Source organism: Loxodonta africana, chromosome 8 (genome assembly GCF_030014295.1).
Source record: "Loxodonta africana isolate mLoxAfr1 chromosome 8, mLoxAfr1.hap2, whole genome shotgun sequence".
Classification (NCBI taxonomy): domain Eukaryota; kingdom Metazoa; phylum Chordata; class Mammalia; order Proboscidea; family Elephantidae; genus Loxodonta; species Loxodonta africana.
Genome location: NC_087349.1, coordinates 28,045,285 through 28,532,871, shown reverse-complemented (window position 1 = coordinate 28,532,871; position 487,587 = coordinate 28,045,285). Strand labels below are relative to the sequence as shown.

The following is a 487,587-nucleotide window of genomic DNA, read 5'->3' as shown; positions in this document are numbered from 1 at the left end:
AGGTGTCCCATTTATATTTTTAGGAGTGAATACTGAGGGCAGATTCCAGCAGAGTTTTGTTCTTCACGTTCCAAATTACCCGAACTTTACTGATTATTCCACCGTTAGAACCTTCGCGATTTGCCGGGCACTGAAATCCATGAGTCACAAACACCGGGTCATAAAATCATAGCAGTAAAGAACAGGTGAAAAGTTGTTCCTAGTTGTGTTGTGCAGGAGCATACAACTCCCGTCATTCCCTGTCAAAAATCAACAAATAAACAGAGGCACCGCATTTCGGATTCAGCGGCGCACTGTTCGCAATGGCGCCTAGTTTTTGTAGTTTCCACGTGGAGAGCTGCCCGCCCATCAAGGCTCGTTCCGGAGGGAGGAAGACTACACTTCCCACAAAGGCGCAAGAGCTGACACCGACCGGCTTACGTCATTGCCCCAGTCAGCCAATGGCAGCACCGGGCGGCAGTGAGGCGAGCGCCGTCAGGCGCCAAAGTGTTTCTTTTCTTTTTTTTTTTTTTTCCGGAGCCGAGCGGGTGCTGCTAGCGGAGGCGCCATATTGAAAGGGACAAAACTCCGGCGACAGCGAGTGACACAAATAAACCCCTGGACGCCCTCGTTACCCCAGTTCTAAGGGCCGCGATGTTGTACCTAGAAGACTATCTGGAGAGTGAGTGCGCGGCGCTGGCGTGGGCCGCCGGTGTGAGCCGCGGGCGGGCGAGAGTGCGAGTGGCCGGGCGGGCGGGATGGCGGGAGGGAGGGGGCGGCGGGGGATGTTTCTTTCTCACGGTAACTGGCAGGCTCGTTGTGGGCTGCCGGCTCCCTGGCCCCCCCGACGCACGCAGACGCGCAGTGACGTAGGCGCGTATTTTCGCCGTTGGCCCCGCCCCGCTGACGGACTCTCTCCTTGACAGTGATTGAGCAGCTTCCCATGGACTTGCGGGACCGCTTCACGGAGATGCGCGAGATGGACTTGCAGGTGCAGAGTAAGTCGCCCGGTTTGCTCTTGTTCGCTTTGCGCATCCAGCGCTAGACTTGCCGGCTCTTTGACTCTTCTGGCGCGCTCGCTAGTGCGTAAGGAGTTGTCAAAGAGAACGGGCATTGCCGAATCTTGTCTCTTCTCTCCCGCGCTGCTTTTCTCGTGGCGTTCACAAGAGGAGACATTGGGGCAAGTGTATTTTTTTCTCGAATTTGGGTCTGTGCAAAAAAAAAAAGTATCTATACATTTATTTATTTGGCATATAATGGAATTTACATCAGCATAAATGTTGAGAAGGTTTTGACTTGAGCTAATACGTTACCGAATTTAAATTTCAACACTTCTTTCAAAGCTCCTCTCCTTAAAATTTTCAAGAGCAGAAAACTTCTAGAAGCATGGCTTGTATGTAGGTTTTCAGAAACCCTGGTGAACTTGGAATACCACATTTTGGAAAGTTACACATTGTAGCGTACGTTCTCAGTTGTCAGCCACACAGTGTTTCCTCAATCAAAATGAGTGAGGGTAATTAGATTTTATTGTAAAGCTACCTGTTGCATGTAATAACATTTTTGTCAGCGAGCTTTTCTTCTTTTCGTGATAGCTTGGTTGTCGGGTGACTTTACCGAAATTACCTTGCCGTTTCAACTAGAGAGTTGGCAAATGGCCTTCAGGGTGTTCTGGAATACACTGGAATTATATCCTATATATATATATATATTTTTTTTTTCTTTTTTGATTTCTTTTTTTCTGGCAAGTTCTGAAAAGGGCCCATTATTCAGAGAATGCAAAGAATCACTGTCTTTGGAGATAAGAACGCAAATACTTAGGCAGAATTACATTAACTAAAAAAAATGTATATATACATTACAAAGTAAGAAAACAGTGCTGTATACCATATTTATGTCTACCATGCTGGGACAGAACCTGACAAACCTTCCCTATTTGTGAAATGAGTATGATGAGAGTTGTTTCAAGTGTCTTGTAGGGATACTTTGTTAAAAATTAAGAATGGGAAAAGAATAATATGATACATAATTAAAATGTATAATTGAAAGTCCCTTGTTGGATGTGTCACTCCCTTTGTTTGTAGGTACTCCTTAATTGTTTAATTAGCATTAATAGCTAGCCTTCATGGAGTATGGCCCCAGAAGATATGTGTTTTGATTCCATGCATCCCAGCTATGTGCGCGGTCTGTATATAAAATGTTTGTCATGCTGGCAGGTTTTCTTAGAAAAGTAGGCATGGAGGTTGATGTGGGTTTTGAATTCTGATGGAGAGGAAAGGAGTATTATGGAAAGAGATCAGCTCAACAAGCTTCCCAGACTGTGGAAGCCTTGGAGTAGCTAAGACCCTGTCCTTTTCATTTCCCCTTGCTTCTCTGCAACCCCCCCCCCCCCAGCCAATACATCTGTACCCATTGTTAATGAATGTACTTTCTCAACCTCTTACCAGTTTCATTAGGGGCATATTAGAAAGGTGGTATGGTATGGAAGCCGCCACATCCTTCTACTGGGTATACTGTATGATGGAAGTCTGAACTGTACATGGGGCTCTCTATCCAGCTCACAAAACCCAATTTAACTTTATTATAGTTGAAATGCTAAAGATTTTTTAAAGTATTGTTTTCTGCAGGATCAAGCACAGACTTTTATGTCAGGTAGGTCTGAGTTCATTTAGGGCTTTGCTACTGACTTACTGACTTTGATCACATTACCACTTCTGAGGAGTTTTCACCATCTTTAAAATGAGAATGATCTAAGGATTAAAATAATACAGATAAGTTACAAAGTATAGTACGTGGTGCAAAAAAAAGCAAAACCAAACCCATTGCCCTGGAGTCGATTTCGACTCATAGCAACCCTGTAGGACAGGGTAGAGCTGTGCCATAGAGTTTCCAAGGAGTACCTGGTGGATTTGAACTGCCAACCTTTTGGTTATCAGTTGTGGCACTTAACCACTATGCCACCAAGTTTTCCAAAAAAGAACATTTTATAAATTTTCATTATCATCACAAATTTAAAATTCTCTTATAATTTATACAAATTACAGGCTTTTTAACTTGTATTTTTTTTTTTTTTTTACAATGATTAGAGTTTTCTAACCTTAATAGATATTATGGGTTAAAAGAGGTCTCTGTGTTAAATAAGTTTATTTATTAAAAAAGGAAAATACTTTTTAAAAAATTACAGTAGGGACTCTCAGAATCTTTATGAAGCTGTTTTGTACTGCAAATTTCCAAAAGGAAGATAGAATAAAAAGGTTTTCCTCAGCTTACATGATGACAGAATCACATTTATTTGTCCTTTTGTAAAAAGGAGCCCTGGGGTGCAGTCCTTAAAGCACTCAGCTGCTAATTGAAGGGTCTGCAGTTTGAACCCGCCAGCCACTCCCCAGGAGAAAGATGTGGCAGTCTGCTTCAGTAAAGATTTACAGCCTCGGAAACCGTGTGGGGCAGTTCTGCTCTGTCCTTATAGGGTTGCTATGAGCTGGAATCTACTCAGTGGCGGTGGGTTTTGGTTAACAGACATCAAGTGAGATGATTATTCCTGGCACAGGCACACACTTTGAGGAAAACTTATCTAGAATAACTAACAGTCTGTTAAGTGAATAAATGATTGTACCTGTTACATTCACTTGTGATAAGAGATAGTGAGATACTTAAGGCCATATCACGAGATATTAAGATCTTTTTACCACCTTTTCTTATTAAAAGAGGTGTAAGGATTAAGTAGTGGTGCTTTCAATAAGTAATTGTGTTTTGAGACATTTAGCCTATTTAATTCTAATCACTTCTTTTTTTGGAGAAACAAAATTTTTCTGTGTGCTTTAAGTGAAAGTTCACAGCTCAAGTTAGCTTCTCATACAATAATTTATACACACATTGTTATGTGGCCCTAGTTGGCATCCCTGTAATACGTCATCATGCCTTTTTCTACCCTGAATTTCCTGTGTCCATTCAGCCAGCTCCTGTCCTTTCTGCCTTCTCATCTCACCTCCAGACAGGAGCTGCCTATGTAGTCTTACGTATCTACTTGAATTAAGAAGCACACTCTTCATGAGTATCATTTTATGTTTTATAATCCATTCTAATCTTTGTCTGAAGAGTTGTCTTCAGGAAAGGTTTTAGTTCTGGGTTAACAGAGAATCTGGGGGCCATGTCTTCTGAGGCTCCTCCAGTCTCAGTCAGACCATTAAGTCTGGCCTTTTTACTAGAATTTGAGTTCTGCACCCTACTTTTCTGCTGCTCTGTCAGGGACTTTCTGTAGTGTTTCCTGTCAGGGTGGTAATTGGTGGTGGCTGGGCACCATCTAGTTCTTCTGGTCTCAGGTTGATGGAGTCTCTGGTTTATGTGGCCCTTTTTATCTCTTAGGCTAATATTTTCCTTGTGTCTTTGGTGTTCTTCATTCTGCTTTGCTCCAGGTGGGTTGGGACCAATTGATGCTTCTCACATGGCTGCTCGCTAGCTGCATGCAGGCTTCCCACCTTGGGGCTTCCGTCCAGGGTGGCGGTGCTGGGCAGCACATCTGAGTTGATGTAGGTCAGCTAGGTGGACTTGGTGTCCTGGGTCCAACTCTCCTAGTAGCAGGGCCCAATGGCATCAGCCCGTCTCCTGCCACAGCCCATCCTCCTGCGCTATGGGTGTGCCCAGCAGCTACTTGGCTGGCTACTCCGAGCGGCTCAGCCCTGGCAGCACAGCTCAGGCCCATGGGGAGGCAGCGGCAGCATCATATCCTTGCGCCTACCTGCCTGCCCACACCACAGCTAGGAGCGGAGCTCTGGTGCTGGCTGCCCCCTCTGCTGCCTCCAATAACTTTTCACCTCAAGGCTCAACCATTGAAAAACAATCGGTGTCATTGACTCTACTTGATTATTAGAAAAGACTTTGAAATAACAATCACAGAAATAAACTGTCAGTTGGAAAAAATATAACTTCTTTTTTAGTAAGGTAATCAAGGAATTATATATTCACACAATTAAAGCATGACATACTTAAGTTACTGGCCAAGTGAAAGGAACATATGTTGTCGGGTATGCTTTTTTCCCCCAAAGTGTATATATATTTAGTGTATGAACCTGGCTGACTAAATGTAGAATGTTTTTATTATGTTTCAGATGCAATGGATCAGCTAGAACAAAGAGTCAGTGAATTCTTTATGAATGCGAAGAAAAATAAATCTGAATGGAGAGAAGAACAGATGACATCCATCAAAAAAGTACGTTCAATGTCCTGAATGAATTATCGATAAATATCAGGACCCTATTTCCTGAATATGGAAATAAGGAAAAGTTATTAGTGGCTCTTTAGAATTTAAACAACTTACTGTGTTTTAAAGCTCAAGATGTAGCAATTTTTAATCATTGAAGCATTTTGGTAATTAAATTGTTTCAGTAGTTAGTGATTTATTAAAAAGTTATCGAACCTTAAAAAATAAGTACATACTTTTTTCCTAATTTTTTTTTCCTTTTAAACGGTTTTATTCTAGCTATTGGTAATTAATCTTGCCTTGTCCTTAGAAATATAATACTGTCTGAGTTTTGGCCCCAAACTAGGGTGAAAAATCAGCAGAACTTGTAGTATATTTCCTGTGTTGCTTAGGTACCTAGGTACCTAAGACTTAAGGAAGGGCAGAATCTTTGAGTTGGAAGGTTCCTTAAAGGTCTTTTAGTTTAAAACTAAATTTGTACATGAATTGGGTCTGTAAATGTAGAATTGAGTGTTTATTAATTTTATAGAACTTATAGCTATCTTCCAGAGTGTAGTGAGCATCAGCTCTCAGCCCAAGGTTTGTGTTAAAGGTCTGATCTATCTAGTTTGTTCAGGAATGTATTGGAAAGAACAGCTTAAAAGACATGAGTTTTGTCATGAAAATGACTGGGCCATTTGACTGCGTGACTTTGGAAAAAGAACTTCCTTAGTTCACATAGCTTTAACTAGAAGGTAGGCTAGATTTGGAATGTGTTTATTTTTATTTATGTATTTTTTTCTAGAAATTCTGGACATCTTTCTTTGATTGTAGGCTGCTGTCCATAACTTATAATTTTCCTCCTATCCTTTCCCTGACCCTAACTGGGTTTTTATTGCTAATGTAGGGTGACTGGATATTGCTTTAGTGATAACAGAGTCTCACAGAATAATAATAAAAATGTAGTTATATGTCCTGCATACCCATGTTTAAAAATTATTAATTTATCCTTGAAATCAAAATGTTTTTATTCAGGATTACTATAAAGCTTTGGAAGATGCAGATGAAAAGGTACAATTGGCAAACCAGATATATGACTTGGTAAGTAACATTAAGGCACATACTACATCATAAGTATTTGAATTATGGATTATGTTTTACATTTTGCTGACTTAAATGCTATAGGAAGAATAAACCAAAACTGAAGTGTTTGCTCTTTGGATCCCTTTAATTTGAGTGTTTGCTTTCAGTTTTTTTGGTTTCTTTGTGGAAGAATCAGAGAGAGTCCACAGCATAAATTACTAGGTCGATAACCTTGTATTTTGGCAAAGTCTCCATTTCTGTTACAATTGTATCTGATATTGGACACTTTTTTTTTTAATAAGAATTGATGTTTAACCTTATTTTATAAATCCTTATGTTCTTCAGGTAATGTGTTTACTTGGCTGATAAATCATTTTGAGATTATTTCTGTTGTGTAATACATATAACAGTACTGTGTTAACAAGAATTCTTTTTTTTTTTTTTTTTTAAGTTTTTCCTCTTTATTTTGATGAGTAGGTTTGTTAACTTTCTTTGTGGTTACTTTGGAATTTCTCTTATCTTCCTAGGTTTGAACTAGTCTATTATTACTTGGTATCGCCTTGTCTTCCTTTTCATTAGAAAGTTCTATACCTATAATGCTTATTCCAGCTTGTATTGTTCTGACATTGTTGCCTCTCTGGTTCCCTGTTGTAATTCTTTTGGTTTTGTATAGTCCTTGAGAGTTAATTTCCTAGGTTGGTATCTGGCTGGTATGATCTCATGTCCTAGATTTAGGCTGTGGTCTGATTTTTTTTGTTCTCAAACCGAAGGACTCCCTTTAATAATTCTTGTAAGTTTGGTTTATTCTTTACATATTCCCTTAATTTCTGTTTATCTGGAAATTTCGCTATCATACTTGAATGAGAGTTTTGCAGAATGTATTATTGTTGGTTGGCAGTTTTTTTTTCTTTCAAGGTTTTATATACGTCATCCCATTGCCTTCTTCCCTACACAGCTTCTGCCGAATAAGCAGAGCTTAGTCTTATTGTTTCCCCTTTGTATGTGACTTTTTGTTTTTCCCGAGCCGCTGTCAGGATTGTTTCTTTGTCTTTGGATTTAGTGAGTGTGATAATCATATGCCTTGGTGATTTTCATTTGAGGCCTATCCTATATGGGTTTTGTTAAGCTTCATTTTTCATGATATTAGGGAAGTTTTCTGTGAGGAATTCTTCAGTGATCCTCTCTGTTTTCCATTTTTTCTCCCTGTTCTGGAACTCTGATCACTCACAGATTTTTGCTTTTGATTGTATCCCACATAATTCCCAGGGTTTCTTAATTTTTCTTCATTCTTTTTTCTGATTTTTCCTCGAAGTTGTATCCAAGTGTTTGTCTTCAGTTTTGCTGATCCTGTCTTCCATTGTTTCACACCTCCTCCTTAGCCCATTTATGATGCTGTCCATTTCTGAAATTGTGTTGTTTATCTTTAGATTTCTAATTGTTGCTTTTGTATGATTTCTAGTTGTGAATTTATTTTGGCATTTTGTTGCTGTATTATTTTCCTGAATGCTTCTATTTTTTTTTTCAGTATTTTCCATGAATTTGTCTATTTTTTACTCACTTTTGTCTCCTTTTTGCTTCAACTGTTGAATAGCACTGAATATGAGAGATTCGAATTCCCTATCAGGTAGTTCTAGTGACTTTTCTTCTACTGGAAAGTCATCTGGTGTTTTATTTTGGATGGCTGCTGGACCCATCCTGTCTTGTTTTTTTTTTAAATATGTTTTGATATTATCTGCTGTCTTCAGGACATTCAGTAGTTATTTTCTTCATTTATCGATTGTAGATTTCCTTATTTCATCCTGCTTTTTTGTTTTATTTGGTTATGTCTGAGCAGGCAGGCTGTGCGTTCTTTGTTGTTTACTCATCTGTGGACATGATGCTTTTTACCTCCTTGTCCAATGGGCAGGGCCAGTCGCTCAGCTATGGTGCAGCAGGGCAGGTCCAGCTGAAGGGAAAGGGCTGGGATGGATTGTCTGTGGCATGTACTAGGGCTGACAGGGCAGGCCAGGAGTGAGTGTAGGGCAGATTCTGGTAGGCCGTGCCTGTGCTGTTTGGGGGTGTGATGTTCAACACACGGTGCAGGTAGGCAGGAAGAGGTGCGGAGGTTTGATGTGTGGAGCTAAGATGGGTATGGGAAAGAAGATAGAGAGGAGAGAGAAACAGGAGCCAAAAAACAAACCAAAAAAAAAAAAAAAGCATGCTAAAGGAGCTTGCTGTTGGAGTGGAGAGATGAAAACCCAAGAAATGGAGTAAAACAAAAAGGGAAAAAGAAAAAAATAAATATAAATTAAAAGAAAAGAAAATCTCCCAGGGATCCCACTGGTGCGGCTGTGCAGATTGGGAAAATGGCTTCCTGGCTGCTCAGTACAGCCTGGCTAGAAGGGGCAGAGATGTGACACAGTGCCAGGTATTCAGATGACAGGAAAAGAAAGTAAGTAAAGAGAGACAAGAAGCTAAGAAATGAAGAAAAACAGGAAAAAAGAAAAGAAAAAGGAAGAAATGCTCCCAGGGTTCCACCGGCACGGCTATGCAGACCAGGGAAGCGGCTCCCAAGCCGTGTAGTACAGTCCGGCTAGAGGGGGCTCCCAAGCCACGAAAAGAAATAGAAAATAAACCAGAACAGAACAAAACAAAACAAATCAAAAACAAATGAAGAAAAGGCCCCAGGATCCCACCAGCATGGCGGCATGGACAGGGTAAGCAGTTCCCGAGCTGAGCAGTGCTTCACAGCCTTTCAAGAAGAAGCAGTGATGTCACACAGAGCCAGAGGTTCGAAAGAAAGGGAGGAGGTAAGAGGCAGGGAAGAAACCAAAAGAACCAGAGAAGAGTACCACCAGCAACAAAGAAATGGCACTGAGAGAGCCCACCCGTGTGGGCGGGGCGAATCCAAGCAGTACAGATCTGGAGCTGGTGCCTCCCAGCCAAGAGACTGCAGCTGATAGAAAGTGGCAGCCGAGCGCTGGGGTGGGAAAGCATATATCGCTGGTTACTGGGTGATCTATCTCCTGTTGGGAGCTCCGTGAAACTGCTTTCCCGTACTCCCTGTCTGCCAGTCTTCGATGTGGGTGGGGCAAATCTAAGCGGCAGCATGGAGCCTGCAGCTCTCGGCCAGCAGAGCAACTGCAGCCAGCTAGGAAGTGAGAGGGGCCGATCAGAGGGGAGAAGGATAGGTGGTGAGAAAGCATATATCACTGGTTACTGGGTGCTCTGTTTCCTGCTGGGAGCTCCGTGAAGCTGCATTCCCGTACTCTCTGTCCACTGGTCTCCAACAGGAGTCTGAGATGGCAAATCTGTGCTGCACTAGCTGAATAGAGGACCTCCGCTGGTATCTCTCCTCACTCTCTGTTCTCTCTCAGTTTCTTATTCCATTCAGTGCTTGGCTGAGTTCTTTGTCTCTTCGTTTGACACTTAGGGTTCCAGGATTGATGTTTGCCTCTGTTTTACTTAGTTTTTCAGGTCTTTGCTGTGGAGGCACGGCATGGTGCTTCTGTCTGTAGCACCATGTTGGCTGCTCCTATGTTATCTTAAATGTGCTGAAATTTTTAGTATTGCCTAATAGAGATCAAGTTTTATATGTTCCACAGCTATTTGAAGAAAAGATTGTCTTAGTCATTTAGTGCTGCTATAACAGAGATACCAAAAGTGGATGGCTTTAACAAACAGAAGTTTATTCTCTCACGGTCTAGTATGCTAGAAGTCCAAATTCAGGGCATCAGCTCCAGGGGAAGGTTTTCTCTCTCTGTCAGCTCTGAAGGAAGGTCCTTGTCATCAGTCTTACCCTGGACTGGGAGCTTCTCTGCACAGGAACCCTGGGCCGAAAGGACGTCTTCTGCTCCTGGTGCTTCTTTCTTGGTGGTATGAAATCCCCCAAGAATTCTTGATAATTTGATGGAAAAGAAGAGTAGAACCATTTGAATTAATGTTTACCTAAATGATTTAAAAAAAAAAAAAAAAAATTTTTTTTTTTTTTTTTTACTCAACAACTGGGTCAGGTGGCACATAGTTTGGGAAGTTTTTTTTTAAAAGGTAGTTTTTTTTCAGCAGTAGGACTCTAAGAGATTGAAATCACCAAGATTACAGATAAAATATGCAATATTTCTCAAGTTGATATAACTCTGATAGCCTTTTTTTTATGTGAAGCATCTTTTCCTAAAATATGTACTTTTGGAAATATTTCTTTTTGTTTTTGCCTGAAAATAAGTTAAAGCAGAAAACAAATGCTCATTTTTTGTTAACTTTGTTATAAAAGTTTTATATTTTATTTGTGCAGTCTCTTCTGGGTGTAATTTTATTACATGTACATAGAAATGTCATTGGTGAGCCAGATACAACATACAAGTACAATGTGGTCTACATTGTAAATGTTTATATTAAACTAGGAAAAATCTAAAGCCATAGAGAATGTTTAGTTTTATATAGTGAAAAGATTTTAATGGCTATAATAACGTAGACTCTTTCATTCATAGTTATTCTGAAAAAATTTTCAAAAAAGACACTGCCTAAGGAAAGATAGAATAGGCCATGATTTGACTTACTGTGGAATAAAAACAAAAAAATTTTTTTTCATTTTTCAGGCTTGAATTATGTCTGTAAACATAGTGAAAGACATTTCTGTTTGAATCCAAGACTGATTGTTTAAGTAACACTCTTCCCTAGATTTAATAGCTGTGTGTGTCAATCTTTATTTAGAGACTAATTATCTGTGTTTAAAATTATATAGTTCTTTGGTTTTCATCTCTTTTGTTTTAATTTTTTTTTTAACTTTTTACATCTTTATTAAAAATATCTCATGTATTTAGAAGAAAATACATCATGTATTTTTTTAACCACTCTGTTCATCTGCTATGTGCAGAGAATTTTATGTGGTGGAACGGAGGAATAAAAAGTAAATCAAAGAAATGATTCCTCTCCTGAAGGTGTCTAAATTAGTTTGGAAGACATGCCCACAAAGTAAAGTGAAGAACCCTCATAGAAACGTGAAACAGTAAAGATTAATGTTTGTCCCTCACCTTCCTTACCTTTAGCTAATCAGCATGGCTCATTCTTTTTATCTTCTAAATATCTCTGATTATCCCTTTCCATTTCTTCAGCCTCCCATAGTTCAAGTACTTTGAAACAAAACAAAAAATAACTAGAAGCAGTAAAATGTTCACAGCTTATGTGTATAGTTCACATTTTGACAAACATACGCACCCATGTAACCAACACTCCAGTCAAGATAGTGAGCATTGTCATTCACTCTAGAAAGTTCCCTCAGGTCATTTTCTAGTCTGTCTCCCCTCAGGTACTTTTTATCTCATCTGAACAGCTATGGAAGTCTTTCCAAATGCTGTTTTCTACCTCTGATGTATCAACTTTACTACTGAATTTCTAAAATACACATTTAAGCATGCTATCCCCTGTTTGAAATTCATTGTTCTGCTACTAATTTGTTTTATCATGTTATCATGGCATGACATGTCCTTTATGCTCTGGTTCCTGCCAGGTCTCTCACCACTTCTCTGCCTTGTCCTCCATCCCTTACTCCACCCACATGCTGTGTCCATAGTGAACACGCCCTGTGTGCATCACCCTCCTTGACTCAGTGCTTCCCTTTTCTTGCTTGTTTGGTAAACTTTTTTCCATCCTTCATAGTCCTACACATATTTTGCCTCTTTTTAAAAATAATCTTGATATTTGTGTCACTTGTATCTAGGAGAAGAGATTTGAGTGATTATAACAGAAAAGCCACATGAGTGTGGTTTAAACAGAAGATTTATTTTCCTCTCATGTAAAATAACTGCAGGAGGAGGGGTTTGTATAACAACCCAGCATTATCAGTGTCTCAGGCTGCTTCTAGCCTGTTCCTCCCTCCTTTCTGGGCAGGTGGAAGAAGAAGTGCAGTGGGGATTACTCAAAAGGGCACATTTTGCAATTCAGTCAAGTCCTTTATAAAGAGTCTTCCTAGAGGTCTCGCCTCATGACTTCTGCTTAACAAGATCTTAACAGGATCAAAAGATCTTGTTGGCCATGTCTAGCTATAGGGGAGGCTGAGAAATGTCACTTAACAGGGCCCATTGCCACCCCAAATATATTTAAGAAAGGAATGTTGGTAAGGAGGAAAGAGAGAAGGGGTATTATGTAGTTAGCAGTATATATGCCTTACCCTCACCTCTACAGAATCAGCCTCCTTATAACTCCTATTCACATGCTTTTATTGTTTGTATCACATTATATAGTAATTATTTACATTTTTGCTTCCATGTTTACTGCCTTACTAGAAAATGTCAAGAACTATGTGTATATATGTGTGTGTGTGTGTGTATACATATATATATAAATATATATATATATTTTTAATCCCCAGAGCTAGCATAGCTATCCCTCAATAAATGTTGAACTAAATCACCTAAACATGTTAGTGGGGAAGGAAAAGCACTGCCATGACTCCCAAGATATGAGTCTAGGGGATAGAGAGTTTAATGGTGTCAGCGTTGGTGTCAGGTACATTTTATATAGTTGGATGGCTATTTCTCAAAAAAGTGATAGAATCTCATTTTAGTAAGCTGCGATTTGATAGGTAAACAGAAGACTGCAGTGTAGATGGCCACTTCATTTCAAGGTATGACTTTAAACAAAGGAAAGTGAAAGTAGAAATAATATATAATTCCTAGTAAGATAATGGATTCAGGAGAGTTTCTTTTCCTGTATAATATCACTTTCAGAGACCAAACATTTAATCTTATGATCCTTGTGTTTGCCCATACTTTTTTTAAAAAAGTATCCCTCTTTTTAAATTGCTCTTATAGTTATTTTGGAAACCCTGGTGCCGTAGTGGTTAAGTGCTATGGCTGCTAACCAAAGGGTCAGCAGTTCGAATCCACCAGGCGCTCCTTGGAAACTCTATGGGGCAGTTCTACTCTGTCTTATAGGGTCGCTATAAGAGGGCACTGGGTTTTATAGTTATTTTAGTTTCTTCAGTTTGGCTAGATATCCTTCTCTGACACAGAAACTCGTTCTGAAAATTCTAAAGCAGGATTTGCAGATGTACCTTCAGCAAAAGTGGCATTTTTTTTTTTTTTAGATCAAAACTTACTATGATGTATATATTTTTGACATTTTAAGTAAAAATATCTTCCCCTTGATAATTGCACATTAGATTTTTTTGCTATTTTCAATCCCCTGCTTTAAAAGAGTTTCCTTTTTTAAAACACGACAAAATAGATTTATTAAATGCTAAAGCTGATATTGGAGCCCTGGTGATGCAGTGGTTAAGAGCTGTGGCAAACTGTGGCTGCTAATGAAAACGTCAGCAGCTTCAATCCACCAGGTGCTTCTTGAAAACCCTGTGAGGCAGCCCTGCTCCGTCCTGTAGGGTCGCTGTGAGTCAGAAGATTCAACGGGTTAAAGCTGCTGTTACTGTACAAAGTAATAATATTGGACATCTATTAACTCACTCTTTTTTTTTTTTTTTTTTTATTAACTCACTCTTAGTAAAGTCTTAATTTATTACCTTCATAGAATCAAATACTATTAAGTGTCCTAATCAGAGCCCCTGAGGGTATGTTAGATTCTTACTCATTTTGTACCCTCAGAGCCTGGCACAGTACATTAGTTGAATGGTGAACAGAAGGACAAAGAAGGTTTTTAAAATGATGTCATTTGTTATTTCTAACCTGTAGTTGTTTGCTTTCCACTTTTATGGTTTTTGTGGTAACAGTATACTACCTGTGTATAGATTTACTTAGTAAATTTTAAATGAAATGTGTTTAAGAGGAAAGCTTAATATTACAAATTTGATACTAATATAAATGAAAAGATAGTATCACTTATCGTGGTTAAATAATTATTAAATTGTTAACACTTTGCACTGCCTTTGGAGCTCTTGTGCACTGCACCGTATTGCCAGTGTCTCGTGGTATTTCAGCAGGTTGTGCTTGAGGGTAAGACGTTTCCTTTACCAGCCTTGCAAGTAATTATAGTTGAACATAAGGAAATTATTGACTTGTTCAGTAGAGAAGTCACAAAAAGACTTGTCAAATCAGTTATACTGTCTGAAATAGCAAGAGTAAACATCCAAGTGAAAGTCTTTATAAATATTAAACACAGAAATTAAATTCCTATAAAACTTAACATTTGAGAGCTTAGCCGACTTTAGAAGTGAGTGGGTGGAACATGATGTAAGTGTCAAACTATACTAATTTTTATTCACAGACCATTTACCCGATAAGCAATGGTACTTCCCTTTGTACAGTTTTATATGGGAGATATAACTTTCATTCATTGAGCACATGATAGAGCTCCAGCCTTGAGCAGTAGTGGTGCTGGGTGTGCAGTAATGACACACAGGCAGTGAACAGGCCAACTGTTAAGATCATTTCAGATAGTGATAAGTCCTGTGAAAGAAATAAGCATTGTGATGAGAGAGAATATGAAAAACTGGGGGAGGCTGTTGTCAAGAGTGCAGTCAGGATGAGTGTAGGCTGAGGAGGTGACATTAGAGGTGGCACCTGGAAAATGAGAAAGAGCCAACCACGTGAAGAGCGAAAGGACAAACATTTCAGGCAGACGGTGTACCAAGTGCAAAGTCTGAGGTGGGAAAAGGCTTGGCATCTCAGACCAGAAGGGAAGTCAGTGTGTGTGGTTCTTCTGTAGTTAGTAGAAGCAGATCAGGCAGGAGCCAAGGGGCCTTGATGGCCAATGGGAGGACTGTGACTTTTGTTCTAAAAGCAGCAGGAGGCCAGTGAAGGGTTTCAAACAAGGGAGTGAAATATACCCTCAGAGCAGATTGTGTGTATACCTGTATTATAATGGTAATTTTAAGTAAAGACATACATCTACAGATTTTAAAATTTAGCAAGTTAGTATATAATTGTGTTAGATGTCTTCCCACAGTGTTTTATATAGCATGGTGTTTCATTGTCTTATTTTTGATTGAAATATTTTATTTACTTTTAAAGTCAGCGGTAAACTTTTTATTCCTATGACCAGCACTGCATTGATTAGATTAACTCATTTATTAAGGAAAGAAACCAAACAGCATAATATCTGCAAATGAGGAAATTTTGTGCAATTAGGGATTTATTAGAGCAAATTGACAGTTTATTTCAATAGTTGTTTTAGTGGAATTTGACTAATAGGGGAAAAAAAAATCCATCCTATAAAAATGATTTCCTTTTAGAATCCTGACACTCATAAATAGTCATTAAACACTTAGTTGTGTTCCTCAGCCAGATGTCACCGCCATTAGGATGTATTAGATTGTTATATCTAATAAAGTTGATTTATGTATTTTCTGATAAAATTTGAGCTTTGAGTTAATGCTTGAATGATTTTAGCAGTCTCTTGTAGTACTCGGTACCCTTGAACTTGCCTTTTTTATATCCTGAGATGATTATATTTCAGGCCTACATTTTATGTATAACTTTGAGAGTACTTCACCTGATACTCTAATTAAGGAAATGTATTGTGTGCATTTGACCTTTTGATTTGTCCCTTATCCTTATTGTCTTTTAAAAAGATGATTAGATATAATTTGTCTGCTGAGGCCTCAAATATTTTTATCAGTCTAAAGCTGGATTAAATTTTCATCTAGTTTGAATATAATTTAGAGATCTAAAGTGTCATTTTCATGACCTTATCATCAGAAATAATTCGCCACCATAGTTCTTTTTTCTTCCCGAATTTATTCACTGTTACCAGGTCTTTTCACAGATGGAAATATGCTCTAATTGTCATAGATTTCAATGTAGAACCTAATAGATGGGCTGAGTGCTGATTCTGAAAGGGCAAGCTAGACGTCTAAATTTTAGAATTTGACAGTATTAGAAGTGGTAAAACATACAGAAACTTTTTTAAAAGCTCTATTTAGTTCAGTTTAGATCCATCACTGACACTTTAAAAATTTGGAAAACTGGAAGAGTCAAAATAGAAAGAACAAAAGATTACACTGCAAAAATGTTAAAGGACGGGGTTTTTTTTGTACAGAGGAGCCAGGTGCGACTTAAATATCTTTGTAGTCACGGACATGTTGACAAGTACTGTTGACAGTTTCCTTTGTCTTTAAAGAGATCAGAAAAAGGATAATAGATTTAAATATAAAGCAGTTATGATTTGGGGTTATGATTAGGAAACTTCTTTGGCTAGTGTTGATGGACATTACACAGGGAACAAATCAATAATTAGACTCTATGATCATAGGAACCTATGTCTAATGGGAAGTCTCTCTCCATTGGCCCAGTACCCTCTTCAGTACAATAAGTCATTCTTATGGGGCTAGGTCTGCATGTTGGTTAGGTTCTTGCTTTGCCTGGTAACTATAAGGCCATTATGATGATCAGCTAGAATAGGTGCTTTACCCACTAGAAATCATGTAGGTGGAGGGAAAGCACATTAAGGGTTCAGTCAAGTTCAGTTTAGCTGTTGATCACGGCTACTTCTTAAATACTGTTTAAGAATCCTGATTATAGCTTAAGTTAAATCTTGTGGTCAGCTTACTTTGTGACTTCTGAATTGATTTATATAGCAATGGTGAGTCTAAGAAAAATGATTCTCATTGGCTAATAATTGTTTATAATAATAATCAGATGATAGTATTTTTTACGTACCAATAGGTGGGACTGGTTGGAAACCATCTTAGAAAGTTGTCTGTCACAATGTGGTTAAGGCTGTTCTGTCATTGTTTGTTTTAATTATGAACTTGGTTTTTAAAGTAGTAATTCCTTGAATTCCATTGCCTTTTCTAAGCTATTTAGTATCAGAAATGCTGTCATTTTCTTCAGGAAACATTTCTTAAACTTATTTTATAGTTTCATGCTTTTCTGTGTAATAAATCGCATCAGTAGTGTTGTTAGCAAAATGAAGCATTTCTTAAATGCAGAGGTGGACTGAGTTGGGATGAGGTTGTGTATAAACAGTGTAGGGAAAAAAAAAAGTCTTCATCTCACACAAGCCCATCTTCCCAACCAAATTTCTAATTATCTCTCTGTATGCTATGCATATGGAAACACTGGTGGTGTAGTGGTTAAGTGGTACAGCTGCTAACCAAAAGGTTGGCAGTTCGAATCCACCAGGCACTCCTTGGAAACTCTATGGGGCAGTTCTACTCTGTCCTATGGGGCCACTATGAGTCGGAATCGACCCAAAGGCAATGGGTTTTTGGGTAGACTGTATATATAGTATATATCTCTTACAGGCCACAGTACTTTACTTTCTTTTCTTTGAGCATACTTTGTTTTTCTTTCTCTGTGCATTGTTTAATTATTGTACTGTCTTTCCATCTATTTGAATATAATCCATTGCCTTTGTTCTTCTGTCTGTATGGATTGTTTGATTATTCCACCTTCTTTCTATTTCAGTATACTCTGTTGTCCTGGTCATCTAGTGCTGCTATAACAGAAATACCACAAGTGGATTATTCTCTCACAGTCCATTAGGCTAGACGTCCAAATTCAGGGCACTGGCTCCAGGGGAAGGCTTTCTCTCTCTTTCAGCTCTAGAGGAAGGGCCATGTGGTGCATCGGTCTTCCCTTGGTCTGGGAGCATCTTACTGCAGGAACCTCAGGTCCAAAGGTCACACTCTGCTCCTGGCAGTGCTTTCTTGGTAGTATGAGGTCTTCATGTCTCTCTGCTTGCTTCTCTCTTTTATATCTCAAAAGAGATTGGCTTAAGACACTATCTAGGAGATCTCCATCAATATAACTGCCACTAATCCATCTCATTACATCATAACCCAGTAGTGAATAGGATTTACAACATGTAGGGAAATCACATCAGGTGACAAAATGGTAGACAATCCTGCAATACTGAGAATCATGACCTAGCCAAGTTGACATATTTTGGGGGGACACAATTCAGTCCATGACATCCATTGTGTTTGTTTTTCTGTCTCTATACGTTGATTATTCTACCTTCTTTCTATTTGACTATAATTCATTCTCTTTGTTTTTCTGTCTCCATACATTGTTTGATTATTCCCCCTTTCTTTCCATCTATTTTAATATAATGCTTTCTTCATTATCTATTTACTCATACCTCCTTAGCGTGTGCCACAGCCCAGTGTTACATTTTTTCTTTGTGTGCCACTTCTGACTCTTTGAACTTTTGTTTATTTGTTGTGTCTAGGGTCTGTGTTTTTAACTATTCTTGTGTGTAAATTTTGATTTGTCAGCTAAATCCTAATTCCTATGAAGGCAGAGATTTCGTTCTCATTTTTCAAGTATCATCCGTTTAACCCAGTGCCAAACACACAGTAGTAACTCAGTATTTAGTATTGGAATAATTGTAGTTAAGGATGGTGGTAAAGTGTTTCTATTGCATTAAATGGTCTTGGAACTTAGATATGAGTATTTTTTATTTCCCTTGAGATTAAATTTTGACAATGAAAGAGAAATCTGTGAATAACTGAGGTCTCTGTTCACACTTTACTGTTGGAAGGGAGGTTCCGCTAAAGGATGCTCTATTGCCTGCAGAATAGAAGCAAGTATCAATAATACATCATATTAAGTATTCTAATTCCCACTTCTGGCAAGACTCTGAAAAGTAACTGTGAAGATGGAGGGAACACTGGGCTTTAAATTATTGAGAAGTCACCAACCAATACCCCAATGGTTGTTGTTAATATAAAAAATACAGATAATAGGGCAGTACTCCTATTCTTTCAACTTGAATTATGTTATTCTGAGTTAAAAAAAAAAAAAAAAAAGGTTGATTCCCATGGAGAAGTTCAAAGGGCAATGCTAGGTATAAATGGCGAAGCACAGTTATTACAAGTAGGTCAGAGTTAAATGCATTATACGCTGTGACTTTGGGCATGTTAACGTCTCTGAGGCTTAGTTTCTTCATTTATAAAATGCATACAAAAATAACTTACCTCAAAAGATTAGAGCGAGGGCTAGAAAAGATAGGCCATCTACCTAAAGTACTAAGCACATTAACTGGTCTCTTCATAGGCATCTAACGCATGTAAGTTCTTTTGCTCCTTCTCTCTTCTTCTCCCTCCTGTTAGGTGCATATTATCTAATTAAAAGTCTGACTTAAAGTTTTGCCTTCATGCTGTAACATAGCACATTTTGATGTTTGTGAGGAAGTTACTCCTAACCATAACAGTGATCCAATGGGAAATTAAACTTTGGAAAAGGATGTTAATAACAGGAATATGTTTCAAAGAATTAGTGTTTTTTGTTTTACTTCGAAGTTATACATTTAAAAAAAATTAAAAATATATTTAATAGTTAAAAAATATATTAAGACATTGTTGGTAGTTGGAAGAGTAAAATAATTTTCTCATCAGTTAACAGATCTTGAGATGAATGACAAAATAAAATTTTGCCACCTCAACAAGAGGAATAGCATTACAATTTTATTTTAACCAGGTTCTCTGGGGACTGAAGTTTTCTGGCTAAAAACCCCTTTGGCTTTTACCTAAATAATTGCAAGTATAATGCTCTGCTTTCTTGCCTTAGATAAATGCTATGTATGAAATATATTTAGCCTCTTTGTAGACTGAAGATCTTTCGTTCATCGTTCTAAATGGCAGTATGGATGGCCTTATTAAGTAGGAGATTAGGCCAAAAATAAGCACAAAGCATACTGTGAGACGTTACCACCCTTCATGCTCTCCTTCCCACCCTCAAATTCATAACATCAGTTTGGCTTTAATTTTTATATTCCCACTTCTTCCAGAAATGGAATTGAGAACATACCTAACAAATTGATGATTCTGGTTTCTTAAAATTTTAAATTTATTAAAGGGACTTGAGAGATTATTTAGTCTAATACCCTCATTTTGTAGACTAAAAACCTGAGGCATAGGTTAATTGACTTGCCCAAGCAGCTTCACTAAAAGACAAAGATGTAGGTGCCCTCGTTAAGCTGACACTTTAACAGTGTCCCAAATTTTGGTGGTTATCTTTGATCTTCTTTGAAACAGGTAGATCGACACTTGAGAAAGCTGGATCAGGAACTGGCTAAGTTTAAAATGGAGCTGGAAGCTGATAATGCTGGAATTACAGAAATATTAGAGAGGCGTAAGTAAAATTTACAGTTCTCCATCAATATTGGACAGTACATGTGCAACATCAGATCGCTGAGAAGACGCGTGTCCTACAAAGGCTTACAGAGTCTGCCCTTTGGTGGATGGTGGCTTCCGGGGTGAATGGCGTGCACCCTTGCAGTAGGAACTGTTTGTGGCATGGATACTGAGAGAGAATATAGGATATCATCCTTGCACTCTTTATGAAAATAACAGTGCATCATTCCTTTTAAAAATACCTACATATTGCTAAGAAGATGAGTGGATGAGTGGGGAGAACAAAGATTTAAAAAATATAATCGTTTAGAATAAAAGTTAATCTGTCTGTCATTAAATGTTTTGACTTAGCCCTGCCTATTTATGTACTTAAACTCTGAGGAAGACCTTTTTTTTTTTTTTTTAATTAGAAGACCATTATTTTTTTCTTCTTAAGAACTGCCGCAGGGCCTTTCCTCAACTGACACACACACACAATGTCTTTGTCTCTTGTTTATATATATATACATAAATATTCATATATATATAGAGAGAGAGAGAGACTGTAGTTGATCCCATAACAGTTCCTCTTTTTCTTAAAGAAGTCTTCAACTTTCCCTTTTCAATAGGAAACCATTTTAATTTTTCTTTGCAAGGCTTGACTTATCTCCTGCTATAACTTAACTCTTACCGCTTCTTCGGTTTAACTTAAGACACTTCCCAAAAATGGAGGCATGAGCTCTGTTTCTTTAATTCAGCATCTGTTCCATCCTCAATATGATAATATACATAAAAGGGCGGAGTGGTGCTAGGCACAGAGTAGGTACTCACTAAATGTTAGCTGAAACAAATACTATAGCTAATTTCTGCTAGAATTTAATTAAAAGGATTCAAACATCTTTCTTGGAGCATTTCAACAGGAAGAACATGTACATGTTTCTCTACACATAGATGAAAGTTTCTTTTCAGTGTTAGGTTATGTACCTCCCTGTATGCTCACTAGATGTCAACCGGAGAAAAAACCAGACATGAATCCATCTCAGTATCCATAGTTGCATTTCTGTGTTCAAAAGTAGATCTGTCGCTTCAGATGATAATCCGTTTGTGGTACTTTTTTTTTTTCTGAGGGAACTCTATAACTGAGGATGATAAGTATTTTGAGACCAAATAAAATATTCTGTAGTTGTTTTATTTTTTTTTTGGAAATGCTGATGATCGCTGTGAATAACTGTAATCCCTGCCTATTCAGTACTGCAGGTAGGTTACTAAAGCATCCTCACCAAGGACGCAGACATACCAGACTAAATTGGATCAAGTTATAAAAGCTGTTTCACCCTGTTTTCTGCCATAATTTCATCTCAAGGGATCAAAAATAAACCCAGAAAATTTCTTTGAAATTATTTTGAAGCTTTGTGGTAGAGATTCTCTTGCTCACTTTTCGCAGGGAAAATCCCTAACTTCTTTTAGGAAGTTTTTACTATCATATATCATTTTAATGATTAAAGAATTTTCTTTCATCTAGTAATGTCCCCATTGCCTAGAATGTAGGATCTCCCATCAAAAGGCTTTCAACTCAGTAAATCTAGGTTGAGTTTTTCAGCTCTTGTAGCAGTGGGGTTGTAATGTCTATTCATCCATTTATGTGGTACACACTGTGGTGACTCACCTGATTAGACATCAGCATGCCTTGAGCCCTTTTGTACTTAAGGTGAATATTGGGAAACGGATCATTTATTGTTTAGAGAGAGGCCAGCTCAGGGTGAAATTGGCAGTGGTGACCCTATAACATGTCTGGCTAAGATGATGCCATGGGCACATACATCACAGTTGCCAGTGCTTTGCTGGGTAGTGTGGGAAGCCGTGCCTGTACTTGGTTGATGTGAAGTTCTGCAGTGACAGTTAATGGTGGTGTGTCTCTGTGCTTCTTTCTCTCTTTTTTAGGATCTTTGGAATTAGATACTCCTTCACAGCCAGTGAATAATCACCATGCTCATTCACATACTCCAGTGGAAAGTAAGTTTGGTTTAGTGCAGCTAAAATGTTAAATACAATCAGCATGTTAACTACAATCATGTTACATGTATATTCTCTTTCACTAGTTCTATACATTCTATTGCAAAATAAGTATCTTTTCTTTCCTTTTTTTGTGGGATGTATTTTTTCACTGCAGTTACTGACACTTGTCTTTTTCATGTGGGACATACATAATAGACTTGGGAACAGTGTTTTCCCTGGAACTCACAGAGGAAGAATGTATAGTGCTTCCTACCTGTGGTACCAGCATGCTAGACAATAAACTGTTGTGTGGTAGGCCCTTTGTCTTTTTCATCCTTGTGTCTCCAATGCTTAGCATACTGTTTGTTTGGCATACAATAAGGTCTCCAATGGTTAATGAGTTTAGTGGGTAAATGAATGGTTAGCCGGATAGATGGCTTGGGGGGGGGAGGATGTATCTTTTGACAAATCAATAGTTTAATAGAGGGGTTGATTAAAAACTATTCCGAATTCTAGGTAATGGTTTAAAAGCAAAATTTCCTTCAGGTTATTTGTGAAATCATGGTGCCTCATGGGTTATATTCAGTACTTTGCTTCTGAAGTATTTTAAATGTCTGAAAAATCGACCTTGAATAAATCATCTGCCAGATTTCTACTGTTTGACCCATCTTCTGAGAAAACATACTGTTCTGCGTTCCTTGAGGAACCCTGAGCATAGCGGTATGGGTTTATAACTCGATAGAGGTACTGTGCTTTGTCCATCATTCTCTGAAATTTAAAAACACATAAATTCTTTATTTATATTCAGAAAGGAAATATAATCCAACTTCTCACCATACAACAACAGATCACATCCCTGAAAAGAAGTTTAAATCTGAAGCTCTTCTGTCCACTCTTACATCAGATGCCTCTAAAGAAAACACACTTGGTAATTTTATTTTCCTGAATATAATTGTTTGCTTTTTTGTGTGTGTTTGAATAGGGGAGAATGAAGCAGTCAGGATTAATGAATCATTATAGTGTCTTTTTTGGTTAAAGTCTGTATGTGGAGAAAGAAGAAAAATGAAAAATTTGATAACATTCAGTCAACTCAACCTACAGTGACAAAATTTTTAGATTTAATTGTATCTGCTGGGAAATACTGTATTTTAAACTCACTAATATTCTCTCCAACCATTTTTATTTTTTCTTTACTTCTACATAGGATGTCGAAATAATAACTCCACGGCCTCTTCCAATAATGCCTACAATGTGAATTCCTCCCAGCCGCTGGCATCCTATAACATCGGCTCCTTATCTTCAGGAACCGGTGCTGGGGCAATTACCATGGCAGCAGCTCAAGCAGTTCAAGCCACTGCCCAGGTACAAAGGAAAAGGCTTGGAGACAGAATGGTACATTTTGTCTGAGTCATTGCCAAGTTCTAATAAAGACAAGTCGGTGTGAATGAATAGAGATTTCTTTCATTGTATAGTTTCCTTTTTCAAAATTATAGCCTTGTGATATCTGACAGTTTATTTAACAAAGTGAATATACAGGAAGTACCTGATTGATAATGAAAAGTAAAAAATAGATTGACACAATCTCACGCAGATCCCTTCCTGCAATAATTGCTCATTTTGCCCATGTTCTTGGCTGCAGTCCACAGCACATGCTAGGGTGAACAATACTTTGATCTCTTTACCAGTTCCAGGGCTTTCTCTTAGCCTCAGAACTTAGGTTGACTTGAGTTTGTTCACTTCTGTACTGTTTGTCTGTCTTCCAAATTAAGAAGTTACCCAACCCCTAATTACTTCATAACTGTATAAAAGTTGATTTTAAATCTTTATATAAAACAAATTACAGTGATGAACAATAATGTTTTAAACACAATAAATTGATACTGGATAGAACAAAATAATATTATGACTTGTAAGACTTGAAAAGAAAATAAGTATTTATGTATATTAATACTATCAATGAATGTCTATTTAAGATGAAAGAGGGACGAAGAACATCAAGTTTAAAAGCCAGTTACGAAGCGTTTAAGAATAATGACTTTCAGCTGGGAAAAGAATTTTCAATGCCCAGGGAAACAACAGGCTATTCACCATCTTCGGCACTCATGACCACGTTAACACAGAACGCCAGCTCCTCGGCAGCCGACTCGCGAAGTGGGAGAAAGAGCAAGTAAGTTTTACTGTTACGGTAGTCCTGTACCTTCACTAAGCGCTCAGTCTACTTAGCAGCTCAGCTGAACTCCCTTACTTTAAACAATGACAGGCTATAATGCATCAGGACAGGATGAATATTAATTTATACATTTATAATTGTATTTATAATTTAATGTTTGATATTAATTTATGCTGTTGATGTCATTCCCTTTTGTAACACTTATTTATGAGTTGCTCTGAGATAACTTCTTCTGGATGATAAGCAAATAAAACTGATACAATTTTTCAGAAATAACACCAAGTCTTCCAGCCAGCAGTCATCGTCCTCCTCCTCCTCCTCTTCGTTATCATCCTGTTCTTCATCATCCACCACAGTACAAGAAATCTCTCAGCAGACAACAGTAGTACCAGAATCTGATTCGAACAGTCAGGTCGATTGGACTTATGACCCAAATGAGCCGCGCTATTGCATTTGTAATCAGGTAAAAGTCTGGTATTGCTCTGTAGAAGCATAATCTGAATAAATTAGAAGAAAGAGAACTGTTTAAGCCCTGTTTTTACTCCATTTTAAAACATCTTAGCTTTTTGAATACATCTTTCTCCCCCTTATAAAAATGGTATGCTTGCTACAAGTACAGAGTATGAAGAAAAATGTAAATCCAACATCAGTCTTCAGATATAAGCTGTAATTAAACATTTTGATGTACCATTAATGCATGTGGCATACGTATGTACACAAATACACGAGTGTGCATATGTGAATTTGACAGAATCACAGTATATACTTTTTTGTGACCTTTTCTCACTAAATCATGTTTATTAAACATGGTTTTTCTTTAAAGTCTTCTTTTTTTCCTTTATAACTATCTATAGGTATACCCTAACTTCTTTATTATTAGTTATGTATAGTTATGTAACTTATTTGGCATCCCTGGTGGCATAGTGGTTAAGTGCCACAGTTGCTAACCGGAAGGTCGGCAGTTCAAATCCACCAGGTGCTCACTGGAAACTGTGGAGCAGTTCTGCTCTGTCCTGTAGGGTTGCTGTAGGTTGGAGTTGACTCGATGGCAGTGGGTTTGGTTTTGTGTAACTTATTTAACCAGTATGCAGCTATAGATTATTTTAGTGTTTTTAATTTTTTTGAAATTAAAAATAACATTATGATAAAAAAACATTTTAAAAATATAATCTATTTTACACATGTAATCTCCTAGGATAATCCTTTAGGATTAAAATCGTTACAGATATTTGCTACAGACTGCAAAAATGTATTCTAGAACTTTATTACCAAAAATTTATGAGCATGCCCATTTTGCTGAACTCTTAACACTGGATATTATTTGCTTAAAAACCATGCACCAATTTGATACTTTTGTATCACATGATTATTTTAATTTACATTAGTAGTAAGATTGGACCTTTTCTCAACATTTTTATTTTTTCTTTTATGTGTTGATACCTAATGATTTTTCTGTTGTCTTTGTCATACATATTATGAAGCACTTTGTTGGTTTAGGTTTTTTTTTTTAATTCTTTTATTCTAAAATTTCAAATTTTTATGGGTCTGACTATAATTTTTTTTTTTTTTAATGAAGTCTACCATGTCTTACATGCTTAGAAAGGCTTCCTCTCCTTTTTCTCTTCTTCCCTGCTAAATATGTCTTGCATATTCTTCTAGTTTTTGTATAGTATTATCTATTACCTGATATTCTTTAGTTTTTTCATATTTAAATCTTTAATTTATCTGTCATTTATTGTTTTCTATGGTGGGAGTTGCCAGTCTAATTTAAAAAAAAAAAATTACCAGTTTGCTATTGTTTTACTTTAACCTGGCAAATATTTTGTAGTATAAAAGATTAAGAAAAAATAGCCCATAAACATTCTGGTAATAAAAGTAGGTACCTTACAAAAGAAGAAACTCAGATTGGCGTCCGTAACACTAAAAAACTAGGTGGTGATGCCTACGTCTAGAGCGTGAGGGAAGAACCTGAGTACCTCCATAGCACCGATACTCAGAAAAGTTGTTGCTCCTGGGCACAGGACCACATAAGGGGTTCTCACTCGTGCATAGAATCAGAAAGCATGCCGCCTAGTTAACCCTGCCTGAAAAATTACAGTCTATTAAGAGGTTAGGATCCCTGGTGTTGCAGTGATTAAGAGCTTGGCTGCTAACCGAAAGGTCAGCAGTTCAAACCTACCAGTTGCTTCATAGGAGAAAGATGTAGCAATCTGCTTCCATAAGAAGTACAGCCTTGGAAACCGTATGGGGCAGTCCTACTCTGTCTTAGAGGGTCGCTGTGAGTCAGAATTGACAACAATGAGATCATTTTTTTGGTATTAAGAGCTTAAATGAATTCATGAATTGGGAAGTTGTGCTGTAAAGTACTAGTAGTGAACAATGGAAGAAAAATGAGAACGAATATATAGTAGATAATAAATTTAGAAGTTTCAGTGAATTGTACTATTTGCTGCAAAAATATAATTTAATGTAATTTAAGAAACTAAATCCTTAAATGAAAATAACCAAGAAAGAAGCTTAAAAGTTTAAAACAGCAACAAAACCCATCCACAAAGGTGGTTCCTATGTCCAAGTGGCTTATAAAAAAAAAAAGTGGCTTATACATGAAGTTATTTTAGACTTTCAAAGAACAGGTAATTTCTGTGTATCTCCCCTCCCCATCAGCCCCCTAAAAAATGTTTTAGAAAACTATATACCCTGATTCTCAGTGTAATTATATATTCAGTATAACCAAACTCATTGCTGTCAAGTTGATGCCAACGCATAGCGACCCTGTAGGATAGAGTAGAACTGCCCCTTAGGGTTTCAAGGCTGTAATCTTTACAGAAGCAGACTGCCATATCTTTCTATCTGTGGAACTCTGGTGGGCCTTATATTTACCTCTGTTTTCTGACAGTGTCATGAATACCCTTGAATATCCAGTTACTGTGGATTTAGATGCTTGTTATATTGTCACACTAAAAATACTTAATTTCCTTTTATTAGGTATCCTATGGTGAGATGGTGGGATGTGATAACCAAGATGTAAGTATTGAAAGTTTCCTATTCAAGATTGAAAAAAGTCACAGGTTGTTATTACTTGAATATTTTTCTTTTGTTCTGTGTCTCTTGGTCTAAGAAAACAGGTTTGTAGTTATGTTAATTAGGGATATGTTAATTTAGGGATATGTTATTGATAACCTTAAGTATTCAGTCAGGTTGTATTAATAGATGCTAGGCTGCTCCTCTCCAGAATTGGGCAGTGTCCCTTAATTTGTTTCCACGTGTCTATCAGTTTGTCATACTGTGGGGGCTTGCATGTTGCTGTGATGCTGAAAGCTATGCCACTGGTATTCAATTATCAGCAGGGTCACCCATGGCAGACAGGTTTCAGTTGAGCTTCCAGACTAAGACTAGGAAAAAGGACCTGAGACTATACTTCTGAAAAGAATTAACCAGCGAAAACCTTATGAATAGCAGCGGAACACTGTCTGATGTAGTGCTGGAAGATGAGCCCCCAGGTGGAAGGCACTCAAAAGATGACTGGGGAATAGCTGCCTCCTCAAAGCGGAGTCGACGTTAATAATGTGGATGGAGTCAAGCTTTTGGGACCTTCAATTGCTGATGTGGCACGACTCAAAATGAGAAGAAACAGCTGCAAACATCCATTAATAATCGGAATGTGGAATGTATGGAGTATGAATCTAGGAAAATTGGCAATTGTCAAAAATGAAATGGAATGCATAAACATTGCTGTGTTAGGCATTAGTGAGCTGAAATGGACTGGTATTGGCCATTTTGAATCAGACAGTCATATGGTCTGCTACGCCAGAATGACAACTTGAAGAGGAAAGGCATTGCATTCATCGTCAGGACATTTCAAGATCTATCCTGAAGTACGATGCTGTCAGTGATAGAATAATATCCATACGCCTAGAAGAAAGTCCTGTTAATATGACTGTTACTCAAATTTATGCACTAACCATAAGACCAGAGATGAAGAAATTGAAGATTTTTACTAGCTTCTGCAGTCTGAAATTGATTGAACATCCAGTCAGGATGCTTTGATAATTATTGGTGATTGGAATGCAGAAGTTGGAAACAAGAAGGATTGGTAGTTGGAAAATACTGTCTTGGTGATAGAAACGATGCCAGAGATTGCATGATGGAATTTTGCAAGACCAACAACTTCTTCATTGCATATACTTTTTTTCACCAACATAAAGGGCGACTGTACACATGGATGGAATACACAGGAATCAAATCGACTACATCTGTGGAAAGAGACAATGGAAAAGCTCAGCATCATCAGTAAGAACAAGGCCAGGGGCTTACTGTGGAACAGACCATCAATTGCTCATATTCAAGTTTAAGTTGAAACTCAAGAGATTTAGAACAAGTCCACGAGAGCCAAAGTATGACTTTGAGTATATCCCACTTCAAGAATAGATTTGACACGTTGAACACTAATGATAGAAGACCAGATGAGTTGTAGAATGACATCAAGGACTTCATACATGAAGAAAGCAAGAGGTCATTAAAAAGGCAGTAAAGAAAAAAACCAAAACGGATGTCAGAAGAGACTCTGAAACTTACTGTTGAACATTGAGCAGTTTAAGGAAAAGGAAGAAATGATGAAGTGAAGGAACTGAACAGAAGATTTCAAAGGGTGGCTCGAGAAGACAAAGCAAAGTTTTATAATGATGTGCAAAGAGCTGGAGATAATAAAGCAAAAGGGAAGAACATGCTCAGTGTTTCTCAAGCTGAAAGAACTGAAAAAAAACTTCAAGCCTCGAGTTGTAATAGTGAAGGATTCTATGTGGAAAATATTAAACAATGGAGGAATCATAAAAAGAAAATGGAAGGAATACACGGAGTCATTATACCAAAAATAACTGGTGGACATTCAACCGTTTCAAGAGGTAGCATATGATCAGGAACAGATGATACTGAAGGAAGAAGTCCAAGCTGCACTGAAGGCATGGGTGAAAAACAAGGCTTCAGGAATTGATTGAATATCAGTTGAGATCTTTCAACAAACGGATGCAACGCTGGAAGTGCTCACTCCTCTATGCCGAGAAATTTGGAACACAGCTGCCTGGCCAACCCCCTGGAAGAGATCCATATTTATGCCTATTCCCAAGAAAGGTGATCCAACCAAATGCGGAAATGATCAATATCATTAGTATCACACGCAATTAAAATTTTGCTGAAGATAATTCAGAAGTGGTGGCTGCAGTATATCAACAGGGAATTGCCAGAAATTCAGGCCGATTTCAGAAGAGGACATGGAACCAGGGCTGTTGTTGCTGATGTCAGATAGATTCTGGCTGAAAGCAGAGAATACCAGAAAGTTGTTTGCCCGGATTTTATTGACTGTGCAAAGGCATTCCACTATGTGCATCATAATAAATTATGTATAACATTGCAGAGAATGGGAATTCCAGAACACTTAATTGTGCTCATGAGGAACCTGTACATAGATCAAGAAGCAATTGTTCAGACAGAACAAGGAGATACTGCATGGTTTAAAGTCAGGAAAGGTGTGCATCAACGTTGTTTTCTTTCACCATACCTGTTCAGTCTGTATGCTGAGCAAAAAATTCAAGAAGCTGGAGTATATGAAGAAGTATGGGGCATCAGGATTGAAGGAAGACTCATTAAGAACCTGCATTACACAGATGACACAACCTTGCTTGCTGAAAGTGAAGAAGGCATGAAGTACTTACTGATGAAGATCAAAGACCGTAGCCTTCACTATGGATTATATCTCAACGTAAACAAAAATCCTCACAACTGGACTAAAGGCAACATCATGATAAATGGAGAAGAGATTGAAGTTGTCAAGGATTTCATTTTACTTGGATCCACAATCAACACCCATGGAAGCAGCAGTCAAGAAATCAAAAAATGCATTGCATTGGGCAAATCCGTTGCAAAAGACCTCTTTAAAGTGTTGAAAAGTAAAGATGTCAATTGAAGACTAAGGTGCGCCTGACCCAGGCCTTGGTGTTTTCACTTGTCTCATATGCATGTGAAAGCTGGAAGACCAAAGAAGAATTGACACATTTGACTTGTGGTGTTAGCGAAGAATGTTGAATATACCATGGACGGCCAAAAGGACAAACTAATCTGTCTTGGGAGAATTACAACCAGAATGCTCCTTAGAAGCAAGGATGGCGAGACTGTGTCTTACATACTTTGGACATGTTGTCAGGGAGGATCAGTCCCTGAGAAGAACATCATGCTTGGTAAAGTAGAGGGTCAGTGAAAGACCCTCAACAAGATGGATTGACACAGCGGCTGCAACAGTGGGCTCAAGCATAACAGTGATTGTGAGCAGGGCGCAGGACCAGGCACTGTTTCATTCTGTGGTACATAGGGTCATTATGAGTTGGAACTGACTTGACAGCACCTAAGAACAGCAACAACAACAATTTTATGGTTTTATGTGAAGGTTATATTCTCCAAGTGTTACGTTGTATGAAAATTAGAAATACTCTCTCCCTCTTTGCTAAAGAATATTGTGTTTACTAGAATATAGTTTGTTTACTACTCTGAAGATTTGGAATCTTAAAACAATAGTCTTCTAGGAAGCATGACGTTAAGGTGAAGGGTGGGGATGTCGCAGATCTAGTGTGAAAGTTTTTTCCTCCTATGAATGTAGTATTTCCTACTGTGGACTCTTGGATGCCAGTAATAAGAGCCATGTCTAATCATAAAGGAAACTTGAAAGAAGTCTTATTTCTTTTTTAGGAAGCTTATTTTGTTTAGAGTTTTTTTTTTTTTTTTTTATTAAATGCTGAGTATCTTTTTGTCCTGTAGTTTTAACTCCTTATTCTCCTACCACTCAGCCCCCTTTTAACTCCATTAAAAGTGAAGTCCTGAATTCTACAGAGGTAGTGATCAACAACATCAAAATGCTAACATTAAGACTGAAAGTTTTGATTTTGTCAAACAATCTGAAGATTGAGGAGGGTTGGCTTGTGTTAAAATTTGCATTTGCCCTGACCTGGAAGGGTATGAACATGTCCCCTTAGGTGCGGGAAAGACTCTCCTTCGCATCCCTAAAATCACTTGGGGCTGATCATGATATTGCAAAACAGCTCTTGCCCAGCCATTTCAAGAACACAACTGTGAACTGTCTTCCAGGGCATTTAGTGAAAATGAATGAAAGTTCTGCGAATACCAGTGTATGATTCCTTTCATTCCCAATTGTGCTCTTCTGAGCGAGCTTCTCTGTGGAAGTGTAGAGCTGCTCAGTGTGTTGCAGAGAAGACTTTTTCTCTGTGTCTCTAGGAATAGGTACACGAGAAGGGAAACCCAGGCATCCCTTTATATCTTTAATTACAACTAGCTTATTCCACTTGATGAGGGAGTGAATAAGGCTGAATATGAAATGAAATCTTTTTAAAATCCTTTTATCTTCTACCTAAGAGGCCCATCTCACTTCTTTTTGTCCTTGAAAGTTGGCATCAAATTACTCTTCAAGTTAATAAAAATTAATGACTTTCAATTCTTTATTTAGGATCATGGGAGTAGATTGTATAACCTCAGAGTTATCAAAGATACTTCATTTGTCTGTGCCTCCATTTCTTCACCTTTGAAGCTTAACAGGTGGACTAAGTGATCTCTTAAATAATCTCTTTGATCTAAAAATTCTGATACTAGGACTGTTTTGTTAAATTATCAGTCTACTGGGCATATTTTAATGTGTCATCTAATCTTTAGAGGTGCTAAAAACTTTTTTCACAATTTTGCTTTCTAGTGCCCCATAGAATGGTTCCATTATGGATGTGTTGGCTTAACGGAGGCACCAAAAGGAAAGTGGTACTGTCCACAGTGCACGGCTGCCATGAAGAGGAGGGGCAGCCGACATAAATAAGGGCGGCCATTCCACTCGAAGAAGGAAAAAGCTTCAGCTAGATATTTTATACAGGACTCAAGAAAAAGGAAAGAAAAAACAATGCATTTCCCAGCAACTGCTTAAAGGATTTCTATAGACAATCCTATAAGATCTTGAACTATAAATTTTATGGGTTGTATTTTAATAATGTAAGTAAATTATTTATGCACTCCTGGTGTGCTCTGAATATTATTCCAGTTAGCTTTGGATTATTTCAGTGGTCAACACATGCAGACATTTGTACTCCTCAACCATTTTCTCAAAGTAATGGGCATTCTATAATTTAGACTTCAAAGAATTCCAACGATGAAGATTTTAAGAAAAGTATTTTATATTCAACAGGTATATTCTGCTGCATGTACTGTACTCCAGAGCTGTTATGTAACACTGTACATAAATGGTTGGAAAACAAAAAAAAAGTCAGTGCTTCTTTCAAAAGACTTTAAGATAATGGTTTTTAAAACGTCTTTATAATAAGCTTTGTTTCTTTGTGAAACTGAATTCAGCAGGCTGAAGAAAATGGTCGTGTAATAGAAGTGGGCTGGCATCCTCTAGAGTACCTAGGTACATGAACAGAAACTCCTGTAGGTAAAGACTGACCTGTGCCATTATTCTTTATATGTTTCTGCATCCAAATAGAGTGCAGTTCATGGGGGGGGGGGGCTGAAGAGGGAGAAGGGTGTTAAAAAAAGGTGATACATTTTTATACCAAATGTGTTTATTTTTTTGTGCAAGTAATCCTTAAAATTGGAATTGTATTAGGTGTTAAAATAAAGTTTTTAAAAAATTACTTGTATTTATACTTTACACTTAATAATGAAAATTTCTTAATTCCAATTAACTTCCAAATATTCATAATCTAAAAAAGGAGAGAGACCTAGGAAACAGAATGCTGAGAAATTTGTAATTTCTTTAATAATAATGTTGGAAATTTGTGATGTGAAAATAAGGGAAAAACATTTTTAATGTAAATTTGAAATGCAAATGTATTTTTCTAGAACATCTCTCTGGTTTTTCCTTCAAAGTCCAAGGAACGTGAAAGAAGTCAAATTACAGTAGATAAAATGAAAATAATTGTAGATGTTTTGACTTAAGGCAGTGTGGCCAATTTAAGTTAAAAGCACCTGAATTGGAGCTTAAAATTCAGCTTTATTTTTGATTCTACCACAGGTTGGTATGAGAGTTCATACAAATTTTGAATCACTCTGAAACCTGATGCTATAGAGTTGATTCTGACTCAGTGACCCTATAGGACAGAGTAGAATGGCCCCATAGAGTTTTCCAGGGATCACCTGGTGGATTCGAACTGCCCACCTTTTGGTTAGCAGCTAAACTCTTAACCACTGCACCACTAGTTGAATCACTCTGAGCCATATTAAATCAGGCTGCAGGAGATCTATAAAGTACTTCTGAGGTTTTAATCTATAGGTGCTATTTAAATTATAAATTTTGCATAGTGGATGTTTTATTTAAGGTATAATATCGAGTTCTGGTTGGTAGAAAAGTCCTTAAAGCTGTTTAGATAATTTATTATATCATATTAAGTATTGAAACATACTAGGTCTATCAAGTTTATGCTTTAATTAAGACCAGATATGAGCCTCTTAGAACTTATTCAGAAAACAGTGTAAAAATCTATGCAATACTACCCACAAGGGTATGGATTAGATAGGGGATTTCCAAGGTCTCTTCCAGCTTCAAAATTCCATGATCCGGAGTTGCTGCAGTCTGATTTTATAAATATGTCAGACCGTAAAACTAAGTTAGGTTCACTCGTGGGTACTCGTGATACTCGATATTTTCACAGAGATTTTGTAAACGTTGAAGAAGTAATATATAATGTAGTATTCATTTAGCTCATTAGCATGTTGCTTGGAGATGCTGAATTGTATCATTGACATCCTCTAATGATGTATTACATCTTCACAAACCTATTTCATAGGAGCTAGTCAAAGGAAAAAGCCTTATATACAGTCTTATTGTAAGAGAAAGTTCCTTGTGTGAGTCAGGGACATCCTCATCTCAGCTGCTGCACCGCCCCTTTCAGTACGTGAATTCCACTTCTTAACAGATCACTCACACGTTGAGTATAAAGTGCGTATAAAGAAGTAAACCAAAATTTTGTGAGATTATTTAGTAATGTGGTGGGACCTGCTAATACCTGAGACATAGATGATGGGCCAAATATGGAACTACCTCATCCAAAAAAAAACAAAGATGTGGCCAACTAGTAATGTTCTTTGTGGCATATACACCAAGAGGTATAATGAGTATTTTGAGCATTATAAAATACACATTCAGAATCTTTTGTTGTACAAAACTCGTGTAACAATTGGTGGCACAAATAATTCAAATGTGGGTTCACAATTTATGTAGGTGGTGAAAATTGAGGCCTTAACTGCTGTGGAGTGTATATTAAAAATGTTCGTGGTAACACATTTAAAGCAATAAATGGCTTAAATAAATGCCTAAATGATGCCGAGTGTTTGATAAACATACAATCATTCTTTCCAAAGGCAGTTAATTATTTTGCTCTTTGAAAGCAAATTCCCGTACTGTGAATTTTTTAACTCCAGGTTTTCATCATGCCTGCTATCCTTAGACCTTAGAAATGGTCATGTGGATCTCATTAATTAATTAGTCTTAGAGAAGTAAATGCTTAAAAAATTTGGACTGTAAGGGGGTAAGAAAACCCTTTGAACGTGTAGATATTGTAATGTTTTCCCTCAACTTTCACAGTTTTCTTCTTAAAGAAACCTTTGAACAGATGTGTTAGAGAAAGAATACCTTCAAAAATATTTATTTTTATAATTTTACAAATGTTAAGGGCTTAGATGTTGAAAATGCACAGCAGAAGGTATGTATATGTGTGTGGGAGAGGTGAGGAGGACTGACGTTAAATAATTGATATATTACGGTAAATGCTATATAACATGATGTACAAAGCACTATGGGAACACTGGGAGTGGATTACTGTGACTAATAATCAACAAGACTTACATAGGTATCATTGGAACGGAGTCCTAAAGACAGATGAAATAGGGAAGGTTTTCAAAGCAGAAGCCATGTGCATTCTGGGAACTTAAAAGCAGGCCATACTGAGTGGAGAATGCGGTTGGTTCATGTAGTGTCTGTCAGGGAAAGAAGCTGGATACCCAGACAAGCATCTATTCATGAAGAGCATTTAACACTCTGCCATGGCATTGCTTATAGGAGTAGTAATATTGTTGGTTCAATATTATGTTACAGTTTAATGAAATAGCACTTATTAAGATTATAAAGTAGGGTCGACTTAAAATTAGTCGGTGACTTGGAAATTGCTTAACATTTTTTAAGGTGAATCTTTTCCTCCAATTTTTTCAACTAGATTTATGCTAGTCAAAATGTTTTAATTCCCTTATTCTGATTAGAAAATCTAAATTACTGAAACAGATTGTAATTTCTGACCTGTTGTTAGTTGCCGTCAACTTAGGATCTTAGTATTCATGACTTGATTCTGCTACGGAGAAATCTTTGCGACTCTTCAGGGCCTAGTTGAGAAGCAGTCACTTTCCTGAAGCTTCCCTTGTCATCTCCCAAAATGTGAACTCTATATTGGTTCTCTGTGGCATTTGGCTTCTGTCCCTCTCAGTTGTGGCTGGGATATGATACGTTTATGAAACCTCATTTCCTTTTCTTTCTAGACATGTAGTTAGATCTCACTCCTCAGCTCAGTTTCAGTTAGGGGAGTCCAAAATGTGGGCCAAGTGATGTATGCAATCTGAAGCTTGGCCCCTAAAAGACCTCCCACACAATCCTTTAAGCCCTCTCTCAGCCCTCCTGCACTGGTTGAATGTGGAAGATCCCAGTAAACCAAAACCAAACCCATTGCTGTCGAGTCAATTCCGACCCCAGGTGACCCTATAGCGGCCCAGGAAGGGGTATCCAAATGCACGTCATGCACAGCCACCACCTGTCAGTGGAGGCTTGCATGTTGCTATGATGTTGAACAGGTTTCAGCAGAGCTTCCAAACTAAGACTAGGAAGAAAGGGCTGGTGAGCTACTTGCAAAAACCAGCCAGTGAAAATCCTATGGATTACAAAAGTTTGATCCCCAGCTGATCATGGGGACTGGGCAGTGGGGTGACTGACTTGACGACAATAGCAAAAGGGTATGGAAAGTCACAAGCGGATGGACCATGGGTACCAAATGTCTGAGTGGAAAGTGACAAAAACACCAGAAAGTGATATGAGTGAGAAATCTTTATTGTATCAAGCCACTGATACAGGGTTGCTATGTGTCGGAATCGAATTGACGGCAGTGGGTTTGGTTTTGGGCTTTTTGGGTGTATTATCAAAACAATGAGATTTTGTTATAGTAGTTATTCTACCCTGACAAATATATCATCAAACTGTTATGTTTTAGTCATTTGTAGTATTTGTCATATTTCTTTTATTTGCCTGGGGTGATGTTATTGCATAGTAGAGATTCAAGATGTGATTCATGACTTGAAATGTCATCCTGTGTTCAGAACTTATGGGGAAAGTTCTAGAGTCAGCATTAGCTGAGAAGTGGTAGGAGTTGCAAAGAGGGCAGTCAAACTTTCAAAGGAAGGTGTTGAAAGGTGAGTGTCCAGGGGCTACTGTCAGCAAGGCAGCACCCCCAGGACTTAATTCATGGCACCGTCACTAGTAGCTGCAGCTGGATGTTACATCAGTGGTCAGGGGCTTTCTTGAAAGATAAAGGCTGTCTCCTGCAGGAAACCAAGACTGCCCAGAATCTGAAGACTTCCTCTTCTTCCAGGTTGCCACAGAAAGGAAATCCATGTCAAAATGTACTCCCAAAAGCACAACGTTTTGGAGCCTGAGGTGACCTTGGAGCTTATCTAGTGATGACTGAAGCCCCTATTTTACGAGAAAGCTGAGACTCAGAGAAGCAAATTATTTTCCAAGATTCCTGACCCAACACTGAAATTTTGTTACAGATCTCTTTATGTGATCCAACACTGGAATTTTATGTGATAAAACTCTTTATTCCTTTAGCTTACAAAATAAAATAAAAAAAAAACTTTTTCAAACAACAATTATTTGAATGCAGCCAGTCCCCCCACCCAATACCAAAAACCAAAATGAAAAATATGTGTGGTGGAAAAATATATTTTGTGTAGAAGAGGTTTAGGGGGAAGATTGTTCTACTGTTTCATCCAACCTTGAAATGATAGGATCCTGAAAGGCCTATCGATCTGTTGTCCCAGGTGAATGCTGCCTACATATAAGCTCTTGAGTACTGAAAATTCTTAGCAGAAGGGGTTGTTCATGAAACTGTATGCACAAAACTGTGCAGAGTGAACACTGTCAGAATCCACATGGTGGTAGTTCTACTGCGCATTTACCCTCCCATTCGTCTCCTGGAACCAGCTTAGTCTCTGTCTTTATTGTTGGCTGTTCTGGCTCCTTCAGACTAACCCATGCTTCTGCTTCTGCTTCCATTCAGATAGGTCCAACCTACCACTCAGGTATAAATACCTCTCGGGGATCATCTCCACCTAGTGCTCACTCCTATCTCACCCTTGCCCTTGGCATTCTCCCAAGCCAGCCTCTGCCACTTACTTTCCACCTCACAAAGTAAGGGGAAGAGAACTCATATTAAGTACTCATGCTTGTTTTTGGTGTTTTTGTGTTCCATGAGGCCTATTATTTGATGATTATTTGTTCACGTGTCTGATGACACACCAGACCTTCAGCTCAGTGAGAATTGAGCTCAACATTAGGATCCAAACCATCTAGGCATACCAACAGCACTTCGAAGGACGCGTTAGTATCCTCATTTCACAGAGGCAGCAGAGATGAGATTTAAAGAAATCACTTGTTCAAGAAGAGCGTTTAAGAGGCAGCACCATGATTCATACCCAGATTGGATTAATTCGAAAACAGATGTAGTCTATGGACCAACTTAGTCTATATAGTGATAATTCCTGTTAGGTCTTCTTTTCCGTGTCTTCTTCCCACTTCCTCACTCTAATTCTGCTCTCTCTCCTGCAGACATAACTTTTATCTGCTATCTTCTCCTACTTCTTGGGACTCAGTGGTTAAGAAGGGTAATGTGGATTCATCAACCCGCCAGCAACATTTCTGGAACACTACTTTTCCACCATCATACTTGTTCCTGTTATTTGAAGTCTAGTCATAGCATCTTCTTAAAATTATCAATGCTGTTGTTTTTCAATTCTCCCAGCCCAAAGGCAACTTGAGTTTAGGGTCTGATTTACTTTCTTTTGTACCCTGTGTGCAACAACTTAATCACGCATAAAACGATCCTTATATTCCTCAAACTCTGTTTTTTACAGGCTTCTTGACAATAGAACCTCAAGTCCTTTTATAAAGTGTTAAAATAGGTTTTTTTTTTTTTCTTCCTTTTCAAAGCAAGGAACTGTATAGATGCCCAAGTCTCTGGGTCTGTAATAGCTGGGCACCCCTAGGGGGCGCACCATCTCACGAAATACAAGTGACTGAGCAGCCGCTTAAGGGATGGGCTCATTCTAGGGGTATGGCCTCATGGAAGAAGTTCTTTCCCACAAGAATAAGTTTGGGTTAGAAACAGAAAACCTATTTAGTTTCATAGCCTTTCAAGAATGTCTGCTCTGAGCCTAAAACAGTTCACAAAGTAGGGGGTGGGAGAGGGAGCAACGTGCTCTATCTAGGCAGATTACCTTTCTCCGCATAGTTACTTGAGCTGACTCAGCAAAGTGGATGGAGCTGGCAGAAATTGCCCTACTAGGAGGATCCTTGCAGTGGACTGTATAGAATTAGATTGATTTGAATTCTGGACAAACCCTTTCAGCTGGGCAAAAATTACCCAAAACCTGCAACAATCAATTCATTTTAGAAGTGAAAAACTTGCTGTCAAGTCGATTTCTACTCACAGTGACCCTAGAGGAGTAGAACTGCCCCATAGGGTCTTCTAGGCTGTAATCTTTAGAGGAGTACATTGGCACATCTTTCTCCCACTGAGCCAGGGACGGATTACCCAATAGGCAAGGTAACCACTGTGCTTTCCTTGCTTACCAGATCGCTGGTAATGAACAATTTCACATTTTTCACCACATCAAAGATTCTGCTTCCAGGTATGGCTGGTGTCTGTGTCTCTCCCAACCCCACAGCACTTTCCTACAAAATCAAAGCCTCTTTTCAAATTTACAGTCCCTGACACGGGGACAGGGTTGGACGAACCAGTAAGCAAGGTAAGCACAGGCTTCCTTATGCTTACTTACTAATCTGTAGTGCAGTTTCACCTGTTTTTCCACCTTCTGTGTGTTTGAACCCCCAAAATTTGATTAGCATCTAAGTACTATGCCACTCCTTTTCAAGAGTAAAGTGTTACACAATTAGCCTTTGAAAAACCCAGTCATTAGTCCAGGAAAATAATAATATTTTTTCATATAATGCCTCTAAGCCTTAAAACAACCTTATGAAATCTATTTAGATGTTGTTGTTAGGGGCCGTCCTATCAATTCTGACTCATAATGACCCCATATAGGGAAACCCTGGAGGCATAGTGGTTAAGAGCTAAAATTTTTTTTTTTTTTTTTTTTTTTTTTATGGCTGCTAACCAAAAGGTTGACAGTTTGAAACCACTAGGAGCTCCTTGGAAACGCTATGGGGCAGTTCTACTCAGTCCTTTAGGGTCGCTATGTGACAACAATGGGTTTTGTGGGTTTTTTTTTTTTTTTTTAATCTTTCCAGGGTGCCCTCGTGGCACAGTGGTTAGGTTTGGCTGCTAACCAAAAGGTCAGCAGTTTGAATCCACCAGCCACTCCTTGGAAACCCTGTGGAGCAGTTCCACCCTGTCCTGTAGGGTCATAGTGCCAGGTCTTTCTCTAGAGAAGCCACTGGGTGGGCTGGAAGCACCCTTTGATTAACATCTGAGCACTTAACCATGTGCCACCAGGGCTCCTTATAATAATAATAGTAGCACAAGTAGCAATAATAATAATGATATGAATTCAGTCCTGAAGCAGAGAGACACTTCGAGTTCTTTATTCCATTGCTTACAAAAGGGTTTCATATTCTGAGGGCCACACAGTACTAGTGACCCTCTTATCCCCATAAGAGTAACCACAATTCCCTCGAGTAAAGAACTTCCCAATTCACTCTCGGAGTTGGGTTTCGTTTCACCCTCGACCTTTGTCATCCACTGACCAAGGGCTATTTGCTTTTCCAATGCTGTATTAGGAAAAAAAACGACTCAGAGAAATCTAACAGCAACCGTGTATTTAAAAGTCGGCAGCTCTGTGTGGGCAGCCACATTTCAGGGCAGACGGGACTGCTGGTTCCAACATGCTGAAGCCCAGCGTTCCTGACCCAAAGCTGCCTGCGGCTCCTGCTGCCCCCGAGGACCCAGGAGCCCCGGGCCTTAGCTCCGCCCCGCGGGCCGGCCTGGGCTTCTGCCGTGCCGAGAGGGGTCCCCCGCTCCCCTCGAGGCTCTGCGTGTCTGTGTGTGTGTGTGTGTGTGTCCGTGTATATGTGTGTGTGTGTGTGTGTGTGCGCGCGCGCGCGCGATGAATTGGACTCGTTTCCTTCCGATTGGTTTTGATCAGCAGTCCTTTAGGGAGGGGATGGTGGAAACTTTTTTCTGGCTAGAAGAATGAAAACTGAGTAAGTACATAAAACTTTGAACTTGAAACGGAAAGAAACAAATACAAGCAAAGTCCTAACAGTAACCATGCCCATTCAAACCGATGGTTCCTCACTGCCCCCACCCCCCTTTTATGTTAAAAGCCGTGAATGCTTACTGGAAAGCAGCAATTTAAAACCAAATGAAGGAAAGCAGTTAAAAACCCAAGGCTGGAAGCGGGACTGCTTTAAAAACCGGAGGAAAAAGGAGGGACTGCTGAGGCAACCTGGCCTGCCTCCAGGCACGCTGGGTTTTAACCTATTGCGTTCTTCAACGCGGTTTTCAGACTCCAGACTTACTTTCTTTGGTGTTGTTTTCTCTTTTCCTCTAAGGCTGAGGCGGCAAGTCGGACTCCTTCGCTGTGAGTTTTAGGTGTTGTGGAAATAAGGCATACCAGAAGCAACAGTTTGGCAGCCTGCTGTACACGCAGGTTTCAGTTGCAACTATTATTATTTTGATGTCTTTTTTTTTTTTTTTTTTTTATAGCTACCCAGGTCAGCCACTCTTCACTGTCATACATGGAAAAGTTCTTGATAACCACCTCAGACTTTTGGGATCTCTGATTCTTTGGCATGAATCTTCGTAAAGTTCTTCAGCGGGGATGGAGCAAAATTGATTTAAGTCGTGGAAGAAGAAGACAGACCCGGTATTTTTTATGCTGACAGAAAATAGCTGCTATGACTTTTCCCACAACGTGGACAGGGGCCAAGTGAAGCTGAACTGGTCATGGTCTGTCGCCTAGGGCTCCTTTGTCGTCGGCGATTTTGCCCCCGGCCCTTCTTGGTGGGCTTGGTGGTGGCGATCTGTCTGTTCTACCAGACCCTGACACTCAGAGGGACAAGGAAGCTCACAGCTGCTGTCACTGGGGCTGCCCCAAACACGTCCACTGAAACCCAGGCAAGCAGATGCCAGAAAGGATTCTCCCTGGACAAACAGTGCTTCCTTCTCTCTGGTAATGCGCAGGAAATCAGGAAGGTAAGAATCTCACAAGCTTCTCTGAGACAATTTCTGCCAAGACAGCAGTCGGCCTCTCTCTGTCCTTTCTGTAAAACTAAAATTAACCTCCATGAGCTCTGAAAGGGATCCAGGGTATAAACAGCCCAGAGAGTGAACTGATGACAGCGAAGCACATGTTATTTTAGCTTCTTGTATTTACTTCCAGAAAGTCCTGAGCATTATTTTCTCTCTTAGAATTTCACTTCATTTTAGCTGAATGATTTTGGAGGTGGTCAGAATGATGTGGATTCTTTCTAAAATATTAAGAACCTAAGAGAGTTGAAGATGTGCAGTTCAGGCACATCCCATCAAACACTGACAAAACTTAATAAACATCAAGCGTCTTCCTTCCTCAAAGCAGTCAGTATCAGCGCCCAGATTTTACTAGATTCAAAGATACACCAACATTCCATTTAATAATTGGTTAAGCTGATTTTTAGTTGGCGAACACATTTCTGAAGCATTATATTTATTTCTAAGCATTTAAAAGAATTATATAATAGGTTTCTTCAAAACAATTGACACTGCATTTTATTGTTGGTAGAATTAAAGAAATATAGATTATTCGACACTTACACTATATGGTTAACTTTACTAATCTCTCTTGTCAAGGGTTAAAAAAATTATATAGAATTTCTCTTTTAGTAAACCACTAAGTTCATGTCTGTCAGTGAAATAATAACCTTTAAAACAGTCCAGTTTAAAAGAAAAACAAAACAAAAAATCATGGTGGCAAAGCCACTGAATTCTATGCTACAGCAACTAATAGTAACCTAATTTAGGAATCTGTAAGGAGTATTTTACATCTACGGTTGGATTTGCTAAATCTGATGATACCGGTTATTGTTTGGAGCAAAATTTCCTTTTGAATACCACCACTACTGCTACCATTACTACTAACACGTCCATCACCATCTTGTTTTAAGTAGTTTTTAAAATTTAGTTCATTTCAGACTCATAACTCTATGGAAAGGGTAAAGTAGGTATTATTGTAACCATTTTATAGTAATCATCAGAAGACGTAACCGTAAGATGACTAAAAAGATGTTAAGACTGGTCACGTGGGTAGGTATTATGACATGGTTCATCCAAAACCCAAATCCAAATCCGTTGCTGTTGAGTCGATTCCAACTCATAGTGACCCTACAGGACAGAGTAGAACTGCCCCATAGGGTTTCCAAGACTGTAATACTTCATGGAAGCAGACTGCTACATCTTTCTCCCATGGAACAGCCAGTGGGCTCGAACTGCCAACCTTTTGGTTATCAGCCAAGCCCTTTAACCATTGTGCCACCAGGGCTCCTAATGATTCATCCAGGGGAATAGAAATCGAGCCCCCTGGTTTCTACCATTGGACTGTTGCTCTAAGTAGATTTAAATTCAAAATTCTAATAGTAGAATATTGAAACCACAGCTATAAGTACTTACGGAAATACAAAACAGTATTAGGTTAAAACAAAGAAAATTCACAAACTTCTAAGTGAGTGACTTTTTTATTATCACTAGAAACTGTTTTAGATGAAACTTCATCTGCAAGTGTGAGTCAATTATTGGGTGCTATAATTGTACTTTTTGTTAATTTATACTAACATTAACTTGTCTTTGCATTTTTCTCCTGTTTTTGGAACATATCAAGTTTATGATGGATATAAGTTGTGGCTGTTAAGGTCCCTCCTTATTTTCTTTTAATATTGTTAAATGTAATTCCTTTAAAAATAGCTGAGATGGCATTGTTTTTTAAATGCCTAATTTTTTTGCTAAGAAGTTTGGGCAAAAGGTTTTATTTATTAACTTACAGCCTTTCTTACTCCCCTACTTGACTTTACAAGACTGCTGCTTTGCTTATAATTTTAGGCATATGTTAACTGTTACTGTGTTAACTGTTATTGTAGGCTGTTACAGAAAATTCCATTTCAGCTTTGGCTCTCCTGCTACTTATAAACCATATGAAAGCTATTGGCTGCTTGTCTAAAACATTTGCTTTAGAATTTTCTCCGTGAAAAAAATGCCAAACACATGAGTTTTCCACCCAAACTGTTCAGTCTTCAATATTTTAACCATAAGCAAAGTTCTAAATTCACAAGGATAGTTCAGAAGCCCAGTGGATATGAAAACTGAATTTCCAAACATTTATCATGTACTTCCATCTTTTGCTTAACTTGTGCCAGCCTTTGGTTTAAAGCCAAATTTTATTTGAGATAGGAAGGAAGCTACAAAGAACTTAGTTAAAATCAGATATGAATTAATTCTCCTTATGTGTTCTCAAAAAAGAATCAAATAGTAATTCAGTTTTAAATGATTAAATATTCCTCCAGATAGCTAGCATGAAGAGAGAAATGTCTTTGGGATAAATATATAGCTCACTCTCAAAAATACCTACTTATAAAGTTCATAAAAATAAATAAATTAAAAATGAGAAGCTACATACATTTTTCTTCAAGATCTAGAGTATCACTTTTAGGCATTTAATAGATATAGAATGGTTTCTGTCTATAAATTTGGGTTTTGTTATTACTTTTATTGGAAAACCAAAATATTTGTGTTGCTAGGGCTTTGCTTTAGTTGAATCTACTCATTTTTGTCAAGTATGTTTTAAGTTTACTTAAAACAGCTGGTTTTGGCCTATAGTTCATGGACCTCAGAATGTATTCAGATATATAAAATGTATATGAAACCCAGATATTTTGTGCAAAATGCTATGTGTGTATGTATGTAAGTACGGTTTTCTGGGAAAAAAATCATGATTCCCTTCATATGCTCAGATCTAAAATTACACCGAGAACCGCTGAAAATGCTTAGAAACCAGCACATTTAAACTTTAAACTAATTGTGTTGTGTAAGTTATGTGTATGTTGGGTCCAGGATGTGTAAGTTGGATCTAGATTTAAAAATCTAAATAAGGAAAAAAAATCATAAAGATTCCAAATGAAGACATTAAAAAAAGGTGTTTCAGTGAGTGCCACGGTATCCACAGGGATACACATTCAGAAACCACTGTATACTCTCAGAGTATTTTCTGAATCATAGTTTTCATACATTGGTGAATAAACAATAAGTATCTTTCAGCCTTTTTTGTTGCCGTTGTTTCTAATCTAAGACCTTTTGTTCTTTATTAGCCTAGTAATGGCTTCTGTAGCAGCAAAGAGCTGAAGGTGGTGACTGCGCCCTTTGAACCTTTACAATTGGGATCTGGTTCAAGGTCTAAAACAGTTGTCTGTATAGATTGAGATCATGGTATAGTATATGCCAATTTTCCATAGTGAGGAAGTGCCCTCCCTCTCTCTGGTAAAATTTTCATTCTTCCATTCGAACTTTCCAAAGGGCTTTATTAAGCAGATGGACTTTTGTCATTTCTTCTGGGTTTTCTCCTGACATTGGTTGTTTAGATTTGGCAGATAATCTACCGTGTCTTAAAATTATTTCAGTTTAATATATAAACAGTTATGTTTTATTCGCTGAAGTAGGTCACTCAGTAGATGTATTTGTTTTCATGGAATCTAACACTTGAATATTTCATAATACAGGAAGCACATTAAATTATAAACAGGAACAATGGAAGAAAATTTCCTTAGTCTGTTCTCCTTTAATGAAAACTTTGCTATTTGGGGAGTAAATATATACTCACCACAGGCATATGTTTCTGATTATCTCCTGTTGATGCTCCATAATGAGAAGTACTATTTCTCTGACATTGCTTATCTTTTCTTTTTCTGCCTCTTGTTGACTCTCCCTTCAGTGACCGTTCTATGAGATCTCTACTTTCCCTAGAATCCACCCAAAGCCTAATGGGAAAAAGTGAATGTTTTCATTAAAACTTGGTGTTAATTTTATTTATGTTTCTAATAGTGAATAATATATTTAAGATTTGAAAAAAATTCTTAAAAGTTATCCCAGGTCTTTAGAAACAAAGACTTACATACTAAGACTTTAACGGTGGGTGCAACCCCAGGGATGAAAGAGTGAGGAATAAGAAGGAGGGAGCGCAAGTGGCTACATTATTGGGAGATATATCCAGAGAAAACCCCCAGTGCCGTCAAGTCGATTCCAACTCATAGTGACCCTATAGGACAGAGTAGAACTGCCCCATAGAATTTCCAAGGAGCGCCTGGCAGATTCGAACTGCCAACTCTTTGGTTAGCAGCACTTAACCACTACGCCACCAGGGTTTCCATATATCCGGAGGGGCTGTATGAGCTACTGCATCTGAAACAGACATTAGGAGAAAGGGACAGGAAAGACACGCACTTTATCCCCTGGTTTTCCCCTTCTGTCTTTCATTGGTTGGAATCTGTCCCACACTGCTTCTAGGCAGTGTTCCCTGGCTCCTTGGGGCAGCCTCCGCAGAAGCCAAGGCCTTGGTGGGTGCAGTCCTGACAGTGCACTGGTGAGTTGGCCTCTTCTTGTCCATCAGTATCATGCATGTTAGCTCCCAGGCCTGTGGTGGCACATGCGGTGAAAGCAGTGTTCATAGTTTTATAATCACAGCAATAGCTGTGTAACACCCACCAGGGAAGCAGGTAAAGCAAGTTTATCTGGTGTATGATATAGTGTTGTTGTTAGGTACCAGAGATTCGATTTCATCTCATAATGACCCTATATGACAGAGTAGAACTTCCCTACAGGGTTTTCTAGGCTGCAATCCTTATAGGAGCAGATCACCAGGTCTTTTTCCCATGGAGCCACTACGTAAGTTCGAACTGCCAACATTTTGGTTAGCAGCTGAGCGCTTAAACCACCATAAACATATAAATATGCTTTCATTCTTGGGAGATGGCCTCGCTTTTTTTAAATGAAAAGCTTGTAATTATTTCACAGACAGCCCGCCTCTCCAACTGGAAAAAAAATTCTTTTCATCTTGCCTTTTTTCCTCTTCATCCCTTTCATTTATTTATTTTTTCATTACTTTTCAAAATACTTATTTAGCAAATTATATGTGCCAGGCACTAGATACCAGAGATGCAGAAATAAAAGCCACCGTGAGATAGACCAGGAAATAAATGTAAGGCTAGAAAGTTGGTAGCTATAAGATAACTTTTTGAAAAGTGAGAAGGTTCTAGAGGTGGTAGATAAAGAAAAAGGTATTACAAGCAGAAAAATTCACATATGCAAAAAAGAAATAAAATAGTTCGCTACATTTGGAGAATTTGACGCATTTTTTTTTTCTATGATGTGTGCGTGGAGGGGGTGGGGAAGGGAGGGAGAGAAAGAGACAGAGACAGAGAGATGTCTGGAAGGCAAATAGATCTAGTGTGTTAAGGGGATCCGGAAGGCAAGTTGATGAAGTAGAAAGTTCAGCAGGATCCAGATGTTGGAAATGTGGGCAAGATGAAGAATCTGGATTCTGTCCTGAAGGCAACAGTGAACCCCTGAAGAATTTCAAGTAAAGAGTGGCATGAATAGACTTAATAGAGAACATTCCAGAATGTGCTGTGCAGAACAGACTAGAAAGGGCGGAAATGAAGGGAATGCCTCTTCTTCGTCAGTCTTACTTTCTTCAAGTGTTCTGGAGCACTCCTTTTATCTTTTTCTAGAACAGACTCCAGGGTTACCCTCTATAATATTGTCAATTTCAGACCTTTTCATTGGTACATCCTTTCTACTAGTAAACATGCTCAGAAGTTATAAAACAACAAGAAGCTTTCTGTGTACCTGGCAATAAACCACTTGCTGTTGAGTCGATTTGAAAGTAGATGGTCAGGTCTTTCTCCCCAGACACCTTAGGTGGACTTGAGCCTCCAACCTTTCTCTTAGCAGTTGAGTGTTTAACTCTGCCACCCAGGAACTATACACCTAAGGTTTTCCCTGTCTCTCCTTCCCTTTGAGAGGTTATAGCTGGTTCTCATCTCATGCACTCCCTGGCCTCTTTATCCTTTGTATTTGGTCTTCTCTACTGAAAATTCTCTTTTAGTGACCTCATGGTTACCAAGTCCAATAATCTGTTTTCAATCCACATCCTTCTTTTTTGAAGTACTTTACATTATTGGGCAACAACTCTTTCTTGAAACTCTCCTTTTGAATTCCATGACACAACAGGGTTATTCTCTGACCTCTCTTGAATAGCTCTTGGTCTCTTTTCAGGGTTCATTTCCCCTCTCTGGAGATGAAGTTAGACATTCCCAAGCTTAGCTCGTTGGACCTTTAAAAATCTAGTCTTATACTCTTCCGTGGTGATTGTATCAAATTTGCATATTGTTAATTTTCACCCTTGTACAGATAACCAGCAATTTATGTATTGCTAGCTTGGATCTTATTCCTGCATCCCCAGACCTTCATCCCCAACTCCCTGTTATCTGTTCTTGAGCAGCACCAAAAACTCGAATAATCTTCCCTCAGTATTTTCATGCCCCAAATCAGTAACTCCTCAGTCTCCTCATTTCCATGAATAGAATCCCCTCCCCCTACTGTACGAGCTACATGGGGTTATCACTGGTATGGCTTGTTCCTTCTCCACCCCTCATCCCTCACCAAATCTGTTTGGTCTGGCTCCTCACCAAATCCTCAGGCCTGCCACACGGCCAGCACCAAATTAGAAAGGCCACAACATTCTTGCCTTGTTCACAGACTTTGTTCTGAACATTTGTCTCAACTCAACTTGTAAGTTGCTTTCCAGTCTGTTCTCCATGTCCTTGACCCTGGCAAATACCTAGATTTCTTCTCCATGCTTTATATACTGCTTTTAGACGTGGTGTTCCTTTTCTAGCTCTAACTTCTGATTTCTGTCTGAGGATTTGATTCACATTTGGTCCTATATTATACTGAGTAATTTTAGTAAATATCACCTTACCAGTTGTCATCAAAGCCTTTATGGCTGGTGTAAAATGGGATTTTCCTTAGTATCCCAATGGAACCTAGACAATAGCTAATTAGATGTCAAAAGTCTTAGAGTCTACCTGTACTGTCTCAATGCTGTGTCCCCATTGTTAATAGTACTCCTCATAGACTACCATTTCAGTAGACCAAATAGTTATCCCTCCATCTGCCTCCACATTCTAAGCCATCTATGCACAACTCTCATAATATCTCTGCTCAAAAGTCTGCAGTGGTTTTAATGGGGAGCCTACTAAATGGAGTAAAAATCACCCTCTCCCCAGCATGTCTCAGCATACCTTTCTAGCCTGAAATCTCACTCTGCTTCTGTAGTAATCCACTACCCACCTCAAACATCAATACATTTTACCTCTGCCTGGCATCTCCTCACCTGCCCTGGTCAACACCTCTAGAAATCCACACAATCACTCAAAACATTCTGAAACCTCTGAAATTTCATCTCCTCCATCATGGTGGCCCTTAACTCCCTAACTCGATGTGTGCTTGAAAATCCCTAATGAATTCACTTTTCATTAAAATTATTATTATAGTTATTTAGAAATGAAGAAGCATCAGAATGGTAGAAGAGGAAACAAGTTAGAGATCATTAGGTTCAACATCTTTTTAAGTGAGAAAAATGAAGCTCACAGAAGGAAAGTGCCTCTCTCAAAGTGACACATCAAGTTGACAATGAGGCCATGATTGAACCCAGACCTGTGTTCTTTCTAACTAAATCAAAGGATCTTCACTCATTGGGAGGCGGAATAATTAACTACATGAGCTCTGGAGTCAAATGGCCACCACTTGTTCAATTTGCTACCTTTGACACATTTCTTGACCTCTCTAGGATATAGTTTCCTCTCCTGTAAAATGGGTGTATTACTACTGCCCTCACAAGGTTACCATGAGGCTTAAATGACATAAACCATGTAAAACACTTAAAGTGTCTGGCAGATTGAAAGTGCTCAACAAATATTAACTATCAAAATAATTTTTATCTGCTTGAAGACCTACTCGGTCTACGGTCCCTGTAAACCCTTACTTTGGTCCTTCCCAAGGTAGGTGAGTAACAGATAGTTGCATTGAACATACGTTCCTGGGTAGGGAATGTCTGAGATGAAAACCTTATTGAGTCCCTCTTACTATCATCCAGCCTCTAAGCTGTTGTCTTTTTACAGTAAAATGAATCTCTAGAATCAAGAGAAAACTTAAGGAGTCTAATATGTGACACAAAGTCAAGCCTGCTTATTGGTAGGCCAAGGCTCAGTTTTTAAGTCTGAGATGCTAGGATTTAGGGCATTTTTTGTATATTTTTTATACCTGAGGATGTGAAGAAGTGACTTGATTGGGGAATGGAGGAAAGAGATTGAGACTTTAATCCTGAAGAAATACATCTCCTGTTGTTTATTTTCTGTCTCCCTGGAGAACAAGGGCTTTATTTGATTTTTTTATCGCTACATCTCTAGTATCAAAGCTGCATCCGAAGAAACATTTGGAGCACTAAATAAATATCTAACTAGTGAATGAATAAATGGATGAGTAAATTTGAGGGTCACCGAAGGTCTACTCCAAGATACCAAAAAAAGAACCAAATCCACTTCTGTCGAATTGATTCTGACTCATAATGACTCTATAGGACAGAGAACTGCCTCACAGAGTTTCCAAGGAGCGCCTGGCAGATTTGAACTGCCGACCTCTTGGTTAGCGGCTGTAGTACTTAACCACTATGCCACCAGGGTTTCTAAGATAGGAGCCAGGAAATGAGAGGAACGCCTTCTGCCTCTTCTCTATGTCCTCTCTGTTGTCTCTACCCCTAATTTTCTCCACTCCTTCTCCTTCTTCCTATGCCACTGTCTCTAGAACTCCTCCCATTTCTTCAACCTGTGGCTAATTCTAATAATCCTATCATTCTGCTCCACTGACTTTACTTCATCATTTATCACTTTTGTCTCCTGTTATTTTTAGCCTCTTTTTCTCATTGGGATCCTTATCCTGTAAACATTCTTAAATGTTTATACCGCATTTGAAAAGGGAACATCCTTTTCCAATCAATATGCCTTTTTAGCTACTTCCCTTCTTTCTTGTTCACATCCTCAGATTCAATGTATTTCTTAATCTATTTCCATCTGGCTTCTATCCCACCACTCCACTGAAAGACCTCTTGAAAGATGGCTGTTAACCTCTAATTGCCAAACCAATGGATACTTTTCAGTTTTTATTTTACAAGATCTCTTGCAGCATTTGATATAGTTGATTATAGCCACCCTTTCAAACCTGTCTATACCCTTGGTTTCCATGACATCATTCCTTTCTGATTCTGTAACTACCTCCTGAAGATTCCTTCTCAATTTCTTTTCCTCTGCCTATCCCTATTTCCCTTCCAATTGTAACCTGTCTCTCTGGACTACTGTAACCATTTTTATAATTTTACATATCTCTACATTCTAATAACACCCAAGTCTGGTGACCTCAGCACAGACCACCCTTCATGACTCTCATTGCATATACAATGACTTTCCTCTGGGTCCTCTGGGTATTCCATGCACACCTTAAACTAAACATGGTAAAAACAAACAAACTCACCATTTATCCCATAAAACATTCTCATTCTTTTTTTGTTTCCAGTCTTAGTGACTTGAATCAGCTCTGTGAGCAGTATACCATGAAGGTTAAATGTATGGACTCTGGAGTCATCATGTCTGGGCTCAAATCTCAGCACTGTTTCTCTATAAGCTTTGAGACCTCGGGAAAGATAAACTTTTTCTGCTTCAGTTTTCTCAAAACTTATCTATACATTACCTTTGACTGCTTCTACTTATGTCGTCAAACCCAACTGATTGTTTTTCACGATATTTCTTGTGTCTAGTCCTTCCTTTCTGTGCCCACGGCAACTGATACCAGCTTGGATGAGAACCATATAATCTCTCATTTAGACTTGATAATTTCTGTGTTTATAGAGACTTTCCCCACCAATCCATCCACCACATTGTCTCTAAAAAAAATCCAGTGCCATCGAGTCTATTCCGACTCATTGTCTGTAGATTTATCTTTTAAAATGTAAATATGAACATGGTACTTCAAGTCTTAATACCCTTTAATCCTTCTTTTTACCTATAGACTAAACTGGGAACTTAATGATATATATATAGATAGATAGATAGATATAGTTTTTTTAATCTATTTTCTGCTCTCATCTTCTTCTACTGTGCCCCCAACTCTATCCTGTACCGAAATCGGTGCTTATATTGCCTTAACTCATCACACTATTTGATGCCTACATATCTGTGCACACACAGCCATCTTTGCCTACAATGCCCCCCAACCCTGTCTTCCTGGGTAACTCCTACAATTTCTACTTCTCCAAGTTCTAAGAGCCCTATAGAGGACTCCTCCCTACAACAATTAAATTAGTCATTCTCGGTTTTTCTTCATGCATTAGTCATGCTGCTATTGCTGCATGCTTCATACTGAAATTTATATGCCTGTGCATTTGTCTTCTCTAATAAATGGGTAGTTCTTTTAGGGCAGAGTCTGTTTTTCATTAGTGCATAGCACATTGCCCAGAATAAAGTAGGTGCTCAACGGATGTGAATGTCTTTGAAAGTCAATTTAGTAAACTGTGCTTATTTAAGTAATTCTCTGGGTTAAAATTGTTTTATTTCAGAGCAGATTGTTTAAAAGCTTTAAGGTTAGTAGAATCATAATCATACAACTTGGGACAGGGATGGATCTTAGGTGGCAACAGTATATCCTTGTAGCTATTTTTTTAATTTATTTCTTAGTGTGGAAGAGAAACAAGAACCAGCTTTTGCAGAAATGTTTTTCCCTTCTTCTTCATAAATTTTAAGCCCCTATGACTTTTAGGTACGAAATGATAAGTTCTTACAGTTTATAGCAGCTACGGATAGTGAAAAAATTATGGGATTTGAACCTACCTCTATTGCTTTTTTTTTTTAAAAAAAAACCTTTGAGACCACAGCAAGTTACTTAACCCTTTTGAGCTTCGGTTTCCTCATTTACAAAATGGAGATAACACTAGTATCTACTTCACAGGGTCCTGTGAAGACTAAATGCATTAGTTGATTAATGGAGTGTCATGAATTGAATTATGCTCCCGCCCAAATGTGTGTATCAGTTTGACTGGGCCCTGATTCCCAGTATTGTGTGGTAGTCCTCCATTTGTGATTTTAATTTTATGTTAAAGAGGATTAGGGTGAGATTGGAACACCCTTACTAAGGACACAACCCTGTTCCAATGTAAAGGGAGTTTCCCTGGGATGTGGCCAGCACCACCATTTATCTTATAAGAGATAAAAGGAAAGGGAAGCAAGCAGAGAGTTGGGGACCTCATACTGCCAAGAAAGCAGTGCTGGGAGCAGAGCAAGTCTTTTGGACCCAGGGTCCCTGAGTAGAGAATCTCCTAGTCTGGGGGAAGATTGATGAGAAGGCCGACAGAGAGAGAAAGCCTTCCTCCGGAGGTGATGCCCTGAATTTGGACTTTCAGCCTACTTTACTGTGAAGAAATAAATTTCTCTTTGTTAAAGCCATCCACTTGGGGTATTTCTGTTATAGCAGCACTAGATGAGTGAGACATAGAGCATAGTAACTAGCTCAGTAAAAAAAAAAAAGTTTGCTATTATGATTTTGTTACTCACCTATAGTCTTTATTTATAGCGGTATTAATAATGTTTTTTTTTTAATATAAGAACCAGTCCCTGAATTACTGCTAACTCATCACAAGCATATACATGAGAAATCTGGACAATGAATAAAGAAGACCGAAGAAGAATTGATGCCTTTGAATTGTGTGTTGGAGAAAAATATTGAATATACCATAGACTGCCAAAAGGATGAACAAATATGTCTTGGAAGAAGTACAACCAGAATGTTCCTCAGAAGCAAGGATGGTGAGACTATATCTCACATACTTTGGACATGTTATCAGGAGGATCAGTCCCTGGAGAGGGACATCATGCTTGGTAAAGTAGGGAGTCAGTGAAAAAGAGGTAGACCCTCAACAAAATGGGTTGACACAGCGGCTGCAACGATAGGCTTAAGCATAACAACAACTGTGAGGATGGTGCAGGACCCGGCAGTGTTTTGTTCTGTTGTACATAGGTTTGCTATGAGTCGGAACTGACTCAGCGGCACCTAACAACAACAACATCACAAGCAACCCTGAATTTTGTTGAATTCTGGTATTTTCACAGTGATAATTGGATGGAAAGGAGCCCTGGTGGTAGGATTGGTAAGTGCTCAGCTGTTAACCAAAAGGTTGGCAGTTCGAACCCAGCCAATGGCTCTGTGGGAGAAAGACTTGGTGATAATCTTCCATAAAGATTACAGCCAAGAGCACTCTATGGGGCAGTTCTACTTTGTCACTATGAGTTGGAATTGACTTGAGGGCACCCAACAACAACAATGGTAACAATTGAATGAGTGTACTAAGGGCCCGGCCCTTTGAAGGACTGAAAATGTTTCTCAGCTCTAGCCATGAAAAGGAACATGATTTCCCAGATCCTCTTTAGGGCCTAAGAGTTTGACTTATCCAAGTTCAGGGAGTGTCATTGTCCAAACACATCACAGGATCCTCTCCCATTAATGCCAGAACTAAAATGTAAATTCAGTCTAAGAAATTGCCAAAATGTAAGTGTCTGTGTGTGTATTGGGATACATCTGCTCCTCACTTATCTACTATCTCGTTGTCTAACATTTCGCATTTACGACAATAGTAAAAAATCTACTATCTGACTATTTTGCACATTAACAAAGTTTGTCTGGCAGTAACAAACACTGAGGTGTGAGGCCAGAGTAATGATGGCTGTGATGGTTAAGGTTATGTGTCAGCTTGGCTGGGTCATGATTCCCAGTGGTTTGGCAGTTATATATTGATGTAATTTGGAGGTTATATAATGATGGAGCCATCCTCCATTTTGTGATCCGATGTGGTCATCATCCATATTCACATAATGCTGATTTTTGCATAATATATATATTATGCACATATATATTATATATATATTATAAATTACAGCAAGTCCATGATAGCCAAAATATGACCTAGAGTATATCCCACCTGAATTTAGAGACCAGCTCAAGAATAGATTTGATGCGTTGAACTCTAATGACTGAAGACCAGACAAGTTCTGTAATGACATCAAGGCCATCATACGTGAAGAAAGCAAGAGGACATTAAAAAGACAGGAAAGAAAGAAAAGACCAAAATGAATGTCAGAAGAAACTCGGAAACTTGCTCTTGAACATAGAGTAGCTAAAATGAAAGAAAGAAATGATGAAGTAAAAGAGCTGAACAGAAGACTTCAAAGGGAGACTTGAGAAGACAAAGTATTATAGTGAAACGTGCAAAGACCTGGAGTTAGAATACCAAAAGGAAAGAATGCGCTCAGCATTTCTTAAGATGAAAGAACTGAAGCAAAAATTCAAGCTTCGAGTTACAATATTGAAGGATTCTAAGGCGAAAATATTAAACAATGCAGGGAGCATCAGAAGAAGTTGAAGGGAATACACAGAGTCACTGTACCAAAAAGAATTGGTTGATGTTCTGCCATTTCAGGAGGTAGCTTATGATGAAGAACTGATGGTACTGAAGGAAGAAGTCCAAACTGCACTGAAGGCATTGGGGAAAAACGATTGACGTAATACCAATTGAAATATTTCAACAAATAGATGCAGTGCTGGAGGTGTTCACTCATCTGTACCAAGAAATTTGGAAGACAGCTCCCTGGCCAATTGACTGAAAGAGATCATATTTGTGACCATTCCAAAGAAAGGTGATCCAACAGAATGCAGAAATTATCAAACAATATCATTAATATCACACACAAGTAAAATTTCGCTGAAGATCCTTCAAAAGTGGTTGCAGCAGTACTGTGACAGGGAACTGCCAGAAATTCAAGCTGGATTCAAAAGAGGATGTGGAACAAGGGTTATCATTGCTGATGTCTGATGAATCATGGCCGAAAGCAGAGAATACCAGAAGGATGCTTACCTGTATTTTATTGACTATGCAAAGGCTTTTGTCTGTGTGGATCATAACAAAAAATGTTGTGAAGAGTGGGAGTTCTAGAACACTTAATTGTGCTTTAGAGGAACCTGTACGTAGACCAACAGGCAGTTGTTCAAACAGAACAAGGAGATACTGTGTGGCTTAAAATCAGGAAAGGTATGTGTCAGGGCTGTATCCTTTCATCATACTATTCAATGTATATGCTTAGCAAATAATCCTAGAAGCTGGACTACATGAAGAAGAAGGAGGCATCAGAATTGGAGGAAAGCTCATTAACAGTCTACAATACGCAGATGACACAACCTTGTTTGCAGAAAGTGAAGAAAACTTGAAGCTCTTACTGATGAAGATCAACGACTATAGCCTTCATTATGGGTTATACCTCAACATAAAGAAAACAAAAACTCTCACAACTGGGGCAATAAGCAACATCATTATAAATGTAGAAAAGACTGAAGTCAAGGATTTCATTTTACTTGGATCCACAGTCAATGCCCACGGAAGCGCAGTCAAGAAATAAAGCGACATATTGTATTGGGCAAATCTACTGCAGAAGAACCTCTTTAAAGTGTTAAAAAGCAAAGATGCCACTTTGATGAGTAAGGTGCACCTGATCCAAGCCATGATATTTTCAATTGCTTCATATGGATGCAAAAGCTGGGCAATGAATAAGGAAGACTGAAGAAGAATTGATGCCTTTGAATTATGGTGTTGGTGAAGAATATTGAATATACCATGGACTGCCAGAAGAATGAACAAAAGTACAGCCAGAATGCTCCTGAGAAGCAAGGATGGCAAGAGTTCATCTCACATACTTCGGGCATGTTATCAGGAGGGAACAGTCACTGGAGAAGGACATCATACTTGGTAAAGTAGAGAGTCATCAAAAAAGAGGAAGGCCCTCAAAGAAATGGATTGACACAGTGGCTGCAATAATGGGCTCAAGCATAACAATGACTGTCAGGATGGCGCAGGACAGGGCAATGTTTCATTCTGTTGAACATAGAGTCCCTATTAGTTGGTATTGACTTGACAGCACCTAACAACAACAACTCATACTCAAAGGGAGGGGATTATACAGGTATGGACACTGGGGGCAGGAATCTTGGGGGCCGCCTTAGATTTCTGCCTACCACAGTTTTAATTTGACTTTAATCATTTATAGCCTACATTATGAAGAGTGCCGTAATTCCATGTGAACTTAGAGGAGGTAGAGTCTTAGTTGTTCATGGGATAAAAGCAACAAAGACATAAATAAATAATATATGAGGAAAATGCTAAGTAATCAGATGCTGTAGTTCCTAATATTGGCCTGAAATCACAGCACTGGGGACTCTACATTCATATTTCTCCTGAGGAGCTAAAAAGTGTTAATCATCAAAGTAGCAACATTTGCTTTCTCTTGAGCCATCACCATTACATCTTAGGCAGAGAAGGAAATTGATCAAAGGTAACACTTCATCATGTGGAACACAAACTTCAGTTTCTGGAAAGAAAATGACTAATGCTGTCATGAATTGAATTGTGTCCCCTCCAAGATACGTGTCAATTTTGCTAGGCCATGGTTCCCGGTCTTGTGTGGTTGTCCACCATTTTGTGATTTGATGTAATTTTCCTATATGTTGTAAATCCTAATCTCTGCCTGTGGTTGATGTGGCAAGATTAGGCTATGTTAAAGAGGATTAGGGTAGTATGCAACACCTTACTCAGGTCACATCCCTGTTGCAGTGTATAGGAAGTTTCCCTGAGGAGTGGCCTGAATCACCTTTTATCTTATAAGAGATAAAAGGAGAGAGAAGTGAGCAGAGAAAAGGGGATCTCATGCTACCAAGAAAGGACCACCAGGAGTAGAGTATGTCTTTTGGACCCAGGATCCCTGTGCTGAGAAGCTCCTAGACCCAGGGGAAGATAGATGACACCAACCTTCCCACAGAACCAACATCTTCTCTGGGAACTGGTACCCTGAATTCAGACTTCTAGCCTCCTAGACTGTGAGAGAATAAACTTCTGTTTGTTAAAGCCATCCACTTGTGGTATTTTTGTTATAGCATCACTAGATAACTAAGTCAAATGCTATGATTCCTAAACTGTGCTAAATCACAGTGGCACCATGGAAAATTCTAAATTTTCAAAGGAGACAGTAACATTTGTCACAGTCCTGCAAACTATATTGATTCAGTTATTTGGACCTAATTACTTACTAAACAAAATTGTTAAGTATTTATTTTGACCTAGGGCACTGGAAAAAAAAATTATTGGGATACTAAGGTTCTGAGAATGAGAAGGTTTGGAAATCTCTGAGCTTATGGACTAAAGACACTATTGAATTCTGAAAGTTAATGATATAGAATTGCTTGGCACCAGATTGTTGGCAGCTAAACCTCTCTGGAAGCCCAGGAAAAAGGCAAGGCCATCCCTTCAACCCTTGCCTTTTCAACATCCCCTGCCTTGCTGATGGGTTCCTTCCTAGCAATCCCTTTCCATCTGCCAGCCCATTGCTTTCCTTAGCAGTACTCATCAGGAATGCTTGTCCTCTGCTTTAGGGTTCTCTTTTTCACCATCCTCTGACCTTTCTTTCTACCAAGTCCATTTTTTAAAACAGACTGATTCTACTAAAAATTGAGCTTTTCCTTTCATGTGTTTGTATATTTTAACAAGATTTGAAGATATTGATTTTAAAACCTTGCTGATGGAATGTAAATATGTGTATAGAATCTATGTCTATGTACAAGAGGCTCCTGGTAGATGTTGTCAGCATACCAACAGGTACGTGATTTTCAGGGAATTAGCTGGGCCGCCTGATGAGTATTTAATGCCTGTAGATTTCTCTGAGATAGTTGATTAGAGCTAAGTTAAATTTTTATAATGAAATATGCAGATGGATGAAGAATTGCTCCTACTGAGAGAATTTTAAACAAATTCAAACCTGCTTAGGTTAGATAAATTTTAATGAGGTCTTGATGAAACTCTATTTAGGCAAGGTATGTTAAATTTCCTATGCATCGAGGAATTAATCAGCTTATAGGTGTCCTTCCATCTTGTATTTCAAGACAGTAGCAAGAGCTTCTGCTTCTTTTCCCCCTGTAAGCAATTCTGTTTCTTGTTCTAATGGAATTGGAAACTCATATAAGATAAACCCTCTGAAGCAGAAACCACTAGACACACTGACATTATTAAAAAAAAATTGCTTCCTGTTATTAAGTCTGAGTGTATGGCCTTCTGAGGTGAAAGGAATGTTTTGGTTTCATTTTCCCTTTAGCTTCCTTTGGATAATTTTTCTAGGAAGCCATTCTCACACAAAAGATGAGCTCATATTCTAAAACAGGATTTATGTTCTCTAATAGAAACTATGCCAAAGTTGGAAATTTGTAGTATTTTGTCAACTTTTATACTTTTTTGAGACTTGTTCAAAATATAAAACTAAGCATTTTGACTTGTCATGTATGGGGTTGTTGTTAGGTGCCGGTGAGTCAGTTCTGACTCATAGCGACCCTATGTACAACAGAATGAAACACTGCCTGGTCCTGTGCCATCCTCACAATTGTTGCTATGTTTGAGCCCATTGTTGGAGCCACTGGGTCAATCCATCTCGTCAAGGGTCTTCCTCTTTTTTTGCTGACCTTCTACCTTGCCAAACATGATGTCCTCCAGGGACTGGTCCCTCCTGATACCATGTCCAAAGTATGCGAGATGAAGTTCTGCTCTCCTCGTTTCCAAGGGGCACTCTGGCAGTATTTCTTCCAAGACAGACTTGTTCATTATTCTGGCAGTCCACAGTATAGTCAATATTCTTTGCCAACACCGTAATTCAAACACATCAATTCTTCTTCGGTCTACCTTATTCATTGTCCAGATTTTGCATGCATATGAGGCTATTGAAAATATCGTGGCTTGGGTCAGGCACACCTTAGTCTTCAGAGTGATATCTTTGCTTTTTAACATTTTAAAGAGGTCTTTTGCAGCATGGAAACCCTGGAGGTGTAGTGGTTAAGAGCTACAGCTGCTAACCAAAAGGTCAGCAGTTCGAATTTACCAGGCGCTCCTTGGAAACCCTATGGGGCAGTTCTACCCTGTCCTATAGGATTGCTATGAGTCGGAGTCGATTCAATGGCAGTGGGTTTTTTTGCAGCATATTTGCCCAGCAGAATGTCATTTGATTTCTTGACTGCTGCTTCCATGGGCATTGACTGTGGATCCAAGTAAAATGAAATCCTTGACAACCACCTTAATATTTTCTCCGTTTATTGTGATGTTACTTATTGGTCCAGTTGTGAGGTTAAAAAAGAAAAATAATGATAAAAGATGAATTGAGTCTTTCTTATATGTAGGACCTTAGCAAAAAAAATGTGTTCAACTCTCAATTTCATTCCAGGAACGTAGGGGTAGTTATGATCCAAAATAACAGATGAACCAAAACAATTATTAAGAAGGTCACATGGGTTTGGATGTGCAGAATTTGCCTGATTACATGTCAGAAATATAACTACCTTTAGTCTCTTTAATACTTAGCTGGGGGACTCTCAATAGAATCCCCCACCAATTGTCTTATAAACCGAAAAGCCAAACCTGTTGCTGTCGAGTTGATTCTGACTCATAGCAGCCCTAAAGGACAGAGTAGAACTGCCCTATAGGGTTTCCAAGGAGTGCCTGGTGGATTCGAACTGGTGACCTTTTGGTTAGCAGCTGTAGCTCTTAACCACTACACCGCCAGGGTTTCCAATTTGCTTACAGTGCAACCCAGTTAGAGCACTTTGGTAAGGATAAGGCTCTGCAATTCTGCGCATTACTGATAAGAATATACCCCGCTATCCCCAGTGCTATAGGTTAAATTGTATCGCCTCAAAATATGTGTTGGAATCCTAATCCCTATACCTGTGGTTATGAACCTGTTTGGAAATAGGCTTTTCTTTGTTATGTCAATTAGGTAATACCCAAGTGGGGTGAGTTCTAAATCTAATCACTTCTGAGTTTTAAAAAGAGCACGTTAGACACAGAGACACATACACCTGGGGGAAGGCAGATGTCATGTGAGAATCGCCAAGGACCCAAGGAACACCCAGGCTACCAGCAAGTAAGGAATCTACAAGGCTGAGACCCTGATTTGGACTTTTAGCCTCCAGAACTGTGAGAAAATAAATTTCTGTTCTTTAAATTTGACACTTGTGGCATTTCTGTTACAGCAGCACTAGGAAACTAAGATACCCAGTAAAGATTTTAATCCCCAATCTATTAGGTATATTACCTAAGAAGTCTAATTGAGCTTGAGTAGCATGTGGTATGTTGTGGGAAGAAGCCTTGGTGGTGCCATGGTTAAGCACTTGGCTGCTAACCGAAACGTCAGTGTTTCAAACCCACACAGCGGCTCCAAGGAGAAAAGACCTGGTGACCTGCTCCCGTAAAAATTACAGCCTAGGAAATCCTATAGAACACTTCTATGCTGTCAGATACAGTTGTCACCAGTTGAAATCAACTTGACGGCACACAACAACAACAGCAACAAGTGTTGTGGAATAATCATGGGCCTTTTGAGGTTAGGTTTAGTTCAAATTCCAGGTGCATCATTTACTAGCTATAGGACCATAGTCAAATTTTACCCAACATTTCTAATCCTCAGTCTCCGCATCTGTAACATGGAGCTAATTAAGCCCTACTTGTGAGGACCGAAAAAAATCATTTGTTGAAAAATGCTGAGCGTGGTACCTGACTAGTCTTTGTTCAATAAATGTTTGTGTCCTTCCTGCCACTAAGAAGCTGGGTCTAAGCCTTAACCATAAAAACAAGCACATGAAATGGGTCATATTGTGTTTGTTTCAAGAATGTACATACCGGACATGCTTTTGGTCCTCAGCCTATGTGCTTTCTGTGTTATATTTTGCCCGGGCAAACACTGAAGCCTGCTTCTCCTGTGCTAGCAGTTCTCAGTCACTTTTCCTCTGATACGATATAGATGCAGTCAAGGGCAAGCACCTTTCCCAGGCCTCCTGGGTTCTATGCACTGCTTTCTTTCCTCAAGAAAGTACACCCAGCTGCAAAAAGAGGGAATGCAGCCCATTGTGCCTGACTTAGAAAATGTCAATCATTGACAAATGTTAATACTTCAATTATTTTCCTAACCAATATAACACATCTCACAGCCGATCCAGGCATATTGAAGCTAGTACCTGCTGCCCTATGCATATTCTGACTATGCCAGGGAGAGGGATCTGGGATAAAGTGACTACTTTTAGATGGAAGCGTCAGGCCAGGGAAAGACAGCCCAGTTATAGTGATAATCTATAGGAAGAAAACAGAATTTTCTTAAACGATAATATTTCTTCAGGGTCCTGGTGTTTCTTGCTTGTTTTGACTTAGGAAATGGTGGGTGGTATTGGGGTGGGAGTGCAGATTTCTGGAAACCACCTGAGCAACTTGTTACATGTCCATGTATCTGAAGGAGACCCTGCTATGATGTCCTTACCCTCTCCCACTGAGAGAGAAAAAACACTGACCAGGACTCCCAGTTCCCACGCTCATGACTTGGGGGAGTGTGCACAAGTGATGTTTTTGTGTTTGAGTTTCCAGGTCTGTGGAGTCAGAATGGAAATGCCTGTCCCAAAGATGATATGAGGCCCAAATTAGACACTGTGGCTGAGAGTGCTTTGAAAAGCATTGAGATTATAAAAGTCAGGGCAGGGGACTAGGCATCATCACATCCCAAAGGATAGTGTCATGAACTCTTTCCGATTGCATATGGTGCCTCTTGAGGGAAAACAATGTATATGTGTATCATAAATATGATTACTGGAAGTACCTCTTTTTTCACTAAAAAATTAGAGTATAGTGTGCTATATAAATGCCAAGGTACACAGTTATATTTCAAAATGCCACCAAGAGTCCAAAATTGTGCTGTCACAATTGAGTTTCCTCTTGATGTTTTAGTGTTTCTTTAACAAGCAATAGGAAATATAATAGCATTCCAATCGCTTCAGCCCAAAGCCTAGTTCTTCCCTAGTGAAAAGTCTAGCATTAATTTAGCCAAAGTGCACAAATGCTTCAGGAAAAATGAAACAGGAAATTAAATTTTCTGTAGCAGTTCAAGAAGTACCTGACCTTAGCAAAGTATTAGCCAGAAAGTTGACTTTCATATTGAGCAGTAAACCTTCCCATCTGGACAACCCAGAGAAGAGAAAAAATTTTGAATGGATTTTCCCCCAGTCCCCTTTTCTTCTTTATCCTCAAGAACTACCATTTTGTCCCCCCTGAGTAAACAGTGAAAGCATTCATATAGCATCTGAAACTTTCTACCGCACGAGCCAAACCTACTTATCCGAGGACCTTAGTGCTACATAAGCTATTTTGAAAGCAGATAAATTTTGGAGCAGAATTCTTTTGCAGAGGGAAGAGTAGATGAGGGTAGAGAAAAAGGAGGTAAGCTTATTATTTTTCTTTTAAAGAAATAATATCTACTTTGAACAAACTAACAAAAAATACCAGGTCTGTTTTGAACAAACTTGTTTCCTGGAGAGCAGATAAACTGTGCTTATGGAAATATATTCTGCCTTAAATATAAACCTCAAGAAGCTAAAATTGTCTCCTGTTCTTAATATAAAATGACTTTTTTAAGAGGAAGCTCCTTTTTTTGTGTGTGTGATATAAATGGTAGGATGCTTCATCATCCAATGATGGGCACATGATCCTGTGTACAATTCCTAGCAAAATCCTAAACAAAGCAAGCAAGCATTGATAATAATGTAATTGCCCTCTGGGAAGTCTAGCATCAAAATAAAAGCTTCTAATAAATTACTGACAGTTGGGGCAGGGCAGAGATCAAGTTTACTATACAATGCTTGGCACATAACATGTTGAGTGAATGGATGAATGGGCTCTAGTATAAATTCATGCTGTGTGTCCAAAAAAGGGCTTGGTCAGCAGTTCTTGAATTCTTTTGTACTTTCCATTGGATTCTTGAACTCTGTTCTCCTCAACTTCCCCACCCAGGTCTTCCTTCATTTTAACATTTTCTGCTTTCCTGAGAAGACCAAAGCAATCTCTTGTGTTAGAAGAGACGATTTCTTAAGCCTGGCCTGTGAGACCTTCTGATCGACCAGTGAGTAAACCAGACCTCTAGGAAGAGGAACTCGCTTTTCCAGCCTGGCACAGAAGAAAGCCAATTGCTATTCAACAAAGCAATCCATCCCATAAAGGAAGGATTATAGAGTTTAGGGACTTGAAAATTTGATACCAGATAATGTCTTATTCTTAGCTGTAGGAATAGAGCTTCTATTATAGTATTATTAGATATTGTCGTTTTCTGCCAATTTTTGATTTTTGAATGCACGGATTCAGCCATTTAATACCTAACCTTTCTAGAATGAGTATGTAATTTGGGGAGCTCCAGATCTGATTTTGAAAGGATGTGTTGGTGTATTGTGTAGCATCTGGCCACGTGACTTGGTGGAGGCTTCCAGAAGGGCGGCATGGGAAGGAGCTCAATCAGACTGGGAAGAGTGTCACCGAGGTTAGTCCCCAAGGAGAGCCAACATTGTATATTATGTCCATTGAGCTGAAGGGAAAAAAGGAGGAGGCAGTGAGGAATGAAGAGCTTGACAGTGCTCAGAGTAAGCAAGAAAGCAGAATGAGTACCAAGGCATAAATATGTAGTTATAGAAACTTGGTCTACAGATTCTGTATAATGTAGGATTTTTTTTTTTTTTAACGGAGAATTTCCAGAGCAAGTGTGATGTCTGAACATTAAACACCTTTTCTCCATTCTCCTTAACAGTTTGGCCCTCACATGGGTAGGATGAGGTAAAGTTTGTCTGGGTTTGCCAGGTGTATACCTCTATCCTGTGTTCCTTCATTCAACCAAGAACTGGAGCTGACCTTTGCTGCACTGGAGCTGTAGGGTCACCGGCATGGACTATGTTGAATTTCTTCTGTCTTTCACCATCTGTGCAGTTCGTGGGGCCCTGGATTTCTAGGAAGGATCCACGTGAACTGATTATTACAAGGATGAGAGAAGGCAGTGGTGGTTCAGTGATAGAATTCTTACGTTCCATGCAGAAGAACCGTGTTCAAATCCTGGCCAATAAACTTCATGTGCAGCTACCACCCATCTGTCAGTAGAGGCATGTGTGGCTATGATGCTGAACAGAGTTTCAGTGGAGCTTCCAGACCAAGACAGACTAGGAATGAAGGCCAAGTGATCTACTTGAAAATCAGCTGATCATGGGGATGGTGCAGGACTGGGCAGAGTTTTGTTCCATTGTGCCTGGGGTTGCCATGAGTCAGTGGCCAACTCCAAGACAGCCAGAGACACTATTTCATGGGGATGGTGCAGGACTGGGCAGAGTTTTGTTCCATTGTGCCTGGGGTTGCCATGAGTCAGGGGCCAACTCCAAGACAGCCAGAGACACTATTTCATGGGATTGATAATCTTAGACACTTGAAATGGGCTTCCGAATTTTTCTTCCTCTCACATGGGGGTATGAATATCTTGACTGGATAGGTGGTAGATGGAGAATTTCTTAATTCCCAGCTCAGTGTCTGAGGTCAGCCTTTCCATCATATAGGTGTTTTATTGGCTGGACTCTCTGCCCAGAGGAGGACGTGTTTGCTCTGGTGTGTGATTCTAGGCTGGCCACCACAAGTTCTTTCATAATGGCTCATTGCAGACCACTGGGGTCTCTGCGTGTGTGTGCAGAGATGAAATGCAGAGAGGCCAGCGTGGGTAGGAGGAGAGTCGAGGTCATAAACTTGGTAGCATGAATGACCTTGAGCAGCAAGTTTGTAGTCAGGAGAGTCAAGAGAAGAAAACGAGGACTGGAAAGGGGAATGAAAGTGATGAGTTCAGGTATTTAATAGGTGAGTATTACGGTAGATCCTAAGCCTGGACAAGGGTGACTAATTCTCCAAGTATAAAAAACCCCATAAACTAAGAATATACTGTGAGAAAAGGCTTTTAATACCCGGATGTGTGCATTTATTTATAGAACATTATAACAAAGTATAAAAATTAAATTATGCTTAGTTGCACAATTAATCAATTGCCAAACTTTTGATCTGTTATTCTCATTATGTGCTGTTGAGTAAGTTGTGACTCATAATGACCCTACAGAACAGAGTGGAATTGCCCCATAGGGTTTCCAAGAAGCAGCTGGTGGATTCGAACTGCTGACCTTTTGGTTAGTAGCCCAGCTCTTAACCATTGTGCTACTAGGGCTTCAACTTTTGATCTAGCCTCCCACTTAAAGAAGTATGTTCACTGTGTATATGGAAGACATTTCTTTGGATCAATGACTTTGGCATCTTAATTTTTTCATGATGATGTATTTGCTCCTGTTTTGTTTTTTCCCATCAAAATTGAAAAGTAGGAATGATGATTTGTTAATTATTTTTAAATGGTTTAGTGTCCTTGATATATAAATATTTCCTGTTCCTATTCTACTTATAATTTAACAGAACCCCTATGGAGTCATATGATTAAAATTTAAAAGGTTTTTATTTAGAATATTTTTGTCAACCCCCCCCAAAAAAAAAACCCAACCCAATGCCGTCAAGTCGATTCCAACTCATAGCGACCCTATGGGACAGAGTAGAACTGCCCCATAGAGTTTCCAAGGGGCATCTGGTGGATTTGAACTGCCAACCTTTTGGTTAGCAGCCATAGCACTTAACCATTACGCCGCCAGGGTTTCCATTTTTGTCAACAGGATATTTTATCCAATAACTTCTTTAAGGGATATTTAATAACTCTACATTTGTGAGGGGTTACATATTTTCAAAGATCCCTAGGTGGCACGAATAGTGTGTGCTTGACTACTAACCTAAAGTTGGGCAGTTAGAACCCACCCAGTGGTGCCTGCAAAAGAAAAGCCTGGCAACCTGCTTCTGTAAAGAGTACATCAAAAAAAACCCTATGGAGCATTTCTGTTCTGTATCACATGGGGTCACCATGAGTAGGAATCGACTTGACAGCAATGGGTTTGACTTTGTATATTTTCAAAGTGCTTTGATCTACACTGTTTGTCTCCTTTGATGCTTGCAATAGCACAGAGAAGTCAGATGGCAGGCCTTGGTGTGCATCTGCAATTGAGAAAAGTGAAGCGCAGCGAGTGAAGCTTAAGGAGTGTCAGCTGATAATAAAGGGGGACAGGAAGAAGGGATTCAGAGGCCTTGGGGTATTGCTGGAAAAGCCTCACACTCAGATTCAGAGGCTCTGGCATCTATGAAAATGTCTGGTCGACTGTATGATGTTTAGGTATTGTTGTCGTTGTAATGACCCCAGTGCTCTTTCCTATTGCACTGCCTTTGCGTGGCCTTACTATTTTCAGACCGAATTGCTGAATTAACTCGTTGTTTTAGCATCAGGGGACAGAGTCTTGTTATTATTTTAACATTCGTCGACAGAACAAGGTCTCTCCTTGTCTTCTGCTTGTTATTTCATAATTGTCCAGTGTATATTTTCTTCATTTACGGATGTCCTTTAACTACCGCTGACACGGTAATAAGACTCAAAAGGCAAGAAGGAACTTGGAAGGGTCAGCAGGAGAGCATGGACACAAAAACCAGCAAGCAGGACTTGAAGGAAGACAGAAGAATATAAAACTCCTTCCTCCTGTGTTAAATTCTATGTCAAAGGCTGAAAAGAGAGGGCAAGGGAAAGGGAGAAGTAGAGAGAAAGAGGAAGGCAGACGGAATGGGAGGAGACAAAAGAGGGACACTGGGGGGTGGTTTTCATTTGCTCCAAAATAGAAAGTAAAATCATTTATGCCCAAAGAAAAAAACAGGCTAAATTCTCTCTTGTCTCCTTACTTCCAGTTCTATCTTATCCTTAAAGGTATCTTGAAGGAAGCTATCGTGACCAGCATCTCCCAGCTGTTTGTTTTTATAATCTCAGCTGGCTCTTCACTCTCTCTGTAAGGCCAGAGTAAATAGGAAAGTGATGGCCCACAGCTGTGTGTAGTGGCGCTGCCTCAAGGACGGGAGTCTTGAATTGGTTAGGGCAAAACCTCCAGAGGAGGCTGGGAGAAAAGCTTTATTTGACTTTAAAAACAGCTAGAAAAGGGAAAAAGAAAAGTTGAGGAGAACAGAGAAGGGAAATATTATAAGTTCTTCTGCATTGACTGAAACAGCAGCATTTCAGTGGGGGTAGAGATAGGCAGCCAGCAGCTACGTGAGACTTGGGAAGGCAAGAAGTCACAGCAGGACACTCTAGATAGGGACTAGAGGATGTCAGAAAAGAGCTGTTCTTGTGTTTTGGGTTTTGCTTTTAATTTCTTCCGGCCTCCGAGATGCATGTTATATGTGAGATTTAGCCTGGGGAAAGAGTGAGCTGCCTACACAGTGAAGCTGGACCCAGCATGACTGTGCATTCGCTGCAATTCAGAGCCCAGAAGCTGAACAAGATGCTTTTTTTCCCCTTGTTTTGCAACTTGCTCCCCTCTTTTCTCCTTCCTTTGGCTACACAAACTCTACATCCTACAGCCTTTTTAAAAATGCACAGAGTGCTTCCAAAGTTGTCCGTGAGGAGCATTGTCATTAAACACAGAGGTAGCCCAGGACTTCTCAGGGCTTACTTCACATTACATGCTTAATGTTTTATAGATGTGATGGGAAGTCTTTTCTGGTCAGCAAAAATCGTGACATATCCCTGAGGCATCAGTATTTTGCTTGTTTCTTGTGGACTCTGCAACTTGACTTTATTTATTATTCAATGTTCTACCTTGAGGTGGCCAGGTCTGGGCCGGTGCTGCAGTTCTCTTCCACTTTCCTCTTCTGTGCTTGCCTATCCTCTTCTAGGAGTCTCTGGGTGGGCAAAAAGTTAACTCTGGGCTGCTAACCAGAAGGTTGGTGGTTTGAGTCTACCCAGAGATACCTCAGAAGAAAGACCTGGCAATCTATTTCTGGAAAATGAGCCATTGAAAGCCCTGTGGAGCACAGTTCCACCCTGACACACATGGAGTTTACCTGATTTACCTGGCTTATCATAATTTATTATAACTACTTGATGTTTGCTTTCCTCAATGGGCTGTCGGCTCAGTGAGCACAGAGACTTTTCTGTTTTGTTCACCTCTCTATCCCTGGCTCTTCCATACTTGCAGTTTTGGCCTGTGGATGTTATAGAAGTACAGCGGAGCAAGGGGATTTAATATACTGGGTAGAGCATGGTTGAAGTCTTGAGGCATGGAATCTGAGCTCCAGAGAGAGAAAGGAGAGAAGAAGGAGGCAAGTAGAAAGTTGGGACTGGGCGGAAAGACTAGTGGTTGATGTATCGGGAACAAATGAGAAGAGTTGGAAAGATAGGAATGCAATCAGAGAATGGAATATCTCATTTTATTATTTCAGAGGCGGGACTGTTTTGGGGATCACAAAGTCTCCGGTGTGGCTACTAGAGTGACTGGTTGAGAGGAACTGGAGGAGAGAGTCATTGGACATGAAGAGGTCCTAGATATTATATGCCTTGAGATGCAGATGTTGAAGCTTCCACTGAGATTTTCTAGTGGAATTATTCATCTGATAAAACAAACAAAAAAAACAATCCCATTGCCACTGAGTCAATTCCGACTCAGAGCGACCCTATAAAACAGAGGTAGAACTGCCCCCTAAGGTTTCCAAGAAGTGCTGATGGATTCGAACTGCCGACCTTTTGGTTAGCAGCCGAGCCCTTAACCACTGCGCCACCAGGGCTACATTCACCTGATAGTGGATAAAATTACTCACTTGGTGGTGAATAAAGGGCTTGCGTATATAAATAATAGGCTTACACTTTGAATTCGTGCATTCATTCATTCCTTCTTATTTAGAGCCTGGCAGTAAGCTAGGCACTGGATATACAATAATAGCCAAAACAGGTGGGTCAAGGCCTCGTGGAACATGCAGATTATGGGAAAGGCAGACATTAAACAAATAATATGTAATTGTAAATTGGGAAGAGTGCTGTAACCTAGAAGTGTCAGAAGCCATCCAAATTCACGAGGAAGAGGGAGAAGCACCATCGGCACAAAACTGATTCCTCTGAAGTGGAGGTCAGGCATACCTCCACTCTCCAACTTTTTCAGCCTTTCTGTCACTAGCCACCCTCCCCACGGCACTCTCTATTTCTCTGCTGGGTTCAGTAATTAATTGCAATGGCCACACAGAACTACAGACCATGCTCATGATTATGTGGTTTATTAGGGAAGTAACAAGCTACAACTCAGGACGAGGATCAACTTGGAGGTAACAAGATACAACTCAGGAGACAGGACACAGTTTGTCAATCAGGCCACCTTCCAACCAAGAGAGCTTTTAATTTCTTCTTGGCTGTGCCTACAGACAGACCCCACACAGACCCCACTCTTGGGCTTACTGCCTCAAGGCCTCACTCTTGGCCATGCCCACTGCCGGCCTCACTGTTGGCTGTGCCTGATACTGGGCCTTGCTGTCCGCCTCTGACAAGCTTGGGCAAGTGTTACAGCTTTTTAACCCTGTCAGGAAGTACCCAGAGATATATGACTCTGTCAGCAAGCCTCCTGCCCAGAGGTGCTCAGCTCTCTTGCTCTGTGGGTCAGCAAGCCCATTGCTGCTGCCTTGCTCTGTGGGCCAGGAAGCACACCACAGCCATCTCACACCAGTCTCCTGGCTCCCTCTGTCTCAAGCCATCTCTAGTATTACAGCTGTGTCTCCTGGGTCTAGAAAGTTCTCGGCACAGGGATGCCGGGTCTAAAAGATGTGGTCTGCTCCAGGCTCTTCCTGATGGTAGTGAGGTCTCCCTCAAACTTTGTGGGATTGGCCCTTTTATAAGCCTACTCCACCCACCAAGACCACCGACCAATTCCCTCGGTAGGCCACAGTCACCTAACTTGCATAGTAACTGACCAATCCCCACAATGGTTTTATGCACTCTATTTGCATAGTAGACTAACCAATCCTTTGTAAGATTATGGCCAAGCAAACCATCTTGGCAGAACTGCAAACCCAGGGCCAGAAAGGCCATGTATAAAGAGAAACTCGTTACACTGCAAGTGTCAAAGGGAAAAACTACTACCAGTTACTGTGGGGTTGACTCTGACCCACAGTGACCCCATGTTGTCAGAGTAGATTTTTCTGATTTTTCAGAGGTAGATTGCCAGGACTTTCTCCCAAGGTGCCTTTGGGTAGACCCAAATCTCCACCCCTTCTGTTAGCAGTTGAGAGGGTAACTGCACCACCCCGGGACACTGGGAAAAATACTAGGAATCTAAATTAGATTGAGGGATAGATAACAGCCTTAAAAATGATGGGTTTTCGCAATGCCTGTTTTAGTGGGTACCATTTCTTCCAGGTTATGGTGGGGATACATTTTTGTATATTGTAACTTTTTACTTAGGTTTCTGTATTATTTGTTCAGAACCCACGGAGAGTCACAGATAAACTTCCCTATCATTGGATATTGAGAGTTGGGATGGCCTCAAGGCATATTTTGGGAATACAGTTGGAAGAGAGTCAGTAATATGGAGTAGTTCTGAGAAATACATGGGCATTCCACAATGGAATCCACCCTGGAGTGAGCTGTGAAACGTGGGTCCAACCAAACAGTTGTCATGGAGTCGATTCTGACTCATGGTGACCCCTATGTGTGTCAGAGTAGAAGTGTGCTTCATAAGGTTTTCAAGAGCTGTGATCTTTTCAGAAGTAGATCTTCAGGCCTTTCTTCAGAGGCAACTCTGGGTGGACTCGAACCTCCAAACTTTTGGTTAGTAGCCAAATGTATAACCGTTTGCACCCCCTCCCCGGGACCCTGAGATTCAGGCAGGGGTGCCCTGAGCTCCGTTTGGATAGGGAACATTCTTTGTAGGCTGTTTTGGACACTGAGGAAGCCTGAGGCCTCTAAACTGCCCTGCAATTATAGATAATTTCTAAGAAGAAAATATGTATGATATAGTCTAGAAAACCCCCTCCACTTTATTTCTTAAATCCTCTAAAATAGTATACATTTCACCAATGGGAAAAAAAAATCTATCTTATTCTTTCAGTGGAAAAATTAAAACATAATTCACTACGACAGACCCGGCAGTATTTCTAAAATGCCAAAAATCTGGAGCAGGGAGGTAATTTAACTTTTAGTTATATATGACATGCATCCCAGGCCGACTATATGATTTGTATTTCAGTATCAAAAGATATCATAAATATATGACTATGTTAATGAACCCAGAAAAAAAATCTTTCTGTCTTGTGGAAAAAACAAGTTTTATTTTTCATCCTTACTATATTTTAGAGAGCTGTATTTCTTGGGTTTTGGTGAATCTTGGCGAAGACTTTTTAGCAGTATAAAAGTATAAGTTACTGAGAAATATAGTCCTTTTACATATCTAGCTCTTTATTCAATTTTTTTTACTGTAAATTCATTATTTTGCTCAAATGTTTAACTCTATTTTTGTTATTCTTGCTTTTATCAAAATAAATTTCATAATTAATTCTATTGAAATAAATTTCATAATACAAACTCATCATTTTCTATTCCTAGTCTCCTAGAGTAGTATTTGTAACAAAGACGCTTTTACATATTGAAGAAAAAGACATTTGCATTCATTCATTCGAATAATATTTATTGTGTACCTGTTATGTACCAGGTACTGTTCTTAGGCTAGGGAGACAAAAGTGAGAAAAACAGACAAAAATATATTCTTTCACTTAGCTTATGTTCTGCTGTGGGAAACAGGCAATAAGCATAATAAATCATATTTGTACACTTAAAGGGAAGAATCCTATAAAGAAAAATATGTATCAGGGAATGGGGAGCATATAGTTTATTGCAAAAATGTTACTTTTTATGGTAATTGGAGGCCAGACTGTATTAATAGAGAAGCTTATAGAATTCCTAATATAAAAGTAGAGTTAAAACATAAAGTGATAATTATTATTCCGTTTTACTCACATATATTGTACATCATTTATTGTTGAGACTCAAGTGTTGTATTCTTTCTTGTGTAGGAACTCAACTCAATTCCCATTACAGTCTCACGAGTTAGGATTGACTGCTTCAACTATACATATGAGGAAACTCTGATGCAAGGAGATTAAATAACTGGGCACAGCAAGCAAGTGGCAGAGCCAGAATTCAAATCCAGATTCCTTGGCTCCCGGTCCTCCTTTCTTTTTACTCTGTATTGCTGCCTCTAACACTCCAAGTTCCTTATTACAACATTCTACCCTTTGCTTTATCTAACGGTGGTATAAAGATTTCAGAGTTTTCAGTCCTTCCAATAAAAATAATAAGTGTTCAGTTCTAAAACAATTTTTATGTAGGCTAGCAAGGTGATTTCTGAGGAAGTATCCTGCAGATCTTTCAAGAAGAAGGGAGAGAGGCAGGTGACCTGGGAGTTCAGAATATTAGCATTTAATAACGCTCTTTTTTTCCTAAATTTAGTCAACAGGGCTGCAAGTCTCAAAGTTATTTGTCCCAGTGGTAGCCAGGTTAAATTAATTTTTTAACTGAAGTTACATCTTCAAAATGGTAGGAGTAATCAGGAGCTCTTATTTCCAAAAACTCTGCTATTGGCATTTGATAACCCTGCATTTGCTAGTGTGGTTAACACAATTGTTCGCATAGTTTATATTTCACATACACAGTGTGTGCACCTGTTGTTAAACTGGCTAAAATGGTTCTGGCACTTTGGTATTGGGCCATTCTGCTGATACAGTGTGTTATAAATATTACAAGGACAAGAGCAGTTTGTATTACAGGATAATACAACATAATTTTCCTGACAAGCTCGTTTCCTATTTTTTCTCTGTAGTCTGAGATGTGAGTTAAAATTTCAGGCTGTGTTGTAAAGGTCATTGCAAAATATGACTGGTAATTACTTTATTTAGAACATGCTTTGTATAAGACACGCTGGTAGAAGTTTCATCCCTCTTGATTAAACTGATCCTGGTTGGGGAATGGGGTTGCCATGAGTCAGAATCAACTCAACGGCAGCAGTTTTGTTTTTGGGGGGTTTGGTTGGGGGAGAAGAGAGAGATGGTATCATTAAAAATAATAATTCCTTAAAGTTTTAAAATATACTCTCCTTCATGTGGCATCACCGCTATCTCAAGCCAGCTGTAATAGAGAAGAGCATCCTGTGATTACGAAAGAGAATAATGTGAGAAGGGATTTCTGGATACTGCGAAGTTTGCTTGAGTGACACTGATTTATCTGGAAGCACCTGTCTTCCCCTTTCACCTTCATGCCTGTTTGTTTACTTTGGCCTCCTGTGGGCTACTCAGTTCTTTCTAACCCCTGTGTCCAAAGGCGTAACCTGTAGTTAGTTTCAAATATACCTTCTTATAGGTTTATCATTACAAACAATTCTAACATTTGCTAAGGGGTCGTGTCCCAACTGGTAGTTAAATTCTTGTGTTCAAATAGTTTCACTATTAGTAAAATGCACCTAACAAGAAAAAATATCTAGTCAATCATGTTTTCTCATAGTATCATATGTAGAAGGTATGATTAGTACTTATTGACCTGGTTAGGCTCTGAAGACCAGGTCATCATGTGAAAATTGGCATTTTATGAAAATGAAGGAGGCCCACATCAGATCACAAAATGGAGAATGACTACATAGTTACATAACTGCCAAATCACATTATTACATAACTGCCAAACTGCTGAGAATCATGGCCCAGCCAACCTGACACACAACCTTAACCGTCACAGCTGGAGTTACTCTTGTTTTATACCTCAGCATTTGTAATTGCCAGACATTTGTCGTTAGTGTGCAAAATAGTCAGATAGTTGATTTTTTACTATTGTCATAAATGTGAAATGTCGGATAATGAGATAGTCGTTAAGTGAGGAGTAGGTGTATTTCTGTCCATTCTGTTCATTGCACATATATAAGCACCTATGTTAGCATGTGCCAGAAAGAGCCCAGACTCAGAAACAGTTTTCCTGAGTCATTGCTCTTTAAAATACACCATTATTTTAAAAAAAATTTTCAGACAGTAGTTCGCATGTACCAGGCGTGGTCCTTAGCACTTTACAAATATTAACTGTTACAGCACCCTTTGGAGGAAGGTATTATCCAAGGTCACACAAGTAGTGCTGATGGAGCCAGGGGATCCAACCCAGCAGTTGGGCTCCAGAGTTTGTGTCCTCAACAAACAATGCATTGATTTGTTTGTTAAGTACCAGATGGCAACAGTACGTATACAGTGAAAAGTAGAATAGTTCCTGCCTTCGAGGGGCTTGCAATCTAAATATGTTTTTTTTTTCTCTCCATGTGTATCTGCCAAAGATTTTGATAAAGCACTACTGAACCCCTTCATGTATTAGTATATACTATGCACTGTATACTGTGATTCACACAGGGTACAAAGACAATACAGGTGATCCCTGACTTATAGAACATACCTCTCTCTTTTTTTTTTTTTTTTGGTTTTCATTATTATTGCCTTTTATTATCAGTATCTTCAGAAATCCAATCTTTGAACATCTGCAAGTGAACATCTGAGCATGATAACATCAGCAAATTACACTTTGCAACATTATGTATAGTATTTATTATAATAATAAGATGTATAAAAAGACAGATGATCACAAGTATGGTTCATCGTAACTCGGATACATTGTAAGTCAGGGACTATCTGTGTAGGCCTTGAAGCTAAGGAACTCATAGGTGGGAGAGACACAATTTCTTTTCATAAGTGCTAGTGAAAGTATGTATTTTCATTAAAACTTTCCAAAAGAATAGTGTTTGAATATTGAAGGATAATTTGGAGTTTGATAGATGAACGAATGGAGAGAGGAAGGTTTGGTAGGCCAAAGCTACAGGAACAGGAAGGAGCAGAGTGGGGTCAGGAGTGGAAATTGTTGATAGTGTAAGGAGGAGAAAAAAAGTCTAAGTTTTTTTTTTTTTTTAGTTTTATTTTCGTCTTGCTCCTGATGGGGTGAGACCGGTGAAGTATCTTCGATGGCCACTCACAAGCTCTTAAGACCCCAGACGCTACTCTCCATGGTAGAATGTATTCTTTATAAACTGTGTTATGCCAGTTGAGCTAGATGTTCCCCAAGACCATGTCCCCAGAGCCCTCAGCCCGGTAATTCGGCACCTCAGGGAGCTTGAATGTGTCCATGGAGCCTCTGTGACCAAAAGGTCTAAGTTTTGAATGGCCTTGTTTTCCTTGATAAAGACATGGAATCGAGTCTACTGGCAATGAGAAACTGTGAAGAAATTAAAGTCGTGAAAAGACGTGGTACATATTGTATTTTAGATTCCTAACGTGAATAGTTTGATTTAGAGTTGCCAGTAAAAGAAATTTATATCCTCAGTTTTATCTCCTACCTCTTCCTCCTTATGGTTCTCCTCTACCTCCTTTGCTGCCTCCTCCTCTTCAGCTTCTCCCTCTTTTGCCCTAACCTCATCCAACCTCATTGCTCTTTCCAGTAATCAAAAATGTCTTCACTTTACCTGTGTTTAATCTCAAGTTTTCAGAAAAGCACCTAGTATCTGCCATTAAACCTTAAAATGAATTTAAGTTTCAGCAGTCTTTAGATTCAAATATGTTCCCAATATTTATGGAATTTCAAGAATCACTATGAGAGAGAGGTATATTTATTTGTGGGGAACAATAAATTATTGAGGAAATAACCTAACATTACTATACTTCAGTAACTCTCCTCTCCTCACACTTAAAGGCCATCCTGCCCCACTGGGTTGCATTCACATTTTGCTAAGTCATAGGTGAGAGAAGCAGGCATCCTTTCGTCCACCTCCAAAGAGCTGTGAGGTTGTTTCTCTGCCCTGCCCTTCCTGATTATGTCCTGTGGCATGACACTCGTTCTCCTTGAGTCTGTTTCCTCTACCTTGTTTATACCTGAAAGTGCTGTTAAAAGATAGTGCAGGTAGAAAGACTTCATAAAAGCGTAATTGAGATCTCAGAAACTGCTGTTAATTTATACTTTCAGCTGGAGGTGAGCTACTTTTATGCAGCAGCATTCCTCTAGGATCTCTCTATTTTAATGGCCAAAAAGTTTCATTTTTCTGTTATAAGTGAGAAAAAATTCAGTTCACCTCCAGTTCTCACATGCGGTTGTCTTGTTATTATTAGAGTCCCCTGGTGGCACAGTCTTTAAGAAATTGGCAGCTAACCCAAAGGTCAGCAGTTCAAATCCACCAGCTGGTTCTCAGAAACCCTATGGGGCAGTTCTACTCTGTCCTACAGGGTCGCTACGTGTCAGGATTGATTCGATGGCAACCGGTTTTAGTTTCTTGTCATCGGCGGCCCTTCAGAGAATCTGTCTTTCATTTCCAGAGAAAAATGTAAAGAATATCTTATGGAATGGTCTTTGATTTGCATTAATGATGTCCTTCCAGGGAAATTAACTACTTTTTCCTCTTGAACATTTATGCTTTCTTTCTTTTCTTAGATTGAAGAATCCATTGACACACACTTTGGCAGCCATGGCAGAAGGGCCATCCTCTACAGACCGCTTTCCTACAGCAAAACAGAGCTTACACTCCTCCAGCACATTCTCACTCAACATCGCTATACTGTTGCCATCGTTGAAGAAAGACTGGGTGCTGGCCTTGGGCTGGGGCTGCTAGAACAAGGTCAGAATAATAAATAATAACCAAGGTGCTTGATATATAATGTTAAACAATTTCCAGAATGTGCTACTGTCATCTTCTAAAGAAATTCACAAAAACAAATTTTTACCAATGATCACTTTCTTGCATCATAGAAAACTTAGCTTCTTTTCTCCTTCCCCTCGATTTTTTTTAGCTATATATCTTTATTCCGGAAATAATTTTGTTTATATTTTTTTGGAATTTTTGAGTTGTATAGCTCATGTTTAAATGCTACATAAAAATTGTTTATGTTTATGAGCCTGAATACATATTCTGCCCAGCACCAAACTGCTCCATATTTTAAGAAAATTGCCACTTCATCTGACTGCAAGTAGAATATACTGGAAATTGTTTCCAGAAGCCAGCTTAAATGTGATTCAGATTGGCTCTAAATGCGAAAGAGGCATGGATATTTATCATTGACTCCATTACTAGTCAAGTGCTTTTATTTCTATCATTTGAAGAGAAAAGTAAGAGACAAGTTTTTAAACAAGATACTTGAAAGGAAAGTTGAGGAGATCATGAGGGTCAAAAAGGACAGTAGCGATAACAGCTAACATTTTTTTGAGCAAAAAACCATGTGACAGATACCATACTATCCTTCGTATTCATGACCTCACTTAATCTGCACTGTAACCTCTTGATTGCCCTGGGATTACCTGTTGCCATAGAGTCAACCCTGAAGCATGGTGACCCCATGTGTGCAGAGTAAAGTTGTGCTCCACAGGGATTTCAGTGACTGATTTTTTCAGAAGTAGATCACCAGGCCATTCTTTCAAAAAAGGCGCCTCTGGGTAGACTTGAACCTGCAGCCAAATACTTACCGTATTTTTACGCAAATAACGTACTCCTTCTACATTTGTTTGCCGACCACTCCCTCCCCCTGCCAGGTATTTTTGTAAGTGCCACTAAAAAAAATTCAGCATAGCGGCACTTAGGAAAGTACCTTGCAGGGGGAGGGGGAGGGGGTGGTTGGCAAACAAATGTAGAAGGCACATGGTATTTGAGTAAAAGTAAGTGACTGTACCACCAGGGCTCCCAAAGTAATCTTCCTTCTTCTTATACAACTATGCAAGGACAAAAGAAGAGGGGAGATATGGTCTGTCTGTTTTATATATGGAGAAAATTGAAAATTGGAATTGACATTGAATTTCAGTAAAATTAGTACGCCCTCCCCTTACTCCGCCCCTTGGTGCTGCTACCTATTTTCTATGGGCTCAACATGGGTTCTGTGCATTTCAACTAAAATTCAATGCCAATTCCAATATTCTATTTTCTCCTTTGCAGGACAGACTATATCTCTTTTCTTCCTTGGTGTCCTCTCAGCAGTTTTATAAGAAAAATGAGGATTACTTTGCAACTTCCAGATATCAAGGAAGTGCAAAGACAGCCTGAAGGCAATAGAATCTGGCAACCAAGGATGCGGCTGGACCCAGTGTATGGGATAGCTACATGGTGTCACCAGAATTTGTCAATGTAAATGCTGAGTTGGCTCCTTTTTTCCACGTTACCACTGCTTTGAAAACATCCACTTCCTGAGTCTTTCTTAGCATTCTTTTACTCTGTATAATAAGATAGTATTCCTGGATATGCTTCAAGAACGGGTAGCAGTTTCACGAGTATGGAAAATTGATTTTTGGTTTTTCATTTGGTTTTATAGATTTCACTGTTAGAATAATGCACATCGAATACCTGATGTAAATAAGTTCTGTGGCTGTAATCTAACTTTTTCTTGATCATTTAACATATAGAATCTGTGTAAACAGAGCATGGGGGTGGAGTCTGACCTCCTCTAAAAAAAAAAAAAACTTTACAAGGGAGAGGGAAATCAAGACCAAGAGTCCAAAGCTAATTCCTATGAGGCAGAGTTCAGACATGCCTCCTCTCTCCGCCATCTTAACCAATTCTGACACCAACCCTCCCTCCTGTGGCACTCTCTACTTCTCTGCTGGGTTTGGTGATTCATTGCAATAGCCACACAGAACTCACAGACCATACTCATGATTATGGTGTTTATTAGGGAAGCGATAGGTTGCAATTCAGGCTCAGGAACACTCAGGATACAGTTCTTCCATCAGGACAGCCTCTTTTTGGCTGTGCCCACAGGCATACATCTCTCTGGCCCTTTAGCCTCTACCCTGCTCAGGCAGGTGTTACAAAGCTCTTTTAGCTCTGCCCATAATTGCCCAGAGGCACCCCAGTCCACCAGTAAGCCTCGCCCCAAATGCAGTCAGCTCTCTCCGTAGGCCAAAAAGCCCACTGCACTGTCTACTGCTGGTCTCTGTTGCTGCTGTTTCTCTGCCAGCACTTCTTACTGTCTTTAGTGTTATAGCACTCTCTCTCTCTCTGTCTCTCGGTCTTCTGTTTCCAGGAGCTTCTCAGCACAGGGATCCTGGGTCCAAAGGACATGCTCTGCTTTTGACTCCCCTTCCTTGATGATGGTGGGACTCCCACTTTTCCCCCTCTGAAATGGCTCGTTTCAAGCACAGCGGGATGGCAAAACTGACCAATCCCCCTGATGGGCCACAATTACCCTATTTGCATAGTCCTACCCAATCACTTGCGTGGGAGTTACAAGACCACAGTGAGAAAGGCCACACAAAAGCTATCCATCACACCAAGATCCATTTTGCTTTAGTTTCACATATTGACCTAATGGTTATTTTAGTACGGTAAAAAATTATTTTAGTATGGTATACATCAGTAAATAGTATGAAGTTGTATTGGCATATTTGAATTTAATCTCCCCAAGTTGAGTAGCTTGGAGGAAGTGAAAACAATTCAGAATGACCTGGAGACCCTACCCCACCTATCTTTCATTTTACCATTGGTTTCGCTGCTATTTGCTGAATTCGAATTTAAAAATATCACATTAAAAATACTATAAATACGCCCACAAATGTTAATAAGAACCCAGGTGTAGATTTGACACATTTATAAAATATTTTCTTGGACATAGGAAAATAAATCTAAAATGAATTTCCCCTATTTTGCCTGTCCATTCTATCTACTTTCCTCTTCTTTCTTGACGTGACCCCAGTCACTTCTGCTGACCTTCTCCTTTGCCATCATTTGAGGCACAGGCTGCCTCTTTCCAGCCTGGGACCATTTTTTTTTTTAACTTTTGAGGCCAGAAAAGGACCAAAAAATGAAAGGATTACAGGCCAGACAGGCAAAATTTCACAATTAAATATAATCTGTACTGGTAGGGTAATCTTGATATTATGATGTTTGCCTAACATAGTATTTTTTGAAACTGATTGTTTTCTCTCTTTTCATAAGATACAGCATTATAGAGAATACATGAAAGTAATGGGCTTTATATTTTATTTAGTTTTTCCACTACTTACTTAAACCAAAAAAAAAAAAAAAACCCATTGTCTTCAAGCTGATTCTGATTCATAGCAACCCCATAGGACAGAGTAGAACTGCCCCATAGGGTTTCCAAGGAGCAGCTGGTGGGTTCACACCACTGCCCTTTTGGTTAACAGCCAAGTTCTTAACCACTGTACCACCAGGGCTCCACTACTTAGTCAACATTTGTTGAAAGGAAAAGTACTCAGTCTTGGGTTCTTAATTAGAATACAGGCATTATGTGTTTTCCTGGCTAATTCCATTACAGTGACATGACAGATGGTTTCTACCAGGAAAGATTATGGGACTGTGGATATATGACCTTAAGCACATTAAGTTCTCTGGCCCCTAGTTCTCTGTTAAATAGCAGTAATACTAATTACTCCAGAGTAGTAAGTCATGAGGATCTAATTACTTTGTCCACCTCATCAAAGTTCTGGGAATAGACAGAGTAAAGCCTAGCCAATATTTTATCTCATTCAGGTAGTCTGGGAGCGGGCCAAGAATTATATATGATGATAGCAAACACAGGTAACTCTGCTGTGCAGCCCCAGTGTGGGAAGCACTGTCCTAAGGGGCAGCAATCGTTAGAATTAATTTCAGGAATAAAATAATGCAAAAGTTTACTTACTATTATGCCATTGTGCTACTTAAGATTTAACTGTATAAGTATTTACAGCAAGTATTTCATCTTTAAACTGATTTTGAGAACAGTAGGAGGACAATTTTACTTACAGATTTAGCTCTACAAAATTTTGCATAACATAAAACATATACTTTTATGGTCTTCCTAGTCCCTTGCTTTGGAAAAATATACTATATGCCTCTGTATTTGTATAGCATGTAATTCTCTAAAGGGAAAGGTAGAAGCACCATCCAGTTATTCTCTTTCCTATCATCTAGTACTGTTCAGTAAATCAGTGCTTTAGCACACAGAGTAGTATAGTGGCCTACAAGAGAGCAGATGTTTTCCAAAGGTTTTTAACCTACGTCCGTGGTGTAGTCCAGGTAGTATGAGGTCCAAGAGAATCTGACTCAGAGTAGATTTTTACCATTGGGTCAGAATTATTTATGTATACTCGAAGAATAGTGGGTGTTTAGCAATTTTCTGTCAACTTCTGAATACAAGTTGCACTTTCAAATTATGTGTATTGTAGTCTATGTAAAAAGCAAATGCCAACCTGCTATTAAAGCTACAGAGTTGAAGTCACTCTTGTGTTTTCCGATGCCTCTTGTTTTTATAACTTGGGGGTTTTACATTCACTGTTTTGAAGAAATACAAAAAGTGAAAGATCATATCGATTTTCTTGTCAAGGGTCAGCAAATTATGGCCCATGGGCCAAATCCGGCCACTGTCTCTTTTTATAAATATTTATTGGAACGCAGCCACACTCATTTCCTTCTGTACTGTCTATGGCTGATTTTATTACAATGCCAGAGTTGAGTATTTGCAACAGAAACCCTCTGGCCCTCAAAGCCTAAAATATCTCCTATTGGGTCTTTTATGAAAAATGTTTGCTGATCCTTGTATCTAGACTAATTCCATTTGACTTGACCCCATACTAAGCTGATTAAACTCTAGAACAGAAATAGTTTAGTTTTTGGACTTATACCAAACCTCATTATATGAATAATTTTTTATAGGGATCAGCACAAAGCTAGTTCCTATGAGGCAGAGATTAAAGATGTCCCAAATGTCCAGCTTTTCCAGGCTACTATACTGCTCCATCTCTCTGACATCAACTACTCCCTCTCCCCTCAGCTCTCTTCCTCCTGCCTTTGGGTTCCCTAATTCACTGCAACATCTCATAGAACTCATGAACCATGTAAAGGAAATGGCTCACGTGGCAGTGAATGCTGGCAAGTCCCAAATTCCTGGATCTCCCTGGCCCTCAGTCTCTGCCCAAAGGTACTCAGCTTTCTCACTGTGTGGACTGAGAAGCCCACTGTGCTGTCTCCTGCTGGTCTCTCCGGCCTTAGTGGTGGTGGGCTCTTCTCTTTCCCACCTCTGGGGTGGCTCATTTCAATCTCAGCAAGATGGCAAAACTGATCGGTCACCTTGGTGGGACACAATCACCCTATCCCACAGTCCCACCCAATCACCTAGGTAGGAGTTACAAGACCATGGTGAGAAAGGCCACATAAAAGCGATCCATCACACCACACTCATTCAAAAAATTTTGATGGTTTATGATAAAACACATAGTAATAAAATTATCCATGCCCATTGCTGTCGAGTCGATTCTGACTCACAGCGACCCTATAGGACAGTGTAGAACTACCCCATAGGGTTTCCAAGGCTATAATCTTTACGGGAGCAGGCTGCCACGTCTTTCTCCGGCAATAATAAAATTACTAACATGAAATATATAATTAGGGCTCAAACTGGTTATTCCTCTTAGCTACCATAATTTAGGCTCAATTTTGGCTCTGTGTTTCCAAATACCCAGAACAACAAGGGAAAGAATAAAAGTTTTACCCTCAGGAAGAAGGGAGCATGACAGTTTCTCTCCTCAACCTTCTACATGGCCTGATCAAACAGAGTATTAAGTCAGCCATGTTAAGTTACATAATGGGTCGAAGGCCCAAGCAACATTTGTATTGCAGATGAAGTGGCTCCCATACATTGGTTCATATAGCAACCTTCCAATAAGAGCCACGTGTGTAACATTACAGCATAATATATAGTGAAGGCATTTCTATGAAGGGCTAGAGTTAATACCGTGATAAATAGTTTTTCCTGGTATTTGTATTGATATGAAAATTCACATATTGTGTTCTGGAAAATGGTATTTTTAATAATGTTGCTTCACAGCCCCCTGCCTTCCCCAGTAAGCATACTTTAATTTATCCAAATGTATTCTTGGGAATCACTATTAAAAGATAGAGTTAATAGAGCAAGAGATACAGATCACTACTTAATGTTGTGGAAAATATATTAAAAAAGAAAAAAACTTTTTTCCTCGTGTTTATCATTTAATAAATTTCTGGCTTCCTCCATTTTTTATCAGCATTTACTTGCACTTTTTGAAACGTTCAACATATCTGTGTATGACTTGAAGTTCCATCTAATTCTGAAGCTTTGTTTATAGTAGCCACTTGCCAAAAGCTCTTTCTGAAGTGTATATAGAAAAATCTAGTGGGGGTCAGTCTTAACTTTTTAAGGGAAAATGTATTTCAGATTTTTCTTTAGCTTATTTATATTAAAAACCAAGCTATAAGGAAGTTGAGATTTAAATAATTCATAAGTATTAGGAGCATAATCACAATAATTGCTTCATTGGGGAAGTAGTAGGTTGTGGTAATTAAAAAGTATAAGCTTTGGAGTCAGATAGAAGCTAAGTTGGAGTCCCTAGTATTATCTTTTAATGGCTACATAACCTTAGACAAATTAACGAGCCTCTCAAAGCCCCAGTTTCCTCATCTGTGAATTGATTGTTTTGAGACTTTCCTGAGAATGGAACATAGTAAGCACTTCACAAATGAGAGATAATATTGCTACTTTTGTCAAGAACTAGTTATTGAAAGGAGATCCTGATGTTTCCTTTGTTGGGAGGTATATTTAAAATGGGTGCTAAATGAAATAGCTCTCTCAACTTATACATGTTCATTAAAAGGCGTAGACTGAAAACTCTACCAATATTCTGACACACATTCCCTTGGATCATTCCATTAGGAAAAAATGTCACGTGAAAAGAAAATCTGTAAGCTCCTTGGGGACAGGGACCATGTCTTTTCCACTCATCACTTAAAACCATGTGGTACACACAGTGGCCCATAGTAAATATTTATTGAATGCATGAATAAATGAAGGTGAAGTTGTACACCAATATTTGGGCCCTTTTTACATAGTGAAGTGCCTTAACTCGCATTACAACTTATTTCTAAACCTTCTATTTTTATATAACTTTTGAGGAACATTAATATTCTGTCGTTGTTGTTAGGTGCTGTCGAGTCGGTTTTGACTCATAGCGACCCTATGGAATATTCTACTCATGTTCAAATTTGCTCTTACACTCAAAATAATGCAATCATAAATACAGTAGTCTATAGGGCTGATGGAAACCCTGGAGGCGTAGCAGTTAAGTGCTACAGCTTCTAATCAAAAAGGTCAGCAGTTCAATCCACCAGGTGCTCCTTGGAAACTCTATGGGGCAGTTCTACTCTGTCCTATAGAATTCCTATGAGTCGGAATCAACTCTGATGGCAATGGGTTTATAGGGCTGATGCATCAATGATTCTCGACTGTGGGATTTTTAAGTGATTATTTCCATTCCGTAGAGTTTTTTTTCGCCTCTCACATTTTACCAATGTTACTCAGCCTGTTGGTTTTGGGGGAGGGTTGATGAGTTTAGTTCTAAACATATTCATTCATGGGTGTTGTGAGATTTTTGTATGGATGTATTTAGCGGGAATGAGACCAAGCAGAGAGCCAGGGCAAGAGATAGGAATTGGGGGATCATCTCTTAGAGGTGATAGATCACTGAAGGTTTAATATTCTATAACACATTGTGACACACTGTGTTCCTTAAAAATGGGCTCCATTAAAGGACATGTAAAAGTAAATATATAGCTTTGTCAGCTTGTAAACATAGAGAGCAACAAGGGGAAACAGTCAAAAATCCTATCATATGACTGCCCTGACAGGGAACACAACGAGAATCCCTGATGGAGCAGGAGTACAGTGGGATGCAGATCTCAAATTCTCATAAAAAGACCAGACTTAATGCTCTCACTGAGCCTAGAGGACCCCGGAGGTCATGGTCCCCGGACCCTTTGTTAGCCCAAGACTGGAACCATTCCCGAAACCAACTCTTCAGACAGGGGTGGGACTGGACTATAAGCGAGAAAATGATACTCTTGAGGAGTGAACTTCTTGGCTCAAGTAGACACATGAGACAGTATGGGAAGCTCCTGTCTGGAGGCAAGATGAGAAGGCAGAGGGGGGACAGGAGCAGATTGAATGGACATGGGGAATACAGGGTGGAGAGGAGGATTGTGCTGTCTCGTTAGGGGGAGAGCAGCTAGGAGTACATAGCACGGTGTGTATAAGTTTTTGTATGAGAGACTGACTTGATTTGTAAACTTTCACTTAAAGTGAATAAATAATAAAAAAAAATCCCATCAGATCATTTAGGTCTCTTTGAATCCTCTACATTATGTTCTTACACTGTTCTCCAGTTCTTTTCTTAGCATGATGTGAAACATTTGTTTTTATGGTCTTCCCAAGCTTTGCCTTGGAAAAACATATTTTATGACCCAGGATTTTTACAACATATGCTTGTCTAAAGAAAAAGATAGAGGTACCATCAAATTATTCTCTTTCATATCATGGAGCTAAAAAAAAAAAAAGCTACTATTTAATAAATCATGGTTTCACTTCAGAGAATGGGTTAGTGACCTAAAAGAGAATGAATGCTTTCCAAAAGGTTTTAACCTACTCCCAGGGCAGAGCCTAAGTAACATGTAGCTCAGAAGACTCTGACTCAGAGCATATTTTATCACTGGATTAGAATTATTTATGTGTACTTGAAGAGGAGCATATTTCTGCAGTTGCAGCAGAAACCTGAACTGCAGCAGGAACGAGGAAAAACATTGTTCTGATTGAAAAGAACATTTCTAGAGGCCCTGCAAGTCGTCGGACCAATATTTTGGCATTCCCACTGTTGAACGGGATTCTTGAACACCAGATTTATTTGTAGTAGCCCCAGAAGGCGTAAGCAAAAAACCAAACCCACTGCTGTCAGGTAGATTCCGACTCACAGCCACCCTACGGGACAGAGTAGAGCTGCTCCATAAAAGTTTTCAGGGCAGCAATCTTTGCAGAAACGGACTGCCACATCTTTCTCCCACAGAGCAGATCACCACCGACCTTTGGGTTAGCAGCCAAGCACTTAACACCAAGGCTTCTTCTAGAAGGCATTAACCACCAGGGCTGCTTCTAGATGGCATAACAAGGACCAATTTGGGGGCGAACATTTTATCAATCAAAGTTATCAGGCAAGGGATCCGCCACCACCACCAGTTCTGTTGAGTTGATTCTGATTCATGGTGAACCCAAGTGTCTGAGTAGATATGGGCCCCACAGGGTTTTCAATGACTGTGAACTTTTGGTAGCAGGTTGCCAAGCCTTTCTTCTGAGGCACCTCTGGGTGGATTCAATCCACCGACCTTTCGTTTAGTAGCCAAGCACTTAACTGTTTACACCACCCAGTGACTCCAGCAATGGAGCTCAAAACCCATTGCCGTCAAGTCGATTCTGACTCAGAGCAACCCTATAGGACAGAATAGAACTGCCCCATAGGGTTTCCAAGGAGTGGCTGGTGCATTCAAACTGCTGACCTTGCACTTAGCAGCCAAGCTCTTAAGCACTGCACCACCAGGGCTCCAGCAGGAACAGCCCATCTCAAAAAAGGAGAAAATTTGCTGGAGCAGAAGCAAATCAGACATGTTGCAGAGAGGGTTACTGCTTTACATACACAGGAGACAGTAAAATGACCACCAGGGTCTTTTTCAACTCTGCAGTTCTATGATGCTACATGACACTTGTACACACAGAATGAGAGAAAAGTAAGGAAAAAAAAAAAAAATTAACCCCTGTAATCCTAGAATTCCCTTTCTTTAGTCTTTGCTTTAGTCTGATGTCCTGTGGGTAGAAGAGAGAAGAATGAGGAACAAGGAAGGAGTAGAGGGGCGTTGGTCTGTACTGGGAAGGCACAGAGGCATATTCAGGGGCGATTCCGTTTCGTTGGTATTGCGTATTGATAGCAGATGTTTCTAGTGATAATTGAAAACTTAAGAGCCTAATGAACTTCTCTTCTCATTCCTTTCCCCCTCTAGCCCCATGCCAGAACCCTGCTGCTTTCCCGAGTTTAATATGCTACATGGCTATTTAGCAGGAAGACAGAAGAGTAAAGGTCACCTTTAAAAGGCACAGTGTGTGTTGCCTGTCGTGTTTCACCTCGAACACATCTGACATGCATTTTTTATTGTGCGAGTAACAGGCTTTGGGCAGTATCAGAAGTGCTTTTGTGCCTTTAGTTAATCAAACTGGAGGAAAAAAAGAGATATTGAGTCAAAGAAACTCATAAGACTGCAACATTCTGCTTTATTACATTATGACACACACAGTAATTGTGTGTTCAGGTTTATTGTTATTTTCTTCCTGCTTATAGAATTACCGATATATTTACGACCAAACAGAATTTGTTCTTTCATTGGCACGCTGGGGCTCAAGGCATGTTTATTTAACCTCGGCTCAGTTCAGTTGTTTATACTACCAGAACTTGAGTTCAATTTTCTTTAATTTTTGAAGAAACATTCTTATTTATAAAAGTTGAGCTTTGAGTGACCTCTCCATTCTGATGTTTCCTTTATCCTCCACTGTGCAGTGAGAACAAAAAGCCAGTGTCTCCTTTTTAATCCAAAGAACCTAAACTGCTTCCTTAAATGGGTTTGTTCTTAACAATTGAAAATGGCAACCAGATGTTTACCAAAATCCCTAGCGTTTCGCCTTCAAGCCTAGCTTCTCTCTAATTGTTTGGTCTTTCGTAGAAACCAGATTGGGTGTTTGGATTTTCCAAAGCTGGGACATGTTTAATATAACTTTGAAGATGCTTTCTTTGAACTGTTTAATTAAATGCACTTTCTGCTATCGTTATTTTTTTTAAAAGCAGCAGTGAAATTTTAATAGTGTATTTCGTTCTTTTCACATTCTTTTTTTAACTTTTGAAAATAATATTTTATTGTGTTTGAGGTGAAAGTTTACATTTAGCAGTTTCTACATAAATTATTCAGTGATATTGGCTATGCTTTTCACAATATGTCATCATTCTCATTCATTCTGTTCTGGTTGTACCATTTCCAGTACTCTAGTTTCCCTGTCTCCTTACCTTCTTGTCTTTGCTTTATAGTAATTTTTGACCATTTGGTCTCATAAGGTGACTTTAAAGGAGCTCGTTACTCATGGGTGATAGTCTTTATTTTATGAGCCAATTTGTTATTTTGGTTTAAGTTTTAAAGAGTATTTCAGGGCAATATTCTCAGAGAGTCCTCTAGTCTCAACCAGTCCACTAAGTCTGGACTTCTTAAGGGTTTGATTTCTGTTCACACTTTTCTCCCATTCTAACAGGATCCATTTACTGTGGCCCTGAGTCTTTTCAATTTTTTTTAGAATTGAAAAGACTGATTTTCTCTTTTGTTTTAGAACTTTGGGCATTTTTGTATGGTTTTGCCACAGACTAAACTTGGCTGTGAATGGCCGATTTAATTTGTAAAAACAAATAATATCCGTACTATATTTAGATTGAGGAAAGACTCCAGGAAAGAAAAATAAGCGGCTTCATTTGGGGCCGTTCAATTGACAGTACGTGGAGTAACTCAAAGAGAGCTCGGGAACTCCAGATACGGTGTGTTTACTATGTTAGTGCGTTATCAGATTTGGCTGCTTGAAATATTTTTAACATTTTCCTCAATTTGGTAGAATCAAACCGTATTTCCAAGACTGCCTCTTGGTTTTTGCACTGCTTTTCCTTTCCACTCTCAATTGCATAAATAATCTTGAAGCCTCCTGAATCGCTCCTTTTTTAGACTTGACTTTTCCCAAGTTAACTAATAATATTTCTCCCTGTGTATCCTCTGTGATATTCCATCTTTATCTCAGCTTAGTTGAAGTTGCTTCCTTCTAACAATGCCTCTTTGCTGATGTCCAAATGACAGTTTTGGAAACACAGATGTTGCTTTTTCCTTAGTAAGACCTCTTTAACTTCTGTAATCTGGCTTTTGTCCCCTTCTATCCTCCTAAAAATGTCCTCTCAAAATTTGCCCAGGACCTCTTCTCTGTTGCAAAACCTAGTCACTTTTCCTTAGTTCTCTAATTTCGTTGCTCTACCTAGCAGTGATTCCCAAACTAACTAGAGGAGGTGGTGAAATATATGAACCTAGTGGAACAAACACCTACATTGTGTAGCACTGAGTAGTTGATTTAAATCAGGGAGGGTCTGGAAGTGGCCTCTCTTCCTTAATACTGCCTTCTCCTGGTCCATCTACCTTTCTGATCTCTCTTTGTGTTCGTCCTCCAAATATGAGCATTCTCCAAAATTTTATCCAAAGTCATCTTTTTCTCCTATTGTGATACTCCGTCAAGAAATCCTGCTACTCTCCAGATTCAATAATCTGCTCCGGGGATATAACCCCTAAATAACGACTACTTCTAATCTGTCTTCACAGGCAGACTTTTGAGAGTCAGGCGTTTCCAGGCACCGGATGAATATTTTGATTTGTGTGTCCCACTGCTTCAACATGTATAAAATTGAACTGACGATCTACCACTCAAGAAATAGCTGTTGTTCTTGCCCGCCATGTTTTCTGTTATCAATACGACAGCTCCTCAGTCTCTCAGGCACTAAAGCTCATCTTTGGGGCCTCTCTCTTCTTCAACTGGCAACACATAGCGGTCATCAGGCCCTGTGAAATGTGTCTCTTCTCTGCATCGCACCACATCCCTTCAGTTGCTTTGACACTCTCTTGTACTGTCACGGCCACCAAGAGTTGCTGTTAAGTCTAGTCCAACGCACAATAGTTAGTACATAGTCCCTCAGCCACGGGTCGCTGCCTTCTACAATATATCTCTACATGTGGTAGCCAGTTTAATCTTCCACAAGCACAACTCTGCTCCTATCACTTCCGTGTAGGAATTCTTCAATGATTTCTCACTTTCTACTAAACAGTACACATTTTTCTTAGCCCAGAATTCAAATCTTCTGTGGCATGGCATCAGTCGCCTCTGTATCCCTGTCTCAGCATGTTTCTCAGGCCTGCCCACACTTCCTACTTACCCAGGGAATTTAAAATTAAAAGGCCAATACCCAGGCCCCACCCCAGGAAGTGAAATCAGAATTCTGGGGTAGGCAGACGGTGAGTGGGCATCCCTATTTTTAAAAAAGCGTCCAGGTGATATTGATATGTGGTCAGGGAGGAGAACTGCTGTGATGGGGCTACTCACCTTTGCCTGATTATGTTGCAAAGCTTGTCAACCTCATGTTGTTGAGGTTTTTTCTCAAAGAATCCCCTATTTTCCGTCACTTCTTAAGGCCCAAGTCAATATTATCACTTTACCCATAGCATACCCTCAAACTAGTAATGGTAAACAAGTTATCTGGAACCTCATCACTCATTGTTCATACATCTCTGGTGCCTGGAATATTCTTTCTGTTAATTAATTAATATTATTATTATTTTACAGGTTCCGCTCATCTTCCCTTCTATATTATAAACTTCTGTAAAGCAGGAAATGGTTTACATATTCACAGCCTACTCTGTCTAAAACAGAGCCTTGCATATGCATAGCAGGTGCATAATTAAATGAACAAAACAATTTAAAAAATAAACCTACAAATACACTAATTGTTGTTAGGCACCCTTGAGTCGGTTCCAACTCACAGGGACCCTATATACAACATAGCAAAATTATTGCCTGGTCCTGTGCCATCCTTACAATCTTTGTTATGCTTGAGTCCATTGTTGCAGCCACGGTGTCAATCCATCTCGCTGAGGGTCTTTCTCTTTTTTGATGACCCTCTACTTTACCAAGCATGATGTCCTTCTCCAGGGACTGATCCCTCCTGATAACATGTCCAAAGTATGTGAGAAGTAGTCTCACCATCCTTGCTTCTAATGAGCATTCTGGTTGTACTTCTTCCAAGACAGGTTTTTTCATTCTTCTGGTAGTCCATGGTATATTCAATATTCTTCACCAACAGCATAACTCAAAGGCGTCAATTCTTCAGTCTTCCTTATTTGTTGTCCAACTTTCACATGCATATGAGACGATTGAAAACACCATGGCTTGGGTCAGGAACATCTTAGTCTTCAAGGTGACATCTTTGCTTTTTAATACTTTAAAGAGGTTTTTTGACAGCTGAAACATTCCTTCAGCTATTCAAGCACGATTTGCTTCTTTGAAAGTTAAGAAAAATTTAACTTTTATGAATGAAATGTGTTCAGGCTCATGTATGAGCAAAAACAACTGAAAAGAGCAGGATAATTCACACACCCACTGCCCACAGCGAAGGTTCACTGTAAACTTGTTCCAGAGTAGGTCAAGCCAATAACATCTGTTTCCCAAAAAGATGAATTATACCAACAAGTTAATAATAACCTCTAGTTTTAGCTCTTTCTCTGAGGAAAAATGTGAAAGTCATATGTGAATCTCACCATATGTGCAACAAAATAGTCCATTTAGAGTAGGGAAACCTTGGAATGTAAAAAATCTTGTTATCATAGTGACCAAACAAGTGATGAAGGGGTATGGAGGGCAGGGGTGACTCTCAGGGTCCCTGCTTCTCAAAGGGCTAGGTTTATGTTTTGTAGTTATCAGAAAGTAAAGGGAATCGCTGAGTGTTTGCTTAAAGATCATAGTTTTGGCCAAGCTCAACCATGTTACCTACTCATTTGCTAGGGTTGTGATTCTTGAATTTCAGGATGCATTGGAATTTTCTGGAAGGCTTGTTAAATCACAGGTTGCTGGGCTCTACTCCCAGTATATCTGACTCAGTAGGGATGAGAAGAGATGTTAATAATTTGAAGTTCTAGTAAGTTTCCAGGTGATGCTAATATGCTGGTCCTGTGACCACGTGCTGAGATTTACTGCGCTAGATTTCTTATTAAGTGTTTTCAGAGTTTCTTCCCGAAGTGCAAAAAAGATCTACCTATTTGTCCTTGGAAACTCTATGGGGCAGTTCTACTCTGTCCTGTAGGGTTGCTATGAGTCAGAATCGACTCGACGGCACTGGGTTGGTTTTATTTGTTATTTAGGTAATTAAAAAATATATATGTACTGGCTAAACAACTCTCCATTTGCTTCACCACGCACCTGAATCAACCTTACACACTGGTGAGAAGCCCCTCTACTAAATTTGCGTAGATGCTAAACCCATTAATTATGAGTTGACTTGGAAAGCCTTGATATACATTAGCTTAATTCTTTAGAGTCAAGGCCAATGACTTCATTTGAAAATGATAGGAACATGCAGCTGAATTTAAACTGTCTTTGGACAGGTTGGACCTGCTTAAAGGTCGTGGATCCAGGCAAAAATATGGATGCATGATTTATCCTAGATATTATTTATAGACTTCCAAAGAGAAGTAAGATTGTACTGTGGAAGGGAAGAATCCTGGCCGTGGTTACTTTGTCCATGTGGAACCATGACTGTTGTTGTTAGGTGCTGTCTAGTCAGTTCCAACTCATAGTGACTCTGTGTACCAAAGAACAAAACACTGCCCTGTCCTTCACCGTGCTAACAACCATTGTTACACTTGAGCCCATTGCTGCAGCCACTGTGTCAATCCATCTCTTTGAGGGTCTTCCTCTTTTTCGCTGACCCTCTACTTTACCAAGCATGATGTCCTTCTCCAGGGACTGATCCCTCCTGACAACATGTCCAAAGTATGTAAGATGCAGTCTCGCCATCCTTGCTTCTGAGGAGCATTCTGGTTGTACTTCTTCCAAGACAGATTCGTTCATTCTTTTGGCAGTCCATGGTATATTCAATATTCTTTGCCAGCACCGTAATTCAAAGGCGTCAGTTCTTCCTCGGACTTTCTTATTCATTGTCCAGCTTTCACATGCATATGATGCGATTGAAAATACCATGGCTTGGGTCAGGTGCACCTTAGTCCTCAAGGTGACATCTTTGTTTTTCAACACTTCAAAGAGGTGTTTTGCAGCAGATTTACCCAATGCAATCTGTCTTTTGATTTCTTGACTGCTGCTTCCATGGGTGTTGATTGTGGATCCAAAAAAAAAAAAAAAGAAATCCTTGACAACTTCAATCTTTTGCTTGCTTATCATGATGTTGCTTATTGGTCCACTTGTGAAGATTTTTGTTTTCTTTATGTTGAGGTGTAGTCTATACTGAAGGCTATGGTCTTTGACCTTCATCAGTAAGTGCTTCAAGTCCTCTTCACTTTCAGGAAGCAAGGTTGTGTCATTTGTATAACACAGGTTGTTAATGAGTCTTCCTCCAATCCTGAAGCCCCATTTTTCTTAATATTACCCAGCTTCTCGGATTATTTCCTCAGCATAAAGATTGAATAGGCATGGTGAAAGGATACAACCATTTGGTTGGATCACCTTTCTTGGGAATAGGCATAAATATGGATCTCTTCCAGTCAGTTGGCTAGGTAGCTATCTTCCAAATTTTTTGGCATAGACAAGTGAGCACTTCTAGTGCTGCATCCATTTGTTGAAACACTTCACTTGATATTCCGTCAATTCCTGGAGCCTTGTTTTTCACCAATGCCTTCAGTGCAGCTTCAACTTCTTCCTTCAGTACCATCGGTCCCTGATCATATGCGACCTCTTAAAATGGTTGAACATCGACCAATTATTTTTGGTATAATGACTCTGTGTATTCCTTCCATTTTCTTTTGATGCTTCCTGTGTCATTTAATATTTTCTCCATAGTATCTGTCACTATTGCAGCTGGAGGCTTGAATTTTTTATTCAGTTCTTTCAGCTTGAGAAATGCCAAGCGTGTTCTTCACTTTTGGTTTTCTACCTCCAGCTCTTTGCACATGTCATTATAAAACTTTACTTTGTCTTCTCAAGCTGCCCTTTGAAATCTTCTGTTCAGTTCTTTTACTTCATCATTTCTTCCTTTTGCTTTAGCTGCTCCACATTCAAGGGCAAGTTTCAGAGTCTCTTCTGACATTCATCTTGGTCTTTTCTTTCTTTCCTGTATTTTTAGTGACCTCTTGCTTTCTTCATGTAGGACGTCCTTGATGTCTTTCCATGATTCATCTGCTCTTCGGTCATTAGTGTTCAACGTGTCAAATCTATTCTTGAGATGGTCTCTAAATTCAGGTGGTGTATACTCAGGGTCATGCTTTGGCTCTCGTGGACTTGTTCTAATTTTCTCAGTTTCAACTTGAATTTGCATATGGGCATTTGATGGTCTGTTCTGCAGTTAGCCCCTGGCCTTGTTCTGACTGATGATATTGAGCTTTTCTGTTGTCTCTTTCCACAGATATAGTCAATTTGATTCCTGTATATTCCATCTGGCGAGGTCCATGTGTATAGTCACTGTTTATGTTGGTGAAAAAAGGGTATTTGTAGTGAAGAATTCATTGGTCCTCGAAAATTCTGTCATGCTATTTCTGGCATCATTTCTATCACCAAGGCTATATTTTCCAACTACCGATCCTTCTTCTTTGTTTCCAACTTTCACATTCCAATCACCAGTAACTATCACTTCATTCTGATTACATGTTCTATCAATTTCAGACTGGAGAAGCCGGCAAAAATCTTTAATTTCTTCATGTTTGGCCTCAGTGGTTGGTGCATAAATTTGAATAATAGTCGTATTAACTGGCGTTCCTTGTAGGCGTATGGATATTATCCTATCACTGACAGCTTTGTACTTCAGAATGGATCTTGAAATGTTCTATTTGATGATGAATGCAACGCCATTCCTCTTCAAGTTGTCATTCCTGGCGTAGTAAACCATACGATTATCCAGCTCAAAATGGCTAATGCCAGTCCATTTCAGCTCACTAATGCTTAGGGTATCAATGTTCGTGTGTTCCATTTCATTTTTGATGATTTCCAATTTCCTAGATTGATATTTCGTACATTCCATGTTCCAATTATTAATGAATGTTTGCTGCTGTTTCTTCTCATTTTGAGTCCTTGCCACATCAGCAAATGAGGGTCCTGAAAATTTGACTCCATCCACGTGGTTAAGGTCAACTCCACTTTGAGAAGGCAGCTCCTCCCCTGTCATCTTTTGAGTGTCTTCCCACCTGGGGGGCTCATCTTCCAGCACTATATCAGACAATGTTTTGCTGCTATTCATAAGGTTTTCACTGCCTAATTCTTTTCAGAAATAGACTGCTGGGTCCTTCTTTCTAGTCTGTCTTAGTCTGGAAGCTCAGCTGAAACCTGTGCACCATGGGTGACCCTGCCAGTATCTGAATACTGGTGGCATAGCTTCTAGCATCGCAGCAACACACAAGCCCCCACAGTATGACAAACTGACAGACATGTGGGGTAACCATGACTAAGTTACTTAATTTTTTGTATTTCTTTAATTTTACATAAAACAAAGATTTTTGGGTTAGATGATCTTTGGGTTAGATGAATTTGAAAGCCTAGAAAAACTGTGATAAAGAAGAAGGAAGATTACCCATAAACCCACCAAAGATGACAGTTAAATTTGGACATATTACTTTATAAGTTTTTGTATATTTTATATGATTTCCTGACTTGGTTTTTAACTTACAATGGTGGCCCAGTTTGAATCCACCAGCAGCTCCTTGGAAACCCTATGGCGCAGTTCTGCTCTGTACTGTAGGGTCACTATGAAATGGAATTCACTTAACAGCAACAGGTTTATTATATCAGAAACACATGTCATAAAACTCTTTGTAAACATTACTTCAATGGTTAGGTAAAATTAGATTATGTGAATATACATGATTTTTTACCTAATTTAATTTACTTAATCTCTCCCACATCACTAGATATTTGTTTTTCAAATGTTCTGCTGTTGTATAATAACCTATGCATGCCTTTTTGGTATATAAATCTTTGTTCATATTTCTAATTATTTCAGTAGCACAGATTGCTAAAATTAAACTTACTGGGATGAAGAGTGAGAATTATGTTTAAAGCCCTTCATTCATGTTGTCAAAGTTCTTTCTGAAAAGGTTAAAGCATTTCTCATCAGCAATGCAAGAAATTTCCCATTTCACCAAGCCTCACCAATATCAACATGCTTTTATTTTAATAAGCGATGGTTGCTTCAATAATGAGAACTTTGCCTGTTGTTCTATTTAAGTATAGCATGAAAATCCAAATTCACAGTTGTAGTATAAAACAGAGTAATGGTTCTGCTGGAAAATTGACACTTGTCTTATGGTAGGAATGCTGGGTGTGCAAGAATGCCAGGCACATTCCACGGTAATCTGAAAGCTCATCCAGATAGCCGACGTATCAAAAATAATGAGTGTTTGAACTGCCGTTGGCTTGTTTGCTCAAGGATTCCTATTCATTACTTGTCCACCTTCAGAAGAAATAGTATGCTATTAAAGTTTATCAGCAAGACCTTATTTTGTGTGGTGCCTGAAATCTCTGTAACTGTACCCAGCATGACTATAGCATGATGAGACTGATTTTTGTTTCTTGTCTTATGGAAAGAAATCCTATTATCCTGTCACTGCATGTTTTTTAAGTCACTCTATGTTATGCCAGAGACATTTTGAATTTTAAAATGATCAAGGAGGTTCAGGTTAATATTTTATACATTTTCATTTCTAAGTAACATTTATTGGCACATACCATGCTCTGTGGAAAGATACATGGACTGCTTTTCTCAAAGAATGGTATTCTCTTAACTGAATGTACATTCTAACTGCATTTGTAGAAAGTAGGCTTCCTGCTTATAAAGATGCTACATGTTTATGGTAGAATAGTCAATCAAATATTGTCAAATACAAAGATGAAAGTGAAATTTGCCCCGAAATTCCACCACCCAGAGATAACACGGTTAACGATGTGCTTGTTCCTTCTAAGCAACAAACACACACACACACACACACACACACACACACGTTTGCATGCCTCCTGCCTCTTTACTCAGCAGTATGTGATAAAAACCTGGCCCTATCAACATAGTTTTAAATAATTTTAATGCTTTTTCATATCAGTAATTCTAAGCTAGCCTTTACTGAGTTTTAATGAGTTGCCAAGCACTGTGTAAGCACTTTACGTACATTAACACATTTAATTTACATAGCTAGTCCATAAAGTAGGTGTCTCTACTTACAGGTGAAGAACCGAGGCTTAGAGCCACATATCCAAAGCAGCGAATATCGTAAATGGTAGAGTTGAGGTTGACCTGAGCTTTTAACTAGGATACCAGACTAGTTCCCTGAAAATGTATGACAAATGCATGCTTTATTCTTTTTAACTTTTCATTGTATGAGTTACCATAATTTTTTAAACCAAGCCCTTTTTGATAGACATTTAGAATTTTTCCAACCTGTTGTTATAAAATAGAACTGTGCTACAAATATTTATATTACATTTTGAAGACTTAAATGATAATGGAGAATTATCGAGTCAATGGGTAAAAATATTAAAACTGTCTGTGGTCCTCCTGGTCAAATTACTCTCCAAAGAGATTGTTCCTGTTTTTACTCCCATCATGAGTGCTGGTTCCCTGAGTATTTTCGGTATTAGATGGTATCACATTTTTTTAATCTAATGAGGTTAAAAAGGACATGTCATTTTTATTTTGTTAAAGGGAAATTTTTACCTGTATATCAATTAAAATGTATTTTATTATGCTAAATTCTGTTTTTTAAACTTAATTTTTTTAATCATTTTTTAATACCAAAGATATGAAAAGCAAATCCAAATGGCAAAGCAAAGAAGATATTCAAAATAAGTTGTTGCTGTTGTTGTTAGGTGCTGTCGAGTTGGTTCCCACTCGTGGCAACCCTATGTACAACAGAACAAAGCACTGCCCAGTCCTGCTCCATCCTCACAATTGTTGTTGCCTAACAAAAAGTTAGGGTGATAAGATTTAAAGTATTGTGTTTCACTTTATAGTCACCGGACTGGCAAAACCCAAAATCAGTGCTATCAAAGGTGGGGATTCCAGGAAAGGGAGCTTTCATAAATAGTTGCTGGAAATGAGCAATATTATAGACTGCTTTGGAAAGCAGTCTGGAAAATCTATAAAATTTAAGAATACTTATAATTTTTAAGCCAGCATTCTTATTGTTAGGAATGAATTTGATAGAAGTAAAAGCATTGAAACATAATAAAACGTATCTATCTATATGTTAAAATTAATAAGGAGCCCTGGTGGCCCAGTGGTTAAGAACTTGGTTGCTAAACAAAAGGTCAGCAGTTCGAATCCACCAGCCACTCCTTGGAAACACTATGGGGCACTTCTACTCTGTCCTGTAGGGTCGCTTTGAGTCAGAATCGACTCAATGGCAACAGGCAAAATTAGTAATATCGTTAAAATAGAGAAAATGATTTTAAATAAGACAATCAAATAATGGGAATAAAAAGATTAATGTAGAAATTTGACTAGTAAATAGAGAAAAGAACAGCAAATTTTATCTGTTTTTATATACACACAAGTAACTATTCCACGCATCTCTGGAAAGGTAGAAAATGTTATGAGACTAGATGAAATTATGACTTTGTAGAATGTTGTTAAAATATGTGAGATAAAATATGCTTCTTAGACACATAGCAGCAATATACTTTAATAGTATGGTACACTTAATAGTACTTGGCATACTTTCATATTGGTCTAAATGTTCTTCATTTCATACATGACAGAATTATTAGCCTCAAGAGACACTTCTGATATACCCTTGATTTCTGGGACTGGGGCCAATTTAAGGAAAATTGTGAAGTGAATGAAACCTGTCTTAGGTGGTAGCACTGTTTACCCTTTGCTCAGACCCTTACTTATCCAGAGGATCCACATTAGCCCCCCAGGAACCTTGGCTTAACTGGCCAGGTTGCTTCAACCACTGGGGCTTGTTGCCACTCACTCATGGAGATGCCCCTTTCTCTAGCCTTTGTTTCAAAGATCAAGATGTAATCTAGTCTAGCCAATGTACTTGTAGTGCCAGTGAGAGAAAACTCCTGAACTTAGTTCTAGGTGATGAACATGCATTTTAACTGAGGCCTACTAGGTGGTGCAGTTGGCTAAGTGTTGGACTACTAACTAAAAGGGTGGTGATTTGAATTCACCCAGAGGTGCCTCAAAAGAAAGACTTAGTGATCTGCTTCTGAAAGGTCATAGCCTTGAATCCTTGAAATGGAGTGAAGTTTTACTCTGTAACATGGGGTCGCCATGAGTCAGAATCAACTGAAGGGCAACTGTTTTTTTGGTTTTACTACTGATGAACCCCTCTCTTTTCCTTTGATTGAAACCACCAGTGAGTGTCTTTTGGGTTAATGGGTCTTTTTCTTATGGTAAAAAGGCTTACTGAAGAAACATGGAGATAGAGGCAGAGTTGGAAGAGGTTGTTGTTGTTAGGTGCCATCCAGTCAGTTTCTACTCCTAGTGGCTCTGTGTACAACAGAACAGAACACTGCCTGGTCCTGTGCCATCCTCACAACTGTTATTTTGCTTAAGCCCATTGTTGCAGCCACTGTGTCAATCCATCTCACTGAGGGTCTTCCTGTTTTTTGCTGACCCTCTGCTTTACCAAGCATGACGTCCTTCTCCAGGGACTGATCCCTCCTGAAAACATGTCCAAAGTATGTGAGATGTAGTCTCGCCATCCTTGCTTCTAAGGAGCATTCTGGTTGTACTTGCTCCAAGACAGATTTGTTCATTCTTTTGGCAGTCCATGATATATTCAATATTCTTCTCCAGTACCACAACTCAAAGGCGTCATTTCTTTTTCCGTCTTCTTTATTCATTGTCTAGCTTTCACATACATAGGAGGTGATTGAAAATGCCATGGCTTGGGCAGGCACACCTTAGTTTTCAAGGTGACATCTTTGCTTTTTAACACTTTAAAAAGGTCTTTTGCAGCAGATTTGCACATGCAATGCGTCTTTTGATTTCTTGACTGCTGCTTCCATAGGTGTTGATTATGGATCCAAGTAAAATGAAATCCTTGACAACTTCAATCTTTTCTCCGTTTATCATGGCGTTGCTTATTTGTCCAGTTGTGAGGATTTTTATTTTCTTTATGTTGAGGTGTAATCCATACTGAAGGCTGTGGTCTTTGATTATATCCTGCATTTTCTAAATTATACTTACATTGCTCTATTTAGAAGCCTTATATAATAGGTTGGAAGATGCATAGAAGATGCCACATTTTGTTTCTTGAAAGTTTATCACTTAGATGTGAAGTTTATCTCCTTCTATCTACTTGCCTCCCACCTATCCATTAAACAAATGCTTATATAATGCTTATCAAAGTACCAGACACTGTACCAGCACTTTACAAATACCAGCTTATTTAATATTTGTATTATTCTGACTAAAAGTCTGAGTTCTATGCCTCACATCTGCTTTTTTGAAGGACTTTGAACTAGCTCATTAGATTTTCCTGGCTTGATTTAAAATGGGTGGTAATACTTGCCCCCCAAAATATCTCCTAGAAATATTATGATTGGGTTAAAGAAAATCTCCAGATTATTGAAAGAATTGCTTTATGAATAGGAAGTGTGTAACCCTAAAATACTTACGGTGTTAAGTAATAAGCCATTGAGAGACAGCTGATTTTTTTCCTCGTCTTAGTGAATTATATTTTGTCAAAACTTAATTCTTACCTGTGCTGAATTATTGTGGAATTAGTCTTAGAATAAATTTGAAACCAATGACTCTCTCCTTCCTTTCAGATTGCTCACAGTCCCCAGTGCATTATTACACAATGCTAAACCAGATGTGACTAGGTTTTAGTCATTGCATTTTAAAGATGTCACACAAAGTGACTTTTAATAATGCAGAAAGAAGGAATAATATTTGGTTAAATGAAGTGTCACAATGCTAATTATGCACTAAAACCTCCTTTGCTGTTCAGTGGCATTTGGTATAAGAAGTCTCTGTCAAAAAGCCATCTCAAGTACTGAAGTAACAAAAGGACCCAACTTAAAAGACCGACCTTGTAACAAGGATCATGAGGAGGACATTACAGCAAGGCATTAGGGTATTTTTTAATTGACTCTAAACACAAGCTTTATTCAACACATAGTTATTAAACAAGAGCTCTATGTAGGACACTATAATCAGTGTGGGAAGAGTGTTATAAAGGTGAGTGAGACCTTTCAAAGAGCCATCTGGTAGACAGGTACATCCTTGCTTCTAGAACTTATACCTGCACACAAATCACCTGGAGATCTTGTTATTGGAAACATTCTGATTTGGTAAGGTCTAAGGGCCTGAAATTTTACATGTCTACCAGTCCTTCGGAAACCCTGGTGTTGTAGTGGTTAAGTACTACAGCTGCTAACCAAGAGGTCGGCAGTTTGAATCCAACAGGTGCTCCTTGGAAACCCTATAGGGCAGTTCTACCCTGTCCTGTAGGGTCCTATGAGTCGGAATTGACTCAACAGCAGTGAGTTTTCTTTTGGTTTACCAGCCTTTCAGGTGATGACAAGGTTGCTGGTCCATGGATCATTTTTGAGTAACAAGGATGTGCATGTTTAACTGTAATGAGATATACTATAAGCAGCCTGAGGGGTAGAAATAATATGTTCTGGGATAATAGAGAAGGAAGTGGAGAACTCTGAATGCAGGGATCTGGGAAGCTGTCCCATTTCTCAAGCACATATTGGAGGAAAAGCATGCAACAGCATGAGCTGCCTGGCTAGGGCAACAAGGGGTCAGGTGGCTAGAGAGGAAAGAGTGTGTGTTTAAGTGTTGGAGCTGCTGTTGAGGGAACCAAAAACTAAAACCAGTTGCCATTGAGTCGATTCCAACTCATAGCGATCCTATAGGACAGAGTAGAGCTGCCTCATAGGATTTCCAATGAGCAGCTGGTGGTTTAGAACTGCTGACATTTTGGTTAGCAGCCAAGCTCTTAATCACTCCACCACTAGAGACTAGGTTGGGGTAGGTGTGAAGAGCCTTGGTTACTTTGCTAAGGAATTTGATCCGTGTTGTGCTACAGTGATATTGTTGCTGTTAGTTGCCTTCCAGTTGACACTGACTCATGGTGATCCCATGGACAACAGAAAGAAAACTTGCCTGATCTTGTTCCGTCTTCATGATCATTGTTATGCCTGAGACCATTGCTGTGGCCACTGTGAATTTTGAACGCCTTCCAACCTACGGAGCTCATCATCCAGCACTCTATCGGACAGTGTTCACTTGTCATACATAGGGTTTTCATTGGCTAATTTTCAGGAGTAGGTTGCCAGCTCTTTATTCTTAGTCCACCACCCATCTGTCAGTTTGTCACACTGAGCTGGCTTGCGTGTTGCTATAATGCTGGAAGCTATGCCACTGGTATTTCAAATAGCATCTGTGATGGTAAGATCTGTGTGTTAGGAAGACAACTCTGACTGTAGAGAGAAAGATGGATTAGGGAAAGATAAAAAAATGGAAGCAAGGAAACTAGTTAGGAGGTTTTTGTAGAGATAGTAAAATCTTAGATTTAGAAAATGAGATGGGATTTGGAAAGATTGGGAAATATTTAGGAAAATTTCATTTAGAATTGAAATCAGTGTGAGGAAAAAATAGTATAAACTGAAGATGACCTTATATCTTCTAGCTTGAGGAGAGTGGCTACACCATTGATGGTAGGAAAATGGGAGGAGGGGCAGATTTATGGCAGGAGATGATGGGTTTAGATTTGTACTCAATGAGTATGATCTTTTAGTAGGACATCTGTCCTAGGATCTAGCTGGAAATGCCTCTCAGAAACAAGAGAAAGATGAAGAAATGTACATTTGGGAATGAAAGGCAGAAAATCAATAGCTAAAGCAATGAATATGAACAAAATCACGAAAAAGAGTTGGATTTGGAAAAAAATAGTAACAGATGCAGAGAAATGACTGGAATTTGGGGGACTGCATGTGTTAAGGGGAGGGTCTCAAGCCCCCACTCAATCTATTTCTCAGTACTCTGAATTTTAAGTTGGATTTTTTTTTTAATTTTTATTTGTACAAGAATGCACTTTGCATAAAGAGCAATTATTTTTCCCTTTCTGTATTGTAGCACTGATAGGTTTCGTGATGCAGCATTCTTTTAGTATAAAGTACTTAGTGAGCTATGTTAGTAAAAATGTTAGTAGTATATGAGAATTTATGTCTAACTACAGCATTATAGGAGCGCTGGTGGCAAAGTGGTGTAGTGGTTAAGAGTTTGACTGCTAACCAAAATGTTAGCAGTTCAAATCCACCAGCCGCTCCTTGGAAACCCTATGGGGACAGTTCTACTCTGTCCTTATGGGGTCACTATGAGTCAGAAGTGACTCAATGGCTATGGGTTTTTTTTTTTTTTTTTTTTTTTTGCTTGGTCACGAAGTTGTTAAGAGCTCAGGCTGCAGACCAAAAGGCTGGAAGTTTGAATCCACCAGCCTATCTTTGGAAACCCTATGGGATAGTTCTGTCCTGTCCTATAGGGTAGCTATGAGTCAGATTCGACTCAATGGCAGACAACAACAAAAATAGCAATATAGTTTATCAAGCATAATCTTTTTTTTTTTTCTGGAGAATTTATTTTCAATAATAATAATAATAAAAGAATCCACACTTTATTCAGATTTCCCTTAACTTTTACCTAATGCCGCTTTTCTGTTCCAACATCCCATCCAAGATCCAAAAACCAAACCAAACCCACTACCGTCGAGTCGATTCCGACTCATAATGACCCTATCGCGACCAATCCAAGATACCACGCTATATTTAGTTGTTATGCCTCCTTAGGCTTTGCTCGGCTGTGACAGTTTCTCAAACTCCTTGTTTTGGATGACTTTGCGAATTTTGAGAAGTACTGGCCAGGTCTTTTATAGAATGTTCCCTCAGTTGCGATCTGTCAGTTGTTTTTCTCATCATTAGACTGAGATTATGGGTTTTGAGGAGGAAGACTACAGAGGCAAAGTGCCATTTCTCATTACATCAAGGGTACTGCTATCAATGTGGCTTTTCAAAGTTGATGTTGACCTTGATCACATGACTGAAGTGGTATTAGCCAAGCTTATCCACTGCGATGTTACTCTTTTATTCCCCCTTTCCATGCTGTATTCTTTGAAAGACAGTCACTATGTACAACTCCAGTTAAGGAGTGGAGAGTGATGTCTACCTCCTTTAGGGTGGACTAGCTACATAAATTTTTGGGGATACTTCTGCATGGGATATTTGTCTATTTTCCTCATTTATTTATTTATCTATTTATTTATATCAGTGTGGACTCATGGATATTTGTTTTATACTTTCAGTTGCAATCCAATAAAACTTTACTTATTTTATTGCTCAAAATTCTTCCAGCTTGGACCATTAGTTGCTCTTTCAGTTGGCTCCTGTGACTTTTTGACATACCCCAACATCGTTTTTGTTTGTCTTTGAGCACCTCTTTACCTTCTGGCGTTACAAGACGCTGCAGGCTCACCTTGTGTATTTCCTGTCACAGCCCGAGAACTAGCCATTTCTCCAAGGATACCTGGTTCCTTTTACTGGAGAGTGGTATTAGAAACCAATACTTGGGGACTAGGTGTATTCTGATTCCAAATGGCTGTGGAGTATTAATTTTCTTTTAAGGCCTTTTAAGTTGGTGAGAATTGCAGACATTTAGAAATTTGATAAAAATGCAGTGATGAGAGTTTTTCCCAGACATACAATTGTTTTGGAGCAGTGAATGTTTGAACACACATATACACACTCACAGTTATACTTCAAAAGAAGACTACAGAAATGACATGAAAACCTTAATGCCATCTAAAAAACCTATGGAAAGAACTTTAGCAAGCCTTTTAAAGCAAACATTTCCTAAGGAGCTTATTTTACAGTAATAAACTCATCTATTTCTCTTCACGCTCCTCTAAATGACAAATTTCTTTAGAGTAAGAATCTTTCATGTCGTAAACATTTAAGTGTAAACCTATGAGTACCCAAAAAAACCCCAGCGCCCTTGAGTTGACTCCGACTCATAGTGACCCTATAGGACATAGTAGAACTACCCCATAGAGTTTCCAAGGAGCCTGGCGGATTCGAACTGCTGACACTTTGGTTAGTAGCCGTAACACTTAACCACTACACCACCAGGGTTTCCACCTCTGAGTAGATTAAAGAAATTTTAGAAGCTCAAAACTCTTCACGGAAGCTGTCTCACTGATCTTCACAATATCTTGTGGGACAGAAAGAGTAAAAATTAGGGCAGGAAAGCTTGTTTCCTAGCTTGGGTTTAACACATCAAGACAGGGAATGGTTTAGAATTTCTCTGTGATGAAACACAAAATTTTCATCATCAGCTCTTAAAGGATATGGAGCCAGAGGCATAACAAGCAAAAAATGATCCGATTTATGGGCTGAAGAGCTTGATTTAATTGAATTTTGTGGCCTTGTTGTATATTTCATTGAGGATCTCAAGATTCTATATACATTATTTCTCTTAAATTGAATTCTGAAAATTACAACATTCAACTCAATAAACATTTACTAAGTTTCTACTGTAATCAGTGCTAGAAACAAAGAGGTGAGTACTTCTTATCTTTAAAGAGCAGCCATGAATAAAATCAATTATGGATGCTAGGTGAACGTTCTGAAGTGGCATCATGTTAGGAGTACGGAGTACAAAGTACAGAGTGGGGATTCATCGATGCAACCTGAGAGACTCAGTGAAGCATGTAGGTATTTGTGATGGCTGATTTATATCCAAACAAATTTTTTGCTGGAATCAAGCATTGTTGTTAGTTGCTGTGGCGTTGATTCTGACTCACGGCAACCCCCTGTGTGCACAGTAGAGCTGCTCCCATAGAGTTTTCAAGGCGGTGACCTTTTCAGAATCGAATTGCTAGGCCTGTCTTCTAAGGTGTCTCTGGGTGGGTTCAAACTACCAACCTTTCAGTTCCTAGCCAAGCAGTTAACCATTTGCAGCACTCCTGGACTCCCAGAATCAAGCATAGAACCTAATTTGTCATCAATCAATCAATACAATTAATAATGTGTTCATGAATATAACACCCTCTACTACTACTTAAAAAAAAAAAAAAAGTTTTTTTTGTACTAATCCTGGTGAAGAAGGGATGAAGAGAAAGTGAGACTTTGTTATTCAATAAGAATCTTATAATTTCATCATGAAGAGAAGGGTAATACTTATGAAACAGTGAACATAGGAAATGTATTCATATATTATTAAGGAATATTACATATTATTTAAAAAATTAAACCTCCTCAGTACTTCACCCTAAAATAAAACAAATTTTAGAAAATCACTCTAGTTGTATAGACTATTATAGTCTAATACTGCAAGTAAGTAATTGAGTCTTGGCTTTTGTAACTATGTATCCTGGAAGCTCTTGGTACAAGTTTATTTTCCCAGCCATACTTTCTGAAGCTGTTCTATTTTATTCTAATGTTTAAGTATTTGCAGAAAAGTTTCCAATAAGTAAAGCTTATGGAATCTGCTATTTGTTTTCATAATTTCTTTAGACCTCAATGGATGGTTAATTTTATTTTTCTTATGTTTGTGTCTCCTCCTTCATCCTTACTACCTAAGAACCAAAATATAGCTCTACATCCCTTTTGTAAATTAGTTTAATCTTTTTCTCACTATTCTGCCTTTTTTTTTTCTTTCATTTTTAGGGCATCATTTCAATATACTGACTTTTGATTAAGTTCAAATTTTTGGTCTGCTGTCACATTCAGTTATTTATTCATTTATGTATTTGACAAATACGTAGCGAATAATTCTAACACCCCAGCCACTGTTGGAGATACTTAGAATACAGCAATGAACAAAATAGACAAAGCCCCTGTCCATGTGGTACTCACATTCAAATGGGGAGAGACAGACAAACAAATAAACAAGACATTTGTAATATGGCTAATGATGGTAAATGCTGTGGAGAAAAATAAAGCAAGAATAGTTAATTTTCTTAGATTTTATGAAGTCTGTCAGAAATTTGATGTTATCATTCCTTGAGAATAAAAAACATTCATTGAACGATGCTATCTTAGAGTTCTCCGCTGTTCTCTGGATTAAATTCCTGATTCCGCAGGCCTTATCTATGAGGGAGGTCTTTTATGAGCCAGGAAATGATTGTTTGCTTTACATGGCAGCCTGCCTGTGAGAGTCTGGAAATATTCTAAAGCAGCCTCACTCCTTAGGGCAGATGGTTTGATTAAAAAAAAAAAAGCCAAAAAACAAAACCTTTCAAAATAGCTTTTAACACTGAGATGTTAGCTGGTTTCTGGGAACACTTAGACAAGGATAAAAACTACAATCAGTGCCATTTTATATCTGGATTAAAAAACCTGGCGCCTGACACCCCCTTCAGAAATCATCTATAGAGTCTCATCACTTCCAGAGCAAACACTATTGAGGCATAATAATGACTGATGCTGTATCAACAGTTTTACATCCTAGTTTATGGGAGAGGTCTGCAGTTTTTTTTTTTTTTTTTTTTTTTGAGATGGAAAATGGAACATCCACATTCTGTTTTGCCTAAAATGATGCTCTGTGACCTCTCTCTTTAAGACCTAGGCTGGCCCAGTTCAGGAACTAGCCTTGCTCTGGTATTTTCATAACAGGGAAATAAATAACTTTAGCCATGAAAAAATATAATACATTTTTAGGGATTTTTTTTTTTTCAAAGACAGATGCAGACCAGTTTAATATTTATAGTTCCTACGTACATGTACAATTGATTACTGGCTTCTTTTGCATGATAAAAATTTAACTTACTTCAGTTACCAGTGGAATTGGTAATAATGTATTGGGGCACTATTATGGAGTGAGGGACTAGGAATACCTGTGTTAGACCTGTAATAGTCATTCCTTTCTTCAAGGTTCCAAAGGGAAATAGATGTACAGAGAATAATTGAAAAAAGAATAAAGCTAATTAATTTCTCTCTGTATCTCAGTTTCTTCATTTGTAAAGTTTGTGTAATAATTGTGTTATGGATTAGTTTCCCCACAAAATATGTGTTGTTAATCCTAACCTCCCTGCCTGTGGTCATAACCCCATTTGGGAATAGGCTGTCTTTGCTATGTTAATGAAACAGGATTAGTATAGGGTGCGTCCTGAGTCAATCTCTTTTGAGACATAAAAGACATTAAACAAGCAAACTAGGAAACAGAGATGGGGGAATAGATGCCAAGCCAATGAAGATCACCCAGGAGCAGAAGTTCAAAGAGACAAAGACCTTCCCGAAGAGCCAACACAGAGAGAAAGCCTTCCCCTAGAGCCAACACCCTGAGTTCAGACTTCTACCCTCACGAAGTGTGAGAAAACAAATTTGTTAAAGCCACCCGTTTGTGGTACTTCTGTTATGGCAGCACTAGATAACTAAGATAAATTGTTTCTACCTTCCGTACCTCTGAAAAATAGAATAATCATATCCAATAGGATATTATATGGAATATATAAGTAAATAAAAATAGTTGGAACAGTGCCTGGCACATTGTAAGTGCTCAGGAACAATTAGCTATTAGCAATTGATAGTTGCCTTAGGCTGGATTCTCTAGAGAAACAAAACCAGTAAAATGTGTAAATATATATAGAGAGATTTGTATCAATGTCCCAAGTCCTTGGATCAGGATGGAGGCCTTTCCCAATTCACGAAGCTGCAGAAGCTGGTGAACTCAAGATGAGCAGGGCAGTGAGCAGGGCTCCTGCTCACAGGCTGTGACAGTCGAGGAATCCCCAAGGTCAGCAGGCAAGACCTGCAAGAGTTCTCCTGAGTCACGTAGCTGCAAGGACTGGTGAACCCAAGATACACAGGTTGGGGAGCAGGACTCTTGCTTGCAGGCTGTGAAGATCAACAAATCCCAAGATGGACAGGTAAGCTGCGAGCTCAAGTGCCAAGGACCAGAGGTCAGATGAGAGAGGCTGAATCTTTTTCTCTATACCTGGAAAACCTGAGAAGCTATCATCCTGATAGGCCAGGGTCTGCTTTGCTTGTTTTTCCCAAACGCGAATCTGACTTCTCAGCTCTCATCACTCTCATGGTCGCCTTCTAAGGGCGGAGGAACCACATCAAGAAAGACAGGCACCAAGAACAAATGTCTGCCCTAATGCCTAGCAACAGCCTGTTCTGGGCCATTCACAACTGTGGCTGCAGCTGCAACAAGCTTGGTTTGGGAAAGAGCCCAAAGAGAGTGAATGAGAAAGTGATGAGGCCAGGCTCAGGAAGGAGTGGGTCCTGGGCCATTTTAGCACTTAGCTGGAGAAACAAGACATATGAGAAAAAAGATGCCACAGGCCACTCTTGATTTCTCCAGGCCCCTGAGGGAAAGACTCTAAGAAGCCACACTTCAGTCCTTGTCAGCCTTTAACACAGTCCATAAAGTGTCTTTGAAGCTGACATTAACTCACTTAACCTTGGTGGAAGAACGTGACCAATTCTGGAGATCAGAGGCCATGTTCAGACATTCCTCTGTAACCAACTGACCAAATATCAATTTGTCTAAAGCCATCTCAGCAAAACCAATTCACCTAATGAACAAGTCTAATTCATTAAAAGCTAAAACATGGGTCATCAATTTGCTGAATGACCATTTGGAAAATGGACACGCCAGTATTTTACCCCAGGTCTAGTACTGTTTACTGCTACTAGAGGTGGAGCAGAGGCAGAGTTAGGGCCAGGCAGGGACTTTGGCAAACTGGAGAAGCTGTTCTTACCAGCCAGTTGCTGCCTTGTAGAAGATAATACTTAGTATTACTGGAGCTTCCAAGTTTTCAAGCAAAGACTGAAATCTGGATTTTGTGTGAATTATGCTGGTGTTTTAATTTTAGCAAATACCTAAAATGAAAAACAAAACAAATACTATGCAGGCCAAAGGCACCCCTTTGAGGGCTTGACTCTCCTTGTGGTCCTCGAGTTTGCAATCTCTGCTGTAGACCCTGGGCATTTGTCTACTAAATGTTCATGCTTTCATTTGCCTCTGAGTGACCCCAAAGCTCTACAATATATATAGTAATATACAGTAATTTGCTGAGATACAAATTTGTATCTGAAATGCTCCGGAGCTGATTTCTGAATGTGCTTTACTCAGCTAGTGAACAAGCTTTGCTCTTAGCTCAGTTTCTACATCTCATTGTGGCTGGCTGTTTTTTTTCCCATCCAAATTTAAATACAGGGTGCCTCTCCTGAAAAAAATAATGCCTTTTCTTTAAAAATGGCCATGGGGTGGGGGAGTTGACTTATAGGAGATAGAAATGAAGAAAAATGAAAAAGTTCGCTAAATATTTAACTAGGAAATAGAGATTTGGAAAATTGGGGTAGAATTCGGTGAGGATACAGTAAGAGTTTTAAGTAGAAATGGTCAGCATTTTTCAGAGCAGAGCAGCTCAAATTAGGAAAAGTGTATGAAGAGATCACTTAACGTTTTTGCGCTATAGAGTATTTTTTGTTTTTTTTAATACATGATTTATTGGAGAATTCTTTTTTATTTTATTTTATTGTGCTTTTTTTTTTTTTTTTAGATGAAGGTTTACAGAGCAGGTTAGTTTCTCATTAAAGAATTCACATATTGTTTTGCAACATTGGTTGCCAACCCCACAACATGTCAATATTCTCCCCTTCTCAACCTTGGGTTCCCCATTACCAGCTTTCCTGTCCCTTCCTTGCCTCTGGGGTGGTGTGCCCATTTAGTCTTGCTTGGTTTTGTGGGCCTGTCTAATCTTTGGCTGAAGGATGAACCTCAGGAGTGATTTCAATACTGAGTTAAAAGAGTATCTGGGGGCCATACTCTCAGGGTTTCTCCAGTCTCTGTCGGGCCAGTAAGTCTAGTCTTTTTTTGTGAGTTAGAATTTTGTTCTACATTTATCTACAGCTCTGCCTGGGACCTTTATAGAGTATTTTAAAAAATATTTTTGAAATATAATGAGAGCTAAATGTTATGAATGTCAGAAAAATATGTGATGCTTTATAGGTTGTCCTAGGTTTTTTTTTTTTTTTTAATGTATGAATCCTGAATCCTTCAAATAGATTGCTAAGGGCAGTAACGGCTCTCTCTCTACTTTTTTTTTTTTTTTTGCTATTCACTTTCATGTTTCTAGTACAACGTTCTGCACCTAGGAGGTTAATAAATTGAAAGCTTTGAATTATTTAAATGTGCCTTCCAGTTTTAAACATTTATGGCTTAAATATATATTTCCTTCTATCAACTCTAGAAATTGTGTGTACTTTGGGAAGGGAGGGGGGCATTCTTTAGACTTACAGGAATGAATATAAACACACTCTGTTTTTAAGACCTAACCAATACAGTCTGTGACTTTTTTTTTTTAAGTAATACTTTATAGAGTTTTTGGTGAAAGTTTACACAGCAAGTTAACCTCACATTTGACAGTTTCCACACAAACTGTCCAGTGACATTACATTTATCACAATGTGCCAGCATTCTCTTTGTGTCCTGTCTGTTCCCTTTCCAGGACTCTAGTTTCCCTGTCCCCTTATCTTCTCATTTTTGCTTTTGAGTAATTGTTGATCTTTTGGTCTCATACTGATGGTTTTTAAGTAGGGCACCCATTTAATAGGCAATAGCCTTTATTTTTTTTGTGCCACTCTGCTATTTCTCTAAAAGATGATCTCAAGGGACAGGCTCGGTTCTAGTTTTAAAGAATGTCTCAGGGTGATAGTCTCAGGGAGTGCTCTGTTCTCTATTGGTCCAGTTTGTCTGTTTTGTTTTTTTTTTTAATAAGAATTTGAGTTCTGCTCCATACTTTTCTCCCATTCTAATGGACCAACTAATGTGACCATGGTCCGAAAGAGTCCATGATTTGAAATCCCTCTGGTTGGCATATCCTTATCTTCTTAAAATATTTAGTTGGGAATCTTATGACAGGCTATTTCTTCTTGGGTTTTATTGTTTCCTGGGCTAAAAATGATATAGAATACAAAAAGTCTTTGTGTCTCCCCTTTGAATACAAATCAAAAAGTTTTGGTTGAAAACCCAAAGTGAACATTTAAAATAAAATATTCATTCTATAGTATTTGGATTTGGGTGTAGGAATCAGTTGGTAGCTTTCTTCAGAGTGAAGGTATGTGGAGAAGGGTAGGCCTTACCAAGCCTAAGGACCATCACATGGATGAGAGTTCTCCCACCCCCAACCACCTGCACCATGTCTCCTTGCACCTTTTAACCAATGTGCTATGTTCCCGATCTTGGGATACAACAAGCAGACAGAGATATTCTAGGGCAAGAGCCCAAATGTAAACTTGAGTATGATTGGACGCCTTTCCTTGGTGGAGAGGTTTCTCTTCCTGTAACAGGACAATTAAAAATGGAGGAATCAATAGCCTACATAGCATAGGGCTTAGCAACTTGGAAAGGCTCTAATTAGTGGGAAGTGAAATTTAATTCCTACTTATATCTCTCTTCCTTATTAATCACCTTTTTCCACACATAAAGCCTTTCTTTGAAAGCTTCGTGCTCCAAAAGTGCCAAAATTCTTCTGAAATTTTTTTAAAGAGATGAGATTTGCAGAAGTTGGTTATTTCCTAACTTTTGAGGAGCCACTATACTCAATGTCTTAGTTATCTAGTGCTGCTGTAACAGAAATACCACAAGCAGATGGCTTTAACAAAGAGAAATTTATTCTGTCACAGTCTAAACCCATAAAAAAAACCCATTGCCTTTGAGTCGATTCCGATTCATAGTGACCCTATAGGACAGAGAACTGCCCCATAGAGTTTCCAAGGAGTGCCTGGCAGATTTGAACTGCCCACCTTTAGGTTAGCAGCCTTAGCACTTAATCACTACGCCACCAGGACTTCCTTTCGCAGTCTAGTAGCTTACAAGTCCAAATTCAGGGTGTCAGCTCCAAGCGAGGCTTTCTGTCTTTGTTGGGTCTGGAGGAAGATCCTTGTTCTCAATGTTCCCCTGGTCGAGGAGGTTCTCAGGTGCAGGGACCCGGGGTCCAAAGGACACGCTCTGCTCCTGGTGCTACTTTCTTGGTGGTATGAGGTCCCCAACTCTCTGCTTGCTTCCCTTTCCTTTTATCTCCTGGGAGATGAAAGGTGGTACAGGCCACACCCTAGAGAAATTCCCTTTACCTTCGATCAGAGAGGTGACCTGAGTAAGGGTGGTGTTACAATCCCACTCTAATCCTCTGAGCATAAAATTACAACCGCAAAATGGAGAACAACCACACAATACTAGGAATTATGGCCTAACCAAGTTGATATACACGCATTTTTTGGGGGGCGTAGTTCAATCCATGACACCCAATACAGGCGATGACTGGTGATTCCAGGTATAAAGAGTTACTTGAAGAGACATTTAACTCAGGATTCATCAACAAAAGAGGCAAGGTATATTCGATTGTTTTTTCTTTTTTTTTCAAACACTGGACTTCCATCCAAAATAGGATAGCCTCTCAAAAAATAATACCAATTCTTTTATACATTTCCCAGTGGTTTTTTTTTTTTCCCTAGTTATTTTTGAGATACCTATTTCATGTTATTTCTGAGTAATATTAAAAATAAGAGGATATTTCTTGAGTTTTTTTCTCTGTGGGGCAGTGTATTTACCATGCTATCATGAGCTAGTTATTTGTTCACTCATTCATCCAAGAAATATTTTTAGCACCAATTATATGCAAGGCATGTGGATGGAAATGGATTTAAGTAGATCAAAGAGAATAAAGGACAAGAAGCCCAAATAATACACTTGAATATTAATTTTTAAATGATCAGGCATTGGGCAAGAATGTGCTCTTCTGAGATTATTTTGGCAAGTTACTGTGATTTATTGGCAAAGAGCTTTGTCGTTGGTGAACTAGCTCAAATATCATTTGTTTTGGTCCATGTTATACTCTGTATTTTGAACTCATCTCTGCTATCTATAACTAGATCATAAGGTCTTTTTAGACAGAACCTGTCTTTTTATTTTGATTTAATTTTCTACCTAGCACAACTTTTTCTTTGTAATAAATGTTATAAAAACATAAGTCATGTCTAGATTTATAAAAATTAGTGGCAATACCAAGCTCAGAACAAATATGCTGTTTTAACTTCTTATCATTACCTGATTACACAACTATCTCCTATCTTGAAAGATTTTATAACCTTCTTTTCTCTCAATTCTCAAATAAAAGACATAAATTTATAAAATTAGTGAATTTAAGCATTCAGATTTTAGTCTTTTAAAGAAATTCTTATGATATTTCTTCAGTTAATTGAATATTCTCTAGAATACAATACCAGGGATAAAAATGGTAGGCATGCTAAATTAGAAATGCTAAATTTTAGTTGCTTTGAAAGTTGATTTTTTCTTTTAAATATATTAATAATTACTGTTACCCATATGGTAGAATTTAAATAATTATATTGTTTAATCTGGGGATTAGATAATGGTTTTAAAGATCTGATAATAATTATTTGTTTTTCATACTCTTTTTGCTATTAGGTGATTTGGGTCCTTGGGATCTGCTCATTTGCCTGTCTTCCAGGAAGGCTGATGGAAAGCCCTGTATATCCAAGGAAGATGTGTGCCGGTTAGGTTTACATCAAAAGGTAAAAATTCTCTTTTAAAGAATCCAGACTTACTGGACTTATTTAGGCTGTAGGAGTCCCCAGGACTATTGCCCTGAGTTACTCTTCAAACCTTGAATGAATATTATCCCCTTAATTCAACTTTAAACTAAATAACAGCTTAGCTCAAAAAATAAAGATTATCACCCTTGAGTATTGCATTCTTTTTAAAAAATTATCTATATAAGACTAAATGGATAACAGCTATTTTAAAGCATAGGCGAGAAGTCAATGGGAGTGAAACAACTAGAACAGAAATAAGAATGTGAAGAGTGTAACAATGTTGATGATCATTATATCTAGAAATTGTTCAATGGGAGGGTGTTTTGCTTTGTATATTTTTGCCAAAAATAAAATATTAAAAAAAGATAAATGTTCACTCTCAAAATGTGCACAGATTTTGTCAGCCGTGTGGATATCAACACTGATATTTTCTAGTCTATAATGTAAAAAATAAAAAAGGTCTGAAAAATTTGGAACCAGTACATCTTTGTGGTAGGTTCCAATTTCCTATGGTTTATGCACTTTACAATGAAATGGTCACCAATTTTTTGTTTGTTTCTTTGATAGGCTCTCCTTCAACTTCTGCTGCTGATAATGTAATAGTTTTACCCAATAAGGACCCACAGAACATTATCTAGAAGTCCGTAGCCTATGGAGTGTTGCTTGCTCTGGCCACTTGCTCATCCAACCTAGGAGAGCCTTTATTTTCTAGGTCACTCTTTAGACTTTTTAAAACTTAAATTGGTATCCTAAATTACAATAAAACTTACATAATTTCTTTTCAGTTTTTAAAATAATGTTCAGCATTTACTACTATGTTGTGTGAAAATTTGTAAATGTGTTAGGAAAGGAATTTAAAAGATAACAAATTACCAAAAATTATCAAATGTTACAGTGTGCTAGGGACTGTGCGGGGTGATTTATACATGCTCTATTGTTGACACCTCTAACAAGTCTGGGAGAAAAGTGCCGAAACCAATAACTATTTTTCAGTCCCTGGCTGGCCCTGTAGTAGCCTGCTCTGATCACTTGCAATTGACAATCTTAATAATGCCTTCCTTCTTCTAATTCTCTGCTTCCTTGGCCTTTGGGCTGAGTATATTATTTTGGTTCTCCTTGTACATCTTGGTCCATTCCTTCTCTGTCTTCATCATAGCCACTTTCCTCCACCCATTCCTCAAACGCGTGTGTTCCTTAACACTACTCCCAGAGTTTCAACTGTCATTTGCAGTTCATGATTCCCAACTCTACATCTAAACTTCCGACTACTTTCTCAGGTTTCAGGTTTACATGTACAGCTGTTTGCTGAACATACCCACTTGGATGTCCCATTGACACCTCAATCTCAACATGTTTAAAGCCAACTCATTGTTTTCTCCAGTAAACTGACTTCTGGCCTTGCATTTAGAGCTTCTCTTCTGTTGGTCATATGTGTGTTCAAGCACCCTATTACCTCCTAGGATAGACATCTGAGCTTCACCTTTGAGCCCGTTCTCTTCCTTGTCATCTGCATTCTATCATTTCCCAATACTAAAGAAACTACCTCCTAAACATTTCTCAAATCTGTTACCTACTTAGCTACATTTATTCTGGTCGGTCAATATCTCTTACCTGGACTACTGCTTAATCCTCCTCACTGTTTTGTCTAAAGTTATCAGAGTGAAACATATAAAACGTTGAACTAACCATGTTACCCCTGTGCTTAAGGTCTTGAAAGGTTTCCCATCAACTATCTGATGAAACCTACAGTATTTGTTGTGTGCATTAGTCAGCATCCCAGCAGGAAACAAATGTCATACTCAAAATGATTTAACTGAAGAGAAACTAATGAAGTTTTCACAGGGTAAGAGAAATAAAAAAGAGTAGTGGGGCACCCAATAATCAGCAATATCATGAGATTTTTACCACCCTGCTCTGATGAAGGGTTGTAGAAGTGGTGTAACCAGAAGAAATAGTGTGAGCTAGAGCCAAGAAAGAAGGGTCACTGGAAATGAGCTACAAACTTAGGAGAATGTAGCCATTGCCAAATTATAACCCAGCAAAGAGGGAACCAGGAACATAAATACTCAACCTTTCTCCTACCCTCCAGTCTCTTGTCAAGGCCTCCTGGTGGTCAAAGCCAACTGATAGTCAAAGGCAAGAGAGCCCATGTGATGTCATCCATAGAAATTAAACTCCTGAGGTACGATGCAGACACACACAAAAGGTACAGTAGCCTTGAGGAAGGAGTATGTCTCACCTGTTTGAGGAAAACAAGGAGTCCCATATGACTGAAGTGAAGTAGTATAGTAGGTGGCGAGTGAAGGCAGAGAAGTACCAGGAGTAGAGGGCTCAGTGATGGAATTACATATAAGGACTCTGGCTTTCACTTTGGGATTATTGGAGGGCTTTGAGCAGAGGGGTGACGTGGTCCATTTGCATTTAACATGATTGCTGTGGCTACAGTGTTGAAAATTGGCTACTCGTTGACAAGGACAAAAACAGGGAGACTAGTTATTGTAATAACGTAGGCATGAGGTGAGACTGACTCGGACTAGTAGCAATGGAGATCGTGAGATGTGGTCAGAACCTGGGTGTATTTTGAAGGTAAAAATGCCAAATAAGAGCCAACATTTATATAACCTTACTGTGTGTCAGATGGAAACTCTGGTGGCATAGTGGTTAAGAGCTATGGCTGCCAACCAAAAAGACTGGCAGTTCAAATGCACCAGGCATTCCTTGGAAACTGTATGGGGCATTTCTACTCTGTCCTATAGGGTCGCTATGAGTAGGAATCAACTCAATGGCAAAGGGTTTTTTTTTTTTTTTTTTTTTTTAATGTGTCAGACACCATTCTAAGTGATTACTTATTTATTTATGTCCATTTTTTACAGATGAAGCAGGCCTAGTGGCACTGTGGTTAATTGTTCAGCTGCTAACTGAAAGACCAGCTGTTCAAACCTAACAGCTGCTCCTCGGGAGAAAGATGTGGCAGTCTGCTTCCGTAAAGATCACAGCTGTGGAATCTCTATGGGGCATTTCTCCTCTGCCCTACAGGGTTGCTATCAGTGGGAATCAACTTGACACCAATAGGTTTGATTGTTTGGTTTTACAGATGAGGAGACTGAAGCACAGGGAGGTTAAGAAACTTGCCTCAGGCTGCGCAGCTAATAAGAGAGGCAACTACATTCAAACTCAGGCAGTCTGTCTTCAAATCCTGTTTTCTTAACTCTTTCACTATAGAATCTTTTCTAAATAAATACTTAGCAGCTGCATTAACAGCCTACGCTAGTGAACGTTCTTAAAGAATAAATAAATTCTAAATGATACAAGTTAGACAACTGTCACTTTGGAGCTTGAACAATTTGAAGCTTTAAGAACCATGACTTATTTATGTAAGCATCAATATTCAAAACCGAATTTGCTTCAGATTTGGTGGGAATATTGTAGAATTATCTGTGACCTTTTAGAATGAGCAAAAAAAAAGGGCACCTGCTCAAATTAAGATTGCTGACCACATCAGGGCTTTGTAGTTTTATGCTTAATGAAACTGATCATAAGATGTTACAGAAAAGGAATGGCCAAGAGTCTTTCGAGTGAGGAGGCTGATGATGTGAGTTTATATATTGGTTCGTGTGATACTGAGAGTGAAGTGAGGTCCATTATTTGGGTGATGCTAGGTTTAGCAACTAGGGCTATATCTCCCCTCTAACAAGCAGGCTGTAGTGTTTCAAAAGCAGACGGATTCATTTCTAGCTCTAAATGTTTTGTAGGATTAGCAGTCCCTAAAACCAGGATTCTGTTTTTAGTACCTGGAGCACTGAAAACTACTGAAATGGCTCTTCTTGTAAAGCACACTGGGGCATTTTCAGGCAAATTTGAATGGAATCATAATCGTACCTGAGAGACATAGGCGGAGGGGAACAATTATTAATTTCTTTGATTAGCTGGTTCTCCTCTTTCCTTGTCATTAATTTTTTTCCTTGTGGATTATATTGAACAGTCTTGGGAGGAGGCCTGACTTTTTAAAGAGAAAAGGCATGAAATTCTTTAGATCCAGTGCGAAAAAAGAGCAGTCCACTAAGGTACAATATGGTGGGTGTATCACTTTTAATGATCGTTAAGTGTCCAAAAACCAAAACAAAACAAAACTTTCTTTACCCCCCCAGGTACTTTCTTATCCTCATAAATAGAACAAAATTGAAATGTCTACTCTCTTTAACAAGCTAATAGTTTTGCTGCAGTTTTAGTTTTTTTGATTTATGAACACTTCCTAAACATTTATAATTAATATTATACTAGAACCCTGGTAGAGCCCTGGTGGCACAGTGGTTTAAGAGCTTGGCTGCCAGCCAAAAGGTCAGCAGTTCGAATCCAACAGCCTATCCATGGAAACCCTATGGAGCAGTTCTACCCTGTCCCATAGGCTCGCTATGAGTCAGAATCAACTATATGGCAACGGGTGTAGTATGGAGCCCTGTGGGGCAGTGGTTAAGAGCTCAGGCTGCTAACGAAAGGTCAGCAGTTAAAATCTACCAGCCACTCCTTGGAAATCCTATGAGGAAATTCTACTCTGTCCTAAAGGGCGGCTCTGAGTCGGAATCGACTCCGCGGCAACAGGTTTGTTTTTCTTGGTTGCTGTATAGGATCACTATGAGCTGGAATCGACTCAATGACAATGGGTTTTTGGTTTTCTTATTAACAAAATATATCTCAAAATAGGATGATTTTTTACTTTTGCTTTTGTCAACATATAATAGAAACAATTTAGATGTAGGTTACCACAGATTAGGATTGTGGAAGGTGTATTAGGATTGAAATAGATTTTAAGTGTACATTTCCTTTCTCCAATTTGATGTTTTAGAAATATCCTAGGGTTTGAATGTCAAGACCATTTTATATATGCATTCTACTCTTGCCACATAGATGAAACTTTCTGTGTGAAGTTAAATATATATGTGTATATATATATATACACATACACATATATGTATACACAGTCAACCATTGTTATCTGTGGGGCATTAGTTCTAGGACTCCCACGGATATGAAGATCCATGGATGCTCAAGTCTCGTACATAAAATGGCATAGTATTTGTATAAAACCTATGCACGTTCTCCTGTATGCTTTAAAACATCTCTAGATTACTTATAATACTTAACACAATGTAAATACTATGTAAATAGTTGTTTAGGGAATAATGACAAGGAAAAAAAGCCTGTTTCCTTTTTTTTGAATATTTTTTGATCTACATTTGGTTAAATCTGCAGATGCAGAACCATCGGATATGGAGGGCTGATTGTATATGAGTATGTGCGTGTATATATATATATGCCGACTGTTGTCAAGTTGATTTCGACTCATAGTGACCCTATATATGTATATACATATGTATGTATACGTGTATATATATATGTGAATGTATATACATAAATCTATTTGATGGCAGTGGGTTTTATATATACATATGTGTGTGTATCTTTATATATCTACATATGTGTATGTGTATCTGTATTTAGATATATAAAGCTTTCAAATGGAACACAGGTGGTTGTTGTTCAAGTCAGTTTTGACTCATGGAGACCCCATAACCATATGTGCAAAGTAGAATTGCTCCACAGAGATTTCAAAGCTATGACCTTTTGGAAGCAGATGGTTAGGCCTGTCTTCTGAGGCTCCTCTGGGTGGGTTCAAATCACCAGCCTTTCAGCTAATAGTCAAGTTTGGTATGTATTAAAAATGACTATTGAATGACACAAGGTTGGTATGTATTCAAAATGACTATTGAAATGTTAAACTGCAGAAGCTTATCATATACAAGCCGGCTAATGGAAGTTACAACTCCCTTGGTGATATTCCGCTTGATAATGATACAAATCTTATATACTTTATGATGCACACAAAAATAAAAAACACTAGAATATAGAAAAGCATTATTTGGTTTAGCAGTTAAAAATTTACATGTGTATAAAAGGTTGATTTATCACAGATGTATAACCCATCATCCTGGAATGTTTTTACTTTTTTGTGCCAAGTTTCTTAGTTAACTGCTTAGTTTGGTGTTAAATTATGAAATGGAGTGGAGATGATATTTCTGGGGTCACATGTCTCCATGGTTATGTCATCTGTGGCTCTGTGAATTCCAAAGACATGCTTTGGAGGAAAGAGCCCAAAAGAGGTCATCGGGTGGAGGATGGGGGAAAAGGAAGGCAGAAGGGTGAGAGCAATTGCTTCCCTTGGCTTGGCTGACTTTTTGAACCAAATGTTTTGTTGGTCCTCAGTCAGTTAATCTTTCTGACCTAAGGCCTCACAGGAAAAGTCATCTATCTGAGAGGACACAGCAGTCTACCCTTCTGCCTGTAATTTGTACAGGCTGTACTCTGCCTTGACAGCTTCTGGCCTATTAGTTCAGTTATTGCTATCCTTTTTACTGGGACTGTTCTATTCCATTGGTTTTCTAGGATAGGACAGCATGACAAGGGCTGCTCTGAGCATCTGCAATGACAGCACATTTGTTCTGGGCCCTTTACAAAGTGGGAGAAGTACCTGCTTCAGTGCATAGTTGTTATGAATTGAATCATGCCCCACCAAAATATTGGGCATATGTTGTCTTTGCTATGTTAAGAGGCAGAATTAGTGTAGGCTGTGTCTCTTGAGTCAATCTCTTTTAAGATATAAAAGAGATTAAACAAGTGAGCAGAGCAGAGATGGCGGAATAGAGATGCCAAGCCACGTGAAGATCACTTAGGAGCAGAAACTCAGAAGAGACAAGGACCTTTCTTCAGAGCCGACAGAGAGAAAAAGCCTTCCCCTAGAGCTGGTACCCTGGATTTGGACTTCTAGCCTTCCAAACTGTGTGAAAATGAATTTCTGTTTGTTAAAGCCACCCACTTGTGGTATTTGTGTTATAGCAGCACTTGGTAACTAAGACAGAATTTGATACCAGAAGAGCAGGTTGCTGCTCTAACAAATACCTAAAATGTGGAAGTGGTTTTGGAATCAGGTAATAGGTAGAGGCTGGAAGAGTTTCAAGGTGCCTAATTAATAGTAAAGCCTAGATTGCCTTGAAGAGACTGTTGGTAGAATGACGGACATCAAAGGCAATTCTGGTGAGGGCTCAGGGGAAGTAAGGAGAGCTATAGAGAAAGTCTCTATTGTCTTAGAGAATACATATGGCACCAGCAAACAGAATGTTGTTCGATATGTGGACTTTAAATGTGCTTCTGGTGAGCCTTTAAAAGAAATTGATCAACATGTGATTGGACAATGGAGGAAGGGCAGTGTTTTTGTGCAGTGTCAAAGAACTTGTCTAAATTACATTCAAATGTTTGGTGGAAGGTAGAACTTGTAAGTGATGAACTTGGGTATTTAGCTGAGAAGATTTCTAAGCAAGATCTTAAAAGGGTCCTATGGTTTCTCCTTGCTGCTTATAGTAAAATGCAAGAGGAAAGAGACGTAAAGATTTGGAAAATTCTGTCGTACAAACTTTACAGATGTGTCCTAGAATTTTCACCAAGGATGTGGCTACACAGTCTTTTGTTAAACAGATTAAGCCTGTGACTGATGGCTCTAACCAACTACCACAGCAGAAAACCCATCAGTTTAGACTAAAGGGGACAGAGAAAGAACAAAAGGAAAGAAAGCTGTCTGCCTATTGGAATTCTATAGGCAGGAAACGGGGCAAAGGAGCTACATCTGTTGTCCTCCAAGAAAAGAAAAGAACCAACCCTGGAGAAGCTCAGAGATCAGCAGAACTGTTGGAAGGAGCACGGGAAGCAGGGTTGCATCAGTTTCAAAGGGTTGAGTCATGGCCTCCTAGGTTTAAACGATTCAGTTCTTCACCAACTCAGTTCAGAGTATGGAGCTGCCATTCACAAGTGCCAGGGGCATGGGCCTCTGCCCAAAGCTGAGGGGGCAAGGCTGCCCATGCCCAAGGGGCAGAAGAATGGAGCCTGCAGGGACTGAGGGAGGTGGGGTCTCCACTCAGATGGACTAGGAGAATGGGGCCACCCAAAGCCAAGGGAGAAGAGTTGCTGTCCTAATGGGCCTGGAAGGCAGAGCTGAAGCCCAGAGTTGAGGGGCCTCCTCCTTGAATCCATAGAGCACGGCCAACACCAGAATTTGGAGGGTGGGGCCATTGCCCAGTTGGTAGCACAGAACAGAGCATTATTTTCAAACCTTGAGAGCTAAAGTAATTTTTTCTACTGGGTTTTGGACTTGCTTGGTGCCTGTTATCCCTTTCCCCCCGCCCCCCAGTTTCTTTCGTTTGTAATGGAAATGTCTACCTTGTGCCTGTTCTACCATAGTACTTTGGAAGCAGATAACTTGTATTAGAAATCTAGACATTTCACATGGTCACAGATGAAGAAGAATTTTACTCCAGGATGGAATATGCCTAAAGTCTTATCTATATTTGATTTAGATGATTCAGAAGATGAGATTTTCAACTTGGAGTTGATTTAAGACTTTTGCAATGATGTGATGGGATGAATGTGTTTTGCATGTGTCAAGGACATGAATTTGGGGGATGCTAAAGGGTGTTACGGATTGAATTATGTCCCCTCAAAATATGTGTTATAATTTCTAACCTCTATGTTTTATTGACTATGCAATGTCATTTGACTGCATGGCTCATAACAAATTATGGGTAACATTGCAAAGAATAGGAATTTCTTAACACTTAGTTGTGCTCATGGGAAACCTGTACATAGGTCAAGAGGCAGTTTTTTTAACAGAACAAGGGGATACTACTTGGTTTAAAATCAGGAAAAGTATGTGTTAGGGTTGTATTCTTTCACCACACCTATTCAGTCTGTATGCTGAGCAAATAATACGAGAAGCTGGACTATATGAAGAAGAAGGGGGCATCAGGATTGGAGGAAGACTCATTAACAACCTTCATTTTGCAGATGACACAACCTTGCTTGCTGAAAGTGAAGAGGATTTGAAGCACTTACTGATAAAGATCAAAGACTACAGCCTTCAGTATGGATTACACCTTAGCATAAAGAAAACAAAAATCCTCACAACTGGACCAATAAGCAACATCATGATAAACGGAGAAAAGGTTGAAGTTGTCAAAGATTTAATTTTACTTGGATGCACAATCAATACCCATGGAAGTAGCAGTCAAGAAGTCAAAGATGCATTGCACTGAGCAAATCTGCTGCAAAAGAGCTCTTTAAAGTGTTAAAAAGCAAAGATGACACCTTGAAGACTAAAGTACACCTGACCCAAGCCATGATGTTTTCAGTCACCTCATATGCATGGTAAAGCTGAACAATGAATAAGGAAGACCGAAAAAGAATTGATACCTTTGGACTATGTTGTTGGTAAAGAATATTGAATATACCATGGACTGCCAAAAGAACGAACAAATCTGTTTTGAAAGAAGCACAACCAGAATGCTCCTTAGAAGCAAGGATGGCAAGACTATGTCTCACATACTTTGGACATTTTATCAGGAGGATCGGTCCCTGGAGAAGGACATCATGCTGGTAAAACATAGGGTCAACAAAAAGAGGAAGACCCTCAACCAGATGGACTGACACAGTGGCTGCAACAATGGGCTCAAACATAGCAGTGATTCTAAGGATGGCACAGGACTGGGCAATGTTTTGTTCTGTTGTACATATGGTTACCAGCTGGACAGCACCTAACAACAACAATAACAACAGGTAGAATTTAGTCCTCTCTCTTGAGTGCTTTTCTCCAGAGAAAGAATGATGATTAAAAAACAAAACAAAACAAAAAAACCAACAACCACAGGCCTGTGCTTATAATCTCATTTGGGTATGGGTTGTCTTTGCTGTTAATGCGACAGGATTAGTGTAGGGTGTGTTCTGAACCTATCTCTTTTGAGATATAAAAGAGATTAAACAACAAGCTAAGAAAGAGTGATGGGAAAAGAGATGCCAAGCCACATGAAGATTGCCAGTAAAACTGAGTGATCTTTGCCTTTTGTGGGGAAAGTTTCAGTTGTATTTCCTTTTGAAGCATTTTGCAATTAAGATAGTTACTCTTATGGGTTCTAGATACTTTTGCAGTGCTGTGTTCCTTTCCTGCAGCCCATCTCAGGAATTCTGCTTGGAAAACTTTAGGGTTTTATGAAAGCCCTTCCTGTTTTCTTACGTTTAGCCTCTGAACTTTCTCTCCTTTGAAACTGAGAAATGTAGATGTCCCTAAGGAACACTGGTGAAGCAATGGTTAAGCACTTAGCCGCTAATCAAAAGGCCTGTGGTTCAAACCCAGCAGCTGCTGCAAGGGATAAAAGACCGGCAATCTGCTCTTGTAGCGATTACAGCCTGGGAAACCCTATGGGCCAGTTCTACTCTATCCTATAGGGTCACTATGAGTTGGGATTGACGGTACCCAACAACAAGAACAAGATGTCCCTAAGGTCTAAGTATACTTATTTATAGCTTTTTCTCAATTCCCAGTGCAAAAGAATGTAAGAGACTTAAACTCTTGCATCTTTGTAGACTTTCCAAATGGAGTATTTAGAAATATTGCTAGTGCAGAGTCACAAGAATGGGTTCTTTGAACCTGGGCTTTATTCATACAGGACCTGGTCGAAGCTTAGCCCTGATGTAGCTTTTATTGGGAGAAAGAAAGTTGGCTGAATAAATGAGTTGGTTTAATGAAATTGTAAGGGTTAGAGAATATTTGATCCATGTATTGTTTTAAAGGACTTAAAATGAATAATTTTTTAAACTACAAATTATTATTGAATTGATAAAATCTTAAAGCTAAAGGAGACCTTAGAGAGAACAATGACTCTGAATGCTTTATTTTACAAAGGAGTAAAGTGAAGCAAAATGGTGTAGTCAAGGCTACGCTTCTGTTAAGTGCCAGAAGTGGGACCACAACCCATGGTTCTGGTTTCCTTCCTTCTCCCCACTTCAATTCAATTCTTCATCTTTAGTTATGACAGCAGGACACAGTGGAGAAGCTGCAATACTTTATGAGTTAAGAGTGAATTAATTTGAAGTAATCCATAATGTCTCTAAAGCTGATCTAATTTTCAAGCTAATTCACACTGACATCTTTCTGTTGTTTTTAACAATGCTTTACCATTTTTTTTTTACCATATTTGGTATCATTTCATCTATTCAGTTGATAATAACTAGTTAAGCAAAATAGACGTTTACAAGAAAAGGAATTAAGCTCTTTTGTATCCTTTCTCCTTTTTATAAGTTAAAAAATATATTACATTTTTTAATGATGTTTATAAATCTAAGAACAAAGTTTTTCTCAAATAAAATATTGCAGTAACTGGGTTTTATATTTGGAAGTAATTAATGCACTTTAGTATTAAGGGAAGAGTATATTTGAAATTTTGAGACAAGTTCAGCACTGAATTACCACTAAGTGTCTATCTGATAGCAAATGACCACGAGGGCCTTTGTGGCTTTGGAGTTGAGTTGAGTTAGAAGTATGTTTAGTGCTATTTCTTGTCAAAGCAAAATGTGCAACTATCAAGCTATTTTTTTTTTAATAAATTTGCAATAAAGACATAAATATTTCCTTTCTTTTCTAGAAAATATTATGGCTTTTAAATATCTCAAAGTTTTCAAACATGTACCCAAGTATTTTAAGAATGTATAAGGACAAGTTTTTATTTTATGTTATCAAATATAAGGACAAGTTTTCATTTTATGTTAACAAATAAACCACATTAGTATTTAGTAGAGAATGTTGACCTGCAGAGATTTGGAGGTAAGGTCTGGATGGTGTAGAAAATACTTCATATATATGTCCTTTGGGTTTTTTGCTTTTTCTTTGCTTCAGGGTTTATGTATGCATAACTCTCGAATCTTTTACATTCTTTTCAGGTAAACATATTACCAGAAATACAGCATCAGCTTTGCAGAAAGGAAGGATTATGCCAAATAATTAGAAGATTTCCAGGTAATCTTAGGTAGTCTCCTTTTGCATAAAAATGTGAGCTATATAGCCTCCCTCAGCAGACACTAAGTAGTGCAACTCCGATCAGCATGTTTAGCTCCTTTTCTAGAAATTCCACTATCACACATCTTCCACAGTTCAAGACATTTTGCTGATGAGATGACCTTGATGGTAACGATTACAAATGTATAACATTGATATTCTTTTAATTTGCCTTATATCTTGCAAGATAAGCATTCCTTTACCTTCTTTGGTTGTCTTTAAAATAATTGCTGCTTTTTAAAAAGAAGTGCTTATTATAGTACTTCTTGGTTATATAAAACTTGGGATTTTTAAATAAGTATTTCTTCTTGATTAAATTATTCTGACAAATGTGTTCTCCTTTGATGGAATGCCCTCAATTTGTCTGTGTGTTTTTAAGACACGATGCTAAATGAATAAATTCTGAATCTTGACTATATTACAGATTTGGGAGAAAAATGACCATGTTCCGTTTTCGTATAGATTCCCAGAGTGAAAAAAAAAAAAAATCAGAAGGTATATATAGAAGCCTTCATGGATGAAATAAGCCCTCACATGAAATTATAGCCTACTTTAAAAGCCATCAGTGAAAACGTTCCTCGAATTTCTTGCGTAAAATCCATTTAATATTTAATAGCCCCTACCTCTAGAAAGCGTTTTATTATGTAATTAAAATTTAGATCTGCATAACTTTAACTATTATTTTTTTAGTATATGTGTTCTATTGGAATCAAGGAAAATAATGATATATCTTAACCCACCAGCTTTTCCATGGGGTTTCTGCTTCCACGCCAAACATAAATCATTTCGGCGTGTCCATTATAGTGGCTAGAGTCTTCTACCATCATTTACCAGGAATTAAAGTAAAATAAAAATACATTGGCAGTTCGGTTTCTGATTTTAGATACTTATCTAAAACAAGCAATATCTATTTAAATTTGGTTCTGTAGTTATTATTTTATATAACAATGTAGCTGAATCCATAATCTTTCAGTGTTTTATTTATTTATTGCAACACTAGCTGGATTTTTTTAAATATGTATATATAGATCTGTAATGTTTTTGTGAGAAGCAATAAAATAATTGCTTTCATTGATACAACTTTTAATAAATAGCCAGAAATCATCTCGTTAAGACAATCTGAAAATTTTATTTATATTTTGGGCAGAGCCTACATATTTTAAAGTGTGTTTTTCTTTGTTGCTGTTTACATTTCAAAATGGTTGACTCAGAAACATAAAACTTCTGTAGCATCATAGTTAGCGGAATAGAATCCTAAGAGTAAAAACCTGTTTATAGTCAGAAATGGATTACCAATTTTAAAAATTTCCCTCAGAACTCTTCTACAAGTTTGTATTTTGATTCCAGAAAATTGAGTTTTTTTTTTTAATCTTCTTTCTCTTTAAACATTTTCTATTCTCAAGAACATCTGTAGGTTCCAGACATATATAGTCTTTTCCTTGTTCTCATGTCTTAATTTTCTATTTATCTCTCTAGACAAACAAGATAGTTTCACAGAATATACGGACTTTTTAATGGAATTATTTTCCTGTCATGCTATCTTTCTTTAGCTGAAGATAATTTTCTTGAATGTGTAGCCTTAAAGGAATCTCTCTACAGCATAATTTTCTGATTTAAGCTTTATAAACAATGGCCTTTGTTGTTGACCACTGTTATTAATATATGGTGTGTGGTATAAACTCAGTATTCGTAAGACTAAGAATGTTTTAATTGCTATGAATAATGAATATAGATTAGATAGCAACATGTCACTATCTACATAAATAATATTTTTAAGATGGTAAGATAATGAAATTACACATAATACGACCAAATCTAGCCAGTCTATTTAAAGCCAAAATGCCCTGTGCCGTTTTAAGCTGTGCTTCATTTGGAGATAGAAAGAAGTACAAATTCTGAATCCAGATATTTCAACTCTGCCACCTATTAGCTGTGTGACTCAGCTACAGGGAATTTATTTATTTTTTAATCCGTAAAGAGAAACTGGTTTTAAAAATATAGATTTTGTATCTGTATATATGCATGTGTATGTGTGTGTGCATTTAATTTGATTTGAAAAATAAAACATACTGTATATGTAGTGAATACTTAATTCTCAAAAAATGGTAATTGGATCATCCTAGATTTGAAAAATCAAGCAAGAGAGACAGGCCTCAAAATATTTAATATTTCCTCTCTTTTCATAACCAGTTATCACTAAGATTTTCTTTCCACCAAAAACTGTGAAAGATCTGAGACGTACCCAACTTCTAAACGTACAAGTCAGTCTGCCATAGTTTTTTTGGTTGCTGGCCAAAGACTTGAGCCTCCTGGGTCATAGACAATGACTTTATTACTCACAGCAACAGCAGCCCTGAGTATTGGCATTTGCACTGGTTTCCTGAGCCCCAGTTTCCACAGGAGATGAAAAGAGGGATAGGTGACACCTCCAGCCTCAGAGGTTTGTATTTCAAGAGAGGAGCCCTAAACTTTTGGAGCCTGAACCTTTTATAATGGGCAGTAAGCATGCTTGTCCCTTGTTCCAGAGACATTGTATATATATTTTTTGTTGTTGTGCTTTAGATGAAGGTTTACAAAGTAAATTAGTTTCTCATTAAACAATTAATACACATATTGGTTTGTGACATTAATTGCTAACCCCACAACATGTCAACACTCTCCAGTTCTCAACCTTGGATTCCCCGTTACCAGCTTTCCTGTCCCCTCTTGCCTTCTTGTCCTTGCCCGTGGGCTGGTGTGCCCATTTCGTCTCATCTTGTTTTATGGGCTTGTCTAATCTTTGATTGAAGCATGAACCTCAGGAGTGACTTCATTACTGAGTTAAAAAGGTGTCCAGGGACCATACTCTCAGAGTTTCTCCAGTCTCTGTCAGACCAGTAAGTCTGGACTTTTTTTGTGAGTTAGAATTGTGATCTATATTTTTCTCCAGCTCTGTCCAGGACCCTCTATTGTGATCTGTGTCAGAGCAGTCAGTGGTGGTAGCCAGGCACCATCTTGTTGTGCAGGACTCGGTCTGGTGAAGGCTGTGGTAATTGTGGTCCATTATTCCTTTGGACTAATTTTTCCCTTTCATCTTTGGTTTTCTTCATTCTCCCTTGCTCCAGATGGGGTGAGGCCAGTGGAGTATCTTAGATGGCTACTCATAAGCTTTTTTTTAAGACCCCATGTTCCAAGTAGGACGTGGAACATTTTCTTTATAAACTATGTTAAGCCAATTGAGCTAGATGTCCTCCAAGACCATGATCCCTAACCCTCAACCTAGTAATTTAGTCCCTCAGAGAGTCTGGATGTAGGGAGACATTATTACACTGGACAAAAAACAAATCTGCCCTTTGCTCCAGTGTAAATCATCTCTATCTTTCAAGGTTATTTGCTGTATAAATCCTCTGAAAAGATAGTTCAGAACAAAGGTAGACAGTGCATCTGTTGGCAAGTTGTGAAGACACGTGAGACTCATGGAAAAGTGTCTCCCAGCAGTTTCAGGGAAGAATACCTGACAAGTCCTACCTCTGAAGCAATGTGTGAACTTGAGCAAGACTTAAAACCCAACAGTGTTTTGTTTTTCTTATCTATAACAAGATGAGGTTTGGCAATAATCGATAATACTGAGATTTCATGATCCCACTGTTTTTCCCCATACAGACAAGTTATCCCAGGCTTTATCCTAAATAGTAGGTGCTTAAGATAAAGCAGTAGGTGGGGATAGGGATGCCACATTGGAAGTGATGAGTACACTAGTATATGTAGTTGGGACCCATGCAAATGAGGCAGGACAAACAGAGTTTTGACCAGATGCAGAGGAGCGATTGAAGGCAATATGTAAAGCTAATGCAGACTGTTCCATTCCTCAGCCAAACAGTGTGCACCTGACATTAGATTTGTGACTCATTTCGAAAGGCACAAATCCATGGAATTTTTACTGGCTAGGACAAAGATTTATTTTTATCTTGCCATTTAATGCTTTGCCTTTTGAAAAGAACAACCACAAAAAAGTATCAGAATTTTTAGTTCATCCAAACTTGTTGCTAATGTTTTTGTTTTTTGTTTGTATTAAGTTTTGTGTGTGTGTTTTATATAAAAATGAACATTTTATTTCCCATATTTGGAATACAAGTACAAAACAAAACATAACAGAACTATGTAACTTGGGTTGTGAGTTGTTATTTTTGTTCTTTTTCACGCAGCATCCTCATCCAAGAAGTCCTGGTTAGGAGTGTGCCAAATATGGGCTTATAACTCATTCTTTCTAGTAGTGCTATCTTAGCTCTGAACACTGGCTTTCATGTGAAGTTTGAAATATACCCAAAATCATACCCACAGATAGCATTTTGGACATTTTAGGAAATCTATATCATCATTTTTTTTGTAACTTGTGGGTATAGTAAGATAAAGGAAAACAACACATAAAACTTAATACCTTTTGGTTCTTTTTAAACAAGACAAGTTTTTTAAAAAATTGTAGATGATGTTTACTATCAAATATAAAATATTTTTTAAATAATATAATTAAAATTATGTGTAAATATTGACCAATAATAGAGTTATCTATCTCCCTCAGCACTAATGATTTTTTTTAACATTCCAGATTTAAACATCCTTGTTTATCACATGATACAGTGAAATATTGTCAGGGAATCAGATAGCTTAGCTCACATTTAAACAGGACTGCACTGAAATTGGCAATGCTTATAGGTATTTGATTATAGTTTTACTGATTTCATTTTTTTCCTCCCCTCTGTTATAACTTGGGGAATGTTCTCCTTCAAATAAGAGTGTGAGCAGTGGCAACATCCCCAGTTGGGGACTTAGTCTACTCTCTAGGAGGGAATCTTAGGCAAACTTTCAGAGAAGGCCAAAGTTTGCTTGCTCTCTGTGTTCTCGAATCTAGACATCCCCACTCTGCGTCTCCTTTGTGCTCCTTCATACTTCTAGACTTTCACCTCCTGTCCGACACATGGTTACATCCCTTATGCAAAACATTCTTTCCCCAAGTACAACTTTCATCTCTTTAGTATGACTAGCTTCTGCTAGGTGATAGCAGAAAGTAAGCTGATGGAACTAATTCATCCTAAATTATACTCTCATCGCAGTCATAAGCCTCTTAGAAGTATTTGCATTTTTATAAAAGAATCTTGTAAACTCAGTGAATTTCAAATTGGTAGAATTTCTGGAAGTGCATTCAAATTCTCACTCAGTACATTAGCAAGCCATCCACCCCCAAAGTTTACGGGATCCATCCATTTCTCTCCATCTCTACCACAACGAGCCTAGTCAAAGTCGCCATCTAATCATACTCCTCCCACTGAATCATACTTTATCCTGACTAGTGTCAAAAGGCCCTTTACTCCTCAGTTTCATATACTTAAAAAACAGAAACAAAAAACACTTGCCGTCTAGTCGATTCCAACTCAGGACAACCCCATGTGTCAGAATAAAACTGTGCTCCATAGGCTTTTCAGTGGCTGATTTTTCAGAAGTAGATCACCAGGGACCTCGGAGGAGACTTCAACCTCTAACCTTTCAGTTAACTTCTTGGGTGTGTTAAGCTTTTGCACCCCCCCAAGAACTCTCCTTTCATAAATAAAACAAGTTTATAGGCCTGTTCACAGTAGCCTGTCCAGGGATTGAAATTGTGTCGCCCAGGTAATCAGCCCTCTAAGATCAGGATTGACCAGGGATAGATTTTATCTAGAACAGGAGTCACACATCCAAATGCCTACAGGTACCTGGCACATGACATAAATTGATGAATGAGGCTGGCAAAAAGGGGTCGGGGTGGGGAAGGCTGTGGCTGCCTGAAGGTTGTATGCTGCACTTAAAAGGCATTCAGATTCAAAATTCATAACAAAAACCCTGTTCTGCTTTAATATGACACATTACAGGCCAAACATCCATGTTGATACTCTGATCTAGAGGGATGTGTGGCCATATCATCCAGGAAATCTTTCTTAGAAATGGCTTCTCTCAACTGAGCTTTTGGAGGATATTGAACAATGGTGAGTGGTAGGTTGTATTCTCCGACAGGTACTTGGTCTGCAGATGATCCATGTTGCCAGTTGTGCTGTGCCACCATATGCATTAACACACTAGGGAAGAAGTAAATAAAATTATCTGAGGTCACTGGGATTGCCAGATAGGGAAGTGGACAACACCATTATGGCTTTAGACCTCCAGGCACCATTTTAGAGCCCATGAAAAGGTCTAATACTGGGGACACACCACCCAAATGACCCTTTAAAAACACATTCTGGCAAGACTTGGGGGCTCTTTTACTCATGCTGGATCCTGCAACTGGCTTCTCTTCATCTGACCTTTGATTCTTGGAAGTTAAGCCAGCAGCTTACTTGCAGTCTTGCCTGCTGATCCTGGGATTCATCACTGCTCATAGCCTATGAGCAAGAGCCCTGCTCTCTGACCTGCTGATCTTGGGTTCGCCAGCCCCTGCAGCTATGTGAATCAGGAGAAGCTTCTATCTTGACCCACAAACTTGGGACATTCCAGTCTCTACAACTGCGAGAGCCATTTCCTTGATATGAATCTCTCTTTCTATAGTTTTGCTTCTCTAGAGAACCCAACCTAAGACACCTACCTTCTAAGCACTGTATTTTTCTATGTTTCTTCTCCTCAGCACATCTTTGCATTTCCCTAAGCCCTTGTTTTTTAAGCCCTTGGTAACTCTAGCTTCCATTTTCCTCACAAAATAAATCTTGCTTACACTTAAGGACAATGAAACCCGTTTTCTTCTACGACCTTAATCTCTGGAGTTGGGAAGGTTTGTCAGCATCTTGTAGCTATTCTGCCTTGCTATCATCTATCAACATCCTAATCATTTAACATATTTAATAAGAAAATTATTGCCTGATGACTTAGTTACTTAGCGCTGCCATAACAAAAATGCCACAAATGGGTGGCTTTAAAAAAGAGGAATTTATTGTCTCACAGTTTAGTAGGCTAATAGTCTGAATTCAGGGCGTTGGCAGGGCTACGCTCTGTCTGAGCTAGGAGAGGAGCATTCTTTGCCGCTTTCAGCTCTGGCAGTTCAGGTATTCCTTGATATTACTTGGCTTATAGAAGGCATCTTCTCCTGTGTATGTGTCTCTCCATGTCTATTTTCTCTTTTAATAAGACACCACTCAAAAGGGATTAGGTTCAGGACACACCCTACTCTGGTATGACCTCATTAACATAACAAAAGAAAATCTCTATTTTCAAACAGGGTCACCTTTCACAAGCACAGGGGTTAGGACTTTAACATATCTTTTGGGAGAACACAATCCAGTCCATAACACCTGGGATAATTTCATCCTCTCCACTTCATGTCTGCAATCATGCTTATCAGTTTTGAAGTCTACATAGATCTTTTCATGATCCTCACAGTTCTGTGATCTCATCAAATCCATGGCCCTCAATTCTCTTCAACTTCAGTTTCCTACTTCCAGAGCCATGCTTGACAACTTGTATCACCCAAAACTACTCCATTTCTGAAAGCGTATACTAACCACCACTTCATAATCACAGCCTTTCTGGCTTCTTCCGTCCCTCAATACCGCTGAGCTTGCAACCTCAAATGATGCCTTGGTAGTTTTTATTCTGCCACCTTCTCCACATCCATCAGTCACATCTGGTCACAAGATCTTTTCTACCAAGCCTAAACCACTTAGTCTGCCCCTTGAAATACTTCCTTACAAATAACTGCAGCATTTTTACTTTTTTCTACACCGATCCTACATCAATCACAGAAAAATCCTACAATCTAAGTTTTCTACTCCTACACAAGAAACACAAGAATATCACACAACCATGCTTTCTCTTCTTCGGATGTCTTCCTTACCTGCTAAAATGGGAAAAGAAAAAAAAAATCATATTACTTTTTTTGAAACACAAGAATATCACACAACCATGCTTTCTCTTCTTTGGATGTCTTCCTTACCTGCTAAAATGGGAAAAGAAAAAAAAAATCATATTACTTTTGCAGTTGTCAGCTCAACTACCACCATCATCGAGACAACTGGCTAATGGTCCTTTAAGCAGCCTTTCCCAATTTTCCTCTAAAATTCCTATGTAGACACATTATTTAAAAAGAAAAAAAAGATTTAAGAACTAGGCCTAGCACTCATAGAAGAATCTGGGAGGAATTTCCATTCATTCTGAGGCTGATGGGACTAAATTTTTACTAATGCTCTGTTCAATTCAGTATAGGCAGAAAAGGCCACCTCCTCCACTGTCGGGATGTATTTCAAAAGAAATGCCAGTGGAATGTGCTGATGGCTTAGATGTCGGTTGTAACAGAATGTTCCCCCAGAGTTTCAGCCAGCCATCAGTTGAGCTGGACAAGTTAGGAGATGGGAAATGGGGTGTTAACCTACCATTCAACCATAATTCTGAGAGAAGCCAAGTGGCAGGCCAAGGACATATTCCTTCCAAGTTGAGCATGCTGGTTTTAAAACAAAGAAAAATATAAACAAGAAAATAAGTTTCCCAAATTCACTGACCCAGAGATAATTACTGGGACCATTTCTGTGTGTTTATTTTATATGGAAAATCTGAACTATGTCTTCAGACATCAACTCAAGAGGTTCCTTCCAGGTGAAGTCTACCTGGTTTCCTGTGATATTTACCCTTTCTTTCCACTGTCCTCCAGTCATGCATTGTAAAATCTCTATTATAACAGTATCAGGAGTCCTGGTGGCACAAACAGTTAAGCGCTCAGCTCATTTGAACCCATCCAGCAGTTTCATGGGAGAAAGACCTGGCAATCTGCTCCTGTAAAGATTACAGCTTAGGAAACCCTATGGGGCAGTTCTGCTCTGTCACATGGGGCTGCTATGGGTTGGAATCACCTTGATGCACCCAACAACATAACAGTGTCACTTTGATTCTTAGTTTTATTTGTATGTACTTGTCCCTCCACTAGGATTCCCTGAAGGCAGGACCTTAGTTTTTTCACTTACTGATTTCAGTACACGGCCATAGTTCCTAATGAATAATAAACCAAAAACCTGTTGCCATTGAGTTGATTCTGACTCATAGCAACCCTATAGGACAGAGTAGAGCTACCCCATAGTTTCCAAGGAGTGCCTGGTGGATTTGAACTGCCAATCTTTTGGATATAAAATAGTCAACACTGATATTTTTGAATGAAAGAGTAGAGAAGATGCTAACGGAAGGGGTCAGAGTTGTGGAAGGAGATTCCTGCCGATCATCAGAGAGTCTTGGCAGTGGTTGGATTGATTTATTCATTTACTGATTAAGAGTTCAATACTGTGCTGGTGTTATGGGTCAGTGGGTGGGGACAGGAGAAGTGGGAAATACTGTTTCACTCCTCCAAAAAATAATTACCCATATTGAGTAATCATACATACAAATCTATGAAGGGGTACTGTTATTACATTACACAAAAGCAAAGCAGAAACATATTAATAAGTTACTTGATATCATGCCAACTTCTGGGAGTTACCATGACAGCTAAAAGACTGATCTCCTTATTGCTATCTAGAAGGATAGGTTTAATCCTTTTCTTACATTGTTGGTTGATCCTCATTTATGCAGGCTGGAGGTAAACATGTCATTATCTTAGGAAGGAGGATAGTATTCTTGTACCACTTCATTCAAAGTATTTGTTCAGCAATTCTTTAGGGTAGAAGCTAAGTGATGACCACCAGAAGGATGTAGTAGGAAGACAACGATGAGAGTTCTCTCTCTCTTTTTAAGGATCTTTCGCTACTCCCTACAGATTAGTTCTCTGGGAAGATTTCTTCATCTTAATGGTTCTGCATTCGGGGGATGGGGAGGAGGAAATAACTATAATACTTTCTGCTGACTGGTTGTGCTTTTCAACTCCTTTCGCCATAAAACCAAAAATCCAAACCCATTGCTGTCACACTGATTTAGACTCATACTGACCCTGTAGGAAGGACAGAGTAGAACTGCCCCATAGGGTTTCCGAGGAGTGGCTGGTGGATTTGAACTGCCAGCCTTTTGGCTGGAAGCCAAGCTTTTAACCACCGTGCCACCAGGGCTTCAATAGTTCCTGTGAAAGAAAGCAATGGTGTCTGAGGCCAAAAAACCTAAATCAGAAAGAGCAAGGTTCTAGATCACAATAGATGTTGAGGTGGATATTTTTATTAAGCTCTAAACTTAAAAAAAAAAAAAGAGAAAGAAAAGAATGCTCACTCGAAAGTTCTATATAACACAAGAAGACAGAATTGATTTGGCTGATAAAAGGGCAGGATACTCCCCTCTCCAGACTCTCCCTTTCTTCCTTCCTCTGATCCCCTCCCTTCCACACCTTCCTAACATCTCCCAGAACCCTAAGAAGCTCTGAGATTTCAGTCAGGGAATCATGACTCTAGGTAAGGAACTCCACAATCCAGAGTAAACAACAGTCAGTGGAATGGAAAATCCTTTCGTGATTCCCTCTGTTTATCAAGAGTGAAAGTTATCAGAAATGTTCTTTTCTTTCCTTCCTGTATCCTGTTAAGGTTTTTGGCAACATCCGGAAGGAAGTTAATGAGAACAGAAGTCAAATGACAAGTGATAAAACATGCATCTTCTTCACTCCTCTTATCTTTGCCATTTTGCATTAAAAAAGATTCTTTTTATTATGACTTTATTATACTAGTGGAAACCCTGGTGGTGTAGTGGTTAAGTGCTATGGCTGCTAACCAAAGGGTTGGCAGTTCGAATCCGCCAGGTGCTCCTTGGAAACTCTATGGAGCAGTTCTACTCTGTCCTATAGGGTCACTATGAGTCAGAATCAACTCAACTGCACTGGGTTTGGTATTATACTAGTAAGATGCATTCATTATAAATAGAGTAAAAACACAGGTAAGCAAAAAGAAAAAAATTAAGTTTATTGAAATTATATATCTGTCCACACCTTCCCAATTCATGTATAATTTTCAAATAGTACAGTACTTTGCAATTCAAGTGTAAAATAAATTATGGCATACTTATCAGTGGAAAACTAGGCAGACATTAAAAATTATATAGATCTATACTTACTGTCATATAAAATATTTATACCATATTGATGAGTTAAAAATTAAAGAAAGGTAAAGCTAATAATATGTATTTTATATGTATATATATACCCCTACCCATTGCTGTCAAGTTGATTCCGGCTCATAGCGACCCTATAGGACAAAGTAGAACTGCCCCATAGAGTTCCTAAGGAGCACCTGGTGGCATATATGTGTGTGTGCATGTACATATATATGTGTGGTGGCACAGTGGTTAAAGCACTAACCGAAAGTTCAGCAATTCTAACCCACCAGCCACTCCTTGGAAGAAAGACGTGTTAATCTGCTTCCATAAAGATTACAGCCTTGGAAACCCTATGGGGCAGTTCTACTCTGTCCTACAGGGTTGCTATGAGTCAGAATCGACTTGAAGGCAGTGAGTTTGATTTTATATCTGTATTATATATGGTATATTTTGTCATTTCTTTTGTTTTAATATGTATATTTACATATATACATGCATATATATTAATCCTTTTTCAAAAACTGTTGTGAATATATGCTTGTCTTTCATTATTTTTATGGTATTTCTAGACTCACATAAATTTAGTATTTGTATGTAACCAAATATGTCATTTTTTTAAATGGTTTTTACACCTTAACATCATGGCTTTGTAACATAACACGTCATATTGTCTGTTAATATTTCATGTAAATATTTCTAATTTCCATCTAGATTATAAATTCCCTGATGGCTAAATTCTTTCTCTGTTGAATATCTCTACCTCGAATGAAGTAAAGCCATAAGCCTAAGAGATGCATAAATGAGAACTCTTTCATTTGCAAGTACAAAAACCCAATTCAAACTACCACAAACAAAAATAAAGTGGTGGGGGGGGAGGACTCGCTGAGTCAGTTAACTAGTAAATCCAAGGTAGATCTGCCTTCAAGCTTGGCTGCCTCTGGGGATGAGGTCATTAGATCTCTTTTTCTCCCCACATTCCCTCTGCTCAGCTTCTTACGTTGGCTCATTCTTTCCTTCTGCAAACAGTTTTTCTCCACGTGACAGGGAGGATGGCTGCTAGCCACTCCCAGTTCAGAAACAAAGCCACTTCTCCTCAAACTCCAAATTGAGAGACCACAGAAATGGGCCTGGTCACCCCTGGTTAACACTAGACTAGGAGAATATCTCCTATGAGTGGTTGTGCTGGGGCTACCCCCATGGCCAGGGATGGTTGGGGGAGGCAGGGAACAGTGATTGACAGACCTACCTGTTCAACATGGAGAGGGGAAGACATATCCCCCAAAGAAGGAAGAGATATTGGATAGACAAAATCAACAGATGTCTACTATTATAGGTATTTGATTAATATTTATTGGTTGTTATAGTAAAATCCATGGAATTCTTTAGGCAGAACTAGCCCAAAAACTCATTTTAGAATAAGAGAATGTTTATCTTTCTTTTTCTTTGGTGTCAAGACCTCTCATACTCTCACTGGCTACCCAAGTCCCCTTCCTCTGGTCTATGTTTAGATTTTCATTTCTGTGTCATACCTGGTTCTTACTTTCTGTCTTAAACCCCAGCCTTCACATGCTCTCAGACCTTGCCTCAACCTTCCAGATAAATCTGATAAGTTAATTAATGATGCTAAACTTTCCTTCCCAAATGCATATTTTTTCACATTCTGCAAATACTTCAACTCAGATGAATAATTCTATTGGTAAGAACACCATCACAGACCAGGTAGAGCCTCATGGAAACTGTCGAATCATATAAACGCAGTGACCACCTCCCTAGCCTGACTTCAGAAAATTCACAGTTCTGTCGGTGAAGCGTCCATCTTTAAGTTAATCAGAACCAAAAATCCAATGGAGATTTTAGGAAAATGATGTCACCTGGCTTCATTTCTTTGAAAATGGCGGTGGGGGGGACTCTGTCTGCTGCTTCCTATAGCCTCCTAGCTGGAAACTACGTAATTCTTCCTTCCACTTGGCATTTCTTAAAAAATTAAAAAGCAAGCTTGTCAATGTGCCAGGGATATATACCGTGTGGTACTGCCTGCCTGGCAGCTGGTGAGACATGAGGGAAAGTAAATGGTGGTGGAAGCTCCGTGATTTGTGGATGAATGTCAGCCTTAGGAGAGGCGCTTTTTCTTCATGTCTCTGGGAGAAGCTCAACCAAGCTTACTGAGCCCCAAAATGCCTCTTGCTCTTGCGTTGCTCACTGCTTTATTCTTTGCACATTTGGCATCAAGCCAGCTTGAAAGGGCCAGCATTCCATCTTCCAGAAAATATCTGGCACCTCACAGACACCTCCGAAGTTGTGCAAAGACTGAATTGCTGAGGAAACTGAGGAATCACTCTGCTTTTTGGGTAGGAGAAGTTTAAAAGGCCCTGACGCTGAACTTGTTTGGTAAATCTTTATATTTCTACATTGTGACCTCTGTACTTCAAGATGTCGTGAAGGAATATTTATTTATTTCTCTTTGCAGAGTTTGTGTGAGTTCCTACCTTGTACCAAGCATTGTTAGTCACTAGGGGTTTAGGGGTAATGCTGCGTAACACACTTATAATTTGTATGATTCTAGGATGGTTAATTCTGATATTCGACAGACCATAAAAGAAGAGGGAGACAGTGATATTCACTTTTGTTGTCTAAATCTCTCTAGACCCCATAACCCATTGCCACCGAGTTGATTCCGACTCACAGCAACCCTATAGGACAAAGTAGAACCACCCCATACAGTTTCCAAGGAGCACCTGGTGGATTCGAACTGCTAACCTTTTGGTTAACAGCTGTAGCCCTTAACCACTATGCCACCAGGGTTTCCAAAATCTCCCTAGCAAGGCCCTATTTATTTATTTAGATGAAAGGTGCGTAGTGCCGTGTCTAAATAATGGCAACACAGTTAGTTAAGATGTGAAGAACTTCAAATAATGCAACCGATTTTTTTTTTTTGGTATTATGTAATAAAAACTCAGTAAACTGTATTTTAAGACTTTGATATCCTGTTCACCTAGCCTAAATATATTAACCCATAGTCTGTTCTTAACGATACGCAGACACATTCCATGATTCAGCAGATGTCCAATAAAAGAAACCATACTATATTTGTTTGCATTTTCCTCACCAAATGCATCACCCAAGTAGTGGTTGTGATATTGTCCCCACAGAACTCCTTCCTGAGACACTGGGTTTGCAACAGAAAAATTAGTAGTTAATCTGAAGGCTGGACAACATGTCTGAAAAGCATTGTTTGCTTGAAAATAGATGAAAAAGTTCTTAAAGCAGTGGTCAAAATTTTTTTTTGAAGCTACCAGGGTTTCCACCTTTTAAGGATTACAAGGGGAGGGTGAAGAAGGGTATGGAACAAAATCCGGTTCTCCAATTTAGCTAAGGAGCCCTGATGGCACAATGGTTAAGCACCCAACTGCTAACTGAAAGGTTGGTGGTTCGAACCCATCCAGGAGCTCTGTGAGAGAAAGACCTGGTGATCTGCTCCTGTAAAGATTACAACCTAGAAAACCCTATGGCGCAGTTCTACCCTGTCACTTGGTGTCACTATGAGTCAAAATGGACTCGACAGCACCTGACAACAACATGTTATACGGCACATTACGCATGGAAAGACGATGCTGGTTATGACTAATCCCTTGAACTTCTTCTCATTGTGACCATAATAACTAATACTTTGACTTCTTAGGACAATATATTTTAACAGGCATTTAGTCTATTCCAATCTGACACATCCTGTTGAAAAATGAGAGATGAGAGAGGCAGCAAGCTGTAAACAAAGTGAAATTTATTCATTTTCCTGAATAGAATCTAACAATCCTTCATTTGTAGTTGAGTTGTGATGAGAAAGGATACAGAGTCTTGGCAAAAGTATAATTAACTGAATAAATGGAGTAGCTTTGGAAGATGTTTTATTCTTTGATGATGGGCTGGGTGTGCTCTGTCTGGGAGGGAAGCATGGGCTCTATTATATAGTAAACCCCATTCAGACCCTGTGGTTCATTGCAGCAGTAACTTTTGAGGCTATTTAAACTTCTCTTAGCACCCCCTAATGGTTCAATATGGAACTTCCTCTTTTCTTCTGAGGCATTTTAATTAGTTATATCGTAGAATCAGAGCAGCTGCACAATCTCAGCTTGATAGTCATTTCACAAGAAAACGTACAGCATACCAAAGGGTCAACTTACCCCTAAAAGAACAAAAGCAGGTAATTCATCTGCATTCACTGAGAGAGCTGCTGTGTAGCCCATCTTGCCTCACCCATTTCTGAGAGGCTGTGAGAAAGGATTGACAAGAATTCTAACCTAGACGCAGTAAGTTACCGTGAAGGGAGAAGCAAGGAACCCTGCAGTACAGGGTTGAGGAGACCTGAATTCTAGTTGCAGCCCAGCTACTAACTATAGTTACATAACTCTGGGCAAAGTACTTGGTTCATTTGTGCCTCTTTGCTAGATTTGTGAAACGACAATGATTACAGTAACCGTTCCTTCCTCTTAGAGTTGTCATGAAAATGCTTTATTAAAGTATATATGTGTGTGTATTATAAATCTAAAAAAGTCATACGTAAGGCATTATTTCTATATTAGTCAGGGTATCCACAATTTTGCAGTGGAAATTCGAATGAGATTTTCAGTTTTTCACATCCACATAAAAATGTCAGAACAATATCTATCGTTCTTTTTAGAGGCATTCTGATACAGAAAGAAATAGGCAAGAAGGTACTGCTTAGAGTTAGCAGTTGAGTAAATACAGCCACTAGACAGAACTAGTACTACTTCTGATGTATTAGCTGTGATGTTGTTGTTGTTGTGTTGGTAGGCACTGTCAAGTCTATTCCGACTCCTAGCAACCTCATGTAACAGACTAAAACTGCCTCATAGGGTTTTCCAGGCTGTAATCTTTATGGAAGCAGATCTCCAGGTCTTTTTCCCACAGAGCTGCTGGGTGGGTTCGAACTGCCGACCTTTTGGTTGGCAGTCAAGTGCTTAACTATTGCAACACCGGGGCTGCTAGTTGTCATGGTGGTGTTGAGTTCCTACAGTATCACAACAGGGCTTAAAATGCTTCTCTTGAACTGAGTTTGGAAACAGGGCTGTATTTATCCTTCAAATAAACACTAGCTTTTGGTTTGTTTTGTAGATAACGATGGTGGGGGCTCATGACAGTGTCAGGGACACCACGGTCCTTGTGGTGCATGCTTCCGCTGCTGCTGAAACCTCTGGCCCATGTCCCATTGTACCAGTCACTGTCCTGCCCATGGGCTGGAAGCCACTTCGTGTTTTCTGAAGCTTGAATAAGTCAAAGCTAAATTGGGTTCTTCACTTCAGTAGGCAAAAATCCTTCTTCTTTAATTTAAAACTTGTTTTCTTATTGATTGCACATAATATCACACTCTTGTAGAAAATTTGAAAATTTTTTTTCTATAGAATTATTTTAGCTTCTGACATGCAACTGGGAGGGGAAAGAGGGTCTAAGGAATATAGGGGCAACATACTAAAACTAAAAGCTAAAAGCTGTCCTGCTCTTCCATGCTATCCCATTATCCTAGGCCCTCTCTTGCTATCCTGCCCCTTTTTCTTCAGGACAGATTCCAGATTCCACAGCTCCTCCAGTCCCCCCAAAAATATGTATATCAATTTGACTGGGCCATGATTTCCAGCATTGTGTCGTTGTCCTCCATTTTGCGACTATAATTTTATGTTAAAAGGATTAGGGTGGGATTGTAACACCACCCTTACCCAGATCATATCCCTGATCCAATGTAAAAGGAGTTTCCCTGGGGTGTGGCATGTACCACCTTTTATCTCTCAAGAGATAAAAAGGAAAGGGAAGCAAGCAAAGAGTTGAGGACCTCATACTACCAAGAAAGCAGCACCGAGAGCTGAGCAAGTCCTTTGGACCGGTGGTCCCTGGGCCGAGAAACTCCTCGGCCAGGGAAGATTGAATACAAGGACCTTCCTCTAGAGCCGACAAAGAGAGAAAGCCTTCCCTTGGAGCTGACACCCTGAATTTGGACTTGTAACCTACTAGGCTGTGAGAAAAGAAATTTCTCTTTGTTAAAGCGGTCCTCTTGTGGTATTTCTGTTATGGCAGCAGTAGATGACTAAGAAACCAGATAGCGTTCTTGTCATTTCTCATTGACCATAGATTTGAAAGATAGAAAAATTAGTTGTCTTTTCTTCCTTCCTTCTCTCCTCCCCTCTCCCTTTCTTATTTTTTGGGGTTGTGATGGTGGTGTTTAATACTGTTGAGTTCTAGCAATGTCACATTTGGACGTGAAATGTTTTTCTTGAACAGAGTTTGGAAACAGGACTGTATTTATCCTTCAAATACAAAGCCATAACTGTTTTTATCCTTGGTTCCAAATATTACAGAACCAAGAACGTTTACTTGGAATCTATATACAGAGTTCAGCAGAAGAGGAGAAAGACGGTGTGGTTAAGTAAACTGGCTATGCCTAATTTATCTGCAGCTCAGTGTTTTGTAATGCTTCTGCTTCTAGATTCATTCTCTCCGCCCCTTGTAGGTCAGTCAGCAGACAATTTTAGAACAGTTTGTATCACGTAAAGGACTGAACTTTAAACTATATTCATAGCAGGCTATAAAAAGCCAAGACACCACCCACAAAGTGACATTTAAAATTTTCCAGTTTCACAATTTATTGGTAAATCCACACATGTGTTGTACTGAGAGCAAAATGAACAGTGTGCCAGGTGTACTGAGTTGTCAGTTAAGAGAAATTTTACCTCTTGGATAGATTTTAATAGGGTATTTTCTGTTTATAAGTTAGTAAAACAGTATTTTAAGCTGCTTTTGGGTGGAAAACTCTTAATTATATTCACAATGGCTCACTGGGGGGCCCTGGTGGCCCAGTGGTTAGGCATTTGGCTGAAACCAAAAGGTTGGCAGTTTGAGTCCACCAGCTGCCGCTTGGGAACCCTAAGGGGCAGTTCTACTCTGTCCTGTAGGGTCGCTGTGAGTTGGAATCAACTTGACCACAACGCTTTTGGTTTTTGGTTTTATAGCTCACTGTGGGGGCATGGGGGAGGAGGCTTGGAGAAGAAAAACTGAAAAAAAAAAAGAAAATCTTAGAGTCTCATGTCAATTTTGAAAGTTTCTAGTCAGAAACATGTGCCCTAATCTCAACTCAAGGTCCTGGGCCTGATGGATGCTGTGAATTCTTAAGTGATTTGGTAAAGTAAAGCCAATATTGGAGGACCGAAGAAGATGTTGAGCATAGAGCAACATTCCCTGAGAAGTCAGCGCCGGCTGAAAGTGGGAGACGAGGTGAGAGTGTTGAAATGAAGTTCAGGCTGCAAACCGGAATTGCAAATCATTTGACAGATAATGGGCAGCCATGAGCTTCTGTCACTTTTCACTTTAGATCTATGAAATTAAATGAACACCCTTGAGTTTACTTTTCTCTTCATATATATTTTTTTCTTTAAATCTGATTTTGATCAACTACCGATAAGCACCCCCTCCCTGTCTTCCCAAACAGTGGAGGGCCCCAACAACCAAATCGATCAATGAGACTTGACTCCAGCCACAGAGGATGGACCCAGCCAAAAAATGGCCCCTTTGAAAGAAAGCTGAGCAATATATTGTGTTAAGCAAACGATTCAGAGCACCCCCCTCCAACAAAAACAGTAACAGAACTGACTCCAAAAGCCTTGAGGAATAGTTTAAATAATTTTGACATAGTTTTTTTTTTTGGGGGGGGGAGTTGGGGACAAAATGGCAGCAAAGAGAAAATTAGCTTTATGCCTTACTCGACACACAATATAATTTCTGCCAAATTCTGTTTTTTCAACCTTCTTCTCTAAGCTGCTGTTGATAGTTGCCCGCAAGTCAAGTCCAACTCCCTCTAACGTCCCAAAAAGCCTCCTACACAAGCTTTAATTTCATTGGCCTCCTTGTCCACTTACCACTTAGGTAGATAAATAAACTTAAAACCCAGTGAAACCCAGTGCCCTCGAGTCGATTCCGACTCATATTAGAATCCAAGCAACATAAAAAATAAGCATATATCCTCCCTTAGGGGAAGAAGGAGGGGAAAACCTGTACATCAATATTTTTCACTGGTATCCAATAATTTCCCCTTCGACTTAAGCTGGGTTGAATTATTTTCATACTTAAAGTCCCAGCTTTTTAAGGAATTCAGTTTCCATTGGCTGGGTCTACATGGCCAAAACAGTCAGAGAGTTTGAGTAGTTATATTATGACTTTGAGCCTCTGAGGGACGCCAGAGCTCACAGGATTTTTAAAAGAATGAATACCAGTTGCCATCGAGTTAATTCCGACTCTGGAGACCTCATGTGTGTCAGAGTAGAACCGTGCTCCATATGGCTTTCAGAGGCTGATTTTTTGGAAGTAGATGGCCAGACCTTTCTTTGGAGGTGCATCTGGGTACGCTTGAACTGCCAGCCTTTCAGTTAGCAGCAAAGGAAAGACTATCAAAAAACCAAACCCAGAGCTGTCGAGTCAATTCTGACTCATAGCGACCTAATTTATTGAAAATGACTGGGGACATTATTGGGTGCCCCAAATCATTTTCTCTAAGATATATAGTATATTTGGTAAGAAATAGCAAGATATAATTGACTTGTCCACCATCTGCCTATTTTAAGGCATCTTTTTAAATAGCAGGAAAAGGAGCCTTGGTGATGCAATGGGTAAGCACTTGGCTGCTAACAAAAAGGACAGTGGCTCGAATTCACCAGCCACTCTGTGGGAGAAAAACACTGGCAATCTGCTCCCATAAAGATTACCAAAACCAAACCCATTTGCTGTTGAGCTGATTCCAACTCATAGTGACTGTACAGGACAGAGGAGGGTTCCAAGCTGTAAATCTTTAGGGAAGCAGACTGTTGCATCTTTCTCCCACAGAGCAGCTGGTGGGTTCTAACCGCCGACCTTTCAGTTAGCAACCAGGCATTTAACCACTACATCACCAGGGCTCCTTCCATAAGATTACAGCCTAGGAAACCCTATGAAGCAGTTCTACTCTGTCCTATAGGGTTGCTATGAGTTGGAATTGTCTCGAAGGCACACGACAACAAAAATCGCAGTGTAGAACCAGAAGTTCTATTTACAAACGTGGTGTTTATTGAGACAATGTGCTGATATCAAAACCCTAAAGCCTAGGTAGTTGTCTTTGGGAGCTGTCACCAGGTCCTTCTCTCTCAGAGAAACTGGGTGGGTTCCAACTGCCAACCTTCCCAATAACAGCTGAATGCTGTCATTGTTGTGCCACCAAGGCTTCAAAACCAAAAAACAAACCCATTGCCATTGAATTGATTTTGACTCATAGAGTAAAACTGCTTTTGGCCTGTAGGGTTTCCAAGCCTACTAAATCTTTACAGAACCAGACTGCCACATCTTTCTTTCCCAGAGTGGCTGGTGGTTCGACCCATCAACCTTTCGGCTAGCAGCCGAGCACTTTAACCACTATGCCACGAGGGCTCCCTAGAGCCTAGGTTCAAAAAAAAAAAAAAAAAACCAAACCCTAGTGGCGTAGTGGTTAAGTGCTACGGCTGCTAACCAAAGGGTCGGAAGTTTGAATCCGCCAGGCGCTCCTTGGAAACTCTATGGGGCAGTTCTACTCTGTCCTATAGGGTCGCTATGAGTATGAGTAAGCCTAGGTTAAAAAAAAAAAGCCTAGGTTAGAGTATATTAAATGTCTAGAAAACACTTTCTATATATTTGCTGAAAGATTATTGGCAGTACAAAAGATGACAGATGTCTGAAGAAAAAAATGGAAAATATCTTTATAGAAATACTCATTTGAATTTAATGTCCTGGCCTAAATTCTACCTAGAGAAGAGACCTTTAGAGGTTAAAATCCAGAAAAGGATAGGAAAAACAAAAACAAACAAACCATAAAAACCAACAAAATCTCCAACATTTTAATCATCTGATTAACATCTTTAAAGACCAGCAATTAGCACTTCAGATATGAAAGGGAACCTCTCCACCTTCCCCCCGGCCCCCACTGACTTTAGCTCAATTAATTGGTTAGTTATTGAGTCATTTACAAGATATAAGATAGGCCAGATATACCTGACATTTAATGAGTGGCTTAACTAGCTAATTTTGAAAATTGAGACACCATTTCAGAAACACGTGTCTGCTTCTGACTCATGCTGTTTATGTTCCCATCTGATTTCGGGTGGACTCTTGTATTATAATGTCTCTCAGCCAAATCTGACTCCACAGACTCCAGTCATATCTCTGGTCAATGGGAAGGAAAAGAACCTGAGGACAAAATGGTTCAGGAGGAATATGTTTGCTCAGTCTCCTAATCCAAAATCTATTCTGACATATTTCCACGTTCTTGGCTTATTTCTGGTATTTGGATTTCCAGCCCTTATTAGATTTCATTTTTGGCAATTGGCTCTGTCTCCGTATGTTCTACATGCTTCTCTCACTCTGGGTGTCAGATATTATGAAAATTCTGATACTTTTAACATGTACTTGGTTCACATATAATACATTTCCTTGTAAATAATGTAGAAGTAGAGATGCAAATTGACAGTAATACTACTACATTTTATTATACCAAACATACAAGGTAAAAATTGCAGGTTGAGTTGGTCTGTGAAGTGACCATTGAAGGAGAAATATGCATGGCTAATGCATGGTTTCATTTAATTAGGGGCAATGACCCCCAGTGATTGTGTCTTACATTTAAATCGGGATTGACCTCAATATACATGAAAAGAATTTGGAATTACTGTTACAGAGTTCTAGTAAGCCATTAATTATTCTGATGTAAATGACATCAAGAATACTTTATGGTTTATTCCAGAAAATGTTCCTGAGAAAATGAGTTTAATATTAATAAAACGATAAACTAATTTTCTCAGTGGGTAGGTTTAGACAGCTACTCTACTATCATATTTGTTTCACTCTGTGTATTAATATTTGTTGGAGATTGTATTTCAAATTGTTATTAATGATGCTCATTAATTTATACCAAATTATTCATCTTTGGTCTTGCTGAAGGAGTCAAGCTTTTTTTTTTCTTTTCTCCTGGAAAATTCATGCAGAATAACATCAAAGGAAAATTAAGCTGCCATGAAGTAATAAAACAGTATATCATGCTGTTTGGTCACTGCAGTGAAATCATAGGGCAAGAAAATTGAAGTAGTAGTATAGACACAGCTTTTATTACCAAAGAAAATGAGCAGAATTCAAGGTTCTTATATTGTCATGGTCAAAACATAGAACAGTCCCTGGGGAAAATTGTTTTCAAAGACTTGTATGACTTTGACACTTCCACTGAAGAGAGCAGAAGGGAGAGCATTTGTGGCTTGCATTTACTGAGCACTCAATAAGCATTTGATTGATTGATTGGTTAGTTGGTTGAAATTGTATACAATGACTACCCCTTTAAATCACGTTGTTATGTCATTGATGTGGTCATTTTATGGGTCAAATTGTGTCTTCACTTATATCGTAACAAGTGCTGTGTCTCATTTCCCATAACATAAAGTGAAGGTTGTTCTTTTCCCCAAAAAAGGTACTATATTGAAGTTCTCTGCTACTTGCCTATGTGGTTTGATACACCCTGAAACTGTAACAACACGTGAAAGATATTCTGAAACAATAACGAGTAAACTGTTGATATCAAAACCACATAGGTAATAATAAAATAATGTCAGATACTAGTATAAGAACTATAGGTTGCCTGGAGCCCTGTTGGCACAGTGGTTTAGAGCTTGGCTGCTAACCAAAAGGTCAGCAGTTCGAATCCACCTACCTACTGCTCCATGGAAACCCTATGGAGCAGTTCTACTCTGTCCTACAGTGTTGCTGTGAGTCAGAATCAACTCAATGGCAACAAGTTTGGGTTTTTTTTTTTTTTTGGTTTTGGCTCAAGACTAGAATTATGTACTAATGATACTTTTATGTCTTTGGCATATCCATTCTTTTAAAGATACTCTTCGGCCAATTCCATTGCATAAAGTGAAAGTAAAAACTTAAGAAACTGGTGCATTTTGAGTAAATGGATCACCGAATTATATCATTTAAGCTCAAGCGTAGGTCTGAAATAGTCTGAGGAGTTATGTCTATGTATTATAAATCTGCTGACTAAGAAGTAGTTAGGTTTTAATTTGTGTTGGTTGTTTGCAAAGACATCGCTCCTTGGACAAGGTACAGAGGAACACTGACTTAAATATTGCAGTAGCTGAGTTAGTCTGAGGCATATTCCATCCACAGAAATCTAGCCTTAGTAGAGGATTCCTAGAAACAAACTGCATTACTGGGATATCATAATGATAAACTGAAGAAAGTCACCAAAGACAGCATGTGTGCCTTAACAGGCTGCTTTATGAGCAAAGATATTTTACTTTGGTTTACAATTTGTACTTATCATACTTCCTGTTTGCTCTTAAGAGACTAAAACCAAATACCAGATGTTTAAGAATCACATAAGCAGATTTAATAGATTACCCTTTATCTTATAGTGATTGATGGTGAAAACCCCTTGGTATTGAACATGTTTAAAAGGAATAACGTTTTAGCTACACTTTGAAGTTTCCAAAGTCAGAAACAGGCTTTCTGAATTACAAAAAAGGATTTTAACATTGTCTTGAGCTTTTAATATATGCTAAACACTGTTAAACACTGTACGAAGCACTTTCTTTTTTTTTTTATTTCCCTTCACCTAAAGTAGTTCTTATCTACTATTTAATTAGTGAAAACCCCTCTCCTACCCTCCCTGTCTCCCCCCTCTCATAACCACAAAAGAATATTTTCTTCTCAGTGCAAACTATTTCTCAAGTTCTTATAGTGGTCTTATACAACATTTGTCCTTTTGCAACTGACTAATTTCACTCAGCATAATACCTTCCAGGTTCCTCCATGTTATGAAATGTTTCACAGGTTCCTCACTGTTCTTTATCGATGCGTAGTATTCCATTGTGTGAATACACCATAATTTCTTTATCCATTCATCCGTTGATGGGCACCTTGGTTGCTTCCATGTTTTGGCTATTGTACAAAGCACTTTAAAGGCACTTTTGTATCTAATTCTGTCAGCATCCACGTGAAGTAGATTACATTATTATTATTGTTGCTGTTGTTGTTATTAACATCATGACCATTTCCCAGATAATGACACTGAACTTAGAGAAGTCAAGGAATTGACTATGATGACACCTACAGATAGGTATCTGTTAGTAGACAGGAAGTAGGGTTTTCAAAATAAATGTCATTTGTAATGTTATTTGTAAAATATGTGTGGAAAAATATTGGTTAGCAGCAATTTAAAACATGCTGGATAATTGAGAATAGTCGTCCTTCTTGGTTTCACCCATGCCTTCTCAGGCCCAAGTTCAGTCTGTTCGATAAAACAAATGACATCTTAGCCCCTAAATCCCTCCCATACAGACTGTCCCGGTAAGGGACAGCCGTCCACTTGATGTCTACTGGTGACCATCCCTTCCAAGGCTTCCTGTGCTCACCATGTGGGTTCACCGTGTGGGACTCTGCAGATATCAGGCTTCTTGGCCTTAGATAGGCCATCCTGTGGTCATGGATCTCTGCCCACTCATGGAGCTGCTTCAGTGCTGTGCTGCAGTGTCCTGATATGGACGTAGCATATCATGCCAATCTAACAGACATCACAGTGATGTGGAGAGAGAAAACTGAACCCTGCCCATGATACACTCATTTCCTAGTTGTGAATATCAAGTTTACACTGTACAACTCTAGTACAACTGCTCAGCCCTTGGGTGCTCGTTTCTTTCATCTCAGTGCCCTTTCTCTATGGCCTTTGCACAAGCTCTGATTATTTGGATAAAACAAATTCGAGCTCATGTGTAAGTATAGGTTTCTTGAGCTCCTGTACTAAGTGCCAAGGAGCCCTGGTGATGAAATGGTTATGCACTCAACTGCTAACCAAAAGACTGGCAGTTTGAACCCACACAGTGGATCTGTAGGAGAAAGCCCTGGTGATCTGTTTCTGTAAAGATTACAGCCTAGAAAACTCTACAGAGCAGTTCTACTCTGTCTCATGGGATCTCTATGAGTCGAAAATGACTTGTCACCCACCAATAACAACATACTAAGTGCCGACCTGTGCTTGGCACTAGGCATACAATAGAGGGAAAAACCCAAAGTCCCGCTCTAATAGCGTTAATAGTGCAGTAAACCAGGAATGCCATTTGAAGCACTTAACATAATCCCTCCCCTCTAACTGCCAACGAATGACCAGGCTTGAACTTGGTTCTACCTTGGGATAAATTTCCTCCCCATTGTGTTCGCTGCTCCAGAGGTGAGAGGGTGGTTGATTGTCCCCAAATAGCTGTTTAAGGGGTGGGAGCTTTGAAGCATGCCCGGCTACAGCCTTTCCCACCAGGCTTATTGGGCCTCACATAAAACAGCAATTGGTCAGCCTGTAGAACACTCGTATGTGCTAAAATAGACCTGAATTCTCAAAGAGCCTAAAGTTCAGCTCTGGTTCTTGGACACTTGTCACTTATCTTCTCTGTCAGGTGACACATTGTTGTTGTTAGTTGCCATTGAGTTGGCTTTGACTCATGACAACCTCACGTACAACAGAAAGAAGTCTTGCCCGGTCTCTGCCATCTTCACAATCAGTTGGCTCATTTTTCAGCACTGTATCGGACAGTGTTCCGTTGTGATCTATGGAGTTCTCATTGCCTGAATTATGGCCAGGCTTTTTTTTCTAGTCTATCTTAGTATGAAAGCTCCGCTGACAACTGTCAAAAATGGGTGACCCTGCTGGAAGTTGAAATACAGGTAGTCTCTGGCTTATTATGGGGTTCCGTTCTGACTACTCTGTCATAGTCAGTTCTGATGTAAGTCAAGTACCTCATTTTTAAAAAAATTATTCTTGCCCTTTGTTATCAGTATCTTTATAAATCTGGCAGTGTTTTGTACAGTAAGTCATAAAATTGAATGTCTGGGAGTGAACACTTGAGAATGATAACATCAGCAAAATTTGTGCTGCAACATATTACTAACCATAAGATGAACAAACAGAAAAAAATGCTGTCATAAGTGCAGCTCATCATAACTGGACTATGTCATAAGTCGGGGACTACCTATACCAGGGGCATAGCTTCTAGCATCACAGCAACACTCAAGGAAAAGCACATTTTAGGATATTTATTCTCTGACCCCTCCTTCACGGGCCCTGGCTTGGCAGTGGCTGTGGTGCGGTACCTGCAGCCATAACTTTTGGCTCTCCCACAGCCATGCCTTTTGCCTGGTTCTAGAAACTTCTTTCTCCCTTTCCTCCACTGGCTAGAGATGGTAAGAGCTTTCCATTTTTGTCAGCCCTGAGGAGCTTCACTATTCTTTGTTAGTTTTCCCTAACTCTACCCATGTCTTTGTTAATAGTCCCTTGATTAATAGCCTCTTTATTTACCCACTTTGACTCTGTGATATATTTTATGCCAGAGCCCAGACTGATAGAGCTATTATTCCCTGGCTGTGAATTCTGTTTGTGCATATATTAATTTATATTTGCTAAAAAAAAAAAAAAAAATTTTTTTTTATGCATGTAAGTTCTGTGGGTATAATTGCATAGCTTTTATAACTACAGGCTAAGAACTAAGGCTTATAAATGTCCTTAGGCAAGAAGAACAATTAACATATCTGTAAGTGGTACTTCTAATCTCACACTAATTGTTAATTATTAATTAAGACCTTTTCTCTTCCCTGGAAGTTTTAAAATAAGAAGATACAGCTTAAGTAAGAGGAAGTTCAGACAATATTCAAACATTTGTGAAATATAATTATACTTTTAATATTAATTTCTTATTACTTATTAGCTATGGGGCAAAACATTATATCAAATCCAATATAAATTTGGCAGTTAATCTTTACTAGTACAAGAGTTTTTCAATGCCTATTCTTTGCCTGTGATGTATGTAATTACAGGCCACAAAAAAGGGAGACAAATAACCAAATAAAATGCTATGAATACATTATACTACCAATTTTTTTTTTCTAATTGTAGGCCAGCCCAACTCTTGAAAATTAGCTCCTTGTAGGACACACATTTATTAAGCATTTGTTATTTGTCAGTATCATGCTAAGTGAAGTGAGACGTTCAGAAGATTCATGGAAAATTGTGTTCTGGATTCCAGAAGGCTCCTTGACAATGTCATAAGCCCATTAATCATTAGTTAACAAGAACCAAAATGAACACCAGGTCTCCCAGTTCTTGTTTAATCTCCATTTTCATTAAACTGCACCCTAGCCAGCAGATGCTCAGTAGCTAGCCAAACTGATATTAACAGGCACGAGAGAAGCAGTTTTGATACATTTTGCAATGAATTTGGCCAAACTAAGGGCATAGTCTTCCACAAGACTGCCTTCACTTTAGACACCAGCCACAAGGTCTGGGATTCCTGGGTATCTGCACTTCTGACCAGCTGGCTACAAATTCAGGGGTTCCTATGAGCACATTCATGTTAGAAAATTTGCTAGAACAATTCATTGAATTCAAGTAATGCTATACTTATGATTACAGTTTTATTATAAAAAAAGGATACAAATCAGAGCTAGCCAAAGAGAGGGATACATAGGGCAAGGTCTGGAATGGTTCCAAATGTGAAGCCTCTGCCATTCTCAGAGACACATTACCCTCTTGGTGTCAAATTATGACATTACTCAAATAGTATTGCCAACCACGGAAGCTCAGCTGAGGCTTTGATGTCTAGAGATGTTATTGCAGCTTGATCACATATTGCTGTCAGAGCTGACCTTTAGTCTCTAGCTCCTTCTGGAGATTGGCCCGATACTTTATCCTCTGATGCCTCTGGAAGTAAGAACTGATACGATATGGTCCAAAGTCCCCATCGTAAGTCACATTGTCAGACAGCCTAGTGGCCAAAGCCCTCAAGCAAACAAAGACATTCCTATAAGGCAGGGTATTCTAGGGGCTTAGAGATCACTTCCCAGTAGCCAAAGGTAAAGGCCAGACCTCACTTTGGATGTGGTTGATTTCTCTCTACACAAATACCCAACAAGTTGTCCATTTTTGTTCCAGGTGAGTGCTAAATTCACAGGCTTCAGGGCTCTTTAAAATAGGCTAAGAGTAGCCAGGAGCCCTGGTGGCGCAGTGGTTAAGAGCTACAGCTACTAACCAAAAGGTGAGCAGTTCAAATCCACCAGCCATTCCTTGGAAACCCTATGGGGGCAGTTCTACTCTGTCCTATAGGGTCACTATCAGTCACATTTGATGGCAATGGGTTAAGGGTAGCCAATACATAAAAATACAGCAGTATTCACCAAATCATCTTTCACGTTTGAATCTACTATCCATTCAGTCCTCGTATGGTGGGTAGGTAAGCCCTAAAGATGAATGTTAGGGTTCTCCATATTTCATTACTTTCTGAAAACCTTTAATAAATTGAAAAGCTATTTGGAAGACTATTTGTATCATAGAGCCTCATCTCCCAAATTTCTTCCAAAGACAGAAGCTTGTTTTGGCAGTGTTTGTAGGCTATTTCTAGGCTCTTTGACTAAGGGATGGTATGTTTTCAAAAAGTGAATTCACTGACCTATTGAGCAGAGCCCTTAACCGCTATGCCAAATAGAAAATCTAAGAAACATTGATTCCAGACAAACCTTTGACTCTGATAAATAATAACCTAAAGTACCTAAAGTTTCCATTATCTTTTAAGGCTCCACAAAATGCAGTTGCAGCTTCTTTTTTAGGTATTAACGGGGCTTATTTCCAATGTTTGGCTGTAATTAAACAGGAGGAGGGGAATTGTTTTAGGGAAATGGGAATGATTTTAGATGTCAGGGGATATCTAACTAAAGTAATACTTTTTAATAATCATTAAAAGTAACCTCAGAGCCTGGGATAACATAATTGGAAGTTTAGAATTTATTGATATATCCTTTAAAAATATAAAAAATTGCTTTAATCAATATTCAGTGTTCCATTGTTCAATCACAGTTATAGGGGCTAATGTAGGAATCTGTCAATAACTGTATTAGATTCCTTCAACTATATGTTACAGGCTAAACCAGGAAAAAGTAACATAAAATGTTTATTCTTTTAACATGTTTGCTAAGTACTTCCTTAAAGCTGTTGCAAAACTACCCTAGTGAAGCACTTAATATATGTCTAGCTTTTTCGGGAGTCATCTATGCTTGGCTTTAAACCAATGCTGTGGTTCCTGGCAGCAAGAAAAAAGGAAAATCAGTGTAAATTTTGCTCTCCATATTAAGCAAAAGAAAGCTGAAAATCAACTCTTCTAGAGAGAAAAAAAACTTTTTTTTCTGGTAATAAATTCTAAAAGATAAGTCTATTTAGTGAAATTTTAATTAAGAACACTTGTTTTCGTATTGGAAATTTAAAGGATCCTATAAAAAATTTCGGAAACCCTGGTGGCACAGTGGTTAAGAGCTATGGCTGCTAACCAAGAGGTCAGCAGTTTAAATCCTGCAGATGCTCCTTGGAAACTCTATGGGGCAGTTCTACTCTGTCTTATAGGGTCGCTATGAGTCGGAATCAACTCGACGGCAGTGGGTTTGGTTTTTTTTTGGAATAAAAATTTCAATTCTTTTTTTTTTTTTTTTAAGTTGTGATTCCCAGGGAATTAATCTAATGGCTCTTTATTTGTTGCCTCCAGAAACAAAGCAATTTGAATACTCCTTTTGTTACGATGCATTAGAACTTCATTAATGGGGAAGCCTTACAAATAGGTTATCATTTTTTGAGCCAGCTCACACTGTGCTAAATAATGAGATATGGGAATACACTGAACAGCATGACTTTTGCTGACTTTTACTTAAGAGTGTGAAGTGTTTTAAATTAGACTTTGTTAGTATTGATGAAATGTGCACAAGGGGGGAAAATAATTTAAAAGCCTTGTTCCATTTTGAGTGCCAAGTAAATTGTACAATTTAAAAATAAAGCACTGTGGCTTGGGAATAGGGAAACAACAGCTCTCATTTACTGTTGAAGAGGGTAGAAATCAATGCAACATTTTTGAATGGGAATTCAGTAATGCCTATCAAAATTTATAATGCATTTACCCAATGACTAGGTAATTACACATGCTGGTAAGAATCTGCATCAGATATACCTGTAAAAAGACACCAAAATAGATGTGTAAGTGTGTTCATTGCAGTGTTTTTGAAATAGCAAATGAAAAAAATTAGAAAAATCATTTAAATACACAGTAAAAAGGGACTGGTTAAATAAAATATATATTCATCTAATGGAAGGCCTTGATCAAAGATTCTATAGTAGAATCATGATCAAAGGGGGGAAATGCAGAACCAAATTTCAAATTCTCATGGAGTTTAGACTTATAAATATCCCCTGAAGTCTTCTTTAAACCAAACAATAGTTTAGCATACTTAGTAACGAATGTTTGCCTTGAGTGTTGGTATCTTTTAAAGAACTAGCTATATGGGATCAAATTGACAACGGCAACTCGAAAGGTTAGGTAGGAAGCTTAGAGGGCAGTGAGTTTATATTAATGCGATAGAAACAATTTGGAAAGAAGGGTGGGAATGGGTGCACATGGGAAAAATGTAATCAGTGTCACTGAATTGTATGTGGATAAATTGTTAAATTGGTGTATGTTCTGTTGTGTATATTTTCAATAACAGAATTAATTAATAATTAAAAAAGAAGTACGAGGTAACATTGTATATGCTGATATGAAAGACTCCACTATGATATCTCTTTTGAATAATTTTAAAAAAGCAATATCTACATATATAGCTTTATGTAAACTTATTGATATTTGTTCTTTTGCGGGGAGAGGTTTAAGATAAGAATGGATTGGAAGAAGCTTTTTCTTTTCATTTGGTAGCTTTCTGTATGATTTGATTTTTCTAACCATGTACTTGCAATGCTTTAATTTTTAAAAAAAAAAATCAATATGAGCATTCTGAAGCAACTCATTATTGTTCTTTTGTTTATACTTAAAAAGGACTAATAAATAATATTTGAAAAAACAATAAAATACTTTTTGAGGTTTCCAAGGACATGAAGCATGACCTTGGAAGAATTTCCGGTTTTCTAGGCAATATTCTCATCACAAACAGAAATCTGCTCCTGCAGCCACCAGAGCCCATCTCTCAGCCGTGGTGAGGGTAAACCAACTTGGTGCTAGATAGCTGGAGACATCATCTCTACTTCCACTTGGGCGTGAGAAAATTTGAAATCGGTTATTCCAATTGCTTTCTTAGTCTATGATAAGAGAACATACTACAAAACAAATCAAACTGGTTGCTGTTGAATCAATTCTGACTCGTGGCAACCCCATGTGTTGCAAAGTAGAACTGCGCTCCATAGGGTTTTTATAACTGCGACCTTTTGGAAGCAGACTGCCAGGCCTTTCTTCCAAGGTGCCTCTGGGTGGACTGGAACCTCCAGCCATCCAAGCTCATTAGCCACTTGTGCCACCCAGAGACTCCCTATAAAACAAAGCGCTTCTCTAAACGTACATTCACACTTACTGGATCCAACTCCGCTCCAGAATGGGGAGAAAAAGGGTTGTGTATTCCCGTGGACCCTGTTATTTAACACAACATACTCTATTTTGGAAGCAGTTCCTAAAGGGAACGACAGAATGACTCACTTCTGTTTTTTTTTTAATTCTTTTCAGAATTGCGGCTTCGAGTCAGTCCCTCTGTGTGCCTGAATCAGCGTACACAATTAAAACCTTCACGTCACCTTTTAAAAACAGGGAAGCCACATACGTGGAAACCATGGGATTGGAGACGTGAACAACTGTAAGCTAACCATTTTGAATTGTTATATCCAGCATGCATTTTAGGGAACAACTAACAAAAAAGAAAAGCACAGGACAGATTTAGGGAGTCTTACACATTTGAATTATTAGATTCTGTTTCATAAATTTTCAGCTATCCCCCTTAATAAAGAATGGCATCGCTGATTTTCTTCTAGACTAATTTGAACCTCTCCTTCCATAGAATAAACATGTGGGTAAATAGGACTCATCTTCAGTAAGTTACATTAATGGAAATTGAATTTAAAACCATGACAGTGTGAGACTATAAAATTTTAACTTCCATTTTATATTCAAATAACATTGCCTTAGTCTATAAGTATGGCTGAATGCTTTTTTTTTTTTTTTCCAGCTATTAAATTATTTTTTATAACTCTAGGCGTCTAAGAAAGCCAGTCATCTGCATGGTACCAAGTTATCCAAGTTACCTCCAGGGAGAGGATTTTAGATGATAGTTAAACTAAAGCAAAAAATGAAAAGATTTGAATTCTTTCATCCAAGACACAAAGGAGTTTGCCTCATCTCATTTTATAATTATTAAGTAGTATTTCAGCAGTTAGTAGTATTTATTGAAAAATCATATGTACCTTATGCTTATCCAGACTTCAAACATTGAAATAGCACAGTCTAAAAAAAAATTTTTTTTTTTATAGATGGAACTTAGATACTTAAAGTATGGAAACATGTTGCAGAAAAGCAAATTTCTTTAAAATTTTGGTGTCATATGTGTTGAGAGTATATTTGTCTCATCACAAAGTATTAAACTAGTGTTATTTTTCCTTTGTACACTGAAGTGTTTTCTTAATATTTCATCTCTTAAATTGACCTTCAGTTATTTGGGATGAGGGGTATTAAGTAGAATTAGACTACAGGTAGTCCCCAGTTTACGACAGGGTTCTGTTCCAATGACTTCGTTGTAAGTTAAGTTCTGACATAAATCAAATATGTCTTTTTTTTTTTTAGTTTTCATTATTATTGCCTTTTATCAGTATTTTTATAAATCTGATCTTTGGACATCTGCAAGTGAATATCTGAGAACCATAACATCAGCAAATTATGCCCTGTGACATTGTATATAGTACGTATTACTAACCACACACACACAAAAAAAAAAAAAAAACCCACAAGATGTACCAAAAGAAAAACAACAGACGGTCCTAAGTGCAGTTTGTCGTAATTCCAATACATCGTAAATTGGGTACTACAATGGGGAAAGTATGTTGGCATATTCTCGGTGACCTGTACACTTTTAAGAAACTTACCATTAAGAACTAGAGCAAATGTAGGCGAGCGCAAAAAGAGGAAAATTTCAGGTGCTATACTCCTCTTCAAACTACAATTTATATCCCTTTTGCTGTGACAGTACTGTAAATCTGGGATCATGAGTAGCATGGCTAATGGAAATTCCCCCAAATCTTTAACCACTTAAAGTTTAAGAATTATTTACCTATCAAAAACCGTTTGATTAAATCTGCCAGAGTGGAGAACTCTTAGCAAATTGACCCCTTCTGTCTGTACCACCGGTACGCCCCCTGGTGGTGATGGTAATAAGCAGTAAAATGGTTTGAGGAAACCCACACACTGAAGGCTGGGGGCCCAACAACGGATAGAATGGTTGTACAAAACTTTTAGGCAATTCGCAAACTACATGCTTTTGTTGTTAGTTGCTCCAACTCATGGCAACCGCAGGTGTGTCAGAGTAGAATTGTGCACCGTAGGGTTTTCAGGAATGACCTTTCAGAAGCAGATCGCCAGGCCTGTCTTCTGAGGCACCTCTAGGTGGGTTTGAACCACCAACCTTTCGGCTAGTAGTTGAGTGTTAACCATTTACACCATGGAGACTCCATACAAATTACATAACCAAAACCCACTGCCGTTGAGTGGATTCCAACTCATAGCGACCCTATAGGACAAATTACATACTCGAGCACAAATTATGGAGCCTTAACTGTATTGTTTTTTCCTTTTTAGAAACCAAACAACAGTCATTGCTCCACATGAAACCATCTTTAGAGCTGAAGATCTATCTGGGATTCTTAAGGTGTATGTGTTGGTGACATCCTTAACCCCTTTGCGTGCATTCATTCATTCAACTGGCACAGTTTGGAATCTACCAAAGAAAAAACGCTTGACTGTCAAGGTAAAAGCTCACTCAGAACTTTCTTTCACACAAGGTACACTGGAGATGTAAAGTGAGGTGGGCTGCCTTTCTCCGACCTTTATGATTATTAATTCCCATTGAACAAAGATTGCATCTTTTTATTGCTGCAAGCAGAGACTTTCCAGGTTCAAAAGTGAGCTGGAAACAGCTTAATTCACTAGGGATCACAAAGCCTTCCTCTTTTTTCTCAACTCATCATTTTAGTTCAATTCTCCGACCCATTACAGAGGTACTTCTCAGCGGTGCTCTGTTTTTCTTGATTTTCCGTTTATTCAAGGAAAATATAGTCAGTGCAACAAATGAAAATTTAATTTTGAACTTACGCCTTTTGATTCATCCTTGGGAAGCGTAATGCCTCTGTCACTGCACCAGTCAATATGGAATGTTTGCTGAGTGAAAAATAAAGCTATCAAGTGTGCCTGATAAAGTAAGCCACGACACAAAGCCTGATGAGAAAGTTGTCAAGGAACAGCTGATTAATACCACTGAAAAGCTGAGTGTTAAAAGGTAACTCGGCTTACCTCAGCTGAAAACAATGTCTAATGACGTGTTTGATAAACTTAAAGGAATATTTTATTTTTGAGAAACAATTTTTAGATTAGATAAAAGGCAAAGGGAATAATTTGAAAGGATACAGAGGGGCCTTTTAATTTCAAGGGATCAAATAGTGACTCAACTTGTTTTTTTTTCCCGCATTTATCATAGATAACCTACATTTTAAGTTCTAGAAAATCTTCCAGTGTGGGAAAATTAAAAATGGTTCATTTAAATATTATTAATTATAAAACAGATCAGCTTGATACGAGCTGTAAGGATTATAATGCCCAGTGATATAGAGTCAAACTAGAGTTCACCTTTGATCCAGTTTTTGTTTTTGTCTTTGTTCTCATGTATTGAACCAATTCTCCCAACACCGCTGTCTAAAAACTCTCCATCATTTCTCATGAATCTGATGTCACTTTATTGTATAATTTCCTGTGTATATAAATGGAACCGCCTCTGAGCTCTCTATTCTGTTCCAGTTGGCCCACTTGTTTTTACTATTGTGGCAGTGTAAGTATGTCTTAAAACCTGGCAGGAAAACTTCCCTCTCTCCACTTTTTCTTTTTAAGGTTTTTTTTTTTTTTTAATGTAGACATTTATTTCCGCATAAACATTTTGGAATTTCAAGTATATTTTTTATATCTAACTGGAACTTCAAAATGTATTTACATTGAATTCATATTTTGACATTTGAAGAATCGTATATTCTTAATATTTATTCAATATTTTTATCCTTTATTAGACTTTAATATTTTTTCTCCAGAGGTATTACATATTCTAAAGCTAATTTTTAGATATATTTGTTGATATTATAAAGTGTACTTTTTTAAATACATAGTTTAGTTGGTTTTTATTAAAATAGAGAAATAATATTTTTTAAAGTTGATCTTGTATTTGGTAAACTTGTTCCATAATTGGACTACTGATACTGTTGGTTTTTTTAAATATATGATCATTTCATCTGCAAATAAAGCCATATTTAATGTCTTTCCTTTTACTCCTTATCCATCTTTCTTTCTTATTCTTTTTCCTTATTAATGTTGGCCAGAACCTATGTAAACATTAGCAATGATAGTGAAGGTTCTTTAATTACTCATAATCTTAAAGGGAACACAACTCCAGTTTCTCCATTAAGTATAATGTTTGCAAAGGGGTAACACTGGCTTTGATGGTTAAGGTTATATGTCAACTTGGTAGGGTGTGATTCTCAGTGGTTTGGCAGTTATGTAATGATGTAAATTGGCAGTTATGTAAAGATGTAATTTGGCAGTTTTGTAATGATGTAATTTGGTGATTATGTAACAATGTAGTCATCCTCCATTTTCTGATCTGATGTGGTCATCCTCCATTTTCGCATAACACTGATTTCACATAACAACCTGATCTTTAGAACCTAACCATGTCCATAGTGAGGAGAGGCTGTATAAAAATTTAGATTCAAAGTTCTTTTCATCAGGACTCTAAAAATATGACTTCATCGTCTTCTTGTACCCTGTCTTGTTGAGAAATCTGCTGTCAATCTGATTCTTGTTGTTCTAGAAGTAATCTGTTCTTTCTTCCAGAAGGTATGGGTATTACCTTGTTTCTCCTATTTGACCCACTATGAGCCCAATAAGCTGATGTCTTTTGTCATTAATTCTGAGAAATTAGAATAATTCTTATTTATTGTTTTTTGTTTTTACTCCCTTTTCTGGTTGTCCAGATTTTGGCCCTTCCATTTCTGTCTTCCGTATTATTTAGTTTTTCTTCTACATGTTCTGTCTCTATCTGTTTTCTGAAGAGATTCTATTTTTTGAGGCAGTTCTATGATCTGATCTTCCAAATCCTTCAGACCTTCTTCAACTGTATCTTTCCTGTATTTTGTATTTCAGTTTTTTTTCATATTTAATACTTCATAAATTACATGGTGTTGTAACTTACAAATTTTTATTTGCACCCTTTGATTTTTTAGTATATTTCTTCTTTGATCTTTTTACTGATTTCTTATTCATATTTCATTTTGCTATAATCTTCCACTGTTTTCTTAAGTATATTTATCATGCTTATTTTGAATTCCTAGCTCATCAGTTTTATTAGCATGATATATATTGTTCAGATTTTTGCCTTTCTTTTGAGGTAGGCGTCCTCTTCACATGGATCCTATTTCAGCCTTTTAGCTTAAGTTGTCCCGAGTGTACCATTTATTCCAGCTGGTAGAATATTTGGAGGGAAACCTCCTTGCAAGTAAATTTGAAGAGAGGGGAGAGGATGAGCCCAGGACAGAGATCCAGGCACTAATAGAACCACTTTTGGCCCTTTCTCTTTGCTGCCCTGAAGCAGGTGACTCCCCTGCTCATGTCCCCACCCCACCCCCGAATTCTTAGGTTTCAAGAACCCTGGGAGAAAGCACATCCCTCTGTTGTGATCCATCAAGTCCACAGCTTGAGAGACTGGGGAGGAGGGTCAGAGTGAATGCCCGTGCAACTAGTAATCCTACACAACCCCCCATCAACTCCCCAGATGGAGAGGTCATTACAGTGAGGTCATTACCCCAAGAAGTTCAACAACCTGAATCCATGGCCCTGATTTCTATAGAAAAGGAGCAGACAGTGATTATCCTAAGGTAACACACAGGGACAGATGATCCAGTAACCACATCTGTGGTAAAACCCATGTGAAATTGTTCACTACTGGTTAGTAAGTAAGCACGAGTAAGACTGTGCTTACCTTGCTTATTGGGTCTTCCGTCCCTGTCAGGGATTATAAATTTGAAAAGCGGCTTTGATTCTGTAGGAAGGTGCTGTGGGGTTGGGAGAGCGACAGATGATAGCCGTACCTAGAAGGAGAATCTTTGATGTGGTGGAAAAAAAAAAAAAAAACGTAAAATTGTTCACTACAGATGATCTGGTAAGCAAAGTAAACACCGTGTTTACAGTGCCTGTTGCATAATCCACCCCTGTGTGATAAGTAGAAGGAAAACTCAAATACTTCCCTCCAGTCTGTCCTCACAAAGCAGCCTCCAGCAACCCTCTCCCCAACCTCCAATCATCCCTGTCCCTTGCTACCACTTGCCAGACCAGTTAACACAGCTTTCAGAGTCCTTTTCACGTAGGTTTTTATTGTTGTTTGTTCTTTTGTTATCAAATCCATGCCTTGATCTCACTTCACCCATGCTACTTCACTGTCTTGACAGGCTCCTAGGAATTCCGAGGAATGTTTTAGAGTATTTTTTCTCTTTTTTTAATTCAAGAACTGCCCCCTCCCCCACACCTCAGTAAAAATGAAACGCTTTGGGGGACCTTTTTTATACACTTCCGGAAGGTAATTCATGAGAAAAGAAAATTCTTTCTGATTTGGCCCTCATACTTTATACACTATTTTACTTCATATTCATATTTGTGTCATGTCTTCTGGAAAGATGCAAGCTGCAGTTGTAACACAGGAAAATGTGCAATTCTTGTCATTTCATCCTCTCTTTGGGATTTGTCCTTTCAAGATCTTGCCCGATTATTCTGGACAATACTGTTACCTGCTCTCATAGGGAGGTGGTACACCTCCCTGAGTTAACGTGCAAGAGAGCGATTATTCCTGTACGAGGTCAAAGGTATACTTGATGATACAGATAGATTTCAGAAAACAAGGGGATATTTATTTACCCTTCAACTGAAGTACTTTAGTTAGAACAAACAGGTTAGACTCATCTGCTAAGTCACATCACCATCTTCAAAATACTGCTGTCTTCCTGATATTTTTAGATGTGAAAAAGTACATCTCAATGCTAATGAGGAGGACAGGACCAAATTCTCAATGCTAATGTGGAGGACAGGACCAAAACTCACTTTAAAGACTAGACACGCTATCTCAGAGTTTCATTAAACACAGTTCTTAAATTCCACAGAACATAATTTGTGTGTCTGTGCGCGCATGTGTGTGCACTGAGTCCTGAATTCAGAGGCTAAATTACTTAGTTAAATCCCTAGTGATTTATGCACGGTGCAGTGAAGCAAGCCCACTAAACAGGTTATCAGTGGCCATTTATAGAACATTCTGGCAGCTAAAGGAGGTATGAAAGCAATAACAGATATAACTATGAGCTCATTTATTTCCAATTAAATCTGCTGCTGAGATACTTTATTTGCTAAAGCTTTGGAGGCAGTTGAAAAATACGAAGAAATGCAAATTTGAGAAATAATGGAAAACAGAAGCTTGGTAAACTAAATTTTTCTAAAACCTCCTTCTACAGAATGAAAATATTTTAAAACTTAAGTGTTAGATGTCTCCAAAGGATGTTTACATTTAATGAAGGGGGGCGGATGAAAAAAAGAAAATGAATTGCAAATCCAATATTTGCTTACCATATTCTTTGATTCTAAAACAATACCAATTTTGCTGCTGTTAAAGCAATATCATTTTCTTAGTAAGTATAATAAATACAATTTTAAACAACGTTTATTAAAAAATTTCTACCTCTAAAAACTCACAATTTAATTTTAATACACTCCAGTTAGACATAGCCCTGGTGGCACAGTGGTTAAGCACTTGGTTGCGAACTGAAAGGCCGGCAGTTTGAGCTCATCAGCCACTCCATGGGAGAAAGATGTAGCAATCTGTTTCCGTAAAGACTATAGAGCTGGAAACCCTATGGGGCAGTCCCTATGAGTCCAAATCAGCTGGACAGCAATGGGTTTGGGTGGTATACCTATGAATTCCAGAGCAGCCTCACCCACCACCATTCTAACTGTAACTCTCAGCTGGATAGGTCCATAGCTGTCTTCTACACAGGTCATACAGAAAAACTGCAAGAAAAGTCATAAATTTAAATTTTGTTCTTAGAGTTTTAAAAAAACCCATAAGTTATCCCTTTATCCTGTGTAAATCATAAAATAAGAAGTCATCCAAGAGAGAGGAAACTCTCCTATCTGTGACTTCTTTATGATGCCTGGAGATTCTTTATACCAGTGACCACAGCTGACTGCTTTGATGAAAATGTAGTGCTGGAGTGATTTGTGACTTCTGGCAGGAAAGCTTGTCAAAAAGCCTTATTTTTTTCCAGCCAAGACATAACCTAAACTTGTTCATTGCTAGATCAGCCACTCATATTTGAAGCTATTCAGTTTTTTTATTGATATTCAGTAATAAAAAGTTACATATAGATGTCCTTTACATGTAGTCAGCTCTCAATAAATGTCTCTTGGATGGAATTGAATCAAAGGCCATTTTAAAAATTCAACTTTGTGTATGAAGTGCCTCACTCTGTTTTATCTTTCACTGCTCCAAATCAGCCACTCTATTTTTTAATGATCTTTCAGTGGCTTTCCAGAAAATGCAACAGACAGAGGTCATAATCAGCATTTCTGGGCAAAGTCTTTGATAGAAAGTCAGGATCTGTGAGAACCCTCTCCAGTGGAAACCCAAGTTAAAGCGAGCTCCTGCCCACTCTGAGTCTTTCAATCACCAGCAATCCCCTAGCGCTGCAGTGGCCTTCAGGGGCCCGCTCCATCTCCAAGACCAAGTTCCCTTTCATGGATGCGACCAGCAAATGTGCGGAGAGGAGGGAGCAGGATGCACAAAGAGGAGAAGTGTTATTTACAAGGTCCCTTTGTAAAGGCCGCATATATCTTTTACTCAGTTTTGGGAACAGGGCATAGTTGCAGAGATGAAGTTAGCCTCATTTGTCATCAGTATTTACGCAGTGCCTTGGTTAATATCAAGGGAGATAGCTCCTATCTTCTCAGGGTAAAAATGAGTAATGTCTTTGGAAGTAGGTAGAAAGCAGCAGTATGGTTTTTCAACCTTAGTAAGAGTTCCTCTCCTGATCTTCATTTCACATCAAAAACTGCACGCTGCGGAACAGACCTTGGAAAAGATTTTTTCACTCAGCGTCTGGCCCTTTGGTAGGCCTGGGAGATTTATGTCAGCTATAGAAAGGATGTGAATAAAAGGCTGCTCCTCAGAGTTTGTAAAAAGAGTTGATGTATTACTTAACCTACTCTTGCTTGGATTAAACTGAGAAAATGCTCCATTTTAAAGTATGATTTTTATTTAAATAGAAATTGAAGATAACCAGCATACAATCAGGTATATAAACATGTGACTAAAGCTGACTTTCAATAAAAACTTAAATAATTATTGCCAAATAACTCTTTCCTAATCAACCCACTTTGGTGTTAAATGTTATTTCAAATAAACATTTGTTCCAGGAAAGACATGATTGTTTTGTAACTCTACATAATTCTAAAGACGTTTTATTATTTTGCATTGATACTGTTGATGGCAACTTTGTCTTTTTTTTTTAATTTCACTCATTCATTCATTTCACTCATTCATTCCCAACTGTGTTCCTTAAAAGATTTATCAGGTAATTTTGTACATTCATTAATGCTTAAGACTACACTCAGATTATTATCCTAAATGGGAAGTAAATTATTCATTGATCATCGTCATGCTTATTTCATCAAAAATAATAATTTAAACATGTGACTGTAAACTTCAGACCATGTGTCTGTATGTCCAGAGCCTCCCCAAGTGCCTGACACATGGAAAACACTTCAAAAAAAAAAAAAAAAAAAGTTTATCAAAGAATAATTATCTATCATCATGTTTATTAAATGTACTTTACTAATAGAAACTTGGAGCACTGGTGGCACAGGGGTTAAGCGCTCAGGCTGCTAACCAAAAGGTCAGCAGTTCAAATCCACCAACTGCTCCTTGGAAATCCTATGGGGCAGTTCTACTCAGTCCTATAGGGTTGCTGAGTCGCAATCGACTTGACCTCAACTGGTTTAATAGAAACTTACTTAAAACTGTCATTTTGGGAAAATATGACCTGAGAGTAGGTTCTGCAAGAAAAGATCAAGTATGATAAATTTACTTATACACTCTTTGTTAATTTAAACACATCTTTTCTGAACTTATAATGAACTGATAAATCTACACCAATAATATTACCTGAAATGTATGCTTTATTTATGGAATCCCAGTGTGAGGCAAATGGTTAACACTCTCCGCCAGCAAGTGAAAGGCTGGCGATTTGAGTTCACCCAGAGTCGCATTTAAAAAAAGTCCTGGCAATCTACTTCCAAAAAATCGGCCGTTGAAAACCCTTAGAGCATAGTTCTGCTCTGACGCACATGGGGTCACCATGAGTCGGTGTCAGCTCTACAGCAACTAGTTGGTTGACAGATTTATATATATGTATATATATATATATATATACAACTTGTAAAGTATATTATAGTGACAAGGTAAAAGTGAAATTTAATGAATTAATTGGCTAATTACTATTTCATTTGGAGCCCTGGTGGCAGAGTGTGTTCAAATTCACCAGTCACTCCTTGGAAACCCTGTGGGGCAGTTTTTCTCTGTCCTATAGGGTTGTTATGAGTCCGAATTGGCTCAACAGTAATAGGGTACGGGTATTTCCTTCAATACTAGAAAACAACAAATGGGTAAGTGTTTTTATATATGTAGAAAAATGGAGGTTAGCTAGTATTCTGGGATTTCAGTGTGAAATCAGGTGAGGTAAGTGAATTCCTTCAGGATGCTTGAAAGGTGGAAATGGAAATTCCTCATGGTATTTTGAATGTTCAACTCAAAACCAAACCCATTCCTGTCAAGCTGATTCTGATTCATAGCCACCCTATAAAAAAAAACAAACCCAGTGCCATCGAGTCGATTCCAACTCATAGCGACCCTGTAGGACAGAGTAGAACTGCCCCACAGAGTTTCCAAGGAGCGCCTGGGGGATTCAAACTGCCGACCCTTTGGTTAGCAGCTGTAGCACTTAACCACTACACCATCAGGGTTTCCTATAGGACAGAGTATATCTGCCCCGTGGGGTTTCCATGGCTGTAAATTTTTATGGAAGCAGACTGCCACATCTTTCTCCCATGGAATGGCTGATATGTTCAAACCACTGACCTTTCAGTTAGCAGCCAAGCACTTAACCACTGGACCACCAGGCCTTAGGATCTGTATTTCCTCATTCATTTTCTCCTCCCCCTCACTTACCTTGTTCAAGTCCTGCTTCTTCTGGAGCCATCTAGCAGATGTGTGTATAGGGATGAGGAAGGAAGGCACCCATTGAGGTCTTGAAAAGATCAAGTGTTGTTTCTCAAACTGAAGCCCAGAAGTCAACGGCCTATGGATTCATAGAAGCTCTTATAAATTAAACTGTACAGACTCTTCCTCTTTCTGCCTTGGCCCAGCAGAAGAGTACTGCTCTGATTTTCTTTTTTTTACAGACTTAATTGAGCACAGGTTTGTAAAAATAAACAAGTGTTTAAGAATGGACAAGAAGCATGAAAAAAGAGGATTAGTGTAAGCAATGTTCTAAGCACTGTAAGCATCTGAATGACACCATCTTAATTTTGGAGCCTCTTATTATTTCTTTAATAGATGATCTAGCTAAGCCAGAAAGATGTTCAAAGACAGAGCAGCTACAGTACCTTCCTTCACTAAAAAAAAAAAAAAAAAAAATTTTTGAGAGACGAATCCTTGGGTAAGACTTCTTGTAATCTGCCCCAATTTTTTCATTTCTGTTCAAGCAACTAAAGAGTTAATGAATTCAATTTTATAAATCTTGATCTCTGGACTTTGACAACAAGGTTCAAGTGAGCTTTCCATCATGGCAGCTTCCTGTGGTAATGTTAAATATCTTCTGAGGACAGAAAAATGCATTGCAAGAAAAATCAGATAAAGTCAGCACAGAATCAAGAGAACAAAACCCAAAAAGAATAATATACCCGCCTAAATACATATGAAATCCTTCAAGAAGATGTTATGTTTATTCTTGATTTAAAAAAGATACAAAACCAAAACCACCTTCAATGCCTGACATAGTGCCTAGTGCTTTGCAGACAGAGGGGAGAAAAATGATTTGAAATAGAAACTCAGCTCATCAAATTGTTGAAAAGAGTAATCAGTAATAAAAATAAGCCCTTTACAAAGTGTTGTGTGAAAGCAAAGGAATACCAGTGAAGACAATGGAAGTAAGTGTGTGTCTTCAAAATTTAATTACTTTAAAGCTTCAGTTTATTACACAACATAAACCTGGTGAGAAAAATAGGTGGTATTTACATTTTTTACTTTGGTTATAGAAACAAAATAATTTCCACCAGTACATTTTGAAGCCTTTTGCCATCAAGTTGATTCCAACTCATAGCGACCCTATAGGACAGAGTAGAACTGCCCCATAGAGTTTTCAAGGAGCAGCTGGTGGATTTGAACTGCTGACCTTTTGGTTAGCAGCCATAGCACTTAGCCACTACGCTTACATTTTGAAGCTTATTAGATGTTTGTCATTTCTAACATTTCTGTTAGCAATTTCCTTTATTCTTGATCTCAACAGCTGTGACAAATTCCAGGTATGAAATATCTCCAGGTGTGCCAGCTAGGTACAACTGATTTGTCTGCTAAAAGAAGACAGACTTTAGCTCCCTTCAGGACATCTGACTTAAATTTGTCTTATGTGATTTATGTATTGTAAGTTTAAAATGAAATACAGCATTTTTCTCCCCATATATTAGAATTCGGTTTCAAATTTGGAAGAAACCAGAATCTTTTTTCACTGAAGAAACGTAGTTATGAGATAAAGCAAAAAAATTACTATATTGTCCCCAAGTGGTCATTTTTAGGTATTGCACTTCTAGCCTGAGACCTACAACAGTGAAAGGAAAAAAGGTGAAAATGCTTAGATAGCAAAGCGTTGACCTTTCTCTTTCATTGAATTGTACATATTTACTTAAAAATGTAATGTAGCAATCCGTGCTTGTGGTAGAAAGGTTATATTGCTAAGAAGATATTTGAATGATGATAATTCCCCAGGGCCGTTTAATTGCCTAGGCTACACAATTATTTTGGACTGATTTCAGCATTTGTCGGTCATAGGATAATGTTTTTCCAATTACAGGATTTCTGTGATACATTGATCATTTTATTACCGTAATTTTAGCATTGAAATTTTAGAATCACTATCTAAGAATACATTTCTCTTATTCGTATATCTTTTTTGTGTACACTTTACAGTTGATTTCAGTTTGAGCCCCAAATCTTCCCTTAACCTAAGTTCCTTTGAATTATGTAAATGACCTAGCATTTTGGCATGGAACTGAAAATTTGCCCTTCATGTCTCTGCGTGCTGCCAAGCCAGGCCAAGATTGATTCTTTCCCTGAATTCTGCACACACACAGAGTGCTGTGTTCGATACCTACTGCAGTGTAAATTTGATACCTACTGCCTTTGTAAGTTATATCTCTACGGGGCATCTGCTGATCAGGCAGTCATTCTCTGACTTCCTCAGTGACGAATACTGAGATTCCCCATCCACCTCACTCAATCTTCTTTGTCTCCTAGAAACTTGTATCTCACCTCCACCCACAATCCTATGACCAAAACAAAACAAAAAAAAAAACCAAACCCAGTGCCATTGAGTCAATTCTGACTCATAGCGACCCTATAGGACAGAGTAGAACTACCCCATAGAGTTTCCAAGGAGTGCCTGGTGGATTCGAACTGCTGACCCTTTGGTTAGCAGCCATAGCACTTAACCACTACGCCACCAGGGTTTCCCAATCCTATGACACCAGTTGTTAAAAGCTCTATGAAGCAGATCTTAACAATTTGAAATGAGAGAGAAAACTCTTGATATCCCTGTGTTTATATGCACCCATAATCCAAGAAGCTGGACTGCGTGAAGAAGAATGCAACATCAGGGTTGGAGGAAGACTCCTTAAAAAACTGTGATATGCAGATGACACAAGCTTGCTTGCTGAAAATGAAGATGACTTGAAGCACTTACTGATGAAGATAAAAGACCAAAGTCTTTAGTATATGCAGCCTGTATATACAGTATGAATTACACCTGAACATATAGAATACAAAAGTCCTCACAACTGGACCACTAAACAACACCATGATAAATGGAGAAAAAAATCATAGTTGGCAAGGATTTCATTCTACTTGGATCAACAATCAACCTCAATGGAAGCAGCAGTCAGGATACCAAGTGACATATGACATTGGGCAAATCTGCTGAAAAAGGCCTATTCAAAGTTCTAAAAAGCAATAATGCTACTGATAACTAAGGTGCACTTGACCCAAGCCATGATCTTTTCAATCGCTTCATATGCATACAAAAGCTTGACAATGAAAAAAGAAAAGAGGAGAAAAATTGATGCATTTGAATTGTGTTGGCGAAGAATATTGAATATGCCATGGACTGCAAGAACAAAGAGATCAATCTTAGAAGAAATACAGCTGAAATGCTCCCTAGAAGTGAGGACGGTGAGACTTCATCTTGCATACTGTGGACACATCATCAGAAAACACCAACCACTGGAAAAAGACATCCTGTTTGGTAAAGTCTGACTCAGATCTGACTTGCCAGCAACTATCAACAACAACATATGCATTGTGTCTCTCCCTTTAAACCAGCTTTCCCATACCTGGTGTCCAGTCTTCCAGGAGCTGATAGTTCCAGGTACCACAACCTCCTCTACCTATTAAAAGAAAAAAGAAAACTACTCTAAACCGATGCTTTGGATTGTACTAATTCCAGATATATTTGAAAAGTGTGAGAATTTGTCCTATGTGCTTGATTAGCCATATCTACATGAAGAATTGTTAGAAAATATGGCCTTGGTAACAGAAACCATGCCTAATAACACAAGATAGAATTTTGCAAGACCAATGACCTATTCACTGGAAATACATTTTTTCAACAACATAAATGGCTACTATGCATATGGACCTTGCTGGATGGAATACCAAAAAACCAAAACCAAACCTAGTGCTGTCAAGTCAATTACCGACTCATAGCAACCCCATAGGATGGAGTAGAACTGCCCCCATAGAGTTTCCAAGGAGCGCCTGGTGGATTCAAACTGCCAACCTTTTGGTTAGCTGCTGTAGCTCTTAACCACTATGCCACCAGGGTTTCCAGATGGAATACACAGGAATCAAATTAGCTACATCTGTGGAAAGAAACGATGAAGAAACTCAATGTCATCCATCAGAACAAGGCCAGGAGCCAACTACAGAACACAACATCAATTGTCATATGTGAGTTCAAGTTAAAGCTGAAGAAAATTAAAACAAGTCCACGAGAGCCAAAGTACGGCTTTCAGTATATCCCACCTGAATTGAGAGACCATGTCAAGTTTGATGAATTGCACACTAATGACTGAAGACCAGATGAGTTGGGTAATGACATCAAGGATATCATACATGAAGAAAGCAAAAGGTCTTTTAAAAAGACAGGAAAGAAAGAAAAGCCAAAATGGATGTCAGAAGAGACTCTGAAACTTGTTCTTGAATGCTGGGTAGCTAAAGTGAATGGAAGAAACAATAATGTAAAATAGCTGAACAGGAGATTTCAAAGGGCAGCTCGAGAAGAGAAAGTGAAATATTATCATGAAATATGAAAAGACCTGGAGTTTGAAAACCAAAAGGGAAGAACATGCTTGGCATTTCTCAAGCTGAAAGAACTAAAGAAAAAAGTTAAGCCTTGAATTGCAGTATTGAAGGATTCTATGGGTAAAAAAAAAAAAATTTTTTTTTTACGGGCAAAAACTTGAATGATGCAGGAAGCATCAAAAAAAGATGGAAAAAATACAGAGTCACTGTACCAAAAAGAATTGGTTGATGTTCAATCATTTCAGGAGGTAGCGTATGAAAAGGAACTGATGGTACTGAAGGAAGAGGCCCAAGCTACACCGAAAGCATTGGCCAATAAAAAAAAGCTCGAGGAATTGACAGTATACCAATTGAGATGTTTCACCAAACAGATGCAACACTGAAAGCTCTCACTTGTCTTCCCCAAGAAATTTGGAACCAGCTACCTGGCCAACTGACTGAAAGAGATCCATATTTGTGCCCGTTCCAAAGAATGGGGATCCAACAGAATGCTGAAATTATCAAACAATATCATTAATATCAGACACAAGTAAAATTTTGATAATTCAAAAAAGATTGCAACAGTGCATCAACAGAGAACTGCCAGAAATTCAAGCCTGATTCAGAAGAGGATGCAGAACGAGGGATATCCTTGCTGATGTTGGATGTTTTATTGACTAAGCAAAGATATTTTGACTGTGTGGATCATAACAAATTATGGATAACATTTCAAAGAATTGGAAGAATGGGAAATCCAGAAAATTTAATTGTGTTCATTCGGAACCTGTACATAGATCAAGAGGCAGTGGTTTGAACAGAATACGGGGATACTGCATGGTATAAAATCAGAAAAGGCGTGCATCAGGGTTGTATTCTTTCACCATACTTATTCAGCCTGAGCAAATAATCTGAGAAGCTGGACTATATGAAGAAGATCGCACCATCGGGATTAGAGGAAGACTCATTAACGATCTGTAATATGCATATGACACAACCTTGCTTGCTGAAAGTGAAGAGTGCTTGAAGCACTTACTGATGAAGATCAAAGACCACAGCCTTCAGTACAGACTATACCTTAACATAAAACAAAATTCCTCACAACTGGACTGATAAGCAACATCATGATAAACAGAAAATATTGAGATTGTTAAGGATTTCATTTTACTTGGATCCACAATCAATGCTCATGGAAACAGTAGTCCAGAAATCAAGTGACGTGTTGCATTGGGCAAATCTGCTGCAAACGACCTCTTTAAGGTGTTAAAAGTCAAAGATGTCACTTTGAGGAGTAAGGTGGTCCTGACCCAAGCCATGGACAATGAATAAGGAAGATGTAAGAATTGATAGATTTGAATTACGGTGTTGGTGAAGAATATTGAATATGCTATAGCCTGCCAGAAGAATAAACAAATATGTCTTGGAAGAAGTACAGCCAGAATGCTCCTTAGAAAGGAGGATGATAAGACTTCATCTCACATACTTTGGACATGTTATCAGGAGGGATCTGTACCTGGAGAAGGACATCATGCTTGGTAAAATAGAGTGTTAGCAAAAAAGAAGACCCTCAACGAGATAGATTGACAGTGGCTGCAACAACGGGCTCAAACATAGCAAGGATTGTGAGGATGGCACAGAACTGAGCAGTGTTTCTTTCTGTTATACGTATAGTCACTATGAGTTGAAACCAACTAGACAGTACCTAACAACAACATGAAGAATAGGTATTCAAATCACAGAAAGTGAAATCATTACCCTAAACTCAGAAGTCACCAATGAAAAGCATTATACTAAGGGAATATATTTCATTTTCATGCTTTTATGGAATTACTGTTAAAGTGAAAATAAATGTGATTTAAAAATATGAATAGCATAATGACGCCATCCTTTCAGGCTGAGTAATAAATATCTGATTGCATCTTTACTCTAAAGGAGAGAGAAATAAATGACGAGTGCTGGACCTATAGTACTGGATCTATAGGCCAGGAAAGAAAAATCTCCAGGCCCTGACCTGTTGTAGGGGCCTGGGAATGCATGTGCAGTAGGAAAATCCTTGAACCAACTGTGTGACTTTAGGCAAGTCTCTTAACCTCTCTGAACCAGCTTTTATATCTGTAAAACAGGAATAATTTTCCTGTAGAAAAGTGAATTCTTTCAGTCCTTCTATAATTATTTACTTCTTGCTGTTGTTAGGTGCCATTGAGTTGGTTCTGATTCATAGTGACCCTATGTACCGCAGAACGAAACACTGACCGGTCCTGCGCCATGCTCACAAACTTTGTTATGCTTAAACCCATTGTTGTAGCCACTGTGTCAATCCATCTTGTTGAGGGTCTTCTGTTTTTCAAAGACCCTCTACTTTACCAAGCGTGATATCCTTCTCCAGGGACTGATCATTCCTGATAACATGTCCAAAGTGTGTGAGACATAGTCTCATCATCTTTGCTTCTAAGGCAAAGGAATATACATTACATTTATGATTTTAAAATTAAAATAAAGTGTTTAAGGATTGCATTCATCACCTTTGGATTTCTCATTTAAGAATCACTGCCAGTTTGGAGCACAAAAGATAAAAGGGTTTCTACTGTTTAGTATGCTGCCTTCTTCTGTAAATACTGGGGACTTTTGTCCTTTATGAGCAGGGGAATGACATGATTGGAGCTGTGCTTCATAAAGATGACACTGATAGTAATGGAAGAGAAAGTGGTTGGGATGGGGAAAGTTTGTAGTTAAACCACAATTAGAAGACATTAATTTGGGGTGTATACAAGGAGCCCCAGTGGTGCAATGATTAAGCCCTGGGTTGCTAACTGAATGGTTGGTGATCTAAACCCACCAACAGCTCCTTGGGAGAAAAGATTGGCGATCTGCTCCTGTAAAGATTACAGTGTAGGAAACCCTATGGGGCCATTCAACTCTGTCATATAGGGTCACAATGAGTTGGAATCAACTTGATGGCACATAACAACAATAGCGTCATATTTGACTAGAGCATTGAATCATGAACTTTTGAATTATGCATAATAATCAAATGGTCATTTAACAAGTCCTCTGGAAAAGAAGGAAACCCTGGTGACGTAGTGGTTAAGAGCTACGGCTGCTAACCAACAGGTCAGCAGTTCAAATCCACCAGGTGCTCCTTGGAAACCCCATGGGGCAGTTCTACTCTGTCCTATAGGGTCGCTATGAGTCGGAATTGACTTAATGGCAATGGGTTTTTTTGGTTATGGAAAAGAAGGAAACCCTGGTAGCATAGTGGTTAAGTGCTACGCCTGCTAACCAAGAGGTCGGCAGTTCAAATCCGCCAGGTGCTCCTGGGAAACTCTATGGTGCAGTTCTACTCTGTCCTATAGGGTTGCTATGAGTCAGAATCAACTCAACGGCAGTTGGGTTTTTTAAGTAAAAGAATGAATTTTGTTTGAACATTTAGAAGGGAGAGCTATAAGATAACTGATAAATGAGGGGTGTAAGAAAATAGCAGAGAGTTACAGCAGATATCCTATGGACTTATCAGACTTTAAAGCTACAGCCACTCATAAGTTAGGACAAATTGCTCTATCATTGTCTTTATTGTTCAACCAGAACCCATTATTTTTATAATGAATACATTTCCTTTTCTTTTGACCCTGAAACTTAATAAGGCCTAAAATAGATAAAAAGGAAAAAAAAATTTTTTTAAATAGATACCCTGTATAAAATATCCAGAATATAAATTGAAAATACTTTCCTTTTTTACTTTGTTGCTCATTTGAGAGTATTTATAGATAGATAGGGTTGCTAACAGTCGGAACCAACTCGACGGCGCTGGCTTTGGTTTGGTTTGGTATAGACAGATGAAGTAGGTATCTTTCTCCCAATTTGCAAAAGCTTTGTGCTGCCTGTTACAAATATCACCTTTCAGAAATATTACCAGATTTGATGTCATTCTTCTACTCATGACAGTTAAAGTCTGTGAAGTTTCCCAAATGAGCTGTCAGGCTTTATTTCATTGGAAGCTTAACGAGAGCCTGTGTTTTAACTTTAATGGAAATCGCCATGACCTGCGCCAACAGTGGCATTCATATAAAGAAAATGAGTTGGCATACACATACCGAACCCAATGAGAAAATCTTTACAACTTAAGCTTTTGCTCTTTACCATTAAAACTCTATTCCTTTATATCCCACTGAGAAGATTCCAGAAGGGGCAATAAAGATAACCTACCAGTTCTCTGAGAAGGGTGAATATAATGCAGCAAGGTTCCACCATTCAAAGCAAATAATTAAATTTTTATGCTATTCATAGCCTTTTGTATCATTGTACCCTGCTTCTGGTCAATTCTTTTTTTTTTTTTTTTTTTACCCGTGAAACTGATTAAATCACACGGAGCCTGTATTCTCCAAGTTTAATGTAAGCTTTAAAGCTTGGGTTTATTAAGGAGTACAGATGAATAAAATCATTCATGTCACTGGAAGCATGAAACTTATTTAAATAAGTGGAGTTTTTGATTTAATTCCAGGGAATGAGTAAAAAGTATCCTAATTTAGGTTCAGCCAATTAATTCACTTTTTCCGTGGTTTATCCTAAAGCAAGCCAATTTTTAACAAGCTAAAACAAATGATGAGGATATTTATATCCTTAAATCATTTGATTTAACATGAAATTTGTTCTTGATCCAGGCAATTTGACTTAAGTTACGAAGAAAAATTCTTCATTTTTCCAAAAGGTAATTAATTAGGCTACATAAATACTCGAGTTGTTGAATTCATATTTTAGATGTGTGGGAGTAAGGGCATGCACTTAAGAATTATGACAGTTTCAAACACATTTTCCATGAAAGTAAAAAGGTAGATGATTTATTTCTCTCTATTTCAGTCTATCCACATTCCTAAATCTAGTACAATCAAAGGCACAAGGACAGAAATAGTGCTAGGGCTTTGTAGCCAAACAGGCTGGGTTTAATACCCATCTTGGTAACCTCCAGGTTAGGTAACCTTAGTTACTTGCATTCTTAAAGCCTCAGTTTCTTAATCTGTAAAATGGGGATAATGACTACCAACTTCACAACACTGTTGTAAGTATAGACAATACAGCTCATCTACAATGCACAATGCCTGCCTCATGGCATCAGCTTGGCAAAGTTAGTGATTGTTATTACATATGACATGGAATTATATTCAAATACCACATGGGCACAAAGCAGAAAAATGCATCAGTACTTAGGTTTTTAATTTGGTTGTTTTTTGGGGGTTCCCCCCCATAAATCTTTTTTTCCTTCTATTTTTTAAATATCTGATTTTTTTTTCTAAATCACGTCCCTTAAAAACACAAAGGAAATTTTATGAGGTAAGGAAATTTTACAGGGTCCTGAATGCTCACAGCACTTCATCTCCTGCTGTAGCCATGGCAAATGGGTTCCTCTGGGCCAGCCACATCCAGAGCTGTGATCCAGGAGCTGGGGCCACGTGCCTCTGGGGATTCGTGAAGGCTCTCCAAGTGGCTCAGGGACACATGAAGAGTTTCAAGAGAATAATATCCAGAACCTAAGCTTTCATATGTCTGTTGTTGTTGTTGTTGTTAGCTGCTGCCAAATCCCTCCCAACTCATGGCAACCCCACGCACAACAGAAGGAAATACTGCCCAGCCCATCCCCCTGGTTAGGGATCAGACTGCTGCGATCCTTAAGGTTTTCACATGGCATTCAAAAGCTCCTCACTGAGCCTTTCTTCCTAGTCCATCTTAGTCTGGAAATGCTGCTGAAACCTATTCAGCATGATAGCCACATATAAGCCTCCACTTACAGACAGGTGGTGGCTATGCATGAGGTGCGTCAGCCAGGAACAGACCTGGGGTCTCCTACGTGGAGGGCTAGAGTTGTACCTCTGAATCACCACTGCCCTTCATATGCCTGCTTTCTTAAAACTGATCTCCCTGAGAAAGCACCTTACAGTAGTTTCTTCTTTCCCCATCCCTTTCATAGACGTGCTTCTGCTTTTCAAAAATCTATTTCTCACTTACCCCTAATGTTATGACGATGATAGCTCCAGGGTAAAAACATTTCAGGATGGCAAAAAGAAAAAAAGAGAGACAAATTTAAATACGTTTGCTAATTACTGAGTAAATCCTTCGCAACTCGGGTCCTTTTTGTTCTTTTTTTTTTTTTTAACAAAATTGAGTATTTCGTGATAAACTGCAAGGTGATTTTTTTTTTTCATATAACTTGGAAGGAGTTCAAGGAATCGAGTCACGTTACTATGACAAAACTCTTCCATCCGCATCAATGTACCTATGTGAACAGGTTTTCTCAGAACTTACATTAAAAATAATATTAATTCGGATTCTGACCTCTTCTCGTTCTAGCGACAAGTAATATCCTCTCAATGAATATGTGAGCCATAACCATCACAGAGGTGCATTTCTGATACAGTTTTACGTGTCTGTTTAAAATTTATTTAATGAGATTTATAATATATTTGTGTTGTTCTGACCAATTGTGCACTACCAATAATTTTAATGATAGCTCTCTCTGGGAGGACTTTTTTTAAAACAGAGCATTATGGTCATTGATTTTTTTTTTTAATTAATTTTATAAGTTTATTGAGAATTTATAAGATACAGTTTTGAGAATTATGAGGCAATCAAAAAGAGACTTTCAGATATATCACATCAGGATAAAATTCTCTGGTATTTTGATTACAACCGATCCGTTTTAAAGAGTACTCCAAGAGAGAGCCTGGTTAAGCATTCCACCTCCTGAATCAGAATCTGAGAGAGAGAGAGGGATCCTTGCTGAGCCTGCCAAAGACGGAATAATGATATCAATTAAGAACAATAGGACTAAATTCTGTCTGTATTTAAAATAGGTAGATGTGCATGTATCCCTGTTCCCCCTTTAATTTGGACAAAGAAGATAGTATCTTGGATTTCATATATTTAATTGAATGCTCGTATGAGATATTTCCTTGTAACCTAAAATTCTCATCCCCTAGACTTTGCATTATATCCTTAATTTGACCTCTCTTCGGGATCATTTCTCTCAGCAGTCAAGCATGCTGGTGTGATATTTCCCATCCTAAACAAATGAAGAAAAAGTTCAAGGGTAAAAGGGTGCTTAAGGATAAAAGAGAGACTCAGAGAAGATGGAGTGGAGATAGGGAATGTTTCAACTGCCAGAAACAAGGGAGGATTTTTATTTTGTTTTTTTATGAAATTTCTAACCATTAAAGAAGTGTCTGCTTGGACTTCGGTGATACAAAATGAGCAAGCCGTCAAACGTGGTTACTGGTGAGAATGTGGCTGTGAACAGTGCAAGTGATTTTAAGTATCAATATTCTTCTTGAATCTCAGAAGATGAAAATTTCTCTCTCAAACAATAACATTTAGAGAAATTCTAATAAACTGTAGTAAGGCACAATGATATTAAATACTACCCGAAGTTCAAAATATTGAAATGTGGGTATTCTGCGGCAGTTTTCCAGTTGGTCAAGAACTTTACTTAAAAAAAAGAAAAAGAAAACCACTAGTATTGGTTAATCTTTCATCCTTTGTTCTAACTCTTAGATTAATTTTTCTTATCTCAAAAATCCTCTCGAACAGCTGTAAGCTTCCATTTTTCAAAGGTTTTATTACAAGTCACCAGAAAAACGAATATCCTTCCTTTCTCTCTCATGAGCTGGAAGCAAGAGATAAACATGCTGTCCTAAAAAGGGAAACTATGTTATCCATAAGCTACATAAAGCTATTTCTCTTATCAGTGGTTTTTCTCTGTATTTTCTGTAACATCATAAAAAAAACAGCAGTTGCTACCAGGTCGATTCCAACTCATGGTGACTTCATGTGTGTCAGAATAGAACTGCACACCAGAGGGTTTTCAGTGGCTTATTTTGGGGAAGTACACTGCTAGGCCTTTCTTTCTAGGCTCCTCTGGGTAGATTTGAACCTCCAACCTTTCAGTTAGCAGCTGAGCGCATTAACTATTCGTGCCATCTAGGGCTCCTCTGTAATGTCATACTTTGGTTTATTTATTCAACAGTATTTATTGAGTACCTACAGTGTATTAAACCCCCCAAAACCAAACCCACTGCCCTCGAGTCAATTCCGACTCATAGTAACTATATAGGACAGAGTAGAACTGCCCTGTAGGGTTTCCAAGCAGTGCCTGGAGGATTCAAACTGCCAACCTTTTGGTTAGCAGCCATAGCACTTAACCACTACACCACCAGGTTTTCCAGGGTTTTATTTAACAACTGAGTATTAGGCACTGCCAATCCAAAGATGAAATGGCACACTTCCTGCTCTAAATGGACTAAGTCTCCGGTCAGAGCAGATAAGCAAGTCAGTGAGTTTAACACAGAACAAGACTTGTTGCCACTGATGGCAATTTGCTTAGGGTCTTATGAGAGGATAAAAACTAAAACCAGACCCATTGCCACCGAGTTGATTCTGTCTCATAGAGTTCCTAAGGAAAGAGTAGAACTGCCCCACAGGGTTTCCAAGGAGCTGCTGGTGATTTAACTGCTGACATTCTTGTTAGCAGCCAAGGTCTTTAACCACTTTGCCATCATGACTCCCTATGAGAAGAGAGGGAGAGCTCAGAACTCACCATGGGAGGGGCCGTGATGGGGATGGGGTGAAGAAATGTAACTATCAGGACACCTTGGGAATATTTTGAGTTATCAAAGACATAATTGAGGTTTTCACATGTATATTTACAAGTTTATGTTCAATTCCCCTTGTCCTTCCATTTTTAATTGATTGTTTAGTTTTGGTCCACCAACATATTTTCCAATAAGTTGCTCGACTGTATAGATGTTATAAAAGTTATAAATATCTTACTGGGCAATTGTTTGAATGTTATACAAATATAAACAAATGATAATGCTTTAACTGTCTGGTTTTACAACCATGACATTATAAGGACATTTTCTATACAATTTATATTTATGTTGCATTGAATTATATTTTATTTTTACACTGAAGGAGGACATTTTATGGTTTATAGAATAGTCCATCAGGTTAAAAAATCTTAAAATGTTCTATTATTTATTTTTACCTCATTGCCAAAGCACTGACTTCCCTGGGAACTTGTTAGGCATCGCCGAGTCAGTTCTGCCTCATAGCGACCCTATGTACCACAGAACAAAACACTGCCTGGTCCTGTGCCAGCCTCACAGTTGTTGCTATGTTTGAGCCCGTTGTTGCAGTCACTGTGTCAATCCATCTTGTCAATGGTCTTCCTCTTTTTTTGCTGACCCTAAGCATGATGTCTTTTTCCAGGGACCGGTCCCTCCTGATTATATGTCCAAAGTATGTGAGAGGAAGTCTCCCCATCTTTGTTTCTGAGGCACATTCTGGCTGTACTTCATATTTATTTAACTTGAAAACAATGATTGAAAGTCGTAATATGGAATGAGAGAAATCTTGATATTTGAATTTGTGGCTTGATTGTTTTAAATTAGCAGGAAGAGTACTCCTTCAGGCATTTGTGCTTGAATTTAGAAAGCTCCTGGGTGAAAAGTGCTCAGGTTCTGATGGCTTTTGAACGGGATTAATATCCAATAATTTAAGATTTGACATTGTCTAATGGAGCCCTGGTGGCACAGTGTTTAAGAGCTCGGCTGCTAACCAAAAGGTCAGCAGTTTGAATCCACCAGCCAATCCTTAGAAACCCAATAGACCAGTTCTACTCTATCCTGTAGGTTTGCTATGAGTTGGAATTGAAAATCCATGGCAACAGGTTTAGTTTTTGGAATGAGATCATGGACCACAGTTTTCTCATGCTATATCTGCAGATGTTGAGAGGTATAAACTCAAGTAATTTGGCCAAGGAAATACAATTAGAGTAAAAAATTGCAGTATAACCAAACCTTAAAAAAGTCCACCTAGCCTAAGTGGATTTAGTTATGAGAACTGATAGAAGTATTGTGCCCTCTGTGAGTGACTTACTGAAAATTGACGGTTTTTAAAAAATACCTATTAAGCACTTATATGATGTTGCTTCTGTATCTGACACATGCAGTTTGAATGACACTCTACTAAATAATTAAATAGAAGAGGTCCTTTTAGAATTTTCTTTTAATTGAAGGAATTAGAGAGAACAAAATACATGCAATGAGACAGAAACAACGCATAAAGACAAAATTGGAACAAAACTAATACAAAATAAGACAAGTAGTTCTCCCTTAAGTTTTGCTTTTCGAGTGCAATTTCTCTCTCCTCTGTTCACACTTACATTTCTAAAGACAGTTATGTTTTGATTCCTCTGCTTTCGTGATTGTTGACTGATGTTAGTCCTTCTTTCAACAGGCTGAGTTTTTTAGGGAAATGGGAGAAAAAACAGTTGTTTGGGTCCTTCAGTTCTGCTTTTTCACTTCTGTGTGGAGTCACACCACACACAGGTCTATTCAACTGTAGTATTTCTGTCTTCTCTCTTTAAAAAACATTTCTATTTAAAGCCTTGTAATATATGTTTAAAAGTTCTTCCTCAATTGGTGTCACAAATAGGTTTGAATTCCTAGAGGCAGTTTTGATGATTCCACATCAAACATTTCACTACACAAATCTGGGTTCAGCAACCACTTTAATTGAAATCACCTCTGATGGCTGTGGACTTGTCTTGATTTATTTAACAAAAATATAGAAAGCTAACACATGTACTGAAGGAGGCCTGGTGGCGCAATCCTTAAGCACTCAGCTGCTAACCAAAAGGGTGGTGGTGCAAACCCACCCAGTAGCTCTGCGGGAGAAAGACCTGGCAATCTGCTTCCAGAAAGATTACAGCCCAGAAGACCCTATGGGGCAGTTCTACTCTGTCACATGGGGTCACTATGAGTTCAGAATGGCACTTGACGTCACCGAACAACAATGACGTGTACTGAGTACTGACCCACGCCAGGCAGAGGTGTGCCTTATGTACATTTTCTCTATAAAGTAGGTATTGCTATTAACAGTAGAAGGTGCAGAGCCAGAGGTGAGTCTGGGACTTTTTGCTCCTAGAGTCTGTAGTGTTACCACCGTGGTATTCACTTCATCCCCCAAAGAGGAGAACACAGTGCTTTCCACATGGTAAACTTCTCATTAAAAATTGAATTGAATAGAATTGAATCAATGTAGTGGCACCCCATATTCAATGCTCACAGTTACATTCAGAAATTAAAATAATTATTTCCACAGTAGATGAATAAATACAATCCTAAAATATCAATTTGCTAATTATTCCTCCCCATGGAGGACATAATCTTTTATAGTCAACCTTATATATCTTATATGCCAAACAGATATTCATTTCCATCTTTCTTATATTATATATTATTAACCTTAACATATGTGACACTCAGAAAACATTAAAATGGGAAAGTGAAATAATATCATTAATAAACTTTTCTACGTAATATGGTGAACTGAGTGAAATGTGATGACTTACTTTATTTGGAAAAATATTATGTTACTCCGACTCGACTCAAAGGTGTTAGCATTTTTAGTCTTAGCATTAATTTGTTTTCTTTTGATCATATAATTATTACACTCATTTTCTTTTGTGAAATGGAAAAGCATCCCAATTGCCAAATGCCAATGATGTGTTCTTAGGGTCTCAAAGTATACTTATTAGGTTTCTGTTTTTCAGCTGGTAAGGCTGTATGAAGTCAGTATTTATTTCTCTTGGAGGGGACTTTGCTTGTGTGTTTTAAAGATACCTTACCATTTCCCTCAGGACACTAGTGCCAATCTCTGTCCTTAATTATTATGCAACAAAAAATAATTTTTCACTTGCAATATTAAGCAATTTAGATAGATTTCTCTTGCTCTTTCCAAAACATTACTAGACTCCCTGCTGCATGTTTCTTCAAAAATATTTTTCATTCTTCATCTTTTCAAGGGTATGTTTATCCATATGAGATCTGCTTTTATAATTTTAAAATTTTTTGACTGGAACTTTGATGCTGAGCATTCTCAAGAGGTCATTTTGTTGTGGCGGTGGTTGTTTTAACAGGTAGACAGAAGTAATGATTTGTGATGCCAACTGTAGTGTTTCTAAGAAGACGTGAAACTGAGCTTCATTCCTCTTACTGTAACACTGCCCCTTCTCTCTAGCCACGTGATACCTTAAGTTAAAATTTCAGTGGGATGTTGAGATTCTCCTCTAATTGGCTAGATATCCTGTAGAAAAGGACTGAAGAAGAGCAGCTTCTATGTGGTTATTTTTGTTCTAATACATGCAGAAAATAGATAACAGTTTGTTTTAAAGACTACGATTTGAATTTCATACTTTATAGTGGCCTTCATATGCATTTGCTTCTAATTTGGCTTCGCAACTCTCTTTTTCGTGGGTATTATTCGTGTTTCACAGAGAAGGATACAGAGATTCAGAGGAGTAACTGGCAAGTCCAAGTTCATCTAGTTAGTACAGTCACAACTTAAACGTAAGCGTTCTCGTTTTAAGCCCTATTATATTTCCACTGCACCTTCCATGATTAGATGCCATGAAAAAAGGAAGAAAAAAAATGGAGTAAATAATACCTCTAAAGAAGTTTAAATTACAAGATATTTAAACCCTTTTTAGGTGGGTAGATATAGATATATCTATATAGAAGGAGCTCTGGTGGTGCAATAGTTAAGCACTCAGCTGCTAACTGAAAGGTTGGCAGTTCTAACCCACTAGCAGCTTCGTGGAAGAAAAGACCTGGTAATCCGCTCCTATAAGGATTACAGCCTTGGAAGCCCTATGGGGCAGTCCCATAGGGTTGCTAAGAGTCTGAATCAACTCCTTGGCAAAACAACAGCGTATCTATAGACAGGTATATCAGTTGCTGACAAGTCAGTTCTGACTCATGGCAACTCCACGTATGCCAAAGTAGAACTGTGCTCCGTAAGATTTTCAGTGGCTGATTTTTCAGAACTATTTTTTTTTTTTTATGTCACCAGGCCTTGCTTCCGATGTGGCTTCCAACCTTCAATCCTTTGGTTAGAAGTGAGCACGTGAGCCATTTGCATCACCCAGGGAATGACTCTCTCCATCTATACATATACATTCTATTATCTTATATCTGCTTTTCTCCATATAACCAAAATCCAAACCCAATGCCATCATAGCGACCCTATAGGACAGAGTAGAACTGCCCCATATGGTTTCCAAGGAATGCCTGGTGGATTCAAACCGCCGACCTTTTTGTTATCAGCTGTATCTTTTAACCATTACGCCACCAGGGTTTTCCATTTCTCTCTCTCTCTCTCTATTTATTTATATTTTAGATTATCAAACTTTCCTGTTGAAGGAGTTTTTTGAGCATGGCAAGGAGAGATGACCTAAAGAAATCCTCCAAACTGTTCACCTTTGCAATGATAGACACATTGAAATTGTTTCAGTACATGAATCCTTTTCTTTGTTTACAGCTGCAAACATTTGTTGAGACATTCCTGAGGGCCAGTTCACCTCTTCAGGCCTTTGATAATATAAAGGAAGCAATAAGTAAGCTCCTGCTAGCAGCTGAAGCGTTCGGTGAAATATCTACCCTGGGACCAAAGGCCTTCGACAGGTAACAACAAATACTAACGTTTAAAAAAAGGGAGAGAGAAAAAAATCTTTCTAAAACTTGATTGTTGGTGAAAATATTTCTCAATTATTACAAGTATGTGCTACTTGGAAAATTTTACACCAGTATAAAAGTAAAACCTTCTAAACATATGTTTCCTAATTTATAGATCCTAAAAAATTACAAACTCATTAGTATATAAACAGTGGTAGCCAGAAATAATGTACAAGTTGTTTTTTGTTTTTTTTTTTAATTTGCAGTCCTTATTGAAACTCAGCTATTTCTATCTTACATACTTTGCATTGACTATTTAGGGATAATTTTACTTATACATAATATGTTTTTCTTTCAACCATCCTACTGATTTAATGATACAGAGAAGATAATAAGGACTTTTATTAACAAAATTCAATGCCTCCCATCCCGATATCTCGGGTTCCTTGAATATAATTTGTCTCTGCCTTTGTTTTAGGGAAGTGTTAAATCTAGCATGTTAAAAAAAAAAAAGGAACACCTCAATGTAAGCTTTATCACACTTCGTATGAGAGTAAGAGTGCCTACCATGCAGGAGTGGAGGTGTTTTCTTCTCCCTATTCAAGTTTTCATAGAGTAACTTCATTACTTAATGTCTTATCAATATTTACAGATATTTGTATTTTGTGTAAGGAACAAAAAAAGACTCCCAGTCCAAAAATGAATTATATGCAATTTTAGAATATCCAAACCACTTCTCTTTTTGATTAGTATAGGTATTGAAAATTAACTGTAGTGGTTATTAATAACATGATACCAAATGATAGAGTAAATGAAACCAATAGGATATATGTTAATGTTACTTTGTGCCTCTATTTCAGATGCAGATTATGTTTTCAACTTTTAACATTTGACATTGGTTACGGCAGGTTCCGGTACCCTGTAGTTCTCCAGGTGAGTATGGCTTCCCCCATCTGGCTCAAAGATCTGCATGCTTTCTTGTGTGTGTCGTGGGGGGGGGGGGGCGGGTATTGTTATCGTTGTTGTTAATGTTGTCATTCATAGTAACCAATCAACTAAGGCATTGCAGACTTATATTTCCTATGGTTCAGGGAATTAGCTAGTATGTAGAGAATCTATGATTTGAGTTCCGATCCCACTATGTGTCTGTAGGATAAGCTTAAATTTTAACATGATGTAACCACTGTTTGTGACATACATGTAAACAGCATAAAGTCAAGTATGTGTTAACGGAGAAAAGTAGATATGAGATAATAGAAAAGCAGATAAGAGATCACAGAAAATAGGAGATTATCCAATTTATTCACATGGTTTTGTGAAAGACGTAACTTTTATTCTTTATATATAGACATTTAATTTTAAATTGCTCTATATTTGAATGAAAAAGCCAGAGGAATTTTAAAAATATTTTTCTCATATAAATATGCATAAATTGAAGGGCTTTTTAAAATACACTATTTATTTAAAAAAAACTAAATTTATATACACCCTGATTATTTTTCTTCTTCTCTAATCAAATTAGTTCATCCAGACCATCTTCCCCTATTTTATTTTTCAGCTAAAATAGCAAGAAGATTAAAGAAAAAAAAAAAACTAATTGGATTAGTCCATGGGAAAGCTTTATATTGGTATATGGTGTGGGAAGAAGGGAAGAGGAACAAAATAAAATTATGTGTAGCTAGAATTCAAGTTTATACTGAGTATCAAACTCTCATGTACAGATACCGATTACAATATATGTGGCTCAGAAATTTGGTTGTATAGCTAAAAGATTTATCCATTAAAATTTGAAACTATGAATCTACTTCATCTAAAGGTTATTTATTATTTTGTACACATTTCTAACAGTTCCTATTATATTTTTTAAAATCATTGTTCATAAATGTTAATATGAATTTATGATACATTAGTTAATTTCCTTATATATTAAAGAACAGTATGTTCAAAAGAACCACATTACTTATATTTGTAAAGTTGCTGACCTGCAAAAACACCACTAGATGTCAGTTCTGATCTATAATTCAAAAGAAAATAAATCATGCCTTAGAAGTAATTCCACTGTATTAAAAGTAAGTCAATGAAAAATATTTGCTGTGCTTTTATTTTTCTCAAGGTGCATGAGCATTTAAATTTTCAAAATGATGATAATATGGACTTTGAGGGCCAAAATACAGAAGAATTCCTTTTGAGAGACACTTTGAATTTTCTTCTCTCTAACGAATCTTCATTTTCTGTATTTTCTGAGATATTTCAGAGACTTTACAGATCAGGCATATTTAAAGTAAGTGTGTATTTGTATATTGACTATCTTACTTCAAGTTATTCTTTAGAAGGTGCTATTTTCTTTATTATACAATTAAGCAACTTGAAAATCTTTTCAAATTAACCAGTATTTATATCTTAATATTTTGCTGACCTGGAAATCAATATTATTTTTATGTCAGCTAAGTATGTGAAGTGGTCCCTGGGTGACACAAATGGTTTGTGATCAGTTGCTAACTTAAGAATTGGTGGCTTGAACACACCCAATGGCTCCACGAAAGAAAGTCCTGGCAATCCTCTTCCATAAAGATCACAGCCAAGAAAACTCTATGGAACAGTTCTACTCTGTAACGTATGGGGTCACCACGAGTTAGAATTGACTTGATGGGAATGGGTTTGGTTTGGTTTTTAAGACTATGGATGACTGATTATGAGGAATTACGGGTTTAAAAAGGACCTTTTGTGGATATTATGAATAATATATATTACATACTGTCGAATGCTTTAAGAGAAATGTTAGAAGTTTTTAGAGGCAGTCTAGACTAGTAGTGAGTGCTCTAGATTGATATGAGGAGCTTGAATTATAACACTAAACTTTTTAAGCATTCACATCTGTTAATATGTTTGATTTGATGCCGATGACTAGGGTGTAGTGCTTCAGGATAGTATTGGTTAATTTTTTATGGCATGTTAGAGCAAGTGTTCCTGATACGTTGAAAAATCTGTACAGGTTATCAAGTATAGCATGGTTCCCTATATTTTTGTTTTAAAACTCATATTCAGAGATCCGGAAGAGTGGAAGGCGAAAGGTCTCGTGAACAAACACCGATGCTCTAAGGAGAGGTGTTCATGAGAGCTATAACATGACCTTTTAGATGGTTGTTTCCCTATGATTCTATTAACTTGTTCCTCTAGTTCTGTTTTCCTTCTCTAGTGAGTTGGTTTTCATTAAAACCACTCCACCAGAAAAAAAAAAAAAAAAAGTAATATAAGCAACCTTCTGTTCCAGGGATGCATTAGAAAGAAATGGGGATCGGGAAACCTGGGGAATTGCCATTTACTAGAACTCTTGAAACTCCAAAATGGTAATGTTCCATATATGAGGTTCACATGTAGATGCCCCTTTGCTGTTCTGACCTCTAGTGCCCTGGAGGCCAAAGGAGACTCCTCCCTCATCCCAAACTGGTTGTTAATCTCACTACCAAAGAAAGCACCGCTGAGCTATTTCCTCCAGGTCTTCCTGGTCAATATGAAGTTTTCTTATATTGGACTATGTGTTATGATAAGTTGAAATTACCATGTATTATTTAGCACTAATTAATGCATGTGTTTATAGAGTCCAAAATTTGATTGATTTATGAAGTGGGAAGCAATTCATGAACATGGTTAGACTGCAACAACTGCTTAAGAGTTTTTTTGTTTGTTTTCTAATATAGGGTGAAAACTATTCAAGGGAACTAAATCAATGCCTGTCTTTAGAGGATATTAACTCAGTTATGACTTTCATAAAGGAACTTGGGAGTCTGGGACAATTCCAACTGGTAAATCAAAAGTGACATTTGATTCCTCTTGATTACTGAAATTATAGCAGATTAGCCACAAACTACTTACTTTTGACTTCAAACTAGATGACGGTACTTCTTTAAGAAGTAGAAATATGTGTAAACATTTTTACTTTTTTCAAAGACCTGAATATTAAGATGAGCAGAATCTATATGCTTTACTTTAAGAGTTTTCAAATAGCCCACTTGTTCAAGGTAGAAGTATGTGGATTAGTATAGCTACCGGGATTTGATAGTTCTCAGAAGGAAAATGTTGACATTTTTCTAAAGAAGTTTTGCCTTTATCTTTGGGACATTAACTGTGTAACTAAATTTTTTTTCTGCTCATTATACTCTTTCATTTGCATAAGATCAACTGTAACTGAATATAGCAAGAATCATTTTAGAAAACAACTTAAATTTTAATTTGTCTAACTGTATGGGAAACTTTATATAATAAATTTTACCCAGCTGGTTTCAGCCTACGAAAAAATCAGTGGCACTTCCTTTGTCTTCTGTGCATTTTCTTGAGTTCTATTCATTTGTTGGTTAATATCAAAGGACAGGCTGTTGCATATGAATGTGCCTGCTCAGAACTTGTGTCCTTTCCGGTTCTGCCAATTATGTAGCTGGACTATAGTAGATTTATATTTTCCACCTAACGTTTGTTCATGCAAGGCTTTCTAAAACAGCATTTTGAAATTCATTATTAAACAGATGTTCGTTTCAAGCATTTTTCTTACTTTTAAAAAATCGACAGTCATATGCTACTTGTACGAGTTATAACCTATTTACTAAGTTAATTAGTGACTATTTTGTATCTGTTTTCATAATTTTGCCCCATGTTTTAGAGAGTTCAGTGTAAGCATATTGCCCCAAAGATAATTTAATTTACAGATGGTAGTTTAATTAATTTCAATATATTAAATATTACAGTCAGGACAGTTTGGTTCAATACTATACAAAGATAATCAAAGAGGCCTGGCCTCACCCTTCAAGAGTTCAAAATTTCAGACATGTAGAGAACTTCTCTCAGCATGCCGCAAGGAGGAATTGAAGAATGACTTTGCAGAAGTAAAGGGCAAGCCCCAAGTTCTGACTCTCAGAGTAGAAAAAGAGTAACCATAGTTTTGTTTTGTTTGGTGACATTAATATTTCTCACCCTGACCTAACTCACTTGTATTTGAGAGGACTTCTTGTCATTCTTACACTCAGTTACTCAGCTCTTTTCAAATTATCAATAGCAGGAACAGAGCTCTGGTGGCATAGGGCTTAAGAGCTATGGCAAGCTACGGCTGCTAACCAAAAGGTCAACAGTTCAAATCCACCAGCCGCTCCTTAACCCTATGGGGCAGTTTCCACTCTGTCCTGTAGGGGTGCTATGAGTTGAAATTGACTCGACAGTAACAGGTATAGCAGGAAAGGAGTCCCTGGGTGGTACAAACAGATAATGTGCTCAGTTGCTAATCCTAAGGTTGGAGTCTACCCAGAAGTGCCTCAGAAGGAAGGCCTGGTGCTCTACTTCTGAAAAAATCAGCTACTGAAAACCTTACGGTGCGCAGTTCTGCTCTGACACACACGGGGTCACCATGAGTCAGAATCGGCTGGCCAGCAGCTGGTTTGGTACAGCAGGAAGAAGAAATCCGTTACTATCTGAGAGCAAGAAAATGAAACCTCACTCTCTTTGGCGATACGATCATCAGTAGAATTAGTTCCTTTTGTAAGGTGGTATTTACCTTGACAACTGCACGGAAAATTAAATTACGGTACTGGCCAATGGGTTTCTAATAAATGTCCGAGTTTTTAAAAAATCTGACTAATATAAAGCCTCCTTAGTAATATTGGAAACCCTAGTGGCATAGTGGTTAAGAGCTACAGCTGCTAATCAAAAGGTTGGCAGTTCAAATCCACCAGGCACTCCTTGGAAACCCAGTTCTACTCTGTAGTATAGGGTCACTATGAGTTAGAATCGACTTGACGGCAACAAGTTTGGGGTTTTTTTTTTTGGTCTAGTAATACTGCATTTTTATTTATTTTCCCTAACTTATTCTGATACTCTGTCTTTGAATAGTCTGTCTTCAAACATTGAATTTGAATATTCCTTCTCAGCTCTTCCCATCTACCACTCCTGGGATTCAATCTTTGATGCATGAATTTTATGATATGGAATATCCTATGGGGAAGCCTGGCTCAGTCCTGACCCAGTACTGGTCTCTTTTAAATGTATTTGAACAATCTCGGCTCGTGGATAAAAAGGCACAGCTACACCCACTGGAATGGTAAGATCGCCACAATTTGGATTGTGCAGTCCAAAAAGTCTCTTGTCTAAAGATTGATTTCAAAAAGCTTTGCCTACATTAAAGAAAGCAATAAGAAGACATTTCCCAAAAATTTATCCTCTGGAAAAGGAGCTCCTTTAAACATTGAAACCATAATGATTCTAGTGGTCTTCAAACACTGTAACAAAAATATATCTAATGGTTTGATCAAACCAACAGGACCTGACTCCACCATAAATAAGGCTTAAAATTAAAAGTTTCTTTCAATGATGTATATCCTTGAATTGCAGGAGCATCTGACAGAATTAGGTGAGATTTGTTTTATGAACCATCGGTCAGTGTGGAGCCTGAGAGACTAAGAGTAGTTAGAGAGTTTGTGAGGCATGACTTTATTCTGGGCAAATCCTGTCCAGATTTCTATATTTGTTCTGTCACTGGCAGGCACAAGATTAGGACTTATTTTTTTTAATTGTACTTTATGAAGGTTTACAGAACAAACTAGTTTCTCATTAAACCGTTAGCACACACATTATTTTGCAACATTGGTTAACAACCCCACTCTCCCTTCTCAACCAGCTTTCCTGTCCCCTCCTGCCTTCTAGCCCTTGCCCCAGGGCTGGTGTGCCACTTTACTCTTGTTTTGTTTTATGGGCCTGTCCAATCTTTGGCTGAAGGGTGAACCTCAGGAGTGACTCCACTACTGAGCTGAAAGGATGTCAGGGGCCACGCTCTCAGGGTTTCTGCAGTCTTGCCAGGACAGCAAATCAAGTCTTTCTTTTTGAGTTAGAGTTTTGTTCTACATTTTTCTCCAGCTCTGACCAGGACCCTCTATTGTGATCCCTGTCAGAGCAGTCAGTGGTGGTAGCCAGGCACCATCTAGTTGTACTGGACTCAGTCTGGTGGAGGGCATGGTAGATATGGTCCATTAGTCCTTTGGACTAACAAGATTAGGACTTTTTTTATTGTAAGGTAGAATCTCAGCGGGAAACGTTGGGCTGGGAGAAAAGTTTCTTGACCTTCTATCTTTACTTCCATTGTAATGAAAACTATTGCTGTTATGTGCCATTGAGCCAGTTTTGACTTGTAGCAACCCTATAGGACAGAGTAGAGCTGCCCAGGAAGATTTCCAAGGAGCAGCAGGTTAAGAGCCCAGCTCTTAACCACTGTGCCACCAGGGCTCCATAATGAAAGCAAATAATCAGGAAATGAGAAGAAGAGTGGGAGAAGTAAGACATATTAATATCTCCAGGAGTTGGTGAAAAGAGACAGGGCTAGGGTAATGTCTGCTTCTTTATTATATGGATGAATTCGAGGGGGGATTTGACTTTTCCACAATGCAGAAGCAACCTTAAACTTCCTAGAGAGATGAAAGGCTTAATGGACATGACATAACCATTTACGTCTCCAGCAACTACCCACATGAAGGCCTTCAGTCTTGGCTAATGCTAACCTGCTGTTGTTAGCTGCTGTACACTCACAGACAGGTGGTGGCTTCACATGAAGTACGTCATCTGGGTATTGAACCCAGGTCTCCCACATGGAAGGGGAGAATTCTACCACTGAACCACCACTGCCCCAATGCTAACCTATTGCTAAGGTACTGTCATTTTCTGCTGCCTCAGGAGATAGTGAGAACAGTTCTACCACAAATCTTTTTTCATACAATTTGAAAATACAAATAATCAAATATTTGGAGAATTCGTAGGGCATCTCTCAGGATCAGAACTGACTTTAATTGCCATAACTTTACAAAGTTGGCCTTATTCCTTTAATACTTGGAAGTATTAAAAATGAAGTTTTAAATAATGTACCCCAAACCCACTTTGTAATTTGGACGCACAAAAATAATCCAAGACTATGTCATTCATTGTTATGAATGGGAGAAGAGCAGGCTGGATTTACCAAGGAGCCTATTTAAGTATTGTGTTTAACTTCAAGTGAGTTCCCTTGAGATATGCAAGCTTTGGCAAGTTTGTTCCCCAGCAAGTTTTTCTCAAGTCCCCCGTATGTTGTCAGGTTAACAAAGGGACTGATCTTAAATTCAGAAGACTGGATTCTCTTCCACTGACGGAAGCTATTAACGATAAGTGTTGAGCATAGAAGAAACAGTCAGACTTTTCTTGAATCAGACAAACTTACATTCAAAATCCCAATTTTAGAGTTCATTGTTTACAGCAGGCAGATTTTAACCCCTCTGAGACTCAGTTTCCTCATCTGTGAAATATGGACTATGCCACCTACCACATGTTATTTCAGGAGGATTCGTATAAAATAATATCCATATGAGACATGGTGTCTGCTGTGCTATAAGGCAGGTAGGTAGTAAATAGCACTGCACTTTCCATTTCATAGTCCTAAACCATCCAAATATCAGTCAGCCTCTGCAATGGGGGTAATGTTTTTCTTTCCCTTATAGGAAAAGCAAAACATGTTTGAAAGTTTTATCTAAGTTAACACTCAGATAAATAAACTTCAGATGAGATGCTTATCAAGAAGCAACTGGGTATATTGCCCCCAGAACATTTCAAGTAAGAATTCTCAATTCAAATTATTTTTGAATTTACCAGTGAGTGTCTATATATTGGATTACCATAATCATGCCATGTTATCTGTACAATATACATACATCATGATGTACGTAATATACAAGAAGGTGTACCTTAGATACATTTTCTAGATGAGGAAACTGAGAAGATGTGTCTTTTGCTAAATCACACAGCTGAGAGAAGTAGAGCGGGGGGATTAGGGCCCTGGCCTTCTCCTTCTTTGGTCCGGTGCTTTTTGCTAGAACATCATGGGGACAGGGAGTTAGGCATGCCATCATCACTGCCCTTATCTTCACAATGATCACTTCCAGTTTTTTTTCCTCAGAAAAAGCCCATTTTGCTAACATACACAAAACATTACACTGAACAGGGGTTTAATGCCTTCTTCCTTCCTTTTAAATAAAGATCACCTGCTTGTAGAACAGTTAAGTAGTGGGTACTGGTTATGTATGTGCCCAGAGCCTCAGAATCAGGAAATCATGACAGAATGGTGTAAATCTGAACAGAATGGAAATCTTAAAATCAGAGTGCCCTACCTGATTATTTGCACTTTGCTGGACATAAAACTGCATGTGTGCTTTGCAAATGCTTTCCTTAAAAATCCACATTTTCAAAACACGTAATTTTTTCCCACAATTACCCAAGAAATCACTGCAGGTTGCCTTTATGTACGAAGTGCCTCATTCCATGAAGATGGTAGCTTTTCCAAAATTCAGTTTCTGTGTATTTCAGGGATGTATCAGATGTGAACTTCATCCAGAGTTTTTGTTTCATATGAATTAAAAAAAAATTTTTTTTTTAATTTGTCTGACAGACTTGAACTAAATATATCTCGCCTCATGTTTTATCTATTTCTTTATTCCTTGGGAGGAGGGAAGTATTTTAAAGTAAGTCCTAGATGTCATTATTTCTTACCCACAATTATTTCATTGTGTATTTCTAAGAAAATAAATATTTAAAAAAATAAAATGGCAATTAGGACTATTTTTTTTTTTTTGTAGTAAGTTTGCCATGTCAACATTTTTCAAATATACAATTTTCACAGGTACAACATTTGCCATTTCAACTTTTTTCACACGTACGATTCAGTGACTTCAATTATGTTGAAGAAGGAACAACTCTGTCTTGGAGCAAGCACAGCCAGAATGTTCCTTAGAAGCAAAGATGGCGAGACTTTGTCTCGCTTAGTTTGGACATATTATCAGGAGGGGCCAATCTCTGGAGAAGGACAACCTGTTTGGTAAAATAGAGGGTCAGTGAAAAAGAGGAAGACCTTCAATGAGATGGATTGACGCAGTGGTTGCAACAATGGGCTCAAACATAGCAACAATTGTGAGGATGGTGTAGGACTGGGCAATATTTTGCTCTTTTATACATAAGGTCACTATGAGTCGAAGTGGCCTTGATGGCACCTAATAACGACAGCAATTATGTTCATCATGTTATACAACTATTACCATTACGCATGTCCAAATTTTTCCATCACCCTTAAGAGAAGCTCAGTTCTCCCAGCCCTATTTTTAATCCCAGATCCTTCTTAATTTCCTGTCTGTGTTTATATTTTGAAGAAATTCAATGTGTCTTGTGCATCTCTCCTCTACCACAGTGCCCAGAACAGTATCTGGGACAACAAATATTTATAAAATGCATTTTATTTAATTCTTCTAGCAGCCCTGTGAAGTAAGGCAGGTATAGCTAGCTATCTCCATTTTGCTGGTGCGGAATGGAGATTCACAACAGCACTAGAAATTTCCGTTAAGGGATCAGCAGCCAGCCCTGCCCAGTATTCCCTATCATCAGGACCAGCAATTTTTCCGTCTGCAATTTAGATTACTTTGGCCCCACATTTAAGAATTCAAAGGGTAATCTGGCCAAGCATTTAGTTAGTTGTACAGCAGAGAAAATGAGGCAAACACACTGAGATATAACTAACCCTTACCCTTCACTGCTGCCCATCGGAGCTCAAGGATAGAAGCCGTGGCCAGCCATGGTCATTTTCTGCCTGGTACTCTTACATTTCTTAGATTATCTGTATGTTCTTCTCAGGCTGTTCCTCAGAGTTTCCAAAGCTTCTTTCTTCAAAACTTTAGCCAAACAGATTCCAATAAGAATATGTGTTCCTGAATCAGTTCTGTTGGACCCAGGCTATCAGAGATTGCTTAGTTTTGGACAGAAAAGTGACTTTTTGCCCTGGTTTTCTTCAAATGTGCTTCCACTGATTAGGGATGATGAGATTTCCACCCACCTACTTTGAGGCTAGATTGCCAGTTTTGAGGAATGAAAGACAGAAAGTGTTTCTTTGTGTTCATCAAAATAACTGAGCCCACACAGGAAAAGAAATAGAGTGTTAGATGTAATTTCCATGAATTTTGTTCATTTCATTGATCCAGAGTTGTTTGGCATTGCATCTGCAGGAATTCTTTCTCAGAGGATGGGAACGTTGGAAAACCACAAGTGCCATTTGATGCAATCAAAAATAAAAAAGGTAAAAGGATATAGTCCCACTTGATTTCAACATGAAAATAAGTATTGCCTAGCCAAAAAGCATATTAAAAAAAAAAAGTAGCTTCATTAACAATAAACAGGGAAATACTATTTTCTTCAAATTCAGAAAAAAAATTTTCTTCTTGAAGATAACGAAATTGGAGCAAGCCTAGGAAAAGAAGTATTCTCGTGCTGTGGTGAAAGTACAAATTAGAACGATCGTCGTTAAGGGCATTTAACAAGACGTAAGAAAAACATTAAAAGATAAACTTAGAGACTAGAAAATTTACTTCTAAATATAGTATTAAGGAAATAATTAAGAAAAATTCAAAGATTTGATTGCAAAACTTGTTAATAAATGAGAGAAAATAGAAACCACCCAATAATAGTGAATTGATAAATTAAGCTCTAGTCATCTAATAAAATGCAGAATGAAGCCATTATCATATTTTAGAAGGATATTTATGACATGAAAGATGCTTATATTGTTAAATGCAAAATTAGCTATAAGCAACATGAAGCTATAATAATTAAGGGAAAGTAATAACAATTTTGATTTTATCTTTTTGGCTTATTTTCTTTTGTATCTTTTTTTTCCTTTCTAACGAACATCTGAGATTTTCGTAATAAGAAAAAAGTATATAACTTTAGAAGGAAAATAAGCACCTACCCTTGCATCTACAATTTTAAAAAATAATGTTTTACCCTTGCATCTACAATTTAAAAAAATAATGTTTTCCAATTATAAGTTAGGGTTTGATAGAACATACCAAAAACCAAACCCATTGCCATCGAGTTGATTGCAACTCATGGAGACCCTATAAAGCAGAGTAGAACTGCCCTCCCTAAGGTTTCCAAGGAGCAGCTGGTGGGTTTGAACTGTTGACCTTTTGGTTAGCAGACAAGCTCTTAACCACTACACCACCAGGGCTCCTTGATACAATACAGCAGTTCTCGAAATGTGGCTTGCAGGCCAGTAGCATCAGCATTGCCTAGGAAATTAATGAAAATTCAGATCTACTGAATCAGAGTTTCTGTGGATGAGGCCTAGGAATCTGTATTTTAACAAGCCCTTCAGACGATTCTGTGGCATGCTAAAGTTTGAGAACCATTGACTGGATGGAATGAATCAGTAGGCCCAGTGAAAAACTGATAATAAACTAGTCAGGCTACCCTTCCCTCTCCAACCATTTTTGTCTTTGTATGATTGATTTAAGTACACTAGGAGTTTTCATTCATTCATTTGTTCCACGAATATTTATTAATGAGGTTTTAAGATAGATGGTTGGTTGAATTTGGAAGTGTAAATATTAGTGGAACCAACTGGATGAAAGTTCTATAACTAATAACTTGCAAAATTATATTAATAGGATCGTAGAACTAGAAGGAACCTTGATACATCGTAGGACCAAATCCCTACCTTCAGGTGGTAGGTAGGATTAAACCATTCGTTTCCTTCCTCAACGTTCTCCTATTTGATGTAATCATCTTCCAGATTTCAAATCAAGTAATGTCTTTGGTTTTATCTTAGCTTTTGGTTTTACTTAGAAATGCTTCATGATGTAATAAAAACTAAACAACAAAACAAATGTTTTATTAAACCATTCTGTGTTTGAGGTTATGATACTCTTTTTTCTTCTGATCTTTTTCTTTTAAATTTACTTATTTTTTGTTTTGTTTTTTAGCTGTGGTACCACGAATTATGAATGAAACCAAGGAAATACGTTGCAGCAATGGTGAGTTGAGATTAAAGTGTTTCAGCCACATAACCAATAGTTAAGCACAGCCCAGCTTTGAGTAACTTGTCATCTTATCATATTTGGGCATCTTTGGGCTGCTAGTTTATTTTGAGTAAATTTTCAGAAGCAATGAGTTTTCTGAATGTGTCATTATTTGTCACTTTTGCATAAGAAGAACCTTTTCATTTTCTGTTTTTGAACATGATTTTTTTTTAAAGGCCAGTAACTTCCAAGCTCATTTTGAAGGACTCCAAGAGTTCTATAACACTGCCTTGGAGGCCCCTCAAACAGAAGAGCTTGGCAGATCTGCTTTATACATTCATCTTTAGAAGTCTCAGCACCCTGCAGCGATTTCTTTCCTGCCAGGTTGTTGCTACAATAGATAGTACTTGGGTAAAAATTTTTTTATAATAGTCAAGAGTTTTTAAATCAATTTTAAATTGGTTTTCTTAAAATTCATGTATAATTAATACATTTAATAATATAGAAAGCCTTACATTTGTAAATAATATTTGGAATCCTGTCTGGTCAATATTATCACACTGTTCTTACAAACCCAGTATTCTAGAGAGTCTAGATGACTTTTCAAGGTCACAAAGCTATTAAACTGGCTGAGCTGGATCTTCAGATTCTATGTCCAAAACTCCTGAGTTTTCTTAATATCCTATAATATCAAACCAGAAAACCAAATCCAGTACTGTCAAGTTGATTCCGACCCAGAGCGACCCTGTAGAACAGAGTAGAGCTGCCCCAGAAAGTTTCCAAGGAGCACCTAGCAGGTTCGAACTGCCAACCCTTTGGTTAGCAGCCGTAGCACTTAACCACTACGCCACCAGGGTTTCCATATCCTGTAATATGTGGTACAAAGTTAAGAGTTAAACTCAGTAGGTTTATTTTTTATAACAGTGCCTTTAATATGTATATATTTATATACATATTTATTTTTATATGTACATATAGTTTAAGGAAACTTGGCAACTCAATGGTTAACCGTTGACCTGCTAAGCAAAAGGTTGGTGGTTCGATGCCACCTGGTGGTTCTGCAGGAGAAAGACCTCGTGATCTACTTCTGTAATTACAGCCAAGAAAACCCTACGGAGCAGTTCTACTCGAGTTAAAAATTAACTGGATGGTGCATAGTAACGATAACAATATATAGTTTGCAAAAGCATACACTTAGAAAATAGTCTTTCCCAAAAAAAAAAAAAATTTTCTGTTAAAACATTAAGGCTAAAAAGAATTTATAGACTTAGGTCTCATTTATTATAAATAAAAGTCTTCTGATTTAACAAAATCTAATTTGTTTCATCTAGAATTTGATTTAAGTAATTCATTATGTTTTAATACTATCATTAAAATCACTTTAGCCTGAGAGGCTATACAATAAATATGGTTTAATAAAATCAACAAATATATCAAATTAAAGAAAAATAGTATGTTCAATACTGCCTTGCTGGTTGGGGAATTATAACAGATATTCCTTACACATAACCCTCTCTGCACCGCCTCCCCCGCCCCAAGCCCCTGCCAGTACCAGTTGCTAACAAGCTGATTCCAACTCATGACGACCCCATGTGTGTTGGAGTAGAGCTGTGCTCCATAAGGTTTTCAGTGGCTAATCTATCCGAAGTAGATCGCCAGGCTTTTTCTCTGAGGTGCCTCTGGGTGGGTGGACTCAAACCTCTAATCCTGTGGTTAGCAGCTGAACACATTAATTATTTATACCACGCAGGGACTTTTCCCAAGCCCTTACCCCTAAAAGAATACAAGCTCCTCAATTCTCCTGGGGTATTGGCACCGGAAGTGCGGTGGGAAAAAACAAGAAAGAAAACCATGAGCAGCGTTGGAATGAACACTTGTTGAGAGTGCACTGCGTTCCAGGCTTTAGGTTAGATGCAGCACGAGACAAACCACTTCATCTCTTAGGGCTTCCATTTCCTCATTTGTAAAATGCAAGGATTGTACTGGATGACCTCATTGTTTTCAGGCCCCAGGTAACATGGTAAAGAGGATGTGAACATGTTCTATAAGCTATTTAACGTTGTTCATGTTTTTAAGTTGATGAAAGCTAGTCTTACCCAGGCCTTCATAATTCATCTTTCTACTTTTATAGTATGAAATAAAATTTAAAATATGACCCTATGTGATGATGCCTCAGAACAGGTGGGACCATCCCTAGGAATCTAGGCTGTTCTGGTGTTTAATATGAGTTATGATTATCCCTCAAGAGGGCAATAAAATTCTGTGGTTAAAAGAAATCCATTCAAAGCAGCCAAACTTCAAACAGCTTTTCCATATATACTTGCCAAATAGGTTAAGCAGCTTGCTACCACCATACCTCACACTGGGTTCCCCATAGATCTAAGGTAAGCTGGCCTGAGGCAAGTTGGGACTGGGTTGGAAGGGTGCCAAGGAAACACCAGGTGTTTGTGGGCGGCAGCAGGGATGATTCAGTTGAAGATGATGTCAGAACTCAGCTTTCAAGCAGGGATCTGGGACACAGCCCTTATGCCAGAGGTGGTGAGTTTCTGATGAAACCAGAAGTAGGCACTTGATAAAATCATGCTCAGTGGAATCATTGAACATTTTATCTCATGAAGAGCTCAATTTTAGTGTTAAAATAGACAAGTCCCACTGAAAACCATTGAGTGAAAAGATAAAATGCAGAGAAATGAACTCTCGGTGAATGTTTATAAAAATATATCCTAGTAAGTTCAAGTACATCTTCTATGTTTACTATTTTGAAAAACACAATCTGTTACTTTGTTATTCACTTAGCTGGTTCTGAGCATAAAATATAGTACAAGTATACACATTCCCTTTCTGCCTAGGAAATGGTCATCTCCCAAGTACATTCCATAGCTCTGAACTCCAGCTTGTTTAAAGTGTTATGTTGGATTCATAGTCTCCATTTGAATCATATCTCATGACTAATATCCTGTTTTTGCTGTTCTTATCTTAGTGTCTTGAACATAGAATATGTTGGAAAGAATTTTTGATTAAAAAAATGAATGCTTTATTTTGGTTGAATATGAATTAAAAGCTATGGTCTTTTTCAGGATGAGTTTGAATAACACAAACAGTCTTACTCTTTGTTTTTTTTTTTTTTTTTGGTCCTTCATTATAAAAAGATTTCAGTAGTTGGTAAAAACCAACAATAAACCCAATGCCGTCAAGTTGATTCCAACTCATAGCGACCCTATAGGACAGAGTAGAACTGCCCTATAGGGTTTCCAAGGAGTGACTGGTGGATTCGAACTGCTGACCTTTTGGTTAGCAGCTATAACACTTAACCACTACACCACCAGGGTTTCCCAGTAATTGGAAGGTTCAGCAAAATTATAGCTGCAGCGTACTTAAAAATCAAACAGATTAAATCTTTGGTTGACCATTAGGTCAATTAGCAAGTAAAATCAGTCAAGTGGATAGTTTGCCCAATTCACTGAGTTATTCAACCAAATTGACTAGTTTATTTTTTCCTTAAGACTTTTTCCTAAAATGAAACTACAATATATTATTATGTTATTGGTCTTAATTTATACCTGAATAGTTTTTCTTCCATAGGCGAGAAAACCACAGAAAGTAGTTCAGAAAAACATGGTTTAAAAAAAAAATGCTTGCAGTGGATGATGGGAGTTATACTGACACCAAGTCCTGATTACTAGAATAAAACTTCCACATGGCCGGCAGTATCTATTGCCATGGATCTGGTGGCACGTCCACACGTTCATCAAAGAAATAGAAAAATTTTGGTCTTGTTGAGGCACAAAGTCTAGGATGTAATGAGCAGTAAGACTAGAGACGAGGAAGAAGAAGAGGTCAAAAAATGCCTCGTCTGCATATCAGAGCTTGGAATTGACCATGGAGTTGATGAGAAACTGTTAAAAAATCATAGGCAGATGGTCAGGTTTGATTTTAGAAAAGTCATTGTGACATCTGTATAAAAGGAAAGGAAGAAACAACAGTTAATAGCATATTCCACCTTCTACTCTTGAAACGCAGAGTAGCTGAAGCAGATGGATGAAGTAAACAGAGCCGAACAGATTTCAAAGGGCAGCAGGAGAAGGCAAAGAATTATAATGAAATGTACAAAGACCTGGAGATAGAAAACTAAAAGGGAAGAACACGCCTGGCATTTCTCAAGCTCAAAGAACTGAAGAAAAAATTCAGTTCTCAAGTTGCAATGTTGAAGGATTCTATGGGAAAAATATTGAATGACACATGAAGTATCAAAAGAAGATGGAAGGAATACAGAGTCAATGTACCAAAAAGAATTGGTCAACATTCAGTCATTTCAGGAGGCAGCATATGATAAAGAACCAATGGCACTTACGGAAGAAGTTGAAGCTGCACTGAAGGCATTGGTGAAAAACAAGGTTCCAGGAATTGATGGAATACTAATTGAGATGTTTCAACAAACAGATCAAGCACTGGAAGTGCTCACTTGTCTATGCCAAGAAATTTGGAAGGCAGCTACCTGTCCAACCAACTGGAAGGGATCCATATTTGTGGCCATTCCAAAGAAAGGTGATCTAACAGAATGTGGAAATTACCAAACAATACCATTAATATCACACACAAGTAAAATTTTGCTGAAGGTCTTTCAAAAGTGGTTGCAGCCGTACATAGACAGGGAACTGTCAGAAATTCAAGCTGGATTCAGAAGAGGACTGGAAGGAGGGATATCATTGCTGATGTTAGATGGATCTTGGCTAAAAGCAGAGAATATCAGAAAGATGTTTAACCAAAACCCAAACCCGTTGTTGTCTAGTTGATTCTGACACATAAAAAACCCAATCCAGTGCCGTCGAGTCGATTCCGACTCATAGTGACCCTACAGGACAGAGTAAATCTTCCCCATACAGTTTCCAAGGAGCACCTGGCAGATTCGAACTGCTGACCCTTTGGTTAGCAGCAGTAGCACTTAACCACTACGCCACCAGGGTAGCAACCCTATAAAACAGAGTAGAACTGCCCCGTAGGGTTTCCAAGGATAGCTGGTGGATTTGAACTGCCAACCTTTGGGTTTGCAGCCAAGATCTTAACTGCTGTGCCACCAGGGCCTGTGTTTTATTGACTATGCAAAGGCATTTGACTGTGTGGATCACAACAAATTATGGATAATATTGCGAAAAATAAGATCCCAGCACACTTAATTGTACTCATGAGGAACCTTTGCATAGTCATTCAAACAAAACAGGAGATACGGGTGGTTTAAAACCAGGAAAGGTGTGCGTCAGGGTTGTATCCCTTCACCATAACTATTCAATCTGTATGCTGAGGAAATCGTCCAAGAAGCTGGACTACATGAAGAAGACAGGGCATCAGGATTGGAGGAAAACTCACTAACAGCCTGCAGTATGCAGATGACACAACCTTGCATTGTTGAAAGTGAAGAGGACTTGAAGCACTTACTGATGAAGATCAAAGACTGCAGCCTTCAGTATGGATTACACCTTAACATAAAGAAAACAAAAATCCTCACATTTGGACCAATAAGCAACATCATGATAAATGGAGAAAATATTGAAGTTCTCAAGGATTTCATTTTACTTGGATCCACAATCAACACTCATGGAAGCAGCAGTCAAGAAATCGAACAACGTATTGCATTGGGCGAATCAGCTGCAAAAGACCCCTTCAAAGTGTTAAAAAGCAAAAACGTCACTTTGAGGGCTAAGGTGGGCCTGATCCAAGCCATGGTATTTTCGATTGCCTCGTATGCATGCAAAAGCTAGACAATGAATAAGGAAGAAAAATTGACATCTTTGAATTATGGTTTTGGCAAAGAATAGCGACTATACCATGGGCTGCCAGAAGAAAGAAAAAAATCTGTGTTGGAGGAAGTACAGTCAGAATGATCCTTAGAAGGGAAGATGGTAATATTTCTTTGGAAAACATTTGCTAAACTTCTTTGGGGTAATTTGTTTATTCCAAATATTAACACTGAATATAATTTATCAGTGGCCAGTATATGTGCCTATAATGCCATTTTTCTTTTTTTCTCAACAAGATACTTTTGGGAAAATTGAGTTACCAGATAGACTTATTTTTTCTTTAAGTGGTTTCAAATCAATAGTGTGAATTATTTTCTAGGTTTATAACAGAATGAGCAGAGTATAGCATTTGGCTCTTATGCTTTATGATACTTTCTCAGGTTGAGGTGGGCTGAGAAGGAAGAAAACTTCAAATTCCTGTGTTGACTTTTTTTATGATCTGAGTGTTTGGTTCACATTCATCACTTCATCCTACTGCTCATAACCTGCTATATCAATCCAATGACAGTTTAATCACATTCCTCGTTAGGAAATTTTCCTTGCTGGCCCCCATACTGTCACTACCACATAGAAACATCACTCTCGTTTACATAGTTGCTTTTTCATGCAGTAAATGCCATGAAAATATCATCAGTCCACTAGAGAGATACTTTCCTGTCTTCTACATCTCTAAACTTTCAAGGGCTGAGCAAAAAGTATCATTTATATAACACCAACTAAAGCCAGTAACTGTTATACCAGGCAAATTCTACAAAATTGACAAATAGACCATGTAGCTGAAGTAACAAACCAACTGTGGCCAAGGTGCTGAGTGGAAAATCAGTAGTGTTCACTGAAGTTGGTCAAAGGGAAAAAAAAAAACAAAACCCTAATCGTATACGATTTTTGAATGTTTATACACTTCACAGTTGTATTTTCTTTGTCATTGGTTTTGTTTTGTTTTTGACAGATAAACACACACTGTGTCATATCAAGCAGATCTTCACACATCCACACTTGGAACTAAATCCAGAGTTTCATCCGAAGATCAAAGATTATTCCTCTGAAGTCCCATTTGATGTGGTAACAGTGACTATCGGAGCAGAGACTTCCAAGTGTCAGTGCAAGGTGCACCTCTACGAGCAGGCAGGGCCAAGGTATGGGGATGCTGATGGGGCTGCATTAAGTCATCAGAGTGGAAGCAGACATCTGAGACAGCCTTTGGAAATGGTTCAGAAAATCTGAGACCTGAGAGCCTCTGGATCTTCCCTTTTCAGGTGTCATGTGGTGAAAAAAAAAAAAAAAGCACATCAGGTCTCTACTGATCTGCCAACAAGCTTTGTAACAACTTTGTAAGAAGAGAGGATCTCCTTATATAACATTAAAACAACAATAACAACAACAAAACAGTTTCCATCAAGTGGAGAACCCTTTCAATAAAAATTTTACCATTATTTTCAAGTTGGGCTAGTAGTATTTCAGCATCCTTCTAGCCCAACTTAACTCCTCAAGTTTTCAAATATCCAGGGGTTGATTGCTTATTGCACATATTGGCAACAATTTGTGGATATAGTAACACTGACTTTCCTAGTCTCACCGGGATTTTGTTGTAGTGGGGGTGGTGGTTGACTGTTTTGAGAATCACCAACTCTTTGCTCTGTCGTTATGAACAGAAGATAGAATCTTGTTACATGTCATCTAAGTGGCAAGGAAGATACTCCTGTTTCCTTGTTATACGCAAAGAAATGTACTTAGCATCCATGGGAACAAGGAAAGTCTAGTAAAAAGAGATGAGGATTCAAGCCAGACCAACCTGAATCCCAACCCTGGAACTGTGGGCAATCTGTTTACCAGTTGTATGTCATGGTCTTTTTATGTTTAAGATAGGGACAATCGTAGTTTTTGTATAGAGTGGCCAAAAGTATTAAATGAAATAACGTATGGCTCTGACAGGTAGTTAATTAATATTAATTCCCTTTCCTTTATTTGGGAGTGGTGGTGCAGTTAATGCACTCTACTGCTAACTGAAAAGTTGGAGGTTTGAGTCCACCCAGAGGCATGTTGGGAGAAAGCCTGTCAACCTTCTTCCAAAAAATTCCCCCAAATCCACTGCCGCTGAGTCAATACTTGTAGCGACCCCATGGGGTTTTCAAGGCTGTAAATCTCTACTGAAGCAGACTGCTGCTTCTTCCAAGTATTAACCATTGAAAACCCTACGGAGCACAGCTCTACTCTGACATACATGGGGTCGCCATGAATCAGAATTGACTTGATGGCAACTGGTTTGGTTTATGTTTTTCTCCCCTTGGTTGACGTAGGGCATGATTTGCTCTGTAAACTGCTCTTGGCATAGCAAAAAACTGTACAACAAAAGTTTTCATACTTTAGTTTTCTTTTGAAATTGTAGAGACTTTACCTGTTTCCAATGCAAATAACCCCCCAAACAAAAACAAAAGTTAAAAAATGTTGCTGTTGAGTCAATTCCGACTCATAGTGACTCTGTAGAATGGAGTAGAGCTGCCCCATAGGGTTTCCAAGGAGCAGCTGGTGAATTTGAGCTGCTGACCTTTTGGTTAGCACCCGAGCTCTTAACCACTGCGCCACCAGGGCTCCTCCTGTGCAAATAATTGTGAAATAAATGTGAAATAATTCTGTTTGGGATGAATACTTGTCTCTCCCTTCTCTTTCCTCTCTCCCTTCCCTTGCTTCTCTCTCTGCCCCTCCTCCTTCTTCCTCTCTCCCGCCAGCTTTGCCAGCTATCCTCTGGGGTTAGGGATGAACACAATCTCCATGTTCCTGGTGGATGAATCTCCAGCACCGGGTGAAACTCTAACCATGTACAGACTCACCATCCACCGAGAAGACCGCCCAAGTCTACCCTTGTTCGAGGACTTCACAGCTTGTGGTTTTGTGCAGGTAACTGAATTTTACAACTTCACTTGGGTTGAGTTAGGCGTGATCTGTTAGGCCAAGTGAAAAATGTGAATCCAAACTGTGGCCTCATTTCAAAAGAACGAGAGTCCCAGTCAGGCATCTGAAGCACATCATTGTGAACAGGTTTTCTTTTTGGTGTTGTGGCTACTCTTTGCATTTGTATTGTGTTTGGTGAGTTTACTGTGGTTAATATTTAAAGAAATATCTGAGTACTCACACTTAGTTATGAAATTGGCTTCACGTTCTCCTTTGAAGTGTGCTGTTTTTCTTGGATTTATCCCTGGATCTACTTTTGAAATTTTAAACTGTATTCAGTGGAATTCATTTTAAAGAGTGAGAGGAAAATTTATGCAATTATTTTACAGAAGAAATACCAGCTGAATGAAATAAATTTGCCTGGGGTGGATATATTTCTCATTCATGTCTCATACCTTAATCATTCCCAAAGACTATAGTTTTTCTTCTTAGCAACACACACCAGTTTATAGCCCTGCTGATTTCAGAGAAGTGCAAACATTACTAGAGACTTTGTCTTGCTTTCTCCTCTCTTGGTGCCTTTTCTAGGAATTCTATATATAATGTTCTACACTTCCTCACAGAGTTTACTGTCACTACTGTGAATTCCAGGGAAGTTATAATTCGTTCTCTATATCTACTAATCTGTTCAGAAAGTATAATTGCAAGTATGTCATGTCAAAGGGATTTATATGCTCCTGGGGTCTCTGAAGTAGAGAGAGCTAGGAGAAGAAAGGTATGGCAGATGGATCTCAGTGGGTGTATGGATACCATGTTTGTTGTTGTTGAATTCTTTTTTAATATACTGTATTTTTAGAGAAACTTTAAGAGAAATTGCATAGAAAGTTCCTAAAAACCCCTTAACCCTCCTGCAAACGGTTTCTCCTAGTAACATCTTGTATTAGTGTGATATGGTACATTTGTTCCCATTGATGAACTAGTATTGGTACATTAACTAAATCCATAGTTTGCACTGAGGTTCAGATGTCATATTTTCATTTGAAGTCAAATGTCCAGATCCAGTAATCTCTATCACCCCTCCTCCCTCTATCTCATTTATCTATTCCTAAGAGCTTAATACCATTTTGGAATGATGCTCATAGCTGAGATTTTTCTTTTTCAAGGAAACAGATAACTAATTTGTGATGAACTACCACTAAATCAAAGGGAATTTCACATTTGGCTAAAGATGGTCTAAAACAGGGCATAAACTTTATTCTGAAGGATATTAATAGGTTTACTAAAAAATAAAAAGTAGAGTAGAATTCCTTGGTCAAGGGGGCTAATGGATCAATATGTAAAGCTAAGTTAAGTAGGTTTCTTTATTTCAGGCCTCCTCTGAACATTTAATACACTAATTTAAATGGTGGACTTTCAAAGGGGAAAATATAGTGTACAGCATTCCTTCTGCATAACCCAGTTGAGGAAACACTGGGCTAGACTATGGAAAGGACTTCAAAATCTGGTTCTCTCAGATATCTGTTCTTCAGTTTGCTCTATTTGGGTTGCTATATCTCAGTCTTTTTTTCCTACTGGAAAATAAATAATAGAGCCACATTAAAAACATTCATGAGGGAGGGATCAAAATCCTGGATGGAGGTGTGTTTTTATGTGTGTGTGTGCATAACTATTTGCAGAATAAATATTTTCAAGTTCATTAATATGTGAATATAAAATTTTTTTTCTTTATCCTATGCTATATTTTAAGGGTAATCATTAAGCTCTCGGCTGCTAATTGGAAGGTCAATGGTTTGAACCCACCAGCCGCTCCACAGGAGAAAAGACCTGGCTATATCTTCTACTACAAAGATTACAGCCTTAGAAACACTACGGGGCAGTTCTCCTCTGTCCTATAGGGTTACTATGAGTCAGTTGAAATTAACTTGATAGCACAGACAACATGCAATATTTTAAATAGAAACTAATCCTAGAACCAATCTTCTTTAAGGAAAAGATGATGAATAATTTCTCCAGGATATTTGTGGTTAATAATAAGAGTTATTTTTTTACTTAAAAAGCACCACAGGTTTAATTTTAATTTAGAATTTAATTTTTAATATTCTCCATGGATTTTTTTTATGGATAGCTACATTATTAAGTTGGTCAGTAAACTTGGCTTTTATATGGAGTAAATATATAATAAAGTTTAAAAAGAAGAAGAAAATTCCTACAATACAGTGTGGAAAAAATGTATTTTTGCTTTTAAGGTGCCACCAGAGACAGCTGTACTGTTGCATTTGTTTGTGTGTCTTTTGGAACATAATTGTATTACCCACAATTATTGGCACAGGTGTATATTTTGGCTCAGCTCTCAAGTACGCTAAACTTAAACATCAAATGACTCATTCATTATTATTCTATATGTGGAACCCATTCATAGGCATTAGTAATTTGAGTTTTTCTGTTTCAAAGTGTCCATAAAGATATAAAACCCTTACGTAATTTTTTTTTATACTGATATGTATGTCAGGAATATCTATTCTGCCCTGCTTGTTCTCATTTGGAGAGACCTTTGCAGTTTATCCCAGTTATACACACGCTGAATATCTGGGGAGGCATCTGTAGGAAGGAGAATGATGGCATGAGTGGAAGGGACATGCAGGGGTGGAATCTGCAGAGTTTGCCCACTTCTTTCTTGTTCATTACTTTCTTTACCCTTCCAATTAAAGCCACAATGAGATACCACTACCCACTACCCCGATGACAACCATTGAAAGGACTGACAGTACCAAGTATTGGTGAGGACATGAGGCAACTGAGTCTTTCATACACTGCTGATGGGAGTGGAAAATATTTGACCACTTTGGGGAACAATGGTGCTACCTACTAAAGCTAAACATGCGTATATCCTACGACCCAGTAATTCTCCTCCTTGTTCTATAAACCTGTTGCTGCCAAGTCAATTCCAACACACAGTGACCCTATAGGACAGAGCAGAACTGCCCTGTAGGGTTTCCTAGGCTGTAATCCTTATGGAAGCAGATAGCCAGGTCTCTTCTCCCATAGAGGGGCTGGTGGGTTCAAACCACTGACCTCTGGGTTAGCAGGCAAGCACTTAACCACAGCACCACCAGGGCTCCTTTCCTAGATATATACCCAAGATAAATGAATTATAAGGATCCCTTGTGACTCAGTGGTTAAGCACTCAGCTGCTAACCAAAAGGTGAGCAGTTTGAAACTACTAGCCACTCTGCAGGAGAAAAAACCTGGCAATCTGCTCCCGTAGAGATCACAGCCTAGGAAACTCTATGGGGCTGTTCTACTCTGTCCTATAGGTTTGCTATGAGTCGAAATCAACTTAACGGCACATAACTACAACAAATGAATCATATGCCCTTCAAAAAATGTATACAAGAAATCTTCATGTCATTTTTATTAATAATAGCTAAAAACTGGAAGCAATTCAATAGGAAAGGAGATAAATTCAATGCAACACTATTCAAATATTTAAAAATAAATGAACTACTGATACACACAAACATAGATTAATCTCCAAAACATTGTTGTTGTTAGGTACCGTCAAGTCGGTTCCAACTCATAGCAAGGATGAAACACTGCCCGGCCCTGCGTCACCCTTACGATCCTCATTATGCTTGAACTCATTGTTGCAGCCACTGTGTCAATCCACCTGGTTGAGGGTCTTCCTCTTTTCCGCTAACCCAAGCATGACATCCTTCTCCAGGGACTGATCCCTCCTGACAACATGTCCAAAGTATGTAAGACGCAGTCTCGCCATCCTTGCTCCCAAGGAGCATTCTGATTGTACTTCTTCCAAGACAAATTTGTTCATTCTTTTGGCAGTCCATGGTATATTCAATATTCTTTACCAACTCCACAATTCAAAGGCATCAACTCTTCTTTGGTCTTCCTTATTCATTGCCCAGCTTTCACATGCATAAGATGCAATTGAAAATACCATGGTTTAGGTCAGGTGCGCCTTAGTCTTCAAGGTGACATCTTTGCTCTTCAACACTTTAAAGAGGTCCTTTGCACCAGATTTATCCAATGCAATGTGTCTTTTGATTTCTTGACTGCTGCTTCTGTGGCTGTTGATTGTGGATCCAAGTAAAATGAAATCCTTGACAACTTCAATCTTTGCTCCGTTTATCATGATGTTGCTCATTGGTCCAGTTGTGAGGAGTTTTGTTTTCTTTATGTTGAGGTGCAATCCATACCAAAGGCTGTGGTCTTTGATCTTCATTAGTAAGTGCTTCAAATCCTTTTCAATTTCCAAAACATTATGTTGAGCAAAAGCAGCCAGACACAAGACATACTATCTTTCGTTTATATAAACTTCAAGAAGAGGCAAAACTAGCCTACCGTGATGGAAATCAGGGTAGTAATTACCTCTAAAGTGTGGGTATCCCTAGGCATGAGGGCACTTTTTAGACAAATGTTCTGTATTTTGATCTGTGTGAATGACTCCAGTATGACTCTAGCTACAGAATTTGGAAACATGGAATGTAATGAACTGTGTACTTAAGATCTGTACAAGTTACTGTATATACATTACATAATATAGTATAAATTATATATACTGTATATGTTAGACCTCAATAAAATAATAAAGAAGAATTAGTGGGAAAATATGCATTGTTATCTTCCAAGACTTGCCTCCCTTTTCAAACATTATATTGATCAGAAACAAGTTAATTACCTTAAAAAATAGATACTAGGAATTTGTTACTATAATATGAAGAAAACTATTAGAAAATTTCTAATAATCTGTATTCTACAGATGATTGCAGGAAAGTATTACAATCATTTGTAAGACTCCTTTCCAGAAGATCTTAATTTAAATTTTATGTGTGGTCCCTCAATAACACTATATTTTATAAACATGGAAAAAGAAATCTAATAAGCACTAGTATGTTTTAGTCTTTCTTTTAGAAAGTGTTAAATGAATGAACAGATAAATGTGGCATGAGTAATCTAGATTGCTTTGGCAAGAGTAGCCTCGGGAATTGGGAGAAGTCAACAGCAGAGGTAGGATTTTCTCATCATAGGTTCCAGTTAAAATTTTAATCCAGAGAACTGCCCCTTATTTCTCTTTAATGTTTAATCTCATTAAGGTCTTTAGGTTTCACTGAAAGCTGATACCAGTATGAAGGTTACAATAAAAAGAAAGAATGAGGGATAAAATTTCTAATCTCCTATCAATTTTCAAGTATTTGAGAATTTCCACATTAAGTTAAAGGCTAAACAGATATATGAGACTTACAGACTCTTGGTCTTTTAAAATTGTTCTTTTTAAATTTTCTGTCAATAACCATAGTGCACTCACTGTATTCTTAGAGTCGAACTTCAGAGTCAAACTATTGTAGATTAATTGATAGGCTGTTCTATTTGCATCCCCAAAGCCTATATACTTGAACCTAAAAGAAAATGAATTTACTTTTATTTATTGCTTAAGGAGGGAAATTATTATTTCTCCAACATTTCAAACTAGATTTTGGTCTAGTTGACTTTGTTATTAAATTATAAATAAACATACAAGGCAATCCACCTGCAAATGACCAAGACAAGAGAATGCAATTTGTGATTCATTAAGCCTTCTTAATTTCTCCTTCTCTTACTCTCTTACCTCTGGTCATCAACTATTCAAGTCATCAAAAGATAGACGGGAAATGAAGCAAATATAAGGCACACCAGTCAATTAAAAAATCAATTACTATGATATTTGGTGAATAGTAAAATAATTTAGTTAATTTGGTAATCGAAGTTTTGTCTCATTTATATGATCAGCGGTCATTGTTAAGTACATCCGTAGTCATAATTAACTATTTGAGTTTATCTAATGACTGTTTCCAATTATATTGCCAATTAAAATTTGTATCTGGTTGTTACAGAGGCAGTTGTAAGTTTTGTTATTGCTAGTGAGTGGGGAAGGGCTAATTTAAATGACTGGTAACAACCAGATTTGGACTAGGGTTTCTCAGTCTTGGAACTATTGACATTTGGGCAGCATAGTTCTTTGTTGTAGGGGGCTTCCCTGTGTACCGTAGGAAGTTTAGCAGCATCCCTGGCCTCTACCCACTAGATGCCAGTAGCACTCTCCTCAACCAAAAATGTCTCCATACATTGCTAAATATTTCTTGAGAGGCAAAATCAACCTGGGCTGAGAGCTACTGGTTTAGACCTATAAGAATTCCAGCTTTTCTGGCCATCTAAGATGCTCCACTGGTTTCATCCCTTTGGGAACAAGGAAGAATGAGGAAACCTAAAGATACAAGGGAAAGATTAGTCCAAAGGACTAATGGACCACATCTACCATGGCCTCCACCAGACTGAGTCCAGTACAACTAGATGGTGCCTGGCTACCACCACTGACTGCTCTGACAGGGATGACAATAGAGGGTCCCAGACAGAGCTGGAGAAAAATGTAGAACAAAATTCTAACTCACAAACAAAGACCAGACTTACTGGCCTGACAGAGACTGGAGAAACCCTGAGAGTATGGTCCCCGGACACCTTTTTAGCTTAGTAATGAACTCATTCCCAAGGTTCACCCTTCAGCCAAAGATTAGATAGGCCCATAAAACAAAGTGAGACTAAAGGGGCATAACAGCCCAAGGGCAAGGACTAGAATGCAGAATAGGACAGGAGAGCTGCTAATGGGGAACCCAAAGTTGAGAATGGAGAGTGTTGACATGTCGTGGAGTTGTTACCAATGTCATAAAACAATATGTGTACTGTTTAATGAGAAACTTTGTTCTGTAAACCTTCATCTAAAGTACAGTAAAAAAAAAGAAAAAAGAATTCCTGCTTTTCCACTTTCTTACTTTCACCTAGAACATAGAATTTATCAGAAGTGTGACTATTTTAGAGGCATTCCTTCAATTTTGTATGTTGAAGAATTATTCTTTTTTCTTCCCTGTGTTTTTAATCATTTCTGTAGTCAGTGATACTGCTCTGACAGCTCTTTATTCTACTCATTAATTTTCCATCTTTTCTGTCTAATGTAATTATCATAATCAGAAATACACATTGAATTGTAGAAAACATGATCCTTCTTGAAACATAAAAAGTCATATAACATACCTAGACTGTTATTACATTTTAATTTACCCACAAATAATATAATGTTTTGCTGTTAGGAAGGAAGATTTAGAAAGTAAGAAACTGATACTATAACCGGGATATGTCAAGTTTAGGAATTAACAAAATACATTTATGTTCTAAGGAAATTAAAATACATATGGGGAAGTATTTTCTTTAATACCCCTTTCCAAATAAAAAACTTTTTTTACATAGATAACAATATAATATCCATAGAAGTTGATCTGTATAGATGATCCATGGTTTCATATACATTTTGTCCCCAGAGTATTGTGCCAGAATAAAGCCATAAGTAAATTCTACAGAAAAGTCAGATATCAGAATCCTAGGGGACTAGGTTTCATGGATCCATTTACTTAGAAACAGCTTTAATTTTTAAAGGGATTACAGTTCATAAAGGGAAGATACCAAGGAAAGAGAGAATAGGATTTTTAAGACTTGGTCTGGCATTTTAGCTACATATTTAAAACTGGTATCCACTGCTTTATTTTTTAAAATTAAGTAGTGGTCTAGATACTGAGTTACTCTTTTAACACCACAAAGTGATGATGTTGTCATTAGCTGCCATCGAGTCAGCCTTGACTCATGACGACCCCATGTGTTGCAGAGTAGAACTGCTCCATAGGGTTTTCTTGGCTGTAATCTTTATGGACCCATTTTGGCAGGCCTTTCTTCCACTCAATCACTGGATGGGTTTGAACGACCAACCTCCAGGTTAGCAGCCAGTCACAAACCTCTTGCACCACCCAGGCTCAACTCAAGTTATAGAGACCAAAACCAAACCCATTGCCATCGAGTTGATTCCAACTCATAGTGACTGTATAGGACAGGATAGAACCAAAGAGCGATGGATTCGAACTGCCGACCTTTTGGTTAGCAGCCTAACTCTTAACCACTGTGCCACCAGGGCTCCAACTCAAGTGAGAGTTGCCTAATATTTAGCAAAGATCCATAATAAAAGAGCAAAAGAACGCTCACCAGAAGCAATTTTAATAAAACCTTTGTTCATTTTCAAAGTTAGAATATCTATTAAATATCCATATTAGTGATTTTTAATTACCTTCCCTATCTCAGTTTACTAGAGGAATATGATTTAATTTTTCAGCAACAGAATCAGTGTTATCATGAAATGCTCTCAACCAGCAACTGATTGTAAGTACCTACTATCCACTTGGAGCCCTGGTGGAGTGGTTAAGAACTCAGGCTACTAACCACAAGGTCAGCAGTTTGAAACCACCATCTGCTCCTTGGAAACCCTATGGGGCAGTTCTGCTCTGTCCTATAGGGTCGCTATAGGGTCACTGTGAGTTGGAATTGACTCGATGGCAACGGAATTTTTTTTTTTTTTTGGTACTATCCACTTAGTTCCTAGAAATATGCTATGTGTTGTAGGGAAATACAATACTAATAGCAGCAGAGGTAGTATTAGTAGTAAGAAAACATTTAAAAACTTTTATTATATACCAGATATTGAGCTAAGCACTTTATCTTTCTGTCTTATGCAATATTCACCACAACTCTGAACATATGTGACCTTTTTATCTTTTTTTTCTAAACATAGGAAGAATAGAAAAGTTAGAAAGCTCATCCAAGGTCACATATGTAATTAGTAGCAACGGTGAGATTTGAATATATGTCTTGCTGACTCCAAATCTATCCACTTGATCATTAGTCTGGACAGTGGAATTTAAAACCCTCAGGGTACTTAAAATCTAACTGACCTATTTTGGAAGCTCTCATTCAGCCAGAATCTAAACTGTTAAAATTTAATTAACTGGGAGTAGTTCCCATGGTCACATACAATGATAATTAATATTCATAATAGTGTTCTGGAATAGTTTGCAAAATTCTGAGGTTTCATAATCTTTAATTATGTTGATGAGGGAAATATTATATCAGTCTTCCCCTAAATAATACATTAGGAAAGTTTTAGAGCTATCTAATGTCTAATATTTTATAAGATAGCATATATTTTCATGTCTGACCATGCTTATTGATCCAATACTTAAATAAGGTTTAGCTATTTTACATATTATAATTTCACATTGTCAGAATACTGTTACTGACACTTATTGTTGCAATTGTTTTCCAATTCACAGGCTTTTTTTTTTTAATGTTATGCTTGATTACGTATTACAGCAATTTCTAGTTAATCATTTTTACCATTTAACACAACTCACTACCTTATTGTTTTTATTAAAAAAGGCCACAATACATTTTTTTTTCAAAATTGAAAACAGAATTTGTTTATGTACCCATTATGATAGTGAGAACAATATATTGTGTAGCTGACAGTTCCACGATATGTCAATGATGCACTTAACAACATGAAAGGACCTTACCTCACACTCTTTAAGCATAGAAGGTATCTACTTCTCCCTCTTCTAAGGGGAAGCTAAGCCTTGACGGCTAAGGAACATGTTTTATACTTTTGGTGATATTTTTCAAAGGCATCGTGAATAGATTTCTCATGTGTAGATTTTCACCTTTAAGGGCTTGTTATGATATCTCTGCCTTTACTGAGTTAAAATTAAGTAGATTCCTGAATGCTGTGATTGAATAGTGCATTTATTTTTGGAACATTTAGGAGACAAAGTTTGTGCAGTAGAAGTCAAATTTTACTCTGCCCTGTAAAGAGGATAGGAGTCAAATTTCTGTGGAAATTATTTTATCAGAGCAAATTTTGCATCTCAGCAAAATACCACAGGCCGCTTTCTAACCTATAGTGGTTAAAAGGCCAACAACTCCAATTTCATGCCCTTAATTGCAGTCAGGAAAACCACTGCATTGATGTAAATATGACTTATTTTATTTTAATAGAAATTTAAAAACTAGAGCCCCTAAAAGTAATGTGTACCATAGGCACTGTGCCTACTGTACCTAATAAAGAGGTTGACCCTACTCCTTTTTTCACCCTGAAGGGCCTATAGCAACAGCATCTGTTCATTTTATCAATGACCTGGGCTGTAGGCACTCATTCAAGCCTTTGTTAAGTGCCCTTGACTTAAACACTTAACCTCATGCAAGTGTTTCCAGTTCAGCATGTATATATGGACTGAGATCCTTTTCCAGCTTTCTTTAAGAGCCCGTGTAACACCTTTAAAAAAAAAATCCAAACCCATAGCCGTAGAGTCGATTCCAACTGATGGCAACCTTATAGGACAGAGTAGAACTGCCGCATAGGGTTTCCAAGGAGCAGCTGCTGGATTGAACTGCCAGTGTTTTGGTTAGCAACCAAGCTCTTGAGCACTAGGAGAAAGAAATTTTACTTCCAGGAGCAGAATGTGCATCCAGGCATTCGAAGGGATAGGTCCCCTCAGTGGCCAGTAAGTCTTTACATACATTGAAGGCTTGGGAATTTAGTGTTCACTTTTCTTAAAAAACCAAGCAAAGATGAGAAGGGTGTTTTCTTTGATTCATGATCTATATTAGCACTTACATAAATTATCCTTCTGAGTTGGTGAAAAAGAGTTAACCACTCACCTCATGAGTTAATGTAACTTATGGTCCGATAAATTACCATTTAAAATGAAAAATTTTGCTTAACACATCTGCTGTCCATGTTTCTCCAAGTCACATCTGCTTCTTTTAAGAGAAGAAACAAACTTTTTCTACCATTAGCGCGGCAAAGCCAAGACAGCGTGGAAGAGAATCAGATCTTTCTGGCTTCCGGCAGCATCCGGAGAAGCTTCTCTGAGTACAGACTTCTGCTGACTACCCTCACTTTTGTTTGAAGTTTATATTTTTGCATTCTAAGAATTAGCCTTCTGATTTCTGAATTGGACAGGAAAATGGAAAGGAACCCCGAGAGGCTTCTTAATAAAACATTCTGTTAAAGGATTTCAAATGTTGACACTTGAAACTTCGAAGGAGGTAGTGGCTAGAAGAGAAACAGGCAAGATACCTTCAATTCCTAATTCCCACTTCTTTGTGCACTCTAACTGTTCCAAAGGGCCCCTAGGTTTTTGCTCTTTTCTGCACTTTCTTCCCTATCTCTCAAGCTCAAACTAAGTCTAGCCAAGTTTATGTATCAGGATGGCAGGGATGGTGGTGAGCTAGGGGAGACAACTGGGGGACTAGGCCAGGCTTCTTTATAAGTCTTCCTCCACCATCAACCCAAGTCTAGAATAAAACCAGTTGCCATCGAGTCAATTCCAGCTCACAATGACCCAATGGGAATTAGAATAAAGCTGTAATCCGTAGGGTTTTCAATGGCTGGTTTTTCAGAAGTAGATCACTAGGCCTTTCTTCCAAAGCACCTATGGGTAGACTCAAACCCAGTTAGCAGCTGAGCACGTTAACTGTTTGCACCACCCACGGACTAATCTAGAATACTACTTTTTTTTTTTTTAAGACACCTTTGGCATCACCAAATAACAGAATTTGAGCTCTGTTTTGAACACGTTAAAGCAAACAGTTTCTCTGAGTCAGTGGTTTTTTAACATTTTGGAGGGAGCAATGAACCTCTTTGAATATCTGCTGAAAGTTTAGATCCCACTTCTCCAGAATTTATGTACATGTATATACACATACAGAGGTGTGAAAAAACCCAGGTAAAGAAATCCTATCCTAGTAATTCACAATCCGAAGCAGGGTATCACTAGCAGTGACACACAAAATGTGTAGAATTTCATTTCTGGCTTAAATATGTTGTAGTTGCCATTCGGTTGATTCTGACTCGTGGAGACCCCATGTGGGCAGGGTAGGACTGCTCCATAGTGTTTTCAAGGCTGCAACCTATAGGAAGCAGATCTCTAGGCTTGTCTTCTGTGGCACCTCTGGGTGGATTGGAATCACCAACCTTTTGGCTAGTAGTTGAGAGCTAACTGTTTGCACTCCCTAGAGACTCTGGCGTAAATATGTTGTTGTTGTTGAGTACTGTCGAGTCAATTTTGACTTGTAGTGATCCTATAGGACAGAGTAGAACTGCCCCATGGGGTTTCCGAGGCTGTAATTTCACAAGAGCAGACTGCCACATCTTTCTCCCACAGAGCCGCTGGTAGGTTCAAACCACTGACCTTTTGGCTAGCAGCCCAGCTCTTAACCACTGTGTCACCAGGGCTCCCTATGAGCCAGAATCGACTGGACGGCAATGGGTTTGGTTTTTTGGCTTTAATCTTTATGGAGCAGATTTCCCGGTCTTTTCTCCCAAGGAGCAGCTGGTGGTTTCAAACTGCCAACCTGTCAGTTAGCAACTGAATGCTTAACCATTGTACCACCGTGGCTCTTGGCATAAATATAAATGGTTATAATTCCATTTATCGAGCATATACTTTGTCCCAGCAATTGTACTAGGTGTTCACATATATTATTTCCTTTGTAGTTTTAATGACGAAGATATTAGTGTCAAATAACATTTGGGAATTATTTGTAGACTTTTTTTCCTTTTCAATTATCTTAATTAGCACAGAGAGTCACAATTACCGTATTTCTCCAGGCCAAATGCCACTGAATCCTTTGGAAATAATCAACTGTAAGGAGCTACCTGGGCTCAGCTTTTTCTCACAGGCTCAGAAGGTAGTCATGAGTTGTAGAGGTAATGGTGGTCCTGAAAACACAAGGAAATTGAATAGAATCTCTTTTGGACTATTTATATTGTCCTCACAAGCCATTGATGTGTTTTCTTTCAGCAGATTCTAACAAATTGTTTTTTGTTCAAAGAAAGGTTGGCCTGTTGTCTCAATTAGGTAATGCTGAGAAAATTTCCACATGCATTTGACGGATTGTAACATTTCCTGCAATAGGCATGTGTTGTAGGAACAGGAATGGTGGGTGGGTATTCCTAGCAGATGGTTTCACCGATTGCGGAACTACAAGTTGGTTTGACAGATGTTCCCTGAAGGCAGAATTAGGACACTTTACTGCCTGACATATTTAACTTCTTTTGAAAATGTTGCTAATTTGTCTTTTTTTTTTTTTTTCTATTTCACCCACACCCTTTTTTAGGCAGGACTGATGAGTTTAAAACATTGAGCATGACCTCACTCTTCAAAGCAAAACAGGCCTCTCCACCCCAGCGGCCCTCAGCTCTCCAGGATCTCATTCCTTAGCAATGCATTGCAGACTTTCACTGACTTTTCTAGGTTTTTACCTCCTCCACATCCCCCCAGCCCCTTGCATGCCTGAGGATGATCTTTGCAGGCCTAATGATTGGCAAAATAAATATTGCAAGTAGAATTCTTGACCTGACAGGTTATTTTAAAATTAAATTCCTGATAACATTAAGAGATTTAGGTTTCAAAGTTTAAAGAAATAGCAGGAAGGGAGGAACGTTCTTTATGTAAAATAACAAATTCTCTTACATACTTTGATCAAGTTACTCTTTGTGTTGTCTAGGTTTGAGTTGCAGCTCACCACTTACTTGTTGGAGACTTTGGGCAAATTTCTCATTTGTCATATCAAAAAATCTGTTGCCATCGAGTTGATTCCAACTTATAGTGAACCCATAGGATAGGGTAGAACTGCCCCATAGGGTTTCCAAGGACCACCTGGTGGATTCAAACTGCTGACCTTTGGGTTAGCAGCTGTAGCTTTTAGCTACTATGCCACCAGGGTTTCCTCATTTGTCATATAGGGATAATAATAGTATCCAAGGAGCTGTGGTGGTACAATGGTTAAGTGTGGGTTGCTAACCAAAAGGTTGGTGGTTAGAACCCACCAACTGCTCCATGGGAGAAGAGACCTGGTGATCTGTTCTTGTAAAGATAACCCAAACCAAAAACCCGGTGCCATCGAGTTGATTCCAACTCATCGCAACTCTGTAAGACAGAGTAGAATTACCCCCATAGAGTTTCCAAGGAATGGCTGGTAGATTTGAACTACTGGCCTTTTGGTTAGCAGGTAAGATCTTGACCACTGCACCACCAGAGCTCCATCCATAAAGGTTAATAACCTGTTGCCATTGAGTCGATTCTGTCTCATAGAAATCCTATAGGACAGAGTAGAACTGCCCATGGGGTGTCCAAGGAATGGTTGGTGGATTTGAAATGCCAACCTTCTGGTTAGCAGTCCAGCTCTTAACCACGGTACCACCAGGGCTCCTCCATAAAGATCACAGCCTAGGAAATCATATGGGAAGGTTCTACTTTGTTCTATAGGATCACTATGAGTTGAAATCCACTCGATGGCACATATCAACCCCAAGCGTGGTTTTAAGAAAGATGGGGCTACTATGCTAAAGAGCTTTAGGCACAGAAAGAGCTTAATATACATGTTTGCAAAAACATGAATGAGTGAGTGAATGAATTAATAGGTAAATAAATAAGCACATAAATAAAATATTCTTTAAGTTGGCACAAGAGAAAAATTTAAAACATAGTGTTTCGTTTTGTTTTTTTCTATTGAGTCTAGTAAACGATATAGGAGATTTTCAAATTGCTTGTATATGAGTTCAGATTTAATCCAATGTGAAAATGTGAAGGGCTTTACAGAACAATCCACCTGTGCTAAATTACAAGATAGATTTTGTAGTGAATGTATTGAAATCTAGTGTAAAATTTGCCCAAAATTTTCATTTTGACAGTTGCATAGTTAATTCTGTATGTCATCTTGTTAGCATCCTCAGCAGAGAAAACGAGAATAAAAAGACAACAAGCATATCTCTGTCAAGGACAGGAACATTCTTCACAGATATTATCTGCTGGATTCTAAGTGTGTGAAGATCAGTGATCCCTGTGCCATTTTTATAAATGAACAATGAAGGACAAAGAAGTTACCTGTGCGTCATCAGGCACGAAATATAATCATAATGTGATTTAATTTTTTAGTATGTATAATTTACTATAGGAGCCCTGGTGGCACACAGTTAAAGTGCTCGGCTGCCAACTGAAGGATTGATGATTCGAACCTACCTGGTGGCTTTTCAGGAGAAAGACCTGGCAATCTGCTTCTGTAAAGATTACAGCCAAGAAAACCCTATGGGGCAGTCCTACTCTGTCACATGTGGTCGCCAGGAGTCAGAATCAACTGGATGGCACCCAACAACAATGTAATTATTATGTACAATTTAATTTTTAGTACGTATTCATACTAAGGAAACCCTGGTGGCGTAGTGGTTAAGTGCTACACCTAACCAAAAGGTCGGCAGTTTGAATCTGCCAGGCGTTCCTTGGAAACTCTATGGGGCAGTTCTACTCTGTCCTATAGGGTCACTATGAGTCGGAATTGACTTGACGGCAGTGGGTTCGGTTTTTTGGGGGTTTATTCATACTAAAAATTAAATTATACATACAAAAATACTAAATTAGGAACTGTGCTGACACAATGGTTAAGCATTCAGCTGCTAACCTAAAGGTGGACAGTTCGAACCTATCCAGTGGCTCTGGTGGATGAAAGATCTGGCAAGCTGTTCTTGTAAAGATTACAGCCTAGGAAACCCTATGAGGCAATTCTGCTCTGTCACACCAAGTTTCTAGAAGTCTAAAATCAACTCAATGGCACCAAACAATATCAACAACAACATAATCTCTAAAAGAGTCCTGTCATTTCGAAAGCTGTTACTTTGAGAGGCAGTAAACTTATTCATACTTGGTAAAAAGCTAAGTGAGAAAAGAAATTTCATTCCATACATTCACATCATAATTTTAACCAAAACTGCTAAACCCTCCCCCATTTTTTTTAAAATCAGAATTTCTTCCAAATGACTCTTGGATAGTTCTCAAATATTAATACATCTTCACAGATTATACGTTTGTCACTCTTAAGAATATTTGAAACACCAAGTACATAACATTGATTCAGCTCTACTCCCACATTCTATTCTAATTGCTTTACATTTATTAATTCCTTCAATTTTAAAAAAAAAAAAAAAATACACCTATGAGGTAGGTACTTTGATTATCCCCATTTCACAGATGTAGAAATGGAAGCACAAAGAATTTATCAAGGCCACGTAGTTTGTAAGTCTTTTTGTTAGGTGTCTTTGAGTCACTTTCAACTTATAGTGACCTCATGTGACAGAGTAGAACTGCCTCATAGGATTTTCTAGGCTATACTGTTTACAGAAGCAGGTTGCCAGGTCTGTCTCCCATAGAGTCTTGCTAACCTTTTGGTTAGCAGCCAAGCACTTAACCATTGCCTCACCAGGACTCCTTAGCTTGTAAGTAGCAGAGCCCATTTTGAACCCAGGAAGCCTGGTTTTGACACTCATGCTCTAAGCCACCACACTTGAAGACATCTCCAAAGCTAGATTGCTGAAATAAATGTGTACTTTCCAAAACGTTTGAGCCCCAACATTAATTTGTAGTTTACCTGTTTGCAACTTGTAGTAGTTGTTTTTTATTTTGTTTTGTTTTCCTCTATAAAAATATATATATAATTGAAGTTAAATTGCCAGGGACCCTTCAGATATTAGTGTTTGTAGTCGCTATAATAGGAGGGTTGTGTGGATTGGGGCAGGTGTGCCAGGTCACCCTGCAACAATTATGTGTGAGAAGGGCTTGAATGGCCAAAGCTTTTAAAGGGGAAGGTGCCAGTAGAGGAGACTTTAGTAGCCGAGTATGTCTCTAGCTATAGCGTTGATCAGTAGCTTCATGGGCAGCAGTTGTGTTCATGTTTAAGCTATTTGTGAATTTGGTGTTTCAAGGTCACACTAAACTTTCCAGTTGGAAGGATCTTGAATGCCCAAACCCTCATCCTGCATATGAATAAACAGAGTTCCACTCTTAATAAGTTACCAAGGTTCATTGTCATTCAGTGGCAGAGTGGGATGAGACCCAGGGATTGGCTATCAAAACTACCGGGGATTTATAGTAGTGCCTTAGGAGGAAATTGGAATCCAAACATAGACATGTGTCTTAAGTTCCTCAAGCCATTTCTGTATCCTTAAGGAAGTCACTAAGACCAAATCTCTTTCTAAATTTACAAAATGAATGGTGGATCACAAATTTGATGAATGTGCTCCTCAACTAACCAAAATCAAACCCATTACCATGGAGTTGATTTCCACTGATAGTGATCCTATAGGACAGAGTAGGCTATAGTTTTTACAGAAGTAGACTGCCACATATTTTTCCTGTGAAGTAGCTGGTGGGTCCGAACCACTGACCTTTCAGTTAGCAGCCACTGTGCCACAGAGCTCCTTCCTTGACTAAAAAGGTCTCTGTTTCTTCTCTAGAATATGTACCCTGCTATTTTTTTTTTTTTTATTCCATACCTTAGGAGCCCCGGGGACACAACAGTTAAGCTCTTGGCTGCTAACCGAAAGGATGATGGTTTTTTTAGTGGCTCCTTGGGAGAAAGATTGGCAATCTTCTCCTGTAAAGGTTACAGCCTAGAAAACCCTATGGGGTAGTTCTGCTCTCTCACATGGGGGTGATTATGAGTCAAAATTGACCTCAGCAACATTCCATACCTTATTTGCTAAGTTTTAGTGACATCATCTTGATATAACAAAATATAAAAACTATTTTTAAGGGGATATCATTGCTGATGTCAAATGGATCCTGGCTGAAAGCAGAGAACACCAGGAAGATGTTTACTTGTGTTTTATTGATTATACAAAACCATTTGACTGTGTGGCTCATAATAAATTGTGGATAACATTGCAAAGAATGGAAATTCCAGAACACTTGTGTTCATGAGGAACCTGTACATAGATCAAGAGGCAGACATTCAAACAGAATAAGAGCACACTTTAAAGTCAGTAGGGTGTGTGTCAGGGCTGTATCCTTTCACCATACCCATTCACTCTGTATGCTGAGCAAATAATATGAGAAACTGGACTATATGAAGAAGAACAGAGCATTGGGATTGGAAGAAGACTCATTAACAACCTGTGTTACACAGATGACACACCCTTAGTTACTAAGAGTTAAGAGGATTTGAAGCACTTATTGATGAAGATCAAAGACCACAGCCTCCAGTATGGGTTACACCTCAACAAAAAGTAAATGAAAATCCTCACAACTGGACTAATAAGCAACACCATAATAAAAGGAAAAAAGATTGAAGTTGTCAAAGATTTCATTTTACTTGGATACACAATCAACGCCCATGGAAGCAACAGTCAAGAAATCAAAAGACACATTGCATTGGGCAAATCTGCTGCAAAAGACCTCTTTAAAATGTTGAAAAGCAAAGATGTCACCTGGAAGACTAAGGTGCACCTGACTCAAGCCATGGTGTTTTCAATCACCTCATATGCATGTGAAAGCTGGACAATGAATAAGGAAGACTGAAGAAGAAGTGATGCCTTTGGATTTTGGTGTTGGTGACGAATATTGAATATACCATGGACTGCAAAAAGAACCAACAGATCTGTTTTGGAAGTACAACCAGAATGCTCCTTAGAAGCAAGGATGGCGAGACTACGTCTCACACACTTTGGACATGTTGTCAGGAGGGATTGGTCCCAGGAGTAGTCTTCCTCAAGGAGATGGATTGACACAGTGACTGCAACAATGGGCTCAAGCATAACAATGATTGTGAGGATGGTGTAGTGTTTCACTCTGTTGTACATAGGGTCGCTATGAGTCAGAATTGACTCGATGGGACCTAACAACAACAACAATAGTGAGGTCATCTTAATGTAACAAAATATAAAAACTTCAAATTTTTTTGTTGTTGAAAGAAAGGCATTATATTTAGAAAAGTCGAGGTGGTTATAAATCATTGTTTTGAAAAATCCTCCTTGAGTGATGTCTACAAGAACGAGATCTGCTCATCTTCAATATCCAATCATCAGGCGAAAGGTAACAGTTCGGTCAAATCATCAACATAGAAGAAATAATTATTGCATCAAGTCTGCTGCAATTTATGGGCTTACATTTTTGTTAGAAACAAAGCGAATACATTTGTATATGTCAATACTGGCAGAGAATAAAATAATAATAATAATGATTCATATAAAGCCCCCAAAATAGCCTGTAGTGCCTGGCTAATCTGGCATCGTCTTTCTCATGCTAAGTCTATCTGTGATCACAATAACCCCTCAGCTTGGCACGTGGCCCTCCCTGCCAACTGGCCACATGCCGCTGAAGAACAGCCTCTCACCCCCTTTCAGAGCCAGAACGCAAATATTAGATGAATGTCCTTTGAACCTTGCTTCCTCTTGGCACTCAACACAGTCTAGCTTCTCAGAAGAAACACTTTAGATCCTGGGAGCCACAGAATCCCTTATTAATCATTTTTTTGGATAAGCAAATATCAAAACAATTTTTACTTTTCTCCAAGGTATTTGAGACATGATATCTTGATTAGATAAGCTGTCCCATTTCTTAAAAATTTGATTAGAATATTAAAAATATAATATGGGCAGTGTGAACTATCTAGCCTATAAGTGGAATACTAAGGGTTTTTTGGTAATAATAAATGACAGTCATTTTCTATTTTTTTCTTCTTCCAAAACCCTGTTTCTTTAGACACTTTCATGTATAACTGGCTAGGCAACAGCCAATCCATATTTAAAGAGCTCAATTTGATAAAATAATATGTGTTTCATGTCAGAAGGAAGCATTCCAGAATGTTATATTCTTTTTAACACCATTATCCAGTTAGAACACTTTTAACCATAATGATAATCATTTCCAGCTGTCTCAAATCCTAAATGTGAAGTACCAACCCCCCCAAATATATTTTGTTACTGAAACATGTGTAAACAATTATGAGTATTGAAACCAGACCAGCAATGGTTTTCAGATTCTCTCTAAAAGTGTACCAAAAAAAAAAAAAATGCCTCTAGTGACTTCTTCTTGATAGATACATCTAACTTTAAAAGTTGTTCTTATTGTCTCCCAGAATAAAGATTCCACTTTTTACCAGGTATAATAAAAATGGTACACATTTACAATTTCACTTTCAAAAGAGGAAAAAAATGTCTGTCAGCTTTCCCCTTCTGATTTATAAAACTCAGATTTTTCAAAACTGCCCCAAGGATCTGCGGGTGGAGGGTAAGTGGTGGATTTTTGGTGAGATCCCTGGGGATCAAAGAGAGCCTTTGTCTTGGCCAGAAAGGTTTTTGTTTGCTTGTTGTTTTATGTGTTTTCCAGAAAAATAAACAGAGGTACGTGGACTCATTATAATAGAAAATAATATACATACTTGAATCTTAAATGTCTAAGTATTTTTAAATGAAGCTACTTCTTATTTTTACCAGAAGAGGCACTCGCAACCTCATTTAAATCCTATCTTAAACAGAGTAGACTGCCCTACCATTAACATAATAGCATTCAAGAAGCTGAAATAGTTTTGTGTAACTTTAACACTGTAGCTGGTTATGAATCTGTTCTTGGAGCTTATTCTCTGTCTCTCTGCTTTCCTCTCTCTCTCTCTCTTTCACTTCTGCGTCCATATATACACAAACACACACAGAGTAAGTTTCTCCAGGGCAAGGTCTACGTTTTTGATCACTCCCACTTAGTACAGTGTCTGCAAAGTTCTTAATAAATGCTTGTTAAATTAAGTGATACTCCAAGTCAAATACAAAATTGAATATACATTCTATTTTTTCTAAGTTTATGTGCTCTCAAAAAAACTCATTGTCATCTAGTCAATTCCAACTCATTGCGACCCTATAGAACAGAGTAGAACTGCCCCATAGGGTTTCCAAGGAGTGGCTGGTGGATTCGAACTGCTGACCTTTTGGTTAGCAGCCAAACTCTTAACCACTGCACCACCAGGGCTCCAGTATGGCCTAGGTCATATGAATAAGGTGTTATTTCAAAAATGTCAAAATGCATCAGCACATTTATAGCAGAATAGTGTTGGTATCATTCCTGTGCCTGAGGCAGGAACTATGGAAGCAAAGTTTCTAAAGTCTCCAGGTTTCAGTACAAAGAGGGCCTCCTTCTTAGCCTCAGGCATTAATGTTCTCAGCAGCAAGAAAGATAATGAGGGACTGAGAGAGAGAGAAGAAGAGACCTTTGAGGACTGCATTGCACATTGCTCATGAAGAGAGGCAGCCTCCTCCTTTTGGCTCCTAGGGAAAGGGAAAAAAGAGGGGCTCATGATTTCTCCTCACTCAGGTAAATCACCTGTGAAGTTTGGAGATGACTTTAAGAAGGAGAGATAGGTGCGTATTTACCTGGTTGAATGTCTGCTTAGTTACAAGGCTGACAGAATGGCCTTGTGCTACCAGTGAGGGAGAAAGAACTTGCTGAAATACTGCAGTTGGTGAGATTTGCCAGTCTAAGAAGGAGCAAGGACCAGCCTCTTGAGTTCTCAGACCTAGAGGTGTATTCCACCCAGGCCACAGTCCCCAGAGTTGAGGCTGTAGAAGGTAGAAGAAACTGGGTTCTGTCACCTTGTCAGTGACCCAGCACAGAACAAAAAGGCACCAAAGGCTGTAAGTCAGCAACAGCTGGAAATATAGCCGAGGCTCTCAGTGCCAAGCAGCTGCCTCATCATCAGGGCTGATTCCATGTTACCACATACACATCAAGTATAGACAATGAGCTAGATTCACAGTGATGACCTCCGAAAAAGAAGATTCATTTTCTCCTCTCCTGCCTCCATCCCCAGCTGAAAAGGAGCAAGTCTAGGAAAGCTATGACAGAACAGACCCAATCCACCGCCTCCAACCCCCTGCACTAGTTTTCTATAGCTGTGTAACAAATCACCACAGGTTTAGCAGCTTAAAGCAACAGCCATTTACTAGTTCATGGTTCTGTAGGTCAGAAATCTGGGCATAGTGTGACTGGGTTCTCTACTCAGGGCCTCATCAGCTGAAAGCAGATGTTGGCCAGGCTGCATTCTTGACTGGAGTCTCTGGGGAGTAATCCACTTCCAAGCTCATTCAGGTTGTTTGCCGAATTCAGTTCCTTGCAACTTGTAAGACTGATATCCCTATTTCCTTCCTCGCTGTCATCCAGGGGCCACTCTCAACTCCCAGAGGCTGCCAATGTTTCTTGCCAAATGGTCCCCTCAATCTGCAAAGGCAGCAACAAAGAATCTTCATCTTGAATCACTCCGAAGACTTGAATTTCTTGGATTTCTCTGGCACCATCACTCCTGTTGTCACTTGACATACTCCCTTTCCGGGTTCCCGTAGGCTGCTGCTTCTGCCACTGCTGTTGGACATCAGGGCCCTGAATGAATTCTCAACCCTCCTTTCTTGTTTGTGTTATTTGCTCCAAATTCAAAGTCTTGGTGTAGGGCATCCAGTCTGCCAAGTATAAGTCAAATATAAAGGCTCGTGTGATTAGGTTAGGTCTACATGGATCATCTCCCAATTTAAGCTCGACTGATTTGGAACCTTAATTACATCTGAAAAATTACTTCATAGGAATACCTAGATTAGTGTATAATTGAATTACTGGAGGAAGGTACCTATACACCACCAACCACCACTCACTGCCGTCAAGTTGATTACGACTCATAGAGACCCCATGGGGTTTCCAAGGCTGTAAATCTCTAAGGAAGCAGACTGCCACACCTTCTCCCTCAGAGCCTCTGGCGGTTCCAAATCGCTAACCTTTGGATTAGCAGTCGATTGCTTTAACCGCTGCAGCATGAGGGCTCCTTGTATATGTACCAGGACCTGGAACTGTGAAGACCATTTAGAATTATGCCTACACATCTTCCTACCCACCCGAAGCTGTAGGAGCTACAAAACTAATCCATCCTGGGGGAATTTGGGGTCCAGTATGAGACTAAAGATTTATGTGGATAAGACTAAGTTTTTGTGATGAAAATGAAACTGTTTTAACCATTGGCTGTGATACAGGATTTTAGTATCATAAAGGAAGCCGGTCCCATTTTAAAAAAGAGGTAGTTGGTGTCATGGAGCATGATGGTAGTAGTTATTAGAAAATATAAAATTATTTCTTATTTATACTGTATGAGTTGAGACTACTCAATCAAAGCTATTTTACATGATTGGAAAAGCCTCATGAGGTAGAGAAGGCTATTATAACTATGTGCCACACACCATTCATGGCACATTTTATCATTTTAATGTGCAGGACAACCATATGTGATGGGCACCATCGTACCCGTTTACAGATGAAGGCACTGAGGAGACTTGGCAGGGTTTAGTAACTTCCCTAAAGTCTCACAGCAAACAAGGGGTAGACCTGGGACTCAAATCTAGGTTTGTCTGATTTTAAAGCTTATGATCTTAATTATCGTACAATTGGCAGTTCTTGCGCTCCTAAGATATTCTGATCCCAGTGACAAATGGGGAAACCTGGAAGTGCTCAGCCAGGAAGGCAAGTAAGTACCTGTTGTCATGGCTTTTGAAATTTTCATAATCAATTTTGTTCTTCCCCAAATACATGTCCATAATTCAAGCCTGATATACGGAGTATAATCAAGCTTCCAAGTAGATGTTAGTTCCTCTTCCAAAATCAGCAGTTTCACTGCAAATTGTTTGCATTTCTTTGTTTGTTGTTTAGATGAATGGACTAATTTAAGAAACCTGGGAGAGAGCTTACTAACCACGAATTGTTGCACAAATCCTCCAAGAGAGTGGGTAGATAATGTGAATGATAGAATTTGGCCAAGGGGGTGGCAATAGGTACGGACAATGGCAAAATGGGAAGCCTCTGCCCTGTTAAAGGTGAGCAACAACTCTGCAGCTCAAGATGATTGTTGTCATTTTAGAAGGCTAGCCTAGTACTGTCAGATGTCCTGATTTTTTCAAGAGAAACCAAACGTTTGGATTTTTATGGAAAATCCCCCAGGTTTTACTTATTGGTAATGAATTTTTAAAAAATGAACCCTCTGCAGACCAGGCAAACAAATAAAAATTTGTGGCCACATTCAGCTCAGAGTCCTTCAGTTTATGTCTTCTGATACAATCCAATTTACTCAAATTATAAATGAAAGAACTGATCAATGTGTGTAGGGGAGGGAGGGTAGGAGTTGAGATGAAGGGACATAATGGCTAGAACAATTTATATTGCTAATGTCAAAAAAACTCTATTTGTACTGGCTTTTAAAATAAAGGATTCATTAGCTGAAGAGTCTGAAAAATCTGGAGATTTTCCCAACTTCAGGGGAAGTTTGATTCAGTGCTTAAATGATATCAGATGATATCACCTGTTTTCTCTGCAGCTCACTGCTGTGTATTCTAGTTGTTGCTTCTCCTTTCCACTTCTCCCAAGGCCACATGTGGCTGTGGGCCCATACCCATTGTTATTGTTGTGTGCCATCAAGTCGATTCTAACTCCCAGCAACCCCCTGTGATAGAGTAGAACTGCCCCAAAGGGTTTTCTTAGCCGTAATCTTTAAGGAAGCAGATGGCCAGGTCTTTCTCCCATGGAGTTGCTGGGTAGGTTCAAACCTCTGACCTTCAATTGGCAGCCAAACACTTAACCAGTGCACCACCAAGGCTCCTACCCATGCTAGATTTCATATCCTCACATAACATCTCTTTCCTGGAAGTTCTAGCAAAATTTGCACAAATATCCTTGTCTCTGATTGGATTTCATGCCCAACTAATTCTTATTGATGATTCAAGCCAATGGGGTCCATCCCTAGAACTGGTGGGGGTTCAATCCCCCAAACTTCATAGCTAAGGATGACAATAATCAATTACCAAAAACATTAGAAAATATCTTTCAAGAAGAATGGGAATGGGTGATGGGAAGCAACAAATTCCATATAGGGTTCATCTTCTGTGAGTACCTTTTCCAGTTCTAGGATTTCAAATCTAAAGGATGGCTATAAAATATCTACCTCCACTCTCAACCCTCCTTGTGGACTCTGTCCACGTTTCCACTGCATATAAAGGAATTTTACTTAGAGAATCCACCTTCCAACACACTCAACATCTCCGATATGAAATTCATCATTTCTACCCCCGTCCCTGCTTCCCACAGCATTACACATTCATGTACTTTATTAGTCAAGTTTCTTAGATGCAAGAAATAACCTAAGCAGAAAAGAAATTTATTCAAACAGTATCTGGTAGATGAAAGAATTGAGCTATTGAGGGAAGACTAAAGAACCAGAAAATAGATAGGAATCAAGGGATGTAAGTGGAGCGCCGAACAACATCATATGGTAGGAACAATCTGGCCTGGTTACCGCTCCTGGCACCATCACTCCTGGTTCTCACTGGTCAGACTCCCTTTCCATATTTCCACAGGCTGCTGCTTCTGCCCCTGCTGCTGAACATCAGGGCCATGAATGAATTCCAAACCCTCCCTTCTTACTTGCGTCATTTGCTCCAAATTCAAACGCATGGGGTGGGGTGTCCAATTGGCCAAGTGTATATCACATACCCGTACCCTTTTTGCCAGAAAGATGGAGCAGCAATACCTGGAATTCATAGTAGGGGATTTCCTCTAAAAAAAAAAAAAATAGCAAGGAAATAAATAATGGGCAGTGAAAAAATAATAATAATTCTGATATTTTATTGAGCTTTACAACAACAAGAAGACAGCTACCAGTTTAAAACACAGGCAGTCTCTGCATTATGAACGAGATCCATTCTTCAGTGTGTCTTTAAGAATTTGTAGGTAAGTGAGAAAAGACCCGTAGCGTTCTTATTTAACCTTTCTTTACAAGCCCCAGTGGGGCAGTGGCTAAGGGCTCAGCAGCTAACCAAAGGTCGGCAGTTTGAATCCACCAGTCCCTCCTTGGAAACGCCATGGGGCAGTTTACTCTGTCCTATAGTGTAGCTATGAGTCAGAACCAACTCGATGGCAATGGGGTTTTTTAATACAAGGAAAGACTTGAAGCCTTTTCAATGATTTAAAACCTGTGTGTGTAGCAAGTGAAGGAGATTGTGGCGAAGAATTTGTTGCAAGTAGGGGTTGTTTCAAGTTGTTTAATGTGAGGGCGAATTTACACAAACTTAAAGGGCAAGTAAGGGTTGTCCTTAAATCTGACGTTTGTAACCCAGGGACTTACTGTAATTAGATCCGTTCTCATATGTACAGCTCTCCAAAGATAGAATGAAGTAACCACACACCCAGAAAGGTTATCTTTCTCTTTAAAAAAAAAAAAAAAAATTATCTGCAGCAAAGGCTAATTGACCACTTGGTGGTGATACCAAAGAAGGTATCCAGGCATCCCAGGGTTGGGTGGGACAAACGAACCTTTAAAATCTCACTAATCTATGCGGAGAAAAATAAATGAAAAGTTAGAAGTATGTCCCCAGTCTCAATTTACTGCTAGATGTTGTTTCCTTCTTTTACTGTTGTGTCTGTAGATACCCAGTGGCCGTGGCGCTGATTCCGACTCACAGTGATCCCATGTGTGTCAGAGTAGAACTGTGCTCCACAGGGTTTTGGATGACTGATTTTTTTGGAAGTAGATCACCAGGCATTTCTTGCAAGGTACCTCTGAGTGGACTCAAACTGTCCACCTTTCTGTTAGCAGTTGGGTGCATTAACTACACCACCCAGGGACTCTGTGTTTGTAAATACCAAGGAGCAAAAGGACAGAACATCACAAGTGTGATTCCAGATGCTACAGGTCCTTTCCCACAGCTGGCTCCTTGGCCCAGGGCTTTGAGAGGGTTGTGTACAACAGCAGATTATACCTACAGTTCGCCACCTGATTCCTCTTCGGTCTAGTACACTTCTTTAGTCCACTTCTCAAGTTCCATTTAGGCCTTAGTTTCCTTACTTGTTTCTGACCACTTGTGAGCCTTTTACAGCTTGTGAAGACCTTCTCCAATAAGTCAGTGGGACCATTTTACCAGGGCTCACTGCCCTTGCTGTAGTCTGCTGTCTCTGCCTTCCATTCATTGCTCTTTGGTTACTGCTTTTCTTTATTCTAGTGATTCTCAAACTTGAGGTGCAGGAATCTCCTAGGAGGCTTGTTGAAACAGATCGCTGGCCCCACGCCCAGTCTCTGCTTCAGTAGTTTGAGGTGAAGCCTAAGAGTTTTCATTTCTGATATGTTTCCAGGTGATGCTGATGCTTCTAGTGCAAGAACCACACTTTGTGGACCTTGGCTTTATACTATCCCTGAGCCTCCATGACTCATATAAGAAGCACGTGCTTTGGGATGTTGCGGTTCCGGTGGATTCTCATTACGACACAGTTCATTGTCTATTGTATTTATTCACATGATGGGATAGGCTATTTCTTTTCCTCTTGGAAAACCCTGTCTTTGTGGGAGAAAAGACTAATTTCTAATTAGTGTCACCGGAAAATAATTTTTACAGGGAACAAAATAAACAATTTTATGGTGCTTTCTATAATTCGACTCTTAGTCCTAAACCAAACCCATTGCCATCAAGTTGATTCAGCTCGCAGCATTCTATGTTGACTGTAAATGTATTTTTACTAATTTTCTTAACACTCTTTAATTCTTCCCATAAGTGATTCTGCATAACAAATATGTTTTTCTTCTAAGTCTTTTCTTAAATTCTCTAAAAATTTCAAAAACATTCATAATTTGCTCAGCTAACCAGCTGTATCAAATTGAGTATTTCAATTATTATTTTGATAAAATAAATTACTGTTTCTTGGACCATTTATTTGCCCTTGTGAAACACAGTTCAAAGCTATAAGAATGAAAAGAAGCAAAACCCAACAGGAAATGCTCACCAAATATCAGGTAAAAGACAAGCCAAAGTGAGTAGTGCCTTGGGTCTTAAAAGCTTGCAAGTGGCCATCTAAGATACAACTATTGGTCTCTACTCATCTAGAGCAAAAGAGAATAAAGAAAATCAAAGACTCAAGAAGAAACTACAGGGCTAATCGCCCACATGAACCATAGCCTCATCTATCCTGAGACCAGAAGAACTAGATGGTACCCAGCTATCACTACTGACAATTCTGACGAGAGACACAATAAATGGTCACAGATAGAATGGGAGAAAAACATAGAACAAAATCAAACTCTTAAAAAAGGCCAGACTTACTGAACCAGTAGAGACCAGAGGAATCCCCAACACTGTCCTCCTTAGACACCTTTTAAACCTGGAATTGAAAACAGTCCCCAAAGTCACCCTTCAGTTAAATAACAGATTAGCTCATAAAATAAACAACATCACCTGTGAGTACTGTTCTTTCTTATTAAAAGACAAAAAACAAACAAAAAAAAAACTATATGAGACCAAATGATCAACACTTACCCTAAAGCAAAGATGAGAGGAGGAGAGGGGTGGGCAGAGAAGCTAGATTAGTGGAAATGGAACAACCAGAATGGAAGTAACGAGAATGTTGCTACATTATGAGAAATGTAACCAATATCACTGAACAGCATGCATATGCATAGAAGTTGTTAAATGGGAATCTAACCTGCTGTGCAAACTTTCACCAAAAACACAATAAAACATTATTTAAAAAAAAAAAAAAGACAAGCCAAACAAAGTAGTACGTGTTGGATACAATTGCATTTAAATTCAACAAGTGTTTTTGTTTGTGGCTGTTTTGTAATAGCTGCTTCTAAAAACAAAAGCATAATTCTTTTTGTCAAACTTTAAAAACTAAAAACCCCTAAATTGACCAATAATGAAAATAAAGGCTATGTTCATTAATGGACCAGATTCATGTTTGGGGAAATAGTTTTTGTATGAATACATTCCCAAATAATCTTTATCCCACTCCTTCTATTATTTAGTCATGAAAGCATGATGATATGTTTAGAAATCATTTGCCCAATCTGTACATCATTATAAACCCCTTTTCTTCTAAATTAATACCCTCTATTTTTTTTTTTTTTTAATGCATTAATTGCCTTCTCTTTCATCCTGTCCCCAGTCCCTGGAGATCTCACCACAGAGCTCACCATATACTCACTTCCTACTTTAGTCTTCTGTCTGTTGAACCATGAAGTCTAAATTTTTTTAACTATATTTTTCATTCTTTTTCTACATTTTGCTTGTGTGTGGGGGGTAAGGAAGGTCAAATTTTTTAAATCAGGAAAAGCCTTAAAATATTTAAGATCAGAATTTTTAAGAATTGAATATTTCTTTTGATTCTGGTTTTAATTTAAACCATTTGCATTTCATTTGTTTGTTAAATTTCGCTACATGGTCTCTTCAGCATCAAACCAAAATGTGATTTCATATATTTGTGGCTTGTATAAAGTCTGTGCTCTTGAGAGTCATCCAAGATTTTAGAAACATTAGAATGTACATGTCATTTTGACAAATCAACATCCTTTTTATTAAACCAGTACGGTATATCTGATTTTGTTCACTTAAGTATGCAAACTGAGTAAACAGAATTCACCTACCAGTTCTGCCATTACGGCCTCAGAGCAAATGGCTTTTTTTTTTTTTTCTCACTATTGATGCATTCTACCAGAAGAGCACATTTTGCAAAATATTATTCAATTATACACGTAGATTGGGTGTGGTATCAGAACACCTGACATTACCTCAACATTGAGCAGGCTACTTAACTTCTCAGAAAATTTCTGTTATCTATAAAATGGAGACAATAATGATAATTGCCCCAATCTATCTTACTAGGCTGTTATTAAAAGTAAATATGAGAATGGGTACAAAAGCATTTTTTAAATTGTGAAGTATTAAAAATCAAAGATGTCACTTTGATGACTAAGGTGCACCTGACTCGAGCCATGGTCTTTTCAATGGCCTCATATGCACGTGAAAGCTGGACAATGAAAAAGGAAGAACTGATGCCTTTGAATTATGGTGTTGGTGAAGAATGTTGAATACACCATGGTCTGACAGGACAAACAAATCTGCCAATCTGCTGTGGAAGAAGTACAGACAGAATGCTCCTTAGAAGCCAGGAGAGCGAGATTTCGTCTTGCTTACTTTGGACACGTTATCAAGATGGACCGATCCCTGGAGAAGGACATTGTGCTTAGTAAAGCGGAGGGTGAGCAAAGAAGAAAAAGACCTTCAATGAGATGGATTGACACAGTGGTGGCAGCAATGGACTTAAACATAAGTACCGTCGTGAAGATGACACAGGACCAGGCAGCATTTTGTTCTGTTATTCAGGGGTCACTATGAGTTGGAGCTGACTAGACGGCACCTCACAACAACATATAGAAGAAAGAGATTGTGTTGTATTCATTTTTACATTAGGCATATTGATTAATTTTAAATTATTCCAGTTCATTCTTATTTTAGGTTTCAGTTAAACATGTGTTCTAACATCACACTCTATTAGGAGAAAGGTTGCTGTTGCCTTTGATGATAAACTGAAATATGTAACAAAATTGCATGAGCCTGTATTGGAAAACCTCATAGTGGTAGTCCCTCTGCCAGTTCCAAAGGAATATTTGTCACTGAGTTTTCAGAGGAGAAATTATTTGGGTTCCTTTTATCTTTAGAATAATTCCGTGTCTTTTATTCCTTTTAAAGTTAAGAATCATGTAGCCATAAAAAATATGCAATAGGCTATGACAGTTTCCTAGACCCTAGGAGAAATAAATGTAGAAGAAAGTTCTTTTAATGTAAAAATTCCTGAGTGTTACCAGATCATGAAAATCGGCAACAACTGTTCTGCTGAGAATCATGGTCGACAAGTAGACGGCAGATCATTCCACAGAGATGAAAAGAGCCTGTCGGTGTTTGAGCTCTGGCCACATTTGACTTTCATGTCCTTTCGGGACACGACACACTTTGTGGGAGAAGAAAGTTAACGCAGCTGCCTTCGCTAATCAATCTATATGACCCAGCCCCTCAGGGAGGAAGGCAAAGGCAGCTACCCTCAAACCCACCAACCTTACAGATTAACAGCGAATGCTGGTAAAGCTACCCTCTAAGTCTGTCTAGCCCATCAGGCCCAGAAACGTAATTTAGATGATTATCTCTGTGTCCATTAAACCTCGTGACCCATTGCAATCCGTTTGAAGTCGGCCTGCTTACACTTGCTAATAGGAAAAAAGGAGGGATTAACTCGGAGGTCATGAAATCAGAGTGCAGCCAAGATGATGGCCAAGAGCAAAGGAAACCTTCCTTGTGCCTCTGTAGGAAGGAGGAAGAACCCTAAAGCTAAGGGGCTGTCAACAGAATTCATTTCTTTACGGAAAAAGAAGTTTTTTGGAATGCAACCAAGACTGATTGCTTCACCCTCCAGTAGTTTCCGCCTGTTTGGCTTGATTTATGAGCATCATAGTCTAGCAAGGTGAGGAATCGTGTTTAAGATCGTGGGATCCCTGAAAGGGATCGTAGCATAAAATTTGTTTGAGAAACTCAGTGAAGATAACAGTCTGACTGTATCCCATTACAGTTTGAAGCAGATACATGAATACATTTGGGAAGTGACATAGAAGTCACATCATTTATTGTGCATTGATTTTAAGACATAAAATAACCTACTAGAACCCACTAGTTTTAGTCCATCTTGCTGTTAAGCTTTCAAGAGCTGAGCTTGGTTCTTGAGGTCCTAAATTGGCTCAGCTTCTCTTTGTATGCAGAGCACTTCACTACTGGCATACTTTCTAGACACTATAATAGCAAGACTATTTACTACTGGCCAGAGTTTGAATATGTTGCGTTGCCCAATTGTGCAAACAAAAGGTACTTATCTCCCGACCTCTTTACCCACTGGGTACTCAAGCTTTCTCTTTCACTTTAAGAAACCCTGACTTTTTTTTAAATTTACAATTCTTAAGAAGTTAGTGAGAAGATGATTAATATCTCAGAAGTAGTCTTCCCTGTTCAAAGAAGCAAACCCTGACTTCTTTTAAATGTTGTTTAACATATGATTTTATTTGCAAAAATATGTTTCCACATAAATTTTCAGAAACAAGGCTGTTTGTAAAGGTAAACCCTTGGGTATTATCAACTCTATAGTCATAAATAAAGGAAAAATCAAACTGAGGTTTAAAATCTCAGCTAAATCTCTGTATTTTCTAAATTCAAATGGTTAATAGCCATTGAAATTAATATTTAAATGTAATGTACTGACTTTTTCAGTGGGAGGAAATCACTTCCTCCTCTGACCCCCATTGTGCCTTACTCCTCCCCATTGCTCTTGACCCTACCACAGTCTTGGATTGCCTGAGTATCTCTTTGTCTTGGTATGCCTGCCCCTTCACAAAGTTTGGTGGTGTTAAGATAGATGTCCACTGTATGTTTGTTGAATGAGTGTATCAGTGATGAAAGAATAGATTCATGTAAGAAATCTTCAGTTTGCTAAGTGATTAGCTCAGTATGTCAAAGTTGGTGAGATACCCTGTGTTCAGGGGCATCAGAGGCAGCATCAGAAAATCTGCATATCAGATCTTCGTCTGTGACTTTAAACAGGTGACTGTACCTCTCTGTGCCCTGGTTCCATCATTTATATGTGCTCCCTGACCTTTATGGGTCCTTGTCACCCTGGGCCTCCATTTTCTTGAGGAGAGTTCTCTGTGCCTTTCTGAATAAATTTAGGATCTTTCAAATCATTATAAATTTACATACTTACTAATTCAACAAATACAATTAAATGAAGTTTACAATACTGCATGGAATATACTTAAAACAGGACCTGGTATTCACTTAATAAAATTAACACGTGTTATTATTATCACAGAGTCCCTGGGTGGTGCAGACAGTTAGCACGCTGTAAAAATGACGTGGCAGGGGCATCTGACTTCCTCTCACTTAACGAGGGGAGAGAGAATCTCCATCAGCATCAGCCCAAGGCTGATTCCTATGAGGCGGAGGTCAGATATACTGTCTTTCTCCAAACTTTTTACCAATTCTGACACCAGCCATCCTTCCCATGGCGCTCTCTACTTCTCTGCTGGGTTCGATAATTACTTGCAATGGGCAAACAGAACTCACAGACCATACTCAAAGTTCTGGAGTTTATTAGGAAAGTAAAAAAAAAAAAAAAAACTAGTGCCATCGAGTCGTGCAGGTTACAATTCAGGATCAGAAATGACTCAGGATATAGCTCTGTTAGGACAGCCTCTTCTCAGCCATGCTCACATGCAGGCCTCTGTCTGGCCCTCAACTCTTCAGCCTGGCCTCTGCCCTACTCAGGCAAGTGTTACAAAGCTCTTTAGCTCCACCAGTAAGTGCCCGGGGGCACCCCACTCTGCCAGTAAGCCTTGGCACAAAGGCACTCAGCTTTCTCACTCTGGGTTGGCAAGCCCCACAGCAGTTGGCTTGTGATGGTCTCCTGGTTTCTGCCATCTTGTGCCACTATCACTCTTGCTCTTACTACTGCTGCGCTGCTATCTCTCACTGTCTTTTGTTTTACAGCTCCTCCTTCTCACTCTCTCTGTGTCTCCCTTGAAATCTAGCAGTGTGGCAAAACTGACTAATCCCCTTGCTAGGGTTCTATATACCTTATTTGCATGGTTCCACCCCCCAGAGGTTCAATGCACCGTATTTGCATTATTAGCAAACTGTTCAATCCCCTTGGTAGACCACAAGCACCTTATCTGAATAGTCCCAGCCAAGCATCACATGGGAGTTGCAAAGACTCTGGTTAAAAGCACCACATTAAGTGATTCACCGCACTGCATACACTCAGATGCTAACTGAAAGGTTGGAAGTTCAAGTCCACTCAGAGGTGCCATGGAAGAAAGGCCTAGAGATCACTTTTGAAACCTCAGCCATTGAAAACCCTGTGGAGAACAGTTCTACTCTGACACACATGAGGTCACTACAAGTCTGGATCAGTTCAGCAGCAACTAGTTGTTGTTACTGTATTATTACTATTACAATGTACCAGGTACCGTGCTGATGAAGATCAGCATGACCCCCTGCCTTATGCAGCTTACAATCTAGTGGGAAAAACGAATGTTGAATAAGTAATTATACAAATAATAAGTTAATTAGAACTTCCATAATTACAATGATAGAAAAGTATAAAATGTGATGAGAAATGAGTTTCCATTCTTTATTAAAATTCAAAGGAATAAGGTCTTTATGTCTCTTAGTATACCACTACTGCCTACCATGGAGGTTTTTTGTCACCATTAAATGATTTGTTAAGTGTTAAATAACTTCTAATTAAAAAAAAAAAAAACTCAGTATTAATTCCCTACCACTTAAATTTAGAATAATTTCTGTGCCAAAATATTGAAATTACTCAAACTTAAATGCCTGTTTTTTTTTCAGTACATATTTACATACTTTCCAGTGGATTGAGTTGGTTTTAACTGATAATAGTAATAATATTTTATATTATCAAATGAAAAAATGTAATTGTTAAACTTAGAATGATACATAAACTTAGTTTATGATCACTTATATGTCCACTAGCTAATAAATTTCCCGTGCTTGAAAATAGCTGTATCTTCATTGGCAATATACCATTTTCCATATTATGCTATTAATCACATGATGCAGGCTTCATTAGAAACAAGAAATTTCAAAATATATAGTGTTGTTATAACCGTACACCATCCCCAACATCTCCTGAGCCTGCCCTCCCAGGAATGTTTTCCTACAACCTAGACATGTTATTAAATATAAAATATTATAACCACCTTGAACTTTCTCTTTAAATCTCATTCAATAAAGTAATTCTATAGATCAAAGTACCTTGAAAACACTGAATATTTTCTTTCCTAGACTTTTCCTAATATCTCATAAACATGTCCTGCACATTCTTAGCACGACAGATAAAAGGATGTTTCTTAGTGTTTGTAAACCAATCAGTACCTATGGATTGGGGTATATCTATTTAACTATTTCTAAATTAAAATGCATTCATTATAAAAACCAATACATATTTAATTGTTAAATTGATTTAAATAAAAAATACAAACTCATTGCCGTCAAGTCGGTTCCAACTCATAGTGACTCTGTAGGACAGAGTAGAACTGCCCTGTAGGATTTCCAAGGCTGTAATCTTTATAGAAGCAGATTGCCACATCTTTCTCCCTTGGAGCACTGGTGGGTTTGAACCTCTGACCTTTCAGTTAGCATCTGAGCACTTAATCATTGCACCAAAATCCTTGAATTTATTTCAAATGGGCAATAATATATTTTTAACTACCTCTAAGATCTGGAATTTGGAGTCAGTAAAAAAAAAAAAAAAAATTTTTTTTTTTTTAAGCATAGTTTCTCATAGTGACCCTATAAGACAGAGTAGGACTGCCCCATACGGTTTCCAAGGAGTGCCTGGTGGATTCAAACTGCCGACCTTTTGGCTAGGAGCCGTAGCTCTTAGCCACTATGCTACCAGGGTTTCAATCGGAATCAACTTGACGGCAACGGGTTTGGTTTGGTTTTGTTAAGCGTAATTTGGAGCCCTGGTGGCCAGTGGTTAAGAGCTCAGCTGCTGACCTAAAGGTTGGCAGTGCTGATCGATCAGCTGCTCCTTGGAAACCCTATGGGGTAGTTCTACTCTGTCCTATAGTGTTGCTATGAGTCAGAATTGACTCACTGGCAATGGGCTTTGGTTTGGTTAAGCATAGGTTAGAGTTCCTTTCTCTTTTTAAAATCTATTTATTTATAACCTGCTCTGTAAAAGGTGGCATTGAGCTGGCTTACCAATAAAGCTATATGAAATAGATTGGCAAAATAGAGCTTAAGAGATGGAGAGGTTGAGCAACTTCTCAAGATCAAACAGTTAGTAATGCACAGGCCACATCCCTCGGTCACCCTATGCCCTGGGAGAGTAATTAGGTTGGCCTCAGAAACATAGTACTGATGAGTAGAAATCACAGTTTTACAGGCTGAGACATTTGGAGACAATTAAAAATAACTGGTGATTTTCTATAAATTCAGTGCTTAATTCTAGGCAGGTTTTAAAAACCAAGAATATTTTTCTTTTATCTCATGATTAAAATACTTCTAATCTTTTTTTTTTTTCACATAATTTTTCTTTATTTTGAGTTGGACCTGATTGGAGATGTTTTTCTTCCATTCCTTTAAAATAGTTAATAAGCCTCATGCAAAACTTAAAGGTTACAGAAATCTGCTTTCTTGTAAAAGGTACCAAAAACCAGAAAAACCAAACCCACTGCTGCCTTGTCTGTTCCAACTCATAGGGATCCCATAGGGTTTCCAAGGCTGTAAATCTCTACACAAGTAGACTGCCACATCTTCCTCCTGTGGAGCTGCTGGTGGTTTCGAACTGCTGAGCTTCAGTTAGCAGTCCAGGCTTTAACCACTGTACCACCAAGGCACAGTGATGTCAATAAAATATTTTAACAAGCATGGGATATATATATTCTTTCAGAATATTTAATCGTATGTCTGCCCTTTTAAACATAAGGAGGACTTCACATAAATGAATATAGACAGATACAGATAGGAAGAGAGATTATTCCAAACACCCGTATATTTTCACAGCTTTATTATTATATGTCTCATTCTGCTCAAAGTCATGCCCCAATGAAATATAATCTATGATAACCTGGAGTAAGTGTATATGATTGATTGCTCAATATAAGGGCAGATCCAGTTGGCTCTGCCTGTAAGGTTAAGAACAATCCAGCTTTATTTAGTATTGAAGGACTTACAAATCTCTAGTAATTGATAGCTTCAAAGTTCATACAGAAAGAATATAGGTCTGGATAATATGTTTAACTGCCCTTTCACTCTCCTCTTGTGTGTATGTGTACATGTTTTGAATTTCCAACTAGACGTCAAAATCCTTGAAGACAGACGCCATTTTGGTTGAGGAGCTAAGAGTGGCTTGGTATCTTCCCTTATCATTCAGCTCAGTCAGTGACGTGTAGTTCTTCAAAGGTACTTGGAACTACTCACTCATAAAATAATATCCATGCATGTATCCAACAAACCATTTTTATAAATTTTCCACCATGGGTCAGATACTGTGATTGGTACGAGGACACAGAGGTGGATCTGACAGGGTCCCTGCCCTCAAGGTGCTCATGGTCTAAGAAAGCCAACTTGCAAATGAATCATCCCAGAGCAGATGATGAAGCCCTTAGAGAGAGACTAAGGAGAATACAATGTAACATCTTGGGTGTGGTTAAGGAACCGTGGTGGCATTGTGGTTAAAGCAATCTACTGCTAACTGAAAGGTCAGCAGTTCAAAACCACCAGCCACTTCACAGGAGAAAGATGTAGCAGTCTGATTCCATAGAGATTTATAGCCTTGGAAACCTTATGGGGTCGCTATGTGTCGGAATCGACTCGACAGCAGTAGGTTTTGGTTGGGTGTGGTTAGGCAAGGCTAAAGAGAGAAACCGACGTCCTCAAATAGGGTCTCACTGGGTAGCATGATCCTGCTATGTGGAGAAGATACCCCAATGAAATTAAGAGTAAATCCTCATCACTGTAATAGTAATAACAGCCAGCACTTATAAAGCACTTCTGTGCCAGGCACGTTTCTGTTTTATATGTTGATACTTAATCAGTCCGACAGCCCTATGAGGTAGATACTATGATTCATATCCCCATTTTAGAGATGAAGAAACTGAGGCACAAGAAGTTAAGTATCCAACCCAAGATCACATGGGACATGCAGCTGGGATTCAGACGCAGGCAGTTGGGTTCCAGAGTCTTGTGTCTTCAACCGCTCATCTGTGCTTCCTTAGCTAAAAGTCATCAAGGTTCTTACTGAAATAGCACTTTTGTTTCTTGGATTTAAATATACATATTTCCAGAAAGTTCCAACTTTGAAGATGAAGTATCTTTAAAATAAAGGTCTAATTTTTAAGTTAAAATAAAACTTGAATTAACAAGCATCATTATTTTGGACCCTGCCAATAAGATATGGCTGCTTATCCACCTTAAGGAAGAGCAATGGAAGAAGGCTGGGGCCAGGAAAGTGAGAGAGAAACTGGCAAGCAGGTCTTGATGATGCTAGATTTGTCAGTCAAGGCAGCTAGATCGAGGGGTGTGGTTCATTTTTTTTTTAGGGGAATAGTGGCAGCAGGGGCCCAGGATGCAGACTGGGGGTGAGTGGCCTTTTATACAGGACAGTCCAGAACAAACAATACTTGGTAGTTTAGGAAGATAGGTAGGTATGAAGCACTTAGGGACTTAGTCCAATGCTATTAGAACTTTGGCTGCCAGAATAGGGTTACAGTAATAATTGGAGGTTTCGCATGCTAAATATTTTTTATTAAAAAAAAACCTTGGAAATAACTTGAATTCCACAATTAGTTTTTTAAAAAGTCTACAAAAAGCAATGAAAGAGGGAATTTCTATGAATATTTCATGGAGCTATCACATTTGCAGAAGTCACCACAATCTTTTTTGCTCACTGTTTCTTTGTTGCTTTCTTTGGTTTTGTTTTTTGGATTTTTTAAATAGGGTTTTACAGGGAATCAACAGCTTTCCTTGGTAATCTTACACTGGGGATATTACAAAAAAAAAATCACATTTGGAACATTACATTTCGTTTTGGTTTGCTCGTTACTAAAATCGTATAAACTAATTGGATGGAGTTCAGAGAAAAACCACCAGGAGAATGAAAGGACTGATTTATTAGCCAAGATGAAAGGAACTAAATATGTCTAAAAGGAGGGGGAGGAACATGACAACAGTCCACAACTATTTGAAAGGTGCAGATGATTCTGGAGGGAGACAAATTGTTTATCTGTATAACAGAGGATATACCTAGAATGCTCCTTAGAAGCAAGGATGGCGAGACTACGTCTCACATACTTTGGACATGTTGTCAGGAGGGATCAGTCCCTGGAGAAAGACATCAAGCTGGGCAAAGTAGAGGGTCAGCCAAAAAGAGGAAGACCCTCAATGAGACGGATTGACACAGTGACTGCAACAATGAGCTTAAGTATGACAACAATTGTGAGGATGGCACAGGCCAAAGTTTCATTCTGTTGTTCTTAGGGTCACTATGAGTTGGAACCGACTCAACGGCACCTAACGACAACAAAAGCAACATCTTATCAAACAGAGATTTGGCTCAGTGAGAAAAATCACTATTTTATTGTACTTAAAGAGACAAGTTTTAGTTTTTGAGTTAAAGAGACAATGAAAAGAGCCACTCTAATATAACTTATTGTACTATTTCTCAGCACGTATTCTCTTGTTTTGAAAGCAACCAAGGAAACCTGAAATTAAATACATGTTATATATATTATTTCTGTCATAGAAATTTGTACCATCTTTGGAAAAAATTGTCTATGATTCTTGTGACTAGAAGTACCCCCAAAGAATAGATGGATTGATAGCCTTTGGGTAAATGTGTCCTGTTTTGACCAATAGCTACTTAATTTTTGTTGTTGTTGTTAGCTTCTATAAAGTCAGCCCCGACTCATAGCGACAGCACAATGGTTGCAGAGAGCTGAAAGGGAATGAGGAACTGTTTGGTCAGAAAGATAAACTTGAAGCTTTTGAAGATGAGGCTTAAGCATGGGAAAAAAAAAAAAATTCATGTAGACAGTTGGGTAAGCGTGTGCTACAAGTTGCAGCCTGAACTTCAGGGACAATGGAAAGAGGCAGACTGAGAAAGAGTGAAGATAGATAGGGAATATAAATTATGAAGGAGCCAGCTCAGTAAAATGCGACAGAAGGATTAGAGCTTAGATGAATGAGAGTGGATGGTGACCCTGATAAAGATGCAGGGAAAGCAAGATGAGCTGGCTTTGTGGAGAATATGGTGATGTTCACTGGACAAGTTGAGTTTAAGGTACAGGTGAGTCAAATAGCAGAGATATCAGGCAAATAAACAGAAATTGGAGAGGACAGACGGGGAAAAGATTGGTGGGGGGGGGGGCATCAGTATAAAAGTGATGACTGAATCTGTGAAACCCGATGGGATTATCCAAGGAAGGGAGTGGAGAAAAGAGGTTCAAGGAGAGAGTCTTGGGAGATCTCTATATTTGGAAGACAGGAGAAAGGAAGAAGACAACGTGTGAAACAGAAAAACAAGGTCAGAGATATGGGTGGAGAACCAAACTGTGCCATGTCTTAGAAACCAAGAGTGAAAGATGTTTTAAAAAGAACTGACAATGGAGTTAAATATCGCAGAAAAATGGGGAGGAGTAAGGCTACAAACCAACCCATTAGCCTAGTCAGTGAGGAGGTTCCAAAAAAAAAAAAAACCAAACCCACTGCCGTCAAGTTGATTCCGACTCATAGCAACCATATAGGTCAGAGCAGAACTGCCCCATAGAGTTTCCAAGGAGCACCTGGCGGATTCGAACTGCTGACCTCTTGGTTAGCAGCTGTAGCACTTAACCGCTATGCCAGCAGGGTTTCCACTGAGGAGGTTAGAGACCTTAAAATGAACAACCTCTCTGGAATGGTGAGGGCAGAAGCCAGGCTGCAATAGGTAAGAAAGGAGCGAGTCAGAAGGAATTAGTATCGGTATACACACACACGCACACACATATACATACATACACTCTTTGTAAGAAGTTTGGCGGTGAATGGAAGGAGACAATGATAGTTGGAGTAAGGTCAAGCAGAATATGTCAGAAAGCATGCAAGTGAATGGAGCCCTTTATGTTTTAATGCATATAGGTAATAAATTTAAAGAATGAGGAGGATTATTACCTGTAGACTATTTTATGCCCCAGATGGTGCCGAAGCATTATCACAATAGTATACAGAATGGAGTGTTTCTGGTGCCCTCTTCCAAACAGTACCAGAGGGTATTTTTTTCAGGCGTCTCTATCTTAACTCTTATAAAATGAATTATAAAAATCACTGTATTTGCTACATATCCTTATTTGATTTTCTATCATTTTTACATGAACTTAAGTGTGTTCAAATGCTTATGATTTGTTTGAGATGAATAATAGCTCAATGGCACTTAACCACTGTGGATTAAAGTTTATTGTTTTAGCCCTGGTCCAAGGTAGTAAGGAAGGCAGTGCATTTTAATTAGTATAATAAGAAGTCAAATTAATTGCATGATTTTGATAGCCTGCAGTTCCATTAGTAAATGTATAATGTTTTTAATTATTCACCAAAAAAAAAAAAAAACCAAACCTGTCACTGTCAAGTCAATTACAACTCATAACAACTGCCCTATAGAGATTCCGAGGAGTGGCTGGTGGATTTGAACTGCCAACCTTTTAGTTAGCAGCCATAGCACTTAACCACTATGCCACCAGGGTTTCCTTGCTTGATATAGAGGTATATTTTTCTGGAAAAATATCAGTGTTGAAATGGAAATAGACTTCTAATATGCCAGCAAATTTGATTTTCTTTCAAGAATTCCAAGACTCTTAATTTGGTTTTCTCAATTATTCATGCACAGTTACAAAGATAAAGACTTGCTTCCTTTCCATTCAGAACACATCGGTATTGTCTACTTCCTTGTAAATAACACCAGCTTCTGCACTTTTATCACTTTGATTCTTAGTTTAAATTCACCATTCATCTAATTTTTATTTAAAGAATGTTTTTTTCTGCACTTTTATCACTTTGATTCTTAGTTTAAATTCACCATTCATCTAATTTTTAATTAAAGGATATGTATATATACATATAAAAAGTTAGACTTTAGAGAAGTCAAATACTACGGAATAAATAGTCCTTGCCTGAGAATAGAGCTTAACATCCATTTTAATTCCTTCAGGCCAATAGGATAATAATATCCTAGGAAAAAAAGAAATCATTACTTTTATATAACAACATGAAATTCATGACAAAAACCTTAGAATTTTGTGGTACGTTATATACTTATTCTCCAAGTCTCTCTTGCCCTCTCTTGCCCTATTGCCCCCTTTGTGCATACTCCATATTCTTTACATTCTGTTTATTATAGGCCCCAGTCTTTCAGTGTCTCATAGATGTTTCTTGACTACAGAATGGAAGGGTAAAGAGAAAAAAGGAGGAGAGTTAAATGTGCCCTTTATGGTAGAAACAGGATGCCATCTTTAGGTGGTAAACCTGTAGACTTTTAAAACTGATACCTCACCTCTAATACTTTCTTAGTCACTTTTAAAACTAATGTGGTGATTAGCAGGGGCATGCCTCAGCATTTAATTATCTCCAGTTTGGTTTTTTTCACACAATAATTTTTAAACTTTTTTTTTGTAATGCACAATCACGTTTTTCCCTTCAAGGAAAATACTCAACAGTGAGGGCGTTACAGCGCAAGGGCAAACTGCATGAGGTGGGGTGTGAGGACTCTGAAACAGGTGCATATATTGCCCTACCAGTAGATAATCACACTACGCAAGAGACAACTGTTTTCAGCTGATGGCCTGTTTTACATTTTTTAAAAAGCCAGTGCATGAGTGGTTTCCCCAGCGTGTTAATGTAGATACATATTCTACCAATTGGCTTTAAGATTTAGGATCATTTCACCCATCATCTAAGGCCGATAGACCAGTCGCAGTAGAGTTGATTCTGATTCATGGCAACCCCTTGTGTGTCAGAGTAGAACGGTCATCTGTAAAGTTTTCGGTGGCTGATTTTTCAGAAATAGATCGCCAGCCCTTTCTTCCCAAGCACCTCTGAGTGGATTCAAACCTCCAATCTTGGTTAACAGCAGAGCATATTGACCGTTTGTACCACCCAAGCACTCTCGTCATCTAAGAGGGAAAAGATATTCCACACACTGGGACGTTTCCAGTAGCTAAAATATTGAAATATTTCCATAATGGCTGGTAAAGACAGTCTCATACACCCAACTAACACTGAATTATATTAAAATCTGTATATTTCCTTGGATGAAATTCAAGATGTTTGTTTGAAATACATTTTGTACCAATTATTGCTGTGATTTCTATATAAAATACATTATTGATTTTTAATGACAATCACGAGATGTTTTAAATATACACATTTTGTATCTGAAAGATGCCATAAAAATTGTTTTCCAATCTCATCACTAACCAGGAGATGTTAGTTAGTTCTTAACGAAGAAAATGCCAACTTAGCTAATGTAAAAGTGTTCAGGTACAGTTGCTTGAATGAATAGACTTATAATAATATTTTAATCAACCTTGCTTGAATTGTTAAAACCTGTATATTCCACAAATGTGAGAAAGCTGCTATTATTAGGCCCATTTTAGAGGTGAGAACAATGAGGCACAGAACAATGGAGTCACTTTCCGGAAGTCACAAGCCTAGTTTGTGGCAGAGCTGAGATAATACTGTCAGATTTCTCTGAGTAAAAACAACATTAGATGCATAGTAACTGATAACATTTCACTTTCACGATAATATTGCTCTGAGTTAGATATTTCTGGAAAAAGCTGATATCTGGAAACTCAAAAGCTGCATCTATCCGAAAATAAACATGGGAAATGATTGGCATTTATATCTATCTACATCAGCTACATCACACACGCTTACTTCCTTCATAAATATATTGTGCAGTAGGCCCATCCAATGTATTAAAATATTTCCGTTCTTTTAAACAATAAGAAACAATAAAAACCACTATAAAAGCTACAGTAAAATTAGAACATGTCAACCCACGCTAAGTGCTTCAATGAGAGCTTTTTTTAGTTTTAATGATGTTACATTTCCTGAGATAAAAAACTGATATAAAATTTATAAAAGTAATGCCAATGAGGTGGACCAAGTTAAGGTATTTGTTACTTCATCGTAGACCAGAGTGCCTGGGTGATGCAAATGGGTAACACACTCAGCTGCTAACCAAAAGGTTGGAGGTTCGAGTCTACCCAGAGTTGCCTCTGAAGGAAGTCCTTCTAAAAAATCAGCCATTGAAAACCCTGTGGAGCACAGTTCTACCTTGGGACACACGGGGTTGCCATGAGGCCGAGTCAACTCCGTGGCAACTGGCTGTAAGTAGGGCAGCCCTTGCCATAATGAATGGATAACAGCAGGGGTGAAGGGATGGTTTAAGAAAGTCATTTTCCTCCTTCCTGCTTTTCTTCCCCCCGCCTTCCTTTCTTCCCTCTTTCTTCCATTATTTATTTTGTAGTTATTGAGTGCCATTATGTTCCTAAGGCTGAGACTTCTGTTTCAACTGATGTTCAGTATAACTGGGAACGGCACACCACAGAGAAGCACTACTGCTGCTGCTGAGAGTGTGAGCGTTAGAGTCAGCCAGCCCTGGGTTCAATTCCAGTTCTCCCCTTGCTGTTGGAGTTACTTTGGGCAAGTACCTTTACTTCATCTCTTTTGTTAGCTGCCATCGAGTTGGCCCCCAACTCATGGTGACCCCATGCATACTAAAATAAAACGCTGCATAGCCCTCTGCATTCCGTGATTGGTTAGGGATCGGACCATTGTGATCCGTAGGGCTTTTATTGACTGATTTTTGGAAGTAAGCCACCAGGTCTTTCTTCCTAGTCTGTGTTAGTCTGGAAGGTCTGCCGACAACTGTTTAGCATCATAGCAACTCATAAGCCTCCACTGACCAATGGTGGGTGGCCGTGCATGAAGCGCGTGAAGTGCACTAGCCTGGAATTGAACCCAGGTCTTCCACGTGGAAGTCGAGAATTCTACCACTGAACCATCATCTCTAAGATAGGGATAACAGTACCTACTTCACTGTGTTGTTGTGAGTTTTATATAATTAAAGAGGACACCATATATAGCCTGAGTATCACTGCACCTGGTACAGAAAGGTGTTTGAGATATGTTAGTTCCCTCCTTTTTCCTTACACCCCTTTATACCAGCATTTTTTTCCTCCGAAAAATTATTCTCATTTATTATTCTAAGGTCTGACCTTTGTCCTTATGAAGGAAAAAAAAAAAATCTCATTTAGTTTTTTCTGAAAACCCTTCCAAAAATGTAAGCATCTGCCAACAAATTGTAATTATTAATAGCCGTAGATAATTCATGGTAATTATGTGCTTCCGCTGAGGGCAGAGTGCTTATCTAAACTCCTTGGGCCTAGAAATCATTTGGCTTAGGGGAACCCAGCAGGCTTTTTTGGTAAGGTTTCCAGTAGTTCTTGCTTCCATTCAGCTTAGAAATTCCTTTTTCGGGTTTCTATAGAAAATTAAGTCGCATATGGCAATGAAAATTTTTTAATTTAAGTAATGTTTTCTTCAGAGTTTGTCAGACTTTTGAATCTAGAGTTGGTGACAGTTGTCTGCTAAGAGGTAGTTACTGAATATTAAGTTGGACATACATTTGAGAACATAAAGAGACTGCTAGCCTCAAAGAAAAAACTTCCCAAGAGAAGGGAGGAGGGCAATGTGGCTTCTCAGGAATTCCAGATATCCATGGAGTACATCAAAGCTTGGAGTCCTGTAGCGTATTTCTTTGTAAATTCCTTAAAGTAGGACTTTGTCTTTCTGTTCCCACTAACCCAGAGTTCCCAGGAGAGGATTTTACACCTAACAGACAAAGCAACAAACAGTGCACAAGTGAATGAAAGGCTGTAGCAAACCGCTCATGTCAACACTTAAATGTTATGAAATATCTCAGCTATTAGTGGAGATTAGATGTGGATCCCATTGCCATCGAGTGAATTCCAACTAATAGCGACCCTATAGCACAGAGTAGAACTGCGCCACAGGGTTTCTAAGGAGCAGCTGGTGAATTCGAACTGCCGACCTTTTGGCAGCCGAGCTCTTAACCACTGTGCCACCAGGGCTCATAGTTGTGGATAGAACATAACTGATATTTTTTCAGGTGGATTTCAATTTTGCTTTAAAAATTGGTTCCCAATACATTTTCAAGACAAGGCATGGAATATATCTAAGTTTTCATAGCTGAAGAGGTACCAGACTGTTGATGATTAAAGATTCATGCAACTTGGGGTTGGGGGAAAACCAGTTGTTTCTCACACATCTTTAAAAATTATTCCTTTTGTGTGACTGTTTTCTTCCAAAAGGAAGGAAGTGGAACCACAATTACATTCTTTATTGAATGTGGAAGAATTTTGATTTAGTCGTTTCCCCTATTATTTGAGTGCTAGGTTGACATGTTAAAGAGAGAAGGGAATGTTTTAAGCCCGCTTAAAAAAAAAGCAAAAACAAAACCTGAGGTCCTACCAACATTTTTGTGTGTGTGTGTACAGTTAAAATGTGAACAATTAAAATGCGAACACAGCTGAGATTCTGGCCCAGGTTCAGATAAGTGTGAAATAAATAATATTACTTAATTTAATCCTAAAGCTGCTTCTCATTATTTCTGTTTTACTACATCCATCAAAAGTCATACAATGCTTAACCTTTCTTGTTAAACATTTAAGAAGACTCATATTTCCTGTTAATAACTTATGCATTGTTATTTCATACAGAAAGACCTCTTGCCACAACATGGGTGCTCTAAAAGTGTGCTCATTTCCCTCTCACAGCAAATTAATTGGCGAATGGGAGGGTAACTGAGTTACTTTTTTGCTCCCTGAAATAGTCAAACTTCTTTAACAAAGTGACCTTTGCCGAGCCTAGAGAAGGGAACAATGTACAATATACAATTAAGTATAAAGTTGAAAGCTTAAAAAATAATTGTGATACCTGTTATTATTTAATTCCTACGGTCTAATAAGGACTGAAGCAGACATGGAGATTCATTTAGAGGAGATTAGTCTCACTCTAAGGAGCCCTGGTAGCGCAGTGGTGAAGCTGCTAACCAAAAGGTCAGTGGCTCCAAGGGAGAAAGATATAAAAGTCTGCTCCCATGAAGACTGCAGCCTTGGAAACCCTATGGGGTAGTCCTACTCTGTCCTATACAGTCGCTATGAGTCAGAATCAACTCGATGGCAATGGGTTTGGGGTGTTTTGTTTTGTTTTAGTATCACTCTAGGAGTCCTGGTGGTGCAATGATTAAGCACTCTGCTGCTAACTGAAAGGTGGGTGGTTTGAACCCACCCAGTGGTTCTGCAAGAAAAAGACCTGGTGATCTGCTTCTGTACAGGTTACAGCCTAGAAAACCCCATAGGGCACTTCTATTGTGTCACATGGGTTCGCTATGAATCAGAATCAACTCAGCACCACCTAACAACAACAACAATCTCACTCATTAGAGTCCCTGAGTGGAATAAACAGTTAAACATTCAAATATAGCCAAAAGGTTGGCAGTTCGAACCCATCTGTTCTACTGTGCACGCATGGAGTTGCCATGAGTTAGAATTGACTCGATGGCAACTAACAACAATGATCTCACTCTGTTCTCTGCTTAAAAGCACATAGCAGCCTTAGCAAAACCTTCCAGAAATGGATGCTATTTATCATAAACAATCACATAATGGGTGGAAGCATAGGCATGAGTCAGTAAAACCCTATCACCGTTCCCGAGACCCACAGCGGAGTAGAAATTCTCTAGGTCAATAGCATCAGCTTCTGTGTATGAGGAAAAGTAGCCTATCCCTCCAAATTTTTAAATGCATACAAAACACAAATGTTTGCTAGACCAAAAATGTAGCAAACGTTGTCTCTCTCTATACAGATGGAACTAGATACAAGAAATATTACATCCACTCACTTTTTAGTAATTATACATTTCACAAATGACTGCCAGATAGCATAGACTGGCCTAGAGCTAAAAAAAAAAAAAAAAGTAATAATAATTCTGGATTATATTGCCAAAAATTAAACATCTGGTTCTAAGCCGTAGAATCCAGTATCGAAGTGATAGTGGAGGTTTTATAGAAACTGGATAGAGAAGGATAAAGTTCAATATGACCACCTCCTGTCTTCTGTTCTCCATCTCTATCAAACATCATAATTGGGGAGAGCAAAACTCAGCAAGCAACTGCATTTGGTAAACACAGGCAAACTGGGCATCCGCTGGGGGTTCTTATGAATCAGTTGCTACAGCTGACATGTGTCCAATTATCACCGTTTCCTAATGGATTTTTAAATCTACAGCATGCTGCTGCTAACCGAGAGTCTATGCTAGAAAAATCCATAAGCCCTGTTCCAATGAGAAGGAAGAAGTGATGTCCCGGGAAAATTGCAGTGGACAGGTAGTGATCTGACATAGGGCATACCAAATGCTTTGCAAACAACTAATTAGTCATAAATGATAACCTATTAAGGAGTTGAGAATTACATCTAATGAACCGGATACAAACTGATTATCGTGGAATTTTTTTTGTTCATTAGTTACACTGGCCACTCTCCAACAGCATCACTAAGAAAACGGATCCAGGAGAAAAAAGGCATTTAGTTTCATATATTTTAATGTGCTTCTCTGCCCAAAATATTATTCCATATTCAAGACCTTGTTATTTATACTTTTGCACAGACAGGGAAAAAAATTCACAAGTGTGGTCCAAATTTTTGTCGCGGCCCTTTATTCCTTCTTGATCTTCAATAGAATAGCTTTGAACTTTTCTTCAATATTTGCAAATCACCTAAAAATTGTTTGTATGGAGATTCCTTGTAAGTTTCTTTTTCCACAAATAAAAGAGATCATAAAACAACGTTTGGATGTTGTGGGTGAGACACAAGCACTTATCTTCTGTATGGTTATTATAGAAAATAGTTCTTATGGCTCTATTTAGAATTCCTAATATTTTATGCCTCCACCAAAATGCTGTCCCTAGGCCAGGATGAATTTTTTATTGTCTGGTGCCTGGAAAGCTGAACACCAGGCATAAGTCTTAGAACTCTTAGAAGACTCCCAGAACATGTATTATGTACACATCTAGCAAAATTATCAAAATAATATATCAAATGTTAGAGATGCCTAGCCATTTATTAAGGAAACACAGTCTTTTGTGAGACTGTAAGAAAATTATTACGCTGTCTTAGTCATCTAGTGCTGCTATAACAGAAATACCACAAGTAGATGGCTTTAACAAAGAGAAACTTATTTTCTCACAGTAAAGTAAGCTGAAAGTCCAAATTCAGAGTGACAGCTCCAGGGGAAGGCTTTCTCTCTCTGGCGGCCTTCTCATCAATCTTCTCCCAGACTCAGAGCTTCTCTGTGCAGGGACCCCGAGTTCAAAGGACATGCTCTGCTCCCAGCACTGCTTTTTTAGTAGTATGAGGTCCCCCACCCCTCTGCTCACTTCCGTTTGCTTTTTCTCTCTGGAGAGATAAAAGGTGGTGCAGGCCATATCCCAGCGAAACTCCTTTTACAATGGATCAGGGATGTGATCTGGGTAAGGGTGGTGTTACAATCCCACCCTAATCATCTTTAACATAAAATTACAATCACAAAATGGAGTACAACCACACAATACCAGGAATCCTGGCTTAACCAAGTTGACACATATTTTGGGGGGACACAATTCAATCCATGACATATGCATTCTGTAAAATTGCTATAAATATTTTTATCTTAAAATTATATTATAACCTCCCTAAGTGTCGTGGATCTGCTTTACTCAAAACAATAACTAGCTGGATAACTTCCATACCAATTGCCTTCGAGTTAATTCCAACTCATGGCAATCCCATGTGTGTCAGAGTAGAACTGTGCTTCATGGAGGTGTCATTGGGTGGCTTTTTTTGGAAGTAGATCACCAGGCCTTTCTTCTAAGGTGCTTCTGGGTTCACATCAACCGTCAACCTTTGTGATAGCAGCTGAGCACATTAATGATTTGTACCACCCGGGTCCTCCTAAAAGCCTTGTTTTTATTGTTGTTAGGTGTCTTTGAGTCAGTTCCAACTCATATCGACCCTATGTACAACAGAATGAAACACTGCCCGGTCCTGTGCCATCCTTACAATCATTGTTAATCTTGAGCCCATCATTGCAGCCACTGTGTCAATCCATCTCATTGAGGGTCTTCATCTCTTTTGCTGACCCTCTACTTTACCAAGCATGATGTCCTTCTCCAGGGACTGATCCCTCCTGATAATATGTCCAAAGAATGTAAGACGAAGTCTCGCCATCCTTGCTTCCAAGGAGCATTCTGGTTGTACTTCCAAGACAGATTTGTTCATTCTTTTGGCAGTCCATGGTATATTCAGTACTCTTTGCCAACCCCACAATTCAAAGGCATCAATTCTTCTGTCTTCCTTATTCGTCATACAGCTTTCCCACACATACAAAGCAGTTGAAAACACCATGGCTTGGATCGGGCACACCTTAGTCTTCAAGGTGACATCTTAGCTTTTTAACACTTTAAAGGGGTCTTTTGCAGCAGATTTGCCCAATGTAATGTGTTGTTTGATTTCTTGACTATTGCTTCCATGGATGTTGATTACGGATCCAAGTAAAATGAAATCCTTGACAACTTCAATCTTTTCTCCATTTATCATGATGTTGCTTATTTGTCCATTTGTAAGGATTTTTGTTTTCTTTATGTTCAGGCGTAATCCATACTGAAGGCTGTTGTCTTTGATCTTCATCAGTAAGTTCTTCAAGTTCTCTTCACTTTCAGCAAGTAAGGTTGTGTCATCTGCATAACACAGGTTGTTAATGAGTCTTCCTCCAATCTTGATGCTGTTCTCTTCTTCATATAGTCCAGCTTCTCAGATTATTTGCTCAGCATACAGATTGAATAGGTATGGTGAAAGGATACAGTTTTGACATACACCTTTCCTGACTTTAAACCACGCAGTATCCTCTTGATCTGTTTGAATGCTTGCCTCTTGATCTACGTAAAGGTTCCTCATGAGCACAGTTAAGTGTTCTGGAATTCCCATTCCTTGAAATGTTATCCATAGTTTGTTATGATTCACACAGTCGAATGCCTTTGCATAGTCAATAAAACACAAATAAACATCTTTCTGGTATTCTCTGCTTTCAGCCAGGATCCATCTGACATCAGCAAAGACTTTAGAGAACAGGCTTGGCATGACTTGAGTTAGTTCTTAAAAAGATTTTATGTGTGTGTGTGTATTCACCCATTATTTGTATAAGACTGTGAATAAAGTTTAAGTACATTTCTTAGAAACAATCCAGCAAACCGTAAACATCTTATTCCTTAGCAGCTTCACAAGGCCATTAACAGGCCTAGAAAAGCTCTAACACACAAAGTCACTTGTGGCAAATAAATGAGATATTTGTTGTGTGTGCACAGTATTAACAAGGCCAAGTTGTATTACTGGATATCAGGTTATTAAATTCAATGTGACTTTATTGAGTGAAAGTAACTTCTAGTCTATCCCTTCCCACCTCTTCCCAGTTTGCAGAAGGCAAAACTGAGTCCAAGAACAGTTAGATCCTTTGACCAAGACCACACATCTTCTTTGTACTTGAAGTTGGTCAAGGGCCAAGGTTTTCTCACTCTAAGATCTACGTCTTCCAGTCTCCAACCTGCCTCCAAATTTCATGTATTATTTTCAGTAAGTAATTTCAATCTAACTTTGGAAAAATCTAATGCAACCATGTCTTTCCAAACTTAGGGAAGCTGGAAATAAATCATTAACCAGATATGTTTAAGAAAATACTTTTAACTCACCCACTCATCTGACCAGAGAAATGTTTATCTTTTTCTGACCATCAAAAATGTCTCTCTCAAATAACACAGTTTCCCAAACATTGAAATATGAAACCCATCCTGAATTATTCTGCAATATTTAACAAACATCTAAAGGCCAAAACCTGAATGTGATGACAGGATTTTATTAAATTTTGGTGAAGTCATGTGAATTACAGTTCAAATGAGTGTGCAAAAGTCACACACGTACAAATTGGATTTTCCCCATCCACGAGTCATTGCTGAGTTTTAAGGGCTGTCTGGCTAGTCTTGGCTGTTACAGTATTGTTCCTTTAGCCTATAAATGTCAAGGTCAATTGGAGGTAAAGGCCATGTGGTATTAGGGAAAAGGGGAATTAAAGAAATGAGGAAAATATCTCAGAGGATAGGTACTTGAGAAAAAAAGTAAAAGAAGTGCTTGATTCATGCTTTTTGCCACCCTTTGGAAAATAAAGTTCAAAGTCTTCTAAAAACTCTGAACACAGGAAAAAACAGGGTTTGGGAGAATTAACAAATAGTTTACGGGTTTATAGGGAAATTCACATCCTAGTGAGCAAAGGAGCGAGAGCAGTAGTGGTTCCGTGGTAGAATTCTCACCTTCCACGTAGGAGATGGCTTAGTGGTTAAGTGCTATGGCTGCTAACCAAAGGGTCGGCAGTTTGAATCTGCCAGGCACCCCTTGGAAGCCCTATGGGGCAATTCTACTCCATCCTATAGGGTTGCTATGAGTCAGAATTGACTCGACGGCACTGGGTTTGGTTTTTTTGGTTTATGTAGGAGATATGAGTGCAACTTCAGGCCAATGCATCTCAAGCACAGCCACCACCCATCTGTCATTGGAGGCTTGTGTGTTGCTACGATGCTGAACAGGCTTCAGCAGAGCTGCCAGAATCAGACGGACTAGGAAGAAATGACTGGTGATCTACTTCTAAAAATCAGCCAGTGAAAACCCTGTGAATCACAATGGTCTGATCCACAGTCGATAGTGGGGTGCTCAGGACCAGGCAGCGTTTCATTCCTAGTGTTTCTTTCATTGTGAGTGGGGTCGCTGTGAGTCAGGGGCCAACACAAAGGCCAGTGACAAAAACAACAGTATGCAAAGGATATCGAATGTACGTACTGCAGTCTACACGGTAAAACACTGATTTAAAGTGGATTTTGGAAGGCTTCATGGAAGAGGTGATGTGTAAGATGAGTTTTGAAGGACAGGCTGAAGGGGGGCAGACAGGAAGGGCACACTCCTGGCCTAGGGGAAGTCATAAGAAAAGCATAAAGATGAAAAGCAAGGCATTGTGCTTGGGGAACTACAAGTAGTTTAACATTGCTGGTGCACAAAATGCAACAAACACCACCTTGCTATTTTTACTGGTGGAATGCACACTTTGAAACTTATTTACTATGTTGACAGAAATGCATTATTAATTATTGTCGAAACCAAAACCAAACATGTTGCTTTCGAGTCAATTCCATCTCATAGTTATAGTGACCCTCTAGGACAGAGTAGAGCTGCCCCATAGGGTTTCCAAGGAGCACCTGGTGGATTTGAACTGTGGACCTTTTGGTTAGCAGCCATAGCACTTAACCACTACGCCACCAAGGTTTCCAATTAAATGCTAAAACTCATGTTATTTTTTCACACCCAAGCAATGGAGGAAATAAAAATTCTATGGACTGCAACAGCCTGACGGTAGCCAACAACAACAACAGTCTTAGAGGTAGACAAATACAAAGGTTTGCCCAGCCTTTCCGAATCCTTCAGATAAAGCTACTCATTTCCTCTATTGCTGGGGTATGGCTGGTGGATTCGACCTGCCCACCGTTTGGTTAAAAGCCGAGCTCTTAACCACTGCGCCACCAGGGCCAGCAACAGCAATAACATCCAAAAAAAATGTGTTATGTAGGTAGATATGTATGCATACATATATATAGTAAGGCATATGTGAGAGCATTCACATGCATGTATAGGTGTATCTATAGGCATATGCATATACGTTTGTGTTGCTGCATATATACATATATATATGTATGTATGTATCTATGTGTGTTGTTATTAGGCGCCATCGAGTCGGTTCTGACTCATAACAACCCTGTGCACAACAGAACGAAACACTGCCCAGTTCTGCGCCATCCTCACAATTGTTGCTATGCTTTTTTTTGCAGCCACTGTGTCAGTCCATCTTGTTGAGGGTCTTCCTCTTTTTGCTGACCCTCTACTTTACCAAGCATGATGTCCTTCTTGACAACATGTCCAAAGTATGTGAGATGCAGTCTCACCATCCTTGCTTCCAAGGAACATCTGGTTGTACTTCTTCCAAGACAGATTTGTTTATTCTTTTGGCAGTCCATGGTATATTCGATATTCTTCGCCAACACCACAGTTTAAAGGCCTCAATTCTTCTTCGGTCTTCCTTATTCATTGTCCAGCTTCCGCATGCATATGAGGCAATTGAAAACACCATGGCTTGGGGCAGGCGCACCTTAGTCCTCAAGGTGACATCTTTGCTTTTTAACACTTTTGCAGCAGATTTGCCTAATGCAATTCGTCTTTTGATTTCTTGACTGCTGCTTCCATTGGTGTTGATTGTGGATCCAAGTAAAATGAATCCTTGACAACTTCAATCTTTTCTCCGTTTATCACGATGTTGCTCATTGGTCCAGTTGGGAGGATTTTTGTTTTCTTAATGTTGAGGTGTAATCCATATATGTGTGTGTGTGTATGTATGTGTGTGTGTGTGTGTGTATATATATAAAATAAAGCACATGGGGGCACAGTTGCAGAGAATGCCTAGACATATCCAAACAACTCACGGGAATAGTTTACTGGGTTAAGAGGCTTAGGACCACAGCCTTGTGGAATAACTTAGTCAATTGGCATAACATCATTCACAAAGTCAATGTTCTACACCCTAGTTTGATGAGCTGTGTCTGGGATCTTAAAAGCTTTTGAGCAGCAATCTAGAATACAACTATTGGTCTCTACTTGTCTGCAGTAAAAGAGAATGAGGGAAATCAAAGAAGAAACTAGTCCACAGGACTAATAGCCCACATGAGCCATGGTGTCTTCTAACCTGAAACCAGAAGAACTAGATGGTGCTTGGGTACCACTACCAACCATTCTGGCCAGGGACACAATAGAAGGTCCTAGAGAGAATGGGAGGAAAATGTAAAGCAAAACTCAAATTTCTAAAAAATGCCAGACTTACTGGGCTGATAGAGACTAGAGCAACCCCCAAGACCATCACCCTAAGATACCCTTTGAACTTGGCACTGAAGCCACTCCTGGAGGTCACCTTTCAGCCTAATAATAGATTGGCTTATAAAAGAAACAATATCACCTGTGAGTAATGCATCCCTTAAATAATCAACCGTATGAGACCAAATGGCCAACATTTACCCAAAAGGAAAGATGAGAAGGCAAAGAGAGGATAAGGAGCTAGATCAATAGAAACAGAATAAACAATGGAAATAATGAGAATACTGACATATTGGAGCCCTGACAGCACGGTAGTTAAGAGCTCAGGCTACTAGCCAAAAAGTTGGCTGTTCAAATCCACCAGCTGCTCCTTGGAAATCCTATGGGGCAGTTCTACTCTGTCCCATAAGGTCACTATGGGTTGAAATCGACTTGACGGCAACAGGTTTTGTTTTTACTGACGCATTGTGAAAATTGTAACCAACGTCATGGAAAAATTTGTATAAAAACTGTTAAATGGGAATCTTATTTGTTGTGTAAAATTTCACCTAAAACAATAAAATATTTTTAAAAATATGAATCATGATTTTTAGGATGGGTTTTCAAAGGCCATATTAAAAAATATATGTCAGATGAAAAATCTAATCAAAATTATTATTTTTGCAAGGTGGGGCATTGAATTGAATTTGATTTGTTTCTAAGGCCGTCGAAGTAAGAATGCAGCAGCACAATTGTGAACAATCTGTGTCCTTTTTTTTAATACTTTCTGTCAGTTTTCCAGATCCATCTGAGGTAGTAGAATGCCTGTGGCTTTCTGACTAGTGCTGCAAAACAGAGCAGTTCTAATTCACTCAAATTTAGGTGGTTATTGGTTGCATACCTCTGTGGTTCTTTTTTATTTTGCGTTTCGAGTCCAAAACTCTGGGAGGTATATCAGTTTCAGATCTCAATCGAAATGTATTTTTAATTGAACGTTCATCACGGGAATCAAGAAGGATCATCTAAAGATAAAAGGAAACACTATTATCTGAACACTTCAGTTTATACTCTTTACTTCAGGACTCTTTCCCTAGATTAACAACAAAATTACACTAGAATCAGGTCCACACGGACTGCTTCAGTCAAAATGTTGTTTGATCTCTTGTCTATATGACAGCAACAAAAACACTTTCTAGACAATGACTATTTTTAGAAGTGGGCCTTTGCACACACTGAAAATGTCTTGTTCAGTGGTCCCACTCCTGATGCTATAAATCAATCATAGAACCAGAGGAGGATGACACTGGGGAGGAGAAAATTTGTTAAGCTTCACCATCACGTTTGAATTTGCAATTATTAACTACCATACTTATTGGGCACTTCCTAAATATGATTGGCACTTTTCTGAATCATCTCTTTCACCATTTTCCCCTTTCCTCGCCTGTACCAGGGTATGTATACACGCTGTGTATATAATAGATATACACGAGGTGCATGCTGCTTTGTAAGTATACACTCTGGAATCAAGAGGTTCCTTTAGTACAAGGGCAAACCTTATCTTATTCTTTATACCCTTCCAATAGCTTAATAGGAGTCCCTGGGTGGCTCAAATGATGAAGCACTTGACTACTGACGAAAAAGTTGGTGGTTCCAACTCATCCAGAGAAACCTCAGAAGCAAGAACTGGCAATTCTGAAAAATTACAGCCATTGAAAACCCTACGGAACACAGCTCTATCCTGAAACACACAGGATTACCATGCGTCAGAACTGACTCTCCTACAGCTGGTTGGCGGGCTGCTTGGTCATAGCCTAATGCTGTCCGTAAAATGCTTGATACATTGTGTTCAGAGTTGAATGATTACAGGTAGGTTTGAGTGGGGAGAACAGACATACTTATTTAGCAGTTGGAGGAGTAGAGGAAGGAAGAGAGAGAGAAATTTCCAGGGAAAGTTACCCTTTATTCATTTCTGTGTCTGAATGCAAAACACATGCTCTAAAATAAATAATGTTCATTCCTGATTACAAAGAAAGGACTCATGTCAAAATTAACAAATAAGCAAAATAGAGAAGATCTTTACGCTCTCAGTCGAGGAGCCCACAAGTCAAATTCAAGAGAAGACGGTTCACTCCATCAAAGAGCCTTCCTTCCTAGCATGTGGAAGAGGGGCCCTTTCCCCTGACATCCTGACAATTTGTCGCCAGGCTGAACCATGTCATTTCTGGGAACCTGATCAAGTAAAATAATTCTGAGACACCAAAGTTCTTTCAAAATGCTAGATCAAGTTTCCTTTTGGATCTAGGATCTGACCAAGAGCATATAGAACTCTTAAGACGGATTTTTTCTTATTTATTCTGTTATTCTGTTCGTTTTCATTTATCATTTAATAAGTTGACAAAGGGACTGAAATACACAGAGGCATGGAATTTTGGGTTACCTAAAACGACCTCCTCTGAGTCAGTCAAATTTGTGGTTTATATGTTAACCATCGCTATGGTTAATTTCTATTTGTTTTTACAATGCATAGGAACAAATGTTCGATAAAAAGTTTAAGAGAGAACAAACCAAAAGTGAAATGTGAGAGCTGTTATACTGTCCAACATCGTATTAAAAATACCAAGTTAAACTATGGAAAATGTGAACAATCTGGGTTACTTTAGTTGAAAAATAAACTATTGATAGGGCCCTAATACCTTTAAGGCTTGTTTGGTGGATGGAAAAGCTTTTCTTCCTCTTGTGTCTAAGTTCTCATTGGGTCGTTTCAACTCATAAAATCAAACTCATTTTAATTCAGTTTTTTCTTTAATGAGTCATGGATCATTGGAAAATTTCAGCCATGGCATGAAGTGCTCCATGATTCTAAAGAACGGGCCATAAGCAAATGGAGTGGAGGGGACTCAGGTCAGAGAAAAGGTAAGGAAAATTGAGGGCAACTGCCATTTCCTGGGCACCTACTGGGTGTCAGGATTGATTAGGTACTTTATACACATTTAAACTGCCTTTTTTTTTTTTTTTTTTTGGTTGGCAGTGCAAATGGTTTGCACTGGACTACTAACATAAAGGTTGGCAGTTTGAACTCACCCAGATGTGCCATAGCAGGAAATCCTGGAGATCTGCTTCCATAAAGATTACAGCTAAGAAACCCCCACGGAGCATTATTCTACCATGTAACCTGTGGGATCACCATGAGTCATTATCAACTCCATGGCAACAGAGGGTGTTATACACATTGCCTCACAACAACCCCTCTATGTAAGTGTTATCAAGCCTACTTTACAGACGAGCAATTGAAGATTTTGAAAGCTCAGTCATCTACCCAGAGTTAAGTGATAGGGTTGAGATTTAAACCCAGTTCTGATTTATGCCAAATTTCCACTACTTCATATTACCCTGTAAAACTGGGTGCGAGAGTAAGAAATACCAGAAATAAAATCTCAGGAATAAATCAGATAAATATATTTTTTATGTATGCAGAACGAAATGAGTTAGAAATTAATATCTGTGGGTTTCATTTATCTGTGCAGTCTTAGCTTCTGTTAACACGGTTGAGTAAGCACTGCTTATAATATAGTTTAAAATGGTAGTAATAAAACACATACAACCTCTACCTGAATAATAGTGATTTAAAATAATTTTATTACCACAGACCAAACAATAAATTTATTTTACTAGTTTTCCAGACCATTGAAGCAGAGTATATACTGTCTTCACATAACAGAACTGCAACTGATGATCGTTGAACAGCTGAACATGGGTTTGTTTTTTTTTTTTTTTCTTCTGTCAAATCTCTCAGGCTTTTCAACCCAGTATGACTCATTGCTTATTAGAAAATGTAATATAATGTGAAGAATATAAACGAATCCAAATTTGATTGTGTTTGAAGACTTCCTGAAGTCTCACAAAGAACAAAGTTTTTAATTTTATAAATTCCATTAGAGAATAACTAAAATGATCTGTTACGTTCCTTTTATCGATTTTCCTACGAATATTATATTTGTCTTCGTTAATATACAACAATGTGCAAACCACCCTATTAAACAAAAAAAAAAGCATTGCCATCAAGTTGATTCCCACTAATAGCGATCCTATAGGACAGAGTAGAACTGCTCCATAGGGTTTCCAAGGAGTGCCTGGTGGATTCGAACTGCCGACAATCTGGTTAACAACGAACACTTAACCACTGTACTGCCAGGGCTCCAGCTCTCCTGTTTTTATTGATTTGTCTGTTAATTCATTCAAAATTAAGAAATACAAATATAAACACATAAAACCCCAGGCCCATTTGGTAGCTGTGATAAAATATCTACACAGTTATCTACACTATTAACCCAGGACACCCTTGTGTAAACCTAACGACCTGATTATAAAGACAGTTGTTGTTAGTTGCCACGAGTTGATTGTGACTCCTGGCGACCCCATGCGTGCAGAGTAGAACTGCTCCCTAGGCTTTTTGAGGCTGTGACCTTTTGGAAGCAGATCACCAGGCCTGTCTCTGGAGGACTCACTGAATGCGTTCGAAGTGCCAAACTTTAAGCTAGTAGTCAAGCACTTAACTGTTGGCATCACCCAGAGATCCTACATAAGACAATTTTTAAAATATTTTTTTCCTCTTTTCGATCCTTAGTTTAATTAATCTCACTTTTCATGGAAATAGTGGGGAGCCCCTATCTAAGCAAATAACTGCTCATTTGTCCAGTGGATTGTAGGTACACCAACACAGCTAATGTTGATAATTCAGGTAAAGATTTAATTTTTTTTTTCAATCTAACCATTTTTCATCAAAGGAGAAGTATACCTATCACTCACGCTAGGGGGAGAACATGAAATATGTTATACTACTTTAAATGTTTGCTTCTGGAGCCAAATGTGGGAAAAATTAGACAAATCATGGACCAATCATAACAAAAATTCACCTCAAGAATATTTCCACTTATCTCCATTTGGTAATAATAGTTAAGGAGATAGCAAAGTTTGAAGGCTGTCCAGACAGCTATGAATTTTGAAGAAAACATTCATCTTCAGTATAAAATATATGTAATACTTTAAAATATATTAAAATAAAATAAAAACACTACTCGGTGCTTATTCCTGGTTTCTTGACAAAACGTCAAGGTTGGTTTGAGTTTGGTCCAAATGTACGTTCTCATGAATGCATTATAAATTAGCCAGGGAGATGCTGGGGTTCTCTTAAGGACAGGAAGCCTCGTAGTGTTGCTTGGCAGTTGTTCGGGTGCCGTGAACGTCATAGCATGTAAAGCGACTATGTGGATTAAGTTGCCGCTTTCCTAGAAGGCGCAGGATAGTGGGTCTGCTGGTTGAGTAGGCCAAAGTAAACCTTGTTGTAAGGAGTTCTTCGTGGTAGAATACGTTCTTTTGCCAAGCATGTCATTCAGTTTTCAGAAACAATTTAGCTGCATTGGGATGTTGGGAGCCAGAAGGACTTTTGCTATTGGTTGCAAGGATAGTCCTAGTGAGTAAAATGGATAGTGGAATGACGAATGGCTGCTAAGAGCTGAGGAGAATTGAAACTTCAATCTGCTCAGTTGGCACTAGCTGTATGCAGCCTGTTGCAGCTGCCACTGTGTGAAAGCTACCTGCAGACTGCCACTCAGTAAGCCAACAGCCTCCATTGTACCTTCTGGCGGCTTCCAACCATAAGGCAAATGCTTAATCAGTAGCTTTTGAAAAAGAGCACGATTAATAAATCCATAAAATTCTCTTCTCTGATTAAAGCCGCAACAGTGTGGCAAAATCTATTAGAGCTTAGTTAGAGACCATTATAGCGGAGAAAATAAATTATTAAAGGGCAGATTTGTAGGTACTCTAGGAAAACAGATTTGGCTTGACTAGTCCTGTCTTCCAGCTGTGAGAATTAAATAGGACTCTGGGGACATGTTAAATTTAGCGCAGGACATAGTTATAAGACAGCAGGGGGAAATACTGGAACTGAAAGGCGGCAGCTCTCCTCAGTGAAACGCACACTGATTTTCAAAGGCTGCCGAGTGGTTCTTGAGCTCCCCCGGCTACTGTACACTGAGAGAGAAGAATAGACACAGCCACATTTTAGATCGCACTTCATTTTTTTAATATAGTTTTAGTTTTCGACCTTTTCCCACAAGTCTGTCTCATTAGAGCAAGAGAGCTCTAATGAGATATTGGACATAAAAGCCATCTGGGAAGTTAAAGACCCCATTCAGTTGTCATTACTCTTAGCCTTGACTGAACTCCATTTTCATTTTGTGTTAGTTTATTGCGATTTAAGCATATCAAATTTAAATGAAGATAGACATTTGCTCTCCCAAATGGCACACTAGCATATACATTTTGAAAAAGTGTTAATCCACAAAAGGCCAGCTAATAGAGCTTTGTTTCTATTTTTGTCTTTCCTTAAAAATAATAACACATTTTCTGCTAAAGTCCTGGCGCTGTTGAGAGAATTCATGAAGGAATTTTCTTAAAGCAACAACACATTAGTGCATTAATTCTCATTTTAAAATTTCTTGCTTTATGTTCCTTCATTTACTTTTTTAATTTATAAATGTTTTTGAGCATGTTTATTGGATGAAGCTTCTTAAAGTGCTATTAGGGATAAAAATAGTAACAGTACCACTAGTACCTTTACTATGACTTGACTGTTGTTATCATTAGCTGCCATCCAGTCAGCCCGACTGACTCATGGTGACCCCAGGTGTTACAGACTACTGCTACAAATAATAGTGAATCACTTAGGAAGGACATGCTATGTATCAAGCTCTGTTCTAAGCACTTTACAGAAACTAAGTTATTAATCACAACACTATGAAGTAGGTGCTGTTATTAACCTGATTTTACATTTGAGGAAACTGAGGTTGAGTAATGGCCAAGGTTACACAGGTAGTAATTGGTGGAGCTGCAATTTAGGTCAGGTAGAAGAATTGATTACAGTCAAGTGTGTGTGTGTCTGTGCATGTCCACACTTGCGTGTACATGCATGTACAGGGGTAGAAGTACAAGAATGCTTAGACAAGTGCTGAAGGGACCCAGAGACTGGGGAACCAGAGCTGCTGGGAGAACCTTGGCACAGGGCTGAAACTTGAACTTTGGGTGGGAGCCAATTGTGCAGAGTTGAAGGCTGGCCCTGCCAGGCCACAGGGGTGGGGACACAAGCTGCCCAAATCAGCTAGATTGTGGAGTATACAAAGTTGATTATGAGTGATAAGGCCAAACTAGTAGAATTGGGCCAAAATATAAAAACCCTAAAACTCAAGATAGGTGGTGTGGCTTTTTTTAATGCCAATAGGAAACCATTGATGGTATTTTTTTGTTTTTTTTTTAGTATTGGGGAAGCATGATCAGAAATTAATTTTAAAGTTTAAATCTGAAACACAGTATGATGGATTGCAATAGAGGTATACAGATATTTAATTAAAATAGGATTATAGTTTAAAAATTCAGAAAATAGTGTTTAGGATAGCAGCTATTATGCAAAAGACAAGGTGATTCCAGCAGAGAATTTTATTATTTGAGGGGGAAAAATCAATAGCCTACCTCTTGGCACCCGTAAACTAGTAAAACTCAAAAAAATCTATTGGACCAGCCTGACAAAATGAGAAGGCTTAACGTTCAAATGCAAACTTCTGAATGTCACGGGCATGTATCTTTCTTGACTGCTTTCTATAGCTTCTTAAAAGAAAGCTCATCTTCGGTAGTTAGATTCAGCATGGTTTCCTGTGCCGTCTTCCTGCATGAAAGATGAGTATGTCAGATCCATTTTCACTATAGTTCTCTTCAGAGGGCGAGTGTGAGGGGAGGGGGCACACTTCTGTCTGACTGAAAGCACCTGCAGTTTATTTTCCATGGTGTCGTTTCCTATGTTTCACTCTGACTCATGCCTTGGAGAGCGCTGCCCCATCCTAATTTTCTCCTCGGTGCAACTTTCACATCAGCCGCCCTCAAAGTCACCTTCTCACTGCTCTCTGGAATTCATGGGCCAGAGGTCTTCTCTGGGCACTTATCTGTCGACAGTAACTACCTTAAACCCCTTCACCTGGCTATAGACGAGGTGCGGCTACCATGTACCACTCACTCACTGGCATAATGATAGCACATCTGTAGCATGACTTGACCCAAGTGTTCAATTTTATCTTGTTTTATTCCTATCAGTAACTGAATAAAACATAGTCCGTATCAGTTATTTCCTGGATGTGTTAGATGGGCCTTCAGAGTTCAATAACATCTGTGGTGATTTCTGTGAAGCACTGAAGCAAAAAAAAAAAAAGAAGCAATACTGGGGGTTTTTACCTCTGTTTGATCCCTTACCCACCAAGGAGAAACATTATAGGTTATGAGAAACAAACAATCATTCCTTCAGAGAGAATAACTCTACAGTCTGTAAAACCAAAAACCAACCAACCAACCATAGCTGTTGCTGTCAAGGTGATTCTGACTCACGACAACCCTTTCTGTTACACGGTAGAGCTGCTCCACACGATTTTCTTGGCTGTAATCTTTACAAAAGCAGATCACCAGGCCTTTCTTCTATAGTGCTGCTGGATGGGTTCGAACAGCCAAACTTCAGGTTAGTAGTCAAGAGCAAACTGTTAGCACTGCCCAGGGACCTTCACAGTCTGTGAATGTCTAAAGACAGTTGAAATCTACAGATACGTCGTAAGAATGATTACACTGAAACAGGAATGACAAGTGCACATAGCATACTGATTGGGGAGCTAAGAAGAGCCTAACAAGGAGTTTCTGGTCATCAGTAGCAGCTCAGCATCACTGGGCTTTGTACTCTGTGATTCTTAGTCTGAAGTAGGGAACGGACAACAGGAACACTCCATGCATGGGTATAATAAAGGATAAGAGAGCGAACGCCTTGGAGAAAAACATTGAATTCACTGTCTTTTCCAACCAAATTCCAACTTTCCAACTGAATTAATTGAGTCAACAGGCATATGTCAACTATATATAATGGGTATAGCATATTTCTGTGTGCTGCAAGAAAATACAAAAATATGGAAAACATACAATTTCTATCTTCTTCTAAGTGCTGTCCAATAGAAATATAAGGCAAGCCATGTATGTAATTTTAAGTTTTCTAGTTGCCACATTAAAAAAGTATAGAGGTGAAGTTAATTTTAACAGTATATATTATTTTACCCAATATATCCAAAATATTATCATTTCAGCATATAGTCAACATAAAAAAGTATTAAGGAAATATTTTGTATTTTCTTCATATTAAAACTTTGAAATCTGGTATTTTACATTTACAGTGCATCTCAACTGGAATAGCTACATTTCAAGTGCTCAATAGCTCCATATGTCTAGTGACTACCATATTGAACATTGAAATTCTAGGCATTTAAATATCTAGCTGGCCTATGGAACAGAGTAGACCTGCCCCATAGAGTTTCCAAGGAGCGCCTGGTAGATTCAAACTGTGGAGTTTTTGTTTGGGGCTGTAGCTCTTAACCACTATGCCACCAGGGTTGGGGTCAGCAAAAAAGAGGGAGACCCTCAACAAGATGGATTGAGACAGTGGCTGCAACAATGGGCTCAAGCATTATAACAATAGTGAGGATGGCACAGGTCCGGGCAGTGTTTCATTCTGTTGTACATAGGGTTGCCATGAGGCAGAACCTCCTGGAAGGCACCTAAAACAACAACAAAGAGAAACTTATTTGCAAAGTGTGCACCAATCTATTTACCATTGATATCTGTGGGTCACAATGAAGGAATCTCATGGATGGAAGATCCAGAATTATTCTCCAAGTAGTTTTTTTAGTGCTTAGTATTTTGTAATTAGGCAAATTTGTTGAAACACTTGAAAATAACCCAATAAAAATGTTCACATGTATGTATTGGTTTCGAAGAATGTTCACAGTATACGATCTAGCTGGCATGAAAGTCCTTCTTACATGGTGATAAAAATAAGATCATATAATTGCATAGGATTTTTATAGCATTTTCATATTCATCATTTACTGAATCAATTAGGGCAATATTTCCAAGAGTGTGGTCTGAGACACACTACTTTTCCTATGAGATGTTATGAAAAAACAAAACAAAATGGTGTGTGATTGAATAGGACTGGACAATTTAGGGTTGAACAGATTTTCTTCTGCTTCTCTGCTGTTGAGAACCTTGGATTTCCGAGAGGAGAATGTGTATACAACATTTCCTATTCTTAACTGATCATGAAATTGTTTTTTCACAGAGCATCTCTTGGGACTAGTGTTACAAGGAACACACTGTGGAAATGTTGATTTAAGTCCAAAATAAGTGCAGCAGGAATTTGGAAATTGGAAAGTCTTCATGGGGCTTCATGGGTGAACCTTCAGTTAAATCTTCACCAATGTGTCCAACAGAATCTCTGTTATGGAACTTGGCCCATTCTGGACTGGGCTGTCTCCCCAAAAAGGTTTTAAGTTCCTTAAAAAAGGAGACAAAGTCTTATTCACATCTCTTCCAGACTGGACCAAGCACAATTCTCAGGAATTATTTGTTGAATTGAATGAAATAGAAAGTTTGATAGTGGCCCATGGAAAGAGCAAAACACTGGAAGAGAAATAAACTTTACAAGCCCAAGAAGAGAAGTCAAATCAGCAAGTTGAGGTTTATAAGGAAATAGCAATGAGAGTAACAGTGTCATCTCTGCCATCTTTCAGCTCCTCTCACGTATTCAACACTAGGGTCGTTCACAGGAGAGTATCTAAATTAAAGGTAAATTAGAGGAGGGGAGAGAGGAAGGAAAATCAGTGAAGAGAAGACAAGGCAAGTCAAACACAACAGACAACCAAAAGGCTACCTTCACAGTAACACATGTGGGAGTTTCTGCCTTTAATGAATAAATCTTTAGGCTATTGTGAAAGTAAGATCTGAGACAGAAGGTAAGGGTGTGTGTGTGTCAGACGAGAGGGTTAAAATCCAGAACTTGGGGAAGAAAGTCTAGAAAGTGTACTTTGCTACCCAGACAGCTCATGAAACACGTGGTTTACTGAAAGTATTTGGAGATGAATGCCCAGGAAATTGCCTTCCTCACAGCTTTTTGCTGCTTTCTTACATCTACACATGGGTTGATTGGCCCGTCCCCTACCTGCTAGCCTCTCTTAGAATCTAATTTCTGAATCCACTTATAGATGCAGCCCTTCACAGAGGAATACAGGAAGCAGACAGTAAATCAATCTTAGTTTCATCTTTCTTTCCACTCTGCCTCTCCCCTAACCTGTAGCCTCATTTTTTCTTGTCTGAAAAATCCTGGTTTTAGAAATTAACTTTCTCTTTAGCCTGAACACAAAAGAAGAGAGAGATTTCCACTGCTTTTCACCACTGACAACACTTTTTTAGTGTTAAATAAAATAGAAATACGAAAAAAAAAAAAAAAAAAGACTGGGTATGTAAAAGAGAGTTGGGTGTAGTACTACAGAGAAATTAAGACTTCAGCCATAGCTATAAAGATAGACTGCAGAACTCCTGGATACATTTCAGGGAATGTTTTTCCTATTCTAAACTTAGACATCAATAGGAAAAGTCAATTTCCTTGATTTTCCTCCCAGAAATCCTCTCTAGAGCATCACCTTTGCCCTGTCTTCCAATTACCCTTCCAAAGTTTTGGCCACCCAAGAATGCACCAGGCCGAAGATCAAAGAAATCTGTTGGTTGACACTTGGCTGCTGGGGCAGCTCTGTGTTGTGCCTCTGCTGGAATTAGCACCGATGTCTTCCATAGAGGAGCCAGCCACAGGAATAGGGTGGCCAGTCGTTGGAGACCTGAGGGTATGGCGCGGATATCATGAATGCAGTATAAAGCCACTTCCCAGGGGAGACAGTGGCTGCTATGCCTGGCTGGGAATCTGTACAGAAAAGAGTCTAAGCCTGACCGAGCCATGGGTAGAGTCTTCTATCCACAAACTGTAGTCATTGTGAGTATTGTTATGACAATTGTTTCAAGAAAAGCATTACTTTCCTATAGATATTTTCCAACAATTAGGTTCTAGAATTTTCAAAACGCAGTCTGATTCATTATATCATTTGACCCTCAAAAGGAGCTGGTAGAGGAGGCAGGGCAGGGAGCCAATAAACTGATGGAAACTTGATGACAGGAAGTATCTTGTTTACTATTGTCTCCCAAATCATTAACAGAGCACCTGGCATGTAGCAAGCAGTCAGTAAGTATTTGTTGAATGAATTAATGAATTTCCATTTTGCAAATGAAGAGCCTGTTTCAGAAATAATAAATGATCTTGCCAAAGACAGCAAAACTGTTAAGTAGCTGAGTCAGTTCTATAACCCAGGTCTTCTGACTCATTTTCTAAGCACCTCCAAAAAGGTTTGTGTACCCAGCATGTTTTCAAAACATGCTTGGTGATTCATTCTCTGATTACAGTTTTCTAGAATTATTCCCTCACTCAGGCTTCAGCTTTTGTTAATTTCTTAAACCAGATGCTTCTATTTTAAGACCTGCTGACGTGCGGCCCATCATAAATAAAGATGACACACCTGGCCCACCATCAGAAGGACATGATCCACCCATTCCAAAATTTTCCACTCTGCTCCAGCTTTCATCCTTATGCCCTAAGTCAACAGATCATTAGCAAGATCAAAGTCAGCTGGTATGAACACACAACTTCTCCAAATTCTCCTATACCGTCCCATGTCCCTCCTCTCTCTGAGAGGGAGATGTCCTTCCTCTCTCGAAGGCTAATCCCACCACTTTGCTCAGATATCACCACTTCCTATCTCCTGGGAGCCTTGCTCCATCAATTAATGTTTCCTCAAGCTGATTTTTTCTACTGCTTCCTTCTCCTCTGTCGTCAAACATATAAGTCACTCCCATATGTAAAGATAATTCTTTCTCTACTTTTGTGACCCCTGGGGCCATCTTACCATTTTCCTCCTTCTTTGGTGTGAGTTGGAATTGACTCGACGGCAGCGGGTTTGGTTTGGTTTTGGGTTTTGCTGTCGACAGCTAAACCCCTAGGACATGGCTTCTACCCCTACCTTTTTGCTGAGAGACCATTCTCTACCATGTCAGAGGCCACAGTGGCTTCCTCACTGCCTCTGTAATACTCTTCCTTAGTCAGTTAAAACACCAACTGCCTTTCGTGTGCTTGAGCCACAGGGTGAGAAGTCTCTGCTTCCTTCCTGCACTGCTTCTGATTTTCATGGGGTTGAGGAAAGTCTGAATTTTCCGTCTGAGGGGAAAAGCTACAGTAATTTCCATAATAACAGTGGGAAACATGACCCAGGATGATGGAGGGGAAGGGTAGTTGTGTCAATCGAGTATATAAACCATGCCGTATCTGGATGCCCAAGAGCAGAGGAATAAAAGAAGGAATATGAGAGAAAAAAAGAGAAAAGAAAAGATGGGAGGCTGCTTTCCAGTAGGAGAGACTTGGCTATCACTGCAAAGGGTCAGACAGGCCAAGGCACCCCCTGTCCACTAGAGCTCCCACATTTGCTCTATCCCAGCCTCACTGCCCACCGCCAGGGAGGTGAGGTACTTATTTATCATGGTCTGTATTTCCTCAAACGCTTGACATACCAGAACACTCTTACAAGGGAAGGAATCCCTACTCTAAAAAACTTCTTTTATCTACTTAATAATGCCCCAGCTCTAAATCCTTTTTTTTCCCCAAAACTGGGGAGAGGGGCTTAAAATACAAACTAATTTCCTTTACAGTGTCCATAACAAAAATAATACCCTTTCCTTTCTTGTTATGGTGACCTTAAGCTGCTCACCAGATTAGAAGTCAAGAAGTCTAAACTGGTTTACAAAGTAGAAGCCCCTGAATGAGAGAACAAGCAATCAGAAAATGGCTGGAGAAGCTGAAGGAAAACTCCAAAACAAAAATCTTGCAAAGTCCCCATCTTGTTCATTGTCATCTGGGAAAAGCAGAAAGAAATTCTGTACAGATATCTCAAGTCTGCCCAACGGCATACACATATAGGGAACCATATCTCAGACTCTGCTCCTCTGGGTGAGAATTCTCAGGTGCCCCACCTGGACTAGGTCTGAAATGATTTTGCAGATGAATAGGCAGAGCCAGTCAGAGCACCTAAACAGTGTCCAGTGGGTGTTGCTTGTCCTTTCACAATGGATGGGTCACTACTAGCCTTGATGATCCAAAAAGGACAGGCATATTATCTCATTTCCCCAGGATACAATCCTTAGTTAAAAGTGGAAAGAATTATAAACAGAAAGTTACAGCTTCATTAAGCCCATGATGCAGGTCAAGTTTCCTGGCAGCCGCTCCTGCCCCAGGCTAGTGCTAGACATGTAGTCATTTACAGGCAGGAATAATAGTGGGTTATATAGTTCTTTCTGTGCAACATGTGTTGAAGCTTTATATAGCTATTAATGTTCCCTTCCTGCAGAAAAGGGTCAGATAAATATAACCAAAAAAGGGGTTATTGCCAATCTTGATGGTTCAAATTGGGGCTGTAGGCCCCCTCCATAAAACAGTGGCTTGCTTTTCTGGGACGCAGTATCTTTGCATTATTAATTCAAGAAAAGAATGACCGTACTGGGAAGCAAGTTGATTTTGTTGAGGGAGATTTCAAATGAATTTTAAAAAAAGCAAAAAAAAAAAAAAAAAATGCCTTTTTTTTAAGCAAACACCATGATTGTACCTATTTGTAGTTTTGATGAATATTGTTATTTTTATTGTTTTTGAAGATTTTTTTCTTAAAGTTAGATGTCATCGAGCACAAAAAGCTTCCCCATGCTTTGTGGGACCATTAGAAACATTGTCCTTTATAAATTAAACCCACTGCCACTGCCGTCGATTCAATTCCGACAAATTAGATATAGAGAAATTACATAATTTTTTTACAATTTGGGATTTTATAGGTGTTACACTTTTCCATCAATGAAGCTATGCTTCCAATTTTTAGTGAGTTGATTATTTTATCCCTCTTTTTTTTCTTTCATTCTGTAAATGATTCTGAATTTTTCATTCAGTTTTTACACTGTGGAAAGTTTTTCTAGTCACTCTTCAGTTGATACTTAAGCCAAAAACCAGCTGCTGTTGACTAGACCCCAACTTATGTCAACCCCATGTATGTCAGAGAAGAACTGCTCTCCATGGGGTTTTCGATGACTGATTTTTCAGAAGTAGACTGCCAGGTCTTTCTTCCAAGGTGCCTCTGGAGGGGACTTGAACCTCCAAATTTTGGGTTAGCAGCTAAGTGTTAACTTTCATATTTAGGAAGGACTGTTATTTCATACTTTTTGTATATTACCTTTTCTTCACACTTTCTAGAGTTTTTTGGTGGTGGTGTTGCTTTTTTTTTATATAATTATATTTATTTTTGTTTTCTAGAAATTGAACTTGTATTAAGACCGAGGCAATTTGCTCTTTCAATAGTCTTGAAATAGAGAATGGAATTATGTATGATTGGAAATAGAGAAATAAAATTAAACCATTCACTTTATTTGCTTTTCTTGAATCTCTCCCCAAAACATTTACCTATACTAATAACTGAATTCAAGCTAACACTGTTGTTAGCAGTGCCATCTAGTCAGTTTTGACTCATAGTGACCCTATGTACAACAGTATGAAATACTTCCTGGTCCTGCACCATCCTCACAATTGTTGCCATGTTTGAGCCGGTTGTTGCAGCCACTGTATCAACCCATCTCATTGAGGGTCTTCCTTTTTCTCGCTAACCCTCTGCTTTACCAAGAATGATGTCTTTCTCCAGGGACTGGTCCCTTCTGATGCTATGTCCAAAGCATGTGAGACGAAGTCTTGCCATCCTGCTTCTAAGGAGCATTCTGGCCATATTTCATCCAAGACAGATTTGTTCGTTCTTCTGGCAGTCCATGGCATAGTCAATATTCTTCATCAACACCATAATTCAAAGGCATCAATTCTTCTTTGGTCTTCCTTATTCATTGTCCCGCTTTCACATGCATATGAGGTGATTGAAAATACCATGGCTTGAGTCAGGTGCACTTTAGTCCTGAAAGTGACATCTTTGCTTTTTAACACTTTAAAGAGGTCTGTTGTAACAGATTTGCCGAATGCAATATGTTGCCTGATTTCTTGACTACTGTTTCCATAAATGTTGATTGTGGATCCAAGTAAAATGAAGTCCTTGACAACTTCAATCTTTTCTCCATTTATCAAGATGTTGCTTATTGGTCCAGTTGTGAGGATTTTTGTTTTTTTTTATGTTGAGGTGTAATCCATACTGAAGGCTGTGGTCTTTGATCTTCATCAGTAAGCACTTCAAGTCCTGTTCACTTTCAGCAAGCAAGGTTGTGTCATCTGCACATGAGAGGTTGTTAATGAGTCTTTCTCCAATCCTGATGAAGTGTTCTTCTTCAGATAGTCTGGCTTCTCAGATTATTTGCTCAGCATACAGACTGAATAAGCATGGTGAAAAGATACAATCCTGATGCACACCTTTCCTGATTTTAAACCACACTGTGTCCCCTTGTTATGTTCGAATGACTGCCTCTTGGTCTGTGTACAATTTCCACATGAGCACAATTAAGTGTTCTGGAATTCTTATTCTTTGCAATGTTATCAATAATTTGTTAGGATCCATACAATTGAATGCCTTTGCATAGTCAATAAAACACAGGTAAACATTTTTCTGGTATTCTCTGCTTTCAGCCAGTATCCATCTGACATTAGCAATGGTATCTCTTGTTCCATGTCCTCTTCTGAATCCGGCTTGAATTGCTGGCAATTGCTGGTTGGCCAGGTATCTGTCTTGGCATATACGAATGAGTACTTCCACCATTGCATCCGTTTGTTGAAACACCTCATTTGGTATTTCATCAATTCCTGGAGCCTTCTTTCTTGCCAATACCTTCAGTGTAGTTTGGACTTCTTCCTTCAGTACCATTGGCTCTTGATCATATGCTACCTCCTAAAATGGTTGAACATTGACCAATTCTTTTTGGTACAATGGCGCTATATTTTTTCCATCTTCTTTTGATGCTTCCTGCATTGTTCAGTATTTTGTCCATAGAATCTTTCAATATTGCAACTGAGGCTTGAATTTTTTCTTCAGTTCTTTCAGCTTGAGAAATGCCAAATATATTCTTCCCTTTTGGTTTTCTAACTCCAGGTTTTTGCACAATTCATTGTAATCCTTTGTTTTCTCGAGCCACCCTTTGAAATCTTCTGTTAAGCATTTTTATTTCATTTCTTCTTTTCTCTTTAGCTACTCAACATTCAAAAGCAAGTTTCAGAGTCTCTTTTGACATCCATTTTGGTCTTTTCTTTCTTTCCTGTCTTTTTAGTGACCTTTTGCTTTCTTCATGTACGATGTCCTCGATGTCATCCCACAATTCATCTCGTCTTCGGTCTTTAGTGTTCAATGCGTCAAATCTATTCTTGAGAGGGTCTTTAAATTCAAGTGGAGTATACTCAGGGTTGTACTTTGGCTAACACTACTTACTTTGAAAGCTTTGAGGGCACGAGATGCTGTGACCTATTCAGTTCAAATGTATTTTAATATTCAGAAAGTAAAAGGCTCTTTAAAACATGGATTTGAAGTGAGTAGAGAGCAGAAAAGTACCTAGCCAAATAGTTTGTTACCTTAAACAAGCTGTTAAAAGCTGACTTTGCACCAAATGTAGAACTCAATGTCCATGGGAAAGGGAAGATTTCACTGATGAGGAAGCTGTATCTTCAATTTATTTTTATTTATAGCCAAGAAAATTGTTCATCATTCATTTATTCGGGGATCACTTGTGCTTTCACCATGAGCAAGAAATACAAACAAGATGAATTAGTCCCAGTTTTCAAGAAACATAGTGTTAAAAGGGCGAGAGACTTGAAAGATGACTAGGAAGAGAAGGGGAGACAAAGGTCTTCAAGAAAAGAGAGTAAATATGCAAAATCTACTTGTTAGAGAGGTGTGGTATATTTTGGGAACATCGTGGACACAGGTATGGCTCAACTTTAGGTTTTGTGGGAGGCAGGGGCCAAATTATGGAGTAATATAAGCTATTTTAAGCGGTTCGGATTTCATCTTCCTTCCTTTTCCGTATTCATTTATTTATTTATTTTAATAGTACACACGTGCTCTTTTTTGGAAAGTTGGAAAGTAAAAAATAAATTTTAAAAAAGAAAATGAAAAGTATAGGTAGCATTTTGAATTTCTTCTTACATTGATAGATATATACTGTCCATCACACAGGTATTATGCAAACAATATTTGTTACTGTGCATATTTTATAAAAATGAAATCAAACCATATACTTTGTTTTGTAATCTTTCATTTTTTATCCTAATAATATATAATAGACATGATTGATGGAAATGGGGTATAATATGTCAACATAATGATATTTGCATGTAAAAAAGGAAAACCAACAACACAAAGAGACTAGGCTGAAGTCCACTGTGTCTAGAGGCAGAAGGACGGTTTAGGAGGCAATTGTAATTGTTCCGGGAAAAGGTCATAACAGTCTGAATTAGGATGGTGGAAAAGGAGGCAAGATGTGAGAGATGTATAGGAGGAAGTAGTGAGCAGTGGAGAGGGCAAAAAATCTAGGATGACTTCTGAAAATCTTTGGGCAACTGGACGAACAAACAAGATGGGAGAAGGTGATTTGTTTATGAAGCAAAGTTGGGGAGAGGTGTTGGTTCAGTTGTTGACCTTGAAATGCTTTTAAATTTGCAGGTAGTCTCTTCAATGGGCAGTGGGATAAATGATTCAATGTAGAATTCTGAGGAGAGGACAACGATGGTGATAGTTATCAAAATTCTGTTTCCCATTGTGAAGAATGTAATCAATGTCACTGAACAACTTATGTAGAAAATGCTGAATGGGAACCTAAACTACTGTGTAAACCTTCATGGTAAACACAATAAAGTAACATTTTTTTTCTTTTTTAATTCTCTGTTTCTCAGAATCAGAGAAATATTTGTCTACCCACTCACTGGGGGTTATGAAAAGTCACACAGGCCCACCCTAGTGATGGTTTCCAATCTTTTTGGAGTGGTGATGCTCTCCCTCTTGCTTAAAAACACGTGTTTACTCAGATCCAATGTGCTTGGATCTGAATTTCTTGACTTAACAAAGCTCTTTACAACTGAGATCAATTACTCTCACCAGAATGTCTCTCCCTTACTCTTCCCATTGCTTCCCTGCCTTCCAGCCACATGGATTTACTTCTCCCCACTAGGTGTCTCATCCACATGGAAGACCTAGGATCCTTCAGAACCAAACAAAACTGTTATCTCTTATGAGAAATTCATCTTAGCTCAAAAAACATGCATGCTCCCCTTCCTGTCCAAAGAGTTTGTTCTCTCGTTGCTACCATATGGTGTCCTTGATGTCCTCAAAATACACCACGCCTCTCTAATCAGTAGATTTTGCATATTTCTTCCCTCTACTTGAACACCTTTGCCTCCACTTTTCTTCCTATTCATTCTTCAAGTCTCTCCTCCTTTTAACATTATGTTTCTTGAAAACAGGGACTAATTCATTTTGTTCATTTTGTATTCCTTGCTCATGGTAAGAGCACCACAAGTGATCCCTGAATAAATGCATGATGAATAATTTTCTTGGTTATAAATAAAAATAAATTGAAGATACAGACTCCCTCAAAATGTATCTTAGCACCTTTTATACAGCCTGAAAAGAGAATGCGACGTGGTTTTCCTTATGGTGGTAGACAGTGACTGCTTATGGGCAAAGCTTTGGAAAAGCACACACTTCTAATTATATTAATCCTCTGTTTTTTAAAAAGAATTCATAAATGTTCCCTCGCAAGTCACATATGAAGCTTTTTATTTTTATTTCATGTGTTATTTTTACACATAATGCATTTTATTCTCTTAATATGGAAATGAATGCAGTCATTTTTGTAATCATTGGGAAAGACTCGTTTAAATACGTGGTGGCGGTGGATACATAGATACTGCTATTTACATTTACTGGGAATTGAATAAACTAGACCCATTATTAGGTAATTCAGAAACCCTGGTGGCATAGTGGTTAAGTGCTACAGCTGCTAACCAAAAGGTCGGCAGTTCGAATCCACCAGGTGCTGCTTGGAAGCCCTGTGGGGCAGTTCTCTGTCCTATAGGGTCTCTACGAGTTGGAATCGACTCGACAGCAGTGGGTTTGAGTTTTTTTGGTTATTAGGTAATTTAAAAAGATTAGAATTAATAACGACAGAAAAGACCACAATAATTTCTTAATTTTCAAACACAATATTCTTAGCTTACATATTAAATTATTGACATCAGTATGATTCAGTATAACATAAAAAAAAAAAAAAAAAACGAACTTTTAAAGCACGTTTATAAAACGTTGCTTTTTTTTCTCCTAGTCCATGAATTAAAGAAAGACCTTTGGCTATATGTTCTTTTATATATCCAGGTAGATAAAATTTCACTAATAGTTGTTTTTTATAACCTAACAGTCCGCATTACCAATTAATGCTGCTTAACAATACTGAATCACCTTATAATTTTTATTAGGATTTATAATACTTCCAAAATATTTTTGAAATGTGAGAGAAGTGTTTTCTTTTAATTAGTTTTAATCCTCATTGCAAATTATAAATTATTTTGGTTTGTAACCAAGAGTTAACAATAAATATCTTGGTTTTATACAATTTAATTGTGAACAAACAATAAAATTTCCTCCTGTATATGTAAGAAACTTCCCTGAAAAATAAATAAATAAAACTCTTAAGCCAACTCAAAAAAAAAAAAAAAAACTCAAAGCAAGTTTAAATTATATGGGTATTTCTTAAAATGAATTTATTCTTGCCACCCTGTAATTATCGCAAGTCACTTGCGAAATAACAGACAGTTGTCACTAAGAATAAAAATTGAGCATTGTGACCTATGGATGCCCAGGGCCTTCTCACACATTATCGTCTATGTCTGTGGGTAAGAAATGTTGGGATCCCATTTTAAATATGAGGAAACTAAGGCTCAGAGAAATTAATTCACTTCTCACAAGTTACACAGCTAGCCTGATTCAGAGACAGACTAGAACCCAAATGTTTTTATTTTAAATTTCAGAGTAATAGACGGAATTGAGCAAAGGTTTTAAACTCATACAGATGTGTGTCTAAATTCTGACCATAAAACCTAAACCAAGCCCATTGCCATCCAGTTGATTCCAGCTCATGATGACTACACCAGATAAATTACATACATTCTATGCTCTCCATCTTTTTAAAAATTTTTATTAAGTAAGGGGTCAGTGAAAAAAAAAGGAAGACTCTCAACAAGATGAACTGGCACAGCGGTTGCAACAATGGGCTGAAACCTAGCAATGATTGTAAGGATGGCGCAGGACTGGGCAGTTGCACATAAGGTCACTATGAGTCAGAATCGACTTGATGGCACTTAACAGCATCAATGGAGATAATATTAAGGAGTACTGGTGGTGCAGTGGTTAAAGCGCTCAGCTGCTAACAGAAAGGTTGGCAGATCAAACCCACCAGGCACTCCGTGGAGAAAGATGTGGCAGTTTGCTTCCGTGAGGATTTACAGCCTTGGACACCCTATCAGGCAGTTCTCTGTCCTATCGGGTCACTGTGAGTTGGAATTGACTCAATGCATTAAGTCTGGGTTTTTTTTTTTGGTAGCAATAATATTACTTAACTCATAGAAATATTGTATGATATCCATAATGTGACTATTGCACATGGCAAATACGCAATTCTCATCATAGCCACATTTATTGAACACATACTATACATCATGCATGGTTCTATGTACTTTACATGTATCAATTCATCCAATCCTCTCAACAACTCTATAAACATAAACTGAAGCAAGAGAGGGGTTTACTGTGCCCAGGATCACAAAGATGATGAGTGGTGAAGGTGAAATTCAAATTCTGCAATCTGGCTCCAACACCCTCACTCTTAACCGTTGTATTTTAGAAGAAATGCCATCAGAATGCTCCTTAGAAGTGAGAATGATGAGACTATATCTTGCTTATTTTGGACACACCATCAGAAAAGGCCAATCTCTAGAGAAGGATATCATGTCTGGTATAGTGGAGGGTCAGCAAAAACTAAGGAAACTTCAATGAGATGGATTGACATAATAGCCTCAACAGAGGGCTCAAACTTATCAAAGATCATGGAGATGGTGCAGGACCAGGCAACTTTTTGTTCTGTTATACGTAAGGTTGCCATGAGTCAGAGCCGACTTAACAGCAACTAATAACAGCCAATAATGTTAGATCTAGATCCTTCTACACTCTTGTCAATATGCTGCCCTGGCCTCAAGGACTCTTGTCTCCAGTGTTCCGTAATCATGTGAACTCCGTGGGATAATTCCATCACATATGACCAATTTCAAGAGTATAATAATGAACAGCATCAAATATGTCACATGTAATACAGCAAATAGTTTTCAAAAAGGAATTCTGTTTCGAAAACTAAATTTAATAGTGTAATTTACAATCTGAATAATGACTTTGTTACTGATACACAGGAAAATTGCTGTAAGTGAACAAAGAAGCAAGTGTATTCATAGAATACATGATTACAATCATGCACACAATGTGTGATTTATTGAAAAAGGAAAATTTGCAGCTAACTCAAGAACACATTCATTGCCCAGAATGATTTCTCAGTTGTGCCAGACAGATGTCTGTCATCACAAAATATTTCTTTTAACAAAAAGTTGTAAATGGATATGAATCGTTTCCATATACCTTTATGGTATTTTGTTTTGGTCTACCTGCCTCATATGAGTTTTTGCCTCATGATTCCATCATAAAACAAAATGATTCCACACGATATCTTAGTTCAGTGTTTTTTGCATAAACTAGTCAGCAGAACAGCTGATTAAGTTCATACAGATTCTCCCAGTCATAGGTTCTTTAATAGATGGTCAAAGAGCCATCATCAAAATGACTGTCTCCCCCAAGAAATTAAAACTCTCAAATAGCTGAATTATCTTCACTACAAACAATAGCAACTTGTTAAACTTTTTTATTAAATGACAAAACTTTGTTGAAAGAATAACTATAAATGTTTTACCAAAACTGGGTTTAATTTATCTACACTATCTTTTTTGACTTAATTTTTGAAATACCTACTGTTACGCATGGAATTGTGTACACCCAAAATGCATGTCAAGTTGACTAGGCCATGATTCCCAGCATTGTGTGGTTGTCCACCATTTTGTGATCTGATTTGATTACCCTGTGTGTTCTAAGTATTATAATGACTTGTGCAAAGAGCTGGAGATGGAAAACCAAAGGGGAAGAACACGCTCAGTGTTTCTCAAGCTGAAAGAACTGAAGAAAAAATTCAAGCCTCGAATTGTAATAGTGAAGGATTCCATGGGGGAAATGTTAAATGACGCAGGAAGCATCAAAAGAAGATGGAAGGAATACACAAAGTCATTATACCAAAAAGAATTAGTCGATATTCAACCATTTCAAGAGGTGGCATATGATCAGGAACCGATGGTACTGAAGGAAGAAGTCCAAGCTGCTCTGAAGGCATTGACAAAAAACAAGGCTCCAGGAATTGATGGAATACCAATTGAGATGTTTCAACAAACAGATGCAGCACTGGAGGTGCTCACTCATCATGCCAAGAAATATGGAAGACAGCTCCCTGGCCAACTGACTGGAAGAGATCCATGTTTATGCCTATTCCCAAGAAATGTGATCCAACCGAATGTAGAAATTATAGAACAATATCATTAATATCCCGTGCAAGCAAAATTTTGCTGAAGATCATTCAAAAGCGGCTGCAGCAGTATATCAACAGGGAACTGCCAGAAATTCAGACCGGATTCAGAAGAGGACGTGGAATCAGGGATATCATTGCTGATGTCAGATGGATCCTGGCTGAAAGGAGAGAATACCAGAAGGATGTTTACCTGGGTTTTGTTGACTATGCAAAGGCATTCAAGTGTGTGGATCATAACAAACTATGGATAATACTGAGAAGGATGGGAATTCCAGAACACTTAATTGTGCTCATGAGGAACCTTTACATAGATCAAGAGGCAGTTGTTCGGACAGAACAAGGGGATACTGATTGGTTTAATGTCAGGAAAGCTGTGTGTCAGGGTTGTATCCTTTCACCATACCTATTCAATCTGTATGCTGAGCAAATAATCCAACAAACTGGACTATATGAAGAAGAACAGGGCATCAGGATGGGAGGAAGTCTCATTAACAACCTGTGTTATGCAGATGACACAACCTTGCTTGCTGAAAGTGAAGAGGACTTGACACACTTACTAATGAAGATCAAAGACCACAGCCTTCAGTATGGATTATACCTCAACATAAAGAAAACAAAAATCTTCACAACTGGACCAATGAGCAACATCCTGATAAACGGAGAAAAGATTGAAGTTGTCAAGGATTTCATTATACTTGGTCCACAATCAACAGCCATGGAAGCAGCAGTCAAGAAATCAAAAGACGCATTGCATTGGGCAAATCTGCTGCAAAGGACCTCTTCAAAGTGTCGAAGAGCAAAGATGTCACCCTGAAGACTAAGGTGCGCCTGACCCAAGCCATGGTATTTTCAGTCACATCATATGCATGTGAAAGCTGGACAATGAATAAGGAAGACCGAAGAAGAGTTGACGCTTTTGAATTGTTGTGTTGGCGAAGAATATTGAATATACCATGGACTGCCAAAAGAACGAATAAATCTGTCTTGGGAGAAGTGCAGCCAGAATGCTCCTTAGAGGCAAGGATGGTGAAACTGCGTCTTACATACTTTGGACATGTTGTCAGGAGGGATCGGTCCCTGGAGAAGGACATCATGCTTGGCAGACTACAGGGTCAGCAGAAAAGAGGGAGACCCTCAACGAGGTGGATTGACACAGTGGCTGCAACAATGAGCTCAAGCATAACAACGATTCTAAGGATGGCGCAGGACCGAGCAGTGTTTTGTTCTGTTATGCATAGGGTCGCTATGACCGGAACCGACTCGATGGCACCTAACAACAACAACAACAACAACAACAATGTGTTGTAAATCCTAAGCTCTGTGATGTTAATAAGGCAGGATTAGAGGCATTTAATGAGGCAGGATTCAATCTATAGGGTTAATTTGTATCTCGAGTCAAAAAAAAAAAAAGGCTAGAATAGAGCAGAGAGGAGAGGGACCTCATTACCACCAAACAAGAAGAGCCAGGAATGGAGCATGTCCTTTGGACCCACGGTCCCGGTGCTAAGAGGCTCCTAGACCAGGGGAATAATGATGACAAGGACCGTTCCTCAAAGCTGACAGAGAAAGAAAGCCTTCCCCTGGAGCTGGTCCCCAGAATTCAGACTTGTAGTCTTCTAAAGTGTGAGAGAATAAATTTTGGTTTGTTAAAGCTATCTACTTATGGTACATAACACCACTAGATAACTAAGACACCTACTAACCCACCCAGTGCTGTCGAGTCGATTCCGACTCATAGCAACCCTATAGGACAGAGTAGAACTGCCCCATGGAGTTCCCAAGGAGCGCCTGGAGGATTCACACTGCCAACCTTTCGGTTAGCAGCCGTAGCTAACGTCCCCAAAGTCCCTGGGTGGTGCAAACGGTTAATCCCCTTGGATGCTAACTGAAAGGTGGGAAGCTCAAGTCCACCTAGAGGCACCTTGGAAGAAAGCCCTGGTGATCTTCTTTCAAAAACTCAGCCATGGAGATTCCTGTGGTGCACAAGTCTACTCCGACGCAAGTGCAGCTGCCACGAGCTGGAATCGACTCAGCAAGAATTTTTTTTTTTTAACCTCCTAAAAACCCATACTGCTTACAAGACAGTTTGGGGAACATATGGCCTTCTATGAATTATTATATCATTTTTATTCCACTAAGCTTCTCAGAGTACAATTAAAATAGGGCTTGGGTGTTATAAAACACCATGGGGAATGATAAAAAATAATATGGCCAGCCTATTGACCAATTTATTCTCTTAGAAACCATCCACTCATATATACACAGCTCCAATTAAAAGGAAGGCCTGGGATACAGCAAAGGGAATCAGTGGGAATTAAACCAAAATCAAAAACCGAACCCAGTGCTGTCGAGTCGATTCCGACTCATAGCGACCCAGTGGGAATTGTTAGTGTTTAATTCTATATCCACTTTGGTTTTGACCTGTCAAAGTTGGCCAAATCAAAAGAGCCTTAACATACAGTTGGCTTTTAAAGAGAAAGTGTAAGGAGTAAGAAAGTATCAGATCTGGGCAGTGTAACAACTACAAAGTTCTAGAACAAAGCCAGGCCTCTGACTCTACAGCACTGTTAGCTATAACTCAGCTCTGCTAGGCTAGGCAAGCATATCCGATTGGTGACAGCAGCATCCCAGAACAGCTGTTGAGTAATGCCGAGAAGTGACATATTCTGGAGATGAGCTTGAAATGATGCGTGGTTGTGGATTATTGAGAAGCGATGGACAAAGGCAGATCCGCTGAGCACGTGACAGAGGAGGTAAGGCCCAGAGACTTTGGGTGCATGAAGAGAGGCCATGTGGGGCAGACTCAGAGCAACAGCCTTTGGAGACTGAAGGCGTGGAGACTTGCTTAGAGATATGTGATCTATAAGGACGTACTCACTACACTTGGCTTTGAATGAAAGCCTCATTTCATCCCACACAGTGAATTGTCACAACTGCTTCACAGTAATGATCAAATTGCAGCAACAGCATTCAAGTTCAGGAAGTAAGGAGCTAATTTAAAACTCATGGAGAATTTTCAGACAAGCTAAATGACATTCCGAGACCTTGAAATTTCTTAAGGACACTTTCTCTTATAACTGGGGTTAAGGAATCTTGAGTTCCTCCATTAAAATGGGCAAACCTTAATTTGGCATTGCATGCAAGGAAGATAGCACATTTTCCACAGGAAAATGCCAGCTCCTCAATGGGCATCCTTTATGATAACTGACAATATCTAAGCCGGAACTGATACGGCCGGGTTGGGTTCTGAACAAACAGCTTTGGAGTTTTGTAACAGACGCCATATGCTTTACGCAGTCCCAAAACACAACTAGACAAAATGCACTTCCAATCTGTTCCAGATTGTCTTGTGTGTTTTGTGGCCAAGAACTGAATCACAAAGTAATAGGCACATCAGAGAAGAAAAAATTAGCAACTTATAAATCAGGATTCAGTTAGTTTTAAAAAACCAGCACCAAATGCCTGCTTCTTTGATGCCCACTTCTTCGCAGGCATCAGTATAGGGCTCCCCTAACTCCTTCCTTCATTGTTTCCTATTCTTGGAAGGCCCATCGGCCCCCATCTGCCTGGGAAACTCCTATAGACTTCAAGTTGCAACTCAAGCATCTCCTTTGGAAAGCAGAGTCGATCATGCTTCTTTGTGCCAACGCTGTGTCCTCTGCAATCATCGTTACAACATTTAGTACTTTCTTCAGCACTTGTGTGTTTACATGCCATGAAGGCAGCGTCTGTGGCTGACTCATATAGATGCTGAAAAAATGTCTGTTAAAAGAATAAATTGGAAAAAAAAATGAATAACTGTCATAAAATATAAACATCTTTGGAGAACTGAAAACCATAACAAATGGGTACTGATGATTTTGAAAATCATGTTAAAACAAAGATTTTCCTCAATGATAGGCAATAATACATAAATATTTGTTCATAGTCTCCCATGGGAATTATTTATATGTCCTTTGTTAGTGTATGGTTTCCCAATGTGCTGCTATTCAAAAATAAAAATTATGAGTGACCCAGCTTGATTTGGAAAGGTGCTTTGAGGGTTTTTCCACTAGAAGGAATGGGTTTGGCTTGACGCATTCACACTCTTGCCTGGTCCTACTTTTGACCAACTGCAAACATTTTAAAGCCTGGCTGGTTACGTTTAGGGATGCCATATGTGGCCGTGAAGAAAAAAGTCTTTCCTGATGAAGAGCTAATTGGTCAGTAAATGTTTCACAAACACAACCTTTGTTTCTTAGTATGGTGTGTTTTGTTTTATTTTGTTTGGGTTTTCAGTCTATGAAGCATGGGTTTGAAGTCATATAGACTCGTGTTCAAACTCCTGTTGCTCCACTTATTAAGCTATGTGGCTTAGGAAAAGTTTACTCAAACTTTTCAAATCTCTGCTTCCTCATCTCTTCAATGAGGTTAACAATATCGACCTCAAACAGTTGTAAGAATCCAGTGCAGTCATCTATGTTGCCTGGCATAACCCAGGTGCTCTGTAAATGATGTTTCCCTTTCTTCTTGCCAACTGAGCAGAAATTGTTGTCTCCTGAAGATTTAGTCCATAAATACAGTAGGTGTACCCTAGCTCTTGTTTAGCCTATAACCTGTCCTTCCACATTTCCCACAACTTTTAACAGCAAAATGCCTGTAGGTCCCCACTTATGCCATGGGACACCCATGAATGCCAATGAGATAAGACTACACAGAGCTCAGTACTTTGCGGTTCAAAAATTCTTCTATTGCCTCAAAAGAAAGCTGTAGAACATGACTATAAAGTTATTTTGACTAACCTTTTAACTTTTTAAAAATTGATTTTAGATTTACAGAAAATTTGCAAAAAAAAAATAGTATAGAGTTCTAAAATACTCTTCATCCAGTTTCCCTTAATCTTAACATCGGACATAACTGCTTTGAGTTGAATTGTGTCCCCCCAAAATATATGTTGAAGTCCTAGCCCCTGTACCTATGAATGTGAAGTTGCTGGGGAAATAGGGTCCTCCTTTGAAGGTATTATAAGTCACACCAGAGAAGGATGAGACTTCTATCCTCCAGAGCTCTGAGAAAATAAATTTATTCTTTAAAGCCCCCCCACTTTGTGGTACTTTGTTATGGCAGACCTAGGAAACTAAGGCAGTAATCATGGTACACTTACTCCTCACTTACAACTCTCTTGTTATCTGACATGTCACATTCACAACAATAGTAAAAAATCTACTATCCAACTATTTTGCTCATTAAAGACATACATCTGGCAGTAATGAACACCAAGGTGCAAGGCAAGTGTAACACTGGCTGTGATCATTAAGGTTATGTGTCAGCTTCGCTGGACCATGATTCTCAGTGGTTTGGCAGTTATGTAATGTAATTTGGCAGTTATATAATGATGTATTCATCCTCCATTTTGTGATCTGATGTGTTTATCCTCCACTTCTGCATAACAACAATTTTTGCATAACAACCTGGCCTTTGGAACCTGATCATGTCAGTAAATGAGGGGTGGATGTACATTTATCAAAACTAATGAATTTACATTGGTACAGTGTTATTTACTTAACCACGTATCTTATTTGGATTTCACCATGTTGTCTGCTAATGTCCATTTCTGTTTCAGAATTCAATCCAGGTTGCCACATTGCATTTAGATGTCATATCCCTTAGTCTCCTCCAATCTGTTAACAATTCCTTAGTCTTTCCCCATTTTTCATGACCTTGACACTTTCGAGGCATATAGGTCAGTTATTTTGTAGAATGTCCTTCAGTTAGAAACTGTATGGTGGTTTCTCATGATAGAATAAAGTTACATATTCATTTCAAGAATACTGCAGAAGCGATGCTGTGTCCCTCTTCAGCATTCGTCAAGGGTGAAGTCTGCTGAGTTTCTCCACTGTAAAATTACTATTTTTTCCTCAGTAATTAATAAATATCTTAGAGTTCTCTTTAGATTGATAATATAGGGGTTTTTAAAAATCAGATTAACATGGAATAAAAATGTGAACTATATATTCAAGAACTGTTCACAGACAAAATTATAGTCTCAAAGTTGTCTAAGTTTTGCACTGTTAGCATATGTTCATACTAAAAATTAACTTTTGATCTCACAATGCAATAGTACTTTGGATGTTCAGTTTTGAATGCATCTGCATGTCCTTTCAAATAGAATTTAACAAATATTTAGCATGCTTTGAGACTAACTGTGGAAATACAGCATGCTGATTAGTGAGTAGTCTTTAAAATATTACTTAGTGCTAAACAATTACTTTTAAAGCTTGAATAAAAAAGAGAATTTGTAATTTTAAGACATGTAATGAAATAATTCTTTTGCAGCATAGTGTAATTCATATATCACTTGGTTGCACATATTTAACTGGAGTTAATGGTGGAACACAAGTCTTTACTCCTGGGCCTGTGTGGTATGCTTGTAAACTGACCAGGCACGTCTTCCTACCCCTCTTCGTCTAGTTTTCAATCACATTCAGGTGCCATACAGTTATGGTTATGACAGGTGAGCTTAACCAGGGAGAGCATATTGCAAATAAAGACAGGAGCCCAGCTTCCATCATCTTGGCTCTGTTCCATGTTTTGGTTACACTCTATATTTTTTGTCAATCCGTTCATTCAATAATCACCTTCTGTATGGAAGGCCCAGTGCTAAGTCACTAGAAAACAAAAAAAAACCCATTGCCGTCGAGTCGATATCGACTCATAGTGACCCTACAGGACAGAGTAGAACAGCCCCATAGAGTTTCCAAGGAGCGCCTGGTTGGCTTTGACTGCCAACCTTTTGGTTAGCAGCCATAGCACTTAACCACTACGCCACCAGGGTTTCCAAGTCAGTAGACATAGGCATATTAATTAAGAGGTTATTAACAGTTTAGCAAATATTTTTCACTGCTACTTAAAAAATAAAGTCTCTGGTCAATATAATTTAATTTTGGTAAAATTAAAGGAAAAAAAACCTTATTTAAATATAGAAAAAGTTAGGGTCCAAGACGAGGGAAACCACTGGTTTATCTTGCAGTATCAACCCAGATATGTGGATCACACAGTAGCTGTGATTTGGCATTAAATATTTTTCACAAAGGTAAACTTTGGTTAATGAGCTAGCTACTAACTGGAACAGAGTATTTAATAAATGTATTGAGATTTAATTTACCTTCATATTATTATTTATGTGATATTTCATTTGAAGTAAGTCCCAATTCCCTGACTAAAGATGTTAGTATGGGATATGCTGCCTGACCCCAATCCTTTTAGTGAAATATAAAATGAAATTAGAATTCAAGGATTATTGTGAAATTCAAAACTATTTTACTAATGGGCATCAAGTTTCTAAAAAAAAAGGAGACTTTTATGTTTTTTTTTTTTAATTTTAAGTTTTAGCCATGTAAGTATTAAATGGAAAGTTTGACTCAAAAATAGCAATAATAATAATGACACACATGGAAATTACTGTGGGCCAGGCACTATTCTAAGAACTCTACATATATAATCTTACTTAATCCTCATAACAACCCCATGAGGTTTTTATCCCACTTTTACAGATGAGGAAATTGAGGCACAGAGAGAATAAGTAACTTGCCCAAGACTGCAGAGCAATAAGTGGCGTAGGCTAGGTTCAGGCTTGAGTTGTCTAGGTCCAGAGTCCATACTCTTACACTCTTACCAACTATGTTTTGCTACATAGGCTATAGGATAAGTTGCTGTAACACAGTCATAAAATACAGTAACTTAAATATGATAGTAGTTTATTTCTCTCTCACATAACATTCCAAGGTTTAGTTGTTCAGGACTAGTTGGACAGATCTTCCACCTTCTCTGTGTGGCTTCCATCTCTGCTCCAAGGTGTCTGCACCCCTTGTTGTCACCTTCTAGCCATTGGGAAGGGGGTGAGGGACACATAAAAGACAAGCAGCTTGGTTTTTAATGATGTGACGAGACATTTCACTTCCGCTCACATTCCGTTGTCTGGTACTTGGTCACATGGCCACACCAATCTCCAAAGGAGGTGGGGAAGTATAATCTCTAATTATTTGGCCATGTGTCCAGCTACAATTCCAGGCATTCTCTTATTAAAATAAAGAAGGAGAGAAAGAGTATTGTAGGGACAACTGGCACACTCATCCACAACCTGTCCCTCTGGCTTTGGACACTCTTCAACTTTTAATTGTGTACTTGCCAATACTGGTGATACCAAACATAACTCTATATATGAGGGTAAGTCAAAAAGTATTGCTACTAGGGTTCCAGTTCATACATGCACGAGTTGATTCTAAACAAAATGTTTTTAAACATGTCTCTGTGGTCAGTGAATGGCTGCAGACAAGTTCTCTGAGTAATACACTTGTCTTAGTCTTATTAGGTTGCCTTCAGAAAACAGGATATTTTTTTTTTTATTAACTTTTATTGAGCTTCAAGTGAACGTTTACAAATCAAGTCAGACTGTCACATATAAGTTTATATACATCTTACTCCGTACTCCCACTTGCTCTCCCCCTAATGAGTCAGCCCTTCCAGTCTTTTCTTTCGTGACAATTTTGCCAGCTTCCAACTCTCTCTATTCTCCCATCCCCCCTCCAGACAGGAGATGCCAACACAGTCTCAAGTGTCCACCTGATATAATTAGCTCACTCTTCATCAGCATCTCTCTCCTACCCACTGTCCTGTCCCTTTCATGTCTGATGAGTTGTCTTCGGGGATGGTTCCTGTCCTGTGCCAACAGAAGGTTTGGGGACCATGACCGCCGGGATTCCTCTAGTCTCAGTCAGACCATTAAGTATGGTCTTTTTATGAGAATTTGGGGTCTGCATCCCACTGATCACCTGCTCCCTCAGGGGTTCTCTGTTGTGCTCCCTGTCAGGGCAGTCATCGATTGTGGCCGGGCACCAATTAGGTCTTCTGGTCTCAGGATGATGTAGGTCTCTGGTTCATGGGGCCCTTTCTGTCTCTTGGGCTCTTAGTTGTTGTGTGACCTTGGTGTTCTTCAGTCTCCTTTGCTCCAGGTGGGTTGAGACCAATTGATGCATCTTAGATGGCCACTTGTTAGCATTTAAGACCCCAGACGCCACATTTCAAAGTGGGATGCAGAATGTTTTCATAATAGAATTATTTTGCCAATTGACTTAGAAGTCCCCTTAAACCACGGTCCCCAAACCCCTGCCCTTGCTCCGCTGACCTTTGAAGCATTCATTTTATACCGGAAACTTCTTTGATTTTGGTCCAGTCCAGTTGAGCTGACCTTCCATGTATTGAGTGTTGTCCTTCCCTTCACCTAAAGCAGTTCTTATCTACTAATTAATCAGTAAAAAAAAAACCTTCCCACCCTCCCTTCCTCCCCCCCTCGTAACCACAAAAGTATGTGTTCTTCTCAGTTTATACTATTTCTCAAGATCTTATAATACTGGTCTTATACAATATTTGTCCTTTTGCCTCTAATTTCGCTCAGCATAACGCCTTCCAGGTTCCTCCATGTTATGAAACGTTTCACAGATTCGTCACTGTTCTTTATTGATGCGTAGTATTCCATTGTGTGAATATACCACAGTTTATTTACCCATTCATCCATTGATGGACACCTTGGTTGCTTCCAGCTTTTTGCTATTGTAAACAGAGCTGCAATAAACATGGGTGTGCATATATCTGTTTGTGTGAAGGCTCTTATTTCTCTAGGGTATATTCCGAGGAGTGGTGGGATTTCTGGGTTGTATGGTAGTTCTATTTCTAACTGTTTAAGATAACACCAGATAGATTTCCAAAGTGCTTGTACCATTTTACATTCCCACCAGCAGTGTATAAGAATTCCAATCTCTCCTCAGCCTCTCCAACATTTATTATTTTGTGTTTTTTGGATTAATGCCAGCCTTGTTGGAGTGAGATGGAATCTCATCATGGTTTTAATTTGCATTTCTCTAATGGCTAATGATCGAGAGCATTTTCTCATGTATCTGTTAGCTGCCTGACCATGTTCTTTAGTGAAGTGTGTGTTCATATCCTTTGCCCACTTCTTGATTGGGTTGTTTGTCTTTTTGTGGTTGAGTTTTGACAGAATCATATAGATTTTAGAGATCAGGCACTGGTCGGAGATGTCATAGCTGAAAATTCTTTCCCAGTCTGTAGGTGGTCTTTTTACTCTTTTGGTGAAGTCTTTAGATGAGCATAGGTGTTTGATTTTTAGGAGCTCCCAGTTATCTGGTTTCTCTTCCTCATTTTTGGTAATGTTTTGTATTCTGTTTATGCCTTGTATTAGGGCTCCTAACGTTGTCCCTATTTTTTCTTCCATGATCTTTATCGTTTTAGTCTTTATGTTTAGGTCTTTGATCCACTTGGAGTTAGTTTTTGTGCATGGAGTGAGGTATGGGTCCTGTTTCATTTTTTTTGCAAATGGATATCCAATTTTGCCAGCACCATTTGTTAAAAAGACTATCTTTTCCCCAATTAACTGACACTGGGCCTTTGTCAAATATCAGCTTCTCATATGTGGATGGATTTATATCTGGGTTCTCAATTCTGTTCCACTGGTCTATGTGCCTGTTGTTGTACCAATACCAGGCTGTTTTGACTACTGTGGCTGTATAATAGGTTCTGAAATCAGGTAGAGTGAAGCCTCCCACTTTCTTCTTCTTTTTCAGTAATGCTTTGCTTATCCGAGGCTTCTTACCCTTCCATATGAAGCTGGTGATTTGTTTCTCTATCACCTTAAAAAATGACATTGGAATTTGGATCGGAAGTGCATTGTATATATAGATGGCTTTTGGTAGAATAGACATTTTTACTATGTTAAGTCTTCCTATCCATGAGCAAGGTATGTTTTTCCACTTAAGTATGTCCTTTTTAATTTCTTGTAGTAGAGCTTTGTAGTTTTCTTTGTATAGGTCTTTTACATCTTTGGTAAGATTTAGTCGTAAGTATTTTATCTTCTTGGGGGCTACTGTGAATGGTATTGATTTGGTGATTTCCTCTTCGATGTTCTTTTTGTTGATGTAGAGGAATCCAAGTGATTTTTGTATGTTTATCTTATAACCTGAGACTCTGCCAAACTCTTCTATTAGTTTCAGTAGTTTTCTGGAGGATTCCTTAGGGTTTTCTGTGGATAAGATCATGTCATCTGCAAATAGAGATAATTTTACTTCCTCCTTGCCAGTCCGGATGCCCTTTATTTCTTTGTCTAGACTAATTGCTCTGGCTAGGACTTCTAGCACAATGTTGAATAAGAGCGGTGATAAAGGGCATCCTTGTCTGGTTCCCGTTCTCAAGGGAAATACTTTCAGGTTCTCTCCATTTAGAGTGATGTTGGCTGTTGGCTTTGCATAGATGCCCTTTATTATGTTGAGGAATTTTCCTTCAGTTCCTATTTTGGTGAGCGTGTTTATCATAAATGGGTGTTGGACTTTGTCAAATGCCTTTTCTACATCAATTGATAAGATCATGTGGTTTTTGTCTTCTGTTTTATTTATGTGATGGATTACATTAATGGTTTTTTAAATATTAAACCAGCCTTGCATACCTGGTATAAATCCCACTTGGTCGTGGTGGATTATTTTTTTGATATGTTGTTGAATTCTATTGGCTAGAATTTTGTTGAGGATTGTTGCATCTATGTTCATGAGGGATACAGGTCTGTAATTTTCTTTTTTTGTAATGTCTTTACCTGGTTTTGGTATCAGGGGGATGGTGGCTTCATAGAATGAGTTGGGTAGTATTCCATCATTTTAGAAAACAGGATATTTTTTGTGCCATGGGAGAAAAAAAAAAGATTTTGGGTTCAGACTTATAGGGCACGATAGCTGCTGGAATCTTTAAGAATTGATATGGTCATTCACAAGTACTCTTCTTATCCGACATCCTCACACGTCATTAGATATCTCAGTGACTCACAGCACCAGAAAGGGTATACAGACGAAACTGAGGCAAAGTAAAGCTTGTTTGTAAACTCCTATGATCCCTTCAAGCTATAACCAAGCCCACTGCTGTCAAGTCAATTCCAACTCATAGCAACCCTATAGGACACAGTAGACATGCCCCACAGGGTTTCCAAGGCTGTAATATTTACAGACTGTCACCTCTGTCTCTTTTAGAATCCTGGTGGGTTCTAACCATAGATCTTTTGGTTAACAGATGAGAGCTTGACCACTTTCACCACTAGGGCTCCTTCTTCAAGATATAAAATTCCATAAATATAGGGATCACTGTGTGTGGGCACATGTGTGTATACATGCATAGGTGTGTTTGTGTAGCAGTTACCAAAACTAATCTAGATAGGAAATGCCTGCGTGGTGCACAAAACCAGTGTAACCATGTGTTTTATTAAAATACTCAACTCTACTAGTGCCATTTAGGCAGACGATCACCTGCCAAAGTTACATTGTTGAATATCAAAAGCTCGTATTGTATATTAGTGGACTACTTATAAGTGGAACAATCTATGGAAATACTTGTAACAGCAGTTATGTTTACTCTGAGTGATCAGTATCTCCTGGGCACACCTGTGTGCTACTTTAATACATGGCAAATGAATGTTATGTTTGTTATCACCACTATTGGTAAGGACACATCAATTCAAAGTGGTCTTTTAAAATCTCTCTGCAGCCTACTGCCTATGTATTCTCAACCACTTCTATTTCTGCCTCACCCTACAAATAATAGGTGTGCTCCCCTGGAACATGAAATAATCTTTTATTGTTTTTGTTGCTATTGTTTTATCGTTTTCCAAGCTGATCCAGATTCTTCACAGTATGAGAGGACCCAAAGTAGTGCATTCAGATCCAATTTCACTCTTCTTTGTTCATAAATCAAAAAGAACTGAACCCTTTCAGAGATCCAAACACATAAACTCATTCTTTCTTTTCGTTTGCATTCACATCGACCCTTCTGGATTCCATCTGGAATTTTAAACAGAAGTGCTGAAAGACCACAAGAAAGGCTGCTTTCCTTGGGATTTCAGGCTCACCGGAAGTGGGAAGCATTAGTCATTCCACAGGCCCCCATCTTGCTAGGTTCTCCAGTCCAAATTCATATGTACTTCTAAATTGAGGGTACCGCGTGCCTCTCAGAATGAACTCCAGCAAGGAGGATGACTTTGGCCTCACCCTAGCTGATTTGGAGGTCATCTAAGCTAAAAATTTTAAAAACTTCAGATCAGCTCAGTGATTTGGAATGCACAAGAAACATAAGTCTTCCACATATTGATGTCATATTAATACATTTAATTGAATAGAACTAATTCATCTGCTTAAAATTTGTTTCAATTTCCCTTTTTCCTGAGTTCATTGAGGATTAACTTAAAATTCTTTTATAGTATAATTTAAGGTCAGCTGATGTTTGTTTAGGGATGAAACATACACAATTGTGTTATAATTATATGATGGCTTATTACAACATGGATTCTAATGTGTTGTAAATAATACTATGATCTCCAAACAATTAAGACAAGGAACAGCTATTCTGCTACTCAATATCAAGTTCCATTATTTTTAAAAACAACTAAAATTGAAAACTTATTTGTAAACTCTCCCTAAAACAGGATAACATCACTCTTTGAAACTCATTAATTTTTTAAAGTAATATTTTCAGACACCCCTTCTGCACAAAGTAGAGTGACTTAGCAGCTAGCTACACATTTTTTTATTCAGAAGAAGGAAATTATGTAGGTAAGCCTTGTTCAGTGCAAACATTTTAAAAGGACAAACTATAAATAAAAGCCAAAAGGTCTCCTACTCTATAATAAGGAAGTTGAATGTGTACTATTCTTTGAAAGGGTAAGTGACTTAGTAAAATTGCTTGTAAGTTCTATGAAATGAGATAGAGCTTAGAATTTTTAAATAAAACAAAATTAGAGATGTTTAATTGATTGTTCTTATGCTGAACTTTTTGTCATTAGAATGAGCCAGGTTACAAATTATGATTCTAATTTTGCTAATTTCTACCCACTTCCCGTCTTGCTCTCCAAACACCTTCCACTCTGAGCTTGAAAAGCCATGTTTTCACTCAGTTCCAGAAAGTTTTGAATGCTCATCCGTCTACCTGGAACATCCATTTGAGTTTCTTTTAATTTCGTTTCCACTGACAGACTATAAGCTCTGCAAACGCAGGACGGTGCTAAATGTCAGATAATAATTTACTTTTTTTCTGATTTTCTAAGTAGTTTAATATACACTTACCATTTTAAATATTATTTTCTTATTTTACTTTGTATTTTTAAAACCATCAGCATAATTCATACTAATGGCAAATTATTCAAACACGTAATGTAAAAAACGAAGTTCATTTTACCCTTCCCACTGCGGCTTACCATTCTTAAATCTCCTAAAAAAATCCACTGTTTAAAGCTTCTTTAAATCCACCTATGCATCAAGAAGACATAATAATATCTGGCTCCTTCTTTTACTTAAATAAGATCATGGTATACATAACTTATACATAATATCCCACAACTTCTTGCTTATAATAATGTATCTCGTATACTTCTTCAGTCTGCATCTTTCTTTTCTAAGAATTTCATAGTATTTCCTTATGTGGTTGGATCATAATTTATCTACCAGTTCCCTTTTGATGAACACTTGAGTTGTGTTGAATTTTCTCTTATTATAAGAAGTGCTACAGTAAATATCCATGCTTATAAATTCACATGCTTATAAAGAATATAAGATACGGTCTCAGCATTATAATTGTTCCATTAAAGGCATATGCATTTATTTTGATACTTCCAAATTGCACTCCATAAAAAAAAAAAAAAAAAAAATTTTTTTTAAGAGGGTATAAATTTCTATTAACATTACATGCAATTCTCTCTTTCCTTCTTGAACAACATCCAGTTTTAGAATCAAGGTGATATGTAAAGGATGATTTCAAACAGACTACACTGTAATCACTGAGGCCTGAGTTTTTCCTCAGCTATTTATTCTATAAACGTTCTTTGGGTTTCTAATCCTGAGACTCAGAAAATAGCTACTCAGTATTTTATGGCTGCCTGACTACAATACAAGGAAAGCGGTTGTTAATTTAGAGACAATGTGAAGACAGAAAATCATGTATCCTTTTAGAGCAAGATGCAAGTCTGTACAATGTGCCCACTTTAAACCTCTCAGAAAAGAAGCCACACACATAAATTTTTAGAGCTAAACTAGGTCATATAGAGATTATCTAGACAAGTTTTTTTTTTTTTTAGAGACCAAAAAACATTAGAACCAGGATTATGTCTGAAGCCTTTCCAATGTCCCAAATATCCACACTCTGAGGGATCCAGGACAGGCTATACTGGTCAGGTTTATCTTTATGTTCTCAGCCTTTGCTCTCTGTTCATTTGATTTCTCCCCTGAAGCTGGACTTCATCCTCTTATCCTTATCATGGCCAGTGCACATTAAGTGCGGCCACCGCCTGTCTGTCAATGGAGGCTTGCATGTTGCTATGGTGCTGAACAGGTTTCAGCAGAGCTTCTAGACTAAGACTAGGAAGAAAGGCCTGGAGAACTACTTCTGAAAATCAGTCAATGAAAGCTTTTGTGGTCCATTGTGCACAGGATCACTATGAACTGCGGGCCAGCTGGAAGGCAGTTAACTACAACAACAATGCAAGTCGACTTTCAGGAATCAGCTCAGCTGGGATTGCAGGCAGATGTGGGGTAGAGGAGAAAGAGAAATTACTGGATCTTTCCCAAAAAGCTTGAAATCAGACCATAAAAGCAATGACTTGCTCTGCCTTATAAAAATTAACAATGTGTGTATGCAGGGATCTGAAGTGAGACAGACCTTCATGTACATCCTGCCTCTTCGTAATTTAACATCTCTGTTTTCTTTAAAGTGAAGGAAGTAGTTGTTGTGAGGAAAAATAAGACAATGTATGTAAACCATTTAATATGATGCCTGGCACAGAGTAAAAGTTAAGAACATTATAGCTATTTCAATTATGATTATGCTTATTATTCCCCAGTTTTACCTTTGAGAAGCTTGAAAAATCCCATCTAGGTTTCTGTTTGGTTGGAAGGTAGGTTAGAACTCCAACTAGCAACTGAGATTCACCCTGAGATTTGCAAAATATGTGTGCAATACACTTGTAACAAGAGTAGGCTTTAAAAATGTATCAATTTGACTGGGCCATGATTCCCGGTATTGTGTGATTTTCCTGTATGCTGTAAATCCTGCCTCTGTGATGTTAATGAGGGAGGATGGGTCGCAGTTGTATTAGTGAAAACCAAAACCAAACTAAAACTGTTGCCATCAAGTCCATTTTGACTCATAGTGACCCTATATATTAGACAGAGTAGAACTGCCCCATAGGGTTTCCAAGGAGCGCCTGGTTGATTTGAACTGTCAACCTTTTGGCTAGTAGCCAAAGTAGCTCTTAACCACTACACCACCAGTGTTTCCTGTGTTAGCGAGGCAGAAAGTCTACATGATTGAATTGTGTCTTGAGGCAATCTCTTGAGATATAAAAGGGAGAAGCGAGATGAGAGATAGGGGACCTTGTACCACCAAGAAAGCAGTGCTGGGCACAGAATGTGTCCTTTGGACTCGAGGTCCCTGGACAGAGAAGCTCCTATTCCAGGGGAAGATTTAGCCTACTTTACTGCAAGGAGATAAACTTCTCTTTTTTAAAGCCATCTACTTGTGGTATTTCTGTTATAGCAGCACTAGATAACTAAGACAGCACTCAGTTCATATTTGGCAGATTAAGACTTTTCAGCGTCTCCTCCCCTGTTCTTGAATACGGTATTTGAAAAAGAATACAAAATTGAAGAGTTTATGAGAGAAATAAAAGCTCATATCCTAAATATAAAAATGGCCATATGTAAGTCGCTCCTGGGGTTCTGCTTTATTTATGATGCATTTTTCCATTTTAAGCACCTTCAATGTGAGCCATGTACTACTCAGAATGTGTGGTTCTCTTTGCAGCATATGTTTTAGGAAATGAAGCTTCTTGACAAAAGAAGAAAAAAAATTCAAAGTCAAAATTACAAGGCTTATAGACTGAATCTCATAAGGGGAAACTAATGAAAATTTAAGTCCTTTTTATGACAGAAAAAGTAGAAATCTCAAAACCCCAATATTTCATTATTTTTACTTTACAGTAATTATCATAATTGTTACAGTAAGTATAATTGTTACAGTAATGACCAGAATCATGTGGCCTCCAGAATCTCTGAAGTTGAACTTGATTAATTTGCTAATGAAACATTCAATGATTGAAGCACAGGTTCCCTCACATGATGTTTGTGCATCTTTTACCAAGTTCATTTTTCAGTGCCATTTAATGTTTGCTTCAATCTTGAAATGTCTGCCATCTTTTAGTTGTTTGTCCTAAAACAGAAATGTGAGTGCCTCAAAACAGACCTTGAGAACAAAATCCCCTCAGTTTAGCTTACTTTGTTGCTTTTCTTATCAACAGCGAGAGGTGATAATATGATTTTGTTCCTTTGAGAAGCCATTTAAAGGAATCACATGCTTATCGTAAGTCGGACAATGAGCCTCTTCAAGTTAGACCCTTCATGCATTCATGTTTAACTACCAGTATTTATTGCATATGTACTCTGTTCCTAGCTCTATGCTCTAAAGGCTGGGATGGAAGACTTAAAAGATAGGTACCCTATTACTGCAGCAAGAGTAGAGATGACAAATAATGTTTGTAGGGCCATAACAAGAGAGCAATACTCTGCATCCAATCCAGAGTGGGTTAGGGAAAGCCTCCAGGGAAGGGAGGGCTTTGGAAGTTGAGTTTTGAAGGATGAGTAGCTAACAAATTGATGGGTGGAGCAGATAGATGGGTGTGTGTGTGAAAAGATACAAAGACATCTGAAAAAGCACTAGAGGAATGAGAAGTTATTCCAGACAAGCAGAGCGTAGGAGGAAGTTCAGGATAATTGGGTGGAGATGAGCTAAAGAGAAAGGCAGCAGGCGAATTTTATTCTAGAGGCAATTATCCTGGAGCTGACTATAGAATTATTTCAAGCAGGAAAGGGAGTTGGTAAGATTTGCATTTTAGAAAGAGGACTGTAGCAATAATGCAGAAAACAGGAATTAGCCTGGTGGCAGAGGAGGCCAATGAAGGGGCCAAGATGATTGTCATAATAAAAATATAAAGACCTAGATCAAAATAGCAGCAGCTGAAATGCAGAGGAGACAATTAATACAAGGATCAGGTGACTGATTAGATACAAGGGGTAATAGAATGGAGACTCAGATAACTTTGGGATATCTGGGTTGGAAACTGGGTCTTCCAATCTCATTGATATTGAAATTGTGGGCAGTCGGAACACATTCGGGACTCATGATATAAAGTACTATATATTTTGGCTATATTGTTAATAACAGCAAACCTGACCAATAGTAGCTTAAACAAACCTTTTTTGTGAGATCTGGAAATACGAGTTGGTGGTTAGGATATTTGAGAGTGTGAGAGGTGACTAGAAATTGCTGACCAGAGGCAGAGTTACAGAGCAAAGAAGAGGTCAAACCAATCACTTCTCTCCATTACAGAGGATATAAAGGGAGAGAAAATTAAGCCTAATTTTTTATTTGTTTAACAAGCATTTATTGAGTTTTTACTATATGATGTTGCTATTAGCTGCCACTGAGTTGGCTCCTAACTCATGGCAACCCCATGCACAATGGGATTGGGCTGTTGTGACCCATAGTTTTCACTGGCTGATTATCAGAAGTAGATTGCCAGGCCTTTCTTCCTAGTCTGTTCAGCATCATAGCAACAGGCAAGCCTCCACTGACAGACAGTTGGTGGCTGTGCATGAGGTGCCTTAGCCAGGGATCAAACTCACAGGCACTGGGTACAAGGTCTGAGTAAATATTGTCTTTCTGCTCTCATAGAGCTTTCCGTATAGTAGAAATGACACAGATGAATCACAGATTGACAAATAATTGCCAAATGGGGAAGAGCATGAAGAAAACAAACTGGGTGCTGACATGAACAGAAACCAGGATGCATAATTGTGCTGGAGTTTCAGGGAAGTCCATGCTGAGTCGTAAAACATAAAAAGATGCTCTCCATGCAAAATGAGGAAGCATTCCCAGTAGAGGTTATCACATATTTACGTGGCCAAACTTGTGAAAGGCTGAGAGAATCACGGGAAGGGTGTGAGGAGAGGTGGGAGGGAGGGATGCAGACCTGGTACAAATGCCGGTTTGTGGAAGAAGCTAAGAGACAATAAGGGTGGAGTGACCTGCTGGCTCAGCTCAGTGGCTGGGGGAAGAGAAGAAAGGAAGAGGGAGAGTTGAAAAGACCAGAGACAAACTGCTGTCCACTGCTGTCCATGTCAGACCAGGGAAGGCAGTGTTCGGGACAGAATCTGCGTGGGTAATGCGATTCATGGCAGTGAGATCCTGTCTACTTTTATAAATTATCATATGCATACGTTTTGTATAAGCTCTATGTGTCTGATTCCATTTGTGGCATATCGTGAGTCCTTAATGCATGTTTCTTGCAATGAAATTCATCTTTTAAATTAACATTTTCCCCAAAATATTATCCATTTCCCTTCTCTCATTAACTTTCTTTTCCACTTGGTATATTGTCCTCTCTGGTAGTATGTTTTATGTTTAATGAGGCAACACACAGGTATATTTTCTAAAGTCAAACTTGTGTCTTTTTAAAAATTTGCAGGACAATAACATGAACATCAATGCCAAACTAAAGACTAAATTGTTATTAGCATTTATAGTGACCACTAATGCAAGAAGCTACTAATAGCACAATTATTGATAAGGCAAGACCCCAAGAAGGGTAAACAAGAATTGTCTCCTGTATCCATAAAAGTTATTGGGCACCAAAAATCTTATTTCTTAGATTATTATTAAATTTTTTCTTTAACATTTTATTACTATGGGTTCAGATTAATTACTATGGCTGCTAATTTCTATCATTTTAATGCAGGATTGTGGTTTGCTGATTCACCCAGAGGAGACCTGTGGGTTACGGCCTATTTCCTCTGACTACATTGAAACCATTTCACAGCCTGAACTAAAGATTTGTCCATCTGGGGACACAAAAGGTGACTATCAGTTGGGTATCACTTCTATAAATAAAATTCCTTTCCAATAGATAAGTGTATGCTTATTTAAACTACTTTTGTGCAAAATATCAAGGTAATACACTATTTTTCATCATAATTAAGAATTACAGCACATATAATTCAAATAAATGCATTGTCTTAATATTTGAAAGACTCTGATTATCAGCTGTTCTTCTCTTTGCCCTCCCTGTCTTTGCCTACTTAATCCACATTCATCCTACAGATCTCAGCTCAAAAGTCCCTTCCTCTGGAGAGCCTTCTTTGCTTCGCTGCCTAGTTTCCTTTATATTTTCAGAGCAGTCTGTACTTTTCTTCCATAACAATTACCATGTTTATTTAAACAAATAAGTAGTAATTAGTTGTTTAATGTCAGTCTGCCCAGTTGTTCAGTGTCACAGGGCAGGGAACACATATGTCTTGTTCACACTCTATCAATTCACTTAGCACCATAATTGTACATAAAAAAAAAAACAAAACAAAACATTGCCGTCGAGTTGAGTCTGACTCATAGTGACCCCGTAAGAAAGAACAGAGCTGCCCCACAAGTTTCCAAGGAGCGGCTGGTGGATTGGAACTACCAACCTTTTGGTTAGCAGCCAAGCTCTTAACCACTGTGCCACCAGGGCTCCATAATTGTACATAGTAGGCACATAATGGAGTCCGTGGGTGGTGCAAACGGTTAACACACTTGGCAACTAACTGAAAGGTTAAAGGTTCAAGTCTACCCAGAGGAGCTTCAGAAGAAATGTCTGGTAGTCTACTTCCAAAAAATCAACCACTGAAAACCCAGTTCTATGCTGCCACATGTGGGGTCGCCATGAACTGGAGTTGACTCCACGACAGTTGGTTACTGGTAGGTTCGCAATAAATACCTGTTGGCCTTGTGATACAAAGAACAGCAAAGAATACGAGTTCAGTTTTAAATCATTTTTTCTCATTTAAAAAAATGTTGAGGATGATCACTATATATTGAGATCAATAAAGGCTGGACTATTATGATGTCAAATTCAAACCACAGCTTTCAATCCCACCTACGACTTGAGCAGACCTGGAGTGGGATACTTCTGTGTCGCTCTCTTCCTTCTTTATTCCTCTCCTGCCTCAGCAGCCTTCCTTCAGTGGAGACTAGAGGGACAAGCCAAAGCTTGGACTCAAAATGCCTCCAAAGCACTTAGAGGAGCCCCAAGCATCTTCTCTGAGCTTCCGGGTTACCACTTTCCTCCTGACCCCAGGTCTCCCTTCATCCAGAAAGTCTGAGAAAACACTCAGGAGCTTTTCTACCCTCGCCGTGAACTTCACACCACAGCTTGACTAGGAAATGAGTTTCACAAATGGGCAGGGCAAATTGCAATTTGGCACGCACAGTTAACAAACACGGGCATATCCCTGTTCTTGAACATATGTTCTGAATAATAAATGACAGCCAGTGCATAGGGAGGGAGACAGCCAGTGCATAGGGAGGGATTAACCCATCATGGTGTGTCAGGTGGTGTGATCTGTGAGTCCCTGCTAAATGAGATACATACGCTTACATACAAAGGAGACACCAGTGTGTCCAGTCAGATATTTTTTATCGGATGACAATTTATGATAATCATAAAACAACTTAATTCTACTCCTCCTACTGAATTACTGAATTTTTTAATGGGTTGGGGTACTGAATTAAATCAAAAGTTCTTCAACAAAAAGTTCAAGGTATACTTCCTGGGATGCCTGAAGCAGCAGCAGCAGCTTCTTCCACCCGTTAAATTTGCCATAACTTATGTCGGGCCCTGTATGAAGCTGTCTCATGCCTGGTCCTTACTGGAGAGGCTGCCAAAGAACAGGGGCCAGGCTCTTGTCCGTGCTGTTTCCTGTGCCTAAAAGCCTTTTTTCCATCTGTGCTTAATTTCCCCCAGTGCAGTATCTTCCCCTCCGCAAAGCCTTTCTTCACCATCACCCTCCCTCAGTTTAGCTTCTCCTCTGTGCTCCCAAAGCATCCTGGGCACATGTCTAGAATAGAAAACCAGGTTAAGCCGTTGCCGTGGCACCGGTTCTGACTCACGGCAACCCCATACGTGTCCGGGTAGAACCGAGCTCCACAGGGTTTTCAATGAGTCACTTTTCAGAAGGAGATCTCCAGGGCTTTCTTCACAGGCACTTCTGGGCAGACTCAAAACTCCAGTCTTTCAGTTATTACCCGAGTGCACTAACCGTCTGCGCCATCCGGGGACTCCCTCTACCATAGCACACACCACAGTATGTTTAGAACGTATATTGACATATTTATCTCTTTCTCCGATGAGCGGCCTCCAGAGTAAAATGACTGCACCCTGGAAAGGGGGAGAAATGGCATAGGAGAACCCAGAGGGGTGAAGCCAGTAAACAGTAAAATATGTGTATATTTATTTCTTATGCAGTCACTTTTATTTTTTATGTTTTATAATGGAAAATATAGGAGTATATGTATGTACATTACAGCATACATGTATGAATGTCAGGGGTGTATGAGTAATACATTTTTACTGATGACTACCCCAGATTATATGTTTCTCTAAAGCATATGAGCCCATTGTTGCAGCCACTGTGTCAACGCATCTCATTTAGGGTCTTCCTCTTTTCCGCTGACCAAGCATGAGATCCTTCTCCAGGGACTGATCCCTCCTGACAACATGTCCAAAGTATGTAAGATGCACTTTCGCCATCCTCGCTTCTAAGGAGCATTCTGGTTTCCCCTACTCACCTTTGTACCTCCAATATCTAATATATGCTTAAAAAATTGTTGCTGATGGAATCCAGGCTTTCTGGAGCCATGGAGGCTGGATGAAACCCCAAAACTACTGCCCTAAGATAATCTTTAAATCTTAAGCCAAAAATGTACCCTGAAGTCTTCTTAAAACCAAACAATAACTTTGCTTAACTAGTAAAGAATGTCTACCTTGAGCATTATGCTCCTTTTAGATCCATCTATATGGGATCAGACTGACACAGCAACTGGGAAGATTTAGACAGGAAATTTAAGGAGCAGTGAGTTTATGTTAATGGGGGGGAACAACTCAGAAGAGGAGCATGAGAGTTGTTACACAACTTGAAGAGTGTAATCAGTGTCACTGAATTACACACGTAGAAATTGTTGAATTGATGTATGCTCTGCTGTGTACATTCTCAACAACAACAATAAAATAAAATATTAGAAAGAAAAAAATGGTTGCTGGACCAATACCCAAGCCCTCCTTCCTTCCACAGAAGACTGTGAGTAGCCAGGGTACAATCAAACAAAGCCGATTGCTCCAACCTTGAGATCTTTCAGGCCCAAAGACCCAAAGCCAATGAATGAGGTCAGCGACAGCATTTTCCAAGAGTGTATTTTTCACTAGTAGAGATGATTTCCTTCATGGCAGGACTCTTCTGGTGAAAGGGGTAAACAACACTGAAGGAAGTTTACTTAGAAGCTCTAGGCTTGGCTTTTAAGGCCAAACACACAGCCTAGTTTGAATATCTTATTTTAACAATGCATTCCAAAGTTATTTGGCAGAACTGGATCCTTTTTTTCACTTGCCAATATAATAATGGTCAAAATGTCGCTTTCGATAACACCAACTAATATACATTTGAATATCTGTATTTATATTCTTACATTGATTTCTAGCCTTTAGAAAATAATTAACTGTAAGACACAACCTGAGAATTAACTATGTTGCTTACAAAAGAAAACTAGTTCTAATTTGGAAGTAGTACAACCAGAATACCCCTTAAAAGGAAGGATGGCGAGACTGTGTCTTACATACTTTGGACTTGTTGTCAAGGGGGATCAGTCCCTGGAGACGGATCACATCCTCGGTAGAGTAGAGGGTCAGCGGAAAACAGGAAGACCCTCAATGAGATGGATTGACACAGTGGCTTCAACAATGGGCTCAAGCATAACAATGATAATGAGCAAGGCGCAGGACCGGGCAGTGTTTCGTTCTGTGGTACGTAGGGTCGCTGTGAGTCAGAACCATCATGATGGCACCTAAAAACAATATCAACAACTTGGATAAAGAAAGAAGAAATTTATATAGTGATTATTAAATGGGTATTAACTTTTAGGAAGATGGTTCAGATTGCATTTTATATGTAAACAATGAAAAGATTTTATCATACCTTTTATTCAACAAGGAAAATGCCAATTTATACTTTAATACTTATAATACTGTAAATATAGATACATAATACATTGTTCCCTTCTTAGATAAAAATTGCTTTATTTTATACATTATAGAACCAAGCATTTACAACATGGCTCTGAGTCACAGATTTAAACTTTTTTCCCCATTGTAGCATCCAATCTGATTCACTTAAATGGCTGAAGTCTAACTTGCAGTAAATATAAAGCTACAATTATAGATCAAATAGCTGCTCCCCAAAGCAGTCTCATTCCTCAAAATGCTATTCCTTAAAACATATGTCATCCTTTATTTCAGAAATCACAGCTTTGATTCCTTCAATGTTTAAATATATAACACAGAATTTACATTCCTTTTTTTGACAATTTTTGTTAATAGCTGGTATCATTTAAAATGTCCAGAAACCCCAATTATCTGCATCTACACAGATGCTTATTTCAAGCAGTATTACTGACTTTCAATAAGTAAAAGGCATTGTCAACCAATACAAAGAATATATAGCAGTATGAATCCCTGGGGCCATGTTTTCAAAGGGACCTACTCAGGCCTCCTTTTTGTGTGCATAGGATTCTGTGCCCACAAACTGATTGCACCCATGTTTGAATCATTGTGTGTGTAATTGGCCACTTGGCTCCTTAGCCTGAACAGCAAATGGCCAAGGAGGGATTCAACTGTGTGAGGTAGATATTATTATATCCATTTTATACTTAAGAAAATTGAGAGATTTAGTAATTTGCCCATGATCACACATGTACACTATTATGAATCAAAAACTGCTAAGCAGTGAGATTATACACCAAATCAGACACATTCCCTGCCCTCATGAAGCTTACAGTCTGCTGGAACTTTATAAAATGGATAACATGTTGTTGTTGTTGTGTGCTGTCCAATCAATTCCAACTCCTAGTGACCATATAGGACAGAGTAGAAATGCCCCATAGGGTTTCCTAGACTATAATCTTTATGGAAGCAGATTGCCACATCTTTCTCTTGCTGAGCAGCCGGTGGGTTCGAACCACCAACCTTTCAGTTAGCAGCAGAGTGCTTAACCATTGCGCCACCAGGGCTCCTTAAAATGGTTAACATAACAAATGTAATTAACGTCACTGAATTGTACATATAAAAATTGTTGAAATAGCAAAAGTTTTGTTATATACATACTTGTTGTTGTTGTTGTTGTTAATTACCATCAAGTTGATTCCAATTCATGGCCACCCTATGTGTGCAGAGTAGAACACTGCTCCATGGGGTTTTCAAGGCTCTGACCTTGCAGAAGCAGACTGCCAGGCCTGTCTTCTGAGAAGCCTCTGGATGGGTTCGAACTGCCAACCTTTAGGCTAGTAGTTGAGTACTTAACCATTTGCACCACCCAGGGACTCTTTTATATATATATATATATATATATATATATACATATACACTTAACACAACTAAAAAAAAGTAGCTAGGGATATTTAGCTCCTCAAAGTTTTGAAGGGAAAACATGACAGTAACATAAGCAAGACCTGTCAAGTGTAGCAGGTGATTGTCATAGACAGCAGCATGTTCTCCGCGAGGCAGGTAAATAAGCACTCCATATTTGTTCAAACAATGTGTTATGTTCCCACTCCATCTGACAAAGTGGACAAGGAAAAAACAAAAAACAATTCAACAAATTATTTCTTTACTTTTCTAATAAAGTATTAATGCATTCATGCACACTAACACCAGAAATGTTTTGAATACATGTTGTTATTTTTATCAATGAGAGAGGAAAGATCTTAAATTTATTTGAAGATATTCATTTATCTTATAAACATTTGCTAATATTGTGACCTAATTTTTGCCTGCCAATAACAACAGTGAATATAATATTGTGACTGTGCTAGGTCCTTTCAATACATTATTCCATTCAGTCCTCGTACCAACCCTATGAGAACAGTACACACCTCATCTAACAGATAATTAAATTAAGGCCACAAAGCTAGAAAGAGGAAGAGAGATTCAAACCAAAAAGGGTACCAATCAAAAATAATGAAAACTAGTCTTCAAAATAATAAATGATCAGATAATTCAAGTCATTTTCTTAGATCTTGAATCTCTTGAGAGCAGGGAATATATATCTGTTCTTTGATTTTTAACCTAAGCAAGGGTTAGGCCAATAAACATTAGGACCAACTGCTTATATTCAGTGGTTCCCAGTCTACCTGTGGTCCTATTGAAGTGCCTCATGTGCTGTTTGAAAATAAGTAATAATTGGGTAGTTTATGGTCACTTAATTTATTTGTAAGTATATGGTCGCTATGAGCTGCAATGGACTCGACTGTAAGGGGTTTGGTTTTTGGTTTTTATATTGTTCCAAGGATATTTTTATAAGTATATGGCTTCAAGGATCAGAACTCACTTGATATCAGCGTGAACTGTGTTATTACAGAACGTAAGTGCATGTTGCTATTCTACTTGGTTGGCAGCAGGCCATGCATTGCTCCACTGGGCTTATAGATAAGAATGGTCTCCTCACTGTGATTTCCATAATGGTGTGCTATAGCTGAATTCTAAATTGACTTGCAAACAATTATTCCACCAGCAGAAACTGAACCTTACAAATATTTTGCCTTTGTTCCAGGACAATGGATTGTGCCTTGCCTTACTTGTTCAGATAACAGGACCTGTGACTGGAGAGAAATAACCTGGCAACCCTACAACTGCCAATATGGTACCCTGATGAAGCCTCAACTTCAGCAGTGCCTGAGAGGAAGAAAGGTAGGTTATGGAACAAGTCGGGGAAGACTTTGATGTATGCCACCTGCAGCACCAAATGCCAGACAGTTATATCTACTAGGCCAATTTCTGCTCTCTGGCTCCATAGAGGACAACTAAACGCATGCAATTTGGCTTTCCGAATCACATATAGATATTACCATAGAAGGGCTTAGCAATTCTTGCTCAAAATATTCAATGATTTCCAAATTGAGTCTCTTTGCCAGATGGAGGATATTAAAGTCATGGTCTGCGCTGACCCAATTCCATACTGTTTTCTCAGCACAAATATGTGGGAGCTTGCCACGCCAACTGACAGTTGGCAGTTCAGAGCAGCTGGGCTCGTTGACTACAGCTTCAGCAGGCACTGCTGGCAGAACAGGCTCAGCACACGAATCCACACATCCCTGCATGCAAGACTCACTTCTTCTAGAGCTGACCAAGTGCATGGCATTGTTTTCACACTAATCTTCCTGATCTTCTTTCACATCCTGGGCAGGTCTCGCATGGACCTCACTAGACTGGCTTTCCCCTTAGTGAGGCTTCTAAGCTGATTTCTTGGACATGCAGTGTCTTCTTGCTAGGCTTGCCCTGACTAGGTAGAGTCCAGCAGAGCTCTTGGACGGACGCAATGGGCAGTAGACTGAGATGCTTGGTTAACATGAAGTAAGTAACCCTTATCCAGATTTTATTCTTATATGAGATGCATGTTTCCTTGTAAACTGCTTGTAAGCTCTCATACATAGACAAGACCGATTTTAAAACTGGTTGCAAAAATAACAACAAAAAGCTCTAGTAAGGACTGAATGCATGATGTTTTTGCTAGTAGCAAGCAGTTTATGAAGAATGACAGGGGCTGAGGGGTTGAGGGGCAGCGCCCTTTTCAGGACCGAAAAGACAGTTGTAACTCTAAAGATAAGGCAGCAGTATTAGTTGCTTTAAAAAAAAAAATGGAAGAGAAGAAAACAAACATTTAGAAACATATGTTGCTCTCAATATTATTCACTGAGCATCGATTCTGTGCACGGAACTGTGCTGCTGATCCTTACTCCTGAAGTTACCCTAGACTGTAAGCTTCATGAGGGCAGGGAATGTGTCTGATTCGCTGTATAATCTCCCCATTTCACACAGTTTCTAATATATAATAGACACTTAATAAATATTTGTTGTGTAAATAAATAAATGAAAATCTTGTTTATTCCTAATCACAACTCTATGACGTAGATATTATGATATCCATTTCCTCCTACTTAATGAAAACTAAAGATCAGAGAGATTGAGTAATTCACCCCTAATCACACATGAGTGGCAACCGTTCAGGCATTTTTGACCACCAACGTGGACAATCAAACCTTGATATTCTAGAAACAAAGGATTGGAAGCAATGAAAATATTTGTTGCCATAACAGTCCAGCCTTTTCTAAACTCTTTCAGAGTACCATTCTGACCTCAGAATGATAAATTCTAAGACGTGTCATAGTCTAAGGAGTGATCAGGAAAATTCTAAGATGGTGTCATAGTCTATTAATCTGACAGGCAATAGATGTTAAGTTCAACACTAAATTCCATGGTTTTGGATAGGACACGTATTGTTTCTCAGGCTTGTTTTCCTCATACGTAAAACAATAAGAAGCATACATGATCTAACTGTATACTTTAGGCTAACCCACCTTGTAAAAAGCTAATAGCTTTTGCTCTTTTTTGCTAATTTCAAAGCTAATAATTAACAACTCTACAAATGATGGGTAAGAAAAGGGAAGATTCTTTTGCCTGTTAGCAATTGAGATATGATCTTGCTAAATCTGAAAATAAAGGTCTATGTTCAGATTGGTGACTCCCAGTTTAACCAAGAAGAATTAATTATCTTAGTTCTCCGCACCCCCACCCTCCAGTCCAGAGGCCTCCTTCAGGCCTGCGTGCCCGGAAACTCAAATTTGCCAGCACACTGGCAGTGGTCTTACAGGGTCTCATTTCTTAACCAGAATGCTAACTTATTCTATAAGCAACAGGGAAGCATTTTAGCAGAAGAGTGGCGCAACCAGAATAGAAAGATCATTCTACAGCTATATATCATTCTACTGCCTGGGGGAAGAGGAAACGGATGCTAAAGAGGCGAGGCTGTTTAACGGGAAAATTCCAACACGTAACATTGAAAGAGCCAAGGAAGTGATTGCATAAGCACAGAACAATTCCACCCGTGTACTAACTAACGCATACATACAAACAGGTTTCTTTTTGCAGTTGTTAGGTGCCATGAAGACGATTTTGTCTCATAGCAATTCCGTAGAGTAGAACCACCCCATAGGGCTCCTAGGCTGTTATTGTTAGGGAAGCAGATCCCCAGGTCTTTCTCCTGTGAAACTGCTGGGTGGTTTCCAACCTTCAACCATTTGGTTAGCAGCCAGGTGCTTAACCATCACACCACCAGGGCTCCTTACAAACATACTTAGATACTGAGAAAGCATCTGGAAGTAACAAACAGTTAAGAGTGTTTACATTTTTATTTCCCAAAAGAATCTACTGTGAGAGTCCTGTCGATCAAGACTAGTGCTGTCTTTGATTTTCCTCTCACTTGAGGGAACACAGAGTCCCTGGGTGGTAAAAAAAAAAAAAAAAAAAGTGCAAATGGGTAAACTGCTCAGCTTCTAATCAAAAGGTTGGAGGTTCAAGTTCACCCACAGGTACCTCATAAGAAAGGCCTGGCTATCTACTTCTGAAAAATCACCCATTTAGAACCCTGTGCAGCAGAGTTCTACTCGGACACAGGTGGAGTCACTATGAGTCTGAGTCAACTCGATAGCAACTTGTTTTTGGAGGGAACAGAAGACGATGTGGTGCTGGTAGAGGAGGCCGGAACCAAGCATGTGAAAAGTGCATCAGGGATGATGTCTAGTTTCTCACTTTTCAATGTGTTCCAGTTTACCCACCTTGGGTGGCATAAGTGGGTACATACCTGTATGTATAATTTCCAGTGGTATAGTAGCCTTACTAACTGGAAGATTCTCAGTTAATTATGAAAAACTCAGATTTTTAACAGGGAGAACCCAAAAGCTTTGATGTGGCTAGGAATAAGTATTGCAAATATGTTATGCTACAAAAGACAGAACTTTAATTTTAAATCCCAATCAAGGCAAGCTTCAGCTTTTGGGAGGCTGATGTTGTGTTATCTTTCTCCAAAGAATCAAATTAAAACGCAACAGAATTTGGCCGGGCCTATGAGAGTTGTTGGAAAGTTAGAGCTTTGAGTAGCATTTTCCTTTCTTTAAAATCTTCATGTAGTCATTTCTCTCTGTTAAATTTCCTTATGCTGTTATTCTGACCTTCTTCATCTTTTCACTACTATTTTTACATTGATGAATGCAAGACTACCCTTGGAAATACAGCCCAGGGAAGGAGCAAGACACAAATCAGTTAAGATTTGACAAAGCATTCAAATTTCCTATAACTTTTACCAGGGATTTCATTGCACTCAATGGTGTGTGAGCGGGACCATACTTTCTAAATAAAAAAATAAAAAGTCCGACTCATGATGACCCTATGTGTGTCAGAGTAGAGCTGTGCGCCATATAGTTTTCAGTGGCTGACTTTTAGCCTCTGGGTGGACTCAAACCTCAAACCTTCAACCTTTAGGCTACCAGCTGAGCATGTTAGCCATCTGCACTACTCAGGGGCTTCGTACTTAATACAGCTTCACATAACATTAGTTATATCCCTTCACTTCAGCAACATGAGCAGGAGGCTGATCTCTAGGAGGAAGATGGAACTCTGAGCATTCATAGTGGCCATTCACATGCCAAACTTGTTTTTATGGAGGGCAGGGAAATTTGGGATCCCTTTTTTGAAATCTAGCCCCCCAAAAAAAAAAAAAACACCCAGTGCCGTCGAGGGGATTCTGACTCATAGCGACCATATAGAACAGAGTAGAACTGCCCCATAGAGTTTCCAAGGAGCACCTGGTGGATTCGAACTGCTGACCATTTGGTTAGCAGCCGTAGCACTTAACCACTATGCCAAATTTATCCAAATATGAGTTATTTTATGTAGACGTTTTTGTGATTGGGTATGTACAATTGTATTCTATCAAAGCAAGATTCAATTGAAAACCAAAATAAACTGTTTTCAGTTATACTCTTACACATTTCTTTAGATAGATACCCACCTTCTACTTAATAAACCAAATGGATCATTTGTAAGCATTTTTGAAAACATAACGTATAACATATAATCACAATGAAATAGGTAGGACATAGTTTACAAACATGATAATCAAATCTGCAACTGAAAATGCTTTGGAGCCTGATCCAACTAAGTTAAACAAGTACTTGTTTTGTTTGCCAGTTGAAAACATAGCTCAGAATTTAAGCCAGTAATAAAATAGCTTAGAGAAGAGTGCAATTAAGAACAGGAAATATAAAAAGGCAGTATTTTCTGAAAGTACTTAAACGTCAGCTGTTAAAACAGGAAATGTAACTTAAATTTTTAAGTAATGTTTTCAAGTTAAGTACTGTCTTGGACTTCAAGGTGTTTAAATTTTGAAGTGTGGCTAATTTATAATAATATGTTCTGACTAATATGTGAATTCCATTATGATTACACAATTCATTGTTGCCTGTCAGTTTCACTCTATGGGGGTGGATAAAAAGAAAGGAGTGTACCCCACTCTCACCAGGAAAGGAGAACTTACCCAGAATGCCCTCTTTCACCATTAAATAAATACAATTATGATCCAGAAGGAATGGCCATATAGACAATTTTATTCCAAGCAACTAGAAGATGTATGTCTAAATGATTTTGTCTAGTTTCTTGCTTTCCTTTTTTACTAAATTTCATGTGTTTGAGAGCAATTTGCCTAAATACAATCTTGCATTTGTTTTTGACCCAAAAGAGCAATTTGGTTGTACATCTATAACCAATCTCATTAAAATACATCATTGGAAAACATGCAAGATTTTCATCACGCCTTAAGTATCTGTAGCCATATGATCAGTCTCAGCTTCCTATTAGGATTGAGCCACCCTTTGCCTCATTTTGAAATGGGTATGCATCTTGTGAGAGCAGGGGTTCTCAATCTCGGGGTTCATCAGAATCACTGTGGAGCTTTCTAATCACGTGGGCTATGCTTGGCCTTGACCCAGACCTAATGAATAAGAATTTCCTCCTCACCTCACTTTCATTTCCTTTATTTCCCAATGTCAGAGCTCTCCAGCAGGCTGGCATTACCTAGATTAATGGACAAGTAACTCCTATGTGAGTTTCCCTGTTGGAAAGTTCCAGTGGGTTCCTGTTAGCTGGTTGGAATCTCGCGTTGGATCTACCCACACTGTTCATATTTCTATGGATATTGAAGATAGACCTAAGCAGGAGGAAAGAAAAACAAGGAAATGACAAAAAGTTTTATTTTCTCTCTATGTTCTACACACACCCAGTTATTGCCCAGCCTTACCAGATCAGAAGAACCAGAGAGCTAACAAGCTCCAGACACTTCACTGCCTCTGCATTGACTCAGATAGCGCTCAAGGCTTCTCTTTGTGTTGTTTTATAACTTGTTCTATTAAATAGGTCCTTGTTTCTTTTGGTAACTCTGGAGAAAAGAGGTTATAGAGTGAAATATATATGTGTCTATGCATTATATCATTGTTCATCCCCTTTATTCATAATAAAATAAAGTGGAATGAAAATCATTTCATTGTATATTTACATCAAAAATTCCCCCGAAGTCTTGGTTGCACTTTCACCAGTAAAATATATTCCTTGCTATTATTTGTCTCAGAGAACCAACTTCCCTAAGAATACAAATCCATTTATGTATCATGTGGATTATAAAGGTAGCCTTTCATATATTCCCCACTTTGGCTAACTTACAGGTAGAAAAATCTGAACTTAGGAGTTAATTTTTCCTCAGGAAAACTTAGCATATAGGAGAATGTGGTAGAGACTGGCCAACTGTTCATCAAACTCACTCTTTCTTTCTTCTGGCACACAGCTTAACACAATTCTCAAATCTCCCTTGATTTTAGGTGTGTGGCCATGTGACTGGGTTCTAGCCAATGGAAGGTGAATGATAGGGGTGTGCCCACTTCCAGGTCAGGCGCACAGAAAGCCTGGAAGCTTCTTACTCTTTCCTCCAGCTGGATATCAATGACTAGGAAGTCCTTGGAGACCATTATGGAAGAAGGCACAGGGCTGTCAGCCTGGGACCCGGATTGACTTCCTTGCCTCTGTCCCCACACATGCACCTGCCTGAAACCACCTTGAACTGTTTACCTGAGGGAGAAATAAACTTTCATTTTGTTTGAGCCATTATACATTTTTTGACTCTATGGGTTATAGCACTTAGCCTGTCCCAACTAATACAAGGACTGTGGTGTTGAAAATTGGAGATGAGATTAAGATAATTAAACCATTATGTAGCTCTATTTTTTTAATAAGCTCCAAGCTTTAGTAAAGCCTAGAAACATGATGATTCTAAGTCTGTTGGTCTATGACAGTATGAAAAAGATTGGGAAAAATACCTTTGGTTCACACTGTGTGCAGTCTCAGGAACAGAACAAATGCAAAACTCTTCCAAATACATCTTTGCCTCCAGCTGATGAGCTGAGACCCAGCTTTACATGACACATCCCAAGCACAGATGTTTCTGCTTCTCTCCAGAGCCCACCTCAATGGAGCATGCTCACCTCACCACATCACAGGACCAGATGCGAGACACTACATAGGAAAATGGAATTCAACCTTTGGAATAAAGTTGCTACAGGAAACCAAAACATAATTAGCATCATTACTCTGATAATATTGAACCAATGCTTAGTCCTGAATCTCTTAAATCATTGTTCTACATAAATAGAAACAAAGTTTATGTAAGTCTACATCAAGGACCCTGATGGCACAGTGGTTAAGCATCTGGCTGCTAACCAAAAGGTTGGCAGTTCAAACCCACCAGCCACTCCACGAGGAAAAAGATGTGGCAATTTGCTTCTATAAAGATTACAGCCTTGGAAAGTCTATGGAGCAGTTCTACTCTGTTCTATAGGGTCTCTATGAGTTCGATTCAACAGCAGTGGGTTTTGGTTTTAAGTTTAAGACCCTTTGACTTTCAAGTCAATAAATATTTTTTAAAGTGCATGCAAGGTATTATGGGGGAAACTGAAATGAATTAGAAATTGACCTTCGCCTCAAATATCTCCTGATAGTGTATGAGAGAAAAGACACAGACACAGAGAGCTGTAATTTCATGTAGATTTTGATGAAATCCATAGTTGAAGTAAAAATGTAATGAAATCACAGAGGACAGGGAAGGCCATTCTGACTAGGAGCCTTGGGTGAGAGCTGCTGGGAGAGGTGGCTTTTGTGCTGAGTCTGGAGGTCATGCTACATTTAGGCTGGTAAGGTTGCACAGGGAGGAGCTTTCAGGGCAGAAAGATTAGCACAAGGAGAAACAGATGTTATGGAGTACAAATCACAGTGAGTGAAAATGCAGAAGTCTGGCACGGCTACATGAGCCACTGACCCCGTACTTGGACTCAAAGGACCTGGGTTTGAATCCTGTGTCCCCATTTACTATATTTATGAGCTCGGTCTCCCTGAGCCCAAATTCCTCACCTGAGAAACAGAGATAACGATTCAAACCTCACAATACTGTCACAGACCAACGGACTTAGAATCTATCATGTTCCCAGGCTTTACTAAAACTTGGAGCTTGTTTTTTAAAAATAGAGCTATATAATGGTTTAATTATCTTAATTCCTTTTCCAATTTTCAACGCCATAGTCCCTGTATTAGTTGGGACAGGCTAAGTGCTATAACCCATACAGTCAAAAATGTATAATGGCTCAAACACAATTAAAACTTATTTCTCCCTCAGGTAAACAGTTCAAGTGGAAGTGAGTATCCTGGGTGACATCTTCACCCAGTAAAGCCTGAAACTCAATAATAATTCAGTAAATGTTAGCTGAGCCTCCGTAGTTTAGACCTAATTCTCTAGGAAATAGGGAGCCGATAAAGTTTTTGAGTATACAAATCAGAAGACCAGAGCTGGGCATTTGGACAATTATTCCAGAAATACTCTATATAGAATGAATTAGAGGGCACACATTATGCAGGAAGGAAACCCCATTAGGACAATATTATAATAGCCCATCTTTCAGGCAATGAGAGCATGAAGCAGGGGTGTGGTGATGAGAATAGAAAGGAGGTGATGAGAGTCAGAGACTTAGTTGGATGGAAAATGGCACTGGGATATGCCCTGGGACATGAACTGCCGTTCAGCAAATCAGGGTCTGGTCCTGTGGCTCTTTTCTCAAGTAGCGATACTCTTTCTATAGAGCTACCTAACCCCTGTGGAGTCCCAGTTTCCTCATCTCTGTAATACAGAGGTTGGACTAAAAAAATCTCTGAGTACTCCTACAACATCAGAAAACTTCACATCTGTACCACAAACCAAAAGCCGACTCGTAGCAACCCTACAGGACAGAGCAGAACTTCCCCGGAGGGTTCCGAGGCTGTAATCTTTACTTCTCCCAGGGAGCAGCTGGTAGGTTCCAACTGCTGACCTTTTAGTTAGCAGCCAAGCACCTAACCACTGCACCACCAGGGCTCCTTCCTCACATCTACATGAATCAATAAAATGTGTAGGCTGATTAGATGAGAAAGTAAAGAGAATGATAGCAAGAAATCAAAAATAACATGGCGCAAAAAAGCTTTAAACCTGAGTAAGTGGACCGGTAGATAATGTCATTGCTAGGAACGAAAAAGAGAGGAAAATGAATAGATGTGGGAAGGAATATGATGAGTGTAATTTCTAACAGTTTGACGGGCTGTCTTTCAAACAATTAGACAAGTGTTTTATGAGTATTAAAAACATTGGTTACTTTAGATTATCTCCAATACTATGCAATGACAACAAATTTTTCTTTAATTTATAGATTCTTTTCATTGGAGACTCAACCAACAGGGGGATAATGTACTATCTGATTGAAAGACTGAATGAAACTCTGCAGGAATGGCAGAAGGTGCATGGCATTAAATTCTATCACAACATCAACGGTGGGAAGACTTTGATCAGTTATTCCTACTATCCCCAGTTCTGGAGAAGCCCTTCATTGAGGCCGACGTTTGAAAAAGCACTTGAACTTCTCTTGCAAAGGTACAACGGAACTATGATGAATGGCACAATGCCAAAACGTACTGATGTTTTACTAGCAGTCATAATTGCTCACTGTATATCAAATGTGCTGAAAAGCTTAGATACCAGGTAATGTGGCTGAAAATGAGCTGGAAATGACAAAGAGGTCCTGTGATCAGGAGGCCAGATATGGTTCAATGAAATGTGAGGCAATGCTGTTAAGATGTTTACCATCTGTGTTAAGACAACATGTGCTGTTTTTCTTTCTGGATTTCAGATCACGTCCGCTGGAGAATACTGGCCAGACTGTGTTAGTTGTTGGTGGTGTTCAGTGGCTTAATTCCAATCACCTGCAAATTATTCACAAGGTTTTGAAGAGGTAATTTTCTGTAACAATAATTGTCATTAGTCTTCCAGGTCAAAAAAAAAAAGGTACTATTGATGTGACTGAATTTTATCAAGACTTTATAGAAAGAGCAATTTGTAATTTGAATTAAGCATCTAAAGCCTAGTTGAAAATATTTGAAATACTTTAATATCCAATCACAGTATGATTCATTAGTACCCAAATTTACATTTACAACAGATCAAACATGTCCACTGACACATGAAAACATTGTTTAGGAAAAAAAAAAAAAACTAATATGCATCAAGCCTATAAAATGAAAGTTCAGTTCTATATGCCAACTATCATATTCTAAAAGAATTCCACCATATTTGTTTGTGTAAATCTAGAAGTGTAATATAAGTTTATAACTTTAGAATTCTGATTGTTTTACCCAGGGAAAATTTACCCAATATCCTGGTGATCATCAAAACACTGGGAATTGGATTTCATCTACCAGTGGACGGAGTACATTTTTTAAATCAGGTAAACCCATTTCCTCTGGGATGTTTGAACTATGTGGTTCCTATAAGGACCTCTGCTGGTGTCTGAAAAAGGACCTAAAACGTACTCTGATAATATTCAGTAAGCTTCAAACAAATCAAATGAGATAATATGCTTAAGGATTGTGATTTCAACTCAATACTTATTCCTGGGTCAAGGGGACCATAGCCAAGAAATATGTTGTAAATAATGTATTGAGTTCATAAAAAGAATAAAGGGGGTGTCAAAGTATAAAAAATAAAAAAAAGAACTGAAGGGAATACAAGAGAGATTATGCTTTGAGTATCCCCTTCCCCACCTACGTTTTATATAACTTTAAAGGCTATATACTGAAGCAAAACCAAAGCCATTGCCATCAAATCAATTCTGACTCAGCTATCCTATAGGACAGAGCGTAACTGCCCCATGGGGCTTCCAAGGCTGTAGTCTTTAATAAGTAGACTGCTGTATCTTTCTCCTGCAGAGGAGCTTTTGTTAGCAGCCAAGTGCTTAACCACTGTGCCACCAGGGCTCATTAAAGGCTGTATAAAAAAGCTTTAATTCCTTAAGGTCCATACAGAAACCACAAAAGAAACTGTCGATATCAATGAGTCTTTTGGGAAAGAGTCGTCTTTTTGAAGATGGTATCTCACTGGTTGCTTTACAAATATCATCTTTGAAGCTGTACCATTAATTTTTCCTCTGGTTGGATATTTAGAAATGAAGGGAGTTAGGGACCTCTGACCGGTTCTTGTAGGAGATAGTAAATTAGTCTCAGAACTGAGTGGAAGTCTCAGCAAAGAAGAGAAAGACAACACCTGTAGGTAAGAGAACCAGCTGCTCTGGCTGATCAAGGAGGGTTGATGGGCAGCCTGGGTTTACGTGCAATTGCAAGTCTGATGGCAGTACTGGGAATTGGAGAGATGGGGGCTGGCCTTTTAATACACAGTCAGGGCGAGATTTAGTTTTGTATCAGCTTTAGGTGCTCCTAGCTTTCCCCAGCACAAATGACATGTTTTCCCCTCCTTTCTGGAACTTTTCCTGCCAGGACCCCAGATCTGTGATGCAAAAGCAGGAGAACTGGTAGACAGTGGCTAAAGCAAAGCCTCAAAATTCAGCCTTTTGGGGTCAGGAGGGGGTAAGGTAATTTAAAACGCATTAAGGCATGTAACACCTGGGGTAGCTAAAGGACTTGAGACTATTGGGGATTAGAAGAAGAGACTTTTGATAATTTTTCTATGGGGTCTGAATTGAATCCCCTTCAGTGTTATTTGAAGGCTGCAGAGAAGACTCCAACAATTTCATAATGACTCTTTGGTAGCTCCACCATGCTCCTTTGAATGCCGCTCCTTGCAGTAACTGGACTACTTGTGATTCCTACTTATACTTAGGTTACTAACACAGAATCGATGCCTTTCAGCAGATAGCAAACATTTTTTCATCACATATGTATGGCGGACACTGTGTCGAACACTGTACCTTCCACCAGGGCATTGATGGTACTCGTCAGTCTTTTCAAACTGAGCGAAGACAAAAGGAGGGAATAAGAGGAGGGGGAAAATTGAAAGAAAAGGATGACAGAAAGTGAAGGCAGAAAATCTGGACTCTTCATCATATGCTTGCTCAGCCTTTCAAGACTTGGCCTCTGCCTTCCTCTGTAGATTCATCCCATGCCACCAGCACACATGTGCTCACGCACACATACACGTACAACACTGCTGAGCATGTTTCAGTTTCTGAAATGTGCAATGTTGCTCTCGGTCACCTCCAGGTCTTTGAAATCACTGTTCTCTTTTTTGGAATCCACTCTCCTACCAGCCCTTCACCTGCGTATCTGCCAGTCATCCGTCACTTGTCAGTTCAAATGCCATTTTCTCTGGGAAGACTTTCTTGACTCACTAGACGAGGTTGGCTATTCCTGCCATGAGCTGCTGTCATGGTGCCCAGTGTCCTCGCTCACTGCACTCAGTACCAGAGTGAGCAATGCAGACCCCCACCCTTGCTCTCACAGAGATTACAGCCTAGCAGGGAGATGAACAACAATGGCCATTGCCTTAGACGTGGTGGGAGTTGGGAAAGCGAACAGAGAGGAAATGAATGTGATCCAAAAGGGCAGCCACTGGAGCCTTCAGACAATTCTCTTGCACCCCACAGCACACTCCCCTTCTCACCTTCCCATCCCCATTGTCTGGCAAACCTCCCAAAACTCTGCTCTTGAACCCCTCTTGAAGCCTCACTGTCCAGCTGTCCCCCTGCCCCTGGTAGAGCTACGCCGTATCTACTGGCCCAGAGCCTGGTATAGGATTTACTAAATGTTTATGTATCTGTTTCTCCTATTCACATGCAATGTGTTAAGAGTGGGTACCCTGATTTACCCATCCTTGTATTCCTGTCCCTCAGCCCAGAGCCTAAGCACTGTGCTAGTTATGCAGATGTTAATTAATATTCAAATATTAATGGACATGAATCCAAATAGATGGAAGTAGCATCTGTGGGTTTCAAACCTTGGTTTTTAAATTGAGAATGTTAGGTTTTTTGATGGGTCTTTGTGGACAGTAAACCTAACTACTTTTCATGGGAGGCAAAGCTTAAAACTGTATGTCACTGAAAATATTTATATGTTGCTGTTTTATATGTACATAAATATTTACATTTTGAGTAAAAAAATTAGAACATTTTTTAAGAAGTTCATGTGAAATTATTTATCTTACAATATGACCAATCTCTCTTAAAAACATGTCTGCCTGAGTTAGTAAACAATCCACTGTTAATAAAAATTCTCATTCTTCTGCTTTAAAATACAGAGTGAAGTACAGAACTTGTGGAAAGAAAATGTGATAATTCTGGATGCTGCAAAAAAGTATGGCTATGAAGTGGTTGATACTTTCACTATAACAATGGGGCGATACAAAGAGTTTCTGCAGGGAAAGTGTGGATGTCATTTCCATGAGGTACTTACACTGGCTCTCTGGTTTTTGTAGCTTTTAATTTTTTAAATTTCTCCTTGTGCCTTTAATTGCATCGTCAGTCTTATTTTGCATGAGAAAGCTATATCAAGAAGATATTAAATGATGTATTCATCATCACTCAGCCAAAGTATGTATTAATCACAACAGTATTGACGTTGTTAGTTGCCTTCTAGTTGGCCTGGGCTCACGGCAACCTTATGTATAACAGAATGAAACATTGCCTGGTCCTGCTCCATCTTCATGATTGTTAATATGAGTTATGGATTGAATTCTGTCCCTCAAAAATGTGTGTTATCTTGGCTAGGCCATAATGCCCAGCATTGTGTGACTGTCCACCATTTTGTCATCTGATGTGATTTTCCCTGTGTTGTAAATCCAACCTCTATGATATTAATGAGGCAGGATTCGAGGCAGTTATGTTAATACGGCAAGACTCAATCTACAAGATTAGGTTCTATCTTGAGTCAAACTCTTTTGAGGTACAAAAGAGAGAAGCAAGCAGAGAGACAGGAGAACCCCATACCACCAAGAAAGTAGTGCCAAAAGCAGAGTGCGTCCTTTGGACCCAGGATTCCTGTGCTGAGAAGGTCCTAGACCAGGGAGAAATTAATTTCAAGGAGAGAGAGAGACTTCCTCCTGGAGCTGATGCCCTGAATTCGGACTTCTAGCCCACTAGACTGAGAGAATAAACTTCTGTTTGTCGAAGCCATCCACTTATAGTATTTCTGTTGTAGCAGCACTAGATAACTAAGACAATATGTTTGAGTCCATTGTTTCAGATATTGCGTCAATCCACCTCACCAAATTCCTCCCTTAACTTTCAGCGGCCCTTCACTTTACCAAATATGATGTCCTTTTCTAGCGATTTGTCTTTCGTGATATGTTCAAAGTAACCAAGCTTAAGTTTTGCCATCATCACTTCTAAGGAACATTCCAAGAAGAAAAGCCTAGTGATCTACTTCCAAAAATTAGCCAATAAAAACCTTATGGAATCACAATAGGCGATACAAAATGAGTGTTAAAAAAAAAAATTAGTGTCTATTTAGACACTTCAAAACTAGGATAAAATGTCTCCCTTGAGCATTGTGCTCTTTTCAGATCTATATGACAATAAATTGACAACAGAAACTCAGAAGATTAGACTGGAAACTTAGGGGGCAATAAGTTATGTTAATGAGGGAGGAACAACTCAGAAAAGGAGGGTGAGAACAGTTGCACAACACAAAGAATGTAATCAATGGCACTAAACTGTATATTCAGAAATTGTTGAATGGGTGTATGTTTTGCTATGTATATTCTCAACAACAAAAAAGTAAAATAAATTATGAAAAACAAAAACAAAATAACTAGGATCACTGGTCAGTACCAATAGGAAGATGGGAAGCTGGAGAGTACATGCCTTCTTTAATAGATCCCAAGACTCCCTGAGGGAAACTGCAGCAAAGAACTTGCCAGACTTCTTCAGTTGAGGCAGCTTTACAATCAAGTCAATTTAATGTGCAAAACAAATGAATGACAGTCCTCCATTGGTTTTTTTCAAAGCATAACAGGAGGGCCTGTGTTTGAATAGGGGTTTCCCCGCAATGGTGAAAATGGTTTTGTTTATAACCAGTAATTAAATAGGCTAAACTGATAAGGGAGCCCTGGTGGTGCAGTGCTTAAGAGCTATGACCTCTAACCAAAAAGTTGATGGTTCGAATCTACCAGCTGCTCCTTGGAAACCCTATGGTGCAGTTCTACTCTGTCCTACAGGGTTGCTATAAGTTGAAATCAACTCAATGACAACAGGTTTGGTTTGTTTTTTTTAACTGGTAAGGTGATAGCAGAAAACAATTTTATTCTTTTTCCTACTATCTTTTCAAACCCCTCTGTGGTTTATTCCTTCCTTACCTCTTGAACAAAATCTTGTATAGGTCCCATAACTTTAAAATCCACTTCCAGATAATAAAAGTACTACGATTACTTTTGGATATAAGAAGAGAACTACTTCAGTACCGTAATTGCCCAGTCCTATGTCATAACCAAGTAAGTCATTGCTTTCCACTAGCTCAGGCCTGACTCAGACTCAAAAGCCGGAAGTAGGGGAGAGGATGCAGGGGACTTCTTCCCTGTTTCTTCATCTTGCTTTACTTCCCTTCCTCCACCTCCTTCTGCATTGGTTCGAGGTAAGGAGGAGGCGTTAAAGACATGCACAAGTGTAATCCAGAGATGTGCTCTCTGGATATAGAATGCTAATTCTTTCTTTTTTAGGGTGCTTCTGTGGACACCCCACTTGAGCCCTCTTGCTACACCTCCCTTGATAGAGGCAACATCTTTCTTATAGCTGGATTTCTTTCTTGGTCCCTTGGCATCCAGCTGTCTACCCCTCTGTTGGGAGCCACATTGCCCCTCCAGGCACCTTCTTGGAAAATAGGCATATAGCTCTGGGCTTGCTGTACTCAATTGCCCACATTTGGCCCACAATAAACACTCATACATCTTTGCTCTGCCATTGCTGGAAATACAGTTAGGGCTGTCTCACTCTCTCGCTGTCTTTCACTTTCTCTCTCTTACTCTCATTCTTTCACTCTCTCTGCTGCCTTTTACATTATGCATAGCCACAGTGTTTCATACCAGTTTTTATGCTCCCAAAACCCCAAATGGTACATGTCCAGCTCTCCTAGTTGGTCTCTGGAAGCCCCCTCTCACTAGGCTTAAAGCAAGGGTAAAGCAACTCCCCAAGGGGGAGGAAGACGACAGAATATTTGGAAAATTTCTCACATAGAAATCCTCCCTTTTTCTTCCTCTTTGTCTCCCAACTTTTTTGACGAGACAAGGGTTTGCAAAATTGGATTTTGTCCATACTTTTGCAAGTCCTACATAGGTGATCCAGACATTGCTTTGGAACGTGAGGTTATTTAGCTACTGTTGCTTGGCTTGAGGTTTCAGGAGTTTTCGCTGAAACTGAGATGGAGACAGTCTCATTTTATCATCCTGTCAGAGGCTGATTCATCGATTCATTCATTCTTTCTTGCTTGCCCCCCCCCCCAACCTTTGTAAAGCAAGATACATTCGTTCATGACTTGCCAGTGAAAGCACAACTAAAGTTTACTTTGGATCCTGTTTCTCAGTCCGTTGCTGACTGTCAGAATCCATCTTGGTCCCTGTGTCGTTAAGTGCCATAGAATTGGCTCTGACTCAAAGTGACCCTATGTACAACAGAACAAAACACTGCCCAGTCCTGCACCATTCTCACAGTCCTTGTTATGCTTGAGCCTACTGTGGCAGAAAATGTGTCAGTCCATCTCGTTCATAGTCTTCCTCTTTTTCACTGGCCCTCTACTTTACCAACAATGATGTCCTTCTCCAGGGGCTGGTCCCTCCTGACAACATGTCCAAAGTATGTGAGACATAGTCTTGCCATCTTTGCTTCTAAGAAGCATTCGGGTTGAACTTCTTCCAAGACAGATTTGTTTGTTCTTTTGGCAGTCCATGGTATATTCAATATTCTGCACCAATATCTAGGTCCCTAGGTTTTTATTAAAAAAAAAAAAAGGTTTTTATAAATATCCCAAAAAGATTTTGACGCTACACTGGTTCTTCTGAATGAGCTACTGATGGATTCATATTATATTCTTATAACCAATGGCACTGCATCTCAGAGAGTGAGCCCACAGCTACAGGAGAGGGCACAGGCAGCATGACATTCTAAACTTTTGTTCTAGCAGCTTGAAGGTTGGCCATGCTGCTGCAGGACAGATTTTAAGCCGTAAGATTTGTGTGTCTACTTATTTCTTCCACAAGAGAATATATCACGCTGAGAGTCCTATCCAAGTTACAAGGAGTCGAGACTTAGAAACACAAAAAGTGGGGATCCTGGAAGAGGCAAGAGGCCAGCTCAGGGCCACGGATGTCCACAAAAGCAAACCAAAGGCTACCAACCCCACAGAAAATGGGGACTTTGAGACAATATACAGATTGCTTTTTGCCTCTTTTAGGAAAGGTTGGTTATCCACCTAATTATTTTTACATAATTGATTTTTTCATAATTGTCTTCAATTAGCATTTTGGGGAGAGGGTTTCTATTTTTCTTCAGCTTTTGTGTTCTGGAAATCTATAAAGGAGATGTCCTCCTGTGATTTCCAGCATAACTGCAATTAAAAACAGAAGCTGTCCTTCCCACATGATTCCATTACATGTGTCTCCAGCCACAACGTCAACCGGTTTGCACTAAGGATCATGGAATCTGAGAACCACGAAACACAAAATCAAAACTCTTAGAACCGTCAGAATTGATCGTTGGCCTTTAGTTACTCCTAATCAAAAAATCTTTCATTTGCATACTAATGATTGAAACATGTCAGGTAAAACAATGTTACTTGTTTGATTTTATAATTTTTGTGTATGATTACCATGTGCAATTTACCTTTTCTTAACTCTGTTCTTAATGTATGTTGTCTGGATGGCAAAAAAAAAAAGCTCCCCCAAATTGTTTCATTTGATTCTGTAGCAGTGGTATCCATTTTTGAGTTCTCCTGTTTGAGCTGAAATGTGCTTCTAAGCATTTGTCTTTCCAGTTACAGCACACAGCTGATAAGATCATCTTTCTCAACTGACTCTCTTCCTCACAAAGTCTCTAAACCCATTCATTGCTTAGGCCAAACTGTTGCTTAACTCTTGAACAGTTTATACCATTTCTGCTTCTCAAAGTTTCTAGTGCTGACACTGATGTTTTCATCATCTTTCTAAACCACCACCCAACATTTTAAATCCCTATTAGCTTATTTTATACAATCAAGATAATCTAAAACTCCTTGTAAAGAATGTTTTGATGATGAATGTAGCAAGCCAGGGAAAAGCTGATTGCTGGTCTCATGCAAAACATATTAAAGTACAGAAATTCTGTTGATAACCATTTTTCCCTCTGTGCTCATATCCTGAGCCTGGCAAGGAAAGTTTGCTATAACATAATGGCAAGAATTGGAATCAGCTGTTTAGAACCATAAGCCTTTTGGTTTGGCAGCCTTGTATCTTCAGGAGTTAAATTAAACCATTCCCACAACAGAATCACAGACACCTGAGAAGGATCACTAGCATTGTTAGAGTAAGACCTTGATATTTGCTCTTTGGTTTGTGGTCAGTTTCTGCCATAGACATAACAAACCTATTTCAGTGAGCTCTTATTTCCATAGGTGAGATTAAAGGCCTCAGGCTGTCTCCTTCATTTCTCAAGGCACCGAGAGAGAATGTATTGCCACCACAAAGCTATAAACAATTTTCCAAGTGGTGTGACTAAGTCGTCCCTTCCGATTAGAAAAGCAAATGTTTCTCTTCATGGTTGGAAATGGAATATTGTTTTCCCAATATTTATTAGGGACAACAAACTGGATCCAGGTAGCTCCTGCCTAAGAGAAGTTCTGGATGATGCCTTCAGTGACATGGCAAACATCCACGGCAAACAAGCTGAAGCCTTAAAAGGGTACAATAACATGATCAGCTCAAAACTGGCTGCAGGTGGGGCCAACCCACAACCAATTATTATTACTTGATAACTGATTAGTCTAATTGGCTGTAGGAAAATATCTGTTTTCTGGAAGAGGTAGCCACAGCTTCTGACTCAGTCACCACAGACCCTTGAGCACAACTGCCCAGCACTAATACCAGCAGGCTGTCTTCGATTCTGGCTCCATACAAAGAAGAAAAGAAAGGATTTTCAGTTCTTCGTTGGAGATGATTTCCCTCATCTTCATCCTAGACTCTTTATCATTTAATCTTATTTAAATAAACAAAAATAAATCAATAATTGGTCCAGAAATGTTTTCCTTCTGGATTATGAACCTCAAGTTTTTCTCTTTTTCTTTTAACTTCTAAGTTTATTATCTAAACACCGTGAAGGAAAAAAAAAAATTAAATTCATCTGTCTAAAAAAGGCAAAAATAACTGATGCAAATATAGTTAGCTGATATAGCATATCCCAGAATTTAACTATCAGCATGCTTTTTTTAATAAGTCAGCAATGACAATTTAATTTAACAGATGTTTTGGAGCATTGACTGTGTAATCATTGTACTAACTGCTGTAAAAGGAGCTAAAAGAACATCTTATAGAGCTTCCATAAGCATCTCAAACTCAACATGTCCCAAATGGGAGGGTTAATATTTTCTTTGAACTTTCTTCCTCTCTGTGTTCCCTACTTTACATTATTGTACTGCTATCTACAAACGTGAGCCATTTTTCACTCCTCTTTCTCTTTCTCCAGCCCCCTAACAACACCCAGCCAGCCAGTTACCAAGTTCTGTTTACCTCTTAAATACTCCCCCAAGTCCTTCCTCTATACCCTGTTCCAATTACCTTCATCTTGCTTATTCTGTTACTTAATCTAGCATTTGTTTTGTGAGTCTAGTTATTGAGCTAAATAGTAGGGATTCAAAAATAAATGAGGCATATTCTCTGCCCTCAGACATTGCAGAAGGGGAGTTGTGGGGTAGGGATAAAAAGCAATGTTGTGAAGTAACATTTAAGTGGCATTTAGAGATATTTATAGGATATTGTAATAAGAACAACACAATCTGAAGGATAAAAGGATTAAGTGAACCACTCCTTCAGGAAAGATCCAAACTGATTCTTAAAGGGTAAATTAGACCTAATCGAGGTAACAGAGTGATGGTGAAAAGAGGTCCATTCCAACCCGATGGGACAATGTGAGCAAAAGTAGTTTTCAAATAACATGATATTCTCAGGGGATCACAATTAATTCTGAATATTGTAGAACATCAATTGCAAAAGAGGTCTGGAAAAGCAGGCCAGGACCAGATCATGGTAAGCACTTAGACTTTACCCTGTAAGTGACAGAAAGCCATTGAAAGATTTGAAAGAGTGAGATGGTCATATATTCGTTTGAAATAGCTAAGTCTGATAACAGTGAAGAAGAAGGATTTGATGTAGAGAAGTTAGGAGACTTCTTCAAAAGTCAGGTGAGAGATGATAAAGGTCCAAACAAGGACAGAGATTGCAAGCATAGAGAGAAATGGACAAACTTAAATCCTATTTTAAAGATAATATCTGTAGGTCTTGCCTATAGCATGACAGAGTAGGAGGAGTCAAGGCTTATTCCTAGCTTAGGTGACTGATAAGAGGGCTGAGCCGGCAAATGAGACGAAGAGTATCTGAGAAGTTTCTGGCTTTGGGAAAAGATGAGTTCATTTTTTAACACGTTGTGTTTGAGATGCCTGTAGGACATCCAGGTGGCGATCTCTAAAAGGAAGGTGGCTATACAAGTCTCAAGCTTGAGGGACAGGTTGGGGCTGGAGAAAAAGAGTTGGAAATCATCAGAAAATAGGTGAAACCAAGAAAATTACATGATTCAGAGAAAGTGAGTGGAGTAAAAGACCTGAGGAAGGAACTCTTGGAAACACCAATATTTAAGCAATGTTTGGAGAAACGGAATTCTCTCTTTAAATTCAGAGAATAAACTGTTAGAAAAGAACTCTAGTACAGTCTGCTGCCATGGAAAGTCAAAGGGCAAAAAATTGAGCCACGGTCAACATTGTCAAATGTAATAAATAGATCTTTTAAGATAAGGATTTCAAAAGACTCAATGTTTTTGACATTCACGAGGGCCCTTCTAATCATATTAAAAGTTGTTTCAGTAAAGTATTAGGGGCTGGAATTAGACTACAGTGGATTGAAAAAGTAGGAAAGGAGGGAAAAGTGCTGGTAAATCCTTGTAAACAAGTAAATGTAAGAAAGGGGAAAAGATATTGAATTTAGAAGAAGAAAAGTAGTCTAGGGGAAGAGTATAGGAGGAAAGACTTTGCCATGTGTATGGACAGCGGGAAAGAATCAATACCAAGAGGAAGGATAAAAATACAAGAGGGGTAGGACTATGGGAGCCAGGGCCCCAATAATGTTGGAGAGGACCAGATCAAGACACTGATAAGAAGTTGAAAGATGAACAAGGAGAGGAAGATCTCTTCATCCCTATCACTTTTTTTGCCCTAGACTATCTGCAATATTTTCATCCAGTTTCAACTACTCAGATCCATTCTTCATGCCTGTATCAGCACGACATTGCTACATTTCAAATCCAATGGCATCATTTAAAGTATCTGAATGGTTCTGTGTTCAAGAGGGTCATTATGAGTTGGAATTGACTGGACAGCAATGGGTACAAGTGTTCAAGAGTAATCATAGAGGCTTTCACCATTCTTACACTCCTTTAAGAAAGGATCTTCCTCTAGAGCCTTAAAAAAAAAGAGCATGGTTTGGCCAACACACTGAATATGGACTTCTAGCCTTCTGAAGTGTGAGAAAACAAAGCTCTGTCATTTTAAGGCACCCACTTTGTGGTACTTTGTTACCACAGCCCAAAGAAACTAATACAGCCGATTAAACACATCTACTGAAAAGCCCAGAGTAGCACTGAACAATCATCCTACAGCGAAGCCCACAGTTGCAAATGTTGGTCCACACAAACTGTTTCTAAGTAGCATTTTAGTGCCTTATTCCTAATAATAAACTGTAAATCTCAAAAAAAATAGATGAAAACATAATCCTGTCAATTCACAGCAAAATAGATTCCAAGGCTCAAGATGTACATCTAAATAGAGCAGTGTAGGAACCTAGTTTATAATCAGTGAGACTAATGAAGGTCATTCAAATAGTATCAGGAGTTCAATGGCATGACTATGAAGCCACTTGGAAGTGCAGTTTAAGACAAGGGAGCTAGTCTCCAGGGAGTTGCATGGGCGTGCAAGATAGAACCAACAGATTAATTTAATATTACATTGGTAAAATGCTGGTCTGTCACTCCTTATAATCAATGTCTCTGCTTCTGAACAGAATCTGTACCCAGAGCCGATAGCTGAGCCCTCTCTAGGGGCAGGAGTTAAGTAGGCTCAGCTGTCAGAGTAAGAGAGCTCAGGAGTTTGGAGGTAGAGTGAGAGACTGAGACAATATGCTGATTGCAAAACTGTAAACACAAAAAAAAAAAACAACTAATTCCTAAAAAAAAAAATGAGTCTTGCCCCACCCCCCCTAATCCTCAGCACCTTTGACCCATTCAGAGTTTGGACTCCCTTCAGTCAAAATATGGCTTATGTTCATGTGGCCATGATTAACTACTGGGGGGTGGGCGGAGTGACAGAGAGAATTCCCTATCGTCTGTCAAAATTGCATGCTGTCCTGAAACGGAATTATGATTTGTAAGGACTGGCTTCTAACTATTGTTTGTCACTTTATTTTTATTCCGTCCCTGTGAACTCGTAGGCTACCTTTCCAACTGGTACTAAATTGTGTGACTGGATCTTGGATTGCATGTCCTGTCTGCAGAATGACTTCAATAGTATGCATTTATCTAACCAGACTATATTAGCATATTTTACCCTGTCATTCTCCTATTTTCCCACCGTATTTCCAGCCCTTCTCCGACTGCGCCCATGATCGTGGACAACGTTTGTAATCAGAAGGTCCAGTCTAGGGAGATTTTGGAACACTTGCATTAGGAAAATTGGTTTCTATTTTGTTCTGTGAATCTGGAATCACATCAGAAGTTTTTTGGGGGTTGTTCGGCTCAAGTTCGGTTTTAGAAAAGGTATTTGCTTGTAATCTGCCTGACACCTTTCCAGCTCACCAAGCCTTTCCCTTTTTATGCTGGCTTTTTGCGGAGTTATTTTAGATACAGTAGATAATTGACATAGTCATGTACTCAATCTGACGACTGCTTAAGTGAAATCAGTTTTGAGTGTTAAAGTTGTATGCATTTAATGGTAAAAGTTTCAGGGTTAGTTTTGTTGGGTAATTTATAACAGGTTTTCGTTTCTTTGGGAAGTCTTACAATAGCTATTGGCCAAAACCAGTCAAGTTGAATTGTAGCCATTTGTATGCCCTCTAAAATGTCTGTCTGTGTGCCCAGGCTGTTTATTATACAGAGATGTGGAAAGATCTACAATCATATACTGGGAGATCTCTTTGCATTTAAGAAGCCTATAAAAAAAAGTAAAAGTTACTTTTATACTCCAAAGCCCAGAATTTAAATTCTTGTTACAATGAGTCACAGAAAAATATGATAATCTATATATTCTATAGGTCCCTGGGTGGCACAAGTGATTGGCACTCAGCTACTAACCAAAATGTTGGCAGTTAGAATCTACCCAGTGGAAGAAAGTCCTGTCCACCTGCCTCTGTAAAGATTACAGCCATTGAAAACCCCAGAGAGCACAGTTTTACTCTGAAACGCATGGAATCACCATGAGTCAGAATTGACTCGACAGCACACAATAACAAATTTCTATAGTTAACATATTAAAAATATATAATTGTTTTAAAACACTACAACCTTTGCTTGAAAGTCATTCATGTATGTAACTTAATGTAAGTTTGAACATTGCTATGAGAAAAAAGTGAAATTTATAAGACTTGTAATTATAGAAAAATGCTGATCTAACAGGTCATCACACTTTATGGAGACCAATTTCCTTTACTATGTAATTAATTCTATTTGTTCATAATTTTAAACATAAATAGGTATAAGAGCTTGGCTGCTAACCAAAAGGTCAGCAGTTCAAATCCACCAGCTGCTCTTTGGAATCTCTGTGGGGCAGTTCTACTCTGTCCTACAGGGTCGCTATGAGTCAGAATCAACTTGATGGCAAGAGGTTTGGGTTTTTTTTTTTTTTAATAATAAAACTACAAAAAGAAAGTGTTTATGTTAACAGCAATAAAAAAAACTAGAGAGTGAATTATTTAGTATTTAAAATTAGCAAAAAAAAGTCACTCATATTTAAAATAACTAAGCATTTGCCAAGCGATATATATATATATATTATTGATCATACGAAGTCATTCCTTTGCCCTGTCAGTAGATATGTCTCTTTCTCAGTGATCAAATTGCCTGCCCCCAAATTAACAAAAGCGTATGGAAGCTTCAAAATCATTAGAACATGCCTCTAATTGAGATGATCATTGTGCACAAACACCTAGAGTTTTTTGACTCCTTTTTCAAGGCCTGAATGCTTCACGGATGCTTCCTAATGGCTCACTTTCATTGTTTACTGTATTGATTATGCCCCAGAGGTAACCTAACATTTGTATCACTAGCAGCTCTCTTTCAAAGCCATTTTTCAGTTGATGCTTTAGTTGGATTTTAATAACCCCAAATGGTCCTCTGCTTTTTGGAAAGACCCAAATGGGCACACTTCCACAGATGGGGATCAAAAGAAAGAAGTAATTAGCTCTACCATACAGATATCAAACATCTTTCACTCACACAGTATTTCCAAGCCTTAAAATGTAGCTAATTTCATTTTCTCCACTTTAGAGCTCATAAAAGTAGGTAATAAAAGTAGGTAATAGAAGGTAACATTTTCAAACTCAGAGATAGCAGTTTGACAGCAATGGCAGATACTGAATTTTACAAATGAGTTCAAAGAAATAAAAGCCGTGTGAACAGATTTTCATGCCCACCATAAGTTACCAAGCCTCCTTCATATGCTAAGGAACTATTCATTACATGGAAACAACATGGTATCTGACCTTGGGGAGCTAGCCCCAGACAATGTCTTTGAAGTCACTCCATTCTTGTTCTTACTTCAACTATCTTAGACATGTGTCTTTATATAGTCCCCTTGACGGTAGGGACCATATCTGAATTACTCCATGTGTTTCCTAACACAGACAACTCAGGAGATTGAAAGACAGATACTTAACAGAAGAAAGAAATCACTCAATTTTAATTGTACAGGATACAGAACCATCTTGTTTCTCTGCTACTGCTTTTTCAAAAGATGAATTCTTACTATAAAAATTTGAAAATACAGTATATATAATAAAAACACACACAAGCCCCCAATTCTCACTTCTTACTCCATTAGAAACTCTATTAACAGTTTGCTACCCAAATCCATTTGAAATATACATTCTTGATTTTAATTCCATGGTCTAAAAATTAAGGCTGCCACCATTTATAGCCACTGAATTTATATAACATTGGTCTTTATTAGGAACTACCTTATTTCTCTAAAAACAGTTTTTGGAAAAAATAGTCATTTATGAAATGCATTTTTTAGTCTGCAGTATTTTTTTATGAATTCTTGCAGTATGCACAGGATGAGCTAGTCTTTGTAGACGAGTATTGAATGTGCAAAATTTGGCCTTTAAGAAACCTATTTTTTGCCATCGAGTTCTAGAAAGCATAAAATTTAAGTTCATGCCCACTAAGAAACTTACAATTTTTTATAGATAAGAACACAAATAATAATACATAGTAAAATATACTTGCCAGTTTAACAAATATTTATTGAGCATGCAGTGTGGGTCAGCTTCTGTACTAGGCTCTGTGGGTTCAGATTTCTGGCCTCTGGTCCCAAGGAAGATAGACACATAGATACTTTCAATACAATATATGCTTCCCCACTTACCCAGACACTGTACTGCCCACTTGCTCATATCGAAGCTCTAACCCTATGTAGGGATATCAGGTCCTCCACAGGAGGGGCCTCATGTATGCTTCAGAATAAGCCACTCCCATTAACTCTGTGCGGTTCCAGCAGAGGCTGCCATTTGTTCACAGTGGGGCCACCTCTGATTTCTTGTTGCCTTCCAGGTGCTAACTATGGCGCACTCTCTCCACTGCTCTGCCAGGCACATGGCTCTCTGCTGGCCACCACCTTTGCTTGTCAAGGTTCCAACTCTGTGTAGCTCTCCATGCAGAAAAGAGAGTGACTCCCTCTTTCCCTTTGTGTATGCTCAGTCAGAGGGTCCGCAAAGGCCCAGGCTCCAGTGAGTTACACTGCTTAATGAAACACGTTTTTCAGTATGTACTTGTAGTTGCTCTGATTACCGGAACTCAAGCACACATACAAAGACAGCTGGGCTGGGAGACAGCCTGAATAACAGATGCCATGTGGAACTTACATTGTAACTGGGACATAGTAACACTACCTGATGTTTCTTCTTTGAGGATAACCAGCTTCCTGGCAAATACCCTTCTGTAAGGCAATCTCACCTTTCTAGAGGTGAAGCATGCCAAGTTGTATTTGAAATTGAGTAGAACCCAGCTTAGATTCTTTCCCAGGAGGCTTCTGGCTCCCATAATGAAATGAGCATTTGCTACTTTAAATTCAACCCTGAAGTCATGCAAAACAAAATAATTAAGGAACTATAACCTTTTGCATTAGGGTAGACCTTTTTCTATTTTACATGCAATTAGCATGTAAATCATCAGGCAATTGCAAAAGCCAGAACTGAAGATAAAATTATACAAACAAAATTCATCTTATTTTGGCTTCAGAACACTGAAATAATATATATATATTTTTATACTTCAATGTTATATTTATTCTTAAGTGTTTCCTTAAATAAACTTACTCAAGAATGTTCACTCATTTTGTTCTAGGTGAGTACAGACCTGCTCGAAATGGACAAGCCTTCAGAAAAACACTGGTGCACATCCCAGCCTATCACATTCAGGGTTGTAGTATGACCAAGCAGGGACAGAAAGAGCCACATCTAAGAGTAACCGCAACGTTGAGACCTGGTATATTAATCAGTGGCTAACTGCGAACTGAGCCCTAAATTATGATCCACAGCAATCCCTTACCACAACCCACCGATTTCACTTCTTAAGAATCGCTTGATCTGGGGACCTAATCATGAAAAGTGAACCTCCTGTAGCTTCAAGAAAACAATTCATTTCTTTGGGGTTAGCGGGGTGCAATTGGTTTTCTCTTTTCTTTGTTTTATGTATTTTGGAGCTCTGTCATTGGGTGCGTAGATATTTATTGTGGTTATGTCCTCTTGGTGGATTGAACCCTTAATCATTATATAATGTCCTTCCATGTCCCTTATGATGGAGTTTGATTTAAAGTCTATTTTATCACAGATTAATAGTGCCACTCTTGCTCTTTTGGTTACGTTTGTCTGACGTATCTTTTTTCAATCCTTTGGTTTTTAACCTCTTTATGTCTTTGTGTCTAAGGTGTGTCTCTTGTAGTCAACACATTATCCATTCTGCCACTCTGTATGTCTAGACTGTGCATTTAACCCACTTGCATGTAGTGTGATTATCCATAGATATGAAATTACTGCTGTCCTTTTGTTATACTTTTTTTTGTGGTGTTGACAGTTTCTTTGTTCTGCTTAATTTTCTCTGCTGAGTTCTTTTTTTCCTTGGATTGTCTTTTCCTTTGTTTTTGTCTGTTTTGTGTTTACTGAGTCTTTTTTACTTTCTTCTTCTTTATTTTGGTGGGCAGGTTTGTTAATTTTCTTTGTGGTTACATTTATCATCCTATGTTTAAAAGTCTTTTTTTTTTTTTTAGATATCACCGTGACTTCCTCTTCATCTGGAAGTTTTGTAACTACACCATTCGTTCCCCCTTTTTGTTTTGAAGTTGCCATCAATTTCAGATCGACATCTCTGGTTCTGTTTTTGGTTCTGCAGCTTTATTTACTGAGATTTCTGTATTTGGGTGGACATCTTGGTGATGCCATCGTGGGGCTTAATCTCAGGTTGTGGGTTCTCTACTCGAAAGACTCCCTTTAATATTTCTTGTAAGGATGGTCTGGTTTTTATAAATTCCTTTCATTTCTGTTAATCTGGGAAAGTCCTAATTTTGCCATAGAATTTGAGAGGCAGTTTTGCTGGGTATATGATTCTTTGTTGGCAATCCTTTTCCTTCCGGGCTTTATATATGTCATCCCATTGCTTTCTTGCTTGCATGGGCTCTACTGAGGGTTTAGTCTTATTGGAGTCTCTTTGTAGGTGATATTTTGTTTTTCCCAAGCTGCTCTCAGAATGCTTTATCTTTGGACTTGGAAAGTTTGATTCTGGTAAGCCTTGGTGATTTTCTTCTGGAGTCTATCCTGTATGGGGTTCATTGGGCTTCTTGGATGGAAATCTTCTCATCTTTCATGATATTGGGGAAATTTCTTCCAGCAAATCTTTAAAAATTTTCTCTGTGCTTTTTGTTGTCTCCTCCTGTTCTGGAATTCCCATCACATATAAATTATCTCTCTTCATAGTGTCCAACATAACTTTTAGACTTTCTTCATTTTTTTTTTTCATTCTTTTTTCTGATTATTCCTCAAACAAGTTTGTATCAAGGGATTTGTGCTCTATTTCATTAATTATTTCTTCCACTGTTTCAATTCTACTTCTATGTCCTTCCATTGAGTTATCGATTTTGAAATTTTTTTGTTAATCTTCTGGATTTTTAGTTGCTCTTTTGTATGATTTCTTATTGTCTATTTAATTTGTCATTTTGTCTTATTGTCTATTTAATTTGTCAATTCCTGAATTCTTCTAGGGTTTTGTCTGTGCTTTCCTTGATCTCTTTAACAGGGCTATATATAAAATATATAAGCCTTCTGAATTCCTTATCAGGCAGTTCCATTACCATCTCTCCTCAGGGAGATTCTCTGCCCCTTTATTTTGGTCATTTGGTTGATTCATCTTGTCTTGTTTCTTTATATGATTTGATATTGTGTGCTGTCTCCGAGACATTAAGGTGTTGTTGTATTTATTTATGATTTGTTTTGTTTTATCAGTACGGGCGGGTCAGGCATGCTTCTGTGATCACTCGTCCAGTGGCACAGGGACGTTCACACTTCCTGCCCCCAGTTAGATGGAGCAATGGTGGGCAGGGTGAGCCCTCATCACTGTTCACTGTATGTGTGAGACAGTTGAGGACGTACTCTGCGGGCACTATCCAGCAGCATGGGAATGCTTACAGTCACTCAGCAGGTCGACAGGCAATGGGCAAGGAGCAAGGTGGGAGTCCAGGGGTCACACAGGCACTCTCTTTGGCAGGGGGAGCAGGGGTGTAGGTAGCTGGGGGTTGCACAGGCACTCTTTCCAGTGGGGCAGGGGTGGAGTGGGAGGTCAGAGGTCTCACAGACACTCTTTGGGTGGGGGAGGCGTAGGTTTAGGTGGCCAAGGGATTTTCTGGCTGGGGAGGGGCAGGGTGGGCAGCTGGGGAGATGAAGGAGAGAGAAAAAAAAAAAGAAGGAAAAATAAAGGGGGGAGGGGGTTCATCTATTGCTCCATACTCCCCACCTGCCCTACCAGTGAGGCACCACCACTGGAGACTTGCCCTATCTCTAGGTCCTGGTTCCCTCCCTTCTCTGTGTACACTGGGATTCCTGAAACTCTTATCCTCCTTCCTGTACTTTCCCCCTTTAGCTCCAGTTCATGTCCTGCTCACCGTGCCTCACTCTGGGTATGTCAATAAAGTTTCTCTGTCTCCTATTGGGGGTTCCATGATGTTGTCTTCCCGTGTTTCTCACCCAGGGTCACTGCTGGCTTTGTCTCAAAATGGCCCCACTGTGCCAGGCTGTCTGGCAGGGTACCTCTACTTCATATCTCTCCCTGTTCACTGCTGTCATTCAGTTTCTTTTTCTAATTGTTGTTTGATCTAATTCTATATCCTTTCATTTGATGCTCAGGGTTCCATTGTTGCCATCTATATCTGTTTCACTTTGTTTCTCAGATCTTTGCTGTAGAAGGATGGCATGGTGCATCTCAGTAGGCTGCCGTCTTAATGCAGTCCTGATATTCGTTTTAAGATGCATTACTATTATTTTTCTTCAAAATGGGAATAGCTTGGTATTTTTCTGGTTATAGCGTACATTGTTTGTATTAAAAAAAAAAAGAAAAGGTAAGAGCCAAAGTTACAAAGAATACATTTAAAATCACCTAGAAACCCTGGTGGTGTAGTGGTTAAGTGCTATGGCTGCTAACCAAAGGGTCGGCAGTTCAAATCTGCCAGGCACTCCTTGGAAACTCTATGGGGCAGTTCTACTCTGTCTTATTGGGTCACTACGAGTTGGAATCAACTCGACAGCACTGGGTATAATCCCTCCATCCTAAAGTCACTACTATTAAGGTACTGGTGTAGATTTTTTTTTTTTTTACATATTTTTATTCAAATAGTTCTTCTAAAATTATATGCTCACTTGCAACATAACTAAAAATACTTATTTTCCAAATAGATATAATGTGCCTTTTCCCAAATATTCTGTTTTTTAGAACTGTTGTGTTTATCATTATTATTGTTACAGTATCTTACACGGGTTAAAAAATGTGTTCCTAAAGCATTATAAAAATAAAACCCGTGGCTGTTGAGTTGATTTCAACACATAACAACCCTACAGGACAGAGTAGAACTGCCCCATAGAGTTCCTAGGCAGTAAGCTTTACAGAAGCAGACTGCTGCCATCCTTCTCTCATAGAGCAGCCGGTGGGTTTGAACCACAGACCCTTTTGAGTACCAGCAAAGCCCTTAACCACTGTGCCACCAGGGCTTCTGAGGCATTATAAAATACTCAAAAATATAAAAAGAAAATCCATGTGAGCTTGCGTTGATTTCATTGATCAATAACAATACTTTGTGTGAAAATATCAGCAAAGAAAAAATGACTTACAATTGCAATAAATGATGGAATCGGCTATTTGATATTCACTTAGATCACAAACCTTTGTAAAGACACCCAAAACATCTTTGCCAATATTTCCTCCTCTTCTTATTCCCTACTCTCCAACCCTCCTCCCTATCTCTTTCTTGGTCCCCACCTCACCCTCTCTATTACTGTTGCTGCTAACAACTTGACTGCTACTAACCCAGTGATTAAAGCTGACAATTACAAAATGCCACTCGGGCAACTTTTAGCAAAAAAAAAAAAATACAAATAGATTTTAGATATAGCTCTTTTCTCTGTGTGTGCAGTCATAAAATATCTATGAATGGAATTAGAAAAGAATTATATAATATGTATTGCCTCTGAGGAGGGATTTGAGTGACTAGAGGTTGAAGATGCAAAGACAGGGAAAAAAAAAAAACCTTATTATATACTACCTATGCTTTATAAATTTTGAGCCAATTGAATGTATTGCCTACTCAAAACATTTTTAAAACATTTTTAAAACACAAAATATATGTACACACGCACAAACAAATGTAAAGTCATTAACTTACTAGGGCACAGCATGGAGTCCCTGGGTGGTGCAGTTAACATCATCAGCTGCTAACTGATAAATTGGAGGTTCAAGTAGACTCAAAGATGCCTAGGAAGAAAGGCCTGGCAATTTACATCGGAAAAATCATCCACTGAAAACCCCGTGGAGTACAGTTCCACTCTGACACACGTGCAGTCGCCATGAGTCAGAATCAACTCCATGGCAGCTGGCAGGACACAGTGAGCTCCTTCAAATTCTATCATGTACTAAGTGCCCAGAGAAATGAAACCACTAATTTAACAACGACAGTCACTGGACCTGTAGAATTGTTTTTTCCTTTTCTCTGAAAATAGCTTTAGTTCCCATCCTATAGAAAGATGCCATGATGGGCTAGATTAGCAGTCCTGCAAAAGCACACCAGGGTCTTCTGTACCGTGGTGCTCCGTCAAACTACACGTTAGTGTCTGGCCTGCACCACAGACACACACACACACAGCGGCACGGTACAGATTCCATCTGACGCTGTTCCTTAGTTTCACTGGGACAGCCACCCTGAAGTGAGAAAGTGGCAGAAATTCAAATTTCAACCTTGGTCGTTTTGAAACATAAGTGTACCTGGTTCTTGGTTATGTAAACCATTTTCTGTGCCCTTTTGGTGACATCTGTGTGACAGAGATGATGTTCGAGTTTGAGCATTAGTGATACTGCTCTACACTCAGCTTAAATGTCCTTGATTTTGCCTTACTGATTTTTCACTCTTTATTTGCAGGTAGTGAAATCAAAGTTATCCAAAGAATATCACTTTATTAAAATGAAACAATCAAGGAACCATATCGTGGGGAAGTATTTCAGCAATCAAAACAAACTTCAACAACTACAAGACTCTGTAACAAATTTTCAATCTCCATACCACGTCAGAGGTCCAATTAATCAGGTTTGTTCTGAGATCCTTCTCAGCAGGATGTGCGCAAGTAAATGGACTGCGTAGACGCCCTGTAGGAGGACTGAGATGGGAGCTGGAGTCAAGACACTCAGCTGGATGCTGGTCTGGGAACCACATCCTGTACATTATATGTACTTCAGATCGACCACACACACATGCACACTGTCACATACACACACATACACACACCTATGTACGTGCAGATTTTTTTTAAATGCACTTTTTTCTTTGCACAGCTTTATAAAGTCAAGATATGCACCAGAAAATCCCAGTTGGTTTCAGATTGAAAGACAGAGCTAGAAAATGGTTACATGAAGTACAATCATAGACTAGGACCACTGTGGGGCAGGTGTTACACTGGGATAGTAAAGAGAAATCTAGATACTCAAATTGTGTGGAAAAAAAGAGGACAATGCTCTTGAGTAGGTGTTATCTCCTCTGTAGGTACATTAATACAGAAGAGAGAAAAAAGCAATGACATTCCATTTGCAAGCAGACATTGCACTTGTGTCCTTTACCAGGAAACAATGTGGCGTTGACGATGGCTTTGGCTTTGTGAATCAAATGCTTATCAAAAACATTTCTTCCCATGCTTTTTAAATTTGATCACTGAAAGGAGAAGAATAAGAATGTTTCACAAGGGAATTCAGAGAGATTCTTTGAGAGAAACAGGGAATGAAATATTTCACCATCAAAACACCAGTATATTTGCCTTTGCACTCTCTGTGTTCTTCATAAACATTCCCCCCTGTTGAGTCTGTGAACTTGGATGGGTAACTGCAGTCAAAATGGAGTAAACGGAGTGATTTTAAAGTGAAGAGCAAAATATAGGTCCTCATGTATGACTTTATTATGTTTCATTGATGATATTACTTAAGAAAGCTTTTGTTTATCTTTACAGCCCCATAAAAATTAAGATTACAGTTACCTTTTATGTAAATATTTTGCAAAGGGATTAGGCCAATTTTCCACAAAGCATTTGTCTGTGTCATAAATAATACTATATCACTAGTAACTGTATTTTTATTTTCCTGAATAATTTGAGCGATTATATCTAATCCAAATTTAGAGTAAGCAACAAATTATTTATTAAAACTATGGCATATGTACAAAACATATCTAATTCTAGTGTTGAGAATTTTCTCTTCTATATTTTAAGTTCAAAATGGCAAATTTCTTTACTGTGTACAAATGCATTCTTGTGAGATAACATCTCACAGTTATAATGGATTTTTAAAAGTAATTTTTCTTTAGCAGGAAAAGAAAAAAGCTGAGAGGGTTAATTCAATACATAGCTGAAGTTACCAAATGTACAAATACCTCAATTCCACTGTTGTTGTTGTTAGGTGCTGTCAAGTCAGTTCTGACTCATAGTGACCCTATGTGCACAACAGAACAAAACACTGCCCTATCCTGCACCATCCTCACAATTATTGCCATGTTTGAGCCCGTTGTTGCAGCCATTGTGTCCATCCATCTCATTGAGGGTCTTCATCTTTTTCACTCACCCTCTACTTTACCAAGCATGATGTCCTTCTCCAGGGACTAGTCCCTCCTGATAACATGTCCAAAGTACATGAGATGAAGTCTTGCCATCCTCCCTTCTAAGGAGCATTCTGGCTACACTTTTTCCGAGACAGATTTGTTCTGGCAGTCCATGGTATATTCAGTATTCTTCGCCAACACCATAATTCAAAGGCATCAATTCTTCATTGGTCTTCCTTATTCATTGTCCAGCTTTCACATGAACATGAGGTGGTTGAAAATATCACACTTGGGTCAAAGTGACATCTTTGCTTTTTAACACTTGAAAGAGGTCTTTTGCAGATTTGCCCAAAGCAATACATCCTTTGATTTCTCGACTACTGCTTCCATGGCGTTGATTCTGAATCCAAGTAAAATGAAATCCTTGACAACTTCACTATTTTCTCTGTTTATCATGATGTTGCTTACTTGTCCTGTTGTGAGGATTTTGTTTTCTTTATGTTAAGGTGTAAACCATAGTGAAGGCTGTAGTCTTTGATCTTCATCAGTAAGTGTTTCAAGTCCTCTTGGATTTCGGCAAGCAAGGCTGTGTCATCTGCATATCACAGGTTGTTAGTAGGTCTTCCTCAAATCCTGACGCCACAATGAGTGACCCTGCTAGTATTTGAAATACCAGTGGCATAGCTTCCAGCATCACAGCAACACGCAAGCCACCATAGTAAGACAAACTGACACGAGTGGCAGTCAATTCTATTACCATACAGAAAATAAAACAATTTTGATTGATCAGCTTCTTAGTATGAATATCAACCTCCTTTAAATACTCTATTTTTATATATATTTTTATATGAAGACAAATGTGAATTTATATTTAACTGTCTTAAATTATATTTAAACACAAATGTCACTTGGTGTAAACAACACACATTTGCATCTTACAGATGACAAATTTTTTTTTTAAAGAATGTTATGTAATTAACTACAAATGGAAGATTTTTCTAGTATCTGCAGCCATATGCAAGCATCATTTTTAGGTTTTCAATGATCTAAAGAAAAGTGATATGAAATACTGGCAACTTATGCAGCCTCTCCATGGTGTTGTAACATATGATATACTCTGTAGCAGTACTGCATTCAATGGATGTTTCATGCTATTTCCTATGTCAATGGAACTGTACAAATCTTTTGACTGAGGTTAGTCTGGTATTTACCTCTTCACTGTTGAAATAATAGTGGATTTTTAAAACAATTGTAGTAGTGTTATTAATAAATGTCTTACTATTGCCTGTGTTCAGAAAGCATCTTTTATTTCCCTTTTTACAGGAGGTATAGAACCATACAAACAGTGATCACTTGGCAGGGATATTACCATGTAGATTCAAGGATGGGAGCGTGGTTAAACAGGATTTACTATATATAGTTCCATCCAACCCTGATATTCTCTGAGTTTATGATCAGAGGGACTCCCTACTGTATAAACACCAAAGCCTTTGAATATAATATAGTTTTTTTTTTTTTTCAAGGTAAGGCACTGAAATGGTGAGGATCATTTTAATTATTCCTTAACTGAAGAAATGACTTTAAAAAAAATACAAAACTTGGGGAAATAGGTGGTTGTGTGTGTGTGTGTGTTAGCCAGCTCATAAATTTGAGTGGAAAAAAACTGAAGTGTGCATTTTTACATGCTTTTAGATGTTAAAGCAAAGGGAGTATTATGGGTGAGAACTGATTAGTATCCAATCTAAATTAAAGAAAACATAATATTAAAATTAGTAATAACTGCACAAACATTTCCAGGCATCACTGTTGACATTTTGTGTGCCTATGTATATGCCTGCGTATTTGTTTACGTGCCTGTCTGTCTGTTTTTAAAGGTACAGTACAAATAGGCAAGTAAGATCCTCTGGGGATTGCAGAATTCTTGACAACATACCTCATGAGAAGACACCACTGTCTGTCAGTGCAGGCTTCCCTGTTACTATGATGTTCAAGAGTTTCCAGACTAAGAAAGACTAGAAGAAAGCCATGTCACTCTACTTCAGAAAATCAGCCAATGAATACCCCATGAATCCCCAAGTTCCAATCCACAACCCATCATGGGGATGGCCCAGGACCATTCTGTGGTACACAAGGTTGCTGTGAGTAGAGGGCCAATTCGACAACAGCTAAAATTAACAACAATGTGGTCATATGAAAAAAAAAAAAAAAGCTCACCATGGTCCACTGATCAGGTTTACATTTGGGTCATTTTATCTTCCTCGTGTTCACTGCTCACGTGCCTAGCAGTCTTCTCTCTAGAACAGTGATTCCCACTTAGAAAGCACTGGAATAAAAAAAAACAAAAATCTTGGAGATAGAAATAGCTCTGGTATTCTTCATAAATATATATATATATATATATTTTAAGTTCCATTTCACTGAAGGATTCCAAGGAGAAATAGAGATCAAAAAGTATACAAACCAATAAAAGTTATTTTAAAGTGGTAAAACTTTGGGGGCGGGGGAGGGAAGGTGCGGAGGTGGCTAATTCAGTTATGAAGTTAAGTGCCTGCACAGATAAACCGGGATTAGAATCTTATTCAGTATTATCCTAAGGGCTCTTTAAATTCAGCAAATGATAAAACAAGCATCAGTACCTAAGATTTCTCTCTGTGAATTTTTATCTTATAAAAACGAGACAAATTTTAAAAAAATAATTAAAATCAGTGGCTAGGATTATTGTAATCAAAATGAGAAACATCACTTCGAGTGAGTTCCTGATTGCTTCAAAAACCTATATTCAAGTATAAAACCCCACCACCAGAGAGTCTACCGTTGTGAATGGATCAAGGAGTAATTTCTCTGCAAATGCTGCTGTAGTTTTATAGGCTTTTTTTTTAATGTATATTTAAAGTTCAAGTGGTTTTGATTGCTCTTAGAAACTAAGGCATTTTGATGGATCACTTCAGCTTAAGGGGATGAACCAGAAGTTGTCAGAAACCCCCAAAACCTACTGAGGACTGCAGGATGCCGCCAGAGCCTAAGAACTAGATTTTGTACTTGGCACGGCTTCCAAGGTTCCATACTGTCAAAGAGCCTTTTATCATGTTTTTATTGCTGCAGTAACAGCTATTATCAACTTCCATATTTCTTTTATGATTCATTCACTTGGTGTAGGGGGCTTGTAGAACTCATTTTTTCCTAACTGATGTTGACCATGCAGTCCTCCTAAAATGGTACTCCATTTGTTTTCTTTATGATTGCTGAAATATAAAGAATTTGTTTTACGGCTCTATTAAATGTCAGATTGCTATGCTTTAACACACTCAATACACAATCAAAATACTAATTCTTCAAGCTTATCAAGAGTATTTACCTGAAACTCAATTTGTAGTGTAATTGAAGATAATTACTTAAACTCAACTAATGGCAAAAACAAAATAAAAAAGCACCCACATTTACAGAAAATGCTATAAAAAGTTTCCTACAGGGTGGTCGTATTTAGGTAGATTAGGTTTTGAATTTGATTAATGCTGACTGGCATTTTCTCCCATGTCTGTGGCACTCTTTGCAAAGAACTGTTTTCATTTAACTTTTAAAAGTCTTTTTTCCAATCCTTTGTTTAATATATCTGGGGGAAAATATTGCATTTTAGATGAGGTTATGAATAGACATTTAATATCTCTAACCAAGATATTTTCTTGGGAAATTTGTGTGTAGCATCACATTATTTTTTTTATTACATGAAAAAGCCATTCCTATTAAATCCATAAAAGTATTTGCTTATTTTAAAAAGCAAAAAATTATAAACTGATTACTAGCATGCCAGAATTCAGAAGTAACATGGTTTCATAAATATAGAATGTATTCAATTGATTCTCAACTAGGTAGTGGCTTATTTTATGGTTGGCTAGTGAAGTGCATCAATTTGATGCAGCTTTTAAAACTAGCCTAAAGGATTTAATGGACTGATATGTACTTATTTATATGTTTTGTCTAATTGCATTTTCATTTTGTTTTTTGTTTTTTTTTTTACAATAAAATCTATTTGAAAACTCTGGACTGAAATCTCCATGTATACTATCAAGGTCAACATTTTATTTACAGGCTTAAATTTAACTTTTTATTCTATCTGTAATTTACATGCTTCTATAATTAAATCACTCATTTGACAATTAGAACAGAATTTAAGAACATTAAAATAAAACCGGCATATATTTTATTTTCAATCTTGTACCCACTAATATAGATACAAGGCTATTTGGTTTCCAGTAGATCCTCTTACCTTAAGAGCTGATGATCTAGGGTTCAGCATTCTTCCTGACTTCCCTTTTCAGTAAGTACTGATATAAAAAAGGACCCCTGATGGCGCAGTGGTTAAAGCAATCTACTGCTAACTGAAAGGCTGTTCAAAACCACCAGTGGCTCCCCAGGAGAAAGATGTGGCAGTCAGCTTCGGTAGAGATTTACAGCCTTGGAACCCCTGTGGGGTCACTATGAGTCAGAATTAACTCGATGGCAGTGGCTTTACGGATACAAAAAGGTGGTACAAAACGCCAAAATTGAATCAATGCAGCTTAGTTTAGTCCAAGGTCTACCACAATCAGAACAGGGTGGAAAGCGAGGCTTTTACTCCAAGAGTGAGGCTCCTCCTCCACTGGGTTCTAGGGCGGATAAAAATTATAACCACCCTTTCCAGATGTTGGACATCTCTTCAAACTTCTTCTTAATGTACAAGTCTCTTTGGAGGGTCTCATTCCCAAAGAAAAAGTAAGTAATAATCTAAAAACTTTATTGGATCCAAATTATAACCTAGATTAACCAAACAGCATCTGAACGTGAGTTTAATGATAGCTTCTTATTCATAATCAAGAAAAATAGAAAATGTCCTCTAAGCACCAATATAGTATGCCCTTTGGAGAACTTGAAATAGCAACCCATTTTTTACTACATTTATATTTCAGCCATAGAATTATTCTCCGACCCCGACAATTTGTGCTTGTCCTTACCTTTGCTTTTGAAAGGGAATTTACACAGTATTTTCTGGTGCATTTAATATGTAATACAACGTACATTTTAAAACTCACATTTTTATATTCTCCTTGTTGCCTTAATTGCACGTAACATGAAGCTTACATTTCAATGGGTATGGACTCTCCAGTTTTATAGTACCATGAAAAGAGTATGTGAGACTTTTGTTAAAAATCAAGGCCTGTGTCATTGGCAGCACATGAAATTATTTGCAGCAGTTTACTTCTACTTATAAGATAAAATTTGGTCTGAATTGAGAATAATACGGAGGTAAATTTAAACAATGCCTTTGTAGCCTAAAGTGAGTTTAGTCATCAAATGGCACAAATTTGGGTTCATCGGTTTCCACATTTGCATACCCAGTGGGGAAAGGCTGGTCTCTGTTCATACTTGCCTCTAAAGAATACCCATTTCAATGTTCACATTAGTAATCCAAAATCTATGGCATGTTTTTAAAAGGGTGTGGATCCAATACTTACACAAGGTATTCCTGCCAAGAACAGGAATTGTTTCAATAGGATGGAGTTTCCAGGGTCATGTTATTGGTAAACACCCTGAACTCTGTCTTGGCCACCCACCCCATAAGTAAACTGAAATCTCCCATGAATTATTTACAGATCCTGAGATGAGGCTGATACAGACACTGCATCTCAGGTTCCTATTCTCAGAACAATGGGCAATCTCAAGTAGGTGATTGGCCTAAGTGATGTTTTTCTGTTTCCTGAAGTCATCGTAAGCCTTTGAAGTACTGCATTTCTTGAAGTAGATTTCTCTTCCAATGGAAGCAACCCTGGGCAGTCATCTTCAGTAAGCTGTTATCAAATACAGTGAAAATAAATACCTCCCTCTGACCACTGAGCACTGACTTGTTATGCTGCCTCTGCAGACAAGAAATCTAAAATTGTGCAGCCAAACCCAGGCCTTCCTGGGTTTGTGTCTGGGCAGAGTGTGTATCAAATAAGGGGCTCAGAAAACAGGGGGTTCTGGACTATTTTAAACAAAAACTCATACTCAGTAAAAATACACTCACAGAGATATATGTAAATACACACAAAATGAAACGACAGGCAGTCCTCAGGTTTACGAACATCAAATTTATGGACATCTCTCACTTGTCCTTCACTGTTCTGCAAATTTGTCCTCACTTCGGAAGGACTGAACCAACCCCTACTCGCAACAAATTCTTCATCCCAATCACCTTTGCTTGCTGCATGTACAGTTTTTAAATTACTGAAAAGGCTTTCAGCCGTTTCTTGAACTAAAGTAAGGCTAAATAAGAGCCATGTGCACCTGTTCCAACTTACCTACAAATTCAGCTTAAAGACACTTTTAGGAATGGATCTTGCTGGTAACCCGAGGACTGCCTGTAATAATCATATCAATTGCATTAGTTCCTTTAAAACATTCCTCCTACTTTTGATTTATAGCAGTGTGTAAACCCTTTTGTATAGCAGGTTCTCTATCTCCGGATGCCTTCGCCAGGTGCTCGTCTGGACATGTGGGGAATGTGGTTCGAGGCCTCTGCCAAGCAGCGGCAGAGATGGGAGGAATGTATTAGGGGAGGTGTCTGCCAGATGTTTCTCTTGGGAGGTGACAAGTGACCGATCTGCCAGAAATCACCTGAATGAGGAGATGCAAGGAAAGATTGAACTGCAGTGGCATGAGGGCTCCTATAAAGAGAACTTGGGGAAGAGGAGGCTGGGCACTCTGTTTTGTCTGAAACTAAATGGATAAATGCAGTCCTTTTGGTGGAAATTTTGGGAGGAATTTCTGCCTGCGCTCTGCCCCTTTACCCCCTTCTCTACCTCACAGCTTTGCCAAGGGGCTCTGATCATGTGGGGCTTCCCACTGTCAAATGCTGACATGCATGAGGAGCAAGATGGCAGCATCAGTGTAACTGAAACCTGTAAGATGTGGCAAAGGGTACCGTTACATAGAAGGCCATTGCTGAGATCTCAGTTCTACAGCTTATCATGTTAAAACATAACTGCCTCCCTCCAAGTCCAATTTCTATTCAGGATCCATCCCCAACTAGATTTATTTCCACTGTTTGTTACTTCCATGGTCCTTTGTCCCTCTCTATCATTGCAATTATGACATTTTATTATAGTTATCTATAATTATCTATTTATTTCCTACCCCACTGAACTGAACTTCTCAAGGCCTAGGACTGACTCTGAATTTTCTTCTAGTATATGGTGTCTAACAAAGAGAGGACAATGGTGGTTCCGTGGTAAAATTCTCACTGTAGCATGTGGACGGAAGTGGGGCATGATAGGTGTGCTGGAGAAAGTGTGAGTTCTACCAAATCAGCCAGGTTCAGTGGGGAGGACGCTGGAAGCTCAGGTCGCTGCTGAAATCTGGTGCAGGACCCTGAAGCTTGCAGTCCACAAAGGCCTAAGATGCTCCAGGCCTCTTTGTTGCTTTCTCCACCCTGCCCCTAGCAAAACTCGCTTTCTGGAAAGTCATTTGTTGTTATCAGTTGTCACTGAGTTGGCTCCAACTCATGACGACCCCACGTACAACAGAACAAAACATTGCCTGGTCTTGTGCCAGCTTTATCTTGAGTCCATTGTGGTGGCTACAGTGTATTTTGAGTGCCTTCCAACCTCTGGGGAGCCCTGGTGGTGCAGTGGTTAAGAGCTCTGCTGCTAACCAAAAGGCTGGCAGTTCAAAGCCACCAGCTGCTCCTTGGAAACCCTTTGGGGCAGTTCTACTCTGTCTTATAGGGTCTCTGTGAGTCAGAATCGACTTGATAGCAGCTGGTTTGGTTTTGGTTTTCCAACCTATGGGACTCATCTTCCAGCACTATATCAGACAATACTCTGTTGTGATCCACAGGATTTTCACTGGCTAATTTTCGAAAGTATATTGCCAGGTTTTTCTTCCTAGTCTGTCTTACTCGGGAAGCTCTGCTGAAATCTGTCTGTCATGGGTGACCCTATAGGTATTTGAGATACCAGTGGCATAGCTTCCAGCATCAGAGAACGCACAAGCCACCACATTACAACAAACTGACAGACAAGTGGTCTGAAGTCATACCCAGGTCTAAATGAGTAATAAGGTCTCAAACCTCAAATCCTTACAAGAGTACCGAGGGTTTAAGAGACAACAAGGTAAGAAAATTTCAGTTGTGGAATTTCAGGTATCAGCAAGCCAGAAATGGGACTGTTAGAGGTGACAGTGAGCCTTTATGGCATCAAATAACTTACCCCAAAGCTTTTGCCATTCCCGTATCAAGAATGGAGGAGATAGGGAAGCAGCTAAAGGAATGGCCCCAGTTAGAGCTGTCTAGGGTGAGTGGGAAGATGTCCATGCAGACTGCCCTTCTGGCATGCTCTCCAGTGGGGCCCTGCTTCTGATCTTAGAAATATTTCTATTAGCTTTCTTTTTCTACTGTACTGTTGTCAAATGCAATATTAATGTGGCATCAAAATTCACTTTTATGTCATAAATCCTTCTTTAATTTTATATATAATAAGTGCTTACAGATGCAAATCATGTTTAAATAGAGGACATAATGATTAAAAGAAGCACTGTCCATATTGTAGTAATTGTGAAAGCAGCTGTTTCAAGTTAACGTGTGTATATTCCCAGCCTTGTGTATATGAGATACAACTTAATGTCAACAGTACATTAACAATGCAACTGAACTTAATTATGAAATTGAAAGCACTATGGGTAGAGAGATCACATTTTCACTGAAAAGCATAGGTAGGGAGACATCTGTTTCTGGTGAGTTTCAAACGGGTATTTGCTTCTTTTACACTCACCGGTTCTATACTTTTTTTTTTTTTTTCCAACAATGGAATAGCTGAAAGATTTCTCCATGTGTGTTTTTTTTTTTTTTTTCCTAAAACAAGATGGCAGATAGATTCTTCAGCCATTTAATTTTGCAAGTGGCATTAGATATGCTATTTAACATGAACCCGGGAAGTATAAAGATATCTGCAAGGCATGAGAATGACAGTCTTCTATTTCTCACAGATCAGAACATGCTTTTGCACAAGGCTAGGTCTGGAATTAAGTGGGATGGATGGGAACAGAACGGAGAATAGATTGACAAGATTGCAACTGATCCTTACAGTTTGGTGTGGAAGAAATGGAGTATTTATTTTTCCATGCATATGCCAATTGTCTCTGGCCTCCAGATAGGTAAGGTAGCTTGGTGGCCTAAGAATAAACTACAAAAACTTCTATCATTCTGTCTCTTTCATGCAAATTAAAGTATAACTGCTACCTAAACAGCCTAGCCCACTTTGCAGTGTTTAGTTCTACGTTGTACTAAAAGATGATCTTTGGCAAAAGTTTTCTTGGGGGAATTGGAGTCAAACACTTAAAAAAACAATTCTTACAATTCCAGAAGGATCAACTTTTATTTTTGGTCTAGAACACTACTTGGGAAGGTAAGCCAGTTTTGTCCACCAGGCTACAAAAACGAAAGAATAAAGGGAAAAAAAGGAGGAAGTAACAAAACGTGAGAAGAACGCTGAAAGGAAAAGAACGAGTAAGAGCAAAGAAGAAGAATTTGAGGGAGAAACAAAGGGGGTTTATGAACTCCAAAGACATGGTGGCAGATATTACTTGTTGTCATGATCATCAGTCAGACAGAATAATCTAGAAGGTAACTACAAATTCAGCAAGTAAATCTTAGAAGCTATGCTACAAGCAGGCAACAAAGGGTCAGAGCCTCCAGTTCAAAACTAAAATTTTCAGTCAATTATTTAAATGTGTGTTTAGCTTTACAGCCATTAAGTAATTGCATTGCTGACAGAATACAAAGACACTCTTAATCAGAGAGAGGATAATTGTAGTCACAAAAGGAAAAAGTCTCATTTTGTATTAACTAATCTGATTAGTGATACGTTTGAAACTGCCATTTGAAAAGGACTAATCCTTTTCTCAGCTTAATCTTTAGAATCATGAGGGTTTTCTTATTTCAGGAATAAACCTAACAACTGTACATCATTTGCTAATTGTATTTCTCAAATCTCCCAGAAATAAAAGGTATCTTTTATTATTATGAATAAAGTGTTCCCAGTATAGGAACTTAGTCTTTTAAGTTATCAAGCTAATTCAGTGAATACTATATTTTCAGTATAAAGTTGCTCAGGGTTCAACTTTCTCTCCCAGATATACCGCCAATTGCTTTATACTAAATTGTTGCTATTGGGTACTGCTGAGTCGACTCTGACTCATATTGACCCCATGTGATAGAGTAGAACTGCCCCACAGGGTTTTCTTGTCCATAATCTTTTTGGAAGTAGATTACCAGGTCTTTCTCCTACAAAGTAGTTGGGTGGGTTTGAACTGCCAAACTTTTCAGTAGCAGCTGAGCACTTAACTACTAAAGATGACCAGTCTGGAAATCTAAAATAACATCTGAAATGTCCAGCATTGTAAATTGCCGATACATTTCAAACAGCATCTATGTTCAAAAACCATGATTTGAAACATTGGATTACCACATCGACTATGGCTTTCACCGATTAGCATGGCATGACAAGATACCAGACAGTGCCTACAGCTACCAAAACTTCTGATACTGAACAGCCATTCCAAAAAGCAACTGCAATAGTGCAGAGAAGTATCTCAACGCCTAACATCAAGACACTTTCCAAGTCTTACCTGGGTTGGCCATTCTGCAGTGATCCTGACAAAATGAGTGCTACCCTGCTCCATATACTACACATGGGTTTCTTGTCCTTTGTCCTTGTCCTCCTCTTCTCCTACTTTCAAACTAACAGATTGTCTGGGTACTCTGTGCTACTGAGATGAGGATGGCTGAAGTCGCTGGACGGTCAACCTTCCCAGACAGTGTCAGAGCAAATGACCACAGTGCAGCTCCAGGCAAGTACAAAATTGCACGCTGTGGGCGAGCACTCACTGGCCGGACCAGCTCGTATTCTAAGGACTTTAAACAAGGGGAGCAGTACTCCCACCAGTTCTAGGAAAGGCAGACCATTTACCAAGGAAATTACATTATCAACAAAAAAAATTTTTTTTTATTCGTTGGATCCTTGCTGAGGTCTAAATACCTTTAATAGATGCACTGAGACACTACAGAAGATTGACAAGAGAGACTCAGTTCAAAGCGTTTAGATCAAAAATCTCAAAAGCATTCTACCCATCTGCTCCTATATCCACAGAATTTAATAAGATCCTCACAACCAAAAAAAACAAAAAAAAAATTGTTTTGTTTTGCTATATTATGTGGAAGAATGAATTATTAAAGAAATATGTACAATATAATACTTTTGTATAAAATATATACATGCAAGGACAAAAGTCAAGAACACATACTAAAATGTCAACAGTGACTATCTCTGGTTTAGGCTTACAGTATCTCTGGTCATGGATTTTCTTCTTGCTTATTAGAATATTCTAATCTTTCTACAATAAACAAGCATTAATATGTGGTTAACTTTTTAAAAAAATCATCAAGATATTTAAAAAGTCAGATTATATACAAAAACAACAAAAATGAAAACAATCTAAGAATTCTTGACACTGAATGAACTTAATCAATAACAATGAATAAGACCAAGAAAAATGTCTTTCAAGATTGTGGAATTTCTGATTAAAGATTAGGGCTTGTACATGAATATTTACTTTTGCTCTTTTCCCAAAAGTCTACTAGAACTCCAGTAAATTTAATTTTAAAGGGAATATACCCAAAAGACCGGGAGAAAGATGTGGCAGTCTGCTTCTGTAAAGATTTACAGCCTTGGAAATGTTATGGGGCAGTTCTACTCTGTCCTATAGGGTTGCTATGAGTCGGAATTGACTCAACAGCAGTGGGTGTGGTTTTGATTTATACCCAAAAGACAAAGAAGAAGAAAATCAGCAACAGTAATAAAATTTAGAAAACTGGAAAGCAGATGACTGAGTGATAAGTGAATTATCAGACTCCGGCAAGCTGAACCCTAAGCCATTAGTGAAGAAGGCCAAGGAGCAGCCTGTTTGACACCATAGAATTTCCAGTCTTTGGCACAATGGTTGTGCAGGGCTGCTAACCAAAAGGTCCGCAATTTGAACCCACCCAGCAGCTCTGTGGGACAAAGTCCAGGCAATTTGCTTCCATAAAGATTACAGTCAAGAAAACCTTATGGGGCAGTTCTACTCTGTCACATGGGGTTACTATGAGTCGGAAGCGACTTGACGGCACATGTAACAGGAAGGGCAAGTAGGGTTGAAAACCAAACCAAACCCATTGCTGTCGAGTCATTTTCAACTCATAGTGACCTTATAGGACAGAGTAGAACTGCCCCATAAGGTTTCCAAGGGGCAACTGGTGGATTTGAACTGCCAACCTTTTGGTTAGAACTCGTAGCTCTTAACCATTGCACCACCAGGGCTCCAAAAATATGAGAATTGGTTGAAAGTTTAGAAAGCAGTTGGAGCCTCCAGATTGCTTACTCCGCTACAGAGAGCTTAACAAGTGTTCCGCAACAGCCTAGCAGAAGACTGTGTATCTCCTCCCTGAAGAGTACAAACCAGGGGGCGTGTGCACTGAAGGACTCCAGGAAAGGTAAGTACGCAGATAACATACTTAAAAAAAAAAAAAATTAGATAATGATTTCTGAAATCTCAAAAGCCCTCTATCAGACTATTAGACTGAAGAACATTAGCCAACGTCATCAAAACAGGGGACCAAAAAGTCTGTTCTGGGGAAACTGACCAGCCTGAGATAAGACACCACTCTACTGACCTTGAAGATTCCCCCAACAAAATGACCCATCCAGATCACCCAGAGATGAAATTCAAAGTTGATAAGTCCCACCCACATGCTCAGAGCTTCTAACTGGCTTTTAAGTATCCCACTGGTAATCATGAATAACCACCAAAAATTATCAGAGATGAAGCAAGTAGAATTAGGCAGCTGGGAAAAAGCAGAAGGGAGAAAATTTCAAAAAACATCATTGATTTTCTGGTAGGCAGAATAATGGCCCTCTAAGACAGAGGGGAAACCCTGGTGGCATTGTGGTTAAGTATGGCTGCTAACCAAGAGGTTGGCAGTTCAAATCCACCAGGCGCTCCTTGGAAACTCTATGGGGCAGTTCTACTCTGTCCTATAGGGTCGCTATGAATCGGAATCGACTCAGTGGCAGTGGATTTGGATTTGGGTTTAAAGACAGAGTACATGTGTGGAGGGAGTATGAGGGGGTGAAGCAGAGAAAATCCTCTATTTCCATAGTGGAAAGTTGCAGATGACGCCTCAAATTTAAAAAATGAAGAAGTAGCAATGTAAGTATGGATTTAGCAAATTGGAGGAAAATATCAAAAGAATCAGCTAGAAGAGCTGAAAGCTGTTCCTTCTGGGAAGTGGTAAATGGCAAGAAGGGAATGTGAAACTGCTGTTTTTCATTACAAAACATAAAATTGTTTAATTACTTTCTACATGTGGTTTTTAAATATCTATGGTTTTATCACAATTTTGGAGCCCTGGTGGCATAGTGGAAACCTTGGTGGTGTAGTGGTTAATTGCTACGGCTGCTAACCAAGAGGTCAGCAGTTCGAATCCGCCAGGCACTCCTCGGAAACTATCGGGCAGTTCTACTCTGTCCTAAAGTGTTGCTGAGTCAGAAGTAACTCAACGGCACCTAACGACATCAGAATTTTAGTCTCTAATTCACTGCCGTCGAGTCCATTTCCGACTCATAGCGACCCTATAGAACAGAGTAGAACTGCCCCATAGAGTTTCCAAGGAGCGCCTGGCAGATTCAAACTGCTGACCTTTTGGTTAGCAGCCGTAGCACTTAACTACTTTTGTAGGAGGATCATTTTATATGAGTTATTTTGCAAAGTTCCACTGATACTCTGCTGTAGTTTTTGTTAGATTACTGAGCAATACAAGTTAAATATAAGCAAAGGGGGCTACAGAGAGATTCCACGACTCACCAAGGGTTACTGCATAAAACTCAGCAGGAAAGATAAACAATCCTGAGCTTAATCTTCCTAAGTGGTTCTTCTGTTTTCTTCAGCTATGACATATATTTATAACTTCCAGCTCCGTTCTTTTGTTCATTTTTGAATTCCAAGTCAAGACACACCTTAAAACAGGCAATTAACAAAAATAACCTTCCATCCTAAGTGTTATCAAATGACTTAAATTATCTGGGAAAAAATGACAGCATTTTTCTTACTAGGCAATCACAAGCAACTGTAACATGTTCTGTCTAGTTTGGCAATTTATGCAATCTATCTTTTTTATCAACAAATAATTGGGCAAATTAAAGGAATCAAAATATTTATGCAGTATTTTTATGAGCACCTAAACACATCAATAGTGCAAAATATTTCTCAAGTTTAGCCTACTGGTTTTAAGCCACCTGTTGATCGTCTTGAAACCCTGGTGGTGTAGTGGTTAAGTACTATGGCTGCTAACCAGGAGGTCAGCAGTTCCAAACCGCCAGATGCTCCTTGGAAATTCTATGGGGCAGTTCTACTCTGTCCTATAGGGTCGCTATGAGTTGGAATGGACTCGACGGCAGTGGGTTTGGTTTGGTTTTGGTTGATCGTCTATCCTGTGATTTATCTTCATCCAATTTCCTTATCTCATATTGATTACTCTAGGCCGCCCAATACGCTTCCGGGCCACACGTCTCAGATGACAATGTGTGAGAGGTCATGAGTTAATTTCACTGTTCCTGAAGAAATTACAAACAGAAAAATAAGCCGAACAGTGTGTTCTACCATTAAAATAAGTAGAGGTGGACATTATTCAAGGGCACTAGGGTTTTTGGTAAAATCATCCCCTCTCCTCTTCTGGGTTAACCTGTACAGTTGAGGGTGGCTGATAATAGAAAAGACACTGTCTCACCATGGATTCCAAGTACAGAAGCAGGTAGCAGTCGACGAACACTGATTCTCTCTATACTAACCACAAGGAGCCCTAGCAGCGCAACAGTTCAGCGTTCAACTGCTAACCCAAAGGTTGGCGGTTTGAACCCACCTAGTGGCTCTGTGAGAGAAAGACCTGGTGATCTGCTCCAGAAAATATGAGGCAGTTCCACCAGAGAGGAACTGGGGTTGCTAGGAGTTGAAATCAAGTAAATGGCACCTAACAACAACATATTAACCACAAAAGGGTCCCTGGGTGGCACAAACAGGCTGCACTGAACTACTAACCTAAAGCTTGGTTGTTCAAACCTAGCCAGGGGTGCTGCAGAAGCCTGGTGATCTGCTTCCATAAAAGTTCTGCCAAGAAAACCCTGAGGAGTAGTTCAATGCCTCAGAATCTGTTCAACAGCAATGGGTTTCGGGGTTTTTTTTGGGGGGGGGGATACTAACCACTCCCTATATAAAAAAATTATAAAATGTTGCCATCCAGTTGATTCCAACTCTTAGTGACCCTACAGGACAGGACAGAACTGCCCTACATAGTTTCCAAGGAGCACCTGGTGGATTTGAACTGCCGATGTTTTGGTTAGCAGCTGTAGCAATTACCCACTATGCCATCAGGGTTTTCAACCACTCCCTACACAGCTGCTAATTATCATTACATACCTTGTCTTTTCTAAAGAACAGTTGAGAATATTTGCATCATAGTTTTCCTCCCTGTAGCTTCTATGAAGGCCCTTAATCTGCCTTTCTATTTGGAGGATTTGGCACACTACATTTTACAGTAGGTAGCAGGACTTCTACATTTGTTTGCCAACTGTGCCCCCCCATCACCAGGTATTTTCCTAAATGCTGCTATGCCAATTTTTTTTTTTTTTTTTTTACATATTCCTGTAAAAAATTAGCACAGTGCGCTTACAAAAATACCTCGGGAAGGGCATGGTTGGCAAACAAACGTAGGAGCTGCTCATTATTTTCGTAAAAATATGGTAATTAACTTGCTCTCTCTGCCTAAAGAAGTAAAGACTTCCTCCAACATTTTTGTGCTCTCATTTCCTTCTTCTCTGGTGAGGAAACCTGTACCTTATTCCCTACCTCATTAGTGGCTCCTTCCCTGGAAGAAAAAATAGTCAATCGGTCCCCATCATCAGTGCGTGCCACAAAAGCAATATGGCTACACCCTTCCTCTTCGTAGACTTTGGACGTGCTCAAGTGGAGCATGCGCTCCTCTCACTTCCGGTTGTCTCTACTTGCCCGTTTCTGTCAGGTCCGGCTTCTCATCCCGGATGGATATATTAAATCAGTCTTGCTTCGTTGTCCTTCCTGTCTTCAATTCAGGGTGAAGGAACAGGAAACTTCACTTCGTATAGTCTAGCTCTGCTAGGAAGCCTTACACATAATAAAACTGATACTTTGCCCAAACTGGTTCAGTTCTCTCTGTGCATGCTTTATTCATCAGAACCCCTGGGGCAGGGAGGAGGGTGAAGTATGAAGGGTAAGTTTCCGGCACTGAACCCCACCCTGGACTGCCAGCAATTACTATAAGATGAAGATACGCTGAGGGCCAAATCAGTTCCTGAAGCGAAACTCCTTCCATCCAAAGTCTGTCATAACTCAGTTAACCTATAAGGCAAATATTAGTTCTCTCCCCAAAACAGCATTAAAAGTGGCTCCACAATATTTGTCTGGTGCTGGTTTCATGAATGTACCCTGGGGACTCCAGACAATACATTGGTGCTAAAGTAGCAACTGGAATCTTTTACCCAGTCGGCTGGACTCTGACTCTCTTCTGGCGTGTGGCCCAGTATATCAATATTGTGGTTTTCAGCCCACTTTGGAAGCTGCTTCACTAAGCCATGTGACAACCCCAGAAGTTGGTTTGGCACCAGAAGACTTCATCAGATTGCGAATTTAAAAGCCTCAAGTCAGCTGTTTTTGTATTGATGCCTCCCTTCCCGTAATCATTCACAGAAGGTGAGAGGGTTGCAGTTGGAACACACCTCGCACCTATTACACAGTTTGTGTTTATGTCTCTGAACCCTCATAAATCTTCTGGGCTCTGAGCACTTGCCTACTTAAATAAAGGCATTCACTGGAGGAAACTCCAGTGAGATTTTGAGTTATTAGCCCAGCTCAACAACCTTACCTGGAAGGAGCACATGGCAAGGCTATAGATTTGTCAGAAAGATTTAAGAGCATCACTTTATTTACTGTTTTTAACACTTGCAGAAGCCAAAGCTGTGAATATTCCAGATATAGCCATCTGGTGGTCCTCTTGGAACTGGTGTAAATCACGTACCACATACGAATGCAATGTAGTGGGTATAAGTCATGGCAAATTTCCAATTGAAAAGTGGCAAATTAGTAGATTATGTCAATGCTGACAGCTCTCAACTTAATGCTTCATTGATTCCACTGTGCCTGTGAGAGATGCCTTGTCTGTTAAAACAATAATCACACAGCTATTATTGAATACCTACTAAGCATTCAGCCCTGTGGTGGTCAATGGGGAGATGCAAAATAATTACTCATACTCCTTGATTTGAGGACATTTATAATCTAATCAGAGTTCCTGGGTGGTGCAAAGGGCTAACAGAAAGGTTAGCAATCCGAATCCACCCAAAGGTTCCTCGAAAGTAAGTCCTTGGTGATCTACTTCTGAAAAATCAGCCACTGAAAACACTACAGTGCACAGTCCTGCTCTGACACACATGGGGTTGCCATGAGTCAGAAGAGATTTGACGGCAACTATTTTTTGTTTTTACCCCCCTGGTTGCATAATCTAATCCATGACTTAAAATTAAGGCATATTAAGCCATAAGAAAGCAAAGGTGAATTAAATGATAATTGTTGTGGTAGGGACCTCAGGCAATGTTGGATTTGAACATAGAGGAGCATTAAAATGGTTAATTGTGGAAGGTTTCATGAAGTGGTATGACCCCCAAAACAAAACAAAAATGAGTAAGTGGGCTTGGATAAGTGGAAAGGACAAAGTTCTATGTATGGAAACAATATGTGTCAAGAAATAGAGATAGAAATATGCTAGTCTTGCATTTGGAACAGGGAAGAAAGAAACTGGGCTGCCTAAGGAGAGTATGAGGAAGTAGAGAGAATTTAAACCAGAAATACATGCTGTGGAAAAATTCTGAATGAAGTATTTTAGAAATCAAAGCAAAGGACTTAAAAATTGATGTAGAAGTAAATAGGAAGTGGTTGAAAATTTCAATCAGGAATGTGAAAAAATTAAGGTTAAGTTTAAATGTGATTTACCTCAACGTGAAGATTGAGATGTGAGTAAACACCAAACGGCACTTGTTGCTTGGTCAAACTTAATAATCTCCACTTTGGCCTGCCACCCACCCATAAACAGAACAGTACTAAACCAAAAAAACCCGTTGTCAGTCAATTCTGACTCATGGTGACCCCATGTGTTACAGAGCAGAGCTGCTCCAAGAATTGTCTTGGCTGTAATCTTTGCCAAAGCAGATTGTCAGACCTTTCTTCCATGGTGCCGTTGAGTGGGTTCCAACCGCCAGCCTTTAGGTTTGTTGTCGTTAGGTGCCACCCAGTCAGTTCTGAAACATAGCAACCTTACGTATAACAGAATGAAACATTGCCCTGTCCTGCACCATCCTCACAATCATATCAGACAATGTTCTGCTGTCATCCATAAGGTTTTCACTGGCTAATTTTTATCAGGAGTAAATCACCAGGTCCTTCTTCCTAGTCTGCCTTAGTCTGGAAGCTCTGCTGAAACCTGTCACCAGGTGGGTGACAGCTGGTATTTGAAATACCGGTGGCATAGCTTCCAGCATCACAGCAATACACAAGCCACCACAGTATAACAAACTGACAGGCAGGTGGTTTGTAGCCGAGAACAAACAGTTTGCACCATCCAGGGAGCCAATGAGGACAGTAACCATTGGTTAAACATAGGAACAACAACCTTGAATGTAAAAGCTGCGGTTTTGACTGGCATTTTTTGACTGATGAACATTTGTGACAACAGAGAAATTCAGTACAATTATGAATTTCTGTAGAATAAAATAGACACTGTCAGTTCTTTCTAAATGATTTTTACCTAGACATTTTCTCACTTAGAATTTGAGACTAGGTTGTTTTAGTAAAAACCTCCAGGAAGAGCAAATTTATTTTTCCGTTATAGACTGCCCAGTGCTCAATCCATAAGCATTATTCTAAAAAATGTAAATGTCAGATTTTCCAAGTAGTTTTTTTTGATAACTCATTAAAATCTATAGTAATGTATAAATTCAGGGAGTTGTTTTGTTTGGCGAAGTTCAGGATAATTTTTTGAAAGGGGCGTTCAGAAAATCAACCCTCTCCACGTGTTTCCCTTTTGTGTGTTTAGCTTACCTGTGTTCTCTGGGGAACAGTGACCACTTGCCTTTTCCAGGATTGTCTTTATTTTTAGTCCCTCATTCCAAAAAGTTTGCATAATCTCTACAAACACTGTTAGAGATAAGCCACTTTCTACTAAGGCTTCTTTAACCTGAATTCCTGGGACAAGTAAACAAAAAACTTGTAACTTTCTGAGTTTTGGAAATTTAAAAAGCAAGATGTCACCCCTTCCCAATTCCTGCTCTTACTCTGGGACTGTCGTTGGTCTCTCCTCTCTTCCTCCAAGTCTGTCATTCCTAGGGGCTTTTCATGCCACCAAAGGACAGCAGGGCAACCAGAATGCCATTCTCCACCCCCTCCTGAGAGCCAGTGGTCACAAGTCTGTGCTCTGTTCCATGGTGGTAGCATCCAGGTGGAAGTTAAAATAGAATGGATGGGGACCCAGTTATGTAAGAAGTCACCTCTGGTCTTCTGTTCTATCATGGGAGTTAAGACCAGCTGGGGTGCTTCTGGTATCAGTTTCCAGCACATAAGTCTCTGTGATCTGCAGCAGAAATTCTTACAACAGGGCCCTTAGAAGTCTTGTCCTCTGATGGGTTGCCAGAGGCAGAGTCCAAGGCATATCTCTGCAGGCAGGCTTTTTTTGCAGTTTCCCAGGGACTAAGAGAGAACTACCAGAAGGAACTGGCTCCCCTGGGTTCTACAACTAGTAATCTACAACTGCCTTGAAGGGGAGGTGGGATTTGTCGCTGGCCAGCTACTTATCTGGTTCAATTGGCTCAGTTGGTCAGAGATGACCAAGGGTCACAGATTCAGTCCTTCGAGAGAGCTCCTTTGTATGAAATGAATGTGCTTGAAGTCCTGGCTATCTCTCTCCTGAATCCCTTTTCAGAATATAGCTCAAAAACTGTGCAAATGTGGAGTCATAAGGTGCTCTATCTTTATTTATTGTGCTTTAAGTGAAAGTTTACAAATCAAGCCAGTCTCTCATATAAAAAGTTATACACACCTTGCTATGTACTCCTAGCTGCTCTCCCCCTAATGAGACACCACATTCCTCCTCTCCACTGTGTATTCCCTGTGTCCATTCAACCAGCTTCTGTCCCCCTCTTCTTTCTCATCTTGCCTCCAGACAAGAGTCGCCCACATATTCTCAAGTGTCTACTTGAGCCAAGAAGCTCTTTCCTCACCAGTATCATTATCTCTCTTATAGTTCAGTCCAATCCCTGCCTGAAGAGTTGGCTTCAGAAATGGTTCCAGTCTTGGGCTAACAAAGGGTCCAGGGACCATGACCTCCAGGGTCCCTCTAGTCTCCATCAGACCATTAAGTCTGGTCTTTTTACAAGAATTTGAATTTGCATCCCACTGTTCTCCTGCTCCATTCTCTGTTGTGTTCCCACTGTTCTCCCGCTCCATCTCTGTTGTGTTCCCTGTCAGGGCACTGATAGGCAGTAGCTGGGCACCATCTAGTTTTTCTGGACTCAGGCTGATGAAGTCTCTGGTTTATGTGGCCCTTTCTGCCTCTTGGGCTCATCTTTATGTGGTGCTTTATCTTAACAGCATTAACCAAGTTTTAGGTAGCTGGTCTCAGATCATGAGATGACAGTATTAGCTCCCATTTATAGAATGACTAATGCTATGATATTAATGTTATAGGGGACAGAATAATTATTTGAATGGAGGTAACTGTGAGCTGTGATGTAAGGAATCATGGCCCCCAAATGAAAAATTTTGGCTTAAAGTCTACTGATCTGGGATTTGGTCAGGGAAACAAACAAAAAAGCAATGTTGTTATTGTTGTTAGGTGCCATCGAGTCAGTTCTGACTCATAGCGACCCTACATACAACAGAACAAAACACTGCCCAGTCCTGCTCCATCCTCACAATCATTGTTATGCTTGAGCCTATTGTTGCAGCCATCGCATCAATCTGTCTCATTGAGGGTCTTCCTCTTTTTCACTGACCCTCGTGGTTTAGGTTATGTATTAGTAGTATGTTGCGGTGGAAAGAATAGGGCCTCTGAAATAAGACTAATTTTTGATTCTACTGTTTACTACCTGAGTGACCTTGAATGTTTCTTAATGTCTGAGCTCATTTCCTTATTTATAAAATGAGTATCGATTGCATATTATGAGAATTGTTGGGGAATGGAGATTTTTTGTGTATGGAGAAAGAATGATAGAGAGAGAATGCTGGAGAGTCATAGGAGGTACTCAATACATCACAGATCCCAATACCTGGCACAAAACAGGCAAGCAAATGTCTGTTCAGTGAATGAAAAGCCTTCTTCAGCTGGGCCTACTCCTGGAAACACATCTTTCTTGCTTTAGGAGGTAGGAACAGAAGGACCCCTAAGACCCTAAGCTGCACAGAGAGATTGAGGACCACACAGGCACTGAAACTGTGCCCTGGATTTGAAAATGGTTGACCCAGTAGTCTTCAGCTCTAGCATACTCTGTGTGCTCCTCTGAAGGCTTAGTCTGGATGCCTGGACAGTGCCAGATCCTTAGACTGATAACAAAGGCAACATTCAAGTGACTCCCCTAGACTAGATTAAGCAACCGCCCTATATGTGCTCCTGACACACTATACTTCCTTCATTTACCACACTGTATTGTAATTGCCTGCTCACTGCCAGCCTTGCCAACTAGCCTGTGAATTCTACAACCATTTGGTCAATTCTATCCCCACTATCTAAACAATAGTAGAGGCTCAATATATATTTTTAAGTAAAAAAAAAAAAAATCAAACAATCTCCTTGAAACATCTACCATTGTTGGCCCTAAAACCTGCCTAGGGTATTGATGCTCTCCACCTCCTAGTCCCAAGGGCTCTTGTACCCTCCTTCCCACACCCCAGCCCTGCCCCCTTTAGTAGAAGTTGCTTCTCAAATTTAAACATTTAGGCCACTTAGGTGTCTGCTCAGGGTGTGTCTCATCATGTTTCCCCACTCATAAGTGTTCAGAAAAAGGATCTAACGTCAAAGCTTGATGCTCAGGTACAGCAGTGAATGTGCCGTGGTCTATCTCTCAGAGAAGCTCACAGAATAAAGTAAGTTCAGAAGCAGATTCTAATTTTCAGAGAAGCCACTAGTCATTAGCCAGAATGTTTCTGGATCAGTAACTGCACCCTATCATCAATCCCACCCTCTAAAAATTACAATGTGTCTTTAGGACCTAGTACATAATATACTCTCAATAAATATTTGTTGGATAAAGGAATGAACGGGGTATCCTGGGAACTTCAGGGAGCATTCATTGCTCTGGGTTGGTATAGGAGAAAGGCAGCAAATACTATCAAATTCTTTACATGAATAAGTCTGGATTCCAGTATTAGTCTCCACCCTGAGAATTTACCGACATTTCAGAAGTTCTTTGAGGTGCCGATGATGCCTCTCTGAAATATGTCCCAACCCCAACTGAGGCAGGGCTACCTGATAGTACAGCTAAGCATGTTCCACTTGCCCTCAGTGTCTCACAGGTACCCTTCCAACCTGCCAACCACTGGTTCACTGACCTCCCTACCAGGTACCACAACACCCCCCTATTCTGAACTTACTGAACTGGCTCCAAAGAGTGCCCTGCGGGATTCCACCATCTCCTTTATTAATAATCTCAAATTATTTTGTTTTGTCTTGTCTCCATGACTGGTTTGAATACTTGATGGAAGGGATCTTGTATTTAAAAACTCCCACAGTTCTGGGTGTATTAAAAAAAAAAACAAAACAGTTGCCATAGAATCAGTTTGACTCATGGTGACCCCACGTGTGTCAGAGTAGAACTGTGCTCTACAGAGTTTTCAATGGCTGGGCTTTCAGAGGCTGTGACCTTGGGAAGTAGATTGGCAGACCCTTCTTCTGTGGAGCCTCTGGGTGGATTCAGTTGCCAGCCCTTCAGTTAGTGGCCAAGCTCTTAATCATTTGCACCACCCATTATTTATCATCAATGTATGGCCTTGTCCCAGGTCTCCAGGACAGACATAGTGTGGGACTGGGGAGATGGATAAGAACACCCCACATCTATTCTAGAGCTCTCTGGAGGGTTTCCTTCTTTGTCTGCCCTTCATCTGCTGCCTGGGACTGACGGCAGTGCTCTCAAGGACTTCAGGAAATAAGACATCAAAGGAAAAAGAAATCACAGAATACAACTTAAACATGGTAGAATTAAATCCTTAGCTAGAACCTTCCTTTTCCCTAAAAATTAATGCATATGTAAATGAAGACTATTGTTATAAGCCTTGCAGCATTTCACCGTCCTCTGAAGTCTGTGGCAAGTTAAGACCTCACGCAGGGCGCTGAAAGGTCAACTGGTTTGCTACCAATTCTGACTCAAAAAAGATCATTCTCCTGTGAGGTGAGGGGGAGGAAAGAAAGCGCGGCTAGGGGGCAGTGAGATTTTCCAAACACTCCACCCAGAGGGAAGTCCAAATGGGACTGCTGTGGGTGGAACTCAAGGACATCTCCCATCAAACCCAAGCCTTCCGCCAGGGTTGCTAAAACAGAAGCGCCCTCATCAGTCTTCTTCTGGTTGAATTAAGCCCCTTCCAGCGAAGACCCGCATCCAGGAGCTGGGACAAACGCAGAGGTCAAGACACAACAGGGCCTGGACCAGCTGTCCGGGAGTGAGCCCCCCACGGAGCCTGCTCTTAGCCAATGGGAGCCCGAGGGCCCGGGATGATGACCTGCGGGGCCAATCAGGCGCCAGGGTGGCTAGGGGGAGGAGATGGGAGGAGAGCCCAGGGCCATGGAGACGCAGCTCCAGTCGCAGAAGTTTTCTCACCTTGGAATGCGAGGGCCGCTCCCGCATCTCCTGCACCTCTCCAACTCCGCGCAGGAGGAGGGCCCCTCACTGCTTTCTCCACCCCCTCACTCGGCGCCCGGCAAGCGAGAGGAGACTGCAGAGAGCCCCTAGCACGGCGGGACTTCTTTTTATGTTGCATGCAGGGAGGAAGAGGGCGAGGACAACTTGGTGCCGGGGACTGACCTCTGGCCTGGCGGTTCTGGGCGGAGAGAACGGACAAGAAGTGGCTGGAGCTGGGGGACTCCATGCGGGGGCCATGGACAGAGCAGCGCTCCTGGGCCTGCCCCGCCTGTGCGCACTGTGGGCAGCCCTGCTCGCGCTGTTCCCCTGCGGAGCCCAAGGAAACTGGATGTGAGTACGGGGGCAGCCGGGGCGACGGGGTAGGTGGCAAAGGGGTGTCCAGCCCCAGGAGACTTTCACCTGAGCGGGAGAAGAGGGGCGGGGACCCTTGGGAGGGGAGCAGGGAGAGGCTGACCCTGGGGACGGCCATGTCCTACAGGTGGCTGGGCATCGCCTCCTTCGGGGTTCCGGAGAAGCTGGGCTGCGCCAACTTGCCGCTGAGCAGCCGCCAGAAGGAGCTGTGCAAGAGGAAGCCGTACCTGTTGCCCAGCATCCGCGAGGGCGCGCGCCTGGGCGTCCAGGAGTGCAGGAACCAGTTCAGGCACGAGCGATGGAACTGCATGGTCGCCGCCGCCTCCGCCCCGTCCGCCGCCAGCTCAGTCTTCGGCTACGAGCTGAGCAGCGGTGAGTCCTGGGACCCGTAGTGCTGTCGCGGGACGGTGGCAGGTGGGGCAGGGTGGGGGGAGGCAGCGACAATCCCGCCAATTTCCTCTGAATAAAGGAAATAGTGTTGGAGTGATTCCCTTGCTCTGTAAATCCCGAAAGAGGCCGTTGAGTGAACGGGAAAGGAGCCCTGGTGTGCAAACGGTTAACTGTTCACCTGCTAACCAAAGGTTCGCGGTTCAAGCCCATCCAGCGGTGCTGCGAGAGAAAGACCTGGCGATGTGCTCCCGCAAAGATTATAGCCTAGAAAACCCTGTGGGGCAGTTCTACTCTGTCACACAGAGTCTCTCTAAGTCTAAACGGACCCCACGGCCCACAACAACTAGCGGATGGGAATTGCGGGGAGCGAGGGAGGTCAGAGACCAGAGCTGGAGTGCAGGTGCGGAGCGGGAAGGGCTGGCATCCAGGTGCTGAGCCGGGAGCTTGGGGGCTGTAACTCTTTCTCCTTCCCGCGGCGCCCTGCCAGAGTTGGGGAAAGCTCTGACTTTCCTACCCCGTCGACCCCCTGGACCCTGTAGCGCCCCGCTATGTAGGTGACCAGCTGGAGAAACATGAGGTCGGTGGCAGGGAATGCCGCCGCGGCATCTGCTTTGATTTAACCGGCTCACTGCGCACCGAGCCTTGCATAAGTAAGTGGCTCATTGCAGCGAAGCCCCACGTTTGTAAGCTCCTCGAAGAGCCGGGTTGACGAAATAATGGTGACTTTAAGACAGACTGTCCTGGACAACCCAAGGGCGGCAAACCTGAGCAAGACGACCTTGGCTCTCTCCTCTCTTCTCTTTTCCCTCTCTCCCTTCCCTCCTCGGTGTACATCCCCAGCTCGGGAAGCTGCAAGAAAACAAAGTTTCGCTTCCACGTGCGTGGTGACTTGGTAAGGATACAGATACAGGGAGGCAGGATTGTTGCATAAATATGAGCAGATGCAAACAGTTTCAGGACTCGGGCGCTGAAAGGTTCGTTGTCGTTTTTCGTGTTCATTTCCGTTCGCCCTCCACCTTTGACCCTTCCTCGCCGGGTCGCAACACACACCACGCCAAAGCAGCGCATTTCCCCCGCTGCGTTTTGGCCGGCACACCCTTCCGAAGGAGCCCTGACCTCCTGCAGGAAAAGAAAAGAAAAAAAAAGATATGTTCTTCACAGTTGCTGAAATGCAGAGGCATCATCCGCTGTTGAAAAGGTTTATTGGGCCACGGGCGTGAAACTGTTTCTCCTCCAATCTAAACATCTCGCAAGAGGAAAAAAAAATAGTCGCCTGCTGAGTCCCTTCTAGTCTGTTTTGTTAATGTTTTAATGGAGCTTTACTTTTCTAAGATTTGAGCTCAAACTCTACTGTAGGTGTGCTAAATACAGATTTTTCAATATCCAATACTTTTCATAATTTTTTTTTGCTAGTAGCATTTTAATTATTTTACCTTTGATTGCCTTTAAGACTATATTAAATGTTTAACTGGTTTATGTAAACATCGGTGATTATTATTCACAATACCCTAACCAAAACCCGTTGCCTTTGAGTCGATTCCCTACGGAACAGAGTAGGCTTTCCAAGGAGCACCTGGTGGATTCGAACTGCGGACCTTTTGGTTAGCAGCCATAGCACTTAACCACTACCCCACCAGTGTTTTTATCAATAAATTGCCTGAAGGAGGGCTAATCTTCAATGTGAAAGTAAACTGACGTTTATTTACTAATTGTTTTTGGACTTTGCTTCATCTTGGTTTGCATTCTAATTTACATTGTTTTTGACAGCAAAAATCACACCAAATTTTTCAGTGAGTGTTTTGTAATAACATTTAAAATTTCAAAAGAAAGGTAATCTGGTTTCCTTTGGGTGTTATATTACCATTTACAGTATCCATGCAAAAGATTTTACACTCAACAGGTATTTATTGAGCTGTTACTCTGTATTAAGCACTGAGCTAGGTGCTGGCACACATTAATAAGTCATTATTGCAGGAATAATGACATTAAACAATGCCATAATATATGACAGTCCCTCAAGTGGAATACTGAAAATTAACACTGCTGTTTTTTTTTAAAGACCAGAATAGGAAATCTGCCTTTCTAATGAGTACTCATTAAAGCATCCATTGTCAGCACTTGGAAATATTACTTCTCTGATAGGATGAGTGGGAGGCTTTGTTCAGAGCATTGACAGCTATAGTGGCTCTCTAATTTAGGGATGTATGTTTTATTCTAGGCACCAAGGAAACAGCGTTCATTCATGCCGTGATGGCTGCTGGCCTGGTGCATTCTGTGACAAGGTCGTGCAGTGCAGGCAACATGACAGAATGTTCCTGTGATACCACCTTGCAGAACGGCGGCTCGGCCAGCGAAGGCTGGCACTGGGGGGGCTGCTCCGATGATGTCCAGTATGGCATGTGGTTCAGCAGAAGGTTCCTCGATTCCCCCATCAGAAACACCACGGAAAAGGAAAGCCAAGCTCTGTTAGCAATGAACCTGCATAACAATGAAGCGGGAAGGCAGGTATGTATTAGAAAATGGAATAAAAATCCAGGGGCTTTAGGTAAATTTTTAACACCACATTTACACGTCTGGGTGAAACTAAGTGGTTTAAAAACCAAACACCTGCAGTCTGAGAATCATATGGATTCCTTCATTAGTGTGTATTCACCACACTGGGTTAGCATAGGTCTCCATGTGATGTGAGCTGGATCCTGTGATAGAAGGTGTTTATATACCTTGTATACCTGAGATATTAGTTATAAAATAATAGATGTAGAAGTGCCTGTTGGGTTATATGGTTACTTCCCCTTAGCTGATTAGTGGCAGAGCCCGAATAGGATTGACAGTGTCTGCCTTTCTACTGGGGCTAAATCAGAATTCATTTCCCCCAATTTGAATATTGATTAATTTTTTACATCTATTTTTTAGTGAGCAGTGACTCCAAAACATGTTATCAGTGTTGTCCATACTTTCTCTAGCAAACATTTCTTGAGTGCACTAAGGGAATACACAGCCCTTAACTAATATTTTTTGTAAAGCAAATTTTTTCAGTAGAAATAGTTATCTTATTATAAAGTACTGAAGCTTTATTGTAAAAATTCATAAAATACAGATGAATGTAAGGAAGACAATAGATATAATTGTATATAGATATTTTAAAATAGAGATGTACTGAAGATTGAAGGGAGTCAAATTTGAAGAACTACCACCTAATTTTTTTTTTTACCACCTAATTAACCTTTTTTAGGTGTTGTGATTTTCTTTTTTTACATTAAGTTTTCCTAAAATAGAGTACATTTGTGGCTTTATTTAACTTTTATATCTTTACATTAATGAATATTGACACAATACAGTTTGGGTTCTCCAACACAGTTGAATTGAATTACATAGTAACTTTTAAGCAGGGCTTTGAACCGGTTCTTTCGGGTTCAAACCCCTGCTGAGAATTTGCATCTCCACCCCCAGATATACTGAATCAGAACCTACATTTTAGCAAGATCCCCAGGTGATTCTTATGTAAAATAGACTTTGAGACTCACTGCTGTACTGGTGGTTTTCAGAAGTGGTCCCTAACCAGCAGCATTAGCATAGCCTTTGAAACTGGTTGGCAGCCCTGCTTTTAAAACAGTTAAACTGGTGTTGTAATAACCTTTCTAGGATAGGAATATCAGCACATATCCTATAATATTGTAAATATCCAATAAACTGTAAAGGTCCCAAAGTAGTCACTGCAGGGTGCCCAATTCTCCTGAAATAAAATAAGTTGCACTATCTCTCAGGAATATTTAAAGTATATGTTGCGTTTGTTTTACATTTTTGGAAAGTAAATAAATGGAACCCATTCAGTGTAGTTTCAAGTTCCAGCCAGTTTTCTTTACTTAAACTGCTCTGCTTTTAAAAACAAAAACAGAAATCTCAATAAATCTATCACCTTAACGCTTGTATCAGCTAAAAAATAGTGAAGCAGAAAGTTAGTAAGTAGCTGTGTAAGATTTTCATATTTTTGTTTAGAAATTTTAATTTATTTTATCTTGCTAGAAAGCAATGGCTCTTTTCCTTAAAGTTTTATTTAAAAAAAAAAAATCTTGAATGAGTCATGGCTTCAATTTAAATATCCAATGAAGGACTTTTTATTATTTCTAATGTTATTTCTAAAGAGGTGAAATATAGTGAACATATGTTCTTTAAAACTCTAGGTTTAAACTAGAGAAAATCATCAAAATATATCAAAATAACATTTTAAAAACAAGAAAATAATTGGATGAATATTTATTATTAATATATACCTTAAGCCTTCTTTTGCCATGCTTTAAAAATTTAGTAGAGATTTCAAATGAAGTTAACCAGAAAATAAAACTAAGAAACTTATGCTGTGACAAGTTCTCTGTAAATAAAGTCACCTCTGAAATTATGAAAATCCCTAAGGCGTTCTAAAATGTATTTTTATTACTAATATTAGGCAACTATTTAGCTTTATTCTGTTTTGTGTGTTCTTTTCAAATTAGGTAGCAGTGTTTTCCTCTGTAACTGTTAACTTTGGTCGTAAAATATCATTTATATTCTAACTGTATTAAAAGCATACAGCATCAATTTTAATCCACCCCTTGTTGGCAAAAAAACAATTTTCTCCCATTACCTAGGTTTTTGCCATTATTCTAATTATACAGAAAATAATTGAGTGTAGGAATATATACACAATGTTAAGTAAATTTCAGTTTTCTGTACTGAAAGCTTCCCCCTCCCCCCCCGCCACGTTATTCTAGATGGAACCTTAAAGTGTTACCAAATATTTACCTGGATATATTTAGAGCCCTACAGTGGTATTTTTGTTAGTCTTTTCTTATGAAGTATTACAATTCAAAACATTTCAGTATTTTTCTTTCCATTGGTGTGGGGGAAAAAAAAATTAGGTTTCCAGGTTATTATCCAAAATGGAAGAGCAATCAACTCAACTTTCAATACTGGCAATTAGGATTTTAATCTAATAGGCATATTCTGAATAAAGTTCAAGGTCTGCATTCAATTGAGTTGTTGATTTTCCTAGTCTCAAAATCCCCAAACTCAAAATGTAGGAAAGGGTTCAGAGAAATGTGGGTACTGGCGCTTAGTAGTGCTATGAGCAGGATAGATGATTTTCTAACCGCTGACCTTAAATACCCTGAATCCCACTTGGTTTCTGACACCATTCCTAAAGTTATGGCTCCAAGAATAATGTTGCTGAATGGTGATTGGCTAACAGAATGATGTGATGTCTTCCAGGGGCAGAACTACTGAGAATAATGTGACTTGGAATATTTATGGATATTTCTTTTGGTGTGCTTAAAATATTTCCATTCTTCCCATGTCCACCTCAGAAACTTTCAAGTTTCCCTACCCCATAATTTGTTTTATGATGAGTAACTCAAAAGAGTGGGAAGGGCCTGACCCCAAATTTTCATTGACCTGTTTCAAGAATATTTATAAGCAGTTGAACAACACACACATGTTTTGCTTCTCAGCAGGTTAAAATATATTTTTGGACAGAAAGCAACAAAATGGGTCAGAGGAATAGAAATTTGACATCCAACCATCCAACCGCATGTTGCAGTTTTCATTAAAAACTTAAACAGATCATCTGATAGTTGACAAAATGAAACATTAGTCACAAAATGTTCCACCACTGCTTTCTGGCCATTTCTGTCAAGTTTGGATAAAGCAATGTCCTAGAAAAAAAATCACCACCCCCTGCAATACATCTGAGTCAAAATTGTCATAGCCGTCAGTATTTAGACCAATTCCCAAGCAGTTTTCATTTTTACATAAAACATATTTTGCGTATCAAGGACTTCAATTTTAATGATACATCCTTCCTATTTCACTTCCTTCAAAATTGATCAAACCAGAACATACACAAGGAGCCTGGTAGATTAAATGCCACCCTCCTAATTGCTCCCCCATAGTTTAAAAATATTCCACCAAAATGTGAACATCTGTTTGCAATAGTTAACAAAACATTCCTCTGTTAATATCGTTATAAACCTTAACAACTCAACTAGAGTAGAGAAAGGAATTTGCTCATAACCACACACAAGTCATTCCGCTGCTATTCTCTTACTTATCCTGTTACCGGAAAATGGCTGTACCATCTCTGCAGTTCAGGGTGGCTGTTTCACATTAATTAAGAGTCCTAGCTGGAAAGTTCCAGAATGTACTTTTTTTCTGGAGTGTTCATGCAATTTCCTAAAATGTTCTTGTATTTTCCTCTTTTGTTTTTCTCTGTTATACTAAAATTATCCTCCTGCACCTAAAGACTGTATATCATGTATCGCCGACTTTCCTTAGGTAAAACAAGTGTCTTAACCACACTGTTGATTTTTCTGTAAAATTGGAATAATAGCAAGTATAGGTTCATTAAGCACCTACTATGTGCAATGCAAAAGGAGCCCTAGTGCTACAATGGATAAGTGCTCTGCTACTAATCGAAAGGTTAACAGTTTGAACCCACCAGCCACTCCAGAGAAGAAAAGACCTGGTCGTCTGTTCCCGTAAACATCAGAGCCTAGGAAACCCTTTGGGGCAGTTCTACTCTATCCTATAGGGTCACTATGAGTGCGAATCAACTCAATGGCACACGACAACAGCATGTGCAAGGCAGTTCTTTGTATTATAAAACTAAATCGAGTAAAACAGTTTATGAATGTGCTTTGCAAAGCCCTAAGTTCTGTAGAGTTAAACTGTGTGTGTGTGTGCGCGCGCGCACCCTGGAACTCTACATTTCATCAGATTCTCTCGGTGGTGATTACCTTATGGTGATTACATTGCTTTCTTTTAATCCCTATCTGTACAAGTTCCTTCCTTGGCATATTATGGGGGCATCGTCATTCAAACTGCATGTCAATTTTATTGGGATTCTTCTCCTTGAAGTTCATTTATCTATCTTTGAATATACCTAAGATAAAAATACCATTTCTTTTCTTAGACTTATTGTTAAGGATGCTAACAATTCAAAGATAATGGAATAAAACTTAAAAAAAAGTCATCTCTGAAAATTTATAGTTAACTATAAATACTTAAAAAAAGCTAGATTGCTATCTAGGAAAATCCCTCCCATGTGTTATAATAAAATTCAGAAGATGATATAACTGAATTAAAAAAATCAGTTTCTGTTTATCCGTCAAACTTGGGAAACAGTGTGTCACTCTGTGGACCCACACTGTGATGGACAAGGCTAAGGCTGGGGAATTGGAGGAGAACCAGGCTGGCTCAAGGTCTCCCAATACCATTGACCTCCCAACCATAACTCTTTGGTTTAAGAACCCATTAACCCATTGTCGTCGAATCAATTCTGACTCACAGGTAAAACTGCCCCATTGTGTTCCCGAGGAGCGACTGGTAGATTCGAACTGCCGACCTTTTGGTTAGCAGCTGAGCTCTTAACCACTGTGCCACTAGGGCTTCAGCTGGCTTAAGAAGGTGATTTTTATTAGTTCCTTCAGATTCAGGTTAGCAATAAAGGATGACTTAAAACTGTTGAAGTGAGCTGGATTAATCATTTAATAAGTATTTGGTGAGCACCCAGTCTGCCCTCTACCCTTTGCAAATTGGCAACACCTTACAGGGTGTCTGACTTGGTCAATAAGAGAAAATGCCGGCTCCTCAGCCATAGGGAGAGGCAGCTTTAAATTACGAACTGATTGTTAGGACCGTTGATTCCATTTAAACATATAAACATGCATTAATGCTTAGATGTTTGGCTTTCTTAGGACAATTTGTTTTATCACTTAGCAGTGATTGAACTCTTTTTTTGTCATATACTTCAAGCACTTATAATCTGAACAACGTTAGGCAAATTGCACTAACTCGAACATTTATTTGCCTGAAGAATTTTTAAAGAATTGAGGGCTTTACGAATATCAGATGTCATAAACTGAACTGGAGAAACCTGTATGCCATGCTTTGTAAACGGTTTTGATACTATTGAAGGGTGCCTTTTACCTGGGTTAAGAAGAAAGAGACAAATCTATTAGCTTCTCAGTTTTGTGAATTCAAAAAGAGCACACGTGCCATCTTCTATAAAAGACAGGATTTAAATATTCTGTTTATTATTTTAAACACTAATAGGAAGTATCAAGCATTGCACACAAATCAATACCATATGCTCTCCTTTGAGATTATAAGTCTATTATAAATTGTTTAAAATACTCTGTCTCGTTTGATAGTTCAGAAAACTTTGTTAATTTGTTAGAATATGTAACATTCCTCAAACATGTCAATGTTAGATTTGGTACAAAAAATCTCTGTCCTTTTATAGTTTTGATAAGAGCTGTAAGTGGAATTTAAGCTGTGAGCTTTTCCCTTTCTTTGGTGAGATTACACACATGATTTCCAAGTTATCGAATGGATGGATCCATCTGTCGTTTTACCCAGCATGTTGACAGAACGTCAGCTCTACAGCTAGTCCTGACGATTTATTAATCCGCTCTGCCATCCTCTGGGAATTGAAGGAAACTATGCTGGCTAGCCTGGTATGTAAGAGAGGAGAGCCCTGAAACTTTTGAAATCTCTGTATTGTTTTCTCTCCGTTAGCCCCATTTGAAATGTTATCTCAACTCTTACTGTACTTTCTTTTCCAGAGCAAGGGGGCATTTATTTAAATCTTGATGGATGCCAGGCAGTGGGCTATTACAAATATATGTAATCTAATTTAATTAATTCTTCTCTCTGTGTAAACTAAACTCAGCACTTAGAATGGAAAAATTACATATATATCATCCTCTTTCTATGTTAGGATGGCACTACTGATTCAGCGAGGATAGGACATATGTTTTGAGTTTATTTTCGGGAAGTGGAGAAGAATTTGCTGGGAGCAAACACACTTCCCAGCCCTTTCTCCTTATGACCAATTTCAGATGGTTAGTCAGGGTTTCTCATGTGGTTTATGACCTGAGGACAGGGAGTTCCACCCACCCCCATGAATGTAATGACTTTTATTTACAGGGCTCAAACTGGGAACTTGCGACACAATCAGTAGGTCTCATCCCAAACTGTTCGTGTGACTCATGTGAGCAGTTTTTTGTTTTGCTTTGTTTTTTTTTAAATACCATTGCCTGGACCCGACCGATTAAATCAGAATCTCAGGTGTTCAAGCCTTGGTTCATTTGCAAAGTTCCATAGGTGTTTCTATGTACTGCGAGAGCGGAGGGCTGCTGTATCAGTGGAGCCCTGGGGTGCAGTGGTTAAGAGCTGGCTGCTAACCAAAAGGTCAGCAGTTCGAATCTACTGCCACGCCTTGGAAACCCTATGGGGCGGGGGGCAGTTTTACTCTGTCCTATAGGATCGCTCTGAGTAGGAATCAACTGGACAGCAACAGGTTTGGTTTGTTTTTTGGGCTCTATCTTTTTATCAGTGCTTCTCAGACTTTAACTATACAAACCGATCTCCTGGTGATCCTGTTAAAATCCAGCATCTGATTCTGGAATTCTGGAGAGGGGTCTGACAGTCTGCATTTCTAACAAGTGACACTTGTTCTACCGGTCCATGGATCACACTCTGAGTAGGAAGGTGCTAATGGTAAGCAACATAGGAGCATGAGCACCCTCCTACACCCAAAATTAGACAGGGAATTAGGAATAAAAACTGTCTTTTGTTATTTCGGAGAGTCTCTGATAAAAATATCAGCCTAGTCTACACTTACCAGAGCCCTGGTGGTACAGTGGTTAAGAGCTCAGCTGCTAACCAAAGGGTCAGCAGTTTGAATCCACCATCCACTCCTTGGAAACCCTGTGGGGCAGTTCTACTCTGTCCAGTAGGGTCCTATGAGTCAGAATGGACTTGAGGGCAGTGGCTTTTTTTCAGGTCTACACTCAGTGGCACTTGGAAAGGTTTGCTCCAAGGGTCCAAAGAAGCACAAAACATTTGAACCCAAGCAACCTTAAAGATGCTTTAAAGAAAAAAAAAAAAAAAAAAAACCTGTAAGTTTAAAAAGAAACCCTGATGGTACAGTGGTTAAGCCCCACGCTGCTAACCACAGGGTCTGTGGTTGGAACCCACCAGGCTCCACAGGAGAAAGAGGTGGCAGTCTGCCTCCATAAAGATTTACGGCCTTGGAAACCCGAAGGGCCAGTTCCACTCTGTCCTGCAGGGTCACTATGAGTTGGAATCAACTTGATGGCAATGGGTTTTTTACAAGTATAAGTTCAAAATTCGCATTTTTTTGCAGGAGAAAACAAACTCAGAAAGCTAAGTGATTGGGTTGGCTGTATTTCTGCTGTAGAATGAAACACTTGGTGAATGATGTTTGAACACAATTACTGTTGGTTTCAGGCTGTTGCCAAGTTGATGTCCGTAGACTGCCGCTGCCACGGGGTTTCAGGCTCCTGCGCTGTGAGGACATGCTGGAAAACCATGTCTTCTTTCGAAAAGATCGGTCATTTGTTGAAGGACAAATATGAAAACAGTATCCAAATCTCAGACAAAATAAAGAAGAAAATGCGCAGGAGAGATAAAGACCAGAGAAAAATACCGATCCGCAAGGATGATCTGGTCTATGTTAATAAGTCTCCCAACTACTGTGTAGAGAATAAGAAACTGGGGATCCCAGGGACACAAGGCAGAGAATGCAACCGCACGTCAGAGGGCGCCGATGGGTGCAACCTCCTGTGCTGTGGCCGAGGCTACAACACTCACGTGGTCCGGCACGTGGAAAGGTGTGAGTGTAAGTTTATCTGGTGCTGCTATGTCCGATGCAGGAGGTGTGAAAGCATGACTGACGTCCACACCTGCAAGTAACCACACCATCCAGCCTTGGACAAGACTACCCAGTGACACACAGCTAGAGTGCAACCCACAGGGTATCCCAACTGTGCAGGGCTGGTGACGTTGACTCCTGTGCCAAGATCCCCAGATCCTTGGACTTCTCAGAGTTTCCTTTACCTGATCGACATCCAATCACATAGGAAGCATGTGGCTTTTCTTGGTATTCCAAAGTTTAAAAGGTTTGGCTTCATCTTTTGGTGATTTGAGAACTATATATTGACATACAAGGGAGACGGCCGGTCTCCAAGGCAAGAAAGACCAAGTAGAGCGTCCTCATGCTGGAAGACCTGGCTTATACTCAGAAGAAGATCCTCAACTATGGACTCAGTAATACTCTGTGAATATTAGACATTTTTAAAAGACACCTCTTATAGCAGCAAGGGGTGTAAACATGAATCTCATTTACTCTCTTGGTATTTTAGATGAAGAAATCATCCTAAGTGTTGGTGCAAAGAAACGGAGGAGAAATCTTTGAAAAGTTAACAGAAGCCGTGCTTATTTGCCCTCCCCTGAACTTCAAAAGAAGAGTGGTTTAAAGGAATTTTCATAAATGACACAATAGCTCTGGAAAGTGTTTGTGAGAGATGTTTAGTGACAAAAGGAAAGAAACAAAATGTGGAAAAAAAATGCATAATGTGGATTTTAAGTGCCTTTTCATCAGGAGAACTTACCTAGAAAAATGCCAGCAAAGTATATAGCAATCTTTGATTTGGGGATTTATAGTTCAATCACAGACCAATTTGCACTGTTAAAAACCCAGCTCTGAGATACTGGGGTCAGAGGGATCCTAAAAACATGTAGAAAAATGACATTTAGAGATAAAAAATTTAAAGGCCTCTAAAATATTGTAAGGAAAAAAGTACCTTTAAATGTGCAAAGATAGCATTTTGTATTTTGCTAAAGAAAAGTTTTATATTTTGTTAATACAGTATTTAAGTTATGGAATATATTAAAACTTAAGACATGTATTGCCAAAAGCTAAAGCAATAAGATTATCTCTAAAATAAGATTAGCTTGGGTTTTTTTTTTTTCATACTATTAACTGACTTTTTTTACATTGAAAAAGAAGTTGAGTAGTTATACAGATGTGTATTTCTTGCTAAAATGACAGCTTTTTATATGTCACAGATTAAAATGTATTGCAAAATTTTGAGAATTGTGTTATTTCAGCAGTCAGATTAATTGGATTCTCTTTTCACATTAAAAGTTATGCTTAATTTGCAAGGTTATTTCTAACAGATTATACAGTAAAGATCTTACATGGAAAAAAAGAAGCTAAATCAGAATAACGATTAATTTGTGGATTTAATATCCTGGGTATTTATTATGTTGTATGTAATGCTGTGTTTCCATTTGAACATTTGAATGGTTTTGTTTTAGGTTTAATGGTTTTGTATATTCATCACATTTTACAAGGTTCCTGGTGAAAATTACAGGGCTGTATTTAAGGCTATATTTTAATATAAATGCTTATGTTTTTTTGAATGGTTAAATATTTAACTATTACATAGAAAAAACCAGATTAGAAAAAGAAAGAATAGTCTTTTTTCTTATGAATAAGCTTAAAAAAAGTTCCCCTGCCTCCAGGTCCCACTGTTTTTCTTTCAATTTTATTTACCAAGGCAGAGCAATAATTTGTTTAAAAAAAAAAAAGCAAACTCAAGAAAAATGTCTCAGGTCTAATATTAAAATCAAAGCTAAACATTTAACTGTGACCCTTACAATTTAACAAAATTATTATTTACTAAATCAGAGACTCTGAAACGGCAAATGAACAAATACAGTGCCTACTTAAAAGAGTGGTTTTCCATTCTTCTACATCCACTGAATAGAATAACCAGAAAAAGGGACACTTAGTCTCATGCTTTTTTTGCAAAGTAAATCTAATTTATCTGCACTGAAAATTAAAAAACCAAGCCTACTGCCATAAGTCAATTCCAACTCAAAGTGACCCTGATAGGGTTTTCAAGGCTGTAAATCTTTACAGAAGCGGACTACCACGTCTTTCTCCCGTAGAGCAGTTGTTGGGTTTGAACAGCTAGTCTTTAGATTAGCAACCAAGTGCTTTAACCATTGTACCACCAGGTCTCCTTGTATTGAAAAAAAGGTCTCCCTTTTTTTTAAAGAGGAAGACTGCAGTTCTATTAACTACCAATCTCTTCTATTGAGAAAACTTTTCATAATTGCCTTACTGACCAACTCTGTCTCTAATTCACAAATATCTGATTATTATTCAGCCATTTGTTAAAAACGGTGATACCAATTCAGGCTCTCCTCTTTGGGATGGATGCCTGAGCAGGAGCTCCTAACCTCAAAGCTGTCTCTTTGTGTTCTTCTTTTCCTTCCCATGCCTGGCATCACCGTGGAAGCCATCTTTGAATTTCTCAGCTGTCTGTCTTCCGGTGAACTGCCCAGCCTTGGCCCATTTCCTTTCCCACCCCTCATCGTGGTAGGGGTGGCACCTTGGTGCTCTTAGGAATACAAGTTCTGGGGTCCAAAGGCCCCTATCCAGTCTAAGCTATTTTGCCTACATCAGCTAGGGCTCTAACTAGTTACAAGTAACAGAAAATCCACCTCAGACTGTTTAAATATTAAAACATATTAAACAGTTAATATGTTCTGCTGCTATCCAAAAGGTTGGCAGCTCAAGTCTACCAGGGGCACCTAGGAAGAAAGGTCTGATGAGCTACTTCTAAAAAATCAGCCACTGAAAACTATACAGCACAGTTCTCCTCTGACACATGGGATTGCCAGGAGTCTGAGTCAACCAGGCGGCAACTAGTACTGATTCACAACTAAAAAAGTTCAGAGTTGTGTCTGCTTGAGGTGAAATTTGATTCATAAGCTCAAACCACATTCCTAGGGCTCAGGTCTCTCTCTTCAGGCTGGCTCCCATGGGTTGTCTTTAACTTCAGGCTGCACAAGTTGCTGTGCCACAGTCCAAACCCCCAAACCACACACAGCAACAGCTCCATTCTCTCTCCTTGTCTTAACAACATGGCTGCCTCACTTCCAGACATTACATACTTCTACCATGGAAGTATATGGAAAATGAGAGGCTCTTTCTCTCCCAGATGGCCCAGCAAATATCATCTGAGCCTCACTGGCTCTGGTTGGTTATGCCCATCTCTGAACCAATCACAATGATTACTGGGAGTTGCGAGTGGGCGATAGATATACTGATTGGCTTAAGGCCATCAAGTCCCATGGCTGGAACTGACAGTGAGGTTCATTCCCACTAAAACCACACAGCTTGAGAGTAGGGAGGGGGTGAGCCCCTAGAGGACAACCAGGGTATTACGTTACCATAAAACGGGTGCTCAGATGCTGGGCAGCAAAGACATCAGGTGTCCCCCAGTTCTAGTGATGTGTTTTAGGAGACAGAGCTTCTGGCATCACATGGGTTTGGAGCTCACAGCCAGATGTTCTAGTGAATTGTTTTTCAACTTAAGATCTCACAACTATTTTTGTAAATTTGGAACAGCTTAGTAAAGGCAATGGTAAAAGGCAATGATGATTCATCTTGAAATGAAACCAAGGAAAACATCTCAAATGGCATTATCTATAACCTCTGCATAAGGAAGCTGACTAATTAAGCATCTCCCTGGTAGTAGTACTTTACACAACATGGACATGTTAAAATACATCTTTTGAATGTAAACAACTACATTATTTCCTTACTCCTGATCTGTGGCTAGCTGATGGTTGTTTAGTTTTGCTTCTTTGTTTTTTGTTTTAGCAAACTATGAAATTTGGTATTAATAAGAATGACACCCATCGCCAAGTCAATTCCAACTCATAGCAACCCTATAGGACAGGGTGGAGCTGCCCATAGGGTTTCCAAGCCTGTAATCTTTATGGAAGCAGACTGCTATATCTTTCTCTCACATAGCTGCTTATGGGTTCAAACTGCTGACCTTTTGGTTAGCAGCCGAGTGCTGAGCCCCTGCACGACCAGGGCTCCCTGAGGATGACAGTGGGATTTAATTATGTAAGTTAGATGTCACGACATCCTATATGCTTCAGCAGCTTTGTGGCCATGTGATATTCACAGCAGATATTTTAGAAACACTTTAATTTTCTGAAGTGCCGTCAGTGCTGGTATGATGTTTGTTTTTACTTAGTTTAAAATATGGAACCAGGAAAACTTCCCATCAAAATATTTATTTGTAGGCAACGTGATGAATTGCTGATACGTTCATGATTCACCTCCCAGGAGCCATTAAAGACCCAGGAATTAAATCAACCATTTGGAGCCAGCTAGTTATCCAGAGCACTAGATACAGTTAGCCGACCTGAGGGCAGAAAAATTCAAACCATCTTTCCAGGGTCCAAAGTATTCCTCAAGACAAGCCCTTTTTAAGGAAAGCTGACCAAGATGGCTTGATTTTTTTTTTTTTTTCTTTTTTTCAACTTTAGTTTCACCGTAGATCTGACATATTAAGTCATAACATTTCCCGGAGCAGGGCAAATTGGTAAGATGAGGCCAAATTATGTGGCACCCCAGGAAAGGGGGCCTCGTGGTACACCGGGGACTCCTTTCCTTTGAAAGAGAAAATTATAATATTAGTTAGCACTTAGCATTTACTATGTGCCAGGCTAAGTTACCTGTATTAAGCCACTTAATCCTCACAACAACCTCATAAGTAGGTGCCATTATCACTGCCTTTCTTTTTCAGATGAGGCAACCCAGACACAGTTACAAGTAACTAGCTCAAGGTCACACAGAGCAGACTGGCTTCAGCTGCAATTGTGAAAAGATCTGATGATCTGCTCCCATAAAGATTAAAGCAAAGAACAAACCCATTGCCACCAAGTCAATTCTTACTCATAGTGACCCTATAGGACAGAATAGAGCTGCCCCGTAGGGTTTCTAAGGCTGTAATCTTTACGGAAGCAGACTGCCACATCTTTCTCCTGCAGAGTGTCTGGTGGGTTTGAACCTCCGACCTCTTGTTTAGCAGCCGAGTGCTTAATCACTGCACCACCAGGGCTGCTTCTGCAAAGATTACAGCCTAGGAAACCCTATGGGGTAATTCTTCTCTGTCACATGGAGTCGCCGAGTCAGAATCTGTTCCATGGCACACAATAACATTGTGGCTCTCATCAAAACCCAAAAACCAAACCCACTGCCACTAGTGGGTTCAAACATCTGACCTTTCAGTTAGCAGCTGAGTGCTTTAGCCACTGTGCCACCAGGGCTCCTTTGTGCCTCTTAAAGCATCAAAATTATCAGTAGATTGAGTTACAATGTACCACTTAAAGAGTTTGGGGGATTTGTAAACATAATGAAAATTATAGGATGTTCCTTCATGGTTTGGTTATATAAACTTGGTTGAGGAGCGGGGAAGGAAGTGAGGGGAGGACTGAGACCTTAGAAAATTCGCCATGGAGCATAATACATGCCTCTTGATTTCTAAACTCAGAGTGATTTAAACTGACTTCTATTTTAGCTCCCAATGGGCCTGACAGTTGGATTATGCAAGAGCCCAGCAATCATTCCAAAAGGAAATGACTAGGGGTGAAGATCAAACTAATTTAATGTGACGTTAAATAAATACTTACATCCTTTTTATTGTTGTGCTTACAGCCAATTGTTACGTAAGGTGCTATTTTTAATACATGAATGACATTTATCGTGTAATGGTTTATATTCACAGCCTAAGAAAAACCACTCGAGGTGGTTTTCACCAGATTAAAACCTTTTGAAACAATACCATGCTAGAGAAAGCAGCCTCTCCAATGTGGCTGTAAAGAGAAAAGTAGTAATAAATGTGACCAAGTCAAGACAAACTCAAGTTTCAACAATGGGACTTTTAAATTTGCAGAACAAGTGAAAGCATTGGATTTGTGCAGAAAAAGGCAAAAAAGATGGTGCACGTAGAGCTGTTTTCCCACTGTGATGGCCATTCTGAATGCTGGGACTCACCTACACGGAGGCCAAGCCACCTTCCCTTCTGCATTTTAGCAACAACAAATTACTTGTGATCATGGTCCACCCTCCACTTGCCCCTGTTTAGCCAAGAAAAGGAAAGGGAAGGGAAGGGCAGCCCTTCACTGCCCTTATTTACCCTTTGATAAAAAGAGGGAATATCACTAAATTTAGTTGCACATTTAAATACACAATAAACCCTTTATAAAACAAAAACCAAACCCACTGCTGCTGAGTTGATTCAGATTCAGCAACCCTATAACCAAAAATCAAACGCTCTGCCGTCGAGTTGATTACGACTCATAGCAACCCTATAGGACAGAGTAAAATCACCCCATGGGGTTTCCAAGGCTGTCAGTCTTTATGGAAGCAGACTGCCACATCTGGGGCAGTGGTTCAGCACTCACCTGCTAACGGAAAGGTCAGTGGTCCAAATCTACCAGCCATTGCACAGGAGAAAGAATTTTTTTTTTTTTTTTAAGGGAAGGTGTAAATATATGAAATGCAAATTGAGCAAGTTATTACTGAACCCAGGAAAGTGGGTCATTCATTATCTGGCGCACTCAGACTTGCCAATTACCTGGACACTGATCTTTAAGAAAGAGAAAGTAACTTTATTGCAACGTGCAAAGCAAGAAGCACGGAAGAAGTTCCTCAGATCCGGCTCCCCTAGCTACAGGGAAGCAGGGCTTATATGTGATTTGGGCAGCAAGATGGTGGCCTCACAGGTGTACTGGGGAGGAAAAATTCTAGGAGGCAGCAAGGAAACAGCAGGTGATGTGGTTCTTGTTGGACCTCTCACTTTGGAATAGGGTTCAGGCCATGATTTTCCTTCTGATTCATTCCTCCTGTTGCCGTGTCCTCTGTTGAGGTCAATTAGTGGTCACACCTGGCCCTTCTGTCCATGCAGGGTGGGCCAAATCTGACTTGGGTTAGTTTAAGGACTAGTGGAAATTTATTGGCATTTGTAGGGTCAGGTTACAAAGTCACCTCTTTATCCCTAATACATTTTTCACTGGAGTTCCTGGTTGGCACAAACGGTTGAAACACTTGGCTGCTAACCGAAAAGTTGGAGGTTCCAGTCCACTTAGAAGCACCTCAGAAGAAAGGCCAGTTGAAAAATCAGCCACTGAAAACCCTGTGGAGCACAGTTCTACTCTGACACACACAGGGTCACCATGAGTCAGAGTTGACTTGATGACAACAACTGGTTTTTTTTTTTTTTTTTTGTCATTAGTACTATCTGTTACTATGAGTCGGAATCAACTTGATGGCAATGGGTTTGGTTTTTTTTCTTTTTATATTCAGTGTAATTGCTTCATCTGAAACACCCTGGCAAACAGCTATTTAACTTTTGCTACTCAAAAAGCTCAGTGCAAGAAACAGCACTTGGAACAATGGCAAAATGAAAAAACCGAATAAATCGAGGTGAAAAATCCTAACATGCCACCTATTTAATGGGTACAGGATAAATAATTTTACAAACTGAAAGATAAATTCCACTGTTCAGTGTGGAAATTCTTTTCTCTGCCAGTATGAACACTTTTTCCTCCCCAAAATGGCCTACTTATCATTTCTTAAGAAACTACAATCTCAAAATTTCAGTTGCTACAGCTCCTGTCAATGGGCCTATATCCAACACACCCAGTGCTGTGGAAACCTACTCCAAACAGAGTACTTCCACGATAGATGTAATATCTCCTTTCCAGGTGTTCAAAGTTCCACGATCCGTTCTTTAATCTTAAACTGAAGGTCCTCTCCGTAAGGAGAACAAAATTTACAGGATGTTCCTTCATGGTCTGGTTATATAAACTTGGTTGAGGAGCAGGCTCCAACCAGTCCACCCAGACAAAAAAGGCCTGGTGATCTACTTGCAAAATAAACAAAAAACCAGAAAGCCATCTAGGGCAGGCTGCCCTATGGATCAGATCACGGTGGTCCGATCCACATCCAATCATGGGGATGGTGCAGGACCTGGCAGCATTTCGTTCTGTTGTGCAGGGGGTCACCTTGAGTCAGAGGACAACTAGACAGCAGCTAACAAGTCCTCCTCCCCAAGGTAAAGGGCATGCAGGACTTGGGGCTAAGAACACATATCTCATGCCTCAGGAAATGGTCACCAACTGGCCCTCCCACTGCTGCCATCCAGGGCCTTACCCGCGCCCCCCCCCCCCGCCCCCGAGAACCTCATCTTTCAGGGACTACCGCTTTCTCCATGAACACATTTCTAACTATAGCTCCCAGCATGATTTGCTTTTAAATCTCCTGCTCAGAGCTTGGACCCACAAGACATTCTCCTTGAGGTTCATTTCTGGTCAAAGTTCATTTGGTCAAGGCCAAAGAAAGCACCCAGTGCTTCTCCAATTGGGCCCCCAATATACAGGGCTATGCAGAAGTTAAACCACCCTGGAGTTGAAATTTAAAGAAAGATTTCTATATTAAAATAAACAGCTGTAAATGATAGAATAAAATGCAAAATTCATAAGAAGTTTTAAAGAAAACTCAGGCTCACACTGGGCTCTTGGCTAAAACCTAAGATTCCCAGGAATGAGCAATTACCCTTCTCTGCTTTGAGGGATATGCCTGTGGATAATAGAGGCTGGTAACAACAGGCTGATTTGCAAATTGATGCCTTTCTTCCACTGATGATGCAGAAGACTACGACTTGACAGGGATGCCACCGGCACCAGTAGTGAGCTTGTCTACCCCACCAGGCCGTGTGTCAGCAGTAGAAACAGTATTAGACAAGCAGTGCTATTATCGAATGCAGACTCCACAAGTGAAAATGTGTTTGGAAATCAAATGTATGCCTTTCAAATAGTGGATTTACCAGGGAACGTTCTGACCCCAGCAAGTCATGTTTTGAAATTCCCATGCAAGAGACTACCCCCTTGCCTGGGCAACTCTGCTGGATGGATGCTCTGAGCAAGAACCAAATGGTAATGAGAGAGGGGTCCTTGCTGAGTCCCAGCATCTCCCCCCAGCTATCACGGCCCTAGCCCAACCTGCAGCAGGAGTTGAGCTGGATGGTCAGGAAGTTACTAAGAGCAGAGGATAAGATTGGGGTGGATGGCCATGTGTGTCAGAGCAGAACTCTGCTCCACAGGGTTTTCAATGGCTGAATTTTTTCAAAGTAGATCGGCAGGCACCTCTGGGTGGACTCGAACTGCCACCCTCTCAGTTAGCAGCTGAGCACATTAATTCTTTGTACCACCCAGGACTCCTTGCTCTGTCTAGCCCTTAATTTAACAGGAACCTCTAGAAAGAGGGAGAAAGGTCCAATATAACTGGATGGGCTTAGAGGGGAATGAAGATTATCTAGGCATGTGACGATCAAAAACCAAGTATATGGCAGGAAAGTCAAGCTGCCAAGTCACCCTGGGAAGAGACAGGAAAAGAATCCTTTCTGACTAATGTTTCAGAAAAGGTAAAATCTGTTAACTTATTCTACAACTTTTAATTTACATGTACTTATTACTGTCCAAGACCTAGTTAAGGAGGTTATGTGGCAGATCTTCTCCCTGACCAACACAAGTCATTTTCCCTTTCTTATTCATTCATTCATTTAAAAAGGGGGAGGATGAACTGAATTGAATAAATGAAATCTTTTTTTTTTTTTGTGAAACATTTATAATTTGTGTAAACATTTAAAATATCAGTTAAAGTACAATATAGGCTAAGTAGATCAGGCTTCACCTGGCATAAAATTATATTAGCTGATCCACTTAAAACCAAATACAATAGATAAAACATAGGGGAAAAAATGATAAATTTCGCTTTGATCACATTGAAGTCAGGAATACAAAGACTCTGGCTCAATTTTTCTTTTAATTTCCCAAATATTACTTATTTCCCTCTTTCTTTTGCTTAATTTCAAAAGGCATATCACAATACACTTGTTCTAGGAAAGCATGTGTGACTACAAAGGAAAAATACGCATCCATAAGCCCTTAAATACCATTTACAATACCAGAACGCCCATGCTAAATTTCTGATTTTAATGAAGAAAATTCTTAACATTAAAGAAGCATTTGCTTCTTATGATTTTAAAAAGAGATCTGTAAATGAAATGTAGTAAAATTATTGCTTCCAAAGTTAAGTTGGCACAATCTATACAAGACAGAATTGAGACAAGAGCACACTGTACCAAAGCAGTTACACAGCCGATCTTTATCCCTTCTTTTGACATTTTACAGACTTTTATAAAAAAGCCATCATTTTACAGTCTTTATATTGAAAATGATGTCCTGCCACCTTGATACTTAAATTCTATATGCTTTAAGATATATCCAGAGGATAATGGTATGTTTCAACACTGGAATGATTTAGGCAGTACAATAAATGCCTGACAAACATTGACAGTGATGTAAAATTTCATAGGTATATTACTTTGCTATAGAATACAAAAAAAAAATCACAATGCAAAACCAAGAGAATTTATTTTCATTACTTAAAAAAAAAAGCAACATTTATTTCATAGTTCCTGGAACTGTAAAATAACTCTTCTTTTAATTTACAGAATTGACAGAAGTATTTTAAATGTCAAAATATACATGCTGAATGTAATTTAGCAAATAAGCACCAAAAATCTGAAAAGTTTACAAAAATTGCTTAAATGTGTATGGTGCATTTATTCATGAATTACATTCAGTTTCAGGGAAGAAACAGTACCTCGAAGCTCATTAACATTTACGAAGTATCAGAATAGTTTGAAACTTGGTATATAGCAAAATAAATACTGCTTTAGTTTTTGTACACAAGTCATCTAAAATTTAGATCCAAAATTTAAGTTCTGCCTTAAGTTGTATCAGTTTGATTATTAAATTTGTCTATGTTCCAGTTTAGATACTTCACACACAGTATTTAATGCTCCAAAAAATAATTAAAAAAAAAAAACAAAAAAACTTTAATCATGTAGTGAACATCTGAAGTTAACAAAAAAGTTAGGTCTCTCGTCTGTATTTTTATGTATAATTGGGTATAAAGCCATTTTGGGTCAAATAAAATTATTTTCTAAATGTTATTATCAGTCCTCTCAGTAACAAGGACTTTTCTAAATATGGCATTATAGCTTCAGTAAAAAATTGCTATTATGAAGTTAGATGAAGTAAATACAGAATTATTTCTTGGTTTACAAATCAAAATTACCATGATATTCAAGCATGCCCTCTTTCCAAATCACTTGGCCACCAACGCTGTAACAAATAGGGAAAACGCATGCCAGTACTGCCCTAAATAGGCTAACTTAGCCGTCCCGAATGACCTCATAAGGTTGGGTGGGGACTTGGCCGGGTTCGCCAGTTTTGTGGGGTCACCACCACTGGCCAAACTCTAAGTAGCTAGTATACGGCTATTCATGTTGCTAACACAAAATCCTGCTAGCTATAGTTCCGAAAGCCATCTACATTTATACATTCACTTTTTACTGTGTACATTAAAAAAAGAATTTTGTTGTGCTTTTAAGTTTTCATATCAAACATTTCTAGGTTTTCTAAAGATGAGGGGTAGGAAGGAGAAAGACCAAGAAAGGGGGTTCACAGGGAGTCAGACTGTAAAGCAACATCACACACACAGCTAGCCAAATATCTTTTTAATTTAAAAGACTATATATATAAAAGAAAGTACATCTCCTTCCTAAAATCCATGTTATTCCATGACAGATTTTCATGGCAACCAGTATATATATCAATATATGTCTCACGATCTGTTCAATTACCCACTGGATACGCTTTTAGAATTAAAAGATGTATTGCCACAGCCATCTAAACATTATATATCGGGGCAATGTTTTTAGAAATGGTTCGGTGATTTGCTCATTACGGTGACTATTTACAAAGATCTCTATTTACGTCAGCAATAAATAATCCTGATATCAAAAGAGATAATGCTCATGCACACAACGAGATGGCTGCATGCTCTTCAAATATGTACACGTAGCTTCTTCGGTACAGCTTTCCCAATTAGTAGAGAAAGTGCGCCTCCTTCGGCTATCCCCATGTTTCCATTAGTCTTGCTTCTGGGGGATGCATCCTTCCATTTCTACGACTTCCGGCCAGCCTTCGTATTTGTTTGTATCCTTATTGTTCTTTATGTGCTATTGGAACACAATAGTGGTATACAGTTTAAAAAACCTTTGTCAACTGTTAATTTGCGATAACACGCTTCACTCACACTTTAGTAACATTCGTGTCAATGATGAGTTCATACAAATTATCACTTAAGATATTAAATGAAGGATTTGTAGGGCCTGGTGTGTATGTGGCAGACCTTCAAACAACAGCTGAAAGAACAAAATATTCCACATGTTCTCAAAGGATCATTTCTTAGTCAAAAAACAAAGTTTAGGGCACATTAAGTTCTAAAGTATTTCGGAACCTAACTGATTCTAATATCAAAAGTTCAACTGAAATCCTTAGTAACAAGTCCTAAAAAGTTTAAGATAAAAGTAATCATGTTCCAATGCATTGTCACGTAGGAAAAAATAATCCCAAAGAAGGATATGATTATTTTTAGGTTTTAAAATTAAAACAGTGCCCTAACTGATGACCGAGACCTTATAAAAATACGTGAGCATATTTAATGTCTGTTTACTCTAATTTTCAAATAGGTTGGATAGGAATATGTACCAAAGGGCTTCACACAATTTACTTTTCTTCATCAAATAAGAAAATCTAAGACACTAACCTGTTCAAAAGGGCTTTTTGTCTTAATGCCTTTCCCACCACAGAAGACCCAGTTATCTCTAAAACCAAGATTAGTAATAGATGTACTCCCCAATTCAGCAATGAGCCGCCGCGCCTCATCGTTGAGTCTGAGAGAGGGAGACAAAGGATAATACAGTAAACACAGTGCATAGTATGGTATCTATTATCTAAGAAAGCAAATGAGAAGACGAGAAAATGTCAGCTTAAATAAGAGAACACAAACAATGAAAAATACAAAATTTTTTTCAGAGTTAACATTTCTACTGTTTTAATTCTCTAGTGACAAAAGACATGAAATCCAGCAATTAAAGTTTACTTTATTAAACCAAAAAACCAAACCCAGTGCCGTCGAGTCGATTCCGACTCATAGCGACCCTATAGGACAGAGTAGAACTGCCCCACAGAGTTTCCAAGGAGGGCCTAGCAGATTCGAACTGCCGGCCCTTTGGTAAGCAGCTGTAGCACTTAACCCCTACGCCACCAGGGTTACCTTATTAGGAAGTACCTTTTAGATGTCTTTATTTCATGACAATAATTAACCTTCATTTAATTATTTTAATTATATCCATCAAATAAAAGTGAGACCTACCCGGGTAGTAGATGCCTACGTAGGCTAATGCAAAGTCAAGCTACGGATACTTTTGTAAAATCAGAAATCACTTTCAAGTTCCACTATATCTCTTGTAAATTACATTTAAATAAAGGTAAATGCTGACAGAAATATGAATGTTTCTAACAAAATATCTTATTTAAAACCAAATGAATTTTGAGGATGCGGATACGAATTATACTTCAGTGGTAACTGCTAAGTAATTATTTATTAAAAATGAAAATATTAACCACATAGCAACTATGAACCTGTCAGCAGGGGAAGGAGAGTGACAAGTCCACTGCTAGGGAAAACATTAACTGCCACAAAAGATTTTTATGTAGGTTATTATCCTAAGGGAGTCCTGGCGGCGCACTGGTTAAGAGCTCAGCTGCTAACCAAAAGGTCTGCAGTTCGAATCCACCAGTGGTTCCTTGGAAACCCTATGGGGCAATTCTACTCTGTACTACAGGGTCGCTATCAGTTGGAATTGACTCAATGGCAATGGATGTGGGTGTTTTTTTTTAGTTTATTATCCTAAGTATGAGTGATTCTCTGTCTCCTCTGTCTCAAAGGGCAGAAGAAACTCAGTAGATAAATGTAAACTATACAGCTAAAAAAAAAAAAAAGAAGACAACCAAAAAGATAACTGAAGGCCACCTGTGCAGGTATTTGGTATTAAGCCATATACAGCAACCAGTTCTAGAGGCTTGGACCTGAGCCAAGGCAAGTTTCATATATGCGAATAGCTGGAGGATAAGTAATTGTAAATAGCTAGAGCATCAGTGAGCAAAGTACTTATTTATCCCACCGTGTTCTTGTAAGCATCCCATGCTCGTATCACTAGGCTGAAACGATAAAGTAGGACTGAGATGCAGAGGTCAAGCAATAGGTCCACTGGGCGGCTGTCTACTGCAAATCAGCTGTGGGGCTCAGAAAAATTACAAACTGGCACACCACCGGTCTTTCAGTGGCTGAAACAGTGAATGTAAGTTCACAAATGCCAAGGAGATTGCGTTATATACAAAAACTGCTTGCAAAGTGATTAGCCAAATGCAGGTATGGCCCCCTGTAAAAAGTAAATAAAATCCTTACCTAAGGGTTTTGCATCAACTAAGAGATATATCGATGGGCAATCATGTTTCACTTCTGTACTTTTGAATTTTGATCTCTATGAAAAAACCAAGCCAATTTAGACCAGAGATCTAGAATCAACTTGAAAATTTAGCTTTAAATTTTGACTCCTGTCATGGATTGAATTGTGTCCCCCCAAAATATCTGTCAATTTAGCTGGGCCATGAATCCCAGTATTGTATGATTCTCCACAATTTTAGGTGATTCCCCTGTGTGTTGTAAATCCTATCACTATGATGAAATGAGACAGATTAGTGGGGGTTACATTGATGAGATACACAAGATTCGTGTCTTAAGCCAATCTCTTTGAGATGTGAGAGAGAAGCGGGCAGAGAGACAAGGGGACCTCATACCACCAAGAAAGCAGTGCTGGGAGCAGAGCGTGTCCTTTGGACCTGAGGTTCCTGCGCTGAGATGCTTCCAGACCAAGGGAAGACTGATGACAAGGACGTTCCTCCAGAGCCAAGAGAGAATGACTTTCCCTGGAGCCGGTGCCCTGAATTCGGACTTCTAGCCTACTATACTGTGAGAGGATAAACTTCTCTTTGTTAAAGCGATCCACTTGTGGTATTTGTTATAGCAGCACTAGATGACTAAGACAACTCCATCAATCTCTTTCCTTACTTCCCCATGAGAACACCATTAGGTTCTGTATAGAACATTTAACACAGCAGGCCTTAGACACAGGAAGGCCTGCTTGCAAGGTTAGACCTTGGCTGGCATTTGGGTAATTAGCTTTTGGGGGCTCTCACTTTTCCCTGATAAGAAGGGCTCACTGTGCCTCAACTGTTTGTATCAACAATGTGGTTTATGCCGAACACGGGCTTTCTTTCTGGGATTCCAGAGTTTTGGGTACATTTTAGGTAAAAGGTGCCTAGAAACCTAACCCTCCATAAAAACACTTGGCACTGAGTCTCTAATGAGCTTCCCTCGTAGACAACATTTCACATGTGTTGTCACAATTCATTGTAGGAGGAAGTAACTACATTCTGTGTGACTCCGTTTGGGCAAGGACTCTTGGAAAGCTAGGCCTGGTCTCCTTTAGACTTTGTCCCATGCACATTTCCCCTTTACTGATTTTGTTTTGTATCCTTTCCCTATAAAAAATCATGGCTGCGAGTATAGACGATATATTCAGTCGTCCTAGTGAATCCAATCTGGAGGTGGTCTTAGGTCCCTGACGCATGTATATATGTATGTATATATATTTATAGTTTTAAAATAAGACATCTTTCTTAATGACTTATAAATTTTTCTGATCTAGGTAGAGTTTGGGGATCATTTTATCATTCCTTTTTGGTATCTTCTATTTAAGTTGTTGGGTGGCGCTGAATCGATTCAGACTCATGGAAACCCTGTAGGACAGAACAGAACTGCCCCACAGGGCTTTCTAGGCTGTAACCTTTATGAGAGAAGATCACCAGGTCTTTTCTCTCATGGAGCTGCTATGAGTGGGTTCAAACCGCTGACCTTGCAGTTAGCAGCAGAGTACTTAATCATTGCACCATCAGAACTCCTTTAAAAGATTTAATTTCATATTCCAAAAAGAAGTTTAAAAGCCATGTAATACAGTCAGTATTCTAAACACTAGATTAAATATAATCATTTCTTTAAAAGCCAATGTAACTAATATATTTAGATAGAAAATAAAGCTTGGAGATAAAAGCTTCTTTATTCTATATGGAAACATCATGGGTTTATTGCACGTATTTTAATCTTTACTAATTGTCTTAACTAGCTGAGCTGTTAAAAAAAATTCGTATGGAATAAATTATTTTAGGTTAGAATTTTCTTTAAAATAGAAAACTATCCTGTGACAAACCAGGAGGTAGACAGAGCTAGGGATTGAGTTCTCCTGGAACAGACTCTAAAGCTGCACAGAGACCACCTGGAGTAGAAGAGAAGTAGGGGCTGGAGATGGGGAGTCTCTGGATCTGCCTCAAGCCTCACTGGGAAAGGAGGCCCATCTGACAGCCCTACAGGTCACGCCATCCAAGCAACCTAACTTACACTTCCTTTTTCTAAAAGCAGAGTCCCTGGGTGGTACAAGTGCTTAATGTACTCAGCTGCTAATGGAAAGGCTGGTGGCTTGAGTCCACCCAGAGGTCCCTTGGAAGAAAGGCTTGGTGTCTACTTCTGAAAAATCAGCCACTGGAAACCCTCTGGAGCACAGTTCTACTCTTGACACACATGGGGTTGCCATGAGTTGGGGACTGACTCAAGAGCAATTGGTTTTTTCTGGTCTTCTCAAAAAAAGCACAGGAGGCAACAAGAAGAACTGATATTCTGGGCTCAATTCTAAACAACAGGGAAGAACAAGCTGGGAAGTTGAGGTGTAAAGAACTTTGGAAGAAAATCACCATACTACCCAGGAATTTGAAGAATAAGGTAAGAAACACTAGGCATAGGGGACCACGTACCATAGTACAAAAGAGAACATATTACAAAAATCTAGAATAGCAACTCCTATGAGGGAATGACTCTTTAAAAACAAACAAGCAAGAAAACCAGTAATTTTCACTCTATAATTGCAAATCCCAGAAAAAAGGGAGGACAGTTTCTAAATTAGTGCTACTACAGGGGTGTACTGTGATGGGCTCAAACTTAAAAAAGAAGTGTACAAACACAAGGCAAACCACACGTTACTAATGACAAAGCTTCTACTACTACTACCAGGAAGTCCTGTAGTACTCAGAATGAGACCAGATGAGACAAAACTATGAAAGGCACAGAAAGCACTTTTACTACCAAGTGTGAAAACAAAGGGACTTTCCATTTCACAAGAAAAATGTAGTAATATTGAAAAATCAAAGCCTGTCTTCTCCAGTGAGGCAAACACTTTATCGACATAAAAAGGAAATAGTAGCTCAAAAACGTCCGTGTTTTAAAGTAAATTTTTGAGCCTCCAGGTCCATACAAGTCACATGCCTAGACTTTAAAGGAACTTGTTAACATCATCTACAAGCTTACGTCAGTTACTTTAGAATGTTGCTGCTGTTGTTAGGTGTCAACGAGTTGGTTCTGACACATAGTGAACCCAAGTACAACAGAACGAAACACTGCCCAGTCCTGCGCCATCCTCACAATTGTTGCTATGTTTGAGCCCATTGCTGCAGCCACTGTGTCAATCCATTTCATTTAGGGTCCTCCACTTTTTCATTGACCCTCTACTTTACCAAGCATGATGTCCTTCTCCAGGACCTGGTCCCTCCTGATAACATGTCCAAAGTACATGAGACAAAGCCTTGCCAACCTTGCTTCTAAGGAGCATTCTGGCTGTACTTCTTCCAAGACAGATTTCTTCATTCTTCTGGCACCAACACCATAATTCAAATTCATCAATTCTTCTTTGGTCTTCCTTATTCATTTTCCAGCTCTTGCATGCATGTAAGGCAATTGAAAATATCATAGCTTGGGGTCAGGTGTACTTTAGTCCTCAAGGTGACATCTTTGCTTTTTAACACTTTAAAGAGGTCTTATCCATAATTTGTTATGATCCACACAGTCGAATGCCTTTGCACAGTCAATAAAACACAAGTAAACTACTTTCTGGTGTTCTCTCCTCTCCGTCAAGATCCATCTGACGTCAGCAATGATATCCCTCCTTCCGCATCCTCTTCTGAATCCAGCTTGAATTTCTAGCAGTTCCCTGTGGATGTACTGCTGCAACCACTTCAGATTACAGCAAAGACAATCTCCGAACATTAAAAAGAAATCAAGGGTAGGAGGAAGGAGGAATAAGTGAAGCCAATTTACCACCATTTCAGCTACTTTTGCTTCTGAAGAGGTTTTGGGCAGTAGATCGGGGTACTAATTATTAGCACAGTCCATGAATTTCAAGTGAGCATCTGATAGTCTTAGAACATACCCTCTATGAATAAAATAATAAAGCAGCAGCTGGATGACATGCTTATTTGGGTTCACTGGCAGCTGGCTGAATAGTAGCGTGGGCAGTTGATTGGCAGACCGAATCCCTGGGAGGAGGACTCTAGCAGGGTGGCACTCTGCCCTTGGTAAACATTTTTATCAATGACTTATATTTAGACTTAAAAAAACTTTGGAGAGACTCAAAGTCTAGATCACAAAAAAAAAACAAAAACAGAGCTCATAAGACAAATGTCAGAATCAAGACCAAGTGAGCCCAAATCAGCAAAATTAAATTTAACAAGGATAAATGAACATAAAGTGCTCCATTTAGATTAAACAAAATCAAGTTCTCAATGGGGAGTGAGACCTGACTTGGCAGTGGTTTAAAAAAAAAAAAAGTCTGAGATCAAATGAAAAGATCTGAGAATTTAACTTGACCAAAACCTCATGAGCCAAAAATGTTATGTGACTGTTTAAAGAAAACTAATACAATACTAGTCTGCATGAATATTCAAAGAAATATAATACCTAAAACATGGTAAGCTCGCATCTCCATGGTGCCCTGTACTGGCCAGACCACATCTGGAACATTGTGTTCAATTTGGGGCCACTTATTTTCAGACAGACAATAATCAACTCGAGAACGCCCAAGGAAATGCAGCCAGGAGGGTGAAACAACCTAGAAACCTAACATGATAAAAGGTTAAAAGAGCCACGCAGTTTGAGGCCTGAAGAGAGGAAAACTAAAGTGAAGTGCCAATTAGCTTCAAATACCTGAAGCGTCAAATGATAGGGAAATACGTTTATTGTTCTGTCATTTCTCTTATCCAAACTAAGGACTATCTGGTAGAATTTAGACGAAGATCACCTTCAGAACACAACATTTATTTCAAATATTGTTTTTGTCTCATTTTGTTTCATACAGACAAACGGCAAGGGTTCCGGCACCTTTACAAGGTAAGGAGTTTGGCGAGGTATTCAGAGATGTTCCAAAGGAACCTTGCCCTGGCTGGGACACTGATTCATACCTTTAAGATCCCTCCTTACTCCAAGACAAAAGGTTCACATTTAAACCTTGCACTTAGGCATGAAGTTAAGAAGTCACACGGCATTCTCTCCAAAAGGAGGAATATAATAGCAAAATTTAGCTTGCTCATTAACTATTATAAAAAAAAAAACAAAAAAAAAAACATGGCCATTGAGTGGTAGGTTCAGTTTTTGGCTATCTATACTTGTGGTCATAATCCTATTTGGGAATGAGTTTTCTTTGTTAAGTTAATAGGCAGTATTCATGTAGGGTGTGTTTTAAATCAATCTCTTTTGAGAGATTAAGCAGCAAGGAAACAGAGATGGGCGAAGATAGATGCCAGGCCACAAAAGATCTCTAAGGAGCCAAGAAACGGAAGCTGAGACGAGACAGGGACTTTCCCCCAGAGCCAACAGAGAAGGCCCTCCCTTAAAGCCGGCACCCTAAATTTGGACTTGTAGCCACCCAAACGTTAAGAAAATAAATTTGTTTGTTAAAGCCATCCAGTTGTGGTATTTCTGCTACAGCAGCACTAGATAACTAAGTCACTATATAACTGTAAGGAAAGATCAGGAGGAAACCAACTAAAAAAATGCTAATAGTGGCTATCTGGCAGCTACTTTGCTATATTTTACATTTTTTCAACAAAAATGTATTGCTTTTATAATTATAAACCATCACTCCAAAAAGCTGTGTAACGTTTTAAGTTTACATACTTGGTTGCTCCATCATCGTATGTTCCCATTAAGACTATTGTTCCGTCTTGTATGGACTTCAGAAACTCAATAAATGGTGCCACATCTGAAGAAAAAGAAAAAGGTTGAGGGCTTTTTTTTCTTTGTTTAATGACTAAGTAGCCATCTCAATCTCTAAATTATGATTTATAAATAATTTCTAATGTGGAATAGTCGACACTGGAGACAAAATTATGGATGGTTAAAAAAAAAAAATTGTCCAATTTGCCCCTTAATGTGATTTCACCATCAACTCACAATGTCTCAACCCTGATTTGTCCTGTAAGTTCTTCTGTATTGATATTTCAGGGACTAAATGACTTACGGTGGAACTCAGAAACTCAGGGATCTTGTGGTGGAAAGCCTGATTCTGAGGTCCAGGAGTAAACCGCAGAGGGAAGGAGAAAGGCTCAGGGATTCTCTGAGTGTATATAAAATTGTTGTATCAGTACTTTTCTACAAAGAAGATACATCGCTTTTATTCATTTGTCACAGGGATGTGTAATTCTTAAAAATTATATAAATACATATGTGCACACACATACTGATTTAAGGGGTCTTCTGGGCATATCTACTTGCCATGAGCTGGGGGAAAGAATCTAGGTTATCACTGAAAGCCAAACTAATCACGGCAGGTATTAAAGTTATGAACCACTTCATCGTCTAGGGTATCAAGATCCAAAAGGATTTCAAAATAAACTACTCCAGTGGCTACAAACTGGTGGTATCTACTGAGGATGCAGAAGGTCAGCTACAAAAAATCGGTTTACATCTTGAGCTCTTCACAATGACAGGTTTCCTTACAGCCCCCAAATCTACCATTACTTGAACATTGGGCTACTTTGATTAACTCCATTTCTTTCCACAGCAAAATCTCCCAAAGATTTTCTCTAACTTATTCTATATTGTAACAATAGCATTTTCAAATCAGAAAAAAAATGTAACAAGGTAGCTAACAAATCATTCTGATTTAAATACAAAGATAATAGTAAACTGAAACTATTACTTAAGTAGCAGAGTGTTAACCAGTTCTTAAGTAGTAGAGTGTTTTTAAGCAGAAATTTAACAGAGCTTCCTGTTTATCAGAGCTGCCGGTCACATTACTGATTTCAACAAAAGATTTGCAAGAGTGTTCCCATAGCCAGCTTTGGTAGGACCAATTATGCCTTCACTTTCTGAAACTGATGGTAGCATTTTAGTTTATACAGCTTTGATAGCTATGAAAGGTTTTCCCACTCTCATTTAAGAAATAAGACATGACATTTTATTAAAAGCTGAAGAAATGCTAGAAAAGCTGAATTTTCTGAAAATTCTGAACATAAATCTCAGAAAGCCAAATAGCTGTAGCTTCTAGGAAATATTCAAAGGGGATGGAGAGGTGCAGGGGAGACTGCCACGCTGATAAATTTCCAAAACTAACAACTGAGAGAAGAATCAAGAGATAAACCAGTGTTGGCCTTCCTTCAAATAAGGAAGCAAGCCCTTTCTTTCAGGCAGTATTCTTCTTCTGGGTGCCAGGTCCTTCTCTCTGCCTGTTGGTGACTTCTCGACAGTTCCTTAAGGGACTTCCAAGTACATAAAGGGAAAATATCTGTGGACCACTCTAAGTCCAAATAACTGGGAAGAAAATTCCATCTACTTTAATAATTAGCCGTACATCACAAGGTGGAACTGGGAATAATAGAATTAATCCTTTCCTAAAACCTGACTGTTTATCTTGTATGTCGAATGCTCCTAGACTGTAATTCTGATATTGAAAAAACCATACATAAAGAGATCAATTCAGTCAATTGGAAGTGTCTAAGTAGGTTTTTTTGACCTTCAAATTATATTTATCCTTTTGAACTTCAGAAAAAACCCAAAGGGGCCCAAAGCTCCTTGCTTACAAAGTTAGCTACCTAGTTTCATCAAACCTAGAATTAGCTGTCCTGTACAAAATCAGATGTGTTTTTTAAACCCCAATTTTTATATTAATGTCCTCAATTACATACCACAATCAATACTTCTAATAAAACCAAAGTATATATAATATGACTGAGCACTTAAATATAGCGGGGATTTGGTGAAAAGCGAAAGAATAAAATGGCCACCCACCCAAACAGCAAGTTATTCCCTCATTAATGGACTGCATCATGCTGAAGAAGAAGACAGTCTAACAGATGAATACAGAGTTACAGGTTATTCCCACTTACCTCCTCCCCACATGTCAAAATATTTAGTGTTTAATAATTCTCCTGTTTTTCCTGAAAGAGATGAAATTCATATCAAATTGTGTAACTGAAATATACTGTACACTGTATAAAAAAAATGATCTTATCCAAAGATCGATGTGAATTCATTAGCAGAGAAAAAACTATTTTGAGAGAAAGACTTAAAATTTGAATTGTATCCATCTGAAGCATATTTTTAAAGGATAATCTTTGGATGTCCTGTGGGACTGTCTCACTAACCTTTTTAGCCAAGAATGACAAAGAGAAGTTCACTCCTGACTGCCAATCTGACTAATTAAATGTGAGATGTTTTTCATCTCTCTGTGTTACCATCGTCCCTCATTTAAGAATTACTCAAAAATACATAAACCCTTCTCCTGTGAAAAAAAATCTCCTTGAATCAGATAGTTTCTATCATTAAAGTCGTCTTCTTAAAAATATATCCATTTTATATTTATTTTTCTTTTAAAGTATATTTTTTTGCTATTAATTAAATAGGTATACAACATTTTAACTAATAAAATGAAGAAAGCAGAAACGTAAAAATTTGCTTCTTGAGAAAGAAGTAAAAAGTATTTTCCTGCCCTGTGAAGTGGGTGAGGTGGCTGGTGGTTTTTAACTACCCTAGACAGCTTCACAGGTCTTTTGTACCACAACAGAGAGGACCAAACCAGGCCTCACTCCACAGGTTCAGATTTTCAGATATGATTTTGCTAGACTACCCAAAGAATTCAGAGAACTAGTTTACACCAACAAAGCTAACAAAGTAGCGTAGAGAGAAGTGAAAACTTACAATAAATTCTTACTCTCCATCCCTTCCACCATCCCATCCCATAGTCCACCACACTTTGTCATTTATGAACCCCCACATTCCTGTCAACCGTTCTTCATATTACATTGTTGTTGTGTGCCACTGCACTGATTCCAACTCACAATGACCCTATGGGACATAGCAAAACTGTCCCCTAGGTTTTCCTATAATCTTTATAGGAGTAGATCGCCAGGTCTTTTCTCCGATGGAGCCACTGGGGGGGTTCAAACCACTGACCTTCCAGTTAGTAGCCATTGTGCACCAGGCCTCCTTTCACATTACGTCAGAACTCCAAAATTTCCAACAAGAATTTATCAGTTTAATGTTAGATTGGTTATTTTCTGACAACTGCATGGGAAGCTCTCTATAAAAGCAGCTGAGATGCTTCTGAGAAAATATGCTACAAATACTTGGACACCAAGGCTCCATCTATACTTTTTTGTTTCTTCATTTGTTTTTGAGACAGGGAGGGCTTCAGTGTCAAGCATGGCATTTCCCAATCTGCTCCCTTGATAATTATTTTGGGTACATGAATATTTACCGACTACACTCCATGTGTAAAGAGCTGGAGACGGAAAACTGAAAGGGAAGAACACGCTCGGGGTTTCTCAAGCTGAAAGAACTGAAGAAAAAATTCAAGCCTCCAGTTGCAATAGTGAAGGATTCCATGGGGAAAATATTAAATGATGCAGGAAGCATCAAAAGAAGATAAAAGGAATACGCAGAGTCATAATACCAAGAAGAATTAGTCGATATTCAACCATTTCAAGACGTGGCATATGATCAGGAACCAATGGTACTGAAGGAAGAAGTCCAAACTGCTCTGAAGGCATTGGTGAAAAACAAGGCTCCAGGAATTGATGGAATATCAATTGAGACGTTTCAACAAACGGGTGCAGTGCTGGAGGTGCTCACTTGTCTATGCCAAGAAATATGGAAGACAGCTTCCTGGCCAACTGACTGGAAGAGATCCATATTTATGCCTACTCCCAAGAAAGGTGATCCAACCGAATGTGGAAATTATAGAACAATATCATTCATATCACACGCAAGCAAAATTCTGCTGAAGATCATTCCAAAATGGCTGCGGCAGTGTATCGACAGGGAACTGCCAAAAATTCAGGCCGGTTTCAGAAGAGGACGTGGAACCAGGGATTATCATTGCTGATGTCAGATGGATTCTGGGTGAAAGCAGAGAATACCAGAAGGATGTTTACATGGGTTTTACTAACTGTGCAAAGGCATTCAAGTGTGTGGATCAGAACAAACTATGGATAACACTGCGAAGAATGGGAATTCCAGAACACTTAATTGTGCTCCTGAGGAACCTTTACATAGATCAAGAGGCAGTTGTTCAGACAGAACAAGGGGATACTGATTGGTTTAAAGTCAGGAAAGGTGTGTGTCAGGGTTGTATTCTTTCACCATACCTATTTAATCTGTATGCTGAACAAATAATATGAGAAGCTGGACTATATGAAGAAGAACGGGGCATCAAGGTTGGAGGACGACTCATTAACAACCTGCATTATGCAGATGACACAACCTTGATTGCTGAAAGCGAAGAGGACTTGAAGCACTTACTAATGAAGATCAAAGACCACACCCTTCAGTATGGATTACACCTCAACATAAAGAAAACAAAAATCCTCACAACTGGACCAATGAGCAACATCAGGATAAACAGAGAAAAGACTGAAGTTGTCAAGGATTTCGTTTTACTTGGATCCACAATCAACAGCCATGGAAGCAGCAGTCAAGAAATGAAAAGACGCATTGCATTGGGCAAATCTGCTCCAAAGGACCTCTTCCAAGTGTTGAAGAGCAAAGATATCACCCTGAAGACTAAGGTGCGCCTGACCCAAGCCATGGTATTTTCAATCGCATCATATGCATGTGAAAGCTGGACAATGAATAAGGAAGACCGAAGAAGAGTTGATGCCTTTGAATTGTGGTGTTGGCGAAGACTATTGAATAAACCGTGGACTGCCAAAAGAACGAACAAATCTGTCTTAGAGGAAGTACAACCAGAATGCTCCTTAGAAGCAAGGATGACGAGACTGTGTCTTACATACTTTGGACATGTTCTCAGGAGGGTCAGTCCCTGGAGAAGGACATCATGCTTGGCAGAGCACAGGGTCAGCAAAAAAGAGGAAGACCCTCAACGAGGTGGATTGACACAGTGGCTGCAACAATGAGCTCGAGCATAACAACGATGGTAAGGATGGCGCAGGACCAGGCAGTGTTTCATTCTGCTGTGCGTAGGGTCGCTATGAGTCAGATCCCACTCGACGGCACCTAACAACAACAACACACCCCAAAGTTAAAATAATTATTCTTACCATTTACCAAGGCAACGTTGATCCCTCTTCCGACATTATTCTTAACACCACTCATTAAACTGAAGGGGAAAAGTTCAGAGAAATTTAGAATTAGATCATGTGAACATATACCACAGAAACAAGGTCATGCCAAAACAATCTAGTCAGGTGTCTTATGTACACACACACTGCTTTCAGCACTACAGAGGACACGAAAGGTCTCTGCAAAGTCAGGTGGAATTTACTTGACGGCGACCGGTTTGTTTTTTGTACTAAGTCAGGGGGGAAAAAAAAAGTCAGGGAAGGCAGACTAATATTGAATAATTTTAAAACAATGTCCTTAAAAATATTTCACAAATAGAATATATATATTAAAAAGTATTAGGGCAGAAACTCAAACTAGTAATGGCTGCTCTGCATCAGGTTATGAAATACCACTCAAGCAAGTCCTTACAACACATGGACAAATGGTATCTAACCACAGTCACTTATACCCTCATAGCTGATGCAATCAACAGCCAGTGACAGCTCACAAAACATTACACAGATATAACTACTGTTAGTTGTCATCGAGTCGGTTCCGACTCACAGCAACCCTATGTACAACAAAACGAAGCACTGCCTGGTCCTGCAACATCCTCACAATCGTTGCTATGTTCAAGCCCACTGTTGCAGACAGTGTCAATCCATCTCTTTGAGGGTCTTCCTCTTTTTCAACGACACTCTACTAACCATGATGTCCTTCTCCAGTGACTGATCCCTGCTGACAACATGTCCAAATCATGTGAGATGTAGTCTCGCCATCCTTGTTTCTATTGGCATTCTGGTTGCACTTCTTCCAAGACAGATTTGTTTGTTCTTTTGGCAGTCCATGGTACATTCAGTATTCTTTGCCAATACCACAATTCAAAGGCATCAATTCTTTTTTGGTTTTTCTTATCCATCATCCAGCTTTCCCGTGCCTATGAGGCAACTGAAAACACCTGGGCTCGAGTTAGGCGCACCTTAGCCTTCAAAGTGACATCTTTGTTTTTCAACACTTTAAAGAGGTCTTTTGCAACAGATTTGCCCAATGCAATGCGTCTTTCAATTTCTTGGCTGCTGCTTCCATTAGTATTAATTGTGGATCCAAGTAAAATGAAATCCTTGACAGCTTCAATCTTTTCCTGTTCATCCTGATGTTGCTCATTGGTCCAGTTGTGAGGATTTTTGTTTCCTGTTGAGGTATAATCCATACTGAAAGCTGTGATCTCTAATCTTCATCATTCAGAGCTTCAAGTCCTCTTCACTTTCAGCAAGCAAGGCTGTGTCATCTGCATATCACAGGTTATTAATGAGTCTTCCTCTAATCCTGAGGCCATGTTCTTCTTCATATAATCCAGCTTCACAGATCATTTGTTCAGCATACAGATTGAATTAAGTACAGTGAAAGGATACAACCTTGACACACACCTTTCCAGACTCTAAACCACGCAGTATCCCCTTGTTCTGTTTGAACAACTGCCTCTTGATCTACGTATAGGTTCCTCATGAGCACAGTTAAGTGTTCTGGAATTCCCATTCTCTGCAATGTTATCCATAGTTTGTTATGATCCACACAGTCGAATGCCTTTCCATAGTCAATAAAACACAGGTAAACATCCTTCTGGTATTCTGTGCTTTCAGCCAGGATCCATCTGACATCAGCAATGATATCTCTCGTTCCATGTCCTCTTCTGAATCCAGCTTGAATTCCTGGCAGTTTCCTGTCAATATACTGCTGCAGACCCTTTTGAATGATCTTCAGTGACACTAATGATATTGTTCGATAATTTCTGTATTCAGTTGATCATCTTTCTTGGGAAGAGACATAAATATGGATATCTTCCAGGCGGTGGACAAGGCAGCTGTCTTTCCAATTTCTTGGCATAGACAAGTGAGTACTTCCAGAGTTGCATCTGTTTGTTGAAACATGTCGACTGGTATTCTGTCAATTTCTGAAGCCTTGTTTTTGCCAATGCCTTCAGTGCAGCTTAGACTTCTTCCTTCGGTACCACTGGTTCCTGATCATATGCTACCTCCTGAAATGGCTGAATATCAACCAATTCTTTTTGGTATACTGACTCTATGTATTCCTTCCGTCTTCTTTTAATGTTTCCTAAATCATTTAATATGTTCCCTGTAGAATCCTTCAATATTGCAACTGAATTTTTACTTCAGTTCTTTCAGCTTGAGAAATGCCAAGAGTTCTCTTCGCTTTTTGTTTTCTACCTCCAGGTCTTGCACATCTCATAATAATACTTTACTTTGTCTTCTCAAGCAGCCCTTTGAAATCTGCTATTCAGTTCTTTTACTTTATCATTTCTTCATTTCACTTTAGCTACTCGATGTTTAAGAGCAAGTTTCAGAGTCTCTTCTGACATCCATTTTGGTCTTTTCTTTCTTTCCTGTCTTTTTAATGACCTCTTGTTTTCTTCATGTATGATGTCCTTGATGTCATCCCACGATTCATCTGGTCTTTGATCATTAGTGTTCAACGTGTCATATCTATTCTCGAGATCTCTAAATTCAGGTGGGATATACTCAAGGTCATACTTTGGCTCTGGTGGACTTGTTCTAATTTTCTCCAGTTTCAGCTCGAACTTGCACATGAGCAATTGATGGTCTGTTCCACAGTCGGCCTCTGGCCTTGCTCTGACTGATGATATTGAGCTTTTCTATCGTCTCTTTCCACACATGTAGTCGATTTGATTCCTGTATATCAAATTCCTATCCATGCGTATTAGTTGCCATTTACACTGGTGAAAAAAGGTATTTGCAATGAAGAAGTCGTTGGTGTTGCAAAATTCTCTCATGTGATCTCCAGCATCATTTCTATCACCAAGGCCATATTTTCCAAATACCAGTCCTTCTTCTTTGTCTCCTACTTTCGTATTCCAATCACGAATAATTATCAATGCATCCTGATTGCATGTTTGATCAATATCAGACTGCAGAAATTGGTAAAAATCTTCAATTTCTTCATCTTCGGCCTTTGTGGTTGGTGGGTAAATCCGAATAATAGTCATACTAACTGGCCTTCCTTGTAGTTGTATGGATATTATCCTATCACTGACAGTGTTGTACTTCAGGACAGATCTTGAAATGTTCTTTTTGATAATGTACGTAACACCATTCCTCTTCAATTTGTCATTCCTGGCATAATACATAATGCCACTGTGAAATGGAAGATAACCGTGAATTATCTGCTTAGCTCACTATACTATCAGTTAAATTTGCTCAACTAGAACTATGAAACTAAACCAAAACAGTGTGTACCTTTAACTTTAAAAACTATAATACTCCCAGTAGTGTGCTGTTAAATGTTTAACAACCAGTTCGAGGCTGGGGGAGGGCGGAGCAGGCCCAGTTGTAGGAATACATGTGTATCCATACATTGATACATACGGGCACTGAGGAGCGAAGTTGTTAATTCTCATGGAATCCGGGTTTCTGGATTCTGTGGGGGTTGAAATGACCCACCCAAACTATTGCCCTGAGATAATCTTTTAATCTTAAACCTTGAAAAGCTGGTTTCCTGGAGGTCATCTTGAAACCAAACCATAGTAGAAGTTTGCCTTGGGCATTTTGCTCTTTTAAAGAACTACCTATGTGCAGCTTCAAGGACGGAAACTCCAAAGGTCAGACTAGAAGCTATGTTTTAGTGTAAATCAGTAATTATCTGAATTATTCTTCAAGAAAATGCTGCATGTTGTGACTTACTATATAAACACTATTTTGGCTCTGTGTCCATGGCTCATCCAGCAATATGCTACAGTATAAGAATCTGTGGAAGATTTTTCTTCTTTGGGACATTTTTGACTCTCTAAAAAAGTTGCCCCAATTTCCAAATTGTATATTCAAGAAATTTCAATCAATTTCTATTACTGGCTTAACATTATTTTTGTTTTAAGAATATAGGTAAATACATATCAATGATGTAAGATGTCTTTCCTGAATCAGGTAAGTTTTAAAATAACAGAGGACTATTTCCTAATTTTTTTGTGCTAGTCACAATGTAATAGCGACACACCTGACATAGTTTAATATGCATCATTAACATTTTCTCTCTCCCTGACTTTAAGTCTAGGCCTTGAGTCAGCCTTTTTCTGTAAAGAGTCAAATAACAGTTATCAAGAGCAATCACTGGAAAAGCTATGCCAAGAGATAAACTCAAAACACTAAAAATAAATCAAAAGGAAATTCTAAAAAATGTTATGGAAGGAAGGAAGTAAAGGAAAACAAAAACCGCCATAAAAAGGAACGAAGTGCTGACACAGGGTACGACTCGCATGAACGCTGAGAACATGCTAAGTGAAAAACGCCAGTCCCGAAAGAAAAAAAAAAAAGTATGATTCCATTTATAAGAAATGTCTGGAACAGGCAAATCTATAGGGGCTGAAAGTAGATGAGTGGCTGCTTAGGGCTGGTGAAGGTTAGGGGATAGGAGAACAATTGGCTAAAAGTATAGAATTTGGGGGGGTCACGAAAATCTTCTAAATTGGCTGTGGTGATGGCTGCATCTATCTATGAATGTACATGCCTTGAACTGTATACTTGGAATGAATCAACATAGAACACGTCAGTTCTCCCCAAACAGACACGCAGGTTTAACACAATTCCTACCAAAGTCTCAGACAAAATTTTTTTTATAGATATAAGCAAGATTATTCTAAAATGTATATGGAAAGGCAAAGAAACTAGAGTAGCTGAACAATTTTGAAAAAGCATAAAATGAGGGAAATCATTCTATCCCATTTCAAGACTGAATCTATGGCGAGTATAATCAAGAGCATGTAGTGTTAGTGGAGAGAAAGACACATTGATCAATGGAATGAATAGAGAACCCAAAAATGGACAGCAGAACTAAGGCCAACTAATTTTTGACAAGGTGTAAAAGCAATTTAATGGAGGAAGGATAGTCACTCAGTAGATGGTGCTGGAGCAATTAAATATCCATAGGCGAAAAAAAAAAAAAAGAACCTCAACCTAAATCTGATTCCTTATTTAAAAATTAAGTCAGAATAAATAGATCACAGGTTTAAATGTAGGAGGTAAAGCTATAACATATTTACAAGACAATACAGAGGAAATTTTCCAGAGTCTAGGGCTTGGTAGAGAGTTCTTAGACATGACCTCAAAAGCATGAGCCATAAAGAAACTCATCGAAATTAAAAACTTTTACTGTGCAAAAGACCCTGGTAAAAGGATGGACAGACACGCTACAGACTGCAACAAAGTGTTTGCAAACCACATCTCTGACCATAGGACTCTCGCCTAGAATATACAGATAATGCACAACTCAGCAGCAAGAAATCCAATTAGAAAATAAAAGAAACAGACATTTCAGTGAAAGTGTATACAGATAGCAAAAACAAAAAAACACACAAAGAGATGTTTAACATCACCAGTCATTAAAGTGTTAAAAAGCAAAGATTTCACTTTGAGGATTAATGTGCTCCTGACCCAAGCCACGGTGTTTTCAATCGCCTCACATGCATGCAAAAACTGCACAATGAATAAAGAAAACTGAAGGAGAATTGATGCCTTTGAATTATGGTGCTGCTGAAGAATACTGAATATGCCATGGACTGCCAAAAAAAAAAAAAACGAACAAATCTGTCTTGGATGCTTCTTAGAAGCAGGGATGGCAAGAGTTATCTCTCACACTTAGGACATGTTATCAGGAGGGACCAGTCCCTGGAGAAGAACATCATACTTGGTAAAGTAGACGGCCAGCAAAAAAGAGGAAGACCTTCAACGAAATGGACTGACAAGGTGGCTGCAACAATGGGCTCAAGCATGACAACAATTATGAGCATGAAGCAGGACTGGGCAGTGTTTCGCTGTGTTCTACACAGGGGGTGGCTATGAGTCAGAACCGACTCAACAGCTACCTATCATCAATAGCCATTAGAGAAAGAAAATTAACAGAGACATCACTGCACAGCTATGAAAACAGCTAAAATTTAAAAGTGACAATACTAAACACTAGCAAGTATCTCTAACATACTGGTGAAACAAATGTAAAATGATATACTATGGAAAGTGTTTGGTCGTTTCTTAAAAAGTTAAACATACCCTTTCTCTATGACACAGAAATTGCACTCCTGAGCATTTATTCAAGTAAAAATGCATGCTCACATAAAAACCTGTACATGATTGTTCAGAGCAGCTTTACTTGAAGCACAAAAACCAGAAGCAAACAATTTGTTTTTTCTCAATAACTCACTGCCGTCGAGTTGATTCTGACCCTATGAGATGGAGTGGAACTGCCCCATATGGTTTCCAAGGCTGTAATTTTTACATAAGTAGATTGCCACACCTTTCCCTTGTGGACCTTTTGGTTAGCAGCTGAGAGCTTAACCACTGTACTACCAGGGCTCCTTTGTTCTTCAATAGGTGATGGATAACAAACTGTGGCACATCCACACCATGGAATGCTACTTAGTGAAAGAAAGGAATTAGTAATACCTGCTACCCCTCTGTCAGTTGGTAGTTTTGTGGTGGCTTGCACACTGCTCTGAAGCTCGAAGCTGTGCCGGCAGTATTTTAAATACCAGCAGGGTCAGCCTGGACAGATTTCAGTGGAGCTTTGAGACTAAGACAGACTAAAAAGAAAGGCCTGGTAATCTACTTCCAAAAATTAGCTAATGAAACCCTTATGGATCACAACAGATTGCTGTCCAGTATAGTACTGGAAGATACGGCCCCCAGGTTGGAAGGCACTACATAATTGCCCCAACAGTGGATTCAAACAGACCAAAGATGATGAAGATGGCACAGGACTGGGTAACGTTTCATTCTGTTGTACATAAGGTCACCAAGAGTCAGAATCAACTTGAGGCTAACTAACAACAACTTTTACCACAGAAGCACTTGGGTAGATTTCAAGCACATTATCCTGAGTGAAAAAAGCCAATCTCACATGGTCACTTACTATATGACTCTTCTTTATATAACCCTCTAAAAATGTCAAAATTAGAGGGATGGTAAACGGTTAATGGGTGCTAAGGGCTAGGGTTGATGAAGATGAAAGAAATCTTTGTGGTGACTGAATAATTTTGTATCTTGATTGCTATGTTGGGAACAAAATCAACACATGGTAAAACGACATAGATCTATATATACACACTCGTTGTCAGGTGCCCTTAAGTCAATTCCAACTCATAGCAACCCTATTCTGCGCCATCCTTACAATTGTTGCCATGCTTGAGTCCACTGTTGCAGCCACTGTCTCAATCTATCTCGTTGAGGATCTTCTTCTTTTTTGCTGACCCTCTACTTTACCAAGCATGATGTCCTTCTCTAGGAACTGATCCCTCCTGATAACACCTTCCAAGTATGTGAGACACAGTCTTGCCATCCTCGCTTCTGAGAAACATTCTGGTTGTACTTCTTCTATGACAGATTTGTTCATTCTTTTGGCAGTCCATGGTATATTCAATATTCTTCCCCGACACCACAATTCAAAGGCGTCAATTCTTCTTCAGTCGCCCTTACTCATTGTCCAGCTTTTGCATGCCTATGAGGTGACTGAAAACACCATGGCTTCGGTCAGCCTCGCCTTAGTCTTCAAGGTGAGTCTTTGCTTTTTGACACTGTAAAAGGTCTTTTGCAGCACATTTTCCCATATACATTGCACCAGTGCCAATTCCCTGGCTTTGATATTGTGCTATAACTGTTTCAGATGTAACCTCTGGAAAACCCGGGTGAAGGCTGGTACGTGAAGCTTCTTCTCTGTGCTATCTTTGCAACTTTCTGAGATTTTCGTAATTATTTCAAAGTAAAAAGTTAAAGAAAAACTCTACTTCAAGGTCAATTTTAAAAAAGTATTACATAATCAGGAAAGCTTAAAAATCTGATATGTAAAAGCTTAGTGGCATTAAACCACGTATCAATACTGGTTGTATGTCTTCCTTTAAAGTTTCACTTGTCTTTCTCTAAAATGTACATGTGAAAGCATAGACCTTTTTAATGTATGTGCCCAAGACTAGTTCAGAGACAGGCAATAAGAGAGCCAAACAAATCTGCTGCACCAAAGAGCAGGGAGGTTTCAAAATTCATTTGCTTTGCTCTTCCATTAATATATTTGATAAGTAAACACCATCATTAATATTAAGACGCAGTAGTTACGATTAACTTGTTACATTAACAGTTGGGTGCCACAGTGTCTTCTCTAAGCAGAGAGCACCTCGGAATTTGCTGTTCTGTTCCTAACCTTAAAAAAAAAAAAAAAAAAAAACCTTAAGTCTACCATAATTCCAACCCGTCGCTGTACAGTCGAATTCCAACTCATAGCGACCCTACAGGACAGAGTAGAACTGCCCCATAGGGTTTCCAAGGAGCAGCTGGTGGACTGCAACAGCCAGTCTTCCGGTTAGTAGCACAGCTCCTAACCACTGCGCCACCAGAGCTCCTTTTCTAGCATAGCAATAGCTAAGAAACAAAGGTAGCAAGAAGCGCAATGACACAGGCCTCCCACAAGAGGGCAGCAGATTATCATTTTTTTAAAAACTCCAAACAAGCAATTTTAAAGTGGGGGCCAAGTGGCAAAATCAAGGTTATTATATAAGTACTTATATAATCATTTAAAAGTTCCATGAAAGCAGGGATCATGCTCAATAAATACCTATTGATTTAAAAAAAATCTGTTTTTTTAAAAACTCCGGATTATCAAATTTTAAAAACTCTAGTTCAAACAGAGGTAATAAGCAAATGACCTTCCACTGATGATTTTAAACGTACCCAAAAACCTTTACTAACAGAAGTTGAAATATTTCCTTTTACCCTTCATGAATGTAAAGGTTTTCCCCACCCCCACCCCACATCTCCAGGAAAAATCTAAATAAAATTATTACATAATCTGTAGATACATTCTACTTCTTTGAATATAGTTTTGTTCCAAATACCTACCACATGCTCTAGTTACTACTCCTAAAATCTGTTGAGTACAGTTTGTCAAACCAGTTTTTTTTTTTTTTTTTACTACTCATGAGCTTGGGAATGATTTTTACATTTTTAAATGGTTGTAATTTAAATGATTATATAAATACTTACATAATATCCTTGATTTTTGCCTCTTGGCCCCCAGCCTAACACACTTACTGTCTGTCCTTTAAGAAAAATCTGGGGGACCCTATGTTGTAAAAAAAAAAAAAAACCCTCAAAATAGTCTCCTAAAAATTCCTGTACCAAACATTAATAAAAGATATATAATTCACTTTCAAAAGGTGGCTATCCCTAATATAAACTTCATAAAATCCAAATTAAATTAGTATATGCCAAATATTTTACTTGGATCCACAATCAATGCCTACAAAAGCAGCAGTCAAGAAATCATATGACTTATCGCATTGGGCAAATCTGCTGCAAAAGACCTCTTTTTCAAGGATTAAAAAACAAAGCTGTCACTTTGTGAACTAAGGTGCACCTGCCCAAGCCATGGCATTTTCAACCGCCTCATATGCATGTGAAAGCTGGACAATGGATAAGGAAGACCGAAGAAGAACTGACGCCTTTGAATTGCAGTGCTGGTGAAGAATACTGAATATACCATGGACTGCCAAAAGAACAAACAAGTCCGTCTAAGAAGAAGTAGAACCAGAATGTTCCTTAGAAGTGAGGATGGTGAGACTTCATCTCACATATTTTGGACACGTTATCAGGGCGGATCAGTCCCTGGAGGACATCATGCTTGGTAAAGTAGAGGGTCAGCGAAAAAGAGGAAGACCCTTAACAAGGTGGACCAACACAGTGGCTGCAACGATGAACTCAAACATAACAAAGATTGTGACGATGGCGCAGAACCAGGCAGTGTTTTGTTCTGTTGAGAATACAGTCGCTATGAGTCAGAACTGACTCGACGGCACCTAACAACAACATGCCCAAAATTGAAGCGATAATTTCAGCATAACCAAAACTCTATGGTTCTCTTATCACACCTGATTTTTATACCCAGAATTTTCTAAGCAATGAGAAGTTCAAACTTTATCTAAACCTTCATAATATATCTTGACTCAATCTACTTGTCCTTAAAACCACGGCCAGTACCCTAATCTAAACTATCATCGTTTATCTTGATCAGTTTACAAACCTGGCCCACTGCAATTATGAGCATGGAACTCCTCTGCTGTGCAGGGCTGCGTGTGATGCTGAGCAGCCTCCTGGCCTCTATCAGTAATACCTCCAAAATTATAACTACCCAAACGTCTCCAGATATTCATAAATGTCCCTTTGACGCAAAATTGTCCACATTAAGAACCCGTGATCTAAACTAGTTGTCTCCAGAGTTGCACATACTCAGAGAATGTGCAAGAAAACGTTAAAATTGCTATTTATATGTTTTTATTATCTATTTATGTATTTTGGTGGGTTTACATGCAAAAAAAAAAAAATCTATTACCAAAAGGGAGGCTGTATCAAAATGCTGTGGCAGCAACCGGCAGTTGGCCTTCCGACAGTTCTCCCTGCTCTGTTCCTTCACTGATTGTACACAGCAGCCAGGGTTTTTTTTTTTTTTTTTTCAGTATAAATAAAATCATAAGTTGTCAGAGTTTAAGAACGTTCAACAACTTCTCGATGCACTCAGAAAAAAATCTCAAAACATTACGTGCCAGGCATACAAGGTCCTACACGGCCTGGCCCTTTATAATCACTTCTCTCTGGCTCTTTCCCATCTTAGGGCATTGAAGCAACACCTTTACCTTCTATCTAGAATGTTTTCCCTCTACTCTTCGCCTGGCTACCTCCCTTCTTATCCTTCAGCTCTTGGACTGAAGATCACTTAAAGAAACTCTTCCCTGCCCCTCTGGCTCTAAAGAGGGCCACCTCACCTCACTCATGACATCTGCCATTCTGCTGAGCTTGGCCGTGTAATTACACACAGACGTTTACTTTGTAAATATCTGTCACCCCCACCAGAGTCTAAGTTCCATGAAAGCAGGGATCATGCTCAATAAATACTTGTTGACTAAGTGGAATCAAAGACACTAAGAAAATTCACTCTCTTAAAACCTTTTGTTGGAAAAACTTTCAATATAGAAACAGAACATACTGCAAAAGCACTGGACTTCGAATCAGTCCCCTCTGTGGAAATTAGATTTCACGATCTGAGTGAGGTCTGGCTATAAAATCCCATCAATCTCTCATGGGAATGGCAAACTGATTCCTGAAATGAGGAGGGACTGGCAGCCTGCTTCAATTCTGTTAGAGAAACTGAAATGCAAAGACTGACGACAAGCCCACCATGCTAGGACCACATTCTCTGGCTCCACGCCCAGCCTGTGTTTACTGTACTAGGCTCCACGGCTCCTGTTCTCTTCCTTTCTTTTCTTTTTTGATCTACGTAATCTGTGAAGAGTGATTTCTTCTTCTTTGCATTAAAACTTTCATGTTTCAAGGGGGCACAGCAGACATCCAAGGACAATCAATCATGGGTCAAGCAAATCTAAAAGGACATCTTCCCTATTACTTGGAATCAAACTTAGGGCCCGTTAGCCAGACAAGATGAAAAGGGGGAACAGGAAAGTTTTAAGTTAATGTGAAGGTTAATATTTATACTAATGTAAAATCTACCAACTTCTAAAATCCAAGGTCCTTACTATACAATTCAGTAAAACAGGACTATTATAATGAGAAAACAGAAGGCAACAGGATAATAACAATGGATTATCATTACCTTGAGGGAAAAAAAGTGAGTAGAGACCTTAAAAACCACCTAGCTCAAGCCCTCACTTACAAGAAAAGCGCTGCCCCAAGACGTTATATGTAAAAATTTAAGAGCTTCTATATTAAAACCCGTTGCCATCGAGTTGATTCTGACTCATACAAGCAGTTCTGTGCCACAAGGGAACTGAGGCCATCACTGGATCATTTCGCACTTCAACAAGCAGCATTCAAACGTTTAAAATGAGAAATGCTGGTCTGCAAGATAAAGCTTTCACCTTCTAACCCAATGCCATTGAGTTGATTCTGACTCATAGCGACCCTAAAGGACAGAGAGGAACTGCCCCCATAGAGTTTCCAAGGAGCGCCTGGCGGATTCAAACTGCTGACCCTTTGGTTCGCAGCCGTAGCACTTAACCACTACGCCACCAGGGTTTCCAAACAAACTTCTAGATTGAGAAAAGACTGCCCTCTCTGAGGCTCGAACTCAGGACCTTCGGATTATGAGACTGACGCGCAGCCCACTGCGCTAAGAAGGCACTGTGTTCACCTTCTAGGACAGTGCAGTCAGATACTTTGCAATGATGGAAATGCTCTTTCTGTTCAATTCCATTCAGTAGCCGTGAGTCACATGATGCTGATGAGCACTTAAAATGTGGCCAGAGGGGCTGAGGTGCCGAACTTTTCATTTTACTCACTTCCTATTATTTATAAATGAAAATTAAATAGCCACATGTGTTTAGTAATGCCATAAGAGACAGCGCAGGTCTACAGAATTCACTCCCATAAAATCCTTCATTGCTACCCAAAACCAGATAAATGGTGTGTTCTTACATCACTCTCTGACGTAAGGTATAAGGACTTCAGAAGTGCGTAACTGCGCGTGTGGGGGGCGGGGGGCAGGGAAGTCACAGAACAAAAACTGCAATCACTTCCATTTGGTGAAAGCATGCCTAGTGCACTGCCAAAAGATCCATTAAATTCAAGCGCAAGTTGTTGTAACTAAACAGCACACATTATAGCTCCCAGGTGCCAACTACTCACATGTTGTCTTCCAGACAAATCTTTGGGCCCACCACGTTGGCTGCTCCACTTGCCATTTTAAAAGCAAAATGCTTCTCAGGGCAAGCTTTGGAGATGCCACATTTATATTTCGGAGGCTTAGTAGCTTTAGGAAAAAAAAAACAGGATTTTTTTTTAGAAAACAATGTTAATAGGTCTTACAATCAACTTGTTTCATCTCTTAAACCACAAAGGGTATTATGTAAAGCATCAAGATATATATACATTTTAAAATACATGCTGGAATTTTCCCTCCCTGAGGGTTTCAAAGAACTTCAAAAAAAAAAAAAAGAGAGAAATTTCTAGGAAACAAGCTAATGACTGACAAAAATGGGTCAAGTGATATGACCTTGACTAGGTAAATACATTTCATCTAATTATTTTTCAGTTGTTTTTTAAAATTCAGGATGAGGAGAGGTTCTGAACTGTTGCTTTACATTTCCCGTGAAATATGACCAACAAACGTACGCCTTCACGACTGGAAAAAACCCTGATGTATCACCAAGTATCTGCCCATGTGCCAGCTCTCTTCATGTCTGTCTTTGCTTATGATTCTAGAGCTAAAAAATGCTAACGAAACAAGGTATTCATTATGAATAAATGCCAAGTTTGCTGGGCTGTCCAATCAAATAGGGTCCCTACAACTTTAAAAACTAATTTATAAATGGATTTTGCTCACACTGAATTACATACATTGTTAGAATATAAGTTCTCATAGGTCTAGGATAAGACAGAAAAAAAATCTGCAAAATATTGTGAGATGAAATACTTACAACGGGCAGCTGTGTCCAATGCTGACCTTGCTAAGAAAAAAAAAAAAATTATCTTCGTTAGATGAAGGAAGGCTACTGGCAAGGATCAACTTTTTAAACATGCTTAGAGCTTCTAATCCAAAACCTGTGGCCATTGAGTCAATTCTGACTCATAACAGGCCTATGAAAATATAAATGTTTGAATTATTGCTCAGTACTCAATGAATAAAACTCCCAAGAAAATGAGAAAGTAGCTTGAGGCTCCATAATTCTCTATTAACAGTTATGTAGATTAATTAAGGAAGGTAATACTTCATTAATGATAGAACATTCCATGTTTAGCTTCATACTTGGCTTAAAATTTTTTTTTATTTGTAGTTACTATAAATTTAAATTCCAGTGGGAAAGCCACTCTATAGACCTCCCTTTTGCCGATTTAAATTTCTATCAATATATACTTGGTGACATATATATATCAACAAAAGTTACATGCATACAAAGCCCCAGAGATACACGTATCTTAGTAATTAGGTTGGGAGATTTTTCATGAGGAGGGGAGTTTAATTTCTCTAAAATAAAAATGTATTGGGTATAATAAAAGAGAATTAATGTTATTACTAAGAGTTTTATAATCTATCAAGTTCAAGGAAGCCAGAACCTTTTGGTCAAATCTTAACTTGAATGCAGTAGAACTCAAGCTGACCACCTACCACAATTACCTTCTGTTATCAATTAAATTGTGTCTCCCAAAACTATGTGTTTAAATCCTAACACCTATGCCATAGTTATAATCCCATCTGGGAATGAGTTTTCTTTGTTATGTTAAAAGGTCAAAGCAGATGAGGCACAGAGAAGTAAGCAGAGATATGGGAGAACAGATGCCACGCCAAGTGAAGGTCATCAGAGCCAAGGAACAGAAGCTGAAAAGAGACAAGGACCTTCCCTTAGGGCCTACAGAGACAAAAAGCCTTCCCCTAGAGCCAGCACCCTAAATTCAGACTTCTAACCTCCTAACTGTGAGAAAATAAACGTCCGCTGGTTAAAGCCAGAGCCACTTGTGGTATTTCTGTTATAGCAGCACTAGGTAACACAGACACCTCCCAAGTGTTTCACAAGCACTAGGACTTGATCCCAGCCCAGGAGATTAGAACTCAGATCATGAATGTACTGTGGACAGCCATGTCCACACTGGGGTAGTAAGTATGAAGTGTGATAACTCTTAGCCAGTTTTAGTCTAAAAACAGTCACTTAGCTTTTAGTTCTACACTATTTTAGATAACTGGGGATTTCCTATGTGTCCAATACTCAAACTGGGGAACAGAGTTAAAGCTTCAGGGCTGTTACCTAAACGTTCACAAGGAGAAAAACAGCTATGTAAATTACGGTTCATTAACTCAACAGAGCACTCAGAAGAATATTACACACCATTAAAAGTCATAAAACCCAAAACCAAACACGCTACCATCAAGTTGATTCCAACTCGTAGCGACCCTACAGGACAGAGCAGAACTGCCCCACAGGGTTTCCAAGGAGCGACTGGTGGAGTCGAACTGCCGACCTTTTGGTTAGCAGCCAAGCTCTCTTAAGCACTGTGCCACCAGGGCTCCAAAAGTCAAAAAGGCAATGTAAAACTATGGAAATAGTTTATGGAACACATGGAATAAAGCAGAAAACTGTGCCCATACCGTAACTGTTACTAGAAGAAATATCGGTGGATAAAGACAAAGACATGAAGGAAACAAAAAAATGACCAACTGATAAATTAACATGCTGCGATGACTTAGGGCCTGTCCTCTCAAATTCTCTAATTTTGTCATTTTTGTAATTAAAAAAAGGGGTGGGGAATAATTAAAGAGACATCTGGTCCAAGGCTCTCACTTTTATAAATTAGAAAACGAAAAGCTTGATGGGATGTTGTTGGAGAGTTAATTCTTACACATAGACACCACGTGACACAGAACTACCCCCCCACAGGGTTTTCTTGGCTCTAATCTTTCCAGATCTTTCTCCCATGGAGCCACTGGATGGGTTTGAAAAGCCAACTTTTTGGTAGCAGCCAAGCACTTAGTTGCACCACCAGGGCTCCTATGCTAAATAGGATGGACTTGCTCAAATTCTGCAACCAGTGATGAGCAGCACAAGGACCAGAAATTCTCAATTCCATTTTGTCCTAAACAAAAACATACCTGGTTCAGGTGTTAAGGCTCTTACCAAGGAACATTTGTTAAAATTAGAAATTCTGCTATACGCAACTAATGGTAACAAGACATGGGAGAGACAGTGTGATCGAACAGGGTTAAGCTCACTCACACATGCTGACCACTATATCAAGACTTTGGGCATGTATCACTGACTGGATCACCACCCCTGATTTAGAGATAAGGAAACTAAGAACAGACAGGTTTACTGATTTGATTTGTTCTGTCATAATTAGTAACTGGCAGGGCTAATTTTCAAAGCCACATCTCATTCTAGCACCCAAACTCAGATTATGCCACCTCAGAAAACAGGAATTTCCGAGGTCTTATACGACCACATGTACAGAAACAGGTAGTCTTTTTAGGAGCATGAAACCAAGATAGAGCCTTTTAGCACCAGGATAGAAGCCGTGAAGCTTTTAGAACCCCTTTAGCTGCAAAGTGGGGGCCCTGGTGGTGGAGTGCATAAGGGCTAAGGCTGCTAATCAAAAGGTCAGCAGTTCGAATCCACTCGCTGCTCCCTGGAAGCCCTATGGGGCAGTTCTACCATGTCCTATAGACTCACTATGAATCGGAATCAACTTGATGGTACAGTACAACAACAACAGTTGCAAAGTGGAGTACAGGCTGCATAGGAGTCAAGGTCAAAGACAGGGAGTCCACAAGGTCAAAGATATTGCTAAAGTCATCCTGGTAAGAAAGGGCAGCAGCTCAAACAAAGGAGTGCCTGTGGGTTTGAAAGAAGTAGACAAATTCAGAGCAACTAAAGAAGCCACACTGAGTGGAGCTGGGAATGACTAGATATCGGGGTGAGGGAAAGAAAGAAATCAAGGATATCTCCCAGGCATCTGGCTTTAGAAGCATTTCATTCACTGACTCGTTCACATGAGTCAGGAAACAAAAACAGGTCTCTTGCCCTCAAGATATTTATAATCTAGTGAGGAGATGGGGTGGGGGATGGATGACCTGTTAGTTTTAAAATACCTGGAGAAGATCTAAGTGGCAAAGTCTAGAGACCAGCTGTAAATGAGATCTGGGATGAAAATACAAACTGGAAAGTTAGCAAATGGAAGAGGACACCCAGGGAGGAGATTTAAAGGTGATTCCAGAAGATATGAATCATCTCCTACCCATCAGAGGAGGACCACAATAAGCTGTGGAGTTTTTCTACAGAACTAACACCTGATCCGGCCCGGGAGATTTTAATTGAGTGGAGATTATAGTTCAGAGTGACTAAGCAAAAGGACGGACAAGGAAAACCTGGCATGAGCCTCTAAAATGGTCAAGCTAATCTGCTTGTAAAATTTAAAAGAGGTGGAAAAATGCTTTTCAAACCAAAAATACTTCACTGACATAGGGGTGAGGATGGGGGTAGGAGAGTGAGAAAGGCAGGGGGGGACTCTGAGTGCCATTTTAGGAGTTGATTGTTTTCTCCATTACTCAGGTCACTGATGTTCATGAGTTTGAAAAGAATTGCCCTGGCAGATGATAAAGAGGAAGCTGAGGTGGGGATGTCACTGTGATGTTCACAGAAGCATCCAGACTAGAATCAAGGATCCCATGTACAACAAGACAGGGGACAGAGGGTGGGACAAACACAAGCAGGATTACTGGGACAGAATCACAGACTGCATGTGGACAATGATGTAACAGACTGTGGCCTCACCCAGCCCCCACTTCACATTTCTGTCTGAGGACAGTGGGCCTTTGCCCAGAGTGGCTTTGTATTTGTACTAAAGGCTGCACTGCCTCCGTCCCTTCTCTCACTGTCCTACCAAGGATTCTCCTTTGCCTGTCTGTTCAATCTCTTCCCACTGATTTGTCATTCACCACATGGACAAGTGAATGTTTTTCCATTACTTATTAAAAAAAAAAAAAAAAAAATCCATTGCCATCAAGTCAATTCCGACTCATAGCAACCCTATAAGACCGAGCAGAACTGCCCCATAGGGTTTCCAAGGCTGTAAATCTCTCCAGAAGCAGACTGCCACATCTTTCTCCTGTGGAGCAGCTGGTGGGTTTGAACTGCTTACCTTTCAGTTAGCAGACAAGTGGTTAACCACTAAGCCGCCAGGGCTCCTTCTCCATTACTTTAAAAAGGAAAAAAAAAGTTCAACTTGCTGCTTCTTCAAGCTACCTTCCTTTATCATAAACATTTCTTAGAAGCAGCAGCTATCCGTACTGCTTCTATGGCAACAATGAACAGTCAATTCCTGCAAGGTGGTTCCTGCCTCATCATTCAAATGAGATCAGTTATGCTCTCAAATGCCACCAGTGAGTTTGGCTAATCTATAAAAACCCAGGTTGGCCACTCTGTCATAACACAAGTATAAAGAGCAGAAGAAGAGGAAGTCTCAATATACTCTGCAATAACCACACTATGTTTGATCCTGGGCGCGGCATTTTAAGATGTGTGGTGAAAAACAGGCCCAGGAGAATAAGAAAGGAGGAAGGAAGGCAGGGAGGGAGGGAGGGAATCCTGTAGCCTGAAAAGATGAAAACTTATAAAAAAGAAGGCCTGAAGAGGTAATGCCTACAATCTAACTGAGAGATCACTAACATGGAAGAGAGTTCTAGGAGGCAGAAGCAAGACCAACAGATTGAAATTACTCCAAATAGCAGAATTCAGCGCAATACGAGGAAGTAACTCTGAGTCGTCATTGTTAAAAAAAAAAATCACCTGAAAATGTTCACACAGAACTTGATGACTCCGTGTCAGATTCTGTGGTCCACAGTGACCTCAGGACCATCTGGGAGCTTGTTAGAAATGGACACTAAATCGGAATCTGCTTTTATTACCAAGATCATCTGCTGATTCCTTTGACATCAAAGTTTGAGAAACACTGGTTTAAGGGACTCTGGAACTTACATGTGAGAGGTAGTGAATTAGGTCTCTAGTATTCCTTCTAACTGTTCATTTACGGAAAACAAAACTTACTATTCCAGAGTTGGCAAAGTTCTTTCATTCAACTTCTCCGTACCAAGTCAAAATACTGTTTCTAGCTTTCATAGTCTCATCCTTGACGTTTAATTTTTTTAATATTGTAAACAAAGCTTCAGCCAAAGCATATCCAATGGAATTACAAGGGTCTTTTTGATGAAGAATACCAACAGCCTCTCTAGCTGTAAATAATACAGGCCTGTAGAAAATGGTCTCCAAGAGAGATTCAGAGTGAACTGCATAGAGCCTTAGTTAAAATACAAACTATTCCTCGCTTTTCACATGTATTTTTCATCCTCATAATGGTGTACGTATAAAAGGGAAATGCACACTTGCCTCTTAACCACTTATTGAGATTCAATAAGACATTCACATACAACCATCTAAAATAGCTTTATATGTAAATGGCTTCTACGCAAACATTTCAAATTTTAACTTGTTTTATTAACTTAGGGATTTTGTTAAAAACTGATTTAAGGAAGTTTACAATGGCATACACACGATACCGCAAGATTAAATAAATGGGTAAAAAGAAAAATGTGGCAGAGAGAAAAAAAAAGGTAGAAAAGTAAGATGAGTTTCTATGGTTAGTTTCTGAAAAGCATTATTGTGACTGCTAGCCATTTGCTACCAGAGGGCTAGATGTGGCAACAAGTTTTCCAGCAGCCAACTCAGAGGGAAACAATTTAAGCTTAGGGGTGTGATACCTTCTAGAGCGTACATTTAATGTGTTATAATTAATGCCCCTGAACATGGATAAAATAGACCCCAAAAAATATGTTTAAAATGTTGAACAGAAGATGTATGCTTCATACCAACTTCTAAGACCTCCTATTATTATTATATTATTATTATTAGAATAGTTTTATGAATCACACTGATATAATTACATTTCTTTTTCTAGGCAACTCCATACAGCCCTGGTGGCCCAGTAGTTAAGCACTCAGCTGCTAAACAAAAGGCTGGCAGTTTGAATCCACCAGCCACTCCTTGGAAACCTGATGGGGCAGCTCTATAGGGTCGCTCTGAGTCAGAATCAACTCCATGGCGACAGGTTGAACAGCAGATTGACTCACTGTTGATAACTGGTAAAAGCTTAAAGACAACCACGTAAAAAATGAGAGTTAAGGTGGAAAAACAAAAAAAAATGAAACTTACCAAATAGATTTCCTAAACTTGCATCCATTTTTATTTCAAATACTTGAGATATAACATAAAACGTCAGTAAAAATACTGCCACAGCTACCACCAACTTTGCCACACCTAGATGAAGGGCAGAAAGTAATTCAGCATGAATCTATGAGCCCAAAGAGTCTCTATTATCCATTTCTATGCAAAATAAAAGTTTCACAACAAAAAATTTTTAAGACTCATAAATTTCTACTTTTTATCTCTTCGTTAATTTTACCTGAGTTGCAGGAAAAACAGTAGCGACAATGCACGAAGATAAGGTATTGTCCTAATCAAAGAATGGTCAGAGTGGCCAGCTATTGAGACACAGGACTGCCTGAGTCTTCTGTCAAATTTTACGTGGAAAAGAAATAACGTCCCATCAATCACTGTCAGACTGCAGAAAAATCTGTCACTGTTCTTGGAATATCACCGACAAGCTGTTGGATGACACATCACTAAGTCTTTTCAAATGTAAAGGGCAAGGAGGGGGTGTTACAAAAACATTGGACCTTGTGGAGACACCGAGGTGACAGACCAGGACGTCCACAAGGCAAGGTGCTCCTAAGTGAAACGTAACAGGTTTACTGTTCTATCAACAACCAACATGACTCGTGGAGGTGCAGGCGCCCTCCTGGTATACGGAACAACAAAGCCTTCTTCCTCATAGTTAATACCTAGTCAAGGCAGAGCCTTCTACCGGGTGTCTTCCTATGCACTCTTCCAGGACATAAGTTGTCCCCTATCACATAAGCCTCATAACATGGTTATGTGGCAAGCTCCATGTGAGTAGGTTTTGGGTTTTTTATACTTCCATATCTTTATTTCTGAGTGTCTTACAAGTAGTTAGCATTGAAACTTCTGTTTAATATGAATTATTACTTTTGCTTTTTTTTTTTTCCTATAATCTAAACAAATCGTAGGAAAGAAAAGTTCAAGGTAGGAAAGAAAATGGAAAATGACAGGAAAGAAACATCTTTCTTTTACCCTTCGGATTTCAGAGACATCTTATTAGGTCCCTCAAAGGCAGTAGGAATATTTGCTTGTACAGACATCTCCAAATCCCCCAACCTTACCAAAGGTTTAATTTGTAGTGACGTGGAAGAGGTAGATGGGATCATGGCCACCTTATACTTAAGGAAACAAAGGACCAGAAGCGAGGTAACCACCAGAGATGACAGGTTTAAGTTATTGGCAGCACAAGAACCAGGGATCCTGATGCGGCCCAGTGTCTTGCACAATACTCTAAGCCAAATTAACACATTCAAAAATCGCTACAAAAATACAACTTATTGGCTAAGGAAGAATAAAAAAGAAATAAATTCATTCTACTTTCTATAAACCTAACGAGATTAGCACTACGTTCCTAGATGGGAAGGAGGAGGATGAACTGATGAGGCTTGGAAAGGCTTCAAATGTTTAAGACCAGCAGCATCTCTGAGCCCACTCATTTCTCATAAGAAACACTTTATTAATATAGAAATAGGGTGGCAACGAGGAAGTCAAACCTCCTCCTCCTGTCCCGTTTCCTAAAAATTTGCTCCAAAAATTGTGCTTCCTGTTTATGACAACAAATATAAGCTGCCTATATTTTTAATGCATAAGAGAGCCAAATTCCAGCAAGCTCTGAGCTCTCCTCCCAAGGATCTAGCTGAGTGTCTCTTACATAGTAATATGCTCAACAACTGCTAAATACCAAATCTACTGCCGTCAAGTCGATTCCAACTCATAGCAACCCTATAGGACAGAGCAGAACTGCTCATAGGATTTCCAAGGCTAAATATCTTTATGGGAGCAGAGTGCCACATCTTTCTCTCAAGGAGCAGCTGGTGGGTTTGAGCCACCAACTTTTTGGTTAGCAGCCAATTACTTAACCACTGCACCACCAGGGTTCCTGTTAGCTAAATAGATGGATAGTAACAGCTGGCATATCTCTTCTTGAGCTTTTAAGACCAAGAACATGAAGAGGAAGTGTATATGTATGTATGTATATATAAATCTATGGAATCTATAGGTATAGAATATATATATATGTATGGAAATCCTGGTGGCATAGTGGTTAACTGCTTAACTAAAAGGTCAGCAGTTTGAATCCACCAGGTGTTCCTTGGAAACTATATGGTGCAGTTCTCTGTCCTATACGGTCACTATGAGTTGGAATCGACTCAATGGCAATGGGTTTATATATATATATATATATATATCACCTAATAATTTTAACATCTTATTTTGTAGCAATTGTGGGCAAGTGCATCTAGAGATAACCTTTCTCTGGTCTTCAAGAAGATATATGAAATCTTGATTATTCAAGATTAAGATAGCAAAATGATTAAAATACCAAGTTTATAACAGTCCTGGACTAAATTCCATACAAAGCTAAACTGTACCTAAGACTACACTAACCAATCTATACACACACACCTATAGCCACCATGAGTGTCCACTAATCGCATCTGCACAGCTTTTCAAGATATTATTTTCATTTTACAAGTAAGAAAAACATGGCCAACAAAAGCATAGATCACTTGCCTAAGGTCAGATACCTAGTCAGTGGCAGAACTGAGTCTTAAAACAAGACCTAAGTACTTATGTTGGACCACCAGAGGCCCCCAGCCCCTCCCTGTCTCCCTAAAAAGCCATGTTGACACCATCAACCAGTCCCTCTCTCCTTTACAGCATCATTCATCCTTAGAACAGAGTATCAAATTCATAGACAACGTACCCATTTTGCTCCAGAGCCAACAAAACTGCCTAAACAAGAACACAGACAAACAAACTAGATCAATTATTTTCTCTCTTAGGAATTTTCATTTGAAATACAGAGTCAAGTTAGAAGGATGCACAGAGAAGGCCGAGAAGCAGAAAGAACCGGGGCCATAAACACAAAGTTAGGATAAAGCAAAAATTAGAAGAAAACCAAAGGTAAAAGAAAGAAAAAAGTTAAGAGGTGGAGACACTAAGGGGTAACAGAAGACACAGACAATCCCTGAGAAAAGGGGAAGACAAGTGGAGCCTCTGTAATGGAACTCTGGGATTTCTTTGTGGAGGGTAACTCCAGAGCTCATCTGAATCCAGGACCCCCATCCAGTTCTGGAGTTGAAAGGGCTTCATCGTCCAACACTGTGATTCCTAGTCTTCATTTTCCACGAGTACCTCAATTTTTCAAAAACCAAAAGGCACAAACCTCAACCTTGACTCTCATTGTAAGAATGATGACTATAGGGATATCTTGAAGTGACCAGGGTATTTTTTTTATTATTATCATAAGAAATTAGTTAAAAACAGTAAGCTAATAACCAATCAATCTTCCTTATTCTTTCATTAACGGTCCCTCAAGATCTATTCTAGGAACAGTGCCAAACACAAAATAAGCACTCTGAATAATAACTCACAATTAAACTTGGGTATCAACTGTCACCATCAGAGAAACAGATGAGATGACAGAGTTAATTTCAAGGGGAGTGAATTTAGAATTATATAAGAAAGAGAAATTTGTTTATTTCAAATCATCATGCTTAATTAAATAGCGTACTTTTAAAATCATCTGGAAATAAAAACATCCGGCTAGCTAACGTAATCGTAAATCGCTGGCCCTGTTGGCATTTGGACATCATCACAAAAAAGACATTGTAACTTTTTTTTTTTAACCACAAATAAGGTCTTGGTTTCTAGAATATTCTTCTTCAGTAATTGTCCAGCTCCTTAACAAAACAGAGATGTTTTGTCATGACAAAAACACTCAGATTTTCAAATGGGTTTATTTAAAAAAAAAAAAAAAGCCCACTGCTGTTGAGTCAATTCCAACTGATGGCAATCCTGAAGGACAGAGTAGGCAATCCTGAAGGACAGAGTAGAACTGCCCCATAGGGTTTCCGAGGCTGTAAATCTTTACAGAAGCTGACTGCCACGTCTTTCTCCCACAAAGTGGCTGGTAGGTTTAAACCACCAACCTTCTGGTTAGCAGTTGAGCACTTTAACCACTGAGCCACCAGGGCTCCTTTGTTTTCACAAAAGCACTTGTGAACTACCCTGACTTATCTCTGATGGTATCGTTTACCATGTTTAATCACCTGCTCCTGATTGTACACATGTATAACTGAAGTATGAAGACTTGGTTATTCACCCACCTTCACTTCAGGCACTTCTAAAAGGTGCCCCACAGGAAAATATTTTGTCTGCTGAGACAATAATTAAAAGAAAGACTATGTATCTTCATTTTGAGAAAATAAAATATAAGCTATCTCCTATGTTGGGGACACACTTGTTAGAAATGTCTATGTAAGGTGCACATTTCTTCTGGGATCCTGGCTGTGCTGGAAGAGGGAACACACTTTTGCTTCACTGTAAATCTAGAAAGAAGGCATCAGCCCCTCCAGTTATTTATGAACCTGTCTTTCCAGGTTTAAAGATAACTACCTTGACACCATAAACATCAAGGGATGCTATTCAATCACCTGAATACGCTGCTTCAGAAATCCATCAATGCTTTTACATATAACCTCACTTATGCAGATTTAAGTTTAATAAATACATGGCCACTGAAGCTGAAACATGTATTTCATCAAATCCTTCACACAGACTCGTTTTAATTTAAGTATATAATGTACGCAGGTAAGATTTAAAGTTTTAAACTTTACAACTCATTTTCCTCAACAAGTTAGAACTTAGCCAAAAGAAAAAACAGCCTCCCCAGGTTGGCAAAATTATTCTTTACATAGAGAGTACTTGGCAGGTAAGCTTAATATGTAAGGACATAAAAAGTTAAAACTGTAATTAAAACATTTAGCATAAATAACCAACAAAAGTATGTGCAAAAAAAAAAAAAAAAAAGCACGTTAGCAATACTTATTAAATGTCCACTCTGTGACTTGCCAATTATATATAAAAAAAGTAAGAAGGCTAAATAATGACTTAGCTTGTTACATTTCAGAGCTTTGACCTCACTGTAGATAGAGACTGTTTGCTCTCCCCTTTGGTCATTACTGAACAAACAGGTTACATAAAAGGCAAAATTATTTCCACCGGATGAAATTATCTTACCTGCCACCCTCATGTTCGCTTTTGCAGTCTATGGCACTTTCTCATTAAATAAGCTCCTAAAATCAAAAGAAAAGGCAAACATCATTAAGTCTAGAATGAACATTCCTCTTCATATTGAGTCTGTATTTTATACATGAAGCCAAATAAACGTCACGGCATTTCTAACTCTTCTACCACTATAGACATTCAGTGGAAGACTCTTATCACTGGGCCGCTCTCCTTCCACTGGACCATAACAGCTCCCGAGAGGTGAGCCTGTTTTTCAGTGCCCTGTCCTCAGCTCCCTGAACAAACGAGGGAATATCTGCCATCACGTATGTGAACGGAAGAAAATGCCGTTATTCTCTGCGATAAGGGACTTTTGATGTTGGGTTCCAAACCTGCAGTTTTCAGGTGAGATTCGAGGAGGTTATACTGCTCGTCAAAAGTCACAGAACTAATTATATTTGTAGACACAGGGCTAGAGTGTAGTTCTGCTGGCTCCTTGTTTCAGGCCTCATTCCAGATACGATGCCATTTCATTTTGGCATGGCCTAATTCTGGCTTTGCATTTGTAGCAAAAACTCCTTACTTTAATGCCAGGATCCTCTTCCTCTTCATGTTTTCAATTTAAGTTTTTTTAAAATAGCCCATTCAGAAGTTTAGAACTGCAATTTTGAGTGATAATTAACAGAGTAATGTTAGACATCAAATGAAGAAACTCTTCTTTGATATTATTTGAATACCAACAAGAAACAGATGCTGGGAAAAAAAAAAAAATCTGTGTGTATGTGTGTTTCCCTCCTAAAAAAGAACAATATAGGCAAAATTAAAAAAAAAAAAAGGAAAAACAAATGAGTTTGATATGCAATCCCTGCCCAGGTTTAGCTGAACAGCTTCCACAGCCAACTCTTAAGACACCTACTAGAAAGGAAAAGAACTCTTGATCAATAAATTATATGATTAATTGTATTAATCAAAAAATACCTATTCACCAACAAAGAATGAGGAGGGGAGGGAGAGTTCAACAATCCTGAAACATAACAAAAGTCCAAGGCTCTAATGTGAACTTTCTTCTGCCCAATCTACCCTGAAGAAAATATCAATAGTTAAACTAAGTTGAGAGTTACTGATTTCTCTTCTTTGTTTGTTCCGTGAACACCTTCCACATAATAGGAAAAGTCAATGCTACGTATCTATTTGAACTACTCAGCCATAGGCTCCAGGAAAATACTAAAAGTAAACAAGAGATAAGGAAGAAGTATCCGCAAACCATCACATACAAGCAGAAAAAATTCTCCTGATCCTCAAATGAAAACCCCAACTGGTTATAAAGCCTTTTTGGCTTCTGGCTACACTGAACACTGCTTTCACAAAGCACTCGTGCCTTTCCACTGAGCTAATATTCCAAAACAGCTTCCATCTTATCTGAATGTGGCCCAGGAAAAGGTCTTTGCAAGTGTAATAAACAGTTGGGCAGTAGGCACTTCCGGTTCCAGTTCACTGCTTCCGTCACCTGCTATGTATGAAGGCCACATCTGTACAATGACTGCCACTGCCTCACTTGTCTGCCACGTTTGCACCCTCCAAGAAACCTGCTTCTGAACACACCACTGCTAAGACCAGCAACTTCAACTATCTAGCTGAATACAAATGTTTTCCCTTAAAATATCTGAGAATAACAAATTCTCACTGATGTCGAGTCAATTCCAACTCACAGTGACCCTATAGGACAGAGCAGAACTACCCCATGGGGATTCCAAGTAGCGGCTGGTGGATTTGAACTGCTGACCTTTTGGTTAGCAGCAGAGTGCTAACCACTGCACAACCATAACATTTAATAAGATCTCTAAAATCTCGTCAATTAAAAAATGTGCTATGGCTAAGATTTAATTTAATTTGCTGAAAAAGTAGATTAATAATATAAGGCTGTAAATCAGCATAAGGAAAACTGTATTGAAAACAAACCAGTAGCATGTTTACAAATGTGTTAATTCCAAATCATTTCTAATTTGTCTTCTCGTTGTTGTTAAGTGCCTTCGAGTCGGTTCCGACTCATAGCGACCCTATGCACAACAGAACAAAACACTGTCCGATCCTGAGCCATCCTTATAATCGTTGTTACGCTTGAGCTCATTGTTGCAGCCACTGTGTCAATCCACCTCGTTGAGGGTCTTCCTCTTTTCCTCTGACCCTGTACTCTGCCAAGCATGATGTCCTTCTCCAGGGACTGATCCCTCCTGACAACATGTCCAAAGTATGCAAGACGCATTCTCACCATCCTTGCTTCTAAGGAGCATTCTGGTTATACTTCTTCCGAGACAGATCTGTTCGCTGTTTTGGCACTCCACGGTATATTCAATAATCTTTGCCAGCACCACAATTCAAAGGCATCAATTCTTCTTCGGTCTTCCCTATTCACTGTCCAGATTTCACATGCATATGATGCAACTGAAAATACCACGGTTCCAGTCAGGTGCACCTTAGTCTTCAAGGTGACATCTTTGCTCTTCAACACATTAAAGAGGTCCTTTGTAGCAGATTTGCCCAATGCAATGTATCTTTTGATTTCTTGACTGCTGCTTCCACGGCTGCTGATTGTGGATCCAAGTAAAATGAAATCCTTGACAACTTCAATCCTTTCTCCGTTTATCATGATGTTGCTCATTGGTCCAGTTGTGAGGATTTTTGTTTTCCATACTGAAACATATCCATACTGAAGGCTGTGGTCTTTGATCTTCATCAGTAAGTGCTTCAAGTTCTCTTCACTTTCAGCAAGCAAGCTTGTGTCACCTGCATAACGCAGTTTGTTAATGAATCTTCCCCCAATCCTGATGCCCCGTTCTTCTTCATATAGTCCAGCTTCTCAGATTATTTGCTCAGAATACAGATTGAATAGGTAGGAGATGAAAAAATACAACCCTGATGCACACCTTTCCTGACTTTAAACCAATCAGTATCCCTTTGTTCTGTCCGAACAACTGCCTCTTGATCTATGTAAAGGTTCCTCAGGAGCACAATTAAGTGTTCTGGAATTCCCATTCTTCGCAGTGTTATCCACAGTTTGTTATGGTCCACACAGTCGAATGCCTTTGCATAGTCAATAAAACACAGGTAAACATCCTTCTGGTATTCTCTGCTTTCAGCCAGGATCCATCTGACATCAGCAATGATATCCCTGGTTCCACGTCCTCTTCTGAAACCGGCCCGAATTTCTGGCAGTTCCGTGTCGATATACTGCTACAGCCATTTTTGAATGATCTTCAGCAAAATTTTGCTTGCGTGTGATATAAATGATATTGTTCTATAATGTCCATTTTCGGTTGGATCACCTTCCTTGGGAATAGGCATAAATATGGATCTCTTCCAGTCAGTTGGCCAGGAAGCTGTCTTCCATGTTTCTTGGCACAGACAAGTAAGCACCTCCAGCATTACACCTGTTTGCTGAAACATCTCAATTGGTATTCCATCAATTCCTGGAGCCTTGTTTTTCACCAACGCCTTCAGAGCAGCTTGGACTTCTTCCTTCAGTACCATCGTTTTCTGATCATATGCCACCTCTTGAAACGGTTGAACATCTACTAATTCTTTTGGGGATAATGACTCTGTGTATTCCCTCCATCTTCTTTTGATGCTTCCTGCGTCATTTAATATTTTCCCCATAGAATCCTTCACTATTGCAACTTGAGGTTTAAATTTTTTCTTCAGTTCTCTTAGCTTGAGAAAAGCCGAAAGTGTTCTTCCCTTTTGGTTTTCCATCTCCAGCTCTTTGCACATGTCATTATAACACTTTACTTTGTCTTCTCGAGACGCCCTGTGAAATCTTCTGTTCAGTTCTTTTAACTTCATCGATTCTTCCTTTTGCTTTAGCTGCTCCACGTTTGAGAGCAAGTTTCAGAGTCTCCTTTGATATCCATCTTGGTCTTTTCTTTCTTTCCTGTCTTTTCAATGACCTCTTGCTTTCTTCATGTATGATGTCCTGATGTCATTCCACAACTCGTCTGGTCTTCGGTCACTAGTGTTCAATGCATCAAATCTATTCTTTAGATGGTCTCTAAATTCAGGTGGGATATACTCAAGGTCATATATTGGGTCTTGTGGGCTTGCTCTGATTTTCTTCAGTTTCAGCTTGAACTTGCACACCAGCAATTGATGGTCTTTTCCAGTCGGCCCCTGGCCTTGTTCTGACTGATGATATTGAGCTTTTCCATTGTCTCTGTCCACAGATGTAGTCAATTTGATTTCTGTGTGTTCCATCTGGCGAGGTCCATGTGTATAGTTGCTGTTTATGTTGGTGAAAGAAGGTATTTGCAACGAACAAGTCGTTGGTCTTGCAAAATTCTATCACTGGATCTCTGGCATTGTTTCTATCACCAAGGCCATATTTTCCAACTACTGATCCTTCTCCTTGTTCCCAACTTTCGCATTCCGATCGCCAGTAATTATCAATGCATCTTGATTGCATGTTTGATCAATTTTGGACTGCAGCAGCTGATAAAAATCTATTTCTTCATCTTTGGCCCTAGTGGTTGGTACATAAATTTGAATAACAGTCATATGAACTGGTCTTCCTTGTAGGCGTATGGATATTATCCTATCACTGACAGCACTGTACTTCAGGATACATCTTGAAACATTCTTTTTCACGATGAATGCAACACCATTCCTCTTCGAGTTGTCATTCCCAGCATAGTAGACTATATGGCTGCCCGATTCAAAATGGCCAATACCAGTCCATTGTAGTTCACTAACGCCTAGGATATCAATGTTTATGTGTTCTATTTCATTTTTGACGATTTCCAATTTTCCTAGATTCATACTTCATACATTCCAGGCTCCGATTATTAATGGATGTTTGCAGCTGTTTCTTCTCATTTTGAGTTGTACCACATCAGCAAATGAAGGTCCCGAAAACTTTACTCCAACCACGTCATTAAGGTCGGCTCTACTTTGAGGAGGCAGCTCTTCCCCAGTCATCTTTTGAGTGCCTTCCAAGCTGGGGGGCTCATTTCCCAGCACTATTACCAGACAACGTTCTGCTGCTATTCATAAGGCTTTCACTGGGTAATGATTTTCAGAAGTAGACTGCCGCGTCCTTCTTCCTAGTCTGTCTTAGTCTGCAAGCTCAGCTGAAACCTGTCCTCCATGGGTGACCCTGCTGGTATCTGGACACCGGTGGCATAGTTTCCAGCATCACAACACATGAGTCCCCACAGAATGACAAACTGCAGACATGTGGGGGAATTTGTTTTCTTAGGAAGGCATTAAAAAAAAAAAAAAAAACTTCCCATATAATAATATGGGGGGCGGGGGAGGACCAAACAAGCAAAAGGTTAATGGAATTTGTATAAACCTCTAACAATCCAGTGATGCCAGAACAGGTCCAGGGAAAATGAACCTAACAGTCAAAGTGAGTAAAAACACCTTTGCTAGAAATTCAGAGCTCTTTAATCCAGAGCCAGCCAGTGAAAGGGTTTATAATTAAATTTTATGTATACATTAAAAGGTAGGTACATAGAAATTGGAGCCATTTCCCAGGATATTGGCAAGAGGAGCATATTTTTAGGATTAAAAAAAAAAAAACAAAAACAACTCTTGACGATACATTTATGAAGTACACTTGCCCCAAAAGTGTAGTGTAAACTAAAATAAGTTGTAGTATTTTAAATAAATATGTAAGTGGCTGAACCATATCAGGTTGCTAATATGCACAGTGCAGAATAATCTCAAGAGTCCACAGCAAGGAAGGCCACTATGCTGCTCCTAGGCAATGAAACACTAATTATGTGACGTAGGGGGGCACTGGCGGCTCAGTGGTAGAATTCTCGCCTTTCACATGGGAGACCCCAGTTCAATTCGCAGCCAATGCACCTAGTGCGCAGTCACCACCCATCTGTCAGTAGAAATTTGCATGCTGCTATGATTCTGAAAGGTTTCAGTGGAGCTTCCAGACTCACAGGATAAGGAGACCTAGTCATCTACTTCCAAAAGTCAACCAGCAAAAACCCTATGAATCACAATGGTCTCTTGTACGTTGGGCCATCAGGGATGACAGGGAACAACAACGTGACCTAAGCTTGTGAAGGAGACTAGGATCTCAGACCGGCATACTGAATTTTTTTGGATGTTTTATAATTTAAGCTTTTGCTTTAGCCCAAACGGAAACCCTGGTGGCAACGTGGCTAAGAGCTACGGCTGCTACCCAGAAGGTCGGCAGTTCAAATCCACCAGCCACTCCTTGGAAAGTCTATGGGGCAGTTCTACTCTGTCCTATAGGGTCGCTATGAGTCAGAATCGACTCGACGGCAGTGGGTTTGGTTTTTTTGTTTGTTTTTAGCCCAAGTATCTACTTCAGTCTAATTTAATGAAGTTGTGTTACTTCAGTAGAAATCAGGCCACCATATAAATAAGGAGGCATCAACTTAGACTCAATCAACTTCAGGAACAACAAAGACAAAAATACAGATCAAGTGATACTTCCTTTCTCTCCTTGAGCGGGATGGAACTACACCAAGTGAATTACAAGAATGGCATCCTATATCCACAAAATAAACCGTAAAAATATTTACTAAAAGAATGTCTTCCCAGGTATCATAAACTAGGTAATAATGCATGCAAACATACAGAGGTATAATTCACACATGTTCTTATATAATCTTCCCAACAGCCTTCTAGTTGTAGTATTAGACAGCTTTACAGACGAGGTCAAGAGATTTGTCTAAGGTCACATGAAGGGTAGGCAAGAAGCTGACATTCTAAACAAATCCACTTCCCTGGCAGCAGAGCTGCTAAGTGACATACTTTAAGAGGCTTCATGACAAAATGCCACGTCAATCAACTGGGCTTTTGTGAATGGCTCTGGGAACTGCCAATCTCTGCTGCAAACTAGCCACTCCAGAGATGTGACAGTTTGTCAAAATGACTAAGCATGTGTGCCAGAACCTCCCTAAAACAGAACAGGTGGAAGCAGCTGAGGTATGTACACACATCCACTGATGTACTTAATATTAAAAACAACAATCAATTACACCAGGAGAAAATACTCTCAGTTATACTGGACAAACAGAAAGATGCTCTCACTCAGTTCTACTTTACCTCAGGGCTGGTCAAAACCACAATTTTAACAGAAAATGTGATTCTTATATTCATACGAACTGGGGCTTTTCAAGAGGACGAAGAAAAAATTGCAAAGGGCAAGCAGACAGGTTTAAAACACATTTAGGCCCCCTCCAGATCAGATTATAAAAGATTAAATTTTCACTCCCCGAGCAATTAAAGACAAGAGGAAAATAAGACGATGATGCAACGAAAAGGAAGCTGCAACTACAAGTGTCACCAAGGTCATTCTGATGTTTTATTTACAAACAAAAATACATTAAAAAATTATTTGCAATAAATATCTGTACTTATATACATAATATAGAGCAAATATCAGCACACATTTTCTGTAAAGAACCAGGTAATAATATTTTAGGCTTTTCAGACCATAGGTCTTGTCACAATTATGCAATTCTGCCATTGTAGCTCAAAAGCAGCCATAGACAATAAGTAAATGAATGGGCACGATCGGGCTAAAAACAAAATTTACGAACACAGAAATTTGAATTTCATAGACTTTTCACACATCACAAAATATTCTTTTAATTTTTTTTTAACCATTTAAAAATATAAAGACCAATCTTAGTTCATGACCATTCAAAAACAGGCCCATAGGTGGTACTTCCCTAGCCACTGAAGTAGATGAATAAACAGCATGCCTGACCAACATTTTCCTACTGAGCTACCTGGAAGAAAGAAACTCCTACATGACTATGACTGTTTCCTCTTAAAAACGCTACTGCAGGAGTACATTTCAAACAATCCTAAATTCTGTGCTCTCTGTGTGTTCATCACACATCGTCATGATGAACTGCTTTCCACAGAAGCATATACTTCAAGAGAAAACAAAATAGGATGCATTCCCCTTCAAATAGGCAGTGGCGGTTCCATGGCAGAATTCTCGCCTTCCATTCTGGAGACCCAGATTTGATTCCTGGCCAATGCACCTCACATGCAGCCACCACCGTCTGTCAGCGGTGGCTTGCATGTTGCTATGATACGGAATACAAGTTTCAGCAGCAATTCCAGAGTAAGATGGACTAGGAAGAAAGGCCTGGCAATCCAAAATTCAGCCAATAAAAACCCTATGGATAACAATGATCTGATCCACAACCAATCATAGGGATGGCAGCATTTCATTCTTTCGTGCATGGGGTCACCATGAGCTGTCTAGAGAGCAGCTAACAATAACGTTCCTCTTCAAAAGGAAGAGAAAAAGATCCTCCCTTTCCTATAGGTGCAGCTGGCCATCTAGAGTACACAAGGAATAAATCTAGCCTATGGAAAGATTTTCAAAGCAAGCCCAAGAGATACAAAAATACGGATAAAAATTAATTTTCTTATATTCGACTTCATTACCTGTGAAATTACGTTGGTAGGAGGAAACTGATACTACTATGTCCTTTATATAAGCATTTACGTGGGAATGACCTTTGATCAACTTTTAAAACTCTAAATAGCTAGCTTTTAAAAACTTTTCTTTAATAAAAACTTATCAACATAGTAAGCACATGCAGAGTGCTCTCCAGTACCCTGTCTCACCCAGAGGCCAACAAACACACCTCTCTGTCAGGCTGGATAAAGCTTTAAAATAACAAAATGAAGAGGGGTGTGAAGGCTGCATTCATCTGAAAAAAAACTGACATTTAAAAACTCTGTATGATATCTGAGCCACTATCATTGTGCTATTAATATTGTGAATTTAATAGAAGTTGGCGCTATTAACACTAAATGCTTAAATAAAAAAAATTACTAACTTGAGAAAGTATTTTAGTACTAGTGAGACACTCTGATACTGAATCCTGGAAGATACATGTTTTAAAGGAATCTACCATTTTACATCCCCCCCGGCCCACATTAACAATGTATCTTTTAAAAATGAGTATAATGACCTGATAAAGATTAAAAAGAAATGTTTGTAAATGGCTGCCTTGTAACGGGAGAAGCCCTGGTGGCACAGCAGTTAAAGCACTCAGGTGCGAGGCAAAACGTCGGCAGTTTGAACCCAGAGCCACTCTTCCAGAGAAAAATATGGCAGTTTGCTTCTGTGAAGATTTGCAGCCTTGGAAACCCTATGGGGCAGTTCTACTCTGTCTTACAGAGTCACTGTGAGTCGAAATCGACTCAACAGCAGTGAGTTTTTGGACCTTACAACTAGATAAGTAATCTGAGGTTTTAAACAGGGTAAACTAACCTTACACTTTGACTAGGGAAAAAAAATAACAAAAGTCCCCCACCCTCCGTGGGGAGGGGAAAAGGAGACCCCCATAAATTCTAAAACACTAAGAATGACCAATTATTCAAAAGATCACTGAGGGAAATGATATAAATATATCCATTCCTTCTGCAAAGCACCTCCCAAAAAGGTGAGGCTGCAAAGCAACAGAACAAAAACTTTGAAATAATGGATCAATAGAACCAATAAAGAAATCTTTTAGAATAAATGTTTTTAACATTTCCTTAAAAACCTTAGGAGGAGAGGGATAGCGAATTATCTATGCCTGGATTTTTCAGTTAATCTGAACCAAGATCACATGGCTTATTTTGTTTTCTTCAGTAGTGTCATGGAAAAGAGGATTGATATCTAAAGGTGGCTAAGAAACAGAATTAAAAGTATATACATTTAGAATGCACAAATGCATCAGAAAGTTTTGTAACTTCACCAGGAATGTTAGTCAATGCCAGACGTGAAGCAAGTTGGGATTGTGTACTGGGTGGATTTAGCTCTCCTCCAAAATGCACCATAAACTGTGTAAGGGCAAATACAAAATTAAAAAAAAGGTTTTAATTCTCTTTGTTGAAAATAAGAGAAGAGACTCCCCCCCTCCTTTCAGAATTCACTGTAGCAAAACTTGTAAATTCTTTCAGCCACTCAGAAAAGTATGTAAATCAAGGATATTTCCTCAAGGACAGGGGAGCCACCTCTGTGGACATGTGATCAAGGAAGGTCACTACCCTCTTACCACTCAGTTTCTGGAAGGAGATAAGCATAATTACAGGTGACTGCTGCCATAAAGAAATGAGAAAATCAGCCGTTTTATCTTGAAGATACAGATGTAATGGGTTGTATCTACTTAGTTATATAAAGGGTATGACTTCCTTGCACTCTCTTTAGCTGACTCTCTGTGATGCACCACAATCTGGTTTAGCGCTTACTCAACAAGAAAAATGTTCTCTTTGTCTTCTATTTTAGTGAAGAGTATTCTGGGCCGGGAGTAGATTTTAACCGTATTTCCCTAACAGCTGAAGTACACCTTGTTTTTCATTTGGTTCCCTTGAGAGCAAATGAAGACAGTAACACTTGAAAAATCTTCTATTTAATCTACTGCTAAATAAAACCCCATTTTTCCAATGGGAGGGAAAAAGACAAAATATAACTATGAAACTGACATATCCTTCCTGTTAGATCGGTGAAGGTACCCTGCTAAATCGGGTAAGTGCCCTGCCTAAAACACTTTGCCCCAGTGACTCAAGGAGAAGTAGCCAAGCCTGGCAGACCACACACACCACATTCTGAGAACAGTAATTCATCCATAATTCACTTCCATGTTCAGTGTTCCACAGCACAACTCCCCTTCATAAACAAGAGAGACCCGATTTCTGAAATATTTCAGTTGACCAACAAGGAACTGTTACCCAGATTTTTGGTAAATACTTTAAAGGATCAAAACTAAATAGACATCTGTTGTTTCCTCCCTCCCCAAATCTAAGAAGGCGACGAAACCTTCCTATTTCGTTTTCCAAGACATCACTGATGGAAAGCACCATTAGCAGGTAAGGCTGCTCATTACTAAATCCTCACTAGCGGGGACAGATGTGTTCTGACCTAGATACTCTCACCCAGTACCCAATGTGCCAAAATCCTGTTTTCCTTTGAGTTGGCAGCCAGAGTTCAGTGCTGACCCTGATTATTACCGCTATCTCCTAAAACTATCTACTGTTACTCAACACAGGACAATAGCTGGCTGGTCGAATATGTGTATAATCACCTAGCTGGCATTAAGGAGGGCTATAAGCCAAACCAAATCCACTGCCATTGAGTGGATCCCAACTCCTGGCAACTCTACAGGACGGAGTAGAACTGCCCCATAGAGTTTCCAAGGCTGCAAATCTTTACAGAAGCAAACTGTCACATTTTTCTCTCAAAGAGTGGCAGCTGAGTGCTTTCACCACTGCGCTACCAGGGCTCCTTAATGAGGGCTACAGACTAACAGAAAAAGGGTATTATCAATGTTGTCATTAATATTTCAGTGGGCTGTGCTTACAAAGGAGCCCTGATGGCGCAGTGGTTAAGAACTCAGGCTGCTAACCAAAAAGTCTGCAGTTCGAATTCACCAGGCGCTCCTTGGAAACCCAATGGGGCAGTTCTACTCTGTCCTATAGGGTTGCTATTAGTCGAAATTGACTAGATGACAATGGGTTTGGTTATTCCAGTACTTATAAAATGGAGCTTACCAAAGTGCCAGGATGTTTGAAATAAGACTTCTGAACTGAACCATCAACCGCAAAATGAGTGAAATGAAAAGAATACAGGGCCAATCTGAAGTGCAGCATACCCCAAAATACACCTACATTGCACTTTAGAACCAAGTTAGTTCCCAGTAGAATGAGGAGCCCTGATTGTACAGTGGCTAAGTGCCCAGCTGCTTAACCGAAAGGTGGGCAGTCAGAAGCCACTAGCTGCTCTACAGAAGAAAGATGTAGCAAATTGCTTCAGTCAAAATTCCAAAAAACAAAAAAAACCCATTGCCATCAAGTCAATTCCAACTCGTAGTGACCCTATATGACAGACTAGAGCTGCTCCATAGGGTTTCCTAGGCTGTAATCTTTACGGAGGAGCCCTGGTTGCGCAGTGGTTAAGAGGCTGGCTGCTAACCAAAAGGTCAGCAGTTGGAATCCACCAGCCGCTCCCTGGAAACCCTATGGGTCAGTTCTATTCTGTCCTACGGGTGGCTGTGAGTCGGAATCCACTGGACAGCAATGGGTTTAACAGGTATCAGTATAATCTGTATTACAAATAAATGGCAAGTAAGGACACCTTGTATTCAACTATTTCTTACAAATAAATGTTTTACTTGGTAAAAGGTCTGAAAAAATGTTGAGTTATAACCCTTTTATAGCATAACTCCTATGTCTCGTAACACCCCTTTAACAAAAGAACCAGTTAGGTTCCTCAGGCACCTAACCCTCTATTTCACTGATTTCTATGGTACACACGGCTTCCCTCATTGGGTTTCCAACCGCTTCTTTTTTGTATATACATTTTATGTATAAATAACCCAGTGCTGTTGAGTCGAGTCCATAATGGTGTACCTTACAGAATGTGGCATCTTAGATCTAATAAAACACTGTCTCTGGTTCTTTGAAGCCCTAACTACAAAGTTACCCACAGCCTGGGAACCAGAAGGGACAGTGCGCTTTTCAGATGCAGATTCCTGAGCCCTCCCACAGACCTGGAGAATCAGAATCCCTAGGAGCCGGGATCAAAATGCCAGGATGCTTAACAAGTGGTTCTCATTCACACCCAGGTGTGAGAACTTGTGATTTACACTACACTACACCAATCCCAAACCACAGGAAGTTTAGGGAAACAATAGAGGCAGAACTAGGCCACAAAAGCCCAAAGGTAAAATTCAAATGACAAGGATTTTCATTCTCTCCTGAAAATGAATGGAAATCAGCCTGCCTCCCAGCCAGGTCTCCTGGGAGGAGGGAACAGCGAGAAGTGAATACATCTGGAGACACTGGTGAAGAAAAGGAAAGAACGAAAAAACTGCTTGCAATGGTTATGAGTACTGTTTGCCCATTGCCATTGAATCGATTCCGACTCACAGCGACCCCGTAGGACAGAGTAGAACTGCCCCATGGAGTTTCCAAGGAGCGCCTGGTGGATTCGAACTGCTGACCTTTTGGTTAGCAGCCATTGCATTTAACCACTACGCCACCAGAGTACTCTGCTAGATTTAAAATTACCCAAATGTTTTCTTGCAGTCTTTCTCATCTACCAAACCAGAATTGTGCTTAAAAAGTTATAATCTAGCTTAAGAAATCAGACTTCTGTAACCAAGAACACAAATATACCAAAAACAAAAAACAAGACAGACCCTACAAGGTGACATTTAATTCTGCCTGCTTCTTCAAGTTTCCAGAACAGCTTGTTTAAGTACTCAGTAATCTAAACTGCCTTAACCCACACTACCTTAGTATCATCCAAGAAGACAGAGAGAGAAAGATGGATATTGGGAACAATGGCAAAAATAAAACTAAAAAATATGTATATTAACTATAAGTTGAACATAACCAAAAAAAAAAAACCCAAACCACTGCCATCGAGTCAATTCTGACTCATAGCAACCCTACAGGACAGACTAGAACTTCCCCATAGGGTTTCCGAGAAGCGCCTGGTGGATTTGAACTGCCTTTTGGTTAGCAGCCATGGCTCTTAACCACTACCACTATGCCACCAGGGTTTCCAAGTTGAACATAAGTAGGCTAAAAAAGTGTCCAGTTCATAAAGTACAAGAGATGGGAGAAAGGCACACATCTGCATACAACACAACTATCTTCATCTCATATAACTATTTTACATTGTATCAGATGAAAAACACAGGTTTCTGTTTTGACTAAATGTTTAGGAATTCCGCTTTACATATCCACTCCACTTACACTGTCTTGAAGTAGCCCACAGAATTGAAGTGCACCAGGGCAGATGTAATCCTAACAACCAAACCTTCTACCTGATGAAATGAAGGAGTGGAGTGGTTTCATCCGCCCCTGGAATGAAACGCAGTTTTCACATACCATTTCTACCACAAAAGCTGAATGCAATTTAGCAGCCAGTTCCAAACAGGTAGTAAGACACCTCTACTGTGAAATTTTCTGAAATATATTAAAAAAAAGAAACAGTTGCCACTGAGTTGATTCATGGCACCTCTATGTGTTTCAGAGTAGAACTGTGCTCCATAAGGTTTTCTGATATTTCAGAAAGCTGATCATAAGGTCTTTCTTTCGAGGTGTCTCCGGATAGGTTCGAACCACCAATCTTTCAGTTAGTAGCAAAGCACTTAACCACCTGTGCCAGCTAGGACTTCTGGGTGGAAACCTATCAATGGAACCAAAAAAAAAAAAAATTTCATTTCTGTTAACCGTAGGTCACTCAAAATTCATTAAAGTTCACTTAACTGCTGGTAATGAATAGTATCACTAGATAGCACACCTGATACCACAAGCCACATGAACAAGCTTTGTACAATTTATGACCACAATCAACTTAGATCTCCTCCATTTCTTCATACAGATTTAACTGACAGGATTCTTTGTCTCCTCTGGTGCTCTGACTCACTGCTATAGATGCTCATATAACTTTTTCTCACTAGCACACAAAAACTCACCAGAGGCCATCTACAGATAAATGGATAAACAAAATGCGGCATATCCATACAATGGAGTATTATTCAGCCATGAAAATGAACGAAGTACTAATACATGGATGAATCTAGAAAACATTATGCTAAGTTAAAACAGACAAAAAAAAATTTTTTTAAACACATATTGTACGATTCCATTTATGTGACATTTCCAGAAGAGGTAAATTCAGAGAGAAAGAATCAGAGTGCTGGCTGCCAGAGGTTGGGAGAATGGAGGAATGGTGAGTGCCTGCCTGATAAGTTTGATGTTTCCTCTGGGATGATAACATTTTGGAAGCAGACAGAGGTGCTAGTTGCACAACACTGTGAATGTACTAAATGCCACTGAACTGTACACTTTGAAATGATTGATTCTGTTATATGAATTTTACCTTAACTTAAAAGTAAAAAAAAAAAAAAACCCTCAACAGAGCAAAACTAGAAAAATCATGAACAAAACAGATGAAGAAATTAACTCTCTTACTAAAAAGGAGAAATGTAAGTAATATAAGAATGTAAGAATAGCTTCAATTAAACGGAAAAGGCCAATGTGGAAGAGAATGAGGAAATATTGATGGGGTAAAGTGTGGAGGGTGGGAGGTAACAAACACTTAATTTCCTCCTCAGAGAGAGTCAGAAGTAGGTAGGTTACAAGCTGCATAAAATTACAAAACCTTTTCAAGTTTGAAGATCTTGAGAATCACTTTGTTCAATCTCCCCAATCAGATTAATTAGATATTGCATGATATTAAGAAGGCCAAAGACATTCATTAGTGAAGCTAAATGCAGAACTACTGCTTAAAACCCAGATCATCTGCTCCCTCAGCCAGGAAGTCTTCTGGATTAAGTTCAAGACAAATTTTGGCTATTGTACTAAGCTCTGGGCAAGATGGATTTCTGTGAGACCCAAGACCTCTTCTGTTTCTTGGGTCTTGCTTACTTCTTTCAGTTTGAAGAAGTGGGTTCAGGTAGTCCTTGGATTATGAACGAGTTCCGTTCCTAAATCTGTCTTTAAGGCAAATTTATATATAAATCAGAAATTAGGTACAGTTCATATCTAATGTCAGTCACTCAAATGTTGGTCTCAGAATATAGCTCATAGGGTACCTTTCTGTGCATAAAAAAAAATTAAAGAAACGCTTTCCAGATATACTGAAACATCTTTAATATAGTAACAATAATAATGCTTTGATGTGTGTTGCAAAGTAGCACCTGTTTGTTATTACAAACCATTGTATGTATATTTTTAATATAATAGGTTTTACAAAGGTTGGCTCCGATCATAAGGAAAAAAAAAAAAATGTCACTGTCTTTGAAACTTAAGATTCCTAAGATGTTCCAGAGGAAATACTTTTACTATTCAACAGCCTTCTAGCTCTTTGACCCTCTCTCCAATTACACCTTTTCCTTTTTAATGTGCCTTCATACATTACAAAAAATACCAATTAGATAGCAATGTTCAAAGGAGCAATCCATACTAAAACTTTGTAACTGAATTGTAGTAAAACATCCATAAAGTTTATCTGAAAGTTATTTTACCCCAGGGACTCTGTCTTAGCTCCCTATAATGGGGATTTCAGGCAACCTGGTCTGTATCCTCTTTTAAAAAACACCACTGGTTGATCACTGCTTTGAACTCTTTTTATCTCTTACTAAAATAAATGCAATTCTTTAATAACTATACACACAACCTGTGAAAAAAAGCTTCTAACACCTGTAGAAAACTGGAAAAAAAAACCGTGATTTAATTAGTAACAGAGAACTCAAAGAGACTGGCGGCCTCTGGAAAAAGGTACAGTTGATTTTACCAGGAACCTGATGCTGATTTTGTCAATTTCCTGTTGAATGGCATCAGGTAAGTTATTAACTTTTATTTTCTGAGTTAAATGGAAATCTCTTGGTACTCCATAACGTGCTGTATAAATAACAGATAACATTTCGAGAACCTTGGGAAATATGACCATATACACTAGTCCAACAAGGTGTGAGTGGTCCGAGGGTCTAGAATCTGCATTTGGCATCAACCTTCATTTAACCTGACCGTTGATACTGTCATCTGTAAAACTGATAAAGAGAAATTAAAAAAAAACCTACTCGCTGGGTTGCTGTTAGAATTAAATGAATGTGCACCTGAAAGCACTTAGCACAGTGTCTAGCAAACAGTAAGGAACTATTACCTAGTGTCATTGTACCTTTTATACAAGCACTCTTTAGCGCCCAGACCTCGGATTAGTATGTTTTTAATTAGATAAAAAGAAATAAATGTTCTCTCAACTAAATAAGACGTACCATACGGAGTTTAATTAAAAAAAAAAAGTAGAGAGCGATGAAACACACAAACTCACACTGGGAGATCTCCATCTGAAATCGTCAATCCATCACTCATATTATTTAGCTCTTCCTTCTACATGGTACGGAACTGTACGGGCAGTAAAAACGAAAAAGAAATAACCGCACATCCATGAATGACAGCCACTCAACACCAAAGGGCTGCACGGGTTTTGAAGATCCAAAGTACCTCCAGTTTAGGGGCCACTAAAACTTAACACGTGAGCCCAGGCGGCCCTCCGGAGTTAGAAAGCAACACCCCCTGCACCCCGCCTGCATCTCACAGCCGCCGCGGGGCCCCGAGGCAGACGTGCGCCCCAGGTGCCGCCGAGGCCGGAGCGCGGAGCCGGCGCCAGGTGCAGGCACCACCGAGCCCGCCAAGGGGACGCCGGGCGGGGATGCCGCGGCGGCGGTCCGGACCTGGCGCTGCCCGCTCCCTCCCACGGCGACCGAGCGCGCCCGGGCCCGCCCCGACTGGGACAGCAGGCGTGTCCAGGTGCGGGTAAGGTGGGTGTCCGCTCCCCACGCCGTTGGCGGCGGCTCCGTCCGCCTCCCCACCCGTCTCACCGGCCTCCGCCGCGCGCGCCGGCCCGCAGCTCTGACCTGCCCGCGCTCAGTCTTGCTGGAGGCCGACGGGAGCCGCCGTCGCCTCCCGCGCGCTCCTCCGCTTCCTCCGGGCTCCCCCGCTTCCCTTCACCCCCAGAGTGGCCAGGAGGAAGCCAGCAAGCCGCTGGGCCTCCTCCCCCGCGTCCCGGCCGCGACCAATGGGCCCCCGGTGCCGGGGAGCCGCGCCCGCCCCCTGGCGGTGGAGGACCGCGCGGCGCCCGGAAAGGCCGGAGGGAGGGGTCTGCCGGCCCGACTGCGCTGCGCAGTCTGCACTTGCCACGTGGGCGCCGTAGCGGCCGCAGCCCCCGCCTGGGTCGGGCTCCGGAGAGGGAAACATGAGTCACACCACTCTCCGACGTAAACGCGCGAGCACACACACACTTTGATAGTCACAGCCCTCCCCTACACACACCCTCTCCCCCCTACACACACCCTCTCCCCCCTACACACACCCTCTCCCCCCTACACACACACACACTCACATACACTTTGATAGTCACACTCCTCCCCTATACGCACCCTTCCCCTACACACACACCCCTCCTCTACACATACACACACTCTGTGATACTCTTAACTGTAAAGGCAGAAATTTAAAAATGACCTGCCCAATCCTGATAAACCATGCAGCATCGTAGTTCTCAGTCTGGCCCACCAGTTAGGAAATATGAGATAGTTTTATCAATTTAAGGCCGCAGATAACTCCCTTTTGAGTCCCTAACAGCTTGGAAAGGGACCCAGGAAATCGGCCAGACCTGGGCACTAGAAGTCTGGCAGCCTTAAATGCATGGCGCAAGGAGAAAAGTTATGCTTTATTTTGCATGTCTTTTGTTTGTTTGCTTAAATTATTTAGCAGATGAACAGTTAAAATGCTCTTCTCCTCTGTTAAAGACTTTTTCCCCACGGTTTTGTGGATTCATGGGATGTTCATCCAAAATCCTGTTAAACGAGACCTGGGAACGCAAATCGTTTCATAACCCAGATCCATAGCTACGAATATCCTTTGTAACTATTGTTAGGTGAACTATTGGATCTATGGCTGTAGAAAGTAAAATGCATCAAGGAAATAATAGGGCTTGATCATAGTAGGCATTCTGCCCAGTTTGGGCTTTCCTCCAACAATATGAAACAAGGGACATAAATTATAGCTATGAATTCTGGAGTTTACGATCCATGGTAGCAGTGGGGGAGGCAGGAAACATTCTGAGCACCTTCTATGCGCCTAACACTCCGTATATGTGTTCTCCTGGAATTCTCACAACTCGAGGAGGTAGGTACTAATTGTGCATAACTTTAACAATCAAAAAAAAACTAAGACTTCAAAACTGAAAAATACAAGGTAGTAAGTTGGAATTTTAGCCTGGCTACACTCTATCTAGCTGCAAACAAACCAGAAGGCACTTGGTTTAAAATGCAAAGCTGACATCTCCAGCTGAAAGAATTATGAAGCTGTTGAGCAGGGAGATCAGGCCATAGTTTATGAAAGCTTTTGCTTCATAACTGAACAGACTTGTATGGAAATTGTCATTGCTCTGTTGTGTCAGTTCCAATTCATAGCAACCCTATGTATAACAGAATGAAATGTTGCCCGGTCCTGCACCGTCCTCACAATCCTTGCTGTTTGAGCCCATTGTTGCAGCCACCCCACTGTGTCGATCCATCTTGTTGAGGGTCTTCCTCTTTTTCACTGACCCTCTACTTTACCAAGCAAAATACCTTCCAGGGACTGGTCCTTCCTGATAACCAGGGCTTCCAACCTGTTCAAAAGGGTTCAGCCATGGCTGTAGTAAACAAGGGCTGCATATGCGCTGCATAGCAACCAAATCCGTTGTCCATGAGATTTTGACCCCAGAAGGAAACAAACAGTGGCTTCTCACTCAAACGTGGCAGCCAGTCAATTAAATATGTGATGCTCTCCACAGACCTGCCAGCAATCCAGTCTCCCATATCAGGCTCCTGAAACATTCAATGCCATGTGGTCAGCTGCCATCTTTGAGCTGTGCACCACTGTTTATTTCCTACTTGGGTCTTTTTTTTTTGGGGGGGGGGTCTAAATCTGAAGGACAACAGATACGGTTGCTCTGCAATGTGTATGCTGCCCTTGTTTACAATGCCCATGACTGAACTGGTTGAAACCCTGCTGATAACATGTCCAAAGTACATGAGACCAAGTCTTGCCATCCTCGCTCCTAAGGACGGAAATTACATAAGTCATATTCTTCTAGCACCACACCTGAAACAAATGCAATTGTGCGATTCCTGGGCTCAAAGACTTCTCTATTTAATATCCTATTCTAGCCTCACCATACTATATAGCTTAGAACCCTACCTAAGGTAATTAAATTAATATAGTTGGTCACAAACAACATTTTGTTGCTGAATCACTGAAATAGAGCAAAAACATTCTAGTTCATAGCACAACGTAAAAGTGAGGATTGTTTCCCGAAACATTTGTGACAGTATTATGTGTTGGTGTCTGTGTGTATGTACTGATTGTAGTGTAAATTATATTTCTTAATATGGGTTGCAATTTTTTTAAAAGTTGGTAAATCACTCCTTTAGAATACCTGTTAATCAGCTAGTTATTTTATCTCTGAAAGAGTAAAGATAATCTTTCTGCTTGTTCACTTGGTGGGGGGTGGTTCTGGGAAGCAATCAGGATTAATGTTTAAGGTTAATCAGACTATAGGGAACTTTGCAGCTCCAGGAGGTTTAATACAAATAGGTGTTGCTATGTTACATAATAGCTGCCATGTGATGGATTGCTTTTATATGGCCTTTCATGCCATAGTCTTGAAACTCCCACCCAATCGTGGCCCACGTGAGTATTGTCTGTGAGTTTTGTGTGGCCATTGCAATGAATGATCAAACACCAGAGAAGAGGAGAGTGCCATGGAGGGATAGTTAGTGTCAGAATTGGTAAAGATGGCAGAGAGAGGGGGCATGTCTGACCGCTGTCTCATAGAAATCACCCTTGGGCTGTTTTTCTTGATCCTCCTCTCCCTTTTGAAAACCCTGGTGGTGTAGTGGTTAAGAGCTACATCTGCTAACTGAAAGGTCAGCAGTTTGAACCCACCAGGCACTCCTTGGAAACCCTATGGGGCAGTTCTGCTCTGTCCTGTAGGGTTGGTATGAGTCAACATCGACTTGACAGCGACAGGTTTTTGGTTTGGACTTCCCCCTTTGTGAAGTTAAAGGAGGTCAGACAACATCCCTGCCACACCATTTTTACCATGAGAACAAAATGAACCTGTTGCTGTCGAGTCAACTCCAAATCATAGCAACCATATAGAATAGAGTAGAACTGTCCTATAGAGTTTCCAGAGAGGGCCTGGTAGATTGGAACTGCTGACCTTTTGGTTAGCAGCCAAGCTCTGTGCCACCAGGGCTCCATTTTTACAATAGTTAACCATAATGTATATTTTTTAAGCTAATGTTTATTTTATACTTATTGTGTGCCAGGCACTTTTCTAAGAACTTTACACATATTGACTCATTTAATCCTCATAAATAATCCTATAAATACAGAAGAGAAAAGTGAGAGACTGAAAAAGAAAGTTGCCCAAGGTTCTACTGCTAGTGCCTGGCAGAGCCAAGATTTAAAGCAACATGGCCAACCACAAAACCCACCTCTTCTGCATACTTGAAAAGAATGTTTATTCTGTCTTCATTGGGCACAGGGTTTTATATAAAACTATATTCTATGCTAGTTCCCACTTAAAGATTTCATAGTATTGTTAACTATAAAACTTATGAATAGCCTCAGAATTTTAATTGGATCCACTCTCAAATAGAATACTCCATTTGCCATCATTTTTTCTGTATGTCCTGCTTAAAAATACGTCCATCAACAATTCCTTCCATTTCTATAAATTCGTGCTACTGCTACCATCAAGAGGTGAAATCAGTATCTCTCCTTGAACCTCGGTGGGTCCTGAGAAGCCATCTTGTATGTTCTAGCCCCAGTAAATCTTCTAGCTGAAGGCCCCACATGATTGACTCTGGGTAACACCACACGGAACAGAACCTCCAGCTAAGACCAGTCAACCCACACAATCGGAAGAAATAATAATTTTTTTTTGTTTCAAGCTTCTAAATGTTATGGTAGTTTGCTGCATATCGATCAATAAGAGAAACATGGAAGAAAAGATTTGTTAAAGGAAAAAAGAAAAAACTGACCAGCCTGGGAGTAGGCTTACTTTGAAATACTAAAGTATGTTTATTTTGAATTATAAACTCAAGCCTGTAGAAGGATGATCAGTCACTCACGTAGCTTTTAAAAAATTGTAGGAAAAAAAAAATGGAATAATAAAAACAAGAGTAAAATTCAAATTTGATACCTACACTGGGTAAAAGAACACTCCCAAATGTTGTTTAAAAACTATTATTCAAAATTTTCACAAAAATGTGCATCCAGAGCTCTCAAACTTCATCCAGCATGTTGATGTACACCACGGGTCGCCAGTGCTATTCCTCTTTGTCCACCCAAGTCCTTTCCTGCCAACCAGTCCAGGGATCAGTTGAGTCAAGTGCATCTTAAATTTCCATGTAGACAACACATTTCGAGACTTCTCTGTTTCACAGCCTGTGTTGGCCTAGTAAGCAGGCTAAACCTTTGCTTAAATGCTTTACCCACAACTCCCTACTTTCCTCTCACCCTTTGTGTTTGCCAGGAGCAGGCTCAACATCCAGTCCTGTGTCCCAGGCCTCTCTCTCGTCTTCCTATCTTCCTTTGCCCTGGAGTGCTAGCATTCCTCTTACTTTACCCATGTTACCACAGAAGGTGTATATATGTAACTGATCACCAAGGAAAGATCAGTGGACTATCTGAACTCAAACTCAGTTATGCTATGAAGACTTTCTACCGAGTGTCCTTCAAACTACCGTATTTTTCATACATTTTTCTGTTTTTACTTTAAATAACAGAGTTTGCACAAGGATACAGTGTGGCAGGGATGCACCAGTGGGAGAAAATGACGATAGTTATGTTCAAGGCCTAAGTCTTTGTAGGAAAATTCTTCCTCGTTCCCTTCAGTGCTGGCATCCCCAAATCAGCTGTGGAAACAGCAAGGGGAGCCCTTAGTTTGGGGGCCATCTTGACCCATTTTAACATACACTTCTTTGGTTCAGCTACAAACATACCTGTTTTATTTTTTAGTAGTTAAAGGAAACTATAAGGGGAAAATAGCATGGCAACATGTAAGAAAATTCTAGATACCACTGGAAAAAAATTGCATTTTTAAATTACATCCTAGAGGATTCTGGTCTGAATTAGATCTTTTTATTGTCTTTCAGTGTGGAAAAATGTGGCCTTTTTGTCTTGGTTTATAAATCATATTAAATGGCATACTGCGTCTGATAAACCACATCTGAAAAATGTACTGGAATCACAAGTCCTGACTACAAAGTAACTTCCCTTTCCCTGAAATTTTGTACAAATGTATATTATAAACAATTATAAAGATTACTGGTGGTTTCCCCAAAAGAACAGTTTGTAATTCTGCCTTATAAAATATTACCTTCTAGAAAAATTTCTGACTCAGCATCATAATCTAAAAAAAAAAAGTACTTTTTTGAAGTTTCATATGGGATTTGAACTATTTACAATGCCAAGCAAAGACAGAAACCGTGGGTCAGCCTACACACAGTTACAGGCCCCCCGCAACACACACGCATACTCACATACACACACACAAACATATCTTGCATATGCATAATATGTACGTACTGTATAAGATTTTAGTGGCGTAGTGATGAAGAGATGGGTTGCTAACCAAAAGGCCGAAAGTTTGAATCTACCAGCTGCCCCTTGGAAACCCCATGGAGCAGCTCTACTCTGTCTTATAGGTTGCTATGAGTCAGAATCAACTCAGTGGCAACAGGTTTTAGTGTAAGATTTAAAATTTTATATTTATCAGACCTTTGAAGAAAATAAGTTTTCCCTGCTGCAGAGCAAATAGGGAAATGTGACTACACCCCTGACATTCATATAATTCTGAGAAAATGTGATGGGTCTCACATGAAGTCATCTGAAATCACTTCTTCCCATGTACCGTTCAAAAAAATAAAATAAGGCCTACCAGAAGACGTTTTGAGAGGAAGCAACTAAACAAATACTGAACAAAGTTCGTATTTTCCTAAAACACCACTGCTTAGGTCTGTAACTTCAGTTCTTCATCATAAATATGAGAACTCTTAAAACTAAGCAAAAAGGGACTCAGTGTGACAGTGTATTAAACATTAAGATCTCTAGTTATGTTGAATTGAAACACATTGTTTGCTTTGAAAGACAAAAGAGTAGGAATATGTGTAACAAAATATCTTCTAATTGTTAGTGTTGTAAGAAGACCTGTTCCCCAGGGAATTTCATGCTCACAAAGACAGTTCAACTACATAACAGAAGGCCAAAATCCCATATGGCCACAACAGGTCTGAGAAGTATACAAGTAGCAAAACAAGCAGATAAAATAAAACAACACAAACAAAACCTACCACACTAATTGTTGGCCTCAGTGCATTCTTTTCATGTAACATTATAATTGTTGGCCTCTTAGTGCGTTCTTTTCATGTAACATTATAGACTCTCTTAAATTTGTTGGACCTTTTTCCAGCCTTATTTATTTCAATATCACCTGTCCCAAGGATTTAGATAGAAACTTTGGAAACCGAGAGAATGCCTTTAACTTTCGAATTTTACAGACTGGCAATATTTCATATGCAAGAATGATTTTTCTTCAAATTACCTGTGGCCTAGAAAGGGAACTGGAATCAGCCTATCTGGCTGAATTTTTCTTGTTAACTTATATGTTCAATTTTAGGTACATTTCTTTTACAGATTCTTTACCTACCCACCCTCACCCCACCCTCCCTGAAAGGCACCACATCTGAGCTTTTTTTGAACCTGTATTCTGATTAAATATGAAGGGTTATTTATGAATCCCTAAACTACACATTTTTTGCACTTTTATTTTGAAATGTTTTCTGTAGAAATACTGTGGCCTCGCTGAGGCTGGGTACATATTTTTAAGTGTAATTTATTTACCCAGAAAAGCTCTGCTCAAATATAGCATCTGGTGTTTGGTAGAGTTCTATCCAATCGTCAAATTTTCCAACTCTATTCACGAAGCAAAAGCCAGGGAAATTGCTGACTTCACTTTGAAAAACCAGGAACAGGAAATTCAACCTTTAGGTTCTATAGATTCCAAAATTATGTAAATCACTGACCCATTGCCATGGAGTTGACTCTGATTCATAGTGACCCTATGGGACAGATTAGAACTGTCCCATGTTTCCAAGGCTGTAATCTTCCTTAAGCCAACTGCCACATCTTTCCCCCAAGAAGCAGCTGGTGGATTTGGATCACCAACGTTTGGGTTAGCAACCGAGCACTTAACCACTGTGCCACCAAATTCCCCTTCTCTTGCATCCCTCCAAGCCAAAACACACACACACACACACACACGCACACACTCCCATCACTGTTAACTCATTGAAGGGCAGGAAGTGGGAGGGAGGAATTTGGAGTCAGATAAATTAGATCCTGGCTCCTTCCATTGATAGATGCTATCCGAGCTCAGGTGCTTCGCTTAGTCTGTCCAAGACAGTTTCCTCCCTATCAATGGGTACAATAACGATTGCTTCACAGAATTTTTTTTTTTTTTTTCCAGTATTAGAGGTCATTTAGTATGGTTTCTAGTACTGGGGATGAAACTTACTTGCCATATCAGCTATATGAATGCAGAGCTCTCTTAAAATGCCCTCACTCACTGACTTATATGCAAAATTTTGGTGGCACTTCTGCTTCTGGGGTCAGGCTGCCAGTTGTCCTGGAACTCATTTGCATGGTGTTACTTTAGTTCTCTCCAAGACGCAGCCAGGACTCATTTTTGCAGAGGGTTTTTGTTCAGTTCTTCTCCAAACAACCTTTCACACATAGCCTGTGCTGATTTGTACAGGCCGGCTCCTCCCACATTTTACCTCCTCATCTGCCCCAGCCAGCTGTCATCTCTCCATCACCAGGGCTATGCCTACTGAGTGCTTATGCTGATAACTGGTCCGTTTACCCTCTTCTAGGAATCTAGAGTCAGAATCGACTCCACGGCGCTGGGTTTGGGGGGTTTTAGGAATCTAGAGGCCACTCTCACATTGTTTATCGCTGCCTGTAACTGTATTTTAACAACCTAAACTGCTTACCCTCCCAAATCCTTCATTCATATGCCAAATCCTCTCACAATTCCTTAAATAGGGCGAGAACTCTAACTTATATCTGGCATGATGATCATTGTAGATCTTCACCAATCCCATCTCCCTTTGTTTTTGTTTGTTTTTTTGTTCAGTCACATCATATCTGTACAAAAACAAAACCAAATTAGCTGCCGTCAAGTGACTCAGACTCATGGTGACCCCATGCGTGTCAGAGTAAAACTGTGCTTCACAGAGTTTTCAGTGACCGATACTTTGGCAGTAGATTGCCAGGCCTTTCTTCCAGGGTGCCTCCAGTTGCATTTGAATCAAGCATGTTAACCACTTGCGCTACCCAGGGACTCCAGACCCTCTCATATATGGTAGGTCATTTTCCCCACCAAAGGTTTAACTCATGATTCCTTTGTAGAGCTTCTTCTTGTTTTGTATCTAATTGTATTTCCTGAGGCAGAGATTGAGTGCCTCCAACATCAAAATAGCATCTGGCACACAGAAGATTTCCCACAATGGTTACTGAATTAATAAATAAAATTGCTCTATAGGGCAACTTAGAGTCAGATATGACTATGAAATTTTAAAATAAGTTTCACTTTCAAGAATCTATACTTCTCTTGACAACCCATGGAGCCCTGGTGGTACAGTGGTTAAGAGCTCAGCTGCTAAGCAAAAGGTCAGCCGTACAAACCCACCAGCCACTCCTTGGACACACTATGGGGCAGTTCTACTCTGTCCTATAGGGTCACTATGAGTCAGAATCAACTCAACCACAATGGGTTTGGTTATGTTTTGACAACCACTGATCTGTTATTCATCTCTGTAATTTTGTCATTGCAAGAATATTATGAAAGTGAGATCATGTAGTATGTAACTTTTGGGGCTTGTTTCTCTCTCTCTCTAAGCATAATTCCCATGATATTCTTCCAAGTTCTTATTGGCAGGGAAAAGGTGGGAGTGGGAAGGATAGTTGGATATGCTTATAAAAGGGCAACATGAGGGATCCTCATGGTGATAGAGGTGTTCTTTATCTTGACTGTGGTGGTGGGCAAAGCAACCAGCATCAGTGATCAAATTACATAAATTAAATGTTGTTAGGTGCCACGGGGTTGGTTCCAGCTCATAGCAACCTCATGTATAATAGAATGTAACACTGCTCAGTCCTGTGCTGTCCTCACAATCATTGCTATGTTTGAGCCCATTGTTGCAGTGACTGTGTCAGTCCATCTTGTTGAGGGTATTCCTCTTTTTTGATGACCCTCTACCTTACCAAGCTGATGCTCTTCTCCAGGGGCTGGTCCCTCCTGATTACATGTCTAAAGTAAATGAGATGACATCTCACCGTCTTCACTTCTAAGGACCATTCTGGCTATACTTCTTCCAAGACAGATTTATTCATGCTTCTGGCAGTCCATAGTATATTTAACACTAAAAAAAAATTTTTTTTTTTTTTTTTTTTTACCTACACCACAATTCAAATTCACCAATTCTTCTTTGGTTGTCCTGATTCATTGTCCATTAGCTAAATACACTCTTGCAAATGAGTACTATAGTTAAAACTGGGAAGACCTGAATGAAATCCATGCAGTGTTTCTATGTCAATATCTTGGTTGTGTCATTGTGCTATAGTTTTGTAAGATGTTACCATTTGAGGAAACTGGGTAAAAGGTACACAGAAGCTCTCTATTGTTTCTGACAGCTGCATGTTAATCTATCATGATCTCAAAATTAAAAGGTTAATTACAAAAAGAATACACACTAGAGGGATTTATGACTATTAGAGTAACAATATTTTTGAAGAATCATATAGTTTGAATGTAAGTTTTTGACAGAGCTTGAGGGATTTTAACATCTGCTGTGTTAAAGAATTCAAGAAGTATATATTATGCAAGGACTCTGGGACAATTGTTTTTTTAGCTTCTAGGATAAATATAGCTCTACTTTTATACTCAGAAGTAATGGAGATGAATTTCTACAAACAATCCAAGTAAGTGATGGGATATTAGTTTTCTAGGACTGAGTATATCCCACCTGAATTTAGAGACCATCTCAAGAATAGATTTGACACATTGAACACTGGTGACTGAAAACCAGATGACTTGTGGAATAACATCAAGGACATCATACATGAAGAAAGCAAGAGGTCACTGAAAAGACAGAAAAGAAAGAAAAGACCAAGGTGGATGTCAAAGGAGACTCTGAAACTTGCTCTCGAACGTCGAGCAGCTAAAGCAAAAGGAAGAAATGGTGAAGTAAAAGAACTGAACGGATTTCAAAGGGCAGCTCAAGAAGACAAAATAAAGTATTATAATGACACGTGCAAAGACCTGGAAATGGAAAATCAAAAGGGAAGAAAATGCTCAGTGTTTCTCAAGCTGAAAGAACTGAAGAAAAAATTCAAGCCTTGAGTTGCAATAGTGAAGGATTCCATGGGGAGAATATTAAATGATGCAGGAAGCATCAAAAGAAGATGGAAGGAATACACAGAGTCATTATACCAAAAAGAATTAGTCGATGCTCAACCATTTCAAGAGGTGGCATATGATCAGGAACTGATGGTACTGAAGGAAGTCCAAGCTGCCCTGAAGGCACTGGTGAAAAACAAGGCTCCAGGAATTGATGGAATATCAGCTGAGGCGTTTCAACAAACGGGTGCAGCGCTAGAGGTGCTCACTCGTCTATGCCAAGAAATATGGAAGATAGCTTCCTGGCCAACTGACTGGAAGAGATCCATATTTATGCCTATTCCCAAGGAAGGTGATCCAACCGAAAATGGACATTATAGAACAATATCATTTATATCACACGCAAGCAAAATTTTGCTGAAGATCATTCAAAAATGGCTGTAGCAGTATATTGACAGGGAACTGTCAGAAATTCAAGCTGGTTTCAGAAGAGGACATGGAACCAGGGATATCATTGTTGATGTCAGATGGATCCTGGCTGAAAGCAGAGAATACCAGAAGGATGTTTACCTGTGTTTTATTGACTATGCGAAGGCATTCAACTGTGTGGATCATAACAAATTATGGATAACGTTGCAAAGAATGGGAATTCCGGAACACTTAATTGTGCTCATGAGAAACCTTTACATAGATCAAGAGGCAGTTGTTCGGACAGAATAAGGGAATACTGATTGGTTTAAAGTCAGGAAAGGTGTGCATCACAGTTATATTCTTTCACCATACTTATGCAATCTGTATGCTGAGCAAGTAATCCAAGAAGCTGGACTGTATGAAGAAGAACGGGGCATCAGGATTCGTGGAAGACTCCTTAACAACCTGTGTTATGCAGATGACACAACCTTGCTTGCTGAAAGTGAGAAGGACTTGAAGCACTTATTAATGAAGATCAAAGACACAGCCTTCAGTATGGATTACACCTCAACATAAAGAAAACAAAAATCCTCACAACTGGACCAATAAGCAACATCATGATAAACGGAGAAAAGATTGAAGTTGTCAAGGATTTCATTTTACTTGGATCTGCAATCCACAGCCATGGAGCAGCGGTCAAGAAATCAAAAGATGCATTGCATTGGGTAAGTCTGCTGCAAAGGACCTCTTTAAAGTGTTGAAGAGCAAAGATGTCACCTTGAAGACTAAGGTGCGCCTGACCCAAGCCATGGTATTTTCAATCACATCATACGCATGTGAAAGCTGGACAATAAATAAGGAAGATCAAAGAAGAATTGATGCCTTTGAATTGTGGTGTTGGCAAAGAATATTGAATATACCATGGGCTGCCAGAAGAAGGAACAAATCTGTCTTAGAAGAAGTACAACCAGAATGCTCCTTAGAAGCAAGGATGGCCAGACTGCGTCTTACATACTTTGGACAAGTTGTCAGGAGGGATCAGTCTCTGGAGAAGGACATCATGCTTGGCAAAGTACAGGGTCAGCGGAAAAGAGGAAGACCCTCAACGAGGTGGACTGACACAGTGGCTACAACAATGAATTCAAGCATAACAACAATTGTAAGGATGGCGCAGGACCGGGCGGTGTTTCGTTCTGTTGTGCATAGGGTCGCTATGAGTTGGAGCTGACTCGACAGCACCTAACAATAACAGGACTGCCATAACAAATTGCCATGAACTGGATGGATGGCTTACAAGAGCAGAAATTTATTTTCTCACAGTTTTGGAGGCCGTAAATCCACAATCAAGGTGTCAGCAGGACCAGGCTTACTCCAAAGGCTCTAGTGCAGGATCCTCCCCTACCAGTTTCTTCCAGTTTCTGGTGGCACTAAGCATTCCTTGATTTGTGGCCCTATCATTCCATCCTTGCTTCCATCGTCATATGACTTTCTCCTCTTCTCTTTTGTGTCTTCTCCTCTGTGTGCTTCTTATAGGACACTTATCATTGGATTCAGGGCCCACCAGGATAATCCAGAATGATCTCGTCTCTAGATCTTTAACTTAATTATATTTTCAAAGATCTTTCTTCCAAATAAGGTCACAGTCACAGGTTCCAGGGGTTAGGGCATGGACATAACTTTCTTGGGATTGCCATTCAATCACTACAACAAGCAATAGTCACTTCATCCATCCATTCGTTCAAGAAATATTCCTTGAGCTACTAATAGGAATCTGACTGCATCCTAGGAATGATGACCCATACACCATGGCATCTGAATACCCTGTAATCACTTTATAGGGAAAATACAAGTCAAAGCTTAACGATAGTAGATACAAGGGACGCATAAATACAACTGAGGGCAATAATCAAGTGCTAGGGATCAAAGAGAACTGGTTCATTGTAAACTGGCTTCAGGTAGATTTCTCATGTGCTTTATGAAGGAAAATTAGCTTGAGAAGGGCTTCAAAGGGTGGTGCTTTGCATTTCAGGCTTGAGAAATAATGCTAGTAAAGGCATTGGGGTGGAAATGACCACTGTGTTCAAGTACGGATATGCTGGAAATAAAACTGCCTAGGGCAAATGACCCATATTGAGGTATATGAGTAGAAATTTTACATTGGGACTAGATCCCAAAGGTTCATGAATAAAGAAGATTAAGAGAAAGGAGAGCCATGAAAACTCCTTAACAGGGGATGGCAGTAATTGGTTGTAATTGCAGGACATTGGCAGATAAATCCCAAAAGCAGACATCAGCTAGGAAGCTCTGGCATACAATAGGTAAAGGCCTGAGATCATCTGACAATGGTAGAAATTGAAAGAAATGGAAGGGTGTGGGAGATACCCAGGACTGGCATCGTGGGCAGTCAAGCAGTGCAGTTACATGAGCCAGCACTCAGAAGGTCCTCATGTTTGATTTTAATGCTCTGTGGTCACAGTCTTAAAGTTCTTAATACATCTTAGCTTTGAAACTTTTTTGGTATTTGAAATCCCATGGGACAATGAAACAAGTGTGTGTACATGTGTGTGGGTGTGGGTGTGGGTGTATGTGTATGATGTGTGTGTGTGTGTGTGATATGTGTGTGTGTGTGTTGCAGCCTCCCGTTGCATACAGTCCTACCTCCTGTACCCTCTCCATCTCCCCAGGAAGGGTTCTCTGTCCCCACCTCTATCACCTCCTGGTGTCCTGGACCCTGCTCCACTTCCTCCTCCCTGCCCCCCACCTACTGATCTCTGCTACCCTCCTCCTCCAATAGGGGCCTGGGTGCAGGCACAGAGGATCAGGGCTGGCCATGCATACCTTTCAGTGTCTCAGGACAGAGCATAGCAGCAGTTGACCCAACCTGGCTTGTTCAGTGGGCAAATCCCTGGGAGCAAGCCTCTCACCCTCCCATCCAGGTATTAAGCACATCCTGGCATGGAGGCTGCAATCTCTGTGGGTCATCATCTGCTGTGGGTGGGGTAGAAGGTTTCCCTGACCACTGCTGGGGCATGGAGGGTCATGGAATGTCAATGTAGCACCTGGTGGGAGGGGTGTGAGGCAGAGCCTCCGAGTGTTTACACTCAATCTTTGAGTATCTACACCACAGCAATGGCTTTGGTTTTGGATGCCCAAGGGAGGAGCCCTGGCGGTGCAAATGATTAAAAGCTTCGCTGCTAACTGAAAAGTTGGCATTTCGAACCCACCCAGGGGTTTCACAGAAGAAAGAGCTGGCAATCTGTTTCCATAAAGATTACAGCCAAGAAAACTCTATGGGGCAGTTCTACTCTGTCATGTGGGATCACTATGAGTCGAAATAGATTCAACAGCACCCAACAATGACATGCCCAAGGGAAGACCACTGGGGGGGTACAAATGGGTTTGTGCTTGACTAATCCAAAGGTTGGTGGTTCAAGCCTACCTAATAATGGCATGGAAGAAAGTCCTGATGATCTGCTTCCACAAAGATTACAGCCAAGAAAACCCTACCGTGCAGTTCTCTCTGTAACACATGGAATCACCTGGAAGGCAACAGGTATGTCCGAGGGAGTCAGATATTAAATAGCAAATAAAAAACACAACAGATTGAGACAGACAGACCATGGTAAGCCCATTTAGTAGCTTTTTGATGTTGTTAGCCACCATCCAGCAGGCCTTCACTCATGGGGCCCCCATACACAACAGAAGGAAATGCTGCTGGGTCCTGTACCATCTACCCCACAATGCATGGAAGGAGAGAGTTTTACCATTGAACCACCTTTTCTTTGCTTTTCAAACAAGGGGCCCTGCATTTTCCTTTTGCGCCGGGCCTCACAAATTACACAGGTGGGGAAATATCATAGAGGGAGAATAGACAGAATTTGTTATTGACTGGATGTGGAAATTGCAGACAAAATTTATCCATTTATGACCCTAGATGTCAGAAAGAGTGAAGGCACTCTTAACAGAAATCACAAGTAAGAAAGAGAGCTAATCTCTGAGGAAGGTGACAGTCATTTTAGATGTACTAAATTGTGAACGCATCGGTACCGTAAGCTGCCACCCTGAACATTCAGGATGCTATTTGCTGAGTGAGTGGGCCCCTATTTATTCTAGGTTTTTGGCTTTCAAGCTGTGGAGGGCTGCCTTAACTCTGGGCAGCCCTCCTTCTAGTAAACATTCTACCCTCCTACATTAGGCTGGGTTCTCTAGAGAAGCAAAACCAGTAGAGCATATAAATATATAGAGAGATTGATATCAAGGAAATGGCTCACAGTTGTAGAGGCTGGAATGTCCCAAGTCCGTGGATCAGGATAGAAGCTTCTCCTGATTCATGTAGCCCCAGGGGCTGACAAACCCAAGATTGGGAGGTCAGAGAGCAGAGCTCTTGCTCACAGGCTGCGAAGACTGACAAATCCCAAGATCAGCAGGCAAGACTGCAGGTAAGCTGCTAGCTCAAGTCCCAAGAACCGGAGGTCAGACGAACAGAAGCCAGCTGCAGGATCCAGAGTAAGCAAAGGCCCACGAGGCTTGCCTGAATGTCCACTTATATTAGATGCAGGCCACATGCCCAAGGAAATTCCCTTTCAACTGATTGGCTATTCACAGCCGATCCCATCATGGAGGCAATCGCATTATATCAAGTCTCATCATGGAAGTGATCATAACATCATATACTGACAAACCACATTATAACTGCCAAACCACTGAGGATCACGGCCCAGCCAAGTCGACACATAACTTTAACCATCACACCTCCCAATTCCCCACTTGCTGCTCTTGGCATGAGATGAACAGAAGTTGAGCTACCTCAGAAGGGTGATATATATATATATAGGTCAGGACCAGATGAACAGGCCACTTTGATGTCTGTATTTTACTTTAAAGCACTTCAGTCTTGGAAATGAGATAATACATTTGTTTTAGTTTGAGCTAAATTTTAAGTTAGTGAGTTGCCCTAATCAGAAATTCACTCGTGGGCTGTCAGTTCATATCCAGGAAAGGCTGCTCCCAGAAACAGCTACAACAAACTAGATGCCATCAAGTCCGCTCTGACTCATGGCAATCCATGTGTGGCAGCAGGGAACTGTGCTTCATAGGGTTTCCAATGGCTGACTTCAAAGGTAGATTGCCAGGACTTTCTTCTGAGGTACCTCCGAGGGGACTTGAACCACCAACCTTTCAGTTAGCAGCTGTGGAAATCAATCATTCACACCATGCAAGGGCTCCAGCTACTACAAATACTTCAAATATCTTTATCTCCTATTAACTCCAAAGGTTTTGCTAATTAGTATCACAAATGTTAGAAGTACACTCATTGGTGAAATTACTGTTTTTGTGTTATGTGTATTAGAAAAAATATTTTAAAGCTCTCCCTCCCGTTGCATGAGCAAGGTATGAGAATTTGGTGAGCTTGTACTCTTAACGATGGTTCCTAAAAGCACTGCCTCTAGAATATTTCCGCCTCCAAAATAGGTCGCGCTGTCTCAAATGAAACTCTTCTGCAAATTGTGTTCAAATCTCCTTAGGACAGAGAGAACTGCAACTTCGTAGAGTTTATAGGATAGGTAGTGTGAATGATTTTATGACGTTTTTGTGCCTACTTGCTAATAAGTATTTGTTTAATGTTTGTATATGTGGCAGACTTTGGTCAGAGATGCACTTTTATTCTAAACCGTTAGCAAGTTGGTAGAAGTTAACCCTCAACCACTTCTATCAGCAACTACCACTAACTACCAAAATAATTTAAAAGTTGTAATGACCAAATTGGCTTAGGGCAGGTTTACCCATTCATGAACTCGCCTGCCAGCCACATAGGGGCACTCAAGGGGCAGGCATTCTTCACTTGGTTTGTGGTGAGTCTGGAGCTAATTGAAATATGTGAGGTGAGTTTCAAAAAGAAAAGGCTGAGAATTTGTCTTTGAAATTTGAATGGAAAATCTAAGGAAAGGAATGAGTCAACTTGGCTTTAAAAAATCTTTCCAATGATGTCAACGCATAAATATCTAGAAAGAAGAAAAAGAGGAAATGCCAGAGCAGAAGCTTAATTTCCTGGAATGCTGATGTGTCTGTGGAAAAGAAGTAAGGGAGGCAAATGGAGATGTAAAAGAATATAAATGAAATCCAGAAATATGCAATATAAAAGGACCTAAAAAATAGTTTCCTCTGTATTAGTTCCTTTCCTTTTTAATTCCTGTTTTAGTCGTCTGGTGCTGCTGTAACAGAAATGCCACAAGTGGATAGCATTAACAAAAAGAAATTTATTTGCTCACAGTTTAGTGGGTTAGAAGTCCAAATTTAGAGCATCAGCTCCAAGGAAAGGCTTTCTATCTCTGTCAGCTCTGGAGGAAGGTCCTTCTGATCAATCTTCCCCGGACTAGGAGCTTCTCTGTGCAGGAACTCCAGCCTCTCTGCTCCTGGCTCTGCTTTCTTGACGATATGAGGTCCCTCCACTCTCTGCTCACTTCTCTTTCCTTTTATCTCTTGTAAGATAAACAGTGGTGTAGGCCACACCCCAGGGAAACTCACTTTACATTGAATCAGGGATGTGACCTGAGCAAGGATGTTATATCCCACCCTAATCCTCTTCAACACAATCCAATCTTACCTCTTTAACCACAGACAGAGATTAGGATTTACAGGATATAAGAAAATTATATCAATCACAAAATGGAGGACAACCACACAATACTGGGAATCATGGCCTAACCAAGTTGACACATATTTTGGGGGAACACAATTCAATTCATAACAATTCCTTTGCCCCTCTGTGCAGTTGCCAATTAATTCAGCCATTAAATTGTGGACCTACTGTATTCCAGGCATGGTAGATACCAAAACAATCCCTGCCCTCAGGAACCTCGCTGTTACACTTTTTTTCCACAGACCTTTGGAGTACCTGATGAAAACCTTCAGATCCTCCTCCCAGAAAAAAATATTGGCAGAAAGACGAATCAACATGCTCAGCTCAACAAAGGGGTCATCTTCTCTGCTAGCAACACCAGGCATATTATGAGACCCTGGGACTTTCTTTAACAGATTGATTTTCCTTAGGAAGAAGTTATGGCTCAAAATAGCATATTTCATCTCTGATATGCCTATCATTTCAGAAGATGTATGGACCTTCTGAAACCCACCCATGAACATCAGGTTATAATCACCCTTATTACCTTTCTAATTACAAAATGCTATTGTAAAGAATCACCCCACTGACCAAGTCCCCTTCTATACCTTTATTGCCTTTCCAAATACCAAATAGCTTCCTTGAGGTAAAATGAATTTAGTAAACTGAAGGACAGACTGTTTCTTGTATATTCTATTGAGGTACTTCTCCACAATACACAATGCAAAACATGTAATTATGTTTGGAATTTCATCTTATAGGGCTAGCATTTGAAGAGCTCTCATAAAGGCTGCATTGCAATTAGCTAAGTGGTCGATTACTTCCACACATTCAACCAACTGTGCTATACAAAATATTACTAAGCATACCTGATATGTTATAAATTGAATTTTGTCCCCCCAAAAGAAATGTGGAAGTCTTAAATCTGTACTTATAAATATAACCCTGCTTGGAAATAGCGGTTTCTTGTGTTAATGAGACCACATAAAATGGGATGGGTCCTTGAGACAATCATTTTTGAATGATATAAAAAAGAGCAGAATTAGGCACAAATACATACATGGGGGAGGCCAGACATCACATGAGGACCCATCTACAAGCAAAGAACATCAGTGATTGCCTGAAGATATCAGAAACTAGGAGAAAAGTCCGCAGAAGGAATTGACACAGCGGAGACACTGATTTGGACTTTCAGCTCCTAGAACAGTGAGAAAATAAACTTCTGTTCTTTATAGCTACCCTCTTGTAGTATTTTCTGTTACAGCAGCGCTAGCAAACTAAGACATGGTACGTTAGTGTTTTAGGCTGAATTCTCAAGTGGTGCAAAATCAGTGAAATATGTACATATATATACACATACATACACATATAAAAAAAAAACCAGTGCCGTCGAGTCGATTCCGACTCATAGCGACCCTATAGGACAGAGTAGAACTGCTCCATAGAGTTTCCAAGGAGTGCCTGGTGGATTTGAACTGCTGACCTTTTGGTTAGCAGCCGTAGCACTTAACCACTACGCCACCAGGGTTTCCACACACATATAGACATAGAGATTTAATTAAAGCAAATGCCTCATGCAATTTCAGAGGCTGGCAAATCCCAAATTCATGGGTCAGGTGTCAGGCTGGAGGCTTCTCCTGACAAACCCCAAATCAGCAGGTCAGACAGCAGGCTGCTGGCTCATGGGGCTGCAGGAGCTGGCACATCCCAAAATCTGCAGGTCAGGCGAGAGGCTGCTGGTTCATGTCCCAAGAACCAGAGGTCAGATGATAACAATTTGGATGCAGGATACAGAACACGAGTGAGCCTTGCTGGAACATCTGTTTATGTACTGGAGGCCAGCCACATCCCCCAAGGAAACTCCTCTTTCAACTGATTGGCTGCTCATAGCAGTTCTCATCATGGTAGTATTTATATTACTATGAGTCAGAATTGACTCAACGGCAATGGGTTTGGTTTTTTGTTTCAGATCTAATCATGGAGGTGATTACATTATATTACATTATGGAAATGCTATCAGTTCAATGTCTGCCAAACTACTCAGAATCATAGCGTAGGCAAGCTGACACTTAACATTACCCATCACAGTTAGTTTTGTCTTCTTAATGCAGATAAACTTTGCTGTTGTTAGTTGTCATCAAGTAGCTCTGACTCATAGTGACCTTATGCATAACAGAACGAGATGTTGCCTGGTCTCGTACCATCTTCATGATCATTGGCATGTTTGAGTCCACTGTTGCATATACTATGTCAATCCATCTCATTGAGGATTAAAGTAGAGAGCCAATGCTTTCGTTGGCCCTCTACTTTAACGAACATATTGTCCTTTTATAGCTATTGGTCTTTCCAGATGATGTGTCTAAAGTAAGTAATTCAAAGTCTAGATAGACTTTAGAACTTTTAAATGTCATCCCTTGAGACCTTTATAATTTCTGCATTGTCACTTTTCAAAATATCGGAAACAATTAGACTTTAGTAACAAACAGAAACACAGATTGTTAGCCTACACATGTGGGATTAAGTATTAAGTACATAATCAGCCAGAATGCCTAGTTTAATCATGAACCATGATAATTTACTAGAATTGTTTAAAATTGGTTTCTGTAGCTTTGTTTTCTCAGTTTCCATATGGGAGAAATAAAATGGGGGATGGGGGGGAGAGGTAACACCTGCATTTTCCTTTTAATTATAAATGTCCTTCAATTCACTGTTAAAAATACTTCCATAGATGTTTAACTCTTGAACCTGTAATTCATGGGGAAGTAAGTGAGCTGAATTCAGCTTTGACATTATGAGTTAGTAAACAGACAAGTTTGCTCCAATTCTCCTATCATAAACTCTTTACAAGATTGACAAGCATACCTCTATTACCAAGATTTTGAACAAGGTGGTTATTGTTGTTAGTTTCCATCGAGTTGGTCCCTGACTCGTGGCAACCCCAGGCAAAATTGGGTTGGACTGTTGTGATCCATGGGGTTTTCATTGGCTGATTTGTGGAAGTAGATCACCAGGCCTTTTTTCCTGGTCTATCTTAGACTAGAAACTTTGTGGAAACTTGTTCAGCATCATAGCAACACACAAGCCTCCACTGACAGGCTATGGCTCTGCTTGAGGTACACTTGCTGGGATTCGAACCCTGGTGTCTGGCATGGGAGGTGAGAATTCTACCACTGAACCACCACTGAGACTTTTATATTCTTAATAATGTTTCTTATGTCTGGACAATTTTTACTTTCAACTGCACATATGGAGTTTAATTATTTAAGTTCAACAGATGTGAATGTGGGCAAACTTTCAACCCCTGTCTTAAATGAGAACCTAAATTCCTGTATAAGCTACTCCACCACACTCGCTCACTCTTCTCCTCCATTATAAGCTCTACATGCCAATCAGCCCAATTTCAACCTCCCCCCCCCTTTTTTTTTCTTCACCTGCTGCACCCCCTCCTGCCCAACTGCATTCACTCATACGGATGGGAATGCCTTGAGTGGTCTTCTTCCCATTCTTCGCTTTTCCTTCATTTCACCCGTACTTCAAGACATTTCTCCATAGACTAGCTAATCCAGTTCTTTCTCTGGGACTCTTAATGTTCTGTGTTTATTAAACAAAGCCCTGAATTGTCCTAATTGTCCCTTTTGTATTAGTTTTTCTGTCTCAACTATATTACATTCTCAGTAAGAAAGGGGGCAATATCATATACACCTATGTTTCCTCCAAAAAATCAGGCATGTAGCAGAAAAGAAATAGAGTGCATCTGCTGAATAGAGTCTGTATTAGCTAGACCCTAGAGTGTAGGCTAAATGGCATGTATTAGTTTCCTCAGGCTGCCAAAACAAATTACCATAAACTGAGCAGCCTAAAACAACAGAAATTTACTCTCACGGCTCTGGAGGTTAGAAGTCTGAAATCAACCTGTCAGCCATGCTCTTTCCAAAGAGTCTAGGGAAGAATTCTTTCTTGCCTTTCAGCTTCTTGTGACCCCGGGTGTTCTTTGGTTTGTAGCTGCAACACTCCAATCTATGCCTCTGTCTTCACATGGCCTTCTTCCTCTGTGTCTCTGTGTCTTCAAATCTTATCTTCCTTATGAGGACACCAGTCGTTGGCTTTAGGGCCCACTCTAATCCAGTATTACCTCACTTTAATGACTTATATCTACAAAGACCCTATTTCCAAATAAGGTCATATTCAGAGGTATGGAGGGTTAGGATTTGAGCATATCTTTTGGGGGGACCGAATTCAACCTGCTACACAGCATAACAATTTATTTCTGTCTCATGTAACAGGTTGGAGGAAACCAATTTTAAACAATTCTAGTAAATTATCATGGTTCATGATTAAACTAGGCTTTCTGACTGATTGTGTACTTAGTACTTAATCCCACATGTGTAGGCTAACAATCTGTGTTTCTGTTTGTTACTAAAGTCTAATTGTTTCTGATATTTTGAAAAGTGACAATACAGAAATTATAAAGGTCTCAAGGGATGACATTTAAAAGCCCTAAAGTTTATCTAGACTTTGAATTACTTACTTTAGACACATCACCAGGGAAGACCAATAGCTAGAAAAGGACAATGTGTTGGTTAAAGTGGAGGGCCAATGAAAGCATTGGCTCTCTATTTAGGGAGTGGGCAGCTGTGCTCCATGAGATCATTCAGGGACATGGGTTCCTTCCAGTAGTTGCTCTGCCATCCTCTAGGCTTCCTCTGGTCTGCATATTCCAGATTACAGGATGGGGAACAAGAGAATTAATGGGGAAGTACTTCTCTTTAAGTAAGTTAAATGCATTGCTTCTGCTCACCTTCCATTGAAAACAGTCACTTGGTTCTGTACAGCTGCAGGGGAGTCTGAGCATCTCTACCTGGATGGAAATGTGCCCACACAAAACTCTGTTGTTGTTGGGTGCTGTCGAGTCAATTTTGACTCACCGCGACCCCATGTGACAGAGTGAACTGCTCCATAGGATTTCCTAGGCTGTAATCTTTATGGGAACAGATCACCAGGTCTTTCTCCCGCAGAGCTCCTGGGTGGGTTTGAACCACCAACCTTTTGATTAGCAGCCAAGTGCTTGACTACTGCCCCACCAGGGCTCTGCTGCTGTGGAACTAGAGAGAGGAGATGTTGATAGACAGTGGTCAACTCCGGTGTCTTATAATCAACAAATACTATACACGAAAAAAGTTAATTTGATTTTCAGTGGGGCTTCATATCTCAGAAGAGATCTGATTGCTTTTTCTCAGAAGCTATTTTCATTCAGGAAGCAATCATTTCAAAAATAGAAAAACAAAATAATTCGTCAGCCTGATCATGTAAATATATCAAAATCACCAGTATTTATGTATTCAAATTACAGATAACTCTAAAACTGTAGGACTTAAAGTCTTATTGTTCCTTACTAGCTGTTCATGATCAAAGAAAATAAAGAAATTGAGGAACATTGGTAACAATAGAATAAAATAGATCGGTATCTATTAATTAAACCTGATAGAGGTTTAAAAAAACCTCCGTTTCCATCTTACAGATTTAAACTACTTCCTCAGTTTTTATATAATCCAAAGTAAACAACTAAAAGGTTATGCCATTAAAATATGATGCAGGAAACAGCTTCTAGGAAAGGGTTCTTTTGCTAGATAATTCTTTTATCTATTAAAACTAATCAGTTTTGAACTGGTTATTATCATCATCTGAGAAGAAGCAGCAAGCAATTCTTGCCGAACTGTGGGTAGATCTATATTTTCCCCAACCTACACCCTTTTTATTTTTGTCCCATGAGAGTTGTTAAGTCACTGTGCAATTATGAAGTTACAGAATTTTATCTCTATCAATTTTTGCCACCTTCTGTTGAAGTGGTAGGTAAGCACACATCCAGCGACAGAAAAGAGCTGTGCAAAACTGAGCTGAATTTCACATTACCATGACCCAGACTGCAGTGGGTGTGAAGAGGGAAAATAATAATCCTGCCACCAAGGAAGAACTTTGTTGTTTTACAAACAGAAAATCTTGGTGGTGCATTCCATTTGCAGCCCAGAAGCCAGTCAGGAACAAGGAAGCAAGAAAGAAAATTACTACCCATTGCAAATTAGGAGAATGGGAGAAGTTAAGGGCACCACCATAATAGACAACAGGTTATTGTTAGAGGGAAAAATAGTTTATACTAAAACAAAAACAAAAAATGGGAAGAGACAACAAGGGAGATGAAAAGTGTGTTCCCTATAACCAGTTGCCTTCAAGATGATTCTGACTCATGAAGGCCCCAGTGTTTCAGAGCAGAATTGCATGATCATTCAAAAGCAGATTGCAGGGCTTTCCTTTCTTCTGGTCGGGTCCAAGCTGCCAAACTTTCAGTTAGCAACCCAGCACTTAACCATTTAAACCACCCAGGAGCTGTGTTCCCTATAATTCTGAGTAAACAAGGCAATTAATAATATTTTGTTAAATACTAATCACACATTTGTTTAGTGTTTGCCATTTCCAGAATACTTTTACATGTATCTGTTTTAATATTGTGATTTTTTTTTTTCCAGGTTGTCCTAATCTGTCCCCGACTCTGATTTTACAAAGAAGTTGGAGTTGATCCAGCTGAGGACAACTGGTGTCAAGATCTCAAGGATTTGCAGCTTGAACTTGGATTCCCTTCTAACATCAGTTTAACGAGCAAATTAGAGGTTTTTGGGAAAAGCCAAGACTCAAATGCTGGAAAGACCAAATTCAAAAGGCCAAAGACAGGATTTCAATTAGCCCTGCTGAGCCAGGAGTTAGACAGAGACTGGATCAGAGGCAGAGAGCAGTTCAAGAAAAAAGTGAGGAGGGTCCCTGGAGGCAGTCTTGGTGAACCTTGGCTTCATTTTCATTAATTCATGGTATGTGCGTATGTTGGTCTAGTTTCAAGAACAATGGGACAAGGTGAAATTAGCTTTTGGGCATTGCATTTGTCTGCTAAGTAGTGACTGATGTTTAGGTCTCTTGTTTCAAATCTCAGATTGAGAATTGAGATAAAGGTCTAGACTGAAGGAGAGTTTGTCCACAATGAAAGAGAGGTTTCACCCTTTATTTATTCAAGAAGGGCCAGTGGACTTCTTGCCGTATCTCCTGAAAGCTCTAGGCTGGGAAAGTAGCCAAATTGCTTTGAAAAGCCAAACACCTGCAGCACAGCCAATCCTCAGAGAGAGTTCTGATAGGCAACTTTTCCCTCCTTCTTTTTCTATTTTCAGGCCATCCCAGCCAGAGGACAAACATGGTGTGTGTCACCGGGTGCCTCTGTAATGTGGTGAAACCCATGTGAAGTTATTGACTACGGATTAAGTAAACACAATTAAGATTGTGCGTACCTTGCTTGCTGGTTAATCTGCCCCTGGATGTCAGGATCGCTCTTCCCTCCCCAGGGAGATTGCGACTGCAAAATCTCCTGACATTAACTGCCCTCTAAGTTTTGTGGCAATCCCAGATTGTTTCCCTGAGACAATAGGCTTTTGGGAGAATATTAGAACCATCTCGGGGCCTCATTTCCCTCACTTATAAAATGATGAAGGGCTCGGCTTGGATGACTTGAAAAGTTTTTTTTTTTTTTTCCTGAATTCTTACTTTTTCCAAAAGACAGCAAAAAGAAAAAAATATATTTTTTTTAATAGGCAAGTGTTCTCATTTATAATATACTGGAGTACACAGAACAAGTAAAGAGGCAATTTGGTGACTAATTTTGACCATGGTAGACAGCCAAATGGAATAATTAGGTCCCAAGGTGGATTTTTTTGGCCTAATTTTCCTGTTTGGCTGTCTGACAGTATCATGATAACTGCTAATTGCCGAATCTCTTTCTTTTCTGTGCTCTTAGCCAGTGTTGCTCTAGTGCATAAAAAAAAAAAGAGAGAGAAAAATATTACCATTGCTCAGTCCATCCGTGCATATCCCACTGACAAATTGGTGCCTGTGTAGTATTTTTTGGGGGGAGGGGATGAGTTAGAGAGCTCAGAGGAGGAAGATTTCCACAAATAGACAGTAGTCATAGCCTGTAGCTAAACGTCTAGCTCCAGAACGTACAGCACCAGGGGTACATCTAAACGAAATTTAGGACTAGAGGGTCAACTTTGACAGACACCTCCTAAATCAGTCTTAGTTCCCAAACTTTTCTGCACATTGGAATCACCTGAGGGTCTCTAAGAATGCTGATACTTGTTTCCCCACTGCTTGATGATTTAATTGTCATGGGACGAGACCTGGACATTGGGAAATCTTAAATGCTTTCCAAGTGATTCTAGTCTGGAGCAAAGTTTGGAAACTACTGGTCTTTGCTCAACATCACATTACGTTAGTAAAATGAGCTGATTTAACTTATGTAAAGTCTATTTCTTGCAATGGTCGGGCATACAGAAATGTGGTCAAAACAGTAGCCACTTGCATTGGACAGTCCTACTCTTTATTCTTGCTCTGTCTCTGGCTCTGTGCACGTCTCGGCATGACCAATTAATTTTTAGTCTCAGCTGCCTCATTTGTTAGGATGAACATAAACATGCCCACCTCAGCAGGTGGCTTTGAAGATTAGATGAAATCAAGTTTGGAAAGTGCTTGATACACTGTAGGCATCATTATATTTTGTTAGAATTTTGAGTCTATGTTTCATTTTTATTAGAAATATATTTGAGCAAGTTACCAGAGAAAGTTACCATAGGCTTTCATTTACTTATTTTCTAAAGATTTCATACTGAAACATATTTTATTATGAAATTAATTTCTGGAAAAAAGGAAAAAAGATACACCTTTCCTACATCACTACCATTCTTCTCTCCTTCATTTCTCTCCCTCTATTTTTCCTTCCTTGGTTTTATTCTGCAAATGAATATGATTTTGTGATAGTACTGTACAACCACAATCACATATTGGCATTTAGTTTAATTATCTTTGAACATCTTTTCCTAACTTAAGTCAGAAGGAGATCATGAACAGAAAATTTAAGGAATTTTTTTAGTCTCCTGATCAGTAGACATTTTTCTTGAATTCAAAATGCACTGGTGAACTTTTGAGAATGGTGGGCTTTTTTGTGATGAGTGATAACACAATTGTTGTTAGGTGCCACCAAGTTGGTTCAGACTCAGTGCAACCCTATGTACAACAGAACGAAACACTGCCCCTGTCCCGCACCATCCTCACAACTGTTGCTGGATTTGAGCTCATTGTTGCAGTTGCTGTGTCAATCTCTCTTGTAGAGGATCTTCCTCAATTTTGCTGACCCTCTACCTGCCCAAGCATGATGTCTTTCTGCAGGGACTACTCCCTCCTGATAACATGTCCAAAGCGTGTGAGACAAATCTTGCCATCTGCGCTTCCACAGAGCACTCTGCTGTATTTCTTCCAAGACAGACTTGTTCATTCTTTTGGCAGTCAATGGTATATTCAGTATTCTTCCCCAACATCATAATTCAGAGGCATCAGTTTTTCTTCGGTCTTCCTTATTCATTGCCCAGCTTTTGCATGCCTATGAGGCAATTGAAAATATTATGGCTTGGGTAGGACACACCTTAGTCCTCATACTAACATCTTTGTTTTTCAACACTTTAAAGAGGTTGTTTGCACCAGATTTGCCCAATGCAATACATTGTTTGACTTCTTGACTGCTGCCTCCATGACAGTGATTGTGGATCAAAGTAAAATGAAATCCCTGACAACTTCAATCTTTTCTGTGTTTATCATGATATTGCTTATTGGTCCTGTCGTGGGGATTTTTGTTTTCTTTATGTTGAGTTGTAATACATACTGAAGGCTGTAGTCTTTGATCTTCATCATTCAGTGCTTCAAGTCTCTTCACTTTCAGTGAGCAAGGTTGTGTCATCTGCATATTGCAGGTTGTCAATATGCCTTCCTCCAATCCCGATGCCACGATCTTCTTCACATAGTCCCACTTCTCAGATTATTTGCTCAGCATACAGATTGAATAAGTATGGTGAAAGGATACAACCCTGGCCCATAACTTTCCTGACTTTAAACCATGCAGTATTCCCTTGTTCTGTTCAAACAACTGCCTCTTGTTCTATGTAAAGTTTACACATGAGCAAAATTAATTGTTCTGGAATTCCCATCCTTTCCAATGTTATCAATAATTTATTATGATCTACAAAGTCAAATGCCTTTGCATAGTCAGTAAAACACAAGTAAACATCTTTCTGATACTTTCTGCTTTCAGCCAAGATCAGTCTGACACTAGCAATGATATTCCTCATTCCACGTGCTCTTCTGAATCTGAATTGAATTTCTGGCAGTTCCCTGTTGATGTACTCCTGCAATCGTTTTTGAATCATCTTCAGCAAAATTTTACTTGCGTGTGATATTAATGATATTGTTTGATAATTTCCGCATTTGGTTGGCTTACCTTTCTTTGGAATGAGCACAAATAGGGATCTCTTTCAGTTGGTTGGCCAGGTAGCTGTCTTCCAAATTTCTTGCCATAGACGACTGAGCAACTCCAGTGCTGCATTTATGTATTGAAACATCTCAATTGGTATTCCATCAATTCCCAGAGACTTGTTTTTCTCCGATGCTTTCAGTGCAGTCTGGACTCCTTCCTTCAACACCACTAGTTCCTGCTCATATGCTATCTCCTAAAAAGGTTGAAGGACAATCAATTCTTTTTAGTACGGTGACTCTGTGTATTCTTTCCATCTTCTTGATGCTTCCTGTGTTGTTCAGTATTTTGCCCTTAAAACCCCAAAACCAAACTCATTGCTGTCAAGTTGATTCTGACCTATAATCACCCTATAGAACAGAGCATGTCTGCCCCATAGGGCTTCCAAGGAGTGATTGGTAGATTTGAACTGCTGACCTTTTGGTTAACAGCCAAGCTCTTAACCAGTGTGCCACCAGGGCTCCATTTTTCCCATAGAATCCTTCAAAATTGCAACTTGACAACACAGTAGGAACTAATATATACTTCTGATGGTTGATGTAATCACTAAATACAGACCATGAAGGTCAACAATTTTATTGTCAATCCCTGGAAGCAGGTCTACCTCTAGAAATCATCTTATGTAATGCAATGATCTTATTCTAATGTAAAATAGTAAAATTCTATTTTCATATGATTTTTTTCATTATTAAGCCAATGTAAAAATAAAATTATACGTACTTGACCCACCTTGAACAATTTTTTTCTTTTTTTTTTTCTTCTGGTATGGTTTAGGGAGGAGATAGGTGTGCTGATTAAGAATAAGATTAGAAGAAGTTTAAGGCAACTCTTGTACCAAAGGCTATGCTGTACTACAAAGTTTCCCAATAGGGGTGCCTTGGATGTGTAAGCAGAGTGCTGAAACACTAGTCCCATCAACCTGCAACAGCAATAGCAGCTTCGGCAGTTTACCCCAGTGTTGTTAGGTGCTGTCAATTTGGTTCCAACTCATAGTGACCTTATGTACAACAAACCAAAAAAATGCCTGGTCCTGCACCATCCTTACGCTCATTGATATGCTTGAGCACACTGTTGCAGCCACTGTGTCAATCCATCTTGTTGAAGGTTGTTATGGATTGAATTGTTTCCCCCCAAAATATGTATCAACTTAGCTAGGCCATGATTCCCAATATTGTGTGATTGTTCACCATTTTCTCATCTGATGTAATTTTCCCATGAATTGTAAATCCTACCTCTATAATGGTAATGAAGCAGTTACAGGCAGTTTTGTTAATGAGACAGGACTCAGTTTACAAGATGATCACATCTTGAGTCAATCTCTTTTGAGATATAAAAGAGAGAAGCGGGCACAGAGACAGGGGACCTCATGCCACCAAGAATGAAGGACCAGGAGGGGAGTGTGTCCTTTGGATCTAAGGTCCCTGTGCTAAGAAGCTCCTAGACCAGGAGAAGGTTGATGACAAGTACCTTCCCCCAGAGCTGACAGAGACAGAAAGCCTTCCCCTGGAGCTAGCACCCTGAATTCAGACTTCTAGCCTTCTACATTGTGAGAGAACAAATTTCTCTTTGTTAAAGCCGTCCACTTGTAGAATTTCTGTATAGCAGCACTAGATAACTGAGATAAGTGTCTTCCTCTTTTTTGCTGACCCCCTACTTTACCAAGCATGATATTCCTCCTGACAACACGTCCAAAGTATGTGAGATGAAGTTTCACCATCCTTGCTTGTGATGAGCATTCTGGATTTAATTCTTCCAAGACAGATTTGTTTGTTCTTCTGAGAACCCATGGTATATGCAATATTCTTCTCCAACACCATAAATCAAAGGCATCAATTCTTCTTTGGTCTTCCTTATTCATTGTTCAGCTTTCACATGCGTATGAGGTAACTGAAAACACCATGGCTGGGGTCAGGGGCACCTTAGTCCTTAAAGTGACATCCTTGCTTTTTTTTTTTTTTTAACCCCCGTAGGCTGTGCAAATATTTTCATTTTCTATGTGTATCGTAATATGAAAAAGGTGAGAAGCATTGCTCACATGGCACTACTTTTTCAGACAGTTTTATATAATTAAAATGAAAGTTTCTTTGGACATAAACTTGGACAATTTTGATAGAGGACAAAGATGAAGAATTTATGACCATTTCAAAGAGTTGGACATTGTTTTTAATTATGAAGGAAAATGAAATAAGAGACTGTTGTCCAAATTATAACACAGAGCGATGACTCTGTTGAATATTATAGTATTGAAAAACCTGGGCCTTTTCAGCTAGGGAGGGCTATTATTATAACAGTTGCATGATTCATTTAGGTCAGAAAAAGTCCCATTTCAGGATATTATTGAAAAAACGATTACATAATTCCATTCAAGATTTGGGAGTATTTGGTATCCTTTTCACTACAAATAATGTCTTCTGCATTGACAAATAAATTATATCCCTTAGCTTTCTCTAGGTTTATGTGCTTAAGTATGGTTTCACTTGAACTTTACTTCCACCTGAAAAATAAATTGGGAAGAAGAAATACATTTAGGGTGGGCACCAAAATAAGAAATAGAGAATTCCAAGTGAGAGTTAAAGGCAGAAATTTCAATAGCATGGGGATAGGGTGTATAAACGAGAAGGCTATGGAAAAAATTGCTCTGAAGCCAGAATTTTAGTTCAAATACTAGAATTCTGAAACTGGAAACAACCTTGGAAATTTTAAAATGAGAAAATTAAAAGCCATTAAAGGTGGAAGATGATAGCTCAAGAAAAGAGTGAAATTGTATATTTTAGCAGTAATCCACTCATTAGGCCAATTCTCCCAGCCCCAGGCCTGAGTAAGTCTCTCAAATGCCCATCCTGCTGATGAGATGAGATTTTAAAGGGACGCCTGGAAACATCAGCGTTCCAGTTTGGCACCAGAGGGCTGACTACTTCCGAACACTTCACCTCCTTGCCTGTAACCACTGCCCAGCCCACCACATCTCCATCTCCTTCCCAGCTCTGCCCTCCTCTTTTAAAACACTAATCTTTTCATTTTCTTGTTATATATATATACATGTGTATACTGGAGCCCTAGTGGCATAGTGGTTAACAGCTCAGCTGCTAACCAAAAGGTGGGCAGTTCGGATCCACCAGGCACTCGTTGGAAACCCTATGGGGCAGTTCTTCTCTATCCTACAGGGTCTCTGTGAGTCAGAATTGACTAGATGGCAACGGATTTGGTTTTTAGTATATGTGTACTGACTTGACTGTTGCCGTCAGTTTATATGTATTTGTTGACTTGACGGCAACAGTTTATATATATATATATATATATATATATATATATATATATATATATATATATATATATATATATATATAAGCTGACTTGACGGCAACCCGTTGCCATCAAGGCGATTCTGACTCACAGCTATTCTGTAGGACAGGGTAGAACTGCTCCATAGGGTTTCCAAGGAGAGCCTGATGGATTCGAACTGCCCACCTTTTGGTTAGCAGCCATGGCACTTAACCACTATACCCTAGGGTTTCCATATATATAATATATATAAATACAAATATACACTAAAACCTGTAAAGTTGGAGCCTGAGAAAGGTGGAAACCTGTCAGAGAAGGAAAATTCAAATATTTTCCATTAAAACTAGTGATAACCAAAAACCAAACCTGTTGCCGTTGATTCCAACTCATAGCAACCCGACAGGACAGAGTAGAACTGCCCCTTAGTGTTTCCAAGGGGCAGTCAGTGGATTCAAACTGCCATTTTGAATTGACAGCCATATGGTCTACTATGCCATGAATGATAAATTGAAGAGGGATGGTGTCACGTTCATTGTCAAAAAGAACATTTCAAGACCTATCTCGAAGAACAGCAGTGTCAGTGATAGGATAATGTCCATACGCCTACAAGAAAGACCAGTTAATATGACTATTATTCAAATTAATGCACCAACCACTAAGGCCAAAGATGAAGAAATTGAAGATTTTTACCAACTTCTGCAGCCTGAAATTGATCAAACATGCAAAGAGGATGCATTGATTATGACTGGTGATTGGAATGTGAAAGTTACAAAAAAGGTGAAGAATCAGTAGTTGGAAAATATAGCCTTGGTGACAGAAACGATGCCAGAGATCGCAGGATAGATTTTTGCAAGATCAAGACTTCTTCATTGCAAATACCTCTTTTCAACAACATAAACGGCCACTATACACATGGACCTCGCCAGATGGAATGCACAGGAATCAAACTGACAACATCTGTGGAAAGAGAAGATAGAAAACTCAATATCATCAGCCAGAACAAGGCCAGGGGCCAACCACGGAACAGACTATCAGTTGCTCATATGAAAGTTCAAGTTGAATCTAGGGAAAAAGAATAAGTTCAGGAGAGCCAAAGTATGACCTTACGACTTTGAGTATACCAAAACCCAAACCCAGTGCCATCGAGTCGATTCCGACTCATAGTGACCTTATAGGACAGAGTAGAACTGGCCCATAGAGTTTCCAAGGAGTGCCTGGCAGATTCAAGCTTGCCATAGCACTTAACCACTACACCACCAGGGTTTCCAACCTTGAGTATATCCCACCTGAATTTAGAGACCATCTCAAGAATACATTTGATGCACTGAACACTAATGACCAAAGACCAGACAAGTTGTGGAATGACATCAAGAACATCATACATGAAGAAAGCAAGAGGTCACTAAAAAGACAGGAAAGAAAGAAAAGACTAAAATGCATGTCAAAAGAGGCTTTGAAACTTGTTCTTGAACGTCGAGTAGCCAAAGCCAAAGGAAGAAATGAAGTCAAAGAGTGAAACAGAAGATTTAAAAGGGCAGCTCCAGAAGACAAAGTAAAGTATTATAATGACATGTGCAAAGACTTGGAGTTAGAAAACCAAAAGGGGAGAACATGCTCAGCATTTCTCAAGCTGAAAAACTGAAGAAAAATTCAAGCCTTGAGTTGCAAGGATTCTGTGGGTCAAATATTGAATGATGCAGCAAGCATCAAAAGAAGATGGAAGAAACACAGCGTGATGTACCCAAAAGAATTTGTGGATGTTCAACCATTTTAGGAGGTAGCATGTGTTCAAGAACTGATGGTACTGAAGGAAGTAGTCCAAGCTGTACTGAAGACATTGGCAAAAAACAAACGAACAAACAAGACTCCAAGAAAATATTTGACAGAATGCCAATTGAGATGTTTCATCAAATGGAAGCAGCACTGGAAGTGTTCCCTCATCTATGCCAAGAAATTTGGAGGACAGCTACTGGCCAACCGACTTGGACCCACAATCACTGCCTATAGAAGCGGCAGTTAAGAAATCAAATGATTTATTGCATTGGGCAAATATGATGGAAAAGACCTCTTTAAAGCATTGAAAAGCAAAGGTGTTACCTTGAGGACTAAGGTGCACCTGACCCAAGCCATGGCATTTTCAATAGCCTCATATGCATGCTGCATGTGAAAGCTGGACAATGAATAAGTAAGACCAAAGAAGAATTGATGCCTTTGAATTGTGGTGTTGGCAAAGAATATTGAATATACCGCAGACTGCCAAAAGAATGAACAAATCTGTCTTGGAAGAAGTACAAACAGAATGCTCCTTAGAAGCTAGGATGGCGAGACTGTGTCTTACATACTTTGGACATGTTGTCAGGAGGGATCAGTCTCTGGAGAAGGACATCATTCTTGGCAAAGTACAGGGTCAGCGGAAAAGAGGAAGACCCTCAACGAGGTGGATTGACGCAGTGGCTGCAACAGTGGGCTCAAGCATAACAACGATTGTAAGGATGGTGCAGGACCGGGCAGTGTTTTGTTCTGTTGTGCATAGGGTCACTATGAGTCAGAACTGACTTAACGGCACCTAACAACAACAACAACGTATGCATGCGAAAGCTTAACAGTGAATAAGGATACCAAGGAAGAATTGATGCATATAAATTACGGTGTTGGTGAACAATATTGAATATACCAGAAGAATGAACAAATCTGTGTTAGAAGAAATACAACGAGGATGCTCCTTAGAGGTGAGAATAGAGAGACTATGTATGTCTCACATACTTTGAACATGTCAACAGGAGGGGCCAGTCCCTGGAAAAGGACATCATGATTGGTAAAGTGCAGGATCAGCAGAAAAGAGGAAGAGCCTCAACAAGATGGACTGACACAGTGACTGCAACAATGAGCTCAAACATAGCAAGGATTGTGAGGATGGTGCTGGACCAGGTATATGTTTTGTTCTGTCATACATGTGGTCACTAACAGTTGGAACTGACTCCAAGGCATCTAACAACAACCACAGCAGTTGCTGTTTGTGCTCTTATTCAGTGGCAACTCACCCCATACCCCTGGAACTAGGCTTATAATCTCACACTACAAATCTATCACAAAGGAAGGGCGTGTATTCCCAACAGTTTGAAATAAAAGGTCCTGGAATTAATCTCATTGGGTGGACTTGGGCTATCTTTCACTTCTGAACCAATCACTGCGGCCAGATGGAATTGATGTTCTGATTAGCCAGGCTCAGGTTATATGGAGTGGGGCATGGGTAGTTCCAGGAAAAACCTAATGGACTCTGTTATCAGAAAATGAGATGTGGGCTCTGGGGGGAGGTAATTACCTTATACTCTGTATGTAATCACTTCCTAGTACAAAGTGCCCCTGTTAGATGGGACTCTCACAGCAGCCACTGTATATGCATACATATCTTGCCATATATTTTAGTATAGACACACACATATATATGATCTTGCCATATATGTGTGTGTACATGCTCGTAAAATGATACATATATTCCAGAACCAATCCCTGGACCAACCAGATGGGACCAGATTTGCACACAGTAGAAAGCATAAAAATATATGTGTAATAGGCTCTGAATGTTTTCCTCAAAAGTGGTTAGTAACCGAAAAACATTTTACATGGAGACTTTTCTGCTTTCAACCCCTACAGAGAAGATTCCTAAGCTTTCTTGATAGCCTTCTCTGTCACGAATTCCCTGCGTGCTGTTAGTTTAAACAAACTCTCCCATTCTGCCCTCAGTATCAAGGTAGCTGGATATAATTTTCTGTATAATATACATGCTTATGCTTGAAGATAATTTTAAAATTATCTCCCACAATAAATAATTTTTGTTTCTTTAACTGCATGTATTTTATATCCCAAACCTTTCATCATTTATCTCATGTTGTAAAGTCCAATATCCAAAAATAATAATCTAGGAGATTCCCACAACAAAGTAAAGGCAAATGTTAAGCAAATGGAAGAATATTTTATTTTTATGTAGCACTGCATAGCTGAAAAATAACTTTCCCAAGCTTATTATGCCATTTGAGGAAATATTGACTCATCCTCATCCCAAACTCTGATGGTTGATGTGAGCCTAAGCTGAATCAGGTAGAGAAGGAAAGCCCAGAGTTCCAGTTTGGGGTCAGTTTGAACGCCAAGGTTGTTCTGAGGCTGCATCACAAGTTTATATTTCCTTACGCCTCCTTTGGACTAATAACAATCTTGAGGATAGAGAAAATCACTGGGGATTTTCATGATCCAGTGCTGTGTAACAGAGCGTTCTAAGGTGACGAAATGTCCTATATCTCTGTTGTTCTATATAGGCTACTAGTCACATGTGGCTATTGAGTGAAATGTGTCCAACATAACCAAGGAACAGAATTTTTATTTTTAATTAATTTAAAGTTAAATTTAAGTAGCCACATGTGGCTACTGGCAGACTCTGGACTATCCCTAGGTCTGCATCTAAGCTGAACTGATTTCTGGGAGTGAAGGGTAAGGCACTTTGGTAGGTCATCATATTTTAGGAAAAATTGGACTGACGAGAAGTATCGTGGCAGAATTCCAGTGTCTTCCCGTCATATTCCTATTTATGAATCTCAGTGTTATTTGGTTAGAAATGTTTTTCCCCAGAATGTCGGTACTGTGTAACTAATTTATGGTTTTCCTCAGAAATAGGCTAATAGGTGCCCAGCTTTTTGCCTCCAACAGTAGATAGGCTATCAAGTGAATATACATGGGCACAACAGCCAAAACCATGGGGTGCCTAGTTGGTGAATAAGTGTGTCTTGGCGAAGGAGACAAGACATAAGAGAAGCTGAGTTCAAATTACCCATGTGAGACCCAGACCAATACTGCTAAGCCATAAGACAGTATAGCATTTCATTTAGGCATGACAAACCTATTGGCATACAGAGACTATATTAAAGGATATACATAATTAGAAACTTGACCAGTTCAATTCAACTTCTGCCACATACTTGGGCTGCATTTTTTGCTGAGTTCAGTTTTTAAAGCATCTTAAAAGCCAGAACAGTTAACAGATCAGCAAGGAAGTTAGTGAGGAATCCCTCTTCTATTGTTACAATATAAACTATCAAAATTGTAACTCTGTAGAGAGTTTTGTTCTAAGGGAGCTTTTCCCCCTTATGGCCTTTGATTATCAAAAATAAATATAGTTTTCTTTACTCCTAAGAGTAAGGTAACACAGATACCTTGTACACCAATATTTGTTGCAGCACTGTTCACAATAGCCAAAAGGTGGAAACAATCCACATGTCCATCAACGGATGACTATATAAACAAAATGTGGAATATACAGACAATGAAATACTCCTCAGCCATAAATAGAAATGAGAGTCTGATACATGCTATGATGTAGATGAACCCTGAAAACATTAGACTGAGTGAAGTAAGTCAGGCACTTATTATATGATCCCACTTTATACGAACCTTCCCCATAGGGTTTCTAAAGTTGTTTCTAAAGTTGTAATCTTGAGGGAAGCAGATTACCACATCTTTCTCCCACAGAGTGGCTGGTGAGTTTGAACTGCTGACCTTTAGGTTTGTAGTTAAGCCCTTAACCACTAGAGCACCAGGGCTCCTTAGAATAGGTAAATTCATAGAGACCAAATTTTATTAGTGGTTGCCAGGGGCAGATGGGAGGGACAGAGGAAGGAATTATTGCATAAGGGTTGCTGAGTCTCCGTTGAGTGTAGAAAAATCTAGGAAAAGTATAATAGTGATGATTGCACAACAGGGAACCTTCCTGATTCCAACATCTTCAGCTACTGGTTCATATTTCTGCTTCATTTTCTAGCAAAATCTTTAAGAGCTCTCTGTATTCGATGACTCAATATCTTCTCACCTCCCATTCTCTCCTATTTTTATATATAGATAACTTTTTATTTGGAAATAATTTCAAACTTACAGGAAAGTTGCAAGAACTGTACAAAAAACTTCCATATGTCCCCAAGGGCTAACATTTCAGCACATTTGCTTTATTCACTCTCTCTTTATGATGCTATTCTGACTTTAAAAACTCCAGTGCCCTATAAACAAGGACATTTTCTTACCAAACCATAGTACAATTATCAAAACCAGTATAATTATTAAAAAGAATTAACATTGATTCAACAGTATTATTTAATCTAAGAATGTTACATCCACTTCACAAATTTTCCTAATAAATATCATTTATAGCAAAAAAGAAATAATTTTTTCTGGCCCAGGATCCAATTCAGGATCTCAGCACTCACGTCTTTATGTGATCCACTCCTCTTGAGTGTGAACTGGCCTAGTGGTTTGATTCTAATAAACAGAATATGGAAACAGAAATGGGATGAAATTTTCATGATTAGATTCTACAAAACAGTGCCTTCCATCTTACTAGCAGACTGTCTCCTTTGCTAGATTTGGTGAATCAAGTTACCATGTTGGGGAGTCCCATTGTCGTTGTTGTTAGGTGCCGTTGAGTTGTTTCCGACTCATAGTGG

At 39.1% G+C, this 487,587-nt stretch overlaps 4 protein-coding genes and 1 non-coding gene across 13 annotated transcripts; 3 read left to right on the top strand and 2 right to left on the bottom strand.

Moving 5' to 3' along the window:
- Positions 1–519: 519 nt before the first annotated feature.
- Positions 520–32,444, top strand: ING3 (inhibitor of growth family member 3). 2 transcript variants are annotated; one of them, XM_003407237.4, is made up of 12 exons: positions 520–661; positions 906–977; positions 5,085–5,185; positions 6,191–6,256; positions 20,148–20,244; positions 22,167–22,238; positions 23,029–23,148; positions 23,425–23,582; positions 24,194–24,387; positions 24,661–24,853; positions 27,376–27,414; positions 32,138–32,444. In XM_003407237.4, exons 1-12 carry the CDS (start codon positions 634–636, stop codon positions 32,252–32,254), a joined length of 1,257 nt encoding a protein of 418 aa, XP_003407285.1. In that variant the 5' UTR covers positions 520–633; the 3' UTR covers positions 32,255–32,444. The 2 variants fall into 2 exon arrangements, 1 of the variants encoding a protein (XP_003407285.1); XR_002784956.2 differs by lacking the exons at positions 20,148–20,244; positions 23,425–23,582; positions 24,194–24,387; ... (1 more) ...; positions 27,376–27,414; positions 32,138–32,444 and having other exon boundaries at positions 23,029–23,142.
- An 8,176-nt stretch (positions 32,445–40,620) lies between these two features.
- CPED1 (cadherin like and PC-esterase domain containing 1) lies at positions 40,621–347,501 on the top strand. The gene is made up of 22 exons (XM_003407021.4): positions 40,621–41,903; positions 77,117–77,300; positions 114,737–114,843; positions 126,679–126,754; positions 158,392–158,518; positions 160,507–160,675; positions 186,977–187,119; positions 187,971–188,043; positions 189,224–189,391; positions 190,809–190,913; positions 193,023–193,192; positions 198,153–198,223; positions 199,908–199,958; positions 206,688–206,874; positions 208,465–208,633; positions 306,316–306,433; positions 313,205–313,341; positions 322,260–322,480; positions 322,737–322,838; positions 323,243–323,330; positions 326,132–326,278; positions 344,995–347,501. The coding sequence occupies exons 1-22, from the start codon at positions 41,655–41,657 to the stop codon at positions 345,211–345,213; spliced, it is 3,081 nt and encodes a 1,026-aa protein (XP_003407069.1). The 5' UTR covers positions 40,621–41,654; the 3' UTR covers positions 345,214–347,501.
- A 23,419-nt stretch (positions 347,502–370,920) lies between these two features.
- WNT16 (Wnt family member 16) lies at positions 370,921–382,302 on the top strand. Its single transcript, XM_003407238.4, has 4 exons — positions 370,921–371,015; positions 371,164–371,408; positions 373,645–373,931; positions 381,714–382,302. Exons 1-4 carry the CDS (start codon positions 370,921–370,923, stop codon positions 382,176–382,178), a joined length of 1,092 nt encoding a protein of 363 aa, XP_003407286.2. The 3' UTR covers positions 382,179–382,302.
- A 9,986-nt stretch (positions 382,303–392,288) lies between these two features.
- Positions 392,289–449,919, bottom strand: FAM3C (FAM3 metabolism regulating signaling molecule C). Of its 8 annotated transcripts, none has more exons than XM_064289779.1 (11): positions 449,797–449,891; positions 449,211–449,284; positions 432,383–432,438; positions 427,331–427,435; positions 421,055–421,084; positions 420,264–420,387; positions 407,556–407,614; positions 404,385–404,435; positions 402,175–402,259; positions 394,822–394,948; positions 392,289–394,231 (listed from the first exon to the last, which is right to left on the bottom strand). In XM_064289779.1, exons 3-11 carry the CDS (start codon positions 432,393–432,395, stop codon positions 394,142–394,144), a joined length of 684 nt encoding a protein of 227 aa, XP_064145849.1. In that variant the 5' UTR covers positions 432,396–432,438; positions 449,211–449,284; positions 449,797–449,891; the 3' UTR covers positions 392,289–394,141. The 8 variants fall into 8 exon arrangements, with proteins under 8 accessions (XP_064145849.1, XP_064145848.1, XP_064145846.1 ...); XM_064289778.1 differs by having other exon boundaries at positions 449,761–449,877; XM_064289776.1 differs by lacking the exon at positions 449,211–449,284 and having other exon boundaries at positions 449,797–449,919.
- Positions 419,686–419,758, bottom strand: TRNAM-CAU (transfer RNA methionine (anticodon CAU)). Its single transcript has one exon. It is a non-coding gene; the product is annotated as a tRNA-Met (tRNA).
- Positions 449,920–487,587: the final 37,668 nt, after the last annotated feature.

What these genes read in the sequence shown, in the direction of transcription:
- ING3 (XM_003407237.4), top strand. Translation starts at nt 634, where the DNA reads ATGTTGTACCTAGAAGACTATCTGGAGA. An exon ending in CAAACCAGATATATGACTTG is followed by an intron (nt 6,257 to 20,147) that starts GTAAGTAACATT and finishes TCTTTGAAACAG; the next exon opens with GTAGATCGACACTTGAGAAA. An exon ending in CTCTAAAGAAAACACACTTG is followed by an intron (nt 23,149 to 23,424) that starts GTAATTTTATTT and finishes ACTTCTACATAG; the next exon opens with GATGTCGAAATAATAACTCC.
- CPED1 (XM_003407021.4), top strand. Translation starts at nt 41,655, where the DNA reads ATGGTCTGTCGCCTAGGGCTCCTTTGTCGTCGGCGATTTTGCCCCCGG. An exon ending in AATAATTAGAAGATTTCCAG is followed by an intron (nt 126,755 to 158,391) that starts GTAATCTTAGGT and finishes AATTCTTTTCAG; the next exon opens with AATTGCGGCTTCGAGTCAGT. An exon ending in TGCAATCAAAAATAAAAAAG is followed by an intron (nt 198,224 to 199,907) that starts GTAAAAGGATAT and finishes TTTGTTTTTTAG; the next exon opens with CTGTGGTACCACGAATTATG.
- WNT16 (XM_003407238.4), top strand. Translation starts at nt 370,921, where the DNA reads ATGGACAGAGCAGCGCTCCTGGGCCTGCCCCGCCTGTGCGCACTGTGG. An exon ending in GGAGCCCAAGGAAACTGGAT is followed by an intron (nt 371,016 to 371,163) that starts GTGAGTACGGGG and finishes CATGTCCTACAG; the next exon opens with GTGGCTGGGCATCGCCTCCT. An exon ending in CGGCTACGAGCTGAGCAGCG is followed by an intron (nt 371,409 to 373,644) that starts GTGAGTCCTGGG and finishes GTTTTATTCTAG; the next exon opens with GCACCAAGGAAACAGCGTTC.
- FAM3C (XM_064289776.1), bottom strand. An exon ending in ATTTGTCTGGAAGACAACAT is followed by an intron (nt 407,615 to 420,263) that starts GTGAGTAGTTGG and finishes TTTCCCCTTCAG; the next exon opens with TTTAATGAGTGGTGTTAAGA. An exon ending in TTTTGACATGTGGGGAGGAG is followed by an intron (nt 402,260 to 404,384) that starts GTAAGTGGGAAT and finishes CTTTTTCTTCAG; the next exon opens with ATGTGGCACCATTTATTGAG.